The sequence below is a fragment of the Acanthopagrus latus genome, chromosome 11, assembly GCF_904848185.1.
Source record: "Acanthopagrus latus isolate v.2019 chromosome 11, fAcaLat1.1, whole genome shotgun sequence".
NCBI lineage: Eukaryota > Metazoa > Chordata > Actinopteri > Spariformes > Sparidae > Acanthopagrus > Acanthopagrus latus.
In genome coordinates, this window is record NC_051049.1 from 15,548,549 (window position 1) to 16,072,111 (window position 523,563).

Consider the following 523,563-nt stretch of genomic DNA (forward strand, 5'->3'; position numbering starts at 1 on the left):
TCTGTGATGTTAAGAGTGGCCTTTTAATCTATAACAATGCATCTGTTCATCAAGATGATATGTAAACTGTAAGCAATTAGAAACTTTACATATGTAGCAAAAAGTGCAATACTTTCCTCAAGTATTTTCACTCCTGTCCCTGGAGGCCTTCTGCCCTGCAAGAATGAGATAGTTTCCTGCTCCAGCACAGCTGATTCAAATGTTCAGCGAGTCATTAAGCTCATTGAACTCTGACCCTCCTGCTCTTATATACATCTCATCCTTAGCACGGAATTAGTGTTCAAAGTGTACAAAGAACATAGTACTCACACTTAAATATCCTTCATCTGTCAATGCTGTTTCAGTCATTCTGTCAAATGAGCCGTCAAATGTTTGTACACTGTCCGCAACGTTTACATTTGCGTGACACACTATGAGGTATATCGTGTATGTGTGTGTCTTTCACTGTGCAGACTGTGAGCCAGAAAGGCATGTTAGCTTGCATACTGCAAAATATGACCACATGTATTAAGGCATCCACATACCGCATTCCACATACTTCATATTGGAACACACTAAATCTTTTTCTGGTAGTATGGCAGTATGGATAATGGAACTCAGGGCTCATACATGCAGGTCAGCGGGACCCAGACACAGGATTGAAAGACACTGCAGTGGAGTTTAAGTATGAAGTGTATAATAATATGATTACTGATATAAATAAATAAATAAATAAATGTGATCTAAAATGGCTCCTCTGTGATGTGACTGTGTCTTGTGATAGACTGTCGACCTGCCAAGGTTGAAACTTGCCTCTCACCCAGTGGTTGCTGGGAGATGCTCCGGCCCTCTCTGACCGTGCACAGGATGAGCAGGTATAGAAACTAGATGGTAGGATGTTTGTCGTTGTTCGGAGATGGAGCATGACTCATCGGTCAACCGCTGGGACCGGGGCCGGCAGGTTAGAGGGTGGCTGTCTGTTTTATCAGAACTCTCAGACGTCACGTAACTCTCTCACATCTCAGCCCGCCTGAACCTGCCACATCTCACTCGATGTTTGTTTGTCAGACTAAGGTTGCACACCTCCTCTTCCTCCACCATCATAAAAAAACAAGACTTGTGTTTTTCAAGACAAGCATTCTTTGAACAATACAAAGTTTCAACAAATGTTTGCAGTTCATCGAGAGGAATCATGCAAATGCCGCTCGCAGAGTTATGCAAATTGTTCTTCACAGAGAGACCCGGGAACAAAGCAGAGAGAAAAGAAGAGATTCATATAAATAAAGCAGAAGTGCTGATAGACTGAGAGAGGTTTAGATATAAATAAAGAAAATGGCTCCGAGTGTTTTTACAATGGCCAGCGATTCCATCAACCAAAGTAGGAAAGGATGGAGTATAAAAATAGCTTTAAAGAAGTAAGGATTATATCGAGTACACTGGATGCACGCATTCAAATGTGAATGTAAATATTCTATTAAATATAAAAATATAATGTGCTAAATATATAACATGGGGATCGAGACACAGGTGTATGTAATGGTGGTAAGTGACTCGAGGATAGTGCACCAGTGATGGATGAATCATGCAGTGGTCCATTAGAAGCATTTAAATTTATGAGTCTTCCTAAGAAGAGCCGTGCGCTCTGCTCTCCTCTGCGCCGTGTCTCACGTTGACAGAACAGTTTTTGTTAGCTGTTGACGTGCTTACAATACATCTCTACTACAGGAACAGATTTACACACTGCCTTGCTCCATTAGAATCTACATCGGCGGGTAAACTTGTCAACCGCACTCCCAGCCTTCCTCTCACTATCATTACTTATGCAACTCGTGCGGTATCGGAAAACTTCTGGAGTTTGCCGCAAGCTCTGAGGTAAACTGCCTCCTGATGCACCCGTTACATATTCAGGTGTGAAAATCATTTTTCACAAACTAGAAAAAAAAACATATTTTAAATGAAAGCTTGATGGGAGAACTTTTTAGATAACTTTTTAGTCATAGCTGCACATTTAGCCCCATGACCTGCATTTGCAATGTCTGGTCTGACTTCCAAAATAAAGCAGAAAAATGTTTCACACTATGTCTTTTAGACTTTTAATGTTGTAAAACGTGGAGTTTGGTTGGCAAGGCTTAAGAAAAGGTCATGGTTTGGTTCTAAGGAGGGTAAGTTCAGTTACATAACTTTGGTTACTTAAGTCAAAAGTCAGACCTTTTACCATTTTGTATACACAGGACTCAAACTCAGGTCTCCTGGGTACAAGTCCTGTGTCTGACTCACCCAATCTCCCCTTTCTATTCCTGAGCTTTGGTGCTGAATAATGGCCAGAAACATGCAAAACATTATGATGTCATAGTTAAGTTGACCTTTGACCTTTTGGATATAAACCGTCATCTCTTCATTTTATCTTGATAGACATTTATGTGATTATCTGCCAGAATGAGCACATGAATTCTGATGAACTGAATATGAGTTATAGCCAAAAACCTGTTTTGTGAAGTCACAGTGACTTTGACCTTTTACCACAAAATCCTAATGAGTACATCCTTGAGTGCAAATTAGAATAAATTCACTCCAGTTCCTGAGAAATCACATTCAAGAGAGTGGAACAGAGAGACAACTCCTGCCACGGCTGTCGCCAGCACGATGGCATAAAAAATACAGTCTGCTCCCGGCTCGCTGACTGAGGAGTTGCACAGAGTTTGCAGAGGAGTAACAGTAATGTGACTGAGAATCTTAATAGATAAAGAGTATATATACAGAGTTGTTGCACTATGATGCAACAAACTACAGCCCGGATACCTTGATTATATTGAAATTTAGTTTGACCTCCTCAGACATTAAACTCTAACCTTCAACCTGCAGCTCAAGCCCATGTGAGGCATGATTACCCTGCTTCAAATTCATACCCCATACCGAGTTAGTCTTTTTTTAGTTGTACCTGTTTTATAAGAGTTTCTAATTAAGGCACTTGAACTGTAAATGTTGAAGGTTTCCCTCATCACTGTGTACGGACTCCATTCATCTCCAGGGGACAGGAAATGAGAACAAAGTGCAGCAACATCTTGAAACCTTTCAGACGAGTGGCTGCAAGGTCACACCTGCAGGTGGTGAGTGGCCTACTTGAATTTCCATGAAGTGAACACATCACTGATATGAGGTCAGAGAGTTCTCGACTGGTTTTGAGTGTCTGCCACTTGCGTAGCCATTTGTTAATCAGCATGCTTTAGGTGAAAATTGTATAGAAGCTAATCAAAATCAGTAGGGCCGACCGGCTCGTAACCACATTGCAAAGACACTTCATCATTAATGTTTCCAGTGGCAGAAAAAAGACCTGAGTCCGCCCATATAAATCATTTCCATCTGCAAGGGATATCGGTGTATGTGTATATGTGGATGTTTGTTGTTGCTCACACGCAGGAAACTTGAAAATGAAAAGAGAAGAGCTGTGAACTCCCTTGGAGGCAATGCAACGTACTTGCCACTGTTACTTAAGGCAGTGATTGCTCCCTTTAAAGACACTGGCATCCCTGTGTTGTGCTGTGCTGCACTGTGCTGTGCTGTGCCTAACTCCTGGCACACATTTTTCCATATTGGCAAAGATTGGATCTATTACATATCAGTTTGGCTCTGAGTTGAAATACTGGGAAACAATGGCCCGAACGGGCCAAATTCATGTCAGATTTTCTCAGTTCTTAAGGAAAGAAGGACATTTGCTTTTAATCTCTAAGAGGCTTAACCCCCTGATGAGAGAGGAAGTAATGTTTATAATCCCTGAAGACACAAGTTCATCAAAGTTGTGGATTTAGCGATGAAACACCCTCCCAGCATCGTCCTTCATCAGAGTCAGTTCAGACTAGCTTCAAAGAAAACACAACCTCAGACATAAAGTTCAACCAGTCAGTCACCCATCCATGATCTGTAACTGCTTATCCTTTGCAGGGTCATGGGCACAGATCCCAGCTGACAGTGAGCGAGAGGTGGGGTACACCCTGGACAGGTCCCCAAATCATCACAGGACACAAAGAGACAAATAACTGTTCACATGTATACTTAAGAGATGCCAATTCACCTAACTTGCATGTCTTTGGACTACGAGAGGAAATCAGAGAACCCAGAAAGAACCAACTCGACACAAGAGAACATGCAGACTCCACGTAGAGAGGCCACAGCTGGCCAGGGGGTCCAAACCCACACCCTTCTTGCACCACCATGCTGCCCTCAGTCTGTCATGTTGAATACTCAAAACACTAGCATTTGCTTTCATCTTTGTCTTGATCTGACTCCTCTGATTACATGCAGCTCCCTCTGGAGCCACAAAAAGGTTGTATACTATTTCATCATATGCAGTATGAAGTAGAACTCAATTTATTTGTAAGAAATTACCGGAAAGTAACAAAACAACTGCTGTGAAGTAGTTTTTTCTGCTTTCTTATGAATGAGTCTAGAGACCAACGTCCCTCCAAGATTCATATCATAACCCTGGCCACACCAAACCCCATCTATACTTAACCATGATTAAAAGATGATTATCATCAACTCAAATCTGATCATCTCAAGTTCTACTGTATATCCTGTCCTATTTGTATCATATGCCTTATCCAACCGTTCATTATTCACACTGCTCTTTCTCATAATCTTCATCCATTCAGAGGGGCCAGAAAATGATGTTGCAGTGTGTGAAGACTCATTTTAATTCACTACGAGGAAAATCTATATCACACGCTATCACTGACACATCTGAAATCTGTGTCAACTACTTAATCACTGTCTTGATGTATGTTTTGCCTCAGTGACTTCCTAAATATATTCAAATGGGCTGTGCTGCTCTGCTGTGACTGAGATGTTCGATCCAGTTGGTCAAACTTGAGAACTGAAGACTGAAGAATCGGCAAAAGTACAGCAGTGGTACTGTGGGGTTTGCTGCAGCTTATTCAGTAATTTGTTAATTTATGCATCATAGCAGGTTACAGCTAAATAAATGTCTGTACAATAGTTACAAGGAATATAACTCTCATTGAATAAATTCACTGATTTTTGTTCAAATGTGTTCCTGTGTTTTGCCCTCGATGTGCGTGTTTTATTGTGTATTCTCCCCTCAGGGAATCCCATCCGTCCGTACCTCCCTGAACGAGCTCACTGTTGGCTCATGACCAGCACAAAAAAAATTAAAGAATAAAAAAGAGCAGAAAGAATTTGATTCAGCTTGGCAGAGGTAGTGAATGCTGGAGGTACTGCTTGTCTCAGTGTGTGCTGCTGTCTGAACAAAAACAGTACAGCAAGAACTCGTTTCATGACAGCCTGCAGATACTTGCTGAGGTAAACTATTGGTGGTTAGCTAGAGGCTGCTTTTTATATGTACTTGTGTGAATAATGAAATTATTTTTCTGCCCTCCTGTGTGTCTTTGCAGACTATGAACTGAATGTTGAAGGAATTGATTTTTGTGATGTCTGATGTAACACAGTATACTTTGTAGACCTGGTTTTGTTTGTTTGGTTTGTTAATTTCAAGTTAAATGTTTTGTTGGTAGTCTGATAAAACATATTTTCTGTTGTTTGGATAAATGTTTTGTTTATTGTTTGGTTAAATATTTTGTTTGTTGTTTGGTTAAATGTTTTGTTTATTGTTTGGTTAAATATTTTGTTTGTTGTTTGGTTAAATGTTTTGTCTGTTGTTTGGTTAAATGTTTTGTCTGTTGTTTGGTTCAATGTTTTGATTTTTGTTCGAAAAAGTTAGACACGAGACAAATTTCTGATCTCAAAGCGACATCATAACCATATCAAAAGTCTTAATTTGTGTTTGCTGTTGATATAATATAAATCAAACTAAAAATAGAATATTTAAAAGAAAAATCAAGATTATAGTTCATTGTCACAAAAACATCTACATCACAGGTTATACATGATAATAGATAAAATGAATGAATTGCTTATAAAACATTCCTCGTAGTCATTCCCTGCCGTCCACTGGCCTAAAACATGCACTGCACTTAATAAGCTGTCTTAAGACCCAGAGGTGTGCTGCATGTTCAATAAGCATTTCTTCTCTTATTGCATTTTGCAACAGCTTTCAGCATCACTGTTTGTTTCTTTTCCAGACTGTTATGCAACAAAGTAATTTTAAGTCAAAACAATGTGTTTCTCTAAAAACAGACAACACAAATATAGAAAACAAGAAGGAGAAACATCCTCATTCATATTGATTCCCCCAACAATGACTCACAAGGATGACTGAAAGCTGGTACTGTAAATAGAGATCTGGATTGATTAAATGTGAAAATAATTTAAAAAAAAAAAAAGCAAGTACATTTCCATACCAAGACACATTTTACTCAGTGAAGCTGCACAGGGACGGACGATTGAGTAGTTTAACCCCTAATGTCTGATTTTATTCTTTCTACCGCAGATCGCCCTGTTGTGAAGTTCAGAGGTCATGAAAAGGTCGCCAGTAATTGGTCACTGATGAATTAGGTGTTCTCTGACAGGTAGAGACACGGCTAATCAGCATGTAATCCCTGTTTACTCCAGGAATTGACCTAATTCTCCAACAAAAAGAGTGGAAAAAGATGTTGGCGGCATATAAATCAGCACCTGCAATGCTGAGTCACCTGGTGAGTAGACAGTACTCTATACAATGGCTAGACTCATTTAAATAATGTCGGGCTATTTTTAACATTTTACATGGCACAGAAAATGCTCACAGATGAAGAAAAGTGTGTTTCAGGTGTAACAAACGGGGGGTTAGAAGTTTACCTTCACTGTGAAGAATTTCCCTGTAAAAAACCAGTAAAACACTGGCAGCAGGGATGCCAGTGTTTTGCTGTTATTTTACAATGCAACTACTGTAATCCACTGTAAATTTACAGCAATTAATTACAGATACTGTTTTATGCTATCAAATTACAGTTTATCTACTGTAATTGTTAAATGATTGATTTAACTATTAATTTACATGTGAGGGATGAATATTTAACCGTATTTTACAATTGTAAAATACAGTAGGATACTGTTGTAAATTCACCATAAATATACAGCAATTCATTACAGTGTTGCTTTAGATAAAGCAAAATAAACATGGATGCAAAAGAGTGGGTGAAAACAAAATCCGTCCCTTTTTCCTCGAGACCGGCACCTCATGTTTGGTAAAAGCAGGGAGCACAAAAAAACATCTCTACCTGTATACCTTCTGCTTTTCCTTCTGCTCACCTGTCACGATGGTGACAAGACTGGGCTCAGGCAGACAGAGACAGACAGACAGACAGACAGGCAGAGAGAGAGAGACTGAACAGACAGAGCAGTTCTGTGCTGCATAGCTGGGCTTGCACCCCATCATTCCTCCATCTCATTTAATTTATCAGATATGGCCTGACGGAATCACCCAACCTTGGCAGTGATTATTCTCACCTTGTCAGTCATTCTCTCAGGATGTGTCTGTGGAATCACATGAAAGTTGCAGAACTGCTGAGGGTGGTAAACTGCAAAGTCATTATGACTAATGGAGCTGGATAAAGTCTATAGGATTTGCGGGTGAAAATGATGCGTGTTTATGTTTCAGAAAGTAATACAAGCCGTCCTCTTTCACATTAGGTTCGCAAGTAAGTTGTTTTGTTGTTAGCTCACTCAAAGTGTAGATAACCAACTTTTCGATATCTCCCTCCACCGGCAGTGTTTCCCTGTGACCTAACACCGGCACACCCCTCCACTCTACCTCAGCTTCTATCACTCCCCCTTCTTAACCTTCTTTGTGTCCCCCTTCATCATCTTTTTTTCTTTCGCTGTGTAGAGTTTCCACAGTTATTCCATTTCTTTTCACTGTTATCTGATGATAGTAACTATAGAAAACAATGCTTCTTCCTTCTCTGGTTGTGCAATTGCAGACAGCTTCCCTTTTGCTGTAGTATGACCTTCACTTTTGCTGGACGAATCCATCCCCAACACAGGCTGAAAAGCATAGTGAAAGCAAGGCTTATTGGGAACCTAATCTGTACACAGATGGTGTCATTTGTCTACAGCCATCACACTGTGGAATTAGTTTTTTTTTTTACTTCAGAATGGTAAATAAATTGTTTCCTATTGCCAATTTAAAACAAGGATAAATGCATGCATAAATTCAGCATGCATCCTGTGATCCAAATCGAACAGAGCGAATGCTAACCTTCGGTTTTCGAAGTTTTAAGAATTGCTTTCCTAAAGCAATGTGTCTTTGAATTTCAGCTTGGTAGAGGCATTATTGTGTACATAACCCTGACAGAGAAACCCTTCAGTCTGCACAGACTTTTATGCTAAGCCTCCACTTTCTTTTACCAATTACGGATTAATGAGTGCAGTAGATTTCCGCAGCTCAAGGATGAAAATATATGATTATTACTCCATGGAAATGCAATCAAAGTTCATATGTGTTTTGCCTACCAGTTTATAACAGTTATTATTGAGAGCTGACAGGGAAAAGAATGGAATTGAGCATTTCTAACTGCACTCATAATCATCAGGGCTTCCCCACAACGAGCTAGCTGCTGCTGGAAAGTGGTGAGCCGTGTTCTCTATTCAGTAGAAATACGGCTAAGCTAGCTGATGTTTGATGCCTCGAACTATGTGCTGAGACCCTATTTGTACTATTGCTGAAGTCTGGTGCTGTTCTGAGCATTATTTGTGGCTATAAGTGGCTTTTTGATGGCAGTTTCTTGGTGGAGGCATAGACTGCAGTGTATTGTTATCGTGTGGTCTTTTCTGAGGTTGCTAAGAAGCTAGCGGTCGGAAAACTTGATCGCTCAAGGGGGGGTCTTATTCGGTGTCATGGTGTGTTAGACCATGGATTAAACTTATGTCAAAATATCCCTTTAACGACTGCACAGAGTTGAAATGTGAACATGGTTCATGGCTCGGTGCACCTAATAAACTAGCAAGAGAGTGTATAAACATCTCACTGCACAGGGTTGTACCTCCAAAAATATTCTTTGAGCACAAACAATTTATAAAACTGACAGAGCATTTAACTGTTGAGATGCCACATGGTGTTGCGATCAACACATGCTTACAGCATGTTCAGGTCCCTAGTGTGAATTTGTCAGAGCAGCAGCCAGCTGTTCTGTGTTAGGGGTCAGCACAGGATTGTCCTGACTCCGTATGACACCCCACAGCTGCCAAAGAGTGCCAGAGTGGCTGACATAATGACATAGTCGGGATATGGTTTCCATCAGTGGCTGTAGTGTCAGGATGCCCATGAGAAATTGTGGCTTTCCCATCAGATCTGCTTCATACAATACATACAATCGCATGACATTTGAGCAATCCTATTGCACTGTACTTGCTGACTTTTTATGTTGGCTGCATTTCAAAACCCCTCTGGACTGACTGCAGTGGATTCAGATCACCTGTGTGCAGGGTGCAGGAGACTGGCCACTAATTAATGAGTGAAAGCAGCTGTGGGCATTCTCCTCCCAGCCAGTCACGGTGTGATAATGCACGTTTGGTGAAGGCTTAAGAGGGGTGGGAGCTGGCACACAGGTCAGGTACCTTCCATTCTGGTTCTGGCTGTCTGTGCTGCAGACTGTCAGCCAGACCCTCTGGTTGTTTTTGGCCCTGTTGAGATTTTCTTTGCTGCTTAGGTCTTTTCTAGCTGAGGGAAACGGTGTGTGTGTGTCCTTTTGAAGAAAATCCAGTGGAGTGACCGGCAACAGTCACCCTTCAACTGGGCCACATTCATCAGGGTCGGGCTTATTTTAGCAAGTGTGTAGCTTGCCTTTCGACCCCAAGCCCTAAACATACTATATTAGTTTACTTATTTTATTTTGTTGGGGACTTGAGAAGTTGCAAAAGCATATTTCAGTCTCATTGTCCCCTGCAGAGGCATTTTTAATTATTATCTAAGTATTTGGCATTACCTGTGTACATATTTATGTTTTGTTTCTATATCAACGTGGGTTGGAGCTGGTTTGTGATCATTTTACTGCTAGTGAGGCCACAACCTGACACGATGTGTGCAAGGTTGCTATGGGTGAAAGAAATGCCGTCCTGAGAAGGAACCATTGATCCCTTCTCCACATCATCAGTTCTGTCTCTGAACACTTGTTCCATCAGTCTAATACTGACAAATGATGAGTAATGGGGTTTGGGGTCTACTGACTTTTGTTATCTATAAAGGAAGCAGCCCACTGAGGTTTGAACCGAGTCCATGTCTGTGACTGTCAGAGTTGGACACATTGTCTAGTCGGTGAGCACGAGTACCAAACAACTGAAGAGGTAATTATAGAGCTCCGTGTACGGCAGATAAAAAAAGGGTTCACACTTGTCCCCTCACTTGGATTGAGTAGAACAGTGAACAAACAACTCAGAATTGACCAACGAAGCGTGATGGGAGGTAGTGGAGTTTCATGTAGCAGCTAACTTAACAGCCAGTGGTGTGCGGTAGTTAAACTGTTGTCAAAATCTTGAAGCTTTCTGGCTTGTTGTTTCCATAAAGTATTAAACTCAAAACTACTGGTTACGGTGGACAAACAGCAAAAGTGATTTAAGATTTGGTATATTAAAAAGCAAACTAAAGACTTCATCACAGTGCTTTTAACTCTGTGAAAGTGTTTAATTTATTTATTTATTTATTTTAAGCTCCAGTTGGTTTCACTTCGCTCATAATGGAACTGACATGAATAGAAATGAAGATTCTCATTTAGTAAACTAGACTTATGAGTCACTGTCTTTCTGTGGAGCGTGGAGACACAGTAAAGTACATGGAACGGGAATAAGAAGACTATTAGTTGAACTTTGTCTCTGCACTTTAACCCACACCGGCTCACAAATCATGTCACCAAAGCAATCCATCTTTAAAAGTCATTCCAATTGATCGAGGAGCACAAGACGAGCCTTTAATAATCCAACAACTGAGAGAGGGTGTGGAGATGTGACCCTATTTCTGTTTGGTGTGTGTGTGTGTGTGTGTGTGTGTGTGTGTGTGTGTGTGTGTGTGTGTGTGTGTGTGAGAAATTAATGAGGCTCACTATGGGTGGACATGTATGGTAAGGGATGTTTAGGGCAGGGTTGAGGTTATGTCTCCTCTGTCGTGATGAGGGTGACAGGTGTTGGACAGTGTTTGCAGTTCCTCAGCATTGTTTGATTTACACCAATTGGAGTAAAAGCTGGGTGATGTTTGCCTCAGATGACACCACAGCGCAATGACACGAGCCGTGCGAGACAAAAAAGCATTTAAATCAATTTAGTGGATGACGATGCGCATGACCCTTCCTGAAATGTCTTAGTGGGGGAAAAAGCTCAATTATCTTTTCCTCGAGGAGGATAAAAATACAGTAAAACAATGTCATGTTAATCATTAAGCTGCTAATTCAATTGGGATGGCAAGCACTGAGGCTAAATTCTGCGGTGGCGATAGTTTTCAACTCATTGAGTCCAATAATTTGACAAAGAAAATGTACAGCAGTGTGCTTTTTGTATCAAGAATGTGTTATCTCGTCAGTGCCACGAGCTTTACATTCACAGAAATGAATATTTTCACATCAGGAAGCTCCACGGTGCGACGACAGCCTCCTGCTGTTGGCAGCTGAGCAGCCTCTGCTTCAATTTAGGCTTCGGATGATCTGCACAAAGGCAGGTAACTATTAAGAGTGATTTTTTTTTTTTTTTTTTTCTCTGTGAAACTAGGAACATGATCTCAGACTGCCTATGAATTGGGACTAAACATGTTAAGTGTATCACGTAACATCTTCAAGCTGCAGGGACAAACCAAAATGATGACTTTTGGGAAGGCTGAAATGAATGCAACAATCCAAAGGGGAGGAGAGGGGCATTCAAACTCCGACATAAACAGAGGTGTTCTTTACTAACATGAAAGTGAAAGTACAGACTCTAAAATATACTCAGAGTATAAAAGTAAAAAAGCCTCCCTCCGAAGGACATTTTCTACCAGCCATTTCTTTCAAATAAATTTAATTCAATGAGTTTTAAATTAGAGCTAGAATGAGTAGGGCTTGGCTGAGCTGACCTGAGAAGCACCAGAAAGATGAGCTGCCTGAGTCTCATTGCCGGGACGTCAAATACCAACATTTTGGGTCGGTAAAACGTTCTGAGCAGCGCAAAAATAGAGAAAATACGAAAATCCAGGCAGAGGGCTGCAGGACCCCTGCAGATACGAGACACCAACACAACTAATCTCTCCCTCTCTGTCCGTCTGTTTCCGTCTTGCTACATCAGCCATGCGTGACATGCACCGATACGTCGAAACCAGTCTTGTGATGTTGGAAAGATGGCGTGCAATGATGCAAAATAAAAATAAACACTAATTCAAAATGCTGATGTGCTTTTTCTCCCTACAACACAAAGGTCTGCCAAGCAAGCTCAGATGAAATGAGAGAAAGCTGCATAACAATTAAAGACTGGGCCTTGAAACGAGACTGTTTTGTCAGCTACATAAACGCAGTGATTTTCTTACAGCTCTCAAGTTCCTTTCTTTCAACTTGTCAGGATAAAATAAAAGCAGACTTGTTTGATGTGGCTATCATGATTTTATGACGTATCTAGCGTCTAATGAAAATGAAATCCCTCAGCTTGAATGACACCATGAAAAATTGACATTATGCCGTTCACGCCTTTTGTGTGTGCGTGTGTATCACTGTAAGTCTATCCAGCCAATTATCCCATTGTACTGTGGTGTATTGGGAGGTCACAGAAGTGTTATTGGCTGTCACACTGACAGGCGGCATTGAGGGATCATCACACCATCTCTGTGTCGGTCTGAAAAGCCTGAATACACTTCACCCGGTCAAAACACACACCGGGCATCCCGCCAGCACTGATGGGATTTAAACCAGGGGAGAAAAAAAAACACTGATGTCTAATCCTTTGTGAGTCAAATGTAATCATTTTGTTTTTCATGCAGGTTGAATATGAAGATATCTTCTCTGTAACACTTGGCGCAAATGGTACTTGTTGTTTTTTTTGGTTACGATTTAAATCCTGCTCAAAAAACTAAATGTAGGCTTACGCAGTTTAATCTTGTCACATAAATAAATTTTGGAAAAAAAAAATCAATACATTCGTCATCCTTCATTTTTCTTTCTTTCATGATCCAGCCCTTCCTGTCCTCTCCACCACAGCTTCACTATACTCTCACAGGTCATAGAACTGCTGGCACTAATGGACTAAAATGGTGGAAATAACAAAAAATAATAAGGTGTGGTTGGTTGTCTCTGCACCAGAAATAACCTGTATTATGACATGACATCATGGTATTATTTGAATTCAGCTTTTTTTTTGTATCCTTTTTATTTCTTTAATCTGACAGTTTCATTTCGCCGTAACCTTGCAGACTCCCGACAGATGAAACAAGAGCAACATTTATCTGAATAATAATTCTTGTGTCAACAGTGAGTCCAGTATTATCCCAGATGGGAAACATCTTTTCTTTACTCGCTCCTTTTGTTTTAGCTCATTATCTGCTCAGCGACAGAATTAGCCTGCTATAATATAGTGGGTCTGCCTTTTTTGACTTTGAATGAAACCCAGGTGATTCTTCGATGTAACGCGTTTACAAGAACTTTTCTAACCTTTCAATTTTTGTGTGTTTCTCCCCCGTTTGGTGGAGGCTGGCATGCTTCATGCTAAGCTAGGCTATTAACATGTCCAGGACCAGCCTACTGAACATGGTGAGATAAAACCAGTCTACTCATTTAATTTCCGGGAAAGGAAGCAGTAAAGAGGCGTAGTCCCCCAGATGTCTGCTTATTTCTTTGACACATTCTTAATTCTTTTAGGAAAAACAGTATTTTTAAATCTTTCTGTACTTAATGGTACCTAATGGTGTTTCTTTGCCAACATTTGTGTTGTGATTCTTAACCTAAAATGTTTGAGTTAATCACTAGGGAACTAGGGAACTCTAAGCCAGCAGAAACTGCAGCAGCATGTGGATGCCTCGGTGCTAACAGGATGTGTAATTAGCCTCTTTGTGAAACTTGCAAAGTTATCGGCCTACTGCGACAATTAACCACCTTCGGCTACACACTGTGGATCCCTCCGTCTGTCTCATATCTCATCTCATCTCATCATATCTCCATCCCTTTGTACTGTGTGTAGGTGTCAGGTTTCTATTCATCGGTGTGAGCAGGCAGATGAGGCCAGGAGGGGGGGGGATCAGATGCAGGGATGACTAATGGCTCATTGTTATGAACAAGGAGCTTGTTCACATGTGAGCCAACCTGTTCGACACCGTGACTCCAAACTGCCGTGACAAAGTACAAACATGCTGCAGCTTCTTCTTCTTCCTCTCCCACTTTGCGGCGCAAGATTCATGGTGCAGTGTTGAACGGACAGAAATGATGAATGCATGAGCGAGGGATTTACATAGCAATCTGCTTGAATGATTCATTCAGCTATTGACTGATTCATCAAGTAGGCCATCCATCCAAAGTCTTCACTGAAAAGGGCTGCACTCAAGGACGCACTGTATCTCTGAACTGTAAGCTAACATACAGTTTTCTGGCAACAGGGAATTCCAACTAGCTAAAGTCCTGGTTTCATTCAGGGTCAAGTGCATTCATTGCATCACTGCACTTCTGTCCAGATGAAGGAGTCGACCAGGGGATTATGTTCAAAGTGGAAACACAAGTCGGCAGCCAAGTGCTGCAAAGTTTTGGCCACCGCACACTAGATCTTTCTGCCCAACCAACCCTTTTAATTGGAGGTCCCACTCTTCTGACATCATTGCAAGTTCTCTTTTTTTTTTTTTTTAACATAACAACTGAGGTGTTTATCAGGTGTCAGCAGTGGATAGATCAATACCTAAAGCATCAGTACAACAAACACTTAGCCTTGTTTTGAATATCTATTTTATGGTCAATTGGACTGACAGATTGAAAAGAACACTCTCTGCCTCTCTGCTGCTGTTCACTTCGTCATCTCAAACAGTTCACACTGTGGACTTTTTATTTTCTTTTACTATTTATTCACTTCCTCATGTGTAAACGTGTATGATTAAGTACAGGAATAGCGAAAAGAAACAGTAAAAGCCCGGCAAATCATTTAGTGATAATGACAGTGTATTCAGAAGCAGCTCTAATGGCATCATAAATCACAACATATTGCTCTCCCTTACATAATGGTACATTAGCCGCTTTTAATAATAAAAACTCAAAATCAATATCAGTGATTCTATCCTTGAATTACTTATCGGAGGGTAACCGAATTATGTGCCGTCATCCACTCCCAGCAAGTGCATAGTTTCTTCGCTGCCTCGCCTTTAATAGGTTATCCTGTTCGGGAGCGGGGGAAGATATCAGGCTATTCTTTTGTCGACACAAGCGCACGGCTGAGATTCACGACAGTTTCATCCGGTTTGGTGCGGCTTGAGAAACACTTCTAATAAGCACAGAAACTAATGCGCAGGATTACCAAGCAAGGTGAGGTTATTTAAAGATCAGACATTAAATCAGCACTTTTACTGGTATTTATAAAGTTCGGTACTTCATGGAAATGAAGACGGAGCGGACCTACTGTACATCACGACAAATAGCACTCCTTTAGCCGTTTCATGAGAACTTTAAATCCTTTTTAGTAATCTGCTTTTAATATAGCTGCGGTGATACGTCGCACGGAGAGGTAAGAGCTTTTATTGAAAAAGCTCATTTAGAGCTAAATCATATGTCATTGTATCTGTGGAAACTGAACTTTGAACTGTACTTTGTAATGAAGTGTAAACATGCACAACACATTTATTTTTACCTGCCTGTCCCTGGATTCTGAGATTATACCTGAGCGCCATTGCAGCAGATAACCCACGCCGTCACAGCGGAGACATCACCTTTTATTCTGCTTATCAATAATCACAAGAAGGAGCGCGAAAACAAATGTGTTTCAATCACACTACCAGGCACTTTGTACCTTCCATTTATACAACCTTGCTGTCAAAAACTGTTGGTGCTACACATGTTGTTTTTCTGCCACGCTGGGACAAACAGAGCTCACCTTTGGCATTAGCTAAACGGATCCTTAATAAAATACAAATAATCTCTATTGCCACAGCAATTGACCTTGCCACAAATAGCAAAGTGCATAGATAAAAGGGGACGCACCGAGGGGTCAACATTGTTTGAAGGCGCTCGTGGCTCAGCGGGCTTGTGAATCCGAGTGGCTTTTATCGGCCACCAAACGACTGAATACAGCAGAAGCAGGCAGCTGTATTTGCATTCTAAACACTCAACAATCAGCGGGTAGCGATATCAAAGAGCCGCAGACCCCCTTGATCTACTTTTGTATTCATCAAGAAAATCCTGCATTTACTGATAAATATAAATACTTCTGCGTATGAATATTTCTAGTTTTGGTTAATCTGGAGCAGCTGACATACAAGCATGTGTTTTGCATAGGAGACGAATGGGATTTCTGCGCATGCCTCTCCTCATCTGAGGGAATATTTGAGAAACATGAATTATGAATCCCGTGGCCACGCACAGATAACCGTGGTAATGAAGCCAGCAGAACAACTAGATAGGCTACATATTTAAAGAGGCTACTTCCTTTGTGGACATGTCATTTGGGCATTAAAGATTCAGACGCCGTGATAGCCCAACATTACGGCGGACTGCAGGGTGAGTGGGTTTGAGACGAGAGCTTTATCTGGACGGCATTACGGGGTTGATGCTTTCAAGAAACCAGAGCTGCGAGGGCAAGGCTGGTTGAAATAAGACGGCACGTGTAAGCTTTACTCTTAAGTGTCCATAATACCTCCGCAAACACTTCAAAAATACCCAAAAGTGTTTATGTTGCACATCCAGGATGCTGATTAAATTCACGGGCTGAATTTATTCAGCACATATGAGAGGATTATTTATGGCCTCCAACTTCACAGCATCTACAAACAACCTCTTTAATCACACCAGAAACAGGATTAAAACAAGAGCCATGCAACCTCAGCTCAGGTAGCATTAACCACCACTGCAAAATGTTTATTTTCTCCAAATGAGCTTCTGTGTAATTAAACATTCCTGCTACACATCTCTGCCCGCCCCACACCATCCAGTTTCTCTGCGTCGCTGGCCTTACTTTATCATTATCCTGTCCAGGCTACCGGCTCGAATCAGGCTATACATTTACCAGGGCAGAGAACAAGGCCAACACATGCTATTTAATCCTCCACTACATCATGGTTAACCAAGACCATTTGTTTAATCAAACACCAACTGGAGTCAGTTCACTGCAGACACTGATAAAGAAACAGTATACTACCAAAAAGTCCTGACTGTCATTAAAGAACTGAAAGACTGTGTCACCCTTTGTCCAGGTGAGCTCTTAAAGCCACAGACTACTGCTCATCAGTGTACTTTACAAGCATCGGGCTCGAGTTGGGTTAAGACATGAAAAAAAAAAACACGGTGCCTGTCGAGGTTCAGGCTGGATCTGTTACCATGTTATCATGCTGATGTAATCCGCTTAGCTCACGTCGAGCCACAGAGAGCTGCTAGAAGGACTTGAAGACTTTTCCTTGTCCTCCACAATGAACATCATGAGGTCAACAAAAGATATGAAGGAGGACTCTAAAGTACTTTGGAAAAAATGACCACAGACGTATGAGAGTCCAACTGTACTCACACTGAGGCTGCAAGGAACTGTGGGATGGCGTTATCTCATTTCTTTTTTCAAGTAGATGGTCCAGCGTTTCTGTGGTGAAGGAGATAAGAAAGGAAGCGCTGAAGCACCTTAGAGATTCAAATAACTCTTATCATGCTGCCACTTCAGTCATTTCACTTTTAAGCAAAGACGAGTATTTGAGCACAGCTTTGGTCTTGTTTAAAGACTTTTTTTGGGGAAAAACTTACCCCTGCCGTTTAAATGTATTGTACTACATGAGAGGCACAAAGTGGGGCAAAGTGAGGTAATGCAAACATACAGTACATGTAGTAAAACTACAAATATTCAAATTGTGGCCAGTCTTTGAACATGAGTATGTTCAGTTATCACAGTAATATTGTCAAACTGTTCATTTACCAAAAGGCTAGCTGCGTCAGGGCCCAGCACAGCTTCAACAGGAAACATGTTTGTTGGAGTGTAAACTGGTACAAGGTGTGTGCCACTCCAGGTCATTTGACATAATTTGTTTGCTCTATTAACTTTTTGTCATTTTCCTCTCCAGCTCTGTGTTTTGTTGGCTCGCTGCTAATGACTTGTCCTCCACACTGCAGATTAGGTGTTAGCGTGGTACTTACACCGCGTGCTAAATCAAAATAAATCACATTTGGTCTGAGGTGACACGATAGACCATGTAGTTTTTCAGTAAATGGATTTATTGTATGAAAAAAAGGGGGGGGGGGGTAAGATTTCACGATACAAATATGATAAAACAGATAAAAGCTCAAGAATCATCTTGGTGGTGCATAATTAATTTTTATCGTGATTGAGCTGAAAGACAGATTATTCCCCTGCGTACCGCTCTGACTAACAACAGGAGCAATGTCTCCAGTTACAGAACAAACAATCACCTCCTCTAATAGCTTTGTTTGTGACAATACACACTTTCAGATTGCTGACTGACACAGACCGAAGGTCAGACTCCCCTCGAGCAAACAAAGCATGATGGTGATGTCAAAAACAAAGAAACACACACAACCCAGACTGACAAATGGCCACGACATAGGATGGCTATTTCCATTTGATCATGAATTGAGGTGCGGAATCGTGTTGACCGACGCAGACAGTGACCCTCGGGTTGTGCAACAGATGGCTGTCTGAACATCACCTGTGGAAAAACAAAGACAGTTGCAGGCTCGGCTTCTATGTAAGAAACGTGTGATTTAATTCATTTGAGACTTTGAAGGTCATTTGCGTGTATTCTCTGCTTTATGCTGTGTTGTGTGGTGTTTTGTGACATGAACAGTAGCCACCTGCCTCAGAGACTACTTTGCATCAAACATGAATCCTATGTTCAGTTAATCAAATACTCTTTTACTGCTTCGCCCGCGTGTTCAAGTTCAGCTTTGGCGGGAGTCTCACCTCAACGTGAGCTGTGACGTTACATGATATACCTATCAGCCAATAGATGATACATGTAATAAATGGGAGTTTAAATTTTTAATCAGCACATTTTTCAGGTTACTTTGGCGAACGTCTGCTAATAATGGGCTCACCAAATGTGTTACCTGCATCTATTTTTGTCCTCGTTCATAATAACCACTTCATCTGAAACACTGTGAAGCCAGAGATCAATGTGTTCTGACACATTTCTTTGAGATTTATGATATTTTTAGACTTCAAAGACCTGTCCTGAGAGGCTATTTCACAAATCACCATCTGTGATCCAGTTTTGAATTCTGTCAGGTAATGATTATATTACCATGAAGTGATGACAGTCCGTACTGCAGAAAAGTACTAAGTCGGATTGTAGTATGTTTTTCACCAGAAATAACACTGCTGCTAATGATCAAAACAAGCATGTCACCTCTTTTGATTACCATAGATTTATCATAATGACAATACACACTCATCTGAAGTGGCACTACAGTGCGAGAGTCTCTTTAGGTGTGATTCTCTCATCAAAGTAATTAAGTGAAGCCTGAGTGCCTTGATGCAAAAACAGTTCACACATCCTGTTGTACTCCTGCTTTCAATGCTGATGGATGAAAACCTCACATCCACAGGTTTGGTGATGTTAATATTTTCAAGTGAGCTAACAGATAGAAATTAGCTGTGAAAAAAGTTGAAAAATAAGATATGATAATCAATATAAATATCTAAATTCTTGAATCCGTGAGGCTTAACGTGAAAATTCATCTGTTCATTTATTCATAAGTCTGGAACAAAACTGTACACAGCCATCTGTACTTAGACCCACAAGCATTTTGAGCTACATGCTAACATAAGCATGCTATCATGTACCAATGACAATGCTAGCATGCTAATGTTTGGAAGACAATGTTTACAATGTTCACCATCTTAGCTTAGTGTGTTAGCATGATTTTGGTGATTAAAAGTTAAGTGATCACCACAGACATTACAGTTCATGCTTTTTGGAATATGCTCCATCACTTGACTGTCCATTACTGACAAATATTCATGGAAATCCAACTGATAGTTGTTTTGGTCCAAAGTGGTGGACTGTCTGACAGACCGACATTGCCATCCCTTGAGCTGTGACTCCAGCAGGGCCAAAAATCTTGTTAAAAGAGAAAAAGAAAGCATTGCCAATTTTTCATGCAAGGTCCAGAGACATACTGGGCACATACTTGTACCTGAAGGAAATGCTGTACTGAATAACTGAAAATCCCTTTGGTCTAGGTGATGCAAGTTTTTTTTTTTGTTTTTGTTTTTGATGATTCATTTCTTATTCTTTAGATGGATTTCTATATTTCTGACACACTGTGACAGAACTCATGTGCACAAAAGCCAAATCTAGAGGTTCCCATTTCTCTTCACATGAGGCTTTTGCCCCCGAGACCCTCACGGATAAAGTGGAAAGAAAATGACATGAGATGAGAGAGGAAACTTTTACTTAGTCTGTTACATTTATATAAAATTCCAATCTTCTCCATCACTGAGACGAAGACATGGTTCCCTCTTTTCCCAAAACAAACAAACACAGCGTTCTTAGCTTTTTTGTACATGTAGCGGATGTGGCATAATATCCACATGCAATGTTTGCCCAATGGCTCCTCAAATTATTTTTCACTCACTATCCTGATGGAACCTCGACTCGACTCTCTCTCTCTCAGCTGCTACATTTCAGAGACGGATAAAACATTTCAATTTGACAGAAATAATTTGTCCGTCAGAGAGTGCTGGCTGTCTGCTCTGTTGTACAGAGAAGTAATTCCCCCTCATCTTAACATTAATTATGTTCTCCTTGTGTCTGTCAACACGGGGCGATTGATGGCCGAGGGAGGGGGAGAAAACGGAGCCACAGTCCGATGAAGTCTAAAAATAGACCGAGAGGTCGGCACGTACACGTCTGTCATCTCACATCACCAGCATGAATGTGTAATTATCATTCACTGATTAAACACGTGGGGAGGGATATGAAGGAATTAGAACCTATTGACACACAGCACGGCATATTTATGTGTATGCATTTCGGATAAACAATATATATAGAACAAAGGGACTAATAACCAGGCTGACTCTCATGCCTGGGGGCTGGATTTGTTTTCATCTGGTGGGGGATGAAGAATATCAAAACACCGCTGATGGAGGAGACTGCTGAGCTCCTGCTGGTGTACAAAACACTGGGTGTTGGAGGTTTGGCTGGTTGCTGCATTGGAACAAATCCCAATCATTAAAAAAAAGGCAGTGTGTAATTATTGCAGAGCTTTTCATATCCACTGAGGTCTAAAAGCTGGAGAAAATTAAGGAAGGAGTGACAGGTGCGACCTTATTGGCAGAATAAATGCATGATTTTGCAAACCACGAATGTGACGCAAATTTTACGTTTCTTTAGATTTGGTCTCCAATTTCATCCTCTGACACCGCTGTGGTTATGCTCCAGTGTAGGCATTTTTTTTTTTTTGCCTAAACCCAAACAGAGCAAAATACCAAAAAACGTTTGGTTAGGGTTAGGAAAACATCATGTTTTTACTTAAAATGCCTGTTTTAGTTGGCGCAAACATGGCTAGAGATGTTCTGTCATAAATATATGTTTTTGTCACCACAAATAAAGCTGAAAATATTCCCCAGATTTTCTTTTAAGCATTAAATCTAGCATTGTCAAACTTAAAAATCTTCAAATGCATACTTGGCAGCCTTGGCACCACCACTCCATGATGTCCCCCTCACCTCCTAACACAAAAGTCAGGTCATCAACATGCAATGTGAACATGATATATCAAGTTTTGTAGAAATGTCAAGGTCCATCTCAGTGGTTCTCAATAACATTAAATGCCAACATTTTCTTCCGGCAGGTGACAGCTTTCTGCCCGGAGAGAGGGACAGATCAAATATAAAGAGTGAAAATGGGACTTGTGTCTTAATCAAAGAACACTAGACTCACTGGTGTTAAATCCTTCACCTCTTGACAGGCAGCAGACACGAGAGCGCTGTGTGTGGTTACATCACATTTCTTGTCTTCCGGGCAAACGAAGTTCATACTGTCAGTTACCTCTCGTTGCCATCTGGAACTGCCGGTGTGAGAAGTTGCCTGGTGCAGCCTCCATTCACACGCTTAGTGGTAACATCTGACCCGAGTACAGTGTGTTGCAGTGTTTGTCCAGATGGTGGTACATTGTGATCCTCAGCTACATCTAACGACAGCTGCAAGGTGAGAAAAGGGTTTGGATGCAAACATATGGTAAGAAGTTTAGAAGACGTATAACAAAAGAAGTGTGAATGGTTCATAACACATTGTTATCCAGCGAGGATAAGAAAGAGCCATCACTCATCGTTATTTATGATATAGATGAAGCCCTATAATATACAGTACATCATCACAAGTTGCTTACCAAAATTAAAGTATGTTTTTATTATCGTTTTACGGTTATGACCAACATTTTTACACTAACAATGTTGCAAATGACAAAAAGGAAGGAGGCACTTTTCTCCACACATAGACAAGTCTTCCCACTGACTGGTTGATTTCATACTGTAAAACTACACTTTTATGTCTCTGTTCTGTATCTGATATTACGATCTTTGTTGGAAACATTGGCACTTTGCATGTAAGTTGACTTTTTATCCATATGCTGTAGAATAAAACAAACAGTGAAAGACTAATGTAGATAGCAGAATATGTGGGGCTTGAACCCTCTGATGATTTTAAAATCAATTTTGGGGATGTGCAAATAATGAAATTAATTTATAACTTGGGAGTAAATGAAATGCTCATGTTTAAATACCGTACGGTGATGAGCAACACAGAAAATGTGACAATCAATAGGCAGCTGATGCTGCCTCTGTTGTTGTTGCTGCAGCTGCTAGCAGGAAGAACCAGTGGTGCAATTATGCAAACTACACAGTTAATTAATAAATGCAAAATAGTACTCTGAGGTACTGCTCTTCTCTATGTTTGAAAAATAGTCCATATCTAGTCCTTTACTCTCCTGTTTGAAGCTCAACATCTAGTGCGTAACCTCTGCCTCTCAGAGTCTGATGCAGAGGAGGGCACGCCATCATTTGATTCTGCATCAGAGGGCTGCGATGTGATTATAAAGTGATTATAGATTTATCTTTAAGCATCAACAGTTTTAACGTTCTGTAGCCTTCATGATTGAGTTTTTTCTCAGTTTGACTACTTGCTTCTTTCAAAACACATGTTGTAATTGTGATAATCCCTAATTAAAGTAACAGACGAAGCTACTTTGATGATCTTTGCTTACATGATGTGTGTTAACTCGTAAGTTTCACAGTTCAGTTGGTTCAGTTGCACAGAACGTGCAGCCTGGTCTTACAGGCTTGTTGCAGGCAATCATGTGAAGAACTGGGTGTCAGATATTTCAGTGATCCACTGTTCTGCATTAAAACATACTCTTTCAAGAGGGAATGTTACTGTGCATCTAACAGTCTCCTGGTCTGACAGGGCTTTGTTCTGCCGCTAAGGGACCAGATTCCTGTGGATCTTTCTTCTCTTGAGCAGTTCTTCTGGGTTTAATACTGATAGTAGGTCAATGTGTTTTGAGGATGCCCGTCCATTTCCCTGAGAGTTGTGAGATCTGGACGAAACATGCACAGTGTCCTACTGTCTGCAGAAGTCCCTCCATGTCTCACCTGTGTATTGTTGATGATCATCATTAATTATCTTTTCGGAAATGCCAAATGTTAAAAATGTGGATTTCACTGATTTTACAATCTGGTCTGTCCTGGTAGAAATCAGATGCAATCCCTCCATGTAAAATGAGTAATGGTCTGATACTATAATCCAGTGCCTGGCTTGATACTCACATGCGTCTGTGTAGGTTGAAATGGCTCCGTGTGCCCTTTCTGTGCACTTGATTTCCTGGCAGAAGTGGCAGGTTCCCACTATGCATCCCATATTGGCGGATATTTTAGGCAGCCATACATTTTCCTCTGCCTCGTGTCTGCATTTTGACAAGCTCTTAATGCTTTGACATCACGCATGCTCTCTAACATTTCCTGTGTCATTGACTGTGGAATTACAAGGTGACAGACTGGCATGATAAGGCCCTCATCACATTCTGACAACGAGTCTATCAGCGTGTAATGTTCTTTTGCGCGTGATGCCATCCACCTTTGATCGGCGTCTTTGCAGCTGCTCGTCCCTCGGCGGAGCGGACTTTATCATGTCCAGTTTGCGCCGTGATATTGGCCAACTGTGACGGCCTTTACATGACAAGCAACGCCACTGTGTCTCTGTGGTGTTGTCCCTGTCCTCTAATGTTCTGCGTGACAATGCATCAGCGGTGAAAGGTGGGGTTTTCCTGGTGTGTCCTCTGCTTTGGCACTGAACTGCTTCAGTCGCATGAGCTGCCAGGTGTCCAGGCCGTTTCCCCTCTCAGCAGATCATACAGGGGGCCTGCATCTGTTGACATTTTAGTTATATGCTTATTCGCAATGTACAATTAATCATGGTTATGGACGTTTGTGGGCTCCTGTGGCTTGCTGATGTTTGTCTGCTCTGATCCCCCTGACATCCACCGTTCTCTCCAATGGGTGTGGCACAGGTGTGTTTTAATGTGCAGGTACGTCTCTCTCTTCCAGCAGTTTACGTAGTTAGCACTAGGCTATATCTGGAGGGATAGGAGCTTGAATAAACACCTCCGTAAGGCGAGACACATATTGTTTGGAGGCTGTCCTCGTGCAGTGGTATCCAACAACGTGAAGACTGTGGATCCTGACAGCTTGGCCAGTGTCTCCTCCGTTCTTGGCAGATGAAATCTCACACTTTAGACATTCAGCTCTTGGAGGTAGGGTTCGATAAATGAACTAATGTTTCCAGCGGCCAAATCGCTCGCGAATTTGCAAATTTTACCAGCAGCTAAACAGATTACCATCTATCAGCCGCCTGCATATTTTACCAGCATTTGGCCGGTGACTCGTGCTGTTTCTGTGCCCCATTTGGAGGCCTACGCGGGTCCTCGATGAGCTTACTGGCTGCAGCGTGGGTGAGCACCAGTCTGTAAGGCTGCATGACCCTCTCTGTCACACCCCTCAACTAGCCTTGGACTTTAGAAGGAAGTGGTAGAGGAACTCTTCTGTGTGACATATGGTACTGCTCCCTCTCATAGGTGGATCTTGAACAACCCAAAATGCAGAATATATATTTTGCCTATGTATATTTCTGCACACAGATATATGGAAACGTTTTGTTTCTTTTTGCTCAGATTTCACTTGTATGTTATGATAACGTTATGCTTAATCCTTGGTTGGGTTAAGACAATCCACTTGGTATATGGTGCAGGTAAAGATCATGTTTTGGCTTACGATACCCATTTTGGTTGGCATTAACACAGCTGGAGAGGCAACACTCCCCATCACAATCATCTGCAGTCTCGGGCCGCGGTCTCTGACTCGGTTGCTGGTTGCTGCGCCGCCATCCCATCCCCCTCCCAATATGAAAGTCAGGGTGCATACTATATTGATGTTTCTACAAGACATGTCATATCATGTTCATATGACATATTTATGGCCTAAGACATGATCAAATGTAAAACCGCCTACTTTTACCCTGGCAACTGGGCTGTCTTCACTGGGTCTTTATCTTTGGTCTAATTGCTCTGAATTTTCTTTACTGCGTCAGCATCGGCACATTTTTTAATAATTCTGAACCCAAATGGAGTGTGTTCTTTATTTATTTATTCTGTCCAATGACCTGATTTTACAAGTTAAGTGTAAATGTCTCAGTCTCCTCTCTAGTATCGACGTTACAAAGCTCTTACTAATTTGGATTAAGCAGCATTTTATTTTTATCCAAATGTCTTTTCTTCCCCCAGATTCTAATAGTTGTCTGGAGCTTTATGTTTATGCTCCATCCTCTGCTCGTTGCACCATTTGCACTATGGTTTCAAAGGAAACACGGACATGAGCTTCAGTCACCTGGAGAGCTCTTTGACCAGTATGCCGACAACCAGTCTGCCTGTGATGTGTTCACTGTTTTTAGTTTTGCCCCCAGCATCTGCACTAACTGTTGCAGGCAGGCTCCTTCATGTAGTGGTTTTCTTTGGTATGAAACAATCATCGCATTCAACGAGGCGTCCTCTTTGTTCCCTCTTCCGAAGATGATTTCTTTTAAAATATTTTAAGCTTTATTAACTCTACAGTGACATCTCAACATGAACATTATGACATGCCACCAACCAATCATGTTGACTCACGTACTGTACAGCTTGCCGCAGCACTGCTCTCTGCACAGCCTCACCTGGCACGTGCCTCTGCATTGTCATTTATTTATTACCATTCATCTCCCTTTTTTGCACCCTTGCAGTTCTTGCCGTTGCCGCTCTGCTGCTGGCCTGGGGCACATTTGATTTGCCTACTGGTCAGGTCAGAAGTTTTATACCGACAAGTCAGACTGGGCTGGGGCTGGAGCTGAATGATAATGGTAACAGGATGGTTGATGCTGAACCTCACAAGGTACATTGCTGGTTTGCAAAATTGGAGTCATTTATGGATCTGGACAGAGAATGTATTTCTTCCCATTTTGCAGACTTGTTTAAACTTTTTAACAATTCTTATTGCTTTCACTGCATATAGGACTACCGGATCGAATAGTAAGTGTGGCTGATGATGATTTCTTTTCTCACCGTCTAACTCGCAAAATCATTTATTTGGGACTTTGCGATACAGGATGTTCATCAGTTTGTTTCAGTGAGAATCCATTATAAATAGGGAATGACTAGAAGTCTGCAACCAATCACATCCTATGCATGAAATATAAAGACATGAATAAAGTTAAAAAAAAAAAAACACATGAAAGTAAATATATTGTATCAAATTGGGAACGAGAGAAGCAAAACACTTCACAGTAATTCATATGAAGAAGAAGTCCATGAAGGAGAAAGTGTTCCACCCGCTGATGTGAGTGATTATTCCTCCATAATTAACTGCAACATACAGGACTTATATATTTTTGGTTATATTATTGTTTCTTCCACTAATTGGACAGCTGGGAATAACAAAGCAGACATAACACCCTTTCACGCATAACATGTGCTGTGCAGTTTGCTTTTCTTGCAGTCTAATTAGAAAATTACACAGTGTGTTGTGTAACAATGTCCAAGAGAGGAATAATAATGATGATGAAGTCAGTGAAAATGCACAGAACTTGGCCAACATATGTGTAAATATATAGAATTAAAGTTAAAAAAAAAAGGGGGGGGGGGGGGGGGGGGTCACAGCTATAAAAGCACAGATGGAGAGCTCGAAATACATTTGGTCATTACAATTAATGGCATGTCCATTTTTCCTGACCTGCTCTGAGGTGTGTGTGAAATGCGCTTGTGTGCCTCCTTGTGGAGCACGTCAGCACTGGAGGAGGCACCGGAGGGCTGGGTCACAGGGAGTAGTTGGCAAACAGGAAAAGAGGAGCGCACTATAAGAAGAGACTGAACCCCGGGGAGCGTCAAAACATTTAAACCACACCGGAGAGAGGAGGAGAGGGAGACGGAGCGCAGTGAAGGACAGACACGGCGAAGCGTCCAGAATGAAGCGGTGATTTTTATTCCCACAAGGACCGCGAGGCTGCCTTCTTTTTTTAAAAAGAAAAAAAAAGAAAAAAACACACCCCAAACCGGTCCCTGTCACAAGCCAGCGTCAGCACACTGTGAAGGGGAAGGTAAAAAGTGAGGTCCGACGTCGCACTCCTCCTGCGCCCGGCGCGCCTCGGTGTCACCGCGCACATAAACGCTGGATGCGCACAAAGTGTCGGCTTCAGCACCTGAGGAGAGGACAGCTCCGCTCTGGACCTCCCGTCCGACGCAGCTCCCAACACAGCTGTTTGATGCGCACACTTCCAGGTCTGACAATCCGCTTCACAAGTCTGGAAGAAGTCTGAAGACCCGCTGACGGAGAGATCCGCGACCGACTGTGTGCTCAATATGTACCAGGGGCATTTACAGGTAAGGAGGCAGCCTCTTTTTGTTTCGCCCATTCGTCCATGAAAAGGGAAGTGTTGTTTTTAGTTGGGATGGGACTGACGTTGACGGGGCGCGCACCCACACGCATCCGAGTTCATGTCAAGGGCATTTATTTTTTATTTTTTCTTTTTTTTTTCTTTTTAAGAGGTACTGACGGTTAATGCTCCGACAGCAGGGACAAGGCTGGGAAACATTGTGCCCATTCTCATCTCCAGAGGGACGTGTTCTCCCATCAACCACTGCTGAAAATTTAGGTTCGTGGCAAAATTGCCTAAACTGCTGAGAATGGATGACCTAGGAGCTATAAATATATACATTCATTTCTAATGTCCATTGACAGCAGAGAGATATGATAGGTTGCACGTGCAGGCGCGTGCCAGATGTAAACAGGAGGTGAGCTTGAGGAGCAGGGCAGCCTCGAGTCTGGCAACAACAAATCATTGTTGAGTTTTTAAACGTGCATGCTTAGGGCTCACGTGACGTCGTGCAATCTGACGTCAGTTTCCATACAGCAAGAAAAAAAAACCCCAAAACAAACTACAGGACTAAACAAAATACAGTTCAGGAGAAGGGACTTGACACTGGAGAAAAAATGATCCAAGACGTGAGAAGAGAGGAGCGTCAAACACTGCATGTCTGATGTACAACATGATCACACAGTGTCAGGGCTTCTCCTCCAGTTTGGATGCATGGATTGAAATGAATACTGGTGGTTGACAAAGATACCTTGTCTCCCAGACAGTCGATTATGTAACAGAAAAAGACCACTCCTGAACTGACTTGGTGCTCGGGAGCATTAAAGACCAAGATTTAATATTTCATGATGGATTACTCAAGCAGCAGTATTCATTGAAAAATGCATGAAAAAGGCGGTCAGCAGTTCTCGTCTGCATTGTGTTTGTTCCGGGTCAACGAGGAGCCCATGATGCCGAGTTGAGACAATGTAATCAGTGCTGTCTCTGCAGCCACAGTGTCACATGTTTCATCCCATGATCTCCCACTTTCGGTGTTTCTCATCACATGCATGCGAGCCAGTACACTGTGCATTGTTCAGATCATGACTGAAACAGAACATCTTGTTTAAAATATAAGGCTGACTTAGCAACAAAAGGTATTGAACCTAAAACCATGATGCTCGTTGGTGTAACTGCTGCACTTTCTCCTTTAAGGTGTGTCTGTGTGTGTGTGTGTGTGTGTGTGCGCGCTCGTGTGTGTGTGCATGTGAATCTAGAGCTACCTGAGCCTCGGCCAGATCTTTGTCTCATACTGTAATGATGTATTGGCTGTGTGGGGAAAGGGTGTGGTTTGCAATACACGTATTCACAAAATACCAAAACTTTCTCATCATTTACTCAAATGCTCTGGAAGATATACATTTACACTGAGATGTTTTCCGCAAAAGTATTCTAAAAAGAGAGAGGTGAGGGTGCATGCTGTCGGAACACGGGGACTTCCCCGAAATGTGAGCCGGGGGCATCTTATTCGACTTCCAGTGTATGAACTGCTTCGAAACTTGTCAGGAATGTTGAGCATGCCCTCTAAAATCTTCCCTTTTACATAATTCTCCACGTCCCCAAATGCTGGCTCGAGGCATAAATCATTAAGGGTTGCGAATCTCCGCAGCTTGGAAATCTTAATGAAGCTCATACTGTACACGCTTCCTGATGCAGCAGCGACGGAGCATCAGTCAGTCGCTCGTAATCAGAGCTATCAGATTTCCTTCCTCACGGTAGATACACTTGTAAATCCCTCTTTATTACATGATTGTCAGTCAAAAAGATTTGTCAGCTTATGGTGCTGCAGCTCAGGAGGCTGCTGGGCTGTGGGAACAAGATAAGGACGGCACAGCTTTCAGTTGGGTTTTTTTTTTTATTTCCCTGGATGACCTCCTCATCTCTGTGACCCAGAGCATCTTTCACGAAAAGGTTTTTTTTTTTTTTCCATGAACACACTAACATTTTTGCACAAATTATGTGGATCTGCACACAATGATGCAATATTCAGTGGATCAAATATCTTGGCATGAGTTTCCTCGACGACGCCAGAGCTCGTCCTTGTGGTTGGCATGTGTGGAATCGGGCTGTGCATGGATAATATCTGAGCTTGGCATAACTGGTGTTGCCTGGCAGAAACATAATACTGGACTCAATTTCAGTAATCATTAACATTTGTATCGTGTTTCTGTATTACGAATGGGGTCACCGTCGGCGTACCACAGTTGCGTCGTGCATGAAATGAAATGAGCATTGTTCCTGTTTATCCGCGAGCATGGGATCGCCTTCCTGTATCAAGTGTGGGAAGAGATTGATGGTGTTTAAGAAAAGTGATTCAGAGGTGTGGATGTCAGCCTCATTCTCTTTTCAGTGAAGGCGCAGCCAAAGATGCTGCGAGGCGAGCTGATTCAGCTGATTCGGCTGCTCAGAAGAGATATTGTTCCCGTCAACGCTCTGTGTATTTCTGCATTGATGAACTGCACCTAAGGAAGACCTTGACGTTGTCTCCGTCCACCCTCCCACAGACGGCACTTTCTCATAACGTTATAGATCGCTGCATAATTGCTGGCCTGCTTGGGTATTCCTGTTTACTGGGAGTCTACTAACGAGAGCGTTTGTACTTTGTGTATAAAACACATCCAGGCTTAATGGATGTGATGCTCCAAGGCCTGTGGATATTTGCTCAGTTAAGCACAACATGATTACATAATTCGATTACCATATTCCATGTCCCCCGGGGTAAGACTTGGATGAGCGATACCGTTGATCAAGTCTCTGAAGATCCCGGTCGTTCGCACCGTCTTTTCATTAAGCTCCCGGTTTGTTTATGCAGTTTGGTTTGTCAGGTGAAAGATTGCTTGTTTAAAGGTTGTCGTCAAGCGCTCTGGGGGACTCAGAAAGGCCAATGATATAAACTAGTGTAAAATCACTGAGGGGTTCAGAATTATACATTTCCCCATTTGCGTTTCCTGTTTTCTGTTTCGTTGGTGTGGTCATTTGTGGCAACTCAGTGCACGTCTTTGTGTTTTTGATATCTCTCCTCATCGTCCAAGAACTGTGTCTCAAAGGACACTGAAGCCCTGACAGATTCTTTTTACAGCAGTCTGACACATTAAAATGCTCTTAATTAGCATAATCAGACGTGTCTTATGAGATGCAAATACCGTTTTTACAATTCCTAATGATTTAAAATATTCCAATCAATGCTAAAAAGGAAAAACGAAGCGGTGTTTGTTGCAGGAGAGCCTCTCGGAGAGAATAAACAGGCGGTGGAAACAAGAGCACGGCAATCAATCAAATCAATAAGTCGACACGCAAGTCGACAGCAGATCACAACACCAGCAGGGGTCTTTATGCAAGCATGCGGCGCTCCACAAGCGCTTATCAATCATAGCGGCACAGTCCAGCGGGCCGCCTCTCGCTGATGTTGACGCATGTCTTCTAAAGCTCTTTCAAGAGGCTTTCATCCAGTCTGGGCAGCCCACCGGCAGGACAAAGGGGTCCAAAACACTTTTTTTTCCACTCAGACTCTTTTAAAGTCTCCTTGATTTAATGAAGCATGGTCTTGATTAAGAGTGATTTAATAGCCTCGACTATTTCAGGAGCCAGGATAATGAGTGAAATCAGGTGGTATCCGGCTGGAACGAAAAGCTCCACAGACAGCTATGCTCTCCTTGTTGGAGACGCGTAGTAGGGCAGGAGGGAGCATGGCCCAGAACCGTTCAGCCACCGTGTTTGGGAGCCTACAGAGTCAGGAAATGACCAAAGTCATAAAAAAAAATAAATATACGTCAACACCAAAGAAGAGAGGAGAGGAGCAGAAACAAGGTCATTGTTTGACAGCCGGGCTGAAAGGTACGCTTGCGAGGTCGAGTGCAGTGGAGGTAAATAGTTTTATCTCCAGCTTTAATAACTTGGGTTTCGTTCCAAACAAAATATAAGAAATCGTTTGGAAAAACTGTGGAGAAATAAATGTTTTCAGCCTTCGCACTCAAACTGGGACAACATACTCAGTGCATGTTATCTCCGTTTGTGCTCACGTCACACATTGTTTTTGTGGTTTGATTGTGTTTTTAAATATTCATTTGAATGGCATGTGGGGAGGAATTATAAACAAAACCTCTTGCCACCACTTGTCTTTGTGTCGCCTACGTACTGTACAACTTCCAAAGCAGTCCGATGGCTGCACTGATCACATTACACGACTGTTTAACAATGGGGGTATCTCGGAGTTGCTGTGGCTTGCGCGTAACATGAGTAACGACTGATCGGCAACACGGGGTCACAAGTCTAACGTGTGAATACTGGGAATCTCTCATCCTCCCTGGTTGGGTAGTTAAGGCTCTGTAGAGGTCCTGAGCAGCTTTCGGTGCTTGTAGTTTCTGGGCTGTCTTCCTCAAAGGTGTCGGCATGTAGTATGTTGATAAAAGAATTCTGCGGAGGCAAGGCTGGGTGGAATGATAGAGCAGTCTTTATTGAGACAAACTTCGGTTAGCCGAGCGTCCGAGCAGAGTGTGGCCCCACATCTGATGTTCTCCAAACAGGGCAAAGTAATGCCAAACGTTTTTGCCCTCTTGCCCTATCAGAACTCCTACGCCTTCGATCTTAGGAATTCTACCAAATGCCACCCCCCTTCTCTTCCTGTGCGAGGGTTTTTAGAGTCCCTTTCTAGCACACACCCACTTCTCCTAATTGGTCACTTTGGTAAATTATCCAATGGACTAAAAGAGGAGTTGACTTGTTTCCCTCGTAACTCATCTAACTTGGCTGCATTCAACTTCATGTCTTGTCCCCAAAATGACCCAAGTGGGTTTCCTGCTCTTCTACGGGCACAAACACAAACATTTGAGCATCTCCCACCATCTGGCGTGGGGGTCAATCTTAGGTTTACTGCTTTATCCTGGTCTGCCACCTGATAACCTTTGGCACTTACACAGTTACCACTCTGACCCCTGGAGCTGTAAATCCACTCTATTTGTATTCTTAACTCACATGAGGAGAAACAATTAGTAACCCAAGATGTGTAGAAAACACACAGATACTACATAATTCCCCCCTTCGAGACCCACTAGGTCTCGAAAAAAGCCTCCCAGCACATCTGCAATCATACTCCTTCAACCAGCTCCTGTCATAGTTTGTCTGTTTTCAATAAAGTCCTCCTCATCCAATCCTGTTGTTAAGTTCAGAGTCCTATTTTTGTTTTTATGTGAACTTCAATTTAGGGAAAACTAATTACTTAACTTCTTATTAGGCCCTATAGCACATTATTTTGAGTTACTTTATGACTAGATAAGCTCACTATTTATCCTAATCAGGTCGAATTCGGCTACCCTTAGCCTCATCTGCAGGACTCCCCTCAGGTACACTTTTTCAGCAAGCTCTGAAAAATAGTTCTTATTCTCGAAATCTTTGCCTATGGCTTCTCATGTGTAGTTGTAGGGGAATCTCACAGATCAGCTGTTGCATCCCATTCCAAAAATATACCCCTCCTAAGGAGTATCAAAAAGAAATAGGAAACCTTACTAATCAACTATGGAGCATCCACGCCTTCAAGCCAATCTAGGCGAAGAGACTCCTTTGTAATTTACAAGTACCAATTACCATTTATACTCTAATTGAATGACCATATGCCAATCGGTCATTGGACTCCAAACTTTTTACATGTCCTATTTTCCAATGTTATCAAAATGTATATATCACCATGTGATGATATAAGAAGTAAAACCTAATTAAAGTGTTAAGATTATTGCTCATTCCATACGTCACAGAATTTCAACAAAACACAACATTCACATCATGACATATGGATATACGTATGAGAACACAGAAACCTGTCTAACTCTACACAACGAAGCAAGCATGTCATCCTGTTGTATCCACTGAATACTCGTTCTTCAGCAGCATTGCTATTTAGAGTGGCATGTTGTCTGTAACACTCTGAATCGATGAATTCTCTCTCAGTCTTGTATATTTACTCATACACCTTTGTCATGTCATACTAATCTCGTGATGTAGCCTAAAATTAGCACTGGATAACCACTATACAACCCCAATGTCTTCCATATTATACATTTTCCAAATTTCAAATGTTTCAATTTCATTTCTTACATTCAATCTGTAGTTTTGCATCAATAATTTACTGATCCCCATTCAAAGTTTGGACACTTTTGGACACAGTTCTTGTCATCAACAATTCATCTGTTGTTTCATCCACATACTAATTAACATACATCAAATAACATTTTTATTCAATTGTTTTTTCCTAAACTCCCTGAAACAGTCTTTCCTGTTTCCTTTAAATCATGTTATGAATTGGTGTCACTGGATCTTCTTTGGTATTCATTGCCTGTGAGGACATTTACGACATCTTCCCCTGGTGCTCCAGTGCTTCCAACTTCTTGGCCCTGGAGAGATAGATGTAAAAGCAGCTACCTTTGGAGATGCTCTGGGTCAGCAAACCTGTATGAACTTCATATCTGTGTACCACTACACAGACAGGTAGACATTATTGATATTCAAAAGTTAGTGTTAATTTTGACATCCTTCCTTGTTCCTAGAAAGAAAAACCTCAAGTTATCGCCACATTTTCAGCTGCCTGATCAGACATGTTATTATATAATTGCTTATGGGACATGAGGAGATCCATTGGTCAGAAGTTTCACAGCAGAATTATCTGAAAGGAAAATCAAGTTGGGGTTAATGAGGGGTATATCAAAAATGCTTTGTTGGTTTGGCGAAGTATCGGCCATTGTCAGATATGGATGTGGTTCTCCATCCGGACCTGCAGGAATCAAAGCTAGTCTCTTAAGGAATGTACATCATTTTAGAGTAACATGCGAAATTGTTAGTAACACCTTTGTTAGTTCCACACTCATGCTTTGGTTAAAAGAGTAATTTTTCTCCTCCGGGAGAAGCATGCAAAACATGAACAGTCAGATAACACAAGATTATATCAGCTATGGCCATAACTTTTTGGAAAAAGCAGCTGTTACCCCCCTTTGACAAATTTCAAAAACTTAACAAGAATATCGGTGGTTTGAGAGGCCTAATCAAGCTTGATCTAAGTCAGTATATTTAAGTCAGTAGAGGTTACCTCGGCCTCACAAGTCAGTCAACGTCAGTCTTGGTCAAATGTTTCCCCCATGTGTAAAGTCATACATAGGTTGGGAGATCTCCACAAAATTATAAATCCATGGACAACAATAGCCTGTTAAATCCAATAAGGCAATCGTTTGTTTTCTTTCACAGTTTTTGAACATCCAAAATTGTCTGGATGTGATCGGAACCCAATTCACGATTCTCCGGAGTGTAATAGCGCCTTAAATTTTATGAAATAAGTTGCAACTTTGTCCTTCAAAACTTTAGGACTGTTTTCTGCCAGAAAACAAAGAAGAGACCTTGTCTCAGTTTAACCATGCCCCTGTATAGGAATACCTATACGCAATCCTTGTCCACATCTGAACATGTGCATTATCACACAATGACCACTAATGTTCCCCTCTCAGTTCCACAGCAAACAGAGATAAATCGGAGATGGAAACCCTATGGCATCTGTATCCAAAAATGAACTTCACCATTAATATGGTTAATATTACACCATCTACTGGATGCTAACCAGCTTCATTTATGACTTCAGGATATTTTAATTAACTCCACCCCCCTTTGATTTATTCAGGCAAGACGATACAGGGCGAGATCAGCGATTCAACAATGGCACCTTGATTCATAATAGACTGAACAACAAAAGCAATGACCTCAGCAGCTTTAGGGATAAATGGATGTTGTCTTAACATAATCTATGAGTTTGATTTGACTGGACAATAACAAAATTTGCCTATATAAATCTCTTACATTTCCAAACTGAACTTTTGTTTAAGGCCATCAAACTATCAAATATTATTAACAGCAATGCTTAGTCTTTAGAGATCAATCACTGTTTCTGTGTACGTGTGCACCTCATCCTTATTCATTTCCAATCTTGTTCTTATCTATGTACTGCTCAATGCTCTGACCTTCTTTAAACATTCTATACTTACTTTTACCTTTCAATGGCAACACCCCATTTGTCTGCCCTTATTTCAGTGCCTATAAAGGTCAGATATATTTCCTAATTTCCCCTTCTATTCCTCATGTTTCGGTGACTCACTGGGACAGATTTGCCTAAACATCCAGTGAGCTTATCGTTCCCACAAACTTCACAATCACTCTGATCTTCTCATACGCTGGATCTCATCAAATAAACACTTTATGTAGTCTATTCAGCCAAGTGAGTTGTTTGACACCTTCGTTCTAAACAGCGCCAATTTATAGCATGTAGGCTGTAAACTAGTCCCTGAATATCACCAGACTCACACTGTTGGTCCTGTAGATTGACCCAGACCACGTTCTCTTTCTTTTTCAAGATGTGATCCTACTAAGACCACTTATATTCTCCTTGGTCTTTGGACTATATTCTATGTATAGGGGAAAGAGGCCGAAATCTCCTTCAATCTTCACCTTCCTGTGGCTATTAAACCATTTCCTTCTGAACTCCTTCACAAACACCTTTTCTCCAGGTCTCCCTCTGTCTCTTTTTCTTTCTTCTCAAGCCTCTCTAGCACCTCCTTCTGCTTTTGCCTGTTGGAGACATATGTAAATATACTCCCATGTAAATCAGTCAAATATTTAAATTACACCTTCCTCTTTTTTTTTTGTCCAATAGGGATTGATTCTGTCGTAATTTGCTTGAGCGACACGCCATCAATGCAAGCTGAAGCGCCACTACCCAATTTAGACCTGTGTGTTGGCAGATTTTAACAATTTGGATTTTGAGGACACTATAAATTTTTGCAGACGTCTTGGTTTTGAGGAGATGATAAACCACTCCTACATGTTGTTGAGTTCACGATTTTTGTACAATCATATTTACAATTTTATCCACAAACTCTCTCCCATTATCTGTAAATATGTGATCTGGAAGTCTCCATCGGCTTATGACCTCCCAACATAAGAACTTGGCAACAGACTGAGCTGCCTTCTGCTTGGTAGGACAAACCTCAGGCCTTTGCTAAAATTTGTATCTGTTTTTTCTTCAATTGATTTTATTATATCAACAAAGTCCCTGACTAGCTCGTACGTATAATCTCTTGGAGTCCGAATATAACCAGAAGGGACCATCACCCCTCTGGAATTTTTTCTCTTACCTTCCCCCCTTGCAACATGGGCTTGCCCATTTGCTTCTAGACAGCATCTGGTGGTCTCTTCAATTTGGGGTCGGCAAATATTCAACAAATCTACTGTGGTGCGTTCTGCTAGAATGACATCCTCTCCTTCCTATAGCTCCTGATGTTCTACAAATGTATCATGATTCTCCTTCACCATGCTTGTATTGAATAGAAGTTATGTTATTTTGCAGCTTGACTTTGGAACCTCTTTTGGAAAATAAACTCACTCAATCAAATAGTAAACTGGTCTAACAGGCTGGTTATTGAGCCATAGCTCAACTTGGAGACCCTGTATACACAACAGCCATAGCGCCTATGTGGTCTAATTCTAAATGGCAAGTCCTGTTCATGCACACTAATTTTCAGCTTCTCTTTTGTAAGCACAGTTCAGCCTGCTGTTTTCAGTTGGTTATTCATTGCTGTAACTATTGTATTACTAATTACTTATAGTTTGCCTCTCATGTATATTTTACAATCTGAACATTTTTACTGACTAATTCTGTTTTTCTTTTCACTATTAGTATTTTAGTTCCGTTCAATATCTTTGACTGATCTGGACCAGTAAGAACTTTTTAATTCATATCGCTTCTTGTAATTTTCACTCTACTAACTTAGGTATATGATGTGTGAGGTGTCTCTATGTTCTTTTCCTGTATGTAAAACCAAACAATTACTAGTATTCAACACTAAAATGGGAACTCTGCAGAAGGATTTAACACTGCACAGTATATAGCCTTTGGAGGAGTTCAAGCCACCCAGGCATGTGGATCAGGTACATCTGCTGGAAAGTCAGCCAAACAGCCAAACGTTTCTTTACAGGCAACAATGGTGTGTTGCTCTGAGGAGTCTTAGTTATCTACAAGACGTGTTTGTAGTAGCCCTTTTGTTTGTGATATCGTCCCCTGGATTACCTCCTCCTCTGTTGGGTACTAGTTCTTCCGTGGAGGCCAGGTTCTGGGTTGGAGCTCGACTTCTGCCGGTCAGGCTGACTTCCTGAGTCCAATGTCCGTGCTGTGTCCGTAAACAACCGTTTGTAGCTGTCCCAGTCCTTGGGTGGAGATCATCATTTTCATGAGCTCCTGGTTTTTACTCTCCCAAATGGCAGAGTTTTCTTTTGTTGGAACAGAAGCGGCTTCTTCTGTTTCTGCCATCATTTCTCTCACATGTTCTTGTTCATAATCCTTGATTAAGAGTCATGTGTAGGATGTCTCCTTCAATGTCATGTTCTTTGCCAAGATATTCATCCTTGTTTGTTCTCATGGGTGCTTCTTGTGGTCCCACAACTATGCAACTGAAGCTGAGCAGAGTTTGTTTTGAGTGGCGACTTATCCATTCATCTGAACCTGACTGAGCCGCACACCTGAAGTACCTGATTCCTCCGCAAGCTTCTTCCTCTTCTCTTTCTATCTCTGATTTTCAAACAACTCCAAGATACCGAGCTTTGTCTGTCTCTCCTCGTATAAACAGTAGTATCTCTATATTAAATGGGACTCCTGTTGAAAGTTGTCCAGTTACAAATATCTGAATATCTGGATAGATAATAAGCTATCTTTTAAATTCACATTACTGAACCAACTAAAATCTAGATGATCACTGATTTATTATAACCTAGCTTGCCTTACTTTGAAATATAAAAAACAACTTGTTCAGGTCCCCCCTTGTTTCTGCTCTAGATTATGCTGACGTCATTTACATTCAAGCTGTTCTCCCCCCTTTGAAACCCCTTGAGGCAGGTATCATTTTGTACTTTGTTTTATTACAGGTGATGGGTTTAGAACTCATCACTGGGTCCTTCACGACAAAATTGGATCACCATCTATATCTGTAAGGAGGGAACAACACCACATGATTCGTATCTACAAGGCCCTACTGAGTGTTTTATCTAATTATCTTACCAATTTTATCTCTTTTAGAAATTGAAATGCTTACACTTGTTCACTGGAGTCCTTGATTTTAGACATTCCTACTATAAGAACCATATTCAGAAAGACTGTGATTTATAGTCCGCTCTTAAGCTGAATCATCTTATTTCTTTAGATATTTCCCAAAATATCTGTTGTTCAATGTTCTGCAGTCTGAATGTAATCGTGATTTATCATGTTGTGTATGCGTATTCATGTATTTTGTACCCTGGGCATCCTTAGAAAAGACAGTTGTGCCCACTTGAGCTTCCTGGAAAAATTGAGGCTTAATTTATTCGTTAAGGATTTCATTCACCGGTTAAGGTTGACCAATTTCCAGTCAGCGCTTATGCCCTTTCTCTGATATATCTGCAATCTCTTTTATGAAGACGTTGCTTTTTTGTACCACACCAACAGGGGTAGATGCTCTTGAAATTCCTGAGCCCATCAGGATTGACAGTGTGAAATTCTATCCTTCTACTTTCTTGTTCATACATTTTTAGATACTGTTAAAAAGGATAATTACCCCTTTCAGGAAGTTACTCAAATCCAAATACATCGATCAAAACTGTGTTCCCAGAACACTGTGTCACCAGAAACACCTCTTAAGAAACAATGGAGTAAATTTGCGAACCGCAGTGAGAGCCTGTAATGTATCGCCTTTAAAAACTGTAACGTTTCTGGACTCGACTGTCTGTGAGGATAGAAGGAAAATAGAAACCTAAAAGTTCATCAGCTTTTCCTGAGGACTGATAACTGTCACTGACGTCTGTGCCAGTCTTTCCACTGTTTATGTCCTCCAATAATTATAAACTAATTCAGACATCAGATACTGAATCATCCAAGATTGAATCAAATCCTATACTCAAATAATGAAATTGCTATCAACAACCAATGATCTGCTGTAGCTGATCAGTCAATTACCAAGCTCTACTTGTGACTCTTCCCTTATTCGTGTTCCCCTTGTATATTCAATAACACTGTGAGCATGTAAATGTTGTCGCCTTAAACGTCTGTGAGTTTATGAGCATGTGCGTCTCTGTCTTCTTAGGGTTATCTCAGGGGGTGTATCCGTGTGCGTGTCCTAAAGGGGTTTGTGGATAAGATCGCACTAGCCTGACAGATTTAGCGTGGGTCACGCAGGCGGATGTCACGAGCAAACCTAACCGGTGTCCGGTGATTGTTGTACGTCTCCCGACCTTAGATGTTATGTCTTCTTTCTCGGACTCTCGCGTCCCCGGTATATAGAGAGAAGTAGATTAAAAAACACAAATGAAGACTGTTTCATCCATAGGGCAAGCCAAAACTCAATTCTTTATCATCACCCAAACAATATAAACATCATGCAGGTTTAGTTTAACATCGCTATCATGTTATTAAGGCGGATCCAATGTATTTCAAAAAACTCGGAGGTAAAATCATTGAAGCTTTAAACAGTTAACACCGGTTATCCGTATGTAAGTGTGGGAGGGGGAGTAACTCCACACTCGCAGCGACGCTCTCTCTGTCTGCGCGTTCACACACCTGCTGTATTCTCTGTGTCCTCTCTCTCTGTTACGCGGTCACGCGCCCTCTGCACTCCTCTCAACCTCAACGAGTCAAAGACAGCTGGATCAACTCATTGTCAATCCTAAATCAACCCTTTTTATCTGCCAACATTCAGACCGCCATTTTAGATCAAAACTATTTTTAATTTATAAATTTCGATTTAATCATTTGCTCTGAGGAGGTGTTTTAGAGCAAACTCAATGTGTATGATTTGATTTTACTCCCTGTACGAAAATATCCAGGCTCCACTACATATATGTCTAACTAATCAGCTGTGGATAACCCAAATTTCCCCAATATATTTAAATACCCAATCCTGTCAGTACTGTGGTTTGGTGTTTGTCACACTACTCCAATCATGCATTTTTAGCTGTCTCCTATCTTCAGATTTAATGATTTATGTTTTAACTTTTATGTCAAATTTCTTTTTACAAATACTTAGGCTTGAGATATTACTTTTCTCTAATTGAACTAATTTTCCTTCACTTCGCATCAGGGCTTCCCCCTCTAATATGTGGGGGCTACTGTGCATAAAGGCCATTTCCATACTTTGACCAGCTACACCAGTCAGCCAAATAAACAACTGTCCGTACGTCCACAAATGTCTACTTACTCGTACTCCTTGAACTTCTCCACCAACAAATCAAGCATCATCCCCAGTTAATTACTCATCCTCTGCTTGATAACGGCTAAGAACACCCCACTGGATTCCTCTGATCAACAGTCAACTAGGATGCATTGCCTTTAGTCACACAAATCATATATGCGTGTTTTAATCTTATATTTGACTTGCTATCAACTTTCCCACCTACTTTCTGCATCTTCTCTCCGCATAATATCCCTTTAGCTCTCCTTATTGCCTCTACTCTTTCTCCTTCAGGTGATCAATGGTGCTAGTCATGCATAAGACTTATAACTTTATTGATAGGGAAATCTCCAAACCACCAATTCCTCCTTTCCTTTGCTATACAGCTAATACAGCTAATTAACACCAAGTAATATTTCCTTCATGTGAACTTCTGTGCAGTTCTGCATAGATTTAATTCTATTTCACCTAAATTTTAGTCCTTCAAGATCTAATTCGGATTTACAGTAACAACTTTAGCTGAAGGTACAAATCACCTATAAGGCAAAGGAAGGGCAGGAATCGTACTTCCCTATGGGTCATCCATCTAATATCCTATCTTTTGAATATCACGTTATCTATACAACACCTATGCATCGTATATGATATATTCTAATAATGCGCATTTATATAGATTACTTATAACTAATTCCATGGACAAACACTCAGCTTTCACATCAACTTTAGCTGACTCCTAACCCCCACACACAGCTTCAGAGGACACAATAAGCACTGAACACTTCACACCACTGGCGGGCCCCCTCTTTTTCCTTTAGACGAACAAACACAAACACTTATTCAGCTGAATTTCATCAGAGCTCTTCTACCTAACACATACTGCAACTTGGTTTGTTGGACTCAGAATACGGAAAACCGCCTCTAACAGCCCACCAAGTGCCAAACCACTTTAGATTAGAGTCCATGGGCGTCGCACGCACCCATAGACTTGTCGAATTTCTATTGTCACAACCATAAGTTTGATTTGACATAACATTTCTCTCTCATTCTAAATTTTTGTGGTCTTCATCATTTTTTTTTTTCCGGCCAGTCTTTTCTATTCTTTTTCTGTATTTGAGACAACTCAACCATGCAGCCAATGAAGACCAATGCCCCGCATGTCTTATGACAATGTTTGCCTGCATCGGATGGCCATCAATTCAGTCATTGCTGCCACAGCAGTTTCCCTTTTTCACTTATTCTCTATTTCTTTTCTCTATTCCTCTATTGTCAGCAATCTCTTTTCTCTATATTGTCTGACCATATCTTCTTCATTATATTTTTTTATTCTTTTCTGTCATTTTCTTTTCTTATTTATTCTTCATTATATTTTTTTATTCTTTTCTGTCATTTTCTTTTCTTATTTATTCTTCATTATATTTTTTTATTCTTTTCTGTCATTTTCTTTTCTTGTTTCTTCTTCACTCTTTGAGACAACTTAGCGCGTAGGAAATAGTGACTAATCTCACGCATGACTTCCAGCAAATGGCTCAGCGCCATACCTGCATCGTATTACCAATTAATTCATAAATCTCTACCGCATCAGTTACTCCTTTCCTCTTAATTTAGAAAATTTAGACAGAATCGTATCAACAAACTACACACCTGTTGCCCAGTTCCCCCCGTTTTGGTAATTTTCGGTTTGACAGATATTGGAAAACACACACACAGTCCCATCCAGGGCCTGAGTTTGACCCCTGGAGCGAAATGCTCACCTTGTTTGCCGGCTGGGGTGAAAGTCAGTCTCTGGACCACTGTCGTGTGTCCAAGTTGTCAAAAGCCATCCTGTTCGTGACGCCACCTGTAGTTTCTGGGCTGTCTTCCTCAAAGGTGTCGGCATGTAGTATGTTGATAAAAGAATTCTGCGGAGGCAAGGCTGGGTGGAATGATAGAGCAGTCTTTATTGAGACAAACTTCGGTTAGCCGAGCGTCCGAGCAGAGTGTGGCCCCACATCTGATGTTCTCCAAACAGGGCAAAGTAATGCCAAACGTTTTTGCCCTCTTGCCCTATCAGAACTCCTACGCCTTCGATCTTAGGAATTCTACCAAATGCCACCCCCCTTCTCTTCCTGTGCGAGGGTTTTTAGAGTCCCTTTCTAGCACACACCCACTTCTCCTAATTGGTCACTTTGGTAAATTATCCAATGGACTAAAAGAGGAGTTGACTTGTTTCCCTCGTAACTCATCTAACTTGGCTGCATTCAACTTCATGTCTTGTCCCCAAAATGACCCAAGTGGGTTTCCTGCTCTTCTACGGGCACAAACACAAACATTTGAGCATCTCCCACCATCTGGCGTGGGGGTCAATCTTAGGTTTACTGCTTTATCCTGGTCTGCCACCTGATAACCTTTGGCACTTACACAGTTACCACTCTGACCCCTGGAGCTGTAAATCCACTCTATTTGTATTCTTAACTCACATGAGGAGAAACAATTAGTAACCCAAGATGTGTAGAAAACACACAGATACGACATGCTCGAAAAGCGGACTAGAGGGAGACTAAGAGGGATTCCAGCAGACATCAGCAGCAGTTGTGCTGTAAGCTGATTGAGGGGGGACGGGGGTTTGTTGTTTCTTGTCCACATAGCATGAGAATTTGGTCCGTTTGCTGTTCACTGTCATCTGCACTCATGATGACAGATGTGTTTTTATGGACGATGAAAGGAGATGTCAGAGGAAGAGGCACACAATATCATATATTTATCTTTATTTTTATGTGCATTAAAATCTGAAGTTTCCCCGACACATGATGACATCCTGCTGAAATATCCCGTCATACATGGGGATAGAATTCATACTGTGATAGTCAGAGTTTGACGTATGTGTGTGTGTGTGTGTGTGTGTGTGTGTGTGTGTGTGTGTGTGTGTGTGTGTGTGTGTCTGTACAGGTATGTTGCAATAAATCTTCCCTGTTTTCAAAACAAATTTGGGGTTAATATACTTATCCAACACTGTCAAAACTTGAGCTGTGAGGGGACTGACACAATGAGATTTTGCTTCCTGAGTATTCGTGTCCTGTCGGTGTTCCCCTTACATATAATAAAGAATCATAAGTAGAGAGTATAGACTTCCTTGCATCTCCAAATTTGACTTGACAGGGATTCGTGAACCAAAAGTGAAGCATTTAATCATTAAGGCGAAGACTACATTTTTTTCGCCAAACTTTTGATGTCGCTGTGTCTCATCTTCACAGGTTATTCCCTCATGATTCAGTCTATCAATCTATGGTAAGAGCCGGAAGCCTTACATACTGCATGTTTATTAATAACCTTGAACTGAGTATTATCTGAACACTGATTCTCTGCTGAGGGAAACAACAATAGAGTAATAGAGCAGCTCCATCTCCTATTCATTATCTGGTTTAAGACATTCGTTAAATAATAGCTTGTGTCTTAAGTTTATGTAAATCAGCTGTCTGATAAATAATTGATATGATACTGACATGTTATTCCATATTTTGAAGGGCCCAAAATCTCCTTAAAAAACGACTGACTAAGGCTAAATTAAAATGGTTCAATTAGCATTGCCACTCAGCTGTCTTTTTATACTGAAATGGCTTTGTGATTTCGTGTGTCGATGTGTGGGGGGAAAAAAATGATGCAGAAGGGGAGTTTTATGTCAAGACGGAGTTGTTTCAAACATATGCACATGAATATTACTTCATGAGTAAAAAACACCAACTGTTACTGTGGCCCTTTGGGTAACAGCATCAACATCTCTGATACTAACAAACCAGGATGACGCCTCTGGCAACTGCACTACTGATGATAGTGCTAATTATATTACGCGTGAGGTGGAGAAGGATACATTGTGAATTTCACTATTTTTCATTTTTTTACAATAAAAAAAAATGATTAGGGCACCATCGCGCAGAAAGTTGTGATATGTGTAGTGAAGAGAGAGCACTTTGTCATGTTCTATCTACCAAAGGGGCATTCGGGAGTGTAAGTGTCAAGTTCTTTCTTTATAGTTTCATGAATAACTGAAAAGCTGATAATATATGGAGAATTTTAACTAAATAACAGAAGTCAGTAAGTGACCTAGACCCAACACAGGACCCAAACGCAGCAGACAGAGGCAGACAGTCTAAGAAACAAAATGCGGGCTTTAGTAACAAAGCCTGAGTCCAATAATCCAAAACCCAAACTGCATGCAAGAAAAAATGGCAGGCAACTAAAATGATGGCAACAAAAGTTGGAGAAAGTGAAGAGTAACTAAAGAGTAACCTGAGGACAAAGCAGGGGACCGAGGACAGATACAGGAAACACAGACAACCCGACAAAAAGCGAAGTCAGGAAGTGGGAAGCAAAACATGACACATGAGGACATAATCTACAAAATAAAACAGGAAATGGCTAAACTAAATCCTCAAGCCCATGACAATAATGGATTCATGGTGTAAGCCAGACTTGTGTTGCTTATTTTAGCTCAAATAAACTCATGCCTCTGGGTTCTGACAGAGAGGGCGACACAGGCTAAGTGTTATGGCAGCTCACAAGCCTCGCTCAACATCATGAGTCTCAGACTGGGTGTCATGGGGGCCGCCTTGAACCACGCACACGCATCCACACACCAAATGTCAACACAGTGTAGCGGGCTCTGTCAAACAAGCTGCCTGTATCTGAGAAGGGATGCGATCAACATGAAGCGCCCAAATTCACAGCTTTCACGGCTCGACATCATTCTCTCTGCTGGTAGATTTCCTCTGGGTGTCTTTCTGCTCTGAGTCGGTTAACACGGCGGCCCTCGCAGCCCCACATGGTGAGTCCCCTGAGCTACTGTACTAAGCCACATTCTTCCTTGCACAAAAGTAGGACAAGCCCCGGCATCTTTGTTACTCGGAGCAGAGGGCTGTGCAGAAGAGCGGGTAGCCCATCCATCTCTCTCGCCCAGCCCATTCATAACAGTCACTCTCCAACTGGGAATTAATTTGCTCCAGAAACCAGGCGTCTCAGCGTCGGAGTGGAGGGAGCATGTGTTTGGTCCTCTGGGGAGATATGAGCTGATCATGGATGAGAGCTGTTGATAAACAAATATGCACTTCACTGTGGCTGGTTTTTAGACACTTAGAGGGGCTGCCCACTGATGAGTTAGTGCCACCACTACATGCTGTGTCAGCTTACAAAATACATTGAATGTGCTCAGCATCCTGTCGAACTTGGACTGTACTTACACGTTAAATTCACTTCTCCTCATGTAATAATACAATTCACAGCAATCGAGATATCAAATTCAGTTTGCCTTTATGGAGTCAATTGCGGTACATTTCCTGTATCACAGTCGCTGCCATGAGCCGTGCGGTACAGCCACAGCTACTAGTGCAGCCATGTTGATGATCCAAGCCAATCAGTGGACCAAACACCAACTTCTGTCATTTTTACTGTCAAACACCTCTCTCTTACACTCACGCTGTACTCTAACTTTACCTCACGTCTCTCCTTCTGAGCCCCCCCTGGAACTCACCCTTTATGGAAGGCTCCCCCGCAGGATTCATTGTAATAACTTGGGTAGTGTTGAAGGTGCAACATGTTAAGAGGTCCTTCTCCAAACAAAAAGGGGCCAGCATAATACCGGAGTATCGCTCACTGCTGTTAACAGTGGCTTTGGACCAGCTACTTAGCATGCTATGCTAACTTCAGTCGGCATCACTGCAACACAACACATAGATGTCATGTTATCAACACTGCTATTTTTTTCTCATTCTGTTGATTTTTTTGTTGGTGGTGTTTGGTTTTTAAAATAGTTTCAGCTAGAAGTCGAACATATTGCACATTTCAGCTTTTAACTCAATGCATCATCAGGTCCGAACAGTCCGTTTGTCCAGTAGTTTTGGTTTATGACCAAATATACCTGACAATCAGACTTGGCTGTGGATTACTTAAAAACATAGCAAATGTGATACCTGCTCACCATCAGCATGTTGGCACTGTCATTGTGAGCATGTTAGCATGCACATACAGTGTCACAGCACTGCTAGCATGGCTGAAGACTGTGTAGCTTCCATCATTCGTCAATACAGACATGGACAACTGCACGGACTGGCACATGGATAGTGGATGCTGTGCTTTTCTTTTCATCTTACAATCGGGGGAAAGAAAGATCACGGTGACCTGACAGCAAGAAGAAGAGCTCATTTGTTCGATGTCCAAGAACCAGCAACAGGAGAAACCGAAAAAAAAAAAGAACTTATGACAATAGGAAAAGGATGGAGAGTACAGTACAAGCTTACACAATGAATACAGTTGAAACAAACTCAGACACACGTGCATGTAGTGTTTGTCTCACTCTAGAAGCTACAGTCAAGTCATATTGAATAGTGGGGACAGATTCACACATTTGTGAGGTGTATCCGAAGGCTGTTCCTGTACGGGGAAACACGCGAAGTGCTGCTCCCGTCTTCATCACGGCTATACATCATTTGCTGTTTTTGCCGGGAAAATCTGTTTTTTTCTCGCCTCCAGGAAGAGATGCTCATCTTTTGATTTGCCGACTCCCGACATCCTGCCTCTGGATTTGAACCTCACAACTCTATCTTCACCCCTCAGCCCTGCACAATAGCTCTTCCACTCTGAGCCAGTGATCTTGTCAGATAATTGCAGACGAACGCTGCGCAAAAAAAAAAAAAAAAAAAAGGTCTGCATATTATCACAGCAATTAGTGTGTACCCACAAACAGCAATTACCTCCCGCTCATGATCACTGCTAATGACAATTCTTCGTCACAGCTCCACTTACAACCGAGCTGTGAGGAGTCAAAATAATAAAATGTAAACTGAAGCTGCTCTAATTTCCCTTAAATTAATTTCGAGAGCTTTTTGCCGCCCGAACCAGTCATTTGTCTCTCTCGTGTGTAAGGCTGGAGTGGAAATAGGAATCTTTGATGTTATTTGTACGCACTGAATGAAGGATGAAGTGTGGAGGATAATGATACTGTAGCTGGATATTGCAGCAGTTGTACCCTTGCAAAGACAGACAGAGAAATATCATTTGTTTAGTGTTTTTGAGGTGGATGGATTTACAGCAGTAAAAGAGAAGATTGAAGGTCAAATTATGGCTTTTTTTTCCTGTATTCCGGTGTCTGTGCAATGTAAACTTTCTGTAGGAGTTTGTCTGTCGGAAGCGGATGAGGGTGCCTCGCATTTCTATAAATACCTTTGAGACGTGCGGTTAATGAATTCCCTGGCAGAAGACGAGGGGCTGGGCTGCAGAGCGGAGCACAGAGAGGAGCAGGCTGTACAGATGGGATGTACGCAGAGTTCAAGGGTACACCAGCTGAGAGGTCTAAAGGCACGGAGGTTTCGTTAGCAGAGCAGCACCAACTCCTCACCCAGCCTGCTGCACTCCCACAGGCCCCAATCTGACTCCAACCAACTGCATCGCAGTTCATGTCCGTACGTGTGCAGGTAGGAGCTTTACAGTATATACGCGCTGCTGCCTAGTTCATCCATAAGGCTCGGAGCAATCATGTTCGCACACATGTCGGTAATGGCGCGAGGCATGGACGTGTGATTCATATTTCTCCACATGACAGAGAGTGTGTCAGGGAAGAGGTCAGAGGCCCAGCTCCCCCCTGACTTCAGTCCATACATGCAGGGAATGAACAATGCCTCTTGGCAGCCGTGTGAACAATGACACATACGTGTTCGCATGATGATGCAGGCATCAGAGCTCGCATGGGTCATCTCCTGGGGTCAATTCACCACCTTAAATCACAGACATGTTCTACATGGACAGAACATGAAATATGTTTCAGGTCCTACTTTGGAAATTGTCTTTTTTTCTGGTTTGCAGAACCTTGGACCTCATGGATTCAAATATGCTCTGATTTACACTTGAAGTTTTATGATTATCTACTCTAATTTTGAGATCGTTACCAATGTTGTGTCTGTGCCCCCATGGAAATGAAAATGGCCAGGTCATATATTTCTTCTGAACAGACTCCTTGCGTGATGCGTGGACGGCCGTGACGTCCTAACATTTTTAGCTGTGACCAGCAGCTCCATGTCTCATCCTGTTGGTCCATACATCCATCGTTTGCCATGGAGGTAAAATGTTTGTGAAGCTGCATGTGACACATGCGTGTTTGTGGTCGCACGTATTGTGAATTAGAGCTCGTTTTCCTCTTCACATTACACACACTGTCGGGATCGGGGATGTGAGGGTGTGAATGTAGGTACACTACACAGAGTTGCGTGACGGCAGGTTTTTTATTTTGATAGCTGTAATTGGAGATGAATATTTATTTAGTGACTGATTCATTTCCATAAAGGTTCGTGATCAAATATTTGTTTTCCTTTTTGAAAAATTAACTTGTATCTGCTTGGTGAAGAAATTGGACCTGTAATTAGCTGCATGTCACAGTTTCCATGTTTAGCGCAGACCACTGGCCTCATTGATGACACTATAGCTACATCCTTGACACCTGATCAAGCCAGACTCATACTGCCAGTGTGACAGTTGACACCCGACCTGAGCCTGACCCGACCTGATGTGACAGATTGAACAACTTAATTATAATTCAATATTAAACAGCTTCACTGGCAGCGTTGTTATCACCCTCTGAGTTAGCACCTGCATGGCGAGCGAGAGAGAGATGGATAAGAGGACGGGGAGAAAAGAACCAATGGGATTGTACTTTCACTGAGAGGAGCTACTCTGACGGAGATAAACAAATGTTCCAATATGATGTGACATCTCAGTTATTCAGAAACAAGACGGAGTACATATGTTAACACAGAAGACGGTGCACAATGTAGACGTGGCAGAAAAACAAAGAAACGTCTTGCTTTATGTCGGTGTTTATAAAAACATACCTATTCATTTCTATAACCCTCATCTCTTGTGGCAAGATGAATGCTGTTCCATTGTGTTCTCCAATTCATTCCTCTCTCAGCGTAATCCATCACTGACAGAGGCAATGAGTGTGTTAGTGTTTCTGTGTGTCTCTGACGGTGTCTGTGTGTCTGTTAGAGGCCCTGCTGGCTGTGAGAACGTCTAGTTCAAGTCATATAGATACCAGAGTCTGTTGCTATTTTGGGCTCTTGAAGTTTTCTATCTGCATGGTATGTCTCTGTTGGATCATCACACACTCTCTGAGAAAGTGATAAAATCGATAAAGTTGGCCAGTGTCCCACGCCTCCTGCCTATGCACAGTAAATAATGTCAAATCTGGGTGTCTCGGATTTGATTTTATTCCCTCAGGGACCATTTTGTCTAGACTGGTCTGAACATTTGTGAGCAAAATGGCTTAAAATGCAAGTAGGCAATGTTTCTGCAAGCATTAAAGATGGAGTGATCCGTTTTTCCCTGAGGTGACACAAAAAGTATGAAAGATGTTGTGGTTGGACGAACCTGTGCTGGATTTACATTTCTGCATTGCTGCATACCAGCTGGTGTCGTGAGTTTCTGAGGCGAGTTGGAGATGATTCAGAGAGAAAACAGCATGAGGGGGGTTAAAAAAAAAAAACGCCCCCTAACCTCTGCCTTCCTGTAACAGAGAAAAGCCTTTTTTTCCCCCCTGCAAATCCTCTGCTCCCCCTAATCACAGCTTTCTATCTCAGTCAATGAAACAACCACTATGAAAGCGCAGAATAATCTCATATCCAGTTGTTAGAAACCCGGGCCTCGTATTACAGAACAAATTATATAACGTAAACATGGTTACCAGCGGGAATGTAATTTTGTTGTGATGCTGCTCAATCAGGTACGGCATTTCTGTCAAGTGCTGCGGGGGGGCTTCAAGGTTCAAGGTTCATTGTCACTCTGTAACACAGGGTCATACAGCATAAGGTGGGTTATAATGTCTTGATGCGCTTGATGCACCATAAAAAAATATGGTGTTGAGTTCGAGACTGTCACCAGTCTGGTGGTAGATGCTTCTGTATCTTTGGCCAGATGGCAGCAGGGTGAACAGATTGTGGCTGGGGTGGCTGTAGTAGTAGTAGTAGTAGTAGTAGTGGTGGTAGTAGTAGTAGTAGTAGTAGTAGTAGTAGTAGTAGTAGTAGTAGTAGTAGTAGTAGTAGTCTCTGTGCAGACATCTCTCTTCACTGATATCCCTGATGCTCAGTAGATGGGCACCCGTGATGTTCAGCCGCCGTAGTGCCTTCCTGTTTTCCTCAGTTTCTTCAAGCTGGCCAGAACTTGGCTCCAGAATTAAGTTTATTTAGCAGGTCGAGCTAAATAATTGATGTGCAATGACCATATCAGGTTCTTCCGTGAAGACGATTCCCAGGAACTTTCACATGCTCCGCCTGAGCTCCACTAATTTTCCCATGTGCAGGCGTTGTGCAGCCCTTCTGTTATCTTTTTCTTAAAGCTATAGACTTTAAAGTCACAGTGACACAGAATTTAGCTTGTTAGCTTGGCTCAGTGTAATCCATCACTGACAGAGGCAGTGAGTGTGTTAGTGTTTCTGTGTGTCTGACGGTGTCTGTGTGTCTGTTAGAGGCCCTGCTGGCTGTGAGAATGTTTAGTTCAAGTCATATAGATACCAGAGTCTGTTGCTATTTTGGGCTCTTCAAGTTTTCTATCTGTGTGGTATGTTTCTGTTGTATCATCACACACTCGATTTCACATGCTCCTGCTCAGATCCACTAATTTTCACGTGCAGGCTTTGTGCAGCCCCTCTACTTTATTTTCTTAAAGATATAGAACGTATAGTCACACTGACATGGAATTTAGCTCATTTATTTCAAACAGTACTAGTGCTTATCATTGGACATCCACATGCACACTTTTGACATATGAGATTTTGAGGGGTACCAACAAGGTGATGGTGAAGTATAGTCAAAGAGGACCAGCATGATTAGCTACAGTATTTTCCCCCAAATCACATTGAACTGGGAAAAAAAAATGTTATTGTGATTTTGAGTTTAAGATAAGTAGTAAAAATGTGTCAACATTTTATAGGAAAAGAGTTGTTTTTTTGACATCTGTCACAAAATGTTTTCATTATCACTTGATTAGTTTAAAAGGTACTTTACAATAAAGTCTGTCTGATTGATTGATTGATTGATTGATCTTTTTGGCATTTGAATAAATATCTACAATGAGATAAATAAAAAAAAATAACAGACACAAATTAAAGATTGAACATTGTTATTTCAGTCTTTAAACATTAGTGGTTATTAGTTAGCTATTGCAAAGTACAAAAAAGAAGCAATTACTTTTGCTCTAGCAAAGTTCTGCCAACAGATTGATGCACATATTTTAGGATTTTTCACAAATGCTGTTCAACTGTATGAGGTACTGTCTTCTGTCTTCTTAAACAACAGTATGTGCCTGAGGATTCAGTTCCCATTAATGCCCTGGTAGCCCAGAGGGAATGCACCAGTGTTCACCATAAGATACTCTGAAGCCTCTGGATGGATGGAAATAAACTTCCAGTAAAGATAATGGATCACGATCTACTCCTATTTCTGGTCTGCTGAAAAGTGCGCTGTGATTCATCTCAGTGGATTCACCTTTGACTACAATCTTATAATGTATAGACATTCAAATGCTGTGTCACGGGGTTATTTTTTAAATGAATGTATAGAAGCACTTCATTCAAGTTCATTTAGAGTTGAGACAAGACTGAAGTTTGGTTTTACAAAAGATGATGCAAGCTGTTGCGATAAGAACTGCATGTCTGTGGTACTCACAGCAGCAGCTGTGAGTGTTTTGTCAGGCTTTGCACTGTTGTTTTGTTTCCAACTCAACTACTATAGAGAGGAATCTATATGGGTGGAAGAAAAGGTCACAGAAAAGGCTCAGGCTCAATTGGGTGCAGTCAGGCAGTGAAACATGGTTCAGCCGAATCATTTCAGAATGACTTTCCTAAATTGACTGTACAGTGACTGTGGAGAGGTCTTTAACCGCGGGCAGTGCATCTCATTGAGGGACTACTTTGAAAATTTCATACGCTGCCTCATTTCAAAGCAAAAACAATGACCACGGTAGTAGCACCGCTGGATAAAGAATAAATGCTTCAAATGAAACAAACCCGGCTGACATAATCACATCACCATCATTATGAGGAGCCATGCACAACCTTGAGGAAAGACTCAAGAGCGTAACCTTTCTACTTCCAACATTTCTCTTTACCTACTCCTCTCCCTCACCCAGCCCAACCCTGAGAATGCTATCACGTCAATTAAAGCCTATCCTCCAGCTATCAAATACCCCAGGGTAGTTAGACAGGCTGCCACAGAAAAGGTCAGTCACAGATTTAACAATGGTGCACACAGAAATAAAGACACAGAAGATGGAAGAGTGTTGTAGTTAGGAGTGATAGGTTAATCTGACACAAAACAAGAGCTGGTGGACTAGAACTTATACACAGTTTTACAAAATGTTGCCATATTATCCCGAAGAATCTTTGGACTTTAGAAAGGATTGTCGCACCAACAAATCTGGCTTTAATGGTCCAATTTGTTCGAAAGTTTAAGTCTCATTCCCAACCCAAGTTGTCAAAAAAAACAAAAAAAAAAAGGGTGGCAGCTGTCCAGACCTATAAATCCAAAATTCAAAATAATTCTTACACCTTCAATTTGATTAAACCCAAACCTCAAACCACAGACCTGAGGTTTAGGTGAGGTTTTAGGCTAAATGACAAAAACATTAATTTCACTATTGATTGATCTTCAAATTATGTGTTTTTGCTTAATGGAATTAATGTTTGGTCTATACTGTAATTTCATGGAACAGTGATCAAGTCTTTATATTGCTCTTTCAGTCAATCAGAAGATATTACCTGCATTTTTGGGAATTTCTCATAAACAAGACAGAAGCCGAACTTTTAGCTAACCATGACATGCTAACCCGCTGATGTTTAGGTTGCACGTGTGGTTCATTGGTTTATTGTTTCGACTTTTGTTAAAGTGAACGTGAACGTACTAAATATGTTTCTTGCCAAAGTGTCACTTTTATGTGCACAGATCCTGGAACTGTTCAATTCTCCAGATTGGAAAACCCTGTCAATCTATTAACTCTAATGCATGCACAGAAATTGTTCCATATATCCCTGACAGACAGCGACAGATATATATTGTATATTGTAAATTAGCATCTCATGGACATCCAGCGAGACGTGTATAATCTAAGAAGAAACACCAGCAGGTTCCAGCTCCATCCGTCCTGTTAGAGCATTATTACCAGGTTTTTTTTGTATTTGTTAATGTAAATCAGTCTGCACTACAGAGGATGTGTTCACGCTTTGAAGAGCGAGACAATGCGTGGTGTTGTCAGTGCGCTGCTGGCTGCCTCTTTTATGGCCAACAGCTTTAACTCCCAATAACAGACGGAGACTGCAAGAGAAAAGTCATATATTGGATCTTTCGGCGAGGAGACGGTTGCCTCTTCACAGTGTGTTCATTATTACAGTTTGTGCAGCAAATGAATGCAGAGAGGAACAAAGTTTTCGAAAAGGCAGCCAGACGGAGCGGAGATGGAAACTCTCCAGTCTGGCAGAGGGGAGGAGACGCTAACAAACTAAGCTGTATGACGTGATCACAGCCCCTTGTGTAATCAGCACCGCTGCCCACATCTAATCTTGTGTGAAGAGCACCCTCCCCACCCCGCACACACACACACACACACACACACACACACACACACACACAACCATCAGCCTATTCTAGATGACCGGTACTGAAATTGTCCTTTGATAATGAACCCCTCAGCGTGGTGATTTGTGCTGGAACTCTGATATTTATATGAGGAAAGCTACAAGCAGCAGTCATCCCTCATCAGGAAAATCATACTTCTTTTATGCATAAATGAAAGCAGCTCTTTACACTGATGTCTGATGTTTCCAGTCTGTTATTATCAGAAATGTTTCCTTGATGTTGAAGTGTCCAAACCCGAGATTACGATCTCCCGACTGAGGTTGAGAAACTAATGGCACCGACGAGTTGCTTCGGTCCTCAGTTGTAAAAATAGGAACCTAAATTGGCCATAAACCTGGACGCTGTTGTGAAATCTGAGATATCCCGATCGATGGTCGGGCAGAGAGCCAGCATCTGCTCCAGACCTGTGCCGAGGAATCCCTTCCTCATGCCCTCAGTGAATATCTGTTTCCATGCAGAACAGCCCTCTCACTCTGATGTAATTTTCGCAAACACCTAACCATTTCAGATGGTCCTGTCATGCTTCTCTGCTGTAGCAGCTTGATGAAACAACATATCATCCTGCTGCTTTACTGTAGAAGCTCGTCACCCTGGCATAATCTGGCATTGAATGGCGACTGCTGAAGTGCAACTGTATGTACGTTTCCCAAGGGGGGAGATCATTATAGATTAGCCTAATTACATGTGATCCTAATGGGCCGTCTTGTGCTGATTCATTGTTTGACGATGAATGAAACCAGTGCTATCTTGGCTTGCCGGTGCAAGTCTCTGCTGTTTTGTTTTTTTTTTTTAAAAGGAGTTAAGTGATGAAGAGGCATGTCTCGAGGGAAAAGCGAAAAGGCACACAGTGTCTAAATCTGCCTCAAAAGCCATCAGGACAACAGCAAATTAAACCCAGCAAGCCGGCGTGTGGAGAATTAGAAGGAAAAAAAATAGTAAAGCTGCCATCAGTATCTCACCTTGCACAGCTACTCTGCATGAATGGCCTTGGTCAAATCTGTTTTTGTGACATTCGGCTTAGTGCTAGCAGTCATATCAGGACATCAGTCTTCTTCTGATAAAGGGCTCAGGGGGGAAAATCCAGCCTGGTCTGAGTTTTGCCAAAGATTGAAGACGTAACACTGGCACTGCTCTTGATGCCGTCTTTACTTCCAATAAATGGCATCAGGCCACGGTGGCCCTTGATCAGAGCTTGATGCACTGTCGCAGATTTCAAAAGCGATTACTGCTGATTTTAAGCAAAAAAAAAGAAAAAAAAAACCCTCAAAATGCTTTAATCTGAAAAGGGAGATAACAGGCGGGAACAGTGACACATCACCTCTGCGTTTTGGCTGCGTGACAGATAACGTGGCTGCGAGTGCGGCGACCCTGCGTGTCGGCCCATGATGTCTCGCCATGTTGAGTTAGATGGCATCCTGCTTCCATTGAGATCAATGGCACAGTGAGAGGGCAATTCTCTTCTGACAGATTTCCTTGTGGTCGAGGAGGACAGTTAATGAGCTGCCTTTGGGCGTCTCGCTCGCTTTCTGTCTTTGTCACAATTTCTCTCCATCACACGCGCAGGTGAACCAACACTAATCTGTGCACCCTCCTCTATCACATACAACAGAGTGTATCTCTCAGACTTATGAAAGAGAAGAAATTCTTGCTCATTGTAAAGCATTTCCCCAGTAAGGAATCATCCATAATGGCTGGCAGCTCCCCTTTAAGGCACGCTCCTCTCTATGGGTCATACTTCAGTTTGATAGATTTGTACTATTACAATGTGATGATCACAATAGGGCCATTAGGAGGTTGACTGCACCCTTTCTTAAAATGAAATGACTTTGCATGCCTTGCAGGGTACAGCGTCGCTCTAAGGAGGTCCGCCAAATTCGTTTGGTTCATTGTGTCCAGAGAAACAAGCAGCTCTTCATACAAACCTCTGAAATGTTCCACTTTAAAGAGGACGTGCGCTCATCCACTTTACTCGGTTGAACAACTCGAGAACCACGATGGGACTTGCTGAAAATTGACGGGACTTGCTGAAAATGTCTAACCACAAATGGTTTGCTGAGTGCATGTTGGCTGCTTAATGGTCCCACTGGGTTTGCCTCCACATTAGGTTTGCGCAACATCGGAGGCTTTTTCGTCCTCTTGAATAATTACAAATTTAATCATAACTCTTCAAAATTTCAGCGCCGGTGACGACTGTGACCAGAGTCATTACATTTGAGTGAATGCAATATCTCAAGAACGCCCTGAAGGAATTTCTTTAGATTTGGTAGAACTGTTAACTCGGACTTAAGGATGAACTAATGAGAATTTGATGGCCAGCGGTCACAGATCAAGATCATTCAGACCTCATGGACATACTCACCCACATATTCATGAACGAGACACCTCAAGAGCAAGTTGAGCAAATTTCTTGAAATTTGGTAGAAGTATCTGCTATGACTCCAGGATGAAGTTAATGGAATTTGATGGCAAAATGTCAGAGGCCAAAGTCTATTTGACCTCACAAAACACATTTTGGGCCATAACTCAAGAATTCACAAGATGATTACGATAAAAAATTTTACAAGAAAACTCGGACATCTCCATCGGTGATCATAGCGATCAAACATTTTAGTGTGGTTTTTTTTTGTGCCTAAACCTGAGCAGAGCATAAGCACAGCATTGTGACAAGAGAGAAATAGAACATTCAGCGTAAACAGACATGAGAGGCATAGAGCAACGTCCTCCGCTGTGTTGCTCCTATCTGACTGTAAAGGTCTTCCATGAAACCTCATATTCAGCACGTTCGGCTCAGTTCGATTCTGAATCCATGAGGATGAGCGCATTACTGTATATTCAAATGCAGCCACAGTCACCACCAATCCACATAACTAATTTTGTTGGTCAATCATAAAGCACTGCTGAAAAAAAAAACTTTCTCTGACAGCGGCTTTCAAAAAAAGAAAACCTGTAATTTGTCACTTTATTGAAGTTAAAAGGGCTGCTTTTCATTCCCTACTCTGGTGGAAATTAATTTATTAAATATTGAGGACATGTATTTCAAAAAGGATAATGTGTTCACCTGTGAAGAGAATGTGTGTTATGGAGAAAAATGCAAGCGAGACAGAAAAATAACTTAAATAAATAAGAGATGTGGAAGCTGATGCTGTTAGTCTGAGGTATAATTCTGTGGCGTCTGTATGCGGTTTACCTAATAGCCTTTAAAAATGTTTGCTTAATCACTTGGATCTGTCTGTGCAGTGGAAGTCCAAAAAGCTTCCTGGCTCAGTTTGCTGATAACAGTATCGTCCCAAGTAGGCGCTGGTCCAGGTAGTGTTCTTTAGACAAATGCCTGACTGGAACACACTGTCAGTTCGCTTTAGAGTGTAATGATTACAATGCAAAGAGATACCACTGCTTGAAATTAAGGAGGATTTTTTTTTTTTTTTTTTGGGGGGGGGGCTGCAAAATTTTTGGAGGAATTCCAGAAATTCTGCAATATATACAACAAAAAATAATCACGAGAATCACATCATGATGAGAGAAACCCTCCATTAATGGCTGATGAATGATTACTGTGGTATCCACGAGTAGTCGGATCTTTTTCACGATATGTAAATGGCTGCTCCTAAAGAGTCTTAATTTCCTCTCACAGCATGAGTGAGCATCCTCAAAACAATAAGCCATTACTGGCAGCCTATCTTGTTTGCGCAGCAGGACCTCGATCCATTCCAGCAGAGGACCGGTGAACGAGAGGCAGGCTCGGTGACAGCAGGGAGGTGGGGCTGGGGTGTCTTCAGAGAGGCCATGTTACATCGTACTAATCAGGGTGGGGGTGGGGCAGGTGTAACATCATTTCAGGGGACCTACACTTGACCTAGGGTTGCTTGTTAATGCATAACCACTGGCACCTCTTGTTTATTTATTTTAACGTTTTCCTTCCGTCGTATGGATCAAATACAACCATTTGTGAGGTGATGGTGCAGTACATCTTTGTCAGACTTTTATGGCTAGGATTAAGATCACTGGAGGTAGATTTTTGGATAGTCTGTTGGCCTCAAGGGACCGTGATGAGCGAGCCACACTGCCTTGCAAGATGGAAATGAGTAACTCAGTGATGAGTATATCAATGGGATTTTGATCAGAGCTGACTGGTATGTAAGAAATGTGAAAATAAAGGAGGATCGGGTTACAAAATGGTCACGATCAGCATACTGGGAGGTTGATGTGATGCTGATGCTTGCACATTATGAACCATTCCCTCCTCCTCCTCCTCCTCCTCCTCCTCCTCCTCCTCCTCCTCCCCCCAACAACTCTTTATTCCTGCAGCTGCTGTTTTCAAAGCTTTAATTGGCCAAAGTCACTCAAGGTAACAAGGCCCTCATGGGCTTGTGTCTGGGCAACCTGATTATTGTGTGTGTTTGTGTGTGCACTGGTTGGGTAACAGTACCACCACAGGGGCACTGAGGTCAACAAGGGTGCCATGTAATTGCCGTGATGGTAAAATGACTGAAATAAGCCAACGCTTTGATTTGACTAAACTCTCTCTAGTGTTGCTGCCACAGTTTGGTGGCGTTTGGTAAAATTGTTGCCAGAACCTCCAATGCATGCATTTTGAATAATACAGGTGAAGCCTCACATTAGCATTATCCTTGGATGACCAACAGTAGGAAAACAGTTGGCATTGCCACGGCTCAGTGGATGGCAGTGTCCCTCCGTCACTACTTTGGTTCAAACTATCTTGCAACTATTGGATGGATTGTCATCAAAACTGATAAATGTACACAGTGCTGATATGTACGATCTCCTGACCAGCTTTCTAGTGGCATCATGAGGGGCAAATTTATGTTTTAAAAGCAGCAAAGAAATTTCCAATTTTGTTGATTCCAGCAGCCCCTGTGAAGATATGAGCACCCCGGATACTGATCTGGCTAGCTTGTGTGTTTGTTTTGAAAGCAAGCAAAAGATTAATTACACTCATTTAAGAAACACCCCATCGCACAACTTTGGACATAGAAACATAATCTAAATAATTTTGCATAGATTGATTATTTTAAAGATGAAACTATGACAGGGACGAGCCGTTTCCAGGGTGTATATACAGTCATTGCCACCAACTACTCTTACATGTTGTAGCGTTTTTGGGGTAGCAATCTGAATGTCTCCCAAGGACCCATTTCCACCCAACACATTGGTGGGCCAGCTCTCTCTAAGCCGCTATGGATTGCCATTTTTTTTTTTGTTCACTCAATCGTGTCCCACTCAGGATGAACAGTAATTTGGGGATCCCAATCTATCAACACAGTGAAACCAAAAAATGTTTAGCAGTCAGTAAACGTGTTCGGTCTCTGAACGATTACTGAAAAATCCAATTAGTCCAATAAGAATTGCTCACCTGGCCCTTAGGCTAAATACAGTCAGATTCTCTTAAGCTTCTTCAATTATCGGCCCATTTCAGAATGAAATCAATTAGCACTTTTTAAAGCCAGTTTTAACGTTTTCTGGATGTGGTCTGATGGGATATGTGATCTGCCGCTCTCTCCTGTTCCTTGTTTTTCATCGCATTTGTCACAGGAACATGAACATGAAGCATCAGGAAAAAAACAGACTCACGTACTGGCAATGGGAAATGAGTCTGTCACCTATTTTTAGGAGGTTTGCCTGCTTTCAAAAAGCCATACAGTCTATGTAAGTACATGTAAGTCTTGTTTTTGCTGAATATCTATCAGTCTCTCTCTCTCTCTCTCTCTCTCTCTCTCTCTCTCTCTCTCTCTCTCTCTCTCTCTCTCTCTCTCTCTCTCTCTCTCTCTCTCTCTCTCTCTCTCTCTCTCTCTCTCTCTCTCTCACTCTCTCTCACTCACTCACACCCCATAAATAGCTCTGGGTCTATTTCTGTACCACAAATACTTGAGACAGAAGAGACAAATAAGCGGGCCTGGACTGAATATTAGGTATCCAAAATATAAAAGCCAATTTTCCAGGGTTAAGTCCGTCCATGAAGTGGTCGCCTTGTGAAAAATATGGTCTATTCTTTTTCCTGCTGTCCACGTCTCAGCTTCAACTCCCAGTGGCTTACTGTTCTCAACGACGTCTTAAGTCATGGAGCTGGACCTCCATCCCCTTATTCTAGGCACGTAATTAAATCAAACCACATTCTGATGGACTGGAACAATAATGCATAAGGAAGACAGAAAGCCACATTTTGCAATCGAAGCACTCAGGGGCAGCTGCCCAGTGGCGGATTGTACGACAGCTCCTTACGAAGCACAATGATAAACTCATCCACAGAGAGCACGGTGGTGCAGCCGCTCGGATCGAGGACAGTCAGAGGCTCAACGTGAGAGACGGGTCTGCGGCGAGAATGTAATGCCATTTTCCAGGCAGCCAGTAGTAATCAGGTTACTGTACCCTCCTGCTCAATGCACAGAGGGGATCCTCCTCCTTTTACTGCCATCCCTCATCATTAGCGGCTGCAGGCCAAGCTGCACGTAGCGACACAGCCATAGTGTAAGTAATGACTTGTGCTGGCTCTGCATAGGGGCTCAGTGCCCTCTTTCTCCACAGTTTTCCTTAATGGAAAGGTAATGGGGGGAGAGGAAATGGGCCACTAGGGTCTGGAGAGGGCTTTTGTTCTTCCAGGATATGAGGAGTGATCAAAGGTGGAGGGAGTTAAAGTGGAGATGGAGTGTGAGTTGAGCCTGAGGGTCACTGTGACCACCCAGCCTCCATTACCTGCCTTCATCCTTCAGTCATGCTCTCTCTCGCCATCAAGGCCCCACTGTCACTCTCGTGTGATAACTGACTAAAACTTAAAATAGTTGTCAAATAACACAGTTGTCCACTGAAAAATAGGTGTATATACAACCCAATCACTGTAAGAAATTTGGTAAGGTTCAATTTTCTATTTTGTACTGTGACCTGTCTCCTGGAGAGAGATTTTCTTCTGCACTGGTGGATGTTTAACAATGAAGACGACATCTCCCATGATCCCATGCTACAACAGAAATTACATACAGACTGTTTAAGTCAAAAAGTAAAAAAATAACTTTAATTTCTAGTTGCACAAAATATATGAATTCTGGCTCTTTCTATAACCCATGTCTATTTATGTCAATCTCCAAGAGCTTTTACATCCTTGATTTTACACTCAAATTCACAAAGATTTCAAGGAAAACTGGGTTCAACAAAATGATTAGAATTCATCCTCAGGGGAGCATGAATGTCTGTCAGAAATACAGAGTCCAATACAGAATCCATCTAAGAGGTGTTGAGGTATTTTAGGACGAAAGTGGTGTACCATCAGACCAACCCACACTATCAAATAACATTTGATAGCTTGGGTTCTAAATTCTAAATGAAAATGGGAAAAAAGGGAAATAAATTAAGATCATTTTCAACTTGCAAAACTTTGATAAAACAAAGGTAGAAATGTGAAGAAAGTCGGCTGAAATTTGATCTGGCTCTGCCCTCCCCCTCATTCTTCTCCCTTATAGGTTAATTATAGTGAGAGATTTGCGGCAGCATTTCAGCAGCAGCGAAGACAAAGCACTCTTACAGAACTATAATCTCAGCTTCTTTTATTACCCCTCCAGCTGGTGGCTGTGCTGCTGCTGCTGCTGCTGATGCATGAATTACAACTCCAAGTTCAGCACTGACAGGAGCCCTGCAGGTCTTCCCGGGCGCTGATGAGGGGAATGGACGAGTTGGGTCAGCTAATGGTGGTTGAGGTCAAGCACCTTTTCTTGAAATAGATGAGGTGAATAGGAGAGACTGTGTGATGTTTTATGATTAAAAATGCTCCTCTTTGATCACAGCAGCACGGACAATGTCAGGATGAATTCATTCATTCATTAGTTTCTTTTAGTCCTCGCGGGTTGTTTCTGTCCATCAGGCTCCTCTCTATCAAATCATTACTTTTTTTTTGTTTGGCCTCTGACTCATGACAGATGTAAACTGAGATCTGCATCAGACTTGATCCTACTTGATCCAAACCTGTCTGCTTTCAGTGGAGTCAAATCAGACAGATGAGTTTCTTTAATTTTTTTTTAGAAATGATTGAGTCACGCTAGGTTCTCAACTCTAGACAGACAGTGTTGTCCTCACAAAATTATTAAAGCTGATTGATTAGATGATTAGATAATCCCAGTTGAAACACAAAATCTTATCTTACCATATCGTACTTCCCAACATGTTTCTGAAATAAACAAGAACCTTGTAGATTATCATTCATGGGATGTTGCACCATGGGGGCCAATAGTACCAGCGTCATTACCTGACTGAAGGGGCCGGTATACTCCTTCAGAGGTGCTCATCTGATGGTCTGATACTTCACACTGTGATTGGCCGGTTGTGAGCGGGAGCAAGCGTTTGAACTTCTCTCTTTTTCCAATCTTGACATTTTTTTTCTGCATTTATACATGTGAACAGCCGACACATCACAATGAATGTCTTCCAAGAAAGCCTGTGTTAAAATGTGTGCCCCTGTCCCCATATTCAAAGGTCTCCCCCCTCTCTCTGGCTTCTCACTTTGCCTTCCTGTGTGACTTTAAAGAAAAGCTTTGATTTTCCACACCATAACTTTCCCTAAATTTTCATTATGCTTGAGAAGTCCTCTTTTAGGCTGTATGGGGTCCGTTATAGCATTTCTGAAACAACTTACAAATTTCAACCTGAATATGGCGTTTTCAGCACCATCTTTTCCTGACTTTTCCAGGCTGCAAGAGAAAAAGCCGGTGAAATCCCTCAAAGCCATGAGATTAATCATATGTCAAGGTGTCCATCTGATAGTTGTTAAGATGTGTCGCAGAGAAAAGTAAAAAATGTGAACCTCATAGTGACACTAGAGGAAAAGTCAGATCAACCCCAACCTCAGTAGATCCTTCGAGTATAATGGAAGTCTGTACCAAGTGATTTTAAAAGTAGCTGTAAGGTTTTGTGTAAATCCATGGAATAGTTGTTGAAATATTTCATTTTGAACCAAAGTGGTAGACCAACAAAATGGCAGTGCCAACCCTGGAGCCACACAGCTAAATAAGCTGACTGAATAGTAACAAATTTAAAGCCAAAAAAGTGTGAGCTTCTGAAATTTGGCTGTTCACATTTGCAGATCGGCTAGTAAAACTGTGTCTTTTTGAGCTTGTTGAAGATAGAATACTGAGACACTCAATAATTAATTCATTGATAAAAACAAACAAAAAATAGGGGGCGGCCTAAAACCATCAACAGTGTATGAATTACCGCTTCATAAACAGGCTACATGAAAACAACACACCTGCTCTTTGAGACATTCAGAGCAGGTGTGTTGTTTAAAATAAAACGTGCCCGCGCTGCATATCATTAGTCTTGGCCGACAGAGTGCAGCGAGAAGCAAATTCACATGAGGAATTGCTGAATTGCTGTTATTTCACGAGATCGCCACTTCCCTCAGAAACCCACAGATGGCCGGTGTGTTTGTGGTCTGTAGCTACTGTACGAAGAATGATTAAGAGGAGGACTGACTCACTGATGTTTGCTTCACAGCTGAAATGGAGACTCTGCTTATGTCAGGCTGTGCTGTTGGGTCATTTGGCCTTCTGGGAAATGAACAATACACTCAATATAATAACACCGTATCAGCCAGTGCACCCTTTAGAAGGCTTTCATTAAGTATTGTCATAATGCAGGGGAGAAAATAAGCATTTTTTTTTAAAATGCATGTTTTGCTCTTTTGATCTTTTCTGTGGGGGTACTGCAGTTTTTTCATCCCGATGCTAACCCATCTCTTTTCAGAGTAGGCTGTACTCTGGCCAGTTATGTTAGCAAGGGGTGGGCATGTCAGTATTCAGACTGTCATCATTCACATTGTTAATCAGAAAACAACTTAATTTAAAGATGTATGCATGAAGTAATGATTTATTGCTGGTATTCAACTTCAATTGCCAAAATGTTTTTTTACACGAGTTCCTATCTATATAAGCTGCTAGTTCAGCATAGGTCCAAATCGGCAAACAGGATGTGAGAGCATCCAGTGGCCTTTACAGTTGAGCAAACTCAGGCTGTATCATGTTGAATAAGGTGTCGATGAGGGTTTCTCATTGTTTCAGGAAATACTTTGGAAGGGAGTTCAGTTTAGGTGCAGACCTGCTGGAATTAGCCTTGCTTGAGCTTACTTGTGTTCTTTTGAAAAGTTAATTCTATCTAGTCACCAAAACCAGCCTGGACTGCTTGTTTGTCTGGTGTAGATTATAAAGGGACCCCACCACCTATACTATTATTCCACTTCATAGTAAGTTTGTGGCGCTAACATTTTTTTTCTGTTTCTTAAAACTATCAGCAAGTCTTCCTGCTGAGCATCAAAAGTTGATTCTCTCCATATTTTCTCTGTCCTCTTTATTGATAACCTTTTTAAAATGAGTTTATTCCTTTTATTCTCCTGCTGACTGCAAATCATTAGATTTTTCTGTCACTGGCGTCTCTTCCACATAAAAACTAAAATGGCACTAAGTGGAGCGCATACCAGCACCAAGGCCCAACAGAACCCTTTAATTCAATCAAGCCTAATTCAATATAAATTCAAACATTTTCCCATCCCATTCGCTGATAGATACCAGGCTCCTAAATAGGCCATATTTGTTTCATCAGCATCCATAAATTACTCCCCGAGAAATTAATGAAAAGTGAGTCTTTTTGTGGATCTGCATCAGAAGTTCATGGAGTCTGTTCTGGGCCGAGATCAGTTCTCCATCCCAGATTTTTGTGAATCTGTTTGGTATTTTTTTCAGTTACCTGGCTTACAAACCATGAAACAAATGAGGCAACAAGGGAGCCTCTAACCTTGACCGTGACCACAAACACAAGTGATGACCTGATGCACAATGAGGCTGGAGCAGTGTCGTGGCAGAGAAAGGTCACGGTGTCTAACATTAGAGTGAGGGGTCCAGATGGCACTGGGGAAAGAGCAGAGGGGAAATGAGCTTTGTTTTGTAAGGAACGAACAGTTACATGTTGCATGTTGTGCAGCTGTAAGGAAGGAGCACCTCTCGAGACCTTACCTGAGGCTAATCAGAGGACAACCACCTCGGGATGTGTGATTTTTTTCGTTGTAGCAAGCTGTATGGAATTTTTTTAGCTGGATAACATGCGTCTTGCGTAATATCCCTCTTGTTATTACAGCTGCATTGACAGGGAGCCATTCTCCCAGGTCGAACTTAATAAACTTGTCAATCAAAAAGAGGTACACTCCGTATCTCGAAGCTATTTCTGATGTGTCATTTGCACCTATTCAAACTGGGTAAAAGAACAGCAGGGACATGCTGAGGAGCTCTTAATGTGTGGAGCTGATGGCAAGGTGACAAAAGGAGCTTGTGTGTGCGATATTCAAAAAGCTTTAATGATAAACAGATGACAGCAGGACTTACAAGGCAGATATGTGTTGACTATTCGGTCATGGCCGCTCACATGAAACCCTGTTCCCTGTTCCCTGTTCCCTGTTCCCTGCGGCTGACATGATCATAAAGAAGCACCGCTGGTTCTCCCAAAACGGGATCAGAGCTGCAAGCTGTGGACAGACTTTATCATTCAATCTCACTCCTGCAACGGTGGACATGAGGAGTAATTTAAAGAGTCCAAAGAAAGAATCGATCTTCTCCTGCTCAGAAGAGGAGTGGAAGTCAAAACAAAGCTGCTGCCATGGTGCCTGCTGGTAAAGTCGTCTCTAGAGAACCCATCCACCTTCAGGGGGGTGAGAGGAAAGAAGAGCATGTTGGGAGAACAGAAAGCACAGCAGACCATCTGAGTAGGTGTGAACACGAGCTTGACACTTACGAAAGTGACACTTTTGCAAAGTAAAACACAGCACTGAAGCCATATGGACCCCAGGAATGCTTCTTTGGAAATATTATCATACATATGGATGATTGATAGCTTAATTTATTTTAAATACCATTATGTTTTCCTTTCTTTGACTACAGATGTTGTTCCTACAGTCAGATGCCCTACGTATACTGCTAGCGTGAGTTACACAATATAAAACATGTTAATATATGCAGTTCTAATGAGAAATGGGAATGCATTATCCACTACTCAGAGTGCCCAACCAGGCACACTTGAAGCCCCAGCAAAATCCTTGTGTTTTTTTCTTGCCAAATCGGATTCCAGCTAATGAAATGTTCAGCCGCCAAGAAACATCTCATGTGAGTACTCCGACCGGGAGGAGCCCGAAGCTGTCTTTAATGAATGCCACCGGCCACTTTCTACACCAGTACCGGCCGCTTCCTGGGCCGTTTCTGTCACAAGTGCCTTCAGTCAAGTGGATACAGCGTCCAGTGTGCATACATATTAATGATTCAAACATACATCCTCGGGTGTAGGAAGCCCCGTTGTTCAGATCCTCACACAGCCTCAGTTGAAATTGACATGCTTTTTACACGCTCTGTGATCCAGCGTTAATGTTTCATGAGCAGCAGCCTGTGTTTCATGTTCACGTTTCAGCGTGAGCCGACAGTATCCGCTGGGATTATACACTCACACTCGCTAGCATCCTGGTGGGTTAACATACGTATGTTGAGGTTCGTCAGCCTGCTGGTATTCTAACAATGTGCACCCCTGTTTCAGTTCACACTTGCATAAGACAGGTGATCTTCTCGCAGTGTCCTCCTGACCCTCTGACCTTTGACCCACAGTCATATCTCAACCAAAGACCAAAGGCAGCTCAAACAGCTTTAAACTTTAAACTCTTTGCCTTGGATCTTTCTGTTTTTGAACTTTTGCATTCCCCTACCAAAGACTACCTTCATCACACTTTGTTTGAACTTTCAAACTCTCTGGACACTTTCTGTCTGACTACACGTGACTGTACCTTTGAAGTGTTAACCCCTGTACACTGGACACTGGAGCATCGGCTTTAAAGTATATGTGTGTCTCGGGCCGATCCATGTTTTGGTATGTATTGATTTGACAAAACAGTTTCCATTTACTCATTTGTTTCTCGAGCTTTTGACTGGTGAGTTAATAGAAAGAAATGATCTATGGATAGATTATAAGATATAAACTGTGATGGCATAAGAAATTTTATTTTGCATTCCAGCGATTATTCTTTTAGTTCAGGGTTAGAAAATGTCTGGAATCATCGATTTCTGCATTTTTATTTTTATTTTTTTACTGTTCTACTGGGCCTGCTGTTGAATTACTTGGCAGACTGAATTCTATTTCAACCAAAAAAAAGGAAAAGACAAATTTGATTGCCTGAGCTTTATTGTTAATTCATGTGAATCATTCTTGATTACCCTAATCAAGTCAAGTTCAAGTCTGCCATGCACCTTTCAAGCAAACAACAATCTGTGTACTATAAGCTCACTTGGTGACATATTTAAGTGTTTAAAAATCTTAATTGCAGAACAACAATATCCATAATAAGGGGTCTCATACAACACCAGACATCCAGTTAAAGTGGATATTTTTATCTGTTAATTTTGTTCCTGTTCTGAATTCAATAATTGTTTGTCTGTAGTCACAAATGTTAAACTACTGTCCTGTGTACCGTACATGTGTACAATGTAAGGCCCCATTTTCAGCTAATGTGTGGATCCAAAACAACCATTTCACACCAACAGTAAATTATTTATTTTCACACAATGGGTCTTATAATCCATTGTCGCCTTTTTAATGAATATGCAGAGTATTGATTAATATTTTTTGGTTATAATAAAAAAAAGCTATGAGGTTCTTAACACCAGCCAACAGTGTGTGACCAGATTAAAGAGCAGTGATGGCAGGTGTCCAGATGTTTTTGTGCACCACACCAGTGATGAACCGCACCGCACACTGCACTCACTGCTCAACAGAATGAGATGTTAGCTCTACTGGGGAGATGTACACTTTTAAAACCTAACTGCCTTTTAAAAGGTCAGAATGGCACTGAGATGCTGTGCAAGTCACGCACTGTTACTTTGCTCTGAAGATCAGTTTTTATTTTTAGAAGTTACTGGCCTATCAGACAGCTATTTGTTGATGTTTTTATGAAAACAGATATTTAACACTTCTAATAGGGTTGTTTATTTGTATGTGAGAAAGTTTCCTGTTCTAAACTTTCCTCTGACGGCCCGAGGTTTAAACTGGCATCCGTGTAAAGTGCGTGCTACAGCCTCATATCCTTACATATCATCTGATGTAACACAGTTTTCCCTTAAGTAACTGTTTTGTAAGTGTTAAAAACATTTGCACATCAGCCTTATCTTGCATTCAAAGTTGCATAAATTGGAAATGTTGTTTTAGGTTGTTTGGTTGGCTGTTTGGTTGGTTGTTGAGTTGTTTCTTTGGTTGGTTGGTTGGTTGGTTGGTTGGTTGGTACCTCTGGAACTAGTGGGTTTGAATATGTTTTATTTAATATTCGATCAGCTTAATTAAATGAAAGAGGACTTTTGTGCCTTGACAGAGGTATGCACTCTACTGAGTGCCATTCTAGTTTGGCCATATTTTGGGTGAACTAGAACTAGACCTGGGGTGGATGAAACCTATCTTTGTTGTAAATGTTTCTCTCTGAATTGAATACTGGATTAGCCAATATAGATTGGTGAATACTGATTTATAAGTTAAACTGCCAGTTGTTTTTTTAATCAAGAAAGATTGTGGAAAATTGTTGATATTTCAGTTATAGCTTCTTGTTGATGGTCTAGCTGTGTTTAGACATACCTTTCATTCAACTTACAAGTGTTTTTATAAACTTTATATACTTATATATCATTTATACTCATCTCTGTATTGCCTATCTTTGGGTTGAAACTGAATGGTCGCCCACACCTGTCATCATCAGCCTATTCTTATATGAATTGTATTGCTGTTGGGACAATTTCTAAACTTTTGGCCTGACAGAGATACGATTGCGATCAAAATCTTGTGTATTTAGTTACATTTGTGGAGTCAGTGCTGATCTCCAAAGAGGCTTAAATGTGATCTGCATCTGTCAACATCCCTAATGAAAAAAGTCAATTGTTGACCATGGCACCTTTCCAGGATTGTCAGCGTGAAAACAGCAGCGGCCAGTGGCACCTCAGCCATAGCAACCAGTAGCTCGCTGCAGTGATTCTTAATGGTGTGAACTCAGACGTGTGTTTGTGGGCCATAATAGTCTGGCACACACTAGACGGCTTGATGCCTTTGCACTGATTTCTGTTTAAGCCATATTTGCTCAGCTGTCCTCGGGAGCGGCAGCCTGTAAACCCACAGGGACGCTTTTCCACCATCTATCCCCATTATATAGCATTACAGTCCTCTGCCTTTCCCAGAGTGTCACTTCATTATTTGTGAAACCTCTGTCGTGGCAGATCTTCTATATAATGAAATATATTCAGTTGTGCTGCGCAGAAATTAGGTTTACAGAGAATCAGTGGAATAATTATTTCCCTGTTCATAAATCTAGGAGTGGAGGAGTTACTGTGGATGTCATTAATTAAGTACTGGCTAATAAATCTGGGGCTGTTTGTAAGATAAGCATTGTCAGATTTGCCGTAAGTTAACAAGTTATTTGCTGCAGATAATAGTTTTTTCAGCCATGTGTAAAAATAACAGCTTGTCAGTGGATTCTGGTTTTATAGTTGGTCCTATGGGCTCTATTAAATTTAGTGCGCATCCTGCTGACATTCACAACAGAGCAAGGTTGAACAGTTTTTCAACATAATCCTTCCTGTTTGTTTTAAGCTGCTATATGAGATACCAGGAAGTCAGTGTTACAAAAAAGGGTATACAAAAGTCACACCCTTCCTTAAAGGGACCCCATATCAAAACTCCTCAAGATAATGTTGTCGTGAGCTGTTGCATGTAGCTACAATTTTCTTTCCACCAAACTACACTGTATCACCATGCTGAAGAGTGGATGCACTCTTCCCTCTGCACAGCTATATGGTCGGCGTTATCATATACATTAGTTCCTACATTCAAATGCACACACAACAATGTCTGTGGATTCGCTTGAGTGAGGGAAAATTATCCATCCATCCATCCATCCATTATCTGTACATTATACAGATATATACACCAGTGCTGATGTGTTTACATGAAACACAGCTGGTTAGAATGCATGACTCTTCTGTATCAATAGGAGAGGTGTGTGAATGATTTAGATTCCGCCACATAATGAAAAGATTATAGTTGTTTGTTGTTAAGTCTATGAAGACTACCCACATAATCATCAGTCAGATAAGGCCACTGTGGCTCAGGAGGTCGAGCATGTCATTCACTAATCAGAAGGTCTGTGCTTCGATCTCTGCTGCATGGCGAACTATCCTTGGGCAAGATACTGAACCCCAAATTGCTCTTAATGAGCTAGTGCCATCAGAGTATGTCTGTGTGTGTGAATGGTTGAATGTGACAACTGTTGTTCAGTGCTTTGGGTGGTCAGTCGACTGGAAACGGCATTAACGTAAGTCTTTCAAATGAAGTTCTTAAGACAGTAGTAACTATTCTGATTTCACGGTACAGAGTCGACAAAACGTAAACAAAGCTGATAAATGCTGACAATCAAAATGTTTCCATGTCTCTCATGAGATGAAGATTAAATGAGATGTCCATCATAGTTGGTATAGAATCTGTGGGTTGCATTTAGAATGTGACACCATGTACACTGAGCTTAATCAAAACAAGCATAAAAATTAACTGCTGCCGTAAATCATGAATTAAACTGTAAAATAAACAACTGTTCAACTTTTTTGTATCATCACTTCTACGAAGGCAATCTGACTGATGTGACACCTGAGTAAGTTGAAGCAAACTTACTAGTATTTGTCTTGGGTCTGATTCACAGCAGAGGCCTGACATGGCCTCCAGTAGTTAAATACTGCAGGTGCAGTAATGCAGCCACAGGGTGGCTTTCAGCAAATCGCCTCAAACCTCTTTTGTTGACCGAGGGATTTAAAGCGTCACCAAAGCTTAAATCCATACAGACCTGTCTGTCACAGTACTGTGGCAGACACTGCTGACAGGCAAACACTTTTAACACAGATCACCAGCTAAATGCTGCTGTCCAGCTTCTCGCAATGTGTGCAAATTAAATAAGCTGAATCAGAAGTGACTGGAGCGTTTTCAGTCAAATACCTTTCATGTATTTTATTGTATTTCTTAATGACTTTATTTTAATTAAAGCTTCAGGCACATAATGTTATCTCACTCTTGAGTAGATGAGCCAATTTATGCTATTCGAGTACATAGAACATCAAACACAGTGTCACAGAATATTTTATTTGATGGTTATCTTTTTATTCTGCTATTCTCCAGTCTTCCAAAATTTTGGTTGGATTACGTTGAACAAAGCAAACGAATAAAGCCTGATGTTTTAAATAGCAATACTTAAACATTTTGGAAAATATGCTTATTCCATTTCCTGCTGAAAGTTAGATGACAAGATTGCTACCACTTCCATGACTGTACAGTAAATCTGAAACACACCAGCAGCAGTGGGTTAGCTTAGCTTTGCACAAAGAATGAACACAATTGGAAACAGCTCACCTAGTTTTGTTCAAAACTTGTCTTCTTCAAAGGGCAATTTGTGATGCACAGCCAGAATTGAACTTATTTGTTGATGTTGAAGATTTTTATGTATTGAGCCACTCCAGTGTCATCACACAACTTTGTACCGCAAGATGTGAGCTTGTAAGCTTTAGCTGGGAGTAATACAACTAGAGAATCTGCTGCTTAGATTAATGAGAAAACACAATAAAGTCACTAAGGGACAGGATTTGAACCAGTGAGCTTCCAATCTGTAGCAACCTGCTCTACCAGCTGAGCTACAGCCAACCCTGATATAATATGATGAATTAAGATACAATGTGTTACACAGTGAGCTTTAGAGGTGCTGTTGGGCTGATTCTATTACCAAGGCGAGGCTAGCTGTTTCCTGTTTTCATTCTTTGTGCTCTGCTAAGCTAACCAGCTGCTGGCTCATCTTCATATTTACCACACGGACTTGTGAGTGATATCAGTCGTGTCTTCTAACTTTCTGCAAGAACGCAATTGAGTTTCTTTCCCCAAATGTCGAAAAGTTTCTCCAACGTGCCATCGTGCATATACATGTGCGTCACTTGTTTGTTTCTTGAAAACAACCCCAAGGAAAGTTGTTTACTAACTTTGGCTGCCTTTAGCACCATGATAAATATTTTCCCATGCAACTTCATGCTGCATTTGAGGACATTATTTGCACACAAGAGACAATTAAAAACCAACAACTTTGCTGCAGTCTCCCATGCCTCTAATTAGCTCTGTGGCCTTAATTGCACTTTTGTTATGGAGAAAAAAAGGTAGCCAAGGAATCAAAAAACCCGATTAGAGATGAGTATTAAATCCGCCGTGCAGTTTTTCAGGGTTATAATTATATTCACATTAGAATAGATGCAATTAAATAAGCTAATTTTGCTGAGGGCACCAAAGAACATTACTTCACAAACAAAAACGTGGCTTGCTGTGATCCTGAATGTGCCTTTAAGCTGCCTTGGGCTTTGATGATTGGATCGTGTCTAGTGCTCAGGCATATTTATTGGTCGGCAATGACTTAATGTCACATTTTTCAAGTCTTAATAAACCACTATGGGAACATGAGTGGGTACTAAATATACCCTCAGGACACCAGACGTAGCGTAGAGGGCACTTATTTGTACTAGAACGTAAATTTGTATCAGCTGTCATCGACAAAAAGTCTTTGACGTGACACAGCGGCCAGGTCTATCGCCGTACAGGCCAATACATCCGGACAGTGATGTATGAGCAGCTGTAAGCACAATAAGAATGAATTATTTTTCGAGACCACAGCAGGTTGCAGTTTTCTGTGACACATTATGTGTGCTGCCATCCATTCATTATAAGAAGCAATCCCCATAAAGTGTGTGAGAGCCAATAAACAGTGGCAGGAAATGTCACGCTGATAGAAAACCTCCTCATGAGCCACTTCAGTTGAAATGGAAGCAATAAAATTGAAGACCCTCGGTAACATTTATAGGTATTAGCATAGCTTAGCCAGAATATTACCACTATTGGGAGTGGGTTATTGGTTTTAATATCTGGAGTGTTAAGGATCTTATAACGCACTGAGCCTCAGCACCAGACTGAGTCACCCACAGTGTGTGTGTGTGTGTGTGTGTGTCCGTGATTACATGTGTCTGACTCTGCATAAGTTTCAATGTGAGTGTACATGTGTGTTTGTGAGGGTTAATACTGGTATTTCCTACCAGCAGAGCCAGCAGAAACACAATTATCAGCCTGTTTGTTGCTGAAAAACAAATCTGCGTCCCTCACAGTGAACAGAGTGGCACAGCTGAGGTTCTAGATCTGATGGCACACTGTTATGCTGTTACTTGTTTTTGGTATAAAGCTGCTCTTTCCCGGTTGTTTCTGAAGCTTCTTGGCTTGTAACCCCGTAAAACACAGCACTGCCTGCTTGCATATGTATGACCAGTTGTGAGCGACCAGAGAGAGTCATTTACAAAAAAAATAAGGCACAGACTGGAGAAAAGCCTATGTAGCAGAATGTATTTTTTTCTGATCTCCAACCTTGTTGTATTTCTGTTTAAAGGCAGTGCTGTCAAATAATCCATTATTATTAAATCGATATATCTCTTTAGATTAAAGCAACATTATATGACTTATTTGCTTTAAAATAACAGCTTTGTCCCAACAAATAGGAAGATGACATTGTGGTTGAATGCTTTATTAAATCAAATCAAACCAAATTAGACCAAATTAAATGAGCATATTAATATTTACAACATGGGATGTGGAAATCAGTCACTTGTGTTTGATGTGCATGGGTGAAGTTTCTAGTGCGAGCCGCAACTTGGCTGCTTTTGCACATCTGGCCATCCTAAATTTACACTTCTGATTGTGCTTGTGCCCTTTTTTTAAGTGATTGTTAAGGTTGTCACGGCTTCAAATTTCAAATAAAAAAATCGATCAAATGAGCATTCCTTTTCAAATATCCAAATCAGCTGTGGCATCAGACAAACAATAACAGTGTGTGTACACACTGCAAAAAGTCGGAGGTTTTGCAGGTGAGCTGTTATTGTGAAGCACCCCACTAGTGTATCTTATTTTGTTTGAAATTAGTTATCGCCATTACATTTAAAATAATGAATTGGCCTGAGTGTGGTACATTACGTCTACTCATAATTAACCGCTGTACAGCAGCTCACTGTAGTGTGTGCTCATCCCTGACTGTGATACATTTCCCATCTGCAGAAAGACATCACAGCTTTTGTTTGTGGTGTCTCTCTGAAGCCACGAGTGCATCACGCACGAGGTCAGAGCACAGCATCACAGCCAGCTGATACAGGAGCATGTGGCCAGCCTGGAGAATAGATTGTCCTCAGTGCAATACAGCAGGGGAACCGATGTGTTCTCCTTATTCAACATTTATACCTGATCTCCGATAATGTATGTGAGACAATATAAACAAATATCTGTTCCTGTGATTTTTTAAATTGATTTTTAAAAAAAATGTTTTATCAGATATGTCTTTTTATCACACTTTTTTGGGGTTTTTTTTTAACCTGTCTGGAACCAGAGTTTTATACTGTATTGAAGGCTGTTATCTCCTGCTGGCTCTAAAATAGATCTTGTAGGGAAGAATCTCCTGTTGTATACTGCAGGACTTAAATGTCACCAGTTGAACATCATAAAACAGATCAACAGCAAGGTGCCCTGACTCTGAGCAGTAAGTAATCCCTCGTGACATTCATCTTTTAAATCAACTATGAAGAATGCGGCAAATGTGCAGTCCAAGATTCATTAGATAAGTGCTTTTTACTCCCACAAAAAAAAAACCCAATCTGCTTGAACCACTACTTTCATTTCATAGACATTGACACGACAACTTAATTTTTTTTTTTCTTTTCCTCTGGTTTCCTTTGTGGAAACATCAGAGCAGACAGTCTTGACAAAGTTGTTCTTGTTCAAACAATCCTAACGCTAAAATTATTTATTTTCTTTACTTAGCAAACCATGTTTAAAATCAATACAATGAAAATTTAATGGAGAATTAATGGAGAGGGGAGTAGTCTTCTGACAAGAGTAGATTATGGAGTGTCACTATAATAAGCCATGATACAGGGACAGGAACCTGTGTTCACCCTTTCATAACAGAGAAGGTTGCTGTTACGCTCCTGTTATGTATCGCGTGTCCAGACTCGACCCTCAAACACAAACATTTCGTCTCTCCTGAAAACAGCATTTCAAGTCCAAAGTGTTTGTTGACACACTTGATTTCGCTGTGTTGAAGCAATGACACGTTAAATTCAATATAGACTATTTCATCATTGTCTTGTGAATGCCACAAAAGATTGTACAATATAGTGAGTCGGCATTAAAAATGTAATTTTACACCTCATTACTCAGAGCCACGTTTGTTCGGATGCAGTGCAGCGCAGGAGAGATTTTAACACCTGTTCAGTTTATTAATACTGTTGACAGAAGCTGAAATGAATAATGTACATAAGAAAAAATATTAACATTGCAAGTGCCAAAGTGGGGTGTAATACGAGGTAACACAAAAACTTAAACGCATAACTAATTGTGGAAGGCACCAGCTAATGTTCATCATGTGTAAACTGTTGGGTGTTGGTATCACAGGTCATCAGATTTGGTTTCAGATGATCTTACACAGAGTTCATGCATTAAAACAAAGAGTTGGTAATCCGATTTTAGAGGTATCTTTTGTTTTGTTTGTAAAAATGTCACAAGGGAGCACAAGATTTTCTTCAGTTGACGCTCAAAATCAAACTTTCTCTCGGCAAGCTCTCGGCAATTTCTTCAATCTTATCAACTCAATCTTTTAAGCCAGGTCACGAGCAGAGATGTGATCACGGTCAGATATGATGCCTGTTGATGTTAAAAAGAATCATCAGGGTTTCATAGTGCAAAACATAAATACTGAGGAATATTTCATGTCAGATTTATTGGCAAATAGATAAACCCACTAATTTCGAGCAGGACAAACAACTCAAACAAGTTTATCATAGCAGATGATATCATTTTTTTTGATTGAAGAGTGCAAGAAAAATACCCCCATGGAGGTAGAGGCGGTGTCTGATGACTCTGCTGAGACTGGTAGGCTGATGAAGCTGATGAAACTAATGAAGCTGGTGAATCTGCGAAGACTCCATGTTGGTGAATCACATTTAAAAATTTGGCAGCGAGATGATAGGCTGACAGTTAAGGTGTGTCTTTTGGATACCTGTGGTTGATGCAGCTGACAGCCCCAGATAATGACTGCAGGTGAGCATAAGTGTGAGAGGAGTGAATGACAGGACAGTATTAAAAAAAAACAGCTGTTTTAAAGACTTAAAACAGGATTATGTAGAAATTAGCATTTTGTGTAACTATGTACAGTTTCTGAGGGCAACACCACTGTCATAAGTTCTGTAACAATTTGTCAGACATAATGTATATGGCAACTACAAACCAAACTGCTGAGTCAGAAGTTTCTCTCTCTCTCTCTTTTTTTTTTTTAGTATTTCTTTTTGCCATAGCATGAAAGAAAAGTTGCTTTTGATTTTCAAGCAATAGATGTGGCTCAAACTCTCTCCAGACTCATGTCACGACAGCTAAATTCTCTGGTTTTAACTTTCCTGTGAAAATCTCATAAAGACTGTGAATCCTCCAGACGAGAGTGCCTGTGCAGAACGACATTTTCCCAGCAAATGCATTAGTTGGGAGTGATCAACGTGCTGTGGCGGCTGGGAGTATGTAAATTAATTTTGTGAGCCTTGAGATAAACAGCAGCATTTATTTCCTCTGCCACCTAATGATTTGATTAAACTGTTTGCATAATGCTGTGGTCAATCTCATCTACTGTGGATAATTTGTTTTTTTTGGTATTTATTCTATCTTGCAAAACAGCCCCGAGGTGACGGGATCCTTAGTCAGAGGCTGCTGGATGAGAGAGGAAAACCATTTAATGAAAATGTGTTACAGTTCTTTCATTAATCTCAGAACACTGAAATCAGATGTTCTTACAGGAAAACAATCATTCATATTTCTATCTTTGGCGGCGTGAAAAGAAGCCTCTATGCTCTCTTATTATCTCTCTCTTATTTTCAGCACATAATTATCTGCTTTTCAAGACTATCAAGTTTCTCAATAGTTATTTATAGCAGTTTTCTGCTAAACGTATCTGTGTTTAGACCTCAGAAAAAGTGAGAGCCACTTAAGCAAAAGTTGACACAAAACAACACGGCAGGCCAGCCAAGACTGTAAACCAACACAAGCTGCCTGCGTGCCTGGTGGAAGACATCCTCGACACTGTTGGCTCGCACGATACCTGCACATACGGCACAGAAGGAGCATTTAGCACTTTTCAGACTGTGTCATCTTCCATTCAGAGAGAGCAAAACAAACTAAAAAAAAACAAAACAACAAACGTTAAGAGCTTTTCTGAATCATTTCTGGCTGTGTTAACGCTGCTTTTGCTCCTGGCATTGTCTTGGCAACGGATGTTGCTCATTTATACTGATTGAGAGTAGAGAGTGGGCGCAGGTGGCTTTGGGGACTTTATTAGGAGCATTAGGCTTTCAAAGGAAGTCTCCCCCAGGGCCCGGCACATGCATTTTGTGACATGATCAGTTGAGGAAATCAGTGAGGGAAATGGCCTAATTCATTTTTCTGGCAAGTGGAAATGTTAAAAGCCCTAATAAGATCCAGCTTAAAGGCCTCCAGCATGGGTTTCATGCTAAGTCTGAACAGGCAGTTTCACTGCAGATGATGGACGGCAGGATCTTCTCTCTGATCAGCAATTTTAGTATCAGGAGTAGGACGAGAAATGTGTGACAATTCAGATTCCGCAACATCTCTGTTCTTAAAATGACTGTTGAGCAAGTGAATGTCTGAGGTGAAAGCCGGTGGTTTTCTGCTGTCGGGTCTCTGCCATAAACTCAAGGTGAGAAGGATGACAATGACCCGGCAGAATCAATTTGACCCATTATGTAATCAATTTGTACTGTTATGTAATGTCGACCTAGCAATTATCGGACGAGTGCTGCACAGTTTTCTTCCTTCGTGAGATGATGTGGGTGGTAGACGGAGAATGGATGTGTACATGCTTGGAGATTACGTTTGGGTACAGTTAGACTGTGATCTTATCACTTCTTGTGACATGGCAGTGAAGGAGTTAACTATTTGGTTTGTTCTTCTGTGTTTGACCAGCAAACTTGTATGAACACCGAACAACAGTCTGAGGAGAAAGTGCAACTTAATAATTTATATTATATTATATTATATTATATTATATTATATTATATTATATTATATTATATATTATATTATATTACAACTGAGAATGTTAAATTTAACAATATGATTCAAGTCAAACTTTAATAAAAGCTGCTAAATGCAAACAGAAGCCCAAAGTGTAGCTGCAATGTGTGCCGCACACGATTCCTATGTCAGTAATTTACCTGACAATTACATTTTAGCATCAGGCATGCTAATTGGTGTATGTAATGTTCTGCTATTCCCCCAGAAGTAACAGTTTAAAACTTGTCGAGCACACATTATCCTTTGCAAAACTGCCATTGCTTCATATTCATGTTTACTGGCGGTCTTCTTCCACACCTTTGTTAAAGCATTACTATATTCCCGTACTAGTTAACACCACTTATGGATCAGGAATATGTATGGACACACTCATATCTTGGAATGCAAGAACATGGAAGCAGGCAGTTTAACAGGTCTGGGACCCACTTTCACAGAGCCTGTTCAAGGCACACAAGTTGTGCCTTTATTACTCCTCAGCAGAAGGCGCGTCACTGTTGGTCTGCCTCTAAGGAGCCATCAAACTTAGCAATAGTGCCCAATGTCCATATGGGACAGGTGTGTGGTATTTAGATGTTGAGTTTTAGACAGCGAGCAGCTAGCAACGGCGAGCAGCTAGCAACAGCGAGCAGCTAGCGACTTACCCTCCAAGCAGAAGACAAGATCAACTGCCATGTAAGATAGACGGTGAATGAACGGTTGAGAAAAAGTCACCAACATGAGCTTTTTTCATCTTCTATTCTTTCACACGTTCTGTGAAAAGTTTCACAGATCAGCTAAGCTTGACAACAGGAGAAATGTCTGCAGTTTAATTTTCAGTACTGAAAGACTTTTAGATCACGTGCCTAACGTAGCTTTACAGTCATCACAACACGATGCACATCATCATCATCTGCCCGGTAGACATGAACATTCACTCGCCATACACTGTACATGATTCTTAGTGTAATAGCGTGGTCTGTGGTAATGAGCTCTGTATGATATTCTGTCTTCATTAGTACTGGATAAATATTGCTGTGGACAGCCATGCTCATCACTGTCCACATTCAACCCTCCACATTGTGCAGTGACCCTCTTTTCATTGCCATAGTCTTGTGGAAATGTCTTCAGTCGATGTTGTGTTACCGTAGACAGCCCCATCATCATAAAGTAAAGTCTGTTCTGTAAGATGCCCTGGACGGGGGCAAAAAGCACTGAGTTGTCCAACTGTCCTGACACAAGTCATTGTTGATCTCACTGTTGTAGGGGAAAGACTCTAGGGCTGCAGATAAGACTGTTGCCATGGTCCTGAAGGAGATACCAAGTAAGGCGTCATCAGAAGGGAAGCCCCTCCTCACAGTGACTACCAAGGTGGGCAGAACCATTTCAGAACCCCTCCCCCCCCTCAGCTTCCCTCCCCCCCCTGCCTCCAAGTGGAGCGTCCTCCTGTGTTGGTCATACTGAACAATAGCAAAGCTTTGAGTGTCCTATAACTGACCTCCACTGTCTACTAACTCATCACTGAAGCCTCATGACTGTTGTGTCTGACATAGAAGCAACGACAATTCATTTCCAGCTGCTCTATGGGGTATAAAACCCTCTTACCACATCACTACATTTACACAAATAGTGTGTAATGATCATACGATCTATAGAGACCGGCCTCAAATTGCTGCCATTACACGTTTTACCCGTTTTTATCTCTTAAATTAGCCTCGGAAAGACTTATTGTGCATACACTACGTAAGGGGGATTAACCACAAGGTCACACAAATTTCCTCCCCCACTCCTAATCAGGTCAGAAAAACCTCCTCATTAACTTTTTACACCTCATAAGCAGCTAATCCTCCGCACCAACAACGTATGACTGCATTTCCAAGATGCTATGCCACACAGCATGGCACTGAGCTACTGATTGAGCTCTGTGTGTGCAAAATTCTGCAGCAAATTACTGTTTACCCGCTGCTGAGCTTTTCACTTCTCTTTTGCTTTTTTTTTTCTAAGTGTGTTATATTTGAATGGAGTCGATGCTCCAGATGCCAATATGAGTTCTCTCGCTCTGTGCTTGATTGCTTTTTTGTACAGTATGTGTGTGCGTTCGCTGCCGTGTGTGTCCTTCTTGTGTATCTGTCTGTGTTTTAATAACCTGTAGCATGCTGCTTTATACTTGTTTGGCGTCCTAATACAATGTCTGGTCTGATAAGCTGTCATGCAACCAAGATAATGCTTCCACTCGAGTGGAAGGGATTTAATTGTGCCTCAGCATTTTTGCTGACGGACGGAAACTGCTGACTTCACACTAACAAGATAAGACTTGTGTATTTTTAAGAATAAAAAAAATGTAAAAAGCAAAAAAAAGTTTTTGTTGTAATAGATAATAATATGAATTACTTAACAAAACTGCCAGTCAGTTAAGACAAACTTCCCCCTAACTTTATTTGTTAATTCCTTGGTGTTTGTCTACTGTATGTCAGTAGGTACAGTAGGTCCTGCAAATTATCATAACTTTTATTCTGCAGTCAACTCAGTGACAGGATCTCTTGATAACAACATAATCATGTACATGTAGTAAACATGTCCACTTTAGTAAACTGTACACAATCTTACAGCACTGTAGCAGTTGAACCATTATCAGAAAAGTATCGGTGAGGCATTTTCCCACAAAATTACACTAATGAGTTCCACGTTTCCATTTATCAAGCTAAATAAACACATGAGGACCTGCTCATGCAGAAATGAACTGCTCAACAAAGTCAAGACTTTCTCTGCCATCTATTAATCAAGTAACAGACTTAATGAAGTGATAAAGCCACTGAACATTCCATTGTTTCATGAGGCGTGTTTTACATTTATATCCTGTAGATATTACCATGGTTATGGTTGTCAGATATCACATCTAACAAATTATGAACTAATTGATTGTAATGGATTTCTTACCAACCTCCTATTAATTTTGCATTTTTCACAAGTTATCTAAAACGTGACAATAGCTACAACAACCACTGACATCAAACCATAAAAACACAAACCAACAGTCCAACCGAACTGGGATTAAACAGCCACATGATCAACGGAAATATGTGTACACAGATGTATAAATCGAATTGCAATGCCAGGCCCTAACTGTGTCATTTGGTATTAAAATCAGTGTTTGTCCTGTAGATTATGCATTAAGTGGCTATTGTACAGCCCGTTTAAGGGTAAAGGTTCTTTCATAGTCATTTTACAACAACAGTGTTGTCAAAGTGAAACAGAGTTTTGACCCTTTAGGCCACATAACAGAATGAAAATAAAAACAAACTATTCTATACAATAGAGTGTTGATGATGAGTTCAGGAGTCTCACAGCTATGGAAAGAAGCTGCTCTGTAGTCTGGTGGTACGGCAGCAGACAATTCTGTATCTTTTGCCAGATGGCAGCAGGGTGAACAGACTGAGGCTCGGGTGGTTGTTACCTTTTAGTATCTTTTGGGCTCTTTGCAGAAGACAGACATTCAACCTTTTCGAAATGAAAAACGCAACAGACTTTTAAGGTTGTCATGATACCACAATTGAACTTCAATACAAAACTAGGATAAAAAACGACACAGGATACCTCTTCTGGCATCATGGCTAGGCGCACAAACACATACCAGCACATTTATAGTAGCGATATCATCAGTGCAGACTGGGGGTGAAAATCTGATTGGTGATTTGTTTTACTTTTAGCTTGAGTACTTTTAATTCTTCAACATTCTTACTTTGTTTTATGATGATACATTTTTGGCATTGAATAAAATGCCTCACAAGAGTGTGTTATCCTAAGAGGCTGTACAATCCCTGTACTCCTTGATTTTTCACGCAAATAATGGGAGTGTGATTAATATGTCCTATGCAGCCCATTACCATCAGACTGCCATTCTAGTAAGATCAACTTAATTAGCATCGAATAGCAGTTGTGCTGATATTAGCATCGAAGCATGGAAATTATCAGGGATAGGGATATTCTTGGGTATTTAGGAGCTACAGAATTTGTTCCAGGCCGTAATGTAACCTGTACTGTACATTTGCTGCCCCAAGACAACTTCCCTGATAGATTTTCCCCTCCACTTTGGTTGATAACGCCTGTCTGCTCTGAGAGCAGCCTCTGTCTCCCTCTCTCTCCCAAGCTCAGCGCCACACAAACCACACACTGCCCTCTTTTTAAAGGAGCCACGCTGCTCTTTTAACCCATATAACCAAGGTTAGAGGATAGTGCTCCCACATTTCAGTATAGTCATACATCTTCTATTTTAGCAAAAGCTTAAATTTAGTGACGTTGAGCATATCATCATCAATATCATCAGGAAAGGACTCATAAAAATACAAATATATATTTTTTTTAAATATCCAGGTGCACTGGAGCGGGCATTTAAACATACCTGAAAATGTGACAATTAACTGTTGCTGTCAAGTGACTGCTCAGAACTGTACAAAACAATGGAGGAACAAACTAGGGATGCCTCCTAAACCTAAAATCTTGATATTGATGACTGCTCAGACCTGCTTGTTTTAGACACTACACTAACTCTCTCATATGGAAGCACAGACACTGGAGTAAGCAGCTGTTGCAAGTCAGCATTGTTTTGCTAAGAGCAGCTGTTAAATATTTTATGCCTAGACAGAATAAAGCAAGAATCAGAAAACGAGAGCAAAAAAAACCAAAACAGATATGGTTGTTTGTCCACCGGTCACATTTTCAAGTCCACAGGTCACATCTTGCGTGGCCAAACCCCCTTTTTGGGGGTGAAACACACACGACATTGAAACAACTGTAGTGTCAAGTGGATCTTGGTGACCGGACCCGAGTCATGATTGCTGTGCTCTCCAGTGGCTGAGGCTGCAGTTTGAGGGGCATCATGTCCCAGCTTGATGTCACTTAGCAAGTGACAGAGGCTAAGTGACAGGCTGTGGCTCCTTACGCCGCATGTCTTGTCAAGTCACGTTTGTTTGTAAAGCCCAGTATCACATGCAATGTCCCAACAGGCTTCATGGACTCAGGGGTCTTGTTTCTCTGAGAAGATGAGAGAAGTACAATAAAAAAATCTCTATCTCACTATCTGTCCATAGCAACAAGGTGAAAAGCCGCGGTTATTAGTTTAACAGTTGTAATTGCTTCGTGCCACTGAGGAGGAGGAGGAGGAGGAGGAGGACTTCTCATGGAAAGATAAAACAGCACTTGAATATGACCCTTAATTTGCAGCTCCAGTATCCATCAATCCAAAGAGTGAATGTTCTGCTAATCACTCGGGATTAATTAGGTCCAAGCCAAGGGGAATAAAAATTGAACATTGCTGCATTTTAGTTCTGGTCCAGTTCCTGTTCACACTGACTTTTTACAAATCAAATCAAGAGGATTAACAATGAAGTCATACAGACTGACAGGAAACTTGTAAATTTGACAGTTTGGGCAACTGTTCAACTCAGCAGTTTACATAGCATTTTAATGCTTTTTGTTTGCTTTTGTATTTATATTATTTGATGTCACAAATATCTTAAGGAGAAATAACTGATTAAAATGCAGATAGGCTACATGTTATGATTAATGACTAATGAGTTCATACTAGAGTCAAGATTTGGGGCCTATCCATATGGGATCACTCTCACACCGTTTACAATGGACTTTAATGAACTGACAAAGTGCTTGAAGTAGGACACAGCGCAGCAAAAATACCTGTGCTGACATGCTCTTATAGGCTACAGATCAATTATAAGATTGCTTCCTGAACAGTTCACAATCAGCAGATTCATTTGTAACAAAGCTTTTGAAATTGTGCCAAATTTACATATCTATATTTAAATATCCCGTGGTTGGTCTACTTGCCTTTACAACAGAAACACCACAGTCCACTCTGAAGGTGACCGAGACCCACCTTTCCAAGCGGTCGTGGTCCGGTTGACTGGTCAGCAGCAGGGCACAGATGGACAGATTGTCAGTTTACAGGTTAGGGTTATGAGAATGAAACCACACTTTATTGGGAACTTGAATGTATTTGGCCTATTGTATATAAGATTGATATATATGAAGGATAAAGCTGGTCATATTCTATATTTATCTTATGGACATCAAATCCCAAGAAAAGACTTAAACCAATGAGTCCATTCTACCAGTAATGTTGTGTAGCCAAAGCGTGATACAATTTATCAATGTCAGCTAACTTTACACTAAATGACATCTTCTTTCATTAGAATAAACATGTGCACAGTCATTTCTTTTGACTCAATACCACATTGTTCTTGTTCTTACAAAATGCCATGTGTATTAATCCAGAGCTAAAAGACAGTACCCAACAAATGCACTATTTACTCCTGTACTCCTGCAAAAAACTAATAAATGAAAAAAAGATATCTGAGATCTGTTATTAAAGACCTGCAGCTGCAGAAGGAATTAATGGGCTTAGGGCCGATTGAAGACAGAGATGGGAGAACTATTGCTTGGTCGGTTTGGTCTTTTCATGGCGTTTGAAGAATATTAGATAATAGAGAATAATGCCAGTCTTATCCTTCAAAAATAGATAGAAGAACATCATGTCCTAACTACACTTTAATTTCCAGTCTTGCAGCCTAAGGCCGAATCATGTAAAACCATTATGATGAGTCAACTAGCTGAACTCAAGTATGGTGGCCCGTGGGAGTACATGGAACAGTTCACTGCCACCCACGATAACAGCTTCGACACAACAGTAATGAGTGAACAACGAGATTTACAAGATATAGAACAATCTGAAAAGCACGATTGAGCATTAAAGAATGCAGATGCTGAAGGTTAAATGTGATATAACTGTTGATCGCAACTGCACATTGGAACCACACATACTGAAAAATGTTGTCCGTAATTATTTTCTCCATAGCCATCCCTGACATAACCTCTCGGTTGGTCTAGTAACTGCTGTAAGTTTTCTGCTTTGATATTTTTAATACACCTCTCTCTTTATGTAGTGTTTTCCATCGTCTCAGCCTCCTCCTGTCCTCACCCAAACCTCTCCGCCTTCAAAGCTCTGACAAGTCTAACTGGTACACAGCTCCCCTAACAGCAAGATCTAAGAGATCTCTTGGAGTCGAGCCCAAGTGGCACAATTAGCTGAAGATTTCCATTACATAATCTTCAAGATTACTCCTTAATGCACTTGTAAACAACATGCCAAAGTGCTTTGCATGGGAGAGGAGCAAATAGGTATAACACAACAGGAGTAAAGGAGAAAAAAGGCAGTAAGGGAAAATGGTAACCTCCTCGTGGTGAGAGTAATGGGTATGCAGTTCAGAAAGCTGCTCTCCTGGGTTAAGAGTAAACATATCAGTGGCGTTTGCATGCAGCCTGCTACCAAAGTGCCTGACGCATCTCCCTAGATGAATGCGGCAGATCTTCTGTCCCCATTTTCTGGATGATTAGAGGAGGAAAATGCAGAGGTCTCATCATCTCAAAGCCATTATTTAAAATTGGCCCCAGTGGCAATAACAGGAAGTGCTTTGAAGAACATCTACAACAATCATGTTGTCTACAGTGCAGTTAGCACAGTTTCCTCCATTAGGAGACGTCCAACAACACAGCCATATCCAATATCCCTACACAGTGTTTCTTCTACCATTGCCTTGGGCCAGTTGAACAAAAACAAAATATTTAATTTCTTTTATTTAACTTATTTGTGTGCATTTGTTGAATTTCAGCTCAGTGTGAGAATCAGCTGTGTTTTGCTGTCATTTAAGTTTCTCACCTCTCCTCTGTTCTGTGTGAAGTGTCGAGGGTGGGGCTGAGCCACTCTACACACAGAGAGCAGAGCAGATGATACAATATCAGTGACAACAATGCATCGCAGTAGTGTAAGTGCAATAAAAGATTCTCATCAGGAGTACTTTATTCAATTGCAACCGGAAGCCTATATCACTACACAATGTTTCTCCTACTATTGCCTTGGGGCAGTTGAAAGAAAAAGAGAGAGATTTATGTTATTTACACAATGTATGTCCATTTCTTTCATTCAGACTTAATGTTGAGTCTTTACTGCATTTTGCTTTCATTCAGATAACAGTCGTTTCTCCCTTCTCCTCTGCTCTGTGTGATTCACCAAGGGCGGGGATTAGCACCTCCACACATAAACACAGAGCAGAACAGAGGAGAACAGAGCAGATGACAGACAGGGGACCTGAAGGTAACTCAAGTTGACGACACCTCGTTGCGTTACTGTAAGAACAATAAAAGCTTTCCAAGACGAGCAGAGAAAAATGGCCGTGGTGTGAATATGGTCAATGGCAGTTGGTCTTGAAAGACTTTTTAAACGTTCTCAGACAACTGTCAACATTTGAATGTTGGCTGTTGTTTAAAGATGTTTGACTGGGGTGCCATATGCTTAAACCAAATTTCATGGTATCCCATCCAACAACTATGGACACATTTCAATAAAAAACACAAACCTGGCATTAGAAGAAAAGTCAGGGGATGGCCAATGTTTCACTGCAAATTATCCAATAGTTGTTGACCTATTTCGTTCAGAACCAAAGTACTGGGCTGACAATCCGACCAAATTGTATCACTCAATAAATCAGTATTTTATAATCCTCTTTACCGAGTCAATTAAGGGCCAAGCTGGTTGCAGTTTATCACAAATAATATTCTTGTTTAACAACTTAACACCATGTCATATTTTCTGAGCTACACCGCTGACATTCAGTCATCAACATGACTCAGCAGAGCTCTCTGTCAATATCTCTCATTATTCTCTAAAAACCTCAAGACACTTTAATGAATTGAATGTATCACTTGAAGATTATGGTAAAATATCCTGCCTGCTGCTCCTTTGACAGCGCTGACCTTCAGTCAATCAGTCACAACACCAAAAAACAGTGACTCTGCAGGGAAGACTTCAGCCTGCGTTCAGAGGACATTTTTATTGGTCGATAAAATACAGAGTGGAGAAATCCAAGGTCATCTATCGTTAGGGGAGTTTTCACACAGACTACAGAGGATTTATCAGTGCACCTCTATCTAAAGCAGACATTAACTCCTGCATGTCCCTAATAGATACTCTGCAGGCATCGCAAACATTGTTATTCACTGACTGATGTTTCTCTGGTTATCATTCACTCAGCCACTGCAAGCATGTGCATTTATGAATGTCATTTACATTGTTAAGAGATTCTTCTCATCCAGGCCTCTGGTTCCATGCATCCACTGGGTGTTTAAAGACTTTCCTATATGTATACAGCACAGTTTGCGTTCATGTTGCATGGACTGGTCGGCTGAGAGGCTATTTGGATGAAGCTACAGCAGTTTCAGTGGTGACTTTCATACGGAAGAAACTTTTATGTTTTTTGTTATGATCTATAATGTAGATAGTAGAGTAGATAGTTAAGTAAGTTTCTGCAATACCACAGATAGATTCAAAGTCAGCATGTCTTTATGTTGCAACTTTATGTTTATTTAGGTTCAATTTTCTATTTCTCCCTTGTCATAATGCTGTGTCCGTACTCTGCTAAGGTTTAGGCACGAAAACCACTTAGTCGGAGTTAAGAGATCATCATGGTTCGGCATAAAATACCTGTTTTGCCCACGATCACAGATAGAAAAATTTTTTGCCACAGAAATGGCTGGAGATGTCCCCAGGTGTCCTTAAAAATATCCAGTATCCAGTATCCAATATTCAATTGCAGCTGGACATTTGTCAGCCTTGTTGGCTGTAATATCGCCACCACCATCATGTCCACCTCCTGATGTGACAGTCAGCTAACAATCATACAGTTTGAACATGATATGCCACCTTACAATGTCAAACGTCAACTTAGGGTGTATCTGTGGTTTGCAGAAACGTTAACTGCTAACATTACATCCTGGTTACTTTGATCTAAAATCAGGTAAAAATCATGCCCATAACACATTAAACACCAAAACACATGAAGATATTAATTTTTCATGATATGAAACAAAGAAGGCCAGCAAACTGTCATACTGCAGAAGCTCAAAACAGATAATATTTCAAACTTTGGTAAGCTTTTCTTTTACAGTATTCACCTGACAAATTCATGGTAACACAAAAGTGTTACTAGGTAAATACCAATGGTAATAAGAAAGTAAATACAATGAAACTATGGCCAAAATACTCGGCATGTACCTGGTAACTATATGGTTAATTACAGTGTGTTAATTGTGTAATTAAGTTTGTAATTACTGCTGGTAATAAGCAGGTAGCTCCAGTCCTAGCTATTTACCCAGTAAATATATGGTAACAAAAATGTATTACTAAGTATTGTATTTACTTTCTTATTACCACTGGTGATTACCTACTAACAGTTTTGTATTACCATGAATTTACCAGGTAAGTACCTGGTAATTAGGGGACTGTAAAAGAAAGGCTTACCCGAACTTTTGCTTTATAATTGACATAAACAATTAAAGGAAGGGAAGGCAATTTGGAGAAAGATAGATTTGGGTTAGAATTTGGGGTCAAATGCTGGCCCACAGCATCAGTACATGAGACCTGGGAAAGAGAATCAACAGTAAACTATTTTTCTCCAGAATTGCCTTCCCTGCCTTAAATTGATGCAGTTTCATTTTGCTGTCCAAATCTATTGACTATCTAATCTTTCTTAAGTACTACTCATCTAAACAGATAAGTATCTCCTGGATCACCCAGCTGTCAGGCATAAGGCATGAAAAAGAAATGTTAAAATGTTTTGCATGTGTGAGTGAACCAGTTCATTATTGTGAGAGATGATGGTTAAAATATTCTAAAAGGTTAGTTTATAAAAAAAAAAAAGGTAAAATGATAATAATCATAATAATAATGATAATGATAAAAACAAGCCAATTTTCTCAAAAAGATACAAAGTGCCCACACAGTGAGCTGGATCACCATATCCCCGCTCACAAAACAACAAACACAGGCTCAAAAGGGAAAAAGTGTTTTGATGTGGTAAGCAATAAAAGCATGATGGTTTTGTTGTTTTCTCTGAGAAACGAACACAGTTTCTCTCCTTGCCAGGCTTCAGTCAGTCAGTTTTATAATTCCCAGCTATGTGAAGGTGGCATTTTAATCAAGTAAGGTTTGAGCTGAATATGGGTAAAAAATTGACTAATTAAAGCAGCAAGAGACACTTGAGATGATTAATTTCTTCCATTAAAGGCCAACAGTCAAGTGGTTATTATTCAAGTTTTATGATGTTTTGAAGATTAAATGAGGCATCTACGTCTTTCACAACACTGTGGCTCTGTCTTCGCTCGGACTCAGTTACACTTTTCCTAAACATAATGTAAATTCACTGAATAAATTCGATCCCCCCCCCCATGTATTCTCATCCTATGATTTGTTGCTGCGGTCCAAAATGCATGGGAATGCATGGGCTGGCAGCAGCAGAGGTTGAAATCAGGTTACTTCAAACTGTGAGACTTCCCTTGTACCGAAGCTTTATTCTGACACCAGAACCGAACAAACTAATTACCTGTGCTGGGTCAGCATTCTTGCAGCACAGTGCAAACCCTCACTGCGCACAGTAATGACCCCTTCCTTCCTTTGGATATTATTCATGTGCTTTTTTCAAAGGTTTTGGTTTCTGCTGATGGAGTTTGCATTCCTTTCTTTTAAGAAGAAAATATTGAAGCTCATTCTAAACTGGTTGTTACCACCGTCCACATTTCTTTCATTTTATACATCACTTTACTTGACGTCAGACATTTCTGTGTGCATGAAGCAAAATGCATAATATCAACCTCATTGTGCATCATTATACAATTTTTATTTTATTTTTTAGCATTACGACCCATATTTATCAATATGGCCAGATGGCTCCCTCTTGTGGATGTAGAGAGCTGTTAGCAAAGGAGGAATTCAGGTGATGTAGTCTAAAGAGCAACAATGTCTGCATATAGAGGCATCTGTGGTGGTTGGCTGTTTCAAACACCCAGACTTTTACCCGGGAGAATGTTGTTCCTGAACTGTGTGAAACCAAAACCATTAATAATTTTAAAATATGGAGTCACGTGACCATCGCGAGGGATGTAGACGCTTCGCTTCGTCGCTCCGCAGAACCCCTCAATATTTAAGCATTATTTTCATATCCAACGCTACTTTTTGCGCTCTCGGTTAATTTTTTCTGTCTTGTGGAAGTTTTGTGCACATTGAGATGCCAAATTCGAGGGGACAGACAAACAGGCAGCCACCAACACCTCGTCCAGCCGTCGGTGTGGCAGCTAGCTCGAAACAAACGACAAACAAACAGCCAGCAACATCTCCTTCAGCCGTTAGCGTGGCGACAACAAGTCCGAATAAAACAACAAATGAACAGCCGACTACAATTCGGCCGTCTTCCGCCGACAATGTGACGATGGCAGCAAGTTTGGAAAAAACGACAAACTTTTCAGCCGACAACGAGGAGCTCGCCGCGCTAGTTAAGGTAGCAGTTGCAGAAGCTATCAAAGAGGCTATCCCCACACTCGTGGAAGACGTGGTGTCTCAGCTGACTAACAAGACACAAGCTCTGGTGGATGCACAGGTCGCGGTATTCCGCGGCGAGATGGTTGCCATGCAGGCTGAGATTTCTAAGTGTGTGGACTATATGGAGAAGGACGAGAACCGTGTGGAGGAGATGGACAGTCGGCTCTCTTCATCGGTGAGCAAATTGGCAGAAAAACATGCACAGCTGGAGGACAAAATTGCCGACATGGAAGACAGGTCGCGCAGAGACAATGTACGTGTGCATGGAGTCCCTGAAAGCGCAGAGACACTGAATGTTCTTGCTTTCCTGACGGATGCCATACCACGGTGGTTTCCTAATCTGGGACCTGTTGAAATTATGCGCGCGCACCGTTTAGGTGCTCCGAAGGAAGACGCAAATGGCAGACCTGTGTCTCGCACCATCATTTTCAAGCTACTGCGCTTCACTGACAGAGATAAGATCCTGAAAGCGGCGCGCGGCGCAGCAGTGGAGATGGAGGGAAGAACCATCCGCTTCACCCCGGACTACAGCCCGCACACATTCAGACGCAGGCTGGCCTTCTCCGAGGCAATGGACGCTCTGCAGAAACTGAACTTTCGCACTTTTCTCCTCTATCCTGCAAAACTCAAGGTGATGCGAGGAGGAGTGAGCCACTTTTTCAACACCCCAAGGGAGGTAAAAGGTTTCATCAACTCCCTCGGTGAATAGTTTCACTAAACAGGTAATCCAACCAGCTGTTTACTTTAACTAAATGCTTTGTAAACATACTCTGTTTCATTCATTGGATTCAAATTCTTCATATTATGAATGAGTCCAGCTGGCTTATATCACGCTCTCTGTTCCCAATAAAGAAGAAATACTGACTCCACAAATCTGCAGAATGCCAGGGATTTATGTTATTGTTGTTACTAGGTCTCTTTTTGATTTTTGTTTAAGACCAAACTCTGTTTTCTAAAAGGAAGGTTGTTGATATAGTCTTGGCATGCTGCCAACTCTACTGTTATAATTTTACCAGCCATGTTTTAGTTGCATCTAGTACTGATAACCCAGGCTACCACATGGTTGTACATTCTGGGTAGCTCAGTTACAATCGCTATGATCATTACTGTGATATGATATGATATAACTGTAATCTGTTATCGGGTGGGGGGGACCTGTGCGCGAGCTGGGAAGGAACACGCCTCTCGAGGATCACAGGTCCAACATGGAGGGGAAGTCAGGCTCCCTAGGAGGAGTAAAACTTTGCTTTTGTTTTTTCTTTTTTTTTACTTTTTTGTGGGCGTTTGTGTTTTTGCCCTCTCTTGTTCTTTTGAGGGTGGCGGGTTCATGGCGACAGGGGTTTTGGGGTGGGATGGATCTCTCTCAACACTTTAATTTTACATTTTGGTCGGTCAACTGCAACATAGGTAGTCTCTACTCTACCCTAATCTTGTATCACGATACCAGCCTCCATTGGTCACCATGTGTAGTATGCATGTAATCAGCTGGAATGTAAATGGGCTGAATGGTCAAATTAAGCGCACAGCCTGCTTAGACCTGTTACGTAGACAACATGTGGACGTTGCCTTTATACAGGAGTCCCACTTAAGAACTATAGATGTCCGCAGATTTTCAAATAAACACTATCATGTGGCCGCCTCAGCGTCACTGGACATCAAAACTAGGGGATCTCTAGTGGTACTGAGACGTAACCTCTCAATAACTGTACTTGGTCAATTTGGCAGTGAGGATGGTAGGATCTCTTACATTAAGACTATTATATCTGGACGCAAATTTGCTTTTATATCAGTTTATGCTCCATCCCAATATGAATCAGAATTCTTTCCCAGATTAACAGAAGTCTTAGTGCACCTACAAGACTTCTCACTTATTCTCGGTGCTGACATGAACTGCTATGCAAATGTGATATTGGACAAATCTACTCAGCGCTCCACGGCCACACAGTTACAAGCATCAAAAGACTTTCAGAATTTTCTGTCAGCATTTAGCTTAACAGACTTGTACCGCTCTATCAACCCCACATCCAAACAGTACACTTTTTATTCAGCTAGACACCAGAGCTTCTCCAGAATAGATTATATTTTAACCTCAGCTACTTCCCTTTCTGAAATACATGATGTTGTTATTAAGCCTTGTTCTTTATCGGATCATGGCATTGTTGCAGCGCGCTTCACACTCCTAGGTACACCACCAAGAGCCCCACGTTGGCGGTTCAACGTCTCACTTCTCAAAAATGATGATTTCTGCACTTTTCTGAAGGAGAAGCTAAACTTTTTTATAGATGTTAATGCAGGCTCAGTGGATGATCCTAGATTTTTATGGGACGCTATAAAGGGCTGTATTAGGGACTCCTCAATCTCATTTTCATCCCACCTTAATAAGAGCAGACTGAACAAGATAACTGAACTGGAGAATGCGCTCGCCGAGCTAGAGGTGCAGCAACGGGCCACATATTCTGATGCAGTGCAAGGCAGAATAGCTGTGACAAGAACTGAATTGAATTCTTTGTTAAGACGTAGGGCAGAGTTTTTGATGCACAGGACCAGAAGAACATATTATTTCAATGATGCCAGACCAAGCCACCTTTTAGCTTTAAGACTGAAAACCCATGAAAAATATTCAAATATTACAGCCATCGTAACACCTAGCCGTACCCTAAGCAATCCAGTTGATATCAACTCTGAGTTTAAATCTTTCTACTCATCTCTTTATAAATCTGAAATTTCCCTTGATATGCAGGCGTGTGCAGACTTTTTTCAGGATCTCAATCTACCTTCCCTGTCCGATAACGAATCAGAATCACTCAATACCCCCATTTCGCTAGAAGAGTTGAGGAAGGCTCTCGTTAATATGAAAAAGGGCAAATCCCCAGGGTGGGATGGAATTCCACCGGAGCTGTACCTCACTTTCTGGGATATCTTGGGCAGACCATTATTGGATATGATTAACATGGCCATTGATAAGGGTGCGTTTAATTCCAGCACTAATACTGCTATAATTACAGTCTTGCCCAAACCGAACAAAGATTTAACTAAATGTGGTAATTACAGACCTCTTTCCCTCCTGAATGGGGATGTTAAACTATATGCAAAAGTACTTGCAACCCGGTTGGAAATACATCTTACAAAGCTCATACACAATGACCAAACTGGTTTTATTAGAACTCGCCTAGCATCTGACAATGTCCGTCGCTTGTTACACATCATTCATGCATCTAGTAGTATCGATTCTCCTTGCTCGGTCCTATCGTTGGACGCTGAAAAAGCGTTTGATCGGTTAGAATGGGAATATCTTTGGACAACGTTGGACAGATTTGGGCTAGGTTTGCATTACATCAATATGGTTAAAGTTTTGTACGCAAATCCCTCAGCAATGGTCTGCACAGGCCATGTCTGCTCTGCCCAGTTCCCAATATTGAGGGGCACTCGTCAGGGCTGCCCCCTTTCACCATTACTTTTCGCTCTTTCCCTCGAGCCGCTGGCGCAGAAAATAAGGCTGCACCCATCAGTACATTCTATCACTTTTTGTAACACAGAGCATCGTATTTCCTTATACGCTGACGACATTCTTCTTTATGTCGGCAGTGCTGGTTCCTCAATCCCACATTTGCTTTCCTCCTTTGATATGTTTAGCTCACTCTCTGGATACAAAATTAACTGGAATAAGTCAGCACTGATGCATTTAAATCCAGCTGCGCATCAGGTTCCCCTGCCCTCCCATATACCAGTAGTCAAAAGCTTTAAATATCTTGGAATTCGAATTTTTCCCTCCACATCGTCTATAGCAATAAAAAATTTTCAAGGTATATATAGCCAGATCGAGAGGGACTTTGAGCGCTGGTCGAATCTTCCAAACTCTCTTCAGGCCCGAATAGCAATAATTAAAATGGACATACTCCCTCGTGTTAATTTTTACTCCTCCATGATCCCTCTCGCTCCCCCTTTGGGATACTGGGATAAACTCCAGTCATTGGTCTCTAAGTTTATATGGAAAGGAAAAAGGCCTCGCATAAAACTCACGACTCTTCAGCGAGACAAGAATCAAGGGGGGCTAGCTCTCCCAGATTTTAAAATCTATTCCTGGTCCTATGTGCTACGCCCCCTATCTACATGGTTCGACCCGAGTTCCGCTGTTTCTTGGAGACCAATTGAGGAGAATGTTGCGCTACCCCACAGGTTGCAAGACTTGGTGTATGCTAACATACCATTGCAAAAAGCCAAATTACGTTTAGGCCCTGTTATTTCATTTTTACTTGCATCTTACCGTACTGCAATGAGGCATGTTGGCGCTGATCATAAATGGCATAATCACACACCCATTTTCAATAACTTCTCACTTCTTACTGGTAATATGCCTTTTTCATTTCCGCATTGGAAGAATAGAGGAGTGAACATACTAAAGGATCTATATAACGTCCATGGTTTACGAGCTTTTAACGATCTACAAGCAGAATTTGGTCTTCCGGGTTCATCCTTTTTCTTTTATATGCAATTAAGATCAGCTATGCGGGCATATGGTGTCCCTTGGGGAGTAGCTCTTCCCACACACCCTCTACGTAAGTTGCTTGCCTCTATAGGACCTACACGGGGGATGGTTTCTAAACTTTACAAATTCCTTTCTGGACCCCATAAATCCTTACCAGTAGAGGGCATTTGGAAGAGAGATTTAAATGAAGTTAACGACAGAGAGATTTGCTGGGATACAGTGTGGAAAAACCTTAGTGGCACTTCTAAAAACCCCAACCACCAGTTAATACATTATAAATATGTTAACAGGATGTATCTCACCCCCAGAAGACGTTATGCTATGAAGATTGCCACATCCCCGAATTGTGATCTTTGTTCACTTAATGTCCAGGGGTCGTTTTTGCATGTTTATTGGGAGTGCCCCGGTGTGGTTGGTTTCTGGAAAGAAATATCTCTCACTTTAAGTGATATTCTCAAGATCAAGATCCCAGTCTCCCCAGCCTTACTTTTGCTTAATGATGACTCTGCTTTAAATCTGTCCCTGCAACATAGACGCATTCTATGGGCTGGTCTCACAGCCGCCAAGAAAATGCTGGCCCTTAGATGGCAACCACCACATTCCTTGGCCTGGCGGCAATGGGCCAACTCATTTCTTGAAATTGTCCTGATGGAATGGTCTGTTGCCCGTATGCATGGTGCCAGCCATAAGACTTTGCAGGGCTGGGAGGCAGCACATAAGTTAGTTAAAGAAAGGGTGCAGCACGGCCGATCTTGAATTTTATTTTGAATATATTTATATTGTATATTTATTTTATTTATTCATTTCGAGAGAGATCCTGGTTGGGAGGTTCATACGAAGTCGCCTGGGGGAGGGAGGGTTGTGTGTGTATGGGGGGGAGGGGGGGAGGGGCGGGGGGGGGGAATGGGGTGGTAAATGTTTGTATAAATGTAAAAACTTTTCAATATTGTTACAGCCCTGAATATATATGTCTCTGTTTTGTTTTGCACTTATTGATGTATGTATATGATGTTGACATATATATGCTGTGCATTTTCAATAAAAAAAGTTGATCACAAAAAAAAATAATTTTAAAATATGTAAAATGAATAAATAAATAAATAAGTTATTAATTACCTAGTAAGTAACTTGCTTAAGTACGTAACATCAGTTATTTATTCAAAACCAAACCCTAATCTCTCCCTGAATATAACCAAATAGTTGTCAGCCCCTATGTACATGAGTATTTCTTAAAACTAAGCTTTTTTATGCATTTTGGCCTTTTCATTCACATTTAAACAGTGTTTTAATTTGCTGAAAAGTGACCTTTTGGAAAACTGAAGGTGTTCACAGACTTCATCATCAGTGTTTACATCTGAATGGGCAGAAACTTAAGATTTTTGGAAACAATGACACAGACACCCACGTGTTTGTAGCATCATTGTTACATGGAATATGGGGTGTGTGTTATGACATTCAAGTATTCAGGTTTGTAAGGTGGTGATATGGTTGTTACATTGTTAACTTTTATTTAGAAAGACAGACATTGATAATACAATGATGGAAAAAAGAGAGAAAACGGTTTCTTACAATGTTTTGCTGACAAAGTAGCATTTTTCCAGAAAGCTTGTGTGAAGAGCAGTCACGTCTGCGTGCCTTATTCATACAATTTTCTGTAGCTGATTCCAGATTCAGTTGAAAGGGTCAGTATCAGACTTCAGCAGAGCTTGATGATGAGGACCATTGGAATCTAGTGTGCTAGGACAGGGAAACCTCTAAAACATGCAGGGAGGGGGGGGTCCCCACAAACAGAATTTAAAGATACTGTTTTAGCACAAAATCAGCCCTCAAACATACAGTAAGTAACTTAGCAATGTCTCATAGCATGTTCTACATGTATTCTTCATGACTAACGTAACAAATACATCCAGTGGCTATTTTATTAGATACACAGCTTAAGTGATTGCAGCCTATAACCACAGTCCTGCAATGAGACATGAAAAAAAAAGCTGTCTGAGAGAGGGATTCATTGAACTTTATGGTTATTTTAGACGCTGTGGTTTGTCGAGCTTTTGAAAGATGTTTCTGTTATTGTGTCCACCCCAGTCCTTTCAATGAGGGTACGCTAGATAACAGACACACACGTCAATTGACACAACATTTTCATGCATGGTCCAGATAGCATTTAAAACATGAAATATTTATTTTTAAATATTTACTTATTTTATGGTCATTTCGGCATCAAATCTGCATCCCAGCTTGTGGTAAAGAGAGGGTTTCCACTTGTATCCTTCTCCATCTCATTGTTAAAATGGCTACTATAATGGCCCTGTAATAATAGAAGATGGGTGTACTATACACATATAATTGTAAGGGCACATACAGTATGTGCTATGTATCCACACAGCATCTTTCATATCAAGCATATGGAGGGCCGTGTGCAGTCCATTCCTGCCTAGTAATTAAACTTTCAGCACCTTCATTAAAATTCTGCTTGCAAGCACGGCCTGTAGAGCAACAATAGCAAATGTCATGTTCCCCTGCTGCCAGCATTATAGACACGCTGCACAGGCTGACAACAGCGGCGGTGGTGGCTCGCAAAACTGGTTTTCACCTCCAAATCATGAAGCATTGGTTGGCAAATTGCTGCCAGCTGCACCTGGAGTATCGAGGCTTCAGGGTACCAATTTGGATGTAACCTATTCTGCAGCTGCAATGGCAGACGAACAAATTGGTGCATCACAGGCATGGTGATTAACATTTTCATGGTTTGGAAGGTGAGATAGGCAATAACGGTTAAGCAATTATTTTTTGGGACACATCCATCGGGTTTCTCTCAGCCCAGCTTGTCCGAGTGGTTCTCCCAACGGTGACTGCAGGACTCAGTGAGAGTAACGGCAGGAGTTGTTTTCCTGTATATAAACAAAAATGTAATCTTAAACAGCTGAGATCCAGCACAACTTTAGTGCGGTTATTATCATTTTTAATTTCTGATGCTGAAGGTGCGGTCACACCAGATTTCACTTCCCAGTATCCACTTACAGTCGCAAACTAAACCCACTCAAACACAGTCAGATGAAAATTGCTCTCCAATGTTCAGCCAGCTGGGAAGATTTGGTGGTACTGAATTCTCATTCAGGAAACATTGATGGTTTATATTGTTGTTTATACTGAAGGATCACTATACAATATTGTACAATATTTCAGCTTAACTTAAAAAAAAAAGATGCCAGTTTTTCAGCAGACACTCTATTGCTGCTGTCTCCACGTCTGACTGAGCCATGAGCTAATTAGCTAGCGGTATCTAGCTACAGCCAGGGATAGCTAACAGAGAGCAGCAGTTGTCGGTTACTCTATGTTTTTGAAGCTACCTTCGAATTCTGGCTATATAAATGACACCTTTAATGGTTGGCAAAGAAGGATGCTGCTTGGCTGTAGTAAGCACAAGGTTAATGACAATAAAGTGTTTGGTGTTTCCTGTCCTTGCTGCTTTTCCGCCAAATCACATGAAAAACTTTGCCTCGAGGAATTCTGGTTTGGCCGCCTCGCTACGCTGGCAGAGTTGCACTTGCCGTTCTCCCTTCGTTTATCCATTTTAGTGACCTCAATTTCAGCCGAGCTACGCCCAACCTCAAGCTAAGAAAAGCTCCAATGAGCCAGAAAGTAAAAACACAATGTGGGTGAGAAGGGTCTTTATGTGACTGAAACTTCAACTGAAATTGTTTTCCAATGGGTCAACAATAAAATGTGGACACAAAAACACACAGAGGAAAAACTGTTTTCTCTCTCGCTACAGCACCTGTCCTTTCAGTGTGCCGTCAGTTGAAGTGTCGGTTTGGGAGACACCTCATTCAAAATTAGCTCTGTGCAAAGAAAGGTTTTTACTGTAACAAGGTAAATTACAGTGCGTGTAAAAGCAAAATCTTCAATTTGCCGCCTCAGACTGATTTTAGTGTGTGCATACAAAAACTGCAGTGTGATTGTGTGATTAGGATGATTCTCCAGCAACCAGTGACCAGACCTCAGCTGTGTTTTGCTGTCAGAAACGCTGCATCGGACTCACTTCGGCGTATCTGTGTCAAGATGCTGTGAATAAATGATGAATCTTAACCAAACTTCACTCTGTTCTGATCCTTTAATAACTTTGTTCTTGCACATCCTCATACTCCCACTCCTCCTCATTAACAAACTATCCATCCATCTATCTATCTGTGAGACACAGTCAATTTAAAAACCCTTCTGTGATGCAAGGATGTCGTAGCATATGGACTCTGGGTTCATAGGGTTCAACTTATCTCAGTATTAACATGCCAGGGAGTCTTACAGACATTGAGTGAGAGCCTGAACTGTCTCGTCTGTTTGCCCTTACAGCTGGTGAGTGAGCAACAAGAGAGCCGCCCGCTTCTGAGCCCTTCCATCGACGACTTCCTCTGCGAGACCAAGTGTGATGGGCTTTCCCGCCCAGTGACGTCCAACACAGCTGGTACAGTACAGTTATTGATGTGCAAATGTACGCAGGACACTACAAGTACAGTAACATTTCAAGTCATTTTGAACTTGCTGTTTTAAGATGCCCTTTATTGCTCAGACCATGTCAACAGAATAACATAGAGTACACCTAACACTTGAGGCACTTGAGAAAATTCTCCCTATGCATTGTCAGGAGTAAAGTCGTGTTGATTTTCAAGTAAGGAGCCATTAAATCATTTTGCAATGGGAGACATAAGTACTTCAAATTCCAACAGTGGGAAAAGATTTATGTATTGTGTGGAATTATATATATCTGGCATTTCTAATCTGCACTTCATTTGTGTAGATTGTAACACAATCTGGGGATGGATGACACTTCATTTTGAGATCTGGATTTTTTTTTTACATAACAGACAGTAATTATGACAGATCCAGGTGAATACACTAAAACCTGCAGCTTTCCAGTTCAAATGTGAAATTGGAGTCTGGCGTACAGATCAGTAATAGTCAATAGCTCAATCGATTTGAACAGGAACAGAAACCCAACATCGTGACATCAGAGTACTTATTGATTTTATGTCCAAGGGTTTCCCTTCACATATATGTGTCTTAGACAGAATATATTTGTTATAACCTTTTTCATTCTACAAGTAAGTAAACTGAAAATCAACTGGTCAAAGAAGGTGTCGAGAAGTTAAATGTACCGACTTTAACAGATGCAGACTGCCATCTTCGTTTCCACATGGATGGGACATTAATCATTGAGCTGCACCGTCTTTTAAATGATGATTTTCAGAACCAGATTGCACAGCTGAGACGTGTGATCTCCAAACTGGCCAGTGACGTATGGGGGGACTGTTGTGAAAAACTCTCCTTCTGTCTACCCAGTTCCTCCTGCTGCTCCCATTGACAGTGATGTAGGCCTAAAATGATTTTCAAAACAGTCAGATTGTGTCTAGAATTTGGTCGATGTGCAATGTTATAAAGGTGTGTGCCATTAAAAGGGTTTGGATTGCACAAATGAACTCATCGGTGCCAACTGCTGATGGAAGAGGAAAGTGTTTTGTTTTTTTTTTTCATGTGCTCCACATGTTCACTTGGGTTTCCTCCAGCTGCTCTCATTTCCTCCCACAGTGTAAAGACATGCAGCTGAAATGGATATTAGGTGTGATTGTCTGTCAATCTGTTTTCACACTGTGATGGACTGGCAAACATTCCAGCACTGAATAAACCTGAGCAGGAAGGCAAACGAAATCAATGATTAATGATAATTACCAGCTCAAATATGCTAATCCACATGAGACCTACATCATGTTGTGCTCTCTCTTGCGTGCAGCTTCCACGTTTCGGGGCTGATTTTGAGGTTGATGACTGTTTTTTTTGTCCGTTGATGTAATTTTAAAAACTCTGTCATGAATTATAAAATGCCCACATGGGTATCTGGGGTTTGGAAACACACCCATCAAATAGATGTCTGTTAAATTTTGAATTTAAGTAAGAAGATGAGGAGAAGTCTTCAACTGTAAACTAACCTCATCAGCTGGTTGCCCCTGTTCAGCACAGTGTCCTTCCCACTACCCTGTGATCCATCACCGTTAATTTCCAGATGAAGGCTGAAACTCATTTATTCAAGAGGAGCCTCTCATCACCACCTCCTCGCAGGATAAAATCCCCTCTCTACAATACTCGCCAAAAAATATCCTTTTTTTTTCCTTTCGTCAGCACTTGCTCTAACATGCTAGATAGTAGTCAGAGGAATTCTCTAAAGACACAACAGTTGAACTCTTTTTGAACTCTTTTCAAATGATTGCTTGAGATTTCAGTCATCAATTTAAGACCAATCTCTCTTCACACTTGCACATTTGCGAGACGTTAAACTGTAAATCTAAATGTTGTTTAACAGTGTGTTTGTCTGCTTTACCATTCCTAACTAACTTACTTACTATCTACCGTGTTTTGTAGACTTACTCCGAAGAAGAAGAAGCACAGTACATCATTTTGTTGAAGTAAGGGTTACATTAAAAAATGTCAAAACAACTCCATCATCCAATATCCTTTTGTCAAAACAACTTATGTCACCATTCCCAGAATAACCATTGCAGTGACGCACCTACCAGACCTTTGCCTTACCTTTGTCGTACTGCCTTCTGAGTTTGCCTGTATTCCCATACCAGTGTTTCACAATCATTTAAACATTTAGTGAAATCAAATCATGAAAAAAGAAAAATCAACAGAAGAACTCACAGCTATGTTTGATAGTGACAGTAAGAGCATTTCCACACACACCATGCAAAGAGAATTCAAAGGATTGGGACTAAACAATCATGTAGCCGTTAGAAAACCACTTATCAGTGAGGCTAACTGAAAAAAAAGGCATAAAGATTGGACTCTGGAGCAATGGAAAAAGGTCATGTGGCCTGGTGAGTCCAGATTTACCCTGCTCCCGAGTGATGGGCGCATCAGAGCAAGAAGAGAGGTGGATGAAGCGATGCACCCATTGTGCCTCGTACCCAACGTACAAGCCTGTGGGGGCAGTGTTAGGATCTGGGGTTGCTTCAGTTGGTCAAGTCTAGGTCCAGCAACGTTATGTGCCCAAAAAATGAGGTCAGCTGCCTACCTGGATATACTGAATGACTGGATGATGAATGGATTTTTTCTTCCCTGATGGCAGAGACATATTCCAGGATCACAATGTCACGATTCATTGGACAGAACTAAATGTTGTGACATTGCGTAAGCTTATCAAAACGACGTCACAGCGATTGCATGCCGAAGTGAAAGGTAAAGGTCGTGCAACAGTGTATGTTATGTTATTTCTCCTGTCAGTGCCCTTGACTGGAGTTGGTCCCTGGGCGCCTCTGCATCTAATACTTAGGGTAGGTTCAATGCAGCGGACAAATTTCCCTGCAAGAATCATTAAGGTTGACTTAACCTATTACGCTGTCAAGCTGAAAAGCTCAAGACTCCCGTAAAATTCTCAAAGGCTACATTGATTTGCTCACCACCAGTCCATTGGCCACCACAGAGCAAATCATGAGCCATTAGATAAATATACAGTCTCCAAGCATCCAGTTCAAATATCCAGTTGATGAGGAGAACTTACTTGTCTGTGCAATTGTCTTCCCATCTCATCATTTCAAGTAGACTCGAGGGTGCCAAAACATTTCTGACATCATTGCCTTTTCATGAACAGCTTGCGTTTATTTTTGATGCTGAAAACTCTTCAGGCAACCTTCCCCACGAGTGTGTCTCCCTTGATTTGTAATTGTACTTGTCGTCTAAAGAGCACAAGGCATGGAAGACAAGCACACTCTCTAATTACGCAGAGATTTCAGTCAAAAAATGCTCTCAGTTGGTTGTCATGAAACAGCAGCACGCCAATTATGCAGTCATGTGTCTGTAGTTTGCATATTCGCAAAAGCCAGCGAGGATCCTTGGAAATGAGTTAGAAAACTTTGGAAGTACCACAATTTTTTTTTTTTTTTTACTGGAGCTAGGGATCTCTTATGTTACCAGTTTGTTTATTTTTTTTTTCAAACATATGTTTATAAAAATCTTGCAGCAATGAAGAAGATCATTACAAAGTCCCAAGTTATTGGATGAAAACATGGATAACAATTCCACTCCAAAAGCCAGATATGCCTCATATATAATATGTGCATAATGACAATGTAATGTGACCCTACAAGGATTTACGAGGTATGATAATGTTCACCTTGGAAGCACAACGTTCATGACAACCGGTAGTGTCAAAATGGCAATTACTATTATCTTATATTAGAAAAAAAGTCAGCCAGATTTAGGAATGCATTAGAATGCATTTCACAGAGTATGATTTTGCTTTATTTATCCATTTTCATCAGCAACACAACAGCCAGCAGCAAGACATAATGATGATTTGACTCGAACCACAACAAATCAAATTACTGACAGAAAAAATACAATAAACGAGACCAGAGACTAAAGTGACTTTAAATAGAGAAAATATACCAGCAGTGGGAAGAAACTATTTGGGTCAAGTGTGGGTTTGATTTACAATGACAGACATTCAGTAGGCACAAAAAGCTTGGAAGATTATTCACAATACTCAAATCAAAACATCCTCTTCTGAGCAGCTATCAGTGCAGAATTTTAACGCCGTCAGCGAGTCTGAAGTCATGAAGAGTCATGAAGCAAGACGTCGGCACAGACCAAAGTTGAGACCCCTGACAGAAGGCTCTGTCCTTCTTTGCCGCTCTACCAACCTGAGATTGAATTACTTAATTGACCAAACTGGAGCTCCTCAAGGGGCTGCATGCCTTATCCTTATCAAACTGTGCAGTGGCCTGTCGTATATTTAGATCCTCTGAAAAGAGCAGCAGCAAATTTTTTAGATGTCCACCCAGGAGGCAACGCTGTGACAGCTTAAGTACCTTTGACAGCTCTACTCGCCATGTCGGAAAATGTGTAGATCAAAATCAAGGCTTGGTGCAGAACAATAACTGAAACCTTTCGTGCTGTCTTATCACAAAGAGAAAGGAAGGTTTTCAAAATTATACCACTTAATAGCGTGAACAAGCTTGACGTAGCTGCAAAAAGAAAGCTGAACTATAGAGAGTTAAGTATGAATAAATCACTCAGATGACCATTGTTCGCAAGTTGAGCTGATATTAAACCAAACTAAATTTCAAAGAGCTGTAAGGCAACAAAAGAACAGCAAAGAAGAGATTGAAATAGTGTTTTTTATGGCATAAAAGGGTCCATTTATACCAGAGCACAATGATATGGATTTCTGTCCTTAATGACTTTTTTTTGCAGCGTCTATGTTTGTGTGAGTATTACCCACATATATATTTTCGAAGGATTCAATGCAGTCACATACTGATTCGGACATTGATAATCATGGCAATGGTAGAAGATTTAAAGCATTTGACTGCAGCATACTGGAGGAAAATAACATGTCTGAACAATAAAAATTGTACTTGCCAAATTACTGATACTTAATTTCCATCTGATATAACCTGTTTTCAATCATTATTGTTGAAAAGGAGTGAGATCCACACCCCAAAAAGCTCTTACGTAAAGAAATATAAAACTTTTTGATGTAGAGCCTCACAGTGACGTCTGCTGAAGAAGCTTGTCCTTTGAGAGAGAGCCCTCTGGTTTATGGATCTCTCTCCTTATTAGCTCTGCAGGTATTTTTGTGATCCAGCATCCATCCCAATGGGTGACGTATGTGTCTTTTTTTTATTAACGTTACATCTAAATTGTTGCCACTGATGGCAATCTTCAAGAAAGTATCTGTACTTTATATCCTCACAAATTCACGTGTACTTTTCCTGCTTCAGAGCGTGTCGAACACAACATTTCCCCATATTTATAAAATCCCAGATGAGGCTGAAGAATTTTTGTGAACCAGCAATACAGACAGAATGCTGCTGGTTCAGTCCGCAGCACATTTGGCATTGGCGTCCCTTTTTCTTGTCTAAGATGTGAGCCTGTTTACTGCACATGTATGCGATGAATCTGTGTAAAATCTCGAAGGCTAAACTTGTGTCATGTCCCTTGCAGTTCTGTCTTCAACACTGGACCTGCTGGATCTCAGTGAACCTGGCGACAGGAGGAACAGCAAAGACAGGAAGAGTCCCCTGTCGTCCCGGGGCAACAGCCAGAAAAACAACCATCACAGGAAGAAGACGGATGAGACGGAGCTGATCCAGGTGGAAGTTGAACAGACAAGACCAAGCATGAGAACCCCAGAGAGGGCATCACTAGACTCAGGTAGGGGCCCATTGTAAACTGTGGATGAAACATCCAAGAGCCACAAGTAGAGACAGCATTCCTAACGTGTGATTTATGGGGAAACGGCTGTTCTTTGCAGGGACAATGATGCAGACCAACCATCACTTATTAGGTACACAGCTATACACACAGTACACAGTAACACTAGAGATGTTTAGCCTGCTTTCAGGGCTGAGTATGACGTGTCTGTACCACCAACAATAGAGAACTTGTATTGAATATTTGTGTAATATATAACAATGAGCCTCACCGTTCTTTATCTCGCTATCAACCCCCTCACTCAGTTTCTCCAAAGACGTGAAAACTCCCCTCAACCCTCAACCCTGTGCATACTCCACACGCTCGTACTCCCATCATCCCCAGTGGAGCTGACCTCACACATGTTCAAGATAGGCCGAAGCAGGATCAAGCCAATTTACTTTAATGAAAGGGATCATCTTAAAAGACATTAAAAGGGGAACGGCCAATTACTTTCGTATTTGCCAGTTGAAAAGGTTAAAGTCTTCACTGAGAACTAATTATACAGAGTGAGTCAAACTACAGTGTGGTGAATTATTCATGGTGGTAACATTGATTATGACTCTAGCGTTGTTTTCCAGCAAAACTTTGTGTCCTTTTTTTCCAGTTTGGACACCCACAGCACTAATTATCAGTCTATTTTTAGCTCCTGTCAGAGAGACTCCATTAGTTGTTGTAATCTGTTTGTTTTTCAACTCATGGAAAACATAACCACTCAGTTTCTGAATTAGTGTTATTGTTAATTAGCACAAAATTGAAATGTTTTTTTTTTGCATTTGTTTAAATTAAATGATAACAGACAGAAGGAACATTTTAGATCCATTTGATTAAATGTGAGGGTGTTGTTCTTTTGTTAACTGAGTCTGTTTTGTGATGATGTGTTTTTATTTATTTTATTGTTGCTTATTTTATCATTGTCCCCAGTTACCATTGGTTCACCATTGGATAAATGGGAAGAGCTGAACCCCGAGAGGAATGGCAACAGAAAATGGAAGATGGAGAGAAGGCGTTCTTCAAAAAATTCCTCCAATGAGTTTCTGTGGTAGGTATTGTGCTGACCAGGCATTGATGGGAAAGCAACAGTTTTCATTGGTCCAAGTTTCTTCATTTAACAAAATAGACATTGAAGTCAAGGGCCCTTTTCAGACCGTCTATAGTGCATGGCTTAAAGCACAGTGCGCTAGTGCATTCAGGGCATGTTCAAGTCCATTCTGTGAGTTAAACATCAGATAATCTGGGTGCAAAGTTATCTGGGCCCATTAGTCATGGGTGTGTTTGGGACGCAACATAATTCAAACCACTCCGAGTATCGTCTCCCTTTAGGAGCCAGGTGCACCAGGGCCTGCCACATATTGAACAGTGGTACTCCCTTTGCTGAGGGAAAGTGATGTGAACCTTGGCTGCCGGACCCTCTGCCCCGCCACGTCACAATCATGTGTCCCATCCACAACTCTGTTTGAGTGCGTGCAAAAAAATACACTGATATTAAACTGAGGGTGATGTGCGTCCCTCTGTGTGTGTGCAATTCATAGCTTAGCAGGCAGGACAGATCATAAAAAGTATCATCCTGATTAATAAAGGGAGGTATTAGAGGGGAGAAATATGTGTATAATGAGGAAAATATTAAAGACATTACCTGCAGTGATCCTCCAGGGGAAATGATCTGTGTATCTCTATTGTGGTTTTGTTTTGTTTAAAACTGCTGACTCGTTTCATTTGGAGAGTTTAAAGCTACAGCTATAGCTGCATTCGTGGAAATGTTTGAAACAATTGGAAGCAGCCTCTCAAGTCATAATATCAGAATGTATGAACAGTGTGAACCTGCCTGTGTAGGTTCATCTAATGCTCTCTTTGTGCAGGTGGGCACAAGTTCATTTGCTGTTTACACAACGTGGGCGCTGGGCTTGAAAATGACAACTGTGTCGGTCTGAAAGTAGCAATTACACCTGCACTGTGCTGTGCACCGCTTTGTGCCTAGCATAAGATTGAGCCCAAAGAGTTTGAGGTTGAGGTTTGATAAAGTCAAAAGTAAGCAACTAGCCGACAAACATGATGGAGCATTTAGCAGCTTAAGATTTGCATATTACCCTCATAAGTAAGTGGAGTGAATATTGGACTAACACAGTGCATAGACACACACCTCTGAATGATGCTAATGCATCCATGTCTGCCAGATGTGTGACTTAAAAACAGTTTTCCAATATGTAAAGATCCTGTTAACAGGTTGCTATGCTGCCTCCAGGCAGCCAAAAAAATACTGCAGGCTTAAACAACTGTGCTAGTGTTGGTTATCCTTAACCATACTAAATTCGGATTGGCACTCAGTAGAGCGCATACCTCCACCAAAATCCAATAGTCCCCATCAATTCAATCAATGCCCTCATGTTATGATAAAATATCCTAATATCCTACAATCAACCAACCAACTGATAGATGGACATGGGTAAGGACGTAACCCTCTTGACAGTTTGTTAATGTGCCAGAAAAAAAAAAACATTCTTTCTCAACAACTGCGACTAAAACTATTGGCCATATTGTAATGGATTGTGTTTCCAGATCTGAAAAGTGAAGCCAATGTGGAAAAGCCTTAAACCTGCATTATTCCTACGGGCCAGCAGGGGCGATTCAGCTGGTTTAAAAAATAAGTCAGATTGTATGTAAGCATATAAGAAAATGACCCTACTTCTAACTCAATACATTACCTCTGTAAACTGTTTCCTGGTGAGTTTATGGTCCCAATCACTATTTTCAAGTCTTCATCAACACAACATGCTGTTCATTTCATGAATTATGGTTCCATTTAGAGAAAAAAAGGCGATAAAGCAGGATATGCTTCAGGGCATGTCCTTGGGTTCTCAGGCAGATCCAATCAGGGTCATTATCACAGTGGGGGTACACTTGCCTATACGTAGTGGCCAGTTGTGTGGGCAGTCTGATTGTTTGTGTTCCCATGGAAGCCGATGGAGAAATCTCATGTGCATATACTCAAGATACTGTACCCCCTGGATTATGAAAAGTAACAGAAATGTTTTGTTCATATCGAGTCAAGTCTGGTTTGATGTACACCACCTGTCTCTCTTCTACTTTAGGTCCATAGACTGTAAAACCCAATTAGAGCCATCGAATAAGAACTCCTTGGAAGTAAATACCAAAGTCGAGCCAGAGTCTGCCCTAGCATCTCAAGTAAGTGCTCAGCGTGACAGGAGCAGGCAGTAATCATCATTATTGTATGCACTGTCTGTACTTGAAATCAACATTTTTTTGAAGTGAGACTGCTTCACACATCTCTTCAGATGGTTAAAAGCCTTTGTAAGAATTTCATGAATTTATTAATTTGACCTGTTTATCTAGCAACTGCATGTAAATGCATGATAATGTCACCTTAACATTAAATTTTGTTTCCAATCAGAACACCCTGTTTTGTAACTGTTAAACCGTCATTTTGTCCTAACACCTACAATTCTTCCATTTCAGCTCAACAGGCAGTATATTAGTGGAAGACATGTAAGCCTCCCTCTGCATCCTTTCATATAACATTGAAAGACTTCTACATTTGCACCGGGAAAAAAAAGCATCACACCATCTCGTAAATTTGACCTAAAAATGCCCAAAAAGAGGAGATTGCATTGAAGCCAAAATGCACCTATGAGGAAATCCAGATATACTGTTGGCCTTGAGATTGTTCCTTTGTGGTGCTACGAGGTCCAAATGTCAAGCGCTTTCCTCCTGAGTTGATGTCTTTGTGTAGGTCTGCATAAGGGGTCTTGTTTCCAGACGCCATTATTAGATTAATAGCCTATGAATAATTCAGCCGCCTTACTCTGAGCCCATTAGTGCTGATCTCACCAAGCTGGCTAAACATACATCACCTTTTCAGCAGTCTGATGAATAATAGATTTGGGATTAAAGATAACTGTTTGAAATGGAGAGAAGTTATTGGCAAACAAACACTATATTTGTTTTTCTCGGGAGTTACATAATAGCTGATAGAGATACTCTGAAGAGTGGTTTTACAGTAGTTTCCTTCTTGGCAGGTTCCACTGTACACACACACAAACAGGAAATGCATGCAAAGAAGGGCGTGTTGCATGAAATTTACTTTCACTGAAACTCTTTAACCCTAACGTTAACCGAGGCCCAAACAATCGAGGCTTAAGGAAAAATCCACTCTTAGATGGGACTGACTAAATATTGTGTATTAGTTGAGCAAGATATCTATTTTAGACCTTGAGATCAACATGTACAATGAAATAATCTTAACTATAGGTCCAGTAACTTTTCTGGGCTTTTTCTCCCTTTTTAAAATGGTTTCTTTTTCAGCAATGCAAGATTGTCGAGGGTCTAAGCACCGAGGATGTGGCTCTCTGTACAGATCATGAAGCCTACTGAGGCAGTTGGATTTTGATTTTTGGCTGTATGGATAAAAGTGATTTGATTTGATTTTATGTAATCACATTTCATCCATCATCAACAAATGGAAATTAGTGGAAACTGAACGTGACATGGCAATTATTTTTCCGTACCAATTGCTACTGTAAATCCCTACGATCCGATTCAAAAAACAATATCAGACAAACAAATATCAAGGCTAAGCTGGACAGCCAAACAGCTATATGTTGAAAAAATTCTGTGTTTGTATTTCAATGTCCTCGACATGATCGCAAAGTGGTGAGGACTTTTTTCAGCAGTTTAAGCCTCAGGATGATATCATGTATGAAGCATCACATATTAGAAAAAAAAAGAAACAACAGGATTCCGTGATACGATACGATACGATACAATACGATACGATACGATACGATACGATACGATTTCTTTCTTTCAATGTACCTCATCTATTGCTAGTACAATTTCCCATGATGTTCTTTCACAAATTCATTTGAGTACCTGCCCACAGTGAGGCTGTGGAAATATGGACATACATCTGGTCTGTTAAGTTTTGTGTTGGCAGTCAAATTGGTGTTGCTGCCTCGTCTAGTTTGACTTTCCTCTTGTATTTAAGTTTAAAAATACTACGAGTCTGGAAAGAAGCCTTCTTTATTTATCAACTGTTGATTGTCTTTCCATAATATACAATATGTAATACCATAACTGGACTGGAAATCACTTCTGGTGGAATTTTAAAAAAGCAGCCAGAACAAAACAAAATGGTTGACACTTTGACGTTTTGTAAATAGTCTAAGACTGCTTTTGGGTGGATTTTTCCTTTACCAAGCCTACTACAGCAGTTTCCCCACACAGTAAGACTTTTGAAAATATTGTGCAATTATGTTTTAACACTGCATGCATTTAGGTGTTGTAAATAAAAAATATAGTTACCTACAATAAATGGATGAGGCAATTCTTCGTTAATACAAAGATTAAGTAAGCTCAATTAATCCTGCATAATGGCAGTTTGTAGCAAAGGGGATTTATACAAGTAATGGCTGGCTTGACTGCTAAACAGCCCTTTCTAGGGTGAAGTCACTGACTCCAGGCACATTTCTCTGTGTCTGTAATGGATTTTTTTTAAGCCTGGGAAACATACAGTCACTGCTATTTACAGTAAATCTTGTGCCATATCAAATCTGAGCATGAAAGGGAATCTCAAAGTCATTCGACCCGCACAGTTAAATGTGTAGATGTAACGAGGAGTCATGTAAACCACACTACACTGTCATGATGCAAGGCCACATGTGATGTCCGTTTTTCTTTTCTTTTTCTTTTTTTGTTCACCGGGACGAGGCTTTGTACAGTATGCAAGTTTGTAACTGAGAGGCTCTCAGCATATTTCAGATCGTGATTTTGCATGTGCAGGTGCACAGGAGAGAAAGGAGGTGAAAGTGAGAGAGGCTCAATGAGAAGCATGGCATTCAGATGAGGGGTGGGGCGAGATGCTGACAGTAGTGATTCTGCTGGCCTTCCTAAGCATGTGAGAGGCTTTGTCGAGGCAGGGATATTTACACGTCCCTGAGAAAGCAGAGACGGCTGACCCTGCACACTCTCCCTGCCTGTCTCTCCCTCTGGCTGATTGTGTGCGTGTGTGTATGGGCGTGTGTGTGTGTGTGTGTGTGTGCGCGCGCGCATGCGTGTGTGTTTGCAATGCGTTGTGTAAATGTGACTGTGCATATGTTTAATGGATTTCTGTTTGTGCATATATGTATATGTTATAAAATGTGAGTGTGTGTGTTTGTGTGTGTGTGTGTATGACAGGCTCGCCTAAGCAAGGAGCAGCGGTGGGGCAGCGCCCTCCTGTCCAGACATCAGTCCCTGGAGGAGGAGTTTGAGCGAGCCAAGGCTGCTGTTGAGGTAAGCAGAGTGCTGCTTAGTACACCTCACATCTGTCACCTGTCAGCTGAAAGCATCTCCACCGCTGACTTTTAATGAGATTTAACAGGGAAGACCAAGTTTGTTTTTCATTATTCAACAGCAGAATTTTGTCTCTTCAGCCCTGGTCCTTGTCTACTTTGTCTTGTTTTTTTTTAACTTTTTTTAGCAGAATACTTATCACAGGCGCTTGGTCGCCAACAGTGAGTTGCTCACAGGGCACCTTGAACTTTGACTGTCTTTAAACATATGTAATGTATTAAATGTACAGCAGGGTTTCTAACAGTATGTTTGGCGACCATTTTTAGCATTTTATCCTTTTTTCTTCATCAGTCTGAGAGAACACCATCCACAAGGAGGGCAGGGAGCCCTCCACATCACTGTCTCTCCTAGAGGTTAACGTTGGTCACCCCTGTTCTTTAGATTACTATAGGTTCATCCAAAGTCTTTGATATTTCCTTACTCCTTGATCCTCGCTTGAATCCGAGTCATTGATCAGCTCCCTCGTCCCTATAGGCTCTTATTGCTGATGCATGGGAAGAGGTGTGAGGTGGGATTTCTGAGGAGCCATGCACAAGGAGACATGAGAGCAGCCTCTCTGAACACCATGACGTATAAATAAGCCAACCCTGAATCTTAACATTTTAACACGATGGTGTACGTCCCTTCACAAAATGCTACAGAGGAAAGGATGTCTTGTTACTCTTCAAACATGCATGGTTCCCTCACATCTCTCCATGGCAAAGAAACAAGTGAGGGAAACATAAATGTAGCAGGAAAAGCACATGTGTGACCATTAAAAACAATCATCACATGAGATGTACCCTCTGGCCTAAGCCCTATTTGCTTAAGGAAGCAGCTGTGCACTGCTCCTTAAGATAACCACACCTAATATTTGTTAACCTAACCTTGAGTCACAAAAAAAGCATGAATTTTATCATCATCTGGCCTGAGCGTACTCTCTTTCTGGTGCACTGAGCTGAAAAAGTGCTCATGACCTTGTCTCAGTTGCCGAGAGCTGCTGTTATTTTCAGCATCAGCCAGAAGGGGCAGTAAGGAGCACATTCTGGGGTTTTCAAATGGTCTGTTTCTGATTGACAGTGAAAAAAACTTCAAGAATGAGGGAACTTACTGGTTAATTTGACACATTTAGTAACGTCCCCACCACCAATAAAGAGCTGCAAACAGCCGCTTCCCTAAACTTTTCTGTCCAAAATGGGGCTACCTGGAACTTTAACAATCCTATGTCCATCATAAAACTTTCATAGTAAGAAAGATAAAGCAAGGACAAATCCTTTGAGTGCTTGTAGAAAAGAAAGAGATGCAATAAATTGAGACTTCTTTTAACTTTCATCCAGGAGACCTTTTTCCAATATTACTTTTCCAACATGTAACTTTATAGTTATGAAATATGGTTCATGTTGTCATGGGATCAGAGAGCTGATAGAGTCTGCTACAAAGACAAAATGGAAAATGAGGTGAAAACCTCGGAAATCTTTGAGAAAGAAAAAGCTTTTTCACATCTGAGAGATTTTCATCGGAAATTGTGGTTGTTTACAATGAAGACAACAACTCCCAGATCCCATTTTTTGTATTATAAAATTGGTTTGGATACTTTTTTGGGCTTTCCTTCAGCTGCATATATTTTTACAAAGGTTACATCACACTGGCCCAACATCAACTACCTGAGTGACTAAAATAGAGTGTAGAGTGAAGAGGAAGTTTTGTTTTTAACTTGCATGAAAACCATCTTGATACTCAGTGGATGTTACCTTTCCCAGAAAATGGAAGTGAACTCTGCACTGTTATGTTACTCGGGTTTACTAAGGGCTACAGAAGGCTGTTGCATGCTGAGCTGTGTGTAATGGTCAATAAATAATTGAGGGACGGGAAGACGGTGAGAATGTGAGAGCAGCAGCTGTGGAGGAGTGGACCACTCGCTTGGGGATCCTTTCCCAAAGTTAGCGATGACGTCACATCTTGTATAAGCCGTGAGTTGCATCCCCCCCAAACAACTGCACAGTTTGAGTTTGTGCATCAGCCAGAGGGCAGGTATGTGATGAGATTCTCAGATGCTCCTGGACAAGCGTCTGAGCGTGGAACATCGATTGGTAACAGTATCCTGCAACTTCGATCGAGCCACCGAAGTGCTGGCCTCCGCTATAGAGGAGCTCTCTGGCAAATGGTCAGCCATTTTGGCTTCAGCTGCCAATGTCAAAGCCCACAATCAGATAATTTCCATTTAAGTAGCTGTGCATATGCATGCTATTTCATACTTATGAATACACGGAGGCAGGGACAGCTCAGACAGAGGAGAGAACATTAAATCAGCACACCGCCTTTGTGCCAATTCATTCAATTAGGTGAAGCAGCCAAATGTATGAAAATTAGGACCCACAGAGGGAGCAGACAAGGAATTAGGCCTCCAAATATTATCCAATTCACAAAGCTGGCACCGATGAGAAAGTGTAGATTTTATTCCTGTTCACATAAAAAAGGGGGGGGGGGGGGGCACTTAAATGTCAGCAGGCGTGGGGCATGAGAAAGCGCCCCCTCAGGGCCGATGAAGACGAGATGAAGGTGACTGTGTGGCGGCTTGTTTGATTAAAACATCAGCAGGACAGGTCCACTTTTATCTTGCAGAATTTGGGTCTGAGGCAGCTTGGATTTAGTGAGAGATTGCGAAGGAAGTGCAGTTGCCTAGAAGTTAGAGATGCAGGCTTGTGATCAAAAGGTCAGCGGTTTTAATCCGCGGACCTGCTGGGAACAAGCGGCTGGGGAAAGTAAATGAGAAGCGCTTTCACCTCCACTAACAGCTTCCATCAGTGTGCCCTCAAGCAGACCACAATGCTGCAAACCTTTCAAGTTGATACGTTTTAGGTGCACAAGCACAAGGTGCAAGTGTGTATTAAAATTTCACGTTATTATTCCAACAAGAGAACCAATTCGGTCGGCAGTGAATACAGCAGAGAAATAATGTAAAACAATGAAGTCAAGTTGAATGAGAATGGAAGGTCTTCCCAGATATCAAGAAGGCAGCATACTCCTTTGTGTCAGAGCTTGTTTCCTCCTCAGACTCCTCATCCTCACCTGCCAGCAACAAATCTTGCCATGGTTGTTGTTGTTCCCGGTGTTACGTGATGTTCCAGCTTTTTTTTTAATCAACACTTAGTCAGATGATGGACGCTACAATTACAAACTGAAAGTGTCTGCTCCGTACCAGCAGCAGCAAAGATGCAGCCCAGAGTAGCAGGAGCCGCATTTGCCTCATCATGTGATGAAAGTATAGAGCTGACCTACAAAATGATGGTGGAGGATTTGTTGTCGAAGCCAAAAGCAAAAGTGCCTATTTGGCAATTTTTGGGGGAAATTGCGATTCAAACCCAGTGCTAATGGGGACCCCGATAACATTGATGGGGGGGAGAAAGTTGGTTAACTCACTGAGAAGTTGCAGGTGTGCAGTCTGTTTTCAGCTCTTCTTTCAACAGCTATACGGCAGCCATTTAGGTCATCCTGTCGAGTATGCCTTGTAGTTGGGTCAGCTCGGGGTTGGCTCACGTTCCCACTACAAACTGCTTCAGAAGTTGTTCGTGGCAAGACCGGTAAAAATTGCCGCGCTCAGATCAATTCCACAAAGGGGGAAAACAAGCCAACTCAATTCAACCGGACAGAACATCACAGGTGTAAAAACACACTCCACGCAGACTCTGATGTTGTGCTGTCTGTGTTGTGAGAACACAAGAGACTAACCACAGGATGTTTGAACAGTGGATAATAGAGTTTAGATTTGATTTCTGAGATTAAAATCTCTTATGCGAAAGATTTGGTAACCATGGTAACGCATTTACCACCGGAGAGAGGGGATTTTCCCTGATCCATCAGAAAGTGAAAAGGAGTTAAAACAGAGTTGTGCTGTACTCAGTAGTGTCCCTGAAAAACACTCAAATTCATCCTTTCTGGGCATGCTCATCACTATTCATGAAAATGAAGTCGAGTTGCCGTCCAAACTGATTGTGCTCCTAATCAGCTATTTATTCTGAAGATTTTTGTGACTCCAGAAAACATAAATGTGCATGTAAAAAGCAGTAGAGTGCGGCGTGGCTTGGAACTCTGTCCACTCTGTCACAAAAACTGTCCAGAGAGCAAGGTTGTGTCCTTTGTACAAACCAAACGAACCAAAATGTAAATATGAGCGCATCCTTAATGCAGCCCAGGATTACTAAGCAACAGCACACACCAGAACACTGTTCATACGTCATAAATTCACAGTTGATTGCAACTTTTGTGGCTCTGAGACGTATGAGAGCTGCTCTCAGGAGTGTTCTTATCACAGACGTACATATAGCTGGTAATCGCATCGACTGCCAAACTACATTTGTAGCACTTTGTCCACTGAAATGTATTTTATTTTTGTCTGAGTGACATTATCGGGACTCCAGCCTTCTATTTTTGTCTCGCTGACCAAGGACTTGGCCCATGCTGCAGCGGGTGGCTCATTAACATTGAAAGGCCAGACCAGCCGTGCTCTGCAGATGAGGAGAGCTTTTTTTTTCAGAGGTTGCTCTGTGCCACTGGTAAATGATGAGACTTTTTGTAATGCAAGCCCCCCGGGGCAAAGTGGATGAGTAAATCCTATTCATGCGCTTGGTTTCATTCAAAGGTTGAGTCTAAAGTTAAGAAAGCTCAAGCTGAAATAAACAGATGGGGTCAGAGACTATCTCACACACATAGGCAAGGCAGAATATTGCTTTTTTTTAATTCAGCAAATACCTGATATCGAAATTTCTAACAATATTGTTGGGATGACTGTTGGCGCTGACACAAAATATTAACACAATGGTGTTTCTAAATAGCGATCATCCAGTTTTAGAACAAGTTGAACAGTTTGCTAAATTCAGAAAATTACACCACCCTCCTATAATGCAGCCTTTAGTAGTCAAAAATCATATTGGTTTTCTTATACAGCAGCACGCTCTTCAGCCTCCGTCTGAGGCTATTAGTTCCTGTCTCTTTACAAAAATCCACTAATTGATGGAACCATCTGTAACAACTTACCAATTCAACGAAAAAAAACGAGCAGCTTTAATTTATGTTGACAATAGAATGTTAATTTCAGCTGTACAAACCGTGAGTAAGCGGATCATGAAAAAGAAATTCACTTTACTTGTCTGAAATAGCATGGTTGACGGATGCCAAAAGCTTCAAAGCCTATGGGCCTTACATTTCCCTTTATGCTTTCATTCATGTGCAAAGTGGTCCAGGGATTTTCAGAGTGTCATATGGCTGATGGATCTGTATAATGGAGAAATGCTTGTGATCTGTATTTGTACTCACGAAAACCCAGGATAAAGCGTAATGCTGCTGTTGTGAACTGACACCAAACAGACTGAGTTAATTATAATCATTATTTCTCAACTGACATTGATATTTTGGTCTATTCTTAGAACAAAAGTTACAGCAGTGTGACATGATGTAGTTTTCCAAGTCAGAGTACAATTTACTATTCTAAACCTGAGACACTGCTTTGTACCAGTCTCCTTTCATAAGAGCAACTCCTTATGTTTTGGCTGACCTGGCACGAATTATTGCACTACGAATTACCTTTCTGGCTGTATGCATTCATTTTCGCTGTATATATTACCTCAGCACAGCTGACTTAGAAGCACTAATTGGATTCTGGAGGCACAATATAAATAAACCTCTCCTGAAAGTGGCTGACACCAACAACAGAGGGTATGTGTAAACTCTGTAGGTGTTGCCATGATTATCTGCGTTGTCAAGAATGTATTCATGGAGCAACTAATGAATCCCCGACCCACCTCAAACCCCCGATCATTTCCAAGCAGTGGTGACACATTTGGCTGCAGGAAGCGCTCTGGATTCAATCCATTTTCTCGTAACACTTCATCAGAGCTGCTGAAATTAGAGTCACCGCTATGGGTTCGCTCCAGTGATACACAGGATATAAATTACCTCTCTGTATCTTCGCCATGTTCCACATAATTAAACTGCCAATGCTAGTGTAAAAAACGCCCTTCACGGCATTACAAAGAAATATCCCTACATTTCATTCTGAATTAAAAACAAGTCCGAATTTTCACTCCGTTTCAATTCTGTGAGCAATTTGTTGTCGCAATTAGGGGGCGGAGAAGTCAAACGCCAGATGGGATGGCACAGCGTAATCAATTGTCTGTCTATGAGACACAAATAACGACATGATGGGCCAGGTCACAGTGCAAATACAGACCCACAACACAATGACAAACAATTAAAAAGAAATTCTACTAGATTATGTAAATGAGTGTAATGGCCGTAGGATGAGAACCATCCACACACACACAAGGCCAGGAGCAACGCTGCAGGGCTGGAACTGTTGATCATGTGACTGCTTACTTTGCAAAAGGAGCAGTGGTGGAAAAGTCACCATTTATTTGGAAGTTTGCAATATTATTTTCCCTTTTCTGATACGAGGTTTTCTTCTTGAACTTCTATGCATTCACTCAATAAGTTGTCAGTATGAGGGTTTCTTTTTCAACCATTCCACACAATCTGAGTCTTTCATATCCAGAAACTCATATCTTTTATCTCATACAAAGGGCAGCAGGGAAAACAAACAAAAAACATACTCAGATGATGCACTGGACTGATTTGACTTTGATTTTGATTGACATCAATAGATGGTGAACATAATTTTTGCGGTAAGTAGCTAATCTTACAAAACAGATTCTTCTTACAGAGTGCTTTTATTTGGATACTTTTGTTACATTTCGCTCGTAATAGTTTTACTTTGTCTAGTACCTTTGTTGATGCAAGTCTTTTACATTGCTCACCACTGCAAAAGATATATCCAGTATTACATACATTTGAGTTATTGCACGTTTGTAGTAGTCCCATTGTTTGTTTGAGACTTGCTATCTTTCTTTGTTTGGGGCTGATTCTCCCAAATCCCTCAAGACTGACTGCAGGGGTGGAGGGACTGACTCCTGATTGAGGAGTGGAAGCAGCTTGGGGCATTTCCCTCCCGGCCAATCAGGGTGTGATGACACCCGTTTTGTGAAGGCTTAAAAGAGGAAGGGAATGACACACAGGTGGCTCTAACCCTCGTTGTGAATCTGTCCCTGACTCATTCCCCTTAGATTGCCAGCCTGTAACTCTGGTCTGGCTAGGCCCTATAAGGTTTTTTTTGGCTGCCCACGTCTTTCTAGTGAGGAAACTGTGTTTATTTGGGAACCCATTTAAAATCCAAGCCCCTATACACCTTCAGTTTGACATTTTGTGGGGCTTATAGGAGGCAAATGTTGGTTATTTATTGTCAAAGTGGCAGACATTGGGCATTTCCTTCCTAGAGTTTCATGATTTTTGTTTATATTCTTATGTAGGTGGGGTGGCCTGTAAACAATTTGTTGCCTACAATAGAATGTCCACAGAGCGCATATCTCCACCAAGGCTCAACAGCCCCCGTTTGTACTCACTCATAGATATCAGCTACCTAAATATGCCTGATTTTTATTCAACAAGATCCACTAAGTATTCCCCAAAAAATTAACCAAAATGTTAACGAAAGAGAGAGAGAAAATTCCTGGATCCGTCACTTTATCTGTCTGCAACAAAAGTTAATGGGGTCTATTCTGGGCCAAGGCCCTTCCTACCTCCAAGTTTCCTGGAAATTTGCTCAGCAGTTTTCTGTCTAATCCTGCTGATAAACCAACCAAGAAATCAACATGATTGAAAGACATAACCTCCTTGGTGAGGGTAATTAGGAGATCTAGTGCATAATCAAAAGCCAATTATGTCTTCCTCAGGAATCATTTTCATGACATTCATGTGTGTGGGTATTGGCAAATATTGCTTGCAAGTAAATAAATGAAACGTAAGTAAAACTGTACCATCTAAACCAAATAACACCACATCGTGACATCACGATAATGTATCTAATCAATAGGTACGATGTGAACGTTTAAGGCTTCAGTGACGCTTACTCTAAATCTATGCACTGAAAACAGGTGGCTTTTCCAGCCCCACCACCACCTCCCTCCATACGTTTCCTCCTCCTCTGGAGCTCTGATAGACAACTTCCTCTGTTGGCTCTGTGAGACTCACCTTCAAGCAATTTGTCTGAGAGTCAGCCGCATGCAGTTACCTGCCATCCCTCACCATCAGGGTCACACTGTGGCCTCCATGTCAATCACAAGACTCCGTGATGTGGAGATGGGGAAGGCCTTTGACACACAAATTCTTAAAGTAGATGCTACCCTATACAGTGGCACTATACACACACTTACCATATACGTTGCTGTCATGTACCGATGAGTTTCTGGCTGTAGAGGACCCACTAAGTCACATGAGGCAGTTCTGCTCTGTTTGGCTTTATTCCTCCCTGTTTGCGCTGCCTCTGACAGGAAGACAGCCATGAATCATGGACTCAGCCAGCTGGAGAGAAAACCTCCACTGTGGATGGGTACGAGTTTTACATAAAAAAAAAATAAACATGATGTTAACTTGCATCTGTAGCAGTGCTGCTGTGTGCTGGAGCAAAGGCACAGCTCACGGAGAGATGTGCGCACATTTTTACCACAATGGGTAGAAATGAAGAGGACAGAAAAAGAAGCGCGGTGTCTGTCAACACGTCATGTAGCTGTGCATCTAAGACTTCAAACTCCCATCTAAAGATAACGCAAAGCAAATTTTTAAACATCACTGCAGTGTTTGTACAGGTCAATACAATGATAAATAATAATAACCTTTCCTTCGAGCAGTATTTTATAGTTTTTGTTCATTATTATGCATCAAGACAGCAGCACAGTGATGGTTTTTAGTCAGGTAGTCAGGTGAAACCTGCCCTGTGCCCCATATTTTGGTGTTTGCCTGGCACACCTCGATTAAGGGTTTGGGGAAATTTGACTGTCCGCCATGCAAATTGTCATGGTTTGTCTTGATGTCTTGTTTTCACTTTCCCCTGCTCACCTGTGTTGCCATTGTTCCACGTTAAAGCTTTCTTTTTCTTTTCAATATGACTCCTTCTGCATGTCTGCATTTGTGTAAACCGTGACAATTGTGGCTTCTCAGCCTACACTCCAATTGGAGACTGCAGATGAGAGGGATGTGTGCTGCCTTCAGACGGCTGCAAAGAGTCTCACCAGAGTAAAAAGTCCATCAGTATGGGCAACAAAGTGTTGTGGAGTACGGCGCTGGTTATTAACTGGGTGTCATAATGAAAATGAAGAACGTGTGTGTCACATTTTATGGTAATCCATCCAATAGTTATGAGATGTTTCATTAAAAGCCAAAAAATGTCAACGTGCTGCTGGCAGTGAAGAAAAAGTCAGGGGTTCAGGATTTATCCTCTGGGGAACATGAATTCATGTACAAAACTTTATGGAATCCCATTAAATAACCATTGACATATTTCAGTGTGAGCTACGACACTAGCATGACTAAAGGACACATTACCCCACATGCACTACAGTGTCGGTGTCCAGTGCATGAATAACGCAAGTTTTATTAAAGTGCAGTGAGGAGAAGGTAAAACAGGAGAGAGATTGCGCGGCCCTGCTAAGTGGTCGGTGCAGCTTTTTGAACATGCTGAAGCTGTTTGAACTCCTCTTGGCAAAGGCAGATAAACAGACTGTTGCACTGGTCAAAGTGAGAAGAGATAAAGGCACTTATAATGTTCTCTCTATCACTAAAATTCATGATGCGGTTTTCTAATTTTAGCAACACCACTGCGATGCAGAAAACTATGACTGACAGGGTTTCAGCAGCTCGTTAAAAACTACAGCTTGAGTCTCATCAGACTCTTCAGTTTTTGGAGGCAGAGTGAATATGTGTTTACTCAACAGCATCGACAGTAACATCTAAACTTAAAAATTAGAATTGATATTTAGATTTACACTTAAGGACTTAATAGCCAAGATTTTAGCACAAAAGTGTCTAAAAACAACTAGACCATTCTGACATGATTTGCTGAGATGGGTTCTTACATTATTCTAAATGTTTTATACCCAGACAAATCACACAAGTTTACACAAGGTAACAGCACATTTCATTTGATTGCCTGTGGCTATAACTGCCTGGCGAGACTGAGGAAGGAAGTTAATAAAACTTTACAACATAACCTCCTCCATGTTGCACCTTGAGCTGTTGTTACAAGTTAATTTCCCCATTGAGGGATAAATCAAGCCTACCTAACCTAATGACCTCGGCGTCTGAATCACGTCAGATCTGGCAAATGTTGTTGTTTAACGGTTTGTACACCATGAGCAAAGTAGGTTTGGGTTTGGTCGCGGGATCATTTGTGTTTGCTCACATTACTCACAGGAGTGTTTTTATTTTTCTCAAAAAACAAGATTATAGTTCTGTACCTTAGCCGTAACTAGCAAGCAACGCCACCCAGAAGGTGTGTGTATCTGTCTGTCTGCAGTTAGGTCACTGACTAAACTCAGCACTCACCAGAGACTCCAGTTCTCTCTCTTCTTCTCCACTCTCCTCTGTAATGGCCTTCATACATTTCCCAGTTTCAGACGGCAGTCAACATTTCTGTTCAAAAAACACAGAATGGAGGTCACCTCTGCAAATCTCTGCTGCAGTCGTAGTGATAAACAGGAGCGAGGATAAATCCATTTTTAAATCCCATAAGTTTGAAAGTTAACTCTGAGCTCTCCTCGTCTGTCAGTGTTTATAGGCTCTGCACCCAACTCTCCCCTCCAGAGCTAGACCAGACTTTTATTTTGTTCTGAAAGAGACCCTTCGCAGCAGAAATTGTTATAGTGGGTTTAATATGCAATGATTAACACTGATAAAATCAGTAGAATTGAGTGAGAAGATAAGCGGCGTCTCATCTGCGAAACAAATTTACCAACCCATACAATGATTTTCATTTTTAACACAGTGAGTGTGAACAAGTACAAATCGGTGAATAACCATCAAACCTTTCACTTCTTTATAGAGACTATCTACATGGAAGCAACTTGGCCTGAAGTTTCAGCATTGAATATGAAAATGAAAGTTTCAAGGTTTTCTTCAACACTCACCCTGTGCCATAATAATAAACACAAACTTGTGTGTAAAAATTGTAAGTGTGACTCATGGTTATGTTTCCTCAAGTTCCTCTTCACACTGCTTTTCCTTCTGACTGCATCATTTCCAAACTACTCATCTGGTCTGATCTGCATTTCAGACCTCCATCTTTTGTCGAGCTAACCTGATTAGTTGATCAAATGACGCACAAAACCCTGCCTCAAATCTATTTGGAGCTGGGTTTGAGGCAAAGTACAGATGAACATTTATTATCTTGGATTATGAAATGAGGCAAATCACAACCCAAACATTACTATGATTGTGACAGTTAGTTGCACAGCTGAGTCTTTTTATGCGCTGTTGATTTCTGAAGCGTCCAACTTTTTTTTTTGTCTGCAGTTTATTGTAGGAGTCGTGTGAAAACCATTTTCTTTTCTTCTGAATCTCGACTGACTTGCTGACTTTTTCTCCATGTTGTTGATCTCACCACAAGCATTTTTTATTTATGAAGCACCTTTTTTTAAAACAAGTATAAATGTTGGTTCTTTGCAAGCGCTTGAAACTTTTAAGTGGCAGCAGTTAATTTTGGCTATTTGATCATCACTGGGGGGCTGTTGTTACATTTCATTAAAGTAAGATTTCATATTAGGTTGTTATGTAAATTGCAAGGAAAGAAAACAAAGGTTGTTTGCTAAAGGATTTGGATTTAGATACATTCAAAACATGCCATTTATTGTTGAAAGTGTGAGACCAGAATAAACTTATATCTAACACGTTCACTCTATGGGCTTTAGTTTTTCTGTTGGATAGCTATTCCAGGAGGTGAATGGGCATGTTTAACCGAATTCTGCAGCAAAATGAAATGTCACCATATAACAGTTCAAATGTCAGGACTAATAGAGAGGTTAGCAGCCACAATCAGACATTTGTTTTACCACAAATGTGACTTCAAATGCAGGGTGAAGAGGTTTTGTCTGACGTAAACATTTAGTGCATCTTTCGACTGATCATATATGAAGATAGGGGCCTTTTCCCAGCTAGTATTACAAACAGTTCTGTAAATCCTTTATGTTGGGACAGCATAGCTCAAGACCAACCTTTTCATACTTGGCTTTGATAATAGTGATACTGATTATACTTGAAATTTGACATCTTTAACGTCATGAGAAAAAAAAAATACTTTAGCTCTAGTTAGTGTTAAGTGTTAGTGTTAAGTATTAGCATTTTGAGTGACCCATGAATCAATTTAGCAATGGACAAAGGTTCGCACAGGACTGTTGCCTTGGTTTCCATTTGAAGTACACGGACAGTTCCTTTAAACTCTGGCTCGACTTGCAATAGTAGTGAGTCATCAGAGGTGTGAAGTCCATACATTACAGCCAGCCAGTGAGCCTGACAGACGTGACATTTCCAACGGGAGGTTGATGGGAAATTACAAGAGCTGTTGTTCTACTGTGCATTAATCACTCTCTCCCTCCTCTCCTCTTCCCTCATCTCTCCACCCTCCCTTCCTCCTACTGTACCTCTACCTTTCTCTCTCTCTCTCTCTCTCTCTCTCTCTCTCTCTCTCTCTCTCTCTCTCTCTCTCTCTCTCTCTCTCTCTCTCTCTCTCTCTCTCTCTCTCTGACGTCTGCAGTCAGATACCGAGTTCTGGGATAAGATGCAGGCGGAGTGGGAAGAGCTCGCTCGACGGAACTGGCTGACGGAAAATGAGCAGGCGCAGATTCCCCAGAGTGTCTCCCCACATGAGAAGGTCAATATCGTTAAAATGTCCCAATCAGCATGTGCAGAAGTTGATTTGATTGCGCTGATGAGGAGATACACAGACATACAGTCAAGATCGCCTCTGTAGTAAACAACGCATGTCTGTCCAGTGTTAATCTGTAAAATGAGATACACGACGTCTGGAGAAAAAGGTAATATAAGGCATGTATGCAACAAAAATGCACTTGAGTCACCTATTTCTCCCATAGTTCGGTTTCAGTAGAAAAGAGCACACACACCACCAGTCTAAGAGCTCACACATGTGTCCTTTTCCTCCAAATCAAAGGAAAGGTTTGACAGTTGAGTAAATGCACTTTTTCACTTTCTTGTAGAGAAAGCCTTCGCCAGTGATTAACTTAACTTAACATAATGACTGGAAGAGGGGGAAAACAGCTAGCCTGGCTATCACCAACATTTAAATATGCGTCTACTAACACCTCTACACTGACCTATTTAGACATCAATATCTGGTTTGTTTATCCACACATAAAATCATAGAATTAAAGATTACTGAGCTGGCAGCAGACGTCAGTTTAGTATCTGCAAGACGTCAGACATACATTGTCAGTCAACATTGGACAGACATAACATTTTTGTTGGAAAAGCAAATTGGGTTGACATCAATAGTCAGCATCGGCTTGAGATCAACTCCCAACGTTGCATGGATGTGAAATTCTGGTCACTTAACACCAAGACTTGAAACCAACCAAACATCAACATCTAATGATGTTGCAGTTTCACTAAGTGTGGATATATTATAACTTTTTGCAAATGTTGGGTTTTGGTCACCATACCTCACAGCTGATGTAATGATGTTAGCTTGAGATATTGAATTTTGGTTAGATTATATGACCTGACATTGAATTTTGGTCATGCAACATCACAACCTACAGTCAACCTATTGTCAACATGAAGAGATGTTGGTGGCCAGCTGGGTGTAGACTCTCTAGAGGGTCACCATAACTCATACCAGTCGCTGATATCAAGTCATTAAACAAGGGATAATAAGTGAGATGTAATGTCTTAAAAGTCCACTTTGTGGGATTGATGGGCTTTTATTGGCAGAAATGAAATATGATATTGATAATTAAGTTTGACTTGGCGTATAATCACCTGGAGATAAAAGTTGGCATTTTCTGCTAAATCATACAGATGGGTTAATAAAGGAGCTTATAAAGGAGAGAGACGTTGCCAGCTATATTTCCCTCTTGTGTTCATTCTTTTTGTTAAGCTAAATGAATCATCTACAGGCTCAAGCTTGACACTACATTTACATTTGATTGAGTGCTGATAGTGATCTTTTTAATCGAATTCTCTTCCAGAGAAACAAAGAAAAAAAGAAAAGAAATTCAGAAAGCTGAGGCTGCGGTCGTATTAAAATCACTTTCACAAACTGGTTCATTTTGATTTTACGTGTGTTGACCGATTTGCATTCTACAAGTTAATACAAACATAACAGGGTGCAATATGGCCTATATTCTTTCCTGTGTGTAAAGCATCACCACATATGTTATGAAGAGGACAGAACATGTGGCTGAGCAGTATAATTTGCTGGCCAGCTGACCTTCTTATATAAGGAAATCAGACGTGTGGGCCTCCTGATTGATCCCAGTGCAGAGCTAGTTCTCAAAGAAAAAGCTGTTTCAAAGTCATGGCGCTCAGAAGCGGTCAACAACACACCAGGGTAATCACACTTTGAAAATGCAAAGTTTAACATTTAAAGAGAACAGACAAAGCCCAGGGAGCTCTGCTCAGGTTTGATGTGATGCAGGAAAGATCAATTCCTGCTGCTGGAGCTCTGCTTAAATATACAACTGCACAGGACAGTTGCCTTGGTTTGCATTTGAATATGAAAGAGAAAAAACTGACTTTGCCACCGTCCCTACTTTTTTCTGTTTTTTTTTTTTTTTTTTTTCTTTTTTTTCGCTGACAGGGTTACTACTTCCACACAGATAATCCCTATAAGGACTTGCCTAACGCATTTGAAGAGGGGCTAAAGAAGTCTCGAGAGGGGGACTTGCCAAACGCTGTGCTTTTGCTGGAAGCAGCAGTCTTGCAGGATCCTCATGATTCAGAGGTGAATTCATTTTGTCCACGTCCACACACACACACACACACACACACGGTGACGCACACATTGTAATTTTTTATCGTGGTAACTGTGGAGACACCTGTGTTTACTTCTGTGGACGTATTTCCAAAAGGGATGGAAGCACATTCACAGCACAAACGGCCAATGAAACCTGAGTGGTGTGGCTGGCGTTTCAGCGCAAACTTGAGGCTGAATAAATCACCAGTAAGTCCAGCTCGTGTTGAGAGAAGCGAGGGAGGAAGAGTACCTCGCTGACCACAGGCTTTTGTGCAGCAGATTCAGTGGGCAGCACCCACAGGCTAGACACTGATTGCCTGTCACAAGCAGAATATATTTTTCTTGTCAAAAGGGTTGTTTACTGTAGAGAGAAATAACCCAACTCGTTCATACTGTTGATGAGCACTTCCAATTTGCCCGGTGAGTTGAATAATAGCTCATTCCGCAGGTTTTTTTCCTCTCTTCTTCTTGGACTCCCCGATTTGAAAAGAAGTGACCTCTTTGCAGGCTGAAAGAGCAAAGCCTTCATACAAAGTGCTCTCTGAATCCCCTGGAATATACAGAAATGTGCCGGTTATTCCGAGGAGGGGATTATCCCGCGGTGTATGGAACTAATACGATTCGAAAATTCCTCATAGGGCGCTTAGTGGCTTATTGCCCCACTGTGAAGACCTCCGAATCATTCAGAAATAATTTCGCCCCTCATTTCAAAGAGTGGAACAAAAAAAGCATCTGCAGAGATCAGCTTCAGAACAGGTTATTAAGTGTGCCCTTACAGACACAAAATACAGAGGAGTAATCTCATAATCTCACGCTCTGGATTTGAGGTTGGTGGCATCATTGTCTGCCCCCTTGTGCCGATCAAGGGTACTTTCTAGTCTTCTTTCTGTGGACCAACAGGGGCGCCCAGATCAACCGCATTGCAAGTTTGAAAAACTGAACGCAGTTGTACCATCACAACAAACTACTCCACATCTGAAGAATGAGAATTACTGACATTACAAAAACATGATTGGTCAGATTCAGTGCAGGTCAATAAACTAATGCTTATTTTCAATAAATATATCTGCTGATTAATCATTTTGTTGGTCTGTTTTGTCGGACCAACAGTCCAAAACCAAATATTTCCAGTATGAGACTGACTCAAACTATAAACCTATCATCAAAAGAGTCCCTGATTGAGCAATCAACTAGTCCTTCAGATCTAAATGAATGAGGAGTCCTCACCTGAATTATCTCGCCACTGTTAAAAAGAGATAAAGTCAGGAAGTCATATCAGAGCTTTATTGAATAATAAATGTCCTCCTGCTGCTCGGATGATTTAATGAAGTATCTGAGAGTGTCTAAGGACAACCCTCCAAGCTAAACACTGCCAATTTTGAATCATAATTGCAAGTGGCCCCCTTTTGACCTCGTGAAGGTTTTACGTCCGTTGGAGTTCTGAATGTTTTAAATGGATTCCTGCAGGGATGTATCTGAAACGCTGGCATCTTCCGCTCTGCGCTAACTCCCACTCAGTGACGATGCTGCAACTGTGTTTCAGCCCCTGGAGAATCCCAGCTATGGAGTCCAGGTTTCCACCCTGCTGTTTACTGTTACCTGTGTTTTGTTCCCCTGCAGGCTTGGCAAGTGTTGGGGACCACGCAGGCTGAAAATGAGAACGAGCAGGCTGCGATTGTCTCCCTCCAGAGGTAAGGAGAAACGACTGCATCGGATTCCTGTTTAAAAATCAGAAGTGGCTCTCAGACCCGGCAGAGATGACAGCTGTTACTGCTCGGGGACACCATATGTTTGCACAATCGGGGCTCTGTGGAAATGTCACGTTAAAAGATGAAGCCCGGCGTATGAAATTTGCCTGATAGGTTTCAGTGAACTTTTCTGGCAGCAGCCTATTCGGCGAGAGGACAAATTATATTGTGATGTAAAGATTTGTTATATTCATAGTCCCAAAGAAAGCTGCATCACCATTTCAATTTTCCAACCAGTGACTGGAAAGAAGCAACCTGCGATTTTTATCCTTAAAATAGAGACACCCAACATGTGGTGATTGCACAGAGCCGGGATGTGAACGCAGTCCTCAATGGGAGGTGGCCCAATTTCATTCACAACACCAGTGAAGCCAGAAATCGCACCTATCTGGAAGTGTGAACACTGACAAGTCAACTGAGAACACAAGAGACAGCCATTCAGGTAGAAAAGGAAAAAAGCGACCTTTCTTTTTCTCGTGCCACATAAACGATATTTCCATTCTGTGAAATAAAATGAAAACTTTAAATTTCAGCTTTGGCCTAAATGGGATTACAAAGGATGTGAAGAATTAATTTTTCAGCTCCTGCCAGAATCTCACTTAATCCAGCAGAGTTGTGCGTAGCCTCACACACACCATTCAGATCTCATGTCGTTTGCGAGCCGGACACTTTAGTTTGTTTATTATGTAATAGCTCCATCTGTGAGGGGTGTGTTTGGGCATGAAGTGAGATTAGATGTTTACCTGGCATTAGTCCTGTTGTTGCTACACTGGCAACACTTCAGTTGGCGAGCACCATGTGGTCCTGCTCTATTCTGGGTTTCTTTAGCAGTTCATTGAAAAATGCCTCACAGAATGTGAGCAGAAGAACTCATTATGTTGAAAGAGAAACATTTTGACTTCATTTTCACTTATTACCCATTTCCTGCAGTGCTGCAAGGCATAAATGCAACTGAACTGTGGGCATTTTTTGTTGTCAATTAATAGGTAACCAAGCTCAATTCTGTACTGTTTCACTGTATTCCACAATATTAAAATGTACTGTTATCATACCATGTGCAATTGCTTATCATGCTTACTTTTACTTAAAACCTGCAACCTGTAATTATACTCAGAACAAATTGTAGCCACAGTAACTGCTACATGCTGCCAAATGTAGCAGCCATTTGCTAGTTAGCTGAGTTAGCCAGGCAGCTAGCAGTCCAGACTGGGAGTCTGTAGCACTGACGAAGCATTGGTGTCACTGCTAGCACTGGAGAATATGTAGACATCATTACGCTAAAACTGTTCTTCCTTCACATTCTGTTGATGATTTCATTGATGTTTCAAATGTTTTCAACCAAAATTCGTAGATATTGCACTTTTAAGGTTTTTTGTAACTGATGATGATGATGATGATGATGATGATGATGATGATGATGACAGTGTAATACTATGATTTTAACCTCAATTCTGTGGCCAACATATCGATCAAATTTGGGACAGTCCCTGGAAAATATATTTTGTTTTGGTCGCGCTGGACTTTCTTTCATGTTTACACCACGCACATATGGGCGGCTAAATGTCTCATGCAGAGAACCCAGCCTTGTAAGTGTGTGGACCAAAGTCTATATAATCTTCACCTTAAGCACATTGAAGTGGGGGACTGAAATAATTTGGTTTGACTGAGATTAGGAGGGTTTTAAGGAAGCTGGCACATCAACTGTAGCAAATCTGGCTTGAAAATTATCTTGATGAAAGCTAAAGCTTGTTTTGGGCTCTCCTCCAGTCTCTTAACTAATCTAAGTTGTTCATCCAACACAATGCTGCTCTTCTCCCCTTTTCAATTGCCAAGGTTAGTGTAAATCTTAGTGGCAGCGCTCCCAATGATATAACCAGTGATGTAACGTGAGCATGCGGGACAAACACACTTTCCATCTCTCGCTCTGGAAAAATTCACCAAGGGCATTTTATTTTCCTAAATGCAAATCATCTAACCCTGCCACTGAGGGCAGCATGCAAACATGCTCCTCCGCAGCAAAGGCAGAGCAGGAGAGGTGTAGCTCCTCCATCCTGACCCAGAAATCATTAGCCTCCGCCTGATGTTCCCTCACTTTGGCCTGTCCCAATTAATGCCTGTCAAATCTAGATTTCCCTTTGAAGTGCACACTTACACCATCTCTTCTCTCCCATGCCCGGGTCCTGTGTCCATCCAGGTGTTTGGAGCTCCACCCTAACAACCTCCCAGCCCTCATGGCTCTGGCAGTGAGCCTGACCAACACCGGTATGCGCAACGAGGCCTGCGAGGCCCTGCTCCGCTGGCTGCGACACAATCCAAAGTACAAGCACCTGCTGAAGGGCAAGACGCACCTGATGGGATCCCCAAACTCCCAACGTAGGATGTCTCAGGCTCCTAACATGGGCAGACATGAAAGGTGGAGTATTCAGACCGAACAGACGAACAGTTCAGTGTCAGAACTGATGAAAACAGAGGGCATTTAGCCATTTTTAAGAAATTCACTTGGCAAAAACTTTGCTCAGGCTCATGTATTGTCAGAGGCGTAGTGAGACCCAAAGATACTCATTTAACAAAGTTATAAAAAAGAGAAGCAGATAATCATCACATCGGAAAAGTAGCAAGCAAAGACTGAGGCAATTAATCGATGTCAAAATAGTTGCCAATTATCTTCTGGCAATTGACTAATCAATTGATTAACTAATTGTTTCAGCTCTATTGTTATAAATCAGTGAGCAAGACTGAATTGTCTGATTTTCTCATCAGAAAATCATTAGTTTGATGATTCGTCAGTTGTGTAATTGGCTGGATAAGCCAGCTTTTGTCCACCAAATTTCCCTGTAGCAAAAAAAAGGCTTTATACTATTTTCTTCACGTATGCAGTCGTACTAAGTTGAATACGTTTTAAAAGTTTCAAACTGACGTGAAAATGCTGCAACTGAACTTCCTTGCTTTATCTAGCAGCTCATTGACTAACTGACAAAGATATAATATATCATGTGCTGCAGGATGCACACTCGACAACAAGATCGTTGCCGGCCGTTTTCAGGCTCTCGTTTGTTTTACTTAAACTGCTGTAACTCTGAGCAAGAACTTGTTTTTTTAAGATCTATCGACCGCAGCTGATATTAGTATATGTTCGCTGGCGAGACGGCATACATGGAGCTGTGTGTATCCAGCTTGTCAAACCACTGTTCCTGATGCAGAAGCCAGCCGTCTAAATTATCTTAAGCCTGAAAAATTAGGTTGTTAGGTGTATCAGATTGGAAAAGGCCTAATTCTGCTCCCCGGGTGAAGCAGCACTTAATCAAATCATTAATCGGCGAGTCAGTGTGAAGAGATACAGGTACTTCACAATCACCGCAGCCTCCGCTCTAATCCACACAGCATCATCCTTTTCATGTCTGCTGCTTACTCCATCACCCTGTCATTACACCCAGCCTCCTTCCTCCCCCTTTCTCTTCTAACTTTTCTTTACCCTCCCTCGCTCTCATTTCATCCTTGTCTTTAACCAAAAGCTAAGAAACAAATGACCAGTGAAGCAGAATAGCTGTCTAGCCGACACTTATTAGATTTTTCACTTAAGCGCGTAGGTTCTCAAGCCGTGGGCCTAGTCCATCTGGACGGACGTACAGCCATTACAGAAGGGATTGTGAATGACAGGGGACATCAAAGTTTCTAGTGGAACGTAAGATGGATGAGTCTGAGCGATAAACAAGGAAGGAAGAGAGAACAAGGAGGAAGGTTATTAACATTCACTATTCCCCAACAAACTGACCTACTGGTAAAATAGTACAGTAAATGTTCACATTTGGTCAGTAAGACCTGTTTTTATGAAAACTATCCCAGCGTATGAGGATAGATTGTTACACAGCTCAAATACGGCTCAACAAAATCAGTAATCAAGGGGGGACGACTGAAAGTACAAACAGGAACACCGGAGAGAAACTATAAAATGACTTTTCAGTTTTTAGCAATCTTTCTGTTCAATTTCAGGTTTATGCTTTTATTCATTTTTAACTAGAAAATGTCATTAAGAAAACTTCTAGATAAAAGAACACATTGTTTTTCTCATACTGCTGCAGCACCTCTGTCTTCATAGCCCGAGAGCTCGGTCTGCTCTGACAGGTCAGCTCTCACAGGCCTGAGAGGGCATCGCCCAGCAGGGTCTCTAATCAGCTCTGCCACATGACTGAGGGCGGTGTATTGTTGTGACATTATCATTTAATCGAAGAACTTAGGGGTCCTTTAAAGGCACAGTTTCTGAATAGGGGCAATTTTATATGCCCAAGAAGCCTTTGGGTTGAAGCGCAGACGGTGTGCAGGACCCATGCTGCTCCTCATCTCTCTCTGCTGTTTTCCATCCAGTAACAACTCAAAATCCACCCCGAAAAATAATTCTGAGAACCACTGCTCTAGCAGCTCATATAAAACGGCAAACATTTAATTAAATATTAATTTTATATTTATTTAAACTGGGACATTTACTTATACTTTGACTCAGATATACTTCATCTCTCCTCTTTCCTCCTGTCACTCTCTCTCTCTCTCTCTCTTCCCACTGTGAATAAAGTTAACGTGCAGTATAGTGCACATCACAGCTCTGCAATCTTAAGAGCGCTCATTCAGCAGCCTTAAATCACACTAATCCGGTGTGTGTGTGTGTCTGTGTGCGTGTGCGTGTGTGTGTCTGTGTGTCTCCACAGCTCCCTACAACCCGAGGTCAAGGAGCTCTTCTTGGATGCAGTTCAGAACAACTCTGACAGCATCGACCCGGATCTGCAGACGGGCCTCGGGGTGCTTTACAACCTCAGTGGAGAGTTCAACAAAGCTGTGGAGACCTTCAATACAGCTCTGTCAGTGCGGCCCGAGGTACGAAACGAACGCAGACACACACACACACGCAAACACACAAATCGAAAACTACAGATTAGACAGATCAGAGCTGTAGTCATACCAACGCTTGTCAGAAGCAGAGATGCTCCGCAGGCACAAATAATCTCCACTGGTCAAATCGAAAGCGAGATTTACATAATTTGTTCAGGTTTTCAGGTTTTGTCCTCATGGCACAACGGCATACAATATTCTGACACATTACTATTATTGTGTGATACATAACATTACAAACACATATACAGGCAAAAAATAAAGAAGCGTTAATTCACGAAAGCTGCAAGACAACAAAGACAACTGGTTCATGAGTTGTTCATGAAAGAGGGCATGGCAAAATGGTGTGTGTGTGTGTGTGTGTGTGTGTGTATACACAAACTTTGGGCATGTTACATGAATCTTTTGTGTGCCTTTTCGTTATAGGCCACTCCCACTGTCACACCAGCCTTTTTTTCATATGTTGGAATAAACACATCTTCGCGCAAACACACACACACATGCACACACACACACACACACTTAATCCCCATGCCAAATTGGGGGTGGCTGTGGCTCAGGGGTAGAGCCAGCATCTTGTTATTGGAAGGTCGCTGGTTTGATTCCCCTGGTCTGCATGTCAAAGTGTCCTTGGGCAAGATACTGAACCCCGAATTGCTCCTGATCCATTTTGAAACTGCTCCTGGTGTGCTGGTCGGCACCTTGCATGGCAGTCACCGCCATCAGTGTATGAATGTGTGTATGAATTAGTGTAAGTCGCTTTAATCATGATCAAAACCTAAATGTAAACTAAGACCAGCAGGGATGGATGCACTGTGGGGTCACAGTGACCTTTTGACCTTTGAGCACCAAAATCTAGTCTGCTCAGCTCTGATTCCAAGAAGACTTTTGTGCCAAATTTTAAGATCTATCCACAAGGTGTTCTCCGTGAGACGACCCAAAAGGCTGAAGGGGGTGCAGTAAGAGTGCCATACAGTGAAATGAATGCTTATATCGAACAAACTGTAGGTTTTTGTTAAATCCAGGACTCTCAGTGAGGGCAAAATAAGAAAACTCATTGAATGCATCTGCTAAAAACACACAACACTACAGTGCAAACTTCAAAACCATGTTCCGTCGCACACCATGTGTTCTCATGCAAACACATACAGCAGACGCGAAGCCCTCGAGCTTGTACACTTCCTCAGAGACACGGAGCCGCAATTATCGAGGGAGAGCTCGTGCAAACGGATGGGTTGAAGCACACCAAACTGTCACAGCAATATGTGAAGCAAAGGAGCTGCCAAGTCTGGCCTCCTGAACTCCTGACTGGCACACACTCTCACACATGATCCAGCGCAAGAGTAGAGCAGGCTCACATTGACGCAGAAAACTAAAATCAGCCTCTGACGCACATTTCATGCACTGGATCCACACATTTACACAACAAACAAAAATAAACACACACACAAACGATTTCGAGCTCAAACTTTTTTTCTCCATCTCTGCATCTCCTTCATGCAAATCAGTCGCTGTCCTCCGAGCGCCGTCCCAGGCCGGCGAGAATATTACTCACTGTTAAATCCAACCTCCCACATTTGACTTGGTAATATCTGCTCCCCTGCCGGAAAAATAGCTCTGAACACAAAGGGAGATAATTATATCCCGCTGCCAGGCTTAGCCAAAGATGAAGGACCTCTATACTGTAGCAGACCATGACCTCTGTATGTGCCTGTCTACCTGCAGGTGGGAAACAACGGCAAGGACGTCCTGAGTGATGTAACCCTACTCTCCTTAAATTACCCTTGTTAGGTTACTTCGTTGCAGGGAGCTTTGTAAGGCTCCAAACTCTTACTTGTTAGTTGTGCACCGAGGGGAAAAAAAACACAGTGGATTCTAGCTCCAACACTGCATTGTCATGCTGTCACTGCTGATACGAGGCTGCGTGTTGTGCAGCAGCCCAGATTATTCAGCTCTATTTCACTTGCACTTTTCTATTAAAGAGACTGTCAGCTACGTGATCGGCTGGAAGGCATTTAAGACAAAAAGATAGCTGAGGAGATGCCACTGATGAGCTTTTAATTCAAGCTAAAAAGAAACTCTTTTACTAATTAACTACATCCTGTAATATATATGCTAGCCACATCACCGCGAACTTTGGCAATAACAAATCTTTCACTTTCGCCCTCTGACAATGCTCATCCCTCAACCAACCGACTGTTCATCCAGGACTACTTGTTGTGGAACCGCCTGGGGGCCACGCTGGCGAATGGGGACCGGAGTGAGGAGGCAGTGGAGGCTTACACGCGAGCCCTGGAGCTGCAGCCAGGCTTTATCAGGTCCCGCTACAACCTGGGCATCAGCTGTATAAACCTGGGGGCACACAGGTGCGTGACCTGGGTGGGGGAGACAAAGTTTCCACACTTACCTGATGCAGAATTTTAATTGATTTGACAGAGAATGTCCAAACTGCTTGCCCCATCTTAACTTAAATCTCAAAGCTGAGACAAATCTTATCTCTCCGTTTCCAACATATCGAGAGGCAAAGCCTCTTTTCCCTCACTGTTATGTAACTGCAAAGGACGTTTGTTGGGAGAAGATTGTGCAGTGCAGCTAAAGAGTCACATGTAGTCAATTGATTTGGAACTTCCCATCATTCTGGCGCTCTCTTCACTCACAGGCTTACCTGACCATGTGTGAATGCAGGGTGTCCATTTAAATTAATTTAATTTCTTTTTTAATTCTTAAAGGTGAAGCCAGTGCAAAAACCTAAATCTGCATTAGTTTTAATGGTCAGGCAGGGGCGACTTCACTGGATTCAAAAACAGGTCAGATTGTATGTAAGCTTATGAGAAAATGGCAATGCTTCTGTCTTTTGCCTTATTAATAACTTTATGGTCTTAATCACTAGCTTTGAGGCTTTAATACAGGATGTTCTTCATTTTGTAAACTATGGTGCAGGCCGTGGTTGTGTCAGTCACATCCAATCAGCATCCTCCTCAGCTGTATGGTCATTTCTGGCTCCAAGAAACCAAGATGGCGATAGCCATGAAGCCAAACTCGAGGCTTCAGAATGGTAGCTTAAACCTACAGCTGACGTCATGGTGGGTTTACACCGAGGATGCCTAATCAGTCCAAATGAGTAAAATCAGTTTGGGTGTGCCATGGGTGTGTTAGGCTTGAGCTGGATCAACTCATGCAAGTTTCCGTAAGCCAAACTGGTATCTATTCCTGTCTATTGTTTTTCTTTCCACAGAGAGGCGGCCAGTAACTTCCTGACAGCCCTGAGCCTTCAGAGGAAAAGCCGGAGTCGCCAGCAGTCGCACCAGGTGATGTCTGGAAACATCTGGGCGGCTCTGAGGATAGCTTTATCCATGTTGGACCAGCCCGAACTCTTCCAGGCTGCAAATATTGGTGATCTGGATCTTCTCATGCGGGCCTTCAACCTAGACATTTAAGGAATGGGAGGTAGAGACAGTAGCATCTCTCCCCTCCACTTATACTCTTCGATTTCTACCCAACAGCCAAAAGCCCAAAGTGCACACGTCAGAATGGATGAAACCACATCTGATGTTTGAGACAACAGTGTGGTTTTTATGCACGTCAAAATTGACTACAGTCGTCAAAGTTGTTTTTTGTTTTTTTTTTTTGCACCAAGTACCTTGGAGCAGTTCTGAGGACAGGTTCTTGCAAGTGCTTGAAGTGACGGCTTTGTGATGGATTTGCACTGCAATTTGTGATTTCCCTGAAGAGCACAAGGACGGGCAAAGATTGTACGAGCAATGCCTTAGAGAACACATCAATTAAAAACTGACTCATCCAGTGGAACAGAGCTAAGCCAGGAGAGACAGGCCGACAGACAGTTTGAGAAACTCACAGAGGAACCCTCTCACATGCCGTTCTCAGAGAAAAGACGAGGTCTTGAGGAGAAAAAAAAAAGGTTTCGTTATCCAATTACTTTCAAAGACTCGAGACTGTCTCACCCTCCTCAAGGATGGATTTAGTGAGCGAACGATAAAGACTGCGCCATATGACCTGGAACTCCAAATTCTGTTCCTGGCTTGTTTTCATCCTCTTTGAACGGAGAATAATGATACTGCATGAATAAGCATTTTCATAAATGGATCCTCGTTTAAAATTAACATACTTTAAGAAGTTTTCCCTTTTTGCACTTCAGACGAACAGATAACTTCCTCAACCCAAGTGGAATGTGCAAGCCAGGTTGTAAAGCCTTACTCCAATGCATGCGAACAACAATATTTATTTACACTATTTTTATGGCAACACGAAAACACTAAGCCATTTCAGACTGGTTTTGATTTCTTTGAACGACTGCTGTCTTCTGAACTTGAAAGCTTTCTGAGCCATTAATTTTTGTTCCTGTTGGGTTCATTTTTGTTATTTGTTCGTGGCTCCGAGCTTCTCTCTGCTTCCCTTTACGCTGACTGGTTGGTGAAATACAAACAAAAGCTGGGCAGAAACACTGGTTTGTAAAAACTGCATGAGTGTGAAACTTTCTCACGTGACTCAAGTTATGACAGGTCTTAAAAACAAGCTTTCTTATTTAAAGCTCCAGGGGGACGACTTTATTAGCCCTCACATTTGATGTGCGGAGCGTTTTTGTGCCCCTGCCCCTCAAACATCCTGAGTCCGCCGCTGCATCTTCTCGCTGCCTGTGTTAATTTCAACACAGTATAAAAAACATTGCAGATTGAAGAGCTGCATGCCCAAGACCTGAGAGAGCTCGGATGTCCTTTCCTGGTGCAGTCATTTGTATCTCTGCGGCACCTCCACAGGCAACCAAGCTCAAACATTTCATTAAAACAGTTTGCCTCGGCCATTATGCATGATTTAAGTATTTCTGTGAGCTGGGGTTCTGCCATCTGCAAACTTCAATTCGCATCCTGATGAGACACCCCATTAAGCTGTCACGCGTCCACAAAGCACATGATTTTTAAGGAGTCGGTTATTGCAGTTAATTCACCACCGAAGCAGCTTCTCTTGTGTCGGTGTTGCTATTTTGAAAGTCACTCTGTGAAGTGGACGCCATGTTCCTCACTGTGTGACGCAGTAAATGATAGATAATCTGCAGGACTGTATGGCTCAGCACCTCGGTGTCTAACAGGCGTGTCGACAGTCTGGCTGTGCTGTAGAAAGTGGGTTTTTTTTTTTTCTGCTCAGATCCTATGCAAAAGGTCATGTTTTATGTTGCCATTCTGAGTTTGTCAGTTTGTCCCCGTCTGCCTCAGCGGACCCGAAAGGAAGTGGTGATTCTGTGCTTTGAAAGAATGCTATCAGTGCGGAGCAGAGACCAGTAAGAGAGCCATTCATCTTCCAAACTGTACAGCTTTGATGTCATGGTCTGAATAAGAAGGAGTGTTTCATTAGGACACTGGTGGAGAACAAAAACAAGTGTTCTGGTCAGTCAGTGACTCTGAAAAATACACACACACACACACACACACACACACACACACACACACACACACACACACACACACATATACACACACACACACAGCATCCACCTAAAGTGCAGCCTTCATGTTTTATAACCCTGTGGTGGAGCGATGTGTCTTTGACCTCACCGAAGTCACCGTCATACATCAAGCTTCGCTATCAGATACATGTTTTATTTCACTGGTCCGCTGCATTTGTCCACTTTCAAACTCACCTCAGATGCACTTTGAGAAGAAAAGTCTTTTTTTTTCATCTAAATCTTAGGCTTTGGGATTGGAGGACGGGTCGGCCTCCATCCCATGCCGTTACTTTTTGACGGGTTGGGACTGGGATTCCAAAAATGTACTTTTCTAACAAATAGCACCTGCACAACCACAAAACAGTTGTTGAACCAGTTACATTCATATGTTATCCACCGGTGCTTTAAACATAGCGGGTAAGATGATATTTCAGGCTGAAACAGATGAGTAGCTACCACAGTTAGATTTCTTCCAAATTGTTGGCACAGTCTCTGTGGCCGAGGGTGATGTTTAATAGATCAAGGAAGCAGAGGAACCCGGTGAGACACAGCACATATGTGCGTGCCACTGACAATCTGCAGCAGCGGGCGGCTGACAGCGGACTGCACAATGACAGCAGCAATGAGGCCAATGCAGAGATGGATGCACACATTTATTAGCCCTCTGAGAGATTATATTATGATACTTAACTAAAATAATGTGGATGATATCCGATAGCTTATCTGTTATCCTCCTGCTGCATATTTCATTATCACTGAATTACTAAAGCCGTTATTTTCAGCCATGCTAGCATCACAGTTTTACAGACGGACATGTTGTTCATCAGGTCCTCTACTTTGGACATTCGTGGTCCCCAGATGATCAATCGTTCATGATCCTCTGACACCAAGTGCTTGACTGTTTTGTTTTACAGTGATTTCAACATCCAACAGTTAGATGGATTGCCATGAAATGCTGGTATCCTGAGGTGGGCTCAGGATAAAATATACATGAAATACTGGAGAGCAGTGTTTGAGTTGTTACTCAGTATAAGTAATAAGTAAGTATTGCGCATTACTTGTTACAGCAGTGAATAATACAACTGACTTACTCCCTGTGGAAAGGACTTTGTTATACTACTTCTTCTCCTTAAGTTACGTAGGCCTTACTCCACAAAGATTGCTGAGATGCGTTGTCACGTAATTGCCCGTTAAGAATCTCACAAGCCAATCAGCAGAACAAAAGTGACACTGTTGTTTGATTTAAAACTGTCATGTGATTACTGGATTTGAGATCAGTGAAGTGTTACTACTGCATTACAGACAAATGTAATGAGATTACAGTGATCCGATAGCCCCGACACTGCTGTAACCATCCCCTGACATTTCATCTCGTGCCACATCAGGTCCAAAATAAAATGTTCAACTGCATACATGTGAAGTTATTCACAGTTTCATCAGTCTCAGCAATACTTTGTGTCCTGGGCTGCTTAGCAATGTTAGCTAGCTCACACCCTGAACTAAGATGGTAACAGCAGTTAACATGTATGCTAAACACAAGCCTGTTAGCATTGTCATTGAGAGCAACCATTGAGTCTCAGTTGAGCCTCACAGTGTAGTGACAGCTACATCTGTTTCAGCCAAGTATTTCTATCTATCTCTGTCACTAACAGACTGGCGTATGGCTAGAGACACATCTGGGCATTTCATTTGTATCAGTCTCAGCACATCTGAGACAAGCTTCCATCACATTTCTTTCCATACACCCAGTTTGTTTGGTTTTCTTTTAATAGTTCCCCGAGGTGTCAATGAGAGACACACAGGAGTCATTCTTCAGGCCAGTATCCCTCCATTTTTAAACGTGAACACAGACTCTGTCCCTGGTCCTCCCGGCTGTCTTTTGTGTCAACAGTACACTGTAGAAACTCAAACCATGATGTCTGTTAAATTGTGATTTCCAGATCAACTCTAGTTTTCTTACGAGGTTCTAGGCCTTCGCTTTTTGCATTTCAAGATACTGTAGTTGTGTTAAAAATGAAAAAACTTATTTTTTTAAAGAGACCTTAAATTTGCTGGCTTAAAAATCTAAATGTTACTAAATGTACATCGTTCTGCAGCGCATTGACATAGGATGCCTGGTGAGTTTTTTTGTTTTTGTAGAGCCTACCTACTACTGAACCCTCTCAGGTGAACTGACCTAGCGTAACGCATGCTCCTGAGGAACAGATCGAGGTTGATCGCATGCTAGATCCTCCACATTTCTTTTTTTGTTTTTTTTTTTAATGCTATTTTCATTTGTATGCATGAAATACATGGAAGTGCTTTCTTTCTTTCCCACTAATGTATAAACATGAAAGAAAGGAAAAAAAACTGAAATATATCATGAAGTTTCCTTGCAATATTTCTACAATGCACTTTTAAAATCTGTAACCTTGACAACAAGTGGTGTACATACTCAGTATATATTCTACACAAGACGCTTTTTCTTGCATAGAACTAGCGAGTGCGCAGAGCTCGAGCAGAGAAATGAGATACTTGAGCTTACACACTGCTACAACTGACTAATTATAGATAAATGGTGTAGAAATTTTGTAATTATGGTTTACTACAAAATGTACTGGTAACCCTTTCAGTAACCCCGGCCTATAAAGCCATCTTTGAGGACTGCTTTGCAGTGTTGATCATGTTCAGCGTCATATCGATAAATTGTTAATCACGCATATGTAAAGCTACAATAAACTGGTTATTTAATGTTATTTACTGTAAAGCATTCCATCTTCATTAGCTCTGGTCACATGTGTTAACAGATGTGGAGTTTAATGTCTAAGGCTAAAACTGATACCAGGTAATTCAATGATATTAACATGTTAAGTTCCAATTTCACACAGCTTTGCTCAGAACTCTATATGGCAAACTAAGATGTCAACATTTGCCTAAATAGAAAAGGAATCCAGAAATAATCATAATGAATAATGAATAAACACAGACATACAGTACGTAGAACCATGAAATACCGTGTGAAATAATCCAAAAGCGATTTTCAGAATATATATTGATCTTTTTTCCAGTGGTCAGGGTTTGTTCAAAGACTTGAAAACTTGGAAAATGCTTGATATTAACCATTATATTTTCAATACTGGAAAATAAATTAATCTGAATATGATCATTGAAAAAGGTATGGGTAATGTTGGTTTTGGTACCTTAAATTGCTTAAAAGATACTTGAATATTACCCTTAAACAGTGTGTTTCATAGCTATATCGATATATTTCGTTGGTGTTTATGCATCTAATCATTAATTTCAGTTAAACTGAAAAGTTAAATTGAATTTCAGAGGATGCAGTTTAATACATGTTCCAATCATACACTCCAATGTATCAAAGTTCGATGGAAAACTAGTGAGGGTGATATTTATTATCATATTTGTCAAGATTTCTAACAATAAAGACTATGACATTAATGCAACCTGGACCCAGATGGATGATTTGTCCAATTCCAGAGCAATTAATTAATAAAAGTTGTCTATTATTATGAGTGGATGAGCCTCCAGGCTGCTGTAGCGAGCAGCAGTGATGCTGCAGGTCTGATGGTTCTGACTGAAACTCCACATGAAAGGCTCGAACAGTCACCTGCTGAACAATATACTTTCGCATCATTCGCACTTTTAGTTTATAGGCATGTCACATCTCGTCAGCCCGTCATCTGGTAATAACAATTAATATGTGTGTGTTTATAATCTAAAGTTCTCAAACCGTTTATAAAACGTTATTAACAGCATGACTTGTTGGGGTTCATGAAGGTTATCAGTACATGCAGTGCACATTTCTTTCCTCACTCCTTTAATCCAACGTGTATTTCCAAAGGGAATTTGTTTTGCTTTATTTGTTGATGCATCAGTCATGTATGAATAAAAAGATATTTTGACGAATGAACTTAGAAATTATATACTTTATATCCAGTAATTAATTTATTGAAACACCTACTATAATGCATATTACTCTCCCTGTATAATCACAAGGAAAGCATTAGCACCTTTGAAACGTACAATATGAAAGTAATCTTTTAAAATAAACTGTTGTTATATATTCTATGCTTTTGTGTCTTTATTTTTCCTGAGGAAAAAGTCACACGTGAACTTTCAGGTTCAGTCTCAAGGAAGCTGAGTCTCAACAAAGGTGTAGTTTATTAAATTATCCAAACCTCTTAAGTAAACAGTGCCATTGAGTATACTGTCATTACTCTATTCACGTACACCTAAGCCATATCTTGATAAATGCAAACATTACAAAAGTCAACTTATAATAATCCCTTCAGGAGAACTATGTAATGAAAACTACAGAATTGGCACAAACTTGTTTGCAAAAAAAGGCAACAGAGTAAAAACAGATGAAGAACCTTTTTTGACATTTAGTTAAATGAAAAAAAAGAACAAAACTCACAAAAGGTACAATTGTACAATCCAAATGACTACATGTCAATGTCTAGTGCACATGCAGACAGTGAAAAAGCGCCTTTGTGACAAATTGAACCATTAACACCGTAGAGAAAAAGGAACGGAAAAGACCGAGCTGGAGGGAAAGCCAGAACAGAAAGACAAAAATACAAAGACGATAATCTGGAGGATGTCAGGGGACAAAAGGTGCTGAAAAATAAAATGAATATCTGAAGACATTAATGACTGAACATTATTTAGCAACTGACAATGAGGAGCAGAAATGCTGTGTCTGGACCAGGGTCTGACAGGAGGACATGTTTTGTTTATGACAAAGAAAAAAACCTTTTAATAGGAAGAACGGGCAGAAACACAAGACTTGCATAGAGAGACCTTTAAGAATTCACCGCTGCATAGACAATGAGTACTGCAGCAGTTTCTCAAGTAGTATCTGATGAAGTTGAGAGGTTGAGATATAATACAGCTCAGTGAAAGTCTAGGCACAGTGTTGTTAAAGAGGGGCGCCACTGAAAGATGGAGTCATTCTGTACAATGGATATTTATCTGAAAAGCTTCCATCAAGATTTTCTGAGCCCTCTGGGAAAGACATTACTGTGACTTTATCGAAGGCATTGTTGAAAGACCATCATATTCCTTCACTCTGTTCTCTTCACTCTAGTTTTTTAATAGGTATGCAGTAAAATATTTCTGCTTTTTTCCTTTCAAACCTCGCAAGAAATATAATTTCACTGTCCGAGGATTGAACCTCTCTTTGAACATGAGAGGTAAGGCCTTCAAAATCCAGCCCATTTGCCGGGATATAATGTTAGCATGAAACATCCAGTTTATCTGTGGTTTTTCAGAAACACACTTAGCTAACATTTATTCTGGCAAATGGAAATTTTAAGAAGGTGTCAACATTTTCAGAACACTCTAACACTCTGTTGTTTTCAGCAGAACTCCCCTTTAAAATATGCACCCAAAGGTGCAACATTGAGTGAAAGACCGTTTCACCAAACAGGAATTAAGAGTTTGTGCCACTCAAATAACCAACACTTTGTGATAATACAGATTCAAGTCCAGTTCCAAGTTGCTTACAAGTCTGAAGTAGACAGAGTACGTGAACCAGAATATTGAGATGTTGTTGAAAAGTACGGAGTCGGTGGATAATCCAGCATGAGGTTACAGTGACTTAACAGCAGAGGGACAGTTTCTACGTTCATTGTGGTTTCTGAGTGTTAAAGCTGAGCGGGAGGTTTTGGTTGCAGTGAGCACCATGAAGTCATACATTCAGCACTGCAACACATCTGTCTCACCGTACAGCTTTCATCAAGTACTGGGTGAAGAGTAGATTTGGTTGTGGTGCATGTATTGCTTTAGACGTGATGCATAACTGATCTTACTGACCGGTAAAAAAGTGGCAACAGGTCAACGAGAACGTTAATTTTAACTTTTGGGTCAAAGACTGAATCTGTCAACGTGATAAAGGAACCAAACTGGCCCGGCTGCAGCGGAGAGTTTCGCCTACAACGCGAATATTTTGCAACATTGTTAAGAAAGGAAGTTCACTGAGGGACTGAGAATATAACTCACATGTGCACTGAGGATTTGATCTTTAAGCGAGCACACCTTTGCTTACAACAGTCATCTCTTCATTGACTAATGGCCACTTTAAAGATTTACTCGCTCAGCAGGACACAAGCTTAAATTTAAGATATCACATTCAATTGCTTACGGCTTGTGGATATAAAGTCCACTTCAGCTGCACCAGGTGCAAAACACGAACATGTTTTAGTAAAAAGTGCTTTCAGGAAAGGAAAAACTTATCTTGATAACTCAGCCAGTGTACCTCAGAAAGTTAAACTTGAAAAGGACAAACTTGCCGTCTCCAGGTGAAACTGGGGCAAGTTAAAACCTAAACGTGGCCTTACCGGTGCTCTCCTTCGGACTGAAACTTGCAAACAGTATGTGTAATTTCCTCTCTTTTAATTCCTGTAGTCCTTTCATTTGCCCCCGGATGAAAAAAACGCATTTGTATTTTAATGTAAAACGCAAAGCCACCAGCAGCAGCACAGTTATTTCTTGTTTGTTGTTGCAGTTTCAGAGGGCTGGCAGTGAAGCTCTCCCATTTCCATATACAATTATAAAAACGTACCGGTGTGAAAATCCTGGCACAGTAGCTGAAGGCATAGAGGAGGAACAATGAGATCTGATATGTGACATTAATTTCTGTACAGAGCACTCCAGAAAGGGGAAATTGCACACATCCCTCTGAACCTCCACTGTGTCAAGAAAATGTCTGTTCTTAAACATGAACACTGAAATATACATTTAAAGCATGACAGAACAAAAATGCACAGAGAGCACATTGCTTTCCCCTTTTGACCAGAGTTCCTGGTTGCTCACTGAATGACATCACGTTAAGGAGAGCAGCTGGTCTGAGAGGTTATTTCCATCGTTTCCGCCGTGGCTGTTATTAAAGTTGTCTCCCAGTCTTCAGGGTGAACGTCTGCGGTTCTTTAAAAGGTTGCATGGTGAAGGGGGGCGGGTAACTTTAACTGCTTGACAGTCGATGGTAAAAGTAGATGTAGCCCAAGTCTTTTGGAGGCCTTTCTGACAAACAAACTTTGTGGTCGTTGTAGATCACCCACCTACAGGAAGACAGAAAATGTGGTAATCGTTTTTATTGCACTGCATAATGCTCGCAAAGGATAACTTCTTTCAGAACTGACTGCTATGAGGACAGATGAAATGGGTCAATTTATTTTTCCAGTTCAGTCTAAAAAAGAAAACAACCGTCCCTGTGATTTTGAATTATTTATTCTCAGACTTCTGGCGGCAGAAGCTTCAGAATAAAAACACAGTAATAATGGAATTGCTTTAGAACATCTAAGATAAATTACATGCAAATTAGCAGCAGAACATTAACAGGATGTCTCTCATTGTAATTATGACCATGCTGTCAGTTTTCTACCACAATGAGCTGGATAAATATGTAGCAGAGACACTGAGTGTACTCACCTTCCTTCCTTTTTGATGTGACAAACATAATGCCCAGACATCGTGGATGCTCCCATGTGACTGATGAAAGCAAAGAGCTCATAACCTGAAAAAGGAAATATCAAGTCACATAAAGAACATGTTAAAACAAACGTTGATGATTCACAACTCCCAGGCGCACTGCCATCTTTGTAACACTGGAATTTAAAACTTAAAACTCAATACCACTGGGGAGGACTGACACTGAGGGTTAAAATACTAGTTAAAAAAAAAGATAAATATAATGAGGTTTGAGATGCAACATTATCCACGTTAATTTACATCTGACGATTGTCAGAAGAGTGAGAGGTGGACCTCACTGTCAGGGACAGGAGAAAGTAAGAACGCCCAGCTAGGACAGTTGTATTGATGAAAAATGAGTATTGAAACTGTTTCAAATATTCAGAATCAATATATAACGATATTTTTGACAACACATGTAGACAGATATGTAAACAACCAGGATTCATCAGCATAGATTCAAGCTCTTTTGCAGCTGTAAACTATTAAGATAAAGTCAGCAGTCACTGATGTCATTGCCTGAATATTACAGATAAAGCACGGCATATGAAACTAAAACTAACTAAAAAGGTACAACATTCAGCTACACTTGCTGCAGGAGTACACTGTTTATTATGATGAATAGTAAACAAGTTCTTCTTGTGGAGAGGGCAGTTCATAAAATGCTAATAGTGCAGAGAATTAATTAAAAATGTTGAAAAGCCAGAGTGATTTCTTTGCAACATGATTTATTGATTTTCCCCCACAATGTTACGTGCTTGTCATTTAAACACCATTGGTATAATGGTATATAAGTATACAAGTATATAAATGCATTTTATAATGTATGTATTACTTCTGAGCAGTGTGAAGAGTTAAAAAGCTCCTGAATCGTGTTTTTTGAAGCCACTTTGCCTACAGTTAATCTGGCAGTGTAGGTCAGTGCCCAGCAGCACAGGAGAACACTGTGTGTCGGCATCGGACTTTAATTGGAGCTGAGGATAAAAGGTGTTTCCAGGAGGCAAAAAAACCTTTATTTTACTGTCATGTTACATTTCTTTTAAAAAGTAATATACTGTATTATGAAACTGTGACTTGGGCTGATAGAAGAGTGAGAGAGAGAGAGAAATGGCATCTAGTCACTCACGTCCAGGTCCGTCTTTGACCCGCGGGCCTGTCATGTCTCTGTCTGGGGACAGTGTGGAGTCGCTGTGTGAGTTTGCGTTGGAGAACGCGTTGTCGTTGGGCTCCGTGTCAGCCATGTCAGAGAGGGCGTCGCTCTCCTCCTCCTCCGGGTGGGTGAAGATCCAGTCGAGTGCTCGCTCGAGATTATTGTTCTGAAACAACATTTGTACTGAAGTTAGCACAAGTCCACTTCTAGTTACATCAGCGATGCAAATGTAGAATTCATAATGCCAACCTCTTTTTATTGTTGGAATCATATCTCAGGGCCCTTTCAGCAAACAGTTTTGCGCTGTTTGCTGAGAAATAGCTCTGCTGCATAGCAACTGACGTATAATGTGATAATGACAGCACTTTCTTTAAAAAGTCTGGTATTAACAGGACATTTTGGCACATAAACAACATGTGGTCTACAGACACAATGTGTAAAAGGACGAAACGAGGGCTGATCTTAGCAAATGTTTATATTCTTGTTTTCTCTCTCTCATTCCCTTGTTGGTGTATCTTTCAGGCCGCTCCTATGACAAAGATAAACAGTGCTGAAAATGTTAAAATTGAGCAATCATTGCTCTGGGTGGCAGGCATCCATCCACACTGAATTCCCCCCGAGGATGTTTTGCTTTTAATCCAGAATAGAGGTATGATTCCTGGAGAATGTGAGTCCTTGGTTGGCAAAATAAAACTAGGTGCTTTTTCTGTCTCTCCAGTCAGGCCACTGAGGTTGGGGAGAAAAAAAATCTGCTGCTAATTCCGAGCTAATAATAAACCTGCCACGAGACCCCACTCTGCTTCACACCTCCATCCCCCATCGTGAGGAATATGTGTTTACTTTTTTTTCACTTCAGTTTGGTGGCACTGGGGCCGGTAAACAAGAAAGTCTAGTGTCTATTTCTGTGTCTTAATAACAGTCTGCAGGGCTATTTTTGCTGAGGAGGGCAGTCTGAAACATGAAACGTGAGAAGAAGGGGCCATTTCAAAACAGGGGAGCTAATGAATCTGCTGCAGCTGCCTTCCCTTTGATTCACATTAAAAAAAACACTGCTGTGCATTTAATAAGTATTCATGAAATGTGCTGATTAAATGGCCCGGCATGTCACTGAGGCAGATCCTGCTCCTAGACCTGAAAGGCTGCGTTAGCGACTGCATCCATGTGCCGCTGGGACTATTTGTAAACACCATGTTGAGCAGACATCTTTAATCACTCTGACATGTAGGACCTATTAAATTTGCAGTTTGGAAAGCAAACAAGTGGGCCAGCCAAGCCCATTTATGACTGACAGAGCTTGGATTTTATCATCTCACCCTTCCTCTGCCCTCTTTTCAGTACCACCTCACTTAACGCCAACTTTCTGTTGTGTCATGAACTTAAAACGATTTGTTTCTATTGACAACACTCTCCCTTTTTCTGCCTTGTCAGGCAGTCACTCATCAAACTGTGTGGGTGGTTCTTTGTCCGCAGATTTTCTTTTTTTTTCTCTGAATAACTCTTTATTGTCTCTGTGAGCCACAGACTAATAAATGAGCATCACCTACAGAGGTCTGACTTCCTATAAGCGGTGCTCTTTCCTTTTTCCATTCAGTCATCGCCTACACATTATCTACTGATCCTCCTCTGGTCTTTCTAAACAAATCCCGGCATCACAAGCATAACACATCACTTTATGTGCAGCAGAGGATTTTAGTCTCACGAAAAGATGTAAGACCCAAGGTGTTTGCATAAATAAACAATGAACAGACCAATCTTTGTGTGAAACGTTGGGGATTAAGACTCATTCGAATCATCTGCTGGCAAAAAACACATTAGTAGAGAAAGAAAATATGCCTGGAAGAGAAGTGTAGTTGCCAGCTGATCGATAAAAAAAAAACAAAAAAAAAAATGTATTAGTACACAAAGTGCAAACATGAACAGAGTGGGCAGCAGACTGACCGTAGCTTTGAGTGCCTGGATGCTGTGATTGCGGGGGAAGCCCATTGAAGTGAGGATGGCGATGCTCTCCTCAGGGGGCGAGCTGCCCAGCGGGGTGGCACCCATGGGACTGTCGCTGGTGGAGGGACCAGGATCTATCATTGAGGGTAGAGTGAGAGGTTCTGCAAAGTCTGAGGAAAATGAGGGAGACAAGAATGATGAGAGGCTGTAGCTCCCAACCCAAACGAATGGATTTCTGTCAAGAGGTAAGAAAGATCCTGCATGACTGTTGGTCCAAAACATTTGACAATTAAGAGGTACACGGTGTGTAGGAGAGTTGTAAGAAAACTCCTGTACACTGTTTAACTTGCACAAATACATTTATGTGCATAATCAGGAAAATAGCTTGTCAAAAAGAGATGCCTGTATTTAAGATGTCTTCTCTATTACTCTATGACTACTGGCCTGATGAAGGTCTGGTACAAAAATGTTACACATAAATGCATTTCTCAAAGTTGGACAGGATGCGGGAAGTTGCTTGACAAGTAAATGTAACATGTAAACACTGAGAGCACAGGCACAGACACAAAACACATCTAAACATCCACCTCATACAAACACATACGCGACTCATATTGACCCGAAATGCACCCAGTGGCGTATTCACGTCAAAGTGAGGATGAGTACTGTGAAGTAAAAGGAAAATATCTGTTGCCTACATTTTAATCTTTGGGATGCTCATAAATCAACACCTCTGACTGAGGATGTAACATCATAAAACATCTGGAAGGGTGAAACACTTATCTCTCTTGTTACTGCTGTTCAGGAAGAACACTGCATTAACTTAAAATCAAATTCAGGAAGCATCCTCGGCTAAGAATACATCTAAGAACAAATATTTCTAAGTGGTATGTACACTTTCAACAGATTCAGATGAAAGTAAAGTGACCCTCAACCTGCAAACAAGGACACTCCTACTGTAATGACTCCACTGTTGGCCATAAACAGAGCCTTCATTCCTGCCCTTGCCATAAATGAAAATGCACACCACTTATCGCCCCTCCACCGTTTCTATCTCAGCCTCCTTGTCTCGTGTCCTTTAGATTGCCCATTGCACAGTTAGTTGAATGCAACTGTGGTGCAGGCGAACAACTGAGACCTGACTGAAAGTTGCATGTGTGCACGTTGAGTTCAATTATTATCAAATTGTTTGCTATTATTTAACTTTTAAACATAAACTCCAATGTCATCACAGCTTTTACTAAGATATTTTAAAAGTTAATTCTGTTTAAAAGGCTCCCATTCAGGTTCAACAGATTCAGTGAAATGAATTAGAATAAATAATCCCTTCATTGCATGTGCAGTAATTTGTTAGTTTACTTTTGTAAGGTTCACCTCAAAGAAATGTCCCGTGGTACTGCCTTTAACAAAGACGAAGTGAAAAGTTTATATAGTTTTGATGCTAATGGGAAAGTAATGAGACTTAACAAATGCAGAGGAGGCAGATGAAGTAACCTTTGTGCGGCAGGCAGCAACGGACTGTTTTACTAATGTTATTGAGCTTGAATGGAGCCCATTTTGCAGATACATTAGGCCCATTTAAAAACTAACAGGCAGGGAGCTGCTCTAATTTCCCTCCACTGTAGAGGCCCTTTACAGCCAACCTGGGAAATAAAAGTGACGCAAGTCATCGCCCCGGGGGAACGTCCCCACTGCTGAGAGGCTCTGTAAGAAAGAAAAGTCAGCTCTGGCAAACTTTCTGGTGATGGCGTGCTGAGATAAACACCTGCGGTACACAAAGAGATGCGAAGCCTGACACAGATTTCTCTCTTTGGAGGAACTGGGGATGTGACTTGTCTCTCACTTTGAATTACCCTTGTGTTTAAAAGGCCTTGTACAAATAAACTTGCTTTGGCTTGTACGCTTGCTGCAGAAACGTTTTGGCAGGTTTGCATAGAGGCGGACTTTTAGCAGAAAAAAAAAGGACAACACAGAGTTAAGTGCAAAATGTTGGATCTCAGGTACGAATATATGATATATATATGAGAGAGAAGCTCAGGTATGTCCTGCATGACTCTGAACTCGTTGATTTAAAGGAAACAAAGTGATCGTCTTCCCCCATTATCCTTACACAAATCACATTATGATTCAAGTCACTCTTATTAAAAGAATTTGCTCTCTCATCATCCCTACATGATGCTCCCCTGACTGTGTACTGCTGTTTTCATTTCATTTTATTAGATTAAAAAAAACAATAAACACAGAGTAAAAAATGCTGACACCATTAGCACCCACGTTTCCATATCCAGCATGGCAAACTGTATCCACATTGCCAAACACAATGTGGCTTTAATTATTTACACTCAGGTATGAGTAACCTCGCCAACAGAGCTGGGTAGCTAGAATTTCAGCACAATTCAGTCACAACTCCAATTTGTACTTGGATAAGAAATAATTCTGAGACAACTGACATTTTAAATTCTACATGGAAACCTATAACCTGATGCGTCCTTAAAAAAAATATGTTTATATCTTATTGTGATTTTAGCATCTATAAAAATGCTGCAGTGAAACAAAACATATATTCGTTAACAAAGAAAAAATAGGAAAAAAAAACTGTCCCATTTTCAACAACCTTTGTGAGAAGTCCAGTACAACATTTAAGTGCAATCGAATGCACCATGAAGTCCCTGTGCTGAGCATCAGACTCTGACACTGACAGACAGCAGAGGACAGAAGCAGCGCGCACACAACTGACACACAGAAATACAGCAGAGACTCTCGGCATCAGTTTCAAAACACGGCTTTGGCACAAACATCCATCTGTCAAGTCAATGTTGACTTTTGGCTTCAGAAAGGACACAAAGCCCAGACTGCTGTGTGAAAGTCCTGCGTTTGTCCAAGTCACTCAGCCTGAACATCTTCCAACTGCTGACTTCTACACTCACGCTCACAGAACTGTCAGGTAGGACTGTGCTACTTGACTACTCTAAGTGTTGTGTACTCATGTGTAGCGAACAATCCCATAAGTTTTCACAGTACAAGCCGTGGAAGTTCGGCAGAGTGTTCGTGTCCTGCAGGCTGAAAAGTGGGTGGTAAAAGCTAAACCTCATGAATTGCAAATAATGTCTGCAGTGGCTTTTTTCTGTTTTCAGTAAAACTCAAACTTTGCTGCAAATTCACTTGTTTAGGCGGTGCAACTCCATCTCTCTCCACACTTCTGTGATGTTCTCTTACCGGGCTCCTCCATGTGGGCTATGATCCAGTTGAAGGCCATCTCGGGGCCCATGTTGCCTGTGTAGTAGACCGCCTTCCTGCAGGCCTCCAGCGGAAAGCCCATCTCTGCCAGCTGCATTACTGCCGTCTCGTCTATTTCTGGAGCTGGGAACACGATAAACCGACATCAATAACTAAAAAACATAGCAGTTGCTGATTCAACACTACCGCTTTAAACCACGGAACAACATTTTGTGGTGGCTTTCTCTGTGGGCCTCATTAAACACGGAGACCAGAGGAGAATCGGCCCTAGGGAGGTTTCTTTATCGAAAGATGATTTATCAGGGAGAGAAATGAGCCTGCCTGAAACAGCGTGAAAAGTAAAGTTTGTTTGGAAGAGGAGAACAGCTGCTGCACCTGCTCAGGTATACTTAATGAGAAGCTTAGCTCCACAGCATTTGTTGCTATTGCTTGAAACCCAAAATACATTTTCCCGTGGCCATAAGAGAGAAGAGAAATGAAGTACTCACAGTCTATGGAGCTCATGGAGTTATCTGAAAGAAGAAAGGAAACTTCTGTCACACACTGTCACTGGTTTTGTGTATTTTTCTTTTGTTGTTATATTGTTTTGTGTACTTTCACTCAATAAAGTTAAACAATCTACATCTAACATTAACCGCTGGGCTCCTTTTAACTCCTCATTCTCCACCATGTCTGCGCATTTCCTTCATCATTGCTATGATGGAAAATTAAAATGAATTATACTGACAACTTTTTGTTGTACTTGAAGTGAATACCCACCACACAGTACAATGACTGTAAAAAAACGAGCTACTGGGCTCCATTTTTCTGAGAAAAATTAAGCCACCACAAAGGAAGCATGTATGGACGGGCAAGTCACTCTGATATTGTGTTGAGCTGTGTCCCCTGCTAATACATGTTTTCACTTACTGCTGGGACTCAGGACCTTTCAAAACAGGCATTTTTGCTACTAGATCAGTAAGCAACAAAACCTGCCTGCTTATTCATCCGACTGTGTTTTCCTCTGCTTTTACTCAGCACTGAGATCAGGGTTTGTAGATCAAATTATTATTCTTTTTTGTGTTTTGTTTTGTTTTTTTTTGCTTTGGACAGTATCTAGGCTGTTAGAGCTAGCCACATTGCCGACGCTGGCTTTGCGACAGCAACATCAACAGGAAAGCCACAGTTATTTAGGAACATTATCCTTGAAAGCACAAGATCTACTAAAATAATTAAAGACTTAAAATGAGATTTTAACCGACCTTAAAGTGAGACCATACCCGGTAAATTTGGAAGTGAGAAATAAATTCTTCTTCTTAAAAATGGATAATGTAATTCATAAGAAATTAACCTCAAAGTTGATTTAATTGCTAAGGGTTTATTTGGTCCAGTGTGACCAGAAGCTTATGCCAGCTAATTTAGCAAACTTTAGATGGATATTCCTTTAAACTGCTGAGTCAGTTTGCTGCCTTTCTTCTACTTATGCTGTTGTTGCACTTTGTTCAAACATTCACCATCGTCCTGTAATTGTCACTTGTGGGCACAGGGGCTGCTGTTTGTACAAACAAAAATCTAAAGGCTCTCTTTATTGTGCAGCACCAATCATACTAGGGATGTCCTCTTATGGACAATTCAAGTTTTAGCCGCAAGAAGTCAAGCTGTCAGAAAACACTTCTGGCGGGGCCTCGTCACCACCTGCAGCGATGAGATTGATCGCCCCCCCGCTGTTCCCAAGAACTGCAATCACAACACAAGCGAGTCCTGCTCCCGTCAAACATGCTTGTTGCTGCTTTCCCACTTGGTCTGAGCTGCGTCATCTTAGTGGTGTCTGTGCGCAGTACTCATCAGGAGGCACATCCATAAATTATTCAGAAGTGATTATTATCATCTATTAACATTATCTGCACAAAAGACAACAACTGTACACATTTTCTTAATGCCCTGCATTCACCGAGCGAATGAACAATACGCAGACTGGTGAGAAATAATGTGGTTCGAGCAGCGTACAGCAAAACACATTTGTGCAGTGGTGTGTAATCAATGAGACACACTGAAGCCTTTTGGAGACAGAAGGCTGACCAATGATTAATCACTGCTGATGCCAGCCGGGGGATAATGGGCCGGTGGTTCATTCCAAACTGACAGAACTCATCATATAAATGTGAAACAAATAAATAAATAAATCACAAAATGTATCGAAAACAGCGCATCATTCGCTCCGACCTCGCTTCATTTCACAATTTATAGTGTACTTGGTACTTGTTCAACAGAGAAGCTCCGAGGGGAGTCAGCAAGGGACAAGGATGGAATAACTTTGCCACCTCAAACTTACTACATCAAAAAAACATTTACACGCATTTCCATGCATCGATTTCACTGTAGGCTTGTAAGATAGCTGCATGGCTTGCTGCTGTGGGACGTAGATATGCCTAGGTGGCTCCAGCTAAAAAGAAATAATGCTTTCATGTGCTAGACTCGGAAGAGTTTTAAGTAGATTTGCACTTCTTTCAAGATGACAATTTGTGTTTGGAGGTCTGAGATAGCAGGTACAGCACATGATGTTCAGTCCTGAAATATTAAGGATTCGCTCAGACAAGCATGTTCAGACCTCTGTTTCGTCCTTTTGAGTTCCCCGTCCTCAGAAGCAGCCAACTAAATGATTCTGTAAAGCTGTCAGAAAAAAAACATCAGCCTGCCAATGTGTGAAGCAGAGATGTTATTGCGTCTTTGCTTCCTGGACTCCTTTTTTGTGTTTGGAGCTTGACACGGCACAGAACACTTTGTGCTTGGCGCCTGCTAAAATATTGAGGAGGACAGCGATAACTTGATGGAGCTGAACTTTGCGAACAACGGAAGGAGGCACAGAAAAATTAAAATCACAGAGGAGACAAAAGGAGCGAGCAAGAAAAATGGCACAGGTGCACTGTATGGTGTGCTGAAGATACCACGAAGCAAACAGTCTGATGCAACTAAGTTTTGAGAAAAGTAACAACAAGGCTCCTTCTGCTCTAAAACACACTTGCTAGCTCCAAGTAGGTTATTCCCAGAGCCCAGGGAAGTGCATTACAAGGGGATCTCATAAAATCATTATAACTTATTAGGCTTAGCCACACTGTGAACACAACAACTTTTCAGTAATTGATTGAGCATGCCTTTTCCCGTGAGACGCCATTCAATATGCCCTTAAGAGAAAACTTTGGTGGCCTTGAGCAGAACATCATATTAGAGACAATTTCACGGATCATTTGTCTCTGTCACAAAAATATCCCACACCTCCTGAAAAGGTGGCAGCTTTGGAACAACACACGTCAGAGTCAGTTCACAAAGCAACACAGCAACAAGTGTATTACCACTTTATTGGCTAAAATATGATATATAGTGTCTCATACATTGAAGGGTGTTTCTAATACTCTGCACACTTCATGTATATAATTAATGTGTCCAGAATATGTCAGGCTACCTGGGGAAAAAACCATTATCAAAAACAGGTGCTCAGGGAAACCAGTGACCTTTAAAATGAATAACAGGACTGGGTAATTGAAAATGAAGGGCCAAAAATGCTGCCAGTAGTTAAGAGTACCAGTGGTATTTGCATTCATGCATGCATACAAAAAACCTGCAGGCCCCCGTAAGTGAGTCATGAGAGCTGGTAACCAGGGGGTTGTTCTCAGTGAATCCTGGGTGAGAAAAATGGAGCAGTGCCTCATTGCAAAAACAGCAGACAATATGTTGGAATGTCAGATTAAAAATGCACTTTGAATTTTCATAGTCGTGTAAAAAGTACCACAAAAGTGTGTTGTCCCAACTTTATTGAGATATACACCACAGCTTTCAGTGTGTATAAGTACATACACAAACAAAAACAGCTTGGACCAATCTTAGCGTAAAATGGATCTGTTCTTTACCTCTGGTGTCTTCAGGTAGCACGATGGGAGGCATGAGGTCAGGCAGCTCCTCTTCACCCGCCTGCAGCCCTGTGGCCCGCATCCGACTCAGATCCAGAAAGTCTGGAACGTCTATGGCCAAGTCTGTACAGGAAGAGACAATTTAACATGCATGAGACTTTGCTGAGATAGCACAATTTAAGCCCGCAGACAATGGAAGGGTAATGAGTCTGAGGCAGTGTGCTTCATATCCTTTATAGATCCTCTCTCAGCCTTACTTTTTTTGTTTGTTATTTCTTTTTAATGTTTTTCATCATTTTTCATCAAATCTTTGTCTTTTTATCTTATTTTTAAGGTTGGGTGGGGCCTTACATTTATTTTTTTGAACACTTCTTACAGTTTGTGCTGTATGGGAAAAACTTGATCACATAATAGGTGATGCCCTTAAAGCTGCTAACAAACTGATCTCTCTCTGTTCTTGTGCTCTCAGTGCCCTGAAAGTTACAGTTCAGAGCAGTTAGAATACATCCAGTCCAGGTTTTAGAATGACTCGAGTCTCAGCTGCCACTGCCTCTGTGACGGTTCGTCACATATAATATCAAAGATTATTATCTATAAATAAATGCAATTAATTCAATTGACCTATTACATCACAACTCATGTACAACTCATCTCATTATTGAAAAGCCTTGAGTGTTGCTGAGAATTTGCAACATAAGAATTGAACTCCTCTAGTGGCCTTTTACAGGTGTGTACAGAATGAGAGATGGTGTCAGTTTATGACCGCTGGTCCAAAGAAATGCAGATTATGCACATTCGTGAGTTGAATGAAAACAGACTGGCAGCAGTTCCACTAAACACTGTTCAGTATCTTGTGAAATGCAGTTTATTGGTGTCCTCTGCTGGCCATTTACAGCACTACAACACTTCTAATAATTGAGTCACAACATTGCTGGAGGCCAGGATTCAAAGTACATTTTGAATCCCATTATTCTAGTCAAGGGGTGCAGAAACTTACCTAGTTTTTTTGGTACCCAGTCAACCCCAAACGTGAACTTCTTGATCTGCAAAATCAGATACTCTGGGAAGGAGGCGAAACGGGAAGTTCTGCGGACAAAAATAAAGACAAGTTTATAAATGCAACTGGTTTAAATTTATAAACAGCAAGGTGTAGACTAGTCAGGAACAGGTGGCCCTTTACTTACTTGACTCCCGCTGACTTGGCCTGCAGCGCCGAGCTCCAGAAATCTGGAACGTTCTCTGGCTCTGTGAAGGCCTGCAGGCACGCCGTGAAGGGGATCCGAGCCCTCACCGGCTCGGGTGGAGCCCGCATGTTCTCCTCAGCGTCCTTGCGCTTGGCCTCGTACGCCAGCAGCTCCTCTGGCAGAATGAAATCAGTGGCATTTTAACATCAATGACTTATTCAATGCATTCATGTTACATTCAAGATGACTATCATCTTGATCATAGTCACATTTGTTTACAGTAATTATAAAGACATTGTATTTGGCTGTGTTATAATAATGTTCATCATCTTAAAATAGTACATAAGATTCACCATATCATTCCAAAATGCATATTAAGTGTATTAACAGTCATTGTTTTATTGTCAGGACCTTCTGTGCCCTTTCAGAGAAGGACCTGTTGGTTCTCCCAGCAGCTGGTACCACCTGAGCCCAGTGTCATGCCAGCTGCTCTGACCGGAGGCAGCTGTGGCCTCTCGCAGCAGCACCACAATTTATGTGTACGTGTGTGCGCACAGGAGCTTTTTTACCTCTGTTGGTGGCCGCCTCTATGGGGGCGGGCAGCTGGATGCAGTAGTCCACTCTCTGAGTATAACGGACCCGACGTGACTGGCAGCACTGAGTCCGCTCCTCCACCAGGAAGCGGAAGACGTCGCTTGGATTCTCTGAGCTGGTGCTGTTCCTCTGTTCACAGAAGAATGTACACAGACGATGAGTTAAATATCAACCACAATGTGAGGACATGAGATCAGGCACATTTTTCAGTTTGATAAACAAATACAGACCAGAGACGGGGTTCTGTTGATCAGGCACATTTTTCAGTTTGATAAACAAATACAGACCAGCGACAGAATTCTGTTGTGACTACAGTTGATAAACTGTGTTTTCTTTGCACATTTTTATCAATTCAGTCTTGCTTTAGATAAGTCAAATTAAATTTTACTTTCAGAAATGGTGTCACGACTCATTCACACGATAACGGAATAGGTTGTCATCCTGGGCTGATGCACCAATAATCAAGTATAAAGTTAATTCGCCTGGAGGGTTTTAGTGTCCCATGGTCTAAAGAAGGACTGCCATAAATGGAGCACTGACCAAAGTTGACCAATTTGGCCCCCAGTTTTATTTCACTTTAATTCTAAAAAACGGAGGGTTAGAGTTAAAAATGTTGTTCAAATATGTGTATTCCCTCCTATTCCTCCTTTAATATCTTTTATCATTAATCAACCCCTTAACAATGTTAATTGAAACTATGTACATTAAAATACTGTATGTCTGTCCAGAAGCTTCACCGTGAACATGTAAAACTTCTGTGAAACATTCGACAGCCTGAGGTCTGAAATGCAACTCTATCTTTCTGCTATTCTTTACTGGTCTATAACAGTCTCCTGGCACAACATGGACACAACTGCTGTTTGACCCAGATCTGTTAATACAGCTGGTCATAATGTAGATGCAATTCTATAATTTAGGAGACGCCTCAATTAACCATACCCTTCATAACTGAGAGTCTTGCATCTATCCAGAATCACAGGCACATTAATCATCATCACAAAGCGGCTCTGACTCTGTCTTCTATGAATGGCGAGGGTCACCGAGGTTTACACCATGTTTATTTGAAGACTGCGATGAAGGATGGCATGGCGACTTAGCACACCAGTTTGCACTGCAGCCTTTCTGCAAGACAGGCCTTCTATTCTAAGATACTACAGAAATACACAAGTTATAATTTTACTCAGGCCAAGCATGCAGACTGACACAGATGGAGGAAAATGTTGCTGATGGTGGTGGATTTAGTCACGTTATCCATGTGTGATAGCATGTCTGGAACTAAATCAGTATCTAGCTGAGGACTAAAACGACTAAATAATGGGTTTTCTAGAGAGCCAAGTTTGAGCACAAGAGCTTCTATAGACAATTTGGCTGGTCGATATGGCCTTAAATTAATATTCCGATATTTCATTTATGTATATGACTGGTCGACAAAATCTTATATCATGATATTTAACCAAACACCTCGACATCGATATTGTGACAATATCGTTGGGATGACTATTGGTACCTTCATAAAATATCAACACAATAAGATTTATGATAAATAATCATATGTAATGTGGATATAATGACTATGTGGGTAAAGACAAGTATTAAAACAAGTCTGGTGAGTTCAGAAAATGACTTGACTTTACTGTAATAAAACCAGAAAAAGACAACTCTATCTCAATATAGCAGTCTCACGATATCACAACAAGGATAGAATATCTATAAATCATCCAGGCATAATAGATACTGGGGGCAAATATTGACTAACTGAGGCTCAGAGAACGCTGGTCGTGTGTCTTCACAACATGAGGTGGAGGAAATGTCAGGTCCGAGTCAGGGCATGTATCATGTCTGAGGCAGAGAGGGAAGCATAATCTGTCCCCCTGTGTAACAGATAGCACTGAGCTATATATATATATATCCTGTTTTAGAGAGACACATCAGAGCAGCACCACATGTGTATGTACCAACCAAGGAGACAGTCAAAAACAGACCCTCCCCTCCCAATCAACTGTCGGTCCATGTGTGTCAGGGGTCGGACGTATCACAGTCATTTTGTAGAATAATAATAAGGGACGGTCAGTTTTGTGAAAAACAGCATCTCATTCTGTTCTGTCATTGTGGTATAATCTATCAGTGGAGGTGTGTAAGGACGCTCCAATATATATATTATACTCATAACATTTCAACAATCAACTGCAGCATGTGTACACATTTACATAAATCCTTGCAAATTGGAATAGCAGTAAAAGCAAGTAAAAATCAAACAGAGGTTTATCTCCACTCACCTCCACCAGGTTGATCATGTGCAGGAGGAACTCGTGGGCATCTTGTTGTCTGTTGGAAGAAAACTCTGGGTGTCCCCTGCTGACCAGGGACTTGAACATCCGGGGAGAGACACCCTTTTGCTGGTGCTGGAAAGAGAACATCTGGATGTCACACACTCTGAGGCAGGAACGCTCCACTCATATCAGAGGGAAATATAAGATGTTACATGTACACGCTGGACTGCTGGTGCCAGGTTCTGTGCATGAGAACCACCAGTGAATCCAATCTGAAGAACCGTGGCTCATATAGTTCTTGATAGCTCCAGTGAAGCGACTTGATTTTAATCTTTAGAAAAATATTTGGATAATATTTTGAATGCCAACACATTTCATTGGTGTCACATCGCGGTGAGGTTGTCTTGTCTTGGGATCTGTCTCATGAATTTCGTGTTTTATTTTGAAAGTAACTCTCCTCTCATTTCACGTCACTTGCCTTTCCTCTTGTGTCCCTGGTCTGACGTCATCCCTGATTCCTGATTGTTTCCACCTGTGTTCCCCTCTCCCATGTGTATAAAGTCTTTGTCTTCCCCTGTCTGTGTCGCCAAAGTATTTCATCTTCCATGTCGTATACCGAAGCCTTGAACCACAGTCCTGGTCCTCGCCTTGATAATTATTGTTCTTGTTTTATTTATCTGAATTTTTGTCCTCTTGAGAAGAGTGAATTTAAGTTGTATTTTTCTGGTTAAGTTTTGTGTTTGAATTTTGAGATTTCATAGCTTTTTATTTTCTCCTCCTTGTGAGCGATTTTGTGTTAATAATTTTCATAAGAAAGAGTAGTTATTTTTCATAGCCTTTGTGCTTCCTCTTCGGAGAGATTTATTTTGTAATTTTGATACTTAAGATTGATTCCAGAATAGAGTAGGTTTTCCTCCTGCGGGAGCGTCTTTTGTTACTCTGTGTTCCATGTTGTTTTGTTTGTCCCTCAGATTTTCATAGCCTTTTGGTTTTCATTCATTCTGGAGAGCTGCAAAAACAGATCAATAAAACTTGACATTACTTCTGCCTATACTGCATCTGAGTCCTCTTTCCTGTCCAAGTCTGACAATTGGCTGCCATGAGTCAAGTTAGGATGTCTCCCAAGTATTGAACATCTTGTGCAAAATACAAATCCTCTATCTGTAATGGGTCTTAAGGGACTGAGCATACTGACTAGCGAGTAAAATAAAACTGGGTTTGGTATTTAGAAGTCTTCATATGCCCCAAAACACAAGAAATTATGTCCTGCACTTTATAACTTTACAGCAATACATTCAAGCTTATATAACAAGACCAATGTTAATGTGGCACTGGCAGCCTGTTACTTAAACAATTTCTGTCATGTTAATCTTTATATTTAACCCAAAATTGAACATATTTTGGGAAATAAGGATAACTACATGTATTCCACCCTCACTACATGAGCTCATGCTAAGATTGATGCTGCTCTCAGTCAGTTAAGTGCTGGGTGAAGTAAGTTGGCTTTCATTAGCTGGCTTAAGTTAAATTTGAGAGGAAAAACAGCTAATCTGGCTCTGTCTGAAGGAACTAACACCTCTAAAGCTCATTAACCAACTGTTTTATTTGTCATTTCATTAAGCCAATGTGTATCTTATGAGATTTTTATGTTTCACATGGTTTCCCGGCTGCGAGCAGTTGCCAGGCAACCAGTGAGGACTACGGGAAGTTACCGCCCATCTGTATGCTAAGCTTAACTTATGCTTGGCTAAACTTCTTCATCATTAACAGATAGACATGAGATTGAAATCAACCTCCTCATTACCATTTTAGATGTGATGCTCTACCACCTGCTCCATCTTGGATCAGAAGTGAGGACTGAGGTGGTGATGGAGTATAAGTATCCAGGTCTTATTATAAATCAGTTACTCTCCTGGGGGTGGGAACAATGTGCCAGTGCTTTACCAGCAGACAGGAGCATTGGAGTGGTGATGGTGGGGGGGGACTGAGCATACAGAGCCCTCAGTTATCAACTTAGATGGCACTGTGAATGTTGTTTTTGTTCACCTCATGTGTTTTCAGTGTCACAAACTGCCTCTCAGAAGACATCAGCTCTCTGCCAGAAACACACTGTGCAAAATGACAAATTTTTCCTTTAAATTCACTAATTGCTACTCTTGCAGAAGATATATAGTATACACCTACCAAACAAATCAAATATCAGTTCATCTTCCTGCCACACTCGTCAGACAAAATGTCACCTATACAACTGTTCGCACATGAATTGACTTTAAAAGCCATTTTAATGAGAAAATGTTATTGTTATGAGAAATATTTTTTTAGGACACACTGATCCCAGCATGTCAACTCAAACCCTGCGATATATCGCCACCTGTCAACATGCATCCACCATCACATGTAGAGGAAGTGCAGGATCACAGCTCTGACCTATCAATTACCGAGGCTGGTGAGGCTTACAACAAGCCTAGTGCTGGGTGCCATTATGCGTTAATGGTTTTCCTCCCTACAGGCCAGACAGCTGTGTACTACGTGTGTGGAATATGCAATGCTTTCATGACATGTGCATTTATATTAGTAAAGGAAAAACACAAATAAATAACCAAACAAAATAAGTACTCAGACCAAGAACTCTGAAGAGCACAGGAAGCCAAGACAATCATTAAGCTCAGCAAATGATTAAGAGGAAAATTAAGCAGCAATGTGGGGAATCAGAAAGCAAATCACTGTTAGAGCTGTGCCTGGAGCTGCGTTCATAAACAATTTGAGTTGCACATGTGGGACCGCAGCCAGAAGTTATTTTCAGACTAAAGGAAAAAGGTCAGAGCACAAGAAAACTCGACATCTTCTGTTTGTTTCAATCATCATCCGTGCAGCGGTCAAAATGACAAAAACCCTCAAGAGTATTCATAACACAGATTTACTGAATTATGACCAGTCGATTCAGGTTTAAATCAGGAGAACATGAAAAAGAGACTGCTGTCTGAAACTCGTTCTTGACTACCCAAACAGTTTTGCTACCACTCATGTATTAACATGCTTCTGCCGATTATGGACCCAGTTTGGGAGCTGGACATACCCAGTTTAATACCTTGTAATCTTCTTTCATCACCTGTTCAATGAGCTCAGATTTCATGGGTGGTTTGGCGTACTGGCCTGAGAGCAGTCCGTGTCCCAGCTTAGCCCTGTCGTACAAAAACAAAGGCATAAACATAACAGCATATCATCGGCTAAAAGACTAATCAGTTTGAGTTATTTCTACAAAAAAAGGTCCCTGATTCAAGCTCAAAAAATGTGACTATTTTATTGAATCTTCACTCCTCTATGACAGTGAACAGTTTTGGGCAACTGAGGACATCCTGTTGGGTTTTTGGGAAACACTTATCAACATCCTCACTTTTTATGACATTGTATATATCAACAAGTAACAATATATAAAGATTTATCAACAATAAAAAAAAATATTTAGTTGCTGCCCTGCATCTTTCTCCATTGGTGCCTGTATTTTATTTAAACCTTCAGAAAATGCATTTGGAGGTAACTTGTTAAAGCTTTATAGTCTTTAGCAGTAGTTATAGTTTTTTTCATTTTAGCTGCAATATCCTCTTTGAAAGGATTTACTGGTTGAAACGGTAAAATATATTTACAGTAGATAGATATAATAGAGTGTGTTTAATAAGATGGTCCCTCTCGTCATATTTCTTTAAGATAATCCTGATCTACCATCCATTTTTGTTTTTCATTTCATCAAGAAGACTAATAAACTAATTTCTATGCAAAGAAAGGCCGTTTTATGCCTACACCAGAATGACTAGATTCAGTCTGCTAAATTACTATAAATAAAATATCAAAAAATAAATACAACAAATAATAAATGAGTAAAAAATTAGGCAATTATTACATTTCCAAAATAATCATCAAACCACTGTGGACAATTCTAACAGCTAATAATTGCTTTTATTGGATGAATATTGGTTTTACATCAATGTAATACTATCTGAATCTCCTTCTGCAAGATATTAAGTAAAAGATGCAGGGTAACATGTTAATATAGTTAGTTTAATCCTACCTTACTCAACACTCAGGATCTGCCGCCACTGCTTTCAAAGGAGGGGTCATATTTAATCAAAGCAGGCACGATGCATTAACAGATACAGATTTTCTTTCTCCTGGGCCTGATTTGTGCTGAGCGACTCTATCAATTAAGAAGCGTGACGGGTATAAACATGTTTATGTGGCAATTTGAAACGTTTGTTGCTTCATACATCTGATATTCATCTGTTGCCGGGATGAAGCTCTACTTATCTTTCATCAGGGTCTCAGCATCTGACTTGACCTCTTGCAACACACTGGTTTCTATGACATAATACGCCACGTGTTCACCAGTACACACAAGCATAAGGGCTTTCAATCTCACAAAATGTCTATGATCTATTAGCTTGACTAAGAGTCATAGACGAAACTTATGCAGTGTTGTTCAATACGAATTTGAAGTCAGTTACTCATAACAAGACCTATGTCTATTTCCAACCACAGAGACAGCAGCAGGTGGGAAAATGTCTTCACTTGTTTTGCGTACTTGAAAACTGCATTATGTAACACCAGAGCCACTTACATTTGTGTGGCGAAGTCCTGGCTGGGGTCAAGCGGTGAATAGTCATATATCCTCTGAAGATTACCAACATACCTAAAGATCAAAATACATGTCACACACTCAGACACAAGACCACTGGAAACACATGAGGTGGTACCAAGAAGACACTGACACCTCCTGCTGGAGGCCATAAGAGTTATTCTAATTGACTTATAAAGAAGCATTCATTTTGTGTTATCTATATAGAAACATATATAGATTACCATTAATAATACAAAAAAAAGAGTTGGCAGGAAAAAATACTTCATAAAAATGTATTTTTACCTCTAAAAACCACTACAAAAGATACATATGACCATATGAACTACTGTAGTTTTACTTTCTTTCTTTCATTCATCAATGATTGTCATACGTCATTTTCGAACAGAAAAAAGTTATTTTGATCAGTGTAAAACTCACATATCCAAATGCTGGCTGCAAAATCTCTTAAGTAGCTGACAAAAAAAACAACTATATATTTGAAATCATTTTTTAAAATGTATAAACACTTAATGCTAAAATATATAAAAAGTATAACATAAAAAAAAGATGGCAGCTGAGTCTGCATAATAGAAAAATAATCACATTGTGTTTTTCTCTAAGTAAATACTCACATCCTCTGGAAGTCTGGGATGCTGAAGAGGACCTGCATCACTGTGCCGAGGTAGCAGCTGTTGCCAAGGTTTTTGATGCCTGTGTAACCAGAACCAAACACTGCCTTCAGCTTCATGCCCGACTCCTGGATCACCTCCCATTCACTGACTCGTGGCCGGGAGTTATTGTCTGTGTGGTGCCCATTCTCTGTCTAAAGGGAGAGAGAGAAAGAGAGAGCTCGGTGTCAAACCTTTACTGAGGAGGAGTCGCATTTTATTTTTTGTTTGGTTTGTTCACAGCCAAGACAACTTACTCTTTTCTGCATCTGTAGCATGTCTATCCCGAAGTGTGACAAGTGGTCTGATATGTGAGGGTCCAACACAGCTTCCTCCTCCTCAAATGAGTACACATCTGGAACCAAATATCAGTCAGTCACTATGATAGGTCCAATTTTTTTATCTGCTCTAACATATTTATTTTCTAATGACAGATTTCTGGTCAGCAGGTCCTCCATACCATACCACCATTTTATAAGATAAGCTTACATTGTTGCTGTATTTGCAGACATAAATAAACATTATAATCACCTCTAAGTAAAATGCTAAATATTACTTCATCACTACAGAAGGCATCAAAACCAATCTCAACATCTGAATTAAATCCCTGAATAAAAACTGACGACAATAAACTTTATGACAGATTAAATATTGCTTTGGCTGTTGTATTGCTTTGCATTAGATTGTACAGGTGCACTTATCAACCTTTAAATGATACCATTTGACCATTTAAACAAGAAAAGATAAGCTGTAGTACATATTTTGTCATTTCTATGATAGTGTATTAGCATTGTAAGTAAAAATGTTTAATGAGAGGGGGATAACATCCTGAGAATTTTTTTAATTAATGTCCTAAATTTACAAGAACATTTTAGTATCAAAGATTAAATTGGTAAAATTACAAGGAAAAAAAATAAAAACATTTTAATATTCCCTACAATTAATCTAGACTTTGAAGAGACAAAGACTAGATGCCTGTGAGAATATGGTGAGAGTTTTTTCTCACTTACAACATCAGCATTCTTGGAGAATGTCAATAGCAACGGCAAGTGAAACTTTGCATTAGTGAAAAAAAAATAAAAGTAAAGGACGTTGATCACTAACAGTTTAAATGCACACATCAAGTTTCTCAGACCTGCTCCATCTGGTGTGATGGTGTCCAGTTTGACTGCCAGGGGGTGATTGGTCTCTCTGTAGTGCTCCAGAGCATGACCGTTGCCGCCACTTCCATCGAAGAACCACTTCCCACAGAGCACTGCTCCATCCGTCAGGTTCAGCCACAGGTTTTCTCTCATTTCGCATTTCTGACACTTCCAGCCACTGACCACAAAGAAACAAGTCTGTTTTTACTATTGTGCTGTTTTTTAAATTATGTGGTTTTCTATTTAGAATTTACATTTTGCCAGGTAACAGACTGGATAAACAAGGCAAACTTCAAGAGACAAAGTAAGCAGCCATCTGTTGACCTGACTTTTGTCAATTTGAGAGATATCCAAATCATGACAACTGCAAGACAATTGCAATTTTTTAATGGATCACACATATGTTTACTCAAATGAATCTCCATTTTTGTGCTGTAAGCGTTTTACCAACTTTAACTCCTGCATAAAGAAGGAAAACTTTGACATTTACTTAAACATTCTTTGAGTGGAAGGAAAAGGATTCAAGAAAAACTTGAAAAGGAACAAGAATCAAAAGAAACCAGGGAAAAATTCCTAGCAATGACTTCCTCTACCTCTCCCGCTCTAAAGTTTCTAAAGGAATAGTTTATCTATCCAAACACTATCACACCCACTGCTGTGTGAAAAGATGCAGAAAATGTTTTGAAGGCTGAACATGTTGAGAAAGTAATGGAATCTATCACTGTCCCAAATATTGAGATAAATAAAAGTGCTTCCTACCTGGGTGGGATCCTGACTCCATTATCCAGCTGTCTGAGGCTCCTGGCATGTTTGGACACCTGGATCTCCTCCTCCCAGGACTCAGGCTCCTGCTTCTTATAGGCTGATGGTGCATTGAGCACTGCGTCACAGGCGATGGTCACCTGAACGTCAGATGTAACAGCAGGGACAGAATTAAATTCTGGGAGTGGGTGTGACTGACATGAAAATATATCTAATGTAAGAACCTCTCTCTGCTTTTAACTCTGCTTTTGGCCGATATAAGATTGTATCCAACTAGTGTAGCGACATAAAACTTCATAATTTCACAAAAGGATGACAGCAGACATGCAAGACATTGTGACGCTGTGCCAAATAAAGCGAGTGATCCAACAGAGGAAGCCAGAGTGGCAGTATATTGCTACTATGATGCAGAAACGGATGAACAGGATGAACATCATAATTTGCTTATTAAAACCAAACGTGCATAAAATAATTAGAAAAACAAAACAAAAGCTCTTAAAACAAACATAACAGCAAAGGAAAAAGAAGTTATTATTATTCTTTTAACTTCTTTTAACAGAAGTTAAAAGAGTAAAATGTCTCCTCTGGTAGGAAGCAACTGATGTACAAAGCCAAAGGTGATGAGGGCACCTAGACAGTGTGTGCATCCAGTGTTTCCCCAGAAGCTTTTCTATGGAACAGCTTTCAGTTCACTCTGAGCCTCCATAAATTATACTCCTGAGTGCCAAATTAAAATTTCTGACCAGAAATTTCTAACTTTAACCTAAACAAGAAAACAGATTTAGGCCTGTGGCTGTTCAGTGACGGGGGGACCACTGAGTGCACCCTCCCATTGGCATGCATAGAAACACACAGAGCACGAGCAGCAGCGACTCACTGACCAGAGCGGGCAGCTCCTCAATATTTGGTAAGGGGATCTCGAAGTGGTCTGGAAAAATGACGAGCTTGGCCTCGTCTTCATATTCATAGTCCTCTCCGTTAAAATCACGGTTAAGCTCTAAATCTACAGGGAAGGAAGTGAACATCCAATCAGCTGCTGTTAGACTGACGTTACCTGGTGATTGTGTTTGTTTTGGGGTGTTCTCATTTAATGTTTGAGCGTGAGGTCTGTTCCTTTTATGTTCCTGTATTGTTCATTTAGTCAGTACCATAATAGTCTGAGGATGCAGATGAATCCTTGAGCGAGAAAACCATCAGTGGCACCTTGTTTTTACAATAGTTACAAATGACTTCATACAATGCTGATGACTCTATTGCTCAGAGGGAATTGAGCTATACTTAGGTAACTATTACAAACAGAAACTTACAGAGGTACTGAGGAGCAGTGAGGATGGCTTATGAAACTCAAGTGACTCTTAGCAATAGATCGGTATTACATATATCATTATCACAATATGAGATTATAACCTCCTTAGAGGCTTAACGGCTGCACTATAGCACAGTGATGTAATTTTCTGAACTTATCAGACTATTCTACTTGTTCTTATAATTAGTCTGAGTCATTATATCCATATTACTCATCTTTATTTATCAATAATCTAATAGTTATCCTTACATTTTTATCAATATTGATGTATATGGTCATACATGTCCTGATGAATGATTTTGTGCTCAGTCCATTAAAGAAGTGCTTTTAGTCAGAAAAAAAGTGAAAGAAAATGTTTATCACATTTTCCTAAAGCACAATGTAACATCTTAATTTCTTCAAACAGCAGTCCAAAACCCACAGACACTAAGTTAATGAAAACAAAATATTTTGTGAATGTGGGCACTTTGCGCGTAGCAGCGTATGGGTGCATATGTGAATAAGTCAATGTGGCAAGTGTCAGCAATAAATCAAATCTTTTTCAAATCGAGCGATAGTCTCTTCTCTCTCCATATAGAGCTGTCCATTCTCCACTCCAGACTAAAGTTGAGTGATGACTCATGAGAAACAGGATCATAGGTTATCCTCGACTATGTTATTGTGCCCGCTGGTTTCATGGTAACATCTGACGTTAGCAGCTAGCGGCCTGATTAGATCACCGGTCTGGTATGGAGATGACGGAGGAAACATACATGCCTGCTGTCATATCAAGGATCCAAGAAAGGAAGAGAGAAGAGTCTGACAGAGTACTCCTCGAGAGTCAGACATCAGCAGGAGGGTTGACCTAATGTACAAGAGTCAGATCGAAGCTGGTGCACATTAAAGTCTATTACGCTCCAGACGATAAGAAAACAGGAACATCAATTACATGGAGGTTGAGTGGAAGGAATTCCTCCCCCGCACTGCAGCCATGAGGGAGGGAGGCAGAGCGACACCTGGTCTTCTCTGAGCAGCGTCAGAGCTGCAGTAGAAGTGTGTCAGCCTAGAAGGGGAGTTGACAGGTGGCGGCAGCTGAGAGGCCAGCGACCAGGAGGAGGGGGAGGAGGCCAGGCTTTGATTTAGAACAGTTACCAACCACATATACAAATAAATGGGCTATATTTGGAGCACAGGAGGAGGAGGGGGAGGAGGTCTCATCATGGGAAATATCTGGCACTTTGGGTGAGGGCTGGTTGGAGGGGCAGCTGGCGGGTCACCACAGTGTACCAAACAATAACACCAGTTTCTAATGGAGGGGGTTGTCTTCATGGAGAGGTGTTTCTGACCACATAAATCATGTTTACTTTAATATCAAATCATCAAATCAATGCAAAACATGAAACCACGTCACCAACAAGCTTAATTTGTTTTCAGCAATAATTGAAATACCAGAGTCCTGTCTTGGGGTATTTCTTAGGTGTAGATGGTTTCATTTAAATAACTTTATAAGGTCCAAAAAGGTCAAATTCTCCAATATTTCCCCAACAAAAAGCAAATCTTTCATTTGTGTTTGTTCTACAACCATTTATCACCCCCTCAGATTAATCTTGTGACCTTTTGGAGAATTGGAACAATTGGACTCATGTTACTGTATATAACATAATATAAAACTACCTCCACCTCAACAGCTACACCACCACTAGGCTACTTAGATACCAGTGCATCAGTGTTAATCCAATTATGTTAATTTATGATTATAAATGTATCGCACAGACCCTTTTCTAGATAACTGCTACTTTTACTTTTGAATACTTTTCTGCATTCTTCTTAAACGTTCATATTTAACATCAGCCTCTTGGGATCCTATCCTTGTACCTATCCTCACTCCTGTTTATTAAGCTGACTACAGCAGCGAGAATGTAATGTTACAGAAATTAGAGGGGTGAAAAGGAGAGAACCAGAATCTATTCTGATTTCCAAATTCAATGAGAGTCCTCTTAAATTTAAACATACAGATGGACACACACTCGGTGTGTACCACTGCTCGTAATATGAGCTCACAAATGGTCTTGCACTCAATCTGACTTTGATGGTGGTGAACACAATATTAAACAACCATTGCTGCTGATGAAAATCTTTCGGGCACAAATGTTCACAGACGAGGTAAAATGTCTGGTCATTTCTAAACATTCTGACGCAAAATTCCTATATATTATATATTTAAGTAACATTTTGAAATCTGTGTTTTCTGAGTATTTTTTCATAGTAGAATTAGTGCTTTTACTTAAGCAAAGCAGTACTTCTTACACCACTGCCTCTCACTTACCTAGAAACACTTTTCCATTTCTCCGTCTGGGGATGGCGCCTCCTGCAGCTCCTGTGGCTTTCTGTGGGAAACAGGAAGAAAAGGGATTAAACTGGATCAAAGAACCTCCTCACATAAAAAAAACACCCTTTAATGATTCTCTTTGTAAAATGCTGTAAAATGCTGTTATGCTTTGCTGTGACAGAAGGTCCAGATGGTTGTCATTTTGTTAGAAATAGATGCTGAATGTTCCAGTTGCCAGGTCAGGTTACGAGGCGGGGGGAAAACCCCTGTCGGTGTCATGGTCAACATTAAAGAATGATAAATGAAACTTCTTCAGTTGCACAGTTTGATTTGTAGACTCGGACAGATCTTATTTACAGTGTGTTCATGTGGCCTGTCTGAGCCTGCAGAGAGTGATCATCTTCCTCCTCATACTGTTCAGAGCGGTACAAAACTCAAATAAAGTCATAAATTTTTAGCATCAACCACTTAGTATTCATAAAAATGTGAAAAACAACCCCAGCGACTGGTTTCCCACATATCCTCTGTGGTTCAGGTGACTGACTCCTGTTCACTCGGCAGGGCACAGGCAGACAGAAAGGCAGAGAATGCTGACACACTCGCGACCAAGTGGACTCATGGGAAAAAAACAGCAGACACGGGAGCCTGCAGAATGTGAGCAGCTGCCAGAACCAGGCATGGAAATAGCAGCTCTTTACAAAGCATAGCTTATCTGAGGGCAATTAGAGCCACAAAGAAAACATGGCATCAGCTCGGGCCTTTGTTGTTTACCATCAACTCTTCAAAAAAAAGGGCTTGTTTTGGGTCCATGACTTGTTCGTTGAGTTATTTTTTTTATTCATACAAGAACGGGCAAAATAACTGAAACGCCTTGCAATACAATGCAATCGTATGCAACAACACCACAGACTATAAAAGTTAGCGTGAAGTTAAATCAATAGCTGTGAGCTGCGGTCTCACCAACAACTTAACAATTTTTGAAAATATTTGTAGCAGGGTTGTTGTTTTAGATTGCATTATATTGTTTGATGTTTCTTTTATACTTCTCGCTTAGTATGAACAGATTCTGTTTGTTAAAATCTCGTGTGATTTCATTATATACACCAAAATGTTGTTATCTGAATTCCAGAGGTAGCATTTCAACATCTCTCACAGGTCCAATTTGTAAGAGAGTTGATTTTTATGAGTCCCATTCCCAACCCGTCAAATACTGGTGCTTTGGAATGGTGACCAGCCCGACCTACAATCCCAAAACCGTCAGTATTTGACAAGTTTGGAATGAGACTCAAAAATCAACAAATTAGACCTTTAATATAGTTGTAACAATTCATTTTGTGGGTCAGAATTTTCAGAATAAAAAAGAATGAATTATGTAAATTGGTACTCATTATAAGGCAAATAAGAATTGTCTTAACAGAATTGCTCCATGTCAATCCAAATGAATGTTCTATAATTATAATTTATTTCACTATTTATTTATATCATCATTTATTGTTGTAAACTGTATTCTGTTGCACTCTCATGTTCAGTTGGCCTGCTGTGCACTTACAGTAAGACTATTGAGTTATGTTGGAGATTAATTCTAATAAACATAATTAGCACAAATTGCCAGGTTCTTTCTGGGAAACTTCATCGCAAATAAGGAAACATATAGCATTACACATGACAAAAATGTGAAGTTATAACACTCAGTCCACAGTCTGAAAGTCAAAATGGTCAAGTTAAAGGAGAAGGCTCAAACAGAGTTGCTATTTTTTTTCCCTATTTTTCATATTAAATGTGGATGACCAAGAATTCAGTTTCCAAGTTAATGCAGGGAATACACTGTAATTTAATCACTCTTATCAGCAGCCCAGATCCCATTGTACCTTTATCTGCAACATTTAACTTTATTGCATCCCTTTGCTACATTTAACCTAATCCTGTAATCCTGACAGTGTTAATCACACAATCTACCACCTGAGTGTTGCTTTACTTTACATCCCTCTATCTATCACCTATAAGCAGTACATACATGTTTAATTAATGGTTTATAACACATTATAATGTAATTACAAGAAGAAATAATAGCATTTTTATTTGTCAACAATTGTTAACTTCTCATATTAAGACATGTTTTCTGTTGGGGAGTGTTCTCCTGTATTATCGTTCATTTTTCTGCTCATGGATGCCCAATGGAAGAGCAACAATTATTGACAAACACATCAATAAATACTTTTATCTGCTTTCTGCTAAATTATATTATGCTGAAGCCCTTTAATAAAATGTTTACATAGTGCTTAGAAATGTTACATCGGTGGTTAATTTCCTAATTAAATGTTGGGAGATTCACAGTGTATTTATATTTGGTACATAACTATAATAAGCATGAGTTACAACAGATGATTGAGTATATATATGTATATAAATATATATATGTGTACGAAGGCACTTAACGGCAATATTTCTGCCCGTGGTACGGCAAAATGCCCACGTAACGAAATCCCACAAATACAGGAACATTCACGTTAATTTGAAATTTGTCACAACTGAAATTTAAAAAAAATTATAAAATATAATTCTTTTTAAAAAATTATAAGTTTAAAAAAATGTTTAAAAAAATATCATTGCACAGTGTACATACGTACATTAATTAACGTAAATGTAAGTTTTAGTTTTAATGTTTAGAATTAAATTCCATAATGTTATGTACATGTACACGTACGTATGTATGCATGCATTCGTATGCTTTCTTCAGCCTCCACCACCTCCGCCACCTCCTCCTCCACCAAGAACTTCGTCTTCAGCCAGCATCGCCTCACTCAAAAGGTACATACATAATTCATTTTATTGATATTTATTAATACATTTATCATTTATAAATTAGTTTCTTCATTTCAGATTGTATTTTGGAATATTCTTAGTGTTTTTTTTTCAAATATTAAGTCATATTTGTAGAAGAAATACACGACTGGTAGGGGGCCTGGAACGAATTACGCTATTTATAGGGAAAAGGGTGCTTCGACTTACGAAAATTTTTACTTACGAAAGACCCTCTGGAACAAATTCACCTTGTAAGTCGGGGTTTCACTGTGTATATATATATATATATATATATATATATATATATATATATATATATATATATATATATATATATATATATCATCATGGATATACAATTGAGATCTGCCTGAAGCTGACAAATATCAGTGTCTTCATTGAAACTGAGGGGAGACTGTGGAAACTGGGGAGATATCATTGGTTGTAACCTCTCTGCCCTTTTTGTATTCAACTTTTCTATACTATTGTTGTTTAATATGATCCCATGTCAATGTCTCTATTGTTGTCTTTTGTGTTGTATTTTCTTATTGATTACAAATGTACTATAGAAACTGTGGCGCCATTAAATATCAGACTCCAACAGGAAATGCAGCACAGGGGTAAAACGTACCTCTTTCACATGTCGCTTGAGGTGCATGTAAACACTCTGTCCTGTTTTGCGATAATGTCTCTCCACATGTTCTCGTCCAAAGCCCAGGAATGTGTTCATGCACACATACAGGCCTCCCTCTGACTCCTGCGGACCAGAACAAACAGTAACAATGAACAGCAGCACGAAGTGAACAACCACCGACACAACAGCACATTTCACAGAACATCTATTTATTTCAGAGAAGCTAGAAGGCAGGGTTGTACTTGTTACTCTGTATTATATCCTCACACAAGTATTCCCTCTAACAGTGTCTTTAGCCTTCTTGCTAAAAGTATTTCACAGGAAAAATAGGAAGAGAATAATCAGTTCCATTCATAGCGCACTTTGTTCCACACTACCTGGCACTAGTTACAACAATCCAACACAACGCAAGTTAGAGATGTGTGCCAATGATACTGCAGGCACATTTTCAAAGACGACGTCTTGCATCTTGTCAAACTGCCAAAAATCTGTTCCAGCACTCTTGCACAGAAGAAAAAAAATATATATATATATATCGCTTTGATCAAGAAAATGCCTGCTGCTGAGAAACCTGGTTTATATGGCAACTCCACAGAAAACACATTCACCTCATGCACACTATGATGGACAAAAGGTGTCAATTATCTCAAAAATGTTGCTTCATGCGAGCAATTTTAAAAAATCAGTTATGCAGCTAAGGAATATGAGCATTGAGTCACATGCAACGACATAGAAAATTCACTTTACCAATAAAGTGATCCCTCTTCACTAAAAGTATGTTAACACCATTCCCCATTAAAACTGCTGATGGGTGTCTGTGAGCTAAAGCCGCACACACATCACGTCCCAACTTTGACCAACTGTATCTTAACCCGCTTTTTACAGGATACAGCGGTTTGATCATTTCCTCACATTCAACAGATCTGCATGTGACCAGTGAATCACATTTCAGGTGTGGTGGTGTTACATGTGGTGGACTGTCGGGGACTAAACACCCCCTTCGAAACTAACCTACATCTGCAATCAGTGGAGGCCTTATAAACCCCTGTGATAAACCTTTAAGTGGCCCAGAGTGACATATGAGCTTCAACAGTGCAAGGATAAAAATAAACCAGTCTTCGGACCGACATGATGAACTCCAGACAGCTGAGTCACCTTTAAAAAGGGTTTCCATCTCGAAGTAGGTTTTTTTGTTCAATGTAGAAGGGGTGAGAGACAAACACTCTCATTTGTTTTTTGTCACAAATCTTCACATAAAGCTTAGACTTAGACTTTATCATCCCAAGTGGAAATCCTTTTTTACAGCACCGTACCCGTCGTCAGACATACAATACAGTACAGGATGCTCTGCAAGTATTTAAACAGTCATAAAATGAAAACATTCATGTGTTTTGACACCCTGTGAGTATTCATCACAGAAGGGGAAAATAGAAAATGACAAAATAAATTAATACATGCATCAAAATATGGTCCGGGAGGTTTTCAGTGAACTCTAGTGACATAATAATATTAAAAAAAAACATACCATACAGCCCACTATAAACTCATTATAAAGCACAAAAACGTACTTTTAAAGATCCACTGTGTCATTTTGGGAAAGAACTTTCAATCAGAGGAGAAAAATCTTCACTGGCTGACTGACTGCACAAAGTAAATGATGAAACTCTCTTTGTTGTCATGACAGAATAAACAAACTGACCAACACAATTTCATACTGTTTTACTCTGTTTATATGTGGCAGACCCTGCCACCTTTAAAGCACCAAACATTGCTCTTGGGGACCTTAATTTCCTCTGATAACAGCTTGTTTCTTCACTTATGGAAAAAATAAATATTCCCGAGTTGGTATAGTTACCTCATTAATACTGTAAATATTACAATTCTGGGGTTTTTTTTATTTCAAACTACATACAGCCTCTTTAAGTCAACCAGCATTAGCATTGTTTTTGCTTGGTCACTGTAAGTGGATTCCTGAACACGGCATTTAATTTTCTTCTAACTGTACATAACACTATGAAATGATTGTTGGAGGACAACACCATTGAGGGCACTGTAAACGCGCCTTGTGTGTGCATTTAATGCTAGAAACATCGTCCGAGCACCACTGACACACTTCTGGTCCATTTTTAGCGCAGCATAAGGTGGCTGTAAACTCACACGGCAGCTGTCTCCTGCACGGCTACAACCTGACATGGCTGCTGACGCCCCCTCACATCCATCCGGACCCCGGGGCGGGCAGGTGCGTTAGTTAGCTAGCCCCACTAATTCTCGCCTCACCTCACCTCGGACGCTACTCTGGCCTGTAGGGGAAACCCCCTCCGCCCCCTCCATTCTCTCTCCCTCTCCTGTGAGATGTAAACAACATTTCATTATTTATTTGTGCCCGTCGGGTTCACAGGGGGGAAGGCGGCCATGGGAGGCACACGGAGCAGATTCACGTGTGTCCACATCCGACTGTCAAACCGCAAATGCCCGCGACGAACGTCCCCTCCCCGCAAACTACACGCTCATGTGTCGCTGTGTGTGTGTGAGAGAGAGAGAGAGACAGAGACGGACACTTACTGGGGAGTCGAAGGAAAAGGCGCACTCGCTCTTGAAAACCCTGTCTCCAGTCCTGGGCACCCTGATGGTGGGCATATACGGGACCAGCAGCTCTCCTAGGTCTGTAGCCATCTTCGCATTCCTGCTTCTCGCACCACAGTGCTGCGGAGCCAGCGGAGCAGCGCTGACAGAGGAGAGGATGCTATTTTTAAAGCTCCGCGTCTCTACATTCCTGCAGCCAGCGGGATGTGACGCTGAAAAACATAAAAATAAAATGACAGACGGGTGGAGGGAGGCAGGCGGCTGCTGCTGCTGCTGCTGCTGCGCGGGGCTGCAAAGCTGTGAAGGCCACGAGTGTTGCTCTCTTTTTTTTTCTGTTCTTGAAAATAAAAACACACACAGGGTTTTTGACCTGCGCAGATGTTACACGGCTGCTGTTGACTGTGGTGACGCTGCGCGCACACGTACAGAGATACTTTACCAGAAGGGCCCCTCCCACCTCTGAGGGTGATTCATAAAGCCACCCACACTTACTACAACATGCCCCCCCCCCCCCCCCCCCCCCCCCCCCCCCACACACACACACACACACACACACACACCTCCAGGAACCGGGAAAAGCGTGATTGTGAGGTTGAATAGTTGCTGATTTTATTACCAAACGACTCACATCACTGAGCACAGTGAGTTTGTGTCGTTCAAACACAAAGTGATTCGCCTCTCAGTGGCATGTTTGCGTCTATTAGAACATGGCATGAAAAGCAGCAAGAAAAGTCTGGTTTCGTGCACCTCACAATAAAGCCGCGATATGTTGTTTCTACACCCATGAGAAGGCCTTTGTTCATCAGACAACAATCATCCTGTCTGCACAGCTCTGCCACCACCTGGACACAAATGGCAACTGCAAAAAAATATTAAAATGCATGCAATTGAATTATCAGGCTTGATACACACAAATTCTCCCATGAAGTTTTTGTCCTTGTTGTTTAACTCATGTGTGTTTCCTGCTAACTTCCATGTTGCAAATTACTCTTAAGGGTACATCTCAATTTGTAATCCCATTTAAAGGGGCACTACATAGTTGTGAAATAGCAATTTTGTGGTAACTCAAACTCAGAAATATTTGTATCAATATTTATTAATGATATTAATTAATATCCCTCTCATGAGAACCTTTATGGGAATTAATTTAGTGACTTGTGATAGCTGGACAATTTCGGCGCCTTAGTCAAATTTCACGTCTGATCCATCCCATTCACTTTGCATAGGAACACGTCTTAATTGATAGCTTCCAGGTCATGTTGACTCAAAATCAATGCCATGTCTTCTGACACTAGTTGAATGAGAGACAGCTGCTTATATTGGATTTTGGTGAAATTTGTATTTACCATGAATATCTTTAATCTAACCCTCAGTCACTGCCCTCTGTCACTTTTCTGCCACCCAAAACCCAACTTATATGAAACCTTCGAAAAAGTGTCACTACAAATAGGTACCAGCGGAATCGAAACGGACCGCAACATGCTCCTAAACACCTCCTGGAGGAACATTTTTGACACTGACGCTCAAATTTCACCTCCGATCCATCCCATTCACTTTGCATACGAACATATCTTTTTCAATAGTGTCCAGAGGTTTACTCATCTAGATGATTTCTAAGTGATATTTCTCTACTTTGCTCTAGGGAAATGTAACCAAATTTGAGCCTGTGATGGAGTAAGACATCAGGAAAAAAAAAAAAAAAAAAAAAAATATATATATATATATATATATATATATATATATATATATATATATATATATATATATATATATATATATATATTATTAATAGACCTGTTTTTATTGGATTTTGGTGGAATTTCTATTTTTCATGAATATCTTTAATCTCACCCTCGGTCATTGACTGAAGTCACTTTTCTGCTTCTAACCCAAAACCTGCTAAGTCCAGCTATGTGTGATCCAAATAAAGTTTCATTACAAATAGATGCCAATCAACTCCAAATGGCCTTACACGGTTGTCATATTTTACCTCTGATCCATCCCGTTCACTTTGCATAGGAATGTTATATTTTAAAACAAGTCCCCATCTACTTCTTAGAAGAGTATTGCAACATTTGTTTTGCTGTGAAGCTCCAAAAATGTTTTGTGAACTATTAAACTTGACAATCAACATGTGAGTTAGTAGATAATGACTCAGTTTGCCCTTTTGGGGTGAACTTATCCTTTAACTTTCATGTGTTTTTGTACAACAGGAATATGAATTGCTATTTATGTAATGTATCTGGCAAACCCAGCACAGGCCACAGGACTTTTTGGAATTTATAACAGGTCTGTTTGAATGAAGTCTATTCATTTGTAGTATCCAGCCCTGCTTTCGTTGTTAGAACAGAACAAATAACATACTGCACCAATAGCATATGCCTATGTTTGTATGAATTGTGTATGATGACAGTCTCCATCTGATCCTATTCAAACTCAAAGTGTTGATTCAGTACCGGGAGAGCAGCAGAACCCATCCATTATCTGCACCTTGTTACCTTGCACAGGGTGGAGACTGCCCCTGCACATACTAGATGAGGCAGGTGAACATTCTGCCACAGGGCTGACACATCAGATACACTAGCAATTAGGCAATCTCCAGTTCACCCATCGTGTATATAGTTGGACTGTCAGAGGACACAAAATATTCAGAGGAAACCCATGCAGACTTTTAGCTAGCTCATGGATTTAAACCTTGAACCATTTACATAGTTACCATAGTGACCCACTGCTGCTAGGAAAAAAAACATTCATGAGGTATAAAGCCAAGAAAGACACTGAAAGTCTAAAACAGAGTACATATAGATATTTTATTTACGCAGGAAGGGAAAAATGTACAAACAGTGAGACTGATCGGCGTGATGGACTGACGGCGGAAATGTCTGGATTAATTGTCAGGTGTTGCCTTGGGACTGTTGTCAATGAGCTCCTTGTTGAGGGTGCTCACCTGGAACCAGGGGCCGTCTCCCTTCTGCCTCATCTGCCGACGCACCTCCAGCTCCATCAGTCTGTCGACAACAAACAAGCAGAGAATTAATAAATCACACTTAGCAAATGGAAAACAAGCGAAGTGCTAAAACACCTTTCACATGCTTTTCATAAAGCCAGGAGAAAGAAAAACACATGACGTGCATTTCCTCAGAAAAATCCACCATCTTTCAGACAAACAGAAAACAAACAGAAACCTGGAAACCTGGAACCTGGAAACCATATATGTTTGACTGTGTTGTGTACTGTATGTCACTGATGCACATAGTTATGTCAATCTTGCTTTGTTTTGAAGTGTCTATAGACAGGATTTGAGGCATTGTGTTAGAAACACGAATGAGTTACTTTTTCCAGTTGATGCATCAAGAGGCCGATGCTCCTTTTACAGGTTCTATGTGGTCAAACATTAAATCCGACCTGTGCCAATCTCTTTAAAGTTCCCTTTGACCAAATACAGTTTACATCTAGGCTGACATAGGAGAGGTGCTTGATACATTCCTTTGTATTACATATTTATATTCAGTCCTACCAAGAATATGCATTTTTTTGTGTGTGAAAATATTAATAATTTTAGTTCAGCAAAATTCATTAGAATTCTTCTTCAATACTAAAATGGTAGAATCAGTATTATGAGTGAATAAATGTCTTTGCCAAGATAGCCATAGACGAAACTTGCTCCTCAACACCTTCAGTGTGGCGCAAAGTAGATTCCCCGACAAACAACAATCCTATCGTCAACACAAAATCCATTGTGTCGAGTCAGATATTAGCTGATAGCTAATGAATCAATCACGCACAGGAATCTAGCTTACTGCATGTAAGCTAGATTCCTGTGCATGGTTCCTAGTATGTTTATCTAATTGGAATCTGTTCATTTACACCTTCAAAAGAATCAATAATGTTCAAAAGAAATATCACTGTATTATCAAACTGATTGTTTACAATGCCTTCAGGCTCAAAGCAAAGGCACCACTGACTGCAATACATGAAGTACCACACTACTAAGTGTACTTTTTTTTTTTTTGTTGCAAGATATGCAACACCAGCACTTAGTGTTTTCATGTTTTCACTGCTAACTTTAATTCAGGGACATAAGATTTTTTTATTCTAGATGCTAAAATTTAAATATGCTGCAGAAGTTTAAGATAGTTAGAAATGTTTTCACTGCCACTGTATCACAACTGCTTTCTGGCCATCAAACATGGCAGGATTTACGTAACACACCAGTTACAAAACTCACCTCCAGTCTGCCTTTTCTTTTTCTATTTGGATTGCAGCCATCATCTTTTCATAGTCCTTCACTGGGGAATTGCATATGTTCCGCGCAATCCACCTGGTGATGGGATGCTGCAAGGACACACAAGACAAAAGGGTTTTTAACTTATAAACCAGATATTTTTTTTCCTTTGAATTAAGTTATCAATTAGTATAACCACTATTGTGCCTACATTAGATATGATCATTTTACATTTCTCTAAATCCTCAATATAACTCTACCCAGGCAAACACAGCTGTTTTAAAGGTTGGCAAAGACAGTTCTGGTATATCATCACTTTGATGCCCAATTCCATATTTTATATTTCAATGCATGCAGTCCACCCTTTCCTGAATCCCTGCTCAGATCAGTGACACAAAAAAAGCGCTCCTGAAAGAACTGACGAAATAAGATGCTGGCTACATACCTTGTAGTACTCCCAGTACTCTGGTTCATAGCCCTCTGGGGTTTCAACCAGTTCTGCCTCACCTTCACAACACAAACACACTCAAATTCAACTCAAAGTCACATGTACTCACTCACATTTACTCAATAAATTATGAAGTAAACTGACCAGATAAAGTACTAAAACACACAAAAGTACTTTGAGACATATGCCTACTTACCAATGAAGATATTTATACTTGTGACAATGATAGCCACAGGAATGCCCGTCAGCAGGATGTAATATCGCTGGGAAGAAAATGAGAAGGTAAAATGAAATGCTGAACATGTATGTTTTTCATTAGGATGAAGACATTTGGTCATTTGGCCCTTTGCTCCACTATGGGTGTAACACGTGTTACTGGCTCAATACAATGTTATTAAATCAACTAAATATTATCATGACATGAGCATCCACCTTTGTAACTACATTGGAATAATGTAACAAAGCAGGCTTTAAGTATCCCTGTTCAAACGTCAAATGAGCAGGTACAGCAGGGCTCAACTTTAGTGTCTTAGTTATCAACAAACAACTGTTTAAGAGGACTGTCCTGCTGTTGGCACTGACCATATTATCTACTCAATGACACTCCCACATTTGGGTTTCAGATATCCCCTAATTTATCATGATAACAGGCAATAAGATGGTATTACAGTACTCACCAATAAGTGCAGAAATCTCCTGTCATAGTAGTCAGAGGGTTTGATGACAAACAATTTCTTGCCATGACCCCAGCGAACGGCCACTGCAAAACAAAGCAGGGGATACTGTCATGTCCAATTTAAATTGGACTTGGTTTATGGTTGCTGTGTTGTAATGTAAATTCAACAGTTCTTGATTTTCTAAAAGTTAAGGTCACTAGTCTGAACCTATATGACTTTAGTATGAGTAAACTGAACACAGTGCCACATTAAAGCCACATTACTGATGATCACAACTTAATGGGTCTTACATAAATCTGGGGTGGGTCAAAATTTAAGCTATGAATATTGGCACAGCTTTAACTTGGCATCAATATTTTATGATATTTAATAAGGTGTACAAAAAGTGGCAAAATGTCTTTGCATCCCACCTAGTCATCTGTTTGTTTGCTTATATATCTCTTTTTTAAAATATACTCTTAAATCTTACAAATATTCACATCAGCGTACTGTATGTGTGGACGTACATTTTGAAAGTGATAAGCGCTATATGAAAAATGTAATAACGTGGGGAAGTATTGTCATTCAAACGCTACAGCTAATAAAGCAACTGCGAAAGCTACCAAACCATTTTCATAAAATCAAACAATAAGGGCCGTTTACAGATGTCATTAGCTGACAGAGAAGAATGATCAGCTACCTGTAACTAACTTACTCACTAATCTAACTTCTTTACTTTTTGTTGACAGTAGGACAAACGCTGCCTGTCAGCTAGCCAATGTTAGCATGCTAACAATCCCCGGCGCAAGGTCATAAGAAGAGACGGCCACCTTTATTGTCAAACATGACACTTCTCAAACCACCAGAGGGTCTCTTACCTTTATCTGTACGTGGGATTGTTCGGGTGAGTAAATTTGCCGCATTATTTCCAGATTTCAGAGGACTCAGTCTGGCTGCAAAAGCAGCAGCAGACCTGAGAACACTCATCCCCACCATCGCTACTGTGGGACGACGGTTCAACAACGCGATCTCTGATTGGTTGATGACAGAGAGAAGCGGAAACCGCCATATTTGATATGGGTAAATTTGTTGAATTTTATTCTCATTAAGTGGTAATTTTATGTAGGTACAATACACAAACTTGTAACATAAATTCACGTTTAAAGCTTTTAAAAGTAAAAATAGATAAATATATATTTGGTTTCGACAAATGCATGACGGGTAATGTGGGAGGGACCACGGCAAAGATGGCGGCGTCCTCATCGGCAGGACGCGTCTTGACTCTTTGCAAGCAGTTTCAAAATGTCTTGAGGATATCTTCAGCGATAAATACTCCGCACTGTGCTGCAAACTTCACCAAATACCAGCCCCATATTTACAGGTGAGCAGTTTTGCGGTGTGTAAAACTAAAACATGACTTAAGGCCGATGTTAACATCAACGTGTTGGTAGCTAGCGCTGGCCCTGCTCCTTATTGACCAGCAGCATCAACGATTACATTACATTGACACACTAATCACAGTATTATGTTCAAATGATTATGTTTTCAGTTACAGGATGGTCTTTATCATGTTTCCAGTGAACAACGTAGACATTTTTTATTTATGTATTGTATTTAAATACAAATTCATCACAGGGTACAACTACATCTGACAGTGTACTTGAAATATGTACTGCTTATTATGGACACATTTTTGTAAATGTAGACCTCGAATTATTTTGCGCCCACCAGGGAAAAGTCTCCACTTGCTGCCCTGTCTTGGTCCACTCCTACCAGCTATGTGGGTCAGTGTCGAGCCCTGCACACAACCATCAGCAGAAGAGGGCTGGAAGAGTTCTTTGACCTCCCTGAGAACTGGGGAGAAACCTCTGTGAAGTCAGGTACATCATTATGTGTATTATGTTTACTATGGTACCAGTCTAGTCCAAATGTATCCACACCATCTTTTCACACTCATTTGGTTTGTGATAATTTTGTAGGTGCACCATGGACTGCCAAACAACTGAGGACAAAGAGCAATGAAGATTTACACAAACTCTGGTAAGCACTGTTGAGACTCCGCTGCTGCCTCGCAGAGTGTAAATATTTATCAGCTGTGTGTAATGCTTTAATTCCATCTCAGGTATGTGCTGCTGAAAGAAAAGAACATGCTGCTCACACTCGAGCAGGAAGCAAAGCGGCAAAGGGTTCAGATGCCGAGTCCAGAAAGATTAAGGAAGGTTTGTATGAGCGGACATCTTCTCCCTTACTGTAGAAATTGTAAATTACATATGACAAATCAACTTGGCACAGCCATTGACAGAGCTGATTGTGATGCAGGGTTGAATTGCATTATTGTTGCTGTCATTTCTGTTAAAGTAGAAGCCCACGTGAAGGTCAGTTTTGCTGTCTTCTCCCTCACAGGTTGAGCGGTCGATAATCAGGTTAGAGACGGTGGTGACTGAGAGAGAGACTGCACTGCGTCTCCTGCAAACAGGACAGGAGAAAGGCAGACCAGGAGACTGGAGGAAGAATGTGTTTGGATACGTCTACTGGTGAGGGCAGAGACTCTGCATACATTACTTCACAAATATACACACAGAAATGTGGTTCTCTTAATTACTCTGCCACCTGCAGTTTGCACAAGACTGCAGGTGGCATGATGCACATTCCCGTCAATGGTTTCACACTATACCTATACTATAAGTTTCTCATGCTCAAGATTTTTAAAAATTAAAAGAATAAACCATATTTTAAGTGTTTTTGGGATTACACAAGGGTGAGACAAATGTTATGCACTGCAGGTTTAACTGCAGGATAGGGTTGCAACTAACCATTATTTTCATTGTCAGTTATTATTTTGTCAAATAGTAGATTAGTTGTGTAGTCTAAATGAAAAATGTTAAGTGTTTACCAAAGAAGTAGATGTCATCCTCAAAGGTCTTGTTTTGTCCACTACCTAAAGATATTCAGTTTACTGTTATGGAAGATTAAAGAAAGCAGAAAATATTAATATTTAAGAGGCTAGAATCCTTTAATAAATTGTTCAATCGATTATCAACATAGTTGATTAATTTAATGGTTGACATTTCATAGATTAATCTAATAATTGCTTTAGTGTAGGCAAAGCTGATTTTAGACTTTCTGCAGTTAGTCTTTGATCCGGATGTTGCACTTCTTTAAAGGGCCTTGGAAGGAAAATGTGAGCCTAACTCATGTACACTTGTTCTCTTTCCCTTCAGGTATCGATTCAAGGAGTATGCCATTCCATGGTACATGAATAAGAGATACAAGCGAAAGAAGTTCTACACGCCCAAGTTTGTTGAACCATTCATCAGGTAAGATATGTCAGACATGCAGTATGGTGCTTTTTTTTTAGTCGATGTATAAGATGGATGTGTGCTCTGATGAAACTGTTAATTTCTTCTTTTTTTATCTTAAAGGCTACGCATAGAGAAGCATATTCGAGAGAAGGCCAGGAAAGCCACCTTAAAGAAGGAAACTCAGGCAAAACTTCTGGAGAAGTTTCCTCACATGAAAGTTTCAGCACCGTGAAATTTCATGCTCAAATTTTACAGTTCAAATTAGGAGAGGCCCTTGGGTGTGGAGAGATTTCAGTATCTCATCTGTTGAGTTAAGTAGTCTGAATCGGCTTATGTCAAATGACTGAAGTCTCAAGAAGTCTCTTGTTCTGTGTAGGTGATGAATTTATTTGTCCAGCTGTTATTTGATCCTATAAATTATGCTACATCAACTAGAAATGTGTTGGTCACTGTTTTCTTACTTAATATTAAACTACACCATGTATTGAGTTGTCAAGTTTCCAGTCCCTAAGATGAATATTTAAGGTTTGGAAATCATGTGACTCTGGAGAACTTAATGTGTTTATGCAAGCTACATTTACTTGATACTGTTACTTAAATATAATACTTACCGACGAAGTGTCTTGGTCAAGACACCACATCGGTTTTACCATCAGTTAATTTCAAAAACCCTGATCTAAAATAACCTTGTATATGACCGTGAGCTGCTATAGTTTTTATGTCAAACTCATTTAAAGAAATAATTTAACAAAAGAAAACTTTATTTTGACCAAATGTAGCCAATGACAAAGCAAAAATTAAATACAGGTTTATTTGAGTTGACACTCACAGCAATAAGCACAGGCAAGATCTGACCGGCCTTTGATGAGCTTACTTACTACACAAAACAGAAAGGCTTATGAACAAAAGACATTGACCCCAAACTGTGAGGTCATTCCTCCAAATACAAATCACCTAAATTTTATCTTGTCAGTTTTCTGCAGAAACCTTGGACTTGGTTTTTATCCAGTGTGATAATAAACTAACCTTGGACCATGTCAGAATAAAAAGGCATGGACAACAGGTAGCAAGATCAGGCTTTTGTCAGATGTCTTTTTTTTGTGGATGTAAGGTTTCAACAAATCACCAACAATCCTAAAGATAAGGCAACAAACTCATGATATAAACAAAGGAACTTAAACCTCAGTTCATCATGGCGACACAGTTTACTTTGTAGATGTTTTTCTGATTTTCACAATAAATCCTAGACTGGCAGTATATGGACAAACAATTATTATTATTAAAACAAATACAAAAGAAGTGATCATCTGCAGGTGTTCCTGAGTCCAGGGTCAGAGGTGAACGACTCAAGATGTTGAGCTTGTGGCAAAGACAGTAACGAGGAAGGTGATTTTGGCCAGATGTAAAAATCAAGGGCACTTCCTGTCCACACACTGCTTTCCTCCCTCTTCGTACTCCTGCTTGGAGATCCACATCTGCTGGAAGGTTCCCTGGCAGACAGAAAACATATTTAGTTTAGTAACATTCGCACAACAACAAGAGAGGCAGGAACACACATAATTATAGACAAAGCTGTTAAACAAACTGTTCTAAAGCTATACCTCAATTTGCCACCACTTCTATCACATAACAGCTAATAATGGGTTTTAAAGTTTAAAAATGAATAACGTGCACACTCCAAAAACTGCTGCCCTTCTTAAAAAAAAATTGATCCATGTAATATAACCACAGAGATAATGTATAAAATTCTCCTTTAAATCTGCCACGGGACTCGTGCAGAACCCCATTTCCTGTTCTCAAAATCATCAGCCAGGGGTAAAATAACCTGATGGTCCAAGAGCCAAGTCACCAGTCTGGAGTTTTGGTTTAAATCCCATGAGAGACTGCCAAAAAAAAAGTATCTTGATATATTCTTATATCAAAGTTTGAACTGCTTTGTGTCCTTACAAGTGAAGCGAGGATGGAGCCTCCTATCCAGGCACTGAACCGACGCTCCACTGTAGTGTTGTTGGCTATCAGCTTCAGCCTCATGCTCTGCAAAGCACAGACACACATGTCAAACTCAGGCAAACAGGAGTGTCGCCTAAAATCAATGTTAATCTGAATATGCAAGGAAGTAGCGGCATTAACTTACCGGAGGGGTTTTCTGGGAGAGTTCTCTGTTCAGTCGGTCTGTGAAGCCCTGAATGAGTGTGTTTCCTCCAGTCACCACCACACTGCCGTACAGACCCTGAGACACATGTTGAAAAGATCAGTGAATCAGAGTTTCTGGTTTTCACAACACTGAAGATTTAGTGGCAAAAAACGTTTGTGCTACAAGCAGGCACTCTTACCAATGTACAGCTTTTTATCAGATGTTGAAAAAAAAAAATCCCTGATAACCACAAACTTTTGTAACATTGTACTATTGGCTGAATATCTAGGAGAGAACAAATATGTGAAAATGCAAAGGCAGTGCTAATAAGTGTTAAAGTGGTTTAAGCAGCATTTCAACTGAAGCTGCGCATTGGTCTAAAATTCCCCTTTCAGGATTCATCTACATTCCTTGCAAAATGTAGTTTCAACAAAAAGAGTTTGACACCTTCACTTTATTTGCTAATTTGAATACGATCTAAATTGTCTAAAACATCTGGATAATCACCGGCCGGATGTCGATGTCACACATTCCCACGCTGGTCGTCACCACGTGGCCGACTCCCAACATGGTGTTTCCAGACAGGCCCTGAAGTGATCACAAAAGACAAAAAAAAAAAACAAACAACAAAAAAACTTGTAAGACACATTATGGATCACATTGGATCACACCCCATTATTAAACTAAGAGCGTCTTGAGTGTGAGCTCACACACCTTGGCGTTCGAGGGGTCAAATAGCCCCTCTGGGATCTTGAGCCTCTCAGCCCCAAAGTCACAGTTGAAGCCGTTGGGCAGCTCGTAGTGCACAGTGGGCATCTGTGCAGCGACCCTGATGAAAGTGAAGGGGGTTATCTGTTAGTTTGTTATTTAGGGAGGACACTTTTACTCTTCATGTGATGTTTCAGTAAAACATAATGAAAATCAAGCTGGTATATATTGGAAAATAACTATGTATATATTATACTACTGTATTCCAGGCTGTTGAACTGGAGTGAGGCATGTCTCTACGTAATGGGCAGAATCATAGTAAACTGTAAATAAGGCTCTTACTGTTCATCATATGGCGAATCCGACACCTGCAGCACAGATGCCTGGAAGTCCTGGATCACACACTGCAAACAGGAAAAACACAGGTTAGCCCACATTCAGTGAAACATAATATATACATCAACCAAATCATACCAGGATTAAGAGTTTGCTGCTTACATTACACATGTAGTTGTGCCATGAGCGGGTGACTTGAGGTAGTTTTTCTTTTTTCTTCCAGCTGGCTGGGGATCCCTCTCGCACTGAATCCTGTGAAGACAAACACAGTAGTCAACATTGCCTGATTTGGAAATAGGTGACAACAGGTACCAATAGAGACAATGGAAGCACATGTAAAAGGGTTAAACTGAAACCTCCTGGTCATATTGGGACCAGTCTCCATATGTCTGTCTACATGTGTTCTTACTCACTTCTCCATCAACTGTTTAATCCAACACTGCACTTGGCCAACTTCAATGCCTCTTTCATGTGCAGTAAGAAATTCACTGAAACAACTGGATTTAGGCCAGAGCAACACATGCCAACTACTTGGAACACTGACATTAAGTCTTTAAAATTAGGTTTCCACTGAAATACCTTACCTTTGATGCAATCATGTACGGGGGAATTATTTCACAACTTAATTCCTGAAAAAGCTCCCTACACTGCATGCTCATGAAGTCTCCAGCCAGGGGAGATTTGACAATTCCTGTAAGAGAGATCAAATAACCAATGACTCAAAGGAAGTGCAATAAATCTCAACCATGTTTGCATATAACACAGCAACTACACACTCTGTTTAAACTTGCTCAACTTGATACATCACTATGACCCCGCTGTGCCCTTAATGACTACGAGGTCTTCCGATCAGCAATCCACTATCCAGGGACTAACAAACCTGTTGGCTAAATGAAAATTGCTTTTCTCTAACAATAGTTCATTATAGTAACAGAAGCCGGTAATAACTGAATATTTGTAGAAACAGCTGGCTGAATCAATGAGACTGAGATGCAAGCTCCTACCAACAGATGGCATCACAAAATCATAGAGGATGAACATGTTCATCAATGGAGGGTTTAGGACTATAAAATGTACATGAATCCTCTGAGGTGTTGGATTTCCTCACTCAGCTAGATGAGTCTAAACTGCAGGTAGATAGTCGCCATGTGACGATTTTGGAAAAATGCTCACCTTGCTGCAGGACATAGCCATCATGCACTGGAATGGCTGTGGTGTGTGTGGCGCCGCTGTCCAGGACCAAGCCTGTAGACCGCCCATTGGCAAAGCTGAGGTACTCAGAGTAAAGGAAATACAATGCAGTTCAACATATGACAGGGAGAAGTATCAACACTAGAGGTACTGTTAATTGACCTGCAGTTGCTCTGTGTTGTCCTTTTCAGGATAGAGCTGCATCAATTCTTCAATGGATCACTGAATCACCCGAAAGAAAAATTATTTGTCAACTATTTTGATAATTGATTTATCGTTTTTTGCCATTCTTCAAAGAAAAATGTCAAATATTTGCTAGCTTCAACCTCTGAAATGTAAGAATTTTATGACTGCAAATGAAGTCTTTGGAATTTGAACTGTTGGTTGGACAAAAGCAGCAATGCGAAGAAGTCAGCTCAGGGAAACTGTGATGAGCCCTTTTCACAGTTTTTTTTTTTTTTTAAACAAAACGCTTAAGTGTGAAAACAATCAGTGGATTAAGATTAAGACAGGGATCATGAAAATAATTATTTGTTGCACCCTCTCACCCTAACCCTGGATGAAGTTGAACAGTAAAGGATACGCAGATAGCACAGCAGATTTGCAGAGGAAGAAGGCGGGAATGTTGTAATGTTCAAACATCAGCTCCGTTAGTTTCTCTCTTTTTGCTCGTGTGTTCCACTGCAGACACAAAACAGACAATAGGATGTTTACAACTGATTATAGTCAGCAAAACACAAACTACTTCGAGAGGTGATGAGGACTGGAACAGTAAATAAACTCTCCTTACATCATAATCATCTGATTGTAGCTAAAACAAAACAGCATCTTCAACGTGTCTCCGTCTATGGCTACTTACTGTGAGAAAAGATTTAGAGGACTTGAAAGTGCTAGCATTTTGTATCACAGATCAAATATCCCAGCCTTTGTTGTTCAGATTCCAAGTTGTAAAAACATGAACTCACCGATGCCTCTGACATGAGCACTGGATGCAGGCTGGGTTCAGACTTGAAATGCATCTTGTAGGTGTGATCCAAAATGGCCTGGAAACTGTCCCAGTCCTCAACTGTAAACATGGAATAGAAGAAAACAAGGACATTAAAAAGGAAAGAGCTTGTTAAATGTCAAATCACTTTCAAATTACTGATCCTTCAATATTTTGGGCTATTGTACAGGTGAGAACAAAGAAGAATAAAGTAGTTTAAATTCCTTGTTTAGTTTTAGGAATCAGTGTACAGTTATTGGTGCAAACTTCAATTTTGATTATAAAAAGTTGTGTCAATCAAATGCTGCGTGATGATTATGATGTTATGATTGATAACAGCTGGTGTCTTTTCTGGGCCCATTTTAAAAAAGAGCTTGTTTGACACACCCAAGTCTAAAGATCCCAGCACTGATCAATTTGTCAGGGAAAGTACCATGGAGCCATCTCAAAGCAGTTACAGGTCCCAAGATCAACTGTGCAAACATTTGTTTGCAAGTATAAAGTGCATGGCACAGTTGTGTCACTGCCACAGTTTAGGAAGAAAACACAAACTATCACCTGCTGCCTAGAGAATATTAGTCAGGATGGTCAAGTGTCAACCAAAAAGCACCAAAGGCAAGTCTGCAATTAAGTCTGTTTTGCTGCCAGTGGATCTGGTGTGAATAATGAAGATGAGGAAAAGCACAAGAAACTGGTCTGTGCCAGGAAGCCAACGGAGTCTGTTGAACTTCACAGATTCTGTCAAGAGGAGTAGTTAAAAGTCCTACTAGAAGCTTGTGGATCAAGAGGACTTCACTGGGGTGAAAACAGCCAGGAGGCATATAACCAAATATTAGAATTACAGTCTGCATATTTTTGATCTACCAGATTTGGTCACATTTTCAGAAAACCTATAATAATTTCATCATTGAAACAAACTTCATGAATGTAACAATGTAGTTCCACTCATTCCATCATAAAAAAATAAGACCTGTGGAAATCACTGGAACTGAAGACTGCCATGATATACATCTTTGTTGCAAGTGCATGTAAACTATTGACCACGACTCTAAGTCCTGTACACACACATCTTGAGCACATAGCATCTATGTTCTCAGGGTATGTCTGCACTTTATTCCTGGCTACAGGCCTACATAAAAATCAACGTCACAAAAAACGTCGATCTTTCATCATCATCATCATCACTGCTGGGTCGGGTGGTGGAGAAAATAGAGCGATGATGAGCTTTTTTGGATAATAATTTGAGCGCCATGCGCCGATGTTCCAGGTCAGTCCTCTGAGGGAGCCTGTGGTCCCACAGTGCCGTTCTGCTGCAATTAAGATTGGTGTCACACTTGTCCCTAAATAGCCTCACCGCCAAAGTCCAATGGACCACATTCTGATGAGCATCATCAGCTAGGTCAGTGCACCGGAGCGCTTGTTTCATATCTTTCATATCTTGTTGCTGATTCTCCAGACAGAACCAGACCCACCTGTAGATGTGTATGTACATTTTCACCTTGGCTTTAAATGTCTCAAACCTAATTGTCAACATATTGTAATATATGTCAATATAATATAAGTCAACAGAAATTAACTCATCAGTTTTTAAGATATTACTAAGATAAGTAATTTGAAATGATAGTGATTATAATCATAATATATTTTCTTTGATGTTTTATAAATTGAACAAAAATGTACCAATCAAAAGAACAAGAAAACGATTTGTTCATGACTAAAATAACCATCAGCTTCAACATTGTTTGGATGCAAGTTATCAAATTAAGAAACAATATAGTTTTGGCTAAATAACACTGAACAGATCTAAGAAAAGCTCAGCAACAGGTACAGGTAATGGGGTAAAAAAGAAAATATCGTGAAATCTGAGACTGAAACTTTGCCTCAGGACAACAATTTGGAAAAATAATCCAAAATCAAACAGTTACTTATTTTGAGTTCAACTCTACATCAGCACCAGGGACAGCTCTGGAAATGCGACCCGCATCTGGCTTTGGATGTTCGACACGACCACAATCTGACAAGAACCATTCAGGATGGGAAAATACATCAGCCAAACCAAAGATGGGCCTTCCATAAAAAGGCCGCTACACGGTCTTCAAATAATCTCATTAATATTTATGATGAACGGCAGTCATCTATACGTCAGTCAGGTTTGTGACGAGCTCATCTACTAAGTTGGCCATCAGACAAAAACAGACTAATTATGGATATGGATCAAGCATACAGGAATATAAATATTCATTAGGGAATTTACGTCACAGTCAACGACAGAAGAAACACAGAAAAGCATATACAGATACAAACACACAACACATGTATTCAAGTGGGTTGTAAGTGATATATGTCCACAGGCATGGGGTGGCTTTTAAAAACTAAAATTCTTTGGATTTTATTTCCATGAAAAAAATAAATAAATAAGTCACATGTCATGAATTAACACTTACTCATGCCATTCTTGAGCGGAGACATGACCTCCATGTTCTCCCTGGGTACCCTCAGCTGGTTGGTATCAATATAGTAGGTGGTACCACTCTGCTTGCCCTTGTCACCATCTGTCTCCATGGGCGTGCTGCCATCCTCTCGGTCAAGGGTCACGCCAATCACCGTAGGGAAGTCCGCCTAAGACGAAACAAAAAAACTTGTCAAGATGACATTCTCACACCCTCTGATTATAAAAATATGTTTCATCATCAATATCTGATGAAAAAAAGCTGTTAGATCAACTGCACCCCAAACAATGAATTACAAAACTTCCATTTTGTGAAACTGTGAAGGTGAGGCAATGCTCTGCTGTCCTAAAAAGACAAAGATTACAATTATTTTGAAATGCTCAAAAGTACCTGATCTCATTGTGTAATGATTTGTCTTGTACTGACTAATTCAACTTGCATAAACAATGTCTGCACAAGAAGACTGAAGTTGTCCCATTGGCTTTATGTTCCCATCACTATTTTGACTTGCCATAGTAGGAAAAGGATAGGTGTTACAAATAATGTCAATGTTCTATTCAAGTGTCCCAGTAAGTCATGACAGTGAGACAGTGAGACAGCATACACAATAGCTGGACTCTTAAACTGATGTCACTAAATGGGAGTCAGCCATCATTATTATTTACAGCTGTGTGTCTCCTGCTGTGACTAGTGCAGTTCTTCCTCAATTACTGTATTCCAACAATTTGTGAAACCATATAACCAGATTTAACACAGCTTGTGTACTGTGTGTTAAGAACACCAGTGAATTCACCTCTGGAGGAGGAGAAGCTACGTAGGTATTGCAACATGCATGTGTCAACTCGCTGTCAGAGAGCAGAGCAAAAGTATACAGCTGGTACTGGTGTTATCGATACTGCCCCCCCCCAAAAAAAAGTAGTATTGAAGTAGTTTTAAAAATTCAGAAACGATATGTATAGATGTTTTTTGACAACAATAACTGACATTTCAAAATGCTTTCTGTGATAAAGGGCAATTATCATGTAAGCTTGGGTCAAATCAGAGAGGAACATAAGATATAACAATCAGCTGAATTTTTCATAAAGCGTAGCTACACATTAATGCACACTGGCTGACAAGATTGTATCTTCAAAAAATGTTACATTACATGGCACAAGCATCCTGCTGCTCAAGCTTATATTCTGTAGGCATGAGGGAGCATCCTTACCATAGGCCAAAACAATAACATGACATCATCATCGTGATTGACTTGGCATCAAGTTGATAGATAAGTTAAAAAGAAAAATACACTTTCATTATAGTTGGAATAACCCTACTGCTGGTCATTTGTTGACATGAGCAGAATCCATTTCTAAGCTAAGGTTGGCTAACGTTGCACACTGTGAGCGCTGCAGGATGCTTTAATGTCACCTTGGATATCAGTCCAGTTGTTATAAGCAACCGAGTAGGGACAGGAAATGTAAACATTTGAAATAAAAATTGATCAAAACATGTAAATTGCTTCACAGTACCGTTTAAAGGAGTATGGCTAATATGTGGCCATCTTTAACCTTTCTCTCAACAAACTAATATTTACAAAACCAAGATCACCGCCCGAAGCACAGATAAATCAAACCAAGTGAGTACTCCAGAACGATCTGAAGTCAATTAATGCTTCAGTCTCCTGGGTGACAGCCCTCATTTCATGACATTGACGTACCCTCAGAGGGAAAGATGAAGATGACAGAGGAAGAAAAGACAGATTGTTAATCAGGTCATGAGTGATCCACTTACCTTGGGACAGTCTTCTCCTGCATATCCAGCCCTCACAGAGTATGAGCCAATGTCGAACACCAGAGCTCCCACCTCATCTGAAGAAATGAGAAAAGGGCTGTGAATTTAAAATGTAAATTCAAGAAAACCTTACACAACAACTACAGCAAGGGATTCAATGAAAATACTATTGATGTCAGCCATTTTCAGTTATATTTGTGTTCGCTTTTACATGCTTATGTGAAAATATGATCCACCTCAGAGGAATGTCAGTGCGATTTAAATCTTTCACGAAGAGTCCAACTCTGGTCTCTCAAATTACAAAAGGCATTCATCCCATATTTATTATCTATTAATAACAATACACTGCCACACTGTTCATAATTACACGGTTTATATTGTACATATTGTGTATATAAAAGTCTATTTCATTTTTCATTATATTGTTTCTTTTTGCTATAACTGTTTATTGTTAAACTGAACTGTTGTTTGCTATGACACAGAAATGTCCTTGTTTGCGGGACTAATAAAAGGTACCATACTGATTCTGATTTTTCTTTTTTCTTGCAGTATATCTCTCCACTGAATCGAGCACACAAAGAGCAGTTCCTTAAAACCATACAACACCATACAACATGAAAACTGAACACATCACTTCAAAAATCCCCACTCTGCCACTTAATCTGCTGATTTCAGCTTGAGATTGCTATTCTGGTATTTTTGTTCAGTACTGTTCTTAAAACCATGTGTCGTTACCTTTTTTCAAATCTTTCCTGAGAGTACACTGCTCACTATAAACGACAAGCCAGGTATAGAATATATTATATGTTTTACAGAATCTGCATTTGTTCAGTGCTTCACCAATTAAAACTTAACAAAGATAACTCGCAGAGCTGAATTCATCAGTAAACATGGTTTAGATGAGAGAGCAGACACAGAAAGCTGTGACCTAAATGATTAATAATAATAGTAATTTCTTCACTTGATAGTTGGCTGCCTTAACAATTGTTTACCAACTGATCATCAATAACATGAAATATGTTGAATATTTTCCATTTAGAAAACTGTTTTAACTACTGAAATGATCTATGTGTGATGTATAATCAGACTTGGCTACATTAGAAGCTAAGAACAGATAACGCAAACAAAAAAGTTACTGAATTTTGAACGAAAAAAACACAAATAATGACTCTTATTTTGATCATGGCGCTCCTGTCTGTCACTGTTCAACAACTGGCAACAAAATCAAACCAATACTGAAGCAACTATATGGCTACATTGTGATAACAATTTGTGTCAAATATCTTTATATAAATTTCAAACTACAAATTACTTATATTTCAATTAATACATTTTATCACACAAGTATCTTGTGGTATATTTGGATAGATTTGAAAAACATGCATCTGTAATCTGTTATTGAAAGATACTCTTTGATGTATCTGTGGCCATCTCCTATTGTCGATTAGTACATGGTTGACCAGTTAAATACTTAATGGCGATTGATCGATTCATGATTATTAATTAACATCCTTGGGTACATCATTGTTCTTCAGGTCCACTTATTAAAGAAGTTATGTCTCTTATAGTTGTAAAGTTCTCTCTTGGATATAACGTCAACCGAGAGGAAAAAACTAATCGATCCTAACCTCAATATATATCTAAGGTACCCTTTAAGCTCAGTCACAGTTCTAAGAAATCTATTTTAACGTTAACCTTACATAAACAGACGGGATGTGTTCATGAGCTCGGCAAGCCCCCTTTCATTCATTTCCTTGCTCACTAGCTAGGCGGTACCGGGCTTGATTTGCATGATTATTGCATACAGAAAGCTTAAGCCATTACACGCCGCACCTAAATTGTTACCAAGTTTATACATTCTTAAATGCGTGCCGATAAAACATGCTAACAAGAATGTAGCATCAACCTACCAAGGAGCTAGTTAAACGTTAGCACAGCTAGCATAGCTAGCTAACGCTAAAGATGGCTAAAGCTACAGCACGGCAAAACGTGGACAGCAGTTTTAATCTTATAGTCATAAAACCCCACTCACCGCCTCCATACACTCCGCCACTCATCGTCTAAGTTATCTCGAGGGCAACTTTCCTGATATAAGTTATTAAAGCAGAATCACAACCGCTAAACGGTTAATCACAACAAAGGAAATGTGTTAGCATGGATCAATCTAACAAAGCGGGCGCCACTCTGCGTACAGGCAGCTGACCAATCAGAGTGCAGCACAGCATAGGTACTTCCGCTTCAGCTGTGACGGAGATATTAAGAGACCGCAAGTATTTCTTCCATGCTCTGGAGTGGACGTGGCCCACTGAACCTGACATCAATGTGAGTGAAAACTGATTATAAGTAGTATGAACTTACATTTAATCGTCAAAAACTGACATGGCGAGAGCGTAAGTGCAAGCTTTATAACACCAGAGTGATGTCTGTGAGTGTAAAGTGCAGGACCTTGAGTCACGGTCGTTTAGACACAACAAGATTGACGCTGATCTCGGCGTCCATGTCACGTCAGCTGCAAAAGTAGCAACGGTGATATGCGCACATGAGGAATGTATAAATTCAAAATGCAAACTTGTTAACCATGCTTTTGTTCTAAATTATGCGATATTCTCGTTGTCTGTTTCAGTGTCATAGACGAGTTAAATTTGCCACAGCCTCGTGGGTGTTCAAAGTTGGATTAATGGCGCAGGCGCAGCGAGAGAACATGCTTGAGTAACTTTTTTGGTTATGATTATACAACCAGTATAACATCAGCTGTAACCAGTGAGTTATTAACAGTTACATGCGTTTAACTTGTGGATTCGATTTCATTGACTTTCTTTCAGGAGTTTATTTTAATACTAAGTTTATGTCAGAATATAAGGCATTTTTACACATGGTCTGTTAAATAGCAGAAAATAAGCAATAGGGAGCCCAGTGTGATATCTTCAGAGTTCTTGTACGCAACCCAAGAAAACCTGAAACCGCCCATTTTGAGGAGCTTGCAGTACGATTTTTTTTTTTATTGACTTTCGTTTGCTAAATAAAATGATAAGCAATTAACAGATGACCAAACTTGTTGCCGATAAATCTTGTGTCAATTCAGTATTCAACTTCATTTTATCTTAGAGTAAAATGCCTTCCACTGTACTTATGTTATGCATTCATAAAGAATAGATTTTTTATGACAAACGGCTGCTATTTTTGTACCAGCTCTCCCTGGTCAACACCTGTTGATGCTGTTTGCTCACATTCCCTGTAGCTCAAGTTCACTGTATCCTTGTTGGAATACAACACAGCATTGTTGTATTCAGCTTGACTTGTTTCAGAAGTTTGATCTCTCACCAAAGAGGCTTCTTCAGATCTAACTAACTGGAGGGGAGTATGCAGGCTTTTAAATTTGAATTTCATTACCTGGATGACTGAGAACCTTCATCAACAACACAGCTGATGCAACTTTTTTAAGTGATTTAATTTGAAATTGAAAGTTCAGTAGCTAACAGAATCTGCGCTGAAATCATTAGTCAAGTTATTCATTTGTTAATAGGCAAAATAGTTTTGCTAATTGAATAAGTTGATAATGGAGGAAGTTGTCAACATTCTCTGGTACAGGCTTATAAAATATGAGAATTTGCTGATTTAGTCTGTTCAGATTATTGTGAATGCATTTGCAAAGCTAAACTTTTGAAGACATGTCCTTGTGGCCAAGCAGATTGTGATAGGCATTTTTCACCATTTTCTGCAGTTATATCAAATAAACAATTTCTCCGTTGATAAAAATCTGCAGCCCATGACGGAACAAACTCATATTATCCTTGTGGTGAGATTGTTCTGTCAACAACTGTTCCACAAACATATTTGAACTTGAAATTAATTTTTGATTTGGCTTGCTTCCAGCACCCATGCAGCGCTGCCTGACTTTGACCCTTGCCCAGCACAGCCGGCTCCTCTTGAGAAATAAACTACCATCTGTCCGCTGCCAGCAGTCAGCCGCCATGTCAGGTCTCCTCATCAACCAGCCCAAATACTCCTGGCTGAAAGAGCTGGGCCTGTCAGAGGACAACCCTGGTGTTTACAACGGGAGCTGGGGAGGCAGTGGGGAGGTCATCACGTCTTACTGCCCCGCCAACAATGAGCCAATCGCCAGAGTGACCCAGGCAACTTTGGCAGAGTATGAGGAAACTGTCCAGAAGACGAGGGAAGCTTGGAAGATGTGGGCAGATATTCCAGCTCCCAAAAGAGGGGAGATTGTTAGGCAGATTGGAGATGCACTTAGGAAGAAGATCAAAGTCCTTGGGAGTCTGGTGTCTCTGGAAATGGGCAAGATCTACGTTGAGGGAGTTGGAGAAGTTCAGGAGTACGTTGATGTCTGTGATTACGCCGTCGGTTTGTCCAGAATGATTGGAGGGCCTGTCCTGCCTTCAGAAAGACCAGGCCACGCCCTGATTGAGCAGTGGAATCCAGTCGGTCTTGTCGGCATTATCACTGCCTTTAATTTCCCTGTGGCTGTCTACGGCTGGAACAACGCCATCGCTCTTACCTGCGGCAACGTCTGCCTCTGGAAAGGAGCTCCAACCACTCCTCTCACAAGTGTTGCAGTTACCAAGATTGTGGCTGAGGTGCTGGAGCAGAACAACTTGCCTGGTGCCATCTGCTCCATGACCTGTGGAGGCGCTGATATCGGCACAGCCATGGCAAAAGATGAGCGTGTGGATCTGCTGTCCTTCACTGGCAGCACCCACGTGGGCAAGATGGTGGCCATGATGGTGCAGGAAAGGTTTGGCCGTAAACTGCTGGAGCTCGGTGGAAACAATGCAATCATTGTGTTTGAGGATGCTGACCTCAATCTGGTGGTGCCCTCTGCTGTCTTTGCATCTGTGGGAACTGCTGGCCAGCGCTGCACCACAACCAGACGGCTGATGCTGCACGAGAGCGTTCATGACGCAGTTGTTGAGAGGATAGCCAAGGCCTACAAACAAGTCCGCATCGGGGACCCCTGGGATCCCAGCACCTTGTATGGGCCCCTGCACACCAAGCAAGCTGTGGATCAGTATCTGGCTGCTATTGAGCAGGCCAAGCAGCAGGGTGGCACTCTGGTCTGCGGAGGAAAGGTGATGGACCGTCCTGGAAACTACGTGGAGCCCACCATCATCACAGGGCTGGCTCACGACGCTCCCATTGTCCATACCGAAACCTTCGTCCCCATACTGTACGTCCTCAAGTTCAAGACAGAAGAGGAAGCATTCGCCTGGAACAACGAAGTCCAGCAGGGCCTGTCCAGCAGCATATTCACCAAAGATCTGGGTCGGGTCTTCCGCTGGCTTGGGCCCAAAGGATCTGACTGCGGCATCGTTAATGTCAACATACCTACAAGCGGAGCTGAAATCGGAGGAGCCTTTGGTGGAGAGAAACACACCGGAGGTGGAAGAGAGTCCGGCAGCGACTCGTGGAAGCAGTACATGAGGCGTTCAACCTGCACAATAAACTACAGCAAGGATCTTCCACTGGCACAGGGAATCAAGTTTGAGTGAAGCCTTCAGGTGGTTTGCTCGCGTTCGCCCAAAAGGACAACACTAAATGATTTAGTGGCAGAGTGTTGTCGAGCAAATGCTTGACATTTGTCTTTGCATACAGAAAGGTCAGTTTGAATTTTGAAATCTGGGGTAATTTCGGGTTTCAGTTTAGTTGTCCTGTACCAGATATATGTCTGTGATGGTTGCATTAGATATTAATCCTGGTTTTGAACTAACGGTTTGAAAATAGTTTTGTGTGAAAGGTCAAGTACTGTTCTTTCAAATGGCTGGTCGACTCTTTTCTGTAAGCACTTAAGTCTGTTTGAGGGATGACTGTACCAGATACTTTATACTATATGAGAAAATAAATCTTAAATTTATTTTTTGAAGAAAAACTGGAGGAGACTTTATTACAGTGCATATTAAATCATTGTTTTACAATCTGCTTAAAAATCTTGTCATCAAGTGTTTTTTTCATGTTCATAGAGGCTTCGAAATGGCTATTAAAAGTCAGGCTGTTGGCTTGGTTTTTTCAGCATTAATACACTGTGCTTTGCATCCAGCAAGCATAAGCATCACACTATGATTTCCTGCAATAAAACAACAAATAAAAGACTTCATGTTGACATGTGCACTCGGCTGGACTTTTCTTTGTGAATTATTAAAGAGCATGTTCGAAGGAGCAGCACTAATCCTCAAAGAACAGTAAGACATGAACTTCAGCACATGTAGGCGTGCCAGCTGTTTCGTTGCAGCTTGGTTGTTTTTATGATCCTTAGTTTGTGCAATTGTCACTTGAGTATCTGAAGTCATTGATTTAGGCGTCCAATAGAAAGGGAAAAAAAATGTGTTCCTTGATTTGGATTCTGTGTCGAAGACAAAGTGTGAAGTGACACAATAACTTAATATATTTCTGAGGCAGTTGCGCTCTGTGTTTTGACACTTTAAGTCCTCTATCAGTGCTTGTGTCTTAGAAGCAAAAACTTAAAGGTGCACTGTTTAGTTTTGGGGAAGATACTTTTGAACAGAAGAGAAAAAGCTTATTTGTCGGACCCCTCCAAGTCACCTCCATTCTGGCTTTAAACAGCATTCTGGGGACTTTATTACACTCTGAGGACTACTAGTAGATTCAGCTATGTAAATACATGAAATGGATATGTTTCTTAGCTTTTATTACTAACATATTAAAATTATGAATGTTACCTTTTGGAGTTTCCGTTCATTTCCCAAAACTACGTAGTACACCTTTAACTGTGACTCTGACCTAATTGTAAGATTACAACCAGTTAAGTTTTGTTGGTAAGCAAGAAGAGTCCATTTTTATTTTAAAGTACAGTGTAGTGTTTGGTGTAACAATTAAATCCACTCTATTGAAGCGTCACAGTTAATGTGCGCCTAAATGGATTTCGGCCACCATGAGTTTTATTATTTACGCCTGCACTTTATCTAATGTGTTATTCATAAAATGTCAAAATGAGTTCTACGTGATGCACTTTTTGAATTTTGTATTTCTGGTAAAAGACCTACAGTTAATGTGATCTTGGATCCACCATCTTTCTTGATTTCCACCCAGTGCATGCTGGGAATGGCCGAGCTGAGTGAATCTTCCTCAATATCAAAACCCTTCCTCTCAGCCCTCGTTTTTAGATGTTCCCATCACCGTGAAGCGGCCCTGGAAGTCAGTAATACAACATATTTGTCACAAATAACAAAATTACTGTAACTTATCCTGTAGTGTCTTTAAGTACAGTATTGAAGAAATCATCTCTGTCCCTTTAATAGAAATACTACTCCATCTCCCATCCTCCATGCCCCCCATATGCTCACCCTCCCACTCAGCAGCTCTCCACCTCATACTTGATCGGCACCGATTCTCTCTCTCCATTTACTGCTCCTCCCAGCAGCATCTACACTCGCAGCTGAAAGGAACCGAAACAACAGCGACTCATAATCCATGCCATTTAGGACGTATGCAGAAAACACCCACTTCCTCTGCTACTCCTCTGCACTGGAAAAAGGTAGAAAAGCTTTGATTGTTTTGTCTAAATTTAGAGTTTGTGCTGTGCGTTAGTGTGCACATTGTCCGGTGTTTCCTCTGGATTCATTCATCTGTGATTCACAGCAAAATCACTTCAATCACTGCCAGCAGGGTGCATCTGAAATTGTAGATTTGGGCAAAATCTAAAGCACAGGAGGCCCTTTTACACAGTTTGGAATCATATTTTTAATTCTGACAAAGCACCAGAAGAAGATCTGAAATCTGCACTCGAAGCCTAATTTGAAATTGAATGAGAGGTGGGTGTGGAGCCAGAACTAACAGTTACTTCACCACTGCAGAATTATCAGACGAAACACTGGCGACTGTGGTGCTCTGGCCGTGAGCTTCTTATCAAACCGATCTTTAGTTCAGGCATCAAGGGTTGTGTTTGGTTTTTCAGGTCTTATCTCTTGTTCTGGACCTGTGCTGTACCAAAATGTCAACTCAAAATAACAGAGGACCAGTGGTAATAAATTAATGATCATCTGGTATCAAAGCGTTGCAGCTGTAACTGGAGCCATTTGAAATTCGGCATTAGCACACCAGGGTTGTTCCTCACTTCCTTTAACCCCCCCCCCAAAAAAAATACCCAACTTGTGTGATTCACTTCATTGGAAACGCAGAGCATGTTAGTTCATGCTTCGTGTTGCTAGTTGCACCCCTGATTTACGGAAGTGTCTGGGATTCCCCTGGACTTAAAACGCTCTCACTTCTTCTCTTTGCACATTTCCTCTGCAGTTTCTCCCTGAAACAATTGCTACACGCTTCAGGCCCACTCATTCTGGTATTCGCTGACTCCTTTTCTGTTCATTTTACACCTGAAACAGGTGCTTTCATTTGAAGCAGCTTTTAATACAGATGTGTGACAGCAGACACTTATGATGTTGCACTTTCAGGACATACAATTTCAGTCTCAAAAGAGCCTTTTTTCCCCCCAGAATTTTCAAACGCATGTATGGTCAACGGGCTCTGTGGGACTTCTATGTCGTGCTGAAAGCTGGTGTTGCGTTATGTTTGCAGGCTCCATTTTCTAAACTCACATTAGCTACTGTTGCTCTCTGTAAGCGGAGCAGATAGAGGCACTGAGGCGAGGCACTCGAGAGGGTGCAGGAAATCACATCTGTTGGACTGTCGCGGGAAAAATCCGACCTGAGTCGTTTGCAAACAAATCCACAGTCCTGCAGCATTCAACAGCTTCTCATTCTTCAGGTCAAACTACAATCAACCTACATATGACCAGTAAAAAAAAAAGAAGTTCTATTTCACTCTGTTATTTAATTGAGACAAACGGGACTCTGAAGTGTATAATCACATGATATGAATACTTAATGTAATAGCATATAGGCAATAAAGCATTGACAACTTGAAGGTGCTCTTTGTCTTTGGCTCATTCTGAACTTGTCAAATGATGATTCTGTGGGATGGCTGCTGACCCAAGCTGCAATCCCAAAGCATCCATTTTTGGCAAGTTGGGAATGAGACACAAAGGTCAACTTGCACTCTGCTTATTAAATGTGATTAATGCACGTAAATTGCTACAAATTGTTACATATAGCCCCTTCAAATATGTATCACCGCTTCCAAAAATTGACACCATGTCAGTTCTCCATTGCATGTGCGTGTCTGTGTCGCCCTGCCGTATTCATTTGATACATACGATACTTGTCCTTTGCCATCAGTAAAACCTGACTCCACATTTGGTGGAGTCATTTGGTTGTCAAGGTTGTGACTCCAACACACCACGAGAGGCATTATCGCAGAAATGATGAGAGCACTTCACCAGGCGGCTGCTGAGATAAGACAAGAACCTGACACTGGGACAGGGCAAACCGCTGCTAGTTACACTCTGGACTTACATGTGAAGTGAAGTGATCACTTCTTAGAATGAATGCATTAATGTAGCTGTGACCAACAAAGGATCTTTAGCGGTATGGTATCTGATGTACAAGATCCCTTTTTTTGGTTTTGATTGGGTACAAAGCCGTGCAGGTAGCCATACATTCTGATTTAAGTGCCGTAGGACAAGGAACATCTGCACCTTGTTCACATATAGGCACAGCAGCATAATTAATATTTACAAATGGCATTAAATTGATCCAGTACGGGGAAAAGGAACATAATGCGTCCTTTAAAGAGACAGTTCATCAGCAGTGTTTGACTGGGGATGGATAATTTAAATTGAGCCAGTCAAGCCCAAGCTATTCCAGTCAGCAAGTAAAACCCTGAAACTGTCAACATCTATTTTCCTCATCAGAGAGAGAGCGGGAAAGAAGTGGTGGTGAGCCCAGCGAGGCACGCATATTTTAAGTCACTTTGCACTCTTCAAGAGGGCCCTTTTTTCAATAATCCATTATGCATAGCAGCTCTGGCTCTCCCTGGTATTTCTCCTACCTTCTTGACGTCAGTTGCCATTTGTGAGGGTTACCCTGGCAACGGCCAGCCTCCCCGGGAGATGTCTGGTGGATAAGACGGCCCTGATAAAGCCTTTTAAGGTTCTACTGTTGCTGCACCTTTTAATTGCCTTTGATACAGTGGAAGTATAACATGGAGGTCGTCGGGCCGTGTCGCCACATGTGGGCAAAAAAAAAAAAAAAAATGGGAACATGCAGATAAAAATAGGCACTGAGGAGCCGCCTCAGATTGACGTCCCATTATCTCCACTTGATTCAATCGCCCACGTATTGGGCTCGTTTTTGAACCGTCCTGTGAAACTGACTTGGACAAGATGGATCTATTTTTGGCCACGTTGAGCTCTACTCTTCCGTTATGCAAAAGACACATGTGTGCGACTCATTTTAACAATGTGCCATTGTTGCAGTGATGAGATAATATGTAAAGGCTAGAAGCAGCACGTAGCTCATTGTGATGCCTCTGAACAATGTGATTATGAGATAACACGAAAAGCTCAAATATCATCCAAGTTATTCTGTAAAGTCATCCCCCCCCCACATATGCTAACTTGTCCCTAAGAAACCAACCTCACATTCAAATGATGAATTTAATCTGCCTGACTGCTACTGTACTTTGAGGTCTGAGGTCTGTGACTTATGCAAAACGTACACTGAATTTGCATTGATGCAAAAATATCACATTCGTAGGCAACAATACAGTTGAGTTACTATATACGACACCCGTTCCAGGCTCCAGGAGGCTATTTATAGCCACACCAACATGTATGTCTTTCTTTTTTTTTTTTTTTCAGACACCAGGCTATTGATGTGCTATTTTTACAGTGTCAATTCACTCCCTCCCTCTCCTTTTGGTTGCCAAGCAATGGACCAAAAGGACCTGATTGGCCAAGGATGTGGACACCTTGACTCTGACTCTCAGCTGGTTAATGAATTCTGTCTTCATGCTCACCATAGAGGCAGGGAGCTGAAAAGTTCATATTACAGTGATGAACTGACTGTTTATGACTAGCTGCATGGTTTATACCTAAATTGAGCAACCATTTGTCATCATGCAAGGTATGACCAAAAACCTGCATCGTTCACCATCACACTATGCATTTAACAATAAAAATGTCAAGGTGTCATGATTTTTGTGATGGAAAGACTATTTTTCTCCACTTATATGCTAGTGTAAGGGAACTGCTAAACTACTGTGTTTCTCATTCTCGGCTGTCCAGACACATATGAGTATTGCTTTTTGTAAATTTCAGGATTTATTGATGTTTTACGTTTGATAATATCTTATTTCCCGGTTGTATAAATGACAAACCAACAACAACATATGTTTCTGCGATCATATTATTAATCCTAATCCTCATAATGTGTTTAGGGGGAAATTGGTCTGACACACCTAAACGACTGCTGTGTGCGTGAATTCAATTAGACTTAATCTGACCCCATGCCACTCCGAAAGGAAACCAAGGGCTGGGCAACTTTCATCTTCCCTCCATTGATTGTGGCTCGTGCAGAGATATGGAAAAGCCTATCCCACTGCTCCCTTTCATTGGCCCCATTAAATATTCATCCTGTCCTAATGGAGAGAGATCCTTTTCAATGAGCCCACTGCAGGCCAACTGTGGTGTGCCGGGGTGAGACTTGGCACAGCTGTCTCCTGGCACAATCCAAACCTTACAGCTTTAAATTTTGATTCGGTGTGCTTTTTGGGGGGTGAGAGACTCATTTTAGCTTCACTGTTCTGTATTCTAAGCTTTAATAGTCTAGCAACAGAAAAAAACAAACACATTTCTCTTGTAAATGTCATTGTCTTCGTGTAACTTAGTGGAATAATAATAATAACAATAATAATAATAATAATAATAATAATAATAATAATAAATAATTGATTATAAGCAGATAATGCCTGCAACCACGTGTTGATGAATAGTGAAAATGCCTATCCCAATTTCACAGAGCCAAAGGTGGCATCCGTTCCCACAGCCCAAACATAATCAATTCATAACAAAAATAAGGCAGATAAATAACAACAGGAACATCTTCAAATCTGTGAAGCTGGAACCAGAAAAAGTCTGGCATTTCAGATAGATAAATGAATCAAACTTTTAAAGGTTTTTAAAAACATTGACGCTTCAGTCATCATTTCAGCGTTACTGTTCCTTTGCCTAACTTTCATAATAGGCTCATCAGTTGACAGATACCTTTAAGCAGCTGCAATATTTTTTATAGATCATGCACATAATATACTGTAGTTTGACAGAAGCATTTGGCACTTACGCTCTGTCTACATGTGCAAAAAATAAACAGACAGTAAGATCACTTTACAATAATGCTTACAGGACAAAAGCTAAAGTCACACTTACAAATAGATTACTGCAAAACATCCTGATACACTTTTCTCACCTCAAGCAGCAACACTAATACTGTAGATGCACGATTCTCCTGGTTTATTTGGTGTGTTTGTATGTGATCAAATCGAGGAGTGGCGTTTATGAAATTTTGGCTTTGCAAACCTGAGTTGAAGTCCATTTGAATCACTACTACTACAACCACCACTACTACTACAGGCTCTGTAGGTCTAGTATTTGTTTCCTGTATCCCATTCGGTTCCTTTTTGTTGAGGGGGCTGACAGACGGTACCATTTCGGTCGGTGGTTACACTACCTTTTTCAGACATTTTACCCAGCTTAACGAAAATGTTATTACTGATTGTTTAGGAGTGCTGGCTTCGATATAAATAGATTTTGTAAGGTTCTGATATTTTCGAACGTGTTTCATCGGTTTCATTACACAAAATATCAATATATGCCGTACCGCGCACCCCTCAGCGTAGGCTGTTGCCATGTTCCCACTTTCATGGGTGTGGTGATTAGCTTGCTTGGTGAAAATTTTTAGTCTAATCCGCTCGCCCCTGCGCTGGCTTCTACCCTTTAAACCGATTAAATTGTCTTAAAACTAACACGTCTGCCCTCACGATTTCTCTCACAGCTGGGACCATGGTTGTCGTGTGAAAACGGACCGGTGTGACTCGGATTGGAAGCACGAACAGAGCCAAAAAAACAGCCTGTTTCAGGTAAGGACGTGTTAGTCTCCTCTTGGTATTTTGGTGGCTTTTCGGCTATTTCCTGCTTTGCTCAGGGCGGTTGTATTTTGTTTTACATGGTGGGTGAAAAGCAAGGTTGCCCGTGTGACTGAAGTATTGCTGTGAGCAGCTCTGTAACTCTTAACACGACTATTCCCAGGCTAATAAAGCCCCAATCCTATTTTTCTCCCCTTTAAAGCTGTTAGAAATGTACTGATATCCAAACGCGGCCTTTTTTTACAGGCTGTCAAATGATTCCCAGGCGGAACTCGAGGGGCAACACCATTCAACAAATATTCATATGTTCCCTTTTCATACATCAGTTTTCTCATTTGTGGTTGCACGACTCCCTGCGTAGCCTTTTTTCCCCCTCCTCTATTAAATATACATGGCAGTCCGCCTTCATCCGAGCGGCAACTGGTAGCGTGACAACTCAGGCAGTTTGTTGCTTGTGTCAGAGATGAATCTTGTCTCAGATCAGCTGATAAAGATGGTTAACACACGTTAGATTCTCCATATGATGGAGATGAAGGTTTTATGTATTGGGCTGTCATGACTTAAACACAATCACTGCATAAGTCGGGACAGTGGGAGACTGCTGGTGTACAGTGTACACAGTACAGATTTTACAGTTCGTCAGGGTTTATCGTGTGTATTATCAAACTGCCTGATCAGCCTGTTGCGCTCATAACTGCACATTTAATCTCATTTATAGGTGTATGGGGATGAATAATAAACATAATGTTATATAAAGTAGACAAACATACTTTTCATTTAGAATAGTTATCACTTAACTCTAATACAACCTTTTTAAAACTAGTTAAAGCTAAATCCAATTGAGTAATTCATTGGTTAATTGTCAAAGTGAAGTATTAAGGGAAACTGCCAAAAACTCTGATTTTAGTTTCTCAATTATGTATTTACTTTTCTCAGTCAGCTCCGACCAATACATTGATCGGCCGATAATGTCCTATAGAGAGCTGAGGTCACCCTTCCAGTTTACCTCTTGGGACCTTAATCCAGACAAATATTGTTTCGATCCCATTTTCAGCTGTGCCATGAATTACACATATGTTGTTTTGATAACTTAAAAGATAACTTTTCAAGCCAATAAAGTCGCAGTTTGTAAAAAAAAAAAAAAAAAAAAAAAAAAGACTACACAGCCAACAGCGACGCCGTCTTGTTGAATGGTCACCAAAAATAATTTTTAGGGGCCAATACTGATCCCTCAACTCTTGAAATATGTAATGGAGGCAGGGTATTTTACAGTTTAACAATAATTGTTATGGTCTAAAATGACATCAGCAAACTGAAACAGTCTTAACTCAAAATTTAATCATTTTGAATCACCCATAGCATCGTTTCTTCTGCACGGTCTCATTCTTTAAAAACCAAAAGGTTTCTGTATCAGCAATACGATATATCTTTGATAAGCCAATATGTTAATGTTGGCCAACCAATATCAGTTGCACCCCTACTATCAAATAGAAATGATGTTTGGAGTATAATATTTGTTGAATACCCCATGAAGTTTACTGTTTCAGTGCTAGGTTTTCATTTAGGACTATAAAGTTTTAAGTTAAACTGTAAAGTATCCTGCCTCCATTACCTTTTGTCTTTGTTGGAGAACCACATTTAACCACATTTTCTTACGTGATTTTTTTTTTTTTTTCCCCTTTTTTTTTAAGATTGTTGCTTGGACAGAACAAGCAGTTTTAATAATGTCATCTTATGTTCTGTAGTATTGTGAAAGGCATGATCAGTTATTTTCTTTTGCTCACCATCAACAGATGAATTCATAATGAAAACAGTTACTGATTTTCGACCGCCCAGCATGAGTGTACTGTATCTTGGGCTCCAACTTTCACTACACCTTAGACAAGCTAGCCATGGTGACAGTAACAAGACACTTATACAAGTATTTATAAATGGACCTATTAACAGGAAATCTTGAACTTTCACGTAAGAGGATTATGGTTCACTTCATGGTTTATGGATACGTATGTTAAAACAATCTTGTCCAAACAGGACACATCCAGTTGGGTTCTTATAGTTTTGATCAGAAATCATCTATGACTGCATTATGTGTAATTCTGTAACTGCCTGGTGTAGGTGGGGTTGAAACCTTCAATCAAAGTAGGTCATACACTCATCACACATTCATTCACTGTGTTCCCGTCAGCTCCGTGTAACAACAAGCAAAATCTAACCTGCTCTAATTTTACTGGGGATCAACCAAATCAGCTCAATGGTCGTCCTGAGTGACTAATAGTGCATTTTGTGATTTATTTTCCCTTTCAGATTTTTGGATTAAATTAGATATACACACATAGGCCTGAAATGTACACACAACCTATAGACATGCGTTAGTAAAGAGATTTCAGAGTGGGCTGCCACTCCATGCAGTTAGGGATGTGGTGCCATGCTCAAAGGCACCTCAGCACCTCCCTGTTACCTAACTGTAGTTACTCCAGCAGGAATCAAACCCATGCCTCCTTGGTTTAAAAACCAAGAATTATGACATCTCAAGGATACTTTTACCCAAAAATAAAAATGTGATCATAATGTACTCATCCCCATGTGGATGAAGTCAGGTGAAGCTCACAGCAAAACAACCCTGCAGCATTCTCCTCAAGAACTGAAGTATAATGTTTTAAAATGTTAAGATCTACCAAAAAACAAATGGCTCTATACAGCTCATCTTCTGAGATCCAAGACTCTGGAAGCCCTGAGATCCAAAATGGATTTGAAAATATGTTGTTCACATCCTTTCTTTTTTTTTCTTAATTCTGAGTCTTCACTGTAGCTGCCTAGCTAAAAGTGTAAGCACACATCCTGCCAGAGGTAGGTGCACAAGCTCAAACATGCAGTGAGCATGTAAATAACATCTTTTCTAATGTTCCTGAGAATGAGAAATGAGACTGTTGCTTTTGCTATGAAGCTCCAGAAGTGTTTCGGGGACTACAGAGCTTCACACGATATCCACTGACAGACAGGGAATTAATTATTTATCCTTAAACAATAATCCTAATGAGATGATACGTATATGTGATATATAGATAATAAAGATGACTAGAATGAGTACATGTGTTTTTTCCACTTACTTAAACTTCCGCAGCTATTTCCTCTATTCTCTGGATGTTTGGAATAGTCAGTGGTTGATACCTGATGGAGGTGTCCTGCTGCTCTTTTTAAGTGGGGACCATTTAGTACACTCAAGGCTCCTGAAATGGGCTCTTAGAAATTTTCAGGGCAACATCAGCCAGACGTATATGGTTGTTTTTGTTGTTGTTTTTTTGTTTTGTTTTTTTCATGGAAGACTTTTAACAAAACTGAAATTTAATCATCTAATGAGCATATTCAGCATTGTCCAGCAGTTTATATTGTAATTTTTATTGGCAATAAAGAGTTGTGTGGAAGCTGATATTAGTTCAATAAAAGAGCTCAGTATTCGTTAGACTAAAGCCTTTTAAAATGTACATTTATTGAAAGCGAAAGGCATCACAACATTTGACAAGAGTTAAAGCTGAAATATCCAAAATATCCAAAAATGTGGTATAAAGGAGCATGATATCTATATATATTTACAGTAAGTACATAAAGACAATGAAATATCTCTTTAATAAAAATGTTTTTCCTGTAAACACTGGTACTCACAGATGTTCAGGTCTGGCTCGTCATAACGTTAATTCTTTTACTTCCTGACCATCTCATGTTGTTGGGCCCCTGTGGCTCTGGGTACAGCTGCACTGCCTACACCTCCCGTTGATCTGTTCACCACTATGTGTTCATGATCGAAGCAGGTGTGACTGACTTCCTACTTTATGTGACCCACAAGGAGCAGAGGGTCTCATTGGCATATTTGAATTGAATACAAAATATCCAAATGAGCGTTATGACACCATCTTGTCTCAATCTGTTGTAAACCTTCTCCAGGTTTCACTTTGACACTTCTGGGCTTGACACATACTTTTCCAGAAGTTACTGTCCTGTGGTTGTTTATGAACTATCAGTGAGGTAGCAGGCCTGTGCACTGAAGGGACAGTGTCTCCTGTAACAAATATATTATGACCAAGCTTCGTTATTGTAAACTAGAGACCATAGTGACTGGCAATGACCTCTCTATGGAGGAGTTAAAGAGGTCTCTCTGTGTGTCTCTCCTTCTCCTTGTCTGTGAGTGAGAGAAAAATGAAAGTGAAAGTTTGCATGCCAGCTTCTTGTAGGCTGAATCATTAACCTGGATTAATGAATTCGTTATGAACAGCAGCCAATAACATGTAGCAGAACCATGAACCAGATATAAAAACAGTCGTATGAAAAATCCCTTCACTTGTTTTTCCAGATGAAACTAAAATATTAATTTTACTTTCAAGGAAAGTCAAGATAGTCAGCAAATGTTTAAATGTAATAAAGTGGAAGTCATTATTTTTGGGGGGGGTGACATTTTATGTTTATAATACTTTAATTTTCAAAATAATTTACAATAATTTACTGTCATCTGATGGAGTAATCGGCTAAGTAAAGCCATGTGTATTTGTCACGTAAATGCTCATCTGACATTGTTGGCAAATATGAAGTGAAATAGCCTCTCTCCTTATTGACTCATTAGAAATGCATTTATGTCCGTTTCGGTCCAGAGGTGGAAAATGTACGCACATTGTCCCCTCAAGTAGAAGAACTGATTCAACTTATTTACTCAAGTAAAAGTACAGGCTCTGATATGTACTTGGTACTAAGGAAAACACCAGGATGTCAAACAATGACATATTGGATTGGTATCCTGAGCACCACAAAATATTGAGACTGTAAGAAAATATGTGCAGAGGAAGATGCAGGAAAATACGAGACAATAACACAACAAAGTAGCAAGGTATTTGTACTTTGTTACTACCCACCTGTCTAACTAGTAGTGACTTAGATTTATAGAAAGGTGTGATGTGTGTGTGCACAGCCTCATGAGTGTGAAATACTCAAGTAAGTGTGGTAGCGATATGCCTATTTATGCCTTTGTGCATCTTTGTCTCAAACCTGTCCAGTTTTATGCAGATGACAGCTACTTGGTCCCATTTGAGACCCAGTGGTCTCCTGTTGGCTGCTGGGAGCTCCAGCATGAACCATGTTGGATGGGTGTTTGGTTGGTTCGTGTCAGAAAGGCAATAGCAGTAATGGCCTCCCCATAGCCAGTCTCAGAGACCCAACTGTGTTGGTGCCAAGCAGCACTATCTACTGTAGCTGGCAGCCACATACCAAACAATAGGCAGCTCCAACACAACTCTGCCTTTGTCGCCCCTGATATTGTGCCATCCTCTGGGCCTGCGTTGGCCCGCCTGGCTGCATGCCTCCACTCACACAATTAGAGAAAAAACACAGGAGTGCTCCATGAGGTTTGCGACTTTAAAGTGTTAAAGGTAAACTTTGTAGGGACTGAAGTACACTATCTGTGTGACAATTTCTTTTGGCTGCGGTTGATATGTGGTTACTTACTACAGCGGAAATGAGTGGCCTGTTTTTGGTTTCCAGATGACTAATATTTAGTATCCACACATGCAAATCACTGCCATGACCTGCCTAAAATCAGAGCCAAATGTTGGGAAAGCACCTCAACACGTCACATTTTTCTGCGTCATCTTCCATCATACCTGCAGTATTTTCTAACTCACCTCTCTTTGCACGCTCAGTTGCCTTTTGCGTCACAAGCTTCAGGCTGAAAACATAGATTGAAAATATTTATCGAGGTGTAGAATGTCAGATTGGGTTGTTTTGGTAGTCCACAATGACGCTCTGTGCGACGTGGCATATTTCAGAGGCATACAGCAGAATGGATCCATGGCAGTCAGAGCAGTACCACATCACAAGCGAGCTGACGCTGAGAGCCTCTCTTCAGGGGGGTTGCGTCAGCTGAAGGAGAGGATGACGTCACTCTTGGGCGGCTGAAAGCATTGCAACGCTCACTGTCCCTGATGCCTCGTTTCTGTCAAAGGCTTCTTTGGCTGAGACAAGGGTCCACGATGAGCAGTCCAAGGCATCCTCTCCTGTGATAGCAGAGCGGATGCACAATGGCCAAAACTCTAATGAACCCAGAGTGTAAAAGAATAGCTTTTCTCATGCTTGCAGTATAGTTAAAGGCAATCTTAGCAGCATGGAGCTCAAGTAGTCTTAGTTACGTATATGCTATTTGTGTAATGATGTGGTTTTATTTTGTGGCCCCACTGGATTTAAAGCTTCTGCAAAACTAAAGCACCAACAACCTTTCCTATGGAGAGGAAGGGCTGGACTCAGTCTAATTGTTGAATTATAGAAAATGGAACTGAAAATTTAATCTCGGAGGGGTTGACTTCTGGACAGCAGACTGTGAAACAGCCCGGAATATGGGGGGAGTGGGTTGTTGTGAGCTGTGGTCCAAACATTTCTTAGGAGTGTCTAAGTGCTTTGTGACCCACATTCATGCTCCCCAAGGTAAAGGAAGTGGCAACACACACACATGCACACACACACACACAGATGCTCAGCCTGACACACTTAATACAGACACACATTTAAATAAATGCTCAAATGCACATAATCTATACACACACTAAATGTATGCACAAATGTTCTCATTTGGACTTTGTCTGATAAACCATCTAGATCTGCCCACATTGCACACAATTTTCACACACACACGTTGGGGGCTCTTTGGGGTGGGCCAAACAAACGGCGCAATGCAACATCACAAAAGACTGATTGAGTAAGGAAAGGTCAGAGTCTGGCTCAGATGGCCTTTTGAACCAGACTGGGGGTGTTTGAAGAGCCAGGCCACCCTCTAGGCCTCCACCCAGCCCCACCCTTTGCAGCAGCCTCCTTTGGTCTGAACTAGGGATGCACAATATAGATTTTCTTTCAGCCAATACTTACAACAGATAATAATTTCAAATTTTTGTATTTTGAAAATAAGTTCATGACCTGTATTTTATGCAGCTGTGAGGGTAAATAGGCTAGGCTGTTGTGGACAAAGATGGATGATTTATTATTCGTAGCTCTAATAAGATTAATTGTGTTTTTCCTCCTCAGAACACTTGCTGAACACGTTTTGCATGTTGCAGTTATGTTGTCTTCCTCTGAACCTGAAAAACAAGGCTAACTCCAGTGAAAACATCTGTGGCTCTTGTCTTCATTATGTGGCTCTACACAGGTGCAGCTCTATGTCACGAATGCGACAGCAGCATTGATAATTGGTGGCTTGCAAACCAAATTAAAGGTGCATACCACCACATTCTGTTTTTAAATGCTGCACTCGTTAAGTCAACTAAAGCAGTTTGGCTTTTGTATTATATGTTCTATTTATCGGTTATAATTTCATTATCTGCCAATAACTAATAATGTAAACTTTTTCATAATCATTACCGATAATTTATCGGCCCGATGTCTATCACCAGCCCTAGTCTGAACCCTTACAGGATGCCCATGTTTGTCTGATGGAAGTTCCCATCTTTCCCTCTCTGTCTGCCTGTTACACTCATAGTATTTCTGTCTCTCTGTCTTGCAGGTGTCAGCTGGTGAAGCGTGTGTGAGTGTGTGGGTGTGTGAGAGCGTGTGTGTGTGTGAGTGAGTGTGTGTGCGTGTGTGTGCGTGTGTGTGTGTTTGTGTGTGTGTGCGCGTATGTGGTTGTGTGTGCGTGCAGGCACGTGTGTTTTCCCAGCCCTGGTCAGTATTTGAAGCAGAGTGTGGCCTGAACACATCAGAGGGACAATGAGCGAGCTGGAGCAGTTGCGGCAGGAAGCCGAGCAGCTACGCAATCAGATCCGGGTACGGCAACGTTTTGTGTGCACGTGTTTATTTATGTTGACGTGTGTGTGCGCTGATGCCACTGTTTGTACATCACACGTGTGCCACTGTCTGTTTACTGCAAGCTGTGACTCACACAGTTTCAGATGAGACAGTGACGCACTCGCAATATAACTTCTCAATCAGCTACTTCCATTCTTGTGCAGAAATTGGAAATTGATCTGTAAATGTCACTTACTGCTGTGTGACGACTCTGTGCCCACTGAGATATTAAGTGTCTTTGATTGGCAGTAACCTGTGGCACATGTTCAGACACTTGTTTAGAAGCAATTAATGCCTTTGTCATGATTTGTTCTGATATTAATTGTGTGTGTTTGTGCAGAAATCACTTGTTACATGTGGTGATATTTCAGCTCAAAAAGACAAAAAATGTTGTTGGTCAACATGACTTATGGTTTTTGTTGTGTTGCAGGATGCCAGAAAAGCCTGCAGTGACTCCACTCTGTCACAGGTAAGACTTCCTCTCCACAATTAGTGTTTAATTTTCCTGTCTTTATAACACATTGAGGTTGTAGGTTTTCACAAGGCAAAGCATTTTGTTGAGCTTATTCAGCATACCAATTGATTAGTAATGTAGTCTGTTCTCAGTTCTGTCACCTTTGTTTGACAGTTTCTTTTTGGTCTCCATTATGGGTCACTGTTGTTACGGATGTGGTGGAGCAATTTCGACTGACCTGTAACATTAGTTGATATTTTGTTGCCAGGCTTCTTATGAAACTGGTCTCTAATTAGTTTGCAGTTTTTGATTATTCAATGATATTACTATGTTACACAGTATTTTACTCATCACTTGAAAAGTTGAATAGTTGCTACACTAAGTTTTCCCCTATTTTTCCATGATATATTTTGACTCTTGCTTTAACCAATGTCTACTACAAAATCTGAATGGTAATGGCAGTAATGGTGGCAACCCTAGATGGTATAACACACACACAAGCTCGAATTGGTTGTGAATGCAGGAGGCACACATGACCACACATGTACAGACACACACATACACAGCCAAAAATGCATGCTTAAGTGCGCACTCACATGCACACAAACACACACACAGTATATTTCCCAACATTTTTAACTATATTTAACAATATCTTTTCAAATATTAAATATAAATATTTAAATGTTCCCAGTCATTGATACATTGACATTTATTGAATTTCGCAGTCTAATTCACAGTATTTGATTCATTCACACCGTAACGTCTCTTCATAGTCCATCAGCTGCTTTTTGACAAAAATTCAAGCCAGCTTATATTTTATTTTGAATGCTTCATTCTCACCCAGCTGTTCGGAAGCTACAATCTTTTCAGATGAGACTCCAGAGAAATTAAAGTTACCAACTCACTTTGGCCTTAGCTTTTCAACATTATTGTCTCTACATTATTTCACAGTTTTTAGATATTGTGGTATATTTAGATATATATTTTAAGCATTCACAGCCAGCAACTATCCTGCTATAGGTTGTCTATGTAATTATGTGTGTTGTTTTATGGTCTTTGTGATTGTTAATGGGAATTCATTGAAGATTAAATATCACCTGCAAAAGATAGAGATAACAACAATCTACGCAATGACAGTGTAAGTTGACTAATGAAAGTGTCACAACTTGATGATGGAAATTTTGTCTGGCCGGCCCTCAGCCTGTCAGTTTATACACACAAATATTCAACAGAACCAATATAAGCCCCACTATTATTCAGCATTGTCCATTGTTGAGTGATGCTGGGCTGTTTTTGCTGTCTCAGCTAGATGTGTGTGTGCGCGTGCGTGTGTGTGTCTCACGTGTCACTGCTAACACTTCTTCCTGTGTTTTGGCAGATCACAGCTGGTCTGGACTCAGTGGGCCGGATACAGATGCGGACGCGGCGCACTCTCAGGGGCCACCTGGCCAAGATCTATGCAATGCACTGGGGCAGCGACTCCAGGTAGTGTAATTGTGCTACAGGCAATATGAATATGCAATTATAATTTAAGAGCTGGAGAGGAACCTTTGTATTCTAATATGTTTATATTTTGTCTTCGTCTGATTTGTTTTACGTTTTATTTTTCAGGGGCATTTCTGTTACTTGGCAGACAGAGAATCTGTTCTTTAAAATAATTTAAGTGTTGGCTTTAGAGAAAGGTTAATTGTCAGCTTATTTTAAAGGATTCAAAGCATTACAGTTTTGCAGGTTTGGTGTTTTTCTTCTGCTGCTTTAAGTTGTTTAATTGGTTATTTCAATGGACGCACTGGAGCAAAACTATTTATTCTCTATACTCAACATGATTTATCTATGGGGGCGAGAGTGACAAAAAAATGCAACAGCTTAAAAAGCATCAAGTTTAGCCCATGTTCTTTTCTCTTTTCATCTGAATGGTTTGAACTTTGAAGGTCATTTTTCCCCGGAGTTGCTGCTGTTAAATTTCTTGACTGCTAGCGACTGTGACCATGGTGACTTTTGCATCTACAAGACTAAACCTATAACTGTCAAAATCTACAGTATGCCAGGGACGGGCAATAAAGTGCTGCAGGTGTCTATTTCAACCAAACATGGACACATGTTCAGCTGCAGGAATTTAACAATAAAATCACCACTCTGCAATTGGCTTAATCTTTGTCTTGGAAAATTGATGTTAACTCTTCAAATTTCATATTAGTAGCAATACCAAATACCACCAGTGTGACTGTCAGTATGCGGGCTATGCAATGTAGCATATATAATATAACATAAACTGGTACATTCAACTGAAAGAGTAGCAGTTGTCAGCAGTTTGAGTCACTGGTTTGAAGTACATCTTTATGTGTTTAATGTGTCTCTGTCACTGTTTATCTTTTCCTCTGTCCATCTGTCTCCCAATGCAATGCACTGGGGCAGTGACGGCAGTCCCAGGTGTGGGGCTATACTACTACCAGTACCACTACTATTATTTTTTACTACTACTATTCTACTAATATGACTAATACCACCATAGTAGACTTTTCACTGCTGCCACCTCCACTACTACTGTACATATAAGTGCTAGTGCTGTTTTACACCCTCACTATGAGCACAGTAATGCTATTCACTGAGCACAGAGACAGACAGCTTATTGGGTATTTCCTTAAAGACGCAGTTTGTAAGATCTAAACCTTTTAATAGTTTCTCAAATAATTACAATTCTGAGTGAGAACCGTTCCTCTGTGTCCAGATTGGACTAAAACTACAGATGCACGCATCGATTTGTTCCTAAATTAAAACTTCCAAACTGCTTTTTTAACTGTTTGCTGTGAACATGAGCACCAAGAAATGATCTGTCAAGACTAGTATGCATGCAGTGCACTGATCTTTATCCATTGGAAATGAACTTGGAAATGATGTAGCCAAGTAGTAGTTGTGTATGTCTAGTAGAATTTTGAACTTTGATTACTCACTTCTGTTCTGTTTGAGCAAATGAGTCACCAATTTGTTTTTATTACTAAAACCTGTGTTCGAAATCGAAATACTGGAATTACCTCCAGCTGATGATGCACAGGCTGTTCAGTGTGTGTGTGTGTGTGTGTGTGTGTGTGTGCGTGTGTGTGTGTGTGTGTGTCACCCTCTGACCGACCCTGCAGGAGGCCAGTGTTTATTTTGTATACAGCCACTGACATTTCAGCGTGATGGCTCTCCTCTTGATTGTAGCATAGCACCGTCAAACTACTTCCTGTCCCCGGAGAGATGGAAACCCCCGGTCAGGATGGGAGGGGAGGGGCTCGACTTGTTTGTAGATCTGCACCACCTATAACTCTCAGTCTTTACTGACTGTTTCTACTTCATCTTTTTCTCTGTATCCATCTTTTTGCTGTCCCGTCTTGCTGCCCCACCCCGGCTTCTTTCTAGTTCTTTCCCTTCCCCTCAGGCTTCTACCTCCCACCTGACAGTAGGGACTTTTACATAACGGGCATAATGAATATTAGATGGGGTGGGACATTAAAAGTGGCTTCCCTGGATGAGGAGACTTCCACGAAGATGGAGGGAAGTGGGGACGTTGAGAGAGGAGTGGGGATCTCACACCGAATGCTGTTTGACAGAAAACCTTATCTTAGCACAGTAGACTGCAAGGCGGCTGGCTCTCATTGCTTTTAATGATGCATGTACCTTAGATTATGTGGGGTTTCTTTCAGCGTTTGTGAGCTTAGTCTCATGCTGGTGTGTCTAACTTCCTTCTAGGTTACTTGTTAGTGCCTCGCAAGATGGAAAGCTAATCATCTGGGACAGCTACACAACAAATAAGGTGAGATTATTGAGAATTATTGATAGAATGCAGTGCATAATATGTAAAATAACTGTTGTAACCCATGCTTAAAGCGAGCAGAACTACTCAAAAGTATCGTTATGATGTGGTTGCCGAAGAACACAGATGCTTACTGAACATCATACTGTACCTTGAAGATAATGTTGGTAAATATGAGTAAAATGCAAATTTTGCTTATCCTGTGTAAATGCACCGCATTAAACACAAAGGTGGGGAGCTAATTTCTAAATCACGAGGTCTCCTTGAAATACTATTCCCACGTGAAAAGGACTTCAGAGTACAGGCTGTGATTTCTGGATCTGCTAAACACTATTGTGTTGTAAATACTGTACGTCGGAAATAGCGACAAACCACTTTCATAAAGGCAGCTACTCTACATGGTTGCCTGAAGGTTGTTTATATATTAAGAAATGAATTTGTCTGGTGAAAATAACACTTCATTTAGTAACGCCCAAAGAGAATCACTCAGCCTCATTGCTACGAAATTGTTCATATCGTCCAAAAACAAAGGAATATTTCACTGAAAACAAAATACATTGCCATTAGCAACACAAGCTACAGTTCACCTTTTAACTTTTCATTCATCAGTAATACTATTTGAACTTCTACACTTAATCTGTATGGAGATGCTGCTCAGAACAGTGTACACACTGAACACATTGACCTTAACTTAAAGACTCAACAACCCTTCCTTTTATTACATTTTATAAAGAAATGCTTCTCTTCGTCCTCAGATGCATGCCATCCCGCTGCGCTCTTCCTGGGTGATGACGTGCGCTTACGCCCCCTCTGGGAACTATGTGGCCTGCGGAGGCCTGGACAACATCTGCTCCATATACAGCCTGAAGACCCGCGAGGGCAACGTGCGCGTCACCAGAGAGCTGCCCGGACACACGGGTAGGCACAGGGCCAAACGGAGAAATAATTACATTACAACAATATTTGCTAGTTGTTTTTGTTTTTCCACCCTGTTTCGTCTCACAATCTGTTTTGTTGACTGGCTAATTTACAGTCTGTTTTCTTACAAAACATCTCCTTGAAGAGTCGATTTTAATGACCAAGATATGTGTGCAGGCTTTGTCAACAATGTAAGCTTGAAATAGTGTTTCCTACCCCCGGGCTACAGTGCTGGATGAACATGCCAACTTTAACCAAAAAGCCACATTTTCAACTTGTTTGTTTTTCAGAGGAACAGGATATGGATTAAAGGTGGGCTCAGCTACCTAGGCACAACCAAAATGAGTGGGATTGTGCATGTGTGACTCTCTGACACATCAACATTGTGGAGAACTATTAGCATGACAGTAAAACAATCAGTCAATCTAGTTATCTGATATTGAACCTCTCTTTGTCTTCAGGTTATTTGTCCTGCTGTCGTTTCCTGGATGACAACCAGATACTGACCAGCTCCGGAGACACCACCTGGTGAGAGATAATCCTGTTTACCACTGCCCAGTTTTAAAAGTCAGGCTTGTTACATGACAAAAATATAATGGCTCTCATTATGTCGCTCTTACCTTTGACAGCCCTAATCTATTAGACCTATAGAAAAGAGCACAGACCAAAGTGCTTTTGTCCAAAACACATAGAGTGTAGATGCTCATTGCAGACCAGCCATAGTCCATCAACAGGGTCAGATGAAAAGGTGAAAAAGATGGATATGGGAAAAAACTTATTCAAACTTAACTGCTGCCTCCTTTCTTGCAGTGCATTGTGGGACATAGAGACAGGTCAGCAGGCCACCAGCTTCTCTGGCCACACAGGGGATGTGATGAGTTTGTCTCTAAGCCCGGACTACAAAACCTTTGTGTCGGGAGCTTGTGACGCCACCTCCAAGCTGTGGGACATCCGCGATGGCATGTGCAGGCAATCCTTCACCGGCCATGTGTCTGACATCAACGCTGTCACCGTAAGTTTACACAAACACACACAGACACTGCAGGAAGGAAGAATGTAAAGTAGGGATGCACAACATAGATTTTTTTTGATCAGTGTGGATAATCAGTAAGGACCTTCCTCTAATGGCCGATAATTTCACATTTTTGTATTTTTAAAAAGATTATTCCCTGTAGTTTTTACATAGTATCACATGTGCTCCTTTCAAAGCAGATCACCATGTATGTTTATTGTACTGGATGTGAGGTTCTGAGTTAAACAAGATGTCCTCTCAGCCTTGCACTTGATGACGATGATAATAATAATGTGATCATTTAAAAACACATAACTTACTTTTGCTTGTTTTTTTTTTCTTTTACTCTTACAGTTTTTCCCCAACGGGAATGCCTTTGGCACAGGCTCAGATGACGCCACCTGCAGGTTGTTTGACCTGCGTGCTGACCAGGAGCTGATGGTGTACAGCCACGATAACATCATCTGCGGCATCACCTCCGTGGCTTTCTCCAAGAGTGGCCGACTGCTCCTGGCCGGCTATGATGACTTCAACTGCAACGTCTGGGACACTCTGAAAGGCGAGCGTGCAGGTAAGAGACTTATGAAGTCAAGTAATTTTATATTTTTATGTGCTTGTTCCTTCAGTGTCAGATGAGGAGACCGTCCTATTTTAGCGGTTAATTTAGCTTTTTTTAATAATCAAACAATGTCTCTTCTCTTTTGTAAATCCTTTAGCTCAGTAGCTAAAACAAGGATATCAGATGTGGTCATTTCTAAGTCTTGTTTTTGATTTATTTATTTATTTTTTACTTTTGAGCAGATATTAAAATTACACATTTGATATTTTTAAGTGAGCGCAGCAATCTGCATATCACTTTTTTTTCCCATTAGTTTTGACAATATGGGTTCACACCATGTGGTGTGTTTTAGGATTAACCAATAATCAAAATAGTTGCCAGTGATTTTTCTGTTTGACTCGATCAGTCAACTTATTGATTCAGCTATAATATCAAACATAAATTACACCCTAGAAAAGATTTGAACAATCATCCTAAAAAATTAGAAGTGAACAGCAAGCTGAAATTTAACCTAAAGGCCTACCGGTAACATAGTAACACTTAACAGTGATTTCTGACTAATTAAAGTACTTATGTTTGGATTTTGACTTAAGGCAGCAGATTTTTTAGTTATCTTTGACTCTGATTTACCTTCTTTGTCCTCCAGGTGTGCTAGCAGGCCACGACAACAGAGTGAGCTGCTTAGGGGTGACAGAAGACGGCATGGCTGTGGCCACTGGCTCCTGGGACAGTTTCCTCCGGATCTGGAACTAAACAAACCTTGTCCCTGCTGTACTCAATCACTGCCCACCAACTTCCACCTCCCTGAAACCCCACCTTACATATCCCAACTCATCTGCTGGAACCTGCGGGGTGCACACTGTGTCAGCCAAAACCTTCTTTAAGTCGTCCCCGGTTCTCCTGTCTGCTGGCGACCTGCCCACCTGTGAGAACGTACCCACTCTTTCTACCTTTTGACGTTTTTTCACCCAGCTATTACACAAAAATAAGAACCTTTCAGTGTAGTTGTCTAATCAAAAATTTAAACAGAAAAGAGCTTTGAAAAACTGAAGGAAAAAATAGAAATTTTGGCCTTAAATCAATTCTGTAGACAGTGATAAAGACCGTCTGTCACCACAACTAACAACACGCAAGATGAGCGTCAATGTTTAATATGTAAATGTATATATATTGACAGTATATATGTATAGCATTATGTGTGTATATATGCATCATATATGCATATATAATGTGTATGTATATATTTTTGTAGTTAATTTCCCACCCTTGCGTTTTTGTTTTTTTTAATGATTTTTGGGGGGTTTCAAATGTACATATTCACATTACAACACGACATGATGCCAGAAACACTTATTTTGTCTTGTGTGAGTACCAGATTAAACGTCAGACAATTTAGATACAGCAGTTCATCATAATTTTAGATCAAAATTCATATTTTAATGACTAAAATTTCTGGTACTTGCTGGTTTAGTCGAGCCAAAAGAGGAGCAAGTAAACAAGACAGTTTGCAGAATTTGACCTAACGAAACTCATATTCCCCATTTGTATGCGTGTGTATTACGGTTACAGGCAGTGGGCATAACTACAAACATTCAGGTGAATGATAGCTGTGATGTTGTCTTTTTCTTTTAAGAACACAACCCCTGGCATTCCTTGCGCAGTGTTTTAAAGTTTTTAGTCTGGATTCAGCTTCAGCTCCAAAGTGAACCAGTGAATTTTAGGATACTTTCAAAAAAGCAAACGTGTTTTACTTGAGGCTCTGCCTTTGCCTCTACCTGCATGGATTGTGATTTCAAATCATCGGATGCTGAACATCTGAGTGTCACATCCATTTAATGCAAATCAACAGCTGTGTGGCGCGATCAATAACCCAATAATGGTCCTAAACAGAGGTTTGCATCATCATTTCCCTGTCTCCTGTGGACTATAGAATTTACTCTTTTCCTTAAAGTCAAAACGAGCATCTCCAGTTGCCCGAAAAATGATGGAGAGAAGGGCATCACATCCCTGGGCAGAAGCCGTTCTCTACCTTGTAATGCCTGCATGGACAAATGGTAGAGCGACCAGTCGTTATGTGAGGATATAAAAGGACCATAAAGGAGAGCAGCGACTCTGTCAGCGACCTCCGAGGACTAGACATGAAGAGAAAGAGAGAGAAATATGTCTGTCAGAGCTCGCCATGTCATTTTTTCCTTTTTTTTTCTTTTTCTAAATAAAGGATCAACAAGTCCTTTTTGTCGTCTGCAAGGTGCGAACTGAGCGACTGCATGGAACTGAAAATCATGTTAGTCACTCAAAAATCACACCAGTGCCACAACAAGCCTGTAAAAAAAACAAAAAAGAGAAATGATTTTTTTTTTTTTTAAGGGTTTAACACTTTCAACGATTTTCTTTTCCTCACCAAAAACATGTTATGAACTGTTAAATATTGCTAGTGAAGAAAGTACACTTGGTAGACAGAAATGTACACTTAGTAGAGAGCTAGAAACGCACTCACAAGCTGTAGTACAAATGTAAACCATCGAGCACTTGTGACTTATTTACCCATAGAAGAAGTGCTGTCTCTGATTTTGAGTATTTTCTCATCACCCATCTTACATGATTTTGGTTCCTCTAAGACTTAATTTAAAAAAAAAAAAAAAGAAAAGAAAAAAAAAGAATTGATACACATTGTGTACGTGAGTTGGACCTATCCATCAGCTGTCTCAGGTGCCTGTCTCTGAATATAAACATTTGACCCGCACAGGCTGGATAAAGGAGGGTTTGTGCTCCTGTGAGATGTGGCACTTCTGTCTCTCCATTCTTGCCTTACGATGCCATTCATGATAGAAGAGGTAATGCTAGCATCAACTACAGTAATGTTTTCCTCTTTTTACACACTGATCAATAAGAAAGATTGCTGATTATTTTTCTTTTCCTGATAGAAGCACATTCTGATACTAGTGAACACTAAAAAGCATGCTTACAGAGAAACCCACCACCTGCAGCTCCATACTGCTTCTAAAAACAAGTGTTTTACACCACTTTTTATACAACTCTGCTTTCTCTTTCTACTACTACTACTACCGTACAGTTTGTAGTATTTATTTAGGTTCAGTCAGCTCTCAATGAGACCCCTCTTTGGCATATCGTGATTCTAGTGACCTTTTTTTCTTCATGTTTTAGCTGCTTCTACCTGGCTTTGCATTAATGAGTCCATTTTGAGAGAATGTTAAAAATAACAGTTATAGTTTTTAGCCTGAGAATAACTTTGAGGTGTGTAGGATGTGATATGTATTGCATATCAGTGTTGAAGTGTGTGTGTGGGAGGGGAGGGTTGGGATGGGAAGGAACAGGTAAGGGAGGGTGGGTCGCTTGCTGATGTATGTGGATAACATATAGATCTAAGTGTTACTTCCTCATTTGTGCCAATGTTATCCACAGACCCTGAGCTGTGAACTGAAAACTACTCAATGTGACAAAAAAAAAAAAACAAACATGTTTGCTCACTTTACTCAAGTGCCAGCCTTCTCCATATCCATCAGTTAGTCATGTCAGTATCCAATTTTTATACCCAATCTATTGTCTGATCAGACAGGTGGACTTGTATTTGAAGACGGGCTTTTGTATCCCAAAGTGTTATCACGTTGACAGCACTTACCAGGCTAAATTCTCAGACATTCATTTTCAGACATTCATGTCCCCAGATAAAGATGACAAAATGTATTTCTAGAAAATAGTTTGATATTCTGGGAAAGGCTCACTTCCTGGCGGTTGTATGAGTACACTTCAACCATATTTGCATGTACACTTGCCATGTTATGTTGCGTTACTTAGCTAAGCTAGCTGGCAGCTAGCGGTAGCGCTCTGAGGTATTTTGCTTATAGGCCTGTCATGATTGCTACGTTTGGTTAAACAACTTATTGCCCCAGAAATAAATGTAATAAAAATGTTTTGGTCTTTTCAGAACCATTTTTGCAAGTGATATAATATTTAAACACTGGAATTGGAATTTAAAAAAATATGACAATCCTAAATAAAATTTTTAAAAAGAAGCATACATTAAATATAACCACTCAACCAAAACAAAATACATTTGTGAAAAGCTGTGAAAACCTTTGTAACTGTCAGAAAAACCTGGTTGGTTATTTTGGCATCATGTTGGTAACATTCTCATGTATTCTATTTTGAGATCATGTACATGCATAGATAAGTTAATAAGATTTGTATGTTAAGTCAATAATGTAATCATTGTGACAGGTCTATGTATCAGACAGACACATGTGGTATCTTTTCCAACCCTTGTGCAGAAAGCGAATAAGCGCGTTTCCCAAAATGCCAGACTCTTCCCTTAAACTCTCCCTGTTCTTTCATTCAGCAACGAGCTGTGTGAAATCTGAAAAAGAAAAAAAAAAAAACACCATAGCCCTTAACAGGTGAATAGAGGGTTGTGTGTATTACTGACGGTGACAGGCATCCATTTCCTCACTGTGTGTAATTCAGCAGTATTAGCAGCTGGAACCTGGACTAGTAACACTTCTACGTGCCTGTGCAGTTCACTCATCTATGTAGTGCCGTAGACTCATTAATCAAAAAGGTGCTTGACTACATTTACTTTCACATTATTGTTGTATTTTCCTGAAGTCTCCTCCAGTTTATTCTCTTAACTACACAACTGATGTGGAGCTGTCAAATCAGCTGATTTCCCGTAACGGAAATGTCACCGTGACGCATTTACAGTGTTGTCTGTGGTACCACACTCGCAGAAACCGAATCTTTGGATAGTTGGGAGTGGTTTGTTTTTGGCAGTTTTTGCCATTCTCACATACTGTGCCAACGTCTTAACTTCAGAGAGCAGATGTGAAAATGTCTGGTGCACAAGTTTAGGCAGTATTTGAGGACTGTATTTGCACGACTGTCCAACTTTAGTATATGTGAATATGACGAGTTTTAAGATCATTCAACAGAGGAGGATTAAACAAAACAACAAAAAAATCAATGACACCCCACCACTTGAATTGGTCACGTGATCACCACCACAGCACCATCACAGAATAAATGCACTGCCCTGTGACTCTACAACCTACTGTTCTGACAATTTGTTTTGATTTTATTTATTGTTTTATGTTTTAAGCCAGTAATGACCAGGGACTTGGTGCCATGATAATTCTCTTACAGTGCTATTGTGTGAAATTATAATCACTTGTTATTGAATAATTTTTATAGTCTTTTTCACACCAGACCTTTTTTTTGTATTTGTACAGTGGCTTGGTGATACTGATATGTTGCCATGAGTTATTGTAACCAATAAAAAGCTTCTAACCAAGAATACACATCTTGGCTCACTTCCTTTGGAAAATATCAGACTGGACAGAAGTCCAAGTTTTGGACTGAACTGAACTGAATATATATTTAGGTATTTAGTATTCACTGATGCTCCACTATATGCATGATTCTACCAAGTAGAACAAATAACGTGGAAATGGAAATAAAAGAGAATTGGTAAGAAACGAAAAACAAGCAAATGTTAAATGTTTGCATTGCAGCAGCATATACTTTGCTTGTATGTAATAGCTGTTCTGGTGGGCTACTCTCCCATGAGTAGGCCAGCCTGAACGATACAGGAACTGAAAAAAAAAAAAACACAGCACGTCCTTGTGGACAGACTGTGGCCATTTAAATTATGTTCAGCAAGCAGAAGAGGTGCCATTCATCCATTCAAGAACCATTTTGTCGTTAGACTAAAGCACAATTTTTATTTTGTAAGTTTTTTAATTATCTGTATACTTGATATTGTTTTCCAATTTTATGATGAAGCCTTTTTATGATGTTTCAGAAGGCAAAGTTCACCCAAAAATGAAAATTCATCATCTTCTCACCCCCATGACAGAAGTCCACAAAACATTTCTGGAGCTTCACAGCAAAACAGAGTTGCAGCTTTCTCCTAAACAACTGAAGTAGATGGAGACAAACTGATGCCAAAGATGTTATTCACACCCTCGGAAGCACCCGCTCCAGTTGGTTTTAGCTCGACAGTGAAGAGTTGGGGCAATAAATAAATAACATTTTCTAATCAATTTGGTATCTTGGGCTTCCTATGATTATGCTGGGCGAGTTGTATGAAGACATGGTTAAATTTTTTTTTTATTTTTTGTCTCCCATCTTCTTCAGTTGTTGAGGGGAGTCCTGCAACACTGTTTTGCTGTGAAGCTCCTGAAATGGTTTGCGGACAACGAAACTTCACCGCCCTTTCCATCGACACAAGGATGAGCAGATAATGAGAGAATTTTCATAAATCAGGAAACCTATCCTTAAAAGTGGCTTTCAAGTAACACAAAGAGTCAGTTTTAAATTGTGACAGATTTAATACAATTGGGAAAATCTGGAGGTATTTCACATTCAAGAAAAAAATGTTTAGAGTGTAGACTAGTGTAATTGTCATTACAAGTCTAATGGATATAAATAAAACAGGATATTATAAAATATATCAGGATTTCCAAAGCCTTTACTTTATACAGTTGCAGGATTTGTAGAAAATAGAACATGAACCTACAGTGATTTAAAGACATGCTTTCCCTTTCTACTCAGTAATTCCTCCCAGTGAATTAATGCTAATAAGGTCCTTATAATTCAGAACAACAGATCTCTTTTATTATTAAATATATCCATGTTTTGGTGCTAACATACAGCAGATCAAGTGCCTGGACAGATACATACACATAAAACTTCATTTGCTCCACAAAAGTTAGTCAAAAAAAAGGCATATTCACAGTTAGTGTCAAGTTAGTGTCAGATCATAGCACCCAACCTAGTTTAGATCACCACCCTACGGAGCATCTCTGCACATCATGAGTCCGTTTTTGTTTGTTGTACAGGCAGTTTAGTTTTACAGTTTTACTGCAGTGTCTCAGGCACCTGAAAGCACCTGAGGGCGAAGAAGAAGAAGAGGGGGAAATACTGTCTGGGCCTTCACACTCCACTGTCCACTAAGAGCAAAACTACAGGTTGTTTTTTTTGTCATTATCAATTACTGATTATCTTGTTTTTCTTTAAGAAACCAATTAATCTACACAATGTCAAAAAAAAAATAAGCCTTTAAGTTACCAAAAACTGTCAAATAGCCTATTTGGTGTGACAAAATAACTTTTCTAATTCTTTTTTTTTTCTCTTTTCCTTTTTTTTTTTTACAAATGACACAAAAGGACCAAATCTTTCTATGTGCGAGGTCGCAGAAGTTTGGTATTCTTGCCCGATAATTGACAAACATTTCATTGATTATCAAAATATCTAGAGATTTATTTTCGGCTTATAGACCAAATCCACCTATCTTTGCAGCTCGACTTGTCCACACAAAAACTGTGCGGTAGTTCAGGTGAAGGGGATCGGGCGCTCTGAGGCGGCTCCTGGCTGAGGAATGACTGGCTCTACAAGAACCAAACTGTGTGAAGCAGCTCACTGCTGATGCTGCAGGTACTGGTTTGTGAAAGCCTCCAACTGTTTCTCCAGCGCTGTCGCTTTATGTCTGCAGAAGAAACAAACAGATCTGAATCAGATTTGGACCGTCTTCATCTAAAATACTTCTTGGAATCCAATTTATTTGTTACATCATATTTATTCAGAGATGTTCTCCAACATCTAAATTCTTTAGAAAGGGCAGTCAAATGGATATAATGACCAGAACAGATGAGTCATTTTTTTGGCAAACATGTAAAGTTATAAATCAGGAGCAACAAATAGAAAAATAACAGCTAGGATTGACATTTCTGCTGTTTCTGTAGCATCATTCATTTCATCTAGGAGAATCATTTTCCCCGAATTCCAAAACATTCATCTACTCCACATCTCTACCCGTCACGCTGCCCCCAAAGAGAGAAGACGGCGTACTGACCGCAGGCTCTTGGATTCGCTCTGGACAGTCTCCAGCTGATCTATCTTGGCTGTCAGTTGGCGGATTTCAGCCTCCAGCTCTCTCTGCGTCTGGTCCACCTGCTGACAGAGCCGAGCAAAGGTCGTTGCCATCTCCCTGGCAACACAGAGGGCACAGCGTCTCAGTGCTTATTTATTTAGCCCCGTTACAGAGAGGAAGGCAGGGTGCTGTGTGAGTGTGTGTGTATGTGTGTGTGAGTAAGAAACACTACGAGGAGTCTTTGTCAGTAGGTCAAATACCTCTCGCAGAAATTGAGGAACTAGTGATGAGGATTTTGATGTCAGCATAAACATGCTTGGATTGAAGGAATAATCCACCATGTAATGTGCTGGAAGGGATCCACTGCTGATATTCAATCCATGATGAATCTAGTAATGTCACATTTTATACTTTCTATCTGTATTTCATGGTGAAAAACAACAAAACTGAACCAGGAATACAAAGTACAACTGCATTTGAATGGCAGAAAATTACCTGATTTAAAAATTGTTTAATTGTTACAGTCATTTTCATTCAATAATGGCTGAAAACGCTGCTCTCAAATGTGGAGATTTCCTGCTTTTCCTGCTTGTTATACATCATATTAAATTATTATGTAGTGTTTAGTTTGTTCTATTATTGAATGACAGAAATTCTACTGTATTAGTAGCAAACTTACTGTTGGACCTGTTTGCTGCAGTTTGCACTCGTAAAGCTGATGATAAGCTGCAGCTTCTCTGTCGCGTAGTCCACAAACTGCCGCTTCAGACTCCGCTCCTTTGCCTTTGTGGTCCAGGTGAGTCTCTCATACAGGTACAGCAGGCCGTACAGTGAGGCTGACAGGGCGATCAACCTCCAGCCGACTGCTCGGTACACCTTAAAAAATACATGCATAAAAAGAAGCTGAGGAAGCACCCTGACCAGCCTGAGAGTGAAATAATTCAGTAACAGGGACAGTCTGCAGTGACATGTAGTGTTTTCTTTGTGTTTGGAATTTGAAGCAGAAAGTGACACCAAAATGAGGGAAACTCATACTGTTAAGGAAAATCATCCCTGAAAAAAAAATGTAATTTTGCAAAAGAGCAAGAGAACAATTTTGGAAAACAACATACCACTCCTCCAACGATGACAACGCCCATTGAAGTGCGGGAGGTGAGTGATGCCACGTTGGTTGCCATGGCTACCATCAGGTCCTCCTGGGTCATGAGAGCTGTCTCGTTGTTGGGCGGGGCTATCGTGGAGGGGGGTCCAGAGGATGGTGTACGGGCGAGGGGCAAAGCTGGTCGAGAGGTCTGAGTGAAAACAGGAGAGTATTCAAAAACTGACCTACTTGAATATATTGCATGTTCATATGAAAATTATTATCACACTTATCGACATTAAGGGTGATATTGTACCTGGAAGTTCTGGTCCACCAGTTTGAGCGCTCTCTGTGCGTTGACAGATCCCAGGAAGCGATGGACCAACGACGTCCAGCCCAAAGAAAACTGAAACTCAATGTTCTCCTGGAAGTCGTTGCAAAGTGTGGCGCAGTTCAGGTCGTAACTCAGGTCAAACTTCCTGCTGGGCACCAGCATGTGGACTTGGCTCTGGGCCGTGGAGGGGAGCAGGGGGAGCATACTCTCTGGAGAGGGAGAAAAAACATGGAGTGAGAGAATTACAAGAGGGATAGACAACAGTCACCAGAGGTCATGGGATCATCTGTAGCCAAGCTTGTATTGTAAGCATTATTGCTGAACACTTTAAGGGACGATTCATCAAAATAAGCACCTTTTATTTTATATGTATTTAACAGCTGTTGATATTTTTTGGGCACTAGAGGGCAGAAAATATCACAAGAGCGCAGATATAAAATCACCACATCATCATTGTGGTTTGGAAAGAAAGGATAATTCACTTTGAATATTCCTGCTTTTTGAAACACCACCATTTCATAACAGCACCTAAGGGCACATTAACACCTTTCCAACATCGTTGTCACTGAGCTCAGCTTGCAAGACCAGTGACGTATTTGTAGCATAATGGGGCACGGGATGATGGCATTCAGTGAGGAGGCTAAATATAGCAGGACGCTGGGTGGTGCAGACTGTTGCCAGAGTGCACAATAGGACTAAGTTTGGCAACGCTCTCTAAATGAGCAAAACAATTTTGTGGACTGAAACTGTGAGCTGAGGTCATTTTCTATGAAAACAGGACCTCTTTCTTAGCCTTTAGTGCTTTAGATGTCAAGGTTGTAACGAAGTTATCATTTCTGACAACCAACCACTCATTTTAGCTTTTAAACCCCTTTTAAGAGCCTTAGAAATGACCTATTTCATGTCAATTCTAGCAAAAAAAAAAGTTTATTTATCACCTTTGGTGATGCTCCCGATGTTCCCATGTGACTCAATTACCTATATACCCATACTGAGTGTTTTCTTGTACAAGGTGCGACAGCCTTCAAATTCATTATCTTAAATGCACCATTTTCGAACCAGATCTCGCTTAACTTGTGGTAACCTATTAAAAGTAGCTTATAACTTCTAGAAGTACATGCAGCAAAACTTTTTTTATTCTAAAGATAAAATAATTTATGCTATATTAGGATGGTTTACTCAAGATGACAAAATATCTCTTACTATGTCTTGTCACTTTGATCAATCAGAGGTTAATAACAGACTGCAAGTTCTAAAAGTACTGCAGTGCGCTGCCCTAGAATACCAACTCATTTGACAATTCTTGAAGCCATGATTCAACACAATGATTTACACATTATGCCTGCAGTTTAGGTACCTATCATGTAATTCTGAGAAGACTGTACAGAAGCGAAGACGGCGTCAGAGCAGCGGTAGGCCAGGTTCTTGCCCATCCCCTCCTCCACGTGAGACAGCAGCTCCTACCAACAACAACAACAACAACAACAACAAAAAAGGAGTCAGTGGTCATACACAAAGCAATGATAAAAAAGAGGGACCAGATGTGTCACTCTGGTATCTAGTTTAGAGCATTACACTGGCATGGCTGTTTGGTAATCACCAAAGCACCTCAGATTGTTGCCCTCGAAGGTTTTGCCCTAGAAAGTTTTGATGACGAGGGAATCATCTGTGCCTCGACTTACCGATTTGTAGATCTTGAGGACGTGGTGCGAGGGGTGGAAGTCAGCATGGAACTCGTCGACGATGACGTGGAGGCGGCAGATCTCCTCTTCCATGGCGCTGGATACCTGGACAAAACACAACCAGAGATTTCAGTCAGCTATAGTACAGCAGAACAGGAGTAGGCAGGATTTCTGTGTCATTAGACAGCTGCCACTGCACCCAGCTATAGAATCAGAGGTATTTATATGGTAGACATTAGGGTGAAGTTCTTTCATAATTAAGCTCAAATGAAAAACTGATAACTGATTTGTCTATTAACAAAATCAAAGGAAAATGATTAATAGTTTAAATAAAGCGAAATGCCTAAACTGAGCTGGTCGCATTCTATCCAAAGGAGATGTTAAACAGGACATGAAATAGTCCTTCCACCTGTTGTCAACTACATTACCTTTGACGCTACATCCTCACTGATGGACTTGATCTTTTTCTTGATATCATCAATCAGCAAGTTGAGCTGATTCCTGACAAACTCCAGCCGGTCCATCTGATACTCTCTGTCCTCCAGGGCCGCCACTCTGAAACCGCCAACAGGAAATAAAGTCATTTGTGCAAAGTGTAGATGCAAAAAGTGCAACACGATGGAAAGGAGAAATCCACTAGTATCATTTATCGCTCCATTATCACACTAAGTGCCATTCACGTCACTTTCACAGAGGTTTTATATGTCACCTTGATAAGCCCTTCATGGCGTCGACAAAAGCAGATGACATCACTCTGACAATATCAAACTTTAATCTCTATCAATATAGTTAACAGAATAGTCTTGGGATTAAAAAGTATGGAGCGAGATACTCACCTCTTCTCCGCTGCCTCGATGTTGATGGCGTCCATGATGTTCTTGACTTTTTCTGTGATCTGCTTGGCCCTGATAGTGTGCTGCTCAAACTTTGTTTTCACTGCTGACTGCGAGATACACTCCTGCGAGGCCATAACACACAAGTTACTGTGACGGCTACAGGGGCTGCTGCTGGATAGGGCGCGCGGATTTGCACGCTACCAGGGACGAACAGAGGACAAGATACACACCTGCTACTTTAACTTAGGAGAAGGAAAGAAATGGAAACCCAGGTGTGAAAATGACAGCAGCAGAGTGTGCACCTTGTGTCCCACAGCCCACATATATCGGGAAGTCACAGTAACGTGTTGGTGAAGCCTCAGCGAAATTATAAAAACACATCAAGTTTGTACAATCAAGAATGCAGAGAAAGAAAGAAAAAATATGCTGTAACATGTAACAGAAGGAATTGTGTGTCATTTTGGGATAAATTATATTGTCGCGTGTTCGGTGACTTGACGTTTTCATCCGATAGATGCTGTTCTTCTTTAAGTTTAAACAGTGCCATCATGATTTCAGAGACAAACTTATGACTACTCCACTATTATTCAAAATATTTACATTCATTAATCTTCTCTCTATACAATACTTTTCAGTGTTAGTAGTGGAATCCGCCATTCCCACTGTCTTCACAGAATGCATGCAAGTAACTCAGCATCGTTTTATCGCATTGTTAACGTGACCCTCTGACAGCAGATCCCTCTCTTGACAGCGTATCGGCGGTGTATTAAGTTACTGCTATTGCAAACTGAACCTTCCTGCTGCTGCTGCTGCTTCACCTCACCTTCAACTGGGGACATTTGTGGTGGCTTTTACTGTGAAGCAGCAGCAGGAAACATGATCTCACTTACCATAATATTACACCAAAAATGTATCTCCAAAATTATTGTGGTCACTTTATGCATTTCTTGTCAGCAAAAAAGTTTTGATGTTCCAAAGAAAGTTAAGGGACAAGCTGTGACCGACTTCACACTGTCAATTTATCAGGAAGTTAACCGACTTTATTGTGTCCTGTTGTAATGAGGAAAAGTACTTAAGCTGTATGCCGCCTGAAATCAGGTTGCTAATGATAGGATGGAAAAGTCAAATTATGACTGGTTAAAATAAGAGTTTGTTTTACTTGAAGTGTTAACAGATGCGCTTGCTGCTCTTCCGTTGTTTGTCTGATAAAGTAGCTGCTTATCGACTGTTCGCTGCTCTAAGAACTATGGAACGTGTAATATTAAACCACACCTGTGGTTACCACGGTAACCACGGCTGTTGCAAAATCAATCAGGATGGAAATCTTGAGGATTCAAATAATAATTTCCTCCCAGGATGAACACAATTCACTTCCTGCTCATTAACAAGATGCAACAAAACACACAAACACATTGAAAACTCAACAATCAAAATTCTTAGGACAAAACAAAACCAAACGTAGAATGATAACAAATGGATGCCCTCGCCTAAGTGAATCTAGACTTCAGCAATGAAGACGCAGGTTGATGGGAAAGGCACAGTGATTGGTCTAGAAGGCCCTGAGGGGGCGTCAGTTTCACGTGCATGGTTGGTGGCGAAACCTGTTCACTAAGTCAGGCTTGACAAGACGGCTGCTCATGTTAACTGTTACTGTTAGGAGAAAGACTTTGGTTGCTTCTCGTTCTATTCGGTTTCCTTTACCATGCAATAATCTCAAACGCACTCCTTCACAAACATGCATACATACGCAGGCAAGTTAATTTCTAAGAGTAGTATTTCTCAAAAGCTGGAACAATTAAGTTAACTCTGGTTCACAGCCCGATAAAGCCGCCAGTCTGTATTTTTGGAAAATGATAACTGAAAACGATTTCCTCACTTCTCATTCAGGGTTCCTTCCCATTATCAATCGCAAAACTTTTCCATGTTGTGGGGAAACCCTGCCCACAACAGTGAATCTCTCCTGTTGTAACCAGAGCCACCCAGACAACATCTACAAGATTTGCTTAGCTCTTCCAACCGCAGCAGTGTTTATCAGCTTTATCAGCCTCCTGTAGTTGTCGCCTTGATTTCACCTCAGAGCTACAATATGACTGTTGAGATGTCTTTTGGTAGCAAATATATCAGTCTAATCACGTGTGTGCCAAAACACATGAAAACAGCTTAATTCTTCTGAAAATGCAGCTCTCTGGTTTCAGACACAAGACAGATTTTGTTTTGAGAAGTGGGAATAAAAATATCTGAAGATATGGAGAGTACTCGGACGCACGCACACACAAACCGACCTCAAACCTCCTCTCAAAGCTCTGGAACTCCTTCAGTCTCTCCTGGAAGCCCTCAGCCAGAGCTCCACCTGTTGGATGAAATCATCACAATGTGAGTTAAATGAAAAGTTATTTAATGGCTTGCATCAGCACAGATACCTTTATAAAAGCATGTATCTTTTTATTATTATTATTTACTAGTGTCATCACTATTTTCTTTATCATTAATGCACAACATGAGTGCACTTGACTTTTAGCAATGACCCTAAAAATGTGTTTAATAAAAGAAAAACTGTAAAAGTGGATGTCATACACCGATAGTTGATCCCCTGTATCGAATATTTCATGTAAACATTCAAGATTCAAGTTCATTGCAATATGGCTTGTTAAACAGCATACACTCTGGTTGTGGATGATTAAAGAAAGTTGAAATTGTTTCTCCATCCTCCATAAATACAGCATTATCAGCAGTAATGTGAAGCCTGACCTGTTTCAGGCATGCCCTGCGCACGCTGCATGCGTGAGTTTAGCACCTCTTTGGCGGACACAAAGAAAATGCGGTTGGGTGCCTGATCGCGGTCCACGACTTTCAGCTCCTCTACCAGGAAGTTCACACAGCGGTCTGTGTGCTGCTTTCTCACCTGGAGGAAGACGGGTCACATTATATGATGCGCTGTTTTTTTGTGATTTTATATTGACAAAATCATAGTGAAAAATATGTAATACAGATACATGGCTATAATTTGTTATATAGTATACCATCTTAATTGCAAACATCATGTCGTCACAAATACATCATTGTGTGTTAAAAAGTTGTGGGGTTTTTTGTGTCAACGTTTCCAATGAACAACAATTCAAACAATTTTGCAAAAATCTGTAAAAGGTTATGAGATCAGACACAATTACAATTTTGAGACAGTTTACTCACATCCTCCATGTATTCTGGTTCGTTTGCTGAGGCGTCCCAGCGGTTGTTGAGGATGAAAATGTTGGGCTTTGACAGACGTTCGTTTACTTTGTGGAAAAAGTGTTTTTCCTAGATGATGACGAGAGAAGAGAGATCGAGTGACGTTTAAGTTTTCTCGAATCTTGTGAAATAAACAAAATATAAAATTACTTAAAAAGAATTCTGATTGTAAAGAAAGCTAAAAAAAAATGTTATTCTAAATGTTAGTTTTAGACAATACAAATGAAAGGACTATTAACTTTTTGTTAATTCATATTCAACACCTACATTAAATGTTTCTACTGTATATCCCGTGTCTGGCTCTATCCATGAACACAGACTTTACTTTTTGTTTTTGTTCACTTCTTTTTCAGCAAGACAGCAGAGTCTGTGTTGTAACATGGATACAAATGTTCAGGGTTTGCATAACCAGACTTGGCAGGACACCTACTTGATAATCTTACAATATTTACATAAAGCTTGGATTCATTTCCATTGAAAATCCCAGAGAGGGGAATTTGTGTTTGCTTTCCCTTTAAGAGCCGCAGCCGGGTTAAGGAGCTCTGTGATTGACTGTGTCCAGCTTCACATTGCATGAATGCCTGAGCTGAGAGAAACAAGAGTGGGGCCCCTGTGGCTGGATACAAACACAGGCAGCCACATCCTCAACTCTGTAATCAGCTCTGCAGAGAAAACATCAACACTGACCCTCTGAGTACACTTTAAGTGGCTGACACAACAGAAAACTTGCGTTGTTTGCTGTTGTGGTGTGTTATTACTAGTTTAGACAATATCAATGAGTGAAGCAAAGCTGTTTTACAAGTTAGATTCCACAGGATATTGGCCTGACGTGAGCGTCACGTGGATCAGAATTACCGTGTTCATCAGTGTGGACTCAGAGTTGGCAACCAGCACGAAGACGTCGGCATCCAGACAAAACTTGTCAATCCAGCTGTCCAGTTGAGATGTGACGTCTGTTCCTGGGCTACAGGTAGAGAGGTCAAGAGGTCAAATACATGACAACTACAAAACATATTAAGAAAACGTCCATTTGAGCTGATTCTTTGGAAGTCACTGGCTTTATCCGTGTTAATCCCACCAGAAACTGCTAAATTGATATTTGCAAACTTGTCCAGAATGTTTACATGTGCTTAGAGGATCCTGTTACCTGTCTACAAGCACCAGGTCGTCTCGAAGCAGAGCGCACTTGGTCTTTGGCCAAAACACACGGACGAGACAGCCGGCGTCCAGACTCTCATCCATGTGGAGAGCATGAGCCAGCTGGTTTACAGTCTGCAGAAGACACACAAACAGACTGAGGTTATGTTGTCCGTGTAATAACTTTAACAATAAAGTAAATAAAAACATAATAATATATTTTGATAAGATTTTCCCTTTAATTGTAAAAACATGACTTTTCTTAAATCCTCAGGTTGTGTGTGATTGAGCCCAGGAGAAAGTATTTTATCAGTTTTTAAAATGTTCTGTCAAAATATTTGTTTTAACCCTAACCCTAACTACTCTGAAACGACGGCTTCAGGACCGGAAATTACAGCTTACAGCATCAACCAATAAAGTAATAATGTTTAACCGTGAAATGTTATTACCTATTTTCTATTAGAAATGTATTACACTACGAGGATTTGTATCCCATCAGCTAAAATTAACCTAGTTAACAGCTATTAAAGTTTTTTCAACAAGAAAACCCACATGCACATCTGACACTCCGGACAGTCAATTCAAACACATTTAAAAACAACAAACACTGACCAAAGTGCTTTACAAGGAGATTACATAAAAACACATGAAATTTCAAAATTGGAAACAACAGACTGGACAACAGAAAAGCACAAGACCAGCTTCATCCAATTTAGTCTGTTAAAGTTAAGAGAGAGTGAAGTCTCTCACATTAGGCTTTCAGTATAGACACCTGACACCACTGCCCATATCCTGCATACCTGTGTCTGTTAACATGGCGACAGGTTCATGTGGCATTTACACAGTTTAGGCCGAATGGAATCACAAAGCTCTCTTTTACCGTTGATATGACACCATTACAAACTTGATGTTAACGATTTTGAAAAATAAACTACTTCTGACAGAACAATAAATGCAACTTGTTGAAAAGTCAGCGTAAAGATACAAGCTCTGTTATCAGAGTGAGGCATAAACCGTATCAGCTTGTACCCTCAACAGCGTGACCCATTGGAGTAAAACAACACTTCCACAACAACAACAAACGCTCTCATGATTCTGGCATTCTGACTGCACTCAGTCCAACACCAGCAAACGGAGACATGTGAGAAAATGCAAGTTGACTTTCAGAACAGTCATCATCAGTGTTTTGAGAGACAACTGATTAAAAAGGCAACAGATGGTCTGATTAGTGAACACTGGCAGATTCTGGTGTGTGTGTTTGTTGAACCTTATCCTCCTTTACTCTAGCAGAAGTACAAAGTATTCTCCAACAGTTGAGAACAAGCTGCTCAGGGCAGACCCCAGACATCAAAACAAGTAAGTATATGACTGGAAGACAGGCCAGTGCTCATACAAAAAACAAACAGTGTGAACCAAACCTTCCTTGCAAAGTGGATTAATAAAATAAAATTCACCTTGATGCTCTTCTCCTCATCAGAGCCCTCCGTCTTGAGGTAGGCCTTGTCCTCATCAGTGCCCTCCACACTCAGGAAGCAGTTAGTTGTGTGGCCAATCCCGCTGGGCAGCACACGGTCCCTCAGCATGGCGTTAACCACTGTGCTTTTACCATTACTGGTCCTAAAACCGGACAAAACAGACATTGGCTGAATGTGGAACCAAATCATCTGCTCATAATTCAAATTACACTAAAAACAGACACATGTGAAGTCCTAAGACGATGCGCCACAAGTGTGCGCTTACACGTGAGGTCAAACTGAGTCGTTTCCTAGTCGCCTGAAACAGGAAACGTTATCAGTGTGAAAGGTTCAAGAGACTTATGTGAAACTCTAGCTCGCTGCTGAATCGAGCAGTTTTCTCGTTCCCCTTTTGAGTTTTGGATTTTAAGCCTATAATTAGCGTTGGCGCAGAGAACAAGCTGGTTCATCTAGTCTGAAATCATTTACATGGGATGACTGGGCTGGCTGAACAGCGTCACTTCAATGACAGGTCCAGCTCATGAAAGGAAACAAAAGAGAAAGCAAAGCTGCCACATGTGTAATGAGGGGAAGGACTTATTTAACTCACGCATCACGGCAAATATGTCAGCAAAGTGTTGATAACGATGTTCTTTAGAGGATGATGTGGATTTCTGGTGTTGTTTTTTTTTTTTTTTTAATGAATGTATTTACCTGCCAAAAAAGGCCACTTTCATGTGTCTGCGTGCCAGCACTTCCTTAATGACAGCAAGTTTATCAGCATACGACTGAATCTCCAACTTCTGATCCTGGCTGGCGATGTTCTCCAACGCTTTATTCCCACAGGTTTCTGTCCCCAAAACAACACAGACACCATGAGCCAGAGAGAGATGACTGACGGATGGTAAATAACACACAAGCTGCTCATGTGAAAAGGAGCCATTGCCAGTTGGTGAACAGATTCAACGCAAAACACCTCACCCTCTACAAAGTCTGAAGTCTCTTTCACATAGTTCAGGAGCTGTTCGAACACATCGCTTATGGTCTTCTTGGCCACAACAAAGTGCTTGAGAGGGGAGAACTCCCCCCGAGCCGAATCCGACCGTGTGAGTGGAGGGGCAGCAGCCATGGTGGTCAATCTAAACACGGAGAGGGGTCAAAAAGGGCAAACACACACACGGGATCGTACTGTTTGAATCAAGCGAGCTGACTTGTTTTTATCGTTCATAGTTCTTAATGTCAAGCAGGTTAAGTTAACTCAATCAACTGCAGACAGGCTGATGAAACGCGTTAGCTAACATTCACTTATCGAAGTGCAAGTGAAGACACAAGTTAGCAGCGACACCGTGCAACTTCGCCAAGTCAGCTACACAACATGACACATGAGAGTGACGCGCTTTGTCTGTAGAGATAGCGGTGTATACATGTGTTTACCTGTCCCCGACTATGTATTATTCAACATTTGTAAATCTTATGTTAAACGAGCGGACACATGCGGCTGCCAAACAAGCTAACAGATTACAAGAGCTATGTTAGCTAACGTTACAAGCGGCGGCAAAATTAGCATTAGCGCAGCTCACTAGCGGGGTTTTTCCTCACCGCAGTCGTTGGACAGACAGTGTCCTCTTCTCATAACATAAACAGTATTGATCGCTACCCTCAAATCCCTTCCCTCGCTGAAAGATTACTTGCTGTCAGCCTGGCTAACCTTCTGTTTGTATCCTGTAATGGCACCGCCGTCACGTTGGCAGCACCAGCCAAAGGGCTTCCGGGACACATTTCAAAATAAAGGTCCGATTGAGTTGCTGCGTGCACTTTGAGGGTTTGAATGTGGATGGATGATATTTTGTCATAGTTTCTGCTGACTTGCATGTGCTTTAAATAGCTGTGGTGGTTATTAGCTGTAAAACTCAACTGATTCACCCTCACTTGTAGTTTTCATTTGACCTTGCATCTATAATTTGTAAGGTACCATTGAGGGATATTGGGACATGTTAGTGATTTTATTGATTGTTTATTCTCTGACACATCTTAAACTTGAAAATATTGTGAAAGAAAGTCGATTGACTTTTATTGCATATGTGCACCCATATCCAAATATTCCTAGCTAATTTTGAGTAGCAACAATTCTTTTGACAACATTATAGTCACCTGTAGTCAGATGTACTATCAATTCATATATATATATATGTATGTATATATGTGTATATATATATATATATATATATATATATATATATACAGTCGTCCTCAAAATTATTCATACCCTTGCTGATTCTTGTGATTTTTTCATTTAGTGATGAAATAAATGCTTGTTTTCAAATTTGTGTTTTAGCTTCATGTGACCAACAATTGAAAGAATGACAACAATATAAAATAATTTTAAAAAATCATTTCTGGGGTATTTTATTAACGGAGTCCAAAAAAAATGCCATGTTCAAAATTATTCATACCCTAGTCCATCGTCTTTATTTAATAGTCAATGGCATAGCCTTTATTCTTTATGACTGCTTCCAGACGATTCTTGTACGTGTCCACAAGCTTCTTGCACGTCTCCTGTGGGATGTTGGCCCACTCTTCCTTGGCGAATGCCTCAAGCTGGGTCAGGTTGGTTGGTTTCCTCGCCATCACTCTGGTCTTCAAGTGATGCCACAAATTCTCAATTGGATTGAGGTCAGGACTTTGACTTGGCCATTCCAGGACACTGATGTCATTGTCCTTGAACCATTTCTTGACTACCTTGGCGGTGTGTTTAGGATCATTGTCTTGCTGGTACATCCAGTTTTGGCCAAGCTTGAGTTTTTCAGCAGATTCCTTGACATTTTCATCAAGTATCCTGATATAATCCTCCTTTTTCATGATACCTTGGACCTTGACGAGATTGCCTGTGCCACTGGAAGAGAAACATCCCCACAGCATTATGCTTCCACCACCATACTTGACAGTGGGCACAGTGTTCTTTGGTCTATAGGCTTCTCCTTTCTTCCTCCAGACATACTGGGTATCCATATGGCCAAATAACTCCAGTTTTGTCTCATCAGACCACAGGATGGTTGACCAAAAGCTGGGATCTTGCTTCAGATGACCTCTACAAAAGGCCAGGCGAGCTACCAGATGTTTTTTCCTGAGCAGCGGCGTCTTCCGAGGTTTACGTCCATGGAGACCTCCTCTGTGCAAAACTCGCTCAATGGTGGACCGTGACACCTTTGTCCCTGTCTGCTCAAGGGTTTGAATTAGGGCCTTGGTTGTGGTCCGTGGGTTGGTGTTGACCTCTCGGCAGATTCTCCTGGCAAGTTTGGGGGACACCTTACACTTTCGGCCACGCCCACTGAGGTTTTTGACAGTGTTGAACCTCTTGTGCTTGTTGATGATGCTCTGGACGGTTGAGACAGGGACACCATACTGCTTGGAAATGGCCTTGTAACCCTTTCCTTCACTGTGGGCCTGCACAAGATGCTGACGCAGGTCCTCACTGAGCTCCTTCTTCTTTACCATGATGACCAGAGATTAACAATGACCTGAACACTTTCCCACTATTTATACTCTTCTGGAAAGATGCTATTTTTTTAACCTTGTTTAACATTTGGTCAACAAAAAAGGTATTCATTCCAATGAGACATCATGAAATAACTTTGGGACAAAGATGAACACATTTGGGACATTTTTGTTGAGATATTGCCAGGGGTATGAATAATTTTGAACATGGCATTTTTTGGTAATCCGACAATAAAATACCCAATATATATATATATATATATATATATATATATATATATATATATATATATATATATACACATATATACACAATAACCTCTTTGTTATTTGATTTTGAAACTGGTACTTCCTGCTCTGTTCAGATTCCATGACATCCACTTGACGCTGCTGCTTCTAACTGCCCTTTACGAAGTGGGGGCGGAGTGAAATGACGCCAGGGTGGCTGGCAGCAGCCAATCATTGTGCGAAGAATGCATCCAACCCCTGAGATCTCCTTAATGTAGCTGGCAGTCAGGTCTAGTTTAAAACACCAAGGGCATATGTAATCTTACACAGCACAGATTTACTGCATTGTTAACATAACAGATGAATATACTCTTATATTATCTACAAAATCGATGGTTGTGACTAAGTACATTTACTCTTGCATTGTCATGGACAGTTACTTTAGACATTTTACATCAAGCTTGATGAGAGAGATTAATTTTCTCTAGCTGTCATTAAAAGAACATTGCTTTCATACGTTCAATTTTAACACATCACAGGCTGTATTAATTCATAAAGGAACATGTGCTGCTACGCCAAAGTCACCTCTCCAAGCACAGAGATCACACACACCAGTCAAATGAAATCAGTCATGTATGTGCTGCCTTTTACAAGCCCCACAATAACTCGTACTCAGAGTAGCAGCCTGTGAATGGGACAATGCCAGAGAGGAAACGCCTCTCTGTGTGTATGTGCGTGTGTGACCTTAGCAACTCTGGCAAACTGTCATCATCAGTCAGAGCAGCGGACACTGAAATACCTCCACCGGGACCTCCAGCGTCTGGTTTGGGATACTTGGCAACCTTTTGTCATCTCAGAAAAACTCAGAATTGACCTCCTTCTGTTTCTCTTTTCTCGCTGGATTTTCATTTTTAATGGTAATGTGCGGATTTATGATGGAGAATTAAAATGGTGAGGAAGAAAAAGCTGCTGGTGTTTGAGTAAGTATCACAATTGTATGCATTTGTGTTGACTGGTTGAGCCTCTGACATGAAGTGTGCTCACATCTTCAATAAAATCACGTTGCTAGTGCTACAGTGAGAGACTCTAGAGGTGTTTATGACACCTAATATTGAAGTTTTATGTGGTATTCCTGGGGAATGCTTTATATTCCCAGTAACAGATGTTTATAGAGCATTTCTACAAAATACTTACAAAATATAAGTATAGTCGAGTAGGTGTTTTATGTTATGGTGCTGATGGAGCTTTGGACTGGTAAAATAATATGTGGCTTTCTTTTTTCAGCGTGGCTTCAGTGTCATACATTAATGATGAGATGGATATACTCATTGCTCTCCCGGGCAGATATAGATTTCATCCCGTACATGTGGGATCCAAACTAAACTCTTGCCTCTGTGGAATTAACGCAAAAATCTTGACAATCTAGTCTTTTGAATCATTCATCTGAGGTGATCCAAAGATGTTTTTTAAAGGCGATACAAGTTCACGTTTCGGGGCCGATGGTTTGTATGTGAAATCACCTGGGCACAAACTATTTTTCTGTCAGCTTCCCCATTGTGCCGATGCCATTGTGGCAGCACAGGTGACACAAGAGCTTGTGTGTGTATTGTGTGTGTGTGAGCTGGTGTTTTGTCTGTGTGTGTATTTATGGGCGCCCTTTACATTGAACCATCCCATCTAGCACTCTCTCTCTCTGGGGATTTAGTTTTGACTCATGTCTTACCACAAAGTGAGTCAGAAAAACGTAAATATGTAAATGTATATATGTATATTTCAGGGTCCTTAGACGAACATTCAGTGATCTGTCAGTGGGTCAAAAGCAGTTTTGTTGTTTGTTTTTCCCATCTGTGTTTTCTTCTCTTTTTAGAATTTGTGGAAGCATGATGTGGGATGGATAAACAACAACAAAACTCTACTGTAAGTTTGCAGGACGGCTGTTAGTGTGACTTAACAGTGTGTGTGTTTATGATGGGCTAACGTGGACATGTAATGATGGAAAAATGACAGTGCCCGTTGATCTCCCCTTTGAAAAGTGAAGCGTCTGTGAGACAGCGGCCGTTTCAAGAGTCAAACTAAAGCTAGATTTCCATAATTTAGTAAGTAATCCAGCATTTGTAGCTGGTTTCACAAGGATCTATAGAAAGAGCAAGATTTGAATTTTTAAAAATGTATTCATGTTTGTGATGCTTGTCACATTGCATCAGATGTTTCTTGACAAAAGTAGGAAATAATTTTGCAGTTTTAAAAACAGTCATGCCATCATCTGCACGTCCTTATCTCAGAACCAGATGTCTTATGTAAAAAATAATAGGCACATTCAAGGTGTGCCTGCTTTTCATGAAAGCAATTCATGTGTGAGAAATGTACTTTTGTCCACCATAACTGTGTGTGCGTTTGTGTGCAGATGGCCTCTAATGACCCTGACCTTCCTGACCCCTATGCTGACCCCCAGCCTGGTGACCTCATTGAGATCTTCAGACCGGCCTATCAGCACTGGGCTCTCTACCTGGGAGACGGTTACATCATCAACTTGACTCCTGTCGGTCAGTAGGAGCCTCCAAGAGACGAGTTGTAACCGTCAGAGCTAAGTTAAACGAAAAAACAAAGCGGTACCTCTGACAAAACTCAGTTTAACTTTAGTTTAAAGTTTTTAAGAATATTTTGAAGATTAGCGGGATGCTATCATGAATGGCACTCATGTTAAACAGGATAATTGTAGCATGAAGTTTTCATATCGTCCCATATCCAAGTACGAGACATGTTGTGTCCAGCAGTTAATGATGCATGTTCATATATTCTGGATTTCTTTAATGAGGAGCAACAAATCACTGCCATTTTAAGGCCATTTTAATGTAGTTAAATATGGCCGATGCTGTTGTACACATGTGGAGGGGATCTTGAGGTACGGCAGTCGGACATAGACTGATTTGAAGCAATTTCCTCCTGCAGCCTGTTGTTAAAGATATCCAAAGTCACAACTCCATCACAGGAAAAACACCCATTTAAACAGGATTATGGCTTGGCAGAGGTGAAAAGTAACTAAGTACATTTACTCAGATTTCAGCTGGGAGCCTTTGTCGTCACCTCCCTTTCACCTCATGTTTCCTGTCTGTATCTCTGCTATCTCTATTAATAAATGCAAGATGTTAATAGTATTTTACTGGGAAAAAAGGTGTCTTGAATGAAGGACCTTTACTTTACTAATCTTTTTAGATTGTTGTATTGGTGCATTTACTGATGTAAAGGACACTTTATACACTTAGGCATTCTTAGACATAATTTTATAGTTTTACGCTGAGTTTAAGCTCAACATCAGCCCAACATCTGTCTTCCTTTTCTGAATGTTACAAATTCTGAATCGTCCTCAAGCACTCAGTGTACTTCAGATTTAGATAAAATGATCATTAAGCTGTCTGCCGAGGACAGAGGACAATAAATTAACTCTTGTCCTTCCTGTCAGTTTGGATTGCTGTAAAACAACTTTCAAGGTGGCGAGGATCCAAGAATGACTTTGGGATCTGTTTGTTGTCTTCTCGTCACATTCTTTATAAGCTATATCATCTTGGCTTTATTTTCCTAGACCTACTGGTGACTTTCATCACACTTAGTCTCTCCTCTTCTCCAGATGAGAGTGCAGCAGCCGCCATGTCCAGTGTGAAGTCCGTCTTCAGCCGGAAAGCAGTGGTGCGCATGCAGCTGCTGAAGGAGGTGGTGGGAAGTGACTCGTACCGTGTCAACAACAAGTACGACCACAACCACACGCCCCTGCCCATCTGTGAAATCATCCAGCGAGCGCAAGTCCTCATCGGCCAGGAGGTGTCCTATGACCTGCTGGGGAGCAACTGCGAGCACTTTGTTACCCTCCTGCGCTACGGGGAGGGGGTATCCGAGCAGGTCTCTCTCTGTTTGTTCTGTTTCTGTCTCTTCTGTCATCAGGACAAAATACTAACCCATCACTCAGCGTACCACAGTTACCGATGAATCCCAAACTACCATCGTATTACTTTAGAAGTACATTTTGGGAACAGAACAAGACACTCGACAGAGACGTTGTTTGACACAGTGGCAGATTAAAATGAACCTCACCTTAAAATAAATGTAACATTTACTTTCCGATGGCCTGCGTTACTTTCTGGACTGCGTCTCTGTGTAGATTTCAGCTCCCTCAGCGTTGTTCTCAGGTCAACATGACTGACCTCTGCAGTGCTTTGATGGAAAATTAGTGAACTAACCCTTTAAATGAGAACCACCAGAACTTTTCTCCTGCAGGGCCAAAACTGAGGCTTAATAAGTGATCACCTGTTGTCCATCAAATGTTGTATTCCAAAGTACTGTTGAGGTGCTGGTGCATTATGTAAGAGTTTGCCATACTCAAATCATCTCCAAACTGTGGCTGCTGTTAGCTAGTAAGCGCATTTAACCGTGCAGCTAGCGGTCATGTTAGCTGACTCTGCCCGGACTGGGAGCTCAGAGCACCAGGGAAGTGTAGACCGTGTTTTGGTATTGGACTGTCGCTTCTGGACATACAAGATGGTTCGGGGCTAGCTGGTTAGCATGCTAACTTAAACAGATGTCTCTGCACCTGTCTTTGACATGAGGTGAAGTTGTTTATTTCTGCATCTCCTGTTGACATTTTTCATTTTTGAACTTTCTGAACTTCTTACATACTGCACCTTCAAGATGCAAAATGGCACTAATATCCCACGTTCCCTTCATTGACCAACTTCTGGTGACTAGATTATGAAAAAATGAATAACTACATATTTTAAGATGATTATTTTCTTTTTAATTTTAAGAAATAAAATGAATCCTCCTTGTCTCCACAGGCCACACGGGCCATTGGGGCCATCAGTTTGGTGACGGCAGCAGCCAGTGCCTTCTCTGTCCTGGGACTGATCAACACACGATCCCGAAACAGGCCTTTCTGACAGCTGTGTGCTTCGCTGAAGGGTGTTGTCTCCCAACATTCATGCGGCTGCGATTTCAAACAAATTGAATAAAGTATTAATGAAAAATGCAAATGAGTCTGTTACTTGTTTATTAAGTAGCCTCACAACAATATCACATATTAAACAAACAGTGTGTTTTTTTTATTTCTGAGTTTGTTTTATTATTACCTCGTTAATATTGTAAATATTAAAATTCTTAGTTTGAATGTCTTCCACAAAACTACATAGTGACTGTTTATGTACATTAATATCCAGAAAATAGTTATTTTGATACTCAAGTAAAATTCACATTACATACATAGTAATATTTTTTACACTGATCTCTCAAAATGTTGCCAAACTGAAGTGTTTCCACTGATTGTATTCTGTGGCGCAGGCAGCAGGTGGCGGAAGTGTTCCACAACACCAGAAAATGATCTGCAGAAGAAGAAACACTTGCTCTGTGACGTCGAATATGTGCGCCGGTACCGCCACACGTGTTGTTTCCATGGACGTTTGAGTGCTTTAGGTTGGGAGAGTGTGATATTTCTGTGTTAGCGTAAAAGTGTAAAACCGCCGCGACAAACATGGGGAAGAAGCTCAAAGTTGGAAAGACCCGAAAAGACAAATTCTACCACCTGGCCAAAGAAACAGGTAGCGTACCGCCCGGAGAAAAGACAGCTGTGAGACTGTATGCACTGAGGTGGATACTAGCATTAGCAGGACTGCTAGCTCACTCGGTAACACCAAAAGAAGCGCACTGCAGGGGGATTTTTCCAATGTCAGCTGTCTAACAACATCTTGTCTTTTCAGGTTATCGATCTCGTTCATCCTTCAAACTCATCCAGCTCAATCGTAAATTTCAATTTCTACAGAAAGCCAGAGCTCTGGTCGATCTGTGTGCTGCTCCTGGAGGATGGTGAGCTGCCTGTCAATACCCCGTCAGATGATAATTAGATTGGGTCAAGAGTTAAAAGCACCCCTGCAATAACGATACTGGACAGTGTGTTAGAAGTACTTCCAAAAAGACTTCTTGTAAACCTAGTATGAGGTCAAACTGTACACTTCTATTGATTTAAACACTTGTTTATACACTCGTAACGTTACCTTATGGGATACTATAGTGTGTATTTGTGACCTCTGCACCTCATGAGTAATGTGTTTACATGGTTGCTACTATATAAACTCTCAGCAGTGGGCTGGATCGTCAGAGTTTTTTTTCCCTTTCTGCCTGGACTGATATAATGTCAACCTGGGACAAAACTTTAATTTCAATATTTTCCCTGACTTAGCCACTCTGATTAGCTCTTCTTCTTTACCTGAGTTTAGTCTGTGGAAACATCAGGTTTAAATGTTGGTTTTGCACAATAAACCTTTCATCATCTGGGACATGAAGCATACATCACAAAATTATAGGTTGTAGAACCAAAACCTTAGTAATGTACAGAGCGTTGAGGTCACAAACCAGACTGTGTTTGTATGCTCTGAGACGGATGATTGAAATATGTGCTGTGGAATGAAAACACTCATTATTCAAAATCTCCTTTCAGGTTGCAGGTGGCGTCCAAGTTTATGCCAGTATCAAGTCTCATTATTGGTGAGTCCATCTGTTTTTTTAAATCTTGCTATTAGCAATCATTTACATGATTTGTTAAGATCTTAGATTAAAATGTATCATTGAGTACACCAAATAGAAAAGTAAGGCGTACCAGTTTAAGTAAGTAAAATGTTCACCTGTCCCCCTGATTTTAAATTTGGTTGTTTTTTTGTGGCTGGTTGGTTTTGAAATAGCCCACATTTCAAATGCATCTAATCTTGATGTCTGAAAAGTTTTTAAAAGAGTGTTTACTCCTGTCCTGTCAGGTGTTGACCTGGTGCCCATCAAGCCCATCCCCAACGTGGTAACGCTGCAAGAAGACATCACCACTGACAAATGCCGAACGGTGAGGCGTCACACTGAAGGGAGACAGACATCGCTGTCCTGGCTGCTGAATAACTGATATGATGGTCTCTTAAATGACAAATAGTAAGATAGTTCTTATCAAGGATTTGTTAAGTGAGATACCATCTGTCTCATATGCAGGCTTTGCGAAAGGAACTGCAAACTTGGAAGGTCGACGTTGTGTTAAACGACGGAGCCCCAAATGTGGGAGCCAACTGGCAACATGACGCCTTCTCACAAGGTGGGTGCCGCCGCTGAAGCAAAGGTTACAAAACAATGAACACTTAAAGCACACACAACATTTTAGCACAGCATTTGCACGTATGTAGTTTGATAGGAAAATTGAATGTGTCTTTACCATTATTTCCTCAAGTGTGTGTGTGTCTCACGTCCCTGTGTAGTTTATTAGAGGAACCTGTCATGATTTTCCACTGTCTCACCTTGTTCCCTGCTTCACCTCTAGCTCATTTGACCCTCATGGCCCTGAAGTTGGCCTGTGACTTCCTAAACAAAGGTGGCACCTTTGTCACCAAGGTCTTCCGCTCCAAAGACTACCAGCCACTGCTTTGGATCTTCCAGCAGTTCTTCAAGAAGGTGCAGGCCACCAAGCCGCAGGCATCCAGGAATGAGTCTGCTGAGATCTTCGTCATCTGTCAGGGTCAGTGGCGGCGACAGACTGCTGTTTGTGATGAGAAGAAAACCGTTAAACCTACATACATCTGAACCACATTTTTTGCTTTGTTTGTTGTTTATTAGGCTACCTTGCCCCCGACAAAATCGACAATAAGTTCTTTGACCCTAAACATGCGTTCAAAGAGGTGGAGGTGCAGGCAAAAACTGTGAGGGACCTGATGCCTGTAAAGAAAGCAAAGGCAAGTACACAGCATGATCCAATATTAGTTGAGCAGTATGGAGTTAACATTTGACTCCAGATATATTATGCGTTATTGACCGAGCTGCTGCTGTCTTGTCACAGGCGGAGGGATACACAGATGGTGATATGACACTTTACCACAGCTTCACAGTGACGACCTTTCTGAAAGCTGACAACGCTATTGACTTCCTGGGCAAAGCCAGCGCGGTGAGATCTCTCTGCTATTTAACTTGTCTAATGCTGGAAGTTCATACATTTTGAACCATTTCGTCAAGTTAGATATAAATAACAGCTGCAGGAGAAAGATGCTGAAGAATTACAGGGTCACAGTCCACTGTACAGTCTGCAAATATCAAGCTGTGGAAAAGCGTTTCCTGCATTGCTCTCACTCTCTTTACTTCATTTAGATCACCTTTGACAATGATGATCTGGAGTCTCACCCAGCCACCAGTGAAGAGATTAAAGAGTGCTGTCGTGACATCAAAGTATTGGGCCGCAAAGAGCTCCGGTAAGTTTCTATTGCTCACTGCCGAGGTTTGTACATCAGTAAATAAATGATAGCACTGGTAATAAATAGTGTACAGTATTAGTGACTCAGGAATGTCTGTTCTTCTTTCCTCCATCACATTTGCAGCCTGCTGCTGAACTGGAGATCCAAGCTGAGGAAGTATCTTGTCAAAAAACTAAAGACGGAGGCCAAACAGCTTGACAATGACATCACGTAAGCTCTTTACATACATTTATACAAAAAGCAGCTGAGATATTCTTCTTGTTTTCTTTTTCCCAGGCAGCTAATCAATAGACTCCTCTTTTGTTTTTTAGTTTAAGTTCTGATGAAGAAGCGGCTGATGCAGAGGAAGAACCGGACAAGGAGAAAAACGAGAACAAGGAGGAGGAGAACGAGGAAGAAGAGATGGAGAAGAAACTGGCTGAGCTGAAAGCTGAGGAGGTGGCTGAACTCAAACGGTACGACACAGGATTACTGTTTTCTTTCTACTCAGGATTTTATTTCATATTTTATTTTCTTGTATGTTGATTTCGTTATAATGCCTACTAACCTCCAAAGATTACAGATTTGCCTATTCCCTTTTTCCTACTTCATTCTGAATTTCCTCAAACACTTCTGATGGTCATGTTGAAGAATATCAGTGTAGTTTCTTATAGACAGACGAGGTTGTTAAGTATTGTTGCTGATTGAACGAGCCTTTTGTCAACCTGTTGCCCATTGATGGGGCTTTTGAGGAATAATGTGAACTTGGAGCTGTCCGTTTGACATTTCTTAAGTAACCAAAGTTTGTCTTACTCTTTTGTTCCATCAGGAAGAAGAGGAAGCTGCTGAAGGAGCGGAGGAAGCAGAGAGAGAGGGTGGAGCTGAAGATGGACCTGCCTGGCGTCTCCATCGCAGATACCAACGACTCTTCCATGTTCTCCCTCAGCACCATCAATAAGCAAAAGGTGAAAATCGTAGAGACACTTTGGGCTGGTGTGATAAAATCGTTATATGTAGATCTATGTCTGTTTTGCGCAGATATTGTCAGCTGAAATGTTTACCTGCCTTGATTTACTGCTCCTCTCTCCATCAGGCACTGGCTGATCTAACCAAAGGTGACATGCAGATAGCGGACGACCTGGTTGAAGGAGACGATGACCTCCACCTGTCTGACGAAGAGGATGATGAGGCGGATAAAATGTCCCTTGCTTCTGATTTAGACGACGATGACATGGAGGAGGTGGAGCAAAGGCAGAAAGAGCTGGAGAAGAAAGCACCAAAGAAGAAGTAAGCGGCTGTTGTGACCAAATACATCCCTGCATTTCATACCCTCAGAAATTAACGGTTCACTTATTCAGGTTTTCATTTTTCTCATTATTTGTGTTTTCCAGAGTAAAGTTCGCTGGAGAAGAGGAGGAGGAGGAGGATGAAGGGCAGGGAAGTGGCCTGCTGGTGGAACTAGAAGGAAAGGATGTGAAGAAGGAGCGAGAGACGAACCTGTGGTTCAGCAAGGTTTGTCCGCTTGTGCTCCCATTATGTAATATCTACACATTTCATTCACGTCATCACTGATGCTCCCTCATGGATCGTACCTGCAGATGAGTTGATATCTGTGCAACCTTTGACCTTTAACCCCACCATCCTTACAGGACATCTTCTCTGAGATCGACCTGGAGGGAGACGTAGAGTGCGAGCTCCAACAGTCAGAGTGGCTTCAGAGCAAACAAACGGGTAAACAGTTTCCTGTTTCTCATCCGTTTATTCACACAAAATAGATTTCCTTGATTCACTGTGATGAACAAAGGCGGAATAGTGGCTCTCATGAATCTGAGATAAAATTATGACAAATATGGATGTTTTACAGGCAAAGGTAAAAAGAGGAAAGCTGAAGAGAAGGCGCAGGAGGAGGAGGAGGAGGAGGAGGCTGCTCCGCCGGAAGAAGAAAAGGCGGCACCTGCACAGGAAGCTGTAGAGGAGGGTGACAGCGACTCTGATGACAGCAGCGATGATGAGAAGTAAAACCTAGTTTACTGTGGCTTTCTTTTCTGTTTTTTTGTTCAAAATATTAATAATGCATCCAGTTTTGTTCATGCTACTGACAGCTAAACTATAAGTAATCAGTATTTTGCTGCTTGTTTCAGGGAGATCTCCAGGATGAAGCAGGCCAAGGGGATTGGTGGGATGTCAGGAGCTGCCAATGAAGATGATTTCCAAGTAGTTCCTGTAGAAAGCACAAGTGCGTATGAGAAACAGCTGTATTTCAGGTGTTTAGCTGGGGATCTCTGTTGAAAGCTGTTGAACATAAAACACAGGAGTGTGACTTAATTGTGTTATGATCATGCAGTGATTTTTATAACTTCTCACTGTAGTAGAGAAGAGTAAACACAGACATGGATTAATAAAAAGTTGTACTTAAGAGCGGTATGGTACTTGGGATGAGTAAAGATAAAAAAGTTTAAGAAAAACGTATTGTGGGTTTAAAGGTTATCAGTCTGTGTCCAGTATTTATAAACCATGCAAATGGTTTATAAATACTGGACACAAATGCATATCTAATTATTGAAAAATAAACTTATCTGGCTTAATTTATTGATGCAAACTAGGTTATATAAGTAACCACGATGAGAATAAACTGTCCCAGCCAGTTAAAGTGCTTCAGCTTTATGTTTTTGTGTGACTTTGTGGATGTTTGTTGCTTCTGCGCTCCTCAGGTAAGAAAGCCAGGATCCTGGATGCAGAAGGCCTCGCCCTGGGCTGTGAGATCGCCACGTCGAAGAAGAGAGCCAGGGACCTGATGGACGGCTCCTTCCACAGGTGTGTGTTTGTCTGTGTGTCCAACTTTCACGTTGTTAAAAAGTTTCACAAATCCAGTAATAAATATGTTTTCTTTTTCTTTTTTTTTTTTTTACAGTGTTTTGTGTGAATTAGGTTAAGTTACACTAGATCACCCTCAGTGTTCTAAATTTTAAAACATCAGACCTTCAGTGACAAAAAGTATTTGGTCAGTGTGATCTCTGCCAGGAACAGAATTCGTTTTGTAAACCCCACATTAGTTGGTAAAAGTAATGGATTCAATTTTTTATGAAGCAAAAATGTATTATGTACCTGTTGAATAATCAGATTATACGCCTCTGCAGGTTTGCTAGCTCGGAGGAGCCGTGGGAGGTACCGGAGTGGTTCCTGGACGACGAGCGGAAACACAGGAAGAAGCCGGTGCCGGTCACCAAGGAAATGGTGGAGGAGTACAAACAAAAATGGAAGGAGATCGATGCCCGGCCCATCAAACGAGTCGCTGAGGCCAAGGCCAGGAAGAAGAGGAGGGTAAGATCAGGAGGGAGTTGCACTGGTGCAACAGCTGATGGAAGAATGTTGGAGACGAGATTGAAATCACTGGATCTGTTTGAAATATTTCTGTAGAAGTTCATCTGTTTATCTGTGACTTCTCCAGATGCTGAAGAAGATGGAGCAGGCGAAGAAGAAAGCAGAAGCTGTTGTTAATACAGTGGACATCTCTGAGAAAGAAAAGATGTCTCAGTTGAAGAGGTATGACATCAAACACCCCACATCAGTTCATGACACCATGAAAACCAACCTCTGCATCATACTGGCTATTTAAAAAAAAAAAATTAATCATTTCATCTCATCTTCCCCCCCCCCATCTTGTCAGTATCTACAAGAAAGCTGGCATTGGGAAGGAGAAGAGAGAAGTAACATACGTTGTGAGCAAAAAGGGAGCCGGCAAGAAGGTGAGACGTCCCGCCGGCGTCAAGGGAGCCTTCAAAGTGGTGGACAGTCGCATGAAGAAAGACATGCGGGGAATGCAGAGGAAAGAACAACGCAGTAAAGGAAAAGGTGGCAAAGGAAAGGGCGGAAAGTCAAAGGGTGGCAAAGGAGGGATGAAGAGTGGTAAAGGACGGAAATGAAGACAAATTTGAACTAGCCCTGCCTTTCTAACCATGCCTGGTCTTATGTTCCAGTTATGGAGCTTTGTGAGCTCAGATTCCTGCCACAATTTGGGCTTCTTGTACAGAGAAGCCGATGAGAGAGAAGCCCCTCTTTTTAGCAACCTTTGCTGAGGTTCCTTCAGCTCCTGGACACTTGAGATAGAGGGGTATTTAAATGCTGGTGTTCTGTGCACGTCTTTCTGAAGATGTAGATTATTTGCCTTGGAGCTCCATGAATGGAGTGGCTTCACTCAACTCTAAATCACAGTAAAACAAGTTAAACATAATAACAAATGGGTTCTAAGGAATTGTTTGTATTGATATTGTAAATATTATATACACATCTTTACAATAAATGTCTTGTTTTAACAAGTTGTTTAATCATTCTGTTTTTCCATTGATTTAAAGAAATGTGGGTTTGTTTTTCAGATGCTTAATTTCCTAATAAAAGATTTGGACTTTTTTATTATGGTCTGTGCTCATAGTATGTGGTCAGTATGAGTAAAATTACTGATTACTAATCACTGAATGTAACTTAATGTGTGGAGAAGAGAATGAACGACGAATTATAGACCAGAGAGCTTAGTCCACGATTGAACTGCGTTCGATCTCCAGATGCAGATTTTCTTTTCATCTTGTCAGAATAAATACAGTTGGATTGGGTCTTAAAACTATTTACATTTTGTAGACTCGTACCAGTATGAAGGCCATGGTGGTTTATGATAATTTTGGAATACAAAAATGGGATTGTGTCTCTGTTGAATTTAAATTTAGGTAAAAATTTCTTTACTGTGCAATTTGTTACTGCGGCATTATTTTACTATTATTTGACAGCTATAGCTAGTTTGTACTTTTCAGTTTAAAAGTGCACAATGTAGTTTTGTAGAAAAATGTTCATTATTGATTGTGTTTACTTGGTTAATATTTGCAGGATTGCTCTACACAGCCACCTCTCTGGTTTAAACAGCATTCTGAGTGCAGTGATGACAGTCAGTTCTTCTTTACTATTTAAATATTTCTTCATGACATTGGTAACAAATTGACCTTAAATAGTTTCAATTACATTTTGTACCTTTGTACTTTATCTGATTTTGAATGGTGGGACTTGCTTGTCACTAATTTAATTTTATATTTATTTTGTATGTAATCAATTTATTAAAATAATTGTTCTCCTTTGTACCCACGTTTGTCCTAAATAAGATGAGAAATCGTTGCTCTTCCAAAATAAATCATTCTAAGAGAAGGTAAAAGTTAAATCTAAATCTAAATTTGAGACTTTTGCTGGGTTCTGGGACACATGGGGGTTGGGGGGAATGAGCAGTTGGATCAGATTGCAAAACAGAGTTTGAATAGAGAGGTAAATGTTCATATATCCTGGGGGAGAGCAGAGCTGAGAGAAATATCTAAAGAGGGCTTGAAACAATGGCAGAGAGGGTGGGGAAAAGAAAGCAGGGGTAGACACTGTTTCTCTTTACAACCGCAAGTTAAAAAAAGAGGTACCTGCACCTTTCAGTCCCGAGGGATTCAGTTAAACTGTGTAGATTAAGACTGGGTCACTGTGGGCTGAATCACTCTTTGTTTATTGTAGGAAAACATGTGTCTGGTTTATGTGAGTGTTGGACTCCTGAGACAATAAAACATGTTTGGAGTGTAGAAAATGTCGGACAGAAAGACAAACACTGTTTGGTGGAGTGTTAGGACTTGGAGCTCAGGCTTTTTTCTGTTTTTTCTTTGTTTGGACACTGTGAGAACCACAAATTGATCTCCAAGGCAATTTTGCAATTCCTGCAATACAGGACTATATGAAAAATGTAGTTCATCATCGGACCTGTGGAGGGCAGTAATACGCTAAACAGCGTCTAAACTGCCGGAATTGTACAAGAAGAAGAAGAGTTGCATGGAAAGCGGCTCGGGTTTGTAGTAGCTTCATGTTATGCAGAGCTATCCCGTGTATTTTGAGATTATTTTGAGCTGTTTATTTAACATTATTTAGCTGACTTGGTCAACTTAGCTGAAACTACTGTTTTCCACCATCCACCAACACTTTGGTGTTCCTGAATCTGCCTCTCCTGCTAGCTACCTTCCTCTCTGTGCCAGGATGCGCCTCATTGTCCTGGCATGCAGTCTGTCAGTGGCAGCCATGGGGCAGCAGGTAGAAGACGACTGGATAGACCCTTATGATATGCTCAACTACGACCAAAGCACCAAAACGATGAGGAAACCTGCAGAGGTTGGGTGATGTTCAGTGTCTTTTGTTTTGTTTTTGCTAACATTGCTATCGCTTTGACTTCCCTGAGGCCATGTTGCTGTTTCTGTTGTGACAGTGTGTGTGTGTGTGTGTGTGTGTGTGTGTGTGTGTGTGTTTCTTCCTTGCAGCCAACAAACTACATCAATGTGCCAACCAAAAGAAGAGAGCATACTCAGGACCACAGCCAGCAGACACCGTGTGACCAGAAAGTAGAGTCTCTACAGAAGCGGGTCAGCAGTCAAAGGGTTTATGAGCCCTTTATTTTAAGTCTTTCTGTGGAGAGCAATCACAGGAATGCAGTGTATGTCGAGCTGTGTTTGTTTAGTTTCACTGAATTGACTGTCCAGTCAATATTTGACTTTTTTTTTGGTGCTGGTCATTTTGCTCATACCAACCCAACCCAACATATAAAAGGACACCAGACACAAAGTAAACAAATAAACAAGATTTATCAAATATTTCCCCAAAGGAAACCAAAAACTAACAAAATGGGGCTGAAGATCCAAAACAAAAGATGGGAAGGTGCGAGACCAGCCACACAGTGGGTCGTTGTTCGTTGCTCTTCCCCCTAAACTGCGTAATGGAAAACTAAACCTAAAACAAAAGCGATGAATAACTGTACCACCGGTAACCTCCAGCGTAAAGTAATGCAACAAACTAAGATATCAAAAACCCCAGCACCTGAAACACACGGAGGTTTAACCAAATCTGTTTGTGACAAGGGTGAGGAGAGAACACGTCTCATAGGTGTGCTGCTGCCTGTGTGTGTGATCTTCATCTCCTCCCCTGTACCTGCACTCTCTGCTCTTCTATCACCTCCCCCACTCCACCAGAGCACCTATTACACCCAGGTTGAGAGGGAGGAGGGTGACATGAGAAACACACCAAGGAGACACACGCACAGCAGAGGTACACGTAACAAATGAGAAAACCTGTGGTATTGTGCTTCTCTTCATTCAGATTGAAGAACAAGAGAAGAAGATCAAGCTCGCCTCACAGCAGCCTACATGCACTCCAGTGTTCAGGCGATTCCTGAGCAGACTCCTGAAGGAAATACAAAGAGTCGGTGCGGTATGTGGTCATTTCACAAGTGTTATGTGGCTTTGAATAGATATATTTTCTAATCTTGGATGCATTATACCAAACCTCCCATGCAATCATCATGGGGTTTAAATTTGGGGAAGTTTTCAAGCCCTGTTTAAAATTATTCAAACAGAATTCTGGTTCAGTATCAAACCGGTTCTCATGTTCTCACTTAGCACAGTAGAAAACATGGTATTACCATTTAAACACGTCCCCATTTCTCCCCAGCCCACTGACTCCACAGACGCCTTCTATGATGCCAAAATCAAGCTGTCCAGACAATCCATGACTGAGATTGAGATGATTCTGGAGGGTGAGGAGAGCTGTAGAACAGGGGCCGTGGACAATGCCATCAGTCACATACTGGTGGATCTCAGACCACATGATTATGAGGCATGGAAGTGGCGTTTTGAAGACACCTTCGGCGTGGAGCTTGACGTCGTGTTGAAAGTAAGCTGCAATTGCATTACTTTAAGATACCTCAGTCCTGTGCCTGACATTGTCTACAAAATACCCCTGTATTTTACAGTCATTTTACAGTCTGACTATCCACTTCTCTCCAGGTTTTTTTTTTTTTTTTTGATTTGGTGTAAATGTTGTGTTACCATTTGTTTTCCATCTCAAGAAACCAGTCAAGTTGCACTCTGTTTTCTCTGTCTGTGTTCCAGGTCGGGCTGTTTGTTCTGATCATAGTGACCATCATATGCACTGAGCTATGGTCAAAGGCGTCCTGGTTCTTGCAGTTTGGCAGACTGTTTCCTGCGTGCTTCTTCATCAGTATTATCTGGAACTGGTTCTACTTGTACAAGGTAAAGGAAAGCAGAGCCACCATTTTGCTGTTAAGTTTTTTTTTCTGTCTTACATAAGTTGGTAATATTTATATTGTTTTTTTTGTTTTTGTTTTTTTTTTTTCAGACTGCCTTTGCTGAACACCAAAACAAAATGGTGCAGATGGATGACATTGGTGAAAAATGCAGTGGATTGAAAAAATTTGATTGGACTGATAACTTGAAGGGTGAGCCAGTTTTAGCCTTTTCATCTACCTCCTTATTAAAAAAATATGATTATAGCACCTTGAGTGTATTTCTAGACTTGGTTCAGCCTTCCAGACAAACTCGGAGAGATTAGACTCCACAACAATTATGTAAAGAATATGATGATGCTTGTGTTTATTGTTAAACGCATCATATGCTACAATGACTTTATTGGTACTACCGCGACAATGAAGTTAGACTGAAACATTGCCATTTTTTGTCTCTTCTCTAAGATTTAGAGGATGCATGCTGCTGCATACAGTGATACTAAAGCTTTGAAGCAAGTTTTTATGCAAACTCAATTCTGTTGCTTTCTTGGCTACATCTAAAGTATTTGGTTCTTTTCTCGCAGAGTTTTTTAGAAGCACTGTTACTCTTAAAGATGATCCTTGTAAGAAATACTATGAAGCCATCTTTGTCAACCCGATCCTGTTGGTACCTCCAACCAAGGTAGGTTACTACTAGGACTAAGATTACAACTGTACTGCTTTGGTTTTTGAGTTGAGGATATAGAATGAAGCAATTTGTTCCTGCTCAACATCAACACTCTTCCTGTGTTGACAGTGGTAATAGTTTTGAATGTCTATGGGATTGGATTTGGCACAAACAAAGTTACATTTTAATTGACCTTCTCTGTTTAGGCTCTCTCGGTTACCATCGTAACCTTCCTCACTGAGCCGCTGAAGCACATTGGTGAGGGAATCAGTGATTTTCTTCGAGCCCTCCTCAAAGATCTACCAGTTACCTGGCAGATCCCAGTTTTCTTCACAATAATGCTCATGCTTGTGGTAAGGAGCCATGATAAAAATTCCACACATGCAAATAAATAAAATCAGACAGAGTTTCTCATTACTAATATATTTATATGACTCCTCTGCAGGTATTCATGTACGGCAGTGTGCAGGCAGCCTTCCAATATGGCATCATGGCTCCTTTCCGCCGCCCTCAAAGGGATCCACCGCCTCCACAGCTGCAGCAACCGAATCTTCAGGCGATCGAGGATTGTAACCAACTCGAAGCAGGGGACGCACCACAGCAGTTGCCGAGGCCCAGAGTCATTGGTGACCGATTAAACAGGAACCGGGTTCGTCAGAGGCGGCCCAACAGATCCAGGGAGCAGCCGGCCAAGGTGGTTGTAGAGACACTGCACACTGCTGAGGCTCCTTACAGTGCAGATGAGACAGATGCTCAGCAGTTGGAGGCGGAGCAAAATCTCTCAGCTGAGTCAGCAGAAGCAAGCGTTGATGCAAACACAGACCAGTCACAGACTAAACCCACTGAATCAGATTCATCTCAATCAGAGACTAAACTTCCGAAAGAAAAGGAAACCCTTTCTAAAGATGACTCCAGCAGAGACTGTGCAGAACCCCAGTCTCAGCCAGCAGAGAGGCAGACAGACGTTCAGGTGAGTTCTTTTTAAAAAGCATGAACACTAAATCTGTTAATTCTTAAAACAGTGCTTCTTAACTGTGATTAATCCTTTAAAGTACCCTGTTTGTTATGTCTTAATGCTTCAGCTTGCCACAAGCAGTAATGGGATGATGGATATTCACATAAATTGGTAAATAAGTATCAAATAATTAGTTTGATTTGTCCAGTGTTTTTCCATGCTTGTGAGCCTGTAAAGCCACTTACCAGTGGACACATTTGGTAGTGTTGTATGTACTGTATGTCATATGCATGTGATTATATGAATAGAGTTGCAACAATCAGTCGATCAATAGTTGTGTGAGACAAAATTAGTTTCCAACTATTTGGATAATTGATTAATCTTTCAAGTTTTTCAACCTTGAATGCCCAAATTGTATGGAGTTTCTGCTTTTCTTCATCATTTATGACAGTAAATGAAAAGTCTTTTAGATTTGAACTGGTTGGTTGGACAAAAGAAGTGATTTGAAGATGTCACTTTGGGAAATTGTGATGAACAGAATTTTTTTTACATTTATAGACTAAACAATGCATTGATTAACTGACAAATAAATCAATGACAAAAATGTTAGTTTAAGCCCTTAAATGATTAACACTTGATAACTATGTAAGTGATTATCAAGGTTAATGATGATATTGATCTTTGATTTGAAATACATTATACCTACCATATTTATCTTGTCTCTAACCATAAAATAATTGTCTAGTCATGGTTATTAATAAGGAAATTTGTGAACAACTGACACTTAGCTTTACCTTAAAAAAAGTTTAATTCAACATCATATGAGTGGATTTAGGTCACGTATATTTATTATCATTTGAAGGTTTGTAGCCGCTCTCTCTTTCTATAATGTAATGCATCAGGGATTTAAAGTTAAGCATTTGAGATATAACACAGACATTATCTTAATTCCTAAATCCATTTTATTATGTAAGTTATTCAGATGACATGTAGAGGGTAATGTTATATTGGTGTAAATATCCCTAAATCTTAATATGTTATACTTTGGTTTATGAAGGTATTATTTGCTTAAATAGCATATAAGTGTGTTTGTGTTTATATGTTTCTGATGTACACTAACTCACTGCAGGACCCGCCAGCCTCAGCAGAAGACAGGACAGAGGTGGAAACTGTCGGAGTTCCCGTTCAGGAATCATCTCCAGTTTTGGGGGAGTAGACGACTACATCTGTCAGAGCAGGAAGAACAGCCTCATCTGTGTGTGTTGCTTTTTGTTGGACTATGGAGACAATGATTCCTCAGATAGTTAATGATCAGGTAGTTAAAAGTGTTTCCAGCTAGCGTTATCTTGCTGCTGTGCGGTAATTCGCTACTGTTTTGTTTTCTCTCTGATTTTCAGCTCAGTCAGCTGGGCCAGGCTAAAACAGGTTTCAGTGAAACTGGAAATGTGTATTTGAAAAACAGCATTGTTTACCTGATTTGGTGTGTACTGACCATGGGTAAGAATCATGGGCTTATAAACTAGGTCTGTCTAGTTTTACTTACTACAACACTGAGTGAGGCTTTGAATTTTAAATGAAATATACATTTGGATTTTGTAATTTTATAAGGGATGAAAAACATTTTATTGATTATGTTTTTTTTTGCACTGAAATATTTTTGTAGCTATTAGTGGTTTGTATGTTGAAGCCTGGTTGTATTGATGCTAAAGTCAGTCCTGAACAACAGTGTCACTTCTTGTGTACAAAGCTTGGCAGGATTGCTGACATCATTGTTTTGGCACAGTGGAAAGAGGGAGTAATCAGTGAATTTCATTAAATTCATAAACTGATCTTTACATGATATAATCATGGATTTGAAGTTCTGAATCAATAAAGCGAAGTATGAAGATTCTGTCACAAAATTGCTGACATATGAAAATAATGGATTTACGTTGGTGTTTTTCCTTCATCCAGTGGATAGAAACATGACTTCAGATGAATGTGATGTTGCTTCATGCCTGCTGGATGTATAAACTGTTTGCAAAGAGTGTTTGCTATATCAACTTTAAAAAGTTGACATAAGCAACCTCTTCAACCAAAAATACCTCACCATGTACTTCTTTTCACGGTTCCTTCAGCCTGTTTTACTTTTTTTACTATTTTTTGCACACATCTATACAATAGCATTGACTGCTGAGGTTTGTTCGTCCACCTACTGTAGACTTTCTCCTGTAACACCATGATGATGTGCTGAAGCAGCATGAAGTAAAATACTAACTGGTTTGCAGCATACAGACTCTTAAAAATGGCTGTAATGAAATTTTGTGAGTACTCAACCAATCGAAAAGGGGCTGGGACAAAATAACGTCCCCTGAATATTATCAAGACTCTGGTCTCTGCAGAGTTCCGCGGCTTTACAGTGTTTCAATGTTGTCGATTCTTGTGTATATTTTTGCCGCCTCCCAACGGCAACTGATGTGTTTATCAGTTTTAAACATTTTTTTTTTTTTGGAGGTGTGCCGAGCATGTTTCAACAGCCACAACCCAAAGGATATCCATGTATCGGACCCCAGAATTATATCTGTCTAAAATATTTTATTGTTGTATCGTTTGTTTTTTTTTAGTGGTTGTTAAGCTGAAAAGTTGTATCATTAAGTGCAATCATTTGACTTTGGTCTGTAAAACAATCCTTACATTCTTACAGCTTATTTTAAAACTCCATCTGAGAAGGGGTTTTGGACTGTGTCCCTGGTGTTACTAACAGAGCACTTTATGTTGCACACAGGGCTGCAGCTACCACTGAAGACACTGAGGTCATTTCCTTTGGCATTTTGTGTGTGTGGGAGTTTTAACTCAGGGGAGTTTACATTCCACAATTAAACAGTCTCTTCGTGGACATGTTACAGGCTGATCCTGGTATTTCTGAGACTATTAAGACAATACTATTTTTTTTTTTTTTTTGCCAAGGTAACGAGAGTATGCATCCTAAATTACGGAACCATGAAAGGCAAGTGAGAAAAACAATCTGCTCATCCTTTTTCTAAGTCCTACCTAAACCACCTCCTCTGCTTTTATGACTTATGAACAGGTGGAAAGAAATGTTTTGCTTCCTTCCTCAATCCTCCCTACTTCCTTAATCTTTTTCAGTTAATAAAAAAAAGGGGTTGGCCCTTAAACCCCTCAATGAACAAGTTTGTCTTTCAGCATTTAACCATAAAATTCATTAAGCATTTAGTTGTATAATTATTCATTCATTTATTTCTTAATCTCAAAGAGTTTCAGGTAAATGAATGTCCGTTCAGTTGCTATCTGTTACCGAATGAGTTAACTCAATGATGACTGAGCCTTTAGGGCCCCTTACATTTGCTGTAATACCAAAGATGAACACCAGGTGTCGGTGGCAACTCTGCTAGGAAAATATCACAAGCGGCGTGCAGTTAGCAGCGAGTTCACCCAGCAGTGGTTGGCCATCCAGACAAAGCAGGTGGTTTTGCGAACAAACAATGAAAAGTCTGATAACTGTGGATGATAATGCTTAAAAAATAAAGGTGATCGCTTTCATGTGGCATCGTTATGGAGGCGTGGCAAAGCTGCCAGCTGACAACTGAGTGACATCACACACCGGAACTCTGGAAAGCCTTGAGGGCCAAAAACAGACCTGCAATTGCTGCTTCCGTAAATCCTCGAGACTGCCACTTTAAGCATGTTATTATATGATTGTACATTTGTTCATTTATTTGAGCATATTGTTACATAATGATGTATTTATTCATTTATCTAGGCATTTAATTATACACCTAAGTAAGTATGGTTATATTTGTTTATATATGTATCTTTGGCTGCCTAAAACCCTCCATAAGCAGTACAGCAGCTATAAAGCGGCGTAATTATCTTTTTTTTTTTTTTTTTTAATGCCTTGGACCCATTTCTGTCCTCGTGGCGTCCGCCGCGTGTCCCCCGAGCCGTAGATTGGGAACCTCTGCGCGCCTGATACTCATTTCCTGATTGGCTGACTGGGAAGCTGCGTGCTGTCACAAACGAGCCCAGCTGAAAGGACTTCTCTCTGCTGCTAACTTTCCGTCTGTCAGCCTCTTGACAGCCCGCACGCGCGATCAACTGGCGTGTCCACGTGCTCAATCAGCCAGTCAATCATGGAATTATTGGGTCGATATCTGGACCGAAGCAACTCCATAAGGTTAGCGTTTTTTGTTTGTTTTTTTTTTCGTTTTTTTCCCGTTTTTTTTTTCTTTTTGAATGGCTGGAGTTTAAAAACGTATTGGCACTTGCTTAAGTGTTCAGTAGTTACAAAGAACATAGGATATAATGTGTGGGCTGAAGTGAAGCCAGCTTATTCACATGACTTAGACTGTTGCTGTCATGCACTAAAACATCAGCACCAGCACTCAAACACGTCTGACAGGAGCAGGCAGGTATGTACCTCAACATGTACAGCTGCAAGTAACTGTGAAGTGGGCCATTTAACTACAAATTAAGTCCCAGCATTAAAAAAGGGGGGCTGGGGGTAGATGTGGAAAGTAGAGGCTGTGGGCAGGCTGTTGGGAAAATATTGAAAGTGCATTCACTGAGCTAACCTTGGACTTGAACCCAGGTAGCACCATGAATGCAGGCAGTGTACTCGGTACATAGAGTCCTTCCTGTAAAAAAAAAAAAAAAAAACTGCTACTAAACTATTGCTCAAGCAGAAGAAAAAATGGAATGGAATGACTGTTTTCACTTCTGTTTTTGAGGGCTTTATACATCTCAAAAATGATAGCTGAACAGCTTTTTTTCCACTTTGCTGTGTTGTGTTGTTTCAGCTCTGTCACAACTCAAGATGTTATCAAAGAGGAGAACCTGAGAGACGACCTCAAGTTTTACTTCATGAGCCCTTGTGAGAAGTACCGGGCCAGGCGACACCTTCCCTGGAAACTCGGGGTGCAGATTCTCAAAATCGTCATGATCACTACACAAGTATGTTCCCATGACAACACGTTTTCCAGGAATCAGTGAAATGAGTTGGTGGTGCTGTTTTGTTTGGAGTTTCACATGGGGAGGGGTCCTACATAACGTCTGAGATGGTTTGTTTTTGTCAAATGGGAGATGATGAAATCGGTGAGCTCCACCCATGTATCTGAACACTGCTCCTCTGGCTGCTTGTAATTCAAAAGAAAAACAAAGTATGTAGTTGCAAAAATCATAAGTACACATAAAAGTCACCTGGGACATGAAGTCCGTCGTCGTATGTGATTTTTAAAATGCTGAGAGCACAGAGCTTCTATCAGTGTTGTAAATCGAAATGACAGATAATGCAGTCCATTATGATTTCAGCTCTGGTGGCCTACATTACATAAGTTGAAACCAGAGGTGTACAAAGTATTATGATCCTTTACTTTAGTATGAGCACTGGGAAAATGTCTCACCACCAATAAAAGAAGTGTGCTTAAAGTGCAAACAAAATGTACTTCAAGTATCTCAAGTGAAAGTAGTCATTGTACAGTAAAATGTAACATTTGATCCTCCAGTTTAGATCAGAAAATCTTTTAAATAAAATAAATATATTCATGTAAAACATTTGCTGAATTAACAAGAAGGCACAAGTGGTTAAATATTTGCTGTACACAGCCTTTCACAAAGTTTATAAAGTTTCTCCTAACGCAACAAAACTCAAAATTTAGCGTTTTTCTAAAGGAGTCTGGGGACTTTATTCACAGTCATCAAAGAAGTTGCCCAGATTTGTTACTGTGTACACTGACAGCTTCATGCCTGTCAGTTCACACCTGGCATTAACTTGCGTTTTGACTGACCACTTTTTGGATTTCACTTCCCCACTCTATATTCAAATCAACACACGCGCCGCTGGAACAAACGGATGTTTTTACACAAAGAAAGAAATATCTTCATGTATAATATTTGCCGAATTAACAAGAAGGCCTAAAGTAGTTGAGTGTTTGGTATATGGCTCATCACAAACTTTACAAAGTTTCTCCTAATGCAACAACACTTAAAATTGAGCGTTTTTTAAAGGGATTCTAGGGCCTTTCTCCTCGGGCGACAAAGAAGTTGCCTGTATTGGTTACTGTTCACTGTATTTGTAACGCTGGACAGTTTACCATCAATGAAATGTTGTCTTCTTTTGCAAATTTTGTGCAAATGATGGAATCTGTTGAAATGGTGAGTTCAGCCAGCTGCTAAATGTTGGCAGGTAAGATGCACTTAGACACAGAATCAGACAAACTGACACTTTTACACACCTGTGTTCACACCTGTACCTTGAGCTGCCCACGTGTTGTTAGATCACTCAGAACAGATGTTAAAAACAAATGTAAACAGAAGAAGTAGAAAGTTGTATAAAATGGAAAATGAAATTTGTACCGAAGTCAAGTACATCAGTAATTGCACTGGTTAAAAAATGACTTTTTAAAAAGCTTCAAAATGACATTCCAAAAGATGCTTTTAGCTTTTATACTTTTTTGGAATGTTTTGAATACTGAACAGAAATTACCGCAAGGAGCTGATATACATAAATTCCAACTTTCCCTATTTGTTTCCTATTTGTTAGCTCATCCTCTTCGGCCTCAACAACCAGCTGGTGGTGTCCTATAAGGAGGAAAACACAATGGCCCTAAAAAACCTCTTCCTGAAGGACTACAGTGGCGTGGACGAGGACGACTACAGTATTGCCGTCTACACGCAGCAGGACGTCAAGGAGAGTCTGTTTTATGTCATGGATCAGGCAAGTTCAAACCCCCTCATCTTATGCACACTGATTGCCACTTACTCCTGCTTTTAACCAGACTGTCCAGAAAATGAAGAGTGATGGTAATGATGTAGCGTTTACGATGATGGGAGGTATTTGCATTTTGACGACCTGTGAATGTTGAAGACTGTCCATCCATAATATATGACATTATACAATATCATTTGGATTTCAACTAGAATTGTGCAAGTCTGTGTTAGATGATGTTTTTAGTTGACAAGTTGACATTTATTATTTACTTTTAGTTCATGGAGTGCTTCTACATGCACACTGTTATCCTGGCTGGGATGCTAGTCTTCATGTACGTTGAACAACATGATACCTTTCCTTCAGTTACTCTACCATTTTGCGTGACTGTCTTTGTGGGTGTAATACGGAAATCGTAGCTTCTCTTCAACGTTCTGTAAATCACCCCGGGTCAGTGTGTTTTACTGGAGGCCTCTGATGTTTACAGTACAGCCAGTTGGGCCGGCTCTCTGTCGGTCCCATCAGTTACGCTGAGGGTGAAGACGGCCAGCTGCTGCCTCTCGTCATCTGTAAAGAGTACTACAGGAGGGGCAGCGTGGAGCCGTCGGATGAGGCTTATGACATAGACGCTCAGCTGGAGGAAGGTGAGAGGAAACGATAACATTCTTTTCTTTTGCTGCTTATTTAGGCCATCGGCATCTAAATCTCACTTTACTGTTGTCTCTCTGCACTTCAACACTTCAGTAGATTCTGTTACTTCCTGTGTGTGTTTGTGTGTCTGTGCCTGTGTGTGTGTGTGTGTGTGTGTGTATGTGCATGTCAAACATTCTATTTCTCAATGCATGGCTATGGAAATGCTTGCGCCTCTATTCTAGTGTAAAGCAGAAGTCCAGATTATTATTCTGATGACACATCACATATGGAAAGGTTTACTCCGTTCATCTCCCCTCTCTCAGTGTGTATGTCACATGATCCAACAACTGCAGACCTGTGGAAAACCCAGAATTCATCCTTTTTTGATCTGGACTTTTACAGGTAAACATCAACCATCAATACGGCTGACGCTAACACACAACATTTACTCATATTTCTTTTTTTTGTTTTCTTTAATGTGTATGGAAAATCCTCATTTTCCCACTCAGGCTAGTTGACATAAAAATAACCTTCCAGCTGAAAGGAATCAACCTACAGACAGTTCGTTCACGGGAGTTACCGGACTGCTACTCTTTCTATGTTACGGTACGATTCAACCATATTTTCTATCATCATGAAATTAAGCATAGTTGTGCAGGTGAAATCCATAATCTGTAATAATAAGACAACACATATTCTCATCATTTTTAATTAAGTTTCCTTTTGCTCTTCTTGCTTCTAGATAACATTTGACAACCAGTGTCACAGCGGAAAGGTGAAAATATTCCTGGACATCGATTCTGAGAGCTCTGCATGTCGAGACTGGAAGATATCTGGGACGGGTAAATGTGTAGTTTTCTAAACTAAAAAGGAAGAGATTTTTGTGCAGAGAGGTTGGCACACAAGAGCATATTTGTAATATTTATACATGATTTTCAATCAATAAATCTTTTATTTATACGGTATGAGTAAACAAATTATGAACTGGATTAAATGCAGCTCAAAGTGCTTCACAAAACCAAATGTAGGCTGTTTTTATAAATAGAAATAAATAGATGCGCACTGGAAAAAACAACCAAACCAAGACTGCATTAAAAGTTTTGTAGTTAAAATAATGTGATCAGATAACCGTCTTGGCTACAAACAGGCAGATGAAAGGTTTAGATATGAATTCAAATTCTACTAGGTGCTCAATTATTATTTAAAAGTAACTCAGCAGAATACATAATACATACTTAAGTGAAAGAACAGACTTGGACCCAGTGTACAATTTTTAATTGTTGACTGTTAGTGAGGCGTTTTCCTGTAAGCTTATCAGTAATGAGTGTGAGCAAGGTTATGTGAGAGATAAACCCTCACACTCAACACACTTGTATCTGTTCCAGCTCAGAAGAACACGCACTATCTGCTGGTGTTTGACGGCTTCGTCATCCTCGTCTGCATCACGTCAGCTGTGCTGTGCACCCGCTCCATCGTGCTGGCTGTCGGGCTGCTCCAGGTCAGCTGTTCAGTCTCTGCTTGCACTGTATAATATCATACAGGGAGTGTTTCTTTTTCTTTTTCTTCCTGGTGTTCCTCGTCTGTTTGTCTTTATTTAGTTTCCAGTTGTTAGGAAAAGGAGAGGGGTGAAGACAGATATGTTCTCAAGGCAAATGTCACCATAAGCACAAAGCATTCAGATGAATTCATTATGACGTTCTCTTAAAGTCTCACCCATATCAATCTGCAGGATTTGTTGCTGTTCTTATGTTTTCTATTCAGAAATACCATTTTGTGATTACGTCATACTGTGTTGGTAAGAAACTGAATTTTCGTTGTGTGTATTTTCAGAGATTCTCCAGATTCCTGCATGAGAAATACAACCGTAAAGTGTGTGAGGATGACCAGGGTGAGTTCCTGAACGGCTGGTACGTGCTGGTCATTGTGAGCGACCTGTTGGCCATAATTGGATCTATACTGAAGATGGAAATACAAGCAAAGGTAAAATGACTCAGGTACTCCTTTTTTATTTTTAGAGAGGAAATGACTGTGGATAACCATTTTGGATTTTACAACCTAACACCAGGGAGTGTCTCAGTGGACTTTGGAGTGTGGAGACTTAAGCGTCGACACTGTAAAGATCTGTTTATTTTAACCCGACTCTCTGTCCTTTTTTATACAGCCTCCATGTTAGGTGTTTACCCCAACGTTTCCCCTTACACACCCTCCCCCATGAGGCTTCTGTTTTTAGAGGAAGACACTGCTGGTCTTCTGTTGTGAAGAGCGTTGTGAAAGACTCCTGACAGTGTCTCGAATACACTCTTCATTTTGACTTGTCATAGCAGGAAAAGCAGAGGTGTAAACAGTGAGCATGCAGAATACCAGAGTCGTAAAACTGGCTCACTTGAAAGGAGCACAGCCACAGTGTTGGTGACTAGTTAACTGCATGAGATAAAACAAGTCGTTCTTCATTTTGCAGTTGTTTGCTGGTAGTTCAGCTGGTAGTTAATTTACTTATTGATTTATTTTTCTTTTACTGAAACTACAAAACTATTTTGGGCTATAATGTTACACTATATAGTTTTGTAGAAGAAATTAATTAATAGGTGCTAAAACAAACTTATAAATGTTATAAACAAGCTGTTCTCAGAGGACAGTAAGGTCCCCAGAACACTGTTTGAAGCTAGAAAGGTGGCAGGGTCTACCACATATAAACAAAGAGTTGAAAAGAGAAATAAATGAGAAGAGTTTATTCATTTGGTTTGTTAAGGCTTACAAAAAAAAAATCAACCAATGGAAAATCTTTCTTTCTTCCACAAAACTACATTTTAAGGAAAAGGTTGCAATGGTGTGCCTAACTTTTTAATTTAGGAACACCAGCACATCATTTTGGTGCACTCAATAATAACATACATTTTTAGATTTAAATGTATGGAACATGATGTCCTCAATTAGGTGCTTAAGATGTGATAAAATTAAATGTCTCACTCTTGACAAGATGTTCCTCTGTTGCAGTCCCACATCCTACTTTTAATAATCCACACAGATCATGACACAGTTTATCGCCAGCTATGGAGATTAAAGCGAATGTGTAATTAGGCTTCTTGGTGCAATGGAGGTTTTGGTGTGCCACCTTTTACCAACACTGAATATTTACTTATCCCAGACTTTTTTTCTTCTCTCCCGTAGAGTCTCACGAGTTATGATGTGTGCAGTATCTTCCTGGGAACGTCTACGTTAATGGTGTGGGTCGGTGTGATCAGGTACCTCGGATACTTCCAGAAATACAATGTGAGTCTCTGAGCTTTTTCCTCGTGTTGTGAGCAACCTCACCATTGACCCTGAAGCTCATTTGCCAAAAAAGTGCACAAAAATACAACAACAACAACAAAACACAGATGTGACGTTTTTTTTCTCTCTCGTGTGTCAGTTGTTGTTTAACATCATGTCTCCATACCTTTCCACGTGTCTAGGTGTTAATTTTAACCATGAAAGCAGCCTTCCCCAAAGTGCTGCGTTTCTGCTGCTGTGCCGGCATGATCTACCTCGGCTACACCTTCTGTGGGTGGATCGTACTGGGACCGTACCACGAGAAGGTAACTACCACTGGTTTGAGGCGAGCAGATGAGGCCTGGTGGGGTGCCGGTGTGAATCACTGCATGGGCAGTTATTGTCACGAGTGTGAGGAAATGGGAGGAACTACCAAGGCTTTTTTTTTTTGGGCTCCTATTTATTCCTGCAAAATTGCTGAGGCCTCAAAAATAAGATTTCATAAGGGAGCTCCCAAATATGTTTGTGTGCACATCTTTAAATGGGCTGAAACATCATTCTGTGATTGGAAAAAAAAAAAGATCAGTGTTGTTTCACTTCCAGTAGGAGAAAACTGCAATGTATCTTGACTCTCTCCAGTTGTTTAGCATTTGAATTACTGTCTCTACATTTATGTCCTGCTAATTTGGCAAACTGCAAAAATGGCCTTTGGATTCTTCACCAGGAGCAACTTGGAGTTTTTTTTTTACTCTTGTTGTGATTATAAATGACCACTAGATGTCAGTATATGTTCTATGTATTGAACCTACAGCTTCAACCAGAGCATCTTTCTGTCATTACAGCCAAAATGTGAAAAATCAAGACACAATCTGTTCCTGCACACACACACCTAAGCATTCACAAACCTGTATCTGCTTGATACAAGCACATTTTAAAGTATTTCAAGGAGGATTTGTTTCCCTTTTTATCACAGTGAGTCTAGAGAGGGCACAGATTAACGTAAGAGAAACAGAAGGAACCAAAATTCAGTGCTGGAAGAAGTATCTAAACCATACTAGAGCAAAACTAAAGATATCAGGTAAAGTATTACTTTAGTACCCATACTGATATTTAGGGTTTTTCTGATGACCTGAACCAGTATTTATCCGAATGCTGATAAAATAAAGGTAAAAAATGCACTGCTTTGGCTCTGATGCAGCAGTAACTAGTAACTAAAGTTATCAATAAGTGTAGTGGAGTAAAAATACAACATTTACCTCCAAAATTAATTACAGTGGAAGTATGATATAGCAGGAAAAGTAATGTAAAGGACAAGTCTGCCAACATAGTACTTTACTTTTGTAAGGAAGTACAACAAAATCATACTTGAGTAAAAGTAAAGATCCTGTTACCGTACTGTATCCAAAGAACATAGTATTTACTGCATATACCGTGTGCGTTGGCTGATCATAAGCCAAGCATTTTTCTAACGATGTGATTGCTGATAAAAGAGACCTAAATGTGCTACTTGCAAGTAACTAGTGACTAAAGTCACCAAATAAATGTGGAGTGAAAAGTAAAAAATGCCTTCAGAATGTGGTAGAGTGGAAGTATAACGTAACACAAGTTAAAATTAAAGTAAAATTCTGGGACACTTTTACTTTACAAAATGTAATCAGTTACATTAAGTCACTGTCCAAATTGGGATGTTATGATTCCATGATCAGCACCTTAAACACTTAAACACAACAAAACAATCATTTTCATTTTGATTTTAAGCAAGAGTGTCCTGGTTTCTTGCGTGCTCTGAAAGCAGAGACTCATCAGAGATTAAAACTGTAGTCAGATGGAGACCCTGGGACAAGTAGTGCCATCAGAGGAAAAAATGTGTGTGTTTAGCTGTCCTCGCCCGCTAAGATAAATTATTTACGGAAGTCCGAGCATGCAGTGGGCATCTAAACAAGGCAGCGCTCCTGCTGTAGCAGGGACGAGATGTGACATGGGCTGAGTCTTGCTGACCAAATGGAAGTCTGTTGATAATCTTCAACTGAAGCGGAGTTACTGCTGTAAATAAGTTTATAGTGCGCTTGTCAGGGGATGCTGACGACTTATGGTCTACAGCTGGACTGACTCCTGTGGGCGGAATCATTCAATAATAACGCATCTGTGTCTTTCGTTTGTAAATATCATAAATTAGCTGATCAGTGCACTCATTATTTCATATTCAGACCAAAAGACCAAATGATATTGTGACACCAGAATCACATTAATTGCATCTTTCCTCAGCAGCAGTGAGAGTCACCTGCAGTGGAAGTGCAACAGGTTTCAGTTCTGTGTGTCCGACGCTGCGGTTGACTGATACTTGGTCACGGTATTTACATTGCGGCGGTCGGGGGAGTCCCCTGTAGTGTGCCGTCAGCTCCTTCAGGCTCCTCTGTGTATTTACTGAAGGAATAAACAGAGGATGTTCGAGGACCTGCCATCACACACGTCTTCAAGTGCTGTGCCCTCGATCCATACGGTCGCAGTGGGATGTTGTGTTAAGATGCTATCACATTTAGGAAAAACTCTGTCACATAATGTTTGTGCCTGGCACTCAGGCTCTCCTTTTCAGCCATCTGTTACTTTGTATGTCTTTCAGTCTTTGTCGGCCCACCTCTGTCGGCCGCTGTGCTTCTGCCTGGCTTCTGCAGCTCCGCTTCTTAACCATACTGGGTTAAGGACAAACATTTTTGACTTGTCAAGTGTTGGTAAAATCCAGAAATGATGTTAAATCTACTTGTAAAGGACCGATTGTAAAATGTAAAACATACAGGAACTATACAATTTATAAGTGTTGCTTAAGTTTTTGCAAGTTCTTTATTGGTATTTGTAATCTAATTGGCAATCTGAAATGACTCAGTTTTTAGTTTATGGCTCCATTGCTAGTCTTGTGGTTCCAAAACTTTCTGGCTTTGTGCTGTGTCAGAAGTTATCATCATCATTTAATCAAGAATTAATCTCTTATTTGTAAACCAAAAAATGACAAACATTTCCATGTTCCAGAGAGTTTTTGTTTGATTTAGATTGTTGATTGGACAAAATGAGCACTGTATTTATTTGGACTTTTGAAAAAAATTGTGACTGACATTCTCAAGTTTTTTTTTTTTTTTTTTTTTGCCATTAGAACAATTAATGTGATGATCAGGATGAAACTCACACAAGTGTCAAATACGATGAAGTGATAACATCATAAGTATATGCAAAAGTTCCCTTTTGACATCATATTCGCAAAAAGAAGGTTACAAAAATGATTATTTAACCTTTATTTGAACAGGAAAGAAGTCTCACAGAGATATACAATCTCTTTTTCAAGGTGGTCCTGGCCAAGATAGGCAGCCGCACAGTTGGATCAGCGCTAGAGTTACGGTTGCAGACATTAAACTAACATAACAATAAAAGCGTCACCGGTAAGCTGTTCTGGGGGCGTGAAGAAGTAAAGAACATGTCCAGTAATTCACAAGCAAAAATATGAGATTAGAAACATCAGATAAAATAGTTTTATGTCGCAGAAATACTCTTTTTATGTTCCAGCCTTAAGTTAGCTGTTTGTCTGATGTCTTCTCTTCCAGTTCGAGGGCCTGAGCCGTGTTGCCGAGTGTCTTTTCTCCCTGTTGAATGGCGACGACATGTTCACCACCTTCGCCCAGCTTAAGGACAAAAACACTTTGGTGTGGGTCTTCAGCCGGGCTTACCTCTACTCCTTCATCTCCCTGTTCATCTACATGGTGCTGTCGCTCTTCATCGCCCTCATCACCGACGCCTACGAGACCATCAAGGTAATTCAAATCTCCTTATGCAGAGAAAGGGAGTTCAGTAATGGGGAAAAAAGTCTATATTCATCCATCATTTGGGATTTATCCAACAGAACTACCAGAAGGAAGGATTCCCCTTGACGGACCTGCACAAGTTCCTGAGAGAGCAGAAAGATGTCCGTGTTGCAGAGGAGAGTAGTCAGACAGGCGTCAACGTCAAATACTCCATGTTCTGCTGCTGCCAACGGTGAGATGGTGACATTTTGATTCCTTTTTAATGATATTGCACCTACATTTACACGTGGAAGCTGCACCGTGCAAATACGATGCATCACTTAAACTTAAGGTTTAAAATTCCACATTTCTCGTTCCTCGGCTTGTATTTTCATTATTGATTTGACATGCTCAGTAACGACTTACCATTGCAGCTGTAGAAAGATGCAGCGGGTGTTTCCAAGCAGCACCAGGGGCCTCATTACAGAAAAAATGTATGAACATTCCTGTCCTATTTCAAAATAGTTTCAAAGATAGGAAAAAAGCTTGCTTCTTGATTCAGAAGCAGGTCCTCAACTCATGGCTGTGTCCTATCCTGTCTTAAGAAATCCTTGTAAAAGGCTAGCTTGTTGTAATAGACAAGAAGAGATGGCCATTACATTTTAGCTTTAACAAACCAGAGGCATTAATTGTCAGACTAACAGGCTATTGTGAGTGGCTTTAAGTTTTGGCTTCTCCAATAGGCTAACCTCAGTGTTAGCTTTTATGACAGGCTAACCTGGGTGTTAGCTTCTCTAATAATTAAGGTTTAGGAAGCCTTTCAATCAAAATATTTCAGTGTTCATGTTGTTCCCCATCTTCATTGTCAGTGCCATACAGACCTACCAATAGTGGTGCTGCCAGTATTGAGACAGGGTCTAAACAGTCCTAACATTGGAAATCATTGCTGGGACATGTCTTTATTGGTTAGGCTATCCTAACCAAAGATAAAATCCTTAAAGTCATTCTAAACTGATTTTAGACTTGCAATAAGACCTTGATGTATTAGTTTGATCTTTTTTTATCAAAAAAAAAATCAAATAGTACATTCACTTGTCCCCTTGTCAGTCATTACCCATTGAAGTAAATCACTCAAAACAAAAGAAGAAACACTACACATATGGACACATTCCTGAGAATCAAACTCAATACGGTCTGCTTACACCTTGTTGCTACAGCAGGACGTTGTGTTTCTCCATACGTCCCTGTTTGTTGCTCATTCCTTCGCTATGAGCCAATCTCTAACATCAGCATGCAGCAGGCTGGAGCGGAGTTTCCTCCACGCTGTGGTTTGGCTCTCGCATACGTGGTCTGAGAGCAATGAAATTAGTGGTGGGAGCTATGCAGACACACCCAGTGATGGGCTGATTACAGAGAAACTGAGGCTGTACGCTGGGAAGAACCCCCACACACGCCCCTCTTCACCCCCCTCAGCCATCGCTCCCTCTGTGCTGCGTTGCCTCCAAAATAAACAGGCCTCGATCAACACTCAGTTAAGACTCAGCCGATTGGGCCGGAAAAGTTCTGTTAAAGCCTGGTGGTTAATTAGGAAGATATTTGATCTGAGTGTGATGGTTGAAAGTTTAACTCCAGTCGCCTTTTTATTGTGGTGTACAGTTTAGTTTAGTGGCTCTCTGGTGTGTGTGGTTTTTCTCCTTCTTCTCGGTGTTCATCACTTTCTTATCTTCCTCTTGTAATCAGATGACTGATTTTTGTTGTACGAGTACTTTTAATGGAGATTGTTGTTGGACACAGGCCACGTTGGATCATTTTTGTTGGCTGATGTTTATATGGATCGATGAGTGATGTGGTTAAAAAAAAAAAGAAGAGAATGGAATGGAAAACATTAGCTTAAATCAATGGAGCAAAAACAAAAAAGTGTATAAAACAAGGGTAAACACACCAATACAGGATTAACTTTGTCAAACATCCATCCCACACCTTCACCCTCCCTCGGATCATCAGATGACATTTCTGACAGTAACATCCTACACAATACCTCCGAAATTAGTTGCATTTCTTGTGTTTTCAGTCATTACTTCCTCTTTAACCATGTGTTTCTACCAAACGGAAAAGGTACAGAACTCAACCAAACACGGCACTTAATCAGACTGCGGTGTGTTACTTTTACTCTTGGTTCTGCATTCTGTAAGATCCCCCAAAATGTTATGTAATGTCAAAAAATAATACTAAATCTCCCTATTTGCACCAATAAAGTTTATATTCAGGAAAAGACTTTACTGCAAACCGACACCAGGCCTGGTTTCTGTAGCCATCACCATCCCTCCACATAAAAAGCCCATTTTAGTGCGAAGAGATGTTGTTTATGCCAGAAAACCAACTACTCTAGTCATCATTTGCCATCGAACTATTATTTTCTGCGAGCCCGAACCTCGAATGTTTGTACACATTGTAAAAATAATTCGGAGTCATGTAATCAAGTGGGGTGGGGGGGGACTGAATATAGCTAAAGATGGAAAAGTTTTCTTTGCTTTTTCTAAAGTATCAGTTTTTCTTTTCAGGGATCTTCCATCATTATTGCTTTACCAGACATTAACACCCTCGACTCTGTGGTCTTTTCTGCGAGCTCCACAGCCGTTTTCTATCAGTGTAGTTCACTTTTCCCGCTCTGGATGTCTTGAGTGTTTAAAGGAAATGAAGTCTCAGTTACAGAGCCATTATGTAGTAATGTATAATAGTGCAACGTGATGCAAAAGTGACAATTGAATTTGCATCTCTGTTTGGAGGTTGGGGGGGGGGGCTTTTTAAAAACATTTAGTCATTAGGAGGACTCTTGTCAAGTTACTCTTGGTCTGTAATTGCGATCATTTGTAGCCTCTGACCTGACCAAATTTCATTTCTACTAGCATCTTTGTCTCGCTGCGCTCACAAAAATGAGATCAGCGTTCTCAGCAAACACGTTAATTAATGTCTTACTGGATGAAATTTCATCTGCTGACAATTAGCCTCTTCCTGCTCCTATCTCCTGCTGCTGCAGTCGGTAACTCTTGTTTGGAAAGCAAGTTTAGTAGCAAGAGTGTGTCAGCCTAAATGATGTATTATGGCTTAAGACTCTTGTGAGTTTAATGCTGAAAAGGTTGTGTCACTGAAATTGCGTTTGAGATCCCCACAATGGCACAAATGCACTTTGCATTAAGAGAAGATAATGAATGAATCTCACTTTCGGGGTGACCCTATCTTTTTAAAGCAATGTACACTGAAACCTTAAGTTTTGCTTTCCAAGAGAGTGATTTGACAGGGCTTCCTGCTTTCTGTGAAATACATTCTCAACCTCAAACAGCTGCAGCCGTTTGTGGAACAGAGAGTCTGAGGCTTTCTCCGCAAACAGCCGTACAATATTGCGTGCATCATAAAGATGAAGAGAAAATGTCTGATTGTTTACAGATTGAATTTAACGGGAAGATAATTGGCTGTTTTTCTCATGAGGGCCAACACAAAAACTGTGTTCTAGACGCTCGTAGACGAGGCTATCATTTTCAAACTGCTTGTTTGGGGGATTTATGCACAGAGTGGGTGCACACAGTCACCAGAAATCCAGACCTCTTCCTGCATCCCTTTCGTTAGCTCTCTTTGTGTTGGGGCCAAAACCCTGCATGCAGGTGGAAGCCCACAGAATGAGGAGGCATGCTTGTACTCGTTTGAATTGTTGGAAATGAACTATGAGTGGAAGAAGACTGTGTAGGGGGTTAGGGAACAGTTCATAGTGTAGCAAGGGTTTAGAGAAACTTCCCCCAGCTGCTGAATTTAAACTCCTGTGACCTTTGTGACCTGTGGGATGTAACATCTCAAAACAAATGACTCGGAAACGGTCTGAGACAGTAGTTTAACTCTGAAGCAGACTGATGACACTTATTTCAGTATTTTGCAATAGTGGAATAAAAATCTGGTCAAGAGTTAAGGCCCTAAATAAAATGAGATTACTCATTTTACATGAGCGTTTACTTGCCCCAAAGCATTTTCGCTGGTCTGAGCCTGGTCTTGTATTTATTTTACTTTTGATCAGACTTTAAAGGTACACTTCACCTTTATTCAGATTTTGAGTCCATCCTCAAGGAGATTTCTTCAAATTTGGCACAAATGTACACTTGGACTCAAGGATGAACTGGTCAGATTTTGCTGGTTACAGGTTAATTTAAATTTGGCCTTAAAACCATTTTTGACCTTTTACTCAGCAAATTATATGAAAATCATGACAAAAGATTGACACAAGAGAATAAAATTATGATGTTATGACATTCTGTTTCTCAAAGGTCAGTGTCGCTGTGACATCATAATATTGGTGCAAGGATGCTTATAATTGCAAGATGGTAAATCTAGTTTTGGATTATTAGTGTAAAATCAGTATGTGTGACAAGAACTGACAAGAATTCTGACAAGAACACTATGATACATTGCGGAGACATTTGCTGATGCACTGCCTTTTTATTAATGACCTATAGCAGAAGGCATGTGAGTTCAACTTGATATGGTGGCACTGATGCGACATTGGGTGTCTCATGCTTCTCTCTGAATCATGATGTTGCAGGGTTCCCGAGAATGACGATGTCATACTGATCAGCTGACCGCTGTCTCCCTCGTTCGTGGAAGAGGAGGAGGAGGAGGAGGATGCTGGGAACAAGACTTCACACATCTGATTCGGACTTGGAGATTAGACAATACACAGCAAAATCCTGACGAATATAGTGTCACCGTTACAAGAGAGATTCTTTCTGTGAGGTGCAATATGAGGCACTTCTCCTCCAACATGAAAGTGAAACTGGAAACAAAAACATTTCCTAACGGTATCTTATGATGTTCAGGATGCTGTTGAAAAGTTTACAGGGCCTTTTTAAGGTCTGCACATGCATTAAATTGCAAAAGAACTGGACAGTCTGCAATTTGCATTTGCAGCAACATTTCACTGTTGCTGCAAATGCTGCTGCTGTGCGGCATTCTGCTGTGCAAGATGTAATTTATTTGTCAAGTGTTGTAAAGATTGCAGTAAATCTATTTTTTTTTTCATTTGTTCATGGTATGTAATGTTTCCTGTCTTTGCTGTAAGTGTGCTTTTCTTTTCAAATTTGTGTCAGACAGCAAATCAAAAGTAAGCCAGCGAAGCAGCAGACTAACTGGATTGTTGATGTGTTCATTGTCATTATAATTGTAGAGGGAAAGTGATACATGGAATACGAACACACAATGCATTTCTGCATTTCTGCATTTCTGAGGGTTCCTCTCATTGCATGACACATTCAGAGCCAGGTTGAGATTGAGTAAGCGGGGAATTTGGTGTGACTACACCAGGACTACAGTGTGAGTCAGTTTTATCGCCCAATCCAACAGTAAGGTTTTGATGTTGAGACAAGCCAGAGCATGAGTTCTTACTTGGAGTGTTCTTACTTTTGATAAAATCAAAAGATGCTGTAACGCTAACAATATGCTAGATCAAATTCAAACGATTTATAGTGGGTCCTCCGTCGTCCAGCTGTGCTACTTCATTGTAATGTCATCCAAAACATCTTTTGACCGAGTTCAGCTTGTATGTGACACAGTGCCTGAGGCAGAGGTGATTTTATGAGCCCTATTAACGAGACAACACGTCATTGAGTGCCACCCTTTCGAGTGTTTTTCCTATGTGGCAATATTGCCTTTATATGAGTAATATCTGATTTCAAACTGAGATGCACGTTCAAGTCAAAACTGAGACCAGGGCAGGGCAAATCAAATCAAATCCTTAAAAAAAAAAAGAAACAACAAGCAGGGTATGTGCTTAAAGGATCTCTGTTTTAAAAGATCTGTGTGTTTTAGTTTGGGTCAACAAACCTCATTGTCTCTTTTCACCACAGTCTAATCTAATAATATCATGTAATGTAAGTGTATCATCTGAAACTGAACAAAAGACGAGTCAACGCTGCATTAAAGATAAATATGACCGGGGATCTTCATATGAACAGTTGTGTAGTTTACATACATATGACCCGTCATTTAAAGGGGAGTCACATATTTGGAGAATTCAAGTATTGTATGTGATCTTCAGGGTGTGTTTCTGAATTCGGACTGCACTTTTGGGGAAAGTAGAAATCTGAGGGAAACGTGAGCTGTAACCTGGATGGATTGCCAAATAAGCAAAGCAGGCACCAGACCTCCTGGTGCCCCAAATTGCTTCAAACTAATTTAACAGTGAAAAACAAGAGTACTGGTCGGGTTCCAGTGTCTCTGGGCTGCCAGTCTACTGTGTGCCTTGTGCTTAATCGGATCTTGGAGGAGACACCCGAGGCACATACACCCTTTACTGACTCCACACACAAAGCATATTGTGTGGAGTCAGTATCGGGGTCAAACGACAAATTCGCAGGACCCCATAATCCATAAACCCGGTCATGCTTTGAGATTGAGGAATGGAGTAACAACTATTTTCAGTGTTGGCCGAAGTTCTCTTGCTTTAACTTTTGTAAAGTACCAATACAACAAAATGAAAATACTTCATTATAACTGATGAAGTAAATTGAGTAAAAGTAGATGTTTTCAGCAAAATGTACTTAAAATATCTCAAAAGTACTCGTGCATAACATGTCCAATGTGGCTAACTTTATACTGTTTCGTAATTATCAATTCTAAGTAGGAGTAAGTATGATTTTACTGTGGTAAGTGGTCGGTGTGGAGCTAGTTTTAACTATTTTAATATAGCCGACAGTTTTGTGGCCTTGAGTAGTTAGTGAACTGAAACCAGATGAGAGGTTTAGAGAGGATGTGCGTCTTTCTTGCAGCTGAGCGACTCGGAGATCTGAAATGTGACGAGGAGCCCCAACTGGACACTGCTTAATGAAAAGGGTCATAAAGGGGTCCGAACACTTTTTCTAATGCAAATCTTAGTCAAAAGGGCAACAAGGCCTACAAATGTAAACGTAGCTTAGTAGAGTAAAAAGAGCAATTTCCCTCTAAATTGTAGTGCAGTAGAAATACAATGTAGCACTCAGTGTTACAAAAAGGACCCAGAAGTCATATATTTCAGTAAAAGTACAGATATGTCAAAGTATTACGTTGGCAAAGGTTAAAGTCACCCTACTACTTGAGTAAACGTCTTAAAATCTGAAATATTTGATGTACTTCTATCCAAATTAGCTATAAACAGAAGTAAATAATACATATATTTACATGTTTACTGTATACTATGGGTCGACCTTTTACTGGCCTGGACGATTAACGGAAAAATACAAATGATCTTTAAAATCCTCTGATGCAGCACGCACTCTGCAAAGTAACTGGTAACCAATGTTATCAAATAAATTTAGTGGAGTAAATATTACAATATTTGTCCCTGAAATGTTGTGGAGAAGAAGTATAAAGCAACAGAAAATGAAAATACTTAAAAGGTAACTTCACCAATTTTTCTCATTAAAGTAATTTTACATGCCTTGGGGAGTTCTACTTCGTATGTGTAAAAAGTAGTAAAAAGCCTTGTGTGACTTAAGACTGAAGCTGATGTGATCTGATAAAGCACCCCCTGTCACTCAGTGGCCAAGTTGCATTGTGGGTAATGTTGGCACTGAGTCCACTGATCTACTCTGCACTCCTCTAATCCCGTTCGACTACTCGTTATGGACAGTTTAAAAACAAATAACCAAACTTGATATAGCAGAGCCACAGATACCCCCTCCTTTATTAAGCACATTCTTCTTCCATGTCCAAACATGGGCGTCAGTATCACCCACAATGCAACTTGGCCACTGAGTGATATCACTGGAGGGAATTTATTTAATCACACACAGCTTTTTGCTTTCCTCTGTTCTCCTCCTCTCTCTCCTCCACTTCTCAGAAGCCATACTCCCTAATCCACACTGAAACACTCACTACCTCTCACACACATATCCAAACACATTCAATTCACTCTCTCTCTCTCTCTCTCTCTCTCTCTCTCTCACACACACACACACACACACACACGCATGCACTACCTATAATCTCTATTCTCTCCTTGTTTAATTGTTTATTGTCTGTATTTCCTGAGCATCTCTGACCATTTTATCTTCCTCCTTGCAGTTAAATATTGTGTCTTTCCTCTTTTCTTTTGTAAACTTTATCACCAATAAATTAAAAATGCATGTAGCTCCCTCTGGAGCTATTAAAGCCTCTATACTACTTCTCTCGCATATGCGTGTAATATGTTCATTTGGTGAAGTTACCCTTTAAGTATTAGTACCAGAAAACTGCACTTAAGTAGTGTACTGGAGTAAATGTACTTAGTTACATTCCATCACCTCGGGAAAAGTGGTCGAGCACGTGTTTTGTTTTGTTTTTTTGTTTTTTTTTTTCTTTTTTCAGGTGAAATAAACAGGAGTGTCGTGAATGACACGAAATCCAGTAGGATTGTCTTCAAGTGTCTCCACCTTTCTTGTCTCGCGCGGTGAGCAGGAGGAGTTCACGTACAAGCGCTGGGTGGCACACGCCCTCTACGTCACTGAGTCGGAGCCTCCGCCTGAAGACGGTCAGTCACTCCTCCTGACTTGAGTCCGTGCTGTGAGCGCTGTCTGCCGTCACCTCCCTGCTTCCGACCGTCCGTCCGCCGCTGCTCGGGGAGGGGGAAGCATGTTCATTACCTCGATACGGAGTACTTCTCACCCTGTAGTCTACTGACGCCCTCCACCACAGGTAAGCTCACCTGGCTCGCTGTTCTCTCTCCTGCCCTCCTGGGTTTTGCCTCTCTTTATAGTGACCTGTTTGGTCTTTTTTTTTTTTTTTTTTGCTTTCTGCAAAGGATTTTATTTCTCTTTCAGTGGGAAATGTCCTCTTTCCCATTGTCTCTGAAACCACGTCGTGTTGTAAACTTATTGCATCATAAATGAAGATAAGCTGCACTTTAGACTGGCTTACATTGAAAATCTTGTTTCGCAGCATATCTGCAGTGTTTACTCTCAGGAATGTTTGTACGGGCACTTTATTGCGTTACTCGACTGAGTGGCTCTCATTTTAATGTTACTGTCTTAACGGAGTGTATTTTGTTTGTCTGTTTTAGTTATATTCAGAGAAGAAGTAGTGGTAATAGTATCTTCTCGTAACTTGGTTTTGGCATGTGCACTTGGCTCCAGAGTCAAGTCTCCAGTAGTGGAATGTACTGAAGTACAAAGTTTAAGTACTTTTATTTTTACTTTTATTTTACTCCAGTATTTCCCTTTTCAGTTTCAGAGGGAAGTATTTAGTGACAATTTACTTTACAAATTAAGATATGCACTTACAAAACAGGAAGAGCTCATTAAGAGGATGTTTTGTTGTTGTTGTTGTTGAATGACAGGAAATGAATTGGGAGCAGAGGATTTGCTGCTTTTTCTTTAAATTATTATTTTTTGATATTTTTTGGATTTTGGACAAAAAAAATATTTTGAAGTTAACTTTTTGTTAATTGCACTCTGGGTGATGATGATATGTACTTACAGTATATAGCATAGTTTATTCTTCAATATAGGGCTACAACCAACCAATATTTACATTAACTGATTATTAGATAAATAATTTGGTGGACAAAATGATAATTAAAATGTCATTTCCTATAATAATACTAATACTATCACTACTACTAATAATAATGACATTTATTTATATACCAAAACTCATACATAAAAATGCAACTCAAAGTGCTCAACATAAAAGCAGATGATCAAAGCTGTTATGATAAGATAATAATGACAAAATAGAATTGAATTTAAAGAGCAGGATTGGGCAGAAGATAAAACAGGAAAAGGCAAGTCATCTGGGAAATGCTTTAAGAGGAAGCAATACCAAAGAATGAAACAATAGTATTCAAACAGTGAGATAAGATAAGATAAAACAACCATCACTTACATCAGTTCAGGAGAATGCAATAGTCAAAAGATGTGTCTTAAGATTTCAGTTTAGAGTCCCTGTTCCAGAGTTTTGGGCCATAATTGAGCACGGCCAACGCTCCACTCCATTTTTTTGTCTTGACTTCAGGAACAGTCCGGGATCCAGTGAGCGAAGTCGATGTCTTTACATGTCTTGTAATGTCCAAACATCAGTCCCGAACTCAAATATATTTAGTTTACTATCACATAAGACAAAGAAAAGCAGAACATCCTCATTTATTGACAGGCAGGAAAGTGGTATTTTGCTTGATAAATTGCACATATCCTGTTGACCAATCAATCGCCTAATCATTTCAGCTCTTCTTGATCTGATAAATGATTGATAAAACCATGAATGATGAAATCATTGATAAATGTAAAAAGAAAACAAAGAATAGGAAGAGCACTAACAAGGAGAAATACTGCCAAAGTAAAAGCACGCCCACAACAGGCTGGAAAAAAGGCAAAAGCCATTAAAAAAAAATAATTAATTGGACAAAAGATCTCTTAAATTAAATCAACAGTCAGTTACATGAACACCATAAAGCCTTGCCGTTATGTTGGTTATCTGAATGAATAGTAAAAAGGACAATTAAATTATGATTTATTATCTGATAAATGAATTGTAATTGTTTGACTTCTTACATTTTCTTGTATTCATTTGACAGAATCACCTTTAAAATGGACCAGCCGAACATCAGCTGCCACTATAATGAGTCCATGGCCTTCTTCTACAAGAACATCGGAGCTAAAGATAAATGGGACAAAACGCAGCTCATCCTGGTGCAGGTGGTGGGCTCTCTCTTCTGCTGTTTCATCCTCGTCTCTAATGCCATGGTCATAGCAGCTGTCATCACCAACAAGAGGTTTCACTACCCTTTCTACTATCTTCTCTCCAACCTCGCCGCCTCGGACTTCCTGGCTGGCATCGCGTATGTTTACCTCATGTTCAACACGGGTGAGGTGTCGCATAAACTCACAGTGAAGGGATACTTCTTCCGTCAAGGTCTTCTGGACATCAGTCTCTCGGCCTCGCTGGCCAACCTGCTGGTCATAGCTCTGGAGCGCTACATCTCTGTCATGAACTGGAAAGTCCACAGCAACCTGACGAAGAGAAGGGTGACCCTGCTGATCGTGCTGGTGTGGGCCATCTCCATCTTCATGGGGGCTGTGCCGAGTCTGGGCTGGAACTGCATCTGCAACCTGAGCGACTGCTCAGAGCTGGCTCCCATCTTCAGCCGGAGCTACCTGATCTTCTGGTCCGCGTCCAACCTGGTGGTGTTCCTGGTGATGGTGGTTATCTACATGAGGATCTACACCTACGTCAAGAAGAAGACGGCCGTTCTTACGCCGCATACCAGCGGTTCTATCAACCGCAAGAGGACGCCCATCAAGCTCATCAAGACAGTCATGGTCGTGCTCGGTAAGTGCTGGTCGTAAAAGTGTCTGTGCTTCAAGATTCATGCGACACCAGTGAGTCAGAGCATTCACAGCATTAGTCAGATATAAGTAGTGGATGTGTGCAGCTTGTCTGGGGTTTAGGAGGACTCTAAACCACTGCTGAACAGGCCGGATTGTAACCTGTGTTTTCCCGATAAGAGAGCCTTGAGCGTTATAACAAACACTTAAGATTGTCTGGGAATGTTGGGAGTTGTAAACGAGAGCAAAAGAGGAGTCAGCATAAGGTTTCTCCTTTTTCACCTCAGCTCGTGTTATTTGTCTCAGCAGTACGATTATTCACTCACTCTCTCGCCCATCTTTGCTCATCTCAGCTAATTATTTGCTCATCAGATCAGTCACTCATAATATTTTATTATCCATTGCCCTGAGGGACATCCTCTTTTAAAAAGCTTGTCCTGTCCAACCAGCAGTCTAAAAACCACAGAGATTCAGCTTACAGGATGTCAAACAAGGGAAGTGTCAATACATCTCTCAATCTTGATTTGATGCCAGACTGTGTTGACGGCTTCATTGAAGTCTATGGGAGATGACCCAAACCGTGTGACTGCTGATGAAGCAATACCTCGAGACAACACACCTCACAGACTAATTTAACGACTGATTATTGTTTTTGTTATCAACACTCTTGCTATCTGTATAATTGCTGTCTCATCAGCAGAAATCAGTTGAACCTGCCCCCTTTGATCACAATATTATGAGCCCTGTCAGTCATTTGGGAAGAAAAAGAAAAAGCCATTTCTGCTATAAATTGATTAAAAAGGTGGTGAATTATGGAGTTCTTGTAATTCATTTGCATCAATTAATCAACACATTTGTGCAGCACTTCTCTGTTCATTTTCCAGAGTGTGTAAACTCAAAATGTCTGCCGTTTCATAAAAGACAAATATTCAACATGCTCTACTGGCATAAAGGTTAAAAAGCCCTTATCTAGATGGCTATTTCATACTGAAAAAACACTGATGAAAAATGATCTGAATATCAACCAACCCTGAAGAAGACTGTCCTGAAATCTTAACATGCATTGCGAATGGTTTTAAGAATCTCATCATGAAATAGCTTCTCAATAAAGGCTTTTAAGTTTTTTGCTAGAGGAGCGCTTTAGATTTTTCTCCACCCAAGTGCACCTTTGCAACAACTCTAGAGTTTTTTCTTTCTGAAGTCTCCGTAGTTTCCTTCTCCTCTTGTGCGTTTTCATCCTAGGTGAGGCTCTCAGATATCCTGGTCTGGCTCTCTTTGTTTAGGTGTTGCAACAGGATACTCTGCAATAGAGGCGAAAACTCAAATAGTTTCCCTCCCAGCGCCTTCCTTTTAAAAATTGAACAATAGGACTGTACCCGTTTTTTTCAGCTGGAGCACTAAAAAACAGGGCGCCAAATATAGTATATTCCCATGTGAGCATAACACACATTGTATACAGTTAATGCAATTCCATTAGGCTCTGGAATTCTGGTGAGTCAGATGAGTTCGTCTCGGCGTTGAATGCACTCAGTTTCCTTCTTTTATTCACTGCTCATGCATTCATCCATATAAAAACACGCATGAGATAGTTGTAGTGATTTTGGCGCTGTCGCCCTGCAGGATAAAGGCTTGTCATTGTTCCTAGTCCCTTTGGGAACTTGGCGTGCCGGCCAGATGGTTTGATACACTTTGTTGCGTAGGAGCTGTCTGCCTGTGTACACACTTTATTTCAGACTGCTGTGTAATTATCTCTCCCTGCAAGGACACTGCTGCTCAGCCTGTGTGGCGAACCATCCACACCACACCACACTGGCCTTCAATGAACGTCCCCTCTTCCCCACCCATCAAAAAAGAAAAAAAAAAAGGCAGAAAGGAAGTGGAGGAAGAAGCTATACTTGAGGTCAATTGCTTTCACATCCTTTGCAGAGTTCCCTTAGGCTTGTGGAAGTTTTAGCAAGTGTCTTTTCTTAAATTCCCTGTGAAGATTGTAGAAAAGTGCCTGATGCACTCTTATAATAATAATAATAGAACATCTGAGAGAAACAGGAATTTAATCTTTAAAGGATATCAAAAATGCATATTTTCCTCTTTCCTGTTGTGATCTATATCCATTTATCCATTTTGGTGTGAGATACCAGATATCATGAATCAGTTACTCGAGATAATCCAAAGATCTTGTCGTAAGCAGCTTCATGTCGCCAACCCCCATCACTTGTTTCTGAAGACTATCTTGAGTAAACAGGTTATGATTTCTGGAAAGGGTCTTGGCTATTGATTTTTTTATAAATAGGTTATGTTTGATTGTTTTGAGTATGACAAGCAGTCTAGTAATATCATATGTCGACAGAAAAACAGACATCTCCATGGCCAGTATCTCCAAACTCACCAACTCACACCTAGGTAAAAGGGGAGGTATGTTTAAAATTCTGGGGTGCACTGTCCCTAGAAAAAAACGTTTAACTCTTGTTCTAAGTGAAAAGCAGTTTGCTGAGGCAGAAATCTCAACTGGGAAAACCAGTTTGGAGACTCTTTACCCACAAACCCTTTGTTAGAACTAGAGTAAAATGAATGAGTTGAGCGTCGGATGCGAACTTTACATTTGGACATTGTCGCTGGTGTTTGCCTGTGTTGGTTCTCAAAACCATAAACAAAATAAAGAACAAACTCACGCGTGGGCAGTGAAGTTTTTGCAGTTACTCTAATATCTGGCAAATATGTATAAGGAATGACTTCTTTTGGGCTCCCTTCCTTTGTACTTCATGCCTCATGGCACTAGTTTGGTAAAATATAACTGTTTTAATAGTTGACAGCCGTAGGATGCCTGCCCTATTTATGAAACAACGCTACGCATACTCAGATTTATTTTCATTCTTTCACTGAAACCACCATCATCAAACGAATACCAACTGAGAGCAGGAACATGTGCTTGAAACGTGCGTCCCTAAAACCCTGTTTGTTTTTTTTCCTCTTCTTTGTAGAGATTTAAGGGGAAGAAAGTCCACTTTTAAACTTCAATGCATGAAAAAGCGCCAGTGGAAGAAACATTTAATAGGCTTTCTCTCTCAATTTCAAATCCAGCTCGCTTTTTTTTTTTTTGAGCGTGTGGGCCATCAAAGACAAAGGAAAGAGGAAGTTATAAAAATAGGAATTCACGGTAAAAATGTGGCCAAACCTTTTGCCTTAAAGCAGTGAAAAACATGAAAACAGAGATGAATGCGTCGACCAGATCTACTGTAGCTGTGACAAAGAGAGAGAGAGAGCTGTATAGAACAGTACTTGTTTTTGTTCTGCAGATGTACGGAAGCTGCACAGATGCTGGTAATGTCAACAGCGCTGTTGGTTGACAAGTTGCAGCTTGTATCTCGCCTTCAGTTCCAGAAGTCTCTTAGTAGCTCTGTTCTTGTGCCCAAACATGTTTGAAATTGATGCCTTATTAGATGCTTCCGTAGTCCTGTGAACTACCATTTTATTTACCAAACACACAGCATTAAGAAATGAACACAGTAATGTCATTGTATCTCAATTGGTGCCTGCTTGATGCAATAGTACAAGAATGGGTTGATAAACATCTGAACACGCAGGAGCCTGCAGGAATCATCGTTTAGTGACTGGGCTGAGTAAGCGATTAAGTAATACTGAAGCAGCCGATAAGTTATTCAGTAGACATGCACTGAGCAACAATCTATCAAGCAAAAAAGTTTTAGTTTTCCAGGTCCATGGCAATGCTTTTCAGAAATAATATGATTTATTGCAATAATGTGTTCACAAAATTGTCTTTTCATTTGGTGAACCCACATTTAACCGTTTTCCTCCACAAAGGCAAGAACCACTCTTGTAGAACTACCTCTCTGTGCAAAGTGTAACGTGCAGCAAAGCAGGTACATGTGAGAAACAAGAGTCTAAACAACCAAACTGTGTGATTTTTCTCCTGAAGGGGCCTTTGTGATCTGCTGGACACCCGGCCTGGTGGTTCTGCTGCTGGACGGCCTCCACTGCATGAGCTGCAATGTCGTGAAATTAAAACGCTGGCTGCTGCTCCTGGCTGTGCTCAACTCCGTCATGAACCCCTGCATCTACTCCTACAAGGATGAGGAAATGTGGCAAACTTTCAAGAACCTCCTGCGCTGCATCGGAAATGGCACGCGGCGGCAGCGCTCGACGAAGGCCAATGCCAGGCCACTCAGTTCTGGTCAGGACACTGGCAACAGTCAGCTTCCATCAGAGGAGACAAAAAAGGATGATCAGGCCATACTCAAGACCTGAAACCTGTTGACAGCACTTGTGTTCAGCTCTGACTGGATGTGCCTTATGAAAATACAGACTTGAGTTGACTCGAAAGAGAAGGTACACCATCATCTCCAGTTGGCTTCAGGGGGTCGTGAAACTAAAAGTGCTTTATTGAAGAGACACTACAAGCCAGCCGCTTCACTAGAGAGCTGGAAGTAAGAGACCTTCATGCACTACTAATTCCCCAAGTGGAGGCAAGATTTTCAGGATTTCACAGTTTTCTGGACTCCCATTCGTGTGTAAAGTGGAATCCCCGTTGCTCTTTTGGTCTTCCTCGTCACATTCCTGTGGGTTATTTAAACTTGGATAGAACTGCTCTCCAATGGCTGACGAATCCAGTATGAAGAAAAACATACATGTACTATGGTACATTTCTACTTCCATCTGTAAAAACAGTTAAAATGCATACTTTTGATACTTTCTCCCAAATATAAAGTTGTCTACATCTGCACGATCATGTAAGTTTACGTCATGTGTAGCTTTCGAGGAAGCAGCACTGTAATGCATGATTTAGTCAAGAAATGTAAGAGTCAGGTACTGTAAAACTGTACTTGTTTGGGTAGGGCACAGTTTTAAAGATTATTTCCTGTTTTTAAGCTAAGAATACTGTAAACTGCTGTACTATATGTATGCATCAACTTGTACATCCTGTAAGATGCTCTCAGGAAGAGGTGAAGTAATTTGTAACCTAGTTCACACCCTGTTCTCTCCTATAAGGCAGGTTTGCCTCCGGGCGAACAGATAGCAGGATCACTCCTTTCTTGTCCCTTCTGCTATCGGTTCATCTAAACAAACTGATACATTCTTGTCTGCAACCAAACTCGTTCTCCCTGTAGCCTTTTAACACGTCTGCTTCAACTCATCAAATGGCTGCTGACGCTGTGACGAAACAGCTGTTCACCTGACAGTGCAGGGCTTTAAAAAACTGATTGCGACACACTGGATTCCTGCAGGAACCGAAGAGGATATGACTGAATAGACTGTAACTCTGGCAAATAGACACACACACACACACACACACACACACACACACACACACACACACACACACACACACACACACACACACACACACACACACACACAACTTCATTGCTAAATCATTGACAGGGTTCAAACTGCTGTACAGTATTTATATTACTCCTGCTGTAAAGTACATTATGTCTTCAAAGCTGTTTTGTTTTTATCTTGGGAGTGTCAGAATGCCACATATGAGTGGTGGTGTATTGTTGTTGTTTTTTTCATTAAAATGAGATTATTCATTGACATTCATGTGTGGCATGCCTTTGGACTTTAAAAATCATAAAAATGAACTGTTTTTAATTAACGGATGGTGAAGTTTCATTTTTTCCCTTTTTTTCTTCATTTATGTACAATATGCGGATTGTTCCAGATGAAATGAGATGATACAGAAACAGCAAGCAGCTCAGGGGTTCATTTGAAGAGGTTGCAACTAAATTTCAGTAAATAACGAGTATGACTTTCATGACAAAGTTATTAGGACCTCTGAAATGAACATCAGTTTGAATAAGATCCCTCAAAGTCTCGTTTAAGTCATGCGACTATAGTGTGCTCTGTTTAGAGCTTAATACTGGCTTTAGATTATCTTGCTGAACAAAATAAGCAAGTGTCATGAACTTGTGTTTGCCAGAGAGCATTTCCGGCAGTGTTCCAAAGCTTTTTGACAAGGGAACCAGGGTGATGCTAGCTTCCTGGTTAGCCTTTTAAAAATGTGTCATCGCTACACCACTCCATACTTGCCAAACCAATGTCACCATCAGCTTCAGCTGTAGTTTGTAGTGCTAATTAGCAAATCCTAATATGGTCAAGAAAGTAAACATTACTTCTGCTAAACATCAGCATGCCAGCATTGTTTTTGTGAGCATGTTAGCCTGATGATATTAGAATTAGGGCAGCCTCACAACACCTGTACCTGGTTGTAGCTTTTGGTAAATGTTGCACACACAGTTACACGCTTGGTACCAACCTCTGCCAAACCGAACCATAAGGTTTCTTGTAAATCCTGTTTGACTGAGTCAAGTTGTTTCCTGAATTTATAATGAAAACCACCTTCAGTTACTGACTCTGAAAACCTCTGATGATGCAAGTGCAGACATTAATGTACTAACAAAAAACAGTCCTATTACATGACTTGTCCTGCAGTTTGATGAAGTACCATTACTTGAGATATTTTATGCTTAAGAGCCGCCACTTTAGGATGAATTGCCTTGTTCAGGCCAATTACTTGCACTCAGTGAGTTAGCCTGCATTATCAGCTAAAGAGCTGAAAAACAGAATTGACTCTGAATTAGCCTGAAAAGCACTTAAAACAATACAGACAACCACATAATTCAAATTTACTACAGCTTTCAGTGATTGGCTGTGTTAGCTGACACTATTTAAATTGTCCTTTTGAATGTCACCTAAATCTGAAAATGTCCATCAACATCTAGAAAATGTTGCCAGCTAAAAGAACAGGGAAAGGCATTTGAAGCATTGAATCATGTTTGGGAGGTTATAAACAGCACATTATGGGAATTGTACGTGCATCTGATGCTGTTTAATACTACATACTGTAGCCAGTGTAGTCCATAGCTCCCCAGAAAGCCTTTGAATCGTTAAATCCGCCCTCTAATTTACTCAAGTCGCCATGCTTGAAATGCAAGCCTATTGTTCATAACCTTTCACTCTTTGCAACCACAAACCCACAGCTGTTTTTATTGTTCCCTCACTCTGTTGCTAACCGGTTTTCATTACAGTCCTAATCCTGAGTTTTATTCCTTTTATGCAGTAAAAACCCACTCAGATTGAATCCACTGAAACACAACCGGCATCCTTTGACAGCAGAAGAAAAGATTCAACAGTGTAGCCTACATTTGCCTCATAAAAAAACTACTCAGGTAATGTTTCAGGTTGAGGCTAGGCCTAATTAAACTCCTGCTGTCTCCATTAAAAGTATGCTATATTGTGGCGACGACTTTGTCCTAAAGCGCTCTGTAGACCTGTCGTGACTGCTGCCTGCCACTCCGGTTTTACATTCCCAAAAACATGCACTGTAAACTGTGTGGTGTGGCAGGCTTTTTTTCTACTGCTGTGCTGTAATTATGCATTCTAGAAAAGCCAATTAAATTTCACAGATGTTCATAAATGCTGTCTTTTGGGTTTGGTCTTAATCTCAGGGCGAAAACAGATGCAGGCAGTGAATGAAAATGTTCATCGGTACACAGGGTACGATGTTATATAAATACCCCTTGTGCCATAAAGGCGAGGTCTCACTTGGAGGCAAAGTTTGAAGTTAAATAAGGTATCATTTGTTTTCTCCTACATAGTTGCAACAGACATCATTATTCAGTGTGTGGGAGTTCAACTGGACTCTGACAGGCACACTTTTTTATGCCTGATAAATGGAGGCTGGGAATTCCACTGCACAATGCTGACTCATATTGTGTCAGAGGATAGCGGTATGGGAAATGTGACAGTGCAAGATTACGTAAATGCAGAACAGGCTGGATTCAGTGCTCAAACAAACTCAAGCAGTGACACAATTCTCCAGTGATCAGAGTAACCATTGTGAAGAAAAATGAGAAATTTTCAGAGAAATGCTTTTTTTTCTCTTTAAAGCAACATAATGCAGAAATTGGCATTGTAAGCAAGTGATAGGGGGTGGAGCGGCTGAGACAGAGACACCATTCACCCTATTACAACACATTGTACCATCACCATGATTTTGAAGCTGTTACGTTACATAACGTTGCTCTTAAAGCGAAGGGGTTGATCAATGACTCTTCAGTTTTGTTTTTGGCAACAGTACTGAAAAATGTAACCTGACCAAAAGATCACGTGTCTGGAGTGGATGTTTCCTGTTGACTTTACCTTGAGGAAGACATTAAGCTCTTTCCTGCAATGTGAGCTCAGTGTCTTCAGTGGTGTCACATATTTGAGGTCTTTACTACTCGTTACTAGTTACAGATTACAATGTTTTTTAATTCTTCCGGTCTGGTGAAAACCATGTCTTCTTAATATGTGGTGAATTTGAATGGGATTTTTCCTCATAAACTGAAGGACTTAGTGTATGGTGTTAATGGTTTAAGAAAATTCTCCTCCTTCCAACTGTAAACATCTACAGCAACACACACAGTCATGCACCAGGGGAGTGTTGGTGGTTGCACACAGGGACAGGTTGGGGCTAGCTAGTTATGGAGGATTAAAAGTGCCATAATTAAATAAATACATACACCATTAAATAATTAATTAAATGTGTCATTAATTAATTAAAATTGGAATTAAGTGTATCATTAATTTATTAAAATACCAATTAATTGTATGCAAAACACATTAATTATTTCACTATTTAATTATTTATTTCATGGTGTTGCAGTGCTTCATGAATTTGTTTTATCTGACAAACTTGCCCATCAAAGTCAGTGAGCGGGGCTAATTTGAATTTAGTCTAATCCATTGCTTTGGTCTGATGTCTTGAAACCAAAAGAAGAAGAAGAAGTCTTTCAAAACATGGCGGCTACGTTGATGGAGGATCCCCATGAACTTTCTAGTGAGAGCAAGATTTTGACATTTTGTCATGCACCTCACACGCTGTATCAACATTGGGGCGTGCAGAGGACCGAGCCTCCCACTTGATTTTTAGCTGCAACACAGGACCATGAAAAAATGAATGAAATTGTAAAATAATTATATGTTTTGTTCTGTTTTTTTTTTTTTTTTTTACATAAAATGAATTGGTATTTTAATGAATTAATAACACTTTTGATTAATTATTAATGATGTATTTACAGGGCCTTGGCGGTCAGTTCAGGGTCTTTCCGACCTGTAGGACACTGAAGGTGAGCTGAATCACCTCGTGAACAAGTACATAATCAGACTGTGATTGGAGAGCCCCTTCTGTTGATTGGACAATTAGGGACAAAGGAGAGGGTGGGCCACAAGAAAAAAGGGATAAGGGTACGTTAGTGGGGTTGAGGTGACCGCACACACACACACACACAGATTTGGTCCTCTAATCAGTCAGTTGAGAGCAGGTCCAGCCACAGCAGCAAACCTCCTCATGGCTCTACTGACAGCAGCATCCTTCTACCTGTGTGTCCTGCTGGTAAGTTCTCACGAAGTCGAGGATTTACACATGTGAATTAGATTGGTTTAAATTGCAAACACACCACTTTTTAAAATATTTGTTTCTAGACAGGAGCTGGGAATAAAAGCCACATTTTGCAAAAGGTTAACCTGTAAATGTACTTTGCATTGATGTTAAATGATGGCAGAGGTGGTGTGTGTTATTAAAAAGAAAGAGCACAAACTACTGTGTGGACTGAGTGTATAATATTGAGATTTTCATGTATTTCTGAGGAACCCTCCATGCTTTTGTTGTCTTGTCAGAAACATTTGTTGCTGTGAGCATGTGGTCGTGGGCTTGTGGTGTTTCTGTGTATCGCAGGGTTAATTCTCAGCTTCTTGTGGGGCTGATTTCTTCCATGATGAAGCTTTCTGTAATCAGTTTTAAATTAGCGATAATACTGTGTTACTGTGATAATCCTTGAGCTACCACAATGCTTTTGCTTTTGCTGTTAATGTTGTCGGCTGATGTTTGACTTGACCAGCAACGCTTTACACAGTCGAGTTATGTGTTTAATTCACTAACACGCACTAACATGAACAGCCCCGGCTCTCTGATGAGATGTTTGCACACATTAGAGCTTTTCAAAATTGTTTACACGTATGAAAGCTTCCCGTCTTGCTTGCAGGGAGTGAATTGCTGGCATGATCTGGACAACACAGAGTTCGACTGTTGGCCCATCAACAGTCCAAATGATTTCAACATGATTAGCTGCGGTGGTGAGTATTTATACATGTATCTGTTTGTCTGGCTCTCCGCTGGGTTAACTGCTTCACTGCGACAGATTTTTTTGAAGATTTAGACAAATCAGATGTTTGTCCTTTTGTCGCTGAAAAGGAAGCAGACAACATTTGAAGCATTCATCCAGAATTAATGATAGTGACTCAGCTGATTTATGTACTCAGTACATAGTGTCACCTGATAAATACAGCTTGTATGCAGACTGTTGTGATTGAATGTTTGTGTTGTGGCGACGTGTGTGTTGTCACACAGGTCTGGAAATGGCCTGGGTGCAGCGTCCTCCCGAGAAAGTAACGAATGGGGAAGAGTTCAATGTCTCGTACACGGTGACGGCCTCAGATTCCTTCTATGACTACACAGTGAGGAACAAGATTTTCCAGTTCAGGTGAGTGTGTTACGGAAACGCACCTGGAATCCTAAACGTCTGCCGTGCCCAGAGCGCACACACAGACAACAGACACACTTTTGCAGAGACATATTAATATGCACATATTTGGGATGAGTCTGCTGGGAAAAGTGACTTCCTTCCTGATGACTGTAACATAAACACACACACGCGTGCACACACACACACACACACACACACACACACACACACACACACACACACACACACACACACACACACACACACACACACCTGTACCTTCTGCCTCACCACCACAACAAGAGGACTAGTGTGTGTGTCAATATTTTAACTATGTAGTGTCAATAAACTTTACAAAAAAGCAAGAGGACAATTTAGATTAAACAGATAATACAAATATCCTGTTACTTATTTCTGACTGATGTGTGTGTAACTAAACACGCCATTTAACTTAACTCGGGCCAAAACCTGCTTTTACTTTCAAGTTCATTCTGTAAGAAAGGCAAGCTGGTCTTGGTTTGTTTGAGCTTCCAGTGTAAACACCATCATGGGATTGTGTGTTAAGTAATGTATACGTCTATCCGCCCTCGTTCCCCTTGTAGTAACGCATCAGAGGCAAAGCGATTCTGCCATGACCACGACTGCCCGGCAAACTGGAACAACGCCAATGAAATGAACTGCTGCGTGTATCACGCCAACATCCACTCCTGTCCACTTGGTCTCATGGTAAGTACCCGGCAGCACTGCTGCAGTAAACTTCTTTACAGGACTTCATTATACACTTTAATTAATCTGATTCATTTCTATGGTATTTAAGCTTTTTACATTCTGTTAAACCTTTGTACACTGAATGAACTCTTAATTTACTTAAGTATCTGATTTTAAGGGAAATGTATTTGTTTCTAAATTTACTTGGTTTTTTTTAAACAAGGGTTTAAAAAGAATTAAATAATGTTAGAGTCCTTGAGTCCTGCTACATCTCTAATATGGAGTGTTGTGGTGAGGATGTGTTCAGGAGTCTCACAGCCTGGGAAAAGAAGCTGCTCTGTAGTCTGTTGGTCTGGCAGCGGATACTTCTGCATCTTCTGCCAGGTAACAGCAGGCTGAACAGAATGTGGCTGGGTGTTGTCCTATAGTATCCTTTGGGCTCTGTGCAGACATCTCACCTCAAGCTGCACAGCCATTTTCTATCACAAGCCATCCGATTTTCCTGTTATAGATGTCTGAGTGTTTAAGGAAATTGTGTTTCAGTTACAGAGCCATTATTGTGTTAAATAGTGCAGCATGATGCATGACTTGACAACTGAACATGCATCTTTAGTGTGGAGATGAGGGTTAACTTTAAATTCAGCTTAAAGAAAAGTATACATGTTTTAAGGTCATTTTAAGTACTTTATATACCGTTTGGTAGTTTAAATCTACAGTAATACATCATATTTTATGAGCTTTATGGCGATGTGCATTTTCCAGCTAATCAAGAGGCCCTTTCTTTCACTTAAGAAGTTGGAGAATTTTCTCAACACACAAAGGAACATGTCGTCCTTGAGTTTCTCAGAAAAGTCCAAATTCAGAAGCACCAAATTTAAAGACAGGTGGTTGTAATCTGAAAAGAAACGGTCAGACTGAATTCATGCATTTTTGCTTGTGAAGCTGATAGAAGTTTATCATATGTCTATTTGGGTTCAAACTTCATTTGGAATAAAGGTTTCGAGATAAGTAGAGACGTATCATCTTCATGAATATGCGCACAGCTTGTTAAACCCTGAACAGTCATGATACAATACTGGAGTTTAGGGACACGTGAACAAACTGTCTTAAGGACACGTTTTGGACTAAGACCTCTCCCAGCAGTCGTTCTTGTGTCTTCTCAGAAACAAGGTGGGATCTGTGGCCCGTGGATTCCTGACGATGGCAAAATAGTGACTCACACTGTATCCAAAGCAGGCAAGATGACCCAGAAATACTGGACTTCAAAGGTGAGCCAACCCAAACAAAACTCCTCAAAGGAACGGGTAATTTCTAGCATGTGGTGAGGTTTGGAGAAGACCTTCAGTACTCCTAACAGTCCCATATCAAATAACTAATTTCATGTACTGTGATTATCACATTTTGTTGGGGTGAAAGAGTCTGTTGAATGGCAGATTTTCAACTTTGACTCTGTTGTCTGAAGGGGGATTCATCTTTCACCCAGCCGAGACATAGAAGTCATGATCAAAGTGGCACACTGTAAAGTCTGCAGCCTGTCATGTTGGTATGTCACGATACAACATGGCACCAGGTTGTAATTACTTGTCTTTTAGCAGAAAATTACAAGGGGCAATCCTTACTTTGGGGTTGTGGCTCATCAAACGACTGTAAATGTATAACTACAGAAAACGGAGTGAAAAAAGCAAAACAAAACAAGAATGAAATCATTTATACTAAAGTTTTATTGTTGTGGTCAGCTCACGCATACATCCACGGCTCTGATGGTTTCCCGATTGTTTGGATTCATTTTTAGGTCAACGTGAAGTAAGGCGTGACAGTTTTCTGAGGGATTTCTTTCTTTCTATAAATATTGTTTTTATATATATATATATATATATATATATATATATATATATATATATATATATATAAATGTAGTCAGAGGTCTGAATCATTTGCAGAACTGCTTTTTCAATCATGCATCTAATAAATCTTTTATTGGAAAACGCACCAAAATGAACACCTTCATGTACTTGTTCACGGACACCTTCCTCGTTTTAATACAAATGCAGACTCATGCGACAGGTTTGTTTTTGATTTCTCGCGCAGGTGGTGTTGATCCATGTGGGAGTCACCTCGGTCATTGCTCATATCAAAATAGGACAGATGCACGCAGCGCTGGAATCCAAAGTGCTTGTGGTCAGCGCTCAAGGTCAGTCTTCCCTTCCTTTGAATATGATATGTACATTTTGTCCTTACTTTTCCCTTTTTGTGAGTTACACTGTATTTCATTCTTGACTTTGCATTTACATCTTGCACTGCTCTATTTCAGCGCACCTATTGTTTTCTTGGTGCCTCGGATTTAGTCGTCCATTGTTGTGCGTTTTATCTCTCATTTATTCCTTGTTCCTTTATTGTTGCAGGTGTGTTTGCTCATACATTACTGTGTATTATATCCGTGTGTCTTTGTGTTTGTTTTAAAGCACTTTGTATGGCTGGTTTTGATTGAATAACTTATAATAACTAATAATTACACAGCACTAAATGAATAAGCTGTTTACTTACCAAACAAAGACACTAAGAGCACAGTTTTGTTTACATCTTGTACAGACACATTGGGAGAACAGGTGTCATTGTGTCTGACCTTGCAGCAGGCTTTTATTGTGAAACAACGGCCTCACTATCATCTATATCAAAATAATGAACATTACTATCATGTGCCTCAGTGTTTTTTGCCATCTCTGCAAATTCCATTTTAATTCAGTCTGTGGTTAAAAACAACTAAGTACATTTGCTTAAGGGCTGTATGTAAGTCAGATTTGAAATACTTGTAGTCTGCTTGAGTTATTACATTTTTTGCTACATTTATTTGGTAACTGTTGTTACTAGTTGGCATACCTGATTTACAATGTTTTGACGTTTATTGAAAAAACAACAGGTCTTCTACTTTTCGATTAATAAGTTTAGTGACATGTGCTGGAAGTATATAAAAGTTATTTTACCCCTCTGGTTCTAACACTATCTTAATGTAATATACATTCATCTAAAATGATCTGTACTTTTAGCATATTCAAGCATTTTGACTGCAAGACATTCCCCATAAGGGAGTATTTTTACAGTGTGGTTTTGCTGCTTGTTCTAAAGTTAAAGATCTGAGTACTTCCTCCGCCACTGAATTCAGTGAAAGGGAATCCAAATTTGTGTAATGTGTGACTGTGTTTCAGTGTGTGGGGATGACGTCTGTGAGCCGGAGGAAAACTGTCTGAACTGCCCCGCAGACTGCGGCATCTGCCCGATGTCCATCACTACCAAGGTGGCCATTGGGCTCCCTGTCGCGCTCTTCAGCAGTGGCTTCATCCTGACCATGGTGGTCAGTCTATGCTACACAGACACACACACGCTCACACACACACACACACACACACACACACAAACACAGGAGATGCTTCATGTGCTAATGTTTATCTGAACTTCCTCAGTGGCTCCAGTACCAGAAACAGAGGATGTTTTGGGATGAAAGCTGGATCATCAACTACAAGAGCATAATATTTAGTAAGTTGTCCCACACCGAAGACTCTATTTACAGATGTTGTTTTCTACAGAACTCTCTCAAAAATCATTGATGTAATCTGTTATAAATGTTGCTACGATGTGAATGTCATTCTCAGATTAGATTTATTATGTATATAAGAGTGGGACAGAACAGAATTCTTTTTTTACCCACTACACACCTTCCAATGAAAGCATTTTTTATCGATATAAACAACACAGGCGTGCTCGGACTTGATTTTAACACTTTGATATATCAGCAGTAGATTTTCCTGGTCTATACCTGACTGTCTGCAGGTAGAGTGTGCTGCTTGGGCCTCGGCAGCACCACCAGCGTGCAGCGCATCAAGAGTAACTCCACCATCAGTCGAACCACTGATGTGACCATGTGCACCGAGGTCAACACCTCCTGCAAGCGAGGCTTCATCCAGCCTGGCATCTAGTGAGAAACACCACTATTAGTTTACTAAATGCTCGTTAATCAGAAACACTCAACTAACAAGTTAGAGCACCTCATTTTTGTCAATTGTATTGAGACATGCAACATCACTATTTTACTGTATGGATCAATTACATAAAACTTTATTGATCATCCCAGAGGGGAAACCCACATCTAACAGTACTGCAGAGACAGGCAGAGAACAATGATGGATTGTAAATAAGTACATCAACTATAACTTTATTTACGTTTAGATTATTTCCATTTCCACTATAAACTTCCACGTCTCAACAGTTTTGAGGCAAATATTGTTCTTTTCACTCCACTATTTATTTGAGACCTTTAGTTACTTGTTACTTTGTAGATCGCATGCTGCATCAGAAAAATAAAATCAGTTTCTCTTTTGATTTAATTCGATTAAGATTAGAATTAGATTCCTTCAAAAAATCTATATACAAAATATATGATCAAATCTAATAGAGTTGCAGTTGGCTTTGTTACATAACAAATAATAATCAATTATGCAAATAATTGTGCAAATGCGACCCATTAGTGCAACTCCAGCAGCCATGATGTATGACATATATGACATATACGTATACCTAATAATATAACAAAGTATGCAATGTTAATAATACATAAATGTACAGTATGTAGTATGCTTATTAATTGATTTTGAGGCATGATAATAATAATAATGTAGCAGCAATAAAAGTAATCTAATGCAGTGTAAATAATGTAGTATATGATAAATATTTTCTTCTATATTGTATATTAAGGTGATTTCTTCTTACTCTGTGATCTTAAATGTGTTGCAGTGATGGGAAGACGGTGGCAGTGAAACACATCCAGAATAAGAATTTCACCCTCTCTAAAACCATCAGGAAGGAGGTGAAAGAAGTTAGGTGAGGAAACATACCGCAAAAGACTGATTTTCCTGACATAATGAAGTCTCCAAACTGAAACGACAACTCCTGCAGCTTATTTTCCTATTGGCTGCAGGCAACTGGACCACCCAAATCTATGCAAGTTCATCGGCGGATCCATCGAGGTCCCCTACGTCAGCATCATCACAGAGTACTGCCCCAAAGGAAGCCTGTCTGATGTGCTGCTGAACGACGACATCCCCATAAACTGGGGCTTCAGGTGGGAGAGGAATCACAGTTTAAGTTTTTAACATGTTGACCATCAAGCTGATGCTCTATTCTTTCTTTACTTTTCCTTTATCTTTAGATTATTACTACTTTTTTTTATAGTTTGTAAGATGAAATCATGCTCCCGTCACTGCTTGTTGTTGATAACAAGAGGGGTTTCATTGTGTTTTATTCCACAGATAACTGTCATGTAATATATATATTTTGTGATTGACAGTAATGCAATTCAAGCGGTGAGAAAATCAGTGTTATATTTCTGCGTTGTCTGCAGACTGTCCTTTGCTACCGACATCGCCCGTGGGATGTCATACCTCCACCAGCACAAGATGTTTCATGGGAGACTTCACTCCAGAAACTGTGTCATTGACGATCGCTGGGTGTGCAAAATCTCAGGTAACAATATGTCATCCTCAGACACAGATTATAACCTTTGGCCATTTTTTTTATTTTTTAATTTTTTTTTTTACCAGAGTTTGCAGCCTGATGAGTCAAAGTGTTGGCCAAAGTTCATTCATTTTTTTGTGTTTGGTTTCAGATTATGGGCTAACAGCCTACAGAAAAGATAACTTAGAGGCCTTTAATAATGGCTTCACTTGTGGGGATGTAAATCGGATATATTGCGCCCCAGAGGTCCTGCTGGGGAGCAGCAGCAACATGACACCAGCAGCAGACGTCTACAGGTGTGTTGATCTGTCACAGTATAAACGGTGATGCAAACAGATGGAAAATAAAACCCTTTCTCTACTCTCCCCTCCTCTCCGCAGCTACTCCATGATCCTGGTTGAGATTGCGACTCGCTCTGACCTCATTTCAGTGAGTATGACAGCCGTCTCCGAAGATTACAACCTTCGGCCTCCTTTTGAGCTTTGCTTTGTAACCAGCAGTCCTCTCTGTCAGGACCAGGCTGAGGGAGTGAGGCTGGATCTCATGTGGCGCCCCCCTCTGCCTGAAGTCAAAACAGGGAAGACAGATACTGACTGTCCCAGTCAAGGAGACTACTGTGAGGTCTGTCACATGTGCAAAAGTTGCCAGAGCTGTAAATGTTAGATCAATCTTATATGTCATACGAATATTATTGTATTAAACAGTAAGATGTTGCTTTCTACTCTGACACACTTGAGCAGCTCATTAAGAAGTGCTGGTCTAATAATGTCACCATGAGGCCCACGTTTGAGCAGGTGAAGAAGATCCTTGACAAAATGAATCCACACAAAGTCAGCCCTGTGGACATGATGATGAACCTGGTAATAACCCACTGAAGTATCATCAAAATGTCATTCACACTGATGTGAAGATAAACAGTACGCATTCATTCTCCCATGAATAGTACAAGAAATATGCCAGATGTAATGTGACATTATTTGGATAAGAGGGTGCATTTTTTCTTAAATGGTTGTATATCCAAAACGAACACTAAGAAAACAAAATGAAATGCTTTCCTGTGCCACCTGGATCGTTGTTTCTGCAGATGGAGAAGTACAGCAAACATTTGGAGTCCATAGTTGCAGAAAGAACACAAGACCTCCTTCAGGAGAAGCAGAAGACAGATCGTCTCTTATACAGTGAGTCAAGACAACAGCGTGGAGTGATGTGAAAACTTTTGCATGTCTCTGATGAGTGTTACCGAGCAGAATCACACTATCAGCCAGGTACAGCTGTCTTAGTAGAGAACAGTGATAACACTGATATATTTCAAATATAAGTTGGGCTGTGTTTTTAGGGCATTACACAAGCTGTGATAAAAAGCAAAGTATAAAATGAACAGATACACATTCATATGACAGAGCTGTTAGTGTTCAGTTAATGTCAGTTAATCATTCAAATAAGTTAATCACGGCATGAAAAGACACAATCAAGTGTGCTCACTGCCATCTAGTGGTACAGAAGCAGCACTGGAGTCTTTTCCAACAGACATAAGTCATGAAACTCCTGTGCAGGTATGTTACCAAAGCCGGTGGCTGATGACCTCCGACAGGGTCGAACAACAGAGGCTCAGAGCTTTTCCAACGCCACCGTCTACTTCAGGTGTGTGTTGTGTAAAGCAAAGTTCATCACATGAAATTACATTTTTTTTTTAAAATGGACATTCTCCAAGTTGCAGTATATTGTTGTTTATTTATTTATTCATTTTATTTTTTTCACCCTCTCCTATGTTATTTTACAAACAATTTCAGATTGTAAGATAACTAACTCTGTATTACTCCCGTGACAGTGATATCGTCGGCTTCACTCAGCTGTCTGGTGCCAGCACTCCCCACCAGGTTGTCAACTTCCTCAATCAGCTATACACCACCTTCGATGACATCATTGACAATTATGACGTCTACAAAGTGGAGACAATAGGCGATGCTTGTAAGAAAGGATGAAAAAAAAAAACTGATTTTAAACTACTACAAAGTGATTAATCCTTTTCGATACGGAAGCCCCGAAAGGCATGTAAGAAAAAAAAGAAGGAAATGGTGACTTGCAAGTCTTATCCAAACTTATTTTTATCCTGTGTTTGTCACTTTAAAAAAAGTAATCTGTTAAAAGGACGGGGAAAGTTTTGAGTTTTTAATTTGTTTGGGTCAGATTATTGCTGTTGCAAAACTCATTTTGGCCACTAGAGGGTGGCGCACACCATAATGTTATCATTGATCTCACTGCCTCTGTTATCTATAGTAATATGGTGGTGCACTTCTCTTAGTGTGGTGAAATTAAGTATTGCGACAACAAACACAAAATTAAGCAGACAACCACAGAAAAAACTATAAAGGAATATAGAAAAACACCTGTCTTTATTTTTCCGTTAACACATTTTTTTTTTAAAGTAACGTGAAATTTTTTAAAAAAATCACCTGTCAAAATATTTTCTACACAGATGAAATACAGAGCGCATAGAAAAAGGATTCCGACTAGTAAGTGAAGAAATACAAAAAAAAAAAAAAAAAAAAAAAAAACACAGGAGAGAAGAGACAATCAGACTTGGTGCCCTGGATTTTTCTTCTCATTTGGCTTCAGGGCTTCCGTAGCATTAAAACAGCTTAAACACAAGTGGATGAAAAGATATCATTGGCTGATACACAACTGAAACTGATTATCTAAAAAGGCAAAAACAAAATTTACTGTCTGAAGAGCAAGTGAATGTGTGTTCTGATGTTCTGTTATCAGATTATCTCCCTATCCCTCTTCCTGTATTGTCGTTTTTTTATGGACTAATGGCTCCCCCTCTAGACATGGTGGTCTCTGGGGTCCCTCAGGAAAATGGCATCAATCATGCTGGAGAGATAGCCAGCATGGCACTTGATCTGGTCAGTGTCTGCCACAGCTTCAAGATCCCTCACAAGCCTGACACACAACTGAAGATACGCGCCGGCATCCACTCAGGTGCTGACTCCAAGTTTTAAACATCACATAGAATCTGAAGTTTGCGGGCAGTCCAATCACAGAGTATTTCCTTTCGGCAAAAGTGGGCAAAAGTAACTTAAATAACCTCATATGCACCTGGATCACGCAGTGTTACCTATGCAGTGTTACATATGCAGTGTTACATATGCAGTGTTACATATGCAGTGTTACATATGCAGGGGGTTTCATGTGTTGCCCACTGCTGTTTTTCTCTGCCAGGACCTGTTGTTGCTGGTGTAGTTGGCACCAAAATGCCTCGATACTGCCTATTTGGGGACACTGTGAACACAGCATCACGGATGGAATCAACAAGTGAAGGTAATGAAGGATTAGAGACACTGCCTTTCATCCAATTAAAACCTCAAAGCGGAGCAGTAGGTCACGCAAAAATGTCAGGTAAAGTTACTGATGAGGAGTTCTTACTGCACTGCTGTTGTAACTGGCTCCAGTGGCATTTCAGAATCAGCCTTTTGCCTGTGCTTTGGCTTCTGCAATGGTGCCAAACAGGATTGTCTCCGTGGTGGCTCACCAGCACATCACAGTGGAGTTAACAACATGGAGGATTGGACAATGTGCTCGCCAGGCCCTTAATCCTCTGCATTAAGATAGTGGGATGACCGAAGTGCACTGACTGACTTTGACCGTCAGTCTTACAGTCCAGAAGTAAAGAACAAAAGCCTACATGTTAAAGGAGCACTATGTAGTTCTGGAGGAGAAATAATAAAATGATAATTTTTCTCATAATTTTCTCATTTACTATGTTAATGAGGTAATAACACTAACACAGAAATATTTAGAATTGCCATAACAGAGTAAACAATTTGTTCTCTACTATTACTACTGTATGAAATTGGTTTTAGATATGACCATAATGACGTGACAGAAATCCAACATATACCATAAATTGTGTGAGATGCATTATAACATATTTTCATAAATGAACAGATGTTATATGCAACTGCAATAATATGGTTTCATGCAGATGTAATTTCAGTTTGCTGACTAGCACATTGTGTCAGGCAAATAATGTTGCTTGAACTGAGGTTATCAACATCATGAGGTACGCTTCACACACTACGATGCACCAAAAACTGATGCAGTTAATCTCCTTGTTCATATTACAACATAGCATCACATGCTGTGTGTGTCCACAGCTCTGAAGATCCAGGTGAGTGGGGCCACAGCTGACCTGCTTCAAACACTCAGAGGATACGTTCTGACATGCAGAGGAACACTTAATGTGAAGGTAACGTTATATTCATACGTTACACGTTTATGTTATATATTTTGAATAATATTTACATATATTTGCTGGCTGCGGGTTAGGGTTAGGGCTGCGGTGGCAAACCCAGGAAATGTATGAGCCACCTGTAAATGTTCTGTCAGCCCAAACACATCAAATACAGCAGCCTGGTAAGTGGTCCAACACTTCTAAATTTGACACTATAGTAACAACTCCAGCATCTCTTCTTGAAGCGCCCCTCTAGTGCAAGTAGAGTAGTGGGTCATACACAATACGTCCTCTCCAGGGAACCTGTCTGTGACCAAGAGTAAAGAGTTATTTGTTTTTAAGTTATGTTATGTAACTGTATCAACGAACGTGAATAATGTAACTGAGCGATGATGAACGTGAGTGACGTACATATTGCCCCACAGGCGATCCCTTTAGAAGAATAAAATAAAAACGAAATGCGACATAACTGATTCTTGCATGCCCCTGTGCCCTCCCTACTGCCCCTCAGAGTCTGCCACTGCTTCACAAAACACTGAGGAGAACTGAAGAAGCCCCTTGGATGAGATTTAAAACATTTTCAAGCATCTACAATTAAATCCAGTTGCCCTAGATTCGACCCTCCTTGGATGGCCGTGACTTGGATGACTGAGTGAAAAATAGTCCCACACATTGGAGAGAGGGTTGTGTTGATTACATTCCTGTCGTGGTCGTGGTGGTTACTTTGGTGATTGGACCTTTTTATTGTGTTGGAACGGAGAACTCACTGGGCAGAGCTGATACACTCTCAGTTGCCTGTTTATAAAGTTATGTAGCTAAAACTAAAGCAGTCTAATACAGCAGTCCTACTGATATTATTTTTCTGAATCTTTTTTGTCAATGGGTGTTGGCTAAAAAACCAAACACTTCTCTGTAAACTGAACACCATAACCTTTATGAAGGAAGGATTTATTGCAGGAATGGTCTTAGGCTATTATGCATCTAATAAACCCAATTAAGGTGATGAACTTTGTTGCGTATAATGCTTTTTACCTTCTTTGATGTGTGCCATTGTGAAGGTAACTGCAAAATATGCAGTGATGATCACATATGAGCTGGTGTACGGCTTTTAAAACTGACTGAAAATGACAAAGGATTTATGAGGCTAAGATTCAAAAAGATCACAGGAAATTCAAAACTTCCCTCCAAGGGGAAACAGACTGGGTGTGTCTGGTATTTACTCTCTTTTTCGGCATTATCTGGCTCCACTGGCTTCTATTCACATTGCAACCTAAGACCTCTTTTTGGGTGGTGCCCATGTGATTATGGGGGAGGGGTTTACTTCTCAGTCCCGGCGGACAGGGCCTGCATTGCAGACACTTGATGTCTTGCTAAGAGGCGGCCTCAGCTGCTGCTCTCTGCCCCCCCGTCAAACCCTAATGGCTTTATTTAAAATTCAAAGGCACACATGCTTTGAAATATGACTCTCCTCTCTTTCTCTTATTCACACCATCCTTTATTTTTCTTGGCCCAACAGGGGAAAGGAGACATGACAACTTGGTGGCTCGAAGCAAAGAGAGACGATTACACAGACCCACTGACAGGCACATCTGAATCCAGAGTGGGGGTCCCTGTACCAGTTAGTGACTAGATCTGTAAAATGTGAAAAATGTGTACGTAAACTGGTTAGGCTTTGTGAGTTAACTGTGCAGATACAACGAGAGGGTGAAAATCTAGTTGATTATAATGTCATACTAAATTGTAAATACAATAGATGTTACCATTAAACTGTTTAAACGTGTTTGCCATTATCATGGTTTCACTGTTGTGACAAAGAGTGATGATGACAGGTAAAATGATGACAAGTGAAATCTGTCTGATATTAATTTGTAGAAATAACCACAAATGCACAATATATGCAGAAAAATGCGCCAGGACTGACAAAATTCTATTTTGATCATACATTTTATTTTATTTTTCACTCATGTAGAGTTTTCTTTGTATTTTCACAACACAAAGCACTTTTGTCTTCTTCTACATTAAATGGGCACTATGTTGTTTTGGAGAAAAAATTTATATATGGGGCGGACCCTGCCACTTACCTAGCCTCTAACAGTTTTCTTTGGACCCTATTTTCCTCTGAAAACAGCTTGTGTATTAAATTGTGGGGAAAACAAACATATCTGAGTTTGTATTATTACCTGATTGATATTGTAAATGTTAAAATACAAAGTTTGAATTTCTTCTCCAAAACAACATAGTGCCCCCTTTAATGCTTCTTTTGATTTCCAAATGATGATACATACTTTGTTGATGCAGCATAGACTCAATACACAAAAAACACAATTCAAGCCAACTCAACTTAACTAATTAGATTTGTAAAATAAAAATGTACAGTTGTCTGTCTGTGGTAATTTTTGTAAGATGTTGCTAACTGTGCAGTGCAATAATAATGTTTAACTTAATTGGTGATTCAGTAATTGGTTATTCAGTGATTACATAAGTTACAATAAAGTTACTTTAAAGCTTTATTTGTACAATTTTGTCCCATTATTATGACGCATTATTCTGTTAGGCACTTTTTGAGTTTGACTTTGACTTTTCCTGACTTTGGCTGATATTTCTGAATATAGCACAATACATAACTTAAATGATTAACTAATTATTTTCTAGTTTGTTTGGTAATAGCCATGTCTTTATGCCCGAATTAATAATATCTCTTTGCGTCTTTTAAGAGAAACAATAACACTGGCATATTAAAAAAAAATAATAATTCACCTAAAAACACTTGAAGCGTCTGACCGCCGAGGGCCAATCATATTGAGCCGTGCTTGGTTGCTAGACAACGAGTCGGCCAATTAGCGTGCTGGTTGGTTTGCGTGCCCTGGTGTGTGTACTGTCATTCGGACGTTTTCGACATGGATTAAGGAGCTGTTGGGTCCTGAAACAAGGAGGAGTTGGGAGATACGTTACAAACTGCTACTTCAAGTAAGTATTTTAAACACCTCAACATATCTAGGTGTCCATATCGTCAACATTGTACACGTCTGCTTCCGCAACTCGTCAACTTGTTTGGCTAAAATAGCCAGAGCCGCTGGGCTTCAATGTCAGATTGTTTTGAGGTTTGGGACACTCGGTGTGTAACGTGAACGTTTGGTGTCGAAGAGCTGCAACCCCGGCTGAGGAGCAAAACATCTTTACGAAATATCTCCATAGCAACACGACATTAACCCAGCTAGGTTACATTTGTATGTGGCTAATACAATAATTTACAGATATAAACGCTAGTATTGATGATGTGACACATTTAGCATTTGTTTACTTAACGTTAGTCTACCGGAGGCAAGTAACGTTAGCTGACTTGAAGTGAGGTGAGTTAAGCTAATATTTTCTGTCCATCTAAATCCGTGTTTTGGGTTGTTTGTTTTTTCACCTCTGCTGACGAGTTCCAGTAATGATAAAGTTGCTGAGGTGAACCTTTCAAGTTTTGTTGCAAACATTTTCCTTTCAAGAGCACTAAAGTGACTTAACATGACCTGCATAGTAATTGTGAAATTTCACAAACACTAGGGTATCATGCCTATATGTATGTTAGTTTCTTAGGTGAACCTCGCTAAACTAATGGAACTAGGTCTTAGAACAACAGCCCCGCAATAATTCCTACATTCGTGGAGGTATAATGTAAAAAACCCAACAAAAACAAACAAACAAAAAAAAAAAACCCCAAAAACCCAAGGCTTTTTAGTATTGTATCTGTTCTTTGCGTTGGTGTTGAACTGTATTGCAATTACTGTTGAGGCAGACAAAATAGGCTATTTAAACACTGGAAAATTGAACATGATAACCTTTGTTTTTGTTATGTTTGTTTGTTTATTTATTTCACCTTCAGTTCTACTCAAAGTGATACTGTACACAAAAATCTACATCAACAAATGAACGACTCTACAAACACAGTAGCCTCTCAAGCAAAACATGCCTCCTTTTACCACATTTTTGATGCCCTTAGTTATATTATGAGAGAAGTGCATAATAACAATGCAGGTTTTTCCTACATCTGTCAATACCTAAGGTTAATGTAAAAAAATAATAAAAACCTGCAGAAGTGGAGCTCGTAACTAGCGGAGGGTACAGAGGTAATTTGGAATTTTACCTAGTATCAATTTTAACATAAAAAAACTGTGAGTGATAAATGATGTCCAGCCCACTAAATGTATTACCAATTTATTGAGGTACTATTTATGTCAGGGCTGTTTCTTTAGACTGTATTGATTTTAGCCAGGTTTAGCTACAAACTGAATGTGGACAGATCAGTACGAGTGTCCTGTGAACCCGTCACCCCTCTTGGTGGAAAATCTGGTTTAAAATGTCACTCAGATAATCTTAAACTATATGTCTCTTAGGAATCACAAACCTTAAAATCAAATGTGTCAATTCTTTGGAGAGTTTATGCTGTGAAGAAGTTTGACTACTCAGTTAAAGGTTTACACTTGTGGAGTAGTAAGTCTAAAAAGGGTCTAGGCTTCTTAAGCTGTGGGGCTGTAGGCCTGCCATCTGCCCCGCCAGGTTGATTAAGTGTCACTGAAACCAAAGAGTATGTCCCCTGAGATGATCATGAGCTGCAGCTTTTTCATGACAAAAACGTATAAATAGTTGATAAAGGGTTCTTCATTAAAAAAACAAAACAAAAAAACCACTTTTAGCTTTTTCTAAAGGTGCACCAGAGTAAACATTTTGTAAATGATTGTAAACAGAATTAAAACTTCACAGTTTTCTCTTGATATAAATTACATTCAACCAGAAAATGTGATAACCTATGTTGCTAAAGAACTAAACTGCCAATAAAAAGTGCACTGGTGGTGTGACCAAAATAGTTGTACCTTGGAGCCTTGTCTAACATCTTTTTAGTAATAACTCTATCAAGTGTGTTTATTTATTAAAAACATAAGCACTTCTCCTACAGGACATAAGATGTTTTCATTGTGTGTATTGTTGTATGGGTCTGCAGGCAAGTCACCATACTGTTCGTCTGGGATTAGTCTGATCGGCTGATGATAAGAGCATTGAGATGAGATACAGGCTATGGTAGCAATGTGCAGCCTGTTAAATACTTAGCAGTGACACCCATAGCAGTGACAACAAGAAGATCATATAACAGTCATAGTAAGTGTATATTTTAGCTGGCTGCCCGTGTTCGATAAATGAATTAGCCTTTGTCCTCACACACTGTTATTTAGGTTATTGCATGTTTCCTCTGCTCACCGCTGCAGGTTTACTTCCATTGCCTTGTAATCCAGACTGTGTTGACTGAGCGCCGTTAATCTGACCCTCTATTTCAGGAGTGGAGTGCGTAGGTGGACCTTGTGGCGAGCTTTGTGTATCGTGCACATATACTAGATGATCCAGACACGTAGCCTGAAGGCTGCACTGCAATAATGCCAGAGTCGTCCCTGGGTGAGTTCAGATTTGAATGATGTGCAGTATTAAGGAGACATGTTGTCTGTTGTACTCAGACTTTCTGAGTCAGGAACAGGTTGAACTAACAGATGAAAGCTAATGTTGGTTTTTCACCTGTAACATTAACTATATACATGAGTTTTCATTGTTGTGTCAAGCATTAAGAATTTAGTTTGGGCCTCACTGTATACATGTAAAGTATATTTGACAGACATTTTTTTTCCCCGGAAGACAAGGACATTTGCAGCAGCTCTGAATGTAGAACGTCCCCCTTGAGGCAGTTTAGCCAATCATCGCTGCCACTGCACAGAAAGTCCTACATGCTCAGTTCCTTCTGCACAGAGCAAAACGTGCAAGAATGTCAATCATACATCAATCAGGTTGGTAATCTCACATGTGTCTTTGATGTATTATTAGCACAGTTTTCGATATTCAAATGCCTGTGCTGAGTGGTCCAAGAATATGGCTGCAACCATTTAATTTCTTCCCTCTACTCTCCCTGGTACAGGAGGTGTCATCTCTCGGCCTCCCACCAGTTTGGGCAGAGTCGGGCAGCAGCTCAGAAATGAATGTTGTGGCTGTGCTAAATTGCATGTACGACCTGATTCAGATGCACCGCAGGGGCCTCCGGAGCCTGGAAAACATGGAAGTGGAGCAGCTGAAGTCTAGCAGCAATGTCGACTACCTGCAGCTCACTAGCACTCGGCTAAAAGTACAGTAACATTTGCACCTCCATCTTAATCTGAAATTCTAGATCATAAAGCTAATGTGGAACCAAAACTAAGTGCCTCAAGAGTTGCTCGGTAATACTGAAAACATTAACTGTGATCTTAAATGCCTCTGTCAATTCTATTATCACAGGAGCAGCTTGAACTGTCTAAAAGAGAAAACACAGGACTCCTCGAGAGAGAGCGACAGCTGCAGCTAAAAGTGAAGAGTTTGCAAAACTGTCTGAAAAATGAAAAAGAAGAGGTACATTTGTAAATAGTGCCCCGACAATATTGAGTTAATCCATAGTCAATTGTTTTGTCCCAGTTACAGGCACGACAATATAACCATCACTTAACACTTGTTTTACTTCCCCCTGCCAGGTGCAAAAACTTCAAAACATAATTGCAAGCCGGGCCAGCCAGTATAATCATGAGATGAAAAGGAAAGAGAGAGAATTCAACAAACTGAAGGAGCGCTTGAATCAACTTCTGGTCGACAAAAAAGAGAAGAAACAAGGTTAATAGAATCAATCCACCCTCAACTAATCCTTTGCACAATATTTTACATTTTGAGATTAAACCACTGTCTTTACACACCTTCCTTTCTATGTCTAATATCCTACATTGGACCTTTGCTTCCAGCCATTGATGTATTAAACAACATTGGAAGAGCTGATGGGAAGAGAAGCCTTTGGAAAACTGAAAAGACAGAAGCAAAGTATGTTCACTTCTTATGGCATTTTGTCAAGTTATTTTATATTTTAGAATCTATGAAAGAGTTGTACTTAAATACAAAAGTACTACTCACTTGACTTTGCATCTCAGAGAAATTGCACACCAGCTCCTTTGTCAGTTTTCTAGGTGAATCAGATTTATTTTAGGAACACAGGCTTCAAACACAGTAGAACTGCTGAATGAATCTGGAATGTTACTTAAACTTGAATTATTTTCCTTGAAGATCTATCACATGAGATTATAACCGATGAATAAACATAGATCGTCTTTCTCATCCCAAGGCATGAGGCCGAGATGTATAAGGCTCTGCTGAGCGACTATGACACCCGACAAAGGGAGCTGCTGCTGGAAAATGCAGAGTTGAATAAAGTGTTGCAGCAGATGAAGAAGGACATGGTGTCTATTCTGAGTTCAAAGAAGCCGATCCTAAAAGGTGACAAATATCAAGATGACGGCGCACAGGTAGGCAGTAAAATGTCACAGTCTGAATTTGACTATAGGGTCATCAACCAAATATTTATTCTGTGCAGTATTAATGTATTTCTGTCACATCTACAAATTATCTGCTCTTGTGTAAATCTTCCATAGATCTTGCTAAATGTTACTTTCGCGGTGAAATAACACTTTATTTTGAGAAACTGTTTGTTTGTTTTTTTTCTTGGAAAAGTAAATAGTCATAGTCAAAAGATGCCATGGTACTACTACTGCTATGATACTACTTCTACTATAAATTGAAAAATATTTTTAATTGTCATTCTCAGGCTGACTCAGAGGATGAAGAGGAAGTGTTTGATTCTAGTAAAGAAAGCGTAGAGCTGTATTGTGTTCATGCCCGGGAGAAGCTGACCAACAGTATTCGCCTCCAGTGGAGAAGACTAAAGAGCCATGTTGAAAGATTGGACAGCCAAGGTAGCCGTCATGCAGCTCTGTCACTCTTTCACCTTTATACATGAAGGAATGCCACTTTTTGTCATGTAAGGATTCCACAAGATGAGTCTGTTTCTGCATTGTTTTACCATTATTATTATCATTATTATTATGTCATACAACAAGGGTAAACTGAAAAGAGAAACTCACAGCAACCATATATTATATATTGAGGTCACTGCTCTTGATCGCTGGTAAAATGCTATCTGAAGCAGTTACTTGGTCAGTTTCTCTGATTTGACAGACTACACTGGATCCTTACGTCACTTTTAAAATCAATACATATATGATGGATGTAAACATTATAAATCTGATTTTCTGGGGCGGGGGGGGATTTGTTAGCATCTTTAGCTCAGACAGGTGGGAGTAGAAATAGTGATGCTGTCTCCCAAGAGACTCACAAGGAGGAGATGGACCGACTGAAGCTGGAGATCCAGCAATGCAAAGACTTTATTCAAACACAGCAGCAGCTCCTGCAGGTAAGACCAAAGCTACCATGAAATGTTAGCTACTAATCTCCCTGACAGTTTTTAGTAGAAGTTCAAGGGTTTTACATTTTAAACTGCTTGTTTAAATGTCAGTTGACCCATGACATTGTGTTATACCAATCTTTGTTGCATAAAATCACTTATTCTTTTTTAAAATCCTGCCTGTTCAATCTTTCTTGCAGCAGCAGCTAAGCTCTCCATGTGATGAAGAGACAGCATCGCTGCTGAGCGACTGCTACATGCTGCAGGAGAAAGAGCGCCTCGGAGATGAGTGGAAGACCCTGGAGGAACAGAGGACGATCTTTGAGCGGGAGAGGAGGAACTTCACTGAAGCAGCTATAAGACTGAGCCACGAGGTGATTTGTAAAAACTGTCCAGAAATTTTTATGAAATAGAATTTAGGAGATACCAACAAATTTTGCTCTGTGTGCCAAGATGCCTTATTTATGTTGGTAAGCTCATGTTAAGTTTAAAAATTGACTGTTTTTGAAATGACTTGACTCTGGTTTAACTTGCAGAGGAAGGCCTTTGAGGAGGATCGGGCAACATGGCTCAAACACCAGTTTTTAAACTTGAGTCCATTCCCTGACTCAAAGAAACCCCCGATGTCAAAGTCTAAAAGTGCCTTTTTAATATGTGAGTGTCTTTTGTTTTACAATTTACTTGTCCTGTTCACCAATGTCTTGATATTAGAATCCTTGGAAGTTAATAGTTGAATAATTAATTGTCATTCATAAACTGAAGGATTATGATATTTATGGATTATAAATAGTCTGAACAACGTGCCAATCTTTTATACCCCAACTGTTTCATATAACTGAATTTTTTTTTTAAATTTTTTACATAGCGGATTCATATTAAAATTTTGTTCCCCTGCTTGATTTTTTAATTTACAACTAACAACAAGTCTCTTTCCTGATGAGAATCCATAACATTGAATCTCCTCTTCGCAGCTGAAACAAAGGCACGTGCAGCGTCGGCTCCAGAAAAGCTAATCAGGTGCCTGTCTGGCACAAACTCGCCTACACCCGGATGTGTCCCGCACACATCGTCAACAGCAGATCTGTATCGCACGCTATGCCTTATTCCAGAAAATGGGTACAATGTCTTTATTTGCACAGTGATTTGTGAAATAATGCAAATGGTGACAGGCTTTAGCTGTAAATTAATGCCAACTGTCAATTTTCATGTTTCAGCTCCACCAAACCAAAGAGAAAGTCGGATCATGCAGAAGAATCAGGCGTGTTTTTTAATGGACAGGCTCCAATTCGACACAAACAGTGGAACGATAGAGAGCACAGCAGCCACACAAAGGAGCAGAACAGCTCTGTATGAAGCCGTCGTCATCAGAATTATTGTTATTGTCAGTTAATTCTTGATTTGTGGTATTTCGGAAACCCACTTGAACTGTGTATGCCAAACACTTACAGATGAACTGTGATCAATGATCAAATAGCGGCGCGCATGTGAAGCATTCTGTGAGACTGAGAGAAAATTTGTGGCGTATCTTTTTTGATACCTTTCTGTTTATTTTTTTTAGATTATGTGATAAATGTGATACATTTTCCACACCCAGGCAGCACTCCCTGCATGTATTTACATGTATTTATTTATTTATTTATGTGATTCTGTAAATCTTTAGTCTTTATGACATATGTCAAGGATGCTGATAAATCCAAGGCTACTATTTTGGCAATGCAGATGTGCCTCAAAAGATCATGTGTCCTGGGACATTGTGTGTTAATGATGGCTATTTGCACCCAGACTTGCCTAAATATTGCCATTTAATATCACGGCATTCCACCTTCAGTTTTTTGTGTTACACTTATCACCTGCCACAATGATTTATAGTGTAAATTTAATGCTGCTGTTTCGTTGAATGCAATAAGAAAAGTGGGTAAGATGTGTTGTTTGTGTTGAACGTAGAAATGTGGTTACAATTTTGTTTTCTAGTAACTGTTGTATTAGTAGCAGGTTATGTACGATGTGAAAAAGAAAGAAAAGGCTGTGCAATTTTTCACAAATTACACAGTGTGTTGTACACACTGACACCAAGGTAAGATTACTCTGATGTCAACATGAATGAAAACAACTTTTCTTTTTAAATTCATGTTTATTTTAGTTGCTTTATATTGATAGATTAGACTGATTGTAACAACAGGAATGTAACATGATGTATTCTAGACAATCCCATATTCTTGAAAAAATCATTATACATTCTTGAGATTCGTATAATTCTTGTCATTTGACCATTTTTCCTCTATCAGAAACAATGCCGAGTCACTGATCAAAGGTGCTGCGTCACCTGTCCTGTCCCAATCAATGCTGTCAGCTCATCAAAATGGACACTGTAAACCACCCAGTGAAGCAGCAACTCAACAGGACAGACCAGTACTTAAATTACTACTGTAATAAATGACTTTGTCATTTTGAGATGAACTGCAGTATTGGCAAGCAACGTTGTTATTGATTGTTACGTGTGCCCCTTTGAGCCTTGCATTTGACATATCTCAATGGAGGCTGTAACATTGATTTATATAAAGTCTGCAGATATTGTACATTGATGATTCTGTGTTCTGATAAATAGCATTAAAGCTGTAGTATGTAACATTTTTTTGGGGTTATATTTGCTAAAATTGTCATTATGATCTGACAGTAGAATAAGATCTAGGTCGACTGAGTAAAAATCCACTGTCTGTGGCTCCACCCAGTCGCTGTGATTTGATTTGCAATAATCCACCACTCCCAAATCAGCAGTGTCAGATAGGTTCAAACTGTAAACAATGGTGGAGAAGACTGTGGCAAAGTGAGCTGCTGTTTGCGAGAGTGTGGTAAAGTGCCTGAGTGTCATTGCGCGACATGCAGCTCAGCCCTGCCTGGAGCTGGGATTTGAACCAGCGACCTTCCGATCACTAGTCGACCTGCTCTACCTGAGCTACAGCCGTGATTGTTCACTCTGACCATTGCCCACGTCAAAGAGAAAAAATGGGAATACTTACGAAGAAAAGCAGTGCAAAAAGAAAGAATTGGACTGTGCCAGAAATGAAACTAGAGTAAATATTGGGGTGTCATTTCGGGATTTGTAAGGACTCAGAGAGCAGAGTTTGCCATTTTTATACTGAGACAAGTAAGGACCCCTGCTTGATATATGTTTCATTCTATGTTTTAACCACAAGGCTAAGATGGTGGTGATTACAGTAATACTCGCTATAGCGCATATCACCTTATGAAGTTGCAGTCGAGCTATGTAGCTTGTTGCTAAATCTAGTGTGTTAGCTTGTATGTTAAATCCAGTGTTTAGCTTTGTCCCCTGCAGGACAAAAAAAACAAAAAAACCAGCATAGACCAGCACCAAAACCAGCACAAGCATATGTTGTGCTGGTCTGTGCTGTTTTTTTCCATCAGGTTCATGGCTACGGGTTAGGAAAACTGTCTTTCAAGTGACCGGGCAGTCATAATGTTAGTTTGTGTTCAGTACGCTCTGAAGTGGCTGAATAGGTTACTCATGCTTCAGAAAGGCAGCATGGCGTCGCACTGGGTAATGATTAGCTGGTAACTCCATCTATGCCATGTGAGGAATTTTGTTTGTTACTGGGGTTACTACTAGGGCTGCCACCAAGCACTGCCCAAAAACTCATTAGCCGACCAAAATTTCATTGGTTGATTGGTTGCAGGAAAAAAAAAAAAAAAAAAAAAATTGGAGCCTCTTGTCAAAATTAAGCCAAAATCTATGTGATTGCTGGTTGGCCTGTGTACAAAAAGCTGGAGGGCTTTTAATTTGAAGGACCAGATACAGGAAGTCGTGACACTCACTCACTGTCAGTGTTTTGTTTTTTTTTGTTTTTTTTTAACGCGGCAGGTCCCTTCAACATGGCGGTTAGACAGTTAACAATTAAGAGTCAACCATGTTGGGAAAGGTGTCTAAAATATGGGATCATTTTGAAAAGAAGAAGGATGACCCTAATAAGGTGACATGCAGACTTTGCAAGAAAAACTTCGCCTATCACTCCTCCACAAGGAACATGATGTACCACCTTAAACATGTAAGTAGCCTAGCTACCTGCCCATGGCGGCTGAACGTTTGAAAGCAGAGATAAGTACGTTGCGCATTGTGCGCACTTGTAAAATTAATGGGTTTAAGGCTCATAATTTTATGTTATTCAGTCGCTGAGCTTAGTATACTGGGGGGGGGGGGATATATCTCTAAGTATTTTAATATATATATTAACATATACACGTACACAACTATGTATGTGTGTGTGTGTGTATGTATATATATATATATATATATATATATATATATATATATATATATATACATATATGTATATATATATATATGTATATATATATATATATATATATATATATATATATATACATATATGTATATATATATATATATATATATATATGTATATATATATATATATATATATGTATATATATATATATATATATATATGTATGTATGCGTCAATTAGTCGACTAATCCCTCTAAATGACGACCACTGGTCGACCAAGAAAATCCTTGGTCGGGTGCAGCCCTAGTTACTACAGTGATCTGCATGAGGCACTCAACATTGTAATTTAGTTGTATTGATCAGAAATAGAACAATCAGGGCTTATGTTGTTGCCATTGCCCTACCAAAGCAATGAGTATTAAACCCAATGTGAATGCGCCATTTTGGTTTTCTGGTTTCCTCTGTTACCATGGTAACAAGCCTGCTGCGCATGGCAGGCTCCTCTGTGGGGAGGGGCTTCAAAGGCAGCGCTGCAGCTCAGCAGAGAGAAAGAAGGAGGGACCTGGGAGCTGTACTCATTAAAATATTCTGGCTAAGTCCACTTTTTCTCATAACTCTAGACTGCAGTACATCATCACTGAAATGTAATTGAAACACTTTGATAACAGTTAATGACAGGAGTGGCTGGAAAAGTAAAAATGAATCAACATCAAAGAAACACTCAACCCAGTATTATGATTTTTGGGAGTGATGACTTGCAGCTTCTCTCTGGAGGTGTGTGTCAACAGCAAGTGAGAGGTAGGCCTGCTAAGGAGTTTGTATTTCAAGGTGAAGTCAGACGGATGCTCGCTCGTGTCACCCGCTACAAAGCAGCTAACATTGAAAATTAGTATAGTGGCTCTGAGCTAGCAGTATAGCGGCGCTGCACCACCATTCCATTGTCTGGGGAGAACCCTGATTGATCATATTTCAAAGTTGTAGAATTGTTTGCAACTTAAGTCCACCTGTAAAGACTGACTAGTGAGTAGATGTGTACCCATGTTTGGCATGATGCCATTCGTTGTCCCTGACAACTTCTGTAGTCTCAATTAAGCTGCTCAGCTAACAGATTTTTAATGTGTCAGGTATTTATAAACTGAAGTTTTGTTTTGTTGAAAAAAATTCCAGGTTTTAGGACCCATTCCTGTAGCAATCTGTTTGTAAGAGTGTTTAGTTTAAAACATTCCTAAATCGGCTCAAATTTAGTATCAGTAGAATGTGATGAAATAACACTTGATATAATGTCATGGAGATATCTATTTGAGTTAGCATCCTATCGCTAAACAGTTAGCGCTTCGCCTGTTTGTACTTGAAGAGGTGATAGTCCGATGGTAAACAGCAACGACACTTCCTTGGTTCTCGGAGCTCCCAGTCTGTGCTAATACAAGCTAGCTGCTAGCTGCACAGTTAACTTGGCTAACTAGCTAACAGCAGCAACAGTTCACAGGTAATATAGGCTAATGCCCCCTTTTTGTAATAATATGAATTTGACTGCTGACAAGTTCTCACAAATTGCATGTAATACATTGCTGTAGCTCAGTGAAGTCAGTATAAATGAAGAACTTGAACAGAAACTCAGTTTGAGATGCAGTCATGATACGATCAAAATTTATTTCAAAATAAACCTGTGAAGTGTTTCACATGTGACAAGTGACTGACATAGGACAACATTATTAAGCACACTGAGCAGTACAGGTACAGGCTAGGTGGGCCTCTGCTGTTTCCCTCAGGTCCACACTTTTGTTGGTGATTCTGCTCAGACTCTCGGGGCGATTCAGGGCAGAATCTGCACAAATGAAGGGAGAAGAGCAATTAGGAGCTGTAATTTTTCACCATATTCTCAAATTATGTCTCTTGAACCAGCTAGATTTTCTCACCGGCAGGCACACAGTGGTAGCCAACAGTGACAAAGGTGGTCTTGACCGGGAAGCAGCCGGGCAGGCAGCGCAGCATGGGCTCAACAGAGTAGCATTTTGATTCCTGGCCATGAATGTTCACCTGTTTGTCCAGCTGCACGGATTCAAGCTTCATACGGCACTCTGTGAGAGAAAGGTGTTTGTTATCATTACATGTTCAAAATACTTGCTTTAACCAAATGCAGTTGTATTGGAAAAGAAAGAGAGACATTTATCTAAATATGGGTGTTGCTGTCTATGAATCATTGTGTCTCACCAGTGGTGTCCCTACAGCTCTCGGCGGGCAGAACCCAGGAATGAGCATAAGTGACTGCGCTCTTGGTCACGCGTCCGTTGGGTGTGTGGTATTCCTGTTTGACTTCCCCATCAGCCTTTCCACAGAGTCCACAGGTTTGTCCCTTCATCCAGTCTACAACTTTAACCTGCATAAGAAGATCGAATGAAAAGTGTCATCGAAGTGCAACAGCTCTTGAAAAGATCTTTATCTTTTCTCTCTGAGGTCAAAGTTGTAAGCCTCAAAATCCATTTAAACTAAAACACCATTATATTTAAAGGAAAGTATGTTAATTTTACATAAACTTGTCCATAGTTAATGTTGCATTTACCGTCCATGAGTTCCTGTCAAAGTAGACTTCATGAAGACCAAGGCTGGGAGCGAACACAGAGATGCCCTCACCCGTTTGTCTCATCTGGATTTTGGCTGACAGAACAAACAACCAGATCATAATCCTTTACTTAAAAACCAACTTAAATACATCACATGAAAATAATTTAACCACTTTGTGTACCTGTAGGATGCTGGTAAGGCAGGTTGTTGATGGGTATTTCCATTCCATTGACCTTCACAATCACGTCAGTGTTCTTTGGGTACAGGTCAATATCACTATAAGTGCAGAAGCATAAATATTATTTAGTTTTTCCTCCTCATGGATGGAACAACCAAAGGCTCAATCTTTTTTTTAATGTACACTCACATGTCAGCAATTTTCACATTGATGTGGTGCTGTTCAGCATGATCCTTCTTCAACAGAACCATGAACTTCAGTTCATCAGTGCAATCCTGTGCCAGAACTTGGTAGCAAGACAGTGGCATCTCGTTCTTGTATTTCCTGCCATTGAATGTGGTCAGTGTGTCTCTGTTGAAGCTACACTCGGCTATGAAGAGAGAAAATTGTTAGTAATAAATGTTTGTGCATTTCATATTAAACAAGAAGTCAAGTCTTACCTGCGGCAGCCTTCGCAAACAAGAAGTGGACTTGATCAGCTAAGCCATCAAAGGGGGTGAGACCTTTGATTCCATTAAGTGGCAGAGGGTAGGGAAGATGCAAAGCCAGCTTATAGACAGTACGCTGGGGACAGACGAATTCACAATTATTATAAACAGAATGCAAAAACAAATCTGACTTGAAATTTTGTGAGAAGTACTTTATTATTGTTACTGTTGGTGATTTCCAAATCAAGTCAATGGTCTTGTCCGATGTGGCAATCACTGCCAGTGATAGCTGATTGGCGCTGTTTTCGTCCTTTCCTTTAATCAAGCCAGGCACCAGGTTGGCAGGAATGAGGTCATACACCCTGTAAAAGAATTTCCAAATGTCAAACATTTCACACACAGTCTATTATGCATGTGAGTAGTCCATTGGAAGTTTCATACTTCTTTGCATAGCGTTTCATGGCAGAAGGGAGGTCTCTCCAGGCAACTCTGACGCGAGCTGCAGGGCTTGGACCAACAAGACCAGTCTCAGCTGTGATCATGGTGTCGTACTGTTTGCATTCTGCTCCCCAGCTGACTTTAGCCTATTGAGAGAGAGAGATGCAATGACATGATGGCTGATTTTAACAGTAACCCCTTTATATTTTCTCCTGTTTTCTATATAAGCCAGACAATATCTTACAGTGACTTTGTGCTTGCTAAGCAGAGCTCCATCAGCACAGAGCTTCCAGTTGTTGTCGGCAGCCAAGGCAGCCAGAATAATCTGAAGTCTGGTGGAAGGTTTGTCCAAGTACACTGCCAGCTGGTATCCCATCACCTTATTGTCAGCTCTGACAGCACGGATGATGATGGCAAAGGCAGGAGGTGCTTCATTGCCAAGGAATTTGTTCTGTGAGAACGATCAGGGTTAATTCACAGGAGGACATCAACAAAACCCATAAGTGAAAAGATTTGAAGATATTTTTTGATTTATTTAAAAAGATTCACCTGTTTGGTTAGGGCCTCAAAGCTTGCGGCACTGCTCCTGCTCTTGGAAAGTAATGCTGCTTGAGAAGTGAGAATCTACAACAATAATGTGAGGAAGTTAAACGCCAGCCAGGAGAACGCTGCAACGTAGGTCAAAACATGTTACAGCTGCTCAATACATACACACATATATACAATTCATTGTTTAAAACACCATCTAAACATACCTGCTTCTTGTGGTCCTTCTGGAACTTGTGGGGATAAGCCACTCTCTGTTCAGAGGAAATCTCTTTGTCAGATCACACACTTAGTGTTATATGTACTACATGTATATGAACAATCTTAAGGTGTTTACCATTGAGACACGAGCACTGGAGCGAGAGGAGCTTGAGCTAGCACTGAAGAGTGATGCAAGGCTAGATGCGGAGCTGGTCCTGGAAGAAGGTCTGTTCACAGATCTGGAGGAGCTGACTCTGCTGCTGCTGCTGCTGCTGCTGCTCCTGAGGCTGCTCCTGAGGCTGCTTCTGCTGCTGCTGCTGCTGCTGCTGCTGCTGCGAGATGAAGAGCTGGAAGAGGACTTGGAGCTCAAACTTGAGCGAGAGCTGCTTGAGCTAGAAGAGGAGGATGAGGTGCGATTCCTCAGCCCAGGAGCCAGGATCTTCCTCAGCTTCATCAAGAGTGGTCTGCCCTCAATGATTTCTTCTTCGCTCAGATTGATCTGTTTGATAAGCTTCTCTGCAGCCTTTGGTCCAACTTGAACCTCAATCTCCAGTCTCTCAATGACTTCCCCTTCAACTGAAAGTGAATATTCCATTACTATTTAAATCAAAGTCTTTTCATTAAGGTTTTGCACCTTTTGAAGTCAGAAAATGTTGGTCAGCAGCAAAATTAGAGAAATAAAAAAAATGGAAAAAGAAGGGCTGAATGGTATATACAGTGAAAAGTTTACTGGAGCATTCACCTATCAGCTGGAAGTCATCATGCCATTAATATTTGACTCGTTTACAGTGTATTTTACAAAATGCAAAAATATTGTGTTCTGAAGACTTACTTGGTGTCAGAGAAAGACTCACAGAATGCTTTCCAGCCAGTTTGTAAAGGGCAATGTCCCTGATGAAAGCGGCATTGTTGGTGGCCACCTTGAAACAGCTCTTCAGTCCAATGGCAACAACTTTAGCACAGTACTTCTTCTCATACTGAGTGGCTTTGGTTTTCACAATTTCATCTTGCTCAGTGATCTCTGAGGATTGTGACTTTGAAAAGAATGAAATATCAGTTATTTTAATTTAATTATAAAGATACCTAGTTATTTCATAAGACACATTTAATGCTTACAAAGCTAGCAGCAGCAGATTCAATCTTAGAAGAGAGAATCTCCCTTGAGAAAGGCCTCAAGACTTTCTCAGGGATGATGGGAGTGATTCTTGCAGCAGCAAGATCCTCAATGTTCTTTGCCACAGCAAGAGTCTCAACACTGTTGAAAGAAACAGAACTTAATCACATAAGCTCAAAGACATTTTCTTCTTACTAGGTGAAGACAGTGTTTTAAAAAGTCAGACTTACTGCACAGCTGCAATTTGTTCAGGCACAGAAACAGGCAGAGCTTCGATCTTAAAGTGACCTTCATTGATGTCAAGTCTTGCAGCGATCTTGGCTGGCACAATCGAGTTCAGTTTAGCTCTTGAAATCAGCATAGCCTGGAGTATGGCAGTGTTAACACCCATCACAGCAAATGTGTTCACAGCAACACTAGATGCAGAGGACATTTGTAAGTTACACATCATGACATGTTCTACTTTGAACTCATTCATGTTTCAGATGTTGTGTATATACCTTGGTTTGATCTCAGTCTCAAGCTGAATGTCTGTCTTCAGAAGGTGAGCCAGAAGGAAGTTTTCCGGTAGAGCTGGTGTTGTGGTGGCCTTGACTAAGAACAGATAAACCTTTGCATCACAACCTATTATAGTACGTCTAATGATGTTGTTTCCACTATTAGATGAGCAAGACAACACCATTTTTTGATAAGAAAAGCTAGACTAGTGGGATAAGTACCATAACAAGCTAAAATGTGAATGGTTTATAGCTTCCACTTACCTTGGACAGCTGCGGCAGCCACAGCAGCAGTGTACAGACTGAGCTCCATTGGGAGACCAGCAGCAGTAGGCAGGATACGCCTCACCTCAGTGGCCAGCAGAGGCTTAGCAACATGGAAGGAAGCACCAGACAGCAGAGCCTTGATGGCATTCTTACCAAATGTTTGCACAGAGGGGCCAGTGGCAAGCTGTAGGGTGGAATTTAACATTACTTTTGTGTCTCAAAAACAAATGTGATAGGCAATTTGTTATTAAATCGGTTTTGACGTTGACTATGGAGTCGTACCGCAATGGCCTGTTCAATTATGGATTTGTCAATGTTGGCAAAGGCAATTTCCTGTCCGAAGAATTTAATGTAGACGGAGGCCAGAGGTGTTCTGGTGGGTAGAGACCTCAACTCAGAGAGCTGTGGAAAAAGGGAGTACATCATCAAACTCATCACCATTTTATCATGTACCATTATACTCTAATCTGTCCTTGTATTTGTGACTTCCTGGTGTTTCATTGCTTACAGCCTTAATGACACGCTTCATCTTGGTCAGCCTGTCGGCATTGTCGAGGAGTGCAGGGTTTTTCAGAAGAGCCTCCTGGAGTCCCTCAGTTCTGACTCCAACCTAGGGCAAATTCAACTTGTTAAAACATCATATTTCTGATTGAATACCTTAGACAGCAGGTGCTTTCTTCACCTCCAGAACATCAGCAGCAGCTCCAGCAAGGTAGGCGCTGGTCTTTGCCACAAAAGATCTGGGCAGAAGGGTGGCAGCATCATTGATGTAGAAAGCGCTGGCAGCAGCACCAATCATCAAGGGACCTGAAAAAGTTTGATGTTAGTCGATACTACAGAAAAGAATAGAAACTTGAAGTTAATGCTAACCAGATGAGACATCTGCCTTACTGTAATAGCTGTCCATATGGACAGCTTTGCTAAAACGCATGCTCAGTCTGTTCAGCCTTGGGCTCAAGATCTTGAGAGCGACGTTGCAAGCTGCAGCACTGCAATGAAAACATAAAAGATCTGAGTAAGCAGACATGAGGAGATAGACTGGATGAAGAAGGGGGATCAGACAGTGGTCTTACACTGAAGCATGAATAGCAGCAGTGCTTCTGGTCAGGGACTTCATGTGTGAGTAGGTGAAACTTGCGACCTGCAGATTCTCTTCTTGCTTCACAATGTTGGCAAGAGTTGTCACCAGACCCATGGCAGGCCTTGTCTCAAACAGCAGGATACATGCAAGCATACGCAGCTCAGGGTGAAGAGCCTTGTCCATGTACAGCTGAAGAGCCAGTTCTTGGATCTAATTTATAGGAGAAAGCAAACTGAGTACTGAGATTTATGTAAATAGTAGAATATCTTGAAGTACTGTTCAGTGTGAAGAGTTTACCATTCTGGGCTCCTTCTTTGCAATGTTCCTCAGAGCCATGATGGCATCGGCATGGACTTTCATTGGAAGAGAAGCAGCTGCAGTGCCATGGATAGGCAGGATCTTTGTGATTGGTTTAAGGCTAGAAATATGGCCAGCATTACCCAAAACCTTCAGGAGTAAGCTGAGTTCCTGGGTGTCAGCTTCAGCAAAAGCCTCTGCAAGGAGGTTCTGGATGGGCTGATGAGGAAAATGAGAAATTAAAATATCCCTTTCTCATACAGAAATGTGCAGAGTTTAATGTATATGAAAATAACAAGGTTGAATCACCTTGATGAGTTCAGCAGGGCAGACAGCCATTTCAACACAGTGCTTGGAAATCATGGTACCATAGCCAAGGAGGACAATCTCACGCAGAATTGGGCTTTCCACTATTTTGTTGTTAGCTGCCAGGGCCTAAAAGAGAGCAACAGTCAGAAATCTGTTGTGTATCCATTCTTATTGCCACTAGAATAACTTGCTTCATTGTTTATATGTTGATTAGTCATTTGTACACACCTCAACCTGCTTGATGGCCTCAGTGCTTGCTGTCACCATGTGAATGGATGCAATCAAAGCCTGAGCTGCTTCAGCAACAGTCAACTCATCAGCTGAGAATTTCTCCTTGATGAACCTCAGAGCTGCAGGAGTTCCAATGACGGGGATGGCATCCAAGATCCACTGTCTGGAAGATGAATATTGAATGAGTGAACCTGTACACATGCCATATGTTGTTTATCTTATATCTTTTTCAAATGTTAAAAAGTCACCTGTAGGCTGGTCTTGTTCTGTACTTGCTCCAGAGCATTTCCAGGTCTTCAAAGCGGGCTGCACGGAGGAGCTGAATGAGTTCCAAAAACTTAAGAGGGGCATCCTCGTGAACTCTCTCCACATTGTGGCTGACCAGATGGTTCAGAGTCTCTACAATCTACATGTAAGAACGCAAGATTGAAGAGGAGGTCATTTGATATATTGGAGATTCACAAATTGTCAGTCATGACTTCACCGATCTTTGAAGTAGTCTGAGACGATACCTGGGTCTGCACATTGTTGATCTTGATGAGCTGGATGGGTGTCTGAAGGAGCTCGGTGGAGAACTCGTACTTCAGAGATCCACGGTGAAAATATTGAACTTGGATTGGTACAATTGGGGCCTTCTGGATCTCAAGGAACACCAAGGATTGCCTTGAAAGTAATTAGAGAAAGGTTCATCTGCAGCTCCATCAGCTTCAAACAATAGCCTATTACATTCTAGGTATCTTTTTAAATACTTGGTCTGCATCTGAGCAGCTCCATTCATCTCAGTGAAAGGTGAGAACTGGATTAGCTCATTGACAGCTGCCTCAAGGATTACAATGCCGCTAGCAGCTGGCTTCAGGATGTAGTTATATGCTGTGGTTCCCCTTAGGTTCTTTGAATCCTGTGAAGATGAACCACAAAGTGTCTTAATCTCATGTAACATTTCATACTTTTGCCTTATACAAAAATGGCTTGAACTTACCTCCTGACACTTGGCACATTTCTCAGTATATGCCAGCCCCATGTCCTTCATGATCCTCTCCTGACAGTGGTTCAGATCCCTTGTCTTTGTCAAAAGGATGCGTTCAGCCTTTTCATCTTCAGCGATAGCATAGAGGGTCTTGCACACACCCTGAGCTCCAGCCTGAAAAGAAGAGAATACATTCACAGGGAGATTCAACTTTCTGTAACTGATCTAGGATCAGTACTAAAAGATCTTTGACAAACCTCCTGCAACTCATAGACGTTGTGTGTCTTCTTGATGTTTAGCTGAAGAACATTCAGGATACCTCTGTAAACGTTAAGCACCATTGTGGAGACTCCTTCAGGGGCGAACATTTTCCCAACAGCACCACTGATATACTCAAACTTGATGGGAGTCATGAGCTGAGCTGCCAGGGCTGAAGTCAGTTTGGTTGCTGGGATTAAAGGATCCTTGGGCCAGATGCCACTTAACTCAAAGATTTCAGGTTCCACAAGCTAGAGTGTGAAAATGAAATTTTATTACATGTCAGTTTGTGTTTAATACCAAAATGGATTGTTTTTTTAAGCATGATTTTTATCTTTACCTTCAGCAGGTATACATTTTCAGCTTCGGCACTGATGTGAACTTTGCTGCTGATTTTGAGCCCGGCTTTTGCCAAACCCTCCTCAGGCAAACCACCCAGGAGCAACGTCTCATACTTGTAAACATAAGTCCTGCCAGCAGCAAACTCAGGAGCTGCAAGAACAGTTTCACTCAGAGGAGTGAGAAGTATTCATCCGTGTCCCCAAGAATATCAGCGTTATATGTGGCATCATGTTGAACAATGGATTATAAAAGAGACCAGAATAATTTGATTTCAGTTAATTTAGCTGCGGTAAATGTTGCAATGAACTGACTTTTCTTCTTTTTTTTTTTATCTGTCATCATATATCAATTGAAAAATGAAAGAAGATCATGATAAAGTACTAAACTTACCAAGGTTATGAGGTTCACCAGCTGAAATAAGATTTAAAAGAATTCAGTTATCCTTCATGTCAATGGTAACACTATTAAATCTAGTTCCAAACATTTTATTATCTGTTTATTACATTTGAAAAATCCAATGTAATATTATTCTATTGTAGGCACCTTTAATTTTACTTAATTAAATTTAATATATATATATATATATATTTTTAAAACTTCAACTTAGTTCATGGTATTACAGTATGATGTATGCTTTAACTGAAAGTTTAACAATGTTTAACAATGCACAATATGCTATTTAAATAAATTAAATGATACACAACATTTAACTTCAAATTCTCTTTTAGAAACATCCATTTCGTAGAGATTATTTTAAAATAGCACAAAATGTAATGTAATTTATAGTGTCTGATGCAAATTGATACAAGTATCATCCTTTTGTAAAAACTGAAGTCAGACTCACCCACAAGGGCCAGTGTAAACGCAAGCACGACCGCTCTCATGGCTGATGGGGTTGTGAACATCTGCAATCACAGGCAGCCTTTTAAAATGAAAATTCTGCTGATGAATCAAAACCAGAAGGACATGGAGGCACATCTGATCAATACACTTCATTAGATAGATAGGTTCTATCACCTTTTACATTGAAACAAACTGGCTTTTTGAGCATGGGGCGGTGTGTCAGTTGATAAAATGTTAGGTTCACCTGACCTTATTCTCCCCAAATCTGCCAGGTCAAAGTTAATCATCCTGTTTCAAAATGTTTGCTGTGTCTCACAGTTCATTTGACAGTAATATGGAAGAAGGCAACCCTGTTTTCCTATAATAATCCTTACTTGATTTGAAAATATCACCTCTTTTTGCAGTTACTCTGATGTTCACTTATTGGTAAATATATTGATTTTATTTGATATAACATATAAGAGAAGAACATTTTATTATTTTTATGATTTTCTAATTCATAATTTTCGATGTTATTCATTAATTTTAAAATTACGTATTGTGAATACAATGAAGGAGTTAAATAGTAAGTAACAACCTTTTCCCAAAGGATGAAAAAGATACCCATGTTGTTTATTGCACCAATAGTTTTTTATTTAAGGGGGAAAGAAATGACAAAATCTTTATTTAACTCAAGCAACTGTTAATTACTGCTTCATACTCATTGGCTTGAATAATTGTCTTCCATTGTTCATATCAGAGCTATTAATTTTATTATGTGACTGCTGTAAATGTCTGTGCGTTCTCTTCATTGTATTGTTGAAAAGGAGTTTCAAAGTTCACACAAGAGGGCACCCCGACTGCGACTGTTTGCTCACCTAATTTGCTGTGGTCAGGGTGACCACTGATGTGATAACATTTCTCTTACATTCAGCTGTGAACTGGAGGTGTTATTACCATGCTGTAGTAAGTATTATGTATTTTACATCTCAATTCAAAGATTGCAGGTCATGACTCTGGTGGTTTGACAATTTTTCCAGCCTACATTGAACCATGAGTCAAGTAAACTCTCTCTTGACTTTTTCAGATATCTTTAAAAAAGAGTGTTACCTATTGCCTATGATAAATGTCTCCTTTATTCTGTACACGTTCCTAGAAGTTCTCACCACAGGAGTAGAGGAAGTCTTTGCAGCATTTCAATCACAAAGTTTTAGTTTCAGAATTATAATTAGCCTATAGTGCACATACATGTAAACTGTTTTAGACATTTTACAATACTCCACCATTACAAAATGATCAAAATTGTTTGAAAAAAGTAATAAATATAACAGTGGTCTATAACCAAATGTAATTTTTAATTATTAATTTTTCATTTAATACATGTTAAAATTATGAAATCACTAATTGTTTTATCCATGTACACATTGAGTGAGTAATTTGAATCTCTGTACAACTCAGTACATATGCATGTTTATGTATTAAAATAAATCTCATACATATGGTCAAGGTCAAGTTTATTTCTGTAGCACATTTTAAAAACAAAACAAAACCAACCAAAAAACCCCAAAGTGCTTCACATGCTCAAGAATCGACAATACACAAATAAAACATCAAACAAACAGGGCACGCAAAATAATAGTATGTGTGGAGACTTGAAAGTTTCGGCAGTTGGCATTTTTTATTTGCAGAGGCAAACTGTTCTGTAATTTAGGAGCAGCCACCGAAAACAATTTGAGTTAATTAAGTGGCTAATAGTCTGAGCTGGAAAAAGCTGGTTTTGTCAACAGAACTAATTTGTCTGTCAAGCTTAAAAGTACTGTCAATAATCAAGCCCAAATTTTTGGGAAGTTATTGAACACATGACCATACAGGGCCAAAAGTGCCAGCATAGCCATCAAGTCAGTCAGAATGACCAAAGACAAAAATTTAAGTTTTGTTTTCATTTAGACAGAGAAAGATTAGTTTCAGATCACTCAAACAGTTGATTAAGGCTGCAATGAGTCTATATCATTTGATTTTAGCAACAAGTAGATTTGCAAATCATCTGCAAAGCCATGAAAAATGATCTTAGAGCTGCTCCTGACACACTGCTCCTCCTGCTCTGTTTGTTTAGTAGGTTGCCTCTAGTAAGGAAGACAGGGTATAGTTGTAACAATACCACTTTCCCCAGTAAGGCACGACCTGAGACGCTTGCGATTAACTTTATGTATGAACACTCCCCACCTGGCTTCTCATGTTAAATTTAAGAGCCGTATGAATAAGTATGCAGCCAAAACACTGATTTTCAAGTAAGAAAGTAATTTTTGGACCACTTCTATATTTTGATTAGAACAGATACTGTTAAAGTTAGAAATCTGTAACCTGTATTAGATTAGGTAGTAGTCTCTTAGGCACCATGAGGAATTTATGTCTGGCAGGGATGAGGATGACTGTACACATTTTTTCTGTCATACTCAGCATGTCAAGTCAGAGGGTGAGGAATTATAAACGCACATGGACCATGATGTAACCATTTAGTGGTGCATATTCACAAAATAAATTGGATTTAGTCAAAACAGGTGAACCAGTTACTAGCTTTTGACATGGATCCTGTTTTTGCCAGTTTACGGATCTGCAAGCCTTATGAGTAGCCTTAAGAGTACAGCCTTATTTATCAAAACGCCGATTTTGAGAAGGCTAGGCAGATTGATAAACTGTCATTCATCAAGAATTTGTTGATGTAGCAAAGCTCATCACGTCCCTGTGTCCAGTGCTTATGCTAAACATAGAGGTCAGATGACACAACCACAAAGTCAATCATTGACCTCTGGCCTAGGGTGTCTTGGTGCTGCATGCACTGAAGGACACCCTTATGCTTGAACATGGTGTTCGTTATGGACAAACTGTGAGAAGAAGTCCACCAACAGAACATCACTTGGGTTAAGATGTGTTGCAGCAGGTTGCTGTGGACCTTCAGAGGCAGGAACAAACCAGCCCAACCGTTGGACATCTGAAACGTTTGGAGAGACTCGGACGAGGTCGGGAACAAATATGTTCGGTGTGTTTGGCTGCGTTGAAAGCTTTCGGAGGGACATATCATTAAATTGTTTCTTGGTGCCTTTCAGCCAAGGATGTTTGGAGGAAATGGGACATCCTCCGTACTACCTACAATAGGTAAAAAAAAACAAAAACAAAAAACGGCTCCCTCGGGAAGCTCCGGGGCACAGAGGACGGCGAGACAACAGTGGATCCTCAGTCAGATTCACTTCATTGAGCCTCACACCAAGGGGAAGAACAGCACGTCCAACCTCACTCACCGGGTAATTTATCATCTCTGCTCTTACGAAAATATGGTCTTATGGTCAAATAGCAAATTAAGAATTTCATTGCCTGGTGCAAACTATGTATCCACTGTGTATATGACAATAAACACCTTGAATAAATATGAGGATACCATGGTAATAAATCCACCCTTGTTCTCTCGTTTAGGAATTGTTTGATCCTGCACTGCCGTTGACGCCTGGGTCACCTGAGGGGGTGGGCATGTTGACCTGTACATCTTCGGAGCCAGAGTTGGACAGCTCACTGGCTTGCTCCCCGGTTGCAGAGTCGACCACCTGTGAGCTCACATTCACAGACGTTTTGGGGTCCACTTCGAGCGCTAGTGGTACTGACCAAAGCCAGTGTCAGCCAGCAAAGCGAAGAAAGAAGGGTCAGGCTGTGCCCGCAGTAGAAGATGGGCTCATACAAGAGATCTGCGAAACTCTGGGGAAAATGGCTGAATCACGACGTGAAGACCATATTTCGGTGTGCTGCAAGCGCATAGAGAACCGGATGCGCAAGCTCCCACAGCATCGACTCGTCCAGTTTGAGTTTTACTGTAGACAACCTGCTCTAAAAGCATTCACAGCCTGAAAACAGCCCAATCCTGTTTGTGATATACATGGACAGGATTTCAAGGTGCAGTCGTGGTGTGGAGGGGTTACAGGTTGGTGACCTGAAGATCGCATCACTGCGTTTTGCAGATGATGCAGTCTTGATGGCACCATCAGCCCTAGATCTACAACACTCACTGGATCAGTTCGTGGCTGAGTGTGGAGCGGCAGGGATGAAGATCAGCACCTCTAAATCTGAGGCCATGATTCTCGGTAGGAAACCGGTGGATTGCCTTCTACGGGTGGGGAATGAGGATGCCACCAGGGTGCCTTCCTAGGGAGGTGTTCCTGGCACGTCTGGCTGGAAGGAGACCAAGGGGTAAACCCAGGACCAGGTGGAGGGATTATGTCTCTTCTCTGGCCTGGGAGCGCCTGGGGATTTCCCAGTCAGAGTTAGCTGACGTGGCCGGGGAAAGGGAAGCCTGGGGCTCGCTGCTGAAGCTGCTGTCCCCGCGACCCGACTATGGATAAGCAGTTCACAATGAATGGATGGATGGATTGTCGCAGAGCAGGGACCAAAAACAGAGATCTTATCTGCAGCCTTCAGCCAGGTTTATGTGATCATGGAGATTGCAATCTAGAAATGAAAGATCTGCCTTTGGGAATAATTCTAATGGCAAAGTTAAGGTGTCCCAATAAAGATAACAGTTCTCACTTTGTCATGGTGACTACATCTAAAGCGGCTTTCATGGTTTTGCAAACCATAGCCAATCACTGCAGAGCTCAACAAGCCCACGACATACCTTAAGAAACAAGAGGATTTATACCTGCAGCGGCGCGAGCTGGACCAGGATTTTGCCGGTGGTTCAATATTCAATAAATTTTGGAAATAACCATGAATGCATCCGGGTGCTCAGTTTGTAGTTTGGCAGCAGCGGAGCTGATGACCTCACAGACCACCGCTGCATCAAGTTCCCTCGGTAAATAATACGGGCGCATTCCCACAGCTAGCAGTTCAATGTCAGGGGTACAGAGCCGTTAGGTCCATAGTGTTAATATAGTATGTCAAAATGAAAAAAAAAAACAAAAACTGTACAGTCACATATGTGAGGTTGTGCTGACAATGATGACACCAAACATGGCAAGGTAAAATGTTTAAGGTGAAATATAATGGTAAAATCAAAAGTAGTCAAAAACAACGAATGATGTCCCACCTTCAAACTCAACCTCATTTGGCCATCCATGAAAAAGCTACTTAACCTCCCACTTTTATATAGGGTTAGGGTTACATGCTTCCTACGACAATGCACTAGTAATTTCAATATCAGTTTATGAATGTATGTAAGAAGTACTGTAAGATGCTTGGGACAATAGCGTCTGCTAAATGCCCTAAAATGTAAATGTAGATGAAAGATAACAAATAAAAGTAGTAAAGAACAGCAAAAAAAAGGATATCACGTGAGGATTTAAATGTATTACTCTTGTAATACTTGTCTTAGACAATGTATTTTTGTTGATTTCTTTATTATACATATGAACTATGTTTCATATTAACATGTATGGTGGTGATCATAAAGAAGTAAGCTCAGTGTAAGTGAACTTTGTTTTACTGATGTTTAGCAGCTTCGTCTGTAAAGAATTTCACATAACACATGCTTGATGCTACTGATATTTATTTGAGTATTCATGGCTGAAGGCAATGATGTTAAGCACACTGAGCGGTGCAGCGACAGGACACGTGGGCTTCTGCTGTTTCCCTCAGGTCGACGCTTTTTTCGTAGATGCTGCTCAGACCCTCAGAGAGGTTCAGGGTAGTGTCTGCGAAAATGGAAAGAGTAAAGCAGGTAAAGATAAGATACATGTAGTATCAGTCAGTTTTGTGAAGACTGATTCTAGCAGACTTACCAGCAGGCATGCAGTGGTAGCCGACGGTGACAAAGGTGGTCTTGACAGGGAAGCAGCCGGGCAGGCAGCGCAGCACGGGCTCAACAGAGTAGCATTTGGATTCCTGGCCATGAATGTTCACCTGTTTGTCCAGCTGCATAGATTCAAGCTTCATACGGCACTCTGTGAGAGAAAGGTGTTGGTCATCATTATGTGTTCAAAAGACTTGCTTTAACCAAATGCAATTGTATTGCAAAAGAAGGTGGGACATTTATCTAAATATGGGTGTTGCTGTCTATGAATCATTGTGTCTCACCAGTGGTGTCCCTACAGCTCTCGGCGGGCAGAACCCAGGAATGAGCATAAGTGACTGCGCTCTTGGTCACGCGTCCGTTGGGTGTGTGGTATTCCTGTTTGACTTCCCCATCAGCCTTTCCACAGAGTCCACAGGTTTGTCCCTTCATCCAGTCCACAACTTTAACCTGCATAAGAAGATCGAATGAAAAGTGTCATCGAAGTGCAACAGCTCTTGAAAAGATCTTTATCTTTTCTCTCTGAGGTCAAAGTTGTAAGCCTCAAAATCCATTTAAACTAAAACACCATTATATTTAAAGGAAAGTATGTTAATTTTACATAAACTTGTCCATAGTTAATGTTGCATTTACCGTCCATGAGTTCCTGTCAAAGTAGACTTCGTGAAGACCAAGGCTGGGAGCGAACACAGAGATGCCCTCACCTGTTTGTCTCATCTGGATTTTGGCTGACAGAACAAACAACCAGATCATAATCCTTTACTTCAAACCAACTTAAATACATCACATGAAAATAATTTAACCACTTTGTGTACCTGTAGGATGCTGGTAAGGCAGGTTGTTGATGGGTATTTCCATTCCATTGACCTTCACAATCACGTCAGTGTTCTTCAGGTACAGGTCAATATCACTATAAGTGCAGAAGCATAAATATTATTTAGTTTTTCCTCCTTGTGGATGGAACAACCACAGGCTCAATCTTTTTTTTAATGTACACTCACATGTCAGCAATTTTCACGTTGATGTGGTGCTGTTCAGCGTGATCCCTCTTCAGCAGAACCATGAACTTCAGTTCATCAGTGCAATCCTGTGCCAGAACTTGGTAGCAAGACAGTGGCATCTCGTTCTTGTATTTCCTGCCATTGAATGTGGTCAGTGTGTCTCTGTTGAAGCTACACTCGGCTATGAAGAGAGAAAATTGTTAGTAATAAATGTTTGTGCATTTCATATTAAATAAGAAGTCAAGTCTTACCTGCGGCAGCCTTCGCAAACAAGAAGTGGACTTGATCAGCTAAGCCATCAAAGGGGGTGAGACCTTTGATTCCATTAAGTGGCAGAGGGTAGGGAAGATGCAAAGCCAGCTTATAGACAGTACGCTGGGGACAGACGAATTCACAATTATTATAAACAGAATGCAAAAACAAATCTGACTTGAAATTTTGTGAGAAGTACTTTATTATTGTTACTGTTGGTGATTTCCAAATCAAGTCAATGGTCTTGTCCGATGTGGCAATCACTGCCAGTGATAGCTGATTGGCGCTGTTTTCGTCCTTTCCTTTAATCAAGCCAGGCACCAGGTTGGCAGGAATGAGGTCATACACCCTGTAAAAGAATTTCCAAATGTCAAACATTTCACACACAGTCTATTATGCATGTGAGTAGTCCATTGGAAGTTTCATACTTCTTTGCATAGCGTTTCATGGCAGAAGGGAGGTCTCTCCAGGCAACTCTGACGCGAGCTGCGGGGCTTGGACCAACAAGACCAGTCTCAGCTGTGATCATGGTGTCGTACTGTTTGCATTCTGCTCCCCAGCTGACTTTAGCCTATTGAGAGAGAGAGATGCAATGACATGATGGCTGATTTTAACAGTAACCCCTTTATATTTTCTCCTGTTTTCTATATAAGCCAGACGATATCTTACAGTGACTTTGTGCTTGCTAAGCAGAGCTCCATCAGCACAGAGCTTCCAGTTGTTGTCGGCAGCCAAGGCAGCCAGAATAATCTGAAGTCTGGTGGAAGGTTTGTCCAAGTACACTGCCAGCTGGTATCCCATCACCTTATTGTCAGCTCTGACAGCACGGATGATGATGGCAAAGGCAGGAGGTGCTTCATTGCCAAGGAATTTGTTCTGTGAGAACGATCAGGGTTAATTCACAGGAGGACATCAACAAAACCCATTAGTGAAAAGATTTGAAGATATTTTTTGATTTATTTAAAAAGATTCACCTGTTTGGTTAGGGCCTCAAAGCTTGCGGCACTGCTCCTGCTCTTGGAAAGTAATGCTGCTTGAGAAGTGAGAATCTACAACAATAATGTGAGGAAGTTAAACGCCAGCCAGGAGAACACTGCAACGTAGGTCAAAACATGTTACAGCTGCTCAATACATACACACATATATACAATTCATTGTTTAAAACACCATCTAAACATACCTGCTTCTTGTGGTCCTTCTGGAACTTGTGGGGATAAGCCACTCTCTGTTCAGAGGAAATCTCTTTGTCAGATCGCACACTTAGTGTTATATGTACTATATGAACAATCTTAAGGTGTTTACCATTGAGACACGAGCACTGGAGCGAGAGGAGCTTGAGCTAGCACTGAAGAGTGATGCAAGGCTAGATGCGGAGCTGGTCCTGGAAGAAGGTCTGTTCACAGATCTGGAGGAGCTGACTCTGCTGCTGCTGCTGCTGCTGCTGCTCCTGAGGCTGCTCCTGAGGCTGCTTCTGCTGCTGCTGCTGCTGCTGCTGCTGCTGCTGCGAGATGAAGAGCTGGAAGAGGACTTGGAGCTCAGACTTGAGCGAGAGCTGCTTGAGCTAGAAGAGGAGGATGAGGTGCGATTCCTCAGCCCAGGAGCCAGGATCTTCCTCAGCTTCATCAAGAGTGGTCTGCCCTCAATGATTTCTTCTTCGCTCAGATTGATCTGTTTGATAAGCTTCTCTGCAGCCTTTGGTCCAACTTGAACCTCAATCTCCAGTCTCTCAATGACTTCCCCTTCAACTGAAAGTGAATATTCCATTACTATTTAAATCAAAGTCTTTTCATTAAGGTTTTGCACCTTTCGAAGTCAGAAAATGTTGGTCAGCAGCAAAATTAGAAAAATAAAAAAATGGAAAAAAATGGAAAAAGAAGGGCTGAATGGTATATACAGTGAACAGTTTACTGGAGCATTCACCTATCAGCTGGAAGTCATCATGCCATTAATATTTGACTCATTTACAGTGTATTTTACAAAATGCAAAAATATTGTGTTCTGAAGACTTACTTGGTGTCAGAGAAAGACTCACAGAATGCTTTCCAGCCAGTTTGTAAAGGGCAATGTCCCTGATGAAAGCGGCATTGTTGGTGGCCACCTTGAAACAGCTCTTCAGTCCAATGGCAACAACTTTAGCACAGTACTTCTTCTCATACTGAGTGGCTTTGGTTTTCACAATTTCATCTTGCTCAGTGATCTCTGAGGATTGTGACTTTGAAAAGAATGAAATATCAGTTATTTTAATTTAATTATAAAGATACCTAGTTATTTCATAAGACACATTTAATGCTTACAAAGCTAGCAGCAGCAGATTCAATCTTAGAAGAGAGAATCTCCCTTGAGAAAGGCCTCAAGACTTTCTCAGGGATGATGGGAGTGATTCTTGCAGCAGCAAGATCCTCAATGTTCTTTGCCACAGCAAGAGTCTCAACACTGTTGAAAGAAACAGAACTTAATCACATAAGCTCAAAAGACATTTTCTTCTTACTAGGTGAAGACAGTGTTTTAAAAAGTCAGACTTACTGCACAGCTGCAATTTGTTCAGGCACAGAAACAGGCAGAGCTTCGATCTTAAAGTGACCTTCATTGATGTCAAGTCTTGCAGCGATCTTGGCTGGCACAATCGAGTTCAGTTTAGCTCTTGAAATCAGCATAGCCTGGAGTATGGCAGTGTTAACACCCATCACAGCAAATGTGTTCACAGCAACACTAGATGCAGAGGACATTTGTAAGTTACACATCATGACATGTTCTACTTTGAACTCATTCATGTTTCAGATGTTGTGTATATACCTTGGTTTGATCTCAGTCTCAAGCTGAATGTCTGTCTTCAGAAGGTGAGCCAGAAGGAAGTTTTCCGGTAGAGCTGGTGTTGTGGTGGCCTTGACTAAGAACAGATAAACCTTTGCATCACAACCTATTATAGTACGTCTAATGATGTTGTTTCCACTATTAGATGAGCAAGACAACACCATTTTTTGATAAGAAAAGCTAGACTAGTGGGATAAGTACCATAACAAGCTAAAATGTGAATGGTTTATAGCTTCCACTTACCTTGGACAGCTGCGGCAGCCACAGCAGCAGTGTACAGACTGAGCTCCATTGGGAGACCAGCAGCAGTAGGCAGGATACGCCTCACCTCAGTGGCCAGCAGAGGCTTAGCAACATGGAAGGAAGCACCAGACAGCAGAGCCTTGATGGCATTCTCACCAAATGTTTGCACAGAGGGGCCAGTGGCAAGCTGTAGGGTGGAATTTAACATTACTTTTGTGTCTCAAAAACAAATGTGATAGGCAATTTGTTATTAAATCGGTTTTGACCTTGACTTTGGAGTCGTACCGCAATGGCCTGTTCAATTATGGATTTGTCAATGTTGGCAAAGGCAATTTCCTGTCCGAAGAATTTAATGGAGACAGAGGCCAGAGGTGTTCTGGTGGGTAGAGACCTCAACTCAGAGAGCTGTGGAAAAAGGGAGGACATCATCAAACTCATCACCATTTTATCATGTACCATTATACTCTAGTCTGTCATTGTATTTGTGACTTCCTGGTGTTTCATTGCTTACAGCCTTAATGACACGCTTCATCTTGGTCAGCCTGTCGGCATTGTCGAGGAGTGCAGGGTTTTTCAGAAGAGCCTCCTGGAGTCCCTCAGTTCTGACTCCAACCTAGGACAAATTCAGCTTGTTAAGACATCACATTTCTGATTGAATACCTTAGACAGCAGGTGCTTTCTTCACCTCCAGAACATCAGCAGCAGCTCCAGCAAGGTAGGCGCTGGTCTTTGCCACAAAAGATCTGGGCAGAAGGGTGGCAGCATCATTGATGTAGAAAGCGCTGGCAGCAGCACCAATCATCAAGGGACCTGAAAAAGTTTAATGTTAGTCGATACTACAGAAAAGAATAGAAACTTGAAGTTAATGCTAACCAGATGAGACATCTGCCTTACTGTAATAGCTGTCCACATGGAAAACTTTGCTAAAACGCATGCTCAGTCTGTTCAGCCTTGGGCTCAAGATCTTGAGAGCGACGTTGCAAGCTGCAGCACTGCAATGAAAACATAAAAGATCTGAGTAAGCAGACATGAGGAGATAGACTGGATGATGAAGGGGGATCAGACAGTGGTCTTACACTGAAGCATGAATAGCAGCAGTGCTTCTGGTCAGGGACTTCATGTGTGAGTAGGTGAAACTTGCGACCTGCAGATTCTCTTCTTGCTTCACAATGTTGGCAAGAGTTGTCACCAGACCCATGGCAGGCCTTGTCTCAAACAGCAGGATACATGCAAGCATACGCAGCTCAGGGTGAAGAGCCTTGTCCATGTACAGCTGAAGAGCCAGTTCTTGGATCTAATTTCCAGGAGAAAGCAAACTGAGTACTGAGTTTCATATAAATAGTAGAGTAGCTTGAAATACTTTTCAGTATTAAGAGTTTACCATTCTGGGCTCCTTCTTTGCAATGTTCCTCAGAGCCATGATGGCATCAGCATGGACTTTTATTGGAAGAGAAGCAGCTGCAGTGCCATGGATAGGCAGGATCTTTGTGATTGGTTTAAGGCTAGAAATATGGCCAGCATTACCCAAAACCTTCAGGAGTAAGCTGATTTCCTGCGTGTCAGTTTTAGCAATAGCTTCTGCAAGGAGGTCCAGGATGGGCTGATGAGGAAAATGAGAAATTAAAATATCCCTTTCTCATACAGAAATGTGCAGAGTTTAATGTATATGAAAATAACAAGGCTGAATCACCTTGATGAGTTCAGCAGGGCAGACAGCCATTTCAACACAGTGCTTGGAAATCATGGTACCATAGCCAAGGAGGACAATCTCACGCAGAATTGGGCTTTCCACTATTTTGTTGTTAGCTGCCAGGGCCTAAAAGAGAGCAACAGTCAGAAATCTGTTGTGTATCCATTCTTATTGCCACTAGAATAACTTGGTTCATTGTTTATATGTTGATTAGTCATTTGTACACACCTCAACCTGCTTGATGGCCTCAGTGCTTGCTGTCACCATGTGAATGGATGCAATCAAAGCCTGAGCTGCTTCAGCAACAGTCAACTCATCAGCTGAGAATTTCTCCTTGATGAACCTCAGAGCTGCAGGAGTTCCAATGACGGGGATGGCATCCAAGATCCACTGTCTGGAAGATGAATATTGAATGAGTGAACCTGTACACATGCCATATGTTGTTTATCTTATATCTTTTTCAAATGTTAAAAAGTCACCTGTAGGCTGGTCTTGTTCTGTACTTGCTCCAGAGCATTTCCAGGTCTTCAAAGCGGGCTGCACGGAGGAGCTGAATGAGTTCCAAAAACTTAAGAGGGGCATCCTCGTGAACTCTCTCCACATTGTGGCTGACCAGATGGTTCAGAGTCTCTACAATCTACATGTAAGAATGCAAGATTGAAGAGGAAGTCATTTGATAAATTGGAGATTCACATATTGTCATTCATGACTTCACCAATCTTTGAAGTAGTCTGAGACGATACCTGGGTCTGCACATTGTTGATCTTGATGAGCTGGATGGGTGTCTGAAGGAGCTCGGTGGAGAACTCGTACTTCAGAGATCCACGGTGAAAATATTGAACTTGGATTGGTACAATTGGGGCCTTCTGGATCTCAAGGAACACCAAGGATTGCCTTGAAAGTAATTTGAGAAAGGTTCATCTGCAGCTCCATCAGCTTCAAACAACAGCCTGTTACATTCTAGGTATCTTTTGACATACTTGGTCTGCATCTGAGCAGCTCCATTCATCTCAGTGAAAGGTGAGAACTGGATTAGCTCATTGACAGCTGCCTCAAGGATTACAATGCCGCTAGCAGCTGGCTTCAGGATGTAGTTATATGCTGTGGTTCCCCTTAGGTTCTTTGAATCCTGTGAAGATGAACCACAAAGTGTCTTAATCTCATGTAACATTTCATACTTTTGCCTTATACAAAAATGGCTTGAACTTACCTCCTGACACTTGGCACATTTCTCAGTATATGCCAACCCCATGTCCTTCATGATCCTCTCCTGACAGTGGTTCAGATCCCTTGTCTTTGTCAAAAGGATGCGTTCAGCCTTTTCATCTTCAGCGATAGCATAGAGGGTCTTGCACACACCCTGAGCTCCAGCCTGAAAAGAAGAGAATACATTCACAGGGAGATTCAACTTTCTGTAACTGATCTAGGATCAGTGCTAAAAGATCTTTGACAAACCTCCTGCAACTCATAGACGTTGTGTGTCTTCTTGATGTTTAGCTGAAGAACATTCAGGATACCTCTGTAAACGTTAAGCACCATTGTGGAGACTCCTTCAGGGGCGAACATTTTCCCAACAGCACCACTGATATACTCAAACTTGATGGGAGTCATGAGCTGAGCTGCCAGGGCTGAAGTCAGTTTGGTTGCTGGGATTAAAGGATCCTTGGGCCAGATGCCACTTAACTCAAAGATTTCAGGTTCCACAAGCTAGAGTGTGAAAATGAAATTTTATTACATGTCAGTTTGTGTTTAATACCAAAATGGATTGTTTTTTTAAGCATGATTTTTATCTTTACCTTCAGCAGGTATACATTTTCAGCTTCGGCACTGATGTGAACTTTGCTGCTGATTTTGACCCCGGCTTTTGCCAAACCCTCCTCAGGCAAACCACCCAGGAGCAACGTCTCATACTTGTAAACATAAGTCCTGCCAGCAGCAAACTCAGGAGCTGCAAGAACAGTTTCACTCAGAGGAGTGAGAAGTATTCATCCGTGTCCCCAAGAATATCAGCGTTATATGTGGCATCATGTTGAACAATATAATATAAAAGAGACAGATTGAACCAGGATAATTTACTTTCAGTTAATTTAGCTGCAGTAAATGAATTGGCTTTTCTTCTTTTTTTTTTATCTGTCACCATATATCAATTGAAAAATGAAAGAAGATCATGATAAAGTACTAAACTTACCAAGGTTATGAGGTTCACCAGCTGAAATAAAGTTTAAAAGAAATCAGTTATCCATCATGTCAATAGTAAAACTATTAAATCTAGTTTGTAACATTTTTTTTTTTCATTACATTTGAAAAATCCAATGTAATATTACTGTAGTGTAGATACCTTGAAATAAAAAGAAATTGAAATTGAAAAGGTACACTTGAATTTGAAAACTTAAAGATGTTTGTTTTTTTCAGTTTTGTCTTTACGGTAACTTAACAATATCTACACACATTTATACACAACATTTAACTTTAGATTCTATTTTAGAAATGGTACAAAATGTTAAGTATTTTTCAGTGTCTGGTACAAATTGATACAAAATATCCTCCTTTCATAAAAACTGAAGTCGTACTCACCATGGGCGAGTGTAGCCCATTTTTAGGGGTTCTCCAGCACCCCTAAAAATGTGCTCCAGCACCCCTAAAATAGGGCTTAGCACCCCTAAAACTTGGAGTAACAAATTATGTTATTCTAAAATTTGTGTTCGTCTTTGACAAGGTTAAATCATTTCCAAAGCATACTCCGTAGTTGGTGATTTAAAATGTATATGTGAAGGTCGAACATGAAAACACCCCCGCTTAGCAAATGGTATCATCCTTTTCTCACGCGCTACTTCTCCTCTGTACCTGCACTGCTCCGCAGCCCGACCGTCATCCAGCGCGAAGACATGATTATTGTAGGTTTAATATCGCGGGCAAATGGCAAATTTAAGTTGCACACAGTGAAAGCACTACACCCTAAGTTATCTTGAAATCGATTAGTATTATCATTACTCGCTGAATCACTGGAGACCGATTTAGGGACCGTCATTAAATTATTTTGCATAAATATATGGATATAAAATAATTGCAATATCTTCCATGTCATGTAACCCAGTGACTCCAAACCAGCAACAGATTGTATTAGCAAACTTGACGAATGAGACACAGCTCTCTCTACTGTACTTTAGTGCTTCCCCTATTTTATATGAATATTAATATACAGAAATTATGATAAGAAAATAATGGTAAAAAAGTTCTTTAATGCTCAAGAGGTTAACATATTTTTAAACAGCAATGTCAACTTCTACACTATTTTGTCTCATGTCTTAGATTCTGATTCTTAAATTCTGAAAATGACTTTTTTTTCCCTTAAAAATCTCACCAGTAGTCACCATTTAAAGTGTTATTTTTCAAAATGTTCACCCCGGACCCCGCTAGTGTTGCTAGGTTAGCAACTCAGAGAACCACTGCTACAAAACAATCTTTCTCAAAAATGTTTTCATTCTATTTTGCCCTTTGCCAATCATACCTATGGAAAAGTGTTAAGCCAAAGAAAAAAAGAAAAAAAAAAAAGGTTTTGAAGTTAGCTGAACCAATGTTAAAATTATGGTTATTTTTCAATAGACATATTTTTTGTTTTTGTGAGAAAAAAGGGTGGATGGTGGCAGTTGGACTCATTGGGTGCTCAGCACCCCTAAAGCTGTGACCCTAGAATCGCCCCTGGTACTCACCCACAAGGGCCAGGGTCAACGCAAGCACGACCGCTCTCATGGCTGATGGGGTTGTGAACATCTGCAGTCACAGGCAGCCTTTTAAAATGAAACTTCTGCTGATGAATCAAAACCAGGATGACATTAAGCCACGTCTGATCAATACACTTCATTAGGTATCTTGGTTGTATCACGTTTTAGATTGAAACAAACTTTGGCTTTTTGAGCATGGGGCGGTGTGTTAGTTGATAAAATGTTAGGTTCACCTGACCTTATTCTCCTCAAATCTGCCAGGTCAAAGTTAATCATCCTGTTTCAAAATGTTTGCTGTGTCTCACAGTTCATTTGGCAGTATTATAGAGGAAGAAACCCCTGTTTTCCTATAATAATCCTTACTTAATTTAAAAATAGCACCTTTTTTGGCCGGGCAGGGCTGAGCTGCATGTTGAAGTGTCCTTGAGCGAGACACTGAACCCCACATTGCTCACTAGTGAGGGCCCTGCGATGAGCTGGCGACTTATCCAGGGAGTACCCTGCCCTCGCCCTGAGACAAGGCTGGGATTGGCTCCAGCAGCAACACCCCGCGACCCCATGGAAAGGGATAAGCGGTTCGGACAATGACATGACATGACATGACCTTTTTTGGCAGTCACTCTATGTTCACTTACTGGTAAGTATGTTGTTTTCATTTGACAAAACGTATAAAAGAAGAAAAAGAAGCATTTTAATCAATGATTTATAAAGAAATAACATTATGAACACGCTCAAGGAGTTTAACAGTTAGTTATTTCAACAACCTTTTTTTCTCAAAGGATGAAAAACACCCATGTTGTTTTCTTTTACCCAAAGTTTATAAGACCCCAAGTTTTTAATCAAAGGGGAAAAGAAATGACAAAATCTTTATTTAACTCAAGCGAAACTGCTTAATTGTTAATTATTAATTGTTAATTGTTAATTGTTTTCTTCCATTATTCACAACAGAGATATTAATTTTATTGTGTGAATGCTGTAAATGTCTGTGCCTTCTCTTCATTATATTCTTGAAAAGGAGTTTATCTGTCATACTCCTTTTCTCAGCATGACAATTCAGAGGTTGAGGAATGATAAACACACATGGATCCTCTGGAGTGAGGGCCTTAACATCAGGAACAAAACAGGACCTTTCAGATTTTAGTTGATGTAACCATTTAGCGGTGCATATTCACAAAATAAATTGCACTTAGTCAAAACAGGTGAACCTTCCCAACTTTTCACATAGATCCTTCTTTTGCCAGTTCATGGATCTGCAACTTGGGGTTTTAATCGTACTCAGATATACTTTGGCTGCTGTCAGATCATAAATACAACATTGTTTAGCACAAAACAACATTTTACATGTTTCATCTGATATTCTCTAAATAGGTCAGGTATTTTGGTGAGCTTTAAAGGTGCTGATGGGCAAATGACAAGAAGACGTGGCATACTCAACTCCAACGTCTTATCAGTGTAATGGGTGCCTACACAAAAAAAGAAAATCACAAAACAGCTGATGACAGCCTGAAGGTGGCGCCTCTGTTTCTCTCTGCTGCTGTGCCTTATTAAAAGGTATTATCTTGTCTTATTAAGTGCTGTTGACTTCATTTGTTATTTTGATATTTCTGAAATAGCCAAGCTCGTCATGTCTCCCTGTATCCAATGTTTATGCTAAATGTAGCTAATCGACTCCTAACTCTAGCTCTACACTTGAAAGAATAGTTGAACATTTTGGGAAATACACTTGTTTACTTTATTGCTGAGGGTTAGAGGAGATGATCAATAACCTGTCATGTCTGTATGGTAAATATGACTAGACTGACTCGACTGAATGGACTGTGATCAGGGCCTGGCTCCTTTAAAACTCACTAACACAACACGTTGTATGTATCTATTTTTTAATCTGCACATTCATGTTTCACATGAGAGAAGCTCCAACTAAAATTTGCTGATAGTCTGACAAATATAATTACTGAAATAAAGCCCTGAAATCATTCTCTATTTAAACCACAACCCCTGTCTTCTTTATAATGAATTGTCTTGATATGCAAGATAACTGTATGACTCTAAACCAGGGGTCACCAAACTTTTTGAAACTGAGAGCTACTGATGTTTGGGCCCTGCCCTTTCTGGAGTTTTGCCACCAAAGACTGTAAGAAACGTTTTTTGTTAAAGAGGAGATCATGTTCAATGCGATACATTTGGAAAAACAGGGGCAATTTGTGTTTTGTAGATTTGGGGTCTTGAAAAGGTGAAAAAATGTGATGTAGCATTGATGAGCCTTCTTTTAATGTTATTGCCTGTATTTTTAAGGAATTCTTATCTATATAAATGAACTAAGTTTCATTTTAACACATACGGTGGTGATCATAAAGAGTGATCACTCAGTGTAAGTGAGCTTTCAGTTTGTTTTACTGATGTTTAGAAGCTGTGTCTGTAAAGGATTTCACATAACACATGCTTGATGCGTTGGATGTTTATTTCAATTTATCAGATCAACAATAGCCACAGTGCTGCAATGAAACATAGAATAAAACACGATATGGCTGAAGACTGAGATGTTAAGCGCACTGAGCGGTGCAGCGACAGGCCACGTGGGCTTCTGCTGTTTCCCTTAGGTCAAAGCTCTTTTCGTAGATGCTGCTCAGACCCTCAGAGCGGTTCAGGGTAGTGTCTGCAAAAACGGAGAGAGTAAAGCAGTTAAAGATAAGATACATGTAGTACCAGTCAGTTTTGTGAAGACTGTTTCTTGCAGACTTACCAGCAGGCACGCAGTGATAGCCGACGGTGACGGTGGTGGTCCTCAGTGGCATGCAGCCGGGCAGGCAGCGCAGCACGGGCTCAACAGTGTAGCATTTGGACTCCTCACCGTGGTGGATCATCTGCTTCTCCAACTTCACAGATTCAAGCTTCATGTAGCACTCTGGAGAGGGGTTAGAAAAGGAAGGTCAGCACTGCAAAAATACATGTTTCTCTACAGTTGTCCTTAGCTTATGTGTTGTTTCTTCCCAGTTTTTATCTATAGTTAATTAAGCACCGATTTGGTGTGGATTGTTATAATTACCAGATGCATCACGGCAGGTCTTTCCAGGCAGAACCCAGGAATGAGCGTAACTGACTGCGTTCTTGCTCAAGCGTTCATTGGGTGTGCTGTACTCCTGTCTGACTTCACCATCAGCCTTGCCACAGATTCCACAGGTCTGTCCTCTCATCCAGTCCACAACTTTAACCTGAAAAACAAAACCCAAACAGTTCAGTGTTTGCTGATTTGAAACAAAGTCAAAGAAGACCTAAACTTGAAGACGGAGTCATATTTGTATCACCTTCAGTGTGTTCTGATCCAAGTAGACTTCCTGGAGACCATGGGCGGGAGCGTGGAGAGCGATGCCCTCACCGCTCTGTCGGATCTGAATCTTGCCTGAAAGTACAAATATGTATATTTTTAGCTTTCAGCTAATTTTCTGAAAAAATCTGAGTTTGACAGTTAAATTTGTATTTCTTAAAATAAAAAACCTGCAGGATGATGATATGGCAGGTTGTTGATGGGGATTTCAACTCCATTAACCTTCACCATCATAACACGGTCCTTGGGGTACAGGTCGACATCACTGATGAAACACAATTGGAACGCATATTTTATTGTCAATTTCCAGAGTCTGTCTGTCTGTCTTTCCCCAAAAAGATTTACAAATAAATTCTGCCTGTCCTTACAGGTCTGCGATCTTGACATTGATCTGGTTCTGCTCCTGTGTCTGGTCTCTCTTCAGCAGAACTATGAATTTTAGTTCTGATGTGCAGTCCTGAGCCAAAACCTGGTAGCAAGAATGGGGCATGTTGTTCTTGAATTTCCTGTTGTTGAATGTGATCAGAGTATCTCTGACCATGGTGCACTCAGCTGGAGAGGACAGAAAAGATTAATCAGTATCAGTTTTCTACTAGTTGTCTATAGATCAGCCTCAGTGTAATTAGCGGTAGAGATTCTTCAAATGTCTTCACCTGCATGAGCCTTGGTGAGCATGAAGGAGAGCTTGTCAGCCCAGTTGTTCTGGTATGCTTCCAGCTCAGCAGCGGTGTCTCCAATTGGCATATTGAAGGGGAGACCAATGCCAAGTTTGTAAATTGCCATCTGTAATAACCCGTCAAAATGGTTATGAAAAGTGTGCATATGCAAACTGGTTGACACAGTACAATGCGGACATTTTCTGTGTGCAGGTAAAACTGTACCTTTGGTGTCTTCAGCACGACATTCAGGCTTTTCTCAGAAGCAACAGCTACGGTCAGTTCGATCTGATTAGCAATGTTCTTGACCTTCGACTGGCTGATTCCGGCCTCCTGAGCGATGCGGGAGATGTACTCAGAGATCCTAGGTGGACATAAAGATTATGGTTATTTTAAAGTTTTTAATTACTTGAAAAACAGATGAGAATGTTTGAAATCGGCATTCATGTTTGACATTACTCCTTTGCGTAGCGCCTTATGCTCTTTGGCAGTTTCTCCCAGGAAATCTTCAGGCGGGCTGCAGGCTCTTTACCCACAAGACCAGTTTCAGCTGTGATTTCTGTCATGTATTGTTTGCACTCAATGCCCCAGGCAAGCTTGGCCTGAGAGAAATTTAAATAGGTTAACATCTAAAGAATGATACACATTTGTCACTTTTTCCAACTTAACCAAATCAAAGTTGTTTTTTTTTACCATCAGCTTGTGGTCGCTCAGCTTCATACCATCGGCACAGATTCTCCAGTGGTCGTTCTCGGCCAGGTTAGCGAAAATGACCTGCACTCTGGCAGCAGTTCTGTCGAAATAAGCTGCAATCTGGTATCCCTGAACCTTATGGTCTGCTCTTACAGCACGGATGAGGATGGTCACAGCAGGAGTGATGGCGTTGGCCAGGTACTTGGCCTTAAAGTGCAAACAATAGGCTGACGTTAATGAGTTTCCCACTGAGTACAAGAGTCTTGGAAAGGCTTGGTCTGTTGACTTGCCTTATTGTAGATGGCTTCGAAACTATAGGCACTGCTCTTGCTGTTGGCGCGGGCTGTTGAGAGGGCATGCTGCGAACAAAGAAACCATACATTTAACGTGTTCGACCAGAGCACATGATGAAGCTGTCTCAAAACAAGCAGATTATTACCTGGTGGATGTGGCTTTTAATAAACTTCATCGCCTTCAGTTCTTGCTGTAATGGAAAAACAAGTAGATTAATTGCTGCACATACTTTATGATTTCGTTTTTGAATAGAGCTGGAGTTGTCTCACCTTGGACAGGGAGCTGGACCGGGAGGAGCTGGAGCTGGAAGAGCTGGACTTCATGGATGAGCGACTGGTTGAAGCGCTGCTGGAAGAGCTCTTTGAGCCAAAGCTAGACCTGCTGGAGGAGCTGCTGGACCTGCTGGAGCTGGAGGAGCTGCTGGTCAGTCTCTTGGATCTTGTGCCGATGGGTGCAACAGCGTCAACTAACTTGCTTGTGCGGCGAGAGGAGGAGCTGGAGGAGGACTTGGATGACACAGAGGAGGAGCTGCTTGAGTGAGACCTGCTGGACCTGGAGCTTGAGCTTGAGCTGGAGCTGGAAGAACTTGATGTTCTGTTCTTCAGACCAGGAACCAGGATGTTCTTGAGTTTCATCAGCACATTCTTGTCCTCAAGAATTTCCTCTTCTCCACTCATGTTGATCACTTTGAGAATTTTTTCTGCTGCTTTATCTCCGACTTGAATCTCAATTTCAATCTTCTCGATGACTGGTCCAGCAGCTGCAACCAAATAAAGAAAAGATACTACATTTTTGCAACTTCTTAAAAAAAGACCCCTTCTATTAGTAATTCAGGTCATCTATTTCACTTGCCTGGAGCAACCTCAACTGAGACAGCATGTTTTCCAATCATGGCGTAGAATGGGCAGTCTCTGATGAAGACGGCGTTGCGAGATTCAATCTCAGTGCATGCCTTGATTCCAAAGGTTTCAATCGCGGCACACATTCTCTTCTCAAAGCCCTTGGGGAGTTTCAGTTGGCTTGCAATTTTCCTTGGCAGGTCAACGGGAATGATTTCAGATGATGCTGACTGTGAAACGACACCAGAAGACACATTGTTAATTTGAAGTAAGGTAGATGTTTGTGTTGGAAAAGGTGGTCAGTGATTCATACTCACCATATCACCAAACACAGAAGATGCTCTGCTAGAAACCTTTGAGGTGAAGAGCTCCCTTGACAGCTGTGTTGCAACTGCAGCTGGAATCATTGGTGTCATTTTGGCAGCTCCAAGGTCCTCCACATTTCTTGCGACAGCAAAAGTCTCAACACTGTTTAAGAAAAGAAAAAATATTATTTTAAAAAAGATTCAAAACCTGGTGATATGTGCTGCTTGGAGATGTTAAGTACATACAATGCAGATGCGACTTTATCGATGCCCTGAACAGGCAGGAACTGAAGCTTGAAGTTGCCCTTGATCAAGTCGATTCTTGCTTCCATCTTTGCAGGAACGATTGTGTGAACTCTGGCTCTTGACAGCAGGGCAGCCTGAATCAGAGCGGTATTCAATCCCATAACTGCATAGGTATGCATGGAGACGCTGCAAAGGGCATAAAACATTAACTTGAAGTGTGAAGGTTTTTGTTTTTTGATAATTAGACTGATTAAGTAAGGAGTGTAAATAGTTTTCAAGTAAGCAACAAGTCGATCACCTTGGAGCAATGGCAGCCCTCATGCTGATATCAGACTTCAGAAGCTGGGCAGCGTGGAAGTTGGCAGGCAGAGGTGGTGACACAGTTGCTTGGACTACAAAAAAAACACATATTTAGCATCAGTCCACATATTTTTGGAAAACAGCAACAGTTAAGCTACACCAGTGAAACCTACACTCAATAGATGCAGCGGCCACGGCAGCAGTGTAGAAACTGAGCTCCATGGGCAGACCGACAGTGGTAGGAAAGATGCGACGAACCTCAGCGACCAGCATTGGTTTAGCATAGTGCAAAGCGAAACCAGACAGCAGAGCATCCAAAGCCTTCATGCCATAAGTCTGAATTGCTGGTCCACTGGCAAGCTGTAAACATGAAATTATCACCAAGGTATCTGATAATGAGTTCACAATAGAATGATTATTTAGCTGTCATGTGTGCAGTAGAAAATGTTGTACCTCAATGATCTGATCAACAATGGCTTTGTCAATGTTGGCGAAAGCAATTTCCTGTCCGAAGAACTTGACATACATGGAGGCCAGGGGCTGGCTTGTGGGACGAGCTCTCCAATCAGACAACTTTGCAAGGAAAGAAACAGTGGATGAAACACCATAGCATTTACAAACAAACTGCACTTTGATTGCATAATAAGATCCCTTGAACTTACAGCCTTCAGGACTTGTTTCATCTTGGCAATCCTCTCAGCATTCTCAGGAAGCTCATTGACCTTCAGAAGGGCCTCTTGGATTCCTTCAGTTCTCACTCCAAGCTGAAGAAAAGGAAAAATAGCCAATATAGCTATACGAACTACACCTTGCATATATTTACAGCAAATGTATCTAATTTGAAAATTACCAATGCTCAGAATCCAAAGGTTAACAGCCTGAGGTATAGACATTAATCCAAAAGGCTATTTCCTTAAGGTTTATAGGACTGGAAGGCATGCCAGACATGTACGAGCATTTCAAAGCGTTAACCTGGTATATGAGACATGATTGTCAAACCTCAAGAACATCAGCATAAGCTCCTGCCAGGTAGGTGCGAGCTTTGGCCACTACGGCTTTTGGCAAAACAGTTGCAGCATCGTTGATGTAGAAGGCGCTGGCAGCAGCACCCATCATCCAGGGGTCTGCAAGGAGAAATTCTCTGTCAAACCACATTTTCAAAATTATTTGAAATCTCTTATTACAGTTTTTATGCTGTTGTGCTCTTACTGTGGTAGGCATCAAAGTGGAGTGCTCTGCTGAAGCGGTAGCTCAGTCTGTCGAACTTGGGGCTGAGGATCTTCACAGCAACGTTACAGGCGGCAGCACTATTCAGAGTTAAATTATGTGAGATTTCTAGGTACTGACATGTTTAAAAGGCAAGAAGCTGCAAAAGGAAATATTTAAATTCTTACACAGAGGCAAAGTCAGGAGCGGTGTTCTTGGTCATGGCTTTCATGTAAGAGTAGACAAAGCTAGCGACCTGCAGATTTGATTCCTTCAAGAGGACATCAGCAAGAGTGGTCACCAGACCCATGGGCAGCTTGGTCTCAAACAGAATGATAGCGGCGACCATACGGAGCTCTGGGCGGAGAGCCTTATCCATAAACAGCTGAACGGCTATTTCCTGGACCTAATTCACAAATATGAAGGTCAATAATGAAATTGCACATTCAAAAAACAGCTCTGGAGCGCATTTGCGCTTAATAATGGAAGGAATCAGAAAATTAGGTCTCACCATCTTGGGCTCCTTCTTAGCAATGTTCCTCAGGGCTAGAGCAGTATCAATGTGAACTCTGTGTGGCAGGGAAGCACCAGTAGTGCCAAAGCTGGGTAGAAGCTTCATGATCGGCTTAAGACTGGCAGGGTGGCCAGCATTACCCAGAACTTTAAGGGCGACAATGAGCTGCTCAATTTCACCTTTGGCGACAGCCTGGACAAGAATCTCATGGATTGGCTGTGGGAGGGGAAGAGAAAAAGATTCAAGTCACTGGTGTTTCAAGTCAATGTCAGTCATATAAAACACATGTACAAGTGATACATACCTTCACAAGCTCAGCAGGGCAAGTTGGGTTCTCTGCACAATATTTAGCAACCAGGGTACCGTATCCCAGCATGACAATCTCACGCAGAACTGGGTTTTCTTGGATCCTGTGGTGCATAGCCAGGCCCTGAAAAATAAAGAACTGGTTATGCCTCTCAGTTCTCACATCATCAACAAAATGCTCAAGAAAACCTGTAGCATTGACACACCTCAGCAAGCTTGATGGCCTCCATGTCAGCTGTCACCATGTGCACAGATGCCAGAAGGGCCTGGGCAGTTTCAGCAATGGTCAGCTCACCAGCCAGGAACTTCTCCTTGAGGAACCTCAGAGCAACGTGAGTACCGATGGCAGGGGCAGCATTCAGGATCCAGTGCCTAGGGAAGAGAGATATTATTATGGTATCAATAGCACTATTTTTCTTCGTCTTCCGTGGAATGAAAGTTGCAGTTACCTGTAATCTGGTCTAGTTTTGTACTGAGTCCAGAGGGCCTCAATACTCTCAAATCTGGCCACACGCAGCAGCTGGATGAGTTCAATAAACTTCAGAGGGGCATCTTCGTGGACCTTGGCCACGTTGTTGGCTACCAGGTGGTTCAGAATCTCAACAATCTGTTGGTAAACAAAATATTTCCTGTGTCAAAGTTTGTGGCTACAGGATGATTTAAACAACAATCTGATTAAGAGGGAATATTCTTAAAGTACCTGAGCCTCGGCATTGCTGATCCTCAGAAGCTGGATGGGTGTCTGGAGGAGCTCGCTGCCAAACTCATACTGCAGTGATCCATGGTGAAGATAATCTGCTCTGATGGGCTCCAAAGGGGTCTTCTCGATCTCCAGGAAGGTCAGGATTTGCCTGTGAGTAAAGATAAGCAACACATCAGTCCGTACTGTGACACTTAGTTCTGAGAGAAATGCTTCTTTTCTCATTTAATCCACCCACTTAGCCTCCATCTGGGCAGCGCCATTCAAGATGTTGAAAGGTGAGAACTGGATGAGCTCTGTAGCGGTTGCCTCCAGGAGCAGAGCACCTGTGGCTGCTGGCTTCATGACGTAGTTAAAAGCAGCAGTTCCCTTCAGAGTTGATCCTCTCTGCATTGACAAACCCACAGTGTCATCACACTGGCAGTGTCCCAGAGAGTATTAGAGGAGTATAAAAGGAGACAGAAATTGCACTTACAGCCTCACACTCAATGCATTTCTCAGTGTAAGCCAAGCCGATGTCCTTAACAATTCTCTCCTGGCAGTTGTTCATGTCCTTGGTCTTGGTCAACAGGATGCGATCGGCCTTTGCATCCTCACTGATGACGTAGTGGGTCTTGCACACACCCTGAGCACCAGGCTGGTTCGCAAAAATCAATATAAAGTCAGTTCAAGTATCACAGCATTTTATAGGTAAAAACTATGAAAACGAGTCATTCATACCTCTTGCAGCTCATAGACATTCTGAGTCTTCTTGATGTTCAGCTGGAGGATGTTGAGGATTCCTCTGTGGAGGTTCAGCACAGTTGCAGAAACACCAGCAGGGGCAAAAACTTTGCCCACAACGCCATTAGTGTACTCAAACTTGATAGGTGTCAAAAGCTGAGCAGCCAGGACTGAGGTAAGCTTGGTAGCTGGGATGAAAGCGTCTTTGGGCCAGATGCCACTGTACTCAAAGATTTCAGGCTCAACAAGCTGAGGAGGAGTGACAGTTTGAATTAATTGTGAACACTTGATTGTTTACAAGCAACACGAGAATAATAATTTGAATGAACTTGTTACTGATTATAAATGAATATAGTTAAAACATTTTGAAGGTCTCTACCTTCAGTATGAAGACATCAGCAGCTGCTGGACCGATCAGAACTTTGCTACGGACTTTGACTCCGGCCCGTGCCAGACCCTCCTCAGGTAGGCCACCCATGAGAAGTGCTTCATATTTGTACACATGTGTCCTTCCAGAAGCAAACTCTGGGGCTGCAAAAGCAGACAAGAAGACCAACTTGCGTGAATGCATTTACGCTTCAATATAATTTGTAAACTGAGATCTAATTTTTGTTTAATTTTACATTTTTAATGGAATACAGTGACAGCTTACCTAGGTTGACCTGGTGGCCAGCTACAAAATAGAAAAAAACAGGTTAGTTCGGAGTTAATAAAGGAAAAACAAGTTTTAAAAAACTGTGAAGGAAATTGGAGATACCCTTTTTTCCATAATAGCAAATTAACACTCGGTGTAACTAAAGAGCTTAATGTGTATTTTATCTGTCATAGCATTGGTTATGTATAAACATTACACTTTAAGCAAGTGCAGTAGTGAAAATACAATTATTATCTGTCAGTATCTTATTCAATTTATTTTTTCCAAATAAAACACATTATCTGTGTAGAATTGCTCCACTATTCTCCCTTTCACTATTATCTCATTCTACAAAAGAAAATTTCCCCCCAAAACAGTGTTATTTTAAGTTTAATCTAAGTTTGAATTCACTGTAAATGCATAAAGACATACTTACCAGCAAGAGCCACACTGATAGCGAGCAAGAGCGCCCTCATGGCTGGTGAATGTGAGTGATGGTAACCAGAGGCTTCCTTTTTAAAGCCTTTTTTTGCTGACTGTGTGCCCGTCAAAATGTACCATTAACTACATATCAGATTTTACTCTGACTGATGTTACAGTGCCCTGAACACGCAGATTAGACAAACAATGTAACACAAAAACAGAGAAATGTCAAGCTGATTCAACCTCACTCTGTGTCACAACCTGCAACTTTGTCAACTTGATCCTGAAGTGTTGACATGCCAAACGGCAGCAATCCAACACATATTTGTTTAAGAAGGGAAAAATTCTGTCCTCAGAAAGTAAAACACAATAATACAAAAAAAAAAAAAAAGTGATTAAGATGCTCTTTCGTTATGAACAAATAATCCAAGGCATTCTTCTGGTAAAAAGGTTAGAAGGCTTTTATTTGTGATGGTTAATTCATACTGAAATTCTTAAAAACATTGAAAGTGCATATTTTTAAAAAGCTGAGTTGCAACCGTGAGGCATATATGGCCTTCTTCATAATCCTCAGCACACAGTTTCCCCATTATAAAGGCTGTAGATTATTGCCCACACTGATTGAAAATAATTTTGAAAGGACAGACTGGGAGCAAAACGAGATGAGATGAATCTGAGAGCAGAAAACAAAGCGGTGAGTGTCGGTGACAGTACATTGTTACTGTTTTTTGTTCTGGTATCAGTAAAACAATGTTTCTCTCAATTTGTCCTTTATTTAAATCATTTTTCCTCTTTCCACACATGTTGCACAGCCAGAGGTTAGACTTTGTATTTGTCACCTGTGAGTTTGCCTGTTTTTTGTGCAACTATTCTATACCTTTATAAAGGGGAATCTGTATGCTGGAGGTTAATAATTATAATGATAATCATAAAACTATGTAGATTAAAAAAACAACACCAGTGGCATCATGTAAACAGACATTAAGAGGGATAAAATCCTGAAAATGAATAAATATTTACTACTGCTACTACTACCAGTACTACTACTACTAAAAATAATAGTAGTAGTAGTAGTAATAATAACTTTATTTGTATTTTACTTTGTTTACTTTGTTTACAAACTGCTTTGACAAAAACAAAGCAAGAATACAATTTACAAATGTAAAGGATGATAAAAATAAATTGCATGAAATAGTTGAAGAACAGAGGGTAATGATACAAATTAAATAAAGCAGGTGTAATAATAGAGATGGATTAAATACAATGAATTAAATGAGTAGAACAGAACTCAAGATGGCTGGAATAAAAATAAACATAAAAGGACCACATCACATAAAGGCAAGCTTATAAAATGGGTTTAAAGAAATGATTTAAAAGAAGTTACTGATCCTTCAAGCCTTATCTCCTCACACAGGGCATTCCAAAGTCAAGGGGCCCTTATGGGGAAGGCATGACCACCTTTAGTTTTCAGTCCTGACTTTGGAACAGATAGGAGAGCCCTGCATGAGAATCTAAGGCTGCGAGCTGGCTCATGGGGAATTAAAATGTCTGTATTACAGCTCGGAGCCAGACCTGAGCGTGCTTTAAAAGTGATCAGTAAAATATTAAAGTCAATTCTAAAACGGACAGAGACCAATAGAGGGAAGCTAAAACTGGAGCAATGTGTTTATGTTTATTAAAACCAGTTAGAAGCCTAGCTGCTGAATTCTGTACCAGTTGGAGGCGAGAGAGCGATTTTTGATTTGTGCTGGAGAGAAGGGAGTTGTAGTTATCTAATCTTGAAAAGATTAATGCGTGAATGACTTTTTCCTTTTTCAGGGGGTGTGAGCATGAAGCATCAGTTAGTTAGTATCAGGACTGAACTTGGTTGAAAAATGTCACCCGGTGAAAACTGATTAATATGTAGTATTTTTAACATTTTGTTGTACTCAATGGGGTCTGCGTATTTATTTCATTTATTTATTTGTATCATTTGCATGAGGGTTAAGGTAGTGATTTATGCCACGCCATGCTAAACTGTATATATTGTAAAAGTTCATTCAAGTGCTTCATTTTACGAACAACTTCGCGCTGTACGCTGTCCCGGTGAAGTTTGTACCATATCGGCTCCCGTACAGAGGTGACGACGCTAACAGGAGTTGTGGATAGTTGGAAGTCACGCTGGAACTGGACCGACTCTACTGAAACTTTGAACTTTAAATCCTCGTGCTGGTCCAAAAATGTCCTGGTTTCTTTTGTTGCTGTCGTCGACAGTGTTGGCCTGCAGGGCTGCAGTCTGTCCGTGTGAGAGACCGGAGCTCTGTCTGCACATCCGACAGGAGAGAGACTTTGAGGTAGCTAACGGCGGTTAACGTCAGTTAACGTTAGTTTGTCAAAATCACGACCAACAACAGTGTGTTGTTGTTGAACCTCATCCACCATCAAAATACCCTCAACGCAATACTGACAACTTAGCTAGCTAGTATTTAAAGAGAACAGTAGGTGTGCATGCCTTTGGAGCTGATGCTAACTGACAGCGATCGATTAGTAGGTTATTGATGAGCAGTGTTCACGGTAAGATGGTCATTATGGCAGCCAAGCTGCTGCCACAGCCCAGACCTGACAAGTGTAGCTAAAATATTTCGAGATAAACGCATTGATTAATACAATCAATCCAAAAGAAACTCGTAGTATTAACTAAATATGTTTCTTTGCTGTCGATGTCGCATTTCGAAATCACATTTTATACGCTCAGTTATCAAACTTCCACCAAATTCTAGAAAAGAAAAATAAGAAATCGGTTGTTCTGTTGTTCAGACAGATTGAAGGAAATGGGGGAGAAGTTCCTACCGGGTGCTAAAAAGTACGTCACCAACCTCTTGTGCTCATGACTGTCATAAAACTGATGTCTTATGATAAAGATCCATAAAATGTTATGCACTGGTAGTAAGCATTAAACTGGCATAGTCACCTCCAGAGGATTGAATTTATCATGGTCGAGACATGCTAAAACTCATTTATTAAATCCTAAATGTCTACTCAAGGGACAGTGCAGACAAAATAACACCTCTTAAGCCATTTCATGACAAAGAAATTTACAAAGTGACAGGAAAGCATGAATGTATCGGTTGTGTGAAAATAAGCACTATTTACTGTAGTTCCAGTTAAAAGTTTCACGTCTAGATTGTTCCTCTGTATTCATGCACACAGTGTCTGTGTTTGGCTAATTGTCATGTGATATCTGAGAAGGTTCCTCTTTTTAAACACATATGGCCTCTTGGACTTTTGTTAGGTGTGTCCTGTTGCATCAAAAATTACACATCAAAGCGCACATTTAAAGAAAATAAACTTTTGTAGCTAGTCGATCATCAATAGTCAGCATTTTATAGTTGACAAATTCCACAAATAGATCTTTCTCAGCTGCAATCCAGTAAAATTACCACTTTTTAAATTTTATTTTGGTATCCTGATAATGATTTGTCTGAAAGTGTTTCCAAATGTTGGGTCAGAATATTGTTTTATAGAAGTTTCCCGTTTGGAAATGTGTCAGTCAAAAAAGGCTGAAAAGAAAAATATGATGGTACATAAATATGAATCAGAGCAGTTTAACTCGCAGTCATGTGTCCATGTTGTTTTCTGTGTTTCTCTCAGGTTTTTGTGTTCGATGTGGGTGGAAAGGCATGGAAGTCCTACAACTGGAGCATGGTGACAACAGTGGCAACGTTTGGAAAATATGACCCTGAACTCATGTGTTACGCTCACTCTAAAGGAGCACGGGTTGTACTCAAAGGTAGAGGGAGTTTTCGCACTTGGCTGCAATATGAATTGGTCATGATTATTTGACCTGCAGTTTTACAAAGGTCAGAGGCTAAATGTATAGTTTTGTTTTTGGAAATGCTCCCACTGTCTCAGTGAATCTTACTGTTCATTTGAACAGGTGACATTCCCCTGTCCTACATTGTGGACCAAGAGAACAGGACAGCGTGGATAACAGAGAAGGTCAACTTGGCCAAGAGTCAGTTTATGGATGGGATCAACCTTGACATTGAACAGTCAGTGGAGGAGGGCTCACCTGAGTATTATGCTCTGACAGATCTGGTGAAAGAGACCACGGAGGCCTTCCACAGGGAGTTACCAGGTTCACAGGTAAGACAGTGGTTTGATATCATTGTGTTGGCCATTTTCTTTTTCCTTTTCCTGTTAAATTCAGGGAAAGCCTCAGATCTCTCTATCACCCTAAATATGAGTTAACCAGGTTGGAAAATTAATCAATTAGTCAATAAAAGTACTGTTTCTTATCCTGATCTCTAGGTCTCATTTGATGTTGCCTGGTCACCAAAATGCATCGACAAGCGCTGCTACGATTACGTAGCCATTGCTGAATCCTGCGACCTGCTGTTTGTGATGTCCTATGATGAACAGAGTCAGATCATGGGCGACTGTATTGCAATGGCAAATGCCCCTCTCTCTCAGACACTGAATGGTTTGTTGTCCTGTAGTTCGGTGAGCTTATTAATGCAGACAGTACTCACTACCACATATGAACTGCCTGTTTTCTTTCTTTTAAGGGTATGACCAATATTTGAATCTGAGGATCGATCGAAAGAAGCTGGTGATGGGAGTGCCATGGTACGGATATGACTACCCATGTGTCAACCACACCCAAGTAAGTTACTGTTCAATTAAAATGCTACAAAGCTAAAATGTAAGCTGTTGATTTTTTTTACCAACATAACTTCAGGAATGGCAATTTCCCAAATTTATGACAAGTGTCATGACTTTTTTGACAGACATTCCTGGTCCCCAGAGGCTGAACATGACCATAGAATATGAGACGAGACAAAAGCTTTACATTAAACTACACTTAAGATTTTAATAATCAAGTAAGACATACATTTTCATTTACACATCTGGCGCATATTAATAAAATCAAAATGGAACATTGTGAACATGAAACATATCACATGTTTGACGTTGGTGATCCCCTTTCATCTAGCCAGCAGCAACAAGCAGTTTGACATTTTTGGAATTAGGTACAGACATTCATGATCCTCACAGTATTAATCCTAACAGTGATCCTCTGATCCTTTCTGCTAGCATCACAAGCAGGTCAAAGTTTTCACTAATGTTGAGAACATTTACTGGATGTATTGACACGTGATACAGACATTCATGGTCCCCAGATTATAGCTCTTAAAAGGTAATTCCATCTCTCTATAAAAGCAAAGAATCTGTCTGTCTGTCTGTCTGTCTGTCTGTCTGTCTGTCTGTCTGTGTTTGCCTCAAATATCTCTGCACATCAGGATCAGACTGACCTGAGAGCTTCCACATGGCTGCTGCGTGGTTCAAGGGTGTGCAGCACCACATTTGTTTGGACTACAATGATACTGTTAATAAATTATTTCATAAAGGCTTTACCAATTCCGCTAGCATTGCTAACTGTAGCCACCTTAGTCACGTGCGCACCAGAGCCAATCACTGCACACCATACGCGCGGACAACAAAGTGGAATCGGAATCTGTGGATGTTTGTGTGTAGCTAGCCCACCCCCACACGGCCCACTTCCCGAGTCGACGGACTGGACGCATCGGCAGGTCCAAAACCGGACTTAGGGTAAATAATGTCCACCACGCTTTTTTCGCGAACATTGCCGTCACGTTTGCTTTGTGTCTGGTGCAGGAAGAAACTTTTCACGAAAGTGTCCAAGCAGCAAGTTTGGTTGTTGAGGAACGGGACGTTGTGTGAGGGACGCCGGCGGTGATACAGACAGCGACTGAGATGGCAGGTTTTGAGAGTTGAGAGATTTGTGACATATAGTGTGTTTGGAGTGTATAGTTAGTGTGTAATGTAGTGTATTTGGTGTGTAGTGTAGTCGTTTTTTTGTGTGGTGAGTCAAAACGAGGAGACTGCTGAATGTGGAACAGGCAGGAATAAGCTGAGCTTGAGGCATTGCCTGTATTGAAATGCAAATAGTTACACATAACTTTGTAAATGTCAAAAACTTATGCGGAACTTTAGCAAACAACAATTAGTATTTGCATTATATCTAATGCAATTGGTTCATTAAACATTTTGTGGTTTTCACAGTAAAAAATGTAACTTTTTCCTACTCTGATTTTATGTTATTTTGTGATTTTAGGTCCACAGTGTTAATATAGTATGTCAAAATGTAAAAATAACTGTACAGTCACACGTGCGGTTGTGCGAAAATAATGACACCAAACAAGGCAAGGTAAATAGTTTTTAAGGTGAAATATAATGGTGAAATCAAAAGTAGTCAAAAACAGCCAATTATATCCCCGATGTCCCACCTTCAAACACAACCTCATTTGGCCATCCATGAAAAAAGCTACTTAACCTTCCACTTTTCTATAGGAATACATGCTTCCTACGGCCAATGCACTAGTTTCTTTAAACTTAGGCCGTTTAAATACATGTTTCGGTGTGTAAATGATTCATACCTCCCAAAAAATTTAAAATCTGTCCACATGGCTGCAGTGTAATCATTTGGTGCAACTCAAACTTTAAACGTTAGATCCAAAAAATTTTAAAATGTACCTTTTAATGACTTGCTAGCCCCTGGCTTTTCTACTTGCCCATCCTGAGGTTGACATTTGTGGTTTCAAGTGAAATAAATGTACTGCATGTCCACCTCAGGATGATGAAGATTCTTTCATGTTTCATCTAGCACCATCTTCTGGTCAAACATCATACCTGTCTTACACTTCAGTTTATTACCAAATGTATCATGCATGTGGTTAGCATTATAAATTCTGAATGTATATTAATGTCACATCACTGTTATTTATGTAATGTTCATTTCCCAGTTAATTCCTGCGGCCGAGACAGATGGGTGAGAGGGAAGGCGTTCGTATGTTGGTATTTTTTATTGGACTGGTTGACAATAAGAAAAACATAAAAGAACACCAGATTTTTGGTTTAATGCATTATATAAATAATTTCAAGGATCACTTTTGTTACTTTTCCCTTTTCTCTGTCACCCGTGCTCCTGAATGATATTTGTTACAGCAAATGTTGAAGGGAATGCATCCTTTACACTGATTTTACCGTTGCGGGATATTGTCATGTGTTCTGTCTTAAATGAAAACACAGATATCCCTTAATGTCTTCTCCACTACCAGGAGGGAACATGTTATATAGCCAAAGTTCCTTTCCGTGGAGCCCCCTGCAGTGATGCAGCTGGAAAGCAGAAAACATACAAGTGGATCATGAAGCAGGTCAACATCTCACTGTCTGGCAGGCTCTGGGATAATGAGCAGAAGGCTCCTTTCTTCAACTACAAGGTAAGTTGTCTTTATTTTATAGTTTAAGTCTTAATTCTGTTTTAATTTGCCTTAAAATGCAGGTGTAGGGTCTGTTTGATCTTAAATGTTTTATTGGTTTGCAAGGTGGGTGCCTATTTTACGCATAGTTTTTCTTTCTGCCAAGTTCAAGCTTGACTGCTGCAGGTAATTTTTCATGACTCAACAAATCAGGCAGGCATTTCAAACAGAGCTGTTTATTTCAAGTGTTGGTGTCCAACTGTGCTAACACTGTGTCACAAAACAAATCACCACTTCAAAAAAGCAATAAAACATTACTGCTGAGCGCCGTCTCGTTGGGTCTTAGTCTTCTCACACCACAAGATGGAGCCTTCATCGGTTCTCATTTTGTTTTAATTTATCTGCACTTTTTCCCCTCTCAGGACGACAAAGGACAAATTCATCAGGTTTGGTATGATGACCCACAGAGTATTTGTCCAAAGGCAGACTATGTGACATCTAAAGGTTTGAGGGGCATTGGCATGTGGAATGGCAACATCTTGGACTACAGCGATGAGCCTGTCGCCAGGCAGCAGACGGCGATGATGTGGAATGCTCTCCTAGGATGCTAGCTGGGATACGGTTAACACTGCTGCAGAAATTTACATTACTGTTCAGCCTGCCATTTGTTGCTAAGTCAATATATCCCTCTGTAGCGGTAATGGGGTGAGACTTCTCTCTGAGTTCAGGGACGCATACTTGCACTTCAGGGTTGATTGTGGCTTTTATTGCTGTTGTCTTTAAATGTAGTTAACGTCTCAGACATTCCTCTGTGCTAACAGAAGCAACTGTCATTCTACAACCAATCATTGTAACGTGACGGGCACAAACAGTGTTTTTGATTGAGCTTACTGAGATCTGTGCACTTTAAATTTTTAAGAATAAAACATTTTCTGAAGCATTTAAATTTTAGCTTTCTTCTTTTGTCAACTACCTTACAGCACCTGATACATTTGAGAAGTCAACAGTGTCAGCATCACTAACAAATCACATGGCATATTAAAGGGTAAATGCGCCTTTTGTGGCTCCAGAGGAAGCTGCATGTAATCTGATACATTTCCTCCAGTGATGTTACCTAGTGGCTCAGTTGCATTTTGGGAATAAAAAAAAAACAACATCTGGTTCTGCTGTAATGTTTTAGACCAGTGTAGGTTAGACTGCTGGACTGCTTTTCAAAACCTGAAGCCTTCATTACCCACAATGCAACTTAGCTACTGAGTGACATCCCTGGAGGCAGTTTTTCTGATTACACGCAGCTTCCTTTGGAGCCACAAAATTCATCTTATACTTTAGTTTGCACATACAGCAGTACTCCTTGAGACCTGTAAACACACTTTAATGTCTAAAATTGGTGGAGTTACCCTTTGAGTAAAAATAAAATGCAGAAAAAAGAACAGCACAAAAATACACAACTTGCGCACAAACAGTAAGCTGTGTAGAAAGTACAGCAGCATGAAATCAAACACATTCGACACAAACATGTAACAAAATCTATCTGGTCCCGGCCGACACCAGTCTTCACAGTTCTGTGTTTGCTCAGTTAGATGGAGGTGCTTTGAAGTTGTGCTCTGTCCCGCGTGGGGTTTCCAAAGCAGAGAGAGGCCGTGGGACCAGGATGAGAGGACTGGCTCTTCTTCTGGGCCAGCTCAGCCTTCAGGGCCCTCAGCTCTGTGGCGGCCTGTTTCCTCAACTACACAGCACAGTCATTGAAAAACAACACAGTTTGTTACTGTAATACACCAGATGGCACAGCAGCTGTCAGGCAGCCTAACCTGATAACCTGATAAAAGGAGCTCATGTTATACTTAAAGTAAAGATTAAAATGTGAGTGTTTTTATGCTAGCAGGACAAAAATCCCCGACGTAACAGGGTTTGTTGAAAGAAAACGTTCATCTGTGTGACTTTGGGTTTTTATAGAAATGACTGTTGAGTGTGAAGTGGATATGGGTCTTAAAATGTACCAAATGACTATATATATTTATTGTTCAAATATGCTGATAGAGTGTTGAAAGTGTTGTGAATTTTGCAAAGTATAAAAATAATAGATAAAAAAAGAAAAAGTGTCATTACCAACAAGTTAAATACTGCATGTAATTTCAGCTAACACCTGTTCTCTCTATCAAAACAAGACGTAAGCAGCGTGGGATAATGGGAATTACTGTCTATTGTAAAATGTAGTTATGTTAAATGCAGAAATGTTACATATTATATCAGTAGCTTCCATTGTTACGTGATAGACAAGAGATTGATAGATAATCAGTTACCTTTATCTCTGTTACCAGCTTCATCTTGGCGTCCTCTATCTTCCTCTTCAGGTTGTCTATCTCCTGGCTCTCTGTCATGATCTGAATGATGAGCTCATTCTGAAAGTCACAATCCTTCTTTTAGTGATTTATGTGACATTTGAGAATAATTCATCAAATATGAGTTTTATTAGCTGCCCTATCGAAACTTTGAGCCAGTAAGTTCTTCAATAGAACTTTTTATCAGACATTCTGTAAAAAAGAAAAAAAAAAAAAGGTATATTTGCAATTCAGTACAACATTTGGACTCTACTGAATGCAAGAAATGTAAAAAAAAAGAGTTTACCTTCAGGGAGGATCTGCCCTGCCGTCTAGGCTTCCCTCGGTTGTCTCTGGCCTGCAGCTGGTGCAAGAGCTTGTTATAAAATGTCTCCAGCTCTTGGCGCAGGTTTCTCAGACTTTCCTCCAGTGGTGCCGTGGCTTTCTTGGTTTCAAAATATTTCTTTTTCCAACTGTCACGAGCTATTGGAAAAAAAAACAAAAAACAAAAACATTTTAATGTCAACTTTTTCTTCATCTTCAGCTTATTGGCCAATGCAATTCAAACACCAGGTGATTTTGACATTTGCACTGGAATATGTATCCTTGAGTTGAATTAATTTCAACATTGCAACACAGTTATGTTGCAAGTTTTTGGAAGCACATAAGGAACAATTGTGAGGACCAAGTAAGGACTTAAAGGGGTATTTTTCCCTCACCTTGGTTCCTGCGGTGTCTGTTCTGAGCCAACAGATCTTTCCCCTTTCTTAGCAACTCTTGCCTCGTCCACTCCAGCTGCTTTCTCTCCTCCCTCACCAGCTTGATTTCCTCGATCAGTTCCTCTCCTAACACACACAAACCATTTCAGTTGTGCTAAACAAAAAATGTTTTGCTGATTGTTAATGCTCGGTTTGTGGCCATCATGACAGCTTACTGTTTGTCTGAAAGACAGAAGAGCTGGACGTTTTTTGAGTGGCCGTGGCCAGGCGTGCACCTGGAGGGGGAGAGGTGCACCGAACAGGCCGAGACAGCACAGCGGGACTCTCTGCCACCTAGAAACAAGCAATATATACAACAGAATGAGTCTTCTGAACATCCACATAGACTTTTATGTCTGTATTCCAGCTCTTTGTTCACTTCAAAGAGCTCACACACTTTAGTAGGCTTATCTGCGGACAGTAGAATTTGGACTAATCACCATACAACAAGAAACTGAACACTTCCTGCTCTTTCCTGTGAAAATCCTTGAAGAGCAGCTTCCTCAAAAGAAAAGACTGAAGGGGACATGGTGAGCTATATTAAAATTTAAAAAAAAACAAAAAACATATGTAACACAATACATTACTCCACTTGTTGGTTTATTCCTGAAGGACTTCAGAGCATCCTTTGATTTCCCGAGCCTGCAAACAGACACACTTGTTAGAACAACCAGCTGTGGTTGTGCTGGTATTCACTGCAGAGTACAAATGAGGCACAGCACCCATCTGTGAGAGAGAAGCCTGAATCTCTGTCCTCCAGAGAGGGGGCTTCTCCTGAATCTCTGTCCGCTCTGTTCCGTCTGTGGTGCTGTTTCTTCTTTCTGGAGCTTTTTTCCATCCCAGGGAACTCCTTCACCTGAGCTGAATCACCCTCACGCCGCTGTAAAGCTGCAGGAAAAGAGGAGCTTAAGAGAACTTAGTTTTGTGATGTGAGATCCAGAAGATTAGTTTTAAAAAAAAGGGGTGCTGATAGTGGCACATGTACAGGCCCTTTCCACCAATGCCTATATTGCCTGGTTAAAGGGGCAGTTCACCCCAACAGCAAAAATACGTATTTTTCCCCCTTACCTGTAGTGCTACAAATACATCTAGATTGTTTTTGTTTTGGAAATATTGTTTTTTGGGGATAGAGATGTCTGATTTCCTCTGAATATAGTGGAACTAGATGACACTATGCTTGTGGAGCTAAAAATGCAGAAAAATGCAGAGACGTGGTTACTCAAAGTAGCTACCACCAAGTCACCGTGCAAAAGAGTACAGGAATCTACTCACAGACGAGAGGCTTGTGCAGGATGAATACATTAATGGCTGAGCTGTAATTAAGTTAGCCTCTCCTCCATGAGTAGATGCACGTTCTCTTCTGTGTGGCGATGATACAGAGAGAAAATAGTTCCGACATGAACCCGCTACCAACAAGGTCTGTGGATGATGCTGAGCGGAAGGGTCATGATTTTGTGAAAGACATTTTGCTGTTCAGTCTTTGACAGCCATCTTTAAAACTCTGCCACTCACACCATAACAATCTAGATGGATAAACAGCCATATTGACCATATCATAGAATGCCAGTAGATCGGAGGCTACATGTTAAAAGACTCATTTTGTGTCTTTGAGCTTGTCCATTTGCCCGGAGTGATCTTCTCAGCGAAGATGAGCTTCACGCACATCCGCAGTGAGGATAGCTCAGCAGCAAAAATGGGAGAGATGACTTCCAAATCATGGCGAGTATCAGCAGAACTGAAACGAGCACTTTCATCACAGGACGCGCACAAGAGCAGATTATGGGCAAGGTGCCAGTTGAAGGCAGATAACCCATCACAGTAACAACAGACGATTTGTTCAACGACAGTGGATAACAGATTCTTCGTTGCAGAGAAAATGTATGAATTGTACCTTTAATTGCACCTTTACTCTGTGAAGCAGCCTGTGGTGCTCTTTGGCTCTGATGCTTCCTGGGGCAACATTCCTGCTCTGTCCACTCTAACTTGTTAGAAGAAAGACCCCCCTCTTCATTTTCTCCCTCTGCCTCTGAAGAACTATAGCTTTGCTCTGCATCTTCCTCCTCCTCCTCCTCCTCCTCCTCCTCCTCCTCCTCCTCTTCCTCCTCTTCCAGGCCGGGGGTGGGAGGTGGCTGATGGGAACACTGAGGGATGAGGGGGAATTTAACAGGTCCTTTTGTTCTTGCTGGCAGGCTGCACGTCTTAGGAGGGTGGTAATATGTCTGGTGGTCCGGGGAGCTGCTGCTGGTGTCTGGGGTGAGAGACTGGGAGCAAATGCTGCTGTTGCTCTCGACAAAGGGCAGCAGGTAGAGCTCTGGCTGCGGGGCCTGCAGACAGGTGACGACGAGACATCGAATGTTAAAGGACAAGTTCACCAAAAAAGATAATGCAGTCATTACCGACTCACATCTGGACTCATTTTAAAACATAAAAATCAACCGCAAAAAAAGATAAACTGGATACATACAGCTTTCCATGAAATCCCAAGAGATCCCTTTTAAAAGCCAAAATCTTCAAGTGTTAGTGTACAACCCGTCTGAAGTAAATAAATACGTTTTTTCAAAGTAATTTGGGATCTCGGGGCTTCATGAGACTCGGAAAACACCAGATATGCTGAATGGAGCCTTTTGTCACTTGTTTTTTTGACATTGTAAAACAAGTCCCCATTCTACTTTAGTTGTTTAGGAATATGCTGCAAAACTATTTTGCTGTGGAAGCTCCAGAAATGTTTTGTGGACTACAGAACATCTTCCCATCGCAATGGAACCGAGTGCATAATGACTGAATTTTCACTTTTGGGTGATCTTATCCTTTAAGCATCCGATCCGACAGATAAAGCCGAACTGCAGAGCTAAGAAACGCATGAGTCCGATCTAAAAGTACATTTGCGGAATCACTGAAGTTCATAACAAATTAAAGGAAAACATTTGCTGCGCAGATGGCAAACAAACACAAAATTTAGAGGTAATAGTCATTCTGTGGCTTGGTGCACACGAGGGTTTTTACAAATTTTGGTTACTTTGGAAACCAACACTATCTTACTATAAAGCAAGAATCTCTGTCTGTCAGTTTGTTACAGGCATATCTCCAGAACCGTCCATCCAATCTACTTCACACTTGCCAGGTTTGGTGCTGATGGCCAAAAGAAGTGCAGTGTTGAATTTGGTGCAATTTGAACATACAGCTGGACTCATATGTGATCCGTCTCATGTGATCTCATGGGGAAGCAGACCTAAACAGAATGGAGATCAGCGTGTAGCGACAACTTGCTGTGGTGACAGGTTGCAGTGAGAGACAAACTATAGCAGATGGTTGAAAGAGCCCGGATGAGTCAGGAGACACTTCATCTTCAGTGAGAACTTGAGGTGAGATTTTAAGTTTCTGTCAACAGTAGTATGCTAGCTAGAGTTAGCCTCCAGAAAAGTGTTTATTGCTGCTTGACGGCATGGTCAGCTGCTTCGGGAGGCATCTCTCATTGGTTGCTGTAATCTGGGTTAATATCAAACATCACTGATTACTGTAAGGGTGGGCATGATGAGTCTGTGAGCGGTTCAACACTCACATTATCAGCCAGACTGCAGGTTTTGAAAAGGCAATTATTATTATAACACGTATTATTAATACTACCATAAAAAAACAATCTCACTGAAAATTTAAAACATATATATATATATGGATATATGTAACATGGATGCTACATACATAGGGTGGAGCGAATGTTTTCACTTTCAGATCCCTCTCCTGTTTGCTCTTGACCTGTAGTAGAAAAGAATTTTCTTGTTGTAAGAGGTGTGACAATAAAATCTGAGTTCACTCTCGCTCTCTCTCTCTCTCTCTCTCTCTCTCTCTCTCTCTCTCTCGCTCTCTCTCTCTCCACACACACACACACTTTACACGCTCTAGTGTTGGAGCTTGAATAGTGAACTTGTTAATCAAACGGCCTGCATTGTTTCCCCTCGACGGTCTGCCCCGTGAAACACAACCAGCCATAGAAAATAAAACATAGTAAACAGCCAGCTGCTCTCACCAGTGCCAAACTGCGCCCCACACATTTCAGGAAGGAGAATTTGTCGACGCTCCTCTCTGCGCCGAGAAGAGCTCCGAGCTCGCTCCTCAGAGTTTTCAATGTGGTGTCAGGATAAACTCTGATACCAAAGTGAAGAAAAGAGGACATGTTTAGATAACATAGGATCAATTGACTTTTAGACAGATACGTTTTCACACTGAAAGCACAGGAGAGGCCACATGAAACAGTTTCTTCTAAACAGAAACACAAATGTTTAAGCTGTTATCAAGCTTTAAAAGTATGATATATTTCCTCATGTGCTGTGCTGCACTTTGCAAACTTTAAGCTACTGACACTTATTTTGAGACTTTTTGGTTTCCCTTAAATAAATATAGGAGAAAACATTTTTTCTTCACAGTATTTGTCTGACGCTTGCCTTTACTTGGCAGATAAAAACTGGCCAAGAAAATCATGGACATCTCTCACTAAAGGGGATTTATTATATCATTATTTTACTTTAACTTAAATGTACGTATATCAAAACCCTCTGAATGCAGTTTATCATTGTTGGTTAAAAAGAAGAATTGGAATACCTGATAACAAACATTCCTAATCAGTGCAACAAGGTCTTTCAAATATCTTTCCAAAGCATATATATTTAGCCTTTGGATGTGTGAAACCAAGCTACAGTTTAGAACAAATCATTATCATCTTCTGGCTTTAACATCTTGAAACAAGTTTAAAACATTGGAAGTAGTTTCACCTGATGAAGCCAGCTGATATGAAGCTCTCTATGGCTTCAGCAGGGACTTTATTGAGCTTCACATCCCACTGGTCGTCTGGCACATACAGCACATGGAGCTCCACAAACTGAACACATACAAACAGATGACAACACTTTTTTCATTGAGGATATGTCTTTACAAGTAACTCTAATTCCATTCCATTACTCGGCGTACCTTGCAGCTGGCCGGTCGACTGCCCTCAGGATACCTCACTGACTCACAAGACAGCTCCATTATCAGTCCAGCTCGGATTAAGGAGCAGCAGAGACAGCCTCACTCAGACACGAGGGTTAGATTTCCGTTTAGTTTATTTGCAGGAAGCCTGTGGAGGCGTGGACTGCCAAGTAACAATCTGGTGTAATCAAACACAGTCAGTCGTCCAGCAGAGTTTCTTTTATGAGAGTGCCAGTGGTGGTTGCTCCGGTGCTGACGATGACAACTAGAGGTGGAAATGTCTTGCACCCATGAGGTAGGTATAAACAATTTATACACACACTATTTCATGAGATATTTTTGTGTTATTTCTATTTATTCTATTCTATTTTTTAAGTGTGACTGCTGTTGTTGTGGTCATGGGATTTTATTTAACTTTGATCCATTAATATCTGGACTGAAGGAATAATGTAGTTTTAATGAAGTAAAGCTGCACATGACATTGTTTATTTTTTGTTGTTGTATTGTTTTATAGCTCATCTGACTACTTTACTTCAAACACAATTAATTAATAAATTAACAAAATCATAACTGCATGGGAAACAGGGTTTTATGTCAAGATTTTCTTTTATGGCTGGTTATGCTGTTCAGTGTGATGACACATTTTCACCACTAGATGTCGCAGTTCAATATGTGCTGATGCTGCATTCATGTGCACTAGAAGTTGTAAAAGTTCGAATTTATTGACAAGAAATTAGTTTTTTTCCCCTTAAAAGCCCAGCCGTGTTTTTAAGTTTAGGTTTACTTTGACCAGAAGACACAACTAGGACGTCTACAATCGATTACAAAGTTGAAGTATCGGAGAATTTTCAGCTAAAATGTGAACCAAAGCATAATACAGGCAATACATTTCCCTCTCACCGCTGTGAATTTAGATAGTAAATATTTCAGTCAGGCTCCAATTAAAAACAGGTTACTTCTTTCACATGTACGTGTTGTCATTTGTTGAAATTTCCTCAAATACGTTAAGGTGGAGCCTGCTGGAAAAATAATACTTGCAATTTCAGTACATGTCCTGAAGGCAACACCGGCGGACACTCCTTTAAAGAAAACCGGAAACGAGGAAGAAGTAGTCAACAAGCTAGGTAGTAACAGTGAAGTGCTCGTAAAGTTTTATAGTATTCCTTTTTTTGAAGACTACATTCCCTCTAAACCTTAACAATGTCGGGGTCATCCAGTATCGTAGCGATGAAGAAAGTCGTCCAACAGTTACGCCTTGAAGCTGGCATAAACAGAGTTAAGGTTAGTCACTGGTTTAGAACGCTAAATATTTAGGGCGTGTGTTATGTTCACTTGTTGCTTTCTTTTCGTTGTGCTGCCGGTGATGTGACCCAACAGACCCTCTTTATTTGGCCCACAGAGCTGTTACAGTAGATATCAGAGGCTAATAACTCTCCGACTGTTTCCCACAGGTGTCCCAGGCCGCAGCGGACCTGCAGCAGTTTTGCCTTCAGAACGCCCAGCAGGACCCTCTGCTCACCGGCATGTCGTCCAGCAACAACCCGTTCAGACCGCAGAAAGTCTGCTCCTTCCTATAGCACCGACTGACCGAGCCTCCGCCTCTGTGAGTACCACAGCACCTAGTTTGTCCTCGGAGTGAGACCGGCTCAATTCATTCTCTGGTTCCTACACGATCACATCCATCGATTCTTACAACATCTTATTCACTCAGCAGTAGCAGTAAAGAAGCACATCTTAACTTAAGCACACAGGTGCTTCTTCATTTATTGTGAAAGCCACATTTGTGGAGGGTTTTAATACTGGTCAAACTGCAATACCCCGCCACCTTTCTCGCTTGAAAACAGTGTTCTGGGGACCTGATTCTCTGAGAACAGGTTGTTCATTCAGTTAGGGAAAAGATAAATATGTTTTAGTCTGTATAATTACCTCATTAATATTGAAAATATTAAAATCCTGAGCTTGAATTTCTTCTGCAAAGCTACATAGTGCAGAATTCAATTGTAAATTAAATATATACATTTTATATTTGAATATTTATTTTTTCACATTTATTTATACACAAATGTATTTATGTTTAATACTGTATATTCAGTCTACATAGCCGTGTATTTACCAATCAGTACAGAGGGTTTCCAAGGGCCAAACTAAATATTATATTCAATACATAAATAATTATATAATTTATTGCCTACAGAAAAAATTATATAATTTACTGCTTGTTACCTTTGAATAAATAACAAATTAAGAAACATAGAAATAGAAAAATGTCCTCTGTATTGTATTTGTATATTTATACTACATACTTTATATTTATTCTGTATGACTAAATATGTTCAATGTAGAAATAATTCTCTAATTCAATGCCTAAATAAATGTGTACATTAAAAATGTACATAATTTAATGCTTGTCCACATGAATAAATCCCAAATGACTAAAATATCAATTGTAACATTTTTCTTTTTGTGTTGATTTATTTACACTTGTATATATTTATTTAGCTATTCATCATTTTATTGATATTTAGGTATATTTATAGTCCACAACACAATTGGGAATCTTCTACACCATTTCCTTCTTCTGGCTGACATGATATCTGGAAACTTTAAGATCATGGCTTGAGTATAAGTTGGCTGCATAACACTATTGATATCAATATTTTACCATTATGGAATCTGAAGTGTATTTTTTTTCCTTGAGAAGTCATTCAATGTCCAAAATATCACAAGATTACAAACATCAATATTTATGTGAGAAAAAACACACCTGAAGACATGCAGTTGAGGACAGGCTTGTCTGAAGAGGTTTAACTGTTTTTTGTAACAATATCACTTTTATCAATACATTAGGATCGAAATGGTTTCGGTTTTTTAATTCCTCTGACAGTAAACTGAAAACCTATTGGCTGTGGACAAAAAAAACATCTGAAGAGGTCTTCTTCTTTATCGGAGACTGATTAACATTTTTACCATTTTAAAGACCAAACAACTAATAGATTAATTGACAAATAAAATGAACATTATTTGCAGCCCTTAGTAAACGTACGTGTGGTGCTACACTCAAGTACTTGGGATGTCTTGGACAAGTAGCAGCATATAAGAGACTATAAACTAGTTTCAAAAGTGTTAATGACATATACAGTTCTGCTTCTGAGAAAAATGTTATTTGGCTTCAACTAATCAATGTGATGGTCCAGCAGGTTGTGGACGTTGTGGTGCCTTGTGGAACTGGGCTGCAGGACCTGCGCTGTGGACTGGAATCATCTCAGGAGTGATTCGGGATTTTGGGGACAAACATCTAACTTGACTGTTTTTGTTTTGTTTGTTTTTTTACTTTTGCCTTTGTAAAATCTCACACAGAAACATTTCCAGGTGCTCATGTGGCACAGTAAATGTCTTAACCTTCTCAGAAGGCTTAAAAGTAACTAACCCATATCAACACACATGTGCCTTTTGAATTGTACATTTTATCATGCTGATTTTGAGAAGAAATAAATGGTATTCCCACATTTTAAACTTGCTGCTACATGTTTTATTAAAAGGTATATACACATTTAGAAATCTGTGAAGTGTTCGTGTCATACGCTATTAATCTGAAAGTCGTGTCACATACAAAAGCAGCTGCACTGTAGACAATTTGAAGGACTTCCAGATTTCCAGACAACGGCTCCTTTTGCACTTAATTCACTGCATTTACGATGACTTTGATTTATTTTGGGCCACATTCATACAGTTTATGAATATGATGGGACTTAAAAGTCAATACAAGTCTGACATGCACACACAGTTCGAAATGTTCATGTTATAAGGATTTCAGTGGAGTCCCAGCATGTGGAAAAAGTCCTTGTTATGAGCTACAGACTCCTGTGGCAAACAGAAGTCTCCAGAAGGAATCACAGATGCAGCTTTGTAGAAGCCATTGTCATTGTGGGTGACAATCTATGGCGATGTGCTCTCATAGAATCCATTCATGAGTGCTAAACCTCCAATTGTATGTAAATTGTTGGCCACTAGTCGTCCTCTGATCTGGATATCCACTTTAAAGTCCATCTGTACAAAGCCACAAATGGTGGTTATATCTTGGAGAGGCTGGTTGTTATTTTGTTTTCAAAGCTGGAACTTCCGTCTGCATTCATCCATTTCATGGCGCTGAGAAGAGAAAAATGTTATGTTTTAGATTGACAGGAGAAGCCTTGGACAAATTTTGAGTTGCATTTAAAGAGATTTTAACATGTCACTTAAGTGCATTGCAAACATTTATGAATGAACAACCCTGGCAGCAAGTCTACCACACGCAACATCAATAAACTGTGTGTGGCATGAAACAAATTACTATTGATAAAGAGCAGACATTACCGACATTAAATCAAATGGGACAACTCTTCTTGCATCTTAAAGAAAAATGTAACAGTGGGAAGGACTCACCTTCAGGACCCACTCGTACTCCCCAAACTTTGAGTCAAATGTGCCTTTCTGCAGAGAGCGCAGCTTGAGGGTGAAGCGGGGTCCAAGCTCTTGAATGCCAACTTTCTTCTCATTCTTAAAGATGTACCTTAAGAGACCCAATAAATGGTTTAATAATGTCCTTCTAAATTAAAAAAAAAAAATCTGACACAGCTTCTGAAAATGGACCAGAGTTCACAGTTAAAATTCTCACCTGTGGAATCTGAAAAAGATGAAGTCTCTCTGGTTGTGGAAGGTGGCGACCTGTCGACCAACAAACTGGGGGTCTTGTGGAAAGAGAGCGGCAAACAGCCGGCCGATGCTGTGGCCCAGACGTGTGCTGAAGTTGTTGAGGATCACTTCTGGGGAGTGTTCAGTTGGCTCTTTGCCTCGTCTCTGCAGAGAGGAAACACAATAATTAAGATGGAATCACACAGAAACATACTATAAAAAAAACTATCACCCGTTGTCATGGTGTTTCACATTTCCCATTTCATCAGAACAGAGACGTGGGGGAATTTAACATCTTACCTTCATCTCCTTACGTAGTCGTACGCTGCTGACCTTGAAGTGTGCTGTCGGCCCATCAGGTAAATGACAGAGAACCAGACCATCTTAAAATCACAGTTAAGGGAGCAGACATTAAAAATAGCTCAGCTAGTCAAAGTTTGCCAGGGTAGAATCACTACAAGTATTTAGTTACTCACTGCCTTTCAATAATATTGTGGAATTACATAGTGCCAAAATAGATTTATTGGTATTTTTGGCAAAATTAATTTTATGGTACTGTTAAATTGCTGTGTTAGTGCTCTGTTAATGCAGGTGTGTGCACCTCTTTATTTGCAACAAGCTGGAGAGCAGACAGTCTTTTTGACTGCAGCGAAAACATGTTTGATAGACCAAACAACAAATCTGGTTAGAAGCAGAATATTTTGTTCTATAAAACAATGTGAAATTTAGAAATTATTACACCTTCGGACTACAACGTCCCGGAGTTATTGGAAATGTCAAGTCAAACAATCCTGTGCAGCCACAACTGGAATAATATAATTCTATTAATATCAGCAGCATTTCATTTTTGTCTGAAACTGCACAGAAACAGTAGGTTTACACAGAATGAAAACACATGGAAAAAAGATGTATAAAAATAACTGAAATGCAAACATTATTAATGAAGCTTTGGACTATTTGGTACTTTCAAATTCATCATTGAGATTCCTTTAAAAACAAGTGGTCTGAAGTTTGGGTTTGAGGATACTGGGCACTTTGCGATCCTCGTTGATGACCATGACATAGGTGAAGTTCCTGGCGATGCACTGAGGGACGACTCTCTTCAGGGCCAAACCTCTTCTGTAGTACACGTGGGCGTTTGGGATCACTGTGGCCAGTTGCTCACAAAACCTCACTGTCCTCTGAAAGAAACATCAAAGAAGGATCAATTTAAAAATGATGTTTGAGACATTGTTTGGCAGATGCCACTTTACCACCTGAGGACAATTCAGACAGCGTCTATAACATGTCAGTCACACACTGAAGGTACAACAGCCTCAGTGTTTTACGCCACATGACATATTTTTCTGAGCAGCTGCCACTTACCCCTCTGGGTCTGTCTGATGTTGTGATGAGCACTTTGGGGTTTGTCAGCCCATTGAAGTAGGAAGAAAACTCATCAGTTCCCTCGTCAAATGCAACCTGAAGATGACACACAAATGAATGCACATTAATTCCAATTATAACCTAGGATAATTTTTCAGGCTCAGACAGATTTGGGCCGTACCTCTTCATCTTCTGGGTTGACTGTTGTCTCGTCATACACCCTCTGGTTTTCTATCGTCTTCGGGACCTCTTTTGGTGGAGCCTGCATTAGGGACAGAATAAAGGAGAAAAAATAATGCCCAACATCGACACTGCTACTTTGTATAATGGTAAAATATACTTAAGGGCAAGAGTGAAATGAGTGGTGTCATTTGGGACAACACATAGTAAAGAAACTAAAAAACTCACCTTGTCACCTAAAGCTTCCCTTTCTTTTTTCTTCTTTTTCTTCAGCTGCAACTTTTGCTGAAATATGACAGAAAATAAGAACACTGAAATTCCACGAGGACTGCGGTTGTATCTTAGATTTACGGTTGTGCTCAAAGTGACTAAATTGCTTAATTGTCAGAAAATGGTCTTCAAAGCTGGTGATTATGAAGTAAAACTACAGAACTATTTATGATTAACAAGCATTAGAAGGGTCTGTCGCTCTGTTTGTATAGAGGACAGAGCCTGAAAAATTGAGCATTGGTCGTTGAGGAGGTTGCAACCTGAAGATGTTGCCTTGGTTTCTTGTAAACAGCAACACACATTTAAAAAAAATGTTTTGTAGCCACTAAGATTGATCCAGTACCTATCTGACAGATAGATAAACAATGATTAAATACTCCTCAACATTAGTCAAAGATATTGGGATGTGGGTGTGCACTAAAAGTCAAATGAAATGTGTCCAAAGATATTCACATAACACGCAATTTTTTTTTAGATCAGTCACAGACTAAACGATCTAGTGAAACACTAGCATATACTAATATCCCCAAGTGATTTTTGAGTTGTAGTATACATGTAACTTTGGTATTGCATGTATAAAGCACCAGTCATAACATTAGAATGCTTGATAACCAATTTATAGACCTTTCAGATGAATATTGTGGGGAAAGATGTCAAACATTTTCCTCTAAATTGTAACATGGCACATAGCAGCGAACTGAAGCTCCCAAGCTTATCAAATTTGCAGCAAATGTAACCTTACACCTACACTCAATATGACAATACCAGGAATACTCTACAACAACATAGTGCCATTCAACATGAACCAGACCTGAACTTTATTGCCTTACATGAAGAGGGTATTTATGTCAAGACTGTCTGTTATACCTGACAGCACTGGTTCAGCTAGCTGTAGGGAATAAGCTAGCAGCTGTGTGTACAGTAGCTTAGTTGTCTTGCTAATGACAGCCCCAGCTGCTATATTCCCCTTGTTACCTTTCTTTTCTCCTGCTTGAACTTCATGAACATGAGGTGTCTCCGCTGTTTATTCTTGATTTCGGACACACTGAAGCTGGGGGGGAAAGCAGTAGCTGCCTGCTCGCTCTTCTCCATCTTCTCCTCCTGCTCCTCCTTCGGCTCAACTCCGCCGCCGTCTCCATTTCCCTCCCCGCTCACTCTCTTCTTCTTCGGCGTCTTATTCTTCTTTTTCTTACCCTTGTTGTGCTGACTCACGGGAACCTCTGTAAAGTCCATCTTGTGTCAGTTGTCTGTTTTGGCTGTTTTCTTTGCCTCTCACGTGTGTGCTGCCTGCTGCCTGTTCGTGTGTTCACTACCGGGGACAGGAAGTGACCGAGCCGCGGTCGTCGGAGAAAATGTGGTGGGGACACCTGATGGTGAGGAGGAGTGCAGCTGGGGAAAAATAAAACTGCCGCTTTTAAAAGGCCGAAGGGGCTGTAGCAAGGCTATAACATATGCCGAATTTACAAGAAGGCCCAAGTATTAAAGAAGCTGTCAAAAACAGCGCTTTGTAAAGTTTATAAAGTCTCTGCTAACTCAACAACTTAGTAGTGCTAAACGTTCTCAAATTATTGTTAATCATTGTTAATATGACAACAGCAAGAACAACAGCATATATATATATATATATATATATATATATATATATATATATATATATATATATATATATATATATATATATATATATATAGATAGTCTGAGGACTGTTTGAGTTTATTTTTTTGTACATACAGTGTGGTTAGAAGTCTGAGCCCATCTGGCTCTGATGAAGAATTAATGTTTTTCACAGTTTCGTAATGAATGTGCTCTTCTGAAGCCAGCTCAGTTTTACCCAGGGTTCCTAAAACAATTCAATCCATCCTTTATCAAGAAAAAAGACAAAAGATAAAAAAAAAAAAAAAAAAACACCTACAAATAATTTGTAATTTATTATTACTAAAAATAATTAATTCCAATTTATTTTATATGCAGTAATGGTAGCATGATTGTTTAGAAGTTTAATGCTTAAGACGTAATTTTGAAAATGAAATTATTGCAGTTTTGTTGTTGATTAAAATAGATAAAACACAACTCAAAAGACATGAGTCAACAAACATTAAAACATGACAAAATATCAGATCACAGCAGTTTTAAGTCTGGATGGGTTATGATGTAGTCGATATTTGGAAGTGACATCTGGCTTCAGTCTTGCCTGTTAGTTTTTGTGCATTTCTTTTCTTTACATTTTGATAAAACTCGTGCCTTTAAAGCTCTCCGTGTTCAACTTCCGATTTATGTTTACATTCTTCATGCTTTCTGATCATCACATAGAAAGCTCTCCCAACTTCAACATCATCGGTGCATATCGCTCCTCCACCTCTGCTCTTCTGACTCTCTTCTCTGTTCATATCAGCTATGCAGGTCCAACCTCCACCAGTTGTCACACACCACTTGGAGTGATCGACAGTATCACTGATGGGCTTCCTCAGGAGCTGTACTTCCTTCACATTGTACAAAGAATGATGGATGGCGGTGCTGCAGTTGGAAGGCAGAGGGCGTTGCATCTTACCCCAGCTCTTAACATAGAGATTCTGCTGCAAATGGTTCACAATAAGGCCAGAGTAGAGATCTACAATAAAATGAAACATATTATGTAAAGATACACAAAAATCAGTCAGGTCAGTATTTTAGAAATACACTTCACACATAAGAATAAAAGTGCAAAAAGAAAGCAGTGATATACAGAGAAAAGGTTAATATTGTCAACAGTACAGGCAGCCTGACACCAAGACAATAAAAGGGTCTCTGTGGAACTTCTGTACTGTGCTTGAAGCCGGTTGTTAGTTTATGTTAGCAGACTCCATTTCTAAGAGAAGGTGCATAGAGTCACATTGGACTGTCACTGAAAAGTCCTCCACAATGAAATCCACAATTTAGCAGCATTAAATAACTTAAACAAATCATGCACAGACTTGAAGAGGCAATCAAGAAAGACGGGGGAGATCTAATATTTCATGACATGACCAGTAAATGTGTTTGATACATTTAAATGACTACAGTTATTACATTACAGCCCCTTTAAAGTGTGGAATTGTTCCTAATTTTGCTCTGTTAACAAATTTTAATCATCAACCTAACGAGACATCTTAACACCTCAATCCTGAAATGTGTGCTGAAAACACTCACCATCCCCGAAACGTGTGTATTTTGCAAAGCTTAGGAAATGTTTTCCCGCCATTGAAGTCAGGTTCATCACATGATACCAGGGTGCTTTCTTTGGGTAGCAGCTTCGCTGTGCAACACATCGCAGCTCATTGTGAAAGGTTGTTGGGATGTCAGAGTCAAATGAATAAGCGTGGATGTACTTGAGCTGCAATCCTAAGAATTTGGATGGAAACAGGAATGTCAATTGCATGATTATCTATTTGGCAAATAACTTTGATCAGTCAACAAATGGCAGTATAACTGGCAGTGACTAACCTATTTCGCTGAATGTATCATAGGAGTAAGTCACACACATAAAGGTTTGAGCATTGTTATTTGCACTGTCTGGCCAGAAGGTTCTACCATCGGCTGGAAATTTTGGTGCACTGTGTGAGAGCCAAACTCCAGTTTGTCTGTCCAACATCACCACCCCTTTAGGAAGAAAAAACAGTAGAGGGTTTTGTTGCAGCGGCATGTTTGTGATGCAATAAGGTGGACCACTGCTGCACTCACCTTTACTGTGGCCAAATGAAGAGGGAGCGTTGCCCGTTGAAGGCTGGTCATTATAGAGCATGTATCCAAAGCCTTCAGTCTACAACAAAACAATACTCTGGATCAGTGTCCTATATTCATTATTAAAAGCTGTACAAGAGATTTGTTAATATGTCACCTTTCTGGCATAATAGTCAAGAAGAGGCTTCAGAGTGTTTGCCAGAGTGCCAGTGTCACTGTTGATCTTCTCTCTGCTGTGTTTCCACCCTTTGGTGCCCTCGTCCATATACAGATACGACAAGCCATCACCACTTCCTTTGGGCAGCTTGTATAAAATATACCTAATGACAGAGATATACATCATGTATTCTGCTGACACTGAGAATAGGTGAAAACATTTTCTAAATTTCCACCAACCAGTCCACCACGTTTCCAGCGTCATTCCTGCATTTCACATCTGAATCACACCCTTGAAACAGGATCCCAACACTTAGAATGAATCTCATCAGTGTTCCCTGAAACAAACATGAAATCATGAGAGCATTACATTTCAGAAAAATGTAGCAGGACATGTGTGATGACAAACTTGCGTTTTTTAAAAATTCATTTTGGACAAAAATGTTTAGAGTTTAATTTACAGTAAGTTACATATAACATGCCATTACGAAAGTGTAGAAAACTCTTAGCAATGTTATGTGTAAATTGGCATTTTGTGCAATTTGGCGCCGCCTACTGTTACTGATTATATGTTGATGACAGTTCCCTGTCATCCAGGTCAGGTCATCCAAGTGCTGACATGTTTCAGTTCAAATCCCAGGTCTGTAACAGTTTGTTAGACATATTGTAGGTCCTAACTACAAACCAAACTCATCACATCATCACAATGTTATGTGTTGAAAACTTGTATGTTGAAGTAAACATGTATGTAACGCTGTGATCCTGCCCTCTCACTGAAGTTACGCAGTGCAGAAACAAGTGATGGGAGGGGGGAGACAGACCCCATTCATTCACCAGACACTATAACATCAAAGTATGTCATAATCCTTATTTGAGGTGAAAGAGGACACTTATTCTTTACTCAAGTAGAAGTCCATGTACTAAAAACAGATAAAAGTACTGATTCAACTACTTTACTCAAGTAAAAGTAATAAAGTATAGTCTTTAAAATGTAATTAAAGTATATGAGTTCAAGGAATCCCCCTGAGGGACATTTCTGCTAGCCGTTTCAGTGCAAAGCTGAAGTGAGCCTTTGTCACTTCACGCCTTTTCTCCTCATTTGAGTCTCTGTTTCCGTGTTGTTGCTTCCTCTCTGTCGTTTTGTCTTGCGACACCTGCCGTGTGTGATATGCACTGACATGTTGAAACCAGTCCTGTGATGTTGGCAAAGTGCCATGTATAAACGCAAAATGAAAATAACTGATAAATCCCCTCAAATGCATTCAAACTATAGTAGTGAGCATGTTGTAGTAAATGTAATTAGTACAGACACCTGACAAATCTACTTAAGTAGAGCAACAAAGTATTTGGTACTTCCCCCCTCAAAGTGTCAGTAGAGTGTTGGGCAACCACAACCCCACAGTGCAGCTTCAGAGTTTACTGGCAGATTGTACACGGCTCTGAGAGATGAACATCAGTCTTTCAGAAGATATTTCCTTCTTGCTTTTACAGTGATGGTAGGGGAGATTGTTGCTATTGACTGGATACCAGTAGCATATGCTTTGCATAATTTTGCCACTTATCAAACCAGTCAGTGACCATTTGTGCCTCTGCATTCATCCTGTTTCTTTCTTTCTTTCTTTTTTTTTTTTTTCTTACCTTGAACTTGTTGTGAATGTATCATTGATTTTGTTCAGTGGTTATGAGGAATACTCATTTCATTTCAAAGCTTTTTCAAGAATTTCACCTATGATTTTGGAGGAATGTCAGTTTAAACAAGATGTAGAGTTAACAGAGATCTGCATTTATATAGAGGAACTTCCTGGACCCGCAAGATTAAAATCACCCGATAACACAACAACAATTTTCAAGAGTATGTCAAAAACAGTGTCTCCTCTCAGCAGCAAGTACGTTTATGATCACCGGAACAGAGGAGTTAATGCCATTATTCTGATATATCCATGTAGATGTATATAAAATGCATTTTAACACTTAACGTTGTATCTAGAATCATTTTGAACATATGAACATTTTACTCACGTATGCAGCCATCATCACCTCTCTTCACAGTCATCTGTACGTCTGTTTTGCAAAGCTGCCTTTCAAAATATCTCACTGTGAAATGAAACTGACACCCACACCTTATATATTACATTTACTTCCTTGTTATGAGTTTGAGTGAAAAGCATTCATTGATTATAAGCCAGAGAACAGAATGCTGATATACCTGCTGTAAAATGTGAACAGCAGAAGGGGTTTACATGCTCTGGGTACGCAGTAGGAGCCAGCCTATAGCTGAACTCTTGTATCAAAGCTTGGCAGAAAGACTGGTCATTGTGAAAGTGAAAGGTGGTTTAACAGACAGTTTTGATAAGAGCTACATTACTGCACCCATCTTACACTCGCAGGGAATTAGAACCGATAACATGCCAGCAAAGGGTCCAGGAACTGAAGGCAACATGGCAAAGTGCAGCAACAAAAGGTCCATTTTGTTGCAGTCACAGTCTCCACCTGTGTAAAATCACAAAACATTCATTAGATTGGATGTTGATGGTGTCTGTCCTTCATTGATTCAGGGAAGGTTTCATGGAGCAAATTGCTTTCTTTTTCAGAAACACCTCACTCACACTGACTCACCAGTACAACACCAGTCTGATTCACAGCTGGCTACTGGGCAAAGTCCAGTGGGGATGTTTGTGGACTTTATCATTGTGTTGTACGTAACTTATATATGTCACCGTCTTAGCCAGGTCTCCCTTCAAAAAGAGATAATTGTCCTTAGTGGGACAACAGTGATGATACTGAAACCCTTGTTTCTTACAGGTTTATTATTCAAACAAAATAGTCACATCATACACCTTATTTAACACTGTAAAAAAAGAGGAAAATAACACAAATTCACACACATATTATTCACGTCAAAGGCCTCCACAGATGATATCATCCTTAAAAGAGAGACTGAATGTCACATTGAAACTGATGTCGTCCCAGCTGACATTCCATTACTTTTAAGTAAAGCCTCAATGAAAAGAAAAGGGCAAGAACAGAGCAGTGATGTTCAACAAACCTGTAAAACTTGAATTTACAAGCTCTGGTCGTTACTGTGTGAACATTATGAACAACAAAAAGCAAGAGCATTCAGTGTAATGAACAGGTGTTGACAACTGCAGAAAATGACACTTCCTAAGAAAAGAAAGAAGAGTATGAAAAAAGCTGCTGTTAGCATGAAATGCTGACAATCTCAGAGCAAATGAGTTCAGCAACAAAACAAAGAATCTTGCTGAAACTGCACAAACAGTTTGGTCATGCTTCTGTTGACAGGTTACAGCGGCTGTTAAAGAGCTCAGGGAACAACGGTACTGACTGACTGCCACAACATCCTGATCCAAAATTCTAAGTGAACATGATGTATGTCGAAGATACAGTAAGACTGCACCTAAGCCTGCTGTCGGCCTACCACTGGCATCTCAGTACAATGAGACCGTGGCTGTAGATCTGCATGAACTTGTACCAGGTGCGTGGTATCTCCACATTATTGATCAGTTCACACGGTTTAGTGCAGGCCGCATTCTGACCACAAAGAGGTCCTCAGAAATAGTGAAACACTGTCCATGACTGGATAAGTGTGCATGGCCCACCTCAGAAGCTGTTCAGCGATAATGGAGGAGAGTTTAACAATGATGAAGTGAGAGATATGGCAGAGAACTTTAACATAAAGGTCAAGACAACATCGGCCTACAGCCCATGGAGTAATAGACTTCTGGAGTGACACAATCAAACGCTTACTGAGACCATAATGAAAGTAAAGGCAAGCAATGGTTGTGACAGGAGCACTGTTATGGACTGGGCCCTCATGGCAAAGAATATCATGCAAAATGTCCATGGCTACAGTCCTCATCAGTTGTTTTTTGGACAAAATCCCAACTTGCCCTCTGTGCTCACTGATAAACCCCCAGCGTTAGAGGGCAAGACAAAAAGTGAATGGGTAGCAGAACACATCTCTGCTTTACATTCGTCAAGAAAAGCTTTCACAGAAGCAGAGTGTTCAGAAAGAATATGTAGAGCACCGAGGAAACAAACATGTTATACAGATGAGAAATATGAAGCTGGAGACAGCGAGTGGACTGCCCTGAATGTCATCGGTCAGGATGGTGCTGTGGTCTTTGTCAGACATGGGGGAACCTGCATCTGGGTACATCATCTCAGACTGAGAAAAGTGAATGCAGCAAACATGGAGCAACATTCCACAGAGGATGATGCTGAAAATGACACAGACTTTGAACAAGGACAAGAAACTGATGATGATAATACAAAGAACTCAGAGCACAGAATACACTGTTTCTCAGGTGAAACATAGGTTCATGCAAATAGACCCCACAGAAATGACCACAAGGGGGCAGAATGAAGCAGAAAATCTCACAAATGACATAGAGCAAGGGACAGATTTCAGTCAAAAGGCAGGACAAATTGTGAAATACAAAGACAATGGTATTTTACACAATGCTACGTTTCTAGGATATGCAGGAAGAGCTACAGGTAAATACAAACACTGGTACAACTTAAAGAATATTGAACCTACTGATGTTGCAGGGACTACCGAGTCAGCTGATATGTTGAGAGTAGAGGATCTTCAGATAGAAACCCATGTTACCGAGACCACTACCCCAGATCTATGTAATTAAAGATGTATCATTTGACTCGGCAAAATGCAAGGAGATAAAAAAAAAAAAACTGGCACGATTATAATTTGTTTGAGGAAGTTAGAGATGAGGGACAGAAGTGCATTTCCAGCAGATGGGTGTGTACCCTCAAAGAGTCACCCACTGGGCCAGTACCCAAAGCAGGACTTGTGGCTCAGGGTTTTGTGGAGTTAGAAGCGTCAGAGCTACAAAAGGGCTCTCCAACATGTGCCACTGAGTCTCTTTGGCTGCTTGTGGCAGTGATCTATCAAAAATGGTGGACAATCATTCCTACAGGGAATACAGCTATCACGTGACATTTATATCAGGCCACCACCTGAAGCTGAGAGCAAAGGGACATTATGGAAACTCAACAAGTGTGTGTATGGTCTGGCTGATGCCTCCATATACTGATACAACAGAGTAAAATAAATAGTACTCACAGCAGGAGGGAAAGTCTCTCAAGTTGATCCAGCTGTTTTCTATTGGCTAGATCAGGACTGTACTGTTACTGGGGTTCTGGCCTGCCATGTGGATGACTTCATATTGGGAGGCACACAAAGTTTCTCCTCAACAGTGACACCTCAGCTCATATCTTCATTCCAAGTGGGGCGTGAAGAGCATGGGAACTTCTGTTATGTGGTGATGGACTTTGGGACTGTTAACAAAGGAGTGCAAATACACCAGGGCAACTACATTCAGCATTTGCAGCCCATACTTATGGATCATTCACAAGCTCTGGAACAAGATTCACCCCCCCAGAGAGAAATCTCTCAGGTGGAGGCACTCAGGGAGGACACCTTATCATCCTAATGGGGGAGAATGGAAAGTTCTCACCTCTTGCTTGGCAGTCAAAGAGAGTCAAGAGGGTTGTTTGCAGTACACTGGCAGGTGAAACATTGGCACTGTCGGATGGGATTGACAATGCCATCTTTCTGTCCACACTCTTCTCTGAATTGACTGTTGGTAGTGTTGAACACCCCACAACCATATCCTGTGTCACAGACAATCACTCACTGGTAGACGCAGTGCAGTCAACAAAGTCAGACACTGAAAAAAAGACTGCGTCTTGAGATAAGCAGCATCAAAGAACTTATTCAAAAACAAAAGGTTGAGCAAGTCCTTTGGTACAGCACAAAAGAACAACTTGTGGACTGCCTCACAAAGAAAGGGGCTTTGGCTCTACAGCTACTTAAGGCACTTAATGATGAACAATGAGAATTTCACATTTTTTGAGTGGTATGTTATGATTTATGTCATCAATGTTATGACGTATTTGTGTTAAACAAGAATGTGTATGTGTTAAAAAACAAGGTAACAGGGCTCAAGTTAAGTACTAGAAGTAAAATGCTTTAATAGTTTGTTTTTTTTTTAACGGAGAGTGAGTTTGTTAGTTTACACTGTACTGTTGTATTATATCATTATACCAAATATTTGTACCAAATATTAGCCTGTATGGAAAAGATAACTTTTACTGTGAAGGAGCCGGATGTGCGGAGTTGGCACTGGAGAATGTGTGACCAGCCATGTTGGCAAATGAAGGAGTTGTTGAACTACAGTAAAAGGTTGTATTCTTATCTAGTAACACCATTCACCGTATTACATGACACTGTACCATCAAAATGAATTTGGAGCTGTTATTTGAGGTGAAAAAGTTACATTTTGTGGCTTTAAAACCACATACAGGAGAAAACCATTAGTGATTCAATACTTGAACACAGAAACACGATCTTGTGCATGAACCAATGAATCATGAATGTACTTTTTGAGTATTGCCATATTGAGAAGTAAAAAAAGTAAAAAATGGTCTTAAACTTGCCAGAGATTCTAACTTTCATGAAGGAAAACTACTGTCGCTGAACACTACTATAGCTGAAAACTACTGTAGCTGAACACTACTGTAGCTGAAAACTACTATAGTTGAACACTACTATAGCTGAAAACTACTGTAGCTGAACACTACTGTAGCTGAAAACTACTGTAGCCGAACACCACTGTAGCTGAACGCTACTATAGCCGAAAACCACTGTAGCTGAACACTACTATAGCCGAACACTACTATAGCTGAAAATTACTATAGCTGAATACTACTGTAGCTGAAAACTACTATAGTTGAACACTACTGAAAATTACTATAGCTGAACATGACTATAGCTGAAAACTTCTATAGCTGAAAACTACTATAGCTGAACACTACTGTAGCTGAAAACTACTATAGTTGAACACTACTGAAAACTACTATAGCTGAACATGACTATAGCTGAAAACTACTATATAGTTGAACACTACTGAAAACTACTATAGCAGAAAACTACTATAGCTGAACACTACTGAAAACTACTATAGCTGAAAACTACTATAGCTGTGCATATACATATTTCCTGTTAAGGCAAACACAGAGGCAGAATCTAGAATCTGTCCAAGGAGTGAGAACTTAAATTAACAGAACATTTTAACATTTTCCTTCTTTCTTCTTCTTTTTTTTTTTTTTTTCAATTGATGGATAATTCAACCCTAACAGGGTTAAGAGGGCAGCTGTGGCTTAGGGGTAGAGCCAGCATCTTGTTGTCAGAAGGCTGCTGGTTTGATTCTCCTGATCTTATGTTTGTGGTTGGAGGACTTTATCATTGTTTTGTCCGTAACTTATTTGTCATCATCTTAGCCAGGTCTCGCTTGAAAAAGAGATAATTGTCCTAGCTGAAAACTACTATAGCTGAAAACTACAATAGCTGTGCATATACATATTTCCAGTTAAGACAAACACAGAGGTAAAATCTAGAATCTGTCCAAGATGTGAGAACTTAAATTAACATTTTCTTTTCATTCTTTCAAAAATGATGGTTAATTCAACAGGTTTAGGAGGGCTGCTGTGTCTTAGGGGTAGCGCCAGCATCTTGTTGTTAGAAGGCTGCTGGTTTGATTCCCCTGGTCTGCATGTCGAAGTGTCCTTGCTACCGATGTGCTGGTCAGCACCTTGCATGGCAGCCATCGTGCATGTATGTATGAATTACTATAAATTGCTGTATAAAGATGCATTTTAACACTTAATGTTGTATCTAGAAGTATTTTGAGTATCATTTTGAACACGTGAACATTTTATTCACGTATTCAGCCATCATCACCTCTCTTCACAGTCATCTGTACGTCTGTTTTGCGAAGCTGCCTTTCAAAATACCTCACCATGAAATTAAACTGACACCCACATCATAATTATTTCATTTACCTCCTTGTTATGAGTTTGAGTGAAAAACATTCATTGATTATAAGCCAGAGAACAGAATGCTGATATACCTGCTGTAAAATGTGAACAGCAGAAGGGGTTTACATGCTCTGGGTACGCAGTAGGAGCCAGCCTATAGCTGAACTCTTGTATCAAAGCTTGGCAGAAAGACTGGTCATTGTGAAAGTGAAAGGTGGTTTAACAGATAGTTTTGATAAGAGCTACATTACTGCACCCATCTTGCACTCGCAGGGAATTAGAACAGATAACATGCCAGCAAAGAGTCCAGGAACTGAAGGCAACATGGCAAAGTGCAGCAACAAAAGGTCCATTTTGTCACAGCCACAGTCTCCACCTGTGTAAAATCACAAAACATTCATTAGATTGGATATTGATGGTGTCTGTCCATCATTGATTCAGAGAAGGTTTCATGGAGCAAATTGCTTTCTTTTCAGAAACACCACACTCACACTGACTCACCTGAACAACACCAGTCTGATTCACAGCTAGCTACTGGGCAAAGTCCAGTAGGGATGTTTGTGGTTGTGGGACTTTATCATTGTGTTGTTTGTAACTTATTTATGTCACCGTCTTAGCCAGGTCTCCCTTCAAAAAGAGATAATTGTCCTTAGTGGGACAACAGTGATGAGACTGAAACCCTTGTTTCTTACATGTTTTTTATTCAAACAAAATAGTCACATCATAAACCCTATTTAATATTGTAAAAAAAAAAAAAAGGAAAATAACACAAATTCACACAGCTGGTGAAATAAACCACATATTATTCACGTCAAAGGCCTTCACAGATGATATCATCCTTAAAATGTAGAAAATTGGCAGCTTGTGGGATTTTGTGGCATTCCAGTGCAACACCACTACTGTAATTAATACAAATCCCAGGTCTGTAACAGTTTGTCGGATGCAACGTAGGTGCTAACTACAACCAAAACAAACTGGCTTTAAAACCACATACAGGAGAAGACCATCAGTGATTCTGTGCATGAACTAATGAATCATGAATCTTTGAGCATTGCCAGATTGAGAAAGTTAAAAAAATGGCCTTAAACTTGCCAGAGATTCTGACTTTCATGAGGGAAAACTACTATAGCTGTGCATATACATATTTCCTGTTAAGGCAAACACAGAGGTAGAATCTATAATCTGTCCAAGGAGTGAGAACTTAAATTAACAGAATATTTTTAACATTTTCCTTCTTTCTTCTTCTTCTTTTTTTTTTTTTTTTAATTGATGGATAATTCAACCCTAACAGTGTTAAGAGGGCGGCTGTGGCTTAGGGGTAGAGCTAGGCTGCTGGTTCAATTCTCCTGGTCTGCATGTTGAAGTGTCCTTGCTACTGATGTGCTGGTCGGCACCTTGCATGGCAGCCATCACCATCAATGCATGAATGTATGTATGAATCACTGTAAGTTGCTTTGGACAAAAGTGCCTGCTAAATGCCCTAAAATGTAAAATGTAAAAAAAAAATATAACACTGTCTAACTCCACACATCACCAGATTTAATCTGGTTTGAGTATAGACTCAACCGATTCTGTGTGAGACAAATCCAATACCAATAATCTTTCTCTCTCGTTCAACAACCGATGTACCAGTCCACCACCTGTCTAAAGGCCTTGTAAATCAGGGGGTTGAAGGAGCAGACCAGCCCCCCAGCACGCCACTGCTGGGCTTTCTCCCTGTTCAGATCCCCCAGGCAGGTCACCTGGTCCTCATAGATCCGTGACACGCACCACTTTGAGTGGTCGTAGTGGGACTGGAAGCGGACCGGTCCGGGGAGCTGCACCCTCTTGATGTTCAGGGCATGTCTGGGCAGGGAGCAGTTGGAGGGCAGCTCGTGACCTTGTGTCTGCCAGCTCTCCACCAGCAGGTCGGCATCCAGAGCCTGAGCCACCCAGCCTGTGTAGATGTCTGAGTGAATAAGAGAGACAGGCTGAGTTTCTGAGTTTATTGACATAAAATACGACATAAAAAAGCAGATGGTAAGAGTAGGTCACACAGTCGATAAATCTCACAACATTAGTTGAATGTTTTAAATAATATTCCAATGATTATATATTGTTTATGTTTCTTGTTTTGGTAGTTTTGAACATTTTGAACATTTAGTTTGACTGTTATACAGTACAGGTAAAAGGCCCATGCCCTGAGCTTATTACATTAAAGGTGCAATATCTAAGAATTTTTGTTGAAAACATTCAGAAACTTAATAAACTGTCAATAGAATGTGAAAATATATAAATAACAGTTTTGTCTTCATAACGACTATGTGCTGTGTTGCAGAGATATCCACTTAAGTTAGCATGCTAACTAACTAGCCCCATCCCATCCCAATGCAAATCTCCTGTGCCATATAAACACCGGCACTTCTGCAGTGAGCCGAGCTCCTAGTCCTGCTCCCGTTATTCAGCCATTTTCTGACTGGCATAATCTGTTTGTTTCTTTTATCTGAATGCCAATGAATCAAATTGATTTTAAAAAATACTACTTTGGCTCCAATGCAGCATTTCATCTGAAAAGTAACTGGTAACTTATCAAATAGATGTAGTGGTTCTAAAAGTACAATATTTACCTCAAAAATATAGTGGAGAGGAAGTGAAAAAGCAGTGTAAAATGGAAATACCTCATAAAGTACCTCAACACTCTATTTGAGTACAGTCCTTGAGCAAATGTACTTAGTTACATTCCAACACTGAGTTTAGAGCAGTGACCTTGCCCAAGATAAATCTGAACATAAAATGATTTAAAGTGATGAGAAAAAAACAACAACTGAGAAGTCTGTTACATTCCTGACTCTACTTTTTTCTTCTTCTATTCTACAACAAAAAGCAGGGTCTTCTGAAAATTGCACAAACTCGTTAAGTAAGTAAGTAAGATTTTCAGAAAAGTTCCCAAAAACTCCCAAAATGTGCTTTTGTTGCAATACATTAACACTGTATAAATTCTTTGTACAGCAGCAAATGACCAAGAGTATGTGAGGAATATCTTACCATCCACAAAGCTTTCGGATTTGACAAAACTGAGAAACTTGTCTCCTCGGATTGTGAAAAGCTGCTGCGCACTCTTATCTGAGGCCAGTGTTGGTTTGGTGCCCTCACATAACTGAGCCAGCTGTGGTAGGTCGGCCGAGAATGCAGCAGGTACAGAGCAGTTGTAGAAACGCGGGTAAAGATACGCCATCTGTTTCGCTGGAGAAGGAGGAGAGAAATAAGAGATGCTGTGTCTTAAAGGGTCCACAATAGGGCTGATTGATATTTTAGCTGATTGCGTTTCAGTTGATTATCAATTTGCTGCATATTTCATTTGTGTTTATAATCTCCACAAGAGCATGGCCGTAACAAAAGAATGTTTTCTTTCCATATTCATCTATTAATTTAATTGTTTGGTCTTGTATTTTGTTGATTATCTTAATGCTGAAAGACCTGTCTCAGCATTAAAATGGTTCTTTGACTGGTCAAACTTACAGATACAGATTAATGCAAAAAAAAAATTCCAGCAATCACAATAAAACACGAATGCATCATGGATCAAAAACTCTACATTTGCCGTAATAATCGGAGGAACTCTGTGGACAATATTCAATGACAGCTCTGCTGTTTCTTATTGTCATGTTTTATGACAAATGACAAGATAGTGAATAATAATTTGTGTCTTATATAATTATTTCAGAACAGACGTTTGACAGGCTTGTTAAAAAAAAAATCCTAGAACAACATTTATATTATTTACATGAATAGGAACACTTTAGATCTGGAAACACAAAATAACACTGATAAAGTTTAAAAGAAAATCATGTGTTTCATTCATTTGAGAGTCAGAGAGTGATGAGAGGAGTCACAACATGACACTGCTGTTCTTAACACACAGTAAACAAGCCTGTTTGTATTTGGCTTTTGATAAACATTTAAAATTTGATGCCCCATTGATGTTGGGTAATTTCTTACTCGTGGTATTGAAGATGTTATTTAGTATCAATAGGGCACCTCATATACTGTGAGTCTGCGCCCAGGATTCAAATCCAACCTGTGGCCATTTGCTGCATGTCACCTCCCTCCATTCCTGTCCCTTGTCATCTCCCCAAGCCGTTTGATCTAATAAAGCCACAAAAAGGCCCAAAAAAGGAATGGTGAGCAATTAAATATTTGGACACTCTTAACACTTGAAGTTTTTTGTGCTTTGCTGCACAAGAATAAACCATATTTATCGAGTGTTATTTATTGAGAGTGGCTATTCTTTTTGTGTTACCACCTTTCAAAACATATAAAGATAATAATTCAAGTAGCACAAGTTCCTTATTTACTATCAACAAGTACCTATGAGGAGGTTATTGAGGGGAACACGCTTCATGACCTTGTAGTTGTAGAAAATGGTCATAAAGACTACTGCATTAATAAGTACTTTAAAATGACCAATAAAAAGCCAATATGCATGTTGATTAGAAACTAGCAAATGGCTTAGTCTAATACAAATTTTCATCTTAAAAATAAGCAATACTTTCCCTCCACAATGTTTAAAATGCTGGACACAAGATGTCTTCAATTTTATTAACCACTTTTCAGTGTATGTGCCTTATGGTTTTTTTTAAATATACTTAATAGTTATCTAATAGGATTTTTAAGTATACTTAATAGTATTAGATGACTTTTAGTGGAGGGGGACAATTTTGATTGAAAAAAACATTTAAGACATTCTGCAAGTCATGCATGTATGGACTGACATAAGACCAGACGCTGTGCAAATGTTTTCTTGCTTTTCAGCAAATAGAGAATTTTGCAAGCTGCAGTCTGCCATGTGTACAGAACTGTCCACCCTTGTTGCCTCATGCACGTTCGCTCACCTATACTCAGGAACTGACTGTAGTGGTAGGTCACACAGAGAGCAGTCTGGCCGTTGACTTTGCCAGAGGAGGGGTAGAGGTAGCCCCTCTCAGGGAACGAGGGGAAATGGGGGATGCTGTGCGACAGCCAGAAACCTTGAGCGCGGTCAAAGAGCAGAACCCCTGCAGGATGTACACAAACGACACCCAATGCACGTACGCCGAAACCAGCATCCAAAAACATTTTCATTAAAGCCATGTCAGGGAGGTCGATAACCCAGAGTCAACAGCAGTTATCACATGGATGCTCTTTGCCTGTTTCTTCCCCCCTGAAATTATATCGATTGTTCTTTTTTGCTAAATCAAAGCACTGCAAATATTAAATATCAACCTGTAAATAAACCTCTCACAAAAAAAAACAAACAGTACACAAGTCTTCTAATGCACCTCATTAATAATGTCAATAATCAATAATCAATAATGTTTCATGTCAGCATAACCCATGGACAACATAGATGATGGAAAATGACTGCTTTGTCTGAAACACACATATAACTATGTTTGCTGTACTGAAAACAATGTGATATCATTATTAAATGTTCTAACATTTTCTGTTGTGAAGTAGCGTTTTCAGCCTTTTCTTACAGGCACAATAAAAATTCATCCTACTGAAGTCATATCAAACCTTCAAAACTGCTGAAAAACAAAGTTGAATATTCATAATTCAGTGTACCTTTAGTGTGTCCATATTCTTGTTTGTAATCCAGGATCGGTGGTCCATCATTGTAGAGTGCGTAGACTGAACTGTTAGACTGAGGGGGATCATTGTTTCATACACACAATATGTGGAGGGTGATTTTTTTTTTCAACATTTCAGTCATTTTGTTTAACCCAGCCAGTGTGCAGCTTGTTTCACCTCGCGGACAGTTAAGCGCCAAGTCACATATTTGTTCAGTAAATATCAGGCCATCAGGCCAGCAGACAGTTAGCTTAGCTTAGCACAAATACTGGAAACAGGGGTAGTCTGAACTGTTTGCCATGGTGATGACTTTTTTTATATTCTGCTACACTTAACTGATAACTTTGCATCAGAGCCAACATAGCACATGTCAAAATGAATGTATCTAATCTGCAAACAGTAACCCTCCTCTTTTATGTATGTACAAATAGTAAATGATTTTCAAGGTTGCCAAAACATGATATCTTTACTTTTGTGTACTCTTTTCAACACTGGTTATGGATAGGAACTAGCTGGGCTCATAATCCCTCCACAATGTATTATTTTAACATTTGGTTCTCTATGTGTTGAAAAAAAGAGATAACACATAGCTGGTAGGTGGGATCAGTACCTCTGAACAGAGCCAGTCAAACTATTTTCTGTTTCAAGTCTTTAAAGCTAGGATCTACCTTCATATTTACCATACAAACACAAGAGGGAGGTACATATTTGCTTCCCCAAATGTATCATTTCTACTTTCTAAGTTTTATCATGAATATTTTATTTATTTTATATTTAATATTTTCCCTCAGTTTTTTGATTTGGTCACACAGAGAGTGATCTCTGGACACTGAAAGCTGTTTAAACTCATGTAGCACAAACTAATTGCCCGGAAGGATGCCTGTGTTATTTACTGTGTTCAGGCTGGGGAAGCTCGGTAACGTCCGGCTTCAGCTCAGTTCCCCATAGCAAAGGGAAAGAGCGTCTACTCAGCAATATGGCACCAGCACCAGCACCAGCTTTGTTCGGTCTCACTAGAGCCTGATGGAGGGTCTAAATCTTTCTATACACAGCAATCAGTGGATAAACCCCACTTAAAGAACGAGGACATGATCTCACCATGTAGACCTTTCCCTTGTAAAGCTGGTTAAGTGTGCTCCCTATGGCTCCTTGACTGGTGTTCACCATGAATTTACTCATCTGCCAGCTCCCCACTGAGGAGTCCAGGTACATGTAATCCACCCCACTGCCCACTTGACCAATCTGGTACCTGGGCAGCTTGTAGATGATAAACCTGCAGTGGAAGAAGGGGGAAAAAACAGGTTTTCTATTGTATTTACCAAAATAATGTAATAGATTTTATCTCAATGTCATGCCCAAATATACAGTTTATCTGCCTATCCTCCAAAAGACCATTCACTATATCTGAAGCATCTAACTATGCTTAATTCGTGTCAGTTAACTGCAATTAATCACATAAACTCACCAATCAACAGGCTCACCGGCTTCATTTCTACAGGAAATGTCAGCACTACACCATGTGCAACACAAAATCACGATAATAATCTGTGAGCGTAAACCGAAGCGTGCGACCATCATGAGCGACTCCTCCACCTGAAGTGAACACAGCAGAGAGGCAAAAAAGGGAATTTGAAATGTTTAGTCACTTTGTGTGTCTCACAATTGAGCAACTTTGAAAGTGAATGTAGTGCAGCTGCATGTGGATGCAAAACAGGAAGTCATATGATGTGCTCACATGACATGGAGGGACTGTGAGAGTGTAATGGGTCAATATTAAATGTTTGGATGCTGTCATCAGCTCTTTATCTGTGAGTCTACTGTAGATGCAGCACCTTGACTTATCTAGTTATTATCCAGATTTTGTCTTTTTTCAGAACTGTTCCTCACATTCAAAGTGTTGCACCTGTGCCTCAGGTCAAACACGGTCATCTTTTATTAGCAGTGGGGCTGCTGATCACTGAACTGGAAACCATCTGGTGGAAAGACTCTTTCACCTGGGAGCAAGAGGAGAAACAAAACTATTTGCTTGAGCTTTGTAGTGTAGTTTTCGTCAGCATTGATTTAGAGCTGATTGATTAAATGAGAAGCAGCTCTCAGAGCAATTTAAGTTAATTGGAGACAAAAGTGTCATTGAGCAGTTTCCGTTCTAATCTCTCAAAATAAGGAAAAACCTGAAAGTAAAAATGTCGAACAGTGAATTATTGACAAGAAGTTGAACATTAGAAACAAACATGTGGTGGAACATTTTTTATTCAATGACTTTGATGCTGCGCGTCCAGACCACATGAAAATGAAATAATCCGCAGCCACATGTGTGTTGGTTTGCTTTTTAATCCTCCTTTCTCATTATATTCAGGCTTTGGCCACAGAGGGATTACTGTTTTAAGAGACAGTTAAAATCAAGATATATTTATAATTTCTGGTACATGCATATCTTATCTGCATAAACTGTATCAGCAGATGGTCACTAGACAATTACTACAGAGGTCATAGTACATACTCCAGTGATGTGCATGGGTAGGGGGGCAGTTGTCCCCACTCATGGCCCAATTGTTGAAAAACACGTGCTAAAGTGACTTCCTGGGAGCCAAAAAAGCATGCAAAAGTGTACTCTTGGTTGACAAACCACTCTAAACTGCGCCCTTGGCAGGTTAATACATGATAAACTGCCCTCTTGGGAGCCAAAACGCGTGCTAAAGTGCCCTTCTTTTTGCCCCTGCCCTTCTAAAAGTCTGTGCACACCACTGGTTCACTCATTGTAGCTGGAACTAATTACAGCATGTTACATACACAACTTGTAAACAAAGCACACTTTCGTGCACACTGATGGACTACTAAGTGTCCATCAGTTGAAACTAATATTTGTACTCGTGGATAATCAATCAACCACTCGTGCTCTATAAATCAATCAATTGCCCAACTAGTATTTATCAAGCAGCACCCCTCCAATGGACTACTCCATCATTTACCTCCCGGAGAATGTCTGCAGACCATCTGAACCCAAATCCATTTATGAAAAACGTGTTAATATTTATAGCTGCAGACCATTACCCCTCATAAGTGACTAACATATGACAGATTCTGTGATGGAAATTTTGTACTTAAAACAGAGATGTGAACTGAAGTCTTACACAGGAATGTTCAATGTAGCTGTTTAACATGACCTGTAACTTGTGACCTTGTTTTAGGCCATTTTATTACCCATGTCTGGCACTGAGTGACCACTAGAACTTATCACTTCCTTCTCTGTGAAGTATTCCTTTAAGTGCAGGTCATAAATTAGGAACTATTGTAGTGAAAAACACACCCACAGAGAGGGATAAATATCATGCTTTTCTCTTCACATATTAAGTCTTCACTTTGTAATAGATAGTGTTGCTCTGTGAATGCTTCACTCGTACAAGATTAAAACCTTGTTTGAACTTTGAGCTGATCTCCTTCCTCCAATTCTAAATTATTTTAACAGATACACACCCAAGACATGAATTAAAACCTTAAATTAAAGAAAATATCTACTTTACATGTAAACATTCACATTAAAATGTTGGGTTGTAAATCTGATCGTATCTGAGCCCTTTCTGAACAATTTCTGAGAATTCTGAGTTATTCTTAACTGTAAAGATGTCATTGTTTACCCCACCCAAAAGGGAGAATAAATAACAACAGTAAAGTAACACACACAAAAAAAGAATGTTCGTATCGGCATCTGCTATCAGCCAAATAGTTCATCTAAACATCAGTATCAGTCCAGAATTTCACAATTACTTAATCCCTAGATTATTTATTAATGATTTACCAGCATTGTACATATGTACTGATAAAACAAAGCACAATGAGCCCCAAAATTAGTCTTGAATAACAGAATGATAACTTTTATGACTTCTTTTATTGCAAATTAACACAAAAGGAGCGACCATCTAAACCAAATTCACATTTTCTTTGGACCAGCTAACACATTGGCTAACATGGGCCTTACTTACAGCTGCCAACATCACACCTGGACCAGACTACAGAAGAAAACTAGCATCTTGGCTAACTTTTGTTTTTTTCACAGCAGTGTTTATTATTGGGACACCTGTTGCTGTGACAGAAAGAAAGAAAGAAAGAAAGAAAGAAAGAAAGAAAGAAAGAAAGAAAGAAAGAAAGAAAGAAAGAAAGAAAGAAAGAAAGAAAAGCTATTGAAAAACATGAGACCTCATCATGTGCCAGTACAAACTATTTCTGCAAGTTTGTACACTTAGTTGAAACAACTGACTGTTGACCGTTGACAATAAAATAGGCGTACTTCCTTTGTTTTTCACCACCTTAGACTTTACAAGTGTTGTTCTTATCACTGGCTTACAAGTTATCTGTGGAACATTACTAAATTATATTCATAACGCCATTAGTTCAACTTTATAAAGCCTTTATAAAGGCGACAGTGGTGCTTACATCACGTCTGTTTACTGAATGAAAACATATCTGATGCACACATTATTAAGTTCCATCTGTTCATGAGCCTACAGCATGACTCACTTAGACGATGTCAAAACATGTAACCTGACTGAGCCGAACTAGGGAGAATATTTTCCCTGTTACATAGTGAAGAGTTCAGTGCTAAAACACCCCGTGGGTCAGGACCCAACACAACAAAAAAATCTGCATGTGCACTCAAAAAAAAAAAAGCAAAACAAAAGCGTGTGCTTGCGTGCACATTGCGCGTCTGATAGTGTAACCACACACATAATCTGGACAGGTAGAACAAGTTGAACTTCACCAACATAACTTCCAATAGCCTGAGAGCAGAGGTAGCACCACCCTCTCTACTAAATATATGTTCATTGGTAGATACTCTCTCTACTGGAGACACAGGCGACAGACAGACAACAGGTAAAGGAGGAAGATATCATGGCAACAGCTTCAGATCAGGTAACTACCCATAATTTCATACACGGAAAAAAGGTTTTTATTTTTTTTTTTTGAAAATGCCTCAAAAGATCTTAAATTCTAAAAGTTTATCTAATTTTTGAGGTGAACGACCACCAGGCCAACAGTCCATTCGGCTGAACAAACCAGCGTCCATGTCTCAAAAAACCAGTGCTGAAATCGTAAACTATTGTCTAACCCTGATGCTGTAACTGTAATATATCTCTTTCACAGCAAATTTATTTATTGATGTCAAATGTTTTATATCTGACTTTGATGAAAGATCATCACATTGAGACCAACACTATAAATTTGCACATTTTTCATTGTGAGTAATTCAGACAAATCTTACCAATACATTACAGGGAGGAATGAATGTTGGAATATTGCAAATAACTGTGCTCAAGCCATCATTTAGTTGTATTTCAAATGAAATTTTAAGAACATGCAACATAAAAAAAGTGAACTGTACTCATAACATTCTAGATTTATCTGATGCAGCTAATCAGAATGATAAAAAGTGATGAACATAAATCCCAGGTGACTACAAACTGACTGAAAGCAAAATTTTAAAGGAAAGACGATAGAAGACAATAAAAAACCAATATGCTCATCCAACTACACACTCATGTCACACCTCAACATGTCAATAATCTGTTCCTTCTGTGTGCAGAAAGTAGAGTTTGTGCGAACAGGATATGGCAAGAACACAGTGAAGGTTCTGGTCATCAGGAGACAGGGGAGGCACCACTCCATCATCGAGCTGGTAGCTGACGTGGAGCTCACGCTCAAATCACGCAAGGATTACCTGCTGGGAGACAACTCAGACATCATCCCCACCGACACCATCAAGAACACCGTCCACGCTCTGGCCAAGATCAAAGGGGTAGGATGAGAAACATGGCTAAGAAATTACAGTTGTATGCTATCTATCTATCTATCTATCTATCTATCTATCTATCTATCTATCTATCTATCTATCTATCTATCTATCTATCTATCTATCTATCTATCTATCTATCTATCTATCTACATTTGTTAAGGGAAACATGGTAATTAGGCTCCAAACTAAAATTAGTAAATGGCAGATAAAGATCTCAGTCAACATTAATGCCATTAAGCCATTTCATATGGAGGAAACTTATAAATGTTGATTCAAGGTCAGTTATAGTGCTATTTACCTTCTACCAGTGGCGGTCCTAACATGCATGACGCCCTGGGCAAAACTCACCACACACCACATCATACACACAGATCAAATACAATCAAGGGTAAACAAACGTGTTGACTTTTGATTCAGTCTGAACTTGTTTACATTCATCTGTTGCTGATGTTGCTCAGACTTCTTTGAGATAGTCTTACTTAAGGCCCGTTGCTCTGCTTTTTATGTTATACGCACCTGGTACAGGTAAAGACCATCGAGCAGTTTTCCCTGGATATCTGTAATCATTTCCTGACCTCTTTCAACCATGTGCTGAGGGCCAAGGTTCACATAGAGGAGGCTCCGTGGAAAAGACTGGAGAAGGTAAAAAAAAAAAATGTTGGTAGTGAGTAAAGTGGAACCGGTGATATTAAAGTGTAAATTAATGTGTGTTTTGTACTATCAAAGCACACTGTTAAACCACTGGTGGCCAGCAAAAACCACTATGGGGCTTTATGTGACTCTGACAGTGGTTGAAGTCTTAGTCTCTGGTAGAATTCATCCACAATTATTAACAAATAGATGAAACAAACATTGTGATTTAACTTAAATCATCAGAAGTGTGTCTTTTACTCAAACATTTTAAGCAGCACCATAATCTTGCACATCCTGACTTATGAAACCATGTGACACATCAATCCTCTAGTGTGATTTTCATCCTGATTGTTGTCCTTTTTTTTCTCTCTTCTCAGAATGGACAGGAGCACGCTCATGCATTTATCTACAGCCCAGATGCTTGTCGCTTCTGTGACGTTGAACAGAATCTCGGTGGTAAGCACAATTACAGGCCCACAGGCAGTGTCTGAAATCAGTGTAGTTGAAATTGCATTTTTCATTTGTGTCCAGCTTCACATCTGAAGGCAGGTTGATAAAATCCTCTCAACTACAGGATCTGTAACCGAGGTTAGGTCCATTACTGGGTGTCATGATTCTGCTGGTGACAGGAGTCGTGATGTTGTTCATTTCTCCACACTCACCAACTTCGTGCCTCACACAGGCATCCCCGTGCTACACAGTGGCGTGCAGAACATGACGGTGCTGAAAACCACCAAGTCTGGTTTTGAGGGTTTCCACAAAGACCGCTTCACAACTCTGCAAGATGCCAAGGACAGGTGTTTCTGCACCTCTGTCTACTCCAGGTGGCGCTACAACAAGATTCTGGATGTCGACTTTGATGCTGCATGGTATTTATCCGTTTAAAAAAATGTCTCCTTTTTCACATCAGCGAGACAAAAACTCTGAAAGTGAAATTACATACTTCAACCGCCCTTTTAGGAAGTGTGTGAAGGAGACAATTATTGAGAAGTTTGCTGGCCCCTATGATTCCGGAGTGTACTCACCATCTGTGCAGAAGACCCTTTACGAAACACAGTGTCTGGTCCTGGACAGAGTTCCTGAGGTAAGCCCCCATTTTCGATCATAAAGATTTATAACTAAGCTACAGCTAAAATGGGTTATAATCACAGCATCGATGCTTCCTACACATGTTTATGACACAAATATTTACTTGTCAAAAGAGAACAATAAACATGGAAAATTCAATCATTTAAGAAAATGCACATTTTTAAGGCAACCTATATTTTTTTGTTGAGATAATTTACTTTTCTTCTTTAGAACAATTTGAATGTTTGAGTCATACTGGACGTTCGTGTGCTGCTGGCATTACAGGAAAAATGTTTTTCTGACTTCTTTTCGCGAATGCCCTCTCAAATCGGAACATCAACATGGAAAGTCTGAGAAAATGCTGGTAAAGTTGCTGAGTTAATGTCATATGACTGAACCATTGCAAATCAAAGTAAAGACTGGGTTGATGGAAAGAAACTCTTACCAAAGTCATGTATTGGATAGTCATTGTAACGTTCCCTCTGTGGTTCCTTGTCACTAAAATATTGGAAACATCTGTCCACGTTGTGTTTAACTCTGAGGATAAAATGCAAAACACCTTCTTTACGGTGTCCATGTTAGCTCCCAAATTCTGACATGAGCACAAAGAAGTTGAAAGAACAACTTTCCAACTCCGACAAGGAGTACATAAATGCCTCATTGGTAACAACAACAACAAAAAAACTATTTCAGAAATTGTTTCTGGAATACATTTCTATTTTTCATTATTTGGGTTGGAATAAATGGTTGACTTAGAATTATTAAAATATTAATTGTAATTCACATTAATGTGTTTTCTCAACAATTCTGTCTTCTAGGTGGATGAAATAGAGATGGTCATGCCCAACAAGCACTACTTTACCATAGACATGACAAAATTGGGCCTCAGCAACCAAGATGAAGTAAGTTCTGCTATTACAACTAATCTTCAAAAGGTGTCAAGTCATTAAATACTTGGTTACTGACATATTTATTCACACTCACAGGTTCTTCTTCCCCTGGACAACCCCTCAGGCAACATCACAGGAACAGTGTGCAGGAAACAGCTAGCCAAGCTGTGAAGAAAATGTTGTATCGAACACAAATAGACAAAAACAAAACAAACAATCCCGACTGCAACTTAAGATTTTTTGAGCACAATAAAGCTTCTGGCCGAGTTATGTTAATCTATAATAAAGATAATACAATAAAAGAATAAATTGATAAACTAATGTTGTTCTTTGGTGAGAAAAGAGCACCATTTATTGCAAATCTTTGACTCAGATATTCAAACTCCAGTGTTATGTTGCACACATACGTTGGTCATACTAACTTCAACATGACTGTCTTTGAGACAATGCTGAAAGCACCACAGGTAGGAACATAATAAGAATATATACACATAAATAATTTCATATCAAGAGCTTTGAGCCTAGATAATTGCAGGAACAAAGAGGCTTTTGATTGACTTCTTGTGTCTGGGAAAACAAAATGCTTCATTGTTACATGCCAAGGACGACTCAGGGATTCAGCTGCGCGCAGTGGAGCATAAAAACAGATTTTAGGGCAAAATATGATGCAGCAGAAAAATGTTCTGCTTGTATCAAAGTTTTCGGGTACAATAGGACATACAGTTTTCAACTTTATATCATCTTATATACAAATACTTTTTGTTTTTAAACCAAACATAGGTTAATTCACATTGTACACACACACACAAAATCATGGTCTCCTCAAATTTCCTTCTTTTAAATAAACACACACACACAACAAAAATAAAAATACATTTCTCAAGCAGCAGAAACAAGAATGGCTGAAAGGGTAAACATCTGAGTGGACTCCATGTGCAACCCATTTTTGGGGTACACGCTTATAAAAACATACAGCATTCAAATCCCGTTAAGGTGCCACTGTGGCCAGAGGAGTCTTTATGAAGCGACGGCTAACCTGGGGTCACCTGACACAATGATTGTCACTGAGGTGGGTGCACTGGCGGCCTGCGGTGCTACGAGGCATTGGTCTTCAGGTGCTGAGTTTGCAGTGGCTTCACGTGATACTCGTAGATTTTCAGCGCAGGGCCGAGCTTTATCGACAGCCCCGTCAGGACGTCGTTACGCGTCATCAGGAGCAGCGACTTGCCATCGATTTCCTGTCAGGTGGAGAGAGAAATATTTAAACCCGCATGTAGCTTGTTTTTATCACGCGACAGGTATTCTGAGCAAGGGGTGCACTCTGACCTGATCCTGGAAAGCCGTGGCTTGCTCCTCAAACCCTGTTGCTTTAAAGTAATTGACGACATCGGCGACCCCCCAGCTGGCAGGATCCGGCAGCTGACCGTTCTCCACTGGGCTGTGGGGTCACAGTGAATGGTTTAATGTGCGCTCAGCTGTAACAGCTGTTCAACAACAATAAACAATGTCTTGCATTAATTAGAGGTGATACCTTTTGGTGTCAACAGAGCCATTTGCCTTGTCTTCCATGCTGGCTGTAAATAAACAAAACAACTATATAAATAGAGTAATAATCATCAAAATGAGCGTTACAACATGCAGGAACTTCAACTATCAACTTCATTTGTTTTCAAACATCTGACAAGCTAACCCTAACGCTAACCCATGACCACGTGAAAAAACGGGTGTGTTTTGTTTATAGATGAATCAACCAGTTCCACGAAAAAAAACAAAAAAACAATACTACGTTTCTTCAATTAAAATGAATTACTATAAGTCACAACTTTACATTAAAATTAAATACACTGTATATGCTAAATTGGCAGTTTCAGTAAAATATTCAAAATCGATACCAGGGCTGCAACTAATGACTGTTTTCATTGTCAATTAATCTTCCAATCAGTTGTTTGGTCTGTAAAATAAAAACAATATATGTGAAAACTCAAGGTCCACTATCAAAAGAGATTCAGTTTACCATCATAGAGACATACAGAAACCAACTTCTTTTTTTGATGAGATGTGTTTTACACATTCTTTCCATGTTTTTATTTCATGGTGGATTACTTGACTTTTGCACTTCCTGCTTCTAACTTACTTACACTGCATTTCTTTTTTTACACCTTAACACCAATGCTAATCACTTGTATGTGAAAACCTTCTTGTTAATAAACTCAATCCTCAAGATTATCTCTCTTTTTACAAACAGCAAATTTATGCTTTGGATGTTTTGAGCATCATGTTATACATCTTTACCTGTTATTCAGTCTAGGGGTAGACCGATTAGCTACCCTGGCTGATTGTCAGTGCCAATATTCAGCTTTTTCTGATGATCTGCATCATAATTTTTCTTTCGGGTCTCTGATAGTGCAAATTAGATTTAAAAAGGTGCCATTGGGACTCTGATGCAACATCCTCCCACCCACAACACTATTTGATTGGCAACACCTCACAGTTAATAGCCTATGAACACTGAATAATCAGCATCTGCAAAATAACTAGTAGCTTAATGTATCAAATAAATGTAGTGGAGAGGAAGTATATGTGACAGCACTTGAGAAAACTGTACTCAGGTTTATTCTATCAGTGGTTATTTTGATACAGTTTAATTTTCACTGCAAATAAATATTGGCCTTAGATATCAGTTTTCAATCTCCTTGATTTCTAATACTTGGTACTGGCCCTGAAGAGTCCTCATTTGGTTACTTGATAAAACCATTTGAATTTATAAGTTTGTTCATGTGGATCATGAGTTGAGCTGTTGCTGTTTCACACAGTGGTCACAAAACAGACCAGATCGTGATTATCCTATCAAAAGGTTTTTAAGCAGCACACAAAGAAACTTCTTTCAGGCAGACACCGTGCTGCTACGTTTGACTGCCTGTGTTTTCACTGAGCCAATGAAGCATCATTTTTATTCTCTTACAATCAGTAACGCTGCTGGGAGTTTTCATCAGATGTCTTCTCTCGGAGAGCTCAGTGGGTTGGCAGCTCGAACACCATCACTGTTTTCTCTTTCGCGGTCTGGCATTCAGTGGGGTGTCTTCCCTGCAACCACAGTAAAACAGAACAGCTGATGAAACGGCGAAAGGGGACATTCACAAGCCAAACGTAGCTAAAGTGCAGAGCTAACGTTAGTACTGTGCCAATAAGTGACATCGGGGAGCTGCGGTGTGAAAATGTCGACCTGAAACTCACGTTAGCTGGAATAATAACAGCAGAATGACGTTCACACCGAATGACAATTATTTAATTGCCACACACATTGTTAAAATTGGAAATAGCGACTGGCTCCAGCACAGAAGAGAAATAACGTTACGATGTGTCGATAGCTAAAATTTAATCGCTATTTCGTTTTTAGCTATCAGGGGTAGTTAGCTCGGTTTGCTAATGCAAAATTTAACAGTTACCTTATTTTAGATGATTCCTGCTTGACAACAACAGTTCGTCCGAGATAGACACGTACTTTGGATTAGAATACAGCTGTCTAATAACAGCGACGTTTTACAAATAAAGAAAAGGCGATAATTGTTTGATAAAATCAAGATTTAATCAAGTAAAGCCAACTAGCCCCTCTTCATCCGTTTAGCTTCCTTCGCCCACATGACAGCAGAGAATCATGGGAAGTGGAGTTCTTTCTTTCTTTCTTCTTTTTTTCCCCCGGGCCGTTTGTAGTCCAACACCAGCAGCCACCAAAATACAAAATAAAACACATACAGAGATACCTCTCTTCACACAGGACAGCAACAGTTATCATTTTTAATAAAAAGAATTTATTATAGTGACATATCCTTTGTTACATAAAATCTGCTACAGCAAAGTATATTCCCCTTGCAAACACAAGTAAATATGGGTGGGAAAAAAACAAACAGACAAAAAAAAAAAACCCAAAACGTGTCAGCCTTCTAAATGATGTGCAAAATGTCCCACAAACTAAATACAGACACATTTCAGAGTATTGATCCCATACTGGCATGTGTGACTAGCTACGAAGAACTCATAAACTTATTTCCTTCAGGCAGGAGTGTGAGGTGACTCAGGGAAAAGTGCCATCAATTACATCAAATATGACAAACATTATTACACACATGGGGGAAAATGACACATGAGAAGAGCTGTGGATTTCCTACACACGTTCTGGGAAGGTTTTACACACAGGCAGTTTGGATTGAAACATGCTGAATTCCCAGGTGTAGTTTTCAAAGTTGATCCAAATTAAAAAACATGTACTCTACCGATTTTGCAATTACATTCTGTCCCCCCTTCAGACTAGAGAAGTAATAGTCCCAAGTAATTAAAAATTAAAAGAGAAGGGAAAAAAATTAGATTAAAAGGCATCAATGTGTGTTAACTGTGGTTAATATGTCTATTTCTATATATGATTTTTCAATAAGGGCGAGTCTTAAAAAAAAATAATAATAAATAAATAATCCAATATATTCACCATCTATAACACTTTTGTGAATAAAACAGTTGGAGTCTCCTTATATATAGTGACAACTATGCAGGTTTAAACATTAAACTTTTTAATTTATTAGACATCTCTCTAATATAAATAAAATAGTATCAGAAACAGTTGTGCCTTTTGAAATAAAATCAGGGCTAAATAAAATGTCATCATGTGGTTAAAAAAAAAAAAAAAAAAAAAAAACCCAAAAAACAAAAACACAACATTAAATTCAGGCATAGCCAATATCCATATACAGTACATCAGTACCTTGAAACAAAAAAAAGCATTCAGTCCCCAAAGCTTTTTCACATTTGGTTGTCTAAGATTGTTGAACTTGATTAAATTGCATTTTTCCTCACCTACAAACGCTTGAGCACCATATCAAATAATGAGCAAAACTTTGGAAGAGACTGTCAACAAATGCATTATTGTGTCGATAAGATGTGAAACGCAGAAGATTGTTTTCCCCACAACCCTGAGTGTCCGACCTGCAGAAAGGACCTCAAGCTCTGACCTCCATGAGGATGGCAGAGAAAACTTCCCCTGTTGGGAATCAAAAGGACCACAGACGCAGGAACAAGACATCTCTAAATTCAACAATTGACACCTTGGCCTAGTAGATCCTATGATCACCTGTTAAATACACGTCAGCCTGCTACAAGGGTGAGGACTTTTCAGAGGCAGGGACTACATTTCAGTAACAAGGACAGGAAGTGTCAGAATTCAAGGGAACTTAATGGTGCCCGGTATAGAAAAAATCCTCATAAAACTAACATATCTCTTGGGGGGGGAATATATATTAAATATGCGCAGACAATAACTTAACAGGAGAGGTTAACAATGAAACAAAATGTTCTTCAAAGTCAGACTCTTGACCTTATTCCCTTTAAAAATCTGTAACAAGACTGCAACATTTTTGTCTGTGAACGTTCTCTAACTGACCTGACTCAGCCTGAGCAATTTTGCGAGGAAGAACGAGCAAATATTGCTCCATCACAGTGTATAAATTGGTAAAAAAAAAAAAAAACATGATGCAAAGAGACTACGAACTATAATTGAGGTAAGTATATGTTTCAACCAAGTCATGACCAAGATGAATGAATACTTTTAAGGTTATGATATTTCAGTTTTCTGTTATTATCTAAGGTGAATGATTTAATTTTGCTCTCATGGGATTTTTGCAGAGGAATATGTCACTCACTCACTCACTCTTAAAAACTGCTAATCCATCAATATCCCAGGTTATGAAACAATTCAAAAACGTAACAAAACCAAACAACGACAGAAAATGATGGGAACACTTTCAGGGAACTATTAGCTTTTTGTGACACTGCTGTACAAACATAACAAACATGCAAAATTAAAAAAAGGAAAATAAATCAAATATGGCAGTTAACACAATAACTTCCAAGTGCTCTGCTGAAGCACAACTAGCATTTAAAAACAAAATTCAAAAAAACAACCCCAAATGGACAAAATATGTGTCTGTGTGACCAACACTGCTGTGCATCCATTAACAATCTTACCTTTCCTGCTGTTTTAATAAATGTCTATGCAAATCATACATTTTGCACATACCAAAGACAGATGACCTGTTAAGTCCTGTGGAGTGACAAACTTCAGTTTCCTTTCTTGTGAGACAGAGTTGTACCTGAAAATATATCATCTCATTCCATTCATTTAATACCAAAACTAGTCTGAGGTAAAAGGAAATGTCCTGTGACTGGATATGGATAAAACAATGCTACAATTGATGAGTTAATACAGCACTGACAAGTTTCTGCTTCATTATAACGCTTGTCACTGTTGATCAACCTCCTCAAGAATTAAATGTCCGAGCGCTAAATCTCAGAAAAACTTCAAGAAGTCGTCAGTTTTCCTTCACTAAACACAAGTTTCTTTGAATTTTGGTCATGCTCTAATAACACAAAAGTGTTGAAAGTCTTTTGTCTCATATATGTATATTCCTATATGCACAAATACACGGTTCTAGGTCTTAAGGACGCCAGAATGATGAATAATGGTTAATGTTAAAGTGTTCATCAAAAAATGAATAATTAACTGAACCCCAAAAACGCAGTCAGGCTTGTAACAGATGACAGAGACCTGGAAAAACTCTGTGCTGGAAATGCGAAACAAAATCTAAATCCCTTCTTTTTCCCCAAAGCTTAAATCACAATATGTGCAACCCCAGCTAATACAATCAATCACTCTTTGTGCCACTTGGAAATGGGTGAGAATATCAATTTTCATTTTGCTTTTTCAAATAATTATTTGAGAAGGAAGGCTTTTTCAGAGGTGGCAAACATAAAAAAAAAAGAAAAAGAAAACAAAAGGAAAAAGACAAAAGATGAAAACGTGGTCTAGTATTTTTGTGTTGCAGCACAGAGGGTGTCTGCATAATGTGCCTGTGTATAGGTTAGTGCTAAATGCACGCAGGATCATGGCAAGAAGGACCTCATTCAGCTGTGTGGAATGAAGGAACGAGGCATTTGTTTTGAACACGTGATGGCCTCTGTTCCACCTTAACCCTCAGGAGAGTGCAAATATCCCAGAACACGTGAGCCCTGATGGGACTCTTGGCCCACTCACTAGAACTCAGCAAACTCTTTCGCACACTTTTCTGTTTGTGAGACATGGATGTCCTCCTCTTCGTAGTCGTCAAAGTTGCTTGTGTCTCCTGGTCCTCTGCACTTTGGCAAGAAAGGCGCTTCAACCTAAGGACAGAGAAGAAAATAAGTTATAGATTATTAACCAAACAAGTCAGGCAAGGACATATTATTCATATTATTATTTATATTGTTCCAAGTCAAATGATTTTGACGGCAAGGAATTTCTCACTCCCTTTTTGCTTACAGAGAATGACACAGACGAATTTATTAAAGGTAAATTCTAATTTCCAAGATAGCACCACGATATTCCAGCCAGCTTTTGATGGAGAGAGTCAGGTGCAGAGCCAGACCTTCTAAAGGGTCACATAGGATTCTGCTCTCATCTGGAGCCATTTACTGACTGTAGGAGAGCTCAGCGATAACTTTTCAGCCTTTGGGATTCAATAAGTGGCTTTATTTTGGCAACAACGATTTGTGCAGGTGACCTCCGTTGTTGGGTGTTTGTCAAGTGTAACGGTGACTGCTGAGAAAAGCTGGAGGGGAAATGTACTTTACTTCCTGAGGTTACTTTACGGAGAAGATAGAGGGAAAGAGGGGAGAAAACCACAGTCTACCACAGAGGTACACCATGCTGTTGCTTGTTAGCTTTCATTTTATTACATATCTTTAAGTTATTTCTAGATTGAATCAAACTGTATTGTAATACCACACTGTATGGGTGTTCAATCAACTTCAGATGCAACAAGTGCGAGACTGCACTGTATTACGGTCATAAGGCAAGACAATTCAGGGGAGTCTGCAGAGAATGACCCTGTCTCCTGCATATTTATACTACATTCACGGTACAGATTTAAAAAAACAGCGTTATCTGACTTGTTTAAGCACAAGAACCAAATGAAGCACAGCACCAGATGTGTGATAGGGAGTTCTGGATTCAAAGACACTTTGTTACACCCACCTTTCTCTCGTATATGGCGATCCAGTCTGTTGTGGAGAACCACTTGTGATTTTTTATGTCATTCACACCATTCTTCAGGTTGCCAAATCTCTTTGTCAGGTCTACCTGGAGCAGGTTTCTTAGCAGATCCTTCAGGTCAGAGCTAAAGTGAGACGGGAATCGTACCTACAAGAGTGAGAAAAGCGGAGGGCAATGAATTATCAAGCCATGTGTCATTTTTACTTAACGGTACTTTAATTGAATAAGCTTAAGGGAGCTAAGACACTAGAGAAACAAAGCCAAGTTGATGCACATGGTTGAAAAACAAGCGGAGAAATGACAGATCAATAAAATATTTTGACAAAGACTTTGCCCATACCTTGCCAGACACAATCTTTTCGTAGATCTGGATAGGCTGGTCAGCAAAAAAGGGAGGGTAACCAGCAGCCATTTCATAGATAAGGACTCCAAGTGCCCACCAGTCCACAGCTTTGTTGTAGCCCTGGAGGAATCAGAATCAGAATCAGAATACAGACACCCTGGAGACACCGAAAGCAGAAAAATAAAAAGGAGTAACCGGTGACGCCGGCTAAATCACGTCACAGATTAAGTATATCATAATGTGCATGTGGACTCTGTTGGGGTATAAACGACTGACCTTGCTGAGGATGATCTCTGGAGCGAGGTACTCAGGAGTTCCACACAATGTCCAGGTCCTTCCTTTTACTCTTTTGGCAAAGCCAAAGTCTGTGACCTGAAGAAAGACCAAATGTAGCATGAGGAGGAATGCAAGCATGTAGCGGCAAAGTAAGTATGAACTGCACTTCAGAACTATTACAGAAGCCTACGTTTGTCAGATTTTTTTTTATCATCATCTAACTTGAGGTCAAACTTAATGAATCTAATAATTTGCCATTCTTGGCAGTAACCAACAGTGAAACAAATACTTTACAGACTGATAGATGGCTGACACTTGTCCATTCTCTTCACTTCTGATGTATCAAAAGGTTACACACCTGGATATATCCATGTTGATCTATGAGCAGGTTTTCGGGCTTCAGGTCTCTGTAGATGAGGTCCAAGGAGTGAAGGTACTCAAAGGTGAGTATTATCTGAGCTGCATAAAATCTTGCATGGTGTTCACTGAAAGGAGGGAGGGTGAATAGTCAGACACTGGCGACCATTCTCAACTCTCTTCTGAGTGAGGGAGATAATTCAATCATTCAGTGTATGTCCACCTTCAAATTACTCTTTTCTCAAGCTATTTCATTAGCAATGCCAAAAAGTGGAAACTTTGTGGAGTCCAGTGTTGGGTGACGTTACTTTTAAAAGTAACTTGTTACATTACTGCATTATCTACTGAGAAAAGTAACGCGTTAGAGTACTTTAGCGTTACCAAAAATCATGGTAAAACCCCTTTGTGACTCATTGCGCATGTCGGTTATATTCTCCAGACTTTGTGTATCCAACAGTGCCATCATTTTGTAGCCTTCTTTACGGCCAACAATCGGTCACTCTGCAGCCTAATAATAGGAATGACGGAATATCACATTTATAGCTGTTTAGTTTTGCTTACAATCTGACAGTGAATTGGGCAGAAGTATACAACAACAGGCACGGCTATTTCAAAGAACACAATACAACACGCCCCATTATAGAGAAACAGAAAAAGTGCAAATGCTTCAGGGATTTTATTTTATTTTTGTGGCGACTAAGGGAAAGGGACAGACAGCCCATTTTTTTTCAAGCACCGATTAGTTTTATAAAAAACTAAATTAAAAATGGATTATCTGAATTGCAGAACTAATGCTTCATGTTACTCGTCACACCAAAAACCAATCAGAGTACTCTAATGGATTACTTTGTAACGTATTACCCCCAACACTGGTGGAGACTTTACCCAGTGATAAGTGACTGACACAGCACTCTAAAAAAATGAAGAAAAAAAAACAACAACTTCAAAATAAATGTTAAATTCTTCGTTAATTATACCTGAACCTTCCAATACGTCTGAGGTGTGAGAACATCTCTCCACCTGGAACGTACTCCATCACCATGTAGAGGTTTGAGTTGTCCTGTAAAAAAAAACAAATGCAGCTGATTGCATCTATTTATAGATGTCAAGTTTGTGATGATCTTCATGTTGGGAGAAAAAAACCCACAATGATTATGGATGTGTCTCTTTCGTTGAGGTTGCTTGCTGGTTATTCTGACACGTACTGTGACAGGTAAACACAAAAGGCCTACTAGGTTAGCAATAGGATGTTGTAACCATGTAGTCTGGTTGTAAGTGCTGGATGTCAGCATGTACCTTGAAAGAGTACTCCAATCTGACGAGGAAGGGGAAGGAGACGGCCTGTAGTATTCTCTTTTCATTAAGTGTGTGTTCTATCTGCTTCAATTTCACCACCTGAAAGAAACAAGGCAAAATAAGCATTAGGCCTATATTCAGAAGAGGATGTTGTTGATGTTATATAATTTGCAAATTACAAAATATTTGCATAAAGTAAGCACAAAGTGTTGGATCTCCATTAGATGTTGTTCTGTTGTGGATGTTTTGTGGTAGCTGTTTGTTTTGTTTTATTTTTGGTGCTGTGGGTGTGTGATTTAAGCTGTGTCTGTCCCACTCATTTCAGTATGGTGTGATCAGTATGGTGTTAGCATGTGTAGCTCTAGAGGAAGTTACATGTAATTTGATAAATTGCCTGCACTGAGATGCATTGAGGATAATATATGCACTAGATTCTGAAAAGCAGTCCACTGGTCTGCATTGCACTAAAACAAAATGATCACATTTTTAATTTCACACATTGGCCATTTTTTTTTTTTTTAGATCCTGGCACCCACAATGTAACTTAGCCACTGAGTGACATGACTCGAGGCAAATTATCAGATTAAAGGCAGCTTCCTCTGGAGCCACAAAAGGTTTTATACGACTATTTTATGCATGTAGTTTGAATAGTAATAAAAACTCACAAACACACTTACATGCCTAAAACTGGTACAGTTATCCTTTACAGCAACAAAATGTAACTTTCTCCAGAAAGATAATACTGATGCAAAACATTAATATTTGAAAACATGAGAATGACACTCAAGAATCAACTATAGTGCCTATAAAAAGGTATTTACCCCCTTAAACGTTTTCCCCTTTTGTTGTATCTATAAATGGAATCATAGGTAATACAATTTGTCTTCTTTCACAAAAAATATATAAAGAAAATAAAAGTGAACACAGATTTTTTGTAAATAATGTTAGTCAATTTTAAATATATATTTATAAAACAATATTATACATAAAATAAGTGACTGCGTAAGTATTCACTCCGCTCAAGTCAGTATTCGGTAGATGTACCTTTTATTTCATATTCCTTCCATTTCTTAATGATGGGTTTAACTGAACGGGGGGCATGTTCAGTGACTTAGAAATGTTTTTGTATCTTTTCCCTGACTTATATTATTTACTAACCTTTTCACAGAGTTAGCTTGAGTATTCATTTGTCCTCATGGTATAATTGTAGCCAGGAACACTGATTAACCAGTGAATGGACTTTCAGACACAGGTGTCTTTATACTACAATCACTTGAGACACATTTACTGAACTCAGGCGATTTCCATTTCAATAATTGTGAGACTATTAGCACCAATTGGACCTCTTTTGATATAGGTCAGTCACTTTAAGGGGGGTGGATACTTCTGCAATCCCTTATTTTAAAGATAAATAAATTACATTACTTTGTAGAAAGCTGTTTTTCACTTTGACTTTGAGGAGGTTTTTTTGTCATGATTCCATTTATTAATGCATTGAAAGGGGAAAAACATTAAGGGGGTGAATAATTTCTACAAGCAGATCTTGGGAAAAGTATCATTTTTTTGCTTTAAACTCAAAATAAGACTGAGCTGTATAATATAAAATGTGTCAGGAATTACTGTTGTATGATTGAAAATGCAATTTATTTAAAAAGTCTGCCTGTCTGGTGCATTTCTGAGTTGGTGGTAAGCTCGGACATACGAGACTTCAGAGTCAGGTGTTCGACAGCACTGTGAGCAGGAGCTATATTATATGAAAATCAAAGTCTGAAGATCTAAATAAGTAAACACATGCATTGTGGAAATGAAAGGCTCGTCTTGCAGGGTACTTAGAAAAGACTAGTGTTCACAGGCTGGGTCTGTAGTCTGAGATGCCAGAGATTCAAACGAGCATGTCAGCACACTAGACTGTCTCAATCCAATAGGTTTAACTGCATTGCCACACAATGACAGTAACACCTGGCCATGACACTTACTGTGATGAATAACCTATTGTATATCACACAAATTTCAAGTCTCTGTAGGTTTATTTGCATACTGTACTGAGATATCTAAATGGAAAACAATGGCTACTGTAAGACAGTAAACACACATTCACAAATCTGACCCCAGTTGTCTGGCAGAACAGTTAAAACTGAAAGTCAGACAGGTTTACGTCTGCTACCAAAAGTGTGAAATTCAAGGGAACAGCTAGACGCTTAGGACGTGCTCACCTCCTCCCCCAACTCTCACATCAGTATTTAGAGAACAAAACTCTCATGTGAAGCCTCTCTGAGGTTTTCGATGATAACGTGCCGACAGCGCATGAAAGGAAACTCTCCATTTCCTTTTATGAAATGCGCTGCATTTATGTAGTTACAGCATTTGTCAAGCATGCGGTAGACTGTTTCTCACATAATAATCAAGATTTACAACACAAGTTCTTACGAGTTGTTTTCTGTAAAACCAAATGCTTACTTTTTGTTTGTCCAAGATCTTCATGGCATAGAACTGGTTCGATTCTTTATGTTTGACGAGCATAACTCGGCCGAATGAGCCAGTGCCCAGAGTCTTGAACCTATCGAAGTCATCCAGGCCCGTTGTGCTCTGAGGAAACACATTATCAGTTGAAGTGAGACAGCAAACTGAGGACTAAAAAAATGCTCAAGTTACATCTGTATGTTTGGGTTGACTGTAGCTCTTGTAAATGCCACCTGTAGGACAAATACACAAGCTGGATCGTGATGTTTTTACAACTAACTGACACAATATACGATTATGCAAACAGCAAACATTCAAATCAACAAGATGTGAACCAGGAAGTGGCTTGGCGGCATCATACAAAATGTGTAATCATACTGCATCATGAAATAACAGATGAGTCCAGAGTGTAAAGGGAAATTTGAATAAGAACAACTTACCTGTGGTGGACACTCCCATTTTCTTAAAAAATCTTCTTTGGCTTTAGCTAAGAACTCTTTCACTAAAAAGACAGACAGAAGTGTGATTTTACTATGAGCATTCTGGTGCCCTCACAAGGTAAAGTAACACGCTGAGGGAACTAAGAAACTGGGGCAGTTTAACGTGTTCAGGAAAGTAAACAAAGGCAGTTCACATGTTGAGGGAAATGCATTAAGGTCAGGCAAATGTCAAGTACTGGGGATGCAGGACTATACTGGACAAAACAGCAAAGAATACTGCCTAAACACAACTCAAAACCACACGTCTAAGCAGGAAATTCTAATTAATAAAGTGATGCAAAGAGCTCTTGTGGACTTTACAGAATTGGCCAATTCATACACAAGCTATTCTGCATCCCTTTCAGGAGTAAGTGAGAGTAAAAAGGGGAGAGGCAGATAAAAAAAGACAAAATGCAGAACATAAGTGAGACTAGAGTGCAGGCATTAGAAAGACAGTGCATTGTGAAAGTCACAGCAGACATGAGATGTCCAAAGTCACAGAGTCATGGCAAGTATCTAATGTCTGGCTGGTGGTGTACTTTGTATGCAGATTTAAATGCATATATGGCATTAAAGGACTGCTATATGTGTGGAAGCTGTGTTGTTAAACAACTATGGGAATATTCGATATTATATAAAGCAAGCCTTGTAGGCCTAAACTGCAGAATAAACTCTATCTCTGTGACTTTGGATGGCTCATGGAAAATATGAGCATACCAAAAGTCTCTACAGTTCACCAAGGGTTTGCAGGAACATTCACCCACATGGATGGAAATGATGGAGAAGAGAAAGAGAGGAAGAAACATTTATGAAGTGCTTAAAACAAGAACATTTGAGATTCAAGTGGATTTAAATGCAACACACAACAAAATGACACTGAAGAGGACGACATAAGAATTCCTAAAACCTGATGTAAGTCACTCTACACTGAAAGACAAAACTGGTTTAGTTGTAGACTTATTTGTCTTAAATTATCTCCGAAAAGCTAAAACAAATAGTAATCAAATAATATGCAAGTCAGTTCTTTACAATTTAACAAAATTGTTATGCATTTTTTTTGTCTTGATTGGTTTCAATTCTGCACAATTGGTAGTATTAAATATTCAGAACTAACACACTCTCTATCTCTCTCTCTCTCTCTCTCTCTCTCTCTCTCTCTCTCTCTCTATCGTTCTTTCTTACCAGTATTGGGGGAGGCTTTCACTGTCCTACACTGAATAAAATGATGTTAAACTACAAACATTTGTCATAAAAGATATAAAACAACAGTGATTGAAAAGACATCATAAAAAGCACATATAACAAGACATTTCAGACTGGAAAAACAGTACACAAAAATGAAAAGAGGACAGCGTTATTAAGATGAAGTAAACGACTGAAACACAATAAATGGTCTGTTCTAAGAAGTGTTATGCCTAAATTGCTCTCTGGTGGATCGAGAAAGTGTGCAAATACAGCAACCTGATGAGGAAGGTGAGGAGAAGCCATAAACGAGTAAGACCTTGAAACCGGGGCTGCTACCTGACAAACCAAAGATGGCCAACTGAACAACCATGTACATGAAGAAAATCCCTAATCAAACTTGAATCCATTGGTATACAATTTAAAGAACACCTTGCTTTATTCTATAGGCTAGATCTACATCAGTTTTGCTGCAAACAACGGGTAAACAAAAGTGATGACACATCCCGCTCAGAGGGTCGCCAACACACTTTAAGTTTAAAAAGCAAAATGTTGCACTTACTAAACTTATCCCACATGATGGTGAACTCAGAGATGCGAGGCACCTCACTCTCTTGTCCTTTCTGGTCCTGGCTATTCTTACGATATTTGTGGAAAATACGGCTGGCGAAGGAACCCTGGGCCATTTTGACACAGTGAGACGCAGAGGCTCAGAGGCAAAAGCAACCGTTTCAGACCAAAGACCAATGAGACATACTAACTTCCTGTATGCAGCCCAAGTGCACTGCAATGCTTGGCTAACCACATGAAGTTAAGCTTCCTGTTCAAGTGCTCTGCTTCAGTTTCAATGGCATGTCTATTTCTTTCTCTGTGGTGGCGTCGTTGAAAACACTTATTGGTCTCCCATGCAAATGGTGACAACGTTTTGACAAAGATGAGCAAGGTCAGCAAGGCACACACACAGGCCAGCCTCATAATGTTATGTCAAAAACAAGGCACAGCTGTGGTGCATTCAGAGAGCTGATAAGGAAACTGTAGGCCTGTCACACCCACTGGCTGACTTAGAGGGAGAAGTTATCTCCAGGTTATCGTGCTCTCTGGTGGTGAAGTTTCATAATGCAGCTTCCCTCTGGGCATAAAGTTAAGAAATGACCCTCATACTGCATGTGGTGTTTGAGAAATGTGGTTTTGGAGTCTCGCTAGATATATAAAGGATAAGTTCACCCGAAAATTAAAAATTCAGTCAATATCTACACACACGTGCTTAAGGAAAGTCCGGGGAAGTTTTCATAGTCGACAAAACATTTCTGGAGTTTCAGAGGAAGACAGCATTACAGCATTTTCCAAAACTGAACTATAGCAGATGGGGACTTGTTTTTAAATGTAAAATAAAAAACCTAAAAATAGTTCCATGCAGCTTGTCCGATGTAATCCACATTTCCAGAAGCCCAGAGATCCCAAGTTAACTTGAAAACATGCTATTTACACCCTTTTGTTAATCCAATCCATCTTCGCTGTAACCGCTAAACTAAAAGCAGTAGCATGCTTGTCAAAATCAAAATTAAATCACAATCTCGAACTTGGACTTGGACTTAAAAAATGGAGTTGTCGATGCTGCCACACCCCCATCTCATGTCCGGTCAAATTGCCAAGCAAAAAAAAAAACACATACGGGTTTAAGTGCTGCGAGTCAATTTAGCTACGAGCTAAGCCAGTAGCTATTAGCTACAGCCAGCAAAACGATGTTACACCATTCCTGTTAGGCTCCCAGATCGTGTCGGGAAGCACAGGGGAGATGATTTCCTCCAGGGCTGAAGTTTGTGTTTACCTTCAAGGTGAACCACTTTCATGTGTTAAGCTGGTCGGGACATAATACCAGGGAGCTTTGCTCTATCTGGAGGAGCTGTCACCTTTATTCACAGCCAAACTGCTGACTATATTGCACACTTTACTGCTGTCGCCACTACTGCTACTCCTTTCGCTTCTCCTTCCTGTCCCATTCATTCACTAGTATCCACAGGTACGCACGCTCCCTCACTCTTGCTCGCCCACTCACGCAACGCCCTATCCCTGAAAGGGGCTACGCAACTCTGACAACAATGGCAACTGCAGATGCAGGAGACACATCAACAGAACTTGAACCCCCTCCTCTGTCACTCAAGTCGCCGGTGTGGCAGTATTTTGGATTTCCAGTGAGTTATGATGACAACGTTCGCGTTCGACAAAAAAGCCACAGTTTGCAAGCTCTGCAGAAACTGGATGGCAGGTTTATTTTGCTTAATTTCCGATTGACTGAATATATAAGTTATTGTTACATTATGTTGTTGATAAATGTTTTAAATTTGACAATGTAGTGTGGTACATTTTGAACCAAGATATTATATTGCATGAAGTCTAGTCTAAAAATGGCATAGCAACCTGTGCTTTAAAAAAAAAATAAATGTAAAAATCGAGAATCGAATCGAACTGTAGCCTTAGAATCTAAAATGTAATCGAATCAAGGACTTGGAAAAATGTGACACCCCTGGTGCATTCATATAAATTTGGGATCCAACAGCTACCACAGAGTTGGATAACAGCTTGTGTCCTTCCCCGATCTACTTCAGTTGCTTTGGTGAATGCTGCAACGCTGTTTTGCTGTGAAAGCTCTAGAAATGTTTTGTGGACCACAAAACTTCACCTGACCTTCCATATGCATAAGTGTGTTTAGATAATGCCTGATTTTTTTATCTCATTTTATTTATTTTTTGGGGGGTGAACGTTGCTGCTAAATACCCACTTTTGTAAAAACCTACACGACATAAATGTTTTACAATGTGTTCTTGTAGCTCTCTGTTCACATCACAGTATTATAGTACACAACCCTCAGCCTCCTCTCTGTAGAAAACCACAGGTGGCTTAAGTCACAACAAGGCGGCAGACTGTATGGGACTACTGCCAATCAGAAAGCAGGTCAAGATCAGTGCTCTCCAGACAGCCTGACTTCTAGGCATGGTACAGTTTAGTGGATTACCTCGATCATTAATGACAAATGCACCCTGAACACAACAAAGTGCCCTCTGGCTACTTCTCTCAAGTGATCGATGGAGCAGTTAATATTGCAGAATTGCTATCAATCAAAAGATTTGACAAAAGAAGGTAGCAGCTTTTGATTCATGTTATAGCATCAACACAACAGGTGAATGTCACTGTGAGAGCAGGCATAACATGTCGATTTACAGTAAATTTGTTGACAGGTGACTTGAAGGGCCATTTTGTAGACCTCCTTTAGAAGACAAAACAGCAACACTATAAAGCAAAACATATGTTAACGTTAATTACAATCTTTAGCCTGCTTCGACCACATCAAGCAGCCTTTTGCTCAACTTGTCTGTTATCATGAACCTGTTGTTAGCAGTGACTAGGCCCTGTACTGCAGCTGTACTTCAAACCAATGTTTGCTGATGTTATCTGGCCCCAGCAGGCAGCTGACATTTGTTAGCTCTCTGAAAATTAAACATGTCGCCTTGATAACTTCAGTTTAGCGTTACAGAAAGCTTTCGTTTCATTGAGCCGAGGATGCTGCTGTGGGGAAACCTTCAACGTGAAGGTGAAGACCTCAACTGCTGCCATTTGCTCATATTTCGCTTTCAATAATTAGCTAGCTGCATCATCTGTGACTCCATACCCAAGTGAGACAGGCAAACAGAGATCGTCAGGAGGCAGCTAGCACACCTTGTAAACTACCCTACCAAAGATGGTTCTTCTCTGCAACCCTCATCCCTGTGCTGTCTGCCAACACTGGACAACAACTGCTGAAGGCTTACTCCATCCACTGACTTCATTATAAGCAAGCTCAGGCTAGAACAATAGCTAACGTTACACGGCTAATAGGCTAGCCGGATGGTTTTCAGGTGCTCACCGCTTTCTTGCTCATTGCCTTTCTTGGCAGTTGCTGCGTTTCCCATCGTAGGAGGACAGGGCGATGCACAGCTGGCTCGGAGCGATGATGGTGGCGGTTAGCTAACAGGGTCCTCCGTTAGCTAGCTAACAAATTTCAGCTTGTGCTAGCTGCTTGGCTAACAACAACATCAATGTCTTCTCTTCGTGGACAGAACCTCGACGTGCTCGGCTAACCGCCCTGTTGATCTTTATTTACAATGTCCTTTGTCGTTCAAGTATGCCTCCGCTGGAATGAAAACATGATCCAGACTTTTCACCTCTGCCTGCTGTCGTTTTGTGGTGCGTTCAGGTCATGTGGGAATACCCAGTAAGTTAAATGTGCGTTCAAGTGCCAGTCGGAAATCATAGAATTTGATTTTTCCTTTCTTTTTCTGGTAAACGTTTTTTTTTAGTTTTTTAGTTATTGTTTATATATATATTTATATAGATATAGATATATTTATAAGTGTATACATTTGTCTATAAATGTATACATTTATAAATATATAATCTTTATTAACAATATATAAATGTATACATTTATAAATATATAAGGAAAAAAGGAAGAAGGAAAAAAGGAAAAATCAAATTATATTTCACTAATGGAGTGGCAGCAGACCCTATTTTTCGGAGCCCTCCGTACAGTTCCCTTTAATACTTGGTAAACGAAATGTCATAACTGTCACCTTAGAATTAAAATATGCTAATTGATTTCTATTTTATGTTACTGACATATGCTTTTTACAAAATACATTTGTCATATACTAATATGACAGGTATAGCCCTATATTTAACATTTAATTTTAATAAGTTTCATACTGCTAAACATTCAAATTTAGACATTTGAATGCAAAACTGACATCTACAGATCATGCATTTTCCTTACTTTCAATGTGGTGATCCCACTGAAATACTTCTTCCTGCAAATTGGCTCTTATGTTGTGTATGTTCTCAGCAATTAAAAAGAATATATTAACAATAACAATAATAACAATAATCAGTAACATCAATCATAAAAATTTGATTCATCATCATTGAGTCAAGTGACTAGTCTTTAACTTTCAAGTCCCACTTGAGTGTCAAGTTATTCATTTTTGTCAAGTCAAGTTGCAGGTCATCAAAAACGTCCAAGTCCAAGCCAGAATTACTGCATTAAAGTAATGTAATTGTCTGAGGTTCTCAGTCACCCAGATCATGGCAATTCTAAGTGCTATATTCTAGGCAACTGGACTTGTTTAAGTTTCTTGAAGACATTCACCTCTCATCCAAGAGACTTCTTCAAGAGGCCATGTCAAAATGACCTAAGAATGTCCCTAACAACTCTGAAACTCAGAGCTCACATGTGTCCTTTACGACTCTGTAAGGACACTCCCACACAGAGTTTTTCTTCAAGAAACATGTCTGGTTGCCTCCAATATAGCAATAAGCATAATTCATACAATATGTCATGTTGTGTTTTCATCCATTATGTTCATAAAAGCAGCGTTAAGTGATTTAAATAGCTCTATATTCCAACAGTAATCACTGTTGTAGAGTGTTTGGTCAGTAACACATGAGCTTGAGGAAAAATATTTATGTAATATTTGTATTACACAATAGCAAAGTAATCTTTTGTGAAATGAAGTAATCTGTTTTACAGATCTGTTCATCACATCTATGAGAAAACAGTATGACCCCACCAATTGTAGCCCTTTTGCACCAATTATTTTACTTTTTGTGAAGCAAAGGCCTACTGAATCAGTAGGTAAGGTGCTATATAATGTTTAACTCTTAATTTTGTTGCTGACTGAGAGCTTTGACCTCCAAGGGGACACAAGGACAGAGAAATGCTCATCCTATAAGGACAGGGCAGAGTACATAAAATATGTCATTTTAACAAAGACATATGCCACAGGGACATTGTGTCTTTAGTGTGGATTTGCATCAAAAGCAAGTATTTGAGAGATGCCTGTTATTCAAGGTAGTTGTGATTCTTTAAACTTGTCTTTGAGGTGTTGAAATAAATCAGCATAAGAATGACTGGCTGAATACAATAAGTGTTAAAAAATGAACTTCTTTTCCAGTAATCAGTATTGTGTTTTTTGTGTCTTATTTTCTTTGTCCATAGTCACCGCTGTGCTCTAAATCATTGACTTTCCCACAACACTATCTGATCTGTTACATGATGTAATAGTAATTAAGACGAAGTAATCAGTATCTGTAAAGTAACCAGCAACAAAATTTATCAAATAAATGCAGCAGAAAATGGAAATACTCAAGTAAACTCCCTCAAAATTTTACTTAAGTGCAGAACTTGAGCAGATCGTATATTTCATCAATTGTAACACTGGGATTTTCATTTTTGCTGCAAACGTATATAAGTCATAAACATCAGGTCTCCTTGATTACTAACAAACACTATATTGGCCCCTGAAAAAGCCATATGGGACGATCCCTATGGTGAGCACGCCTAAACAAACTACTGAAACAAGGGAAACTAATACAATTCATGGTGACATCCTATGAAACGCCCTTGGTTGCAAAAAGTGGGACGACAAACGAAGTGGAAAACAAATGCCAATGGTAAATCTGATGTATAAATATTTAGAAAATGCATCATAAACATGAGCAGGGAACCAAGAGTCTGTTGCGGAACATTTCCACGTCATTACAGCGAGACATAGGTAGCGCTTGAGAAATGAATGGGACGTTCGTGACCTCTGAGCGGGTCGCACCCATAACCGGCAGGTTTGCTTTTTAGCACCATGGTCAGCGACGCAGTTGCTAGGTAGCTTCCCTGTGTTTGTACCAGCGAGTTTGTGGAGGACGAGCAGCACCGAAACCGACATTAAACAAAGATCTGCAGGTGTACGAAACACAACTCGCAGCCGTGTTAAGACTTTAATTTTCGCTCGCAACTTCCTAAGAGTTTAAAATAATACGTGCTGACTTATAGTACACGCCCTGCAGTACACCACACGGTCACGTTGGTGCCAGTTTGGGAATGCAAACTTCAGCACTTCTCTCGGGTTCCCCCTCCTACGGAGTGAATGGTTTTGCCCATGGACTCGCTCCAGCACTCACAGCACACAAGAGGTCTACAAGATACTGATTTTTTTTGTCTGTCAACCAACGTCAGTCTTCAGTAGTAACGCCATTACACCACATAAACACTGTTATAATCTTGAAAATACTCTCGGGACTGGACGGTTTCCCTAAATAGAGCCAGTGTCTCCTTTAAAAAAAAAACGGCGACTGTGTCGTTCGGATGAGACCAGCAAAAGAGCTGCACTGCCAGTGCCTGGAATAAATAAGGTAACGTTAACGGCTACTCCGCTTTCGTCTCTCCATCCTTTGCTAGGGAGTGCGGCTAAGCTAACTGTAGAGTAGCCCAGGGTCATTGTGTTTCCTTTGAAATATTAGACGCTGTTTCATTCAGGTCTATATTTGTAATTTAATTTAGAAGCAGCAAGGAAATGAAAACGCCCTCATTCCCACGGCAGCTAAACGTTAACTTCGCTGTAGCGCCACATTTGATGTCAGCAAGTTGACTGAAAAGCAGCATTGCCAGATTGTTTCCCTGTTTGATCGTTCCACCTGACCTATGCAAGTGGCTAGCAGCCTGACGTTAGCTACTGCCTGCTAGCAGCTGTAATTACATAGCAATAATGCACCTGCCTGGGCTTTGTGACATTTAATTAGTAAGCTCAACCAATTTCCTGAAAACTCCCTAATATCCAAGATAATGCATGAGAGATTTAGGATCTGCATTTTACGCTAATCCTGAAACACAGTCAAGATCCGTAAAAGGGGATGGCCTGCTATCCTTCCAGTGATCTGGAAGATACCATATTGACTGCTGTGCTGTGATAGGCATAGGTCCCCTCGCTGCTTTCAGTAGCATAGCATTTTAGCTCAGGCTAGATATGAAAGTGCATTTAAGGATTTTCTCCTGTATTGCTGACGCTTAGCTGTGGATACTCAGAGCCTTGTTAATTATATAGAGATGTGGTGTTTGAAGAGCCATTTTATTTAGTCTGGTCTGTTTGTAGTCCAGTGTGCCACTTAGAGACCACATGCTGATATAGCACCCTGGAGATGACCATTCTCAACAGAGCAGATGGATTACATAATAATAACAGCATAACATATGAGTTCTTGGTGGCATCCTGCCTCCTGGACTTATCCCAGAGATAAGGCTATTAAAATGGATATGATATGTGTGTAATCTTTTATTTTCATGCAGGCTACAGCTGGCCTCCTGACGTTTTTTTCTGGATTAATAAAATATATTTGTTGCAATATTGCACTGACAACATTTGGGTGATTAGACTTGGTTGCTGCACGTTTGGGCTTTTCATTCACTCAAAAGAATGGACTTTTACATTGTTTATCATGGTTATGCTTTTAATGCTATGTGCACAGAGTTTTTAAACTAAATAGTGTATTAGGAAATCTACTTTACAGTAAACCCAGTAACAAGAGGAACTCTACTACACTGTAGTGCTTTTGAACAAACACTTTGTACACATTGTCACAGCTATAAGTTATTTGCTCCACTTTGTCTTACCTGGAATAAGGTCAGGCCGGATTGCAGTCGAAATAAATGTTTCAGAGCATTACAAAGGCAGTGGCTGAATTTTACATTTGACCATTATGCCTGTTTTTCTGTAGATTTCTGTCTGAAAAAGTCAAAGCTTAGCACGCAGCTGTTTGTTGGTGTATTTCAGTACCCTGTGGGCTGATAGCTCCCACACTTGTTCCTCCTCATATCTGGAAGAAGGCAGGAAGCCAGAGTTGGGTCACTGGTTCGAGCTAATTTTAGATCTGCAGGCAATTCTAAACCAGCTACTTTTCCTGTGAGAGTAGTCCGTAAACTCAGCTTTCATTTTTCCTGGGAGGACAATGTTGTTGTAGTGGCCAGATATGTAAAGATAGAAGTAGAACTTGTTTTCACAAAGGGGATCTTGCTATCATACTGTTATTTTTAAGACCATGATGATAATGTTGTGCCTTTTAAGAGTAAGAAAATGTCTAGTGACAGAGTCTATGCTACTTACAAGACAAAAGGCCCATTTTGTACTTGAAAATTCTTTTGTTTACATTTGCTTTTCAGTCAAGGATGCATAATTGTACAACATGTCTCATTCTCTGCCCTTTAAATGGTTATACATACCCTGAGGTCTCAGCACTGCTGTAATGGCAAGACCAAGACATGCTGCATGCACAGAAAAGAACCTGTGTCTACAAATCCTGCACTTTCAGCACAACGTTAGGCTAAGTGGTGATTCCCCAAGCCTCTTTATTGATTCTGTATTTGATGACTGCTTTCAAGATGTAGTTTTATGTAAGGCAGAAAAAACATAAAACAAACCCCTCGGGGATGCATTGCTGGTTGTTGAAGGGACTTGCGTTGTGACACCGCTTGTCATGAATAAATAGCCCCCTGCTTTTGTTCAGCTTTTCAGTTGGCACACTTCTTGTAAAGCTATTTGTGCTGTCTTTTTGGATTTGCTTGTGAAATAAAAGGGGGCACCGTATTTTTGAAGTGCCATTGTTATGATAGCAGGATAAAATCTGTTTGAAGATGAATTTCTACGTTTCTAATTTGAACGAGAACCACTTTACTTTCTGTTATTGTGTCCTAAATTATTTGTGTTGTAGACTAAACGCTGCAGACAACATATGTGTTTCCTAGAGAGAAACTTGACGTACAGTAACGTGACACACACATTAACAGCCTGTGCTCGATAATTAAGGGTACATTCTGCATAACAGTTCCCTGCAAAACAGACATGCATTTGTCATGCATAAAGAAGCTGTGAAACTAAGAGCGATGCAGCTGAGCAGCATGAAGAGCTGACTTTACAATGAAGCCTTTCTGTTTTGTGTGTGAGCTCAGCATCCCTGGGAGATCAGCCCATGCAACTCTGCTCTGCTGTGATTGTCCTCTGCCTCCCTCTGTTGGAGAAAAAGTTTAATTGCACCAGAGGATTAATACTGGACTTAGTGAGAGGGGTTTAGGTAAAGAATTTGTCATTAATACTTCACTGAGGGATTAGTTGTGATGATGCCAGTAGTCGAATATATGGTCAAGTAATGCTTACAAATATGTTCCCGTTGAATCGTCCAACATATTACAAAGAATAACCAGAAGGCTGAAAGAAACTACAGAGTGGGGAAAAAGGGATATCCAAGTACAACAGCTTACAGATGCTCCAGAACAATATGGTATGATATATATATGACAGAGTATACACTGTCTGTACTGTCTGTCTGAATATTGTGTCTTTTCTAACTGACTAGAGGGACGCACCAGTGGTGAGATGTTGTGTAAAGATTGAAAAAAAAATGCTTAAAAGCCTTATCACCCAGCTGTTCAAATGTTTAAATGCACCTACTCAGTGAAAAAAAAGTGCAAAAGTGCCAGTGTAAAATTGATGGAAAAAAACAGATAAACATCGGCCACTGCCATCTGTGAATGTGATCTTATTTGCAGATAGGTGAAAGCAGTCAACAAGGTGAATATCAGTACCAACATTAAGAATTGGTGAACCCCAACTAATTAGACAAGTAATCTTAAAGGGTATGACTCGAGACAGTGGTTTCTGATCTAAATCCAAACCTGTTTCACAAAAGCTACCAGTCACAGTAATCTAATCTGTTTGCCTGCATTGTAAATCCCACTCATATCATGTGAATGCAAGTAAAACTAGGCTATCTTGCAGTCGATTACCACCACTACTACTAACTCAAATGAGCAAAACATGGCTGAGCCTAGTTTTGCTTGGTCATCCATCAGTGCGATTAAAGCCTGAACTGTGGCCCTTGTAGGAGTCAGGCAAACACGCTTCAACATAAATCTGTGTTGACAGACACGTGAAGAGGAGCAACGAAATAAATTTAATCACATGATCATATATTTGAAAAATGAATTTTTATATGCTCATCTGCTTCACTTTCAGTTATTTGGGTAGCCTTAGTTTTGCACCCAAGATTACTGGAAAAATATCAGCGATTTGAAATGAAGATCTGAAACAGTGTTGTTTACAGCATTAATAAATGGGGATATAGAGCAACATTATAAATTATGTTTAATTTAGAGAGTGAACTATAGCGGAAAACAATCAAGATGTTGATATTCAATGTTAGTAAAACACAAAAAGATCAATAAAATAATATTTTTAGGATTATTATTCCTGCAATACTGTGCAGAATGATTAATATAACATCACAGCTCTTATATGTATTTTGTAGGTATTTAGTTGCATCACATATGACCATCAGATCCCCCACTGTTCCTGAGGGTTTACATGATACCAAGGTTCAGTGCTCCTGTAGAGACACAGTTCCCAGCCTCCTGTACAGATATCCAGCACACCACTGGGAGGTAGGGGCTGGTTGTCAACAGCATGGCTTGCCTCACTTTATCACTCCGACGCTTTGTTGTTACTCTCCCCCTCTGCGCTGATCTTATTCCTCCCCAGGATCAATGTCTTGTGCTTACCACAGGCAGACCAGAGGCTGACAGGGAAGACTGCCGATTGATCAAGTAATTCGATTGGACTGTTACCCATTCTCAATTGTTTGGAGGTTGCTGATCAAACCAATAGGTTTGGATTCAAGTCCGCCTGTGTGCATATTTTCTTATGTGTACACATGTACTCTTACAGATGTATCTGTAAGTGTACAAGTAGAAATGGGATTTCAAGCGTGTTCTCACCACTAGAGGCTACTGTTGATCTCTTTATGAATTGCAAAAGAGGCACCATAAGCCTGTGTATTGTAGATGTAGCTGTTGTATACTGTTTTACCTCTGATTTATAGTTGTATATGGTTAAAACTTTGACCATACCTTGTGCACCTGATACTCTGCATCCTTTCTTGAAACCACATGTCACTGGTTCTATATGTTAACAAATTGGGACCAGGTAAACCAAAGAGAAATATATGGTCATGGTCATATCTTATTTTATCTGAACAATTTGAAGGGAATTAAAAAAAATGATTATCCAACCATTTCAGATTTAATTTGTGAAGAAGAGGCAGGGGTTCTGAATCCTCAGTCCATAAGTATCAATCATTGTTGACTCAGAATAAAGCAGCTACACGCAGTATTTGACGTGCAAGGACCTGGGTAGCTGTAATTGTTCCAAGCATGCTGTAAATTTGGGAAACAATTTATGGCTTGCCAGTCCATTACTGGACACAGTCTCACAGTATCAGACCTGGAGGCTGTTTGGAGTCTCTAGTCCACCTGAATCTTGTGCTGTCTTTGAAAATATGACAAATTTAGCCCATAGTTACAAAAGGAGAACTTGCAAATATAGGTGAGTTGTCTGGTTAAAAACTAATATCACAACCTGTTCAGGCACAATTAACATCAATCATCAATTTTGAAATGCTGTGTCAACTGTTGCTTACTTAAGATAGCCTGTGATTTTACCATTTTCAAAAGGGTTGCTTGATATTGCTAAAAAAAATCCTATTGTGATTATTTTGACAAATATGGCCAAATCTGATATAATTTACAATTAGAGAGGAAAATGATTTTTGCATCACAATTTCGAGTTTCACAAAAAATATTAAAAGCATAATGTTTTTAATATAAATATGTTTGTTAGTGTCTGTACAGAAAAACATGTTTTATTACATCTGGAGAACAAGATTTTCCATATTACGATTATGATTATTTTTCAATTAACTCCGCAGCCCTAATTTGCACCATTAAACACAATATTGCATCAATGATATTTCTTTTTTGGGACAAGCTCCTCATCGTCCATGCTACTAGCTTTAACTCAATTTGGATTCCCAAGACTACACCACCCAAAGAAAGAGCCACAAGAAGTAATTAGTTACTTAGCCATAGTTGGCTACGTCACTCTTTTGGCTTGTTTACATAGCATGGATGTCAGTGAGGTTCTGTGAAGTTTGGAAACATAAGTAAGAGGACATTAAATACTACAGCATGTACGATTTGCCTTATTTAAGTTGAATAAGATGTTGGATGTCTTTGGGATTGATTATGATCTAAAATTGTCAGATCGCCCACTTGTACATGGAAAGCCCTCACAATGAAGACAGAGACTCGAGCACAGTCCCCCTTTGGCTGTGAGGCAGCAGTACTACTCACTGAGTCACTGAGCTGCCCCAGCCAGCAAAGAATTAAATGTGACAAGACATCTCAACAATAGTGTACTGCATCCAAAAGTGGTTTGAAGACACACAGTAGACCACAGCCAAACAATAACAGGATTTGGCTGATGACTGGTGTTAATTTCCCTCACTGTTCATAGCCTGAAGCATCCTTTTAACAAACCACTGTAAAGATGCCATCTGTTTGAGTGAAGTGACCTCTCAGCCATACAATGAAACCCAGCTGGCACAGACATGAGACACAGTGAGATGCTGCAAACCCTTAACTTGACAACCACATTAATATTTCACAATGGCTCTGCGGAATACCAATTAGTCCAGTGGACATCACACAGCTTTAGATTATTTCATTAGTAGTACTGCAGTGTCAGAGCTGTACAGAGTTCTCACTGAACTGTTACGCTCAGTGTCAGATGGACTGATGTAGCCTGTGATAGGCCTGTATGCCCCTGTTGCCGCTGCTTTACATCAAAAGCATGTCCAATGCACTGCAGTCCATTGAAAAAATACACACAGATCCACAGTAAGGGGCAGTCCACCTGCTACTACTGTTCTGCTGCTGTAAAATATTTTTTTCTTCTTCTCTACAGGCATTCCTATCCATCCCTCTGTCCACCCCCCCCCCCCTCCCTGTCTCCTCTCGGGGCTGTAAATAAGCTGGGACTGTGCAAACCCTTGAGAGACCCTTCCCCTCCCGCTCTTCCCCCACCACTGCTACCCACTTCCTAACTCCACAGCCCACTCAGACTTTGCTGCTGCTCTTTATGCTGCTGAAAGGCGCCAGGGAGATGCTCAGATGATCCATTGGGCCATCCTCAACCACATCGTCCATACAGCCCAAGACAGGGAAGACTAACTAGTGCGAGTGTGAGAGAGCCCTTGGAGGGTGCTGAGAGTACCCTGTGAGGCCCACCCGCCCCGCCAAGCCTGGCAGAAAGCTTGGCTTGCCCCCTCAGTGCTGCAGCTCCTGAGATGCCCTCCCCTCCCAATGAAGGAGGTGAGTAAGAGAGGTCCAATGCTTTGCGGGGACAGGATTATTCTGTTAGATGTTGTACACACACTGTGGCATATAAAACACACACACACCTGGCCACCTGCTCATATACAGCCTGCCTGCACAGTCAGTACGATTCTCTCCTGCGCAGAGCCCACACTCTTGCACAAACATGCAGACACACACGCACATGCACACATGCAAACACACACACACACACACACACACACACAAACACACACGCACACACAGATTATGATAAAAGGATCATGATGCATGCAGCTATAACAAACTAGACGCCTAATTCATTTACACCCTGGCTCCATAAACAAACCCCACTAAATCCCCTGTAGAAATGAGGAAAATATATTACAATACGCTTGCTCCCCTCCCAGTCCAGAGCACAAGCTGTGACTGTATCTAGTTTTGTTGTATGCTGTCTCCTCCTCCTCCTCCTCCAGAGGATCAAGGAGCGTCCCCCGTGAACGGGCCATCTGTGGGCTCCTACCAGAGCAGTGGGAAGAGGAAGGTGCGCACCAAAAAGAAGAAAGGCACCATCACAGCCAATGTTGCTGGCACCAAATACGAGATTGGTACGGTAACCTTTTACTAATGACATTAAAACACTTTGAAAGTTACAGTAATTACAACTACAGATACAAATGATCAGCAAAGATTGAGGACACAATGATTAAAATGAGGCTTGAAAAGGAGCTAAAACTGGCATATATACTCAACAGAAATGTAACTCTTTACAGAGAAGACACCTTTTGATCAAAGAGTTTGTCTTAATCAAAGAATTCGCCTCTTTTCATCCTTTGTGTAGGATGAAAAGAGGCTTTCTTTGAGATGGCTGATGAAATCTTTTCATTGATGTGCCCGCACATTATCTCAGTATTGATGTTTTCTGTTGAAAAACATGCCTGAAATGGTTCCAGTTTCAGTTGTTGTATTAGTATTACTTTAGGTATTCCTTACTTCTTACGTAGAAGGATTCACGATTAAGATGAAAGGGGCACTATGTAGTTTGGCTTTACAACATAAATGGTAAAAACACAAAAACAGAGATATTTTTCTCGTAACTGAATAAACAACTGTTCTCTGAGGACAAAGAAGTCCCCAGAACACTGTTTGAAGCCAGGAAGGTGGCAGGGTCCGCCACATATAAACAAAGTAAAACAATATGAAATGTTGTTGTCCTTTAAGGTCAGTTTGCTTATTCAGTTTGTTTAGTCATGGAAATGAAGAGTGTTTGTTTATGTAGTTTGTTTAGGCATAACAAAATTAGTCAGTGAAAAGCTCTCGCTTCTGATCAAAATGTCATCCACAAAATGACATAGTCATTTATGCACACATGGTAAGATCATGGTCTTGTCTGGTGAACTTATTTTGTGTCAAATCTACATACAGTGAATTTAGAATAAAACAAAAGCCTCAGATTACAAGCTTCCATATGTACATTTTGATTGTATTAAAATTTCATGAGTCAGCAAGACCAACAATGCAGGTGGCCCTGTCGTTAGGATTAATGCACTGTGACACAGTGAACTGCGTAATCATTTTGGAAAGAGCCCTTAGTATGGCATGGCCGCTTCCTCAAAACACAGCAAAATCCGATCATAATGTTGTCTCAACATTAAAATCAGATTTGCTCTCTTGGATTGTTTTAGTTTGTTGTTTAATGTTGCAAATGAAACCTAATAGAGTTGCAGTACAGCCAAACAGTTCACACGGAGACAGCTCGGCCTTACATACATACATACATAAATCTTTATTGAGGTAATTTAACTTGGCAGTGAGGTTTTTTTTTTTGAGGAGGGCCAAAAGAGCACAGTAAGCACTCCGCACATGTTCAGTATATTGTGTGGTATCGCAGCTCTCAGGGGGTGAACTACAACCCAGGAAACTAAGGAGTCAGCAGCAGCAAGTACAAGTTGGGGGCTGCTGGGATCCTGGATGTAGATGGGAGTCTAGCTGTGAGTCAGTTTTCTCGCTGTGACGAGACTCTCACTGTGGCCATTCTGAGGTTAGTGCGGGGCTATTTTGAAGGAAAATTAACACAAAGGGCCAGATGGATGACTCGTTTTTGCTGTTAGCTTTTTTGCAGCTGTCTTTTTTTGTTTCAGAATTGATAGTATTACAGGTAAAGGTTAAAGTTGAAGAAATTATGCTCACTGAGAAGGGAATGCAAACGCTGGCCCTAAGGATGTCTGTTGGGTAAGATTGATTATAGTTATAAAGACCAAACTGGTATCTGTAAACCCTCCATGTTCCAGTTAGCAAAACACGCGACGTTATCAGATGGATGAAGTTACATCGGAAACACCTTTTTCCCATTCAACTGCCATCATGCAACATTAGGCAAGCCTCTTCCAGGTTTGCTAAGGCTTTCGAGAAATTAATTAATACCTCGTTTCGTTAGGGCATATGAATTTTTCATTACTCACTGAATAATGAATAGTTGTCGGATTAATGTCCAAATGGGCTTGCCACCTATCTCTCATACTATGGGGTTTCCAGTGGGATTTGAATGCATTACAGACAATTAATTTATCTTTCTGAAGAGAGGCATTACGATTGGCTGCTCTGCAACTATTCCATGAACGGTAGATATGGCTGTGAGATCTATCATCTCCAGAAGTCATTTCTCTCTTAATGTATGCAAAAACAGAGTTTAAGCCTAGCAAAATGTGTGTGAGTGAAACATTGATCTTTAAAGTAGAAATATTTGATTGTGAGTCAGAGTTATATCGTGCTTTCATACATTATTGATATGGCTTAATGAGTGGATAATGTTTATTTATATGATGAATAAAATGTAATGTGAGTGTTTTTCCCCAGTTCGTATAGCCATCAATGAGATGGACTTCATAAAGACCCGAGATGAGGACGAGACTGCCAACCTCATCTGGAATGACTCGGCCGTGCAGCATGAGAAAATCGCTGAGCTCAGGAACTATCAGGTACACCGCATGGCGACCGTGTCAAGTCAGCACACTGTGTGTAGAAGCCTAGAGGTTAGAGACGAGAGCTTAAGAATAAGGCTGTCAGATCCAATTGCTGCACAGGACAGGAAAATCTGGATCTTAACCTTAACAGTATGCTCCAATAAAGCTGCTCAGTCACCAGCAGCCAAAGACCATGATACTGATAAGCTGCCAGTGGATGTGTGTAAGTGGAAATGAAAAGTCTTGACCAAGCAGATCTGAAAAAGATCATGTGTTCCGCATACTTAAGAGGTAAACCAAATGTTAAAACCAAAATAACCTGCCTCCAATAGCACTAGTTGGTAAGGCGAGAAGGGATTTCTCCCCCCAAGGATTCCTTAAGGGAAAAGGTGAACGAGATGCTTCCGAAGTTAAATGCTGCAGTGCAGCAGGAGAAAGGGATTTAAAGGATGAAATGAACATGAAGGCTACTTTAACTCTCCTATGCTTGGAGAATTTTAATGAAATGATTTTCCTAGTTGGAGCTGAATAAACATGACATAGTTTTTCTGCAGATTTTTGTAACTTCTTACAGCACAAAGCATTCCCCAGAAACAGCTTTTGGTGCTATTGTAGAATGAACAAAATACTAGATAACTGTGATGTTAAATTAAATTAGAATTGTAACAGTTGTATTGGGAGAACATCAATTTAACCTGAGGTTAAACTGTTACCAGATATTGTTGTGGTATTACTGACATACTGCTGACTTACTGCACATGCCTACAATGTGGTAAGCTAGTAATTAAAAAAATAACTTATCTTGGGGCGCCGCTTAGCTCAGTTGGTTGCGTGCGCGTCCCATGTGCTGATGCTCTGCAGTGGATCTGGGTTTGACTCCTGGCCCGGGTCTCTTTGCTGCACGTCACTCCCCTCCCTTACCCTGTTTCCTGTCACTCTCTTCAAGCTGTACTGTCAATAAAGCCAGAAAGGCCAAAAAAAAATTAAAAATAATAACTTATCTTTCTAATTGACACTTAAAATTAAAAAAATGATCACCCTGATGCCTATTAGTCTTACCAAACAGTTAAAACAACACAGTGCAGACCAGCAAAGAAGACTGGGTTATTGCAACATTGTTTTGTTTTTTTATCAAGTTTTAGAAAGAAAGTGAACAAACACAGACACACACTGGCTTTACGGGATGCAGTTCAACATCACATATGTAATGGCTGTAAAATTGTCAGGTGTTAAGGGTTACTCTGCCGTTTTCCGAGGAAAACACTGTTGCAACAACATTTGTATATTGCTTACTCACTGTTAGCACTACCTGTTGACATTATACGGAAAATATTGCATGACCGTACAATGTATATAAATGGAACAGTTTCCATCAAGACCGTTGCTCAGGTTCCTCAATCTAATTAAGGCAAATTATTTTTTGTGTAATGTGGTATCTCTGGCTCCAACTTCACCACCACATCCAGGGCTTATTGGGTGTTTTCACACTACCCTGGCTAACATTTTTCTTTTTGTCTCCAGTGGAGGTTATGAATTCTGATAATATAAGAAAAAAAGAGATTAGAGTGAATGGAAAGTTGATGTTATATTGAGGAATTTGGGAAAGATGGAGTGGGGGAAAAAAGGGAGAGTGAAGATTATTCATATGGAAGAAGAACTATTGTGCTTTTTCATTTTTTCTCTTGCCTTCAATGTGTTCTTGTACACACTCATTCCACAGAAAAGACTGCCTTTAATTCTGTGAATTTGAATTTGACACCATGTCACCATTTCACACATTTACATAATTTAAGACTTGATGCTAGTTCATAACAATTGATTTAGCACCGATGCTCTGTTGTTGTTAGTGGTGCTAGCTCTGGCGTGTCTGAGGTCTGAGCTGACCAATCAAAGGGGGTTGGGTGGGCGGGGTGGGACCTTAAAGAGACAGGAGCGAAAACAGAGCGTTTCGGACAGAGTGGGAATAAAATGCTGCAGCACTGTACAGTATGAGGAAATTGATGTGTTTTTTTTACCATTACAGCATGTAAACCTATTTTAGTACTAACCAAAAATGAGTGGAACATGTCTCCTTTAAGTAAAACAATTTTAAGAATGACCAAGAATGTAAAGAAAGGAAAAAAGTGTACCTACTGTGCCTTTTTCAGACCCTGGGAGGTAAGAGAGAGACATGAGAGAGGAGATAGGAAAGTGGGGTGGACAGAGTGAGAGGGAACAACAGAGCTTACACTCACAGAGACTGATGAGAAGACTGTCAGGTAGACTGACAAGTTGTGAACAGCATGGGGTGGGGGTCAGGTTTCAGATGTCACTGGTGATGTTGACAAGACTGGCCTAAACAACAAGGGTTTCTCTTAGTTCTGTGCACTAACCTGAGAGTGATCTTACCTCTATCTGACCTCCACGTCCTGCTGAGTGAACTTGCTGCTGCTGCTTCAAGCGTTAGCCATCAATCTTCCCGAGTGCTTATTTGATTATACTGGGCACTAATGATTGATTAAATCACAAGCTACTCAGAGCACGGCTTGTTAGGACAGGGGCAGCAAGAGTTCAGCTCAGTAGATTGAATATTGAAAATACTGTAACAGCTTAACATGTAGCAATGCAGCTAATGTGTCACATGGAATTAGTGATTTGCTGTCGGTTGTTTTCACTTATTCTTCCGCACTGCTGTGGTGTTCCATGAGATTTCTCAGTAGAAAAGTAGAAGTCCCTCAACAATTGGTTTTGATTTCCCCTCACAAGCCACGTCGTCTCACGGCATTGGCATAATTGTGCAATCTCTTCCGAATCCCTAATTATGTCTGTCTCGTTTGGATAATAATCACAGGATCCTTTTACACTGCTTTCTTTTTTTCCATCCTCTCCTCTCTCTCTCTCTCCCTCTTTTAATTTTTCCCTCTTTTCCGTTTAGTGATGTACTGTGAGAGTTTGCTGTCAAGTTTCAGTTCATACGAGCCTAATTAACGCCCCTGTTCAGGCTCATTTGGTCAAAGAATACAGAAAACCCAGAGTTTTCCCTTTACCCCCCACCCCCCTTTCGGCACATTCAAAGCAATTCATTCAACTGTCACTGCAGGAGCTTGCGATGCAGAACCAATTACCTCGGCCCCTCGGAGTTGAGATTGATCGTCTTTTTTTTTTCTCGCCTCTCCCCTCCCCAACCTTTAAATAGTATTAAAAAAACAGGATAAACTAAATAAGGGTTGAGAAAGGTCTCAGCGTCACCTTTTTGTTTTGAGTCCGTAATTGGGCATAAATGTCAGAACATTGTAAGCTCACTTCAGGTTGCTGCCTTTAATGTGCTCATTTTTATGAAGGGGTGGGGGTGGAATTGAGTGGCGTAATGACCATAACAACATTATTATGTCTGCTTGTCCCTCTGCAGAGAATTAACCACTTCCCTGGCATGGGCGAAATCTGCCGCAAAGACTGCCTCGCAAGAAACATGTCCAAGTAAGTATTCTCTCTTTAAACACACAACAGCACTTTGGTTCAGTTGCAGATGTGCAAAAACAAGAGTTTTTCAAAGCTGAGTTTTCAGCCAGCTAGTTCTTTAAGAAGTTACAACTGAGTAGTTGTGGCCAAAAAAAGTGGAAGAAACTGCTGTAAAAGCACACAATTCATTTTTACTCTAATAAAAATGTAAAAGTACATCAGATGATTCTAAAAGTGTGAAATGTTTTCAAGTTACCCCCACACAATCTGTTTCTTTGTTTCTCCAGAATGATCAAGTGCCAGCCTCAAGAGTACAGCTTCATACCCAAAACCTGGATCTTCCCTGCCGAGTACACTCAGTTCCAGAACTACGTCAAGGAGCTACGCAGGAAACGCAAGCAGAAGACCTTTATCGTAAAACCCGCCAATGGAGCCATGGGTCATGGGTAGGTCAGAGGCTGGCAAGTGCCCCAAGCCAATCTAAGTAAGAGGGAGCAAGGGCTAAGAGTGACTAAAGCAGAAAGCAAGAGAGTGAGCGAGTGGAGGAGGAAATTAGAAGTAGAGCTAGTAGGGGACGGGTACAAACAAAACAAGGCAATAAGAGGTTTGTGACCCTGACATGGGTGTCTGTGGAAATAGCGTTATGGCTGGGACCAGACTGAGTATTTGAGCTGAGAGGGTGTAGTGAATCTCATTGTTGGCCTCATTGTCCTCGATGGCCACACTCTCCATAAATCAGAGGTTATCGCTACCAGTGGAGGACACACACACACACACACAAACGTGTGGTCCCTGGCAGTTACTGTAGTTCCTTCCCTGAAGGTCTCTGCATGTGATTATTGGATTCCTTTATGAGGCACCATCAGCAGAGACCAGTCAGACTAGAAAATGGACCAAGATGGCTGCTGCAGGGGGACTCGGTCTCTCACTAGCATCTCTTGATCAAAAGATGAGCAGGCTGAACGTGATTCCTAGCTTTTCCTTTCCTAGCTGCAGTCAGTTTGAGTGAGAGCCAGTCTTAGGTTGTGATGTTCCATTTTTTATGGTATGTTTCACTAGCATTACAGTAGCAGTCGTAACGTAGTGGGTAATGTAAAGCATTGTGACTTTGTGGTCTCTCTACTCCTGCACTGTCAACTGTCTTGATTTTGTTTCCATGTCAGAATAATTGATTTATTGGTAATGTTTTGAGTCTGTAGTGATCAGTGTTCTGTTTTGAATTATATTTTAAGGTGTAACAATATTCTGTCCCTGTAATGTGTGAAACTATGTGTGGACAAAATATTGCAAGCCAAAATTTACTAGAGTTGAACTGAATTACACAGTGTTGAACATAGTAATCTGGCTTAGTGTGGGGATGGTATTGATTTCAAAGCTTCTTTGCTTTGAGAACAGCCAGCTGAGCTGATTTGGTCATCTAGTAAGAGAGCTGCTGGCTTTAGTAGGAGGTGAGTGGGAGGAGATCCTGGGGCAAAGCCATGACACCCTGGAGAAATGACATCTCCTTCCCAGCAGGAGTTGATGGGAATTAGGAAGCACCCTGGGGATGTTTGGGCTTTTCTACTCTTTTGCCATCACAACACTAACCAGGACAAGTGCCTTAGAAAATAGATGGATGCAACAGTTCAATTCATTTTCAATGGTGAAGTGGTGAAGAACACAAGTATCCTAAATTGTTTTCTAAAATAATCTCAGGAATTTATTCTAATGTTCTATGTATGAGCCCATCCAACGCGTTCGCATTTAAAACAGAATTCTCTTGATCTATGATGTGACCTTTGTGCAGGTCAATGACAAAACTAAAATAAAGTGAGCATGCAAAGTTCAAAGATTCAAGTGTGGTTGGTTTTGCAAATGATTCTGTTTCATAAACTCAAAGATGAACTAAAAGAAAGGTCAAACTGTGAATATTATGATTTGGCTAAAATATAGGGCCTTCTAAAATAATTTGCTTTTGCTTTGTACATAGCTCTCTTGAGCACTTCAAAATATGTTAAAACTTCTAATCTTGTGTTAATTATTCCTATTGCTTCTTGTTCTTGAAAACATGATCCCTGAAGTGCATGTATGAAGAAGTGAATGAATGGAGTGCATTCATCACTGGCACCAATAGGTGGGGATATTGAAGTACAAATAGCTCAGTGTGCTTCACCTCTCCCTCAAATTCTCTTTGAATTTGTCCTTTCTGGTATAATGTGAGCATTACTTATAACTCTGTGCTGCACTAAGCCCTTATTTATTAAAGAATAAAAGGCAGCAAAGGCTGAATTATTGCAATACATTAAGAATATGAAAGATGATGAGTTTAGCTCGTCCACTCAATGGCGGGCGGCTCACAAGATTAGATTTTTCTCTGTTTTTTTGTGCGTGGTGTGACGCGGCAGGAAATTAAGTTATATCTATCCCGTGTAATTTATTTTTCCGTCGGCCAACTAAATGAAGTTATTGTTTGTGTCTGAAGCTCAGCTTGTTATAAGGGAAACAAAATAAAAGCGCGTGCCGGGCTTAAAAAGGCGAGATCCCCCTCCGGTGCCAAATTAAATAGGCAGGGGAGAGTGGGCCGTGATTATCTGACACCACAGCTCATCAATCATGTCGTCTTCTCCTCAGCTACTCCTCCTCGACTAACTAACACCGTTAACCCTGTCCTCATCATTCAGCTTGCTGTCTGCCTGTTAGGAGGGCCCCTCACATCGTCGGTCAAGCTCCTGTCAACTTCTCTCTGTTTTTATTCTGTTCAAATACTGTGATAAGCAGGCCAGAGGGGTGCTCGTCTATAAATACTGCAGTAGTTTGTGTTGCCAGGAGCTCATGGTGACAGATAAAGTAACAACTACATCATACTAAAGCAGATCTGCAAACCACTGAAGGCAGGACTGCAGTGAAAGGATCCCCGTCTGCATTCACACTTTAAGCTCATCAACAATGCGCTCACGTTTTTGCATCTCAGTTAAGCAATAACTAATAAAACAAAAAATAATGAATCAAAGTATACTGCACTGCTCCCAAGATACTGTATGTTATGGCTTTGATTATAGAAGCCACAAAGCAGAACGATGTTTGCCCTCTGGTGGCGTGGTTCCACAATATCTCAATACCTCAAACTGTACTTTGTGAACAATCAAGTCTTAACATCCCGGCCAAGTACTTTGTTTGTGTGTGTGGTGTGCCTGTGCACATGTGTATAACAAGCCCTTCCAGCCTGGGCATGTAAGCAATTTAAGCAAAGTCTGCCTTAACTATGAGTGATGGTGATATAGGTCAGTTGTGATGCTTGAACATAGTGGGAGATTGTTTAACAGTGACCCCTCAACCTCACTACACACAAGCATACACCCACACACTTTTGCATTCACAACGTTTTGAAAGTATTGCCCCTCACCCTTGCGTGCACGGCCACATGGACGCACACAAACTAACACAAGTCATTCTTGAATCCAGCTAGCAATGGCCTGCGTATTATAAGGTCTGAGTGCCAGTGACATGAGACCAAAGCAAATGAATTAGAGTGAAGGCTGAAACGGAGGACAACGTCTGCTCCTATTAACCTGCGCACAGCTAAAAGACCCTGCTACAGCATTTGATGAACTGTGCCGTTCAGACAGAGCAGGGCTGGAATTCAGAAAATCACAACATTCTCCAGATGCTCACACAATATTTTCCAGACAAACCATTGTTTGTGTTGTACCTGTGCATTTTTTGTACGTTTATTTTTCCACTGTTTTATTTAGATGTCCAGGTAATGAGCAGAGTAACAAAGTTTCTGGATCGTTCGATGCATCACAGAGCCAAACAGCTTGTCCTGCTTAACTAGAGCTGAGGCAGGCTGAGTATGCTTACTTATATACAATTTCAGGGAAGGTTCTGAAGCAATGGAAGGTCACATGAATACCATCAGGGCACTATGGCTCTGACCATTTCACTCCTAAGGGTTTTCAACATAGATATAAAATCTGTTGCTTTGAAAAACAGAAACGGGGCAAAACTTAATCTTGCACTGTGAAGATTGAAAGTATTAGCAGAAGAAACAGATGTGGCACCCCAGAAATATGCCCCCAACTTTTCCAAATGACTTTGAAATGAAATATTGTGTTGAAACACATTAAATCTGTATACTGTTTGGCTGAAATTTTTGTGCTTCAACACGTATATGAAGACAGTGCCAGTGTCATCAGTCATGTTCATGATCCCTGCTATGCTCCCATCTATCATTTTTTTAATTATCTTTTTTGTCTTTACCATGCCATATTTTATTATGCTGGTGACGACACCCCAATTTCCCCCCCAAGGATTAATAAAGTTTCTGTCTATCCAGGATCTCGCTTATCCGTAACTGTGAGAAGCTGCCAGCCCAGGAGCACTTTATCGTTCAGGAGTACCTGGACAAGCCCTTTCTGATGGAGGGCTACAAGTTTGACCTGCGCATCTACATCCTTGTCACTTCCTGCGACCCACTTCGCATTTTTCTCTACAATGATGGCCTGGTTCGCATGGGCACAGAGAAGTACCATGCACCCAGTGAGGCCAACCTGGTGAGTATGAATAATAATGGTAATAGCCTTTATTTGTGTAGCAGTTTTTATAACAGTGCTTCACAGAGGCTGCACTTACCTACCTTTGTATCTTTATCATGGAGGAAAGTGCTGGACAGTAGTCTGTTTCTTGTGCCTAAATGCCTTGGTGGAAATTGGAAAAAAGGGTATTTATGTATTAAGCCCTCTCTGCATGGAATTATGCTGCAGAATGACTTGAACTCAAATAGTTAATCTCATTAAATGCTTTCAAATCCAAAATGAAAGCATTAGAGGTAGATCCCTCAGGATGTCAATGTTTTAATTTACCTGGGTACAAAATTGACTCTTAGAAATGTCTCTTTTGAAATGCGTGTTCCCTTTGCTTTATTGTTTTTTGTCTCCTTTTTTGTTTTCTGTCTGTAACTATGTGTGTTATAGTATGCTGCTGAATGTGTAGACCTCAATGTGACTCTCCTTGTGAAATAAAATGTAAAAAAAATTACACTTGGAAACACACACACGGTTGAAGATGCATACTCTTCTAAATGTATGCATCTTTATCTGTATACCATCTGTGCATAAGGCTGTCTGATGTGCTTTAGACATACACAGTAATAGATTTACTTTAGAAAGTACAGTAGCTTGTGTGTGTACAGTACCTTGTGTGTGGCCGACAGTGTGACTGGGAAAACGCATTACAGTAAATTAAAGTAAATTCACATAAAAATGTTTATGCCACACACGAAACAGGACTCTTGGGCTTGTGCAAATCACCTAAAAATAAAACTGGACACACAAGCAGGGAAAACACAACATAATATTCGTATGATTACAAAAACATGCTTGTACTTGTATAAACCAACAACATTGCCCAAATGCTGACAACTGTAAGCCTGATATTGTTCTTAAACACGCACAAACACACACATTAACACACACAACCACACACAGAATGTGCAGGCATACTGGATGAACACAGCTGAGCTTACATGTCCACATGCCAGATGTCTCCTGTAATATCAAGCCGCTTATATTTGCCTTGAGGTTCAGCACCTGCTGAAGCACAGTCTGTTGCAGATGATGGGATGTACACACACAAACACACAAAGCTTCCCATCCAGCATGATGCTTATCTAGAATATGAACACACACACACACACACACACACACACACACACACACACACACACACACACACACACACACACACACACACACATAGACACACTGGGCCCGTCCTGCAACAAACGTGTGTATTGTCTTACCAAGTCTGTGGCACATGATGGAGTGAGTCATGCCATTGAGATGGATGTTCAATCCCACAGAGAGTGGCTCCAATACAGCCATTAGGGGCTGGTGTGGCCTGCAGCAACAGCGTTATTACCATTCAGGTTAAGGACAGGATGTATTGTCTTAAACTGTGAGGGATAGTGTTTAAAGAGAAGGATACAACAAGGGTTACACAATGGCTAGTTATAGACACTCGATGATGCATTTTATCAATGCACTGTGGCAACTGTGGGGCACTGTGGCTCTGACACCTGTTGTCACTGAATACGCATTGTGAGCTTAATCATCAATCATCATCTAAGAACCATTTTTAAAATAAAGTGAGAACAGCTCTTCATTTCCTTCGCTGCTCTATTTATTACCATCTTCACTTGTTGCCAGGGGACTAGTTTGTGATGTTTTTGCTTTTTTCCTTTATTCTTGCCTTCCTGTATTAGAAAATGCTTTACATTAAAAACTGCTCTGTGAGGATGAACGCATGAACACCCTTGAGGATGGTCTGTGCTGTGATGATTATTATTGCTGACAAAGGTATAATTACACTAAAGAGCACAATCACAGGGATCACAACTAGTTACCTACAGTATACAGTATGTTCACTTTATTTTAAATAACATCTCATTCAAACTATAGCACTGTCATTCCCCTTGCTTGTAATAGATTGTGGTTGTACTGGGCAACTATGTACTGAGGTTTGAGTACATCTACGTTGGAGTAGGAAGCAGGTGAAATGGAGCTTACTTGCTTCATCAACTGAGTAAATAAAGGAATTCAGTTTGTAGAGGAAGAAAATGATTTTTATGCAGCAACAAACAAAACATGCCATCTGGTGCAAACATGATCTGCTGTTGCCATGACATTTAATTTTTAATGTTGTTCGAGCTCACAATGTTAAGTTGTTTCACAAGTACACCACAGACCTTTCACTCTCGGTCTACTACATCCAGCCAAACAGAGATCAGACATTCTGTGTTTTTCAGTATTAAAAAAAAATTACATTGTGTAGTGGCTTAAAAATCATGCTTAGTTGCGTCTGATCTTGATCCTGTGTTAGACTGTGTTGTGCTCTCATCAAATCAAATGAAGGTAGAAATGGTTAGTGTGAACATGCATAGATTAATGCCATTGCCTTCTCCTGTCTCCACAGAGCCAGCTCTACATGCATCTGACTAACTATTCAGTCAACAAACACAACGAGAACTTTGAGCGAGACGAGACGGTTGACAAAGGCAGCAAGAGGTCCATCAGTTGGTTCACCGAGTTCCTCCGAACCAACGACTACGATGTGGCCAAATTTTGGGGAGATGTCTCGGTACGTAGGTAGCCGTCCGCCCAACACAAACACAGTTACATATTGTGGCAAATGTATCAGAATCAAAATTCAAACATGGACATTTCGTTGCAACAGCAGCCAAAGGACAGTAATATTACAGAAAACAATAATAATAGTAAAAAATAAACAATAAAAAAGTAAGAAATAAAATAGACTTCCACCAAAGCAAGGATGAGCACTCTTCAGTCAGTGGAATCTGTAACTCGTAAATATTGTATCTGTTATGACACCTGTCTTTTCTACCCATTTCTTTAGCTCTGGTCAGTGTTCTGTTTCTATTCCTGTTATCTATTTCATGCTTGACCTCGACTTATTGTCCCCCTGTTCGTTGTCATTTTGGTTGTACGGTCTCTTAGTGCTTGTGCTCTGTTTTACTGTCTGTTCTCCCGCTACCAGCATTCACCTCAAAATCAAATCCCGTTGGTTATTATGCTCTCCTCAAGGCAATCTTTGAATTCTTCTTTCCATCAGGGTTTCACTTTTCTTCATGCTCTTGTTAAACAAAGTGTCTTTGAGACTTGTAGGCGCTGTGGCCAGGGCTTTACTTGTTTTGTTAGATTCTTGTTTTAGTAATATTTCCTTTTCTTTACTCTCCTCTTTTAACTGTCTTGTGTAATCTCTACATGTGCTTCATTTTGACAAAAACATTAAAATGCTGGTTCTCGTTTTCTTTCCTCTCATCTTTCTTCTCCCTCTGTGACACACTAGAGTGTCGCCCTCTGACTCAGCCTGGCCGTCCTCCTCCTCTCTCGCTCTCTCACCATTTTTTTTCCTCCTATGCTCTTTCTTCAGAAGTCGCACCGCTTTGGTGTTAGTGCTGTCCGTTCGCACTCCTCGCACGCTGGGTTTTGTTTCAACTCTGTATTTATGCTCTCCTCTCTCCTTCTCTTTTCATCTCTCCTCTTACATTTTGTTCCCATACAGACCTAGCGGGCTGCCCTGACTCCTCCCGCCAACGGTCATGGTCAGAGAGTCAGAGAGTTTGTTTGCCAAAAGATTGTCTGTGGGGGTTAAGACTATGGTGTTTTTTTTCATGTGAAACACTGACATCCCTTTCATATTGAGGTACTATTGATGTGCTGCATGAGGCAAAGTGTCCAAGGTTTGACCAGCAAGGTTTTTTATGTGGATGTAATTTTGAGAACAGTGCCTGACTACAAATGGGCTAGTTATCTAGTCCAGGGCCAGACCACCATACCTTACTTGTCTCCTGCAGGAGAACTGCGTGGTGTTTGGTGGGTGAGAGGAAGCTTTGTGCAGAGTGTGTCAGAGTGAGTCACTACATTGAAATGGTCACACATTGTCCTCTCAGATGAGGGTGGTCCATTAAGGTCTATTGATTTTTATATCGGAAATTCAGAAACGAAAAAGGATGCAGTTAAAGCTTCAACAATTAATTGAATCATCGATTAGGTGTGAACTATGAGGGATGGGTCAGGATCTTTGAATATGTGAATGGCCGTTTCACATATGGAATTGCGTTATTATTAGCTGACTTTGGTAAAATGTGTGTAGCACAGTCTTTTCCACATAAGGTCAATATTAACCTGTGCTGCTATATGCAACAGTACATACAAATAGTAGATCTTTGAATAACAGAATAATCGCTGAATAGTTTCTGGTGACTGTTGAATAGCATGTTTGCTTGAAATGCATATCCCTGCTACCTAATAAATTAATCATCCACTTTGAGTATATTTTTAAAGAAGAAAAAGGCCTTTTAAATTTTGTATTCCTGCTGTGTTAATGTAAACTTTTTCCAGTTTTTTGCTATTCTATGGCAGCTGTCTGATATTTTTGGGTTGCAGACAAAATAAGGTATTTGAGGAAGACATCTGAGGCTTTAGGAAAAACTATGTCACAATTTGTTTGACGTTTGAGGGACCAAACAACCAACTGATCATTTGAGAAACAAATCGACAGATGATTTTTAGTTGCAGCCCTAGTTTTCAGCCCTTCGAAAATGACAATTTTCAAGTGATCATCTGTGCCAAAATTTTAAAAATTATGTTCCCGTTTTGTCATCAGTTTTGAGTGTAGATTGATGAGTGGAAAACTTTTTTTTTCAATGATTTTAGCACAACCTCCTAGATATCTTGCTGTCTCTACTACATTGAGATAGAAAGATAAGTGATGCTCTTAAAATAGAGATTAAATAAATGAGTTATACATGCACACATTAAAGCAACATACATGTTTATGCAGGTGATATTAGAAAAATAAAAGGATTAAAGGGGCTTTAAGAAAAAAAAAAAGTAGGCCAACAAATCACAGGCACACATATGCAAGGTGCGAGGCAGTGGCCAGTGCTGGGGGCTCAGGATAAGGAGGCAAGTGATGGGGGCAGGGACAAACACACTCACCAGCCAGTGCTGGGGACTTCGGGCATAAACGGTAGGAGCAGGTGTTTGTGCTGGGCAGCCTGTGGGTCAGACTGGTGGATGGACGGACAGATGGATTGAGGTGTGTGAGCGACAGACAGATAGAAAAAGAGGAGGGGGGCTGCTGCCTTATCAGGCCAGGGCCAGACCACCAAACCCCTCTCCTGCACCCAGTAGTCAGACAGGACTGAGCAAACTGCAGGCCAGCAGCACCGCGTGGGGCTTGAATGGTGAGGGGAAGCTTTTCGTACAGTGTGTGTGTGTGTGTTCAGATTGAGCATGTTTACTGCAGCTGCACAGTGGGAGTAAGCAAGCAGGCAGGCAGGTAGCAGCCAGCAAACATACGTGCAGACACACACACGGACACAGGTTGGGAGCCACTACCCGCACTGATGGACCACCACCAGCACTGGTGAAAATTCAAAAGGCTCTGTGCCAGTAACGCTCCGTGTTCCTCCTCAGTTTTTAAACTGTATCTTGAGGCACAGGAGAGGATCAAACTGGATTTGAGTCTTACCTCTTTCAAGCATGTCTGTAGGTTTCAGGTCTAGTATGTATGTGTCGTGATTATTCTATTGTCAGAGTTTTAAAACCTTCAATTAAAGCGGGGCTGCTAATTGCACCATTTTCAGTTTAAGAAACCTTCATGCAGCTGCTATAAAAACATAAGCCTGTGGCTTTTTAGGATAGGCTTTAACAGCTTGATCACTCTTTCTTTTTTGTGTTTGTGTGACCTGCCAGGAGCTGGTGGTGAAGACGTTAATTGTGGCTGAGCCTCATGTGCTGCATGCCTATCGCATGTGTCGCCCCGGCCAGCCACCAGGGAGCGACAGTGTCTGCTTTGAGGTCCTGGGCTTCGACATCATCCTGGACCGCAAACTCAAACCCTGGCTACTGGAGGTACAAGCTATGTGTGTGTGTGCTTGGTGTGTATGTGAAACAATTTTTCCTTGTCATCTCAACGTGTTTTTAATTTTCAGATTATATTTTATGATGTAAATAATTGCTTTTTTACTAATTGCACAATTTTCAATTCTAGAATTGGGTCATTGTTCTTTCAAGAATGCAATTTCAATTATTATTTTTACCTGGGATATTATGCAAATTGCACTAATGCTAAATTTAAAACAACAGAACAGTGGGGGATTTAATTCTGTGGAATTTTGAGTGTGTGTGTGTGTGTGTGTGCGTGTGCGTGTTTGTGTCAGAGATTGGAAGGCTGCAGTCTGTGGAGTCTCACCTGTCTACGCTGCTACCAAAGTGACAGTGGCTCCTAGACTGAAGTAATGTGGCATCAGCAGGAGACAAGCAGACATTGCCCCACACTGACAGAAAGCATAAATACACGCTGATTTTGCTTACACACACTCGTCCCTGGTGCACAGAAACACACAGAAACAGCCATGCGGTCTTGAGTATGTATTTATGCACCTCCCAACACAAGGAGCGACACATTCCCATGTAAAATGAAAGGGTCGTACACAACCACAAACACTCACACACAATTACATGCATGTGTGCATTCACACACCCACGCCTGCACACAAAGCAGCATATAAGACAAGACAAAGATGTCTCTTCCTCGTACAAAGGCACACATGCACCCACACACACATGCAGGCTCTAAAAAAATATAGGTCAGGATGGCAGGTTGACTAGCAAGACACCCGCCCCTCATTCTTCCAGTGTCAGTCTCTCAAGTGTCAGTCATTCAGGAGATGGAGTCAAGTTCAGATTCCACTCCAGGATTTCAGTCTCGCCGCTCTGATGTCAGCCAGTCAGTTAAAGCGTGACCTAAATCCTTTAACCCAAAGTGGCTGTGCGCCTTTTCCCCCCCTCTCCCACAAATTGACTCAAGGATGGGAAATGCCTCTGGGATAATTGTTTGTTTTCTCCCATCATGCCAACCCAAAATAAACCTTGCGATTTACAATAGTGTTTGATTTTGAAAAAAAGAAGTGACATTTTATTGTTGGTTGGTGTTTTTCAGAAGAGTCATCGTGGAATTAGGGTGTTATAATTACCCTACCTGCTTCTTTTTGTGTGGTTGAGCAGTCGTACTTTATGACAGAAGGATGTACAAGAGAGAGCAAGAGGATGGTGTTCCTTTTTACTGCTGGTGCACTTTATGTATGTGTGCATTTTGTACGTCCGTGTGTGTGTGTGTGTGTGTGTGTGTGTGTGTGTGTGTGTGTGTGTGTGTGTGTGTGTGTGTGTGTAAATGTGTATGAGACATGGCAAACAGCCGTGAATGCAGTTGTTCCACTCCAGCAGTAATGATCCCCCCTGTGCTACTAGCAGCTCTCTATAACTCTCATCAATTAACATCCCACGCACACACACTCTCACACACACACAACCCTGCTTCTCTTTCACGCAACATTTACAGCAACAATCATTTATTTCCAAAATTCAACTGATTAGTCAGGGGATAGTTGCAAGCATAGAGACCCCTTCTCAAACCCTCACTGCGTACGCTGTCAGGCCTGAAAATAACTTTATTACCACTTTTTAGCCCGTCGACGTTCATTCCTATTCAGCAGGGACGAAACAAGCAGCCGGCCCCATCGGCTGCTTTCCACAAACGGTACCTGATGGCAAGCCCGCAGGTCCAAATTAAATTTTTCAGCAGATCACTTTGTAACATTTTGTGGCAAATTGAATCTATTTCACCCCATTTCACCATTGTTTTAATTTTTTCATTTTCGCCACCTCCCCTCAAGTCATAAAACAGTAAAAATTGTGTCAGGAATTGAAACAATATCTAGGTCTTCCAGGTTTTTTTTCCTATTTTTTTTTTCTAATTTGTGGACTCTCAAGTTTCCTCCTTGGTGTCACTGTGAATTACGTGTGCCACGCCTCGTTGGGGCTTTACCCAGACTGCTGTTCCGACACTGTCTTCCTGTCTTACTCTTTAAAACGTCAAAGTTGGTTGTAGGACATGCAAACTCACCGCCAGGAAATGAGAGTTCAACCTGTGTAAACTCAAAGCCAGTCGGGTACCTGAAAGCTAGATGGTATCATATATAAGGAACTGTCAAATGACATTAGTCCTGCCCTTTGTATTTGTGTTTTTGTCTGCTGTGCGTATGAGGCTGGGGAGGGAAAAGGAACATGACTGTCTCTTGTATCCTCCAATTACAGCTACAGAATATAGACACTGTTTTTTTTTTTTTGTACTCAAGATAGTGCAACTCCAAACTCCTGTGATTAGAGGACACGTCCGCCGCTATCTTGCCTTTGCAAGAAAAACCTCTGTGCAAGGTACAATACACTGGCTCTTTGAAAGCAGACAAGCTCAAAGAGAAATCATTGCAAATATACTGATAACGAATTCAGATACTCAAGAGGAACAACCCACAGACCAGCGCACACCTGCTAAATAGCTTGTCACAAGGGTGAAAACAGAGGAGGCAGGAGTGATGCTTCTCAAACCAAGGCCAGGCACAAAACAGGCGCTTTGTGCTCACAGCAAGTATCGAAAGGAGAGAAGAGAGGGTAAAAAAAGTGAGAGAGAGACAGGCTTTTGTGTGATCCTTATCTTAATTCAGCAGGGTTTTCAACACAAGTTTTACCTCCTATTGACATTCAAAACATCAGCGCACACACACACACACACACACACACACACACACACACACTTGCTCAAATGGCGTAACCCGAGACGTTCACTTTCATTAAACCAGCCCAGACAGCATCTGTGTCTCGTATAGGAAAGGCGTTTCATTGAGCCGTGATCTTAGCTTCACGCAGGCACACACATGAGTCCCACACACACACGAGTGCCACGCACGCACACACACACACACACACACACACACACACACACACACACACACACACACACACACACACACACACACACACACACACACACACACACACACACACACACACACACACACACACACAGCCTGCTTAAACTGTAGGTTGTTTTGTCAGTGCCAAGGCTTTTGCATTCAGGGCTTCATTGAGTGTTCCTGTGTCTTTCAAAAGAAAAAGAAATGCAAAGGAAGATATAATCTATGCAGAAATGCACATACATTCAGTTAAGCTCAGGGAACGTCTCTTGACACAGGTTTTGCTCATAAATTCTGCTCGCAATGGGTGATGTCTTAAAATTGGGGTGTGCGGGTCAAAAAGAACAGCAGGCATCTCCAAATCCAGTGCTAGTCGTAAGGAGTGCATTTACTCAATGGCAAAAATATAGAAATGGAACATCATTATCACCCCTGCAAATCCCTCCTCTCTCAGGTTGATCCCATGTGCTGTAAGCCGGCATGACAAATAACGTCAACCAGAGTGAGGAAAATGGAGAAAATATCACTGGATTTTTGGTGGGTGATTGGTGTAGACAAGAGGAATATAAAGAAAACTATTCCATTAAATGCTCCACCCCTTGTATTGGAAACAGAATCTGACAGATAAATTTATTGTTCTCTTGAGGTCCTCATTGGTGTTCATGGATTACAACACAAGGATGGGTGGATTGAGGCCCAGCATAATTAATGGCACTGGCTTGCTTAATTTTAATTTTATTTTATTTTTTACTTTTTTCAGTTTTTCCCCCACTCGTAACAGGAAAAAAAAAACCTCCAGCTGGTCAACTGTAAATAAAAAGAAACACAAAAAGTGTTTGTAGTGAGCATGAATAATTAGAAAACTGCCTGGTCCATTCGAAGCTGTCTCTTGGATGTCGGGCTCCAGGCAGCTCAAAGGCTGGTCGGCCTGCTTGTTAGGGCCACAGTCAGAGTGTGTGTAAATGAATGTTAGTTAGTGTGTCTGTGAGTCTAAATTTGATTTGTGCTATGTCAGTGTGTGTGGTATTCCAAGGCATACATACTGTAGTTACTGTATGTGTGTTTGCCTGCATTATAAACACACATATACACTATGAAAGCCGCTGCATGGAACTAGGGGTGTTTCTGTGTTTCTTGCAAATGTGTCTACTCCCCTATGTGTGTGAGTATCTGGATGTGTGGTCTTCGTGCCTCTGGGAATAGTCCTCTGTAGTGTGTATGTATGTGTGTGTGTGGTTGGCCATTCTGATCTGCCTACCAAACCAACTCCAGCCCACAGCCCTACTTTTTTTCCAGTCAGAGTTGGCATGGAGGAATTCAGTTTAAAACACAAAAAACGGACCAATTCAAGTAAGTTACAGAATAGCGAGAGGAGCAGGAGACCTTGTTTGTCCACGGTGTTTTATGTGTTCTGTATAAAGATGCCATCGCACACAGGAGCTTAGGCAGCTCTGAGGCAGATTACTGATGGCGGCATCTCCTCATCCATCTCTTTCCCGCTTTCTACCCCTCCTGGACGGGCTGTGCAGAGTGATTGGCAGCTAATGAGGCGGGCATGGTTAGGTCAACCGTGGCACGGGTTTGTTTGTGTCTCGGCGTGTGTGTGTGTGTGTGTGTGTGCGTGTGTGTGTGTGTGTGAATGGGCATTACGACAACCGGCCAACGGACTGCAGCTGGACTGCTCCCCTTAGGGCGGTGATTCTTCACCCCTCTCCTCCCTCCCCTTCACCCCTTCCTGCAACTTTCCTTTCTGCACTCCTTCCCCGATTGTTTCAAGATGAATTTGGTTTGCTTGTCCATCCCTCAAAGCCAACATAATCCAGACTTCCTCTCCTTTTGAGTCCAAATGTATAGTGTGTGTGTTTGTGTTAGGGGTGTGTTTGTGGGGAGTAATCTGTGCTGGCAAGTGTAAACAGATGCCACGACACACTAACAAACACATGGATGTTTTTTTTTTCTTTTTCTTTTAGTCTCCTACATCCGCAACACACACAAACACACATTGCAAATGAACTCCGACTGCTGAAAATGCTGTTAATTTCCTGTGTGGAATAAATAGCGCTTCGCACTTAAGCTTTCAGTTGAAATTCTGTTTTATCTGTGTACATGAAAATTGTATGTTCTTATAGCTCTTCATAAAAGCCTAAATGGTAGCCATTGAAGGCATAGCAGTTTTCCTAGGAGTTTTAGAAGAAGGATTTAAAGGTTAGCCCGCCTTTCAGATATTTCCACAGGAAATTTAAGAAGTGTTTTCTAACCCCTACACCAGCAGGGTCGGACATTATTGTGTATTCAGGGTGATTAAGGAGGAATTTACTTGCTACCTGTGCTCTCCAAATAATTTCCATCCCCTCGTGATTGAATTTTCCAGGGTGAAAAATGATAGAGGAGAACACATACAGTTTGATATTCTCAATTATCTCTCAGAGTCTCTCTTGCACCCTTCCACCTTTCATTCTCCTTTTGCCTTTGATTAATCTTTGGCACTTAGTAGGATTCATTCTCTTTTAAATGTGCATGGATATCCTTTAGCTCTGAGGTAGTGTCTTTCTCCCTGTGAACCCTAGGTGGCAGTAGTTACCTATGCAGCCACTCCTTGGCTTGTAAGAGGTTTATTAAAGAATAATTAGAATGATGTATGGGACTGTCTGTCTCTATCCACATCCATTTTCCCCCAACATGACTATTTCATGGAATAAGTATCAAATTAGGAGCACGCGGGCCTCGTATGTGGGGCAGTTGAAAACACACCCCAACATTTAGTCATTTATCATCAGGCATATGTGGCAGCACCAGTGACTCTGAGTGTGTGTGTGTGTGTGTGTGTGTGTGTGTGTGTGTGTGTGTGTGTGTGTGTGTGTTTGTGCGTATGATTGAGAGGGAAGATATATATTGTGTGTTTATGAGTGACATGCGGAGCTGTGTGTGGCTGAGTATGCAAGAGACTTTAAAGGCAAACATATATTCTTGCATATTTATGACTTTAGGTGTAATTTTTTTGTTATGTTCCTGCATCTTTGGAAGAACTTTTGTGGGAAATTTGATTTGTGTGCAAACTATGTCCACCCCCCTCCTTTTTTGTGCACCTTTAAAAGTACATTTTGTTTATTGTATGATTGTGCCTGTCTGATCTTATCTCTGTGTGTCTTAAAAAAAGCAAGACTCCTTGCACCCTGCCAGCCAGCCAGTCAGGCAGGTCAGGCTGACTGGTGGCTAAGCTAAGCGTTGGCCTGCTCACTCCCAGGACCTTTAACAGCAGCTCAGCACGCTCAGCTAGAGTTTCCTTGTGTCCGACAGGACCACTAAAAACGCCACGAAAAGAACAAAACAGTGATTGATAAGACGGCTGAAACAAGAGAACGACTTAACATGGCGGCCAGCTGTCTGTCTTTCTGTCGCTCTGCTACTTATGCTCTCCCCTCTCTCTCTCTCTCACTCCCTGCCTCCCTTTCTTATTCCACCATTGTGCGGCAACAAACACTCCATTCTGACAGCGGTTGAACTGTGCCGATACCCTCGAGTGTGCGGGGCTTGTCAAAGCAGTGGTTGTTTACACTCTGCCAGGAATAATAAGAGGGGGTCGTTTTTCTGAACCGATTAATCACGAGCAGCCCTTGCACTTGTTTGACGAATATTCCAGACACACTGTAGATGTCCTCAGCTGATTGTTGTTGATCCACCGCAGTTGCTATGTTATTAGGATCGGTGTGACACAGTGGAGGCCACAGGCGCAAACTGTGCGTTGCCCACAACATTACACATATTGAGTGAGTCATATAATCATTGTAAGTTTGTTTTTGTTTTTTTTACTTGGTTTTATTCGTAATTGAAATCATAACGATGAATTATTTGAGCATTGGAATCTGAGTAATTTTCATACCATAGAATGAATGAACTGAGGTTGACTTTCTATTGTGTAGGTGTGCAGAATAGCCTGTGGCAGTGTTATTGTGAGAGTTTAATTTTGCTATATAACCATTACTTGAACAGGGCACTTCCAGGGGTTGCCAACTATAATGAGCCTGACCCTGCAAACAAATCAGTGGATGAGGGAATTTCCCACTTGGAAAATAATCACATATATCAAATAAAATAAGTGAAATATTGTAGTTGCTTAGAGTTCATGATCAATTCAAACCAAATGGATAGTTATGATATGATAACCCCACACTACCACATGCTTTATTATACAGCTGCCATCATAAACACTGACAGGGTACACGTGTGTCTCAGTCACACACCTCCAGGTGCAGAAAATGAAAGAGCTACATGTCCTTTACAATGCACATTAATGGTTAGCAGCTCCCCGTCTGATCTTTGTATGTTTAATTGGATGATCAGATGAAGATAAACCTGTCCTGTGAAAATTATAGACTGACAAGTTATTTTCCTACATCCTCATTCTGCTGTTTGACCGAGTAATATTTGGGCTGCGTTGATGTGACGCTGATGCTGAACCGAATCAAAGCACGACTAAAAAGGAGTTTCTAATCTTTTCATCTGACATTTTTATTGAATGCGTCTTGGAGAAACCGAGGGCTCCTTTAAGACCCTGCCAGAGTCACTTAAGGAAATCAGAGTAGGGGTTTTGGGAGCCTGCAGGGGTTCATTAGGACCAGACTGGTCCAACTTCCTCTGCCAGGGAGGAAAAGGAGAACAGGAAAAAAAAGGAGGGAGAAATAAATAAGAGAGGTAACGACCAGAGAGTGAGGGCCAGAGAGTGGAGGGGGCGAACGAGTGACCAGAGAAAAAAACGGGGTGAGAGACAGCAAGAAACAGAGCAGGGAGAGAAACTAACCAGAAGAAGCGTGCGACAGGCGGAGAAAGGATAGACGAACGATTGAGGGAGAGCAAAGAAAGACAGCGAGAGCCGTGATGCCAGTCTACTGGGTGACAGCTTGACACCACAAATCAAACTAAGAAATGAAGACAAGTAACGAGACAACCGTCGCCCGGATCACTGCCAGTCTGGCTGTTACCTATAGGCTACGGCGCTCTAAAGCCATACTCTTTTCATTGTGGCTGTCATATCGGGGAGTGCCCTAAATGAAAACAGACCTCTCCCCTCTTTTTCTTTTGTAGAGGTTTTTTTTTTTTCCTTAGGTAAGGTACTGTAGGTTGAAGTGGAGCTCTGTCCCTCTCAGCACAGAGGGATGTATTGTAGACTTCATTCTATTGAGTGAAAGAGTTGGATAGGGTCTCTGTTCCTTTTTCCTCCTTTTGCGCTGGGAGACATTCATCACCTACCCCTCCACCCCCTCCTCCTGATAAATGGTTGCTGTGAAGAAAAACGCATATGTGGGTGCGCACACACACACTGACGAAAGCACGCCCATACAAACCCAAATCATGTTGGTGTAGATTTAGTGGCTCACTTGTGGTATTTTTGGATCTCTGAAGTAGTCAAAGAGACCCAGGCAGTGATAGCCCAACAGGCTCAGTTGCCTCAGGTTAACATCGACAGCTACGGCTCGGGATACCTTTTCTTATCCTCGTGTGCTCTTGCTGGCTTCATACAGCTACATGCAGCTTCCTTGCACAACTATATTCATATGCTTCGTAGGAGTTTGGGTCTTAGGTGTCTTGCTGAAAGTAGAGGGAGAAATGCTCATATCCTTTTCTAAAATATAGTAGAAGGAACTTTGAACTGGTTTTTAAACAGTCTCAATTTAATACTGATGCCTGAATATAACCTACGAAAGCAATCGGGAACAAACACGAGAATATTGGCTACTTTTGAGTTGAAGTTACAGTATTGTGATTAATGTGTTAATTAATCTGTCATTCTTAATGATTGGTGGTACAGCACCAAATCTAAGTCTATGCTGTTTCACCATTATCATATCACAGCTTGATTAATATTATATGATATCAAATAAATTAATTACTTTATCGTCCTGCATCCTGCAAACAGCCTTGCTTAAAATTAGTATACATCTAAAACAAATGCACACACTGGCCATATCAAAATCTTTATGAAAGGAGCCAGGGTTGCTAATACCACTTTTATCCACAGGGGCAGCCAGAACTAAGACAAAAGATTGTTCCTTGAACCAGCTTTAAGTTAAAGTAACAAGACCATAGTTTAGAAATATACTGTCGTCACAGTCACAAAGTCCTTCATGTAAAATTTAACTTAGTAAGAGTACAAAAGTATCAAAATATACTTACAGTATGCAAAATAAAATAACTCATACAGAATGGCCCATCATAATCTATAGTATTTTTTTGAATATCATTAATTGGTGTATTTACTATGGCAGTTGTTAAAAATGAGCTTTTTTAAACAAAAATATACTGTATCTTATCTTATCCATTGTATTGCGTTGTTTGTTTATCATATTTTGTATTTTTAATTGAAACTGGGACGTGGCTTAAAGTGTCACGTTAATGCAGTGAATTATAAAATACAGTATGTGAGGCTACAGGGGAGGATACATTATCAGCAGGGTACTTTAAAGTACATGTACCTTGAAATTGTAATTAGATACCACCTGAGTAAATGTGCTTAGATATTTTCCACAACTGCTTGCTGAAGGACGGTTCAAGAGCAGGCTCATGATCCAAGTCGACAGACTTTAGTGGTTACTGCTCTTTTTTCAGGATATCTGCTCCACAGTCTGGCAACACTGGCTTTGGAGCTTGGTAGCGATGTAAATATTATCTTACAGCACTGTTCCTGAATCTGCCACTCATCAATTTGTGTCAGGATTAGTAATGGTTAGTTTAGAAGAAGGGAAAAGAAAAGAAAGATTGAGTTTCTGAGTGCTCCCCCCGTAACCCTCGACATTCTTTGCACATCTCTGTAAAGGAGCTTTTGCTAATTTTTTTCAGCCAAAAAATCTTTTTGTTCCACATATCCTCATGTCGCACACCAGTCTGTTTTCTCATTGGCCTCTTTCACTATTCTCTACCGAAATTCCTGATTGGTGGATAGGATGAAACTATAACGCGCTCTTAAACATCTGATTGCTCCGTTGCTGAACTCATGATTTGTGATTGGTTGTTGTGCTGCTTTGATGAGTTCAACTGTATCCAGCTGCTTTTTTTTCTAAAGGGAGATAGGAACAGGATGGAATTTTTTTTTTTGATACAAGTACTTGCTCTGACTGCACATCAGGCCACTGTGGGAAGGATTGCATTTCCAGCTAAATATTAACCGTGATGTGCATTTGCGTGGGGGGTCATTGTACAGCAGTTGTAAACATATAGGTCTTTAAATTATTAAGAGTGAAAACTTAGAACAGCTCAGGAAAAAAAAATCTCCTATTTACTGCCCTACACAGGTCACTAACAGGATTATATGTATTTTTTAATTAATTTCATCTGTCTAGTGATTCATTACACACCTTTAAAGTCAGCTATCTCTTTGCATTGAAGAAATTAGGTCACTGTTCTCACATTTACTACTCTGGTTCAGCATAGTAAAAGCTACTGCAAATCTTATGATACCCAAAAGGTGCCAATCATTCTATTGTTCCCCCATGAAAGAGAAAATAGGCAGTTTGAGCATTTGAGCGACGTTAGAAGGAGACCTGATTTATCTCAACCATCAAGGTTTATCAACCAGAGCCAGCATTTTCGGTGGGCATCTGTTGCATTGTCACTTGAAGAAACCTCATAGAAAGACACCATTCCAATCACAGTCGCCAGTTCATTCACCCTCCCCACTGCACCTCTCCCTCCATTTGCTGGTCCTTTTGTGGTCTCAAACAATCTCTTTCTCACCTTTGGAGAGACACAGAGGGAACACAACAAAAAAGCACGGGGGAAGAATTGATTTGTTTTGTCAGGTATAATAACTGACATCTGAATACTTTGCACCGGTGCTAGAAATTGTTCTATTAAGAAAGGTAAGCTGATCTTGAATTTTTTCCTCTGTGATATTGGCTTTTGTACCTCAAATCACAGGTGACTTATTCTGTTTTGCTCAGTTGACTCTCTCTGAGCGCTCCCTGATTGTATATGGTGGCATTGAGCTGAGCGGTGGATCACTGCTGATACTCACAAAGAGATTATTGGTGGAAGTCGTGTTGCAGTGCCTGGCATACTTAGGTTACAGACGCATGGGCTGCTTGCTGTGGTTGGCAGGGTCACTAATCTGGTGACACTATAACCTACACAATCTGTTCGTATGTGTGCACTCATACACGCATATGCTCTTCTTCTCCGTGCACGTGCGTACACACATCAGTGTCGGACAGGATTTATGCCCAAGCAAAGGCTAAGAGTTCCAAAGTGTCCTTGAAAGGGAAAAATAACCTCTCCTTTACCATCTCTTTCTCCCGTCTTCTTTCCTCTTTCGTCTCCTTCTTGTGGGAACAGATCTCTTCATTCCAAAGATGCCCTAAATCCACTCCTGTAATTGCATAGCATTTTTGTTTGCTGAATTGAGAAGAAAGAAAAAAATGAGATGAAGTAGAAAAAAAAAAAACAGAATATTCTTTGAATGTTTCTCTTCTCTCCTCTCCGGCAGATCAATCGAGCTCCGAGCTTTGGGACCGATCAGAAGATTGATTACGACGTGAAGAAAGGGGTGCTGCTCAATGCGCTCAAACTCCTGAACATTCGGTACGGTCATACACACAAATGCTTGTGCTTGCAGATACACACAGACATGAGTTGCATCTAGCAGCCTATTCACTTTAATGTGCAGTGATGAAGCTCACGTCAAACTTTTTTTTTCTCAGAGATTTTAAGGATTTCAATCAGTTCCTTCTGTTTCCTTTACTCGGCAAGTGTGAAAATTTTAGAATTACTTTGATTTCACAGCACAATCGAGCCTTTATCTTGTTTTGTTTCGAAACTGGCAACACAGTAGCGACATTTGTCTGAAACTAACAGGAGGTTTGAACTGTAGGCAAAAACAAAAATGCTGTACCTGTAAATCTGTGTGTTGGTGCTGCTGTGGTGGACAAAAGGGAGATAATGGCTAAGGTGCAAAGCTATGCCTCTATTGTACGCTTTGTGCACCCCTCAGTCAGAGAACTGTGTGTGCTTGTGTGTGTGAGATAGGAACAGGATAACTGAGTTTTGCTATCTGTATTTTAGAGACTACATTGTTCATCATCCTCTGTGTATTTAAACAAGCTTCCTGTGTTGCTTTTTACTTTGCTTTTGCGGGTGTATCTGTTTGCTACGCATACTGTCATTCTTGTTGTTGAATGTAGTTTGTGTACATAAGCGATGTTTGTGTTCATGTGTGTTTGCTGGCATGCTTTTCTGTCCCCTGGCTACAGTGAGTCTGTCCACTGATTGATCATCGTACACCAGACCTCTGGATCTTTGCTCTCTTTCCCCCCTTCTCCATCCGCGCCTGTCCTTCTCTTACTGCTCTAAATATAGTCTCAACTCCACTAGTCACACACATACACACACACATACACAATGGATCAATTACATGCAGCACCATAGATCTAGTTTGGCCAAGTGTGGAGCGCAGTGCAGCCATCCTACATAAAAAGTCACTCCATCCTCCCACCGAGCTTCAGTCGGCACAAACAAATCTCTTATCAAAATGATTTGTTTCATGGCCGTTGTTTGCTGCGTTCCCACAGATTAAAAGGGGAGATTTGATTATTTCATGACAAATAAATCGTAGGAGGCCTCAAAAAAGCGGCCGTGAGCTCTTTCCACAGGACAAACTGCTTATGTTCACGCTGGAGTGAATGAGGGCTTTGTTCTACCTCACTCACTTTTTCCCTTATATAGTAATGGCTTTGCTTCCCAAATGGGAGGGAGGTCGTTGGTGTGTAGAGGTAGGGTCGACTCTTAACTCTGCTCACAACACAAACTGTATCAACGTGGGATCAATTCAAACCCAGCCGGGCATGGACATTGATAAACCTCAGCCCCCCAACAGCACTCAATATCCAATTTAAAGGGCCAGCGATTGACTAAAATGAATTGCCCTTTATCCAGACCGCAGTGGCCCACTTGTTCAGAATTAGCTGTCTGGTCCTGTTCACTCTGGGTTTGTCGTTTTGTTTGCATCTCAGCTGTATCTTTTATCTCTGTATTGTTCAGTGTTTTGTGAAGAATTTTCTTTAAAAAAAAAAAACAAACAAACAAAAAAAAAAACCTACCACAATAATGTGTTCAAAAAGCAAATAAATTCAGGCCAGTCAACCAGTCAGTGATGAGACCTGCATACCACCATATTTTCGAGCAATCAAGAAACCCTGTTTCCGCTGATAACATCTGTTCTTATCGCAGTACGGTGCAATAAAATGAAGTCAGTCTTGTGTATTCTGAAAGGACTTATACAGTCCATGGTTTTGAAATAGAAGTGAGAAAGGGAAAGAACACTGTTAACACTGTGTGACAAGTTTTCCGTCATAGTGCATTTGTTCCTCAACAGCAGCTAGACCTGTGACAGAAAATGAGTCGAAGATGGGAAGTATTATTGGAAAACAGTAAATGTTGTCACAGTTTCAGTGGGAACACACTGAAAATGTACTGTATCACTGTGCACATTTGTATTGTCAGATAATTCACTTGAATAGCGCTGTACGTATGTTTTCAATGTGTATTCTCTTGACTCTGTACTTGCTTTGTGTTGATTCAGGGCCAGTGATAAGAAACGCAACCTGGCCCAGCAAAAGGCAGAGGCTCAGCGACGGCTCTATGGACACGGCTCAATGAAAAAACTCTCTGCTGCTTCATCAGACTGGGAGAAACAACGTCAAACACTGGAGCGAAGGAGAGAAGAGCTGGTAAGGCACAGATATATTTACATTGGATTTAAACCATTGGCTGTATATGAAGATGAACAACACCACAGCTCCCCTAAAGTATAGCCCAAACATCTCAATCACCCAGACACCCCATCCTCTCCATGTTAGCAGCTGAGGCATGGGACAAACTAAGTAGTAAGATAATCAAAATCAAATCAAATCAGTTTTATTTATATCGGCCAAAATCACTATAACAAAACCTCTGTGGGCTTTACAGTCTGCCCAGATATATTGTACAAATACATTTTTCCCACAGATGATTTTTGTCATTTTCGATTTGTTAATGATTTTGGGTTACTTGACTTGATGCTACAAAATAGGGGTGTGACATCATTATTGATAGCTGAGTCTCGATCAGGTCGGGGACCTCGATACCACAGTCCAATCCTGGTCACTGGGATTGATTCTGAACACACTGTGGCAACAAATTCATCACAAATGCAAGATGCCATTGCTCATATCTGAAATATATGGTTTCACTTTTGTACAGTAAGAGCTAATGGGGATGCATCATCCATCTTTTTATACAGTCAGTGGTTTAAAACTTATTTCTCACTATGAAAAGATTTGCTGAGCAAGACTGTGCCTCACATTTATATAGTTACACATATTCCCACCTCGGATCTGCCCAGTATACAAGTCTCAGCGCTGGCAACTGACCAACTGCAGTGGAGCTTCTGGGGTGCTAAGCACCTGTTCAGGGTGGTGCACCTTTACAGTGGTCAAGGGAGTTAAGAGCGAAACTCATTCATTTCAAACCCAGCCTAGGGACTGAAACAATGGCTGTACAATCATAAGCCCCGATAAGTCATCATCATGAGATGCTCTTTAAACCTTTTAGGCCACACCAGAGTGAGCACAAAGGGTGACTTGACTTCAGGGACACGTTTGCATATGAAAGATGAAATGTTTGTGGGCACAATCATGAAAATGCAGGTGAATGACCATCGGCTTTCAGGGCTTATTGTGGGTAGTGCAGCGTCTGAGCCATAGGCAGTCATAGCTTTGGTTGTCTATTGGTTGTAGGGAACGCCATGCAAAGTTAAGATGAAAATTTACTTTCCTACTGAATGGGATCATTTTACCATTTGCCCCATTTGCTTGCATAAGATAGAAGTGAGCAGGAGGCAAATGTTTGCCACTGTTGATTTTATGTGTGTGTGACAGCGTCCTAAAGCCTGAGCAGAAACTCAGTTTCACTTACTTCTAACTCCAAGTCAAAAGTGTCAAAGACTTCCATGACAAGCACACCATTTCATTATTTTCTCTTTGAAATGAAGGAGTCAGGGGAGCTTTTCTCAACTATATGGGGGGAAAGTGGCAGCCACTAGTACTTTACACCTCTCTCCGTCTCTGATTAGCCTTTTGATCAGCCACGGCAGTAATCAGCAGGAATAAGGAAAGATGGCGCAGAGGCACTATTTTTAAAAGGGCACTACCTCATCTTTAAGTGCTGTTAAGGCTGAAGTGTGCGACCAGGTTCAGGTCTATTGAAGGCACATATCTCTCACAGCTCGAAAGATATTGCAGTGTGAGTAGTGGATTGAACCCCTCCTCTCTCCTTTATGTCAAATTGGCCAACTGAGCTCCACAATTATACCTTCGTAATATATTAATAAGACAGTAGATGGAAGAATGCCTCCAAATTTAGAGTCATTGGTGGGCAAGACTATTTTTTTTTTTTTTTTACCTTTCTCCCCTCTTCTCATTTCTAGACATGATTTTCTATTTATAAGGTGGCTGTGGCAGTGACTCTTACCTGAGAGATTTAGGCCTTTATCCTTTGGTTTTCTTCTATTTCTAGAAAGAGCGACTGGCACAGGTCCGCAAGCAAATCTCCAGGGAGGAGCATGAAAAGCAACATCTGGGGAACTACAGGTAAGGAAGAGGCAAGCAGACGGGGAGTAGGGGTTAACCCATCCAGGAGCTCCACCCACTATACTGGTGCCAGCTCCACTTACATTTATGGGGTCATCAGCGAGGCACCGAGATCTCAGGAGAAAATACAATGCAGTTGCAGAGAGAATAAGAAAAGAAAACACTAATGTTTTGTGTGTGAGGCAGAAGAATTAGGACTGACAGAATATATAATACGGAAATGAGATCGGTCCGTAATGGCAGGGTTCGAATTGTTACTCCTCTGTGCGCAATGTTACCTTTTCAGCATTTCAGAATTGCAAATCAGCATATATACTGCTTACTGCAAGCCATTCTGGATCATTTTCCCCCATATCTTTATTCTCTTCTCCTGCAACTCCAACCAGAACTTTGGAAGACACTGAGCGTGGCAAGTTTTATTAGTCACCTCATAGACAGACCAGATCCAACCTTAGAGCATGAGGCAGCTACGCCAAGTTCTGATTTGCCACTTAACCCTCGAAAAATTGTTAATGCTCCTTCACCCTCTCAGTTTGTCTTCCCTTCTCTGTCTCTCTATCCCACATGTGAACACATAAGCATTTCCAGGTCCTGATTTTCTTTTCCTCACTTGCACACACAAACAGACACAGGCCTACAAAATTGGCTCACACTCACACAGTTGCCCTTCTTGCTGTCTCCCCAAGTGTAAGTGACTCCTTGACTCATCACTTGACTGAATGGCTAGTCAGAATGCTGATCCCAGCCTGCATGAAGTGCTGTCACCTCCTTCCTCTTTTCCGACACGCAGCCAGACAGTCAATCAGACAGGCTGAGGTCTGTCTGGAGCACCCCTAATAAAGACCTCTTAGCATTCAAACAGTGTCCCGGCGCAGCACTGGAGTCTGATTAACACACTGCTTCTCATTAGATGAGTTCTGGTAATGAACTTACTTCCATTCTGCTATTAGATGGAACTTGCATCAGGTACAGACAAGCCAGGACCCTGTGGCATCAGAGGGAAACCCAGCTGCTTGATGCCATTGTTGATGTTCATTTAATGTCACTTAAGCAGTTGGAATCAGGAGGGTCGAGAGACAGTGACTATAAACTATGTTTGTATGCACGAGATATTCTGTTCTTTCCCCTTATTCTGAAAAAAACAATATTCCTACTAAGATTTGTACTAAGATTGATTCTCCCACTATGTGTGTGCGTGTGTGTGTGTGTGTGTGTGTGTATATATATACATGTATATATGTACATCATGTTGAAATGTTGCTGTGTTACTCCTTCCCACCAGAAATGTGGGCTTTTCTTTGGGACATGCATCTCTGCTTCAGCCTTGATAAATGTTGGCTAGTTGGTTTGTGTACATCTCATCCATGGCAACACAAAGCTGACTGTAAAAAGGCGCAAGGCCTGTGTAACAAGCTGCGGTAAAAAAACCCATCCAAGATGCATATATTTGGATTCTACTGGTCTTCTTTTAAGACCCGCCCTGCTCCCCTAGTTCACTCTTGATTAGCTTACCTCTATCGCTATCGTATGATGTAGGTCACTATGGCTTGCTGGTCTGTGCGTACATCCATTACGTTTTTCAATGGTACAAGACCAGGAAAGCAGTGACGATCAACTGAAGGAACTGAATGAGAGATTTTCCTGGCCACTAGATAAAAAATACAGAGGAAGAATGATGGGACCTGTGCACACAGCTGACTGCCTGTTCTCAGCATTCCTACTGTGTCCACACACCTCTGGGTGCCCTGCAGTCTGTTGGACAACAAAAGGAAGGAAGGGAGGTCAGTGGGCCACGATGAATTTACTGTACAAACAGCCAGCGCAGAGCTGACAGCAGACTGTGAGCTGTAGTTCCCCGGGTAAACACACCAACCCCTTTGGCTGATGAAGCTTCAGTGTTTCAGCTCCTTAGGTAAATGGACGGGAAGGGCAGGGCAGAGAGGCATGATGGAAGCCTGAGTCGAGTTTGGTAGGGTCTTACATAAGTCCATAGGGATCCATAATAACATATCTGAGACACATTTTCTGACTGTTTACGTGACCTGTATCAAATTTGGAATATTGTCATCCTTGGAAAGTGAAATATTAGTGTGCATGTAAATGTTATATGAATATTAGTTTTCCAACTGGGAACATGTGGGAGAAAAATAAAATGCAGCATGAACATTTAATTAAAAAGATACTGTAGGGTCACCCTCAAATAAAATGTCCATATGTTCAGAGATGTAGAGTGCCAAAAAAGGGAGCAGTTAACATCCACTATTAAAGTGTTGACCTTATGCACTTCAGTCAAGTGATTTACGCGGCTCTTTGAGGACTGACAAGCTCTGGCTCTCTTCATATATTATCATTTCGATTCAGTTTATCTCTGTGTCATGACAAGTCTTTTTCCACATTTTCAGAGTGTCTCTCATGAGTAGGAAAAGATCTGGTCCATGTACCTTAAAGGTGGTTCAGAAGTATGGCAGTTAAAAACCTCATATAGTATAGTGCCAAGGAAAGGCAATAAAGTGACTGGTTCATCTCAGGTCTCTCAGTGTTCAGTGGCTGCTTGATTTAAACTGCGGTGACTACAGTAATGCATAAAAATTAGGTCAACTGCTCAACAATATGGAAATCATGTGGTCCGAACAGCATTGCTGCATAAAATAGTTAAATGGCAGACAGGGTGCAGTAAAAGTTTTAATGGTGAAACTGTGAAATGTTGAACTTTACTTGACTGCACTAAAATAATTTTAGATGCCGTGTGAAATGCCCAGTAGTTATCATTATTTATAAAAACATTTTTAAACGCCTGTCATCTTGGTCATTAAGGTTAAAAATGTATGCCTACATGAACATGATATCTAACTTCATATCTTTGTGCTTTTAAGAAGGAGTTCTGTGTTAACTGCCTTTAACTTGAACTCCCTGTTGATTCAAAAAGACCAACTCGGGAGAAGTCTGGCTCTTAATACGTCAGTGTGGATGCCAGAAAATGTTCCTGCTTTAACACTCAGCACAGGCCAATGCTTATTTTGATAAAAACGCAGTCGTTGTTTCGATTTGACGGCTTAAGCAATGACTTACTGGTGGCGTTTGGAGATGTATTATGAGGATAACCAGGCAGAGGTTTATACATTTTCCTAATCCCCTCAGGCCAAAGATAAACAATGAGCACTGTTAAAACTAAGCAGAATGTGTGAAGAGGTACATTAGCAAAGACAGCAACAAACGTTCAATTGCCCATCCCTGTGAGTGTGTAATTTAGGGGAGCAGTTGTGCATTAACGCACTATGGCATATGAAAAGACAGAGGTTTCTTAACTCAAGGTCTCCATTAATACTTCTGTCTTTCCTCCCTCCTCCATGACTTTTCTTTTTCACTTGTGCCACTCACCTTTCCTTTGTCTCCATCATTTCACACCTCTCATTGCAATACTTATAATTCTGTCTGTCTGTGTTTCTCCTCCCGCTCGCTATTTTTTACTCCCCCCCGCTGTGCCTCGACCTCTCTGTGCCTCATTCCTTCTACTCCGCCCTCTTCTATAATCAATCTCTCCATCTTTGTATTCCTTCTCTATTTCTTCACCGCTTATTTTCTTCATCTGTCTCTCTTTTTAGCCATTCTTCTCTTGCCCTTCTTCTTCCTTTTATACATCACTGCTCCCTCCCTCTCACTTCTGCCACTGCTCCTCAACTTCCCTATTATCCCTTTTTTGCTGAACCCCAATCCCCTATTCTTTTTCTTTCTCTACACGCCATCATTCTTACCCTCTCCTTTGTGAACCCCAACATTTTTTTCTTTCTCTATGTCATCATCTCTTCCCTCTCTACCTGTATCGATGACCCTCCTCTTTTTGCCTTTTCTTTCTCCACTCCTAATGCACTCTCCTTGCTTTTCTCTGTGTCTCTTCGGCCTGCAGACGTATTTACCCCCCAGACGACAAGCTGCTGTTGGAGAAGTATGAAAGCCTGCTCTCGGCCGCCTTTCAGACCTTCCTCGCCGGGCGAGCTGCCTCACTTCAAAAGGAAATGAATAATCCTCTGAAACGAATGAAGGCACGTACGTCAGTGGCAGACTGTTATGCACACACTCTCACACACACACACACACGCACATCATAGAAACCTGTGGAGACCTACACACAAATATATACACACAATATGACACTTGTGAACAAGCGCATGCCAAAGTAAAGAAACACACGCACGTTTCTATTAAGATTCTGCCCACAGAGACAGAAAAGGATGCGCAAATAATGCGGAAAGTGTGCCGCAGTCCTTCGTATTTGTTAGAATGTCTGACAGAGTGTCCTTCCTCTCCTCTGTCTGCCTAGCTTTCCCATTGCCATTCACTCGCTTTCACTCTCTGTCTCTCCACAAATATTTATTGTGCCATGTTCACAAGCTTTTAAAAGCAAAGCAAATCCCACACAACAATGACATTTTTGATTCTTTACAATTAGATACTCTTCAGTTTCCCTTGTCCTCTTTCTGTACCTTCTGTAGCTTTTTTCCCGTCTGTCAAAGTAGCTATGAGGAGGCGTCAAAGCTGATTGCAGTCACTGTCAACATTTTATAATGTACATTCCTAGGTTAATTACTTACTTTTGACAAAGAGTCAAAGATGCACAGACAAATTTATACAGGTAAATACATGTGCACAAACCAACGTGTGGCCATGCAGTAAGCTGTGTGCATGTTTTAACAACAGTAGAAGTCATTGTTTGCATACAAATGGCAAAGTCTCTCTGGTACCGGGAGGAATGTAGCTTCAGCTAACCTTTGAAGGTGAAAATATGAATAGAAGTTGATTTCCATACCAGACAACTTTATGGAAGTAAGCAGAGAATAGAGAGGAATGTGGAGAATTTCAATGGTGACGATGGAAGGATGACAAAAATAGTGAAGTGAAAAGATGGTGAGTGGCCAATACAGATAGTTGTTTGTCACTTTTATGTTTTTTTTAAAATCCTTACTCTTGAAGTGCTGTGACAGACTCCCATTATGAACACACTCTGAATCGTGAATCAGGACTTGAGTAAAGTACAAAAAATATGCAACAGAAACAGCCAATTTTCTATTTCAAGTCTGGTTATGTATTCAGAAAGAACAAATCAATGAAACAAAAGGACACAGAGGAAGGCATTGTGTGATATTAAAATACGTGCAGGGAAGAGGCATTTATGAGTCGGAAAAATGGAGATGAAACAAAAAAAAAATATTTTGGCAACTGAATAGTCGTGAATACTGAATATGGATATTTTTGACAGTAGTATTGTTGTTACAGATTCATATCAAAGCACTGGGAGGAGCTGTCATATGCAACCATTGCAGCTTTTGTAGAAACGAACCTACCCCAACAGTATCTAGCCCCTCGCGGTTTGTTTTTCAGAAAGTTATTGTATGTGTCCTTTCAAGAGTGAAATCTCTGCAGAGGTGTCAATCAAAAATCATGCAACAGCAGGCCGAAGTAAGTTTAATTTAGTCAGCGCACAGAGATGTGGCTCCCGTTGAAAGTATGGAGGGATGTAGGTAATAAGAACAAAGGACACTCTAGAGTTTGCTATCTAATAACATGATCATGAGTGACAACTGGACAAAGGGACAGTGTGAGACACTAATCTTTGCAATTTATAGGAAGGAAAGGAAGTCTTGACCAGATGAATTTGAATTTAAGTATATTCAGGCCTATCTACTCAAGTCAAGAATAAACTTGACTTGAGTTACTTAGCTTGACAGACTTTTTGTGCTCCTCAGCTTTGCTTTTGTTTTGTTGTTGTCCATGACTGCACACGTTGAAGGTGGAGAGGGTTTAGGTTATTTGTAGGTTGCATGATTTGCACCTTTGCTATATTTGCTTAGTGGAAAGAAATGGTGTTGTTGCCGGTTGCTATATGTTGTTATAGCCATGTTAGCATTAGCTGTCTAACAGTTGACCTTTGGTGTGTAGCTGTACTTGCTTTGTAAAAGTATAAACTGCACAAGATGTATCTACCCATCTGAGTGTGGAGGACTTAGGGGGATCTATAGGTAGTTATATTAACCACTTGCTGCTGCTTAATGTACTTTTTGCTGTACCTGTCTTTGGCTGTAACAACAAGCTGCTGTTAGCTAAATGATCCTAATGGTAGCAACAGCAACCTCAGATGATGGACGGACTCATGGCAGTCAGTGGAGCTCAGTTATGCCAGTCTTAGCCTCAAACATCAGCAGTCAGCCTCCAAGACTGACTAATGCCATGATATAGCAGCTCTAACCAGGACCACAGCTTCGGATACGAGGAGGCACAGAAGGCAGGAGAAAGTGGCAGAGGTGAGAGAGAGAGCATCAGCAGTGAGTGAAAACTGGATCAAGAGTCTTTTTTCTGTGAATTGAGAATTTATTTTGACCAAACTAGTGGGGATTGTTGAAAGATATTAGTCCATATGTATATACAGAAGTGTCTAATTCGATGAAGTAATGAGGCAATTAAGTTTGTCTTAGTTTGGTAAAAGAGTTAAACTGGAATTCAGACAATGTCTGCCTGTTTAGTAAGGAATTGATGTTAAACATCTATTTTGTGAGGTTTTTGTTTACTTACCAGAGTAGTGAACTCACCACTTATACACTGGTGGTAATTTGAGTTCTTTATGTTTTATGCTTCAATTCTGGCTAAATCTTACAAAAAGTCCCTTTAAGGTTTGAATCTAAACATGAAAATGTCTTGCTGTATTAGGAGCAAAGGCCTCATATTCTGTGTACCAGTTGGAATGGAATCTTAATTCAGCATCTAATGTGCTTTGCCTGTTGTTGTTGCCTTGCAATAGACCAGGGGTCAGTTACCAGCATCCATCAACATCTGTCAGGTCTGACAGACATTGGGCCCGCATGACTCGTGTTTGCTGCCTTTGTGGGCTTCTCAGGGCCATGAATTGAAAAATGTCATGGATTGCCACACTATCAAAGAAAAATAAAGCGTGTGTTCTAATCCGAGTGATAACATGCTGATGCACTGCAGTGCACCCTCTCCTGGCTTCAGTTTTGTGCAACAGACAAGGCAGCCATAGTTACACTAGTTTCTACAGGGTTTGCATCACCTTTCTCCCCGCTTCCATTACTGTTAGGTTGACAGGTATGCATCAAACTATTAGTGCTGTTGTTAGCGATCTATGATTTCTGCCAGCTCAGCTGATGTTTTCCCATTCCTCTATTTTCCTCACATGAATACTGAAAATAAAAAATGAAAGATGTTGTGGAGCAGATGCATGCTCAGCTGGCCTAAAGTGCTCTGCCAATATAAATAAAAAATAGATCCACAGACTAAAAGTGTTGTCTGTGAGAACTTCACAGTCAGTCAGTCTGCAAAAATACCCATGTTTTTTTGTCAAGTCCGAGTCTGGCTTTAAAAGAACAGATTTTCCAATGGAGTATATTTCCATAAGTTATGTTCTTGCTGTATGAAGACAGTGCTCACTACAGTGTATGGTTAACAGGGTACTCTTGGTGACAACAACGCCAAAGTTCCCTCTAGTAATATACAGTAAAAAGGGAAAATAGGAAGTGAACACCAAAGGCCTGCTGATTGTGTTGGACATCATGCAGAGCTAATCATTGATGGAAAACGCCTGGAACTAGGAAGAGCCAGAGCCCCTGCAGCTCCAGTCTAACGATCGTCACCTACATGCAAAAAAGTTACAGCAGCAACAGTTTAGAGTTGCAAATGTGCACCATACAGACAACCAATGAAATGGATGAGTCAGAACTACAGTTCTTACAGTTGAGTGCTTTTTTCTGCTGAACAATGGGAGTGTTGCTGTCCATCCTGTTTACACCAAGACTATCTTCCTTGATTTGAGGAGGAAATGAGGAGGGTCCTGACCAGGTTTTATTTGTCTTGGGCCCTAACTCACTTTCTGCTGGCTCAGGGGGTTTTCTTTTTGTCTTTACTATTGAAGGAAATAAATTCCTAAACCAGTGGAAAGTGTCTTCTGACTACATTACCACAGAAATGGTTGCGACAGGGTCATCTGTCAAACAGCCAAGAAATATGGAGTCAGAGAAGGGCAAGGTAGAAGCTGCCAGCAGTGGAAAAAAATTACTGGGTTCTCAACAAAAATGGACAAAAATACAACATCAGCTTGCTCTGAAGATGCCTGGAATGGACTACACACATCTACTTTCTTCTCTGCCAAAAAAGTATTTTGTTTGAGCAAAATTAGTTGACATGTACAAACATCGTTGGTGGTAGTAAGGTACAGTAATCATCAGCTACATTGAGCAGGCTGGCAGGCACAGAGGGTATAAAAAATGTAATTCATAAAGTCATCATTAAACAGCATCAACCAGTTTAGAATTACTTGTAAACAGACAGCACAGTCAGTCATTCAGTGAATAAGAGTGCTCTCCAATCTATGGAGCTACAGAATAAACACTTTTACTTAAGAGAAAGTAAATAGCTTCAGTTTGTCTGTATTTTCTATATATGTGTCAAGTTACTTTTCTTCCATGCTGTAAAACATGTCAAAACATCCATGTAATCTGCTTGGGTGCAATTTAACAAGGTAATGGGTCTCCAGTGGTTTATAAACCTCTGTGGGTGGAGAAGCTTTCACCTCGTGAAAGGTTTTTGAGTCGGCAGACTTTTACTGGCAGAAATTCCTTCCTTAATTCAAAGCAAAGTACTGTTTTCTTACTGCGTTTAATTATCATGTTTAATAAACATAAACATTACAGATTTTGATTGTTACCTTCGCAGGACCACATATACAATCCATTTAGTGCATAATATGTTGCCGCATCTTATCCCACCTTAATGAAAGGCTGCACACAATGTGGACACATTGATACCAACTGCATTATGCTGTTGGTTGACAAACCTTGTTAGAAGTTGGAACCAACTGTCAAAATGTTTAGGGAAAGGTATGCTTTTATTCTGCACCTTTCTACATACTCTGTAGATGTATTCTTTTAAGAAAGTATTCTATAAAAAAGTTATAAATATGACCTTTAAATGTACTTACAAAATTTTGCTAATTCTTTTAACAATTGTAGTTATAGTATGAGGTCTTGGTGGAAAATTCATTTTTCACTTCTAAGACTGACTGTAGCTCAGCTGTTGAATGTTATCCCAAGCTGTTCATGCTGACACATTTACAAGTACACATCATCACAAAGATACATGCTTGCATAATCCTGTAAGCACAAAGTACATTATTTAAACTTTAAACACACACATGCACACATGCACACACACACACACACACACACACACACACACACACACACACACACACACACACACACACACACACACACACACACACCACAGAGCGCCTGGGGCAAACTGACCTGCTCATGCACCCCAGAAGGCAGCTTGATGGCTAATCTGAGAGAAAACAATCACTTTTCATCAGTATTTGAGTGGCAAGTGGAAGCTTTTTAGGTCCCAGACATGAAGCAACATTAATCACCTTTGCCTGCATTTCAGCTGTGGCCAAATGGCCAAGGCCCCAGCATATTGGCGATGGCCGTGAAGCTGCCTTTTCCAAATCCAGCCTCTATAACTGCTGCCAAATAGCAATGCTCTGTTCAGCCAGGGCCTTTATTTAACCCCTAGATAACGCACATAATACGCCTGTGAAGTCCAACTTTTTCTTATTTTCTCATACCTTATTTTGACCTCAGTGTAATGAAACATAAGAAACATCAAATCATAATTATTTCTTATCAGTGTATAATCAGGATTTAACTACCCCATTAGCCTCACGCTTGTATGTAACAAAAAAAATCACCACCGTCTGCTTGTTCTCATTTATCTTGTGTTTTCGGTATGTGTTATAGGAGGAGGACATCTTGGATCTGCTGGAGCAATGTGAACTGGACGACGAGAAGCTGATGGGCAAGTCCTCCAGGCAACGAGGCCCTAAGGTGGGTGAGAGGGGCAGAGGGGAGAGAAACCAGGTGAGGGGAGGTGGAATAAGGGCCACATGCCTCAAGGGACCTAAAAGAAAGTGCCAAAAGAAGAGTGTCAGAGAGAGAAAGATGGAGGGAGGGGACAGGCAGGTAGGCAGATGCCTGGAGCTAACGCCCACAGAAAGCACACAGGACGTGATTGAGAAAAATAAAGGGGGGGGGGGGGCAGGTGGCTGGGTGAGAAAGAAAAGAATCAGAAAAAGACCCAAAGAAAAGACCCAACTCCCCAAGGGGACAGCTGTCAGGCTGTCTCTCTCGCTCCCTCCGTGCTATCTTTCTTTCTGTCGATCTCCCTCTCTTTCTCTCTGTCACCTACACCTATACGCCCCCTCGATTTCCCACGACAGCACATTACTCCCTCCATCACCTTGCTTCACCCACCTCACTTCACCTCCCCATCCCCCCCTTTTTTTTCTCTCCCCACACATCTACATCCATCCCTCACTCGAGGGCTAAATTGGCTGGAACACTCAAAGAGTATGTTAGGGACTCGACAGGGCAGTTGAGCGCTGCATTAGAGGGGCCTTAGCCGGAATGAGGAGTTGTTCAGACACAATCACTGTTGTCCAAATTAATTTGGGCCCCGTCAGTTTCGATGTTGCCGCGGCTGAGTGTGCTGAGAGAGACGTTGAGAGCAGGGGGGGTAAGAAAGAACTGTGACGGATAGATTCACTCCTCCGGGTGCAGTGCTCACAAGCCATCTGGTGAAACTGAACCAACGAGTGTGCGAAAGCTACAAGAGAGAAGTGAGGCGAAGGGATTAGAGACAGGATTTTAAGGGAAGGAAGGGCGATATAGATGGAGAGGTAGAAAGGAAGGAAGGCAGGAGGTGAAATGGGGGGAGGAGGGAGAGCTAGCAAGTGCATTCTTTCTTTTTCCCCTTATTTAGTTGTTTCTTTCATTGTCTTCCTCTGTCTTTTCACTCTTACCCCCCCTCTCTCTCTCACTCCCTCTTCACTTTGTCTCCCCTCATCTGTTCAATGTCTGGCCTTCTCTCTTTGCCTTGCTCCCCACTGTTTATCCACTGTCTGTTCCTGTCTCCACTCGTATGTTCAGCGTCCTTTTCTCTCCCTCTCTCAGTGTTCATTTCCGTTTACTCTGTCTATTCAATGCCTCCTCTCTCCATCTCCCATACTCAAGACTCACCTTGTCCTCCTCTTTATTTCTCTCCCCATCAATCTGATGTTCCCATCTTCCTCTTTTATTTCCCTCTCATGTATTTAATCTCTCTCTGTCTCTATCCTCCTCTATCACTCACCCACACAGCTACCCAGCGGTGACTGTGTAAGCCCTGTGATCACTTCCTGCCTATTAATTTGGGCGGCCTGACAGTGCTGGCCGAGCTAACCGTTGAATAACAGATGTTTAAATGCTTTATTAATGCTTCAGCGTGTCCCCTTCCAGGATGTGAAATAGACACTCAACTTAATGAACCCTTACCTAAAAAAAAAACACCAAGGCGGTTGTGTTTTGATGAATCAGATGACTTCATGTGTGCAGGAGTCTGTCATTTTTACTTTGCTGAGATTAGAAGTTTTGAATATCATCCAACAAACTTTGTGCCCAAACCTTCAGATATATAAACATTCAATATGCTAAGAAGCTATTCCTTTGAATTTAACCTTTACCAATCCAGTCCCATCCAATTTATTCAAGGTACGAAGCCACTCGTGTTCCTCTTCATAGTTACAACATGACTTTTAAAGGAGTGCATGTCTAATTGCGTATCTGTGCATAATGAGCCGGCATGCAGACAAACAAACTTGTGGGCACGTGAGCAAGCTATGTCACCACCAGGTCTCCAAGTGACAGATGGTAATGGGCCGAGGTTGAAGAGAGGCTGGGGAAGGTTGACAACATCTCGGTGTCTTTATGTATAAGTGGTTTGTGTGTATGTGAGTGTGTGTGTATGTGTGTGTGTGTGTGTTTATTATTGTACTTATGTCCTTGTGGGAGGCTGTTTGAGTTTGGAAGGAGGACGTTTTTCTAAAATGAGGTAATTTTGGACGGTTTAGGGTTAGTGGAAGGTCCCATGAGGATAAAAGAAGAAGGAGAGAAAGAGCGTATGTTTAATTTCTTACGTGTATACCTGCACAAATCTGTTTATTATATAATTAATTACAGTATGTGTAAGAATTCTGCATACATACACATACTGCATCTCTATCTTTGTCCCCGCCAGACCTTGACCGCTATGCCAGAATGCAGTCAGACACCAAGACGTCAACGACCCGACTACCTGGCCGACTTCACCAGCGGCAGCAGCGCCGATAACTCGTGCTCCTCATCGGAAGAAGAAGACGAGGACAGGAGGAAAGCAGGAGGAGGAGGAAGAGGGGGCGGAAGAGGTGGAGAGAAGAGGGAGAAGAAAGTTTCCTACGACCTTGGGGAAAGCAAGGAGAAGAACTTGGCCGAGCGCGCAGGTAAAGCAGCAGGATACATAAAAGTGTCCAAGTATGTCTTTATTAGGGAGTTGGAGCGCTGAGGTTTGACAGGGACTTTCCTTTCCTTTCCTTTCCTTTCCTTTCCTCTCCCCCCCTTGCCTTTCTTGACTTTGTTTGCTCTCTCCTCTGTATGTCTGTGTGGTCTCTCTCCTTCCTGCCCTGTTTTTTTCTCTGTTTTTTAGCTTGACCTCTCAATCTTATTACAGCAGATGTCTCAGTTACAGAGACAAACTTGGTAGCATTTTCTTCCCCATTTCCATTTTTGTCTGACGACAAGAGCAGACAGGAGAGATAGCGAGTGTGAATGATTAAAATGATGCAATAAGGAAACTGAAATTGATACCGTGATGCTCCAAGCACATGACATGCACTCCAGCCTGGTATACTTTCTACATTTATACAGTTTGAAAATTCTTCATAGCGGTACAGAACACATTTCCATATACATGCACATGCGCAGACACTTTTTAAAATACAATCGGTGAGAGTTTTGCTTTGATCAGTACATACAATGAATACGCAGATACTCTCCCAGCTGCAAACCTGGGCTAGTGTGAGGCAGCAGGTGCTACATTACAGATGTTCATCAGCCCGCCAGTATTTATGTACCTAATTGATGTGATGAAATGGTAGTAGATCACTGGTTTTTAATTAGTGTATGCGGGAGCTGCAACAACTAGTCGATTAATTGTCAGTTCAATTCTGTCATATTTCAAGCCAAAATTTCAAACATATGCAGGATACTGCTCCTTACATGTAAGGATTTCATGCTTTTCTGTCTATTTATGACAATAAATGAAGAGTTTCTGGTCATGGATGTTTTGGTGGCCATAAGAGTAAATGTCATATTGTTCTTTGCACCCCTAGTGTAAGCAGGGTGACCATGGCTGTCGGCTCTTTTTTTCTAAGTTTCTAAGTAAAGGAGATTCCTAGTTTCATACTCTAGCTGGACAGACACATCATGCGCACACACACACACACACACACACACACACACACACACACACACACACACACACACACACACACAAAGATGTCAAGGTACTGAAGAGCACTTGAGGAAAGAAAAGTGAGAAGGCTGCATCTGATTGAAAGGGAGAGAAAAAAGTCCTTTTCTTGTTGTTTACCTTGAAAACACCTTGAGTTTAATGCTTAAATATTCGCTGTTTTATAGCGAGAGTGATAAGTGTCAAGCATTCCCACAAATTAGTCACATACATCAACTCACTTTCAGCTCTCTGAAGTGAGAAAGAGGGCACCCTTCACAGCTGCCGACCTTGGAAAGAAAAAAGTCCCTGGTTGCATTGTGGGCTGCCGCTTTTACTGCTCAGTAGAGAGGACCCTTGCATGAGCACATTCCATTTATCACAAAATAAGAGACGAACTCATGAAAAAGCCCAACTATTGGACTCTGTGTGTGTGTGTGTGTGTGTGTGTGTGTGTGTGTGTGTGTGTGTGTGTGTGTGTGTGTGTGTGCGTGTGCATGTGTACAGAGAACAGCAACCCTGCCAAGCCCTACTCCATACCAAGCCACCGAAGAGCTGCTCGGACTAAGCCCCATAATGCTCTCATTTGGCAATGTCCAAACCTCGAAAGGTTCAGCAGCCACATACACAAACACACACTCTCTCACAGACGGACTGACACATATAATCACTTTTGTGCACACTTTATGTCACACACACACAGACACGCTGCAGGAATAGAAAACAGACTAATACACTGGCTAGTAGTCAATCTGGAGGAAAGTCAAGGGTGATGGAGAGTGTCACTGTGGGTTTTCAGCTTCATTTTTCGTTGTATTTACGTGTGTGTATATGAGAGCGAGAGAGCTGCTCTTTGATTCATCCCACAACCAAACAGGACCACTGTTTAGATTTTGGTTTCGCCTACACATGCTGCGACCGTTAATAGAACACACTCACCGGGCCACTGTGCCACTGTGCCAGAGTGTGCATGAGGCGATTGGAGTTTTAACGCCACACTTCATCTCCAGAGCCACTCGGCACCGGATGGAAAGCAGAGAGGAGAGTTTGACAGTGACTGGGGCACTGAGACAGGATCACGGATGAAAAGAAATTGTAGTGTGACAGTGAGTCAGTGTCAGCCCCCTTCCCCTCTCCTTCAATCTTTTCCTCTTTCTCTACAGGTCGCATTCACTGGAAACCTCCAATCAAGTCGCTCAAAACCAGCCCCACCCCCTCCGCTTCCGGTCCAATCAGGCGCTCCATCTCCTGCCCTCGCTCAATCTCTTCACTCTCATCGCCCAGTGAGGTGCGGGCGTTGTCCAGCAGGCCATTTCCCGCAGTTCCCATGGCCACTCCTCTCGTCAGGCCGAGCTCCGCCACGCTGCGCTCTCACTCGCTGAGTCGCAGTGGCTCCGCCCACCGCGTGCCTCACAGCAACAGCCTGGGGACCATCCACTCGCACATAGTAAGATGCTCAATTCAGGCTCCGCTCTTTATAATTCAGAGTGTGTTATATAAGACGTCAGTCACAGAGACAGAGAGAGTATGCTGAATTTATTTTCAAATAGTCAAGCTGTCATTTTTCGACATGGCAATCCTCTGCTGATCCACTACTCCAGCTAGGTTTGAAGTAAACAGTCGAGAATTACTTTTCAATTCTATCTCACCAAATGTACAAATTTACTTTGTCTGCCACCATAGCTTTTACCTTTCCCCTCTGCTTTTCTCCTCCTGCGACATATATTGTATTCAGGCCCACAAGGAATCTCTTAAGTAGCTCCTTCAATACTGTATAGGCCTACTGTAGCCCACCACAATGATCTTTTATTATGTTGCCATCTGTTGCTTTCTGCCTGCCTCCTCCATTACGCTTCTCTGTTAACAAGTATGCTCGTAACCTTTGGATACAGTGGAACGAAGTGAAATGAGGCAGAATAGTTCTTAACGCTGAGAATAGATCTTTTTATACTAATAAAGGCCATTGAGGGCACTGGTTATATGCTTATGTCCTGACACACATATATTCAAAGTGACAGGAGAATTTCTCCTTTTTAATCATCTCGCACACCTGCATAAAAAATGTCAAATTGGATCTAGCATCTCAAAGAATATAATAAAGTAGCATTTTTCAGGAGGTTATTTTTATACAAAGATGATTTTACTAATACTGCTCTGGGTGAACTGCTGTAGAAAGAAAATAATGATCTGTGACTATAAGAGGTAGCAGCAAGGTCATAAATTAATGAGCCTGTGCAATTTAAAGTGCTCCTGATGATTTGAAATAATATTGACTGATATACATTATACAGTCTTAACACATTACACCCTGCGCACATTGTTTTGACATGTTAATAAATACTCACGTGTGAATAAGAGAGGAGACAAATGCAACTCCACAACACCAAAGATGGAGGTTATATGACACACCCCACCTCTTTCCCTCAAAAGCCAATCACCTGCTTTGTCACAGCCAAACTTGAAAGACATATCAGCCAATAAGACTGTAATGATGTAAGTGCACAGTTGAGATTCACAACAGTTTTGATTGATTTTGATAAGAATGGAAGAGGATGAATGTACAGGATCACCCAGAAGGATGGATTGAGCTATAAAAGAAGTTGGTCTCATTTCTACTATGCAATTGCATAGTAGAAATATAATCAATGGAAAGAAAGTGTTTTAAATCTTATTTTGGGGCAACATTCCCAAACTTGGTAGCATTTTAAAAAAAAATCTGATTGGACTGGTGACTCTATACCTGCAGTATGTCCAGTGATCACTGAAAGTTCGAGCTCTCTCCCCATTCATTTAAATGGGGGCCTGGTCTCATTAGCCTAAAATTAAATGGCAAAGCTAGCCTAAGAGGACTTTGATAAAATGGTCTAACACAAAAAAATGTCTTAATTTGTATTTAATAATGAAATAATGAGTAATCTCAGCCCTTAAGTAAGTAAATCTACCTTTCTTAATCTAGGTGTAGTGGTGTACAGTTGTGATATGATTGTACAGTATTGAGTGTGCGTGTGTGTCCATGTGTAGGGTGATCCACTAATAAACCTGAGGAGTAAAGAGCAGGAGGCTGAGCTGGTGCGTCAGACTCTGGCAGCCCTCACTGCCATGAGGATCAGGTTTCCTGGCAAAACGGAGGAGGAGGCTGATTCTGTGCTCGATGAGGTTGGTACATATTGCTATTGTGTGTGTATGTGTGCTACCTTTTACAATACCCCAATGTGTATCTTGGTGTGTGTCAAAATGTTTCAGATTCAGAGGCCAAAACAGTGTAAACATGTGACAAAGTAACATAACAAGAAGACTGAAATGAACAAAAAGAAATTGGTGTGTTGGCCAGAAATCCAGAACTACTGTATTCCCAGAACCCCCTCTGTGGCCAGGTGCGGTCACTCTGCAGCCTAACTAAAAGAGACCTCCTCACCTCCCTCTACAATAGCCTGTCCGCTCTGGCTTGGCTCCCATTGTCTTTCAAACGACCCCAGTGACAACCTGTCGGTCATTTTGCAGCTGCGCGCTATTCCCCACCGCTCCTTTGTATTAATCAGTGCCTCCTGTTTCTGGTCAGATCTCTGTGCCCTTGCATTTGGTGTTTTTATGTGTGTTTCTGCTAGTACTAAAGCTTTTGCCTGAATGTGTGTTTTTCTAAAATAGTACTGCACAAACAATAGAAGAATTGTCTCTTATGGCTGACAGTAACATCCTGAGCCTATACATGTGCGTAATGTAATTACATGTAATTATGGATGTTCTATTGAAAGCACACAAGTTAACTAGTAACTCTCAGCAGCAAGAAAACCTGTGTATTACTTTATTGTGGGCTATTCAACTCTTCAATGTAGGGTTCGTTCATGCATTCTCCGAACATCTTTATTTCATGTATGGAAAATAGAAAATTCCAAGAGAAAAGCTGAAATGGATATTATAAAGAAAGGCAGAGGCTCACCTTGAGTTCACACCATAAGCAACACATCAGCGACACAAGAGTACTATGAGAGAGTCTATCCATCCAGTCTGCACGAATTCTGACCTCTGTTACAGCCATCACTGTCCTCACAACCAGCTGTCCTTTCAGCACCACAGCTCCTGCAGTGCTGAAAGGACAGCAGCCGGTCAGACTCCACCTTCTTCACCAGGGTGACCAGTGACAGAAATACCACGAAAACAACATCAATGTTCAATGGACCGAAAATGTTTTCTGTTGGCTTCGAGGGAAGTTTATAGCACGAAAATCGTTATTTATTTATTTAGGTCACATGTGGGTGCAAGGTAGAGGTCACTCTCTCAGGTGGCTGCTTTACTTTAAAAAGCCAGTGGGTGAAGTGGCTGGATAGCTGGATGCTTTGTAAGGTTTGACTCTGCAGTGCTGCATTTAATAGTCACAAAGAGGCATCTATTGAAACACCAGATACGAGCCACTCAACATGGTCTGAGAAACCCAAGGAGTTGCATCACTAGTTATTTTAATTTGTCAGTAAGACTCATGATTTAATGCCTCTGTTCATAGTCTGTGATATCATATTCCCACACAGTCAAATAAACAAAAAATGTTTGTTTAGTTATAAAAATCCCTCTGCACCATGTAGCATATCTTCTCCCTGGCTGCTGACAGCACTGTCAGCCCAAGAGTCAGTCCCACTGGATGGTATTAAAGGAGGTTGTAGCACTGTCTGTTTCAAAAGTAGTTTAGCTGACTTTGCTAACTTTCAGCAAAGAGGCTGTGTGTGTTAGCACAGCAAACAGAAACAAGGCATGCTGTCTTGCTGCTGTCTGTATCACAGTTTTGTAGTCAGGCCATTTTGAGACAAGTTTACAGCCTGCCAAGCTCTTACCCTTTGTTATTCTGAAACATCTTCAAAAAAAGATCCTTAGTATTGATTTTGTTATGAACATTTCTTCCTTCTGTGAGGCTCAGAGTAAAGCATGTTATGATTAAGGTTAAGCTAGGGCAAGCCACCAAGTAATTCATGTAAGCCCATACAACGTCCTCACAAGAACAGCGAACACAGTTTGTGTGTGTGCGTGGCCTCTGGGTGTGCCGAGGTCGTGAGAGACAATTACCACCACACCTGTACTGTTAACGAACCCTAATGAGAACACCATGGAAACACAGATGAGCAACTGCACCTGTACTGTTCGCTCCTTGCCTCAGGAGAGAAGTAGCATTCGCTTGGCAGGAAAACAGTCTTTGTCAATTTATGTTGTTCATGATTTAAAGTTGAGGTCTAATTGGACTAATGATGTGTTTGTATCCGAGTAATTGTCTCCCTTATCTTTCACTCTAAACCTGCTTTTTTGTCGCAGTTGGGGCCGCTGAGAGATGGAATGCATCAAGTGTGTTTTGTTGTGCTTTAATTGAGGGTAATCTGTGTATGTATGAAACAAATGTGACAAAATGAACGCAACTCACTAGACAAGGTTCATAAAGATCGTATTGAAAGAGAATACTTAACAAGCAAACATGCAACTTTCTGTGAATGAAAGTGTTCACTGTATACCTTAGCTCTGTATCTGTGATTCCTCATGGATTGTTTTTTTTGTGCTTGTGTGTGTGTGTGTCTGTGTGTGTGTGTGTGTGTGTGTGTGTGTGTGTGTGTGTGTGTGTGTGTGTGTGTGTGTGTGTGTGTGTGTGTGAGTAAACATAAAGTTTACACTGGAGCTTCCCAGTGGGAGCACTGTTTGCAAGGGATCTAGCATGCTACGTGAGAGGTTTATGTGCACCAGTGGGGAGATGTAGACTAAGTCAACAGAGCAACAATAACAGTGCCTGTAGGTACACAGTGATGTTGGCACTAGGAGCAAGTGCATGGGAATATCCAGCACAGCTTTTGAGCATAACGACACATGCCCCAAGGATTTTTGTCACACCTGCAAAACATGTTTTTTTTTTCTGCTAAAAAGCAGATATCACAACAAAATTCTTTTTTACTATCCCTGAGTTGTGCTGCAGTTAAATTTGACTAAGCAAAGATACCACACAAAAGTCTTTTGCACACAAGTGCTATATTCTTTAAATGGATGCCACATATTAGGTGTTGATAGCATGTTTGAAGATATTTTTTCCATTCAGAGCCACTTTGAATCCCTGTCCCAGTACCCAGAGTTAATTACTACTTTTACATGGATCAAATGTAAATAAAAATAATGACATGTCAGTAAAATTATATAATGTCCAAAGCAATCACGAGTGGAGATGTTGATAATTAATCATTTGTTAATTGCTCTTAAAAATTTAACCAATTGAAAATGTATTAATCGACCATCAGCGATCAGCCCAAATACATCGAAAAGTATCTTGTCACAAACTCCAAATGATCATGTCAGTGGTTCCAACCAATTTCATATTTTCTTAATGATTTACAGTAAGCCGATTGCGATATTATTTGAAGGCTTAGTCTGATTATCCTTACACACTGAAGACAAAATAACCAGATGTGTTGCAGTTAACATCGTATCTCCTGCGTTGTTATCAGGTGCCAGATGTCCAATATTGTACAAGAATTGCAACATCTATATGTAATAGTTCTATCATGTCCAGACATGAAACTAAGGGGCCATCTGTGTGAAAGCCAGAAACCCCTTTACATTAACAGATGGATAACCCCAGCAATGTTACAGATACACGTCTGGGCTGAAGTGTAAAAAAAGAATGTGTGACAGTGGAAATGAGGTCTAGGGTCTTTTTTGAATAGAAGGAGTGGTGGTCTGTACTAAAACTAAAGTTTTGTGCATTTTTTAAAGGTTATTTTTTTCTTTTTGTCCACAGATCCTCGACAACTGGAAATACCATAAATCAAAGGTGGCCTCTTATTGGCTAGTGAAGCTGGACTCTACCAAACAACGGAAGGTTAGTCGGAATCAGAGCACAAGATATTTGAGTCAATTTACCAGCGACCTCATCTAGCACCAGGCCATAGGTATCAGCAAAATATGTGGCAAAAACTTTTACTTTCATGTTATCTCGAACATCTTGATCAAAAGTCACTGCTTCACTCTAGATCATAAAATAAGATAGTAAAAGTTAATCCAACAAAGAAAAGGAATACTGGAGGAAATTGGACAGCTGTAAGGGAAGTGTTGCAGTCCTGAACTGCAGAAGATCAGGTATCTGAGTGTTATCTGAGTGAGAACACCTGAGCTTTTTCATTAATTGTTCATTGGGACGTTGCTTAGCAGTTACTTTAGCAGAGCTAGTGGTCTGTCTGGGTTGCAAAGCAGATGGAGGACAGCAGAGGGAAAACCAGAAAATATTTTCAACATAAAATATGACCTGGTTTCAAGGCATGAAGCTGTATCTTAGTTATTAACTTGTGTTTTGTGCAGTAATCCACAGGGCCTGGCACCCAAAACACTCAGCACTTTCTTTATCTTTTCTCTACGTTTTAAACATCAATCACAGTATCATAAAATCGAGAGGCCTCCAAATGCAGGGTTTTTTAAAATTATTTTTTAGCATTTTCCAGGGAATTACAAACTCTTAACTTTAATTAAACACATATAGAAAACAACTTTTTTGCCATTGATGGGCAAGATGCTGGTGTATATGTGAGATATAAGGCAAGACATATGTAAGACATGATATATGACATATACATTTCATAGTTTGACTTTACTTGTTAATAATAAACAATAGTGAAACTCTCAGACACTATTGTCAGAGATATGTTAATAGTGAAAGTCTTAAAAATGGTCTAAAGTTGTATATATTGCCTGCCTCTGTACGGTCAGCCTATAGAGTGTATGCTGTCAAAACCGAAAAATGTCACCACTGATACCTGTGCCTTCAAATGTTTTTGAACAACTTTTTAAAACATGACAAATGATCCCCAAATCAAACATCAGAGAAAAAATCCCAAAATCATACAAGCATGCGGATCATTATCATGTCAGACAGTGAGAGGCAGACACACCAAATAGGATGTAAACAAAACAGAAGAGGGGGACAAGACGTGAAATGGCATCCAGTAGGCGTGTCAGTAATGATGTGATCTCTCAGCCACCGCTTTCTGCTCCACTATGCTCGGCTGTGTTGTGGGCTGTGGCGCTGCGAGCCGATGTTTTATTTGGAGTGGAGCAGCCTAATGAGCAGCAGGCAGAGGTCAGGAATGTAGCGCCCACCGCTCTGCCATCTGATTACCATACCAAAACATATCTGTGTGTGTGTTTACTCATCTATCAGTTTGTCTGAGTGTGGATGCGTGTCTCGCTCGCCTCACATTGCTGTAGGGAAATCTCGCCTCTATGCATCGCAAACAGGCACGAACTCATACACACACACTGAGTCAGAGAGGCACGTCAGTAATGAGGAGCGAGGAATCAAAGTCAAAAGGGCCACAGCGCTGCACTCTGAGCGGGGTGAAAAGAGAGAGAAAAGGGGAGGAAGAGAAGGCAGTGAGGTGGGGAGGGATGGGAAAACAAAGAAGGGAAGATGGAAGGCTGGTGCAGGTGTCCCCAGACCGCCTGGGAACTTCTGACATCTTCTCTGCAAGACTGACGTCGGTGCAGCAATTAGTCCTCTCCCATGCTCTCCGCTGTCTGCCCTGGCACTTTTTGTCCTGCCACACACACACACAACACACACACACACACACAACACACACACAAACACAGCAGGCTGTATGTCTGTGCTTGCATTAACAAGTTTGCTCTCTGTTTCTCCGTGAATGCATTAGCCTTTGTGATTGCTAATTTTATGGTAAAATTAAGAAAACAGAGCAAGAAATCTCACAGTTGGAACAAATACCAACTCACGCATTTCAATTAGAATGCTTGTCACCTTTACCACCATTAATTTCCTTAATTATCACACACTTGTTTAAACTTTTGTTGCTCTCTCCTGTCCTTTATCTCTGACACTCAGGTGTTGGATATTGTACGTACAAATGTACGGTCAGCACTGCAGCGGATCTGGAGGGAGCCAGACGTAGACAGTCTCCACCTGTATCGGCTCTTCAACCGTGTCTTCAACCGGCTACTCTGGAGTCACGGCCAGGGCCTGTGGAACTGCTTCTCCAACACTGGGTAGGCCACCCTGAGCGAGGCTGTGAGTTGAAGTTGTGATGGCTGCGGTATGCTTGAAACTAATCAGTTAGTACAGCATGTTGTCTGACTACGTCACAATCCCAGGTAGTGAGAAAAGCCTGCCATCACAGAGAGGGGAAAGGCACACTGGACGGACAAATGGGGATAAGGGAGCACACATTCAGACAGACTCCCCTCAAAGGCATCATGGTGTTGTACACAAAAATGACAGATGTATCCTTGCAAAGAGTTAAAAAAAAAAAAGAGTTTGAGAGAGGAGTTCAAACCTTGCTGATTTCTGATTTCAGAAAGTTACAGAAATTGTAAGCATCTCACAACTGTAAGATCAGAAAAGTGCGAGGCAAGGGGGTTTCAAATGCTGTTCAATTTATGAGCTGTATCATGCTAATGACCTGTATGAAGCCATGTTATGTTTTTTTTTTTTTTTTTTCCCGGTTGCTTTTTTACATTTTAAAACAAGTTAGTGAAAGAGAATGCTGCTAGCTGTTTTGCTGAGAAGCTCCAGAAATATTTTGTAGACTTCAACAAACTTTCAACATTGGAACAAGGCTGACTACAGATAATGATTGAATTTAAATTCAAAAATTGGAATAAGAAAATGTAAATGACTGTTTCCATTCACTACTGTTGTGCAATTAAGAGTTGTTTGATCGCGATAGGCAGCAGGTGACACCAATCCTGCGGTCAGAAAACCATTATACCATCGCAAAGAAGAGGGTGCAACATGATGACATCATCAAAAGAGCACCTGTCAAACTGCAACGGTGAAAAATGCTGTAGAAAATATGACGGAAAATATTACATTTGTGTTGATTTGATGTGTTAATGGTAGGAAGGCTGCATTAGATCTGTGCGGAGTGATGAGGAAACTGTCTCAATCTTCATCTCTGATTGAGCACAATCACTCAGAATCAAATTCTGCAGTTTCCACCAACCTTTTGTAATGTGACACCTAATAAATGTACATAGAAATAATGCACATTGATGGAAACACGCCCGTTAGAAACACGCTCCTAATTGTTGATGGCAACATGACTACAATCTCTCAACATCAGCACAAGCAGGAGACCACACTGCAGACCAATTGCTAAAGCCACTCTTTCCTCTCCATAGTTCACACTCCCCATGTTCTCAAGTCCAGTGTTCGTCAATATATCAATTTCAGTGACAGCAGCGACAATTTGGTATTTTTATTCAGTGTAAGCGGGGAAGCAACAGTAGCTGAATGACAGAGAATGAGTGACAGACCAACCAGACCCCGCTGCACTTTACTGAAAGCTCTCGGGGATGAAAGAAACATGTTACTCGGTGGAGACAGGGTGCAAATTAAGGTCACAAATCTTTGCTGTTAATCAGGGCTTTTTCACAGGTGAGAGCAGGAAAAAGAGAGAGGGAGGGATGGAAGCAGGAAGAAGGTGAATGAAGGCCTTTTAGTTCTTTCACTTTAGTTTGTTATCAGATACTTTGAAGTTTTCTTTTGGGTTCTTTTTCCTCCTGCTTTGATGTGGCAGAGAGTGACTTCCTACAAGATGAGTCACTGCAGTGACAGCCCACTTGATCGTGTCGCTATAGAAGCCCCAAAACAGCAGATGAGATACACAAATGCACACCCACACCCACACACAGAAATGCTGTTTCCCATCAGTGATTCACATTGGAACACATATTTTACTTCTCTCAAAGACAGACGACAGACACACACAGCGAGGCATCTTCAGATGCGTGAAGTCGGTTTCCACACACTTATTTCTTCACACATTAGCACCCTCAAACAGAGCCACACACCCAGTGCAACACACACATATATACAACCCCTGACATGCAGACAGCTGCTGCGCTGGTAGCTTTTCATCTCGGCTGTGATGAAGGTGTGACCTTCTTGAATCTCGTCCTCCTCATATTCTTTACACTTAAGTTGTTCAGTGGCCGTGTTTCCCCTGACACAGAGGGCTCAGGGGCTGTAACTGAAGTCCACAGTCCTCCTCCCTCACTTCCTTGGCAGTCGTAATTGAGGGAGAGTGAGGAAGGGAGTGAGCTGGTGATGTAGATGAAGGGGAAGGAGTAAAAGGGAGGGACGAGGTGAGAGAGTAAAAACGGAGAGGAGAGTGATTGAAAATGAGACATTGTAAAAAAAGGGTAGAGAAAAGGGTGGATGGAGGGTTAGAAGCCCGGGAGGATTAGCCTAGCCTAGCTTCAGCTCCCCCCAGCACACTGCGCCCCATGCAGCTTTTGTTTGATCACAGCCGGCACGGGATGATCCAGCTAGCTTGCTAGCCTGTCGCCCAGCCCCTCCCTAACAACAGGCCGTGGCCTAAACATGGATGAACCCAACAGTGGGCCTCAGTGTCATGCTGCCACAGTGAAGCGGTGGACCCCGAAAACACTCTCCAAACCGAGTGAAGCCCCCGCCACTCCACCCTCCTCAGTCTCTTGTTTGATATTTTATCTAAGGGACTTAACAACAATCAAACGGCCCAGCAGCTATTGTGGGTGATGAATTCAACAGGCTTTGAAAACGACTTAGAGGAAGAGAATGGAAACACACACAGTTTTGAACCCTTTCAGAGGAAGCGCCCCCTCCCCATCTCCCAAGGAGTGAAAGAGGGTAGACATCAAACATACCCCCTGGAGTTGTGTGTCTCAGTTGTTGAAGCTCTCTCACAGTCAGGGGTATGTCCGGGGTTGTAAAGGGGGTTAACTGTACTTGGACTTGTTTCATCCTTCCTCTCCGTGCATCTGTCTGTCTTCCTGTATGTCTGTGTGAGAGAGTGTTTGGATATAAATGCACCCCTGAAAGCCAAACATTAGCAACACATATGTCTATGCATGTGACTATGGATGTGATATACATGCACTGTATGCTTTTGTATGACTGCCAGCTTAATTTCACTCTGTGTGTGTGCTGGCTCGTTTACTCTCCAGTTCATCGTGGGAGACCATCTTCAGTAAGAGCAGCGAGGTGGTGTCACCCCAGGAGCTGCAGTGCTGCCGCCGGCTGGTCCAGCTGTGTCGAGACTGCCTGTTGGTCGTCTACAAGTTTGTCTCAGAATCCCGCGGCTCTTTGACCGGACTCAGCCCCGAATGGGATGACACCAGGTGAGGAGGACACCCGACGCTTTGATAGCTTCCCACTGAGTTCTCTGTTTTTGAAAGTTTCTTATAGCATTCCTGCTGCAATAGTTGAGTTCATTATACAGTAGGGTGACTGGATAAGATTCAAGGAAACGACGGGAGTCTACTGGGAGGTCCCAGGTTAAAGCTGGTGTCATTGTGCAAGTGTTTCAGCTCTTTTTTGAAAGAGCATCAATCTGAATTAGGGGTTGACTGATGTGGCTTTTTCAGTGCCGAAACCAGTACTTATTATTTGAAACCAAGGACATTTAATTCGATATTTGGGACCGATATTCATTTGCATCAAAAATGAAACTCTTTGTGTCAAAATTTTGAACAATCAGTTTACTTGCGTATTTCCTCACCACCACATTTATGTTACAATTTTAGTTAATTTTGCAGATTCAGATTATTTAATGTTTATAGGCTATTGACTGTGACATGTTACCAATCAGATAGTGTTGTGGATGAGACATTGTGAAAGAGGATGCTGCATTGGAGCCAAATTAACACATTTTTAAATACATTTATTTTATCAGCAATCTGATGTTTAAAAAAAAAAATCACAGATAATCTGAAATATGATAAATCAGTCTATCCCTAATCTAAATGCCTGAAAAAAACATAAATGGTTTAAGGAAATCCCAAACAGTGAGAGATTTTGTGGATAACAATAGATAGGTAATATTCACAATTTATGTTTATGTCCAGGATTACAGATTAAAGTAGTGCCTCATGTTAATTAAGCCTGTTACAGTAAGAACTCAAAATCAAAGTGTTTATTTGTCATGTGTACTGTTAAAGAAAAAACCTTAAACATGAGTTGTGTTTTTTTTTTAGAGCGAAACAGAAAGGCAAACCATTGTGCCTGTATTAAGGAATACAGTTAAAGCAATACTGTGTTACTTAGGCACTTAAAGCGATTCTGAAGAAAGATAGTTGATTTGTGAGTCTCATTGTCAGGCTGAAATACCAACGCCACGCTGTGGGAAAATCATGTTTTGGTGACGTTATTATGTAAACAGACATGCACGCGAACACAACACTATCGGAAGTATCAAGGCCAACAAAAACTAGCAATGTCATGTGAATACATCGATAAGTAGATAAGATGTTAAGAAGTAACAAATCTAAATATCAGGAAAGGCCTTATCATACACAATATATTGCCACAACAGTATCAAAACACAGTGTAGGCTACATATCAGGTGCAATAGAATAAACCCATCAGGACATTAAACTTGAGATTAACCAGGAGAGATCCTTGATGTTTGCAGTATCTATTTTGGTGTCATGGTCTTTTAGGTCTAAATGGAAACTGGTGAAAGCTTAGTTTGTTTAAGCAGTGTGAACCAACAGAGAAGCCTCCAAATAAACTTTGTGAAAACTCCATTTAGAAAAAAGGGACCTAAATTGTGTAAAAAAGAATAAACAATGAACACTTTGACATACAGACAAGAAAACTTTGATTTGAAAATCTTCAACAGCTATCATCATTAAACCTCTCTCAGAAAACATTTCCTGTCTCTCCCCTCCACGGAGCCTTAGAGCCATCATCTTCATCACACAACCCTGATAAAAACAAACAAACAAACTGGAAAAAAAGGGAGAAAGATATCAGCCTCATTCTATTTTTAAGGTTGATGCCCGCAGGAGACAGCAGCTCAGGTTGGTAGTGAGCGAACTTTTAAAAAGCACATATGCTTTGGGCTGGCAGACAGTGAGCGAGGGAGGTGGGGAGGGATGGTGAGGAGAGGAGAGGAGAAGGAGTGTGCTGTTAACAGGAAATAATGGCCCACAGATTAGCGCTCAGGTTAGCCCGGGGCCCCCCGAGGCCTGCTTAATTCAATTAGAGCCCAGATGAGCCTGTGCAGCAAATGACCTTACGAGAGAGAGAGCTCCTTTTTTCCTGGGGCCTCGCTTTACATGATTCATAACTCTTACGCATATTTTAACAGGCTATCACTTTGTGCCTACAGTATAATAACCTCAGCTGTTAAAAAGAAAACTATGTGTACAGTTTGAGAGCTACTTATTTCCAACTTGTTGCTATTAATTGTTTTAAATTAAGCATATTTGTTTTGAGGAATGAATCAAGAATATGAATTTATCAGTGGACTATGTGAGGATTGAACTGTAATTGGATTTAATAACTCAAGCATGCACAAAATGGCACACTGGTGTATCCATATCTTTGCAGTAGTCACCCTTGAGAGTCCATTTAAGCATGCATTGGTCTGTCTCTCCTTATTTCTTCTGTGTCTATATATGTGTGTGTAAAAAAGCTTACCATTTGCTGCTGGACCAGCCTCTACCCATGGCTCCACCCCTGCTGCTGTCGCTGCCGCTTCTTCCTCCTCTTCCTCCGTCTCTTCGCCCCTCGACGCAGGTCTTTGCCCGGTTTAGTTCTGCTAAACCCCTCCCATCTTCCAGCACCGTCCCTCTTCCCTGCTTTCCGCTGCTCCCACCACCTCACAGCTGCAACTAAGGCTTGGTCCCACCTGCCCGCTGATGGTTGCTTGGGCTTACCCTAACAGTCTAGCATGGTCTCTTCTCCTTTCCCTAACTAAAATAAAAATAATGATATTTTGATTGACTTACACAACATGACAATGGGATATGTTTCGGCCCAAAACTGTTTACGGTGTATTGTATTGAGATGGGAGAAGGAAGCATATTAAGACTGTTCAGAGCACTGTTTGTCAACACTGCAGCCACCAGCAACCAGCTTCCTGTACATCACCAGCCAATCACCCTCGCTTCCACATGCTAAACTACGCCTTACACTCAATGCTTTTCTCAAGAGCATCTTAGCCTGAGTGCATTTTCAATACGAGTGGCCTCAGTGGGATCGGAGCGCCTCACCTGCACACCATCAGCACCATGATCAACCCAAGCACCGCTCTCTTCTTGTCTCAAGAAGACAGAAAAAGTCTCTGCTTTGCATCGTATGGTTTGCGGTTTCACAACACAAAACAGTTCTCATCTTTCCATCAGGCATGCAGGGAGCAGTCACAACCGCCTCCTCTTCAGATAGCTGAGAAGCAATTAGGATTATTCTCTCATTGGTGCGAAAGCTTTCTATGAGAGGGTAAACCGTTCTGTGTTTGTGTGCGCACGTCTGTCCATCTCCACCTCAGCTAACTCCAAACTATTTCTCTCTCTGGCCAAGTGACTTCAAAAGGACAGGTTCACACTTTTTCAGCCTGTGTTGAATCAATACTTGCATGATCATTACAGCTGGGCAATAACTAGAATTATATCGTTATTGTTGTATGAAACTTCATATCGTCATAGATTTCGGGTTTTGTATCATGATATGACTCAATTGTTGTCCTCTCCTGCTTTGAAAGGCTGCATTATAGTAAAGTGATGTTGTACCTGTTATAACACCTGCCTTTACCCATTTTTAATTGTGTTAATGCTGTGAGAATGCACCAAATGCTATTCCTACAATGTTGTTGCAAGACTGATATTGAGGTATTTGGTAAAAAACAAATTGAATATTTGATTTTGTCTTCCAGTCTGAGCATTTTTAAAATGAAATCGTTACGTATTTCCCTTTATCGGGATCCACAACAAAAGTGAATGGGGTATATTCTGGGCCGAGACCCATCCTCCAAGTTTCATGCAAATTGGTTTGATTTTTGCTGACAAACCAACCAACAAATAGACACGGGTGGAAATGTTAGTAATAATATAATAATCAAAACTAATTAGGTTCATTAAATCAAGTCAATATCATCTTTTTTCTGAACTAAACTGAATGTTGGATAAAAACACCAGAGACATAGTGGGTCGAGAATCGATTCCAATTAGATGAGTTTTTTTTAATCGTGAGATATTGTAATGCACCAGCTGGTGACGGACAGGTTTCATCTTTAACATTCCGTTTATCCAGTTCAATACCTAATTCAAACACACAATCTGATTGTGTGGAAGCCCAGATTGGCAGACACCCCCATTCTAACTACGTCAACTATTTCACACATGGAAATCAGAGATCATATAGGCCGGCAAATTTGGCTCCACACTGTCTCATGTGTATGCACACACACATTCATAACACACACTCGCAGAGCTCTTGGCAGCCGTTGGCACACATCAAAGTGGGTCTGTTAGTCAAGATCCTCGGGGTCTCCGTTGTTGACCACACCTGCCCGCTCTTGTTCAAGCATCCTTCCTCTGTGGAGTGCTCTGATCAGGTGTGTCAACAGTCTCATGGGTCTGAGAAAAGTCCTTCAGTCTGTGTGGGCAGATGAGAGGAAGTAGCCAAATAGCTCCACTAATGACTTTCTTGTTAAGCCTGGAATTACTGTCACTACCCAAAGACAATTTCCCCATGATGACAAAAGTTTCAGATTCTATTAACTTTCATCTGTCTGAAAAGTGTGCAGTAATTAGGGTTAATTGGGGTGTTGAGCCGAATGTGGGCTGCAGATAACCTTCAAGCCTCTTTGTACCTCTTGGTTTAGGATTGCGTCAGCTATCGCGGCAGTCTCCCCCCTCCATCCTTAGTCATGGCATTTCGTCTTGTCTGGCCTCCTCTTAATTCGCTGTGGCAGTTGCATCTCGATGGAGGACTTAAGAGTAGCATGGAAGGCCTGTCAGTAAGAATAGCGGCGGATTGTAGCTTTGCATGTGAGGAGCAGAGCAGGAGAGTATCTTTCTGTCTCCCCGTCAACTGATGGATTGAAGCAAAGCACAAGTGCATGAACGAGCCTCCCTCTGGCTTTCAAGCATGCACGCTTTTGCCAAGACCTTCTTCATGATCAAAAGGAGGACGAACCTGGAAGATGCCGAATGAGGGTCCAATTAAATATAGCCTGCAGAGACAGCGGCCGCTTGGACGTGAAACCCCCCCCACCCCACCCCACCCCCGCCCACTCCACCCCTTGCCACTACCACCACAGTGATTCTTTCTATGAGCAGAATATTCTCAAAGTGAATAGCAGAGGATCTCTGAAGAACACACTCGGGCCCCAATGAATGTTCAATATTTGATTTTCTATCTATTTTTTTCTACCATTTCCATGCCTGGCTTGGGGTTTTCAGTGAAAACCTTATGGAAATGGAAGGGAGAAAGGAGAAATCGCACTGCAAATACATGAGCAGAATACCAATGGATGTGTGGTGTATCTCATAGAAGAGGTTTGGAGGAGAGAAACATGAGAAATGAATGTAAGGATGACATAAAAACATGGTATTAAACCACTAAATGTCACCTTGAACTGCACAAGAAGAAAATGTGAAAGACTTGGAGCAAAGTAGATCCTGCCCTCCTGTTCTCTGGGGTTTGATCGGAGGACTTTGAGAAGAAGTGCCGGACTGAGCCATCACCGAGTCCAGTCAGAGCCGAAGAAGAAGAAGATGTGCTGGAGGGATACCTACGGCCCACTTGAAGCTGTTTCAAGGACACTCTCTTTGGACTAAATGAAGTTAATTTGAATCCTCGTAACTCTCCTGGGTTTCGGGCAGTGTTGAAGCGGACGCCCTCAGCGACATGCCTCTTTTTTTTTTTTTTCTCTTTTCCGGTCGACTTTAGAAGAAGCCGCTCTGCTAATTTGTTCAAGGGCTATTTCACAAGGAGAGAGAGCTGTCAGAGGAGAAAAAGTATGCTATCTCTGCACCAGCTTAAAAGAAGATATTATTTCTTCACTCTGTAATCCTCAGCCCCAGTGGCTCCCTTTTGATTAGATTGTCACATCTTAAACACTTCCACAGGGACTATTTCTTTTGACCATTGTACTCGTTTAACTAAACGAGTATTAGATGTATTTTTTATTAGCTAAAGATCCTTCCTGCGGATGTGGCAAGAAGGTCACATAACGTGTGCTGTGAAAGCCCATAAATGTAAGTCATTCTTCCAACTGATCAGTCTGGAAGAATTCAAATTTCCCCGTCTCATGTCTTCTGAACAGCACCCCCTCGACATTTGCATAACCTTCAGTTAACCTTGTCCAGGATTTGATCATCTCATCTGACATTGCTCTGACAACCATATCTGACTCATTTCCAGTAACTAAGGAAGATGGGAGCAGGGTTCATCCCCTCCTGACTCTTATCTCAACCTGACGCTGGTCTCATTCTCAGGTACTGGAACGCTGTTAGCAGGAGCTGCCTCACTGCTCTGTCTCGGTGGAAGGTGTCATAGAAAAGTCTTAGAAAGGTTCTGACGTCTATGCCTCGGAATGATAGGTGAGGATTTTATGTTCATGATACTGAAAATGTAAGGGTCAAAGTTGAATCTTTTTCCTGAGAGGTAATAAGGCCCAAAATTCACTCCCTGAGCAGATACATCAAAATCTATATATACAGTATAACCTAATTAAACGGATGTGTATGGCATTTTAGATTTGGTGCATACAGCAAATTGAGAGCTGCAATGATTAATCAAATAGTCAATCTACAGAAAATGAGTAATTTTCTATTCAAATATCACTTTATGCGGATTTGATGCTTTTCTTCGTGTTAAATGACACTTGATTGAATGTATTTGTGTTGTTGGTCTGATAAAACAAGACATTTGAAGTTATTAGCCTAAGTCTGTGGGGAATTATAATTCCCCTGGACGTTAATTGACAATTAAAATAATCATTAGTTGCAGTCCTACACACAGACTCATTTTCAAAGGGAGGGTGATGTCATAACATCTTGAAATCACTGGGACTTTATTAAAGATGAAATGTGCAAACGGAGATGGCCATAAATGGTGAAGTCAATATATGAAAAGTGGGCAATATGTGTTCTCAGTGCCGAGCACTCATGCTGCGATGACCTCTAAATTGTGACCTTTGCATATCTAATCCTCTCATTATGTTCATCCTTCCCCCCTAATCCCTCCATCCCTCGCTCTTGTCCGTCTGTCCAGGTATCTGCTGCCAGTGACCTCCCAGTTCATCATGAAGTGGCCTTCATCCAGCTTTGGCCGCATCTCCTCGGCCATGCCACGCTCGCGCAGCCTTTTCGCCGCCAGGATGGGCCACTTCTGAGGTCACCGTGGCAACCCTGGCTTATGACACCTCACCTTTTGACCTCGACACCTCCCCTCCCTGACTCTCACCCAGCCAAACTGTATGGATCTGGATTATGGGGGCAGCTATGAACGCCGGATAAAGCCTCAACCTTGGCCAAAGCCCCTGCAGAAGACCGACAAAGACAGGCCGGGTGATTTGGGATTGCTAAAGGGCCTTGTTTAGATTAGCATGGACCTGCGTAGACCAGCAGACCATCCATACCGTTGACCCCTACCTTTAACCCGAGTAACACCAGACAATGGGTTTACCCCTCTTTTCTCATTGTAATTGCTGTATTATACCAACTCACTGTACAGTTACAAGTCATGGTACTGTAAAAGGAAAGAATAACAAATACTAAACAATGCAAGGAATATTTATTTATGTACTTACTTATTTTGTAAGGTATTCCATGAATGCAGTGAATGCTGATGCAGAATGCAGATATGGAATGATATGAACTAAGCTATCCCTTGTTTGAGAAAGTGGATGTAAACAAAAAAAAAAAAACAACAAAAAGCTTATTTTTGCTGGCTGTAATCAGTTATTTAATTTCTTATTTTTATTTATTTCATAACTTATATTTGAGAAGCTTTATGTTTATAAATGTTTTAACGGTCACTTTAAGTTATAGTTTTTAACAGGAGAGAGGTGGTGCCCGGAGAACTCAAAACATGTTTAACTTCTGAATGCTAACGCTTAATGTTTTACCAGTGTGATACTAAGCGCAGCACTATTAAGCGACACAGTGTTTAGAATGTCAGTGTAGTTAAGCCAAGCCTCTTTGCCTCGTAGAGAACGAGCCGCGTTCGGCGCTGCAGCGTAAAGAGCCAAACATTAAGTCTCAGAGAGTACCCAGCTCGTAATATGCACTTTGCAGCTTGTCACAGAGAGAGAAAGTGGGTGCACATTACAAGTAGTGTTTGCATGCTTAGATTTTAGCCCGTCACTCAGATGTAGAGGTTAGACAGAAGAGCTGCGTTTGGAATATACTTGAAGTTTTGTGTTGTCATTAATTATTGTGTCTTTGTGTGTTGGCTGCACTCAGAAGAAGACACTTCACTTGTAGATTTGTCGGATGCGTTCGGGATGATAAGGACGTGGTGCATCGCTTCTTAGAGATTGTTGCAGCGCGATGAATGACTCGGCTCGTCAGCTCAAAATGTACTGCAGTGTCACAGCTGCGCCCTTTTTTTTCCTCCCCTCCACCAGGGATGTAACGGATGTGCCAATAATAAGACACATCTACTTCATGTGTTCAGTTGGATTTTCTTTAAGGATAAATGTCGTCAAACTACTGTAGGACCTCAGTTAAATACAGTATTAAATGTTTATAGGGAGAAACGCAATGTTATATGTTTAGTAGTTTATTTTCTGTGTAGTACCCCATGGGATGATAGAGTGATTAGACTTTTAAAGTCGTTAGTCCGTCAGCAGACTGTACAAGAACAGTACAGTGCAATGCATTTTTATAACGTGCTAAATCTGAACTCCACTGAACATCCATTCACAATGCCAAATACTTTTATTTTGCCTGATTTTACTTGTGTTATTTAAAAGTAGTACTTTTTCATCGGAGGTATGAGATTTTTAATTTTACATAGCAATAAAAATGTTTAAACAATTTTGTTTCAAATATTTGTGTTTATATGTTTATCCTGAGCACAGGAATGAGCTGCAGCTCTGAGAAGGAAAAAGAAAGAAAGAAAGAAAGAAAGAAAGAAAGAAAGAAAGAAAGAAAGAAAGAAAGAAAGAAAGAAAGAAAGAAAATGTATGAAACACAAGGATGAAATGAAATATTTGGGCTGACATTTATCGTGATGAAATAAAAAAAAAATACAGATAGACATTGTTTCTTTAAAAAAAAAAAAAATCTTTGTTTTTAAAAAAGGACAGATCAGAGTGTAACAGACAGGAAAAAAGGAATGAGAGCAACAACATACTTTGACTGGAGGTGAACCAGGGATGTTTTTTGTCATTTTTGCAGCCAATGAATAATGACGTGGCCCTATTTGAAATTGGAAAATCTTCAGGGCCCATTCTTAATCACGTCTCTGTTCCCATCACTGACATGATGTAAGACGTGTCCGTGTCGTGTTAAAGTCTGCTCCCCAATTAATTAATGTTTCCGTCCATAGAGCCGCACCTAAATCTCCAAAGTCGGGTGCAGGTTAAGGTTGGTAATCGGCACAGATATATATGTAGAACACATCATTGATTAAAAATTGTTTGTATGAATATTATAATATATTTAATTTATTTAATGCAAGTTTTAAACTCAATCACAAAATTGAACCTTAATATTTTATAATTCTTTTAACACGTATTTATTGGAAATGACCTTCTTGTGGACCACCCTTTGAGAATCAATTGCCTGCTCCATTCGACTGTCAGCACTTTATTCAAATATTGACTGATTTTATTATCCTTTTATTAAATTTCGTTAATGGATCCACAACAGGTGATGATGAGAGAAAATGCAGCACAGACTGAGCCAGGTTCAAGCTTATAAGGCTGCAGCTGATTATTATCTTATTATTGATTAATTATCTCTCATATTGGCACAGTTAAGCTTTTGGTTTTTAAAACATTGTGACATGTTTTGAAAAATTATGGCTTCAAATTGCTTTTCCAACTAACAGTGTAAAACCCCAAGATTCCTCATGTACTATCATAAATGACACAGATGAGCAGGAAAATTTCCACATTTTTGATTTAAAAAATGATTTAAAGGATTATTTAATCAACAATAGTTAGCAATCAATTTTGTTTGGATTGACTTATCGGATAGTAAAGTAACTGAAGCAGCTCCACAAAGTATTTACTGCAAAAAATCTGTAATGGCTGACAAACATACAGGTAAGTGTATTAAGAACCATTCAGATACACTACAATTTAAAGTGCTTTACAGAGACATAGAAATACATTAAAATTGAAACATTAAGACATTAAGAACATTTGAAATACAATGAAAATAGAAAGCAAAAATCATGGCAGATAAAATATTTTTTAGTTAACAAAAATAAGAGCACACAAATAAAAACGCACATATTAAAAATACATTCTTCATCTACTTCTAGAATTATTATACACCTTTGTTGGAGAATTCTATATGTTCATTGCGCTCGATTTATGTTTATGTGTATTTAAGGGTCCCCATTAGAAGCTCATATATGTGCCTCTAGTCTAGATCCAGGGCTTGGGAACTTTGTCTCATTTTCAAAAAATGCAGATAGTTACATTACAATTCATCCTGCAGCTCTTTGACGGCACGTCAAAAAATGCCAGTTATTCTAAAAAAAACAATTAATTACCTGAGATAGTATCAATGGAAGAAGGAGCTGTGAAACAAATAAATAGGCAAAATCAAGCGTAACTAATTATAAACATTGAGTTTGAGTGCTGTCGAACTCTAATGGCTTCTTGAAACTTCCTGTCCACCCGATATCTATTACTTGAGCAGCTCCCGGGGCATGTGGGTCAGCATCTGAGCGGTATCACATTTCCCACCAGAGGCCCCCGCGGACAGGTGACACTCCTGAACTGTCACTCGCCTCAGAAATGAGAGTGTACACCCAGCAGCACATCCTTGTTCCATCTTGACCTGCAAGCTGCCCTGCTATGATGTATGTGTGTGTCTCTGTGTGTGTCTCTGTGTGTGCGCGCATCCACGAAGAATGAAGCTGGTTTTATTTTAGACCTGGAACAGCAGCATGGCGTCCAGCTTCTTGCGACCTTTCCACCCCTTCTCCCTTCCTCCCTCCCTCCCCCTTTCTGTCAGCAGTAGAGGTGCGGGCCGTGACCTTGAGGCTTGCCGGCCTCCGTCTTGGCCGCGGCAGAGCAGAGGCTGATAGTCTGGCACTGCGACCCTGGCGTGCTGTCCAAAAATATCTCCCCCAGCAACGGGGCTGCGCTGTTCCGTCCTGACCTTTCCACTCGTCACTCTCCTCGGCGCCATCAATTGCTCCATCCCTTTCTCCCCTACCTGCGCTGCGTCCAGGCAGCTTAGCGGCCAGTGTCCAGCCTTTATTTATTTTATTTAATTTTTTTCCAAAAATCCAACACCCAGATGACCCAGTTTCAGGGCCCTGAGCCGAACTCTCCGGCTCGGAGAGGAAAAAAAAACAGCGTCTGGGAGCCGTGTGAGAGGTGGATGGTTCAGATGAGATAACGAAGCAGACACACTCGCACGAACCCAGATGGCGGCGCTTCAAAAATCTGCTCTTTCTTTTTTTTTTTTTTTTTGTTGCTCTTAATCCACTATTTCAAATAACATGGAGAGAAAAGAGCAGTGTGATTTGTTCTGTAATTATGACTGCCTGAGTGAGGTGTCCAGAGGCACGGCTGGCCTCCTTTTTCCTTCCTGGTAAAGCTTTAAAAGTGGAGCCTGTAGTGGGTTGTGCGCTTTCAAATGACAAAAGTGACCTTTCTTATCAGACAAATACTGCCTGTGTATGAAAACGTGTGTGTGAGTGTGTGTGTGTGTGTGTGTGTGTGTGTGTGTGTGGATTATGTATCTCTCTCTACCAACTGCATGTGTGCAATGGCAGCATGCACTCTGCTGTATGTGCTTGTATAGCATGTTCACATATGTTCAGCGCTGCGTTATAATAGTTTTGCAGGCCTCACACCTGCCTCTGTGTCCTGACATTTGTACACTCGCGCGCATGTGTGTCTGTGTGTTTTTATGTGTATTCTCAAAGGGACGCCTTCAATGACACCCGCTGCAATACATTATCTGTGGCGCCTCGTTTACAACATCTTTGCTCTCAGCAGGGGTCCTGCCTGTAACTGACACATAAACCAAACAGATAAACACATGCACACTGAGGAGCCTGGACGCTTCTTCACTCAGCCTGTCCCACTGGCTCGGGTTATTTACTGAGCGCACACATTTCTGCTCCTCCGCAACACATTCACATGCTCAGAGCAAAGCGGAATAAAGATTCAACTGGAATGTATTTTGCTAATGAGTCAAACTTCTCTGGCACGGTGCAAACTGGTTAAAATGTATTTCTGGCTGTTCCTTTGTTTGTTCATTATTTCACCTGGTGGCCATATTTGATTTCGATTGTGCTTTCGAGAGAGTGACATAATTAGGGGATTAAGTTTTACGAAAACAATTTGGTTTTGTTCATTCGGCCTGAATTTTGGACCAGTGATGAAATCACAATATGCCGATTCATTAATAGACTGTCGTAAAAATAATCAAACGCGTATTTTGAAATTCAAAACGCTGTTGTTCAAGTCATTTATCAAGCAAAACAAGGTTTCAGCTACGGAAATCTGCTGGGTTTTAGTGTGGGTGTAATTGGGTGCTGGGCTGTTGGTTAGACCAGTGGGTCCTGCAGGGGCTGCTGGTGGGTGTACATGGATGAATAAACAAATTGTTATGAATAAAAAAAACAACAAAAAAGTTTCTGAACCACTGTGTTGGATAGAAGAAGCAATATGAGGTGCCATCTTTGCTTTTTTTCCCCACATGTTGCAAACATTTCACAGATTTCACAGATCCCCCCCCACGGTCATCTTTCAGTTATTCGGATTTTAAACTTACACAGTATCTGGTGGTGACACGGCCAGTGTTTCTTCAATTTGACTGAAATTGTCAAACTTGACTGTTCACAAGGACGCTAGTAAAGTCATCAGAGTATGTGTGTGTTTCCATGCCCCAAAGCGTTTACTCCAAATAACATTTCTGACCTGAGCTGAGTCGGGTTCAGGTCTCAGCGTAACTCATTTGTCATCGTGCAACTCAGGGTTGCATGAGGAAGTGAGAAATCAACTTCCTCATGCCACAAATACACAGAACATATAGTGTACAGGTATTTAGGCCATACATATGTACACACAGGTAATAATGCTGCAGTGCATTTTGTAGAATTGCATCTGGGCAAATCTAAACAGCAGGAAGGAGATGTACATTCGACATCGAAGTCCACCTCAGAAGTCGGCTCGGAAAATGGTCTGGCTGTCGAGCGCAGCGACTTGATCTGGGATCTGATGGTGGTGACAGGTCTCTGTCTCATCCTTCACTCCGTTTGTTAATACAATTCTCAAGATGGACCCACGTGGTGTCCTAATGTTTCTGGTTTGCTGAATTCTGTTATTTTCTGATCATCTTTCCAAAAACCCCTCGTTCGAACGACTCACTGTTTTGAGTTCAGCCATTCTTATATCTTCTCTCAAACAGACAAGTTGTATCAGCCCTGGACTATTTTGCCTTGCTGTGGTGTTGCATATTAGTGTTTTTGCTTCCCGTTGTGCTTGCAGAGGTGCACTGAGAGGCTGGGTTGGATTTCCCCTCACCCGAGCTTCTGACGCACACACACACACACCTGCAGAAGGTTGGCAATCGGCGCCTGCTGAAAAGCCCTGGTCTTCACGCTACCTGCTGCCAGGTGATTTTGTCAGCTCGGCGTGGTATGTGGCTCCTGTCTAAGTCGCTTCATCGAGCTTTTACTCAGTGTTCTTCGTGTTGTCTTTCGCTCCCTGTAACCCGGCTCTCCGCGCCTCTGCAGCCAACCGCCTCTCCCCGCGCTCACCTCCACGTGCCGCGCTACCCACCAGTGCCACCGTGAGCAACCTCTCCTCCTCCTCCAGCCAGAGTTTCTCTCCACCGTCACCTGCGTATACCTTGTGAAGTATAAATAAACCTCCTTGCACTCAGCTCCCCACCTTGTTGTCCGCTTTTGGGTCCCACCAAACGCTGCTCATTGTATCAGTCCATTTCAAGTATAATCCAAACACACGTGATCTCCGCTTACCTTGCATCATAACCGCGGTGTCATTTGCCTCAGTGACGCTCGCACACACACACACACACACAGAGTGCTGGATGTGAAGCAAATTCAAGGTGGTGCTTGTTTATTCATGCAGAGGTCACCGTGTTTTTCGTCTTTCTTTGACAAGCACAAAAGGGTAATCAACAAACTAACTAGGAAACGTTGCATCCTGTGTAATGGAAAAGAATGATCTTCCATTGTTTTGTTTCATGGCCAAACACGGACACTCACGCACACACACACACACTGATCATTGTGCATCACTCTCCATACCCTTGGCTCACCCTGTTTGAATTTTAATGGTAAGCCGGTGTTGGTTTGGTGTGCCTGATTGCGAGTCCTCCAGTGTTTTCTACTTTGATCCACCCATCAGCTATCTTGTTTTTCTACCTCTATTTATCAGGGGGAAAGGTTGTGCTGAGCGTGCATGCTTTTTCGGAGTGCTGCTTTGTTTCACGTTCACATATTAACACGCTTCCACACCTGGGAGCTGAGCAGTGACCCCTGGCTGCTGTTGGCCACAGAGCGGTCACGTGGCGTCTCACTGTGGGCAGAAAAGTTGCTGGTTCACCTTAACTGCCAAGATTCTTACTCACGCGTACACATTTAAATTTAAACCAGCGACCTTCTACCCATAAAACCACTCCACTAACCTTTACGGCCCCGGCTGGGTGGACTTCTACGCAGAGCCGCTGAATCTGACTGCACTGCACCACTTCTGAATGTTCACCTTGGTTTCAGCACTCAAGGAGTCTACTGTACTTTGTTCCAGCCACAGGGGGTTATAGATGAGCGCAGTTCTGCATATGGCCATCATTCACAGCCCCGGGCTCCCCCTGAGTGTGTGTCTTGAGTGTGTGTAACAAATGGAGCCGAGCAGTAAAGGTATTAATGTGGAGGAACGAGCCCTGTGGTGGAAGTACAGCAGGAAGTCACTTTCTCCCCCCCCATCTGGCCCCTAACAAGATGGAGAGGAGCAGGCAGGTGTGAGCGGTGGTCTGCACCTCTGCCGCCTGGATTAGCACTTCTGATGCCAGAGAAGAGAAGAGAACGATCCTCGGCGTGCGCTGTCATTCTCTCTCCTCTCTTTTCTACCTCCCCCCGCCATACATCTCCTCGCCTCGTCTGTGATCACTGCTCTCTGCCCCTCACTTCGGCAGCGACTGTGAGAGGGGAGACTCAAAATGAGAATAAATGAGGCGCGGGGAAGGCGTTCGGGCAGTGTGCCTGTTTGTGTGCACGCGTGTGCATGTGTACCTGCCTGTTCTATCGCGCTCAGATCTCCTCCTCTGCTGCAGTGTCTAGCTGTGGAGCCAAAAGACCGTCCAGGGACTCTTCATCCACTTGCTGCTGAGCGCCCCAGGGGATGGATTGAGCCTTGCAGGCTGGGATATTATCAATACAGTCCCTCCAGGCAGCCTGGGAGACAGGAGACGGAGCCACTGACTCACTCTGCCTATTAGTCTACTGCTGAGCATCGGTGTTAGGGGGAACAGCTGGTTTGACTGGAGCCTTTGCCAACTAGTCCTCCATCAGCCTTTTCTTTCTGAATCAGCCTCATGGATCTCTCTTTTCACTTTTTGTTTGTTTCATTCTTCCTCAACCTCCCAATTTGCAGTCCCTCCTCCGGCCTCGCTCTTTCTCTCACCGATCTCTTCATAATCCTCACACCATTATTACTCTTGTTTCTTGCTCATCCCCCCCCCCCCACCACCACCGCCTTCGAGGGTGCCAAGGTGCGCCTCCGTTCGCGCGTTGCTGCCCACTCCTGTAATTACACGTGCCCCGCTCCTTTTAGCAGCTTTGTTTCGTGCTTTCCTGCCCAGACGCACGTCTGTGTCACTCCTCTGTATTTAGATTTACCACTTTGGTGGAGTTGTTTGATATTCCATTTGCGTAATGAGGAGGCCGACCTTGCATTTGCATTTCTGAAAATTACAATCGGTTGAAACGTCCACATGTTGAACGGAAGCCAAGAGAGCTGAACGAGAGGTTTCTGTGGAAAAGTGGTTTGCTGTGATCGGTTTTATACGCTCATCGTGAATTCACGGCACTGCCTGCTGCAAAATTCCTCCACAAAACAGGAAGATTCACATATAAATGGGCGGCCATACATATTTCAGCACGCAGTAATATATAAAATATGGCTCCAATGAAAAGTTGAGGGTAATAGATGCATCACTCACTGAGTTACTGTCTAATGGTCAACCTTTGGTCATTTTTTAGCTTTCCCACCTCGTCGCTGCCAACTACACAAACGCCAAATCATTCCCAATCTTCGCTTTAACCTTGATGATTCACAGGCGCAGATCTCTGACCGATCTGCTCTCAGCCCCCTTCCGCGACGGAAACTGGAGACGCCCTCGGCTTTCAACCACAAGCTCACTCTCCGGAGCCAGCAGCCATTTTGAATCCCTCTCAGGTGGGTTAAACAGCCATAACCCCGACCTCATCTTTGTTCCAAAACAAGAGTAATTTAAAAATGGTGACCCGCCGAACCTCTCAGAGCTGCCTGCCTTCCCCCCCTCCCACGTCTGCAATCCTCGTTCCTCTCTAACTCCACTTCACGCGTCTGACCGCCTTTGTCTCTGTGCGATCTGGAGATCCAACCCTCGCGTGTGGAGGACTGCAACCCCTCTCCATGCCTTATTAGTCAGTTTGTGCGAGAGGGAGAGTATTTTGTGCGAGCGCCGGGAGAGTGGACACGTTGCGATGTTCTGCCTCACAGCATTTTGCTAACTTAGACTGAAACTTGGACTGGAAAGTTTAAATAGCGTGGTTTGGTGAGATTAGACTCCCCAGATTTAGTGGGAGATTTGTGTGTGTGATGTGGCATGTGTGCATTATGTTTTTAGCGTGCGCGCGCGTGTGTGTGTGTTTGTGTGCTCACTCTGTGTATTGTGTATTTAGGCAAATCAGTGTTTGTGTTCACTGGCAGTGTGGTAATTTCGCATGAAATCACTTTAGTAAATATAGCTGTTATCTTGCTCCCATTATGTCTCAGAAAGCCAGTCTTTTGAAGCTGACATTTTCGATATACATACCCGCAGGAAGATGCACACCACTCAAGGTCCCTCCAACTTCTGTTTCCTTTCAGCGGCTGTGAAATTCGTGCCGCAACAGCTGAAAATACTTTGGAAGCTAAGGTGGTACATCAAAGTGGCCTACGTAAATGGATGACTAAAAAACAAACTTGCTTTCAAATGTAAGGCTGACGTTAATTAGCCTAGGTACTCAACGGGAGCAAATTGTTCTGGAGTATCTGCAGCTTTTCAGAAACTGAACAAGCTCAGTTTTCGATAATTAGTGGAGCATTCTCACAGCCTCTGAAACTGGAAATAATTGGCTTCTCAGACTGCTGGTGTGTCTGCAGCTCTCAGCTTGTACAGCTTCATCCTTGAACCCCCGACTGCTTTGCCTACGCTACGTCGCCCCAATGCTAATTGACATTATCAACATGAAACGACATGCATGTTCTACATCTGAAAAGTTCAGAGCAGTGACGCCAAAGTCGAGCTGAATTGAAAAAATGACTTTTTGAACATTTTATGTAACTTATACCATGTTCTGTATTTAATGATATATGCCCAGAAAACTACAAATATATCAGTATCTTTGTATTTGTGTATCAGAATCGCGTCATTTCTCCTGTAACCCAAAACATCACACGTGCTCACTCGAACCAGCCAGGTTGTGAGCGAGTTTTCGGCAAAGATTTCAATTTAGAATCAAGCAGCTAGAGTCTCACTGATGGCTATACAAAAACACACATTCACATTCACACCTATATTCCCGGATTGAGGTGAAACTGGATCATATTCAATGGAGTTTTCTGGTTTTCCCTCTAATGTCCTCCGCTGCTCTGCCTAAACCCTATCAGTCTCCTAATGAACTGACTGCTGTATTTATTGCTGAAGTAGCCGCTAAAAGTGGCTAACTCTAATGCGCTCCAGGTGAGCACGGCAGGTGTCGAGATCGAACACAAACTTGGAGATCATCTGCAGCCAGTTTGACAACGGGGAATACAGCACTGAGGTGGTTTACAGAGTTTAGCTGCTACTTGACTCTCTCCGTTACCAGCCTTTTTATTAATCGCATTTTCGATTTTAGACTTTTGGACTTTGCTTGTTATCATTTATTAAAGCTCGCTTTTTTTTATTATTATTATTGAACCTGTTTGCTTCTTCAAAACGGCATCAGTTTGTCTCAGATGCTGTGTGAGGTGTTTTGCCTGCCCTCACATCACTTAGTCAGCCGTCTTGACCGAGAACTCGTGGTTGATCTGGTCAGACTGAGTTGGCTACTTTGACATGTAGCTGCATGGCGGGAGTCATTCTGGACTAAGCCTCTCGGCTGCTGAGTGTATTTACGGAAAACATGTAAATATGCAGAATCAATAACAGCCCGCTGTCCGTTTCATGCAAACTTTAAAGCTCTGAGAAACCACCCACGTGTAGCCTTCTTACAATATTCATCACATTACTGTCAGTTTGCTGACATTAAGATGACTTTTCTTTACTTCTTGTGGTCTTGCTACTTTTACTTAAGCACAGACCATGTCTTTCTACATTCACAGACACACAAACTGTTGTTGATAATAACTAGTGAATAGGTCTTAGGAAATTAAGGCATGAACTGTTTCTTCTATTCAGTACACCTATCAGTATAATGGCATCACAGCTTCACCAACCAAAACGCTGGAGCCGTGTGACTCTGCTAATTACAGACGTAATGGACTCACTACTGTCACATGCACTGAAACTTATAATTAAGCCGCTCATTTTTTAAAACAGAAATCTAATGAATCCAGCTTGGTGAGAGCTAGTGCAGATACAGCACATTAAAAAGTATTAAAGGATAAAGCTGGTGATATTCTGTATTTTTCTTACAGTCACCTAATCCCATGAGAAGATCAGAACCTACGTACTACGTACATTCTGTTTAATAAATGCCTGGTTTAGTATGAAAGGCTTCACTGTTGCTGAAAACCTGTAAAAATATTTAAATAGGCGGCACAATGTTCTTTTATTAACAGGAACATACACTAGTTTATCTTGGGTCAGTCCCACACACACCATCCTACTGGATTAAATGCTCATTAGAGCACCAATGTGTATTAATCTGCGTGGAAAATAATCCTCAACAAAACCATTTTACTGAAAGCCGGCCTTCGCAACATGCTTTTAAAGATTTACTTACAGTAGAGAAACAGGAGCTGTATTTCCATCCAGTGTCAAACAAATTTGGAGTGAACTTTTGATATGGTGAAGAAGAAGTAGAGGTTGTAAACTGAAAAGAAAAAAAAGTCAATTTAAGCATTTACAGGGCAATGATGGAATTAGGCCTAACTTCCCCCAGAAGCCCTTTGCCTCTACCATTTAGCCCTGCTCCTCTGTTGTGTGTGTTCACGTCCAGGGGTAGGCGTAGAGCAAAGTGTTAGATCCTCGTGGCTCTCCAAGTGGAGGCTTCTCAGAGGCACACTTCAAACTGAGGGTAATGAGAACTCTGTTGTTTCAGTGTATTATGGTCCTTTTCTCTATAACAAGCACAAAACAACGACTACCAGTTTTCTGATGTCCTGGTAGCTAACTAGCTAGCGAACCAACGTGTCACCGTTATTGCTAATTTGTGCATGACAGTCCTGCATTTTGACGTATTTCAGTGACCCCCCCCCCCCCCTGCTAACTTATGAAACCTAAAAATTCAATTAAGTCAAGCGGTGAAGTTGCTGCACTTGGTACCACTCCTCTAAGGAGAGTACAGACTGGCAGAGTGCCTGTTTAGAGTGCCTGACTGGATTGACAGCGTGAACTTATGAATTTTCTTTTTCCGTCAGGTAAATGAGGAATGGCATCGGGATACCAGTATTTCCACAGTAACGCGAGAGAATCAAACTATATATTTTGGAAATGTCTGATTGCGTCTGCTCAAGTTACTTCCATTGACGACTTCTGATGATAGATGAGGGTATTGAAGGTTTGTCTTCAACCACTACCCTTTGTAACTCTGATCTGAGGGGCAGGGGCTCACTCAAAATCAAGGGGTAAAAATTAGAAATGGGATCGGGCCTTAATGCTGTGTCTCCAGCTGATCCGCCATATGAGTTAAATGTTTGACACCTCAGAACCTGTTTTAGAAAAGGTGTTTCCACCTCCCATTAAAGGTCCAATTTGCAAGAACTTTAAACTGTCAAATCTCATTCTTAACTCATCAGAAACTGATGATGAAGTTGATGGCTGACCGAACCTACCAACCCAAAGCGTCCGTATTTGATGCGTTGGGAATAAGGCTCAACAATCAACTTTCTTACAAACTGGACTGACCCATACTGTCAAGAGCAAAATTGAGCATGTTGTACAACTAATAATATAATAATTTTAATTTCATAATTGGCTCATTATGTAATCAAATCACAGACGCATAACGTGATAAGGGCTTTGCGCATAATGTAATAATGTAAAAACTTTAAGCCTTATTGATACTGCTCATAATGTAATAACAGCTGTTGTATGTTGTATGTTTTAGCCGCAGTTGCAATTCACCTGTAATTTGCCTATATATTATCATCACCCATATTATTTATATTTTTCATGTGTCAACACAAATTGTTATCAGCCTTTTTTGTAGTAAAAAGAGCCAGAAATCTGGGATAGGGGTGATTGATCGAGGGCCGATGGTGGGTATACACCTTATCATCAAGCAAGTTCTCTCTGCTTTACCTTATCAGTCTGCCATCTGCCATCACCCAGCAACAGGCAGAGGTGCATCAAGGACCTTTGGCTGAGAAGACTCTTTGTTATCAAATTATTTGTAGGGGTGTACAAAAGCCTAAAATGTATGTACATAAAATATTTGTTAAATACAAATATTTGCATTCATCTAGCGATGCTGAATACAAGAAATGTCTGCATACCCCGCCTCAATGTCTACTGATTGGGTGAATTTTGTGTTATGGAATGGCTGGTTAATGGCAGATGCAGCTTTATTTGAGAGGTAAAATTATGATAATGCAACACTTTTCTAACTATGAGCTGCTATCACAGAGCTATCAATAAGGCTCTTAATGTAATAAGTTATTACATTATTACATTATGCGCAAAGCCCTTATTATGTTATGCATCTGTGATTTTATTACATTATGAGCTAATTATTACATTATTAACTTGTATTACATTTAAATTATAACGTTATGAGCTGTTATTACATCATGAGCCACTATTACATTGTTAGTTGCAACACCCTGTTTCTCAAATTTTTGCTGCTCTCATCAACCTTTTCTGGTGTGATACTTGGAAACACAGCTGTAATTGATAGACAGACTGACACATGGCTCTTTTAATTTGATTTGATGGAAACAAAGAAAAAAGAAAACTCTCAGGGCTTATGCTTTAAGGTACAGGTTTGTTAGTATGTACCTCAGTGTACCTCAATGCCATGTCTAGTCTTTCTCTTGACAATCCACTTTACTCTGTCATCCCAAAGAAAACTATATACACCACATACTGAATTCCTTGTAGCGATCCCTGAAAAGCAGAGATGTGGAGGTGTTTAAATCTACTCAGTAATTCAGGAATCCACAGGGAAACGATACCAGGCTAATGGGTAAGCGTGTCAGAACAACCACAGCCGGGGGCGTCTGGAGCGAGCCTCCGTCAGCTGTAGGTGCAGATTTCTTGCTCGAGTCCGTCACTGGAGGATGAATGACCGGATTAATAATCTATTTCTGTTCTCTTTTCTCATCTAGGAATATGTGCGGGGAGGCTATAGGCTCTGCAGCTACAGCATGTGATGGTCCTGGCTTGTTTGGAGTTTGCTGCATCAGAGGAGGCGAGGAGGAGGAGGAGCAGCGTCCCCGAGTTCAAATGCTGAAGACTGACAACGGGGGAAAACACATCGCAAAAAGGCGAAAGATTCCAGCTTGATTTTTAAGTGAGTAATTCCCTTGCTGTGTGATAATTTCAAAGGCCTCGTGTGGATGTAAACGTTACAGATCATCTGAGGTTTTTTTGGGTCTTCAAACACCCTGGATGTGGGGAATGCAAAAAGAGAGAGCTGCCTTTGGCCCTGAACTCTGCTCTTGAAATGTCTGCAGTGTCGGATAATTAATCCCAATCCTCTTCTTTCTTGTAAAACTATCAGAGTGACCAAATATATTCAGGAGTTTGTTTAAGTGGGAAAAGAAAAGACTCAGAGACACATAGTTGGCTTTCTCTGACAAACAGACCGAGAGACAGATGGGGAGCAAACGATTTTTTGGGAGGGGAGGGAGTAAACACGCCAATACGCAAGTAATAAGCATGACTAGTACGCCGATGAAGATGCCAGCACCAGACTCTGAGCATAAGACCCCACTTTGGTGTGTCATGTTTAAAAATCAAGTTGTCAGTCAGCAGCCTGGATGCGAATATACCCAGCCCTCAGAATCACTGCAAACAAGGAAAACTTCCAGCGACCTAACGGAGCTCCGACAGGCCAAATGTGAGCTGCTGCTGTGGCGGCATCCCACCGCGCTGCGTCCTCGAGGTGACAGGATTGCGATTTTCCGCCAGCTGGAGGTCCGCCGCCACGTGTCATGTTGTGTGTTTGTGTGTGTTGATATGCGGCATCATGCACTGAACATGTTGCTGACCTTCCACAGTGTCAGTCAAGCTGGGAAACACGGACTGAGTGGGAGGGGCTGATAGACAAGGACTGTTTGGAAGGCTGAAGTGAAGAGTCATTAAAGGTCATTGAGAGAGGTACAGCAGAGCACGTATTACATTCGTGACAAACTTTGGCCTTGTTAGATCTTAAACCTCTACAGATTGTTGTTTTGTGTTACAACATAGTTACTTCCTGTTTAATGTTGAAAGTCTCAAATCATGCATGATGTTTTGTTTTACACTTCCTGTCTTTGTCATTTGCTTTATTTCCTTCCCTCCTTTCTTCCCTCTCATTTGTTAATTAATCCCAGTGTATCCAAGTCAGTTTTTCCCTCATGCTTGAACGATTCTTCTGCATTCTTCACATATGATCCACAGTTCTTTCTTGCTCCCCGTGTCTTACATTCATTTGCTGCCCGTGTGCTTCATATTATCCTGGTTTGTACATTTATTTTTTTGCCCCTCATTTCTTGCTTTTTCTTGCCTCATTTTTTTTTTTGTAGACCTCAGCTTGTTATTAAAGCATGCTTGCCTCCTGTCCTTTGTTTCTGCATTTGAGTCCTCGCCTCTTTGCAAACCTGAAGATTCCTTATAGTTTTTACATAAGCAGCTTTTATACATAAGAAAATTGTGTCCTGTGTGTGTGTTTCAAGATTCGTTTTCAGCAAAAGCTTTCCTTCGTTAGATATTTGAGGATGTTACGCACACGCAGGGATGTTACGGATCATGGGGATAAGAGTCGAGAACAGGAACTGTGGAGGAACTGGTTCCAAATTGTCTGATGCATCAGAAGCGCATGCCTCCAAGCTTATCATTCCTTTAATTGGAGCAAGCATCTTTTCTGACACTGTTGAACTGCAAAATAGTGACGTCATATGCTGCTGTAATCTTGCAACAAGAAGGAGTCATGTGAGAGACGAAGAAAGATTCCAAATGGCGGCTTCATTTCATGAGGCTTCTCATGTCAAAAAAGATGGCAAAATGCTCACTGTAATGTCTATAAATGCTAAAATGTCTGTCAGGGTGGACTACGGGCTGTGTGCTTCGACATCCATCTACACAGCACAGGCTTAGATTCCAGGAATACTATGTATTTGACACTCTGAGCACGACTGCTACAACTTCCCAGTAGAGCAGGCGGTCTGTTACCTAGGGTAAATATCCCGTGTTATTATAAATTGAGTGCTGCACAGACAGGCTTGATTCATTTCAGATGATCATGGACAGACTGCTGCTACAGCTAGCCATCAAGCTACACACAGTTTGACAAAAAAAACATGATCAGGAATCAAAAGAATCAGACCAATAAGCAGAATGAATGCCTCAGTGATGGCAATCAATACCCATCCCTAGTCGTTCATAGTCAGCACCGTAACCCCAATACCCCTAGGGTCCCCCGACTTACTGCTCACATCCAGCTAATCAACAGTCTCCTGTGACTTTTACTTCCGAAACACTGGGCCCCTACAATAAGTTCACCCACTTTACAACACTCTGAAGTTCTGTCTGAATCTGAAATCTATACATCACATTTATTGCTCCACTAAAAAGAAGGAAAATCCTACATTTAGTCTTCTTTAAGATGGAGTCCGTAGATTCTTTCCAGCGTCTCAGGAGACGGAAGTAAAATCCTTTACCACTCGTCAGACAGAACTTTAAAACACCGCGCAAACCCCTGTGAGCTCCAACACAGTGGAGGTATGTGACTACAGTCTTGCCTGTGGCTTCATATCAGATGTGACTGTGTCTTCACGTGTGATTGTGTGTGTGCTGAATTTCGCATGTACACAAGTGTGTGTGTGTGTGTGTGTGTGTGTGTGCTGTGTCACTGTATTTCCGTGTGTGAGAACAACGTGCCCTCTCCAAGCAACTCAAAGTGGATGAGCCCGAGGGGCCCGTAGGGGTTGGTAAAAATAGCCCCGAGGCTGATTAGGAGCAAGGCGGCGGGGGGATTTTAAAAACCTGCTCATTACAGCACCTGTAAGGCCTCTTTAAGTAGCCCTTCTGCAGAGCCCAGCTGCTCACATCTGCCAAGAGCTGTTCACCATGCCCGTAAACTCCTCTCACACATCCTCCAGGGGCGGGACATCACAACGCAAGACAACGACAATGGCAGGTAAAAACTATGGCCTCAATACATCCCCCAACACAAAAAAACTAACTTTATTCATGCTAAAGTGGTGTGCTGCTTGAATTTTTAATGACATCCTCCTTTTGCTATTCTCCATATGGAACGGGAACGTTTTCAGTATAACCTCCAAATTGAAAACTAGATTCGTCAAATCTGAAGCTTCAGTTTTCCTCCATTTCCTGTCTGAAGGTAACAAATGGTGCAAAGCCGAGGAAAGTTTTGTGGCCGGCTGCATTCCCAACACGCCTAAATGAAAAACTGACACGGTCTAGAAAAAAATAGAAATGACTTACCACTCTGTTAAAACAATAACACAAACAGCTCAACCATGGTTGATTAAAGTTGTCCTCTATAAAGGGTATACGAACTCCCTGAGAGCGGTGCTTGGCGGCATTATTGAACCAGCAATCCGTGGGGTCTGAAGAGGCTACGCCCCACTGTCAAAGTACTGCTATGAAGTCTCAGCCTGCCCTGACCCCGGTTGACTCCCATCAGCCCTCCCGCTGTGACAGTAAAACAAACGCACCCCCCATAGACAGGCTGTTTAGAAATGCGCTGTACTGAAGCCTGTCCCTGAATGCCTCTTGGAGCGAGAGACACAGGAAAAGAAAGATACAGTATGAAGACAGACGGACACTGTGTTAGCTGTGTGAGAGCGAAACACAGCATTTATCAGTGATCACAAATGTGATCAAACTCTTCCTGTTAAGTTACGATTGGTTTCATAAAACTGCACTATGATGCCAGACAAGAAAAAAACAGAGAGAGAGAGAGAGAGAGAGAGCAGTGTGTTTCCTGTGTTTGAATTAGTCCACTTTGTAAGCGACAATTCATCAGTGATTTTGCCTCTGATGTTTGGATGTTGGTTGATGTCAGCTCTGTAAGTGAAATAGTTGGGTATTTGGTTCCTGGCAGGAGTTTTGGCAAACAGCTGGGTTTGGACTCAGTTCAGGATGTGGTGGACTATCTGACGCTGCTGCCATGTTTTCTGCTGTTTGGCTGTCTTTATACATTTTAATATTTCTTTTAATCACGCCAGTCCATGCGCTTACCTGCATGTAGACACAGACCCTCTGAAAATCACCATGAAGTGTTAATTTAGCTTGTAGAAACTCCATTGGTGAAAATAGCAAGTTTTGGCAAAATTATACTTACTACACAAGTATTAATTAATATCAAACTTATGACTGTTGGAAGAGAATCAGAATCAGCTTCATTGGCAAAGCATGTGTACGCATAATAAGGTTGCAGCAGCATGAGATCTTCTCAGTATGATAAAAAGATCTCAGAAAATATTAGTTTAATAGTACCACGGCATACAATATTACACAATTAGACACTTATTATTATTATCATTTGCAATGACGCTTAAAGGAGCGGAAATGTTTTTGGTTGAAATTATCAGTTCCCAAAAAAAAAAACATGTCACAAAAGACATGATATAATCTTGAAATATATATACCGTAGATTTAATCACACTATCATGATAGAATTTAAGACCATAGACATCAATTTTACATAGTAGTGTGATAATAAATACATTTTGAACGTATGGTGACAAACTACATGCACTGTAGTTTAAACTTAGACCAGACGACTTGTCTGAAAGCAAGAAAAAAGTCCAAATCAAGCAGAATATTAACTTGTTTTGGTATCTCAACGGGCAGCAATGTGACTCTTAAAGGCAACTTTGACTGTCAAAGTTACCTCCACTGAAGCGCTTGTTTTTTTTTCCACTGACAGGCTAAGGATGTTGTGTGTCTGGCAACATTACGGAAACACTTCCTACAGAGACGAACCTGAGCCTCGCGCTGAAATCGAACACAGTGAGATGTTACAGTTGTTGCCTCATCTAGACTTTCAGTACAGCTATAACATAACATAACATTTCCTCCGTCATATTCCTGCTACAACTGTACTCTTTTGAGATTTCAGTGCGAGTCTTCTCCGTGGCTGAAATGTGTGTTTCTGGTTCCAACAACAACAACAAAAAAAAAACAGGTAATGTTGTCAGACTCTTAGATTGACAACCTCAGTCTTGACGTAACATTGACAGTTGGAGTTGTACCAAAGGATTAAGTTGCAGCCATGGTGCGGCTTCCGACTGAGGTGGTCTGCTGGACTGTATCCAAAACTTTTGGTAAGTACGAATATGATGAGTGTGATTTATACACCATAAATATCTACATTAATAAAATAATAATAATAGTTTTAACTATCTAGCGTTACATGAAATAGTCAACTAGTAGTGCACCCTCCTGGTTTTGATGCAATATTCAAGCAAAATATTCTAAGCTCTGTTTTAATGGCTAAATATAGATGAGACATGAGACATGATTTAGTCTAGAGAAGACAGCTTTCTACTGGACACCCATAGAAAGACCTTGACACAGTGTAAATACTCATATTCCTGGTTATTTTTCTATACAGCTGCACATGTATACAAATACCTGTATTCATGCAGTGAAGGTCACCTGAGCCTGTTCGCCTTTATCCATCTCTCGGATTTACATTCACACTTCCGTACATTCATGACTGAAATCTGCCCGGTGAAATTACAGCCTTCCTCTGTTTGCTGGCGACTAACCCGACGCCCCTCCGTATGTACACACACGTATGTGGGGCACACACACATGCAGCGCCTTGCATACAAATGTCAAACACAATCTTTCCCATCCTTCAATCCACCATCCATCCTTTAATCTTTTGTATCCTTCGTTCCCTCTCCCTCACACACACTCGCGCGCTGCAGCCACAGCTGTAGGTTTTCACCTAATCCAGCTGTCCTCTCATGTTATAACAGCTCTGAACTCGAGCCCTCGGAGAGAGGGGGCTCGCCCACATCGTGTTTTCACAAGCCGCAGCATCTGGACCGGGAGACGTCACTCCTACGGTGTCCTGTTTGGGGTCAAGGACACATTGGAGGATCAAAAAAGAGTCGACATATATCACTTGTTAAAGATAATATACTTTGCGAGCAGTGGATGAGTGAGGGGTAACGTAGTAAGATGCTGTGGGGATGATTCAAGCTATGCGAGGCATCTTGTAGAAGTCACACCTTAGTTTCAACTTCCTGAATATAAGGTTGCTTTCTTACTTTAAAAAGTCCAAACTAATGTGTAAAAACCAGAAAATGTGTACCGTGAAAAATACTTTCTTTCTTAGCGTCCTTAGAGGCTTATGCTCTGTTTACAGTCCCTCTTCTCTTCACTTTTTTTTTTCAACCACACTTTATTGTCCTTTTTATCTCTTTATTTCATTGCCTCTTCCGTCTCTCTCTCCCCCTCCTAGATCATAGCCCTCCTGACCTGCTTTGTCCAGAGCACACAAACATATTTTCCGTGATGTCTGCCAGCTGCCTGGCTTAGCTTGGCTCACCCCAGCTCGTCTATGGCTCCAGTTTTTCTGTTGACCACTGCTGAACCGTCTGGGGCCCGCTTTAAACAATCAGATGCTCCCCCAGCCTTATCTAGGCATTTCCTTGGTCACCTGAGCAGCGTGCACCCCCCCCGCCCCCAACATCCTCCCGCTCCCTGCCCCTCGCCGGCTCTTCCTGCCTGGTTTAGGAGGTCCTGTGAGGGGTCAGAGTGGCCCGGTGCACAAGTGGGAGCCATACTGCGGATATTTATTATTTCATTTAAGTCCTCCCTTTGCTCGGGAGAGTAGGGAGGCCACTGATGTCTAGCGGAGGTTGAAGGATAGTTCACAAGGTGACCATGTGAACTGTTGAACCCCAAAGCAGGGCTGGGTGTGTGTGTCCGTGTGTTTTAACATTGTGTGTGTGTGTGTGTGTGTGTGTGTGTGTGTGTGTGTGTGTCTGTGAGAGTATACGGAGTGCTTTTAAAAAAGACCCCCCGAAGAGTTTAGCAACTATGAGTTTATGTGACATGATAAATTCACAGGAGCACGTGAACGAACGGCCACACACAAACACAGACACACACGTGGTCACAGCTGTGCAATTTGGGAGAGGGATGTTCAGTGTCTTTTAAGTAATTGCACTATTTGTTTTATGTTGTTTGGCAACGGCAACATGCACTGAAACAACTTTACACCAACACTGTCCCCCCCCACCCCAGCCTTACCATGCTATTAAAAGGAAGTTCCATAAAACTGCAATCTTATGTAGCTTTGGCCATCATTCCTATCTGTAATGACAGGTTTGCACACGTAAAGTTAATTGCTTAGATGTGGGAACAGGGTGACATGGTTAAAAGAAGTTCGACAGGGCAAGAAACGCGAGAGGTCAGGTTTTTAAACAATCTCTCTGGTCATTTTGGAAGAGGAAATAAAACTTAACAGTCAATCTCAGTTTAAGAGAACAGTTTTAATGAAGGTTCCAGAGGAGCTGACCTGCACACTTACCGGAACACATGTTGTACAGCTTTCTGCATAAAACAAGCGTATTTGTCAGCCCGGACTCACGCCAAAGCTTGTAGCAGACCAATCCACTCAAGGATTACGTTTGAGTGTTATTGTTTTTTAGTTCGCCTTAGCCTGGAAGGGACACACAAGTCGGGGTGGGTCATTCACAGGAATTTCACATTTGAACCCCTTGTGAAGCCAGTGGTCAGTTGTGATTGAATTAAGGAAATACTGATTTTAAGCCAAACCTTTATCTTTTCCTAAACCTAGCTGAGTAGTTTTGGCACCTTTATTTTGAAGGTTTAGACTTTAGACTTTTATTTATCCCACATCAGGGGAAATTCACTAGTCACAGTAGCAGGTAGACAGATATGCAGATATACAATAAGTACAGGACTTAAAATATTTAAAAAGATTAGAATAAGAGAGAAAAGATAAAATATAGGAAGGACTATACGTTATGTGCATTATATACAGGAGGCAAAAATGTGTATTGTCTTGTTGAGGTTGGATGCATATATAGATACAGTGTTTAAATACAGTGTTTGAAACTAAACAGACTCAGTGTATGAACATGAATATGTACAAAAAATAAAATAGTATTACTGCACAGGATAATTGCACAAGATGGCGGAGGTAGAGGCGTAAGTAGTGCAAGATAAGTAGGTGCTTATGGTGCTACATTAAGGGTTATTGGTGTTGAACAGTCTGACAGCAGTTGGAATGAATGACCTGCGGTAGCGTTCCTTTTTGCACCGTGGGTGAAGCAGTCTGTTGCTGAAGTGTTATATTTATCATTACTAACTTCCAACTTCCTGTCATGAGGCAGGTTCCAAGGAAAAGAACAAACAACAAAAAAACCTCTGTACACGTTTGGTTTTGACTGCATGATGTATGAACAGAGCTTCTGGGCATAGGTTATTCAAAGAAGAACTGGATACCAGATGCAAAGACTGCGCCCATTCAAACCAGTGAGAATCGCTAACAAAGCGCATACCCCCCAAAAAGTTTTCTGGCTTCAGGTTTATTTTCTGGTTATGCTCATTGAATGTGCAGAGCAGTTTTCCCCCCCGGTGGCCCCGCCTACGGGTTCTTACTTGGCCCACTGAAAATTGTGATGATCGCTTTGGGGGAAGTTTTACAAATAAAGTAAAACCTCCAAGGATCAACAAATCACAACAAATGTCCTGCCAAGAGGTACAGTTGTCTCTACGTCTCTGGGGAAAGTATTTTTATAGCCACAGTTGAATTTTGCACAGCAATACTATGATTGGCCACCATATCTGATTGGATGCAAGGCTGAGCAGCACCCTCCGGAACCTGCTTCCTGGTCTGAAAGG

General features: G+C 40.8%; 28 protein-coding genes and 3 long non-coding RNA genes across 70 annotated transcripts; 16 read left to right on the forward strand and 15 right to left on the reverse strand.

Moving 5' to 3' along the window:
- The first annotated feature begins 27,336 nt into the window (after positions 1-27,336).
- On the forward strand, positions 27,337-143,495 carry pex5la (peroxisomal biogenesis factor 5-like a). Of its 2 annotated transcripts, none has more exons than XM_037114268.1 (15): positions 27,337-27,962; positions 80,337-80,441; positions 100,346-100,484; positions 105,995-106,204; positions 107,168-107,285; positions 109,333-109,426; positions 109,718-109,747; positions 112,436-112,531; positions 125,202-125,318; positions 127,263-127,406; positions 129,039-129,109; positions 131,361-131,579; positions 133,867-134,032; positions 136,256-136,413; positions 137,283-143,495. In XM_037114268.1, exons 1-15 carry the CDS (start codon positions 27,942-27,944, stop codon positions 137,482-137,484), a joined length of 1,890 nt encoding a protein of 629 aa, XP_036970163.1. In that variant the 5' UTR covers positions 27,337-27,941; the 3' UTR covers positions 137,485-143,495. The 2 variants fall into 2 exon arrangements, with proteins under 2 accessions (XP_036970163.1, XP_036970162.1); XM_037114267.1 differs by lacking the exon at positions 27,337-27,962 and adding an exon at positions 78,435-78,717 and having other exon boundaries at positions 100,346-100,457.
- On the reverse strand, positions 76,229-78,213 carry LOC119028379. Its single transcript, XR_005077696.1, has 4 exons — positions 78,103-78,213; positions 77,017-77,051; positions 76,846-76,930; positions 76,229-76,661 (listed from the first exon to the last, which is right to left on the reverse strand). It is a non-coding gene; the product is annotated as an uncharacterized LOC119028379 (long non-coding RNA).
- Positions 143,496-143,633: 138 nt separating the features above from the next.
- usp13 (ubiquitin specific peptidase 13) lies at positions 143,634-178,455 on the reverse strand. 4 transcript variants are annotated; one of them, XM_037114262.1, is made up of 21 exons: positions 178,029-178,139; positions 175,464-175,589; positions 172,028-172,088; positions 169,298-169,419; positions 168,414-168,556; positions 167,648-167,832; positions 166,770-166,867; positions 166,477-166,667; positions 165,845-165,916; positions 164,309-164,414; positions 161,239-161,364; positions 158,938-159,091; positions 158,369-158,543; positions 158,182-158,270; positions 157,185-157,307; positions 153,789-153,812; positions 153,280-153,423; positions 150,064-150,233; positions 148,102-148,291; positions 146,937-147,021; positions 143,634-146,566 (listed from the first exon to the last, which is right to left on the reverse strand). In XM_037114262.1, exons 1-21 carry the CDS (start codon positions 178,137-178,139, stop codon positions 146,470-146,472), a joined length of 2,592 nt encoding a protein of 863 aa, XP_036970157.1. In that variant the 3' UTR covers positions 143,634-146,469. The 4 variants fall into 4 exon arrangements, with proteins under 4 accessions (XP_036970157.1, XP_036970160.1, XP_036970158.1 ...); XM_037114265.1 differs by having other exon boundaries at positions 143,648-146,566; positions 164,342-164,414; positions 178,029-178,455; XM_037114263.1 differs by having other exon boundaries at positions 143,648-146,566; positions 164,321-164,414; positions 178,029-178,454.
- A 2,385-nt stretch (positions 178,456-180,840) lies between these two features.
- ndufb5 (NADH:ubiquinone oxidoreductase subunit B5) lies at positions 180,841-184,415 on the reverse strand. Its single transcript, XM_037115473.1, has 6 exons — positions 184,257-184,415; positions 183,400-183,482; positions 182,919-182,985; positions 182,720-182,781; positions 182,278-182,384; positions 180,841-181,057 (listed from the first exon to the last, which is right to left on the reverse strand). Exons 1-6 carry the CDS (start codon positions 184,372-184,374, stop codon positions 180,937-180,939), a joined length of 558 nt encoding a protein of 185 aa, XP_036971368.1. The 5' UTR covers positions 184,375-184,415; the 3' UTR covers positions 180,841-180,936.
- Positions 184,416-184,596: 181 nt separating this feature from the next.
- mrpl47 (mitochondrial ribosomal protein L47) lies at positions 184,597-187,168 on the forward strand. Its single transcript, XM_037115475.1, has 7 exons — positions 184,597-184,759; positions 185,110-185,258; positions 185,358-185,418; positions 185,501-185,597; positions 185,782-185,912; positions 186,600-186,695; positions 186,801-187,168. Exons 1-7 carry the CDS (start codon positions 184,626-184,628, stop codon positions 186,910-186,912), a joined length of 780 nt encoding a protein of 259 aa, XP_036971370.1. The 5' UTR covers positions 184,597-184,625; the 3' UTR covers positions 186,913-187,168.
- Positions 187,169-187,440: 272 nt separating this feature from the next.
- Positions 187,441-198,423, reverse strand: actl6a (actin-like 6A). The gene is made up of 14 exons (XM_037115471.1): positions 198,290-198,423; positions 196,258-196,334; positions 194,479-194,653; positions 192,015-192,115; positions 191,633-191,730; positions 191,032-191,126; positions 190,443-190,549; positions 190,021-190,110; positions 189,865-189,926; positions 189,529-189,643; positions 189,322-189,402; positions 188,815-188,910; positions 188,628-188,714; positions 187,441-188,170 (listed from the first exon to the last, which is right to left on the reverse strand). Exons 1-14 carry the CDS (start codon positions 198,312-198,314, stop codon positions 188,090-188,092), a joined length of 1,290 nt encoding a protein of 429 aa, XP_036971366.1. The 5' UTR covers positions 198,315-198,423; the 3' UTR covers positions 187,441-188,089.
- A 22-nt stretch (positions 198,424-198,445) lies between these two features.
- aldh7a1 (aldehyde dehydrogenase 7 family, member A1) lies at positions 198,446-202,372 on the forward strand. Its single transcript, XM_037115470.1, has 2 exons — positions 198,446-198,579; positions 200,131-202,372. The coding sequence occupies exon 2, from the start codon at positions 200,136-200,138 to the stop codon at positions 201,762-201,764; it is 1,629 nt and encodes a 542-aa protein (XP_036971365.1). The 5' UTR covers positions 198,446-198,579; positions 200,131-200,135; the 3' UTR covers positions 201,765-202,372.
- Positions 202,373-202,519: 147 nt separating this feature from the next.
- LOC119028983 lies at positions 202,520-206,203 on the reverse strand. The gene is made up of 3 exons (XR_005077872.1): positions 206,176-206,203; positions 203,574-203,665; positions 202,520-203,418 (listed from the first exon to the last, which is right to left on the reverse strand). It is a non-coding gene; the product is annotated as an uncharacterized LOC119028983 (long non-coding RNA).
- Positions 203,622-229,124, forward strand: LOC119028980 (guanine nucleotide-binding protein subunit beta-4). The gene is made up of 11 exons (XM_037115472.1): positions 203,622-203,764; positions 209,178-209,262; positions 216,797-217,056; positions 217,508-217,546; positions 218,913-219,019; positions 221,264-221,327; positions 222,083-222,245; positions 222,707-222,773; positions 223,056-223,257; positions 223,612-223,828; positions 224,463-229,124. The coding sequence occupies exons 3-11, from the start codon at positions 217,000-217,002 to the stop codon at positions 224,567-224,569; spliced, it is 1,023 nt and encodes a 340-aa protein (XP_036971367.1). The 5' UTR covers positions 203,622-203,764; positions 209,178-209,262; positions 216,797-216,999; the 3' UTR covers positions 224,570-229,124.
- Positions 229,125-230,140: 1,016 nt separating this feature from the next.
- Positions 230,141-243,249, reverse strand: mfn1b (mitofusin 1b). Of its 2 annotated transcripts, none has more exons than XM_037115225.1 (18): positions 243,162-243,249; positions 242,435-242,592; positions 242,168-242,303; positions 241,454-241,616; positions 240,010-240,134; positions 239,718-239,826; positions 238,824-238,931; positions 238,383-238,536; positions 237,917-237,984; positions 235,635-235,756; positions 235,227-235,353; positions 234,799-234,903; positions 234,474-234,576; positions 233,099-233,325; positions 232,814-232,993; positions 232,381-232,577; positions 231,684-231,818; positions 230,141-231,317 (listed from the first exon to the last, which is right to left on the reverse strand). In XM_037115225.1, the coding sequence occupies exons 1-18, from the start codon at positions 243,230-243,232 to the stop codon at positions 231,248-231,250; spliced, it is 2,358 nt and encodes a 785-aa protein (XP_036971120.1). In that variant the 5' UTR covers positions 243,233-243,249; the 3' UTR covers positions 230,141-231,247. The 2 variants fall into 2 exon arrangements, with proteins under 2 accessions (XP_036971120.1, XP_036971121.1); XM_037115226.1 differs by having other exon boundaries at positions 243,053-243,211.
- Positions 242,268-250,186, forward strand: plaat1 (phospholipase A and acyltransferase 1). Of its 4 annotated transcripts, none has more exons than XM_037115228.1 (5): positions 242,271-242,357; positions 247,044-247,093; positions 247,581-247,719; positions 248,802-249,070; positions 250,003-250,186. In XM_037115228.1, exons 2-5 carry the CDS (start codon positions 247,067-247,069, stop codon positions 250,102-250,104), a joined length of 537 nt encoding a protein of 178 aa, XP_036971123.1. In that variant the 5' UTR covers positions 242,271-242,357; positions 247,044-247,066; the 3' UTR covers positions 250,105-250,186. The 4 variants fall into 4 exon arrangements, with proteins under 4 accessions (XP_036971124.1, XP_036971123.1, XP_036971122.1 ...); XM_037115227.1 differs by lacking the exon at positions 242,271-242,357 and adding an exon at positions 245,706-246,156; XM_037115229.1 differs by lacking the exon at positions 247,044-247,093 and having other exon boundaries at positions 242,268-242,357.
- Positions 250,187-250,565: 379 nt separating this feature from the next.
- ftsj3 (FtsJ RNA 2'-O-methyltransferase 3) lies at positions 250,566-257,820 on the forward strand. The gene is made up of 21 exons (XM_037115779.1): positions 250,566-250,758; positions 250,918-251,023; positions 251,655-251,701; positions 251,968-252,047; positions 252,188-252,287; positions 252,510-252,704; positions 252,803-252,918; positions 253,023-253,127; positions 253,328-253,428; positions 253,555-253,641; positions 253,743-253,886; positions 254,240-254,375; positions 254,504-254,697; positions 254,802-254,922; positions 255,060-255,141; positions 255,275-255,425; positions 255,552-255,646; positions 256,122-256,224; positions 256,548-256,731; positions 256,859-256,953; positions 257,078-257,820. Exons 1-21 carry the CDS (start codon positions 250,692-250,694, stop codon positions 257,331-257,333), a joined length of 2,565 nt encoding a protein of 854 aa, XP_036971674.1. The 5' UTR covers positions 250,566-250,691; the 3' UTR covers positions 257,334-257,820.
- A 1,421-nt stretch (positions 257,821-259,241) lies between these two features.
- clcc1 (chloride channel CLIC-like 1) lies at positions 259,242-265,369 on the forward strand. Its single transcript, XM_037113790.1, has 10 exons — positions 259,242-259,584; positions 259,731-259,832; positions 260,563-260,673; positions 260,914-261,135; positions 261,354-261,494; positions 261,601-261,700; positions 262,072-262,169; positions 262,361-262,507; positions 262,600-263,124; positions 264,239-265,369. Exons 1-10 carry the CDS (start codon positions 259,453-259,455, stop codon positions 264,323-264,325), a joined length of 1,665 nt encoding a protein of 554 aa, XP_036969685.1. The 5' UTR covers positions 259,242-259,452; the 3' UTR covers positions 264,326-265,369.
- A 1,730-nt stretch (positions 265,370-267,099) lies between these two features.
- mcoln2 (mucolipin 2) lies at positions 267,100-282,720 on the forward strand. Of its 2 annotated transcripts, none has more exons than XM_037113788.1 (14): positions 267,100-267,283; positions 267,906-268,059; positions 269,648-269,821; positions 270,300-270,456; positions 270,769-270,847; positions 270,955-271,051; positions 271,188-271,287; positions 271,831-271,943; positions 272,276-272,425; positions 273,614-273,715; positions 273,898-274,020; positions 277,285-277,491; positions 277,581-277,714; positions 282,047-282,720. In XM_037113788.1, the coding sequence occupies exons 1-14, from the start codon at positions 267,240-267,242 to the stop codon at positions 282,081-282,083; spliced, it is 1,671 nt and encodes a 556-aa protein (XP_036969683.1). In that variant the 5' UTR covers positions 267,100-267,239; the 3' UTR covers positions 282,084-282,720. The 2 variants fall into 2 exon arrangements, with proteins under 2 accessions (XP_036969683.1, XP_036969684.1); XM_037113789.1 differs by lacking the exon at positions 267,100-267,283 and adding an exon at positions 267,335-267,518.
- Positions 282,721-283,577: 857 nt separating this feature from the next.
- Positions 283,578-294,390, forward strand: lpar3 (lysophosphatidic acid receptor 3). The gene is made up of 3 exons (XM_037113791.1): positions 283,578-286,149; positions 288,026-288,780; positions 292,711-294,390. The coding sequence occupies exons 2-3, from the start codon at positions 288,039-288,041 to the stop codon at positions 293,037-293,039; spliced, it is 1,071 nt and encodes a 356-aa protein (XP_036969686.1). The 5' UTR covers positions 283,578-286,149; positions 288,026-288,038; the 3' UTR covers positions 293,040-294,390.
- Positions 294,391-298,047: 3,657 nt separating this feature from the next.
- On the forward strand, positions 298,048-312,256 carry LOC119029134 (atrial natriuretic peptide receptor 2-like). 7 transcript variants are annotated; one of them, XR_005077906.1, is made up of 23 exons: positions 298,048-298,170; positions 298,820-298,910; positions 299,185-299,317; positions 299,902-300,025; positions 301,171-301,275; positions 302,096-302,198; positions 303,211-303,356; positions 303,466-303,538; positions 303,833-303,977; positions 304,793-304,879; positions 304,977-305,120; positions 305,400-305,521; positions 305,664-305,808; positions 305,893-305,941; positions 306,026-306,133; positions 306,253-306,372; positions 306,597-306,690; positions 307,066-307,153; positions 307,341-307,480; positions 308,342-308,494; positions 308,735-308,833; positions 309,645-309,761; positions 311,263-311,399. XR_005077906.1 is itself a non-coding variant. In XM_037115750.1 (23 exons), the coding sequence occupies exons 1-23, from the start codon at positions 298,126-298,128 to the stop codon at positions 311,374-311,376; spliced, it is 2,520 nt and encodes an 839-aa protein (XP_036971645.1). In that variant the 5' UTR covers positions 298,048-298,125; the 3' UTR covers positions 311,377-312,256. The 7 variants fall into 7 exon arrangements, 3 of the variants coding, with proteins under 3 accessions (XP_036971645.1, XP_036971646.1, XP_036971647.1); XR_005077907.1 differs by lacking the exon at positions 311,263-311,399 and adding an exon at positions 309,842-309,897; XM_037115750.1 differs by having other exon boundaries at positions 309,670-309,761; positions 311,263-312,256.
- Positions 312,257-312,559: 303 nt separating this feature from the next.
- LOC119029135 (afadin- and alpha-actinin-binding protein-like) lies at positions 312,560-320,639 on the forward strand. Of its 3 annotated transcripts, none has more exons than XM_037115754.1 (15): positions 312,560-312,713; positions 315,062-315,176; positions 315,411-315,559; positions 315,688-315,891; positions 316,041-316,151; positions 316,271-316,406; positions 316,532-316,607; positions 316,906-317,086; positions 317,386-317,533; positions 317,894-318,030; positions 318,222-318,395; positions 318,558-318,675; positions 318,993-319,137; positions 319,236-319,368; positions 320,307-320,639. In XM_037115754.1, exons 2-15 carry the CDS (start codon positions 315,158-315,160, stop codon positions 320,391-320,393), a joined length of 1,818 nt encoding a protein of 605 aa, XP_036971649.1. In that variant the 5' UTR covers positions 312,560-312,713; positions 315,062-315,157; the 3' UTR covers positions 320,394-320,639. The 3 variants fall into 3 exon arrangements, with proteins under 3 accessions (XP_036971649.1, XP_036971651.1, XP_036971650.1); XM_037115755.1 differs by lacking the exon at positions 312,560-312,713 and adding an exon at positions 312,954-313,096; XM_037115756.1 differs by having other exon boundaries at positions 319,236-320,637.
- A 1,221-nt stretch (positions 320,640-321,860) lies between these two features.
- Positions 321,861-332,849, forward strand: LOC119028612. 10 transcript variants are annotated; one of them, XR_005077768.1, is made up of 5 exons: positions 321,861-322,082; positions 324,206-324,374; positions 324,498-324,628; positions 326,451-326,564; positions 326,765-326,875. It is a non-coding gene; the product is annotated as an uncharacterized LOC119028612 (long non-coding RNA). The 10 variants fall into 10 exon arrangements; XR_005077769.1 differs by lacking the exons at positions 326,451-326,564; positions 326,765-326,875 and adding an exon at positions 332,007-332,849 and having other exon boundaries at positions 321,871-322,082; XR_005077764.1 differs by lacking the exons at positions 326,451-326,564; positions 326,765-326,875 and adding an exon at positions 332,004-332,562 and having other exon boundaries at positions 321,871-322,082.
- On the reverse strand, positions 323,097-332,904 carry LOC119028611 (vitellogenin-1-like). 2 transcript variants are annotated; one of them, XM_037114802.1, is made up of 34 exons: positions 332,844-332,904; positions 332,390-332,410; positions 331,998-332,149; positions 331,657-331,908; positions 331,412-331,573; positions 331,182-331,330; positions 330,945-331,095; positions 330,681-330,838; positions 330,430-330,595; positions 330,202-330,327; positions 329,893-330,111; positions 329,588-329,805; positions 329,406-329,503; positions 329,197-329,321; positions 329,023-329,124; positions 328,797-328,916; positions 328,512-328,698; positions 328,251-328,344; positions 327,981-328,166; positions 327,753-327,891; positions 327,469-327,670; positions 326,773-327,212; positions 326,645-326,689; positions 326,439-326,513; positions 326,134-326,340; positions 325,893-326,035; positions 325,678-325,813; positions 325,464-325,587; positions 325,213-325,393; positions 325,027-325,121; positions 324,844-324,938; positions 324,495-324,660; positions 324,200-324,361; positions 323,097-324,108 (listed from the first exon to the last, which is right to left on the reverse strand). In XM_037114802.1, exons 1-34 carry the CDS (start codon positions 332,902-332,904, stop codon positions 323,996-323,998), a joined length of 5,070 nt encoding a protein of 1,689 aa, XP_036970697.1. In that variant the 3' UTR covers positions 323,097-323,995. The 2 variants fall into 2 exon arrangements, with proteins under 2 accessions (XP_036970697.1, XP_036970696.1); XM_037114801.1 differs by having other exon boundaries at positions 331,182-331,573.
- Positions 332,905-338,331: 5,427 nt separating this feature from the next.
- LOC119028312 (vitellogenin-1-like) lies at positions 338,332-348,344 on the reverse strand. The gene is made up of 34 exons (XM_037114146.1): positions 348,299-348,344; positions 346,777-346,797; positions 346,385-346,536; positions 346,044-346,295; positions 345,799-345,960; positions 345,569-345,717; positions 345,332-345,482; positions 345,068-345,225; positions 344,817-344,982; positions 344,589-344,714; positions 344,280-344,498; positions 343,975-344,192; positions 343,793-343,890; positions 343,584-343,708; positions 343,410-343,511; positions 343,184-343,303; positions 342,899-343,085; positions 342,638-342,731; positions 342,368-342,553; positions 342,139-342,277; positions 341,855-342,056; positions 341,147-341,589; positions 341,025-341,069; positions 340,819-340,893; positions 340,514-340,720; positions 340,273-340,415; positions 340,058-340,193; positions 339,844-339,967; positions 339,593-339,773; positions 339,407-339,501; positions 339,225-339,319; positions 338,876-339,041; positions 338,581-338,742; positions 338,332-338,493 (listed from the first exon to the last, which is right to left on the reverse strand). The coding sequence occupies exons 1-34, from the start codon at positions 348,336-348,338 to the stop codon at positions 338,381-338,383; spliced, it is 5,052 nt and encodes a 1,683-aa protein (XP_036970041.1). The 5' UTR covers positions 348,339-348,344; the 3' UTR covers positions 338,332-338,380.
- A 2,403-nt stretch (positions 348,345-350,747) lies between these two features.
- Positions 350,748-359,567, reverse strand: LOC119028311 (vitellogenin-2-like). The gene is made up of 34 exons (XM_037114145.1): positions 359,485-359,567; positions 359,067-359,087; positions 358,794-358,945; positions 358,412-358,663; positions 358,167-358,328; positions 357,930-358,078; positions 357,692-357,842; positions 357,441-357,598; positions 357,198-357,363; positions 356,990-357,115; positions 356,683-356,901; positions 356,360-356,577; positions 356,175-356,272; positions 355,965-356,089; positions 355,628-355,729; positions 355,419-355,538; positions 355,139-355,325; positions 354,964-355,057; positions 354,666-354,851; positions 354,432-354,582; positions 354,128-354,344; positions 353,545-354,035; positions 353,421-353,465; positions 353,272-353,340; positions 352,982-353,188; positions 352,748-352,890; positions 352,514-352,652; positions 352,286-352,415; positions 352,001-352,184; positions 351,803-351,897; positions 351,613-351,707; positions 351,354-351,519; positions 351,051-351,212; positions 350,748-350,963 (listed from the first exon to the last, which is right to left on the reverse strand). The coding sequence occupies exons 1-34, from the start codon at positions 359,522-359,524 to the stop codon at positions 350,851-350,853; spliced, it is 5,133 nt and encodes a 1,710-aa protein (XP_036970040.1). The 5' UTR covers positions 359,525-359,567; the 3' UTR covers positions 350,748-350,850.
- A 1,995-nt stretch (positions 359,568-361,562) lies between these two features.
- On the forward strand, positions 361,563-367,679 carry ctbs (chitobiase, di-N-acetyl-). 2 transcript variants are annotated; one of them, XM_037114336.1, is made up of 7 exons: positions 361,563-361,804; positions 363,102-363,240; positions 363,388-363,596; positions 363,762-363,933; positions 364,019-364,116; positions 366,593-366,754; positions 367,156-367,679. In XM_037114336.1, exons 1-7 carry the CDS (start codon positions 361,691-361,693, stop codon positions 367,342-367,344), a joined length of 1,083 nt encoding a protein of 360 aa, XP_036970231.1. In that variant the 5' UTR covers positions 361,563-361,690; the 3' UTR covers positions 367,345-367,679. The 2 variants fall into 2 exon arrangements, with proteins under 2 accessions (XP_036970231.1, XP_036970232.1); XM_037114337.1 differs by lacking the exon at positions 361,563-361,804 and adding an exon at positions 361,869-362,024.
- Positions 367,680-367,818: 139 nt separating this feature from the next.
- On the reverse strand, positions 367,819-375,714 carry spata1 (spermatogenesis associated 1). The gene is made up of 12 exons (XM_037114335.1): positions 374,775-375,714; positions 374,579-374,685; positions 373,837-373,954; positions 373,512-373,565; positions 371,704-372,136; positions 370,535-370,700; positions 370,400-370,454; positions 369,989-370,106; positions 369,774-369,899; positions 369,362-369,537; positions 369,037-369,135; positions 367,819-368,462 (listed from the first exon to the last, which is right to left on the reverse strand). The coding sequence occupies exons 1-12, from the start codon at positions 374,832-374,834 to the stop codon at positions 368,313-368,315; spliced, it is 1,662 nt and encodes a 553-aa protein (XP_036970230.1). The 5' UTR covers positions 374,835-375,714; the 3' UTR covers positions 367,819-368,312.
- A 137-nt stretch (positions 375,715-375,851) lies between these two features.
- On the forward strand, positions 375,852-378,287 carry LOC119028411 (guanine nucleotide-binding protein G(I)/G(S)/G(O) subunit gamma-5). 2 transcript variants are annotated; one of them, XM_037114344.1, is made up of 3 exons: positions 375,852-376,055; positions 376,226-376,377; positions 377,969-378,287. In XM_037114344.1, the coding sequence occupies exons 1-2, from the start codon at positions 375,975-375,977 to the stop codon at positions 376,349-376,351; spliced, it is 207 nt and encodes a 68-aa protein (XP_036970239.1). In that variant the 5' UTR covers positions 375,852-375,974; the 3' UTR covers positions 376,352-376,377; positions 377,969-378,287. The 2 variants fall into 2 exon arrangements, with proteins under 2 accessions (XP_036970239.1, XP_036970237.1); XM_037114342.1 differs by having other exon boundaries at positions 375,855-376,055; positions 377,972-378,287.
- rpf1 (ribosome production factor 1 homolog) lies at positions 378,283-382,636 on the reverse strand. Its single transcript, XM_037114338.1, has 9 exons — positions 382,236-382,636; positions 381,219-381,275; positions 380,992-381,072; positions 380,811-380,906; positions 380,473-380,626; positions 379,746-379,828; positions 379,429-379,610; positions 379,197-379,323; positions 378,283-378,920 (listed from the first exon to the last, which is right to left on the reverse strand). The coding sequence occupies exons 1-9, from the start codon at positions 382,491-382,493 to the stop codon at positions 378,879-378,881; spliced, it is 1,080 nt and encodes a 359-aa protein (XP_036970233.1). The 5' UTR covers positions 382,494-382,636; the 3' UTR covers positions 378,283-378,878.
- Positions 382,637-383,100: 464 nt separating this feature from the next.
- On the reverse strand, positions 383,101-390,396 carry LOC119028410 (deoxyribonuclease-2-alpha-like). Of its 3 annotated transcripts, none has more exons than XM_037114341.1 (9): positions 390,214-390,396; positions 387,492-387,602; positions 387,132-387,219; positions 385,353-385,450; positions 385,114-385,276; positions 384,957-385,035; positions 384,720-384,875; positions 384,426-384,617; positions 383,101-383,868 (listed from the first exon to the last, which is right to left on the reverse strand). In XM_037114341.1, exons 3-9 carry the CDS (start codon positions 387,144-387,146, stop codon positions 383,504-383,506), a joined length of 1,068 nt encoding a protein of 355 aa, XP_036970236.1. In that variant the 5' UTR covers positions 387,147-387,219; positions 387,492-387,602; positions 390,214-390,396; the 3' UTR covers positions 383,101-383,503. The 3 variants fall into 3 exon arrangements, with proteins under 3 accessions (XP_036970236.1, XP_036970235.1, XP_036970234.1); XM_037114340.1 differs by having other exon boundaries at positions 387,319-387,602; XM_037114339.1 differs by lacking the exon at positions 390,214-390,396 and adding an exon at positions 387,729-387,814 and having other exon boundaries at positions 387,132-387,602.
- A 3,872-nt stretch (positions 390,397-394,268) lies between these two features.
- On the reverse strand, positions 394,269-400,502 carry LOC119028390 (deoxyribonuclease-2-beta-like). 2 transcript variants are annotated; one of them, XM_037114294.1, is made up of 8 exons: positions 400,446-400,502; positions 400,024-400,151; positions 399,657-399,831; positions 398,553-398,631; positions 397,841-398,002; positions 397,027-397,094; positions 395,994-396,191; positions 394,656-394,917 (listed from the first exon to the last, which is right to left on the reverse strand). In XM_037114294.1, exons 1-8 carry the CDS (start codon positions 400,485-400,487, stop codon positions 394,804-394,806), a joined length of 966 nt encoding a protein of 321 aa, XP_036970189.1. In that variant the 5' UTR covers positions 400,488-400,502; the 3' UTR covers positions 394,656-394,803. The 2 variants fall into 2 exon arrangements, with proteins under 2 accessions (XP_036970188.1, XP_036970189.1); XM_037114293.1 differs by lacking the exon at positions 397,027-397,094 and having other exon boundaries at positions 394,269-394,917.
- Positions 400,503-403,314: 2,812 nt separating this feature from the next.
- On the forward strand, positions 403,315-407,242 carry uox (urate oxidase). The gene is made up of 8 exons (XM_037114295.1): positions 403,315-403,466; positions 404,137-404,349; positions 404,872-404,988; positions 405,357-405,435; positions 405,662-405,848; positions 405,940-406,063; positions 406,866-406,949; positions 407,034-407,242. Exons 1-8 carry the CDS (start codon positions 403,446-403,448, stop codon positions 407,106-407,108), a joined length of 900 nt encoding a protein of 299 aa, XP_036970190.1. The 5' UTR covers positions 403,315-403,445; the 3' UTR covers positions 407,109-407,242.
- An 18-nt stretch (positions 407,243-407,260) lies between these two features.
- On the reverse strand, positions 407,261-410,601 carry samd13 (sterile alpha motif domain containing 13). Of its 2 annotated transcripts, none has more exons than XM_037114296.1 (5): positions 410,384-410,601; positions 409,900-410,021; positions 408,469-408,511; positions 408,264-408,375; positions 407,261-408,175 (listed from the first exon to the last, which is right to left on the reverse strand). In XM_037114296.1, the coding sequence occupies exons 2-5, from the start codon at positions 409,925-409,927 to the stop codon at positions 408,032-408,034; spliced, it is 327 nt and encodes a 108-aa protein (XP_036970191.1). In that variant the 5' UTR covers positions 409,928-410,021; positions 410,384-410,601; the 3' UTR covers positions 407,261-408,031. The 2 variants fall into 2 exon arrangements, with proteins under 2 accessions (XP_036970191.1, XP_036970192.1); XM_037114297.1 differs by lacking the exon at positions 410,384-410,601 and adding an exon at positions 410,172-410,315.
- A 128-nt stretch (positions 410,602-410,729) lies between these two features.
- Positions 410,730-425,624, reverse strand: prkacba (protein kinase, cAMP-dependent, catalytic, beta a). Of its 3 annotated transcripts, XM_037114291.1 has the most exons (11): positions 425,306-425,624; positions 420,940-420,948; positions 420,184-420,245; positions 419,741-419,869; positions 417,284-417,382; positions 416,965-417,047; positions 415,989-416,115; positions 415,631-415,726; positions 415,352-415,474; positions 414,994-415,158; positions 410,730-414,140 (listed from the first exon to the last, which is right to left on the reverse strand). In XM_037114291.1, exons 1-11 carry the CDS (start codon positions 425,349-425,351, stop codon positions 414,015-414,017), a joined length of 1,065 nt encoding a protein of 354 aa, XP_036970186.1. In that variant the 5' UTR covers positions 425,352-425,624; the 3' UTR covers positions 410,730-414,014. The 3 variants fall into 3 exon arrangements, with proteins under 3 accessions (XP_036970186.1, XP_036970187.1, XP_036970185.1); XM_037114292.1 differs by lacking the exon at positions 420,940-420,948; XM_037114290.1 differs by lacking the exons at positions 420,940-420,948; positions 425,306-425,624 and adding an exon at positions 421,967-422,312.
- Positions 425,625-428,328: 2,704 nt separating this feature from the next.
- Positions 428,329-501,924, forward strand: ttll7 (tubulin tyrosine ligase-like family, member 7). Of its 5 annotated transcripts, XR_005077881.1 has the most exons (23): positions 428,332-428,619; positions 435,054-435,460; positions 435,919-436,050; positions 438,299-438,420; positions 441,794-441,861; positions 442,131-442,289; positions 446,159-446,375; positions 448,795-448,959; positions 452,103-452,261; positions 463,638-463,732; positions 465,729-465,876; positions 467,702-467,775; positions 471,680-471,815; positions 477,579-477,665; positions 479,893-480,133; positions 482,304-482,587; positions 484,162-484,296; positions 487,898-487,978; positions 489,992-490,152; positions 493,096-493,269; positions 499,378-499,482; positions 500,156-500,176; positions 500,267-501,924. XR_005077881.1 is itself a non-coding variant. In XM_037115524.1 (22 exons), the coding sequence occupies exons 2-22, from the start codon at positions 435,436-435,438 to the stop codon at positions 500,274-500,276; spliced, it is 2,694 nt and encodes an 897-aa protein (XP_036971419.1). In that variant the 5' UTR covers positions 428,331-428,619; positions 435,054-435,435; the 3' UTR covers positions 500,277-501,924. The 5 variants fall into 5 exon arrangements, 4 of the variants coding, with proteins under 4 accessions (XP_036971416.1, XP_036971419.1, XP_036971415.1 ...); XM_037115524.1 differs by lacking the exon at positions 499,378-499,482 and having other exon boundaries at positions 428,331-428,619; XM_037115522.1 differs by having other exon boundaries at positions 428,333-428,619; positions 500,156-501,924.
- The last annotated feature ends 21,639 nt before the right edge of the window (positions 501,925-523,563 follow it).

Bases quoted from the DNA above. Each gene is read 5' to 3' on its own strand.
- pex5la (XM_037114267.1), top strand. From the start codon at position 78,661: ATGTCTGAGGTGAAAGCCGGTGGTTTTCTGCTGTCGGGTCTCTGCCAT. The intron at 100,458-105,994 runs GTACAGTACAGT...TGTCCCTTGCAG, and splicing joins AGTGACGTCCAACACAGCTG to TTCTGTCTTCAACACTGGAC. The intron at 129,110-131,360 runs GTAAGGAGAAAC...GTGTCCATCCAG, and splicing joins GCGATTGTCTCCCTCCAGAG to GTGTTTGGAGCTCCACCCTA.
- usp13 (XM_037114262.1), bottom strand. From the start codon at position 178,139: ATGGCTACAGACCTAGGAGAGCTGCTGGTCCCGTATATGCCCACCATC. The intron at 175,590-178,028 runs GTAAGTGTCCGT...TCTGGTCCGCAG, and splicing joins CCTTTTCCTTCGACTCCCCA to GAGTCAGAGGGAGGCCTGTA. The intron at 167,833-168,413 runs GTAGGAAGCACT...CTTTGTGGTCAG, and splicing joins GGAGTCAGGATCCCACCCAG to TGGCTGGAAGTGTCAGAAAT.
- ndufb5 (XM_037115473.1), bottom strand. From the start codon at position 184,374: ATGGTGGGGATGAGTGTTCTCAGGTCTGCTGCTGCTTTTGCAGCCAGA. The intron at 182,986-183,399 runs GTGAGTACTGTA...TTTTCTTCCCAG, and splicing joins GGAGATTTCTGCACTTATTG to CGATATTACATCCTGCTGAC. The intron at 182,385-182,719 runs GTATGTAGCCAG...GTGTCCTTGCAG, and splicing joins AGTACTGGGAGTACTACAAG to CATCCCATCACCAGGTGGAT.
- mrpl47 (XM_037115475.1), top strand. From the start codon at position 184,626: ATGGCGGCGTCCTCATCGGCAGGACGCGTCTTGACTCTTTGCAAGCAG. The intron at 185,259-185,357 runs GTACATCATTAT...ATAATTTTGTAG, and splicing joins AGAAACCTCTGTGAAGTCAG to GTGCACCATGGACTGCCAAA. The intron at 185,598-185,781 runs GTTTGTATGAGC...TCTCCCTCACAG, and splicing joins GTCCAGAAAGATTAAGGAAG to GTTGAGCGGTCGATAATCAG.
- actl6a (XM_037115471.1), bottom strand. From the start codon at position 198,314: ATGAGTGGCGGAGTGTATGGAGGCG. The intron at 191,127-191,632 runs GTATCCTTTACT...TGAGTACCTCAG, and splicing joins AAATCTGCTGTGCTATCTGC to CTTTGCCAATGGGCGGTCTA. The intron at 188,171-188,627 runs GTAAGGACACAA...TCTGTCTGCCAG, and splicing joins GCTCCATCCTCGCTTCACTT to GGAACCTTCCAGCAGATGTG.
- aldh7a1 (XM_037115470.1), top strand. From the start codon at position 200,136: ATGCAGCGCTGCCTGACTTTGACCCTTGCCCAGCACAGCCGGCTCCTC.
- LOC119028980 (XM_037115472.1), top strand. From the start codon at position 217,000: ATGAGCGAGCTGGAGCAGTTGCGGCAGGAAGCCGAGCAGCTACGCAAT. The intron at 217,547-218,912 runs GTAAGACTTCCT...GTGTTTTGGCAG, and splicing joins GTGACTCCACTCTGTCACAG to ATCACAGCTGGTCTGGACTC. The intron at 223,258-223,611 runs GTAAGTTTACAC...TTACTCTTACAG, and splicing joins CTGACATCAACGCTGTCACC to TTTTTCCCCAACGGGAATGC.
- mfn1b (XM_037115225.1), bottom strand. From the start codon at position 243,232: ATGTGTCCCGGAAGCCCTTTGGCTGGTGCTGCCAACGTGACGGCGGTG. The intron at 233,326-234,473 runs GTACCTAAACTG...CTCCCTCTCCAG, and splicing joins TTCTCAGAATTACATGATAG to AGAGTATGCTCCCCCTGCTC. The intron at 232,578-232,813 runs GTATGTTGTTTT...GTATTTTTTAAG, and splicing joins TTGTCATCGTTGGAGGAGTG to GTGTACCGAGCAGTCGGCTG.
- plaat1 (XM_037115228.1), top strand. From the start codon at position 247,067: ATGGATAAACAACAACAAAACTCTACT. The intron at 247,094-247,580 runs GTAAGTTTGCAG...GTTTGTGTGCAG, and splicing joins AACAACAACAAAACTCTACT to ATGGCCTCTAATGACCCTGA. The intron at 249,071-250,002 runs GTCTCTCTCTGT...TTGTCTCCACAG, and splicing joins GGGAGGGGGTATCCGAGCAG to GCCACACGGGCCATTGGGGC.
- ftsj3 (XM_037115779.1), top strand. From the start codon at position 250,692: ATGGGGAAGAAGCTCAAAGTTGGAAAGACCCGAAAAGACAAATTCTAC. The intron at 255,142-255,274 runs GTAAACAGTTTC...GATGTTTTACAG, and splicing joins GCTTCAGAGCAAACAAACGG to GCAAAGGTAAAAAGAGGAAA. The intron at 256,225-256,547 runs GTGTGTGTTTGT...ACGCCTCTGCAG, and splicing joins ATGGACGGCTCCTTCCACAG to GTTTGCTAGCTCGGAGGAGC.
- clcc1 (XM_037113790.1), top strand. From the start codon at position 259,453: ATGCGCCTCATTGTCCTGGCATGCAGTCTGTCAGTGGCAGCCATGGGG. The intron at 261,495-261,600 runs GTAAAGGAAAGC...TTTTTTTTTCAG, and splicing joins ACTGGTTCTACTTGTACAAG to ACTGCCTTTGCTGAACACCA. The intron at 262,170-262,360 runs GTAGGTTACTAC...TTCTCTGTTTAG, and splicing joins TGTTGGTACCTCCAACCAAG to GCTCTCTCGGTTACCATCGT.
- mcoln2 (XM_037113788.1), top strand. From the start codon at position 267,240: ATGGAATTATTGGGTCGATATCTGGACCGAAGCAACTCCATAAG. The intron at 269,822-270,299 runs GCAAGTTCAAAC...TGATGTTTACAG, and splicing joins TGTTTTATGTCATGGATCAG to TACAGCCAGTTGGGCCGGCT. The intron at 277,492-277,580 runs GTAATTCAAATC...TTTATCCAACAG, and splicing joins ACGCCTACGAGACCATCAAG to AACTACCAGAAGGAAGGATT.
- lpar3 (XM_037113791.1), top strand. From the start codon at position 288,039: ATGGACCAGCCGAACATCAGCTGCCACTATAATGAGTCCATGGCCTTC. The intron at 288,781-292,710 runs GTAAGTGCTGGT...TTTCTCCTGAAG, and splicing joins GACAGTCATGGTCGTGCTCG to GGGCCTTTGTGATCTGCTGG.
- LOC119029134 (XM_037115750.1), top strand. From the start codon at position 298,126: ATGGCTCTACTGACAGCAGCATCCTTCTACCTGTGTGTCCTGCTG. The intron at 308,495-308,734 runs GTGCTGACTCCA...TTTCTCTGCCAG, and splicing joins ACGCGCCGGCATCCACTCAG to GACCTGTTGTTGCTGGTGTA. The intron at 309,762-311,262 runs GTAACGTTATAT...TTGGCCCAACAG, and splicing joins GAGGAACACTTAATGTGAAG to GGGAAAGGAGACATGACAAC.
- LOC119029135 (XM_037115754.1), top strand. The intron at 316,608-316,905 runs GTATGTTCACTT...TCTCATCCCAAG, and splicing joins ACTGAAAAGACAGAAGCAAA to GCATGAGGCCGAGATGTATA. The intron at 318,031-318,221 runs GTAAGACCAAAG...TCTTTCTTGCAG, and splicing joins CACAGCAGCAGCTCCTGCAG to CAGCAGCTAAGCTCTCCATG.
- LOC119028611 (XM_037114801.1), bottom strand. From the start codon at position 332,904: ATGTTCACAACCCCATCAGCCATGAGAGCGGTCGTGCTTGCGTTTACA. The intron at 330,596-330,680 runs GTGACTTTTTAA...TTCATCTTCCAG, and splicing joins AGAACAAGACCAGCCTACAG to ACAGTGGATCTTGGATGCCA. The intron at 325,588-325,677 runs GTAACAATAATA...GTCTGTCCCCAG, and splicing joins TGATTTGGAAATCACCAACA to CGTACTGTCTATAAGCTGGC.
- LOC119028312 (XM_037114146.1), bottom strand. From the start codon at position 348,338: ATGAGAGCGGTCGTGCTTGCGTTGACCCTGGCCCTTGTGG. The intron at 343,512-343,583 runs GTGAAGAAAGCA...AATTTGTCCTAG, and splicing joins CTGCTGCTGATGTTCTGGAG to GTTGGAGTCAGAACTGAGGG. The intron at 342,554-342,637 runs GTATATACACAA...CTCTGCATCTAG, and splicing joins GAGACTGAGATCAAACCAAG to TGTTGCTGTGAACACATTTG.
- LOC119028311 (XM_037114145.1), bottom strand. From the start codon at position 359,524: ATGAGGGCGCTCTTGCTCGCTATCAGTGTGGCTCTTGCTG. The intron at 358,079-358,166 runs GTAAGTGCAATT...TTGTCAATGCAG, and splicing joins AATGCATTGAGTGTGAGGCT to AGAGGATCAACTCTGAAGGG. The intron at 357,364-357,440 runs GTAACTGCAACT...TCTCTTCCCTAG, and splicing joins AAAACTAGACCAGATTACAG to GCACTGGATCCTGAATGCTG.
- ctbs (XM_037114336.1), top strand. From the start codon at position 361,691: ATGTCCTGGTTTCTTTTGTTGCTGTCGTCGACAGTGTTGGCCTGCAGG. The intron at 361,805-363,101 runs GTAGCTAACGGC...TGTTTCTCTCAG, and splicing joins GACAGGAGAGAGACTTTGAG to GTTTTTGTGTTCGATGTGGG. The intron at 364,117-366,592 runs GTAAGTTACTGT...CTCCACTACCAG, and splicing joins CATGTGTCAACCACACCCAA to GAGGGAACATGTTATATAGC.
- spata1 (XM_037114335.1), bottom strand. From the start codon at position 374,834: ATGGAGCTGTCTTGTGAGTCAGTGAGGTATCCTGAGGGCAGTCGACCG. The intron at 370,455-370,534 runs GTGCTGTGCCTC...GTCTGTTTGCAG, and splicing joins GGCTTCTCTCTCACAGATGG to GCTCGGGAAATCAAAGGATG. The intron at 370,107-370,399 runs GTAATGTATTGT...GCTTGTTTCTAG, and splicing joins GGAATAAACCAACAAGTGGA to GTGGCAGAGAGTCCCGCTGT.
- LOC119028411 (XM_037114344.1), top strand. From the start codon at position 375,975: ATGTCGGGGTCATCCAGTATCGTAGCGATGAAGAAAGTCGTCCAACAG. The intron at 376,056-376,225 runs GTTAGTCACTGG...TGTTTCCCACAG, and splicing joins CTGGCATAAACAGAGTTAAG to GTGTCCCAGGCCGCAGCGGA.
- rpf1 (XM_037114338.1), bottom strand. From the start codon at position 382,493: ATGGACTTTACAGAGGTTCCCGTGAGTCAGCACAACAAGGGTAAGAAA. The intron at 381,276-382,235 runs GTAACAAGGGGA...GTCATATTTCAG, and splicing joins TCAAGCAGGAGAAAAGAAAG to CAAAAGTTGCAGCTGAAGAA. The intron at 379,611-379,745 runs GTAAGATGTTAA...TCCTCTCTGCAG, and splicing joins GACTACGTAAGGAGATGAAG to AGACGAGGCAAAGAGCCAAC.
- LOC119028410 (XM_037114341.1), bottom strand. The intron at 385,277-385,352 runs GTTGGTGGAAAT...CTCTGTCATTAG, and splicing joins GCTGGAAACGTGGTGGACTG to GTATATTTTATACAAGCTGC. The intron at 385,036-385,113 runs GTGACATATTAA...GTTTTGTTGTAG, and splicing joins TTGACTATTATGCCAGAAAG to ACTGAAGGCTTTGGATACAT.
- LOC119028390 (XM_037114293.1), bottom strand. From the start codon at position 400,487: ATGACCGTGTTTGACCTGAGGCACAGGTGCAACACTTTGAAT. The intron at 400,152-400,445 runs GTGAGGAACAGT...TGTTCACTTCAG, and splicing joins ACAGGTGCAACACTTTGAAT to GTGGAGGAGTCGCTCATGAT. The intron at 399,832-400,023 runs GTGAGTTTATGT...CTTCCACTGCAG, and splicing joins GCCGGTGAGCCTGTTGATTG to GTTTATCATCTACAAGCTGC.
- uox (XM_037114295.1), top strand. From the start codon at position 403,446: ATGGCAACAGCTTCAGATCAG. The intron at 404,989-405,356 runs GTAAAAAAAAAA...CTCTCTTCTCAG, and splicing joins CGTGGAAAAGACTGGAGAAG to AATGGACAGGAGCACGCTCA. The intron at 405,849-405,939 runs GTATTTATCCGT...CCGCCCTTTTAG, and splicing joins GTCGACTTTGATGCTGCATG to GAAGTGTGTGAAGGAGACAA.
- samd13 (XM_037114296.1), bottom strand. From the start codon at position 409,927: ATGAAAACTCCCAGCAGCGTTACTGATT. The intron at 408,512-409,899 runs GTAAGAGAATAA...GTTTATTTACAG, and splicing joins TCCCAGCAGCGTTACTGATT to CCAGCATGGAAGACAAGGCA. The intron at 408,376-408,468 runs GTATCACCTCTA...GTGACCCCACAG, and splicing joins GGCTCTGTTGACACCAAAAG to CCCAGTGGAGAACGGTCAGC.
- prkacba (XM_037114290.1), bottom strand. From the start codon at position 422,090: ATGGCCCAGGGTTCCTTCGCCAGCCGTATTTTCCACAAATATCGTAAG. The intron at 415,727-415,988 runs GTGTGTAACCTT...GTCTTTCTTCAG, and splicing joins ATCAACATGGATATATCCAG to GTCACAGACTTTGGCTTTGC. The intron at 414,141-414,993 runs GTGGGTGTAACA...CTCTGTCCTTAG, and splicing joins TCGCCATATACGAGAGAAAG to GTTGAAGCGCCTTTCTTGCC.
- ttll7 (XM_037115521.1), top strand. From the start codon at position 435,436: ATGCCCTCCCCTCCCAATGAAGGAG. The intron at 435,461-435,918 runs GTGAGTAAGAGA...CTCCTCCTCCAG, and splicing joins CTCCCCTCCCAATGAAGGAG to AGGATCAAGGAGCGTCCCCC. The intron at 446,376-448,794 runs GTGAGTATGAAT...CTGTCTCCACAG, and splicing joins CACCCAGTGAGGCCAACCTG to AGCCAGCTCTACATGCATCT.